Source organism: Mytilus edulis, chromosome 13, assembly GCF_963676685.1.
Source record: "Mytilus edulis chromosome 13, xbMytEdul2.2, whole genome shotgun sequence".
NCBI lineage: Eukaryota > Metazoa > Mollusca > Bivalvia > Mytilida > Mytilidae > Mytilus > Mytilus edulis.
Genome location: NC_092356.1, coordinates 27,339,396 through 27,883,691, shown reverse-complemented (window position 1 = coordinate 27,883,691; position 544,296 = coordinate 27,339,396). Strand labels below are relative to the sequence as shown.

Below are 544,296 nucleotides of genomic sequence, written 5' to 3'. Positions count from 1 at the left end.
TTTTTCAGCAATTTACTTATCTAAAGAAACTTTAAACCACAATAAGAAGAATACATGCTTCATTATTTTGATCAAATTTGAGATTCTTTACCTTGACATGTTGAAAAATTCAATAAATGGTCAACTAATGAATTACGAAATCTAGATTATAGCTTGATAAAAGATATGAAAACATCTTTAGAGTTGTTTTTTATACTCTAAAGACCGCTAAAAAATCAAGAATCAATACATTTTGATGAATAGAAGCGGTACAGTTATAATTTTGTATCAATTTTTATTGATATTTCTGCCTTTTTGTTTGCAAGAGTTATCTCCCTTTTCAATGCAAATCTCCATAGGAATTTTAAATGGTGATTTTTTAAGTCTTCCTCAAGTTGGACTTTATGGGACTTTTTTCTGTGTATATTTGGGGTTTAATGCTAAAGATTAAAACTTAAAAATCTTCTGTTGCAATCACTTTCGGGTTAGGGTCAAATTTATGCTAGATTGACTGGACTAAAGTAGCATGATCTGGATTGAAAGATGGGTCGGGGTGTGTCTTCATCTCTGTATTCTTATTATTTTTCGCTATCTTTTAACTTTTAATTGGCCTATTATTCTCTATTTTGTAAACTCCAGTCATATCCTCGTGAACCATGAATGAAATATAGCAAAGGATTCAACCAAAACACATCTTTTTTAATATTCAGTGAGGTAAGTTTTAGTCAATATTGAAAGTCACAACATGACTAAGTTGAGGACTATATAGAGTCCGGAAAAATTCACAATAAGTTTTGTAAATTTACACTTGGAGTTGAGAAGTGTGCTAGTAACATTGCCTGAAGATCTGAATTGGGAAGATTCCCCCTTTTTTCTTTCATTGCCACACAGTCACTTTTATATGAAGACCGACTTTTGAGTGAAAACTCATCTGATTTTCTTAAAGAGTGTTACTCCTTTCTAAATCACTCCATGATCAAGGTATATACTCATGGTTCTCATATGTAAATCATATTAGGTATGATAATAATATTAGCAAACCCAAAGATGTAACTAAAAACAAAAACGGAGAAAGTAAAAAATACTATAAAAATGTGAATTTCAACAAAGATATTAAGAAACATATGACAATAAAATATCATCTCTCGACCAAAATAGCAAACTTCCATTGGTTAAGAATATAAAAACTGAATATAAACAAGAATTTTATTGACATACCCTAATCTTGATACAAGAAAACTAATATGCAAATATAGAATAAGTGATCATTCCCTCGCTATTGAAACTCAAAGACTTTGTAATAAGTGCAAAGCTCCGGATGATGAATCCCATTTCTTTCTTATATGTAAACTTAATGATGATTTAAGACATGTCTGTTTTAATGATTTAAAAACTCAATACAAAGGTTTTTCTGACAATAAAATGAAATATATACTAAATCCAACCACTAGTCAGCAAGTGAAATCTTTAGGCTCCTTTATTAGTCTATGGAACTGAGGACAGGGGGCACTTGAGGTCATTTGTTGTGTTTAATGTTTTGGTTTCTTTTTATATCTTTTATGTAAATTTTAATGTCGTCATTATATTGTTCTTATTACATGTAATTGTCATGCATTTGGCCCTCTCATGGGTGTAATTTGTGCTTTAATAAAGTTATTATAGTATATGAGTGTCGTTAATTTATTTTGCATTAAGTTTTGTCAAGTGCGTGTAATTGTTTTGTGTTATGAGTTTAAACAAAAAAATAAAGCATTTTTCTACTTCATATTATTTGTATATATATGTTCAATACTGCAATCGGTCATTTATCATTGATGGTTGTGCATACCATTGCTGTATTTTATACATTTTTCCAGATTCCGTTTTTATTGTCCAAATTCCTTGAAAAGGGTTACTCGAATCCCATTCACTGAAAGCGTCTTCAAACGTTGATTTTTATTTTATTTTTACCTGTTGTAAAATTAAATTCTTTCATTTCACAGCAATAAATCAAACTACCAAATAAGCTTGATTTTTGTAAAATCAATATTTAATTAAGTAAGATAGGCTGATTTACACCAGACAAATCTAAATTTGAAGGTCAATAATAGTCGAGACAGGTCCGTCGAGACTGGTTGAGACTGAGTCGAGACTAGTCGAGACAGGTCAGGACTATTTGAGACAGGTCGAGACTAATCAAAACAGGTCGAGACAGGTCGAGCCTTGGTCAAGACCACTTCAGACTACACAAAGATCATCAACTACTGAATCAGACTTATTAAGTAAAGTCGAGACCTAGTCGAGTACACTTAAGTACAGTTAAGTACAGTCGAGACAATGTCGAGACTAGTCGAGTAAAATGTGTGCTCGATTATACTGGTCGAGCACAAAAACTGGCAAATTCAGACTCTGAGCAGTTTGTAGTGAAACCTTGTCATAATGTATTTGTTGGTCTTTAAGTTCTCCTAAGCCTAGACCTTTATAAAACGTACTTCATGTAAGACGACTCTTTTCCCTTAATCTAAACCATGCATCGCTCCTTTGTTTTGTAATCGTTGCATCGTGTTCATTCTCTTCCAGTGATACATCAGTAAGATTTCTTAAGCGAATATAATTAGATTGCTGATCTAGGTGAATAGTTGTTTTACTTCCAAGTGCATAGTTTTATTTTCGTTCCATTCAAACAAGCGACAGTGAAACCAATTTTATTTATGCAGTCCAATAACTCTTCAATTGCTGCTTGTGATTGTATAATTTTGGTCTGAGAAAAACTAATTGCTGGTGCCACCTTACTTGTCTTCAAGTCACCAGTAACCTGCTTCATTAAGTTCAGAACCATTAGCTTCCGTTTAACTATAAGTTCTCGAAGTTCTTTCACCCTTCTACTCAAATTAGTTATCGACACTAACAAGGCGTTCTTTATTATAGTAATATTATCTACTGCATCGAAGTCGTCCATTCTACTTTTACCGTCGGAAGTAGCTTTCTTTACAATTTGCCGTTTCAGAATCTATTGCATTCTGGGTAATATTTTCAAAAATGTACACCGAAACGTCGTGATTGGTTGAAAACGTCCAAAACAATGGAAATTCAACCAATGTCGTGACGTTATTTTCATTTTGGGGTTCGAACAATGAAATTACCCATAGTCCTTTAGATTCTGAAACGGCCAATTTCCTTCTTTGTATCAAATTCCCTGCGTTCTGAATCTAGACGAACCTGACGTTCTTGTAATGTTGGTGCACTTTCATGCCCACCGAGATCCTCATCACCAAGCTTACCTAAGCCACTTGCTAGTTTTTTGCCATCTATTGTTAACTTTACATCTTTCCCTTTTAATTTTTCGGATACGAGTTTAAAGATAAATCCAGTAAACCTGGTTTAGCAGCATCCAAAGTGTACTGTGCAGAGTGCTTACATAAAACGGGATCTGACGGTACGGCGAAATCTTGCATTCTTCTTGCTTTATGGATTGTTCACTGCGGAGTCCTTGGCCTTTGTAGCCGCGGAAAAAAATTATACCCTTTCCTTTGAATAATTTTTGAATTGTTAGCCAAAATAGTATGCTCTCTTCACTATATCTAGTGTTGTGTATTGTGGACTGTGAAAAGAAATTGCCAACATCTAAGAGTAAATGGAAAACTATATTGTTGAACAGGTGTCCATTTACTAATGCAATTAATGTAGATTTAAAATCTTCAAGACGATTCATTGACTTCAGGGATTCAACTACATCGGGTATCAAAGCATAAATATCTTCTTCAGGGGCTGGACAGATTCATCTTTGTATTTCGACTCAGGATTGACAACTGAACTTGTTCTCTTAAAGGTGATTTTTATATAATCACTATTTATGTTTGGTTTAAGACCTTTATTAATTTGTTCTGCAATTTGTGATATCTGTAGTGGGAAATGGTGGGATTTATAAGCTGCCTGTCCTGATTTTTCGTCCAAAAACTTGTTTTCTTATACTAAAGTTTGAAGACCTATTGTGTTGCTTGATAGAATGATGGAGTATAGCATGTATGTCACTAGACGTATAATGGCAGGGAGAATAATAGCACATGTAATCTGAAAAAAGAGTCGACTTAATTAGCTGGGTATAATACTAAAAAAACAAGATATCGCGGGTAGAAAGACGAAGGACTCCGTAGTGAACAATCTATTAAGCCCGAAGAATGTAAGATAAATTTCGCCGTACGTACCATTTTCTACATAAGAAAATGCCAATACCAAGTAAGGAATATGACAGTTGTTATCATTCGTTTGGTGTGTTAGTTTGAACTTTTTGGCTTTGCCATTTGATAAAAAAAATGTTGCTAAGAGTTCGGTATTTATTGTTATTTATCATTTCTATTAAAAATCATTATACGAATATCGAAAGTTACGGACATCATGCTAAAGTTACGGACATCATGCTGAAGTTACGGACATCCCTGTTGGTATAATGAAGAAAGTTACGGACAAGTTGTTTTAAAGTTACGGACATCATAAGTGTTTTTGCAAATCATGCTGTGATAGACTAAGTTTATTTTGTAGCATTTAATCACGTTTTACATTGCGGAGTGTCCCTAAAAGATTGATATAACTTTTTAATTACAGCCGTTTAAGCACAGTGATAATGGTTTGTTGCGGAATGACGGAATGACGGAATTACAGAATTACGAAATTACGGAATTACGGAATTACGGAATTTCGGAAGGACGGACAAGGGTAAAACTATATGGCACCGACAACTTCGTTGCGGGGCCATAAAAATAAGCTGTTAAAGTGGAGAAATCGACCCTATAACATTTTCCGAAATTTGTTTCTACCATATTGAGATGATCGTAGTTGCAGCTGCTACGATCATCACGTTGACACCAGTGAATTAAGATCTCATCAGTTAATCACTTTATCATGGTTTTTTTTAATTCTGAGATTTTAATCATACAATGACTCTTTAAAATTCATGCCATACTTACAGTAAATGGCTGCAACAGGGAAACGTTATACATGTTATATATACCAACAGCTCTTTTCTTGTGGACATTGTAAAATACAAGAGTTAAGCAATTTAAAACCATTGTGATAGAGAAACGTATATATATTAAAGAAAATGCAATAACCAAACGGACTTAGTAGAGAAAAGCCAAACTATGTGTGTCTACAATGAGACGTTATCGCTGAAAAAGAAGGGCGAAAGATACTAGAGGGACATTCAAACTTATAGATAGAAAATAAACTGACAACACCATTGCTAAAAGAAAAGATAAGGATACACAGACAAATAGAAGTACACAAGACACAACATAGAAAACTAAAAACTAAGCACCAAAAACTGGGGGTGATCTCAGGTTTCTGGAAGGGTGAACAGATCCGGCTCATGTTATTAAAAACCCGATAAATAGTCTAATTCGGTAGGTCCCATTCATCATGTTCATGTGAAGGGAAAGGGATTGTAGTTATGACACAAGGAACGTATCCGATACCATCTGATTGTTTCTACGTTATAGCAAATATTTTGATTATTTGTAAATCTGTCCTATATATGTGGAGACGAGTTTGTGATAATGCAGAGTTGACTAGCTTTCAGTAACTAAGAGTAGTACTACTAGTATGAAATTGTACTTTCGTGTTAATGGGATCTGTTGACACAATTTGTTATACATTTGTAATTCAATGTTGACATTATTTTTTGTCTCGTCTCACTATTTTTCATGTGTACCACCTTTGATCAGTATATAAATAACACATCGATGAGAGAAGCCAAGGTTGATAATGCTTTTTCGAGGGGTACAAATCTAATCTATCACCCTCTCAGCTATGTATGTGTTATTTAATTTGTTATACTGAATGTCCTATCATTACTGTCCTTTACAGATAAACTTCATTTAAAGGTATTTTCTAGAGACGTTACGTACATAACAACATTACGGGTACTAGAACAATCAACAGAAGGAAAGCAAGTAGATGAGAGTTATCTTTTTTACACTACTCCTACACATTTCTATATTACTTCCTGTATCGTCTATGTTATATCTCCACAAGTGGAGCAGTATCTGCTTACCCTTCCGGGGAACCTAAGATCAATCCCATATTTTGTTGGGGTTCGTGTTGCTTAGTCTTTAGTTTTCTATGTTGTGTCTTGTGTACTATTATTTGTCTGTTTATCTCTTTCGTGTTTAGCCATGGCGTTGTCAGTTTATTGTCGGTTTATGAGTCTGACTGTCCCTCTGGTATCTTTCGCCACTCTTTGATGTAGGCACCTACGTTTTAATAAAATATTCATGTTGTGTAAAGGATCAAACTTATTCGTTCAGTGTATGAAAATAAGGAGATGTGATATGATTGCCAATGAGACAATTATTCACCAAAGTTTTAAAAAATGCAGTGAATGTAAGCAACTATTAGTAACCATAAGAACTTCAACAATGAGTAAAACCCATACTGTTTGGTCGGCTTTAAAAGGCCCCAACATGATAACACATAAAATAATAAGATAACTTGTATTTGTATGATTGGCTTTTTGATCGAATAAAACCATTTATATAAATATCTTATAGTGTTTTTTATGTTGGAACGTTACACTACTGTCGCAGGTAAGGGTAAAGGTTGACGCATATTTTTAAACGTTTTAAACATGCTGCATTTTTATGTACATGTCCTTAGTCATGATCCTCTTGTTCAGTGGTTGTCTTTTGTTGATGTGGTTCATCGGTGTTTCTCGACTCTCGTTTGTTTTATAGGATAGGCCTTTGGTTGTCCGGCTTTCCTGTTTGAATTTTTTTACACTAGTATTTGGTAACTTGCGGGTCCATATGAGGCAAGGCTCTATGTCGAAGGCCGCTCTATGACCTAGCTAGAAATGTTATATATTTTTTTATACATTATGACTTGGATGAAGTCGTCACATTGACATTCATACCACATGTTCTTATTTGTATTAAGCTGCAACATTTGTAATTCAAACAAAGATTAATTAGACAATATAGCTATATATAGGTAGTGTCTTGAAATATGAAATTTATTTGTATGAGGCATAGAAACGGGGGAAATTTTTTCCCCGTTTCGTGCCGAATACAAATAAGCGGGTTTCGTTAGATCTCCCACGCGACATATCAGAAGACGGGAGCGATGAGAGATCGGTTTTCAATTAGATTGAAGGAAATCATAATAGGATCTAGGTTTAAAATGTATCTATTAGTCTTAGGAGTTGTATACTGTCAGCCAATTATGGGGCTAGCTATAAAACCAGGTTAAATCTCCAATTTTATACATAAGAAAAAGCCTGTTCCAAATTAGGAATATGAAAAAGTAGAATCATTCACAATAAAATAAAATCCGATGAAAATTCAAAACGGACAGTCCCTAATCAAATGGCAAAATCAAATGATAAAACAAATCAAACGAATGGACAACAACTGTCATATTACTGACTTGAAACAGGCATTTTCAAATGTAGACTGTTCTTTTCCATTCGTTTGATATGTTTGAGCTTTTAAGTTTGCCAATTGATAAGGACCTTTTCCGTTTTGGTATATGTCATTGAAATTCGATGTTTTTTTTTATTTAATTTTTTTCAACATGATAGATATGTGCTGCTGAAATATAAATGGAAAATTCCTAATAGTTAATCTAAAATCATCTCTTTTGTAGTTTAATTTTTTTTCAGTCGACTAATATAGTCCACATTCTACACAGCTACTTTAGTACAAGTAATCTTGATGTACAGTTGTAAAGATGCATATCAAATGTACATCTGTAATGCTATTTATAAACTGTACAGCTGTAAAGCTATTTATAAACTGTACAGCTGTAAAGCTATTTATAAACTTATTTGAAAATCCAACGCTTATTAAAAATATGATGAACTTATAAAAAAAATGACAAATGATCTTTGTGTAATGGAGATTCAAAATAATGATCATTTTTAAGTTTTGTAATTCAACATATGTATTGCATTTTGAATTAAACACATAATAGTTTTGAAGAATTAGAACAATAAAAACAACTTTCATATTCGGTATCGAGTGAAGAAAGAAACAAAATTAACTATGAGGTTTTTTTTTTCAATAAAGTAATTATATTTAACTGATGATAGTCTATTTGATTAGAACTAAACTATAATTCAAAGTTATGTTATACTTACGATTAATAACTGCAAAAAATTAAAGAATTGTATTAAAAAAAAACTGCTCATTTAAATAAAACATTATGATAAAGAGTTACACTGACCAAAAAAGTAAAATCGTTGCATGGCACTTAAAGGAAATATAAATGAAGGCAATAGTAAGACAATAACAATCAAAAAACCAAAAGACATTTACATCAACAGTTATGGGTGTGAAATCAGGTGCTACGGAAGGGTAAGCATTTCCTGCACCGTATACGAATATAAATCCGGGTAACGAACTAAAACTAATACCCATCCAAAGCACATTAAACAACGACATATTGAAATCTGTTAAAAAATAGATTTTTTTTCACATAGTGCATGGTGGCCTTTTGTAGCTGACTATACGGAGGGTTGAAGGCTGTTCGGTTGCCTATATATGCTTTCTTACATCCACTACATTTAAACTAAACAAAATTGGCAATCACAGCACATTTAACTTTATTTCAACTCCTATGTTGCGTTTTGTATACTGCAACATTGTTTATTTAGTACGCATATCCTGGAGCCCTCTTTTCGGGCTTCCGAGCAAATGCCCTTGTTCCGCGATAGAAAATTTAATTACGAACTCAAAAAGACATATGAAATAGCTAGAATTTCAACTCGAATTCTTAATTAATCTAAATGAGACTTAAATTTGAATCTTACTCAAACTCCTCTCAAGAAGTGACTCAAATTCAAAATTGTAACTAGAACTCTGTCTTTAAATGTGACTCAAACTCGAACTCCTACTCGAAACTCAATGCTTACTAGAACTTTAATTCTAAGCATAACTCGAATTCGAACACTTACACGGTAGGTATAATGTCCGGCTAGGATCCTAATTTTTCGAGTGATTTGATCGGGCTTTTTGGAGTGATTTGATCGGTCTTTTTCGAGTGTGACCACTTTTTGTCGAGTGAATATGATCAGAAATGTAAACAAACAGACTTCTTTTCTAACAAGACGTGATATAGAAGCTTGAGTTTGATATACAAGGTTATACATGATATGTGAGTATTTGAGATATAAAGATAGTATCATTCTGACATTGCTTTTCGTTTGAATAATTTGAACAGCAACATCACTATTACATCCGTAAACGTATTTGTTTGGCGTCAATACATCTGGGGCTAAAAGAAAAAAAGGTTAATAATATTTATCATCATGTGTGTTTCAGCTTTATATGTGAAGAAGATAAAACTTGAAAAGAATTTAGTTTTCTTTGCTGACAAACGAACTCCACGGAAAATTCAAAACGGAAAGTCAAATGGCAAAATATAAAGCTCAAGCCAAAATGTCTACACAAACACAATAAACGAATGGAAAACAAACGTTCATCTTTTGATAGTATTAATGTCGTCATATTGTACCACCATTGACCCCATCTCGTGTCCGTCAAGGTTAAATTCACTGGCTGATGTTCAATAGAAGTCAAATATAAATATGAAAAATAAAGGAACTGAGAATTTGTATTGCTTGATTACTTCTACTAAAACTAGTGTAAGATTTGGCTGTTATATCAATACACTTTTGGGGATTCTTCTAAACATGTTCTATGTGTCTTCATTTTAAACAATAGGTAATGAATACGGATTACAACTTATACAAAAGAACAATACCTAAAGATTTGTCTTTTTCGACGGCTAGTTTGATATTCCTTATTGACTTAGTTGTCTGTTTGTTATAACGGTTATCATGATCTTTTAGATAACCTTACATCTATGTATGACCATTTGACATATTGTCTTATAGCAAACCTTGCTCAAACACTTATATACAAGTCAATGAATATTGAAAAAATACCTTTGCATGAAACCTGTTCCATTTCTGCTTTCAAAGAATCTAAGTCGTCAAATGAATTCAGAATTTTGACATGTGTGCATGTAGGTTGACTAGCGACAGCATTCAATTCTCTCTGGAAATAGGAAACTGTTATAACATTATTACGTTTTTTATTAACTTTTAACTTATGTATTACATACAAAAGGCAATACCCACGCGAGAACGCTACATCGAGGCTCCAGTTTTGTAAGTCTTTAGAATGTTTGCCTATGAGTTAGACTATGATGCGCTTTTGTCGTCTGCTGCAAATATGAAATTATACTTAGTATGCCAAATACCAAAGCATTTGCATGATAGCCGATGACGATATACGATATCTAGATATAACTGTAAAGCAAAAGTGTATTTAACAGATAACGACATATGACTATAGTTTTACATTGTTATGCCACACCAGACAGAAATATGTAAAAAGAAGATGTGATATAATTGCCAAATGAGACAACTCTCCACAAGAAACCAAATGACACAGAAATAAACAACTATAGGTCACCATACAGCCGTCATCAATGAGCAAAGCCCATACTGCATAATCGGTTTTAAAAGGCCCCGAAAAAGATGTGTTTTTGAACTTACCTCATCGACCTGTGCACTTACTCCAATGGCAAATATTGATATTCCCTTGGCTTTGGCAGCTGCTGCTTGTCTTAAAGTCTCATTTCTATTTTCAGAACGCCCATCAGTTACAAGAATCAAGATCTAATTGATAAAAAATAACATAGTAAACTGAATCGGCAATTCAACTTATGAATAAAGACAACAAAAAATACGTTTTAATTTTTTATTTGTTTTTACTATTTCAAAATCTTTACAGTTCATCGGTGCCAATACAAATTTTCATAGTAAACAAGTAAACAGACAGAGAATGTTCATGGATCTTCATGTAATATCGTATTTATCATGTCTCTGAAATTGACCTATGAAAGACAAACGAGTTGTTGTTTAATAGTATTTTTCAAAAAGTCAGAATTCGTAAATGATTATTTTATTACATAACATTAATTTATAAAATTCTTGAGAAAGAAAAAAATCTTACATTTATTTAGACAAAACCCTGTTTAATTACATGTATATCAATATGAAAAGAATTTTACTCAAATCACATAATTTTAAAAATGTGCAATTATTTTATATTACCTTTGATGATCCTAAACGGGCGCCATTAGTGGTTGTGAATAAATTGTTGATGGCGTACTCAATTGCTTCAGCAGTGTGTGTACCACCCGATTTGTACTGTACTCCATCGATTGCCTTCTTTAATTCATCGGCAGAACTGTGTGTGTTCAAATTAAACCCTCCATCAACTGTTGTGCTGAATCTGATAACGCCGACCTGTGTTTTGTCGCTACTGATCTCAAATGAGTCAACAATAGATTTGACAAACTGCTTTGCTGCATCAAATTCTTGAGGAGCTAAACTGGTGGAACTGTCAAGGGCAAATACCAAATCTAAGGTATTTGTTCTTTTACATCCTACAAAAAGAATTACAAATATATATATATTTAAACGTACAAAAAGAATTACAAATACATATATATTGTATGATTACCTCCATCTATAATTATTTACTCTTGTTTTGTGTGTGCGTATTTAAGTTATTATCCATAGACAGCTAAGCCTTCATACAGTATGTCCAAAATTTGTTTATGTTCATTATTTTAAAACGACAATAAAGTAGAAATGCGTGTCAATTGTATTAACAAAAGTTGTTTTTTCTAGTCAAACGTTCTGTTGAGGTAGGCTATGCACCAAAAACCTATTTGAAACGGTAAACGAAAATAATTTTAGTTCATTTAAAGGTAAATTGGTCATAGCACAGTTACAGTCATAAAAGAGGGCAACTCATCCGTATTAAAAAAAAGTTTAAGCGAAGTGGTTGGTTAACTGTTTTGATATATCCTCCAAATGTAACCCTATCTACGGAAATCATATTAGAAAACTTTATAATGAATGTTGATAGTGCAGCTTTTAAAATAAGAAAGAAAGGAAAAGCAAAGAAAAGTTAAAACTACCTCAGTTCAACTTTTCTTGAGATAGTTGGGACTTTAATGATGTATAAATATCTTAGTTTATCAACGTACAATATTAGGAATGATGATATAAATAATTTTGGTGCTAAAACACTGCCTCCTTGGCTGGTGATATGCAGAGACTACCAGTCTATCAGCACACGTATTGACCAAGTTGTTTCGGTGTAGAAAATGAAAATAACGCTTAATAAATTTGGATAATTTAAAGTGTACTTGCATATATAAAATTTATAGAAATTTACCTGTTTCTAATTTGTTGGATTTTGTGAAAAACACATTTGCAAGATGACCTGGTCTGTAAGTGTTTACCCAAAAGTTGGCTTGATAATGGATACCACGTGGGATTCCATTTTTTCCTGCTTTGAGAAGTGTAAACAGAGCGGCGGCGAGTCCTGAGTATAATGGTTTTGCCAGATCTATCCACTGTACTTTTGACCTATCGATACCTATCCTCTGTGTAATCATCTTCTTAGCATCATCCAGAACTATAGCTGTTGCAATTTGTTGGAACATGTCCTGGTCTATCTACAAGTATTGATAAAACATGTTTTTTTGATTTTTTAAGTGTAACTAATGTACCCAGTTAACCTTTTACAAAACAAAATACCAAAAAAAGAGCGTAGAAAAACTATGAAACAGACAGACGACAACGAGGTCGACAGTAGGGAGATGGCGAATTGATATTAATTATGAATTCAATAACGTAGTGTCGAACAGTTCAACTCAAAAGTTGCATAGTTTCACATGTTTCACTTAAAATTAAAAAAAAAATACGCTTCTTAGAGTTTGCATGTTGTATAAACATTATTTATTGTTAGAAACCGTCTGATAACTTCTAGATGTCTTTTGTGTAGTTTATGTCAATGGATTTCTGTCTTATTGACGTAAACCCATATCTATTACAGCTAAAACTAATGTTGCTAAAAAAGACTTCAAAATCATTGTGCAAAGAGCGATCTTGCAAAAATTGGATGAGCTATCTTTTATATTTCGTTCTAACATGAACATTAAACGCCAAAGGATGTTTAAACAAAATGTGCATCCAAAAGGGGAGTCTTAGTATTTAACTTGAAAAGATCCAAAATAATGTATCGTGTTGCATGCAGAGTAAAGTATATTATTGTTAAATATGTCATATTTAACATATGTCTTTGGATATTCCATAATTTTACTATAGCCAAAACAACATTTTAGATTAATAAAAATAACAGCTGCAATAAAAATTGGACTGCGATTTTGTAATATTCTTCATCCTTAATGATGCTTATAAGTCTAATTTGTTTTTCATGTGCTTCTCTTTTTACACGTAAATCTCAGTCAAATCAGTTATAAATCTACATATATGTTAAACATACAAAAGTATTAAGTTCGCGCGAAAGTTTGTACATTTCAATTTAAGCTTAAGAGGAAATGAGCTACTAACCTGCCAAATTCCTCCATAGTAATTTGGTCTGTATGTATTTGCTTCCAAACCATCCATGCTCTCAACATATGCAAGTCTTCTGAGGTACAATTTATCATTTGGGAAGATACATGCCTCTCTGATCAAATTCACTACTGCTTCTACGACATCCGATCCAGATGCGTTTGGAGTTCTAGTTTTGTCGGTTAATTGTCCATTTACGAAACACACCACGAAAAAAGTCAAACCACCTAATTTTAACATGTTTAAATTTTAAGTAATTCAATGCTTTAAATAAATCTTTAAAAGACCTACAGTTTCGATTACTTTCGGTCAAGAAAGCCAGACGTTTTAAAAGTTAAGTGTGGTGTTAAAGTGAAAAAGCTTGCTAAACTATACAATGGTTTGATATCCCCCGTTAAGGGTTGATTTTCAAAGCAAATAGATAATGTCAATTACCTAAGCCTCCACCTGCAACGGTAACGCTGGTATTTTCAGGACTATCGTTAAAGATATATATATATATATGTTTACTAAAGAGACATTGGGCGATAAGACGTATGTTACATAATTATTTATTTGTACTTCGGAATACCCCATCCGATACATTTCTGTCTTGGTCCTCAATGCTAAGAAGCGGAAAGTAATGGGTAGAATGCATATTTGCAGTGTCAGGAGTTTTCATACAAATTAGAATTGATAACTAAAGTTAAGGGCAAAGGGCGTACAATTGTACTTCAATAAGTTGAACAGTTAATTAAAAGTATCACAGTTTAACATCTTTGCATTGAATAATGATTTGAACAGGACTTTATAATCTCTGAACAAGCAAACAATATCTGTTTGAATCTGAGTGTTTGTAAACATAGTAAAATTGCGCAATTGAAACAATTTGTTAGTGAATAACGACCTTTTTAGTTCATTTGTATCTCTATCCACCGGAAATTTGAATCTTGTCAATTTAAAAAAGAAAGCAACATTAGTTAGATATCGTTGTCCGATGTAGTTGATAATAACTAGGTGATATTTAAGTTCGCAGCTGTAATGTACTGAATAGATGTACAAGTAGCATGATCTGGATTTAAAGATGTACTTAGGTGAGGTTAAGTGAAAATTAAGAAATTAAGAAGTTAAAATTGATTCTACGAGCTGGTAGAGCATCAATTAAGGATAAAAATAAGCTAAAGATATTGATAGGTCATAGAGCTCCTTTGCGAGATATTTGAGATTTAAAATATGGCGAGAAAAGGCTAACTCGGACTTTTACCTTATATTTGTATTGATATTATTGGGTCTCAAAACCAAAGAAAGAAAATGAAGAATCTTCTAAAATTTTGGTAAATGACCTTTCAAAGAGCTATTAAGTCTTATATGAAAAAATAAATGGGTGTTATGGGTCAAATTTTTTTTCATTGTATTGTATGGAAAAATTCCAAGGAGTCCGAACATTTAACACAAATTCCAAAACCTCACCTAAGTATATTCTTAAAGATGGGTCGGTGTGTTTCTTCATCTCTGTTCTTATTTTTCGCTATCTTCTAACTGTCCATTTTTTTTCTATTCTTCATGTTTTGAAACCTCATCATTATCTATTCTTATTTTTATCTATTCCCTATCACATGTTACCTGTAGTATTGGCCTATTAATCTCTATTCTGTAAACCCCAGTCATATTCTCGTGAACCATGATAGAAATATAGCAAAGGATTCAACCAAAACACATCTTTTTAAATATTCAGTGAGGTAATTTTTAGTCAATATTGAAAGTCTCAACATGACTAAGTTGAGGACTAAATAGAGTCCGGAAAAATTCACAATAAGTTTTGTAAATTTATACTTGGAGTTGAGAAGTGTGCTAGTAATATTGCCTGAAGATCTGAATTGGGAAGATTCCCCCTTTTTTCTTTCATTGCCACACAGTCACTTTTATATTAAGACCGACTTTTGAGTGAAAACTCATCTGATTTTCTTAAAGAGTGTTAATTACTCTCTTTCTAAATCACTCCATGATCAAGGTATATACTCATGGTTCTCATATGTAAATTATATTAGGTATGATAATAATATTAGCAAACCCAAAGATGTAACTAAAAACAAAAACGGAGACTGTAAGAATTTCAGTAAAAAATACTATAAAAATGTGAATTTCAACAAAGATATTAAGAAACATAGGACAATAAAATATCATCTCTCGACCAAAATAGCAAACTTCCATTGGTTAAGAATATAAAAACTGAATATAAACAAGAATTTTATTTAATCTTGATACAAGAAAACCAATATGCAAATATAGAATAAGTGATCATTCCCTCGCTATTGAAACTCAAAGACTTTGTAATAAGTGCAAAGCTCTGGATGATGAATCCCATTTCTTTCTTATATGTAAACTAAATGATGATTTAAGACATGTTTGTTTTAATGATTTAAAAACTCAATACAAAGATTTTTCTGACAATAAAATGAAATATATACTAAATCCAACCACTAGTCAGCAAGTGAAATCTTTAGGCTCCTTTATTAGTCTATGGAACTGAGGACAGGGGGCACCTGAGGTCATTTGTTGTGTTTTATGTTTTGGTTTCTTTTTATATCTTTTATGTAAATTTTAATGTCGTCATTATATTGTTCTTATTACATGTAATAGTCATGCATTTGGCCCTCTTATGGGTGTAATTTGTGCTTTAATAAAGTTATTATAGTATATGAGTGTCGTTAATTTATTTTGCATTAAGTTTTGTCAAGTGCGTTTAATTGTTTTGTGTCATGAGTTTAAACAAAAAAATAAAGCATTTTTCTACTTCATATTATTTGTATATATATGTTCAATACTTAGCCTGCAATCGGTCATTTATCATTGATGGTTGTGCATACCATTGCTGTATTTTATACATTTTTCCAGATTCCGTTTTTATTGTCCAAATTCCTTGAAAAGGGTTACTCGAATCCCATTCACTGAAAGCGTCTTCAAACGTTGATTTTTATTTTATTTTTACCTGTTGTAAAATTAAATTCTTTCATTTCACAGCAATAAATCAAACTACCAAATAAGCTTGATTTTTGTAAAATCAATATTTAATTAAGTAAGATAGGCTGATTTACACCAGACAAAACTAAATTTGAAGGTCAAGAATAGTCGAGACAGGTCGAGACTAATCACAACAGGTCGAGACAGGTCGAGCCTTGGTCAAGACTACTTCAGACTACACAAAGATCATCAACTATTGAATCAGACTTATTAAGTAAAGTCGAGACCTAGTCGAGTACACTTAAGTACAGTTAAGTACAGTCGAGACAATGTCGAGACTAGTCGAGTAAAATGTGTGCTCGATTTTACTGGTCGAGCACAAAAACTGGTAAATTCAGACTATGAGCAGTTTGTAGTGAAACCTTGTCATAATGTATTTGTTGGTCTTTAAGTTCTCCTAAGCCTAGACCTTTATAAAACGTACTTCATGTAAGACGACTCTTTTCCCTTAATCTAAACCATGCATCGCTCCTTTGTTTTGTAATCGTTGCATCGTGTTCATTCTCTTCCAGTGATACATCAGTAAGATTTCTTAAGCGAATATAATTAGATTGCTGATCTAGGTGAATAGTTGTTTTGTTTCCAAGTACATAGTTTTTTCCGTTCTGAAACCAATTTTATCTATGCAGTCCAATAACTCTTCAATTGCTGCCTGTGATTGTATAATTTTGGTCTGAGAAAAACTAATTGCTGGTGCCACCTTACTTGTCTTCAAGTCACCAGTAACCTGCTTCATTAAGTTAAGAACCATTAGCTTCCGTTTAACTATAAGTTCTCGAAGTTCTTTCATCCATCTACTCAAATTAGTAATCGACACTAACAAGGCGTTCTTTATAGTAATTTTATCTACTGCATCGAAGTCGTCCATTCTACTTTTACCGTCGGAAGTAGCTTTATTTACAATTTCCTTCTTTGTATCAAATTCCCTGCGTTCTGAATCTAGACGAACTTGACGTTCTTGTAATGTAGGTGCAGTTTCATGCCCACCGAGATCCTCATCACCAAGCTTACCAAAGCCACTTGCTAGTTTTTTGCCATCTATTGTTAACTTTACATCTTTCCCTTTTAATTTTTCGGATACGATTTTAAAGATAAATCCAGTAAACCTGGTTTAGCAGCATCCAAAGTGTACTTTGCAGAGTGCTTACATAAAACGGGATATGACGGTACGGCGAAATCTTGAATTCTTCTGGCTTTATGGATTGTTCACTGCGGAGTCCTTGGCCTTTGTAGCCGCGGAAAAAAGTTATACCCTTTCCTTTGAATAATTTTTGAATTGTTAGCCAAAATAGTATGGGCTCTTCACTATATCTAGTGTTGTGTATTGTGGACTGTGAAAAGAAATTGCCAACATCTAAGAGTAAATGGAAAACTATATTGTTGAACAGGTGTCCATTTACTAATGCAATTAATGTAGATTTAAAATCTTCAAGACGATGCATTGACTTCAGGGATTCAATTACATCGGGTATCAAAGCATAAATATCTTCTTCAGGGGTCTGGACAGATTCATCTTTTTATTTCGACTCAGGATTGACAACTGAACTTGTTCTCTTAAAGGTGATTTTCATATGATCACTATGTATGTTTGGTTTAAGGCCTTTATTAATTTGTTTTGCAATTTGTGATATCTGTAGTGGGAAATGGTGGGATTTGTAAGCTGCCTGTCCTGATTTTTCGTCCAAAACTTGTTTTCTTATACTAAAGTTTGAAGACCTATTGTGTTGCTTGATAGAATGATTGAGTATATCATATATGTCACTAGACGTATAATGGCAGGGAGAATAATAGCACATGTAATCTGAAAAAAGAGTCGACTTTATTAGCTGGGTATAATACTAAAAAGCAAGATATCGCGGGAAGAAAGACGAAGGACTCCGTAGTGAACAATCTATTAAGCCCGAAGAATGTAAGATAAATTTCGGCGTACGTACCATTTTCTACATAAGAAAATGCCAATACCAAGTAAGGAATATGACAGTTGTTATCATTCGTTTGGTGTGTTAATTTGAACTTTTTGCCTTTGCCATTTGATAAAAAAATGTTCCTAAGGTATTTATTGTTATTTATCATTTCTATTAAAAATCATTATACGAATATCGAAAGTTACGGACGTCATGCTAAAGTTACGGACATCATGCTGAAGTTACGGACATCCCTATTGGTATAATGAAAAAAGTTACGGACAAGTTGTTTTTAAGTTACGGACATCATAAGTGTTTTTGCAAATCATGCTGTAATAGTTTATTTTGTAGTATTTAATCACGTTTTACATTGCGGAGTGTCCCTAAAAGATTGATATAACTTTTTAATTACTGAACATTTCTGTTGTATTCGTGGTTTTGTTTTTATAAAGGAGCAAACTTTCTTACCGACGCCAGGCGACTCCATGTTGGGCTGTGGGTAAGTTACCCACAGCCGTTTAAGCACAGTGATAATAGTTTGTTGCGGAATGACGGAATGACGGAATTACAGAATTACGGAATTACGGAATTTCGGAAAGACGGACAAGGGTAAAACTATATGGCATCGACAACTTCGTTGCGGGGCCATAAAAATAAGCTGTTAAAGTGGAGAAATCGACCCTATAACATTTTCCTAAATTAATTTCTACCATATTGAGATGATCGTAGTTGCAGCTGCTACGATCATCACGTTGACACCAGTGAATTAAGATCTCATTAGTTAATCACTTTATCATGGTTTTTCTTAATACTGAGATTTTAATCATACAATGACTCTTTAAAATTCATGCCATACTTACAGTAAATGGCTGCAACAGGGAAACGTTATATATACCAACAGCTCTTTTCTTGTGGACATTGTAAAATAAAAGAGTTAAGCAATTTAAAACCATTGTGATAGAGAAACGTATATATATTAAAGAAAATGCAATAACCAAACGGACTTAGTAGAGAAAAGCCAAACTATGTGTGTCTACAATGAGACGTTATCGCTGAAAAAAGAGGGGCGAAAGATACTAGAGGGACTTTCAAACTCATAGATAGAAAATAAACTGACAACACCATTGCTAAAAGAAAAGATAAGGACACACAGACAAATAATAGTACACAAGACATAACATAGAAAACTAAAAACTAAGCACCAAAAACTGGGGGTGATCTCAGGTTTCTGGATGGGTGAACAGATCCGGCTCATGTTATTAAAAACCCGATAAATAGTCTAATTCGGTAGGTCCCATTCATGAGAAGGGAAAGGGATTGTAGTTATGACACAAGGAACGTATCCGATACCATCTGATTGTTTCTACGTTATAGCAAATATTTTGATTATTTGTAAATCTGTCCTATATATGTGGAGACTAGTTTGTGATAATTTAGAGTTGACTAGCTTTCAGTAACTAAGAGTAGTACTACTAGTATGAAATTGTACTTTCGTGTAAATGGGATCTGTTGACACAATTTGTTATTCATTTGTAATTCAATGTTGACATTATTTTTTGTTTCGTTTCTCTATTTGTCATGTGTACCACCTTTGAACAGTATATAAATAACACATCGCTGAGAGAAGCCAAGGTTGATAATGCTTTTTCGAGGGGTACCAATCTAATCTATGACCCTCTCAGCTATGTACGTATTATTTAATTTATTATACTGAATGTCCTATCATTACTGTCCTTTACAGATAAATTTTATTTCAAGGTATTTTCTAGAGACGTTACGTACATAACAACATTACGGGTACTAGAGCAATCAACAGAAGGGAAGCAAGTAGATAAGAGTTGTCTTTTTTACACTACTCCTACACATTTCTATATTACTTCCTGTATCGTCTATGTTATATCTCCACAAGTGGAGCAGTATCTGCTTACCCTTCCGGGGAACCTTAGATCAATCCCAGATTTTAGTAGGGTTCGTGTTGCTTTGTCTTAAGTTTTCTATGTTGTGTCTTGTGTACTATTATTTGTCTGTTTATCTTTTTCGTGTTTAGCCATGGCGTTGTCAGTTTAGTGTCGGTTTATGAGTCTTACTGTCCCTCTGGTATCTTTCGCCACTCTTTTATATAGGCACCTACGTTTTAATAAAATATTCATGTTGTTTAAAGGATCAAACTTATTCGTTCAGTGTATGAAAATAAGGAGATGTGATATGATTGCCAATGAGACAATTATTCACCAAAGTTTTAAAAAATGCAGTGAATGTAAGCAACTATTAGTAACCGTAAGAACTTCAACAATGAGTAAAACCCATACTGTTTGGTCGGCTTTAAAAGGCCCCACCATGATAACATATGAAATAATAAGATTACTTGTATTTGTTGGATTGGCTTTTTGATCGTATAAAGCCATTTATATAAATATTTTATAGTGTTTTTATGTTAAAACGTTACAAGGTAAGGGTAAAGGTTGTCGCATATTTTTAAACGTTTTAAACATTCTGCATTTTTATGTACATGTCCTTAGTCATGATCCTCTTGTTCAGTGGTTGTCTTTTGTTGGTGTGATTCATCGGTGTTTCTCGACTCTCGTTTGTTTAATAGGATAGGCCGTTGGTTTTCCGGCTTTCCTGTTTGAAATTTTTTACACTAGTATTTGGTAGCTTGCGGGTCCATATGAGACAAGGCTCTATACCGAAGGCCGCTCTATGACCTAGCTAGAATTGTTATATATTTTTTATACATTGCGACTTGGATGAAGTCGTCACACTGGCATTCATACCACATGTTCTTATTTATATTAAGCTGCAACATTTGTAATTCAAACAAATATTAAAAACTAATTAGACAATATAGGTATAGTGTCTTGAAATATGAAATTTATTTGTATGAGGCATAGAAACGGGGGGATATTTCCCCCCGTTTCGTGCCGAATACAAATAAGCGGGTTTCGTTAGATCTTCCATGCGACATATCAGAAAACGGGAGCGATGAGAGATCGTTTTTTAATTAGATTGAAGGAAATCATAATAGGAATCTAGGTTTGAAATGTATCTATTAGCCTTATAGGAGTTGTATACTGTCATAAAAGTGTGAGACTAGCTATAAAACCAGGTTAAATCTCCAATTTTATACGTAAAAAAAATTCAAAACGGAAAGTCATGGGGTTAAAATTGTTTATCAAGTCAATATCTATCTGCCCTGAAAATTTCAGATGGATAGGACAACTGGTTGTTGGATTGCTGCCCCCCAATTGGTAATTTTTAAAGAAATGTTGCGGTTTTTTGGTTATTATCTTGAATACTATTATAGATAGAGATAAACTTAAACAGCAATAATGTTCAACAAAGTAAGATCTAATAATAAGTCAACATGACCACAAAGGTCAGTTGACCTCTTATTTTATGGATTACGGATTTTTTTTCCAATTTTGATAGATTTGATATAAATAAGTATTGAAATCATTTTAAATAGTTGTGTTTTCTTTAAAAATTGTCGTCGTTGTAATTAATTTGACGGATCAATTGTTGAGTATATTGATTGGTATTGTTAATCCAAAAATATAAAATTAATTAGAACTTGTCTCTCATCTCGGGGCAAGATCTTAAGGAAACATAAATAGTTTTATGTTTTTTTAACAGTAATTGTTAATGAGTAATACGATTAACTTTTATGATTTACTTCATTATTTCATTTTTGATCTTATATTGTGTAGACCTATATCTGAATGTGCAATCTCCGTCGTGCAAGTCTTTAAACTAAATGCTTACTCAAAACCTGTAAAAAGCAAACCAACGTGAATGTAATCAATGTATACTTGATGGTAGGAATATCAGGATTAATCTATTTTAATTGAAACACCTCACATTATTTTCGGAGACAACAAGACAAAATGGAAGAATCATCTGTTTCAGACATATTCAATTCTACGAGATCAAGACGTTTTTTTGTTTTTTTTTCAATTTGAAGTTAGTACAAACGCCATAGTTGACACGGTGTATTTGATTATTTAAAGTCAAACTTCGACATGGTACAGGAATCTTCACAGACAAGCCTTATAATACCAAAGACCAAACTTCAATTCATCGTATTATAAAAACGTAAATGAATGACTTGGATAGAATGTAGTCACATTGACACTCATACCACATCTTTTTATATCGATGTGTAGGGTACTACATGTATTGATAAGGCCTTCAAACAGTAACTTAAACTACCGGTTAATCGGTTAATCGGTCGAACTATTATACGAGTAACCGGTTAGGCAAAAGTGTAGGATTTGACAACACTAGTTATTATCGTACGTAGTCACTATATTGAAAAACAGATATATAAAAAATGACAGGATACATAAGTACAGAGCCACGTCACATGCAAGAAAGAAATAAAAAAATGGCACACAAACAAAGCAATTTAGCCAAAAGTAAAAAGGTAAGAATACAGAAATTATCAAAGAACAATAACAAAATGACGGGATGTATAAGTACAGAGTCACGCCAGATGGATACCACCAAAGTAACAGACAAAACAGTAAAAGTAATATTTATAAAGACAGATAAAATAATACTATAACATGTTGTAAATATGATAAACAACGTCAGTACACTACCTATAATGTATACTACAAGACCATCATGTATTATTTGTGAAGTTGATACAGATTATTTATCAACAAGGTCTTATTACCTTCCGATGACCTTTTTTTTCAGAAAGAGGACGAGACGTTTTTGACACACCCCTGGTTCATCAACTTTCTAGTCAGACACTGGTGACGTATTACAAGTTTTAGTAGTTGCTGCATGCTCTTGAATACCGAATAAGTTGGGAAATGTATATCCCTGAAGTGGGTATATTGCTACTAAGGTGGGGGGGGGGGATTAATAATTTTAAAATCAACATTGACTCGATTGTCATAGATTCTGGTACTGAGATGTTCGTTGAGATAACCGTGTGTGTTAAATTTGAGTTATACTTTATTTCATTATATTTTAGTTTTTGTTATTAAGCTTTAAATGTGACTTATATTCCAATGGTTGATTCAAAGACAATATATCTGAATATATTTCGGTGAAAAGAAAAGTGAAATAGTTCGAAGGTAAATGGGGACAAGTCACTGTAGACTTTAAACAACACTTAACTATAATATTTACAACAAAAGGGGAAACTTTTTAAAAAAATCATTCGGGGAGAGTGGTTAACTTGCAATCACAGTATATGTCTATGACACTACAATTTCTGTAGGGGTATGAAAGATAACACTGAAGAGAACAAAACACGAACTAAAGGAAATAATTATTGAAATTATATCACAATAATTTATTTATGAAATATGCACGGTTGACAATAAATCATAAAGACACAAAAGGACAAAACCTTACTGAAATGATATCACCTCAATACAGCTATAAAATATGCACATTTTATAATTAATAGGACACATTATGATATTAACTCATTGAAATGATATCACCTCAATACTGCTATAAAATATGCAAAGTTGATAATGAATAGGACACATTATGATATTAACTCATAGAAATGATATCACTTAAAAACAGCTATAAAATATGCACATTTGATAATGAATAAGAAACATTATGATATTAACTCATTGAAATGATATATATCACCTCAATACAGCTATAATATATGCAAAGTTGATAATGAATATGACACATTATGACATCATAACCTTATTGAAATGATATCAACTCAATTCAGCTATAAAATATTCGCAGTTGATAATGAATAAGATACAGTATGATATAACCATCACAACATTGTCTAATCCCTCGCATACATCCTTCCAAGATGGATTTGTCTCTGTCCACGATTTCATATTCTCTCCTGCACAATCGTTTGTAAATGGCTGCACGCCTGTTAATGAATTTTTTCTTGCTCCAATATACCTCCAGGAAAAGTTCATTTTAGTCTTTGGATCTCTATGATAAAGCAAAGATATGTAAATTGTTAAAGCCAGAATGATTCCACTTAATGATATAGTAACAATCATTATGATTAAGAGAAGACTCATTGGATTGGACGTTGCTTGTATAGCCGTTTGTACCATTGACAAAAATATAGCATATTAAGATAGTAATATAGTTATTGAAAGTCCTATTCGCTCTCCAGATTCTACCGGAAGTAGAAACACCATTGGATTGAGTAATCCAAACAATATTGTAGGAACACACACTAATACTGTGTAATATAAAGGTGGACGTTGTATTGTTAGTGTGATGGTTAATATAGAATATCCATTCCAAACTTACGTTTCACCTTGACCAGTCCGAATTTGGTGTGAAAAAAGATAATTCAATAGGATTAAAAGCTGGATTCAATGTTACTGTTTTCGATGTCATACTCAACACATTAAATCTCAGATTACACGTCTGAGAATCAAACGGAAACTTACATATATTTGTGGTACACTTAGATGACAATACGTCGCCAACAAATATAGCCACCTCACCAGTGTTTTGGAGTGTTGCAAAGTTCGCCCAACGGATCATATGTTGCCACTGAGTTTACAAGTACAATGTACAAACTGTGGGGTCCAAACATCAATCAAAGGTACCACTATGTCTTGTGCATTACCATATGATGACGGATTCCATGATAAATCCTCATCTATCCATCTCGCACTTAATCCAGCTGCTAGATCAAGTGTCTGGTCAACCTTTTGAAATCGAGCTTTGGTGATCAAATATATACTCACAGTAATATTTAGAGGTGAAGAAAATCAGAATTTGGTACAATTGATTTTTTGTTATTTGAAAATACATCACTAGATAACTGTTTTATAGTTGATTTACTCTGACATTGAACGTCATTTAACAATATGAAACATAGAAACAAAAATCTGATAGATAGAATAATATCCATGTCAGCAAATTAGTAAAGCACAAATAAGTAACTAGTACTTAGATTAAAATCTTTGTAATGAGCAGGAACCACCTACATGTAACATGTTCTGATAAATATACTGTCCTTAATTATAACCTGATATCCTTTTAATTTGTTTTAATCCCATCTAATTATTGTTACATTTGCAATGTACCAATATTGTTTAAATTAGAGATCATATTTAAATGATTGACAAACAATAATTAAAGTAATAAGGAAATACATTAAGGAAAGGTTACAACGAATGAAAAGAAAAGTCGGATATACGTCAGCATGTCAATGTTTCAAATACATTAATAAAACAAATATATTTAAATGTGACTTATACTAGTTAACAAGTAATGGACGTCAGAAACAATCTATTATACTATAAAAGATACTACATTTGCGCGGATGTATACAAAATCTTTAGAAGAATGCTTCTGACATTTCCACACGGCCGTCGACAATTGTTCAGCAATGTGGACGGTTGTGCCCAATGAAGATACAATACGTACCAACAATGGTTCAGAGTCTTTTCATAGCCATTACAACGAGCAGATTTGTTCAACTCATCTAGCCATCTACGCTTTCGTTGAGATTATTCCAACAGTTCAGGCGACTACTTACATTAAAATTCGGCGCGACGATAACCAAGCCCTTGTAAAACGCACAGACAAAGAGAAAATGAAGTTTAACGTTCAACAATTTCTGAAATTTCAAAATGGTGAAATTTCCCGTCAATGCTATCTCAAATCGCTAGGTTACAAACACCAGACAAGGACTGGTCTATAGGTAATCCCCGTATAAATATCATCCGCATGTCACCTGCATTTTTTTGGCAGGACTATATACTTCCATGATAGTCGATGTATTTTATAAGAAACTTTTCTTTTACATAAATGTGGTGCTTTTTAATGTTTATTTAAACAAATAAAGACTTGTCTTATATATGTTCATCAACATATGAAATAATAAGATGTGGTATGATCGCCAATTTATGTTCAAAACAATAGCAAATAACATGTTAAAAAACTCAGATAAACTAGAGGTAAATTCGCGCAAACGTAATACCATTTGTCCGCGCAAATGTGAAGCGTTTCAATTTGAAATCCGCGCAAATATAGGTCGCCCCTAGAATGAGTATCAATAAAAATACGATTCAAATATCATAAACTTTCAATTTTGTGGAGAGGGCTTATAAAGGCTTTGCCTGTTGCCCTCTCCACAAAATTTATTTGAATAAAATGTTGTTTAAATTAGATTTTTTTAAATCAATTAAATTTAGCAATGACTTGTCAGACATACATGACGTGCGCGCGTCTATATCTACACTAGAAACTCTCGATTGTCTTTCCAAACGCTATCCATACCATGTTTAATGAAATCACTGTTATATCACAAACAACACAAATTTCACTGCAACTTATCAACATTTCGACGACAACAAAAGGTTCCTCGGTGATCCTCGAGGTCATAATATTTGAAAATCTAAATAGGTATGAAAGCCGTTTTATGTGAAGTTTTATTATTTTGTGAACTATGAAATCTTTTTAAAGTATTACGATATGAATTTATAAGTGACTATGGAGCTAATGACGTCACCGGTATTCGAAGATCTGTCTGCCGTATAACGTCCTTCATTCATGAACAACGGAAGTACAAAAAATAATGTTATGATTAGTACTGCTTTCCGTAAACGGTATCCAGTTTGTTGGTATTTGTTACACTTTTTTTAGTGTTGAAGGAGTCCAACCAACTGCGGATCTTACTGTAGCCAAATGTATGCTCTTGGCTTGCATTTGTGAGGGCAGTTAGATGTATTCTCTTGGCTTGCATTTGTGAGGGCAGTTAAAATTGTGTGACACATCTTATAACCATGTAGAGATTTGTTGGCCCCACCCCCTAAATAGATCTATTGGCATTGAAACTTTAAAATGTTAAGTTTTAGATTCCCCAATGGATATCCCATCAAATTAGAAGTAAAGTTTACTAGGCAAAGTTAAGTCTGCCTTATATCGCGACTTACAGTGGACTTACATGACTTAGAAGTAAAGGATACTAAAACACAGTAAAGTCTGCCTTATATCATTATTTAATAGATATAAGAAGATGTGATATGCGCGCCAATGAGACAACTCCCCATCCAGGTCACAATTTGCATAGGTAAACCATAGGTCAAGTACGATCTTAAACACGGAGCCTTGGCTCACACCAAACAGCAAACTATAAAGGGCCCCAAAATCAGTAGTGTGCAACCAGTCTCACGGGAAAACCAACGGTCTTATCTATAAAAAAAAAAAAAAAAAAAGAAAAACGAAAAAACACTTTTGAACCACATCAACAAATGACAACCACTGATCATTAGGATACTGACTTAGGACAGATGAAAACAAATGTCTGTCTTGTATGGTTACTTACATAATTATGCTATTAACAATGAGGGTGGGAACAAACTTTAACGAGTAGTAGGGTAATACACATATGCAACTCAAGGCCTTTGTCGTTCACATATATGCTACGGAATTCATATTTGGGCAAATACCGGCCACTTTTCCCGCCCTAATGATGACACCGGAAGTAAGGAAGATTAATCACGACGGAAAATATAACGCCCGCAACTTCAGAACGTGTCGGCAATGTTGGTTTGTGCATTAATCACGATGTCTCCAAAATCGGAATATTCAATTTAAAATTAAAAATCAAAAATATTAAAACGATGGACGAAATTAACCTATACGAATCGAGCGAGGATCCTCCTTAGCTTTTTGAACAGTTTGTACGCTTTTGAAACTAACACCGCTAAATCGAATACTTATCCATGTAAGAGTTCCTTTGCAAATTCAACCAAAGATGATTATTGGATCTTCGATCACTGTATTGGATACATAAACTACATAAGTGTCCTTACAAACAACGGTATATTGCTGGGTTCGGCAAGTGCTCAACGAAACCTCTTTCTAAATGGTTAATATCCATTTTATCAGCAATCGAAGCCGGCTCCAAAGTTAATGTGAAACTGGCTATTCTAGACTCGGCGTTTATCAGATGTGGATACTAAAAAAATACATACAATCTAAGACTCTCTCATCTTGCAATAGTATTAAAACATTTGACTTTCCTACACTAAACACAGGAATTCCCCATTCCAAACTAAAAGACAAGTTGAAAGAGTTGGTATTACTTTGTTTCATTAAAGATAATGGCGAACGTAGTTATAAATATCTTCTCTTGGGAAGGGATAAATCCTACTTTGTAAAGAATCACTCTGTTTCAAACAAAAAATTCTCTGAAACTGACATTATCAAGATGCTTGATTTCTTGATTGACAACATATTTGTTAGGTTTGGAGGAAGTGTTTTTCAACAGACTTTCGGAATTCCAATGGGAACCAATTGTGCCCCTCTTCCTACCGACTTGTTTCTTTATTACTATGAGGCTGACTTCATACAGGAACTTTTTGGGAAGAAAGATAAGAAGTTAGCAATATCCTTTAACTGTACGTTCCACTATATAGATGGTGTTCTCTCACTAAATAATACATTTTTTGTGACTATGTTGAACGCACCTATCCCTTCGAACTAGAGATAAAGGATACTACAGATACAGCTAAGTCAGCTTCATATCTTGACTTACATCTAGAAATTGACAATAGAGGTCGTTTGAAAACAAAACTGTACGACAAAAGAGATGATTTCAGCTTCCCAATTGTGAACTTTCCATTTATATGTAGCAACATTCCAGCAGCGACTGTATACGGAGTATATATTTCCCAATTGAGACGATATTCCCGGGCTTGTATTTCCCATCATGATTTCCTTGATAGAGGATTGCTGCTGACAAGTAAGCTATTAAACCAAGAGTTCCAAATGGTGAAGTTGAAATCATCCCTTCGTAAATTTTACGGACGCCATCACGGATGATATAGGATATGTTCCTTCTGTCGTAACAAAAATATCACTTCCCTTTTCCCGAATGTGACCTATCGAATAAGAATATTTACCGGATTTGTAATAAAATAAGCAACACGATGGGTGCAACATGTTGAAAAAGGATTTACTTACCCTTCTGGAGCACCTGAGATCACCCATTAGTTTTTGGTCAGGTTCGTGTTGCTTAGTCTTTAGTTGTCTATGTCGTGTCTTCTGTACTATGATTTGTCTGTCTGTCTTTTTATTTTTAGCCATGGCGTTGTCAGTTATTTTCAATCTATGAGTTTGACAATCCGTCTGGTATCTTTCGTCCCTCTTTTATCTCCCGAAACACTGTGTTTTTTTGTTATTTCTAAGACTTTGTTTAATTTTGACCGAAGTCTGTATAGAGATTCCATATGCGAGTTATTTCCCCTTTTGTATTTGACATCAATGAAATGTATTTGTAACTGACAAACCATAAGTGATAGAGAACTATGATCTTTTGATTTGAGATCCCTGGTCCATAAAAATGAAAATGAGTTCAAGGTCAAAGGTCAAGGTAAGTTCATAAATATGTTTACTAAATAGTTAGTTGCGGCATGTCGTAACACGTAAATTTTTGTTACAGGGATATGTTGATTCAAAATGGGAGGTTTATACCTTTTTATATTTAAATTAACATGAACACATAGTGATTAAGGTATGAGGAAAATCTGCATTCAGAATATATTTTTTTGCCATCTGCTTGACCAGAAAATATTTTTCCATCAAATTGGGGATCAGCGTATTTAAAAAAAAAGCCATACCCCCCCTTTCCCACCTTTGAAGTTAAAAATGGTCGTTCCCATAATGTTTTACGAAAGAAGCAAATCCTCTAAGACGGCGGTTTTTATGAGAATTATATTTTAGGCACCCTTTTTTTTTCTCTCAAGGAACAAACAGAAACTACCAATCTTGCTCGAAACGCTATGTATCATTTATCTTCCTCTGTCCCTAATTTTTAATCGTATCATAGTACATTCAACTTTATTCACTTTCCTTCAAAAAAGGTAATTGATTAATTAGTAATTCAAGAAATTTAAACCAAGCAATTTCCGGTGGCGATGATGTGAACGCCTAACGCCTTGAATGACATGTAGTATATGTGCTGCACTACTACTTTATTTTCCTCTTTTCAATTTTGAATATTTTGATACCTTTATTTGACTAATATCCCTTCTTCTTACACTCAATAATGATAAGTTTACACAAAAGAAGGTGTGTTGTCGTTAATATTAAAAGAAGAGGTGGTATAATTGCCAATGAGACAACTGTCCACAAGAGACCAAATGACACAGAAATTAACTGCTATAGGTCACCGTACGGCCATCAACAATGATCAAAACACATACCGCATTTTCATCTATAAAAGGCTCCGAAATGACAGATGTAAAACAATTCAAACGAAGAACTTTAATTAATGTAAAAAAAGAGGAACAAACAATAATGTGTCCAAAGTACACGGATGCCCCACTCGCACTATCCTTTTCCATGTTCCATGGACTGTGACTGACGTTTTTCTACATCGATCAATGGTTTGGTAAACAAGAATCTATCAACTGGACTTGTTATTTCACTAGAGCAATGTTTTGCATCACAATCTTGTTACTATATATTTTGTATTATGACTGGAATATTTGCCGCTGATCATGAAACTCTTTTGGGGCAATTAATGATTTCTTCAAAACCTCTTTTAAACCCGAAGTATGATGAAAACGCCAATCAACTTTACGCTAAGAAGAAAAAAACAGTACATACAAAAGAAGTATAAAGGGTTTGTAAAACAAAACAATATAGGGAGGACCTACCTTTGAAGGTCTTTGTGTCCATCACAGTTTATGTGTGGTAACCTTTTGTTTATAAATCTATACTATGTTAAACTTTTCATACTTAAAGTAAACTTGTCATACAACTTTAGGTCGACACCATTAAATATTGAATTTTTATTTTCAAAATGAAAGGTCGTTTTATATGTCGAAAATTGTCCAAAATTCTGTGAATGTATCGCGCAGTCTCTATTTCAATGCATCATTCTGTAGTTAAGAAGACATGTCGTCGTGAAGCACAACAGTTTTACACTTACTGTTTCTGTAAAGTTCCTTTGTGCAAAAATGACCAAAAACTAGCATTAGAGTTAAGTCACTGCTAAACTGATGTCTTCATGTTTCAGCTCTGGAGTTCACAGTGAAGACATATTTTTTTTTGGTTTCACACATTTAAGGTATACAGTTACTCAATGAGGAAAATATTGAAAATCATTTGAGCATCTTGACATATACTCGACTGTTAACATATTTGAACTGCTTAGATATTTAAATGGAGTCAATGAGACATTGAAAAGTCGCATTTTTTAACCTTTGATTTTCTATTTCATTTGTTAAATAGACAGATTTGCCATCCATACAAATCTGACACTGTAATCCACAATGCCATCGGAAAAACAAATAATGTTTAAAAAATGATAATAATCTTCCCTCTAAAAAAAGCATAACTAATCATTTTAAGCCATTGATGTCCCCCAAGAATTGAAAAAGACAGGTACAACACATACTAAAGAAATTAATGATATCTATCGATTATATAGTATAAGGGAGCTACCATTTGATTTTTAGGGGGGGGGGGGGGCTAGGATGAAAAATTTTGTCCTGCATTTTTTTTTTAGCTGTAATCTCTATCCTGCCTTTTTATTTTTCACTCTGTTCGGTCCTGCCTTTTTTTTTTTTTTAGTTTATCCTGACTTTTTTTTACCTAAATTGTCGTCCTGACTTTTTTTTTGCAAGTGTCTCATCCTGCTTTTTTTTTACTCAAAACTCCTGTCCTGCCTATTTTTTTCAAATTTCATCCTAGCCCCCCATTAAAATCAAATGGAAGCTCCCTAATGAATTCACCTAAAAATGCCTGCAAGAAACCTGTTTCTTTGTTAGTAATTGTAAAATCAAAATGAAGTAATCATGGTCAAAGATCAGTAATAAGAAGAACCTGGGGAAAAGGCGGAAATCCGGATATGTATGTTTACTTTTCACTTGGGTACGAACCGGAAGTAAAAGATGCGATTAACAAAGAAATTCATGCGCATAATGACATTATCCAAGGATCATTCGATGACGTGTACAGAAATAATATATGTTTTACTCAAGATTTACACGCCAGGTTGTTTAACATTTATTGTTTTATTATGATGTACGTTTCAACCTGAAATAAAGAACAAACCACATTTACTATATTGTAAGATATAAACATAACAGAATGATAAGTCTATAGTATGCCATGTATTGTCCGATGTATATTGCCACTTTTATTCAAACAAACTTACGCATTGACGAGCTCCAATATGTAAATAGCTTGAGCAAATTAATGTAATGTTCAACATTTCTCTGTTCCAGGGGAAATTTAGTATCAGGGAAAGGAACGTAAATTACTATATCGCCTTGCGATACGCTCCCGTCACGAACACTTCAGATTAAACAGTTACATTTGTTTGTTCTTCAACGGGAAGTAGTAAGACTAGTCTGAGCACTGAACGACGAATTTTTGTATCTGTGACATTTTGATAATCGGTTCAACTACCTCCTATGTTTTTGTAACGCACGGTCACATCACGAACATTTCCTTCAAGACTCGGAATCGCCTCGTCAACCTGCCCCAGTTTCCACGCAAAGCATTGCTGTCTTGTACCAAAACCAAGTCACCTTTCTTGAGATTTCTATATGATGTATGCCACTTCTGTCTTATAATCAATGTATGAAAATAATCACGAATCCACTTTCGCCAAAATGAATTATGTTCTGGATAAATGCATGACGGTTTCTTGGATTAAAATCCTGATTGTAATGTCCGTTCGGAACTCGAATACTAGCTCTCCCGAGCAATAAATCATTCGGACAAAGGTATGTCCCTTCATTCGGATCACAGTTCTTGGTACCTATCGGTCTTTCATTTAACTCATTAGCAGTCACAAATAATACAGTTTGCAATTCTGAAAATGTCATCACTGAATCCCCTATGACAACATCAAGACATTTCTTAACAGATTTGATAAGAGCTTCGCTACAACCATTTTCCCATGGTGCATCAGCTGATTTTATTATATTCCATTGCATTCCTATACTAGTTCCAAATGTTTTAATATCGTCCCAATCCCATGTGTGTACAACTTGCTTACGTTCTTTTCCTGCAGCAGCTAACTGCGTTCCGGCATCAGAAATCATCATTCTTGGATATCCACGAATCGAGACAAACCTTCTTAGCGCAATCAAAAAACTGTTCTTATCATATCCTTCAACAAGGTCAACATATACGCCTCTGCTAGTCAGACAGTTGAAAATCACTCCATACGTTTTCCCAAATGTCCTTCTTTTGACTGTATCACAGATGGTATACGGTCCGAATAAATCTACTGCACAGTAGTAAAAAGGTGGCGATGGATTCAATCTATATGACGGAAGCTTCCCCATCTGCTGTGTCAAAGTAGTTTTGTTCCTTTTTCTACATGTCACACATTTCTCCTTAATCTGTTTTATGGTGCGCCTAACTCCAGGTATCCAAAACCCGCTTCTAATCTTCGCTAACGTTGAATCAATTCAACCGTGATCCTCATTATGAACAGATTGTACGATAAGATTTGCTAAAGGGTGTTTTGATGGTATAAGAACAAATTCCGTTTGGTTCCATGATTCCTTAATCCAATCAGCCATCCTCTGTCCGACAACAATGATTCCATCCTGTCTTTTATAAGGGCCTAGTCTCTGAAATAGTGTCATGAAAGTCTCAGTGATTTCTCCTTGTGCCTCTTTGACCCATATATGTTCTGCTTGCTTAATTGATTCGGTGTTTAACGTGTGAAATGTCCCTCTAAATGTTTTCTTTTTAATTATACTTAACACGAGTGCAGTCACACGGAGTAATTTTTCCAATCTTGAGAATCGGGATATATCAATATCGATAAGAGTAGGTGCTATCTTTACATTTCTCTTATCAATACATAGTGTCACACTGACTACGTCTGGAAGTTGTTTCGATTCTATAGTACTATCTTGTCTTGTTGGCCAACAATCGATAGACTCTCTCATGAATTCTAGACCTCTTTGCCATACAGAATTTTCATCCAAGATATCTGGCTGTGTTGGTCTAGTTACTAAGTCGGCTGGATTAAGGTTCCCTTTAATCCAATACCAATCAGTAGGATCAGTAATACTTTGTTTTTCCGCAACTCTCGTTGCAACAAATGTTCCAAATCCGTAGCTTTCCTTCGAATTCTGGATCTGTGCTCGAACAACCAGTGTCAGTTATATGAATTACCTTTACAAATTCCCAGTCCATTTCTGGAATGATTTTTATGCTCATTCGAGCCGCAAGAATGGCTGCACAAAGTTCGAGTCTTGGAATAGATAACTGTTTTGTAGGCGCAATCCTGTTTTTTACCAATGTCGGGCTGCCAAAAGTGAACTCTGGTTTTAAGCGTCACGGTACTTTAATGTTCTCAAGTTCAAACAAACCTTTGAAAAACTCAATCCATGTTGTGGTTAATTGTTCATCTAGTTGTGTATCCCAACCTATGTCTGACTTTGTACACATGCTTCGCATTAGAAGTTTGGCTCATAAAATATACGGAGTTACCAAACCAAGAGGATCGTAGATGCTTGACACCTGACATAAAACCATTCGACGAGTCAAGTTCTGTGGGATATCGTCGATCTGTTGTGCATTTAAGTTAAAACCGGTTCGAACTCCCTTTCGCTTCGGCGAGAAGTTTAGCTTGATTTTTAATGTAAATGTATCCGACATTGGTTGCCATATCATACCAAGTATTTTCTCTTCATCTGTTCTGACAACGTTTAGTCCTTCCGTATCATCATTATAATCTCCTAATACAATCCAATGTTTTATAGCAAATCCTCCTTTACGGAGAATGTTGTCACAGTTTTGAATCACGTTTTGGCCTCCTTCATTGTTTCTTTTGACACCAAAATGTCGTCAACGTAGCTATTTTTGTTGATCATTTTAGCTGTATCTGAATATGTATGTGAATACATGTCAGTAGTCATTTGAAGTGCAATGGTTGCAATAGCACCGCTTGGTTTATCTCCAAATGTAACAGTTTGTAAGACATAATAGTCTGGCAGCTTACTTGAATCCATATCTCTCCACACGAACCTGTGAGTATGTTGGTCTAGTAGAGACAGGTTTACAGAATTGTACATTTTCGATATATCTCCTGCTGTGGCTACTTTCTCCTGACGAAATCTCAAAAGTACTCCTAATAGATCATTTATTACATTAGGTCCATTTTCCCAGTATTCGTTGAGTACGTGTCCCATGTACGAAGCTGACGAATTGAAGACTATTCTGATTGGTGTAGATTTCGATTCTGGTTTTAATACCTCATGGTGATGAATGTAATGTACTGGGCCTTCATATTGTTGAATTTCTTTTTCTGTCAATTTCCTGGCCACATTCCGTTTAACCATGTCTTCAAGTGGATTTTGATACGACTCACTATATTCTTGTCCCATCTTATGCAAGTGTTTATCCGTTGATAAGAGTTTAGCCTTAGCTGAGTTAACATTATTAGGCAATTCACTTAGACTCCTTTTCCATGGATACGATGCTTCCCACTTTTGACTTTCAGAATCATAATTGAGCCCGTTTCGTATCATTATTAACTCCCTCTCGTCCTGAATAGTATAGTTGTTGTTCCCGATTGGGCATTTTCCGCATTTACAGTTCCCACATTTAGGTGTGCAACTAATTCCAAGACTTTCTATTTCATAGAATTTGTCAATGCTTTCTTTAAGGGGTAAATTTTCAATTTGCATGTCATTTATATTATGTATTATTCCTGATGCATGATTGATTCTAACAGCATTGTTATTGACGTTTTCATAGGATTGTAACATAGTATGACTTCCTCGTAAGCAGTATCCGAATTGATTCTTCATCAGTTGCAAGTTCCCAATCTGATCAATCTTGGAAGGTAATAAGGCGCAACAATCAGTGCCAATCAAAAGTTCAATTTTACCTGTCGGTCTAACAATATCGCTTAACTTGATGCCTCTGAACAAATTGACAACATTTTGAACATTTACTTTTGATACATTTGCCGTTATCTCGTCCATACCATATACCTTGACTTGCCAGGTTTCGTCATGCGCGTCGGTTGTTGGTAGAATAAACTCCTTACTTTGAATACTATCAGTGCTGTTTCCAACCTTTGTTACTGACAGTGTTACGTTACGTCCCTTTAGATTCAATTTTCCTGCCAATTCACGAGTAATCAAAGAAATGTTCGAACCTGGATCCATAAGGTGGCCACCTGAATTCCGTTGCATGTAACGTTGCTCACCATTAAAATAACGTCTTCCCGACCACGATCATCATTAACAATGTCCATTGAATTGTGAAATGCCAAAGCAGATACTGGAATGCCATGAAGAGCAGGATGTTGATATTTTCCGCATTTTGTATGATCTTCATTGATTATGTCACAAGGATTTCGTCTGCTGCAATCACGAGATAAATGTCCAGTCTTGAGACAACTAAAGCAACACCCATTTTCCGTAACAGTTGAACTTTGCTGAACATCCAAATTAAAAAACGCATAGCACTGTCCAATATCATGCCTATCAGTTTCGTGATACCAACATTTTCTCTGATTCAAAACCTTATTCTGATTTTGCCGATCGAATTTTCCATCTGTGTCCTGATTTGGCCTACGACGTTGAACAGCTTCAGTAACTTGAGCTAAACTATTAACCATCTGTTTCATGATAACCGGATTTTCCTTTAAAAGTACCTGAATTGATGACTGATCTTCTCTTACCTGTACAACATGAGCAGCACTTTTAATGTTTGTGGCACCTTCCCGTAAATCTGATTCAATGTACTCCATTGCATTTTTTTCTTCGAGTAGGAAATTCATAAAGTCCTTAAATTTGAGCGATCGGTCCCTTTGTTTTCGAATAGCCCATTCCCTTTTTTGAATTGTCGGTAAAAGTACCTCTATTTGCCTCATCATAGTTGCAGTGTCCATTTCCCTTTCCATCTTCATTTTACACAAATCCATCCAGCACAGCTCAATTATATCTACTGTACGTATGGACCCTTTATTGTCACCATCAGATACCTTTTTGGGCGATTTAAGTTCATATAAAACTGATTCAGCAATGCGCTCTTCTCTTCCATATTTCATGTCTAACCTTTTGAACATTGCAGTGAAGTTATCATCAACTCCTTGAACCGTTTTCAAAGCTTCTCCGGACAAACACTGTTTCAATGCAAAGGGATCCGGAGTCATTAATTTTGAGTAATAATTTCTAAAGCTGGGATACTCTCTTACATTTCCACTAAATGTTGGTGCCTCTAAACGTTTGACTTTAACGGTATTTGGATGTTCCTTTGTTGTGTTTACCTTTGATTTATCTTCTTTTTTCCCCTATTTATCATGACTAAATCGGCTCTTGCGTCGCATAATTGACTATAGTTCTTGTCCATATCGGAGTTAGCAGTGTTAATTATGTCACCCTCTGTTTCATCATCAGAATCAAGGATGTTTAAGTAAGCAGAATGTTCCCCTTCTAATTTTTCATATGCATGTTCCATGTCTTTGAGTGTTTCCTGGAGAACCTCCCCATTTTCTGTTTTAGTTTGTTCTTTGAATCTATTGAATACTCGGTGAAACTGACCTTCTGCTGTGCTTCGTTTCTTCTTCCGTAATTTTATATTATTCAATTTGTCTCCATCTTCAGGCTTGTCTTGTGAATCCATACTTTCTCATGCGTTGAAATGTTTCACTCAAGAAATACACGTCAGGTTGTTTAACATTTATTGTTTTATTATGATGTACGTTTCAACCTGAAATAAAGAACAAACCACATTTACTACATTGTAAGATATAAACATAACAGAATGATAAGTCTATAGTATGCCATGTATTGTCCGATGTATATTGTCACTTTTATTCAAACAAACTTACGCATTGACGAGCTCCAATATGTAAATAGCTTGAGCAAATTAATGTCGACATTTTTTTGTTCCAGGGGAAATTTAGTATCGGGGAAAGGAACGTAAATAACTATATCAATACAATATATATAAGACATCTTTGAACATTAGATGGGTAAGTGTTCATTGTTCTCATCGACGATGATTACTTTCTCAATGTGAAAGGAATATTATCTTATGTACGAATGTTATCAAGTTTAAACTTTTCGAATAAAATGTATGGATATCGAAGTCAATGCTGGAAACCTATTCGATTATGTTTTCAAGAAAAAACTTACATTTCACAAGAAGAATATTGGTACGATTATTGGCCGGATTATTTATTAGGCGGAACAATATTAACCACAATGGATGTGGTTATAAGAATATCAAGTGCAATTCCATATATTAAAAGAATCAGCATCGATGATACATATGTAGGAATTGCTGCTCATCTTTTAGGAATTGAATTGATTGATGAAAAAAGGTTTTCAAAACAATCTCGTTCCGCTAGTCAAATGAAATATCTTCTAAGTGCTCATGGATATGACGAAGAGTCTTTAATCGCCACATGGGAAGAATTTACAAAGTTTAAAAAATACAATTTCAATCACTGCCTCTCCTTAATCACACCATTATGAGCTAGTTCAAGAATTTGAATTTTCTATTATCTTGTTTATACCATGTGTAATGATTTTATTATTTTACTTTTTCATGTTCATTCAGTCATCATGAAAGAGATATGTCAATATGCGGAATTGATTGAACATTCCGAATACAAACACACTCAGCGTATCAGTTATTTAGAATTAAGGGATAATGATTAAAAATAAGAAAACTATGCACAAGGAACTGATCATGACATGACGTACATGAAAACATTGGTCACCATACACCAATAAGCAAGGATACTTAATGTTATTCAAAAGAGAAAATTAACGTCATGAACAATTAACATTTGAATAAATGAAAAATAAATATGACAGGCACCCTTCAGTAACAAATACTAAATAAGAATGTATCCAAAAGAGGGACGAAAGATACGAAAGGGACAGTCAAACTCATAAATCTAAAATAAACTGACAACGCCATGGCTAAAAATGAAAAAAAGACAAACAATAGTACACATGACACAACATAGAAAACTAAAGAATAAACAACACGAACCCCACCAAAAACTAGAGGTGATCTCAGGTGCTCCGGAAGGGTAAGCAGATCCTGCTCCAAAATATATATGATGTGTTTCGATGAAGTGTTTCTATGAAGTGTTTCTATGATGTGTTTCGATGTTTATCTTGACAAGTGTCATATATAGATATAACGAACTTGGTTGTTAGGTTTTATGTGTTCTTGTCTTTTGTGGGGAAAAGATTAATTGGCAATCACACCACATCTTTTTATTTTTATATTTGATAAGCAATGATTAAAATGGTACAAGAGAGTTGCTTCTAATCACGACTGTAACCCAAACTATATTATTAGCTATAATATTGAATTCTTGAAACATAATTATGTGTGCTAAAAAAAGACCTGTGTATATATTTCCTTGTTGGAATGAGACTCTAAAACTACTGGGGTATACAAATATTGACTGGCAGTAAACCCTTACCAAAGTAGGCCGTCTTTTTGACTGTTTGATGTTTAAAATCAATCAGAGGAAGAGAAAATGCCACGGTTTCAGCACATTAAGAACTCTAGTAACAACTGTTTGAGTCCGTATGTGTTTCCAGTGTTTGAAAAATCTCTTATGTTTTATCGTAGTTTTGGGGAGTTCATATGTATTTCCGTAATTTTTGGGAGTTTGTGGAGTCTGTAAATGTTTCTTGTGTTTGGAGACCGCATGTGGTGCCTGTTTTTGTGGGATACCCTATGTGTTTCCGATTTTTGGGGAGTCTGTATATGTATCCTTTGTTTGGGTAGTCCTTAAATGTTTCCGGTGTTTTTAGAGTCTGCAATGATGTTTTTCCGGTGTATGAACAGTTCGTATGTGTTTCCGGTGTTTTGAGAGTCCGTATGTGTTTACAGTAATTGAGAAGTTCGCACTCAATGTGTTTCCGGTATTTGTGGGGTCCGAATGTGTTTCCGGTGTTTGGTGATTCCGTATGTGTTTCCGGTATTTGTGGGGTCCGTATGTGTTTCCGGTATTTTTGGAGTCCGTTTGTGTTTCCGGTATTTGTGGGGTCCGTATGTGTTTCCGGTGTTTGGTGAGTCCGTATGTGTTTCTGGTGTTTGGAGAGACTGTTATGATGTGTTTTCGCTGTCTAGAAAGTCACCTTGTGATTCTGGTGTTTAGGGAGTCCGTATGTGTTTTCGGTGTTAAAGAAACCTTATCTGGTGATGGTGTAAATATTAGGAATAAGGCTTTGAACACAAATAGAATTAAAAACTAAACCTTTTGACGTTCCCATCGATAAAAATCAATGTTTACATGTAATTCAAATCCGATTTTTAAACGACCACAAAATTATGTTAAAAGAAATGTTGTTTTGTCTGGGGATGATTAGCTGTCAATTTTTTTTAGACGTTACTTCTAAATGCTAAAGGAATATTAATTTTAGCCAAGCTAATGCATTTCATTTTCTATCTTAACACCTTTATGATGTATTTCAATTGGTAATTATGGTTACAAACTACATTGTAAATTTTAATTGAAATTATGACCATATACTGAGGGTATGAACTTTTTTTTGTATTTTGTATTGCACCAAAGTCCCCCAAAAAGGGGGTGTCAATTCGCAACAGCATAGTGTTTACCTTCGTATTGTAATCGTTCACATCGTATACATTACAATGTAAACAATATCGTTTCTATATTGTTTACAAAGTCTATAATTTCGGTATTTATTCTACATGTTCTGAGCTCGGAATTAAGTACCGTTCTTTGTAAAAATCATGCAGAAGGTGATTCATGATATGTCACAGAAGTAATTTTGTTTGCCCTATATCATAAGAGCTTTGGTAGATGAGTAAAATTCTGTCTTTATTTTCCATGTGTTATACCCGTTGCCATGGTAACCATCAAATCAACATTTTGCCTGAATATGTGAAAAAGACCCTTTTTGGAAATATAAAATAAGGGAATTTAAAGTCCCATAGAAATAATGTTAATCAATAAAAACAATATGTATATTTACAATATTGATAAACAAAACCCCAAACTATACAAAAACATTAAAATTGTGAATTTTCTAAATAGTTTGTTTCCATAGCAACCATTTAAAAATGTGTTAAATTTCGAAAATGAAAAATTTCAAAAACTCTTAAATTTTAAATCTGTTTATCTCCCAAGACCAACAATACCATGACATGTCAATGACAAATTTTGAAAGACCATATTCTACATATTTATAAAATAAAAAGAAAGTCGTTCGTTTTTTTTTTCTTTACAAAAAAATTTAAGTAAAAAATTGACAATTTTTACCAAAATTCATATTAACAATCAGATGAATAATCAAACATTTAATAACTTAAAAAGCTAAAATATTTCATTTATATGTGCAATTCTGACATACATTTATTAATTTAAACAAGAATATATGATACATGAAGATATACTTGTACAAAATGAAAAAGCATAACTCTTGGTATGGTGCACCCCCCTTTTTTCGATTTTCTATTCTTTTTTTTTCAAAATTATAAGATTTGTTGAAATAAAATGTGGTATCTCATTGTATTTACTTGTGAACTAAGTATTTTAAGAATTTAATCATAACACAACTTCTAAAGTTGAGGGCAGCATATGTACCCCCTCCCTTCAATCTTAAATGTAAGATTTTTCAGAAGTTTAAAGAACAAAAATGTAATACACATAACCCGTTGTCGTATCTAAGACTGAGGCTGTCAGTGAAAAAGAAACAGGTCACCGTATATCCTTCAACAATGAGCATAACATGATTATCTATAAAACAAATCTTAATGAACGTTGTAAAAAAAAATAGCTCAGGATACTTTCTCTTTCAAAATGGCTATAAAGAAGTTACATTGTCTGAAACTTGAATTACACATATATTACTGATTATTCATGTCCATGTATTTTCCAATACTAGGTGATTTTTTAACATATATAGGGATTAATACATGACCTTTTTCATATTGATCCGGGTATCACACCGAGACCCCAATATCAGCCCAGACGTAGTCGAGGTGCTGATATGGGTCGAGTTTCAGACCTTTTTCTTTATTAGTCATCAATCAAAAAGGTTTGTATATTCTTTCATGGGAACAAGAATCTTCATTTTGTTAACTCTTAAGTGTTAATTGTGTTCCGTGCTTTTTAGCCCGTTCACGGTTTTATTTTTGGTCTTTAATAATCATTGTTTGTCCTTTGAATGTTTATTGTCATAAAATTGTTTCCGATTTATGTTAGTAATTCCAGTATTGAACATTATTTTATTGTTGCTTATTAAATGGATATATGCTGTTGTCGTACTACACTTGAAATATGTAAAGGTTGTATAACTGGATCCAACAGTAGTTACTGATGGTCAAACTTACATTAATTAAGATGATACAAATACAGGTTAAACAAAAACAAAGGTAGGAGGGACCTACATGAACTTAAAAAGTATTGATACCATTGTTCAAATCTTATTACGAGGTTGAATTAAGAAGCCTTTACTCAACAAATAGTTATTTCTAAGTTAATGCTAGCCGCGAGGGTTTAATTCCAACAAACAACAAAAGTCTTTAAACTAAGGTTTAAACCATTTGTAGTTTGTTTTTATAATACCCTGTTTTCTTAAGAGTTTTTAACCTATATTGAAAAATACTGAATTGCAACAAAAACAAACGTCATAATAAATTGAAACAAACAATTTGATAACCACTGTCCTATTCATGACTTTGCACAACAAGGACATTGAAAGAATAAATGTCAGGTTGCGACTGTCATACAAGTCAGAGGTTTAGCGCTTTAAAACCAGGTTCAATTCATTTTGTGACAAGAGGTTTTGACCGTCCACAAGAACTTGCTGTCATCCGATGTTCAGTACTTAGGTTACACAGTGATTTTGAATTTTCCTCCAAGTTCAGTATTTTCGAGATTTTACTGTTTGTTTAACCTGGCATTATGACTAGCCAAACCTCCCGTTAGTAATTAATAGAACTACTCACAGGAAGAAATTGTTAAGACACGTTGGAAAATGTTTTCCGTAAAAAAATAAATCTTGTATGGTCTTCATGGTATCCCACAACATTCTTTAGAAGGCTTTATAAATGTTTTGATATGAGCGTCACTGATGAGTCTTGCGTAGACGAAACGCGCGTCTGGCGTACTAAATTATAATCCTGGTACCTTTGATAACTATTTACACCACGTTTCGTCCCCGAGGGTATCACCAGCCCAGTAGTCGATACTTCGGTGTTGACAAGAATATCAATAATGTGGTCATTTTTATTTATAGAAATTTCCTGTTTACAAAACATTGAATTTTTCGAAAAAAACATAAGGATTTTTTTATCCAAGGCATAGATAACCTTAGCCGTATTTGACACAACTTTTTAGAATTTTGGATCCTCATGCTCTTCAATTTTGTACTTGTTTGGCTTTATATATAGGTTGATATGAGCGTCACTGATGAGTCTTGTGTAGACGAAACGCGCGTCTGGCGTATTAAATTATAATCCTGGTACCTTTAATAACTATCTTGTATCTAAAATGAAAGGTGATATTTATCGTACAAAATGATAGTTGGTTAAACAAAGGCACGTTGTAAGTTTTCATTTTAAAAAAATGACAACAAAACATAAAACATTTTGAAGGCCTGATTGGTCAAGTTTATCCAATTGGAGGTCCGTTTGCAACATGAACTGGCGAACAGAATTTGCAAGTCTTTGCACAGTTGATTCTAACTGTAGGTACATTACAGAGATTGCTGACAACAAACGTTTTACAATAATCTAGTCCCATTTTATCTTCACAAGGAAGACCTGTAATATAACAAACGTAGAATTGAACAATCGAATATCATATTCCTTGCAATCATAATTTTATAATATACTGAATGTCTGAGGGGGTAAATACAGCACAAATATCATTTTTCAAAAATTAGAAAAAATGAAAAAGTATATAGTATCAAAACGCATTTGACTAGCTGGTCGAACACCGAATATTCTTAAAACTTCTACCATGGAAATTGTCAAAACAACGAATAGCCAGATCAAACAAAACGGTTTAAATTATTCATCTGATAACAAATATAAAATAATTAACTTGCGGAAAAGATGGTACTTCACAAACATGACAAGGATTTCGACAAATACTGTCTTCTCAGTTATATAAGAAATCGAAACGGTATTTGGAAGCTCATATACTATATACTATATATATAAGCAAGCCGAAAAGGGTACTACATCACCAAAAATAATCAAATGTTATATAATTATTCCTGATAAATAATGTCCTTCATCAGTAAGATGTCAAATGGTTCTAATTTTAAACCGTAACCGTGTCTAAAAACAAGTGATAAGAGGGACAGTCTCATTAATACTTGTTTTCATTAATTTCCTCTACATGTACGTAAACTGTCCTCAACTTACTTATTCAGACGGATGAAGATTAATTCATATCTTTCGAATTAAATCTCTCTGATGATCAGAAGACATTGTTCATGAAGTTTATTATTTTTGTTTATAGATTTTGTTACGATGTGGTTTTTACTCATATTTGAAGGCCTTTCTATGACATTTTGATTTTGTTTCTGGAAATTATATAAGAAATCGATACTATATTTGGAAGGCAATATAATATATCTACTTACTTGACTGGGTTGTTGAGTTTGTAACTGTAATGTAAACGATTATATTAATTTGTTCGTGGAGGTTGTAGGTTGCATTTAGTTCAGTTAGCAATATCCTTAATTACTGAAAGGCGTTACTAAATGAATCATTTGTTATAAAATACATGTTAAAGGGGAGCACCTGAGATCACCCCTAGTTTTTGTTGGGGTTCGTGTTGCTTATTCTTTAGTTTTCTATGTTGTGTCATGTGTTATATTGTTTGTCTGTTTGTCCTCTTTCATTTTAGCCAGGCGTTGTCAGTTAATTTTCGATTTGAGTTATCTCCCTGTAGTGTTAGGTACCACCTTAAAAGAGCATTGAAGAAAAAAGATGGTATTTCACACCAAAAAACAAGACATTTAATGTTGAACAAGGCATGATAGATTACTGTGTACTTACTAGACTGGGTCGTCGAGGTAGTAACTGTAAGAGAAACGATTGTATTGCTGGAACAGGCTGACAGCAAGAAGTTTTTCGGTTATTGTATATAATTCATTGTTTAAACAATGGTATACATATGTATCTATAAATAAAATTGAATTTCAAAATGCTCTTAAAGTCCTTTAATTCTCTACATTTTTTCTCCAACCGGTTTCACCTCTTTGTGATAATCATGGCTGAATGTAATTAACGATAACGTAACGTCACGATAATAAGTATGTAACAATACATTAAAGGGACGTAACCTTTACAAAAGTAACATGTATATATATATATTATATACAACTCGTCTAAACATCAACCCAACAATGTTAGATCTGTAAATTTGCTTTCGCAAATTTTTGGTTCTTCCCTCGCCGGGATTCGAACCCATGCTACTGTGATATCGTGACACCAAATCGCCTGCACTGCAGCCGTCCCGCTAGACCACACGACCACCTAGGCTCTCAAAAAAAGAGCTTTCGCTGGCCATGTGTTACCTTTCCACGTCAGTTTTAATCTAGCGGCGTACTATATATCTTTATTCTCACACAATTGAAATGTTACATCGGTACTAAGAAAAAGCTGTGCATTGAATATATAATACACATGCTGTACATACAGCGATGAGAGATTTATCAAATGACATCTGAAATACCAAAGCCGTGTAGACAAACACAATTATTCACAAAGTTGCTGACAATATAAATATATGTTACGGTTACATGACATCAGATTTTTAACCAAACATTACATAGATATAGGAAGATGTGGTGTGAGTGCCAATGAGACAATTCCCCATCCAAATAACAATTTATAAAAGTGTACCATTACAAACCATTATGCATGTTTGATTAAAGTTTTGAAAGATTTGTTTTAAGATACAAACGGATAATATGCAATCACGTGCACAACTCTGGTGTTCAAATGCCCTCATACAAAGCTGACCTTAGATAAATTGGGTTTAATAGTTTAGGTCTGTGTCTGTGACGTAGCTCAACACGTGTTTATGTTTAAAAACATGCCTAGATTTCCAACGTTTGTTTAAAAGCCTTTCTGGTAATTCTAATCCAGAAAAGAAAATCGGCTGCATGCTATCTTGAAATTGACTTTATACTTTGTTGAAATAGTTTTCTTTACTCATACTAATTATGCTAAACTTACGTTGAGAACACGTGGGACCTGTGTAACCATTGTTGCATACACATGAAAATTGTATTCGTCCATTAACACATCTACCATGTACGCATGGATTTGTTGCACAATCTAGATAACAAATTAATAAAAGCAAGTAAAATAAGTGGAATTATCAGTGCATACTTTTGTAAAATTGTGGTCATATTGAAATGAATATTAATAAATTTTCAGAAAAAAATTAACAATATAATATGAGTTATTTCATCTTCTTTGTATATTTAGTTAACATAAAAACGACACAACCATTGACAAAAACTATACTACCTGTATCATAACATTTGAAATAGTTTCATGAATATAACAGATTTTGAGCTGTAAAATACTATTTTATTCTTGCAATGCCTGCATATGGATTACATATTACCACGTTGAAACGATATTCCAGGGATGTGGTTTTCCTTAATAGGGGGTTGATTCTCACAAGAAATCTTTAAAATTTAAAATGGTGAGGTTGATATTACTGTTTTTAAGGAAATTTTACGGACGCGATGACAGACAAATGACACAAGGTACGTTCTAATCTTTGGGAGCATTATCCCGTGCTCTTTTCTACAAATCAAGCTTATCACCAAGTTCGTACTAACATTAGCAACACGATGAGTTCCACACGCTAACGCTCAGGGTATAATAATCGAATATAAATGCCCAACCCATGGTTAAATGAAGACAAATCAACGGCTGCCATGAATTATTACTAAAAATAATCTATGAAACACGTAGGGACACTCGTTCATAACGATGCACGTAAAAACATTGTAAGATAACTCGCTAAGAACAAACGATCGTTCTTTAACGTATGTGTGAACCACAATAACTCTTTGTATGTTGTTGCTGATATCGATTCCATAGTTAGTTTTAATATACGGACATTCTGTGGAAAACTCCAAAACCCATCATGTAAAGTGTTGGTGTCCACTCATGTCAATTTAACACATGTTATAATATATACAAATTCAAGAATTATAATTCCATATTACTTATGTCTGTCATTTAAGACGATTTTGTAGTCAGCACTTCAGTGTTGGCATGATAATCAATTACATATTAAATTTTTTCGAAATTCTAAGGATTTTCTTATCCCAGGCGGAGATTACCTTAGCTGTCTTTGGCACAACTTTTTGGAATTTGGTTCCACAATGCTCTTCAACTACATTGTACTTGTTTGGCTTTATAACTATTGATCTGAGTGTCACTGATGAGTCTTATGTAGACGAAACGCGCGTCTGGTGTATAAAATATCAGCCTGGTACATTTGATAACTATTTACACAGCTCGGTAGATGCCACTGCTGACGGACGTTTCTTTCACGAGGATATCATCAGCCAAGTCGTCAGCACTTCAGTGTTGGCATGAATATCAATTATATGGTCATTTTTATTCATTTCTTTTTTACAAAAGTATGGATGTTTTTGAAAAACTTGAATTTTCTTATCTGGTACATTTGAAAACTAATTAGTCTATGAAATCTCTCTATATTCATGGTAGTGCTCGTACTTCAAGATAACATAAAATGATATATTTGACGTGTGATTTACAGACTTAAAACCGCCTATGATATCCGAATGTCCTTTTTATTTTATTTTGCCGCCTCAATGATGTGTTTCCATCAGTTAAATTTATGAGAATCAAGTCATAACATGCAAATATAGGTTCATGTGCTATCGATATTTAGCCCAATATGTAAAGTAATATGAAACTTACGGTCAACTTCATCTGAAATTCAGTGGAAATTTAGGTATAAGTTATTACATGTATAATGTTAACACTTTGCCTTTATGATTTTCAGTCCACCTTTATTTGAAATATTTACATCACGCAAGACTTGTTTAAAATATATTTATGTCCCAAGTCAGGAGCCTCTGGCCTTTGTTAGTCTTGTATTATTTTAATTTTAGTTTCTTGTGTACAATTTGGAAATTAGTATGGCGTTCATTATCACTGGACTAGTATATATTTGTTTAGGGGCCAGCTGAGGGACGCCTCCGGGTGCGGGAATTTCTCGCTAAATTGAAGACCTGTTGGTGACCCTCTGCTGTTGTTTTTTATTTGGTCGGGTTGTTGTCTCTTTGACACATTCCCCATTTCCATTCTCAATTTTATTTTTTACAGAGTTTGTCTTTAGTGCCGTGTGGAGGCAGTAGAGTGCCTCCCCGTGCTTCAGGTTTATGCTCTTATAATATACTAGATTATGGAGTGTGTGTCCGAGCGAGAACTGCTCTAGTTCATTACTTTAGGAATATCTATCAAAAAGCAGTATTTCAATATTCAGCCCCATTCTACTCTTTAGTCAGCCATCAGTCATACCCTGATATACCCTATCTTCTTCGGGTAATTAATACTGATAGCGTTTGACATTTTTAGCCGAACAAATTTATCCATTTTATATAACTTAAATTATTGTATGCTGGTTCATATTCTGGACGCCAATCTTTGCTCCTTTATTATATAATTCACTAACAAAACAATTATGAAGCTTAGAAATGGAAATTTACTAAATACTAAACTTGTTCAAAGGGTATCTACACGTCTCAATCTTCAAAATCGGTTATCTAAAAATACTACCATCGCTAACGTTTTTAACAATAAAAATCGTGGTTACCCTTCTATCGATAAGTGTCATGCCAAAAAATGACTTACATGTCCCCGTCTTTCCACCAACAATACGGTAAGGTCCACGTTTAATGGTCGCACATTTTCTTTAAATTTTGAAACTGATATAACTTGAAAATCAAACAGTATTATTTATTTACTCACATGAAACAAACCGGGGTGTGGTATTCAGTATGTAGGAGAAACTGGACGATATTTATCTAAACGCACTCAAGAACATCTGTATCGTTTTAAAAGACCCAATAAATTCAAAAGTATCATTTACCAACACCTTAAGAAGCACAACCATCCTTTTAAATATTTAGCAGTTCAACCTTTAGAAGTAGTAAATAAGCAGCCTGGTGAATCGCATTCAAAGTTTGTACGATCACGGAAAATAATTGAATTAAATTGGATTAAAAAATTACAGACAGTTTACCCTCTCGGTCTAAATGATAATATCATGGGAATTGGTAATATATCTAGAACCAATTCCGTTAACATTTTGGATATAGTTTCTAAAACTGTTCGTAAAACACGTTCTCACGGTCGTAGAACAAATCGCAATCAAAGAAAATTTCGGGCCAATCATACCAATATTTCGGACCTAATTTCTATTTCAAAAAACAACGGCAGACATTATCTGTTAACAAAACTCTGTTCGTTACCGGTTAATAAGATAAATAAAATTTTGGAGGATTGCAACACAATTTCATATAGCAGTCCTAAGTATGAAATTGTTCAAATTATTATGGCATATTGTTATTCTAAATTATTTCCCAAAATTGATCGCCCTGAAGATCATAAAAAACATTTTATTAAAATTAAGTATGTCAATAAAGGCTTTGATTTGTAAATATTGCCGGTATATTTAACGACCATTCTGTTAAAATACAAGTTCCTGGATATTTTGACAATACTGAGCTACCTCTTATTTGTTATATTTACAAGAAATCTACCCGGAAATTTGTGTTTAATTATAGTCAATTGTGTAAAGATGTTAATATCAGTGAAAATACACCTACTTCATGTAATTGCAGTAATTCCGAATATATTTATGGACCCATTTCCCATGTCATAACAGGAGATCTTAACATCGTTCAAGACCGAGAGTTAAAATCATTCCTCAGTAAAGGACCTAAATATCGTCCCCCGTCAATTATTAATTGGAATGAGTGTCGTAATATCATCCACGACTCACTCCATACTTACTGTATGAAATGGATAAAACGGGAAAAAGCTGACAAAAAATCTTTGGACTCTTTTTTTAATTCAGTAATGAAGATAGTTGACATACGTATTCAACATTTTAAAGAACATTTTACTATAAACAATAACCACAATAAACCTATTTCTCGTATCAAACATAAACTAAAAGAACTAGCCAAGGAATTTGTTTTTGTCCCGGCCGATAAAGCTGCTAATAATATTATTATTGTTAGACGTAAATTTTACATTGAGGTTCTGAAAAAGGAAATCACCAATTCACCAACATTCCATCTGACTCCATTTTCAGAAAACGAAATCTGTAACAAACATAAACTTTTAGCCACCGCTTTACAAGCAGAGCCAAATACAATGAAAGTCCCAACTATGTATTGGCTTCCGAAGCTACACAAAACCCCTTACAAATATAGATTTATTTCGTCTTCAAGCCATTGTTCAACTACTAAATTGTCTATTCTTCTTACCAGCGCACTTGGTACAATTAAAAACCTTATAATAAATTGTTCAAATAAGGCCTTCGAAAATAGTGGAATAAATTACTTTTGGAGTGTCAAGAACTCGTTGGAAGTACTTGATAAATTGCATGCTTATATTGGTGATTTTGAATCTGTTCAAAGTTTTGATTTTTCTACCCTGTATACCACATTGCCTCACATTCTCATTAAGAAAAAAATCACACACCTAATTAAATGGGCATTCAAAACATCAGAATGTGAATATATATGTTCAAACTCTTTTAGGTCATTTTTTAGTAGCAATAAACAAAAAAACTATGTTAATTGGACATGCTTTGATACTATATATGCCCTTGAATTTTTACTAGATAACATTTTTGTTCGCTTTGGGGATTCCGTATATCGTCAGATTATCGGAATTCCAATGGGGACTAACTGTGCACCACTTATTCCGGACCTGTTTTTGTATTGTTAGGAGTTACAATTTATGACAAAAATAAGCAAAGACCCATCGAAACAACATCTGCTAAACAAATTTAATAATACTTTTTGATATTTGGATGATATTTTGGCTCTCAATAATGACGACTTCAGTATGTATATTAATGAAATTTATCCTGTTGAACTTACTTTAAATAAAGCTAATACTAACAGTGACCACTGCCCTTTTCTCGATGTTTATATATATATCACTAATGGAAAGCTGAATACTAAAATTTATGATAAAAGGGATGATTTTTCATTTCCTATCGTTAATTATCCGTTTTTAGATGGTGACGTTCCCTTGTCACCATCTTACGGTGTTTATATATCTCAACTAGTACGATTCGCTCGTGTATGTAACAATGTTTTAGATTTTAACGAGAGAAATTTATGTATTACTGAAAAATTATTACACCAGGGTTTTCGATATCACAAACTAGTCAAAACATTTACTAAATTTTATCATCGGTATAAAGACATCATTCGTAAATATAGCTCAACATGCAGACTTCTAATACGTTCAGGTATTTCACATCCAATTTTTTATGGAAATATTCTTTATAAAGCACAAAGGTGTCAGTATTCACCTCAGAAACTTACAAAACCTTTGAATAGACTTATTAAGAAAGGATATAATTACGATACTGTTGTCAAGTCATTAAAGATTGCATATTTTGGCGTTAATATTGAGACACTGATAAGGTCTTTGCATCGGAACTAAACACATTTATTCTAAAAACAGTTATTGGCATGACACGGGTTATGTTTTTCTCATATATGTTATGATGGTATGATACTAAACCCCTAACGGGAAGGATTGTGCCTGATGTTCATATGATGAAATCATAATCTTTCAGTCAGTTTAATTGAAGTCTGGAGCTGGCATGTCAGTTAACTGCTAGTAGTCTGTTGTTATTTATGTATTATTGTCATTTTGTTTATTTTCTTTGGTTACATCTTCTGACATCAGACTCAGACTTCTCTTGAACTGAATTTTAATGTGCGTATTGTTATGCGTTTACTTTTCTACATTGGTTAGAGGTATAGGGGGAGGGTTGAGATCTCACAAACATGTTTAACCCCGCCGCATTTTTGCGCCTGTCCCAAGTCAGGAGCCTCTGGCCTTTGTTAGTCTTGTATTATTTTAATTTTAGTTTCTTGTGTACAATTTGGAAATTATTATGGCGTTCATTATCACTGGACTAGTATATATTTGTTTAGGGGCCAGCTGAGGGACGCCTCCGGGTGCGGGAATTTCTCGCTAAATTGAAGACCTGTTGGTGACCCTCTGCTGTTGTTTTTTATTTGGTCGGGTTGTTGTCTCTTTGACACATTCCCCATTTCCATTCTCAATTTTATTACTTGACATATATATATTTGAAAACATATGGATTAAGCAATATCGTCACTTTAAATCAATATCATGCATATAGAAGGCCGTACATTGACCTATAATGGTTTTTTTAATTGTTATTTGGATGGAGAGTTGTCTCATTGGCACTCACACCACATCTTCCTATATCTATATAGACCATATATTTCACATTTGTTTTAAAACAAATATCTTAATTATTTGGATAATTGATAATTCTATCTGTTAACTTATTTTTCATCCGAACATCAGACGGAAACAGATTATTCATATCTTTAAAATGACACCTCTCTGATGATATGAAAAAAATTACCATGAAGTTAAGTTTTTATGTCAATAACATTTGTAACAATGTGGGTTTTACGTATCGTCGGAGGCCGTGCTATGATATAAAAAATGTGTTCATGTAAGTTGTAGGTTGTATATAGTTCAGTACGCAATATCCGCAATAACTTAAAGGCGTCAGTTAGCGAATCTTTGTTTATATAATACCTGTTTAAGAAAGATTAAATGGTGTACAAAATATACGTACTCTGACAAGAAGATCCTGTAAGGCCTGCTGCACAAGTACATGTGAAACCAGAAATAGATGTCTGACATGAACCTCCATTTTGACAAGGTTTGGATGCACAATCTAGAATATTTTAAATATTAAATCGTTTTATTTTAAATTTGTTATTTATTTTTTATATAACTCGTAGGCATACCTTTTCAGTTTCGAAGATGTGTATGAAATATATAACGAAATGATCGTCTTATCCCTATACTAATTGTGGTCATATTGAAATGAATATTGATAAATTTTCAGAAAAAAATTAACAATATTATATGCGTTATTTCATCTTCTTTGTATATTTAGTTAACATAAAAACGACACAACCATCTGGTTTGTATCAGCACATTAAACAATTCAGAAGGTTTATGTACGTCTTCTTCTTCTCTTTTTGTTAGCTGGCTGTCTTATCCCTATACTGATTCATTAGAAGTTTCTCGATTAAGAGGTACAAGAGAAGAAATGTTTTTAAAAATGCAGAAACGTAGAAAAAACTAGATACAAACGGATAATATGCAATCACGTGAATAAAAATACCAATCTGAATTTCAATGCCACAATAGAGGATTAATTTCTTAAAATAGAAATTGCATCATCACATTATTTTACAATATTTTAGTTGTTAAAAAGTGGTATTTAAATTCAACATATTGTACTTACAGTCTGGAGCTGCAAAGATAACACTTGATTAATTTAAAATACATCGTCACTATATATTTTGTAAAAAGAATTTGATACAACAGTCATGTTCGAAAATTAACAGTTATTCAATTGCGTTTGAAGTCACTTAATAAAATTTCGTACGGATATTTGTCATCAGATGGTAAACACGCATATCAAAACTAATAAATTTCTGAAATATTCACGGTAGAATGTGAATGGACATATTTCATTTCAAAGTAAACAAATTAAGTTTGTGTTAGATTTCAACACTGTGCGGGACAAATTTGCCATTCCGGTATCGGCAAATCTGACTTTGTCGGTTTACAAGATATCAAAAAAAAAATTTGCCCAGTGATAGATTATTGAAAAATTAAAAAAATGCCATATGTCCCAACTTGTCACTGTTGTCACTCTTGTCACTGCAGCTGATTAAAAGTACATTTCCCATGGGAAATTTGATAATTCCCATGGGAATATTAGAATTTCCCATGGGAACATTGGAAGTTCCCATGGGAAAAATTACTTTTCCCATGGGAAGTTTAGAGTTCCCATAGGAACTTTAAAGTTCCCATGGGAAAAGATGAATACAAAAAGTTCCCATGGGAATTAATTCTTCCCATGGGAACAAATTTTCTTCCCATGGGAACAAATTTTCTTCCCATGGGAACAATTTTTCTTCCCATGGGAACAAAACTTTTTCCCATGGGAACAATTTTTCTTCCCATGGGAACAATTTTTTTTCACATAGGAACAATTTTTCTTCCCATGGGAACATACTATATTACAATACAAACATTATTTTCCATTTGAATTTTTTTCTTCAGAAAAATTACAATTTGTTGCAAATACTGGATATATGAGAATAAAAGAGAATATACTTCTGCCTTAGCTGGATGGAAAGCTGTAGGGCATAACACATTTTTGGAACCTTGTAAAACATCTCAGAAAAGCAGATTTGTCTCCTGGACAAGTTTGCAATTCCGCTGAGTGCAAAAGTTGTTCACCTCAATTTTTGGAGTTGTCAAAATGAAGTTGATAACTTGGTTGGTATTGGTTCCCTGATATTTGTCCTAAAATTGTTTGGCTCTAGCACCACTGTTAAAAAAGTTATGCCCCTTTTTTCAACAATTTCCTTAGAGGAATAGTTGTTTTCCTCAAGGGAAATCAAATTTCCCTAAAGGAAAAAGATTTTTCCTCAAAGGGAAATTGTTTTTTCCTCAAGGGAAATTGTTTTTTCAAGGGAAAAAGATTTCCTTCAAGACAACAAATTTCCTCTAATGAAATCATTGTTCTTCAAATTTCCTCTAAAGAAATTTCTGAACATCAAATTTCCCTTATTTGTTCTTGTTAAACATTTCTTCGCTATACCATGTATACAAACAGTATGAATATAATTATTACAAGACTGTATAGTTGATGCAAATGATATTCAAAACTTTCAAAAATGTTTGACTCAACATTTTAATGACATTGAAAATTGATAAAGTCTGACTATTTAGATCTAGGTATTGTTCATACTTTTTATAAAATTTAACTATGATTTATAAAAAAAATTTGTAGCAAATGATTCTGTTTTCTTTGTAATTGTTTCAATGCAATACATTAATAAGCAACCAATTTGAATGTCATACCATTTGTGGTGTTCTAAAGAATTTGTTTATATATTTGCAGATTAAATAATAAAATATACACTTTTCGTGTTATTTTAAATTAAAATTTTCTTCTGTTTCAGCTTGTGTACAGTTTTCAATCCACTACATAAGAATTCAGTAAATACATTATTCCATTCACTTTATAACATTTTCCTTCAATTCTAGGAGAAAACATTTTTGCAAATTGTTCTTCAATGATCTTCTTCCGTATATTTGATATGAGGGAGCGATATAAATGAGTGGATAAAACTGGTGTTCCTTTGTTCTGCATTCTCCTTTCTTTCGAATAATATATATAATATGTTGTTGCTTTTATGCAATAGTGTTTTTGTGTATCTATGATAGAACTCCATTTTGTTTATTGGCATTATCATGTGATAATGATGAAATTTCCTGTTTCTTTTTTGCAGGAAAGCACACATTCCAGTTCAAATTAATCCAATTATGCACTTTGTAAATAAATTTCAACTTTAAGTTTCCTCTTCAGTAATGACCTATTGATCGTGAAAACCAAGATGTCTGATCACCTATAAATACACAAAATAAACAAATAAAATGTTATAAATGGAGAGAGAAACAGCAATAAATGTTTTTCATATGTATCTTTCTTTATTAAAATTCATTAAGTAAACTTGAACCTTGCGAAAAATAATTAGCTGTGATGTAAGACTAGAAAGTATAAAACACAAAATAAAGTAGTCGCGAAAAATTAGTTGATTTACATTAGTCCAGTCTGTGTTTGCAGGAAATTTACATCATAGGTTGCCATATTCCTATTGTGCCTGTCCATAGTTCAGAGCCTGTAGTTTTTGTAAGTTTAGTCTGACACTAAAATTTAGTGGTTGTTGTTGTTGTTGTTTCATACCGGTTATATTTATTTTTTGTAATTTATTTTGTAATAAACTAGGCAATTAGTTTTACAGTTTGGACATGTTGGATTGTTTCAATTTTTCATCTTTGGGTATTTTATAGCTGCCTTCTTTGACTATAGGGTATGGATTTTCTCATTATTGAAGGTCGTCACAGGCCTACAATTGCTTTCTTAAAGCCATGATAGTTTTCATATTTAATATACCACATCTTTTAATTTTTATAGTAATTATGATTATCATCTTTCAAGTTCAACAACTTTAAAAAATAAATAAAAGTGGCCTTACCATTTAGGTTTAGTTTGCTTCTGCAAATTTTAAATTGCCTATCATTTCTGCTGTTTATAATTTCTCTGTATCTTCTATAGTTCTTGTCCTATACATAAAAGAGTAAAAGTTATTATTGAATGGCATCTTGCATCAATATTTTTTTTTGCTGTTTAATGTACATGATGTATATTAATGTGTGTTTAATAAGAAGAGTGCACACGCTGAAATGTCTCTCCTTCTTTTACTAATCATTGGTAATATGTTGATAGTCCTAAGTATAAAGCTTTATCACAACTGTCACATAAACTTAACATTAACCAAGATAAATAAATAAAGACTAATGAACCATGAGAATGAGGTCAATGTTAGATGAACCATGCCAGGCAGACATATACAGCTAACAAGGCTTCAATGCAACAATTATAGTTGACCTATTACTTATAGTTTAAGAAAAATAGACCAAATCACAAAAACACTGATCAATGAACCGTGAAAATGAGATCAAGGTCAAATAAAACCTGTGCCACTGACATATAGATCAAAAAATATTTCTATACACCAAATACAGTTGACCTATGGCTTATAGTATTTAATAGATAAAGACCAAAACTCAAAAACTTAATTTTGACCACTGAACCATGAAAATGAGGTCAAGGTCAGATGACACCATCCCACTAGACATGTACACCTAACAATCATTTCATACAACAAATATAGTAGACCTATTGCATAAAGTATGAGAAAAACAGACCAAAACACAAAAACTTAACTATAACCACTGAACCATGAAAATTGTCATAAATAGCATAGACACCTCTTAGTTTTGAGAACAACATGCGTTAATTGTGCAAGTATAATCATTGATAAATCATGCACAAGATTGACTTTTTTTAAAAAGCCTATATATTGAAATTTTCTGAAAATATTGCATGCATTTATTAATATGACCAATTTCAAGAAATGCGCAAAGATGTGAGATGATTTATATAATTGTAATTTCAGGAATTTACAGTAAAGGCTTTCATTCCCACTGCATTTTGCACTTTTCCCACGTCAGGAGCCAGAAGTTATGGCCTTTGTGACCTTTGTATGATTTTTATTTTAGTTTCTTTTTTAATATCAAAGAGTTTAATATGACGTCCATTATCACTCAACTAGTATACATTTTTGTTTAATGGCAAGCTAAAGCATGCCTCACAGGCAGGGATCCAGGAGGGTCTGAGGGTTGGACATGTTGGAACCCCCCTTTCTACATTGTTCTTTATTGGACGATCAATGCATTTGAATTTTAAAATTAACACCATTTGAACGTAAATATATTTCAAAATTAAGATGCTGCAATGTACAATCCCAGTAGAGCTGGGAAGATGGTACAAGTCATTCCAAAAGAAGAAAGGACATGCAATCTGTGTTTAACTGCAATTGGCAATGAATTCCATTATTTATTTTAATGCAATTCTTTATTAGTTAAAAAATATCAGAAATCAGCATATTCCAGAGTACTATGTGAAATATCAGAATTAAGCAAAAATGAAAGGACTAACTGTCATTGACAAATATTAACTTATTATTTAAAAATGTGTCTATATTCATTTCAAAGTTAACTAAAATATTATAATGTTAAAATATTATAATATAAAGTAATTTTCCATATATTTTATTTCTAAGTTGTGATTGTATTTTGTAATTTACCTCTTGTTTCACATGTCAATGTGACGGCGTGTTTTTCAAATAAAGCATATTGTATTGTATTGAATGGGGACATGTAGTTGGACCCCCCCCCCCCCCATTTGTCTTTGGTTAGGAACCCCTCCTCGGGTTGTGGGATTTTCTCGTTGCATTGAAGACCCATTGGTGCCCTTTGGCTGCTATCTGCTCTTTGGTCTTTTGATACATTTCCCATTTACATTTATATTCAGTTCTATTATAAATGTTAGACTTCTTGTTGATTTGGTTTCACATTTCGGCTTCGTCAGAGGAAAGCGTTCCAGAAATAAAATAGCCTTGCAAGACGTCATAATTATTTGGACTAGATTTTCACCACCATCAACATTGTAAAGCTTGTCTCACTGTGGAAGAAATGAGTTTGGCGCGTTTACAAAAATATAATTGTCTGTGCTGACAGGGGAGTGTGTGTGCATACCATTATTTAAATTTTCTAAACCTTCTTTTTCAATATTTTGTGCATTTCTTGGTAATATACTGTCAGACCTAGAGTGCTGCTTAACAAAAACGATCAACTTACAAGTAATGTAGGGGAAGGAAACTAGCTAAAAAGACCAAAAATAAGCCACAACTAATGGGGTCTCATTAGGGGTTCTGTTCACGGATCTCGCTTTATAGTTACTATTTATTTTTTTAGATTCCCGCATCCCGCTTACACTATGTAAGTAAACAATTCTAATATTTTTGTAATTTCCTATGTCCCGCTAAACTTCATTTCCAGTTTTCACGGCACAATAATTTGACTTTTAGTGACACTAAGTACTGTGGTATTTTCAGTGGGTATTTTACCAATAAGGCCATATATTTCGGTGTGTAGAAATACCGCAAAGGAATTCTTAATGGCGCTGACTAAGAAGAAAGTTTTTGCATTAAGGACACCAGAGACATATATACACATGTGTATATATGTCTCTGAGGACACTAAAACGATGTTTTAAGATCACAGAGAATATGGATATATAGGAGGATATGATTAAATACCTCATATCTGTAAAGTTAGGTATCAATAGATATTGTAATTTTGAAGTTAAATGACTTTTTAATCAACGCGTGCCACTCGGCACGTGACCAACGGCTTATTGCAAATTCACTAATCATCATGTTCAATCAACCTAATCCAATACACAATTGTCTTTTTATCGTTACTTATTGATTAATTAATGGTTGTTGTTGAATAAACCTAACGGTTTAGCGTGGTAAAATTTCAAGTTTATGAAAGAAAGAAAAAAATGAATTTTGTGTTTTAAAACTTTGCCTTTGTTATATTTTGTTTTTAAGGAAATTGCTATGCAAGCTTTTTTTTTAAATCAAAGAACCCTATTTTGAGATACAAATTGAGACAAAAATGCTTTTGAGATTTCGTTTCCTTGTTAACAACACAAGAGTTTACATATATTATCATTATACCTTGAATGAGTGACATATGCATGAGAGTATGTGGTGTCCGTGGGGTTCTTCAAAATCCGATTACAGAAGTAATATAGAAAAACTTCAAGAGGTAAAATTATATTACGTTTTAAAAAGAGACTATAAATCATAACTGTCTCCTATGAACAATAACTTTAAAACTGATCTCAATGCTTTTTTTTAACAATTCATCTTTATTTCAACAATTGAAGATGAATACCATTTTATTGTATAATGTAATAAGCATCGTGATGTAAGAAATATAATTCACAATGTGTAGGCGCGAATCTAGAGCTTGAAGCGGAGGTTTGGGGGAGGGGGTACGTGATAAATGTTTAGAATACTAGAGAAGTTTTCTTGTTATATAAAACCATATGTTTTTCGATAAATGGCAAACTTTTTGTTCATCCGGCATATGGTTACTCTAAATAAACTTTTGATTAGTTTAATTATTTGATTACAGATCGTATCTACCCGTTTTGCAATTGCTGTATCACCATAAATGAGGCTAATAAAGATATGTATAATAAAATATAGAGGTAGCAGTCTTGGATTGTCTTAATTAAATCCTTTGATCCTCTAATTATCAAGTTACCTTCTGGCCAATGTAATTATGACTTGTGTATATTTAAAGAAGTTACTATATATATCTTTATTCTCATAAAGCAAATGCATTACATCGGTACAGAGATAACAAATACAACAATAAATATTTACAATATGTACAAAACAAGCGAGAGATGTTACAAAAGTTACAAGCCAGGAGTACAAGCACGGGCCGACAAACACAAGTATTTATATTTTCTATAAAAAAAACAAAGCTTCTTCAGAACTGGTTTTCTTGTACTTGACATAACTTCAGAGAATTTAACTGTATTTTGCCGTTTTGTAAAATATGCAGTTAAAAACTCTTTTCGTTTTTGATTGAAAAATTTGCATTCAAATATAAAATGATATTCGTCACCTATTTGTCGATTGTTACATAGACTGCAAAAGCGGTTTTCTCTGATTACGTTTTGCCATCTTCCTGTTTCAATCGGCAACTTAGTATTAGTCGTTTGAAACCGACAAAAAACAATAGCGTCTTTGAAGTCCAAAATATTAAAATATTCTTCAATTTCAAGTTTTTCTTAAAATTTTTGTAGTTTATACCTTTTGACGAATTTTGAATGAGGGAATTCCAGTTCTGAATATATTGAACTAGCAATCTCTGCTTTATGACAGTTTTTAACCATTCTTTATTAACAAAATTTTGTGACTCCCATATGTTTGAGAAACCACAATCTTGAAATATTTTTTGTATAAACAAGATCCATTTTATCTGGTTATTATGTAGCGACAACGTGTCACCCTATTCAATATATTGTAAAGATAACATTAAAAAATATTTTAAGATTTTCAAGCGGTGTGGTTGGGTGTCACGTTGACAGGGGGGGGGGGCTGGGTTCTCCTTAATTATGATTAAAACATGTTTTTTGTACTGCCTCTAATCAACAGAAACTAAAATCTCATTAAAAATGAAAAATCAGAATATATTTTATAAAATTTGTAGAACAGAAGTTAAGTATCCCATAAAACATAATGAATCATTATGTATACATGCAGAGACCAAAGCAGCAAAGATATAGTCAATAGAATCTATTTGCATTTGCCTATGTTCTATCCTTATAAAACCTTGCTGTGATGAGGCATGGTCCCTGACATCAGAAAAATGAATGAAGTATTGGCAACTGGACGTTAAGCAACCAAATATAAATCCTCACTTTTCCGTGAAGTGTTCACAATTATTTGTCTTTTTAAAATTAAAAGGATTAAAAATTCCCAAACTGAAAAGAGTTGAAAATACTTTATTACTTTAGAAGTAAAAATTATAACAGACAGAATAAATACGGCAGAAACAAACAAATGGGAAAAAAATAGAGAACAATTTAAAATACCATATATACATGTTTAAACAGTATACTAGCAGATTATGAACGGGTCAAGGTTGAGCGAACGTGAATTTCTACCTATTACACTAAAAAGGTGACAATCAATTTTTTTAGGCACGTGTCGAATACACATTCGATAACTTTCTAATTAAAAAAAGGTATAATTGTAAAATTTAAAATTATGAATTTTTAAAAAGTCTATTTTTATATGCCATGTCCTTTGTAACAGTTGTATCATTCCATCAGGTCCTTAGTGCACATTTTTGTTCTTAGTGCACTAAGGAGATCCTTTGCGGTATTACTACGGACCCCATATATTTGAAGCTGTTCAAAATACTGTACATTATAGGTACGTGTATCAGATTGAACAATAATTGTCATATATATAAAAAGAATAGGTAATCTGGTATGAAATATGTCCACTGGAACGACCGTGCAAGTGCTATATATATGTTATAGCCAGTCAAGGTCGTTAAAAACTTCCATTTGTTGTTGTCCACTGAAAATAAGCTCTTGAATACACGAATCCCCGTTTTATTAACGGTACGTCTAAACACCGCTCAGGACCTCCTGAGTGCACTCAGGACATACAAAGTGCACTCAGGACATGAAATGTATGTTTTAGTGGGTGGTGAAGTTATGCATTCGATAGATAATTTAATTCTTCATCTTATAGTTTTTGTTTCGGTAAAATCAATTTAATATTTAAGAAGTTATTTGAGTTTTCATCGGCACGCGCCGTTTTTATGAAATATGTCAGGCATGACCGATGATTATATTGAATACCAATTATCATGTTGATTAGGTCGTTTGATCTTTAATAATTAGAAGTGATTAGTGATGGGTCTAACCTCATACATGTAAGCTTGGCAAACAAACAAAACCAAGATGTCTTTTGAAAAATATAGAACAAAGAAGATATATTGTTTTGGAAAAAAATGTTAAATAAACCTTTCGTTTTGTTTGTAATAATTGAAGCCAGTTGAGAAATATGAGAAATCTACATATAGTTGGGAAATTTTCATTCAATTCATCTCATTTGAAAACGTTCAAAAATATAGATAAAATTTATTGCAAAATGTGGCGTCCTTGGGGATCAAAACCCCGTTTCAACTACGAGGAGTGTTTCCAGAGATTGAGCAAGGTATATTAACTTAAGATACAAATATATCGTAAATATTTTCTTTGTATAGATTTTCGAATTTTATATAATTTTTTTTTTCAATGCTGAAAAGTTTTAGTTATATTCTTAATTCAAAAATCAAGATGAATAATTCTTTCGTATTTTCATATCTCTAGATATTCTACAATAGACTTTAATTGCATTGTTCCATAGTGAAAAATAGAATATATCATTTACTTTTAAGCTAACAGTTAATCACAAAAAGTAGCGTTGATTTTATAAAATTTCGTTCAATATACGGGAAAGTTTTAGTTTTCATTCTTTAATAGTTCAAAAATTAAGATGAATAATTCTTTCGTATTTTCATATCTCTAGATATACAATAGATTTTAATTGCACTGTTCCATAGTAAAAAAAGAATATGTGATACACCTTTTTATATATAATTTATTTCCAAGCTAACAGTTACAATTACGGATAGTAGCGTTGATTCTTTTTTAATTGGTATCATTCGTTTTTCAATATTTTAATATTTATATATATATATGTATGTGTGTGTGTGTTTTCTCTATTTTCTTGTCGTTAAGATTTAATCAAAATTTCATTTTGTAAGATTTATTCCCCTATTGAAACTCGTTCTTGTCCAGTAATAAATTCCTTGAACGAGGTTAAAAAGGGAAATAAATTTACTTTTTATAAAGTTAATTAGTTTTGTATATGGAGCTTCGTGCTCAGATTTTGAAGTACCAAAACCCAAGCCTAACCAAAGGAAAAGACCAAGAACAGAACGTACACAGCCAAGATATTAGACTTTTTAAATTGTAAATATTGTCATTGTAAATATTGTACATACATGTAATTATCTTCTCTTTAACTATGTGTATTGTTTATTGAGAATAAAATTTGATATTTAGTAAACATTGTTTTTGTTTATTAAGTTGATATGGAGAGAGAGAAATAAATAACAAAGAAAACAAAAATAGAACTTGTTACAGATTTTTTTATTTTCTTTATTCATAAACTGCAGAACACAAAAAAAAATTAAGCCGTCAAAATGAAAAATAGACTGAAAAAGAACATCGAATGGGTTATCTTATTTTTTTCTCCATAACCATACAATTCACTATTTTTACAGTGCATAATTTAAATTTAACTACATTAAACAATCTCAAATATTTTAAACGCAACATTGTACAAACAACACAATTCATAAACATCAATAAAGATAATCCAATTAATTTTGTTGATTGGATAATTCACGGCTCAGTAGTTGTGTAATCAGTGACACGTGCCCTCATTATTTAAAAAAAAATTAACATATCTATCTAAGTTCGATTTCAAATTCTACCAAAATTTAATTCTTAAATAAGCAGCATGTAACGAATATATACATCCATCCTGTGTGCAAATGCGATGACTATAAAGGGTCCTGAGTGCACTTTGTATGTCCTGAGTGCACTCAGGAGGTCCTGAGCGGTGTTTAGACGTACCCTTTTATTAATGCCAAATTTATTTGTTAGTATTTCTTATTCTTTTTCTTATGATTTCATCATATTTTTTTGTGAAATTTTCTGTGTGGTTGAACATGAAATTGCCTCCGATGCTACAAAGAAAATTTGTTTAATGTCAAATGTTGCAATATATGCTAAGTATTACACGTGGACAGGATGTTCCCCAAAAAATAAGTTATACACACCCCAAGGGTACACGCTAGTGTCATATGGAAAATTACTGGGTCACCTGTAAGATGGTAATCAGCCATGCAACTAATCAGGTTACTTAACTGACCATGTCACTTCAATTTAAAGTTTATCGGTAGATCAAAATGATAAATTCGTTTTAATTAAACATTTCAGATCTAAAGGATTTATCATTATAATGAAGTGAAATAATTAAACCATATCGTATTATTTTCAAAAGATTATTTATTTACATATTTTTTTTATCTATGCCGGGAAAGAATTGAAAACTGTATTTATAATTTTTAAATTTATTTTATAAAAAATCCGTGTAGGTCTCATGAAATGGAACCCACGCATTCATACTTATGATTTATAAAGGAGTAGGTTCAGTAAGACCCCTTTTCGGCCCCAAAATATAGCAGTTTTACTAAATTGTATAGTACTAGAACCGAACACCTGTTTTGGGATATATATACATATAGTTAATTTACCGTAAACAACTGCGAGAAAATGAATAATACACAAGTTGATAATTGTCTCTTCTCTGCTCATTAATTTGCATGCAATATTTTCTCTGATTTACTTGTGAGATCACCGACACTAATAATAATTACCTAAAAAAATAGGTGCTCCGTACTGGGAAGATCATATCGGAGCCTATCAATTTATTGGTTCCATAATCTTACTAACGTTGTAATAGACGCACAGCTCATTTTAGATCCGAGTCACTTATTATGTGCTTGTGGTTGCAGATGCAAATGCACTGACAATTGTTTTATGGTAGAATACATATCCAGAAAATTATGCTATGCGTTACATGCCAAGAGAAACGAACTCTTAAAGACCCTACCGTCTAGCAAGAGCAAGAGTCAAAGACTGTAGCCAACGTACACCCCACGGGGCGTACATTTATATTTATATTTTTTATATTTTCAAACTAAGTGTGTATAGACATATATATTCATTGTGAAGTGCTCCTTTGAAGGAGGGATTTCCTAATACAGATACAGGTACAGATACAGATTCCCCCAATTAAATGAGTCTACACGTCTCCTTAGAAAAAATGCCTTGCAATGCGTCTGAACTACTAAGTACTTCCATATAATTTCGAAAACAGATAATAATCTATTTCACTGGATGAGATTGGGCTGACGGATTTTTAAATGGAAATGTATTAATTTTTATTTATAGCACAAGTTTTACAAGGCAAGATTATTCACCCTGTTCGCCCTACAAATCAAATGGTTGCCTCCTTACACCTACACGAGCTAAAACATTTACATATATGAACATTTGATATCATTTATTTTGTGTGACAACTCTTCACCAATGACCTGAGTGAAAGGTTGACATGGGCAGATCCAGAAATTTCCATTTTTTTTAATTTTTTGTTGTTTTTTTTGGGGGGGGGGGCAGAGGGGGATGCTTGCTCCAGTCATGCTTCAGTGATTCCCTATATAATCAACAAAATATTTCACACCAAAAAGGGGGAGGGGGCGGTGCTTTCTCCTTAATAAGAAATCTCTGTTTTCAGGCATAGGCTCATATAAATTTGCCTTTTGAAGAACTGAAATAAATATGAAACGGCTAATGAGTTATCAGATGCTTTACATTAAAATACATCATGTACATACATGTGACATACACAATTATATATAAATGTAGAATCAAATCTTGATAAATGTATGTAGTTGAAATTGTTAGCTTTAAACATTAAAAAAATGAACTCCTAAAGTTTAAACACAATTAAGAATGACCATGTACATGATGTACATGTAGTCTGTAATGTATGCCATTGCCATGAAGCTAGATCATTGTAGGTAAACTGTAAACATCTATTCCCTTAAATCTTTGTCCCCAGTCACCCCAAGTTTGATTTAAATTAGGGAGCTTCCATTTGATTTTTATTGGGGGGGGGGGGGGGGGGGGGGGGGCTAGGATGAAATTTGAAAAAAATAGGCAGAACAGGAGTTTTGAGAAGAAAAAAAAGGCAGGATGAGACACTAGGAAAAAAAAGTCAGGACGACAATTTTGGTAAAAAAAGTCAGGATAAACTAAAAAAAGAAATGCAGGAACGAACAGAGTGAAAAATAAAAAGGCAGGACAGAGATTACAGCTAAAAAAAAAAATGCAGGATAAAATTTTTCATCCTAGCCCCCCCCCCCCCCCCCATAAAAATCAAATGGTAGCTCCCTTAGTCAAGTATATATCTACTCTATTAGGTCTCTAGTTTGGATAGTGTATAACTTGCAAATTAAAATCATACTCCTTCCAAATTTCTTTCTTTAAAATATTATGGATGAAATAGCAAGTAAAGAATGAAATTAAATTGGATGAAATGTGTCAATTTTTTTGGTAAAGTAGTATGTCTGAAGTTGTCAAACTTAATGATAGACCCTTCAGGGGCGGATCCAGTCATTTTAAAAAGGGGTTTCCTAACCCAGGACAAAAAGGGGGGGGGGGGGGTAATTACATGTCCCCATTCAAATGCATTGATAGTCCAAAAAAGGGGGGTCTTTGACACATTCCCCATTCCCATTCTCAATTTTATCATGTAGTCGTCGTAGTCCGAAGACACTTAGTTTTCGCATAAAATTACTTTTAGTATAAGTTAACAGAAATCTATGAAACTCAAACACAGGGTTTGTGACCAGAGTTTTTGTCCAGAGTTTAGAAATTACATGAATTAGGGGCCAAAAGGGGCCAATATTAAACTTTGTTTGATTTTATAGAAAATTGAATTATTGGGGTTCTTTGATATATATATATTCCAAATCTAACTGTGTATTTAGATTCCTAGTTTTTTGGTCCTGTTTAAATTGGTCTATCTTAAGGTTCAAAGGGTCCAAAATTAAACTTATTTTGATTTTAATAATATTTAAATTCTTGGTGTTCTTTAATCATGTTAATATGCTGAATCTGAATATTTACTTAGATTTTTAGTATGGGCCCAAATTTCAAGTTGGTCCAAATTGGGGTCCAATTTTTTACTTTGTTTGATTTCAAAAAAATTGAATATATATATATGGGGTTCTTTGATATGCTGAATCTAACCATTCATTTAGATTTTTGATATTTTGGCCCGTTAACAAATTGGTCCACATTGAGATCTAAAGGGTCCAAAATTGAACTTTATTTGATTTCATCAAATAATGAATTATTTGATTTCATCAAATAATGAATTATTTGGGTTCTTTGATCATGTTGATATGCTGCATCTAACCATGTATTAAGATTTTTAATATTAGACCATTTTAGAGGTTAATTGTCAATTTAAAATTTTTAAGTACTTGGACCACATTCATTCAATGTCAGAAACCTATGCTGCATCAACTATTGAATCACAATCCAAATTTACAATTCAGAGTTGTATCCATAAAATTGAGAATGGAAATGGGGAATTTGTCAAAGAGACAACAACCCAACCAAATAAAAAAACAACAGCAGAAGGTCACCAACAGGTCTTCAATGTAGCGAGAAATTCCCGCACCCGGAAGCGTCCTTCAGCTGGCCCCTAAACAAATATATACTAGTTCAGTGATAATGAATGCCATACTAATTTCCAAAGTGTACACAAGAAACTAAAATTAAAATAAAACAAGACTTACAAAGGCCAGAGGCTCCTGACTTGGGACAGGCGCAAAATGCGGCGGGGTTAAACATGTTTGTGAGATCTCAACCTCCCCCCTATACCTCTAACCAATGTAGAAAAGTTTGAATTGAATGTTGTGTCCATACTTGCTCCAACTGTTCAGGGTTTAAAGTGTACGTTTGTATCAAGCTGAGCCATGCATAGCATTCTTATTGGTTATTTATATATTAATTTGAAATTTTGATGAGTTAGACACATACAGATTATACTGTAAACAATATTTTAGAGTTTAACGTAGTCAAGCAAAACATATCATAGAAGAATAGTTGAATCATGTTTTTGTTGTCCAATGAAAAATTAGTACGAACACCAAGAAAAAGTATGGGAATGTTTGTTTTTTAAACTATTGACCAGGGTGAAAGTCTTTGAAAGTCATGACTGACCAAAAGTTTGTGAAATGAAATAGCACAAATATTCCATTCTTATTAAATATTATTGTATATAAAGAAAATACTGATGTTTAATAATAGTTTTTTATGTTTTATAGGACAAGAAATATAGAAAAATAATGAAAAATATAAACAGTTTCAATAGAAATGAGCGACAAAACAAGATAAACAGAATACAACAAGGCCTAAATGGTAAGACCACTTCTATATACTGTAAATTCAGAAATTATTGCTTGCATTTATTATTTTTCAGGGAATGGACAACTTATTGTGATTACAAAAAAAATCTGCATCAATTATATATATGTTTCTGTTATCAAAATATGATTTCTTATTTTTGCGATACTCACCCAGTCACATTAATGGCATTACTAAAAACCTCTGGATGATTTCTGAATTACAGTAATAAACATGATAAAAGTAATTGCCTTTGAATGATGACTCTTATAAAAATAAGAAGATGTGGTATGGTAAATGAGTGACTTATCCACCAGAGTTCAAAGAAGTGGATGCAAGAAATTAAAGGCCAATGATGGGCTGGCCTTCAATAATGAGACAACACTTCCTTTATAGGTCAGCCAATAAAGATCCCAACATGAAAAGATTTAAACAATCCAATTTAGTTCAACATGTTCAAAAACAATAACAATTAATCAAAAAATATCATGTCTGTGAGCACTCAACCTCTTACCTGACCATAATATAGGACAGTGGTTCAAATAACACAGCATATGAACATTCTATAACAACTTTTGCAAGTGGCTAAACTTTAAATATCACTGCAAGGCACTAAACAACGAATATTTAATCTTGGACACAAAGCACTGAAATAAGAGAACTCATATAAAGCATGACAAGTAAGAATATCAAATGAAAGTTTCTCAAATGTTAAAGTCATATGAAACGAGTGAGTGATGAAAAATAAAGTTTGTCCAACTTTTGAACCAATGCATATATACATCATAAACTCAGTCCTCTGTGCACGATTTTATCATTATTTTCACAAGTATATCATATAAATCGTCAATTTTTTTTTCTCTCTGTTTGTTATGATTTAACAAATAATGCTGCTCATTAAATGCCGTGTTTTGAAGCTGAGTTTTACCGATTGCCACCTTATAGTAAACAAATCACAAAAAGCATGGGTATTGAGCACGTGTTTAACATGTATAATCAGCTATTTGTTTATTTCAATGACAGATCCTTGCATATTGTGGTCACCGGATTTTTACGAGGAGGGTTACCCTTGGGTCACTATGTATATGGAAAATATGTATCGGCAAATTGCTTCCTGGAAGCAAGCAATTAAAAATAAGTAAACTTCTTCTAAATGTGGACAAATTAAAGAATTTTCCTCAGAAAAAAGTATATGTACTTAAGTTGCATAATGAAAACTATCCATTTAGTTATAAAAAACATAATTATTATACATATTTTTTTTTAATTTGAGGTTTCTTATGACTTTAATTAAAACATGATAAAATAAGCCTATTTATATTGCTGTTTTTTTCTCCATTTATCATGTTTATAACTTCTTTTTTTTATTTTGTGTATTTATAGGTCAGATATCTTGGTTTTTATGATCATCGTCAGGTCCTGCAAGTCTATACTGAAGAGGAAACTTATTTGTTAATACTTTTCTACATAATGTGCTAATTGGATTAATTAATGTGAAATGAACTCAATTGTGTGTTTTTCTGGAAAAAGAAATAGAAAAAATTCTACAAAATTGCTATAAACAAAATGGAGTACTATCAAAGATGCACAAGGACACAATGGTGTAAAATGTAACAACCTACATATTCACTGATGGATTATGGAGAAATTAAGAAAAAAAATAGTATCTTTGTCATGTTTTTTGTCGAAATAAACACATGCGTTATCCATTCATGTACATAATATTATGTACATGGCTCTCCATCATATCAAATATACAGAGAAGATGTTTGAAGAACAAGTTGCCAAAATTTATTCAACCAATTGAAGGAAGATGTCTTGTGAATGGAATTATTTATGCACTTAACTGTTATGTAGGGGGTAGAATAATTATACACAGCAGCTGAAACAGAAGACAAGTTAATTTGACATGAAAAGTGTTTATTTTATATAATCTTTTGTATCAACATGATCAATAATTCAGTCTAGGAGAAAATATATTTATACTGTTTGTCAATGTTTGTACTGTTATGAAATTTTTATAGAGGAAAAACATTTCCTTAAGCATTGTTAAGGGAAATTTGATGTTCAGAAATTTCCTTAGAGGAAATTTGAAGAACAATGATTTCCTTAGAGGAAATTTCCTCAAAGGAAAATTTGAAGCGGCAAATTTCCTCAAAAGAAAAAGAATTTCCTCAAAGGAAATAATTATGCAGCAAATTCCCTAAGGGAAATCTTTTTCCCTTGAGGAAAACTCTTTTTCCTCTGAGGAAATTGTTGAAAAAAGGGGCATTACTTTTTCAACAGAGTTGCTAGAGCCAAACATATTTAGGACAAATATCAGAGAACCAATACCAATCAAGTTATCAACTTCATTTTGACTTAACTCCAAAAATTAAGGTGATTTATTGCTGTATGTTAATGCTTATGAAATTAGATATATTATTGCTGCAAGTTTATACTTTTGACCTTAGATACATTATTGCTGTATGTTGATTGTCACTTGCTTATGACCTTAGATATATTATTGCTGCATGTTTTTTTTTTAAATGCTTATGACCTTAGATACATTATTGCTGTATGTTGATTGTCACTTGCTTATGACCTTAGATATATTATTGCTGCATGTTTATGCTTATGACCTTAGATATACTATTGCTGTATGTTGATTGTCTTTTGCTTATGACCTTAGACATGTTAGATATACTATTGCTGTATGTTGATTGTCTTTTGCTTATGACCTTAGATATACAATGTATAATATTGCTGCATGTTTATGCTTATGACCTTATATATATTATTGCTGTATGTTTATTGTCACTTGCTTATGACCTTAGATATATTATTCATGTTATTTGTGCAGGTTTATTGACACTTTCTTAAGTTATTTTATTGCTGTTTGTTTAATTTTCTGTTTTTGTTTCACACATTTTACTTGATGGTGTTATCTCAGTGAAAGATGAAATATTAAAACACAAGTGCCTTATTTGTTATACCAATTGTAATGTTTTGTCTTTTAGAAAATGATATTCTCAAATGTACATAACTTAAATTAAGAAGTGTTGAAATTAAGTAAGGATATGGTATGTGATTGCCAATGAGACAACTAAAAACCAGAGATAAAGGTATTTTCAGCCAGTGACTGAACAGCCGTCAACAATGAGCAAGACCTATCAACATTTAAATGTCTGCATGAAAAAAACACAAAAACATTCAAATGGATAAACATAAGACACTGTGTGCAATGGTGTGAAAGCTATATATGCAAAACTATATACTGAAAATTCAGAAATTATTGCTAGCAATTGTAAGTGCGATTTTTCTCAATTTCATCATTTTTTTGTGTGCAAAATTTAGAATAATCCTGTTTAGTTCATAAAAAATTTCAATATGCAAGTGTATATTATTGTGATTATAACCCTGTCACTATTTTCACAATAATAAAAACAGCAATAATTTCTGAATTTATAGTAGTTAAATTTTTGACAAATAGTGATTTACTTTCAATTAAGCATGCCTATACAAAAATCGTAGAACACACAATTATATATTTCTACAATTAAGATTCAAAGAAATACTTGTACCCATAATAACTTAGTCCGTTTTGTGAAATTGCTTCACTCATGCAATTAGAGGATTTTTTTATGTTTTCTTTTTAGTTATATCACTTCCCATGTGAACAATTATTGTTTCCATGGGAAAACATATTGTTCCCAAGGGAAAAGTTATTGTTCCCAAGGGAAAAATTATTGTTCCCATGGGAAAAATTATTGTTCCCATGGGAAAAAATATTGTTCCCATGGGAAAATACTTTTCCCATGGGAAGAAAAAGAGTTCCCTTGGGAAGAAAAGTTCCCTTGGGAAATTTAAAGTTTCCCTTGGGAAATTTAGAACTTCCCATGGGAACAAACAATTTACTTATGTTCCCATGGGAACTTTAAAGTTCCTATGGGAACTCTAAACTTCCCATGGGAAAAGTAATTTTTCCCATGGGAACTTTCAATGTTCCCATGGGAAATTCTAATATTCCCATGGGAATTATCAAATTTCCCATGGGAAATGTACTTTTAATCAGCTGCAGTGACAAGAGTGACAACAGTGACAAGTTGGGACATATGGCATTTTTTTAATTTTTCAATAATCTATCACTGGGTAATTTTTTTTTTTGATATCTTGTAAACCGACAAAGTCAGATTTGCCGATACCGGAATGGCAAATTTGTCCCGCACAGTGTTTTTCGATGTTTTATTAAAGAGGCACACGTTATTACTTGTACAAACTCTGGTGTTCAAATGCCCTCATACAAAGCTGACCTTAGATAAATTGGGTTTATTAGTTTAGGTCTGTGTCTGTGACGTAGCTCAACACGTGTTTATGTTTAAAAACATGCCTAGATTTCCAACGTTTGTTTAAAAGCCTTTCTGGTAATTCTAACCCAGAAAAGAAAATCGGCTGCATGCTATCTTGAAATTGACTTTATACTTTGTTGAAATAGTTTTCTTTACTCATACTAATTATGCTAAACTTACGTTGAGAACACGTGGGACCTGTGTAACCATTGTTGCATACACATGAAAATTGTATTCGTCCATTAACACATCTACCATGTACGCATGGATTTGTTGCACAATCTAGATAACAAATTAATAAAAGCAAGTAAAATAAGTGGAATTATCAGTGCATACTTTTGTAAAATTGTGGTCATATTGAAATGAATATTAATAAATTATCAGAAAAAAATTAACAATATAATAAGAGTTATTTCATTTTCTTTGTATATTTAGTTAACATAAAAACGACACAATCATTGACAAAAACTATACTACCTGTATCATAACATTTGAAATAGTTTCATGAATACAACAGATTTTGAGCTGTAAAATACTATTTTATTCTTGCAATGCCTGCATATGGATTACATATTACCACGTTGAAACGATATTCCAGGGATGTGGTTTTCCTTAATAGGGGGTTGATTCTCACAAGAAATCTTTAAAATTTAAAATGGTGAGGTTGATATTACTGTTTTTAAGGAAATTTTACGGACGCGATGACAGACAAATGACACAAGGTACGTTCTAATCTTTGGGAGCATTATCCCGTGCTCTTTTCTACAAATCAAGCTTATCACCAAGTTCGTACTAACATTAGCAACACGATGAGTTTCACTCGCTAACGCTCAGGGTATAATAATCGAATATAAATGCCCAACCCATGGTTAAATGAAGACAAATCAACGGCTGCCATGAATTATTACTAAAAATAATCTATGAAACACGTAGGGACACTCGTTCATAACGATGCACGTAAAAACATTGTAAGATAACTCGCTAAGAACAAACGATCGTTCTTTAACGTATGTGTGAACCACAATAACTCTTTGTATGTTGTTGCTGATATCGATTCCATAGTAAAGTTTTGGTGTCCACTCATGTCAATTTAACACATGTTATAATATATACAAATTCAAGAATTATAATTCCATATTACTTATGTCAGTCATTTAAGACGATTTTGTAGTCAGCACTTCAGTGTTGGCATGATAATCAATTACATATTAAATTTTTTCGAAATTCTAAGGATTTTCGTATCCCAGGCGGAGATTACCTTAGCTGTCTTTGGCACAACTTTTTGGAATTTGGTTCCACAATGCTCTTCAACTACATTGTACTTGTTTGGCTTTATAACTATTGATCTGAGTGTCACTGATGAGTCTTATGTAGACGAAACGCGCGTCTGGTGTATTAAAATATAAGCCTGGTACATTTGATAACTATTTACACAGCTCGGTAGATGCCACTGCTGACGGACGTTTCTTTCACAAGGATATCATCAGCCAAGTCGTCAGCACTTCAGTGTTGGCATGAATATCAATTATATGGTCATTTTTATTAATTTCTTTTTTACAAAAGTATGGATGTTTTTGAAAAACTTGAATTTTCTTATCTGGTACATTTGATAACTAATTAGTCTATGACATCTCTCTATATTCATGGTAGTGCTCGTACTTCAAGATAACATAAAATGATATATTTGACGTGTGATTTACAGACTTAAAACCGCCTATGATATCCGAATGTCCTTTTTATTTTATTTTGCCGCCTCAATGATGTGTTTCCATCTGTTAAATTTATGAGAATCAAGTCATAACATGCAAATATAGGTTCATGTGCTATCGATATTTAGCCCAATATGTAAAGTAATATGAAACTTACGGTCAACTTCATCTGAAATTCAGTGGAAATTTAGGTATAAGTTATTACATGTATAATGTTAACACTTTGCCTTTATGATTTTCAGTCCACCTTTATTTGAAATATTTACATCACGCAAGACTTGTTTAAAATATATTTATGTCCCAAGTCAGGAGCCTCTGGCCTTTGTTAGTCTTGTATTATTTTAATTTTAGTTTCTTGTGTACAATTTGGAAATTAGTATGGCGTTCATTATCACTGGACTAGTATATATTTGTTTAGGGGCCAGCTGAGGGACGCCTCCGGGTGCGGGAATTTCTCGCTAAATTGAAGACCTGTTGGTGACCCTCTGCTGTTGTTTTTTATTTGGTCGGGTTGTTGTCTCTTTGACACATTCCCCATTTCCATTCTCAATTTTATTTTTTACAGAGTTTGTCTTTAGTGCCGTGTGGAGGCAGTAGAGTGCCTCCCCGTGCTTCAGGTTTATGCTCTTATAATATACTAGATTATGGAGTGTGTGTCCGAGCGAGAACTGCTCTAGTTCATTACTTTAGGAATAATTATCAAAAAGCAGTATTTCAATATTCAGCCCCATTCTACTCTTTAGTCAGCCATCAGTCATACCCTGATATACCCTATCTTTTTCGGGTAATTAATACTGATAGCGTTTGACATTTTTAGCCGAAGAAATTTATCCATTTTATATAACTTAAATTATTGTATGCTGGTTCATATTCTGGACGCCAATCTTTGCTCCTTTATTATATAATTCACTAACAAAACAATTATGAAGCTTAGAAATGGAAAATTACTAAATACTAAACTTCTTCAAAGGGTATCTACACGTCTCAATCTTCAAAATCGGTTATCTAAAAATACTACCATCGCTAACGTTTTTAACAATAAAAATCGTGGTTACCCTTCTATCGATAAGTGTCATGCCAAAAAATGACTTACATGTCCCCGTCTTTCCACCAACAATACGGTAAGGTCCACGTTTAATGGTCGCACATTTTCTTTAAATTTTGAAACTGATATAACTTGAAAATCAAACAGTATTATTTATTTACTCACATGAAACAAACCGGGGTGTGGTATTCAGTACGTAGGAGAAACTGGACGATATTTATCTAAACGCACTCAAGAGCATCTGTATCGTTTTAAAAGACCCAATAAATTCAAAAGTATCATTTACCAACACCTTAAGAAGCACAACCATCCTTTTAAATATTTAGCAGTTCAACCTTTAGAAGTAGTAAATAAGCAGCCTGGTGAATCGCATTCAAAGTTTGTACGATCACGGAAAATAATTGAATTAAATTGGATTAAAAAATTACAGACAGTTTACCCTCTCGGTCTAAATGATAATATCATGGGAATTGGTAATATATCTAGAACCAATTCCGTTAACATTTTGGATATAGTTTCTAAAACTGTTCGTAAAACACGTTCTCACGGTCGTAGAACAAATCGCAATCAAAGAAAATTTCGGGCCAATCATACCAATATTTCGGACCTAATTTCTATTTCAAAAAACAACGGCAGACATTATCTGTTAACAAAACTCTGTTCGTTACCGGTTAATAAGATAAATAAAATTTTGGAGGATTGCAACACAATTTCATATAGCAGTCCTAAGTATGAAATTGTTCAAATTATTATGGCATATTGTTATTCTAAATTATTTCCCAAAATTGATCGCCCTGAAGATCATAAAAAACATTTTATTAAAATTAAGTATGTCAATAAAGGCTTTGATTTTGTAAATATTGCCGGTATATTTAACGACCATTCTGTTAAAGAACAAATTCCTGGATATTTTGACAATACTGAGCTACCTCTTATTTGTTATATTTACAAGAAATCTACCCGGAAATTTGTGTTTAATTATAGTCAATTGTGTAAAGATGTTAATATCAGTGAAAATACACCTACTTCATGTAATTGCAGTAATTCCGAATATATTTATGGACCCATTTCCCATGTCATAACAGGAGATCTTAACATCGTTCAAGACCGAGAGTTAAAATCATTCCTCAGTAAAGGACCTAAATATCGTCCCCCGTCAATTATTAATTGGAATGAGTGTCGTAATATCATCCACGACTCACTCCATACTTACTGTATGAAATGGATAAAACGGGAAAAAGCTGACAAAAAATATTTGGACTCTTTTTTTAATTCAGTAATGAAGATAGTTGACATACGTATTCAACATGTTAAAGAACATTTTACTATAAACAATAACCACAATAAACCTATTTCTCGTATCATTCATAAACTAAAAGAACTAGCCAAGGAATTTGTTTTTGTCCCGGCCGATAAAGCTGCTAATAATATTATTATTGTTTGACGTAAATTTTACATTGAGGTTCTGAAAAAGGAAATCACCAATTCACCAACATTCCATCTGACTCCATTTTCAGAAAACGAAATCTGTAACAAACATAAACTTTTAGCCACCGCTTTACAAGCAGAGCCAAATACAATGAAAGTCCCAACTATGTATTGGCTTCCGAAGCTACACAAAACCCCTTACAAATATAGATTTATTTCGTCTTCAAGCCATTGTTCAACTACTAAATTGTCTATTCTTCTTACCAGCGCACTTGGTACAATTAAAAACCTGATAATAAATTGTTTAAATAAGGCCTTCGAAAATAGTGGAATAAATTACTTTTGGAGTGTCAAGAACTCGTTGGAAGTACTAGATAAATTGCATGCTTATATTGGTGATTTTGAATCTGTTCAAAGTTTTGATTTTTCTACCTTGTATACCACATTGCCTCACATTCTCATTAAGAAAAAATTCACACACCTAATTAAATGGGCATTCAAAAAATCAGAATGTGAATATATATGTTCAAACTCTTTTAGGTCATTTTTTAGTAGCAATAAACAAAAAAACTATGTTAATTGGACATGCTTTGATACTATATATGCCCTTGAATTTTTACTAGATAACATTTTTGTTCGCTTTGGGGATTCCGTATATCGTCAGATTATCGGAATTCCAATGGGGACTAACTGTGCACCACTTATTCCGGACCTGTTTTTGTATTGTTATGAGTTACAATTTATGACAAAAATAAGCAAAGACCCATCGAAACAACATCTGATAAACAAATTTAATAATACTTTTAGATATTTGGATGATATTTTGGCTCTCAATAATGACGACTTCAGTATGTATATTAATGAAATTTATCATGTTGAACTTACTTTAAATAAAGCTAATACTAACAGTGACCTTTTCTCGATTTTGATATATATATCACTAATGGAAAGCTGAATACTAAAATTTATGATAAAAGGGATGATTTTTCATTTCCTATCGTTAATTATCCGTTTTTAGATGGTGACGTTCCCTTGTCACCATCTTACGGTGTTTATATATCTCAACTTGTACGATTCGCTCGTGTATGTAACAATGTTTTAGATTTTAACGAGAGAAATTTATGTATTACTGAAAAATCATTACACCAGGGTTTTCGATATCACAAACTAGTCAAAACATTTACTAAATTTTATCATCGGTATAAAGACATCATTCGTAAATATAGCTCAACATGCAGACTTCTAATACGTTCAGGTATTTCACATCCAATTTTTTATGGAAATATTCTTTATAAAGCACAAAGGTGTCAGTATTCACCTCAGAAACTTACAAAATCTTTAAATAGACTTATTAAGAAAGGATATAATTACGATACTGTTGTCAAGTCATTAAAGATTGCATATTTTGGCGTTAATATTGAGACACTGATAAGGTCTTTGCATCGGAACTAAACACATTTATTCTAAAAACAGTTTTTGGCATGACACGGGTTATGCTCTTCTCATATATGTTATGATGGTATGATACTAAACCCCTAACGGGAAGGATTGTGCCTGATGTTCATATGATGAAATCATAATCTTTCAGTCAGTTTAATTGAAGTCTGGAGCTGGCATGTCAGTTAACTGCTAGTAGTCTGTTGTTATTTATGTATTATTGTCATTTTGTTTATTTTCTTTGGTTACATCTTCTGACATCAGACTCAGACTTCTCTTGAACTGAATTTTAATGTGCGTATTGTTATGCGTTTACTTTTCTACATTGGTTAGAGGTATAGGGGGAGGGTTGAGATCTCACAAACATGTTTAACCCCGCCGCATTTTTGCGCCTGTCCCAAGTCAGGAGCCTCTGGCCTTTGTTAGTCTTGTATTATTTTAATTTTAGTTTCTTGTGTACAATTTGGAAATTAGTATGGCGTTCATTATCACTGTACTAGTATATATTTGTTTAGGGGCCAGCTGAGGGACGCCTCCGGGTGCGGGAATTTCTAGCTAAATTGAAGACCTGTTGGTGACCCTCTGCTGTTGTTTTTTATTTGGTCGGGTTGTTGTCTCTTTGACATAGTTGACATATATATATTTGAAAACATATGGATTAAGCAATATCGTCACTTCAAATCAATATCATGCAAATAGAAGGCCGTACATTGACCTATAAAGGTTTTTTTAATTGTTATTTGGATGGAGAGTTGTCTCATTGGCACTCACACCACATCTTCCTATATCTATATAGACCATATATTTCACATTTGTTTTAAAACAAATATCTTAATTATTTGGATAATTGATAATTCTATCTGTTAACTTATTTTTCATCCGAACATCAGACGGAAACAGATTATTTCATATCTTTAAAATGACACCTCTCTGATGATAAGAAAACAATTACCATGAAGTTAAGTTTTTATGTCAATAACATTTGTAACAATGTGGGTTTTACGTATCGTCGGAGGCCGTGCTATGATATAAAAAATGTGTTCATGTAAGTTGTAGGTTGTATATAGTTCAGTAAGCAATATCCGCAATAACTTAAAGGCGTCAGTTACCGAATCTTTGTTTATATAATACCTGTTTAAGAAAGATTAAATGGTGTACAAAATATACGTACTCTGACAAGAAGATCCTGTAAGGCCTGCTGCACAAGTACATGTGAAACCAGAAATAGATGTCTGACATGAACCTCCATTTTGACAAGGTTTAGACGCACAATCTAGAATATTTTAAATATTAAATCGTTTTATTTTAAATTTGTTATTTATTTTTTATATAACTCGTAGGCATACCTTTTCAGTTTCGAAGATGTGTATGAAATATATAACGAAATGATCGTCTTATCCCTATAGTAATTGTGGTCATATTGAAATGAATATTGATAAATTTTCAGAAAAAAATTAACAATATTATATGCGTTATTTCATCTTCTTTGTATATTTAGTTAACATAAAAACGACACAACCATCTGGTTTGTATCAGCACATTAAACAATTCAGAAGGTTTATGCACGTCTTCTTCTTCTCTTTTTGTTAGCTGTCTGTCTTATCCCTATACTGATTCATTAGAAGTTTCTCGATTAAGAGGTACAAGAGAAGAAATGTTTTTAAAAATGCAGAAATGTAGAAAAAACTAAAGATACAAACGGATAATATGCAATCACGTGAATAAAAATACCAATCTGAATTTCAATGCCACAATAGAGGATTAATTTCTTAAAATAGAAATTGCATCATCACATTATTTTACAATGTTTTAGTTGTTAAAAAGTGGTATTTAAATTCAACATATTGTACTTACAGTCTGGAGCTGCAAAGATAACACTTGATTAATTTAAAATACATCGTCACTAGATATTTTGTAAAAAGAATTTGATACAACAGTCATGTTCGAAAATAAACAGTTATTCAATTGCGTTTGAAGTCACTTAATAAAATTTCGTACGGATATTTGTCATCAGATGGTAAACACGCATATCAAAACTAATAAATTTCTGAAATATTCACGGTAGAATGTGAATGGACATATTTCATTTCAAAATAAACAAATTAAGCTTGTGTTAGATTTCGATGTTTTATTAAAGAGGCACACGTTATTACTTGTACAAACTCTGGTGTTCAAATGCCCTCATACAAAGCTGACCTTAGATAAATTGGGTTTAATAGTTTAGGTCTGTGTCTGTGACGTAGCTCAACACGTGTTTATGTTTAAAAACATGCCTAGATTTCCAACGTTTGTTTAAAAGCCTTTCTGGTAATTCTAATCCAGAAAAGAAAATCGGCTGCATGCTATCTTGAAATTGACTTTATACTTTGTTTAAATAGTTTTCTTTACTCATACTAATTATGCTAAACTTACGTTGAGAACACGTGGGACCTGTGTAACCATTGTTGCATACACATGAAAATTGTATTCGTCCATTAACACATCTACCATGTACGCATGGATTTGTTGCACAATCTAGATAACAAATTAATAAAAGCAAGTAAAATAAGTGGAATTATCAGTGCATACTTTTGTAAAATTGTGGTCATATTGAAATGAATATTAATAAATTTTTCAGAAAAAAATTAACAATATAATATGAGTTATTTCATCTTCTTTGTATATTTAGTTAACATAAAAACGACACAACCATTGACAAAAACTATACTACCTGTATCATAACATTTGAAATAGTTTCATGAATATAACAGATTTTGAGCTGTAAAATACTATTTTATTCTTGCAATGCCTGCATATGGATTACATATTACCACGTTGAAACGATATTCCAGGGATGTGGTTTTCCTTAATAGAGGGTTGATTCTCACAAGAAATCTTTAAAATCTAAAATGGTGAGGTTGATATTACTGTTTTTAAGGAAATTTTACGGACGCGATGACAGACAAATGACACAAGGTACGTTCTAATCCTTGGGAGCATTATCCCGTGCTCTTTTCTACAAATCAAGCTTATCACCAAGTTCGTACTAACATTAGCAACACGATGAGTTCCACACGCTAACACTCAGGGTATAATAATCGAATATAAATGCCCAACCCATGGTTAAATGAAGACAAATCAACGGCTGCCATGAATTATTACTAAAAATAATCTATGAAACACGTAGGGACACTCGTTCATAACGATGCACGTAAAAACATTGTAAGATAACTCGCTAAGAACAAACGATCGTTCTTTAACGTATGTGTGAACCACAATAACTCTTTGTATGTTGTTGCTGATATCGATTCCATAGTTAGTTTTAATATACGGAAATTCTGTGGAAAACTCCAAAACCCATCATGTAAAGTGTTGGTGTCTACTCATGTCAATTTAACACATGTTATAATATATACAAATTCAAGAATTATAATTCCATATTACTTATGTCTGTCATTTAAGACGATTTTGTAGTCAGCACTTCAGTGTTGGCATGATAATCAATTACATATTAAATTTTTTCGAAATTCTAAGGACTTTCTTATCCCAGGCGGAGATTACCTTAGCTGTCTTTGGCACAACTTTTTGGAATTTGGTTCCACAATGCTCTTCAACTACATTGTACTTGTTTGGCTTTATAACTATTGATCTGAGTGTCACTGATGAGTCTTACGTAGACAAAACGCGCGTCTGGTGTATTAAAATATAAGCCTGGTACATTTGATAACTATTTACACAGCTCGGTAAATGCCACTGCTGACGGACGTTTCGTTCACAAGGATATCATTAGCCAAGTCGTCAGCACTTCAGTGTTGGCATGAATATCAATTATATGGTCATTTTTATTAATTTCTTTTTTACAAAAGTATGGATGTTTTTGAAAAACTTGAATTTTCTTATCTGGTACATTTGATAACTAATTAGTCTATGAAATCTCTCTATATTCATGGTAGTGCTCGTACTTCAAGATAACATAAAATGATATATTTGACGTGTGATTTACAGACTTAAAACCGCCTATGATATCCGAATGTCCTTTTTATTTTATTTTGCCGCCTCAATGATGTGTTTCCATCAGTTAAATTTATGAGAATCAAGTCATAACATGCAAATATAGGTTCATGTGCTATCGATATTTAGCCCAATATGTAAAGTAATATGAAACTTACGGTCAACTTCATCTGAAATTCAGTGGAAATTTAGGTATAAGTTATTACATGTATAATGTTAACACTTTGCCTATGATTTTCAGTCCACCTTTATTTGAAATATTTACATCACGCAAGACTTGTTTAAAATATATTTATGTCCCAAGTCAGGAGCCTCTGGCCTTTGTTAGTCTTGTATTATTTTAATTTTAGTTTCTTGTGTACAATTTGGAAATTAGTATGGCGTTCATTATCACTGGACTAGTATATATTTGTTTAGGGGCCAGCTGAGGGACGCCTCCGGGTGCGGGAATTTCTCGCTAAATTGAAGACCTGTTGGTGACCCTCTGCTGTTGTTTTTTATTTGGTCGGGTTGTTGTCTCTTTGACACATTCCCCATTTCCATTCTCAATTTTATTTTTTACAGAGTTTGTCTTTAGTGCCGTGTGGAGGCAGTATAGTGCCTCCCCGTGCTTCAGGTTTGTGCTCTTATAATATACTAGATTATGGAGTGTGTGTCCGAGCGAGAACTGCTCTAGTTCATTACTTTAGGAATATCTATCAAAAAGCAGTATTTCAATATTCAGCCCCATTCTACTCTTTAGTCAGCCATCAGTCATACCCTGATATACCCTATCTTCTTCGGGTAATTAATACTGATAGCGTTTGACATTTTTAGCCGAACAAATTTATCCATTTTATATAACTTAAATTATTGTATGCTGGTTCATATTCTGGACGCCAATCTTTGCTCCTTTATTATATAATTCACTAACAAAACAATTATGAAGCTTAGAAATGGAAAATTACTTAATACTAAACTTGTTCAAAGGGTATCTACACGTCTCAATCTTCAAAATCGGTTATCTAAAAATACTACCATCGCTAACGTTTTTAACAATAAAAATCGTGGTTACCCTTCTATCGATAAGTGTCATGCCAAAAAATGACTTACATGTCCCCGTCTTTCCACCAACAATACGGTAAGGTCCACGTTTAATGGTCGCACATTTTCTTTAAATTTTGAAACTGATATAACTTGAAAATCAAACAGTATTATTTATTTACTCACATGAAACAAACCGGGGTGTGGTATTCAGTACGTAGGAGAAACTGGACGATATTCATCTAAACGCACTCAAGAACATCTGTATCGTTTTAAAAGACCCAATAAATTCAAAAGTATCATTTACCAACACCTTAAGAAGCACAACCATCCTTTTAAATATTTAGCAGTTCAACCTTAAGAAGTAGTAAATAAGCAGCCTGGTGAATCGCATTCAAAGTTTGTACGATCACGGAAAATAATTGAATTAAATTGGATTAAAAAATTACCGACAGTTTACCCTCTCGGTCTAAATGATAATATCATGGGAATTGGTAATATATCTAGAACCAATTCCGTTAACATTTTGGATATAGTTTCTAAAACTGTTCGTAAAACACGTTCTCACGGTCGTAGAACAAATCGCAATCAAAGAAAATTTCGGGCCAATCATACCAATATTTCGGACCTAATTTCTATTTCAAAAAACAACGACAGACATTATCTGTTAACAAAACTCTGTTCGTTACCGGTTAATAAGATAAATAATATTTTGGAGGATTGCAACACAATTTCATATAGCAGTCCTAAGTATGAAATTGTTCAAATTATTATGGCATATTGTTATTCTAAATGATTTCCCAAAATTGATCGCCCTGAAGATCATAAAAAACATTTTATTAAAATTAAGTATGTCAATAAAGGCTTTGATTTTGTAAATATTGCCGGTATATTTAACGACCATTCTGTTAAAGAACAAGTTCCTGGATATTTTGACAATACTGAGCTACCTCTTATTTGTTATATTTACAAGAAATCTACCCGGAAATTTGTGTTTAATTATAGTCAATTGTGTAAAGATGTTAATATCAGTGAAAATACACCTACTTCATGTAATTGCAGTAATTCCGAATATATTTATGGACCCATTTCCCATGTCATAACAGGAGATCTTAACATCGTTCAAGACCGAGAGTTAAAATCATTCCTCAGTAAAGGACCTAAATATCGTCCCCCGTCAATTATTAATTGGAATGAGTGTCGTAATATCATCCACGACTCACTCCATACTTACTGTATGAAATGGATAAAACGGGAAAAAGCTGACAAAAAATCTTTGGACTCTTTTTTTAATTCAGTAATGAAGATAGTTGACATACGTATTCAACATTTTAAAGAACATTTTACTATAAACAATAACCACAATAAACCTATTTCTCGTATCAAACATAAACTAAAAGAACTAGCCAAGGAATTTGTTTTTGTCCCGGCCGATAAAGCTGCTAATAATATTATTATTGTTTGACGTAAATTTTACATTGAGGTTCTGAAAAAGGAAATCACCAATTCACCAACATTCCATCTGACTCCTTTTTCAGAAAACGAAATCTGTAACAAACATAAACTTTTAGCCACCGCTTTACAAGCAGAGCCAAATACAATGAAAGTCCCAACTATGTATTGGCTTCCGAAGCTACACAAAACCCCTTACAAATATAGATTTATTTCGTCTTCAAGCCATTGTTCAACTACTAAATTGTCTATTCTTCTTACCAGCGCACTTGGTACAATTAAAAACCTGATAATAAATTGTTCAAATAAGGCCTTCGAAAATAGTGGAATAAATTACTTTTGGAGTGTCAAGAACTCGTTGGAAGTACTTGATAAATTGCATGCTTATATTGGTGATTTTGAATCTGTTCAAAGTTTTGATTTTTCTACCCTGTATACTACATTGCCTCACATTCTCATTAAGAAAAAAATCACACACCTAATTAAATGGGCATTCAAAACATCAGAATGTGAATATATATGTTCAAACTCTTTTAGGTCATTTTTTAGTAGCAATAAACAAAAAAACTATGTTAATTGGACATGCTTTGATACTATATATGCCCTTGAATTTTTACTAGATAACATTTTTGTTCGCTTTGGGGATTCCGTATATCGTCAGATTATCGGAATTCCAATGGGGACTAACTGTGCACCACTTATTCCGGACATGTTTTTGTATTGTTAGGAGTTACAATTTATGACAAAAATAAGCAAAGACCCATCGAAACAACATCTGCTAAACAAATTTAATAATACTTTTAGATATTTGGATGATATTTTGGCTCTCAATAATGACGACTTCAGTATGTATATTAATGAAATTTATCCTGTTGAACTTACTTTAAATAAAGCTAATACTAACAGTGACCACTGCCCTTTTCTCGATGTTTATATATATATCACTAATGGAAAGCTGAATACTAAAATTTATGATAAAAGGGATGATTTTTCATTTCCTATCGTTAATTATCCGTTTTTAGATGGTGACGTTCCCTTGTCACCATCTTACGGTGTTTATATATCTCAACTAGTACGATTCGCTCGTGTATGTAACAATGTTTTAGATTTTAACGAGAGAAATTTATGTATTACTGAAAAATCATTACACCAGGGTTTTCGATATCACAAACTAGTCAAAACATTTACTAAATTTTATCATCGGTATAAAGACATCATTCGTAAATATAGCTCAACATGCAGACTTCTAATACGTTCAGGTATTTCACATCCATTTTTTTATGGAAATATTCTTTATAAAGCACAAAGGTGTCAGTATTCACCTCAGAAACTTACAAAACCTTTGAATAGACTTATTAAGAAAGGATATAATTACGATACTGTTGTCAAGTCATTAAAGATTGCATATTTTGGCGTTAATATTGAGACACTGATAAGGTCTTTGCATCGGAACTAAACACATTTATTCTAAAAACAGTTATTGGCATGACACGGGTTATGTTTTTCTCATATATGTTATGATGGTATGATACTAAACCCCTGACGGGAAGGATTGTGCCTGATGTTCATATGATGAAATCATAATCTTTCAGTCAGTTTAATTGAAGTCTGGAGCTGGCATGTCAGTTAACTGCTAGTAGTCTGTTGTTATTTATGTATTATTGTCATTTTGTTTATTTTCTTTGGTTACATCTTCTGACATCAGACTCAGACTTCTCTTGAACTGAATTTTAATGTGCGTATTGTTATGCGTTTACTTTTCTACATTGGTTAGAGGTATAGGGGGAGGGTTGAGATCTCACAAACATGTTTAACCCCGCCGCATTTTTGCGCCTGTCCCAAGTCAGGAGCCTCTGGCCTTTGTTAGTCTTGTATTATTTTAATTTTAGTTTCTTGTGTACAATTTGGAAATTATTATGGCGTTCATTATCACTGGACTAGTATATATTTGTTTAGGGGCCAGCTGAGGGACGCCTCCGGGTGCAGGAATTTTGCGGGAATTTCTCGCTAAATTGAAGACCTGTTGGTGACCCTCTGCTGTTGTTTTTTATTTGGTCGGGTTGTTGTCTCTTTGACACATTCCCCATTTCCATTCTCAATTTTATTACTTGACATATATATATTTAAAAACATATGGATTAAGCAATATCGTCACTTTAAATCAATATCATGCATATAGAAGGCCGTACATTGACCTATAATGGTTTTTTTAATTGTTATTTGGATGGAGAGTTGTCTCATTGGCACTCACACCACATCTACCTATATCTATATAGACCATATATTTCACATTTGTTTTAAAACAAATATCTTAATTATTTGGATAATTGATAATTCTATCTGTTAACTTATTTTTCATCCGAACATCAGACGGAAACAGATTATTCATATCTTTAAAATGACACCTCTCTGATGATAAGAAAAAAATTACCATGAAGTTAAGTTTTTATGTCAATAACATTTGTAACAATGTGGGTTTTACGTATCGTCGGAGGCCGTGCTATGATATAAAAAATGTGTTCATGTAAGTTGTAGGTTGTATATAGTTCAGTAAGCAATATCCGCAATAACTTAAAGGCGTCAGTTAGCGAATCTTTGTTTATATAATACCTGTTTAAGAAAGATTAGATGGTGTACAAAATATACGTACTCTGACAAGAAGATCCTGTAAGGCCTGCTGCACAAGTACATGTGAAACCAGAAATAGATGTCTGACATGAACCTCCATTTTGACAAGGTTTGGATGCACAATCTAGAATATTTTAAATATTAAATCGTTTTATTTTAAATTTGTTATTTATTTTTTATATAACTCGTAGGCATACCTTTTCAGTTTCGAAGATGTGTATGAAATATATAACGAAATGATCGTCTTATCCCTATACTAATTGTGGTCATATTGAAATGAATATTGATAAATTTTCAGAAAAAAATTAACAATATTATATGCGTTATTTCATCTTCTTTGTATATTTAGTTAACATAAAAACGAAACAACCATATGGTTTGTATCAGCACATTAAACAATTCAGAAGGTTTATGTACGTCTTTTTCTTCTCTTTTTGTTAGCTGTCTGTCTTATCCCTATACTGATTCATTAGAAGTTTCTCGATTAAGAGGTACAAGAGAAGAAATGTTTTTAAAAATGCAGAAACGTAGAAAAAACTAAAGATACAAACGGATAATATGCAATCACGTGAATAAAAATACCAATCTGAATTTCAATGCCACAATAGAGGATTAATTTCTTAAAATAGAAATTGCATCATCACATTATTTTACAATGTTTTAGTTGTTAAAAAGTGGTATTTAAATTCAACATATTGTACTTACAGTCTGGAGCTGCAAAGATAACACTTGATTAATTTAAAATACATCGTCACTAGATATTTTGTAAAAAGAATTTGATACAACAGTCATGTTCGAAAATAAACAGTTATTCAATTGCGTTTGAAGTCACTTAATAAAATTTCGTACGGATATTTGTCATCAGATGGTAAACACGCATATCAAAACTAATAAATTTCTGAAATATTCACGGTAGAATGTGAATGGACATATTTCATTTCAAAGTAAACAAATTAAGTTTGTGTTAGATTTCGATGTTTTATTAAAGAGGCACACGTTATTACTTGTACAAACTCTGGTGTTCAAATGCCCTCATACAAAGCTGACCTTAGATAAATTGGGTTTAATAGTTTAGGTCTGTGTCTGTGACGTAGCTCAACACGTGTTTATGTATAAAAACATGCCTAGATTTCCAACGTTTGTTTAAAAGCCTTTCTGGTAATTCTAATCCAGAAAAGAAAATCGGCTGCATGCTATCTTGAAATTGACTTTATACTTTGTTGAAATAGTTTTCTTTACTCATACTAGTTATGCTAAACTTACGTTGAGAACACGTGGGACCTGTGTAACCATTGTTGCATACACATGAAAATTGTATTGGTCCATTAACACATTTACCATGTACGCATGGATTTGTTGCACAATCTAGATAACAAATTAATAAAAGCAAGTAAAATAAGTGGAATTATCAGTGCATACTTTTGTAAAATTGTGGTCATATTGAAATGAATATTGATAAATTTTCAGAAAAAAATTAACAATATTATAAGCGTTATTTCATCTTCTTTGTATATTTAGTTAACATAAAAACGACACAACCATTGACAAAAACTATACTACCTGTATCATAACATTTGAAATAGTTTCATGAATATAACAGATTTTGAGCTGTAAAATACTATTTTATTCTAGCAATGCCTGCATATGGATTACATATTACCACGTTGAAACGATATTCCAGGGATGTGGTTTTCCTTAATAGGGGGTTGATTCTCACAAGAAATCTTTAAAATTTAAAATGGTGAGGTTGATATTACTGTTTTTAAGGAAATTTTACGGAGGCGATGACAGACAAATGACACAAGGTACGTTCTAATCCTTGGGAGCATTATCCCGTGCTCTTTTCTACAAATCAAGCTTATCACCAAGTTCGTAATAACATTAGCAACACGATGAGTTCCACACGCTAACGCTCAGGGTATAATAATCGAATATAAATGCCCAACCCATGGTTAAATGAAGACAAATCAACGGCTGCCATGAATTATTACTAAAAATAATCTATGAAACACGTAGGGACACTCGTTCATAACGATGCACGTAAAAACATTGTAAGATAACTCGCTTAGAACAAACGATCGATCTTTAACGTATGTGTGAACCACAATAACTCTTTGTATGTTGTTGCTGATATCGATTCCATAGTTTAGTTTTAATATACGGAAATTCTGTGGAAAACTCCAAAAGCCATCATGTAAAGTGTTGGTGTCCACTCATGTCAATTTAACACATGTTATAATATATACAAATTCAAGAATTATAATTCCATATTACTTATGTCAGTCATTTAAGACGATTTTGTAGTCAGCACTTCAGTGTTGGCATGATAATCAATTACATATTAAATTTTTTCGAAATTCTAAGGATTTTCTTATCCCAGGCGGAGATTACCTTAGCTGTCTTTGGCACAACTTTTTGGAATTTGGTTCCACAATGCTCTTCAACTACATTGTACTTGTTTGGCTTTATAACTATTGATCTGAGTGTCACTGATGAGTCTTATGTAGACGAAACGCGCGTCTGGTGTATAAAATATCAGCCTGGTACATTTGATAACTATTTACACAGCTCGGTAGATGCCACTGCTGACGGACGTTTCTTTCACAAGGATATCATCAGTCAAGTCGTCAGCACTTCAGTGTTGGCATGAATATCAATTATATGGTCATTTTTATTCATTTCTTTTTTACAAAAGTATGGATGTTTTTGAAAAACTTGAATTTTCTTATCTGGTACATTTGATAACTAATTAGTCTATGAAATCTCTCTATATTCATGGTAGTGCTCGTACTTCAAGATAACATAAAATGATATATTTGACGTGTGATTTACAGACTTAAAACCGCCTATGATATCCGAATGTCCTTTCTATTTTATTTTGCCGCCTCAATGATGTGTTTCCATCAGTTAAATTTATGAGAATCAAGTCATAACATGCAAATATAGGTTCATGTGCTATCGATATTTAGCCCAATATGTAAAGTAATATGAAACTTACGGTCAACTTCATCTGAAATTCAGTGGAAATTTAGGTATAAGTTATTACATGTATAATGTTAACACTTTGCCTTTATGATTTTCAGTCCACCTTTATTTGAAATATTTACATCACGCAAGACTTGTTTAAAATATATTTATGTCCCAAGTCAGGAGCCTCTGGCCTTTGTTAGTCTTGTATTATTTTAATTTTAGTTTCTTGTGTACAATTTGGAAATTAGTATGGCGTTCATTATCACTGGACTAGTATATATTTGTTTAGGGGCCAGCTGAGGGACGCCTCCGGGTGCAGGAATTTCTCGCTAAATTGAAGACCTGTTGGTGACCCTCTGCTGTTGTTTTTTATTTGGTCGGGTTGTTGTCTCTTTGACACATTCCCCATTTCCATTCTCAATTTTATTTTTTACAGAGTTTGTCTTTAGTGCCGTGTGGAGGCAGTAGAGTGCCTCCCCGTGCTTCAGGTTTATGCTCTTATAATATACTAGATTATGGAGTGTGTGTCCGAGCGAGAACTGCTCTAGTTCATTACTTTAGGAATATCTATCAAAAAGCAGTATTTCAATATTCAGCCCCATTCTACTCTTTAGTCAGCCATCAGTCATACCCTGATATACCCTATCTTCTTCGGGTAATTAATACTGATAGCGTTTGACATTTTTAGCCGAACAAATTTATCCATTTTATATAACTTAAATTATTGTATGCTGGTTCATATTCTGGACGCCAATCTTTGCTCCTTTATTATATAATTCACTAACAAAACAATTATGAAGCTTAGAAATGGAAATTTACTAAATACTAAACTTGTTCAAAGGGTATCTACACGTCTCAATCTTCAAAATCGGTTATCTAAAAATACTACCATCGCTAACGTTTTTAACAATAAAAATCGTGGTTACCCTTCTATCGATAAGTGTCATGCCAAAAAATGACTTACATGTCCCCGTCTTTCCACCAACAATACGGTAAGGTCCACGTTTAATGGTCGCACATTTTCTTTAAATTTTGAAACTGATATAACTTGAAAATCAAACAGTATTATTTATTTACTCACATGAAACAAACCGGGGTGTGGTATTCAGTATGTAGGAGAAACTGGACGATATTTATCTAAACGCACTCAAGAACATCTGTATCGTTTTAAAAGACCCAATAAATTCAAAAGTATCATTTACCAACACCTTAAGAAGCACAACCATCCTTTTAAATATTTAGCAGTTCAACCTTTAGAAGTAGTAAATAAGCAGCCTGGTGAATCGCATTCAAAGTTTGTACGATCACGGAAAATAATTGAATTAAATTGGATTAAAAAATTACCGACAGTTTACCCTCTCGGTCTAAATGATAATATCATGGGAATTGGTAATATATCTAGAACCAATTCCGTTAACATTTTGGATATAGTTTCTAAAACTGTTCGTAAAACACGTTCTCACGGTCGTAGAACAAATCGCAATCAAAGAAAATTTCGGGCCAATCATACCAATATTTCGGACCTAATTTCTATTTCAAAAAACAACGGCAGACATTATCTGTTAACAAAACTCTGTTCGTTACCGGTTAATAAGATAAATAAAATTTTGGAGGATTGCAACACAATTTCATATAGCAGTCCTAAGTATGAAATTGTTCAAATTATTATGGCATATTGTTATTCTAAATTATTTCCCAAAATTGATCGCCCTGAAGATCATAAAAAACATTTTATTAAAATTAAGTATGTCAATAAAGGCTTTGATTTTGTAAATATTGCCGGTATATTTAACGACCATTCTGTTAAAATACAAGTTCCTGGATATTTTGACAACACTGAGCTACCTCTTATTTGTTATATTTACAAGAAATCTACCCGGAAATTTGTGTTTAATTATAGTCAATTGTGTAAAGATGTTAATATCAGTGAAAATACACCTACTTCATGTAATTGCAGTAATTCCGAATATATTTATGGACCCATTTCCCATGTCATAACAGGAGATCTTAACATCGTTCAAGACCGAGAGTTAAAATCATTCCTCAGTAAAGGACCTAAATATCGTCCCCCGTCAATTATTAATTGGAATGAGTGTCGTAATATCATCCACGACTCACTCCATACTTACTGTATGAAATGGATAAAACGGGAAAAAGCTGACAAAAAATCTTTGGACTCTTTTTTTAATTCAGTAATGAAGATAGTTGACATACGTATTCAACATTTTAAAGAACATTTTACTATAAACAATAACCACAATAAACCTATTTCTCGTATCAAACATAAACTAAAAGAACTAGCCAAGGAATTTGTTTTTGTCCCGGCCGATAAAGCTGCTAATAATATTATTATTGTTAGACGTAAATTTTACATTGAGGTTCTGAAAAAGGAAATCACCAATTCACCAACATTCCATCTGATTCCATTTTCAGAAAACGAAATCTGTAACAAACATAAACTTTTAGCCACCGCTTTACAAGCAGAGCCAAATACAATGAAAGTCCCAACTATGTATTGGCTTCCGAAGCTACACAAAACCCCTTACAAATATAGATTTATTTCGTCTTCAAGCCATTGTTCAACTACTAAATTGTCTATTCTTCTTACCAGCGCACTTGGTACAATTAAAAACCTTATAATAAATTGTTCAAATAAGGCCTTCGAAAATAGTGGAATAAATTACTTTTGGAGTGTCAAGAACTCGTTGGAAGTACTTGATAAATTGCATGCTTATATTGGTGATTTTGAATCTGTTCAAAGTTTTGATTTTTCTACCCTGTATACCACATTGCCTCACATTCTCATTAAGAAAAAAATCACACACCTAATTAAATGGGCATTCAAAACATCAGAATGTGAATATATATGTTCAAACTCTTTTAGGTCATTTTTTAGTAGCAATAAACAAAAAAACTATGTTAATTGGACATGCTTTGATACTATATATGCCCTTGAATTTTTACTAGATAACATTTTTGTTCGCTTTGGGGATTCCGTATATCGTCAGATTATCGGAATTCCAATGGGGACTAACTGTGCACCACTTATTCCGGACCTGTTTTTGTATTGTTAGGAGTTACAATTTATGACAAAAATAAGCAAAGACCCATCGAAACAACATCTGCTAAACAAATTTAATAATACTTTTAGATATTTGGATGATATTTTGGCTCTCAATAATGACGACTTCAGTATGTATATTAATGAAATTTATCCTGTTGAACTTACTTTAAATAAAGCTAATACTAACAGTGACCACTGCCCTTTTCTCGATGTTTATATATATATCACTAATGGAAAGCTGAATACTAAAATTTATGATAAAAGGGATGATTTTTCATTTCCTATCGTTAATTATCCGTTTTTAGATGGTGACGTTCCCTTGTCACCATCTTACGGTGTTTATATATCTCAACTAGTACGATTCGCTCGTGTATGTAACAATGTTTTAGATTTTAACGAGAGAAATTTATGTATTACTGAAAAATTATTACACCAGGGTTTTCGATATCACAAACTAGTCAAAACATTTACTAAATTTTATCATCGGTATAAAGACATCATTCGTAAATATAGCTCAACATGCAGACTTCTAATACGTTCAGGTATTTCACATCCAATTTTTTATGGAAATATTCTTTATAAAGCACAAAGAACTAAACACATTTATTCTAAAAACAGTTATTGGCATAACACGGGTTATGTTTTTCTCATATATGTTATGATGGTATGATACTAAACCCCTAACGGGAAGGATTGTGCCTGATGTTCATATGATGAAATCATAATCTTTCAGTCAGTTTAATTGAAGTCTGGAGCTGGCATGTCAGTTAACTGCTAGTAGTCTGTTGTTATTTATGTATTATTGTCATTTTGTTTATTTTCTTTGGTTACATCTTCTGACATCAGACTCAGACTTCTCTTGAACTGAATTTTAATGTGCGTATTGTTATGCGTTTACTTTTCTACATTGGTTAGAGGTATAGGGGGAGGGTTGAGATCTCACAAACATGTTTAACCCCGCCGCATTTTTGCGCCTGTCCCAAGTCAGGAGCCTCTGGCCTTTGTTAGTCTTGTATTATTTTAATTTTAGTTTCTTGTGTACAATTTGGAAATTATTATGGCGTTCATTATCACTGGACTAGTATATATTTGTTTAGGGGCCAGCTGAGGGACGCCTCCGGGTGCGGGAATTTTGCGGGAATTTCTCGCTAAATTGAAGACCTGTTGGTGACCCTCTGCTGTTGTTTTTTATTTGGTCGGGTTGTTGTCTCTTTGACACATTCCCCATTTCCATTCTCAATTTTATTACTTGACATATATATATTTGAAAACATATGGATTAAGCAATATCGTCACTTTAAATCAATATCATGCATATAGAAGGCCGTACATTGACCTATAATGGTTTTTTTAATTGTTATTTGGATGGAGAGTTGTCTCATTGGCACTCACACCACATCTTCCTATATCTATATAGACCATATATTTCACATTTGTTTTAAAACAAATATCTTAATTATTTGGATAATTGATAATTCTATCTGTTAACTTATTTTTCATCCGAACATCAGACGGAAACAGATTATTCATATCTTTAAAATGACACCTCTCTGATGATAAGAAAAAAATTACCATGAAGTTAAGTTTTTATGTCAATAACATTTGTAACAATGTGGGTTTTACGTATCGTCGGAGGCCGTGCTATGATATAAAAAATGTGTTCATGTAAGTTGTAGGTTGTATATAGTTCAGTACGCAATATCCGCAATAACTTAAAGGCGTCAGTTAGCGAATCTTTGTTTATATAATACCTGTTTAAGAAAGATTAAATGGTGTACAAAATATACGTACTCTGACAAGAAGATCCTGTAAGGCCTGCTGCACAAGTACATGTGAAACCAGAAATAGATGTCTGACATGAACCTCCATTTTGACAAGGTTTGGATGCACAATCTAGAATATTTTAAATATTAAATCGTTTTATTTTAAATTTGTTATTTATTTTTTATATAACTCGTAGGCATACCTTTTCAGTTTCGAAGATGTGTATGAAATATATAACGAAATGATCGTCTTATCCCTATACTAATTGTGGTCATATTGAAATGAATATTGATAAATTTTCAGAAAAAAATTAACAATATTATATGCGTTATTTCATCTTCTTTGTATATTTAGTTAACATAAAAACGACACAACCATCTGGTTTGTATCAGCACATTAAACAATTCAGAAGGTTTATGTACGTCTTCTTCTTCTCTTTTTGTTAGCTGGCTGTCTTATCCCTATACTGATTCATTAGAAGTTTCTCGATTAAGAGGTACAAGAGAAGAAATGTTTTTAAAAATGCAGAAACGTAGAAAAAACTAAAGATACAAACGGATAATATGCAATCACGTGAATAAAAATACCAATCTGAATTTCAATGCCACAATAGAGGATTAATTTCTTAAAATAGAAATTGCATCATCACATTATTTTACAATGTTTTAGTTGTTAAAAAGTGGTATTTAAATTCAACATATTGTACTTACAGTCTGGAGCTGCAAAGATAACACTTGATTAATTTAGTACATCGTCACTATATATTTTGTAAAAAGAATTTGATACAACAGTCATGTTCGAAAATTAACAGTTATTCAATTGCGTTTGAAGTCACTTAATAAAATTTCGTACGGATATTTGTCATCAGATGGTAAACACGCATATCAAAACTAATAAATTTCTGAAATATTCACGGTAGAATGTGAATGGACATATTTCATTTCAAAGTAAACAAATTAAGTTTGTGTTAGATTTCGATGTTTTATTAAAGAGGCACACGTTATTACTTGTACAAACTCTGGTGTTCAAATGCCCTCATACAAAGCTGACCTTAGATAAATTGGGTTTATTAGTTTAGGTCTGTGTCTGTGACGTAGCTCAACACGTGTTTATGTTTAAAAACATGCCTAGATTTCCAACGTTTGTTTAAAAGCCTTTCTAGTAATTCTAATCCAGAAAAGAAAATCGGCTGCATGCTATCTTGAAATTGACTTTATACTTTGTTGAAATAGTTTTCTTTACTCATACTAATTATGCTAAACTTACGTTGAGAACACGTGGGACCTGTGTAACCATTGTTGCATACACATGAAAATTGTATTCGTCCATTAACACATCTACCATGTACGCATGGATTTGTTGCACAATCTAGATAACAAATTAATAAAAGCAAGTAAAATAAGTGGAATTATCAGTGCATACTTTTGTAAAATTGTGGTCATATTGAAATGAATATTAATAAATTTTCAGAAAAAAATTAACAATATAATAAGAGTTATTTCATTTTCTTTGTATATTTAGTTAACATAAAAACGACACAACCATTGACAAAAACTATACTACCTGTATCATAACATTTGAAATAGTTTCATGAATATAACAGATTTTGAGCTGTAAAATACTATTTTATTCTTGCAATGCCTGCATATGGATTACATATTACCACGTTGAAACGATATTCCAGGGATGTGGTTTTCCTTAATAGGGGGTTGATTCTCACAAGAAATCTTTAAAATTTAAAATGGTGAGGTTGATATTACTGTTTTTAAGGAAATTTTACGGACGCGATGACAGACAAATGACACAAGGTACGTTCTAATCTTTGGGAGCATTATCCCGTGCTCTTTTCTAAAAATCAAGCTTATCACCAAGTTCGTACTAACATTAGCAACACGATGAGTTCCACTCGCTAACGCTCAGGGTATAATAATCGAATATCAATGCCCATCCCATGGTTAAATGAAGACAAATCAACGGCTGCCATGAATTATTACTAAAAATAATCTATGAAACACGTAGGGACACTCGTTCATAACGATGCACGTAAAAACATTGTAAGATAACTCGCTAAGAACAAACGATCGTTCTTTAACGTATGTGTGAACCACAATAACTCTTTGTATGTTGTTGCTGATATCGATTCCATAGTTAGTTTTAATATACGGAAATTCTGTGGAAAACTCCAAAACCCATCATGTAAAGTGTTGGTGTCCACTCATGTCAATTTAACACATGTTATAATATATACAAATTCAAGAATTATAATTCCATATTACTTATGTCTGTCATTTAAGACGATTTTGTAGTCAGCACTTCAGTGTTGGCATGATAATCAATTACATATTAATTTTTTTCGAAATTCTAAGGATTTTCTTATCCCAGGCGGAGATTACCTTAGCTGTCTTTGGCACAACTTTTTGGAATTTGGTTCCACAATGCTCTTCAACTACATTGTACTTGTTTGGCTTTATAACTATTGATCTGAGTGTCACTGATGAGTCTTATGTAGACGAAACGCGCGTCTGGTGTATTAAAATATAAGCCTGGTACATTTGATAACTATTTACACAGCTCGGTAGATGCCACTGCTGACGGACGTTTCTTTCACAAGGATATCATCAGCCAAGTCGTCAGCACTTCAGTGTTGGCATGAATATCAATTATATGGTCATTTTTATTAATTTCTTTTTTACAAAAGTATGGATGTTTTTGAAAAACTTGAATTTTCTTATCTTGTACATTTGATAACTAATTAGTCTATGAAATCTCTCTATATTCATGGTAGTGCTCGTACTTCAAGATAACATAAAATGATATATTTGACGTGTGATTTACAGACTTAAAACCGCCTATGATATCCGAATGTCCTTTTTATTTTATTTTGCCGCCTCAATGATGTGTTTCCATCTGTTAAATTTATGAGAATCAAGTCATAACATGCAAATATAGGTTCATGTGCTATCGATATTTAGCCCAATATGTAAAGTAATATGAAACTTACGGTCAACTTCATCTGAAATTCAGTGGAAATTTAGGTATAAGTTATTACATGTATAATGTTAACACTTTGCCTTTATGATTTTCAGTCCACCTTTATTTGAAATATTTACATCACGCAAGACTTGTTTAAAATATATTTATGTCCCAAGTCAGGAGCCTCTGGCCTTTGTTAGTCTTGTATTATTTTAATTTTAGTTTCTTGTGTACAATTTGGAAATTAGTATGGCGTTCATTATCACTGGACTAGTATATATTTGTTTAGGGGCCATCTGAGGGACGCCTCCGGGTGCGGGAATTTTGCGGGAATTTCTCGCTAAATTGAAGACCTGTTGGTGACCCTCTGCTGTTGTTTTTTTATTTGGTCGGGTTGTTGTCTCTTTGACACATTCCCCATTTCCATTCTCAATTTTATTAGTTGACATATATATATTTGAAAACATATGGATTAAGCAATATCGTCACTTTAAATCAATATCATGCATATAGAAGGCCGTACATTCACGGCCGACACTCGGCTAACCGAGAGTTTGGTCGGTTAATCTATATTGAGTATGCGGCTATATCGGCGGTTGGTCTGTTAATCGGGTTGGCTAAAGTCTGTTAATCAGGTGTTATCGAGAAAATCATTGAAAGTTCAGCATGTTTCACTGTATAACTTTTCAAATATATGTTTATCAGAAAAAATATTCATGTCTAACAAAACAATTCAATGTACTGAATCCAGTGGTGTAATTATTATTTTTCTAGCTTCAATGCACGATCTATAAAATTAAAAGGCGGGTTACTCATCAATAAATTTATACACATTTTACACACACAAACTGTACACAAAATGACACGTTGGTTGAATTTACGTGCATGCAATATTTTAAACATCGAAAAAAGACAGGCATTATGTTTGTTAACCATACTGAAATCATTGTGTGAAAAATCTTCACGAAAATCTGTATTTTGGTGACATAAATCAATCTTTAATTAAAACCTGGTCTGTTAATGGGTCGGATGTATAAAACCCGGTCTGTTAATTGGTCTGTTAAGAGTTATGAATGGCAATAAAAGTATAATTTTATTGCTATATGGGGTGTTATCGGATCAAATGGGTAGGATCAAGGCGAGCGGCTAAAATATACGGAAGCAACACATGAGCAATGAAACATGAAATATACGGAAACAACACATGAACTAGTGGCGGATCCATGGGGGTTCCGGGGGTTGGAACCCCCCTTTTTTCTGCCGATCAATGCATTTGAATTGGAGCATATAGTTGGAATCCCCCCCTTTTTACTCTGGGTTGGGAACCCCCCTTTTTAAAATGGCTGGATCCGCAACTGTGAACAATGAACAATTTAAACAATGGAAATAGAAAATTGATAAAAACGGTTTCAAAAAGTGTAATATTAAAGTAATGTTAATTTCATCCAAGAATGGTCGCATACGTAATGGGGATTCTGTTTAATTGTCATGCATGACACCAACTTGTCATCTACATTGGTAACCAGTATATAAATCAGAGATAAACGTCGTGATGTAACTACACATCAGTAAGGAAAATATATTGGGATGCTAAAATATAAAGAATAGAGAAAGAATAATGAGTAAGATAAATAAAAGGTAAAAGGAAAAAACGTCATGGAAGAAACGTGACATAACAATTTAAAGAATACAGAAATAAACAACACCCCCAATCCGAACCCTCATGGTATACACGATAATCTGGATGGAGTAGCAGAATATAGAATAATAGATAAGGACAGTAGAGAGTGATGCATTGCTAAAAAAGAGAGAAAAAATAATAATTGTTTAAGAATACACACATGAAACACCCCTGGGTGTTGAAACAGTAACGGATTGCGATGTACTCATATTGGTAACAAATGCTAGAAGTTTACATGCGGACAACTGCCGTTCTCCTCTACACTTATGAAGAAAGGAACTAAACGGAATAAAATGTATCAAAACTTAAGATGACCAAATGTAGCTGCATTCGCTCCTTTCCATTTACTTCTTGAGAATGACTAACATTGCCTATGTAAAATTTTAAAATCGTTTGTATGCACATTGAACGACAAATTTATGTGACGTATAAAATTTTCTGATGTCAGACACCCAAAATAATGAATGTGTTTGTAGATCGATGCTTTTGTGTTCTGTTAAATTGTTCCTTTTAAAATTGTTATACGATGATGACTGCTGTACACATATTTTGACTATTTTATTTATTCTGTCTGTTTATTTAACGCCATCAATGTAAATATAACGGAATTTTATGAGACTGTCATTAAAGTGAGAAGGTTAGCGCTATAGAACCAGGTTTAATCCACCACCATTTTCTACATTTGAAAATGCCTGTACCAAGTCAGGAATATGACAGTTCTTGTCCATTCGTTTTTGATACGTTTTGTTATTTGATTTTGCCATGTGATTATGGACTTTCCGAATTGATTTTCCTCTAAGTTCAGTATTTTTGTGATTTTACTTATTTTTGTAAACAACATATGATTAAGTAATAGAAATAAAGAACCAATTGGAGGATGCTTACGAATTAGGGTTTTTCGTCCAGTGACAAATATCATGTGCATATGAGAATGACAACACGTTATATGCACTGGACAGATGTACAGTTTATATTTATTTTACCGGTACCCTGTGTTGTATTAGAAAGAACTTTCAGTCGGATTTGAGAACGTGCTACTTTGAACAGACACAAAAATTGTGGCTGATTGAAAACAGTAATAATAAAGTCATGCATATTCCAGCGGCCAATTTATATCACGCTATATTGAAGTGGCACCCTTCAATAAAATGCAAAGAAAGTCAAAATAAAAATGCTCTTACTAGTAAATCACAACCGAAATGAATGACAGACGGACATTGTTTTACAAAACTTAATGAACAATTGCAATCAAGATATTTGAGGTTTGCGTTATAACGCAAATATAGGAAGAAAGATTTAAAAAAAATGTGTGGCGCTAATTCGCTTCCGTAGGATACTGTTGCACCGTATTATCATTTTTTTTTATTACTTACATTTTTAGGAACATCTCATTCTTAACTTTTTCTATGGGAAAATATAAAGGTAGCAAAAATAACTGTGGCTAAATAACTCTTAACTGACACAATTTCAATTGTCCAACCCATTAACAGACTTTATTCCCATAATTTTCACTAAAACGTGGTAATATTCACGTTATATTACAATTATGAAATATTCACCAATGCAAATTTATTTTTTAGACCCAAAGTACTATTTTGTATCCTTTAAATGATATCTAAAATTGTTTGTTTCGACTTTTATTAAAAAAATTCCTATGCGTATAAGCATAAATACTACATACTTGCGCGACGCCTTTTAATTTTACTGAAAACTGCGTAGACTAGGAAATGTTTTTACAAGTGGAAAATGTTCTATGATGGTTATCATTTTGTCAGACACTTTTCTTTTTTTGATTTGGTTCTTATAATATGCCAAAAATCTGTATATTTGATACAGTTTAACATTAAATTGTGCGTTTTACTCTTAACAGACGTATAACCAACCCGATTAACAGACCAATCTCCCATATAGCCGCAATATAGATTAACCGACCAATCTCTCGGTTAGCCGAGTGTCGGCCGTGACATTGACCTATAATGGTTTTTTTAATTGTTATTTGGATGGAGAGTTGTCTCATTGGCACTCACACCACATCTTCCTATATCTATATAGACCATATATTTCACATTTGTTTTAAAACAAATATCTTAATTATTTGGATAATTGATAATTCTATCTGTTAACTTATTTTTCATCCGAACATCAGACGGAAACAGATTATTTCATATCTTTACAATGACACCTCTCTGATGATTAGAAAAAAATTACCATGAAGTTAAGTTTTTATGTCAATAACATTTGTAACAATGTGGGTTTTACGTATCGTCGGAGGCCGTGCTATGATATAAAAAATGTGTTCATGTAAGTTGTAGGTTGTATATAGTTCAGTAAGCAATATCCGCAATAACTTAAAGGCGTCAGTTACCGAATCTTTGTTTATATAATACCTGTTTAAGAAAGATTAAATGGTGTACAAAATATACGTACTCTGACAAGAAGATCCTGTAAGGCCTGCTGCACAAGTGCATGTGAAACCAGAAGTAGATGTCTGACATGAACCTCCATTTTGACAAGGTTTGGGTGCACAATCTAGAATATTTTAAATATTAAATCGTTTTATTTTAAATTTGTTATTTATTTTTTATATAACTCGTAGGCATACCTTTTCAGTTTCGAAGATGTGTATGAAATATATAACGAAATGATCGTCTTATCCCTATACTAATTGTGGTCATATTGAAATGAATATTGATAAATTTTCAGAAAAAAATTAACAATATTATATGCGTTATTTCATCTTCTTTGTATATTTAGTTAACATAAAAACGACACAACCATCTGGTTTGTATCAGCACATTAAACAATTCAGAAGGTTTATGTACGTCTTCTTCTTCTCTTTTTGTTAGCTGTCTGTCTTATCCCTATACTGATTCATTAGAAGTTTCTCGATTAAGAGGTACAAGAGAAGAAATGTTTTTAAAAATGCAGAAACGTAGAAAAAACTAAAGATACAAACGGATAATATGCAATCACGTGAATAAAAATACCAATCTGAATTTCAATGCCACAATAGAGGATTAATTTCTTAAAATAGAAATTGCATCATCACATTATTTTACAATGTTTTAGTTGTTAAAAAGTGGTATTTAAATTCAACATATTGTACTTACAGTCTGGAGCTGCAAAGATAACACTTGATTAATTTAAAATACATCGTCACTAGATATTTTGTAAAAAGAATTTGATACAACAGTCATGTTCGAAAATAAACAGTTATTCAATTGCGTTTGAAGTCACTTAATAAAATTTCGTACGGATATTTGTCATCAGATGGTAAACACGCATATCAAAACTAATAAATTTCTGAAATATTCACGGTAGAATGTGAATGGACATATTTCATTTCAAAGTAAACAAATTAAGTTTGTGTTAGATTTCGATGTTTTATTAAAGAGGCACACGTTATTACTTGTACAAACTCTGGTGTTCAAATGCCCTCATACAAAGCTGACCTTAGATAAATTGGATTTAATAGTTTAGGTTTGTGTCTGTGACGTAGCTCAACACGTGTTTATGTTTAAAAACATGCCTAGATTTCCAACGTTTGTTTAAAAGTCTTTCTGGTAATTCTAATCCAGAAAAGAAAATCGGCTGCATGCTATCTTGAAATTGACTTTATACTTTGTTGAAATAGTTTTCTTTACTCATACTAATTATGCTAAACTTACGTTGAGAACACGTGGGACCTGTGTAACCATTGTTGCATACACATGAAAATTGTATTCGTCCATTAACACATCTACCATGTACGCATGGATTTGTTGCACAATCTAGATAACAAATTAATAAAAGCAAGTAAAATAAGTGGAATTATCAGTGCATACTTTTGTAAAATTGTGGTCATATTGAAATGAATATTAATAAATTTTCAGAAAAAAATTAACAATATAATATGAGTTATTTCATCTTCTTTGTATATTTAGTTAACATAAAAACGACACAACCATTGACAAAAACTATACTACCTGTATCATAACATTTGAAATAGTTTCATGAATATAACAGATTTTGAGCTGTAAAATACTATTTTATTCTTGCAATGCCTGCATATGGATTACATATTACCACGTTGAAACGATATTCCAGGGATGTGGTTTTCCTTAATAGGGGGTTGATTCTCACAAGAAATCTTTAAAATTTAAAATGGTGAGGTTGATATTACTGTTTTTAAGGAAATTTTACGGACGCGATGACAAACAAATGACACAAGGTACGTTCTAATCTTTGGGAGCATTATCCCGTGCTCTTTTCTACAAATCAAGCTTATCACCAAGTTCGTACTAACATTAGCAACACGATGAGTTCCACACGCTAACGCTCAGGGTATAATAATCGAATATAAATGCCCAACCCATGGTTAAATGAAGACAAATCAACGGCTGCCATGAATTATTACTAAAAATAATCTATGAAACACGTAGGGACACTCGTTCATAACGATGCACGTAAAAACATTGCAAGATAACTCGCTTAGAACAAACGATCGATCGTTAACGTATGTGTGAACCACAATAACTCTTTGTATGTTGTTGCTGATATCGATTCCATAGTTTAGTTTTAATATACGGAAATTCTGTGGAAAACTCCAAAAGCCATCATGTAAAGTGTTGGTGTCCACTCATGTCAATTTAACACATGTTATAATATATACAAATTCAAGAATTAGAATTCCATATTACTTATGTCAGTCAATTAAGACGATTAAGTAGTCAGCACTTCAGTGTTGGCATGATAATCAATTACATATTAATTTTTTCGAAATTCTAAGGATTTTCTTATCCCAGGCGGAGATTACCTTGGCTGTCTTTGGAACAACTTTTTGGAATTTGGTTCCACAATGCTCTTCAACTACATTGTACTTGTTTGGCTTTATAACTATTGATCTATGTGTCACTGATGAGTCTTATGTAGACGAAACGCGCGTCTGGTGTATTAAAATATAAGCCTAGTACATTTGATAACTATTTACACAGCTCGGTAGATGCCACTGCTGACGGACGTTTCTTTCACAAGGATATCATCAGCCAAGTCGTCAGCACTTCAGTGTTGGCATGAATATCAATTATATGGTCATTTTTATTAATTTCTTTTTTACAAAAGTATGGATGTTTTTGAAAAACTTGAATTTTCTTATCTGGTACATTTGATAACTAATTAGTCTATGAAATCTCTCTATATTCATGGTAGTGCTCGTACTTCAAGATAACATAAAATGATATATTTGACGTGTGATTTACAGACTTAAAACCGCCTATGATATCCGAATGTCCTTTTTATTTTATTTTGCCGCCTCAATGATGTGTTTCCATCTGTTAAATTTATGAGAATCAAGTCATAACATGCAAATATAGGTTCATGTGCTGTCGATATTTAGCCCAATATGTAAAGTAATATGAAACTTACGGTCAACTTCATCTGAAATTCAGTGGAAATTTAGGTATAAGTTATAGCATGTATAATGTTAACACTTTGCCTTTATGATTTTCAGTCCACCTGTATTTGAAATATTTACATCACGCAAGACTTGTTTAAAATATATTTATGTCCCAAGTCAGGAGCCTCTGGCCTTTGTTAGTCTTGTTTTATTTTAATATTAGTTTCTTGTGTACAATTTGGAAATTAGTATGGCGTTCATTATCACTGGACTAGTATATATTTGTTTAGGGGCCAGCTGAGGGACGCCTCCGGGTGCGGGAATTTCTCGCTAAATTGAAGACCTGTTGGTGACCCTCTGCTGTTGTTTTTTATTTGGTAGGGTTGTTGTCTCTTTGACACATTCCCCATTTCCATTCTCAATTTTATTTTTTACAGAGTTTGTCTTTAGTGCCGTGTGGAGGCAGTAGAGTGCCTCCCCGTGCTTCAGGTTTATGCTCTTATAATATACTAGATTATGGAGTGTGTGTCCGAGCGAGAACTGCTCTAGTTCATTACTTTAGGAATATTTATCAAAAAGCAGTATTTCAATATTCAGCCCCATTCTACTCTTTCGTCAGCCATCAGTCATACCCTGATATACCCTATCTTTTTCGGGTAATTAATACTGATAGCGTTTGACATTTTTAGCCGAACAAATTTATCCATTTTATATAACTTAAATTATTGTATGCTGGTTCATATTCTGGACGCCAATCTTTGCTCCTTTATTATATAATTCACTAACAAAACAATTATGAAGCTTAGAAATGGAAAATTACTAAATACTAAACTTGTTCAAATGGTATCTACACGTCTCAATCTTCAAAATCGGTTATCTAAAAATACTACCATCGCTAACGTTTTTAACAATAAAAATCGTGGTTACCCTTCTATCGATAAGTGTCATGCCAAAAAATGACTTACATGTCCCCGTCTTTCCACCAACAATACGGTAAGGTCCACGTTTAATGGTCGCACATTTTCTTTAAATTTTGAAACTGATATAACTTGAAAATCAAACAGTATTATTTATTTACTCACATGAAACAAACCGGGGTGTGGTATTCAGTACGTAGGAGAAACTGGACGATATTTATCTAAACGCACTCAAGAACATCTGTATCGTTTTAAAAGACCCAATAAATTCAAAAGTATCATTTACCAACACCTTAAGAAGCACAACCATCCTTTTAAATATTTAGCAGTTCAACCTTTAGAAGTAGTAAATAAGCAGCCTGGTGAATCGCATTCAAAGTTTGTACGATCACGGAAAATAATTGAATTAAATTGGATTAAAAAATTACAGACAGTTTACCCTCTCGGTCTAAATGATAATATCATGGGAATTGGTAATATATCTAGAACCAATTCCGTTAACATTTTGGATATAGTTTCTAAAACTGTTCGTAAAACACGTTCTCACGGTCGTAGAACAAATCGCAATCAAAGAAAATTTCGGGCCAATCATACCAATATTTCGGACCTAATTTCTATTTCAAAAAACAACGGCAGACATTATCTGTTAACAAAACTCTGTTCGTTACCGGTTAATAAGATAAATAAAATTTTGGAGGATTGCAACACAATTTCATATAGCAGTCCTAAGTATGAAATTGTTCAAATTATTATGGCATATTGTTATTCTAAATTATTTCCCAAAATTGATCGCCCTGAAGATCATAAAAAACATTTTATTAAAATTAAGTATGTCAATAAAGGCTTTGATTTGGTAAATATTGCCGGTATATTTAACGACCATTCTGTTAAAGAACAAATTCCTTGATATTTTGACAATACTGAGCTACCTCTTATTTGTTATATTTACAAGAAATCTACCCGGAAATTTGTGTTTAATTATAGTCAATTGTGTAAAGATGTTAATATCAGTGAAAAAACAACTACTTCATGTAATTGCAGTAATTCCGAATATATTTATGGACCCATTTCCCATGTCATAACAGGAGATCTTAACATCGTTCAAGACAGAGAGTTAAAATCATTCCTCAGTAAAGGACCTAAATATCGTCCCCCGTCAATTATTAATTGGAATGAGTGTCGTAATATCATCCACGACTCACTCCATACTTACTGTATGAAATGGATAAAACGGGAAAAAGCTGACAAAAAATCTTTGGACTCTTTTTTTAATTCAGTAATGAAGATAGTTGACATACGTATTCAACATTTTAAAGAACATTTTACTATAAACAATAACCACAATAAACCTATTTCTCGTATCAAACATAAACTAAAAGAACTAGCCAAGGAATTTGTTTTTGTCCCGGTCGATAAAGCTGCTAATAATATTATTATTGTTTGACGTCAATTTTATATTGAGGTTCTGAAAAAGGAAATCACCAATTCACCAACATTCCATCTGACTCCATTTTCAGAAAACGAAATCTGTAACAAACATAAACTTTTAGCCACCGCTTTACAAGCAGAGCCAAATACAATGAAAGTCCCAACTATGTATTGGCTTCCGAAGCTACACAAAACCTTACAAATATAGATTTATTTCGTCTTCAAGCCATTGTTCAACTACTAAATTGTCTATTCTTCTTACCAGCGCACTTGGTACAATTAAAAACCTGATAATAAATTGTTCAAATAAGGCCTTCGAAAATAGTGGAATAAATTACTTTTAGAGTGTCAAGAACTCGTTGGAAGTACTTGATAAATTGCATGCTTATATTGGTGATTTTGAATCTGTTCAAAGTTTTGATTTTTCTACCCTGTATACCACATTGCCTCACATTCTCATTAAGAAAAAATTCACACACCTAATTAAATGGGCATTCAAAAAATCAGAATGTGAATATATATGTTCAAACTCTTTTAGGTCATTTTTTAGTAGCAATAAACAAAAAAACTATGTTAATTGGACATGCTTTGATACTATATATGCCCTTGAATTTTTACTAGATAACATTTTTGTTCGCTTTGGGGATTCCGTATATCGTCAGATTATCGGAAATCCAATGGGGACTAACTGTGCACCACTTATTCCGGACCTGTTTTTGTATTGTTATGAGTTACAATTTATGACAAAAATCAGCAAAGACCCATCGAAACAACATCTGATAAACAAATTTAATAATACTTTTAGATATTTGGATGATATTTTGGCTCTCAATAATGACGACTTCAGTATGTATATTAATGAAATTTATCCTGTTGAACTTACTTTAAATAAAGCTAATACTAACAGTGACCACTGCCCTTTTCTCGATTTTGATATATATATCACTAATGGAAAGCTGAATACTAAAATTTATGATAAAAGGGATGATTTTTCATTTCCTATCGTTAATTATCCGTTTTTAGATGGTGACGTTCCCTTGTCACCATCTTACGGTGTTTATATATCTCAACTTGTACGATTCGCTCGTGTATGTAACAATGTTTTAGATTTTAACGAGAGAAATTTATGTACTACTGAAAAATTATTACACCAGGGTTTTCGATATCACAAACTAGTCAAAACATTTACTAAATTTTATCATCGGTATAAAGACATCATTCGTAAATATAGCTCAACATGCAGACTTCTAATACGTTCAGGTATTTCACATCCAATTTTTTATGGAAATATTCTTTATAAAGCACAAAGGTGTCAGTATTCACCTCAGAAACTTACAAAACCTTTGAATAGACTTATTAAGAAAGGATATAATTACGATACTGTTGTCAAGTCATTAAAGATTGCATATTTTTGCGTTAATATTGAGACACTGATAAGGTCTTTGCATCGGAACTAAACACATTTATTCTAAAAACAGTTATTGGCATGACACGGGTTATGTTCTTCTCATATATGTTATGATGGTATGATACTAAACCCCTAATGGGAAGGATTGTGCCTGATGTTCATATGATGAATTTATAATCTTTCAGTCAGTTTAATTGAAGTCTGGAGCTGGCATGTCAGTTAACTGCTAGTAGTCTGTTGTTATTTATGTATTATTGTCATTTTGTTTATTTTCTTTGGTTACATCTTCTGACATCAGACTCAGACTTCTCTTGAACTGAATTTTAATGTGCGTATTGTTATGCGTTTACTTTTCTACATTGGTTAGAGGTATAGGGGGAGGGTTGAGATCTCACAAACATGTTTAACCCCGCCGCATTTTTGCGCCTGTCCCAAGTCAGGAGCCTCTGGCCTTTGTTAGTCTTGTATTATTTTAATTTTAGTTTCTTGTGTACAATTTGGAAATTAGTATGGCGTTCATTATCACTGGACTAGTATATATTTGTTTAGGGGCCAGCTGAGGGACGCCTCCGGGTGCGGGAATATCTCGCTAAATTGAGGACCTGTTGGTGACCCTCTGCTGTTGTTTTTTTTTTTGGTCGGGTTGTTGTCTCTTTGACACATTCCCCATTTCCATTCTCAATTTTATTAGTTGATATATATATATTTGAAAACATATGGATTAAGCAATATCGTCACTTTTAATCAATATCATGCATATAGAAGGCCGTACATTGACCTATAATGGTTTTTTTAATTGTTATTTGGATGGAGAGTTGTCTCATTGGCACTCACACCACATCTTCCTATATCTATATAGACCATATATTTCACATTTGTTTTAAAACAAATATCTTAATTATTTGGATAATTGATAATTCTATCTGTTAACTTATTTTTCATCCGAACATCAGACGGAAACAGATTATTTCATATCTTTAAAATGACACCTCTCTGATGATAAGAAAAAAATTACCATGAAGTTAAGTTTTTATGTCAATAACATTTGTAACAATGTGGGTTTTACGTATCGTCGGAGGCCGTGCTGTGATATAAAAAATGTGTTCATGTAAGTTGTAGGTTGTATATAGTTCAGTAAGCAATATCCGCAATAACTTAAAGGCGTCAGTTACCGAATCTTTGTTTATATAATACCTGTTTAAGAAAGATTAAATGGTGTACAAAATATACGTACTCTGACAAGAAGATCCTGTAAGGCCTGCTGCACAAGTACATGTGAAACCAGAAATAGATGTCTGACATGAACCTCCATTTTGACAAGGTTTGGGCGCACAATCTAGAATATTTGTAAATATTATATCGTTTTATTTTAAATTTGTTATTCATTTTTTACATAACTCGTAAGCATACCTTTTCAGTTTCGAAGATGTGTATGAAATATATAACGAAATGATCGCATTACACATGCAAGATGAAATCAAAATCATTGAATTTTACAAATGGCAGAACAAATAAGTATGTAAAACTTATAAAATTATAAGACAAATAAATGTTTCAACAAACGAAACTGTTTAAACTTTATTAACAAGTTTATACTTACAATCAATGGCTGAAATAGTTAGAGAGAAATAGTAAAACAAACAGATAATTCTGGTTTAACATATTAAATAAACAGATAATTCTGGTTTAACATATTAAATAAAGCTTGTTTTTGTTATTTAAAAAGTTGACATTTTTATCAAATATCCATACGATTATTATATTGAATAAGAAAAGATTCGATGATGATAAGAATATAAACGACTGGGTGCTTCTTCATTTGTAGAATTTGATCTTCCCTCCCATTGATAAACAAATAGCATACTTGTTCGCATTGTCCTAGTAAGGAGAACATATTGTTTCAGATTCCTTATATTTACTTTACGGGTGAACATCATTTTGTTCATGTTATATTTCGCATGATCTGTATTTGTTTTGCTCGTCATCAATATTTGTTTTGCTCGTCATCAATATTTGTTTTGCTCGTCATCAATATTTGTTTTGCTCGTCATCAATATTTCCGTTTTTGCCCATTCGTATAGTTCGTTTGTATCTTTTCATCTTAAAGAAGTGACAGTATTTAGCTATAGTATAGTCAAATATTCTAAAATATAGCAGTTTTACATCCTTACATTAAAACAGATTTTAATATCATTATTCGTTTTCATCTAAAACAATGTGTGTTGGTCTTGTTTTTGTTATTACAAATTAGGGAACAGTAGTTTACCAGGGGTCATAGGTCAATAATCGATCAAGAGAAAGCAAATCCGAATTAAAAAATAAACACGAGGAAACAAATCAAATAATAGACAAAAACAAAGGAACAACAGGAACACTGAAGTGCGACAAAAACAACGTCAACATGTATAGAAACAAACTGCCATATTCCTGACTCTTCACAGGATATTTTAAGAAAACATGCAGGGTTTAACCTGGTTTGAAGGATAGTCAAACATCCTGCTTTGTGACAATGTTAAGAAATATATCGCTTAAATGACAACAATACGTGATAGATAACTCCATCTGATTTTATCAATTTAAAGTACAATATGATGAAAAGCGAATAAAAACTGTTAAAACCTCAATACCATTTGCAAACCTAATGTTTTCTTATCATATTTCTCGTCTTATTCAAATTTCAAATACAGAAAATCCCGAATGTTTCATTAATCTGTTATACTTGTTATTGTTAAACAGACTTACGTGATGTACACCGTGTCCCTGTGTAACCAGCATCACACGTGCAGGTGTATGACGTTAGCGTGTTTGTACATTTACCAAACACACATGGTTTGTTTAAACAGTCTGAAATAATCAACATACATATACCATGAATTATTAAATAGTGTTTAACCAAAAATAGAACAAAGCATAGCATATCAGTTTTTCTCTTTAGATGCAAGTTGATTAGTGTGTTAAACATTCTGGTTTTCAAGCAATATATTTTGTTACAAATTTAATGATAATTGGTTTGCAGTCAAAAGGATGTTAAAAATTCAACCCTCCGTATTTACTGTTTATTGTACTGACACACAAAATTAGAAAACGAATGTTTTATTCATTACAGTGCGTTCGTGAGCATTGAAAACCGTCAACACGATATCATCAAAGATAATTACTGGTGTCTATATACTTAGTGCGCTTTGTTATCTGGTTTGTATCAGCACATTAAACAATATAGAAGGTTTATGTATGTCTTCTGTTTCTCTTTTTGTTAGCTGTCTGTCTTATCCCTATACTGATTCATTAGAAGTTTCTCGATTAAGAGGTACAAGAGGAGAAATGTTTTTAAAAATGCAGAAACGTAGAAAAAACTAAAGATGTCAATTTAACACATGTTATAATATATATAAATTCAAGAATTAGAATTCCATATTACTTATGTCAGTCATTTAAGACGATTTAGTAGTCAGCACTTCAGTGTTGGCATGATAATCAATTACATATTAATTTTTTTCGAAATTCTAAGGATTTTCTTATCCCAGGCGGAGATACCTTAGCTGTCTTTGCACAACTTTTTGGAATTTGGTTCCACAATGCTCTTCAACTACATTGTACTTGTTTGGCTTTATAACTATTGATCTGAGTGTTACTGATGAGTCTTATGTAGACGAAACGCGCGTCTGGTGTATTAAAATATAAGCCTGGTACATTTGATAACTATTTACACAGCTCGGTAGATGCCACTGCTGACGGACGTTTCGTTCACAAGGATATCATCAGCCAAGTCGTCAGCACTTCAGTGTTGGCATGAATATCAATTATATTGTCATTTTTATTCATTTCTTTTTTACAAAAGTATAGATGTTTTTGAAAAACTTGAATTTTCTTATCTGGTACATTTGATAACTAATTAGTCTATGAAATCTCTCTATATTCATGGTAATTAATGCTCGTACTTCAAGATAACATAAAATGATATATTTGACGTGTGATTTACAGACTTAAAACCGCCTATGATATCCGAATGTCCTTTTTATTTTGTTTTGCCGTCTCAATGATGTGTTTCCATCTGTTAAATTTATGAGAATCAAGTCATAACATGCAAATATAGGTTCATGTGCTATCGATATTTGGCCCAATATGTAAAGTAATATGAAACTTACGGTCAACTACATCTGAAATTCAGTGGAAATTTAAGTATCAGTTATAACATGTATAATGTTAACACTTTGCCTTTATGATTTTCAGTCCACCTTTATTTGAAATATTTACATCACGCAAGACTTGTTTAAAATATGTTTAGTTGACATATATATATTTGAAAACATATGGCTTAAGCAATATCGTCACTTTAAATCAATATCATGCATGGAGTTAGTATATAGTTCTATTTGTTCGTGGTTCAACAGATTGACACATATGTACACAGAAGGCCGTACATTGACCTATAATGGTTTTTTAAATTGTTATTTGGATGGAGAGTTGTCTCATTGGCACTCACAGCACATCTTCCTATATCTATATAGAGCATGTATTTCACATTTGTTTTAAAACAAATATCTTAATTATTTGGATAATTGATAATTCTATCTGTTAACTTATTTTTCATCCGAACATCAGACGGAAACAGATTATTTCATATCTTTAAAATGACACCTCTCTGATGATAAGAAAAAAATTACCATGAAGTTAAGTTTTTATGTCAATAACATTTGTAACAATGTGGGTTTTACTTATCGTCGGAGGCCGTGCTATGATATAAAAAAATGTGTTTATGTAAGTTGTAGGTTGCATATAGTTCAGTACGCAATATCCGGAATAACTTAAAGGCGTCAGTTACCGAATAATACCTGTTTAAGAAAGATTAAATGGTGTACAAAATATACGTACTCTGACAAGAAGATCCTGTATAGCCTGCTGCACAAGTGCATGTGAAACCAGAAGTAGATGTTTGACATGAACCTCCATTTTGACAAGGTTTGGGCGCACAATCTAGAATATTTGTAAATATTAAATCGTTTTATTTTAAATTTGTTATTTATTTTTTATATAACTCGTAAGCATACCTTTTCAGTTTCGAAGATGTGTATGAAATATATAACGAAATGATCGCATTATACATGCAAGATGAAATCAAAATCATTGAATTTTACAAATGGCAGAACAAATAAGTATTTAAGACTTATAAAAGTATAAGACAAATAAATGTTTCAACAAACGAAACTGTTTAAACTTTATTAACAAGTTTATACTTACAATCAATGGCTGAAATTGTTAGAGAGAAATAGTAAAACAAACAGATAATTCTGGTTTAACATATTAAATAAAGCTTGTTGTTATTTAAAAAGTTGACATTTTTATCAAATATCCATACGATTATTATATTGAATAAAAAAAGATTCGATGATGATAAGAATATAAACGACTAGGTGCTTCTTCATTTGTAGAATTTGATCTTCCCTCCCATTGATAAACAAATAGCATACTTGTTCGCATTGTCCTAGTAAGGAGAACATATTGTTTCAGATTCCTTATATTTGCTTTACGGGTGAACATCATTTTGTTCATGTTATATTTCGTATGATCTGTATTTGTTTTGCTCGTCATCAATATTTGTTTTGCTCGTCATCAATATTTCCGTTTTTGCCCATTCGTATAGTTCGTTTGTATCTTTTCATCTTAAAGAAATGACAGTATTTAGCTATAGTATAGACAAATATTCTAAAATATAGCAGTTTTACATCCTTACATTTAAACAGATTTTAGTATCATTATTCGTTTTCATCTAAAACAATGTGTGTTGGCCTTGTTTTTGTTATTACAAATTAGGAAACAGTAGTATACCAGGGGTCATAAGTCATTAATCGACCAAGAGAAAGCAAATCCGAATTAAAAACTAAACACGAGGAAACCAATCAAATAATAGACAAAACAAAGGAACAACAGGAACACTGAAGTGCGACAAAAACAACGTCAACATGTATAGAAACAAACTGCCATATTCCTGACTCTGCACAGGTTATTTTAAGAAAACATGCAGGGTTTAACCTGGTTTTAAGGATAGTCAAACATCCTGCTGTGTGACAATGTTAAGATATATATCGCTTAAATGAAAACTACGTGATAGATAACTCCATCTGATTTTATCAATTTAAAGTACAATATGCTGAAAAGCGAATAAAAACTGTTAAAACCTCAATACCATTTGCAAACCTAATGTTTTCTTATCATATTTCTCGTCTTATTCAAATTTCAAATACAGAAAATCCCGAATGTTTCATTAATCTGTTATACTTGTTATTGTTAAACAGACTTACGTGATGTACACCGTGTCCCTGTGTAACCAGCATCACACGTGCAGGTGTATGAAGTTAGCGTGTTTGTACATTTACCAAACACACATGGTTTGTTTAAACAGTCTGAAATAATCAACATATATTTACCATGAATTATTAAATAGTGTTTAACCAAAAATAGAACAAAGCATAGCATATCAGTTTTTCTCTTTAGATGTAAGTTGATTAGTGTGTTAAACATTCTGGTTTTCAAGCAATATATTTTGTTACAAATTTCATGATAATTGGTTTGCAGTCAAAAGGATGTTAAAAATTGAACCCTCCGTATTTACTGTTTATTGTACTGACACACAAAATTAGAAAACGAATGTTTTATCCATTACAGTGCGTTCGTGAGCATTGAAAACCGTCAACACGATATCATCAAAGATAATTACCAGTGTCTATATACTTAGTGCGCTTTGTTATCTGGTTTGTATCAGCACATTAAACAATATAGAAGGTTTATGTATGTCTTCTGTTTCTCTTTTTGTAAGCTGTCTGTCTTATCCCTATACTGATTCATTAGAAGTTTCTCGATTAAGAGGTACTAGAGAAGAAATGTTTTTAAAAATGCAGAAACGTAGAAAAAACTAAAGATGTCAATTTAACACATGTTATAATATATATTAATTCAAGAATTAGAATTCCATATTACTTATGTCAGTCATTTAAGACGATTTAGTAGTCAGCACTTCAGTGTTGGCATGATAATCAATTACATATTAAATTTTTTCGAAATTCTAAGGATTTTCTTATCCCAGGCGGAGATTACCTTAGCTGTCTTTGGAACAACTTTTTGAAATTTGGTTCCACAATGCTCTTCAACTACATTGTACTTGTTTGGCTTTATAACTATTGATCTGAGTGTTACTGATGAGTCTTATGTAGACGAAACACGCGTCTGGTGTATTAAAATATAAGCCTGGTACATTTGATAACTATGTACACAGCTCGGTAGATGCCACTGCTGACGGACGTTTCGTTCACAAGGATATCATCAGCCAAGTCGTCAGCACTTCAGTGTTGGCATGAATATCAATTATATGGTCATTTTAATTCATTTCTTTTTACAAAAGTATGGATGTTTTTGAAAAACTTGAATTTTCTTATCTGGTACATTTGATAACTAATTAGTCTATGAAATCTCTCTATATTCATGGTAATTAATGCTCGTACTTCAAGATAACATAAAATGATATATTTGACGTGTGATTTACAGACTTAAAACCGCCTATGATATCCGAATGTCCTTTTTATTTTGTTTTGCCGTCTCAATGATGTGTTTCCATCTGTTAAATTTATGAGAATCAAGTCATAACATGCAAATATAGGTTCATGTGCTATCGATATTTGGCCCAATATGTAAAGTAATATGAAACTTACGGTCAACTACATCTGAAATTCAGTGGAAATTTAAGTATAAGTTATAACATGTATAATGTTAACACTTTGCCTTTATGATTTTCAGTCCACCTTTATTTGAAATATTTACATCACGCAAGACTTGTTTAAAATATATTTAGTTGACATATATATATTTGAAAACATATGGATTAAGCAATATCGTCACTTTAAATCAATATCATGCATGGAGTTAATATATAGTTCTATTTGCTCGTGGTTCAACAGATTGACACATATGTACACAGAAGGCCGTACATTGACCTATACTGGTTTTTTAAATTGTTATTTGGATGGAGAGTTGTCTTATTGGCACTCACACCACATTTTCCTATATCTATATAGAGCATATATTTCACATTTGTTTTAAAACAAATATCTTAATTATTTGGATAATTGATAATTCTATCTGTTAACTTATTTTCCATCCGAACATCAGACGGAAACAGATTATTTCATATCTTTAAAATGACACCTCTCTGATGATAAGAAAAAAATTACCATGAAGTTAAGTTTTTATGTCAATAACATTTGTAACAATGTGGGTTTTACTTATCGTCGGAGGCCGTGCTATGATATAAAAAATGTGTTCATGTAAGTTGTAGGTTGCATATAGTTCAGTCAGCAATATCCGGAATAACTTAAAGGCGTCAGTTACCGAATCTTTGTTTATATAATACCTGTTTAAGAAAGATTAAATGGGGTACAAATTATACGTACTCTGACAAGAAGATCCTGTATAGCCTGCTGCACAAGTGCATGTGAAACCAGAAGTAGATGTTTGACATGAACCTCCATTTTGACAAGGTTTGGGCGCACAATCTACAATATTTGTAAATATTAAATCGTTTTATTTTAAATTTGTTATTTATTTTTTATATAACTCGTAAGCATACCTTTTCAGTTTCGAAGATGTGTATGAAATATAACGAAATGATCGCATTACACATGCAAGATGAAATCAAAATCATTGAATTTTACAAATGGCAGAACAAATAAGTATTTAATACTTATAAAAGTATAAGACAAATAAATGTTTCAACAAACGAAACTGTTTAAACTTTATTAACAAGTTTATACTTACAATCAATGGCTGAAATTGTTAGAGAGAAATAGTAAAACAAACAGATAATTCTGGTTTAACATATTAAATAAAGCTTGTTTTTGTTATTTAAAAAGTTGACATTTTTATCAAATATCCATACGATTATTATATTGAATAAAAAAAGATTCGATGATGATAAGAATATAAACGACTGGGTGCTTCTTCATTTGTAGGATTTGATCTTCCCTCCCATTGATAAAAAAATAGCATACTTGTTCGCATTGTCCTAGTAAGGAGAACATATTGTTTCAGATTCCTTATATTTGATTTACGGGTGAACATCATTTTGTTCATGTTATATTTCGTATGATCTGTATTTGTTTTGCTCGTCATCAATATTTCCGTTTTGCTCGTCATCAATATTTGTTTTGCTCGTCATCAATATTTGTTTTGCTCGTCATCAATATTTCCGTTTTTGCCCATTCGTATAGTTCGTTTGTATCTTTTAATCTTAAATAAATGACAGTATTAAGCTAAAGTAAAGACAAATATTCTAAAATATAGCAGTTTTACATCCTTACATTAAAACAGATTTTAGTATCATTATTCGTTTTCATCTAAAACAATGTGTGTTGGTCTTGTTTTTGTTATTACAAATTAGGGAACAGTAGTATACCAGGGGTCATAGGTCATTAATCGATATTTGTCATCAGATGGTAAACACGCATATCAAAACTAATAAATTTCTGAAATATGCACGGTAGAATGTGAATGGACATATTTCATTGCAAAGAAAACAAATTAAGTTTGTGTTAGATTTCGATGTTTTATTAAAGAGGCACACGTTATTACTTGTACAAACTCTGGTGTTCAAACGCCCTCATACAAAGCTGACCTTAGATAAATTGGGTTTAATTGTTTAGGTCTGTGTCTGTGACGTAGCTCAACGCGTGTTTATGTATAAAAACATGCCTAGGTTTCCAACGTTTGTTTAAAAGTCTTTCTGGTAATACAAATCCAGAAAAGAAAATCGGCTGCATGTTATCTTAAAATTGACTTTATACTTTGATGAAATAGTTTTCTTTACTCATACTAATTACGCTAAACTTACGTTGAGAACACCAGGGACCTGTGTAACCATTGTTGCATATACATGAAAAATGTATTTGTCCATTAACACATCTACCATGTACGCATGGATTTAATGCACAATCTAGATAACAAATTAATAAAAGCAAGTAAAATAAGTGGAATTATCAGTGCATACTTTTGTAAAATTGTGGTCATATTGAAATGAATATTGATAAATTTTCAGAAAAAAATTAACAATATAAAAGAGGGACGAAAGATACCAAAGGGACAGTCAAACTCATAAATCTAAAACAAACTGACAACGCCATGGCTAAAAATAAAAAAGACAAACAGAAAAACAATAGTACACACGACACAACATAGAAAACTAAAAAATAAACAACACGAATCCCACCAAAAACAAGGGGTGATCTCAGGTGCTCCGGAAGGGTAAGCAGATCCTGCTCCACATGTGGCACCCGTCGTGTTGCTTAAGTGATTACAAATCCGGTAAATAGTCTAATTCGGTAGGTCATATTCATGAAAGGGAAGGGGATTGTAGTTACGACGTAAGGAACATATCCGATATCATTTGTGAAACGGTTATTCCATAACGGTCAACCAACTCGTGATGGCGTCCGTAAAATTTACGAAGGGATGATTTCAACTTCACCATTTGGAACTCTTGGTTTAATAGCTTCCTTGTGAGCAGCAAACCTCTATCAAGAAAATCATGATAGGAAATGCAAGCACGGGAATATCGTATCAATTGGGAGATATATACCCCGTATGCAGGTGCTGCTGGAATGTTGCTACTTAGAAATGGAAAGTTCACAATTGGAAAGCTGAAATCATCTCTTTTGTCGTAAAGTTTTGTTTTCAACTGACCCTCATTGTCAATTTCTAGATGTAAGTCAAGATATGAAGCCGACTTAACTGTATCTGTAGTATCCTTTATCTCTAGTTCGATTGGATAGATGCGTTCCACATAGTCACCAAATTTTGAATTGTTTAGTGAAAGAACATCATCTATATAGCGGAAAGTAGAGTTAAAGGATATTGCTAACTTCTTATCTTTCTTCCTAAGAAGTTCCTGCATGAAGTCAGCCTCATAATAATAAAGAAACAAGTCGGCGAGTAGAGGGGCACAGTTTGTTCCCATTGGAATGCCTACAGTCTGTTGAAAAACACGTCCTCCGAACGTAACAAATATGTTGTCAATCAAGAAATCAAGCATCTTGATAATATCAGTTTCAGAGAATTTTTTGTTTGAATCAGAGTGATTCTTTACAAAGTAGAATTTATCTCTCCCTAAGACAAGATACTTGTATCTACGTTGGCCATTCTTTTTTATGAAGCAAAGTAATATCAACTCTTTCAATTTGTCTTTTAGTTTGGAATGTGGAATACTTGTGTACAGGGTAGAAAAGTCAAATGTTGTAATACTGTTACAAGATGAAAGAGAGCTAGATTGTATGTACTCTAAAAGCTCTTTTGAATTTTTAAGTATCCACATCTGATTCACGCCACCTCTAGAATAGGCAGTTTCACAATAACTTTGAAGCACGTCTTTGATTGCTGATAAAATAGATATTAATAATTTAGAAAGAGGTTTCGTGGAGCACTTGGAAGACCCAGCAATATACCGTTGTTTGTAAGGACACTTATGTAGTTTAGGTATCCAATACAGTGATTGAAGATCCAGTTCTTCATCTTTGGTTGAAATTCCAAAGGAACATAGAACAGACCTATGATTATCCAGGATTTCCTCTTTGGTAAGTGTCGTGAGGGTATATGTTGAGTTACCAAGTGAATTGTCAATACCTAATTCGTTTATCAAGCAGTTGATGTAGTGACTTTTACACACAAAAACGATGTTATTTGGGGCTTTATCTGCAGGGACAACAACATATTTGTCATGGAGGTCGGATAGGTGTTTTGCAACATTTGGGTCTTTAAAGATTGACGTAACATGGTTATTGATGGACCCATTCAGTTTCTTAATTCTGATTTGTATCAACGACCTCACTGCCTTAATCCATTCGGAAAGAGTGTCTACGTCTTCCTTCTCGCGCTTAACCCATTGCCTGGCATAATCCTCGACTGAATCCATCAAAATTTTAAAGTTGTATTTCCAATTGATGGATTTAGGCTCACGATATTTGGGACCTTTCGATAACACATTTCGTAGAGAAGTGTATATATATATGCGTTATTTCATCTTCTTTGTATATTTAGTGAACATAAAAACGACACAACCATTGACAAAAACTATACTACCTGTATCATAACATTTTAAATAGTTTCATAAATATACAAGATTTTGAGCTGTCAAATACTATTTTATTCTTGCAATGCCTGCATATGGATTACATATTACCACGTTGAAACGATATTCCAGGGATGTGGTTTCCTTAATAGGTGGTTGAATCTCACAAGAAAGCTTTAAAATTTAAAATGGTCTGGTTGATATAACTGTTTGTACGGAAATTTTACGGACGCGATGACAGACAAATGACACTAGGTACGTTCTAATCTTTGGGAGCATTATCCCGTGCTCCTTTTTACAAATCAAGCTTATCACCAAGTTCGTACTAACATTAGCAACACGATGAGTTCCACTCGCTAACGCTCAGGGTATAATAATCGAATATCAATGCCCATCCCATGGTTAAATGAAGACAAATCAACGGCTGCCATGAATTATTACTAAAAATAATCTATGAAACACGTAGGGACACTCGTTCATAACGATGCACGTAAAAACATTGTAAGATAACTCGCTAAGAACAAACGATCGTTCTTTATCGTATGTGTGAACCACAATAACTCTTTGTATGTTGTTGCTGATATCGATTCCATAGTTAGTTTTAATATACGGAAATTCTGTGGAAAACTCCAAAAGCCATCATGTAAAGTGTTGGTGTCCACTCATGTCAATTTAACACATGTTATAATATATACAAATTCAAGAATTAGAATTCCATATTACTTATGTCAGTCATTTAAGACGATTTAGTAGTCAGCACTTCAGTGTTGGCATGATAATCAATTACATATTTAATTTTTTCGAAATTCTAAGGATTTTCGTATCCCAGGCGGAGATTACCTTAGCTGTCTTTGGCACAACTTTTCGGAATTTGGTTCCACAATGCTCTTCAACTACATTGTACTTGTTTGGCTTTATAACTATTGATCTGAGTGTCACTGATGAGTCTTATGTAGACGAAACGCGCGTCTGGTGTATTAAAATATAAGCCTGGTACATTTGATAACTATTTACACAGCTCGGTAGGTGCCACTGCTGACGGACGTTTCGTTCACAAGGATAGCATCAGCCAAGTCGTCAGCACTTCAGTGTTGGCATGAATATCAATTATATGGTCATTTTTATTAATTTCTTTTTTACAAAAGTATGGATGTTTTTGAAAAACTTGAATTTTCTTATCTGGTACCTTTGATAACTAATTATTCTATGAAATCTCTCTATATTCATGGTAATGCTCGTCTTTCAAGATAACATAAAATGATATATTTGACGTGTGATTTACAGACTTAAAACCGCCTATGATATCCGAATGTCCTTTTTATTTTATTTTGCCGCCTCAATGATGTGTTTCCATCTGTTAAATTTATGAGAATCAAGTCATAACATGCAAATATAGGTTCATGTGCTATCGATATTTGGCCCAATATGTAAAGTAATATGAAACTTACGGTCAACTACATCTGAAATTCAGTGGAAATTTAAGTATAAGTTATAACATGTATAATGTTAACACTTTGCCTTTATGATTTTCAGTCCGCCTTTATTTGAAATATTTACATCACGCAAGACTTGTTTAAAATATATTTAGTTGACATATATATATTTGAAAACATATGGATTAAGCAATATGGTCACTTTAAATCAATATCAAGCATGGAGTTAATATATAGTTCTATTTGTTCATGGTTCAAGAGATTGACACATATGTACATAGAAGGCCGTACATTGACCTATAATGGTTTTTTAAATTGTTATTTGGATGGAGAGTTGTCTCATTGGCACTCACACCACATCTTCCTATATCTATATAGACCATATATTTCACATTTGTTTTAAAACAAATATCTTAATTATTTGGATAATTGATAATTCTATCTGTTAACTTATTTTTCATCCGAACATCAGACGGAAACAGATTATTTCATATCTTTAAAATGACACCTCTCTGATGATAAGAAAAAAAATACCATGAAGTTAAGTTTTTATGTCAATAACATTTGTAACAATGTGGGTTTTACTTATCATCGGAGGCCGTGCTATGTTATAAAAAAATGTGTTCATGTAAGTTGTAGGTTGCATATAGTACAGTAAGCAATATCCGCAATAACTTAAAGGCGTCAGTTACCGAATCTTTGTTTATATAATACCTGTTTAAGAAAGATTAAATGGTGTACAAAATATACGTACTCTGACAAGAAGATCCTGTATAGCCTGCTGCACAAGTGCATGTGAAACCAGAAATAGATGTCTGACATGAACCGCCATTTTGACAAGGTTTGGGCGCACAATCTAGAATATTTGTAAATATTAAATCGTTTTATTTTAAATTTGTTATTCATTTTTTATATAACTCGTAAGCATACCTTTTCAGTTTCGAAGATGTGTATGAAATATATAACGAAATGATCGCATTATACATGCAAGATGAAATCAAAATCATTGCGTTTTACAAATGGCAGAACAAATAAGTATTTAAGACTTATAAAAGTATAAGATAAATAAATGTTTCAACAAACGAAACTGTTTAAACTTTATTAACAAGTTTATACTTACAATCAATGGCTGAAATAGTTAGAGAGAAATAGTAAAACAAACAGATAATTCTGGTTTAACATATTAAATAAAGCTTGTTTTTGTTATTTAAAAAGTTGACATTTTTATCAAATATCCATACGATTTTTATATTGAATAAAAAAAGATTCAATGATGATCAGAATATAAACGACTGGGTGCTTCTTCATTTGTAGAATTTGATCTTCCCTCCCATTGATAAACAAATAGCATACTTGTTTGCATTGTCCTAGTAAGGAGAACATATTGTTTCAGATTCCTTATATTTGTTTTACGGGTGAACATCATTTTGTTCATGTTATATTTCGTATGATCTGTATTTGTTTTGCTCGTCATCAATATTTCCGTTTTGCTCGTCATCAATATTTGTTTTGCTCGTCATCAGTATTTGTTTTGCTCGTCATCAACATTTCCGTTTTTGCCCATTCGTATAGTTCGTTTGTATCTTTTAATCTTAAAGAAATGACAGTATTTAGCTATAGTATAGACAAATATTCTAAAATATAGCAGTTTTACATCCTTACATTTAAACAGATTTTAGTATCATTATTCGTTTTCATCTAAAGAAATGTGTGTTGACCTTGTTTTTGTTATTACAAATTAGTAAACAGTAGTATACCAGGGGTCATAGGTCATTAATCGATATTTGTCATCAGATGGTAAACACGCATATCAAAACTAATAAATTTCTGAAATTTTCACGGTAGAATGTGAATGGACATATTTCATTGCAAAGTAAACAAATTAAGTTTGTGTTAGATTTCGATGTTTTATTAAAGAGGCACACGTTATTACTTGTACCAACTCTGGTGCTCAAACGCCCTCATACAAAGCTGACCTTAGATAAATTGGGTTTAATTGTTTAGGTCTGTGTCTGTGACGTAGCTCAATGCGTGTTTATGTATAAAAAAATGTCTAGGTTTCCAATATTTGTTTAAAAGCCTTTCTGGTAATACTGATCCAGAATAGAAAATCGGCTGCATGTTATCTTGAAATTGACTTTATACTTTGATGAAATAGTTTTCTTTACTCATACTAATTATGCTAAACTTACGTTGAGAACACCAGGGACCTGTGTAACCATTGTTGCATATACATGAAAAATGTATATGTCCATTAACACATGTACCATGTACGCATGGATTTGTTGCACAATCTAGATAACAAATTAATAAAAGCAAGTAAAATAAGTGGAATTATTAGTGCATACTTTTGTAAAATTGTGGTCATATTGAAATGAATATTGATAAATTTTCAGAAAAAAATTAACAATATAATATGCGTTATTTCATCTAGTTAACATAAAAACGACACAACCATTGACAAAACTATACTTCCTGTATCATAACATTTTAAATAGTTTCATGAATATAACAGATTTTGAGCTGTCAAATACTATTTTATTCTTGCAATGCCTGCATATGGATTACATATTACCACGTTGAAACGATATTCCAGGGATGTGGTTTCCTTAATAGGTGGTTGAATCTCACAAGAAAGCTTTAAAATTTAAAATGGTGTGGTTGATATAACTGTTTTTACGGAAATGTTACGGACGCGATGACAGACAAATGACACTAGGTACGTTCTAATCTTTGGGAGCATTATCCCGTGCTCTTTTCTACAAATCAAGCTTATCACCAAGTTCGCGCTAACATTAGCAACACGATGAGTTCCACACGCTAACGCTCAGGGTATAATAATCGAATATCAATGCCCATCCCATGGTTAAATGAAGACAAATCAACGGCTGCCATGAATTATTACTAAAAATAATCTATGAAACACGTAGGGACACTCGTTCATAACGATGCACGTAAAAACATTGTAAGATAACTCGCTAAGAACAAACGATCGTTCTTTATCGTATGTGTGAACCACAATAACTCTTTGTATGTTGTTGCTGATATCGATTCCATAGTTAGTTTTAATATACGGAAATTCTGTGGAAAACTCCAAAAGCCATCATGTAAAGTGTTGGTGTCCACTCATGTCAATTTAACACATGTTATAATATATACAAATTCAAGAATTAGAATTCCATATTACTTATGTCAGTCATTTAAGACGATTTAGTAGTCAGCACTTCAGTGTTGGCATGATAATCAATTACATATTTAATTTTTTCGAAATTCTAAGGATTTTCGTATCCCAGGCGGAGATTACCTTAGCTGTCTTTGGAACAACTTTTTGGAATTTGGTTCCACAATGCTCTTCAACTACATTGTACTTGTTTGGCTTTATAACTATTGATCTGAGTGTCACTGATGAGTCTTATGTAGACGAAACGCGCGTCTGGTGTATTAAAATATAAGCCTGGTACATTTGATAACTATTTACACAGCTCCGTAGATGCTACTGCTGACGGACGTTTCGTTCACAAGGATATCATCAGCCAAGTCGTCAGCACTTCAGTGTTGGCATGAATATCAATTATATGGTCATTTTTATTCATTTCTTTTTTACAAAAGTATGGATGTTTTTGAAAAACTTGAATTTTCTTATCTGGTACATTTGATAACTAATTAGTCTATGAAATCTCTCTATATTCATGGTAATGCTCGTCTTTCAAGATAACATAAAATGATATATTTGACGTGTGATTTACAGACTTAAAACCGCCTATGATATCCGAATGTCCTTTTTATTTTATTTTGCCGCCTCAATGATGTGTTTCCATCTGTTAAATTTATGAGAATCAAGTCATAACATGCAAATATAGGTTCATGTGCTATCGATATTTGGCCCAATATGTAAAAAAATATGAAACTTACGGTCAACTACATCTGAAATTCAGTGGAAATTTAAGTATAAGTTATAACATGTATAATGTTAACACTTTGCCTTTATGATTTTCAGTCCACCTTTATTTGAAATATTTACATAACGCAAGACTTGTTTAAAATATATTTAGTTGACATATATATATTTGAAAACATATGGATTAAGCAATATGGTCACTTTAAATCAATATCAAGCATTGAGTTAATATATAGTTCTATTTGTTCGTGGTTCAACAGATTGACACATATGTATATAGAAGGCCGTACATTGACCTATAATGGCTTTTTAAATTGTTATTTGGATGGAGAGTTGTCTCATTGGCACTCACACCACATCTTCCTATATCTATATAGACCATATATTTCACATTTGTTTTAAAACAAATATCTTAATTATTTGGATAATTGATAATTCTATCTGTTAACTTATTTTTCATCCGAACATCAGACGGAAACAGATTATTTCATATCTTTAAAATGACACCTCTCTGATGATAAGAAAAAAATTACCATGAAGTTAAGTTTTTATCTCAATAGCATTTGTAACAATGTGGGTTTTACTTATCATCGGAGGCCGTGCTATGTTATAAAAAAATGTTTTCATGTAAGTTGTAGGTTGCATATAGTACAGTAAGCAATATCCGCAATAACTTAAAGGCGTCAGTTACCGAATCTTTGTTTATATAATACCTGTTTAAGAAAGATTAAATGGTGTACAAAATATACGTACTCTGACAAGAAGATCCTGTATAGCCTGCTGCACAAGTGCATGTGAAACCAGAAATAGATGTCTGACATGAACCTCCATTTTGACAAGGTTTGGGCGCACAATCTAGAATATTTGTAAATATTAAATCGTTTTATTTTAAATTTGTTATTCATTTTTTATATAACTCGTAAGCATACCTTTTCAGTTTCGAAGATGTGTATGAAATATATAACGAAATGATCGCATTATACATGCAAGATGAAATCAAAATCATTGAATTTTACAAATGGCAGAACAAATAAGTATTTAAGACTTATAAAAGTATAAGACAAATTAATGTTTCAACAAACGAAACTGTTTAAACTTTATTAACAAGTTTATACTTACAATCAATGGCTGAAATTGTAAGAGAGAAATAGTAAAACAAACAGATAATTCTGGTTTAACATATTAAATAAAGCTTGTTTTTGTTATTTAAAAAGTTGACATTTTTATCAAATATCCATACGATTATTATATTGAATAAAAAAAGATTCGATGATGATAAGAATATAAACGACTGGGTGCTTCTTCATTTGTAGAATTTGATCTTCCCTCCCATTGATAAACAAATAGCATACTTGTTCGCATTGTCCTAGTAAGGAGAACATATTGTTTCAGATTCCTTATATTTGCTTTACGGGTGAACATCATTTTGTTCATGTTATATTTCGTATGATCTGTATTTGTTTTGCTCGTCATCAATATTTGTTTTGCTCGTCATCAATATTTGTTTTGCTCGTCATCAATATTTCCGTTTTTGCCCTCCGTATAGTTCGTTTGTATCTTTTCATCTTAAAGAAATGACAGTATTTAGCTTTAGTATAGACAAATATTCTAAAATATAGCAGTTTTACATCCTTACATTTAAACAGATTTGAGTATCATTATTCGTTTTCATCTAAAACAATGTGTGTTGGCCTTGTTTTTGTTATTACAAATTAGGAAACAGTAGTATACCAGGGGTCATAAGTCATTAATCGATCAAGAGAAAGCAAATCCGAATTAAAAACTAAACACGAGGAAACCAATCAAATAATAGACAAAAACAAAGGAACAACAGGAACACTGAAGTGCGACAAAAAATACGTCAACATGTATAGAAACAAACTGTCATATTCCTGACTCTGCACAGGATATTTTAAGAAAACATGCAGGGTTTAACCTGGTTTTAAGGATAGTCAAACATCCTGCTTTGTGACAATGTTAAGAAATATATCGCTTAAATGACAACAATACGTGATAGATAACTCCATCTGATTTTATCAATTTAAAGTACAATATGCTGAAAAGCGAATAAAAACTGTTAAAACCTCAATACCATTTGCAAACCTAATGTTTTCTTATCATATTTCTCGTCTTATTCAAATTTCAAATACAGAAAATCCCGAATGTTTCATTAATCTGTTATACTTGTTATTGTTAATCAGACTTACGTGATGTACACCGTGTCCCTGTGTAACCAGCATAACACGTGCAGATGTATGACGTTAGCGTGTTTGTACATTTACCAAACCCACATGGTTTGTTTAAACAGTCTGAAATAATCAACATACATATACCATGAATTATTAAATAGTGTTTAACCAAAAATAAAACAAAGCATAGCATATCAGTTTTTCTCTTTAGATGTAAGTCGATTACACTACAAACCATTAAAGTCTGAAATGGCCTATATCTGTACTCGACTGTACTGATTTTTACTCGACCAGTCTGAATTGGTCTGACTTTTACTTGACATTACTCGACCCCAGTCTGAACCATACTTGACTGTACTGAATCGTACTTGACCCTTATCTTTGCCGTTGAAAATAGTCTGAACTATTACTCGACCAGTCTGAAACAGTCTTAACCCATTCTCGACATGTACTCGACCTATTTTTCCAGTCTAAACCATACTTAACCAAAGGTCTGAACAATACTCGACCAGTCTGAACCATACTAGACCAAAAAACCTCTACTTTTTTAACTGTTAAAATAAATTTCTTTTTAACCGATATTAAAACAACAGCCAACAAAATTTATAAAAAAATTTAACCTCATAAAAGAAATATATCTCTGATTATATTTAGGATAAAAAAAAATATATTATATACAACTTATATCAAAAAGGGATAAAATTAAATAAATTAATTAAAATTTTTCTGATTACATGTAGTGGTGAAATATAAAGTATAACCTCTGGTTGAGGGCAAACTCATAAATAAGATCACACCTGGCCAGAGGTATTCAATTCTAAATAACATTGATTCAAAATTGCATCATCCTATTTAAATTAAATAACAAGGCCTTTCGAATATACATGTATGTACTAAATAAAGTAATACACGAATTTAAAATAATAGGGCTTTCTTTTTACCTGTAAAACACACATGTACTGAGGTAATTAGAACATATTAAAGTGCTTTATGTATGCCATGTTAATTTGACAAAAAAAATACTTAAATTTATTGATTTTTTTTTACTGTTACTTTGGAATACATTTCATTTTTTAAAAAAGGTTATCAAGGATTGGTATGGAAATTCTATTATCATGATTATATTAAATTCTTGGTTTAATAAAACAAAACAATTAAGCTCTCATTTTTTTTTAAATTTATTAAGTTGTTTATATACTATTTTATATATATCTTAATAAAACACATTCACTGCATTATTAACTAAATTCAACTGACACCATAAATCTATACTAGGCTTAAGTTAATGGTGAAAATACTTCCGACATATTTATAAAATTTTGAATAATATTGAAAATATTAGTCACAACTCATTTCTTTTAGATTATTTCATCAGCTTGTTTTATTTGTATTTTAAAAGTTGATATACATTATAATGTAAGTGTTGATTTATATTGAGTTGAAGTTATATAATGGTTGATTATTGTGAAATGTTAATTTCAATACTGTTTTGAATACATTTTTAATTTCAAGTTGTTGTTCAAATTTCATTTTTATTAAAAGAATTCCTAAATTGATAAAATTCAATTGATACTGATACAAAGAAAAGGGTCTAGGTTGGTTAAAACTTGGTCAAGTATGGTTCAGACTAGGTCGAGTACGGTTCAGACTAGGTCAAGTACGGTTCAGACTCGGTCGAGTACGGTTCAGACTAGGTCGAGTACGGTTCAGACTCATATAAAATGGTTAGGAACTGGTCAAGTACACATTCAGACTGTTAAGTATGGTTCAGACTACAGTCGAGTATTATCAAGTAAATCTCAGACGAATTCAGACTGGTCGAGTAAAAATCAGTACAGTTGAGTACAGATATAGGCCATTTCAGACTTTTAATGGTTTGTAGTGTTAGTGTGTTAAACATTCTGGTTTTCAAGCAATATATTTTGTTACAAATTTAATGATAATTGGTTTGCAGTCAAAAGGATGTTAAAAATTGAAACCTCCGTATTTACTGTTTATTGTACTGACACACAAAATTAGAAAACGAATATTTTATCCATTACAGTGCGTTCGTGAGCATTGAAAACCGTCAACACGATATCATCAAAGATAATTACTAGTGTCTATATACTTAGTACGCTTTGTTATCTGGTTTGTATCAGCACATTAAACAATTCAGAGGGTTTTTGTATGTCTTCTTTTTCTCTTTTTGTTAGCTGTCTGTCTTATCCCTATACTGATTCATTAGAAGTTACTCGATTAAGAGGTACAAGAGAAGAAATGTTTTTAAAAATGCAGAAACGTAGAAAAAACTAAAGATGTCAATTTAACACATGTTATAATATAAATTCAACAATTAGAATTCCATATTACTTATGTCAGTCATTTAAGACGATTTAGTAGTCAGCACTTCAGTGTTGGCTGATAATCAATTACATATTAATTTTTTTTCGAAATTCTAAGGATTTTCTTATCCCAGGCGGAGATTACCTTAGCTGTCTTTGGCACAACTTTTTGGAATTTGGTTCCACAATACTCTTCAACTACATTGTACTTGTTTGGATTTATAACTATTGATGTGAGTGTCACTGATGAGTCTTATGTAGACAAAACGCGCGTCTGGTGTATTAAAATATAAGCCTGGTACATTTGATATCTATTTACACAGCTCGGTGAATGCCACTGCTGACGGACGTTTCGTTCACAAGGATATCATTAGCCAAGTCGTCAGCACTTCAGTGTTGGCATGAATATCAATTATATGGTCATTTTTATTCATTTCTTTTTTACATAAGTATGGATGTTTTTGAAAAACTTGAATTTTCTTATCTGGTACATTTGATAACTAATTAGTCTATGAAATCTCTCTATATTCATGGTAATGCTCGTCCTTCAAGATAACATAAAATGATATATTTGACGTGTGATTTACAGACTTAAAACCGCCTATGATATCCGAATGTCCTTTTTATTTTATTGTGCCGTCTCAATGATGTGTTTCCATCTGTTAAATTTATGAGAACCAAGTCATAACATGCAAATATAGGTTCATGTGCTATCGATATTTGGCCCAATATGTAAAGTAATATGAAACTTACGGTCAACTACATCTGAAATGCAGTGGAAATTTAAGTATAAGTTATAACATGTATAATGTTAACACTTTGCCTTTATGATTTTCAGTCCACCTATATTTGAAATATTAACATCACGCAAGACTTGTTTAAAATATATTTAGTTGACATATATATATTTGAAAACATATGGATTAAGCAATATCGTCACTTTAAATCAATATCATGCATGGAGTTAATATATAGTTCTATTTGTTCGTGGTTCAACAGATTGACACATATGTACATAGAAGGCCGTACATTGACCTATAATGGTTTTTAAAATTGTTATTTGGATGGAGAGTTGTCTCATTGGCACTCACACCACATCTTCCTATATCTATATAGAGCATATATTTCACATTTATTTAAAAACAAATATCTTAATTATTTGGATAATTGATAATTCTATCTGTTAACTTATTTTCCATCCGAACATCAGACGGAAACAGATTATTTCATATCTTTAAAATGACACCTCTCTGATGATAAGAAAAAAATTACCATGACGTTAAGTTTTTATGTCAATAACATTTGTAACAATGTGGGTTTTACTTATCGTCGGAGGCCGTGCTATGATATAAAAAATGTGTTCATGTAAGTTGTAGGTTGCACATAGTTCAGTAAGCAATATCCGTAATAACTTAAAGGCGTCAGTTACCGAATTTTTGTTTATATAATACCTGTTTAAGAAAGATTAAATGGTGTACAAAATATACGTACTCTGACAAGAAGATCCTGTATAGCCTGCTGCACAAGTGCATGTGAAACCAGAAGTAGATGTCTGACATGAACCTCCATTTTGACAAGGTTTGGGCGCACAATCTACAATATTTGTAAATATTAAATCGTTTTATTTTAAATTTGTTATTTATTTTTTATATAACTCGTAAGCATACCTTTTCAGTTTCGAAGATGTGTATGAAATATATAACGAAATAATCGCATTATACATGCAAGATGAAATCAAAAGCATTGAATTTTACAAATGGGAGAACAAATAAGTATTTAAAACTTATAAAAGTATAAGACAAATAAATGTTTCAACAAACGAAACTGTTTAAACTTTATTAACAAGTTTATACTTACAATCAATGGCTGAAATTGTTAGAGAGAAATAGTAAAACAAACAGATAATTCTGGTTTAACATATTAAATAAAGCTTGTTTTTGTTATTTAAAAAGTTGACATTTTCATCAAATATCCATACGATTATTATATTGAATCAAAAAAGATTCGATGATGATAAGAATATAAACGACTGGGTGCTTCTTCATTTGTAGAATTTGATCTTCCCTCCCATTGATAAACAAATAGCATACTTGTTCGCATTGTCCTAGTAAGGAGAACATATTGTTTCAGATTCCTTATATTTGATTTACGGGTGATCATCATTTTGTTCATGTTATATTTCGTATGATCTGTATTTGTTTTGCTCGTCATCAATATTTCCGTTTTGCTCGTCATCAATATTTGTTTTGCTCGTCATCAGTATTTGTTTTGCTCGTCATCAGTATTTGTTTTGCTCGTCATCAATATTTCCGTTTTTGCCCATTCGTATAGTTCGTTTGTATCTTTTCATCTTAAAGAAGTGACAGTAGTTAGCTATAGTATAGACAAATATTCTAAAATATAGCAGTTTTACATCCTTACATTAAAACAGATTTGAGTATCATTATTCGTTTTCATCTACAACAATGTGTGTTGGCCTTGTTTTTGTTATTACAAATTAGGAAACAGTAGTATACCAGGGGTTATAAGTCATTGATCGATATTTGTCATCAGATGGTAAACACGCATATCAAAACTAAGAAATTTCTGAAATATTCACGGTAGAATGTGAATGGACATATTTCATTGCAAAGTAAACAAATTAAGTTTGTGTTAGATTTCGATGTTTTATTAAAGAGGCACACGTTATTACTTGTACAAACTCTGGTGTTCAAACGCCCTCATACAAAGCTGACCTTAGATAAATTGGGTTTAATTGTGTCTGTGACGTAGCTCAACGCGTGTTTATGTCTAAAAACATGCCTAGGTTTCCAACGTTTGTTTAAAAGTCTTTCTGGTAATACTAATCCAGAAAAGAAAATCGGCTGCATGTTATCTTGAAATTGACTTTATACTTTGATGAAATAGTTTTCTTTACTCATACTAATTATGCTAAACTTACGTTGAGAACACGTGGGACCTGTGTAACCATTGTTGCATATACATGAAAAATGTATTAATCTATTAACACATCTACCATATACGCATGGATTTGTTGCACATTCTACAAATTAATAAAAGCAAGTAAAATAAGTGGAATTATCAGTGCATACTTTTGTAAAATTGTGGTCATATTGAAATGAATATTGATAAATTTTCAGAAAAAAATTAACAATAAAATTTGCGTTATTTCATCTTCTTTGTATATTTAGTTAACATAAAAACGACACAACCATTGACAAAAACTAGACTACCTGTATCATAACATTTTAAAAAGTTTCATGAGTATAACAGATTTTGAGCTGTAAAATACTATTTTATTCTTGCAATGCCTGCATATGGATTATATATTACCACGTTGAAACGATATTCCAGGGATGTGGTTTTCCTTAATAGGTGGTTGATTCTCACAAGAAAGCTTCAAAATTTAAAATGGTGAGGTTGATATTACTGTTTTTACGGAAATGTTACGGACGCGATGACAGACAAATGACACTAGGTACATTCTAATCTTTGGGAGCATTATCCCGTGCTTCTATCACCAAGTTCGTACTAACATTAGTAACACGATGAGTTCCACACACTAACGCTCAGGGTGTAATAATCGAATATAAATAGCCAACCCATGGTTAAATGAAGACAAATAAAAATAATCTATGAAACTCGTAGGGACACTCGTTCATACGATGCACGTAAAAACATTGTAGAAAACTTATATTTACTGTCCAGTACTAAAAGAAAAGATTTAAATTCATGTAAATCATATATCGCAATAATCAAAGTAGTTTGACCTATAGTTGCTAATTTCTGTGTCATCGGTCTCTTTTGGAGATTTGTCTCATTGGCAATCATTCCACGTCTTCTTTTTTTAGTATTTATACATCATGCCTAAATAATTAAACTATTAATTAAAAAGAACATGTATATATTAATGCTATGTTGATTGTAAGTGTGGTTTGTAAAGAGTGTATTAAATTATAACGAATTAAAATACATCAAAGATATTGGGATTATGGTTCTGTAAGCAAATTTTCTAAATTTCAATTTTAATGTACATGTTAAGTGTTGAAATGCTCATTTACTAACGTTAAGGGTATTTCTAAAGGTAATCAAATGGCAAAATCAAATGATAAAACAAATCAAACGAATGGAGAACAACTGTCATATTACTGACTTGGAACAGGCATTTTCAAATGTAGACTGTTCTTTGTCATTTGTTTGATATGTTTTAGCTTTTAATTTTGCCAATTGATAAGGACCTTCTCCGTTTTGATATGTCATAGAAATTCCATGTTTTTTTTTTATTTCATTTTTTTCATCATAGATATGTGCTGCTGAAATATAAATGGAAAATTCCTAAAAGTAAATCTAAAATCATCTTTTTTGTAGTCAAATTTTGTTTTCAGTCGACTAATATAGTCTAAATTCCACAAAGCTACTTTAGTTCAAGAAATCTTGATGTACAGTTTTAAAGATGCATATCAAATGTGCATCTGTAAAGCTATTTATAAACTGTACAGCTGTAAAGATATTTATAAACTGTACAGCTGTAAAGCTGTATATAAACTGTACAGCTCTAAAGCTGTATATCAACTCTATAGCTGTAACGCTGTATATAAACTGTACATCTGTAAAACTGTATATAAACTGCACATCTGTAAAACTGTATATAAACTGTACATCTCTAAAGCTGTATATGAACTGCTCATTTGTAAAAGTGTATCTTAACTGTAGATATATATTGTATCACACAAGATGCAGTGGTAAAATCTATATGTTATGCTTATACAGATTTAAAGATGTGCAGTTAATGTACAATTTTACAGAGTTGCAGTTTATTTACAGCTGTATAGATGTACAGCTTATATACAGTTTTACAGATTACAGTTTTTATAAAGCTTTACAGATGTACAGTGTACATACAGCTTTACAGATGTACATGTGTACAGTTTATATACAGCTTTACATATGTACACTTGATATCTAAAAGATTCAATAAAAAAGCTCCACTAGGTTCAGGTACGCAATGACTTGCATCATATGAGTGTTTGGTTAAAATATCCTATGTTACCATGGTTCCCATGTATCGTATAAATACAGTACTGATGGAATTGATTTCAATTTGTGTATAATTAATTTTTTATATGTATTTTTAATAAATTATAGTTTATGAAATTGACAAAAGAAATGATAACAAATACCATACTCACTGTCAATAACTGTAGTAAAAAGAAAAAGAAATTATCCATCAAAAGCGCTGGAAAATTAAAAACCAATTCAACAAAAACATAGTACAAAATATATATTTAAGGTATGGTCAATTAAATAAAGCGCATTCAAAATTTTACTTTACCATGCACCGTTGCGTGAACAGTATATAATCGAATGCTTTGGAAATAAAATAAATCAACCATTCTGCAATCATGCAAGTTTTTTGTCACCTTTACCTTCGCCAGTGAATCTCCATTATATTCTCAGGTGCCACGTGCGAAAACGACTACATGAATCCTACGAACTTGACTCAAAGCGGGGGTAATTGAACTTTTAGATTATGTTGGATGATATATAGACTTTTTCTTGTGGTTCCTGATATTAGATCTCTATTTAGAAAATTATTATAAAATACAATTCGTATGTTGTTGCCCACAAGAGAAGCGTACAATACCAAAGGTCAAGATGAAAACACAAAGAAAAAACCGACAGGTGACAAAGTCAAAAAAGCCCTTCATAGAAAAAAAAGACATATTAATAAGATCCCCATTAAAAGAGGTTATCTCATATGTTTTGTAATGGTAAGCAGATCATGTTTCACATGTGGCACCTATCGTAATGCCAATGCATATCCATCTTCATTGTCATCTGTGTCTTTTAGACGACTTGTGATGGTGTCTGTGAATTTGTTCAAAGGAATGGCTTTAATTTCACAAAATGAACTTCATACCTGCCAACTGTAACTATTTGTTGTGGATTTCTCCCATGAAAGCTCCCAAATGAAAATTTTCAAACAGCAGTTTTGTCCACAATTATAAACAAAAGAGATATTTTTACAATGGCAATATGCCTTTAAAAGTATGGAGAAGCCAAATAACAACATAAAAATGGATTTAAAGGTCCCCTTTAAAGGTATTATAGAACTCCAAGAGTCATCTTGCACGTAAAAACCCCATTGGCATTTTAAAAAGTTGGCAGGAATGGAACTTTACAGGTGAATATTGATATGTTCCATAAGTCGAAGTCACCACCTGTTCTATGTTCCTCGATTTTTGTCGGGCCTTCGACTTTAGTCGAAAAAGCGAGATATAGCGATCCTACATTCCGTCGTCGTCGTCGTCATTGTCGTCGGTGTCGTCAACAAATATTCACTGTGAGGTAAAAGTTTTTGAAATTTTAATAACTTTCATAAACTATACTGGATTTATACCAAACTGGGACAGAAGCTTGTTTATGATCATAAGATATTATCCATAAGTCAATTTTGTAAAAATAAATCCATTTTATTCGTATTTTACTTTTAAATGGATTTAGATTTTCTGCCAGGAAACAACACATTCACTCTGTGGTTAAAGTTTTTAAAATTTTAATAACTTTCTTAATATACTTTTTTTATTTGTACCAAACTTGGACAAAAGCTTGTTTGTGATCAAAAGCTAGTATCTAGAAGGAAATTTTGTTAAAAGTTTGTACCTGTGTATCTGTATTTTACTTATAAATAGACTTCCAGTTATCATTACACACAGTCATGACAGTCGGCAGTTAAAGTTTTCAAAACATTTAATAGATTCACAAACTACCCTGGATTTTTATCAAACTTCGACAGAAGCTTCTTACAATCAAGAGTTAGTATCAAGAGGAATATTTTTATTGATTTATTTCCTCATTTTTGTTGAGCCTGCGATTTAAAGCAAAAGTAGTCGAGACACTTAGTGGAAGATATTAGCAAGCAAAATCGAGGGAATTGTGCAAATGATGATACAAGCATGAAAATTACCACAAAGCATCATTAGTATATACTTTGTAAGAAATAACTGCTGGCCATTAAAAAAAATATTTTTTTCAAGATGGCCACGTTCATTTTCTAAAATGGCTGTTTTCTTTAGTTTGAAAATACTGATTTTTCCGGAAAACTTTTCTTTGAACTTCTTTTAGTAAAAACCAATTACCAGGTCTGATGGCTACCTTCCTTACATCACATATTTATTAAAAATGAATATTTAACATATCCAGTATTTGCGCATGCCCGAAAATGTAACAAAATTCTTTCAAAAACATTTGAACTATTTACTATATATTTAGTGTTTTTAGATTTCTAATGATATTATGAATTGGTTTAATAACATTTTTCAAGGATATGATACACATGTGTTTCACACTTTTGCGCATGTGCAAACTATTTATAGACATCAAAAGCGATTTGTATGCACAACCAGGCACTTCTCAGGTATTCGATGGTTAAGGCGAAAATGTGGTTAATCCCGGAGAAACATCAATTGTAACTGCAGAATAGCCACTTTTGGAAATGTCTAAGCAAATTCAGTGGGAATGGCCTGATTTGTAAGAAAAATATAAGTGTATCGTCATGTTTGTTGGATTGCATATTGAAATGACTTGTTATAAAACTCTGGGTGATATATTGCGTGATAGGGGATAGACATCTTGTCTTACTGGAGCCAATATTGCAACACCAAGAACGGCAGATTCTTTTTATTTTTGTTCAAATGTACCTAGGACTAGACAGGCGCATCAGACAACTGCATGTATTTTGCTTAAAAATTGTTAATTTCAGATTATGAAAGCAAAACTCAGAATATATAATTATGTCATGACTCTGTGACGTTCAATGATTTAAAAGACTGGTGTAAGGAAATAGAGTCATCTCGACCACAGTTTAATTACTGGCGATCAATTATAAATTAAGAACTTCTTCTGATTTTGGTATTATGCTCATTTCATGAGTGAGACTTCGTACTTTTCAAACAGTCCATATAAAGAATGATAGCGTCTTGTTTTATGTCTTGATCGTGTAAATTATGCTCGATCGTTACCGACTCATCTCCAAGATATGACATCTCTTCCCGAACATCACACACAGGTGGCAATGGAATTTGAAAATGATAATTTCTCTGTACGTAAGACTAGCAAATTTCTTTCTTGTAACACAATTGATCAGGCACAAAAACAGAATAATGCAATTGTGAAGGGCGATGTTGGTGCCATAGGATTAACCGAAGATCCCTTTTAGACAAATGGATGGTAGCTGGACCAGGATTCAGTATACTAGAAGAATCATTTGAAAGATCTAGTGGTTTGGGTCATTCTAAATCAGACGAACGACATAATGAAGACTCTACGAAAACACAAAAAGATTTCTTTAAACAGCTTTAAAGGCTTTGCAAAGTGACGAACGAGTTTGGAAATTAATTTCTAGAAGAGTCGTCAGATTTGTAAAAAAATACTCCTTTTAGGAAATTGTTGATTCGGAAACAGGTAAGATATGTAAAATAAAGATATTGGTCCAAACAATAAAACCAAATAAAAAAGAACAACTTCCTAGTTTGGCCGCAAAATAAAACTGGAAACGTCTTTGTCAAAAACAAAGCTAGAGAACCTTAAAAGTGATTGCGATATCTTTTCTCGACTTTTCATTTCTGGTCACAGTAGACAGTTTTACTTGAATATTTCTTTATCCATAGAAACCAAACTGCTCCTCCGTCTTTATCTCAGGATGTCACTTGAAATAGTGGTATTAAATCGCTGCAAATGGGTTTACTTGAAACATTCTCCGATTTGCTGATCCAAATTCGGACGAATTTATCGTTGGTGGGGCAGCAATCGTTAATTCCAAGTCACAAAGTTGGGCAAAAATATTTGATGATTATGCTAATGATGTCATACTGCCTTATATAAAATCTTTCATCGATAAGTATTCAAAAGTAGACATTGTATTTGATGTTTACTAAATGAATGTGACAAGACAAAGGCAAGGTTCTTGTGCCAGATGGAAAGGTGTTGGTTCTGGTAGAACACCAAGGGTATGGAGTAGTTTTCTCTGTGAAGATGGCAACAAAACGAAATTGGTAAAGTTTCTTGCTGACAAAATTGCTTCTTAAGAGACTAATAAAAAATGTGTATGTTACTCATGGTGAAAATATTCTTTGCAATTTCAATAAAGATACATCCTATCTATCCCATTGTAATCATGAAGAAGCAGATACACGAATGTTTGTCCATGTTCGGCATGATTATGAAAAGTGTTGTAAAATGTAATTTCAGGTAGTACTGACACAGATGTAATAGTATCAAGAATTGCAGCAATTGCAAAATTAGGTAGAACAAATTGTGGATAGGTTATGGAAGGAATAACGACTTTTGATGGCTTCCTGCACGTGACATATCAAATGCGTTTGGTCCTTGTTTAGCTCCTCTTCCTTTCGTCCATGCATTTAGTGGATGTGGCACTTTGTCGAATTGTCATGAGAAAGGCAAAAGGTCAGCTTGGCTAACAATGGAAGGTTTTCCAGATGTAAAGGATGTTTTTTTAGGCCTTAGTATGAAGCGAGGCACGATGTGAATTGTTTACCTGGAAGCAGCGGCACTGTGATGCAATTCCACCTACAAGAGGTTCTTTTCCAGAGCACAACAAAAAAAAAGTATATCAAGGAGGAGTTGTTTGGGCTCAGCCTGATTCATGTATTCGACAAGTACGTGTTCCAAGTCATGAACACTGGGGTTGGATGAAAGAAAGAATCAATAACAGTTGGAAACCAAAATGGACTTCTTTGACTGCCGTTGCATCCTCGTGTCAGAAAATTTTGAAATGCGGAGGCGAAAATTCAGCTGTGTTGGTAATTGTAGATGCTACCGTCCTGGCCTTCCTTGTACGGGTTGTTGTATAGACAACTATCAGATAATTCTAAAATAAGCAACCTGTCTTTCTAACCAAACTAGGCCTTTCAACTTAACAAAGGGTGTTAACTCTTGTTAAGTTGATGGAAATTATAAAAATATTTTCTACGTATTTGCCGCCAATTTGGAACCGGAAGTCACTATTTTTCTTCATTTATGTGTTGTTTTGTCGTACTTAGGAACTGTTTTTAACGCTTTATCATAACTTACATTGGATTATACCTATAACACATCTTTCAAGGATTTACGTCCCTTGTGAAGTTGCTTGAAAGTATAAAAATTGAAATTTTTGACTTTTTTGCCGGCATTTTGAAACCGGAAGTCACCTTCAGGTTCATTAATGTATTGTCTAGTCGTAATTTAGGAATTGTCATTTACTTTTTATCAAATCTAACATTGGATTTTACACATAACACACCTTTTAAAGGATTAACGAATTATTGTCAATTTGTAATGACGCCATTTCAGAAATGTGCGGTGGCCATCTTGAAAAAATGATTTTTTTTTCTGGCCAGCAGCGGATTTTTTTTAAGTATCATTTAGTCAACCTTTATACCAAATTTCATGCTTGTATCACGATTTGCACAATTATGTCCATAATATCTCCCACTAACTGGGTTCCGCGGAACTCTTACGAATTTTTGTATATTCAAGTGCGATTCGTTAACGAATTTGTACCTCCTATGTGCAGCAAGGCAGATACCATTATATTAATTGGTTTACATTCACAAACACCTGATGTCCTCCATAATCTTTGGTATTAAATGAAATCGGATTAAATTTCACTGATCTTATGCTGTATGTTGCGCTATTTTATTTTCCAACAGCAGTCTATATAGCTATTCATCCTTGATCACGATAAGCAGTGCTGAATTTTAAAGTTTGAAAATCGGCCAAAATACTAATTAGTTATGTACTTCACCTTTCTATGAAATCGATTATATCTTATGATTTGAAAAGAGACATTAACCAATCCTCCATTGCGTTATCAATAATCATGTCTATATATGGTGTAGAAAAAAAGTTGAGTACATCGTCACTTTTTCTGTGTAGTTTATTCACGTAGAAATTCAAGCAATTTGATTTGACGAAAAGTTTTTAATTTGTGCTAAGACAAAACATATGACTATAGCTCAATATAAAAAATGACAACTAAGTAATTAATCAAGATATTGTAAAGTTTATCAACTGCTTGTTTTATATATACTTAAATACATTATATGAAATGAGTTCGTGTTGACGAAACGAGTGTATGAAGTTTTATATATTCAGCTATGAATATACTTTATTTTACTACTTTCAAATCCTACATACCATATATCATTATTATGAAACCATATCTATAAACTAATGTACCTGAAAGACACTGTGGGCCTGTGTAACCAAAACCACAATTACATGTATAACCTCTGACGGTATTTATACAATCACTAGTAGGTCCGTAACAGGGATCTGGAACACAATCTGAGAAAAGCATTGACATACATGTAATAACAAAAACATGATACACCCAGTGGCTATAGTACTATAAATGCTAACTAATCTGTCCCTTCTCTTATACATCCCTGGCATTCAAATGTTTTGATTTGTGCGTTTCTGGTAAAAATATATCTACACAAGCGCGCAAGCATACAATACTTATAAAGTCTTCTAATTAATCATCGCTTGGTCGCTTGGTCGATACAATTGCTGATGGGGTATTGTTCGCTCAATAGTCAATACAAGAACATATTTTCAACATCTAAAATCCTCTGGTTTTTTAATTCCCCGTTGATAAATGGTTAGTTTCTATTCAAGCACATTCAGGCAAAACTCACCCATTGTCTTCTCTTTGGTCTGGTTTTTTTCTCTTTGACACATTCCCCATTTCCATTCTCAATTTTATTATGATATTCTTTCATATAAAAAAGGAAGATGTGGTATGATTGCCAATGAGAAAACTCTCCACAAGAGACAAAAATGACACAGAAATTAACAACTATAGGCCACCGTACGGCCTTCAACGATGAGCAAAGCCTATACATGTCATTTTTTTTGGTAAAACAACTCCGTACATTTCTATGTATCTATACATTCATTGCATTCAAATGTTAAGGTTAAGGAAAATGAACTAAGTGTGGTTTTTGTAAATTAAACTACTTGTAAATTAAGCTAATGTTAAAGAACAAAACAATTGAATATCAATAATCCAATTCCCTAATAAATTCCTGTATTGTGATGGATAAACATTGTATTCGAGTGTGGAGGGTAAAATGGGATTTTAAGTTCAATATCATCATTCATTTAAATATCGGTCAATGGAACATAGACGAATACACTAAACAAAACCAAATTTATTTGACAAAAAGATTGGAGCATGAAAAACAATTTTTTTCGCATTTCTTTGAATAAGTTTTTTTTCATATCATTTGATTAAAGTACCTTTTGAATATGTATAATTTACCTTTGACATATCAATTCATATCATATCTAAACTGTGTGTTTCTTAATCTCCTGAGATTTTTTTGTTTGTCTATACTTACGGTTTATTTCTGTAACGAAATAAAGTACATTTGTTAATACACAACTGCCCAAAAACGATACAAAAAAATAAATAAACAATACACATTGAATACATTGAATAAACATTCAATTGTAATTAAAAATCATTGTTAAATTACATTACCAATTAATAATTTATAATCGAGTGTTTCTTGATTTTTTCTTTTTAAAAGGTGAATTTGACATTTAACTCATCAAAGATACCAGGATTGATATATCATAGTAGCGCTAGACGCGTATTTCGTCTACAAAAGACTAATCATTGACGCTCGAATCAAAAACAGGTTATAAAGGCCAAATAAAATTCCATTATATCATATTTGTACATAAATTTCGTCGGAAAGATAGTCAAAGAATGCAACAGACCACATACGCACCTTGCACATGGTCGCTGCAAGTGGTAAAAATGTGCAAAGAGTATGCCACTTTCTGTACATCGGACTTAATGTCCCCATTCTGCAAATTGATATTTCCCACACAGAATCAAAGGGACGTCTATTATCTGAATGAATTTGCGTTAGGTATGTTTAATTTATCAACATAAGTAGAAACACAATAATAACAAATCAAATTCAATAAACCAAATTGTTTCGAATAATAATTAGAATTGGTAGTTATAGTTAAATTGAAAATGGAAATGGGGAATGTGTCAAAGAGGCAACAACCCGACCATAGAAAAAACAACAGCAGAAGGTCACCAACAGGTCTGCAATGTAGCGAGACATTCCCGCACCCGGAGGCGTCCTTCAGCTGGCCCCTAAACAAATATATACTAGTTCAGTGATAATGAACGCCATACTAATTTCCGAATTGTACACAAGAAACTAAAATTAAAAATATACAAGACTAACAAAGGCCAGAGGCTCCTGACTTGGGACAGGCGCAAAAAATGCGGCGGAATTAAACATGTTTATGAGATCTCAACCCTCCCCCTATACTTCTAGCCAATGTAGAAAAGTAAATGCATAACAATACGCACATTTAAAATTCAATTCAAGAGAAGTCCGAGTCTGATGTCAGAAGATGCAACCAAAGAAAATAAACAAAATGACAATAATACATAAATAACAACAGACTACTAGCAGTTAACTGACATGCCAGCTCCAGACTTCAATTAAACTGATTGAAAGATTATGATTTCATCATATGAATATCAGGCACAATCCTTCCCGTTAGGGGTTTAGTATCATACCATCATAACATATATTAGAAGAACATAACCCGTGTCATGCCAACAACTGGTTTTTTAATAAATGTGTTTAGTTCCGATGCAAAGACCCTATAAGTGAATCAATATTAACGCCAAAATATGCAATCTTTAATGACCTGACAACAGTATCGTAACGATATCCCTTCTTAATAAGTCTATTTAAAGGTTTTGTTAGTTTCTAAGGTGAATACTGACATTTTTGTGCTTTATAAAGAATATTTCCATAAAAAAATGGATGTGAAATACCTGAACGTATAAGAAGTCTGTATGTTGAGCTGTATTTACGAATGGTGTCCTTATACCGATGATAAAATTTAGTAAATGTTTTGACTAGTTTGTGATATCGAAAACCCTGGTATAATAATTTTCTCAGTAATACATAAATTTCTCTCGTTAAAATCTAAAACATTGTTAAATACACGAGCGAATCGTACAAGTTGAGATATATAAACACCGTAAGATGGTGACAATGGAACGTCACCACCCAAAAATGGATGATTAACGATAGGAAATGAAAAATCATCTCTTTTATCATACATTTTAGTATTAAGCTTTCCGTTAGTGATATAGATATCAAGATCGAAGAAAGGGCAGTGGTCATTGTTAGTATTAGCTTTATTTAAAATAAGTTCAACAGGATAAATTACTTTAGTATACATACTGAAGTTTAGTTTGAAAATCCACTCGTTTTTTATCAACGTTTTTTTTTTTATTATACTGTTTCACTATTGTTTTAGTGCATACTCGACATACTGTTTCATCTAAATTTTACGTAAGTAAATAAAGAAATCAAGCAAGGTTAAATACTAAACATTATAGCAATTACTGACATCATTATAATCAGTATTTACCTGTTTCACATCTTAAACCCATGTACCCTTCATTACATTTACATGTAAAACCAACCAGACCGTTGTGACAAATTCCCCGTCCATAACACGGATCCAGATCGCAAGCTAAATTAAAAAAGCAAAAGTATCCATTAGATTAAACGTTGATTAGTAGTATACAGAAAATATTGACAATGCGATATAGTATGTAGCGTGTGTGTCTATAATCTACATACCCCGTCGGGGTAGTAAAACACACGGGACATTCCATATTGGTTTTCAAATAAAATAAGGTTCTTCAGTGGGAAATTTTGCGAAATTAAGATCACCACTGAAAAATGTCATCTTTAATATTAGTAGAAATTCTACCTTGAAACAATACAATCATGGACCCCTACCATGTCATGTAAAACAATATCCTACCTTTTGTAAATACACTAAGTTTGAGGTTGAAACAATCATTACATACGTGAAAAAGGGAAAAAAAGTTAACTGAAAATTTCAGTTATGTTGACGGTTATTTATATCTTGGCATTCTGATCATTTTGTATTTTATTTTCACTATCTATCTATAATAGGTTTCAAAATGAAAGGCAAACACGCAATCATAGTTAGAATTATCATTAAAGGGAAATAAATCGAATTAGTAGTTGCCTTAAGATTTCTACTACATGGCTAGTTTTTAAATCATGGCTCTTTGATAATTCTTATCTTTCTTGACCGATTTTCAAGATTATATCAAATTTTATTCTTAGATAAAAGCAACACTCTTAGTTTAAAAACAATGATCGAGAAAAAAAACCGGCACAAAAATGCGGCGAGGTTAAACATGTTTTTTTTTATTATATCTCAACCCTTCCCCTATACCGCTAGCCTATGTAGAAAAAAACAACACATAACAATACGCTCTGCAAAACTCAGTTAAAAAGTAGTCCGAGTCCAATGTCAGAATAGGTGACAAAAGAAACTAAAAAAAATGACAATGGTACATAAATTAACAAATGACTACTTACAGTTACTGACATGACCTAAATTAAACTGATCGAAAGAGTATGTCTTCAACGTATGAATATCAAACACAATCACTCCCGATAGGGGTTAAGTATCATACCATCATAAAATATATGTGAAGTACATAACCCGTATCATGCCAACAACTGGTTTTAAAATAAATGTGTTTATTTCCGATGTATAAGTAAATCAATGTTAAAGCCAAAAAGTGCTTTCTTTAATGACGTGACAACAGTATCGTCACTATATTCCTTCTTAATAAGTCTGTTTAAATGTTTTGATTACTTTTGAGGCGAATGCCAACATTTTTGTGCTTTGTAAATAATATTTACATAAAATATTTGATGTGGAATACCTGACACGTAAGACAAGGTGACAAACCATACGCAACTAAGTAGAATGCCAAAAAAGAAATATTCCCAATACAAAACACAACAATAATTAACGTGTTCTGGAAAAGATAAAAAAAGCCAATTAGTAATACTAGACTAATAATTTGGTACGTAGGCATAAACCTGTTCGTGACGCTCTAATTGATAAGCATTCCTTGTTATTCTCTATTCTTATGTCACCAGAAATAGAGGAAAATCTTAATACTTACTTAAATGGAAAGTTCGTTTCTTTTTAAGACCAGCTACAATACATAGAATATACAATTCAATGTCAACTGTCTTTTTTAGAAATTGCAACAAGTGTAGGGTATACGACAAAACTGATATAGCAAACTTACAAAAAAACAAAAAACAAAATATACAGTCTGTGTAAGTGTCAAGGTACAGTCTTTAAGCGTAGAGATAAACGTCTTATCGTCCGGAGTAATAACATGTAATACAAAAATGTCATCTACACATTTAATAATGTTAAAATATTCAATTGTGACCCATTTTAATTAACAAATCAAATATATACGTACACTCATTTTTTTCTCCGACCGTTTTTGGTATTTTCACACTGAACAAGGAGGATGTGTATTTATTTACATCAAATCGTGTAAAACGTTATAAGTTTATAACATTCCTAAATGTGTGTTCATCTCGCTAAAAATCTCCAGTTCGATCAAACCTTTCCTTTATATCCCATATTGTCAAAACATGCTCATTACATCTCTCACAAAAATTTCAAAGTATTTCCTTCTATCTAGTGACTCTGATTTTTGACCTTGTAGAACACTTATTTAACCCAAGCAAGATGCTATACTTACTCATGTTTCTACAGCAATTTCCTTCACAATACCCATCTGATTTTCGAATCCACACACGTGTCATGTTCTATAATAAATATTTTACATACATGTAGTTAGTTGGGTTCTGTATTGAATAACAATATAATCGTGTCGTGCTTCCTTACTATAGTTTCGATTAGAATGCACTCGTCATGGATACCAGGATTAAAGTATGTAAGCAAGACGCGTGTTTTGTCTAACGTAACCTCATAAAGACAACAGCAGTATACCTTTGTTCAAAAGTCATAATCTAATCGATGTCGCTTGAATAAAAAAAGTTTTAAAAGTCCAAACAAAGAACGAACTTAGTTGAATAATATTGAGAACCGAAATTACCAAAGTTTGTTTATGATTATGACCATATCAATGACAATTCATGTCAACCCAGTGTGTTCGAAATAAACTCATTATAGTTACCAAGGGGATGCACGCATGTTTCAGTGACTTGGAACACATTTTAAATTGCTGTAAAACAATTGTGATAGTTTGTACTCGTCGGTAAAAAAAGGGGTTTTAAATTCACTGAAACAAAGTTGACCTGATATAAATGTTGCTTATATTTTAGGTCCTTTTTTTCATATACTTCGATTTTGTAATTTCCTGGTTAAGGTAAATCATGAAAAGCGCTTAGGAAGCATGCAATTCATAATGTGATGTTGTTTAAGAAGCCCGAAAATTAAGATTCGATCAAAGTATTATATCATCGATCAGTGCAGTTAATCAATTCTAGAAAGTTATTTATAAAATCGGTTTTATAGATGTATTTATTAACTATCGATACATGTTGCACATGAGTTTGGTGTTATATTGGAAACATGTGTTTATGTTTACAATAATATTTAATTTATTCCAGCATAACAAAAACTCACCTTAACAAAGTCAAGAGTTTAAAGATCTTTGAATAATAGCACGGACTGGTCATTCGCGGTAAAAGTTAACATTGAAAATACATGTAAGGTTATTGACAGTTCATAATCTGAAACTAACATTTTTATAAAATTATCACAAATCCTTTTCAACATAGCACTTACCAGTCCAAAATTAAAATATGAATAAAACTTTCCATAATTTAACTCAATTTATTAAAACATTTTGCTATCATTGAAAGCTTAAGCATACAACAATAGACTTGTCACATTTATTGACTGTAGATTCTAGCTGTTGCATAAGCCATGATTTCAGTGAAGTAAAGAAGTTTAAGATCATCATAGAACACAACCACCATGCATGTTTTTTATTGCTGCTTCTTATCTGCATTATTTTCACTATGGTGAAGGTCTTGTGTGACAGAATGACAAAGATGCATCCATTTTTCTTATGTTTTGTTATGTATGTCTAAGCTAAAGTATATTATATATTTAAGTTGTTACTTTTATATCATACAGGAGATAACTATCATATTTTGACAGAATTAAGCTCTAAATATATTCCGTATAGATTATATAAAACAAATCCAAAGTGGGCATCAGCTTGAACATTTTCATAAATAAATGTTGAACGATTTGTTTCAGTCATGATTTTGTTAAAGAGTTAATTTCTGCTATACTGAGTATAGTATTCATAACTTTATGGACCATTACATTTGTATGTCTTAATATATTACAGATTGAATATTGGAAGAAAGACATATCAACCAGTAGTAGTAAAGAGTGCTATGATATGCAGATAGAAGAAATAGTTACAGATGGTAGTCTGCAGTTGACGGGCTAATATTTTATTTGATAATTTGTTTTCAAAATCATGATTATCCAGAAAAGGCAATTATTTAATCATATTCATAATTCATAATACAAAATTTAAAAAGTATGACATTAACTGTAATAAGAACATTTTAAAGAAACAAGATGTATTTTTTTTTATATTGCATCACCGACAGGTCTTAAATGCACCGAGAAATTCCCGCATCCGGAGGCGTCCTTCAGCTGGCCCCTAAACAAATATATACTAGTTCAGTGATAATGAAGGATGCATAAGAAGAACAGTTGTTTTAATAAAGAAAATAGACTATAGATAGTAAGTTGTATCATGGTTATCTCCCTTATATATTGGTTATTGAATTACTTCCCTTTTGTCACTTTGCAAATATGACAGAAGTTAACAGACACACTTAAAAATACCAATTATACCCACAATCAATAAAATTTGGCATAACTCTATCTATATTTAGGCACAAACAAATTCATTTTCTCTTAAATCATCGTCAGACTTTCAGTTTATAAAAATAGGTAAAGTGGCTACTTGACCATTCAAAGCTCAGTCTTAGTGCAGTGAAGTTCCCCCCTCCCCCTGTGGCCATGTTTTGTATAAGCTTATAATATTATAAACGCATTACGTTTTTTCTGCAGATGTTAAAAAGAACATTATGAAAATATGGTTTTGTGAAATGAAAGATTCTATTACATTATTTTTCATTGTAGATATGTTTGTAAGACATGTATGCTGCAGCGGTCTTAGTGTGTTGGCAAAGTGATTTGAGGACAGTTGAATTATTTGATAATAAAACTTTGCTGCACTCGTCTAGGCGAGCTGTTTCTCAAATTTATATGTTTGAGTTTTTGTTCATAAATACTTTATTTGCGTCTGAGGGCACACATAAGAAAATAATTACATTTTGTAATAACGTTGATTTTGTTATAAAAATGATAACAAAAGGCAAAAGTAGTAAACTGCTGTTCAACAGTCATAACTCGATTTAGCAAACAAAAATCCAGGTCAAACACTGAAACCGAGGGAAATACACCCACTTTGTTAGAAGAAGAACGGATCAACAAATCATACGCCAACATTAATAGAAACGGTATGTAGATAACAACTATCATATTTCTGACTTCGTTCAATACCTTTAAGATAAATTGGTGGATTGCACCTGTTGTATGACAAGCCAAACATTCCGCTTATATGGCAATATAAAAACAAATGAAGGAAAATGTGCAATAGGAAAGGAACATAGCCACGTTCGTGATTGTTGATTGACAGACAGTATCTACTGAATTTAACATGCTAGTATACTAAAACATAGATATGTTGTATCATATATTTAGTAGTAAATACAATAGTTTTGAATATTTGATAAATAGCCTACTGTTTAATCCGTATCACGTAACTGTGATGCGAATCGTTCATCAGACCCCTTTATCGCACTCATTTATCTATTCTGTATCGCACCCTATTCATATTGTTGGTGTATGAAAGAAATGATCCCGACTAAATTTACATGAAGTCAATGGAAGTCAATGTCTTTTAAATAAAATCCAGAAGATTAAATAGTAAAATATGTATCTTAATGGGTCCAAAATTAGGGCTTGGCGTCATTTATCCAATGACGCCATTGTTTGGTATGTGATGTCACAGACGTCAAGCTTTTATATTTTCTGACAAACGAAATGCAATCATAAAAAAATACTGGCAGGAAGAAGGTTAAATTAAAATCTTAATATTTCAAAAGTGCACATTTTACTCACCAGTCTCTTGTTTATAACAGTATAATTGTTATCAAATTGTTTATTGTTACTTTTTTTTGCTAACGGACTTATTCAGACTGTGTTTTATAAAGTACAACATTACTATTAAGGTGGTAGACCTAGGTTAAGGGAAATAACTCTTAAAATCATCAGTATGTTTGTGTCAACCATTTTCATAAATATATTCTAAGCTTCTAGGTTACATAGATTATTTTCAATCTGTTTCATGTAAATGCTTGAAAAACATTGATGAAACTTGACTTTTACAAACGCTTAACTGATTTAAAGCGTTATCTCCCTGAACCAAGGTCTACCACCTTAAAAGAGGATGAAAAGAAAATTATTTCTATAGACAACAGGATGTAAATTGCAAGGTTATCAATGTGCTTCGGATGACTAATTGAGCAGTTCCTATATATGATGATTAAGTTTTCAACACATGGCAAAATAAAATCTGAAGGTAACCCAGGAGACTGGATCAGAAAGCAGTTCCTATTTACTTTCCTGTTTTTAAATAAATGATAAAGCGTATAAAACATGGCAAAAATCCGTATCACATGCTGTATTACCCTCAACCAATATCATCCCTTGGATCTTACGGCCCTCAGGCTGATATTTGGTGTCTCGGGATGATACGGCATGTGATACGGATTTCGCCATGTATTATTCTCTATATAATCAGATGCAGTTATGAATAATTTTGTTTCTCTATTAATCCTGACAAACCTTATATTTTGACGTTGCAGGTATGTACTAACTGGCATTTTAGTGTGGAAAACATTATTTTACTATCAGTTGTAATATGCGTTGAAAAAGTTTTTAGTAACTACGAGAACCCTTATATATGTTCTTTGCGTTTATTTGAGGTAAAACATATACACAACACGTTACAATTTACATACACATTCGTTAAGAATACTTAGCCAACTTGCTGCTATATTCTGTAATTTTACTGTATTTTTCAACGCAACAAATTTATATACAGAGCGGATTAAAACTGCTGATGGAATTTCCAGAGTTAATCATTATAAAATTACAATGCACCTGTTATTTTTTGTTTCTAGAGTAAAAAAGTTAAATTGATCTGCTAGCTAGTCAATTATAAATACCAGGCACCTATTTCACTTATATCACTTGCTTGTTTGATAGCAATCTTTTCATACGTCACTGAAAATACTAGTATATAAAATTATCTTACCTCCTATACATTTCTAGGAATATGATTGGTTAAAAGCGTCCGCGTGGAGACCGTGTATATTTCATATTAGGTTAGTAGGGAAGCGGGGCTTATTTCACACACAGTTAGTAGTGGTGTTACGTCCCTTTATATTCCATATTAGGTAAGTAAGGAGGCGGGGCTTATTTCATATACGGTTAGTGGTGGTGTTATGTCCCTTTATGAAAACAAAACGGTACTGAGAAAAAATCTTAAAGGTTTTAACAGACAAAGAAGTTGATGATTAAGATGGAAATAAATTCATAAAAGACATTTAAACCTAACAAGTTATTATTGTTGGCAGTCCGGAATGCGGTTCGATAAAATTGCTCCCCTTGTTTATTTCGCTCTCCTGTCAAATCATGTAATTTAGCTATCTTCATTGGTAGACGCTACAACGATGGGTGTCGTCAAGAAAGGAACAATTAAAGGAATCAGTTAGGAATTAGACGATCACCATTGGTATAGGTGAGTTGTTTAATAGTTGTGTCTTTTGGATAAATGCATGTTTTGGATAATTCAGAATCAGGAATAGCTGGCATTGAAAGAAACGTGTTGCTACGTGAACCCGGAAACCGATGGAAGTTTTTTTTAAATCTAAAGACGATCGTACTGAGTGTGCCACCTACACATTCAAACATGTACACAAGCACAGTATCCCCTATTTATGTGATGTGTTTTCCTAATTATGTGATATAGGGCCAAAAAATGTAGCATTTTCTTGTGTCTTGTTGTTAAGCATTTCCAGGGGAGATAATGTTATTTTTTACGGTGTGTTTGATAGGTTTGTTACATTGTAACATTATATAATATGCACTCATAAAGTGGATTAGAATAGCCTCCCACACTCAATTAATTGAATTTCAATTATTCTATTTACCGTAGTGCTATAATATAAGACTTCGGAGGTTCATATTACTTATATTCAACGTTTTTATATCGGATTTGTTTTACTATTGATGTTGAACATTTCATATAGTAAAAAACCAATCCGATGTAAATGATATGAACCTCAGAAGTCTTATATATTGTCCTATAATATAAGACCGGAGGTTCATATCATTTACATTCCACATTTTTTATTGGATTTTTGTTCACTATCAATGTTGAACGTCCAACATTGGTAGATAAAAAAAAAATCCGATAAAAATTAACGGTTCAACATTGATAGTAAAAAAAATCCGATAAAAGTAATGTAAATGATATGAACCTCTGAAGTCTTACATTATAAGATTTCCGTTTATTAGTTCTTTATAATTTATTCTAACTAAATGTTTTTTAGAGCTCTGAGTTCCGATCCGTTTGTACGTGGAACATGTGGTTGCAACCCCCTCTTTAATTGCCTGTTCGATTTTTTGTTTGCAGTGTCGAAAAGGGTGATAGACAGCAGTTTTATCAAGACGTTATGTTGAAGTTCTGCTATACATCTGACAGTCAGGAATTATTCTAAAGTACATATGTCGACCAGAGGCATAGAACCGAGAGGAAAGGATTTAATGTACCAGATACTTATCTGAGATTCCAATTTGAACCAAACAAAGCAATGTATAAAGGTATGTAGGAGAAATAATCTATATGAATAAAATTATGTCACAATAGGAACTTGTTTTTTTTTATACAGAACTAGAACACACACGTGATATCGCGGGTCCGTGACTGAATTAAAGCATATATTACTATGCGTAAGCCTTATTTTAGTATTGGTACATGTATCTGATAAAGTCATGCCGATTATAAGATACACAGTTTTCTCTGCTTTCAAATCTTTCTGTTTGAACCCGTCGACCTGGAACTTATCAATTATTCGTAATCTATAACTTTGTGATTATGACCCGTGTATATAGCAAAATCAAATACACCGTTTGGTGGTGCGCCTGTCAGATGCGGAACGTACAGATAAGGTAACAGGAAACAGGTGAATATACTATTGGTATCGGTATCGGTATCGGATTCGACCCGGAACTTGTTAATTATTGGCAATATTAATTATGTGGAAACAAAGGGGTCTGGAGTGGTGTAATTTTTAATCTACACCATTGTCCTATATTAGCTATATATAAAGTTGAATTCTTTGATTTGTCGTTTTTACCCGATGACGGCTGATAAATTGGACCTCGTTATTTTAGTATTATAGATTTGTCAAACGTATCCATAACAGAAGAGATGTGAATGCATCCTTCATATTCTTGTAATACTGATGGTAATAATTCATATAATTTCTGAGATGATATAGCAGTGCCATTGGTTTCCCCTTTCTCTTTGTTCAAAGAACTTTATCATCTGAACTCTCCTTTTTTTTTTTAAATTGGAGCCCTGTTCAAGAACAGTTAAAACAGCATATGCTTAATTTTAGCTATCTTTTTTTAATCATTTTTTTTTTTTAAATAAAACAGGTTGTACATTCTACATAAAATATGCCAGTCAACCTTAAATATTAACACCCAAAAAAGGTCTTTAGTATATTCAATGTTCAACTTCCAAAATATGTCAAAGGTTTAGGGAGCTACCATTTGATTTTTAGGGGGGGCTAGGATGAAATTTGAAAACTAGAGGCTCTAAAGAGCCTGTGTCGCTCACCTTGGTCTATGTGAATATTAAAGGAAGCAGATGGATTCATGACAAAATTGTGTTTTGGTGATGGCGATGTGTTTGTACATCTTACTTTACTGAACATTCTTGCTGCTTAAAATTATCTCTATCTATAATGAACTTGGCCCATTAGTTTCAGTGGAAAATGTTAGTAAAAATTTACAAATTTTATGAAAATTGTTAAAAATTGACTATAAAGAACAATAACTCCTAAGGGGGTCAATTAACCATTTCGGTCATGTTGACTTATTTGTAAATCTTACTTTGCTGAACATTATTGTTGTTTACAGTTTATCTCTATCAATAATAATATTCAAGATAATGACCAAAAACAGCAAAATTTCCTTAAAACTAACAATTCAGGGTCAGCAACCCAACAACGGGTTGTCCGATTCATCTAAAAATTTCAGAGTAGATAAATGTCGACCTGATAAACAATTTTGCCCCATGTCAGATTTGCTCTAAATGCTTTGGATTTTGAGTTATAAGCCAAAAACTGCATTTTACCCCATGTTCTATTTCTAGCCATGGCGGCCATCTTGGTTAGATGGCCGGGTCACCGGACACATTTTTCAAACTACTAACCCAAAAGATGATTGTGGCCAAGTTTGGATTAATTTGGCCAAGTAGTTTCAGAGGAGAAGATTTTTGTAAAAGATTACTAAGATTTACGAAAAATGGTTAAAAATTGACTATTAAGGGCAATAACTCCTAAAGGGGTCAACTGACCATTTCAGTCATGTTGACTTATTTGTAAATCTTACTTTGGCAACATTATTGCTGTTTATAGTTTATCTCTATCTATAATAATATCCAAGATAACCAAAAAGAGCAAAATTTTCTTAAAATTACTAATTCAGGGGCAGCAACCCAACAATGGGTTGTTCGATTCATCTGAAAATTTCAGGGCAGATAAATGTTGACCTGATAAACAATTTTACCCCATGTCAGATTTGGTCTAAATGCTTTGGGTTTTGAGTTATAAGCCAAAAACTGCATTTTACCGCATGTTCTATTTTTAGCAATGGCGGCCATCTTGGTTTGATGGCCGGGTCACGGGACACATTTTTAAAACTACTAACCCAAAAAATGATTGCGGCCAAGTTTGGATTAATTTGGCCCAGTAGTTTCAGAGGAGAAGATTTTTGTAAAATATCATTAAGATTTACGAAAAATGGTTAAAAATTGACTATAAAGGGCAATAACTCCTAAAGGGGTCAACTGACCATTTCAGTCATGTTGACTTATTTGTAAATCTTACTTTGCTGAACATTATTGCTGTTTACTGTTTATCTCTATCTATAATAATATTCAAGATAATAACCAAAAACAGCAAAATTTCCTTAAAATTACTAAGTCAGGGGCATCAACCCAACAACGGGTTGTCCGATTCATCTGACAATTTCAGGGCGGATAGATCTTGACCTGATAAACAATTTTACCCCTGTCAGATTTGCTCTAAATGCTTTGGTTTTAGAGATATAAGCCAAAATCAACATTTTACCCCTATGTTCTATTTTTAGCCATGGCGGCCGTCTTGGTTGGTTGGCCGGGTCACCAGACACATTTTTTAAACTAGATACCCCAATGATGATTGTGGCCAAGTATGGTTTGATTTGGCCCAGTAGTTTCAGAGGAGAAGATTTTTGTAAAAGTTAACGACGACGACGGACGACGACGGACGACGACGGACGCCGGACGCCAAGTGATGAGAAAAGCTCACTTGGCCTTTTAGGCCAGGTGAGCTAAAAATTGGCAGGACAGGAGTTTTGAGTATAAAAAAGGCAGGATGAGCAACTTGGTAAAAAAAAAGGCAGGATGTCAATTTGTGTAAAAAAAGTCAGGATAAACTAGTAAAAAAAAAAGGCAGGACCGAATAGAGTAAAAATTAAAAAGGCAGGACAGAGATTACAACTAAAAAAAGAGCAGGACACAATTTTTCATTCTAGCCATACGTCTTAGCCAAAATTCGTTCGAAAAAAATTTGTTGTCTGACAAGCAAAATTTATGACCAAAAAAAATATATACTAGTCAACAAAAGAAACGATACAAGACTTTTTTTCAAATTTAAGATAAAGTTTTCCGTTTATAGGACCAATATAGAAGGTAGTAATACTTAATCATTATGGAAATATAAATCCGTTTAAAAAAAATATTTTTTTGCTTTCGTGATGTTTTTTGACGATTTTTTTGTTTTTTACAAAATTTACATAAAACGACAATTTGAAAAACAGAAGTTTCAACTAATGATGCCAACCTCTCATTTAAAGGTAAAGACAATGTTTGCCATCAATTTGTTTTTAAAAATCATACAGTTTCTTCGTTTATTTGTTTACCAAAGTTCGGCCCCACGAGAAATCGTTAAAATGTATACATTATCAACTGATTTACCATAGACAGTATGTGTAAAGTGATATTCAAAAAGCGGTCACAGTCTTAAAACTAATCCGAAATGTTCCAAATTTACTGTGTGTTGTTTTCATATCCAAAGCATTGATTTGAGACAAAAATAAAAAAAAAAAATTTTGCATTTTTTGAGATTTCAAAAAAACACTTTTTTTCCCAAAAATTAAAAAAAACAATATTTCAACCCATTAGTTACAACATGAAACACAACTTGATTAGCATATTGAATATTTTTAAACAAAGTTGAAATTTTATTTAGTACTTAGAAAATTACGTGTCGATATTTTATTCAACTTTCCTCAAAACTTATTTGCACCCTATAGTCGTTAACAGGGAATTTAGATACTTTCCGACAAGTTTTGATTTTCATTATCACATGTGCATTCATTGCAAATGAAAGCTTTTTAAAATAGTGTATTTCATTTTGTTTTATATTTAATTCTTTTTGATAAATTTTATTTCAAAGTCGTGTATCGTTTCTTTTGTTGACTAGTATATTATGAATTCTGATCTTCTTATAGTGTTAAGTTTTGAAAGAAAAACATATTTGGTTGATGGAGGCGGACAATAAATGTTCGCGCTCAGATAATAAAACCATACCCCTTCGAAGTTAAATTGTTAACTTACTTCCTTGTTAAGGAATTGTTTCCTGTCTTGCTTTGATAGAGTATTGTTGCATGTTTCACACTCGAGTAATATATACGCATGTGTAGTGCATGAAATATGAAGACACTCGTGTAGTACTAGAACTTGACTTGTAATAGTGAGCATGTATCAGAAAAACTGAAAATAGAGTGAGCCCCAGTATACGGTAAAAATTAATATAAGGGAACTTTGATATTCCTGAATCTGTTTCTGAGTTGTCATGACCTAACATGCAACTAACAGTGGGACGGTTATTCAAGTAAAGTACTATAATACAATCGAGTCCTTATGTGATAAAGTGTAAAACTGTTAAATAAGTAACGACTCTTAATGTCTTGAAAATTTCGACTGTAGGTTAACTATTAAGAAAAGAAAAGTATATAAATATTTAATTTAAATCGTATGAATAATGTTGGCGAACAAAAAATGTATCACATTATGTCGACGGACAATTGTAAGATGCTATAAGATAGAATAAAAATGTATCGAAAATATAACACAAAAGAAATCAATGAAATAACTCAGTGTAATCCCAATTTAATATGCAAACACATCAAAAGAAAAACCAAATCACACCATGTCACCATATGACACAAAACAAAAACCAACTGCAATCAACAAATAAGACACAAATAGTCACAAGAAATAAAAAAATAATTCCATTGGCGGGCAACTATACCGACTTATCAAAACTGTATGATCGAACACAAACATACTAGCCAAATTATGACACCAAAGAAATAAGAAGCAAACTAAATTACAAGAAATTACAAGATCAATAAATGATGTATGAAAAATAATTCCGAAAGTACAATTTGTTAACACAAACAAAAGGAATACAACGATATAAATCTATGAGGGCCCTCATGGGGTTTTTGATTATGTGATTACTTGGCCGTTTTTTGAATGATTATTTGATTATTAAGCCAAATATTTCATGATTATTTGATTACCTAGGACTGTATTTTTAGTTTATGATTATTTGATTACTAAAGATAAGCAAATATTTAATGATTATGTGATTATATTGGCAAAAAAATGGTGATTATGTGATTACTAGGACCCCCCCCCCCCCCTCCCCCCCATGAGGGGCCTCATCTATGCTACCCAAAAAACTCAACTTCACATTAGTCAACCAATCCGGGTTACTGTATAACTAAGGTGTAACAAAATGTGTAACAAAACTTTTTAAAATAATACAGAATTTATGACTGTCGGTGTAATTGTTATTATTTAAGAAAACAACATGTCAAACATGCAAATATTTTTTATTTTTAGTTTTAATCACTTTAAAGTCATGTGATAATACATATATAGGACAGGGTGTGTTCGATGCGTAAATTAATTAACAAAACCTCGCCATATAACATCCATCTTTGAAATTGCGTACAAATGTGAAATTTAGGTGTGCCACTTTGGGAATGGTCTTAATCGATTGACAATTCATTTCTCAATTTTGGTAATTTTTCCCAGATTTTTTCTATGTCGGGCAAAGAAAATTGGCAGTTTATAAGGCGACCCACTAAATGACATAACAACTTGACTTATGGTCGTTTTAAACACGATTGTTTGCAAGTTGCATTGTTTACAATTGTACAATATGAACATTAATCAACGCGAATGCAAATATTCATAATGACTTTACGGAAATTAACTTTTGTGACATCTTGACAACCGTATAAAATTTGAAAGTTCTTTCCACTATTCTACCTCGAGGTCGAATTCTTTTGTTCTATTTAAACCGCATATCGGACTGTTGGCATTTGTTTTTTGTAGGAACATGCAATGGAAGTAGATTCTTAATGCTAACAGAATTATAATATACAAATACAAATAATTTTATTTTGCAATGAGCGCCCCAAAGGAGCAGAAATATAAAAATCCAATACAAGCACAAATTATACAAATCATAAAATTCAATATGGATTGGTTCAATATTGATTAAGTTATTAATATTGATATAAAGTTGCATAGGGAAGGGAACATGCTAACAGGTGCATATTAAAGACTTGCTCATTTTGATAGGTCACTAGTCTAAATTTCACACGTTAAGATAGTCGGTAAGGGGTCATCCATAATTATCAACCATTTTCCAAAGTGTACAAAACGTACACTTGGGGGGAGGGGGTTAAAAAATCAACATTTTTACAGTACGCTTTTTTTTTCATCAAATGAAATAAAACAGTCAGATATGTTTCAGTTTCTTTTCTAAGCAAATTTCTATATTAAACTAAACTTTAATAGACAGGATCTTCTTTTTATTAAGAATTATTGATTCTTGTCTTGAAATCTCAAAATGGTTGATGTACACTTTCTGAGGGAGGGTGGGGGGTCTGAAAAAGTGTACGTTTTGTACACTTTGGAAAATGGTTGACAATTATGGATGACCCCTAAGATAAATTCGTTTCATAGTGTGATTGTGACATAATACGGTATATATGGGGTCAGTAAATTCCATATAGGGATTCGAGCTTCGCTCTCCCCCCATATGGAATTTACTGACCCCATTTATACCATATTAGGTCACTAGCACACTATGTTACTAATAACATACTGAGAAAAACAAAGGACGGAGCTAAAATTAACAAAATCGAAAAAAAATTACGGAAATGTTGTTAACCGTGCCCGGAAATTTAGAAATGATCCATGAATACTTGTCGCTCCTTTAAATAAACTTATTCTAAAAGGTTACCTATTCAACACTGTAATAAGATCATTGAATATTGTTTTTATTGGTATAAATATTGATTTTGTTATCAGTAAATTAAAAGCTAACTAAATATTACTAGTATGCTATATACATATACACATTCATTTATCTACAATCTGTCGATACCTTTAACTTGGCATTGCACAAGGTCATGTTTTTCTCTGGCTGTTTATGACGTCTTTACACTAAATCCATTGGATGTTGGATGTGTACGGATTGATAGTTTAGTCTAAGATGCATGATTGTTTTATTAGTTGTTAGTGGCTTTGAACTAGCTGTCAGATAACTGCGAGTACTCTCAGATCTGTTCATTGTGTCTTTTTGTGTCAGGATGTATAAGTACCCGGCCACGTCCACTTGTATTTTTGTCCATCTGATGAGTTAAGCCTTTTTCAACTGATTTTTGTAGTTCGTTCTTATGTTGTTCTGTTATATCACTGTCCAAGGTTAGAAGGGGGGTTGGGATCCCGCTAACATATTTAACTCCGCCACATTATTTATGTATGCGCCTGTCCAAAGTTAGGAGCCTGTAATTCAGTGGTTGTCGTTTGTTTATGTGTTACATATTTGTTTTTCGTTCATTTTTTTTTTAAATAAATAAGACCGTTAGTTTTCTCGTTTGAATTTTTTTACATTGTCTTATCGGGGCCTTTTATAGCTGACTATGCGGTACGAAGGCCGTACGGTGACTTATACTTGTTAATGTCTGTGTCATTTTTGGTCTCTTGTGGACAGATGTCTCATTGGCAATCATACCACATCTTCTTTTTTATAAATCAAATTGTTGGTTTTCCCGTTTGAATGGTTCTACACTTAGTAATTTGTGGGGCCGTTGAGCCTTGAAAACCGTTCCTTGAGTCTTCTAATCACAATATAAGACACATACTTTGTTTTTATTTCAATTACTGTGTGTCTAACTAAGAAGGAGATTTACAATATTTTGCCCCAGTTGATAAATTGTATTCCATTGGCAGTTTTATAACCTATAACCTATAATTAGGGTGGCTATCCAACATATATATATACATATATCAGTGATTGAGGGAATGCGAAGTCATCTCTAACTGTTGAAAGTCAAATTTTCAATATTTTTTCTAATAATTTTGATCCTCAGTAAGACATTCCATCTAGATAACAACTGTCAACTTATAATTTGGAAACAATGCTTTCAATGCTGTTTTTTTGGTAAAGTTTAAATTTCCACTAAACAAACGTTGATCAACAAAATTGATTTTAACTTACTTTTGTTGTTATATTTTGAAGCATTTACCTGACAGTAATCGAAAAGTAATGTAATTTACTTTTGATAAAATGATCGATTGCAATCGATTACATACAAAAATCGGAGTAATCGATTATTAATCGATTGCACAAAATACCGTCCTGTAATCGATTATTAATCAATTACATTTGCCAGTAATCGTGGCCACCCCTGACCTTGACCTATAATGGTTTACTTTCATAAATTGTGACTTGGATGGAGAGTTGGCAATCATACCACATCTTCCTATATCTATATATATACTTTATCACTTACTCTTTTATTAATGTTTGTAGCATTTACACTGATGAGCTGTTTTCCGTCTACTATTTTTGTCTCTCCAGAAAACTGCAAGTCGTCTGTTAAATTAAGGCAACCATATTCCATGTCAGCATAAGTCCAGGAGTCAAGACATATTATTGACACCGTTGGTACGAATGAACAAGTAAAATGTCCTGTTCTGATTAACCCGAATATTAATACAAAGTATGGTAGCACTTGGCACATCTTGGTTGCGCTCCTGATGAAATATAATTAATTAATATAATTATAATCCATCGGTCCTGACCGTCTGTTAAAAAAATATGCTTATTGGGGGGGGGGTTTCAGGACAATTTAACTCTTAATGATTATCTCGAAGTCATTTTGATATTTAGTATTGTCTTATTAAATGTGTATCATTATCATTCTGTAGAATTGTTTTCGCGCAGGGTAATCACATTCATTTAACATTCCAGGACCATATTTCAACACTTGAAGTAAAAATTAGCAGAGCTATTATTTAAATTGAAAAATAAACCTCGGCTTACAGCATAATCATACAGTCCTATTTACAAATATATCATGCTTACAAGGGGTATTTGCCAAAAATACCGGTTGAGAGGTACAAATTTCCAGAGCCGTTAGGCGAGGGAAATTTGATTACCTCGAAACCGGTATTTTTGGCAAATACCCCTTGTAAGCATGATATAATTGTTTAATTCCACCGAATGTTCCACCTCAGAAAGTTTATTATAATCAGGTATCATATGAAATTTCGACTTGAATGTATAATTTTTGTATACACTGTAGCTGTGCTCTTTGCGCAGTCAAATTGCATTGACTGTATAATAATTTCTTATCATTTCTTTTTTATGTACAGTCACTGACTGTATATATATATATCCCTTTTTATGATAATAAGCTGGTTCTCGGCTGACTACTTCACTTTGTTCATCAGCGTCAGTGAAGCGTAATACAAGTGGATTCCAGTTTTATGTGACCGGTTGACAATTCGTTTCCGTTGAGTTTTATTTATGACGTCATTCCCAGAATATTACGTCATTCGCTCCAAATTCAATAATGATACTTTTTATCCTCAATATTTCATCTGGAACCATATATTTAGAAGGACCATGAATTTATCATATCAGAGTAGAAATAATTAATTGAGTTATTTTTAGACATGGTATTCCCCATCTGACATGGTATTTGCTAGGGTATTTCCCATCTGCAATGGTATTTGCTAGCAAATACCCCGGCACATGGAATTCCCTAATGGCAAATACCCCGGCAGAGAAAAGAAAATCTCAATATATAGAAATTGGTGAAAAATACCATGTTTCTCATCCAATCAAAATACAGCATTATTACATAAGGTGGAATTATAACCTTTAATAACCGACCATACAAGTTTACAGTATGGGCTTTTCCCATTGTTGAAGGCCGTACGGCGACAAATTGTTGCTCAAATCCACTTCATTAGAACTACGTTGGTTTTCTCACTGGCAGTTATATCACATCTCCTTGATTTATCCACTTCACGAATAAGTTTGAACTTGACACAATATAAATAGTTGTTTAAAACGTAGGTGCCTATATGGCATAGACGTTATAGGTAGTAATATAAAATGTGTAGGAAGAGTGTCAAAAAGTCAACCCTTTCCTTTGACAAAATCGCGTTGAATAAAACGACGTACTGAGAAAAATCTAATTATAATAACTTTGTTGTTAGGAGCCTGTATTAATTATTTTTTTTAAATAAATAAATTTGTTATTCAGAGTACGAGTACAGATTAGAAGTAAAAATTTATCGTGATACTTGGGCAGCAACCATTTGATTTTCTGGGGGGGGGGGGGGGGGGGGGGGGGCTATGGTTTTTTTTGGAAAAAAAAGTTTGTTTCCAGGTTTTGGTGAAAAAAATAATTTGTTTTGGACCCTGAGTAAAAAAATTGTTTGTTTCACCCTCAGCTGCCACTATATGTTATGCTAAAATTGAAAGAAAAAAATTGTCTTCGGTTTGTCGCTAAAAAAATAGATTGTTCTTCGCCAAAGGCGAAAAAAAAATTTGCACAGAAAAAAAACCCATAGCCCCCCCCCCCCCCCCCCCCTCAGAAAATGAAATGGTTGCTGCCTTAACATGCTAAATAACACTCAAAGATGGTACATATTACAAACAATGAGACGAGATAAAACACAATAAGTAATCATTGAATTATATGGTATGTAGAATTGTGAATCAATCTAATTAAAATATTGATCTCTGATTACGTTATACTACATATCTACATATGAGTGAATCAATCTAATTAAAATATTGATCTCTGATTACGTTATACTACATACTCATATGTGGTATAACGTAATCAGAGATCAATATTTTAATTAGATTGAAATGTGAATGTACTTTTCCAATGCTATATAGAACGATATATTATATACTATGCGTTTGAGGTATTCAGATAGTTACGACCACATTTTTTCTTTAGATAATTTAGATAATTTTATAAAAGTAAGTTATTTAACAAAGTTTACTAGATATGAGCAACGGATCGAGAACTGTTAGTCACATGTTTTATACAATGGTATTCTGGTTTGGTTCCTTTTGCTTGATAAACTTTACTTTTCTATGTTTCAAGGCTTTTTTGTATCTTATTATAACTAGTGTCAGTTGTTCATTTACGTATGTTTTTCGGATACCTTCTCGGCATCTTTGTCTCCCTTTAATGCTTATGATGGTATTCTATAATTCTGTTACGTAATTTAAGACTCGGTTTACGTTCATAGATATAGGATGTAGTATGTGTGCCAATAAGACAACTCTCCATCCAAGTCACATTTTTTAAAAATAAAAACATACTTAAACAAGAAGTAATAGTAACAGGATGCTGTTACGAAGTCTCCCAAACAAAGCTCCCATAATTAGCAATTCCCATGGTCCCATATTTTATAAGATTTGTTTTATTATCCCATACAAGAATATATAAGGTTTAGAGGTGGGGATCTCTACTGTTTACGAGTTTTCTAACAGAAGAGTGTGGGGTGACCCCATACACTCCCCCTATATTTGGTTTGATTTGTTTTATTGTCCCATACAAGAGTATATATGGTTTCGGGGTGGGGATCTTGACCGTTTACAAGTTTTCAAACAAGAGGGGTGGGGGTGAACCGAAGGGACTTTCCTTTTATTTCATTTGATTTGTTTTATTGTCCCATGCAAGAATATATATGGTTTAGGGGTGGGGATCTCGATCGTTTACAAGTTCAAAAACAAGAGGGAGTGGGGGTGACCACAAGGAGTTCCCTTTTATTTCATTTGATTTGTTTAATTGTCCCATACAAGAATATATATGGTCTATGGGTGGGGATCTGGACAGTTTACAAGTTTTAGAATAAGAGGGGTGGGGGTGAACCCCAGATACCTTCCTTTTATTTCATTTGATTTGTTTTATTGTCCCTTGCAAGAATATATATGGTTTAGGGGTGGGGATCTCGACCGTTTACAAGTTCTCAAACAAGAGGGAGTGGGGTTGACCCCCTAGGGACTTCCAATTTATTTCATTTGATTTGTTTTATTGTCTCGTACAAGAATATATATGGTTTAGGGGTGGGGATCTCGATCGTTTACAAATTTTCAAACAAGAGGGGGTTGGGGTGACCCCCAGGAACTTCCCTTTTATTTCATTTAATTGGTAATATTGTCCCATATAAAAATATATATGGTTTAGGGACGGGGATCTGGACGGTTTACAAGATAATAGCACATTCTCAAATTGAAGGAGGTGGGGTTACCCCCAGGGACTCACCCTATATTTCATTTGATTTGTTTTATTGTCCTGTGATCATTTCTGAAGATTACATGTGTTTATCACTTACAGCTTTTAAGTTATAGTCATTTGAAATTTTTTTTAAATAAAATCCCATAGGGTTCTATAGTAAGCCCCTCCCCTCTTTATGCCCCTCAAAATACCCCTTAACTGACCCCAATGCACAAACGAAAGATTGATGGCTCCCCTAGACATGTTAGTCTAACATATAATAAAATCTTAAGTAAATCTGACAAGCCGTTTAGGAGAACCGCTGCGGACAAGTTTATTTTTAAAGTGGCGGGAAAAGAAAAAAAAAAGAAAAAGAAGAATAATAAAAATAATAAGAACTGAGCAAAAACAATAAGTCTCCAAACTTTGTTTGGGAGACTTAATAAAAAGATCCTACCTCGTATATTTACTTCTATAAATATGCATATGCATACTTTTATTATTGTTATCTGAATGTTATGCCTTATCTTCATGACAGTGTAAGGTAAAAGATGTCACGTTCATATACATAAGCACTTAAGATTTATAAGGAATCTTAAATTTAAGAAATGATCGATCGCAGTATCGTACAAGCATTGACATAGACATTAACTAAGCGCGGTTGAAAACAACAGTCATTTAAAATAAAAATTTTGAGTGTCAAAGAGACAACAACCCGACCATAGAACAGACAACAGCAGAAGGTCACCAACAGGTCTTCAATGCAGCGAGACATTCCCGCACCCGGAGGCATCCTTCAGCTGGCCCCTAAACAAATATATATATACTAGTTCAGTGATAATGAAGGCCATACTAAACTCCAAATTGTACACAAGAAACTTAAATTAAAAATAATACTAGATTAACAAAGGCCAGAGGCTCCTTCCTGACTTAGAGCTATTTCTACGTTGATCATATGATGAATAGCCGTGAATAATGGTATGTACCATTCTTTATCATTGACACTACAATGTACAATCATTTATAAAACATAGTGATAGTTATTTCCCTGATTATGCACACCCTGGACAGGATCTTGTAGCAATTCTGGTGCTTTCTGTAACAAAACATCGACCCAGCTGAGGACGATTATCTGGCTTTGGATTCACTGTCAAATATATGTCAGCACTTTATCCAGAAAAAGTAAATATAACTAAGGAGTTATATTATAACAATAATATTTGGAATTCGTATTGTTGTTTTATGTAGTATGTTGGTCTGCATAGTTAGTTGTTCTTTAAAGACCCAAACTCTCAACAGACGAATGACTCTGTGAGGGTTGGTCTTGGAATCTTTCCATGATGGGGGAAACTAGCTGGGAACAATGCCTTTGATGGTGTATGGCATTGCTGCCGCTGTAAAGACAGGCCGGGCGTTGTTGTCGATGTAGAGGCAGGCCGGGATCGACTGACACCTATAAGTTTCAAAATTCAAACTTTCTAATAAAATAAATAAAAACAAAAATAATACAAAACAGTTACAAACAACAATAAAGTAAAACAAATATTTTCAATTATTTCCCTTACAGAAAACAATAAATATTTTGAATAAACTTCATTTATGATTACTATTTATTATCTTTATTTTAGTTAAACTTATTTAAAATATTTTACTTTAAATCTTAATACTTTTAAAATCATGACTTACCTATAAGTTTCAAAATTCAAACTTTGAAGTCTCAAAGCAGAATGTCTACTTATATAGCAATCACTTAATGACTTTGGTACTAGTTTGTGCCCTATAGTTTATCAAAGTTAAATTATTGACGTAAGTTGACCATGTCAACCATTGTCCGAAGTTTATGACTTGTTTGTTCATCTTTTACTTTCAAACAAAGATTTAAGTAATATTTGTTCTATCAGAAAGTTATTTGACCAAAGAAAGTTAGTTTGACCAACGTGAAGTTTACTTGAACTAAAAACTGGACGTCAGCAATGTCCAATATTTATGTCAAATATCTATCACAATACATCACTCTCCTTAGAAATTTTGGACTCCAAAATAAAATAAATAATAAAAAAGATTTTAAAGAAATTGTGTATTTTTATGTTTACTATATTAATTTGAAAATGGATTTATAACTTTTAATTATTAGTGTATACTAAGTAAATAATCAATATCCATATTTAAACCTCAAAACAATATAGAAGACAAGCAATTGAGTGATGAAAAACCAATGAATGCATAAACATACAGCATTTACTTTTTGATTTTAAGCGGGGGAAAAAACTTGAACTTAATTTTAATATTTTTTCTTTTTTTTTCTTTCTTTCTTTTTTTTCTCCATTATTTAGATTCCTTAATCATACTATTCAATTGGTGTTTTTATCTTTTATTTGTTTTATAATTTAATTGATGTTATGATGACAAAATACTATTAAGTATTAATTATAAATCGTTGTTCTTTAAAGTTTGTTACCCACATGCTTACAAATGAACGTTAATTTTTACAGTTGATGAAATGTAATTAGAAATATATGCAAAGTGTTTTAAACAAAATGTTGCAAAAATATATGAATTATGAAAAACTTGAATAAATCTTAAATAGAATTTGATTTTGCTCAATTCAGTCTCTAAGTTACTGTCTTATCATTTTGATGGCGTTCCTACTCTTGAGGTAACCCATTTTGTCAATTGATTGTGGCGTCCCTGCTCCTGAGGTGACCCATGCGCATATTTTGTATGGCGTTCCTTCTTGTGAGGTAACCCATTATATCTATTAATTGTGGCGTCCCTGCTATTCAGGTAGCCTGAGCAATATGCTTGCCTACATATGTATATATTAAACTATTATAACTCTGATTTTTCCAAAATGTACAGTAAACGGCAACAAGAATTTGACTAACTTGTTCCTAATAGGTAATTCACAAACAAGGATATTTACGTTATGTAACCCTTAAAGAAGTGAACCTAATCTTAAAGACGACTGATTGCAAATATTAATATTGACATGCGTTTGAAATACAAACATTCAGTTCTAATTAACATCATTCTGAAAAAGTTATTCAATGGATGATTTAAATGAATTAAATTTTACAACATTTTATGAAAAACATTAATTTTATAACTTATTTAAACAGTCTTTAGAAAAGTTTTTCTTAAAATTTTGAGACATGAAACGCAATAAGATTTGTGAAATGAAAATGAACATTTTGTTTCATAGCTGAAAATTTTAAATTAAAAATTTAGATTTTAGAAATAAGCTTTTGATGTACTCACAGTTTCATGAAAATATATGTTTACAATGAAAATACACAACAATATAAATTTAGTAGTAATGTCACTGATGTTGATAAAAGTTCTTCTCTTATAATAATATGTAACAACAGTTCTTCGATATTCAGCTGATGTCGTTGTTCAATGGTGTATTCTGATTATTCACAAATAAATCATTTACTGGAAATATATAGAATTAAATAGTCCGAACGGTACGAAAATAATGTTCAACTGTAAATATTCCGGTTCGAATTGTCGAAACACTGTCTTAGTTTCTGGCATGCTGTTAAGTCTTGATGTTGATTTTTCACGTCAGCTTTAAACGGGCCTCCACCAAATATTGTAACAAAATTATGTAGGATGATCGTATTGTGGATATTATGTAGTTATATGTTGGTCTGCATAGTTAGTTGTTCTTTAAAGACCCAAACTCTCAACAGACGAATGACTCTGTGAGGGTTGGTCTTGGAATCTTTCCATGATGGGGGAAACTAGCTGGGAACAATGCCTTTGATGGTGTATGGCATTGCTGCCGCTGTAAAGACAGGCCGGGCGTTGTTGTCGATGTAGAGGCAGGCCGGGATCGACTGACACCTATAAGTTTCAAAATTCAAACTTTCTAATAAAATAAATAAAAACAAAAATAATACAAAACAGTTACAAACAACAATAAAGTAAAACAAATATTTTCAATTATTTCCCTTACAGAAAACAATAAATATTTTGAATAAACTTCATTTATGATTACTATTTATTATCTTTATTTTAGTTAAACTTATTTAAAATATTTTACTTTAAATCTTAATACTTTTAAAATCATGACTTACCTATAAGTTTCAAAATTCAAACTTTGAAGTCTCAAAGCAGAATGTCTACTTATATAGCAATCACTTAATGACTTTGGTACTAGTTTGTGCCCTATAGTTTATCAAAGTTAAATTATTGACGTAAGTTGACCATGTCAACCATTGTCCGAAGTTTATGACTTGTTTGTTCATCTTTTACTTTCAAACAAAGATTTAAGTAATATTTGTTCTATCAGAAAGTTATTTGACCAAAGAAAGTTAGTTTGACCAACGTGAAGTTTACTTGAACTAAAAACTGGACGTCAGCAATGTCCAATATTTATGTCAAATATCTGTCACAATAGTTATGCGATTCATTCTCAAACGATTCAATGCAATAAAGTTCTTTAATACCGACTGGTTAACCATTCGACATTTGCATTATTTTTTATTCATAATATTGAGACAAGAGGCTGACAAACGATGACCCGACCGGTTTATTTATTTAGCAATGTCATGTGTCAAGCGTTTGTAGGTCATTGCACGAAATTGGTATAAAGAGCATTTTTTCAATAAATCAAGGACCATAACTCGGTTTGATGGTCGCAAGTAAGCAAGTAAGTGCCATATAAGTCATTACTCAATCAATCAAGGTTAATAATTTCTAAACGACTAATGTGAAACCAGTTATATCTTTACATATTCAAAAATTTGGTTTGAACAGCCATGTTGAAAACAATATGTAAATGCTTGTCAGGTATTTGTTATCAATTAATTTGAAATTATTTTCTAGTTTGCTTGTCTCGGGTGTTGATGGAAAACAAATCACATGAAGCTTAAAAGTCACGATAGCTTCTGCTAATGAAACATGATCTATATCCCTTTTCGATGTTAAAATAATTGATGGGTGTTTTTTTTTTTTTTTTTTTTTTTTTTTTTTTTTTTTTTTATAAATAATATCTTTATTGCACTTTTCTTTGCTGTTGTTACAAATTACTCGACCTACGGCAGTTGGCCAAGTATCTCTGTGAATTAGTCACTGGATAACCAGGGAATTTATGCAGTGAATTCATATTTATAGATAGTTTGTTAGTTTTACAGTTCATGGTTATTGCGTAAACCCCTGAGGGTTTACGCAGTATATATTGGACGAGTGATGTAGTCTTTCGGAACAGCGGATGTTAGTCGGAACACTTCTGGTCTTTCTATGACCACCTTTCAAATACATGCGCAATCGCTATGACCACATTTCAAATGCATGCGCAATAGCTTACAAATCTGTTGAATATGCATTAGCATCTTAAGTTGCTATAGAGATATTTTACGTATGATCTGAAATTTATTATGATATAATATTTTCTTGCACACGATTACAAGCTGCTAATATTAACCTACATGCGTAGTATTTTAATTAGTCAAACGATGTAACCAGCTGTGTTTAGATATGAGATAAGATTTCATGTAAACAATGCGCTTTATATTCTGAACGAGAATAATTAAAAATAAAATCTTTAGAAAGAGTTTTAGTAGCATTTTATTTTAGATTTTACGTTTAGTGAAGATGTACATGTTGTAAAAAGCAAGCTATTTATTTTTTTATACTGAAATTAAAGGGAAGTCTTTCTTGCATATGATTAAATTACAGTTATTTTTTTTGGTTAAATATTGCAACTTTAATTAAAAAAAAAATGGTTATTAAAAATAAAATTAAATAGATATTGAATATGAAAAAATAAAATATTTTGAACGAGAACAATTAAAAAAAATATCTTTAAAAAAAGTATTAGCACTTTTTGAAATTTTACGTCTAGGATAGACCAAGGACATGGAAATATAATCATAAATACGTGCCTCAAATAGGTGTAAAAACGAGGATTTAAAAAAAAATCGTTTATTGAAAATAACGTTAAAATTAATTATAAAAGTTATGTCCGTATTTATTTTCATTAATATTGCAAATTTAAAGTTATTTTCTTTGTTTAAATATTGCAACATTAATATTTACTTTTTTTTAATAACCTCTGAATCCTTTTCGTCATTAAAATGCGACTGATAAGTATAGATATTCAATATGAAGGGGGAAAAAATAACCGTGACTGAAATCTAAATCTAAAATTTATTTAAAAAAAATACACATTTGACCATGCAGATGTAAGAAATGATACTTCAAGCAATGAAACAACGAATTAAATGTGCCACTTTAATTACGACTGATAACCTAAAAATGAATCATGCATGCATTTTTAGCAGACTTAACCAGGTCGGCGATAAGATATCGAATATAAAAAAAGAAGATATCGGGTTTGGTGTCAATGAGACAACTATCTGCAAGAAACCAAAATAACACAGAAATACAAACTATGGGTCACCGTACGGTCTTCAACGACAGGCAAAGCACGTACCGCATAGTCGGCTATAAAAGGCCCCGAAATGACAATGTAAAACAATCAGTCAAAAAAGAAAATTAACAAAGTCCGTATCATCGTATGCGTAACTTAGTTGCTCACCAGAGGAACTTTACGCAAGCGTTTAAACACGCGTTCCATAAGTTTGAAGTACGTCGAAATGCAAAGGTATACGCTTGGTGAACGCTTTTACTTCAGGAAAATTTTAATGGAACATAAAAAAAATCATTCAGCTCAAGCGTTTGTCAAACGTATATACATGTACCTGTAAACTGCACGCACATAACATACACGCTATACGAGCGTTGAAAACGCTACAGATAAGTTTTAGACACGTTAAGGGCACATTGCATTCAATAATACTCGTCGCCTTAAAGCTTTCATTTAGGAAAAGAAGTCCGATACGGGTGAAACTTCATCAAACCTACAGAAGATATTACACCCTCTCTAACCATGCAACATGGGACTAGACATAGAAGTACAGGAACTACTCACATTAGTTTGAGCTGTACAAGATCTACAAAAATATCCCGCCTGCCTCAAAGGTGCATATAGGATCGACCATGGTCCAGCACTAATGATACAAATACCAACCAGAGTTACAATGACGTGGTAGTAAGTCTTTAAAGGCCACCGAGCGGCCTCCAAAAATAAAAAAAAAACTACTATTTAGTCGGCTATTAAATGCCCCGACCATTAAGATTTAAAAACAAAAATCAAACAAAACTAAACAGCCTTATTGATAACAAAATAATTTACGAAAACAACTTGACCGACATGAATTATGAACAACAACCACTGTACTACATGTTTCTGGCTTTAGAATGGACATTGGCACATAAACAATGTGGTGGCCATAAACCCAACCCTCCCATATGAACCAATCCTTAAGGACAACACATCGCAAGAAAAAACTGTAAAATATCAGTTGCAATTCGCGTCCCTAAAATTATGGGTACGGTGCACAATAATCACTTACATAAAAACAATAGACACAAATCACTGAAATAATCGCACTTACCGAAAGCTATTTCAAAGCTAGTGAACATGTAGACGAACCAGTGGACATAGACGGACTGGTAAACATGTAAACAGACGGGCGAATGTGACAGACTTATTGACAAACATTCACATATAGACAGACCTACAGTTGGGAATGTAGGAAGACCAGGAGAAACGCTAAGGTACGCTTTACGCACACCCAATACACGCTTTAAGCTCGTTGTGCACACGATACAGATATGATTGACAGGTTGAATGCATCAAAATTACTAGCGTTTTGGTAGCGTGCATGTTTTTTTTTTACCTCGGATCTATACGTTGATGTGTGAAGCCGGTATTACATTATTTAAACCACTAAACAGGCAATGTCAGTTTCTAATTCTTATGCACAACAAAAGTAATATAAGACAATACATCTTTATTAAACAATTATCTAATATATATATAATGCCAAACAAGCATTTGGGTTTACGATTGCATTTCTTTTTTTTTAAGAAAGCAACTTGTTACAAACATTTTACAAACTATATTGTGTCATGATTACGGAAAGTGTACAGTTTTGTCCGGTTTTGTTTCTAAAGATTTAAACTTTATGATCATTGACCTTTAACCTTATTGATGAAAACCGTTGAAGCTGTGCGGATTAATTTATACGTTTTATTGATACTCACGAACAACTTAAACTTAAGTTAAAAATTATATGTGGTAAGTTTCGACATTGTAAATGGAAATTCATTTGATTAAGTGATAAAGTGTGTAATAAATGCGTTTTGAGACAAAATTCTGTACATTTTCACGAAGCATGCTGTTTTGGTTTATTACCACGTGTTCAGATATATATTGTCAACTTTTGCTACACAAATTTTATACATGAAAATATATTAAATCTAGCTATTCATGATCATATGTATGTTTTTACATCATTTAAAAATTTGCTGTTTTTAGCATTAATATATTTGTTAATTTCGTATGTGTTTAAAAATTCATTTCTAAAAACTGCATAAGCGTCTATGCCTTTTTGTTTATAATTTGATATATGAGTACTTTTATGAACTGAATATATTAAGACAGTTAGGAAGAGATTTATATCATTATACATAGGATCATGTATTTTATAGCCCAGTACTAAAGTTTTAAAATTAAAAATATGTGACCCAATTTTGATTTTGCTTACAAGTACATATATTTTCTTCCAAAATTCATGAAAGAATTGACATTTGAGAAAAAAGTGTTCGTAATCTTCAGTCAAGTTACACAAGTCACACATACTTGTTTCTTGTATGTGCCATTGTAGTAATAATTGTTTACATGGGAGGATGTAATGGAGTAATTTCCATCTTAACATTTTATATTTGTTATTTATTAAATAGGTAAAAGTAAATTGAAGCACATTATTTATTGGAGTGATTGATTCTAGATTGAAGATGTTTTTCCATTTGGAAAATCCTAGTGGTCTCTCATCATTTTTGTTATTTAAATGGTTATATATATCTTTGGATGACATATTTTCAATTAATTTTGACTTTTTGTTAACAGTCAAGGACAAGTTTAATTTTGTTTTTATAGAAGTTTTCAAAGATTTGTCAGATTTTAATGTACTGACCCATTCTTTTGGAATACAATTTTTCAATTTTAAAAGTTCGGAGATCCAATTAGTTTTTGAGGTTAGTTTCTCCAATATAACTTTTTGTGATATGTGACCTTTTTGATCAATTATATCGTTAATGAAAATAATACCATCTTTTATCCAATTTATGGGTGTTTTTTTCTCATCTTTATATTTTACAAATACCAGTTTGTTTGTAGTTTTATGACACATATGACAGTGTCGAATGCTAGGTTGAAGTATGGATCGCCATGACTGCTTTATGTTAATGATCAGCATTATATGCAGTGCTCACAACATTATATGCAGTGCTCACACCATTATATGCAGTGCTCACACCATTATATGCAGTGCTCACACCATTATATGCAGTGCTCACAACATTATATTAAGTGCTCACAACATTATATTAAGTGTTCACAACATTATACGCAGTGGTCCAAACATTATATGCAGTGGTCACAACATTATAAGAAGTGGTCAAAACATTATATGAAGTGCTCACAACATTATATGAAGTGGTCACAACATTATACGTTTTGTGTTGTACGATGAGATTGATGTATGATGAGATCATTCGGTAAACTTCGTTTTTTTAGCGGAAATTACCGATTCCATAATTGGTAAATTACGGTAATGCCCAGCAAACAAATTTAAACAGTTATTAAAGTCATGTTATCATAAGGCAGTATACAATATTAAAAACTGATTGAAATAAGTATACTAAGGAAAAGATTAAACTAAGAGGTGAATGATTGAAGTAGTTCTGTTCGTCGTAAGAAATACGAATGGCAAAATGTAAGTTAAATAATAAAATGTTATTTAATGAAATATCGAAGGAAAATTTGTATGATATATTCCTCGAGTTCATTTCCTACTGAAGAACTTTAGCAAGGTGCCACTTTATAGTCCGTACTCAGTTTTAAAAAGCTTAATTACCTTTTAAATAAAACAGTCGGCTTTCTATAACACATAAGTGCCATATTACGCTAGCTTATATATATATGTCATGATAGAGTCATTTTTGGCATCGATTTTCAGAATTTGGCATTTTTACATGAATAAGTATCTTACAGATATAGAAAATGCAGTTTAAAGCATTTCATTGTAGGTGTTTAACATAACTTTACATCAATTATTCCATTTTTTTTACAAACTTTTTAGCACGCCAAGTAGTTTGTCTTCTAAGTATGATCAGCAGTCTTATATAGAAATATAAACTTTCATAAGAAAAAAATACCCTTTCAAGACCCAGTTTAACATCTTCATTTAAAGTTATCATCTCTTATGAAAACTGAGTTTGTGGGGATGAATAAAACGTTTACTACGTTTGTTCGTCAGTTTGCACGGTTAATATATATAAAAAAGTGGTATGCTTGCCAATGAAACAACTTTCCACAAGAGACAAAATGACATCACAGAAATTAATAACTAAACGGCCACAGAACGGCCTTCAACAATGAGCAATGCCCATACCGCATAGTCAGCTATAGAAGGTCCCGAAATGATAAACGTAAAACATTCCTAATTTATGTACAAACAAACGATCGAAAAACTAACATGTATATAAAATTGAGAATGGAAATGGGGAATGTGCCAAAGAGACAACAACCCGACCATAGAAAAAAACAACAGCAGAAGGTCACTAACAGGTCTTCAATGTAGCGAGAAATTCCCGCACCCGGAGGCGTCCTTCAACTGGCCCCTAAACAAATATATACTAGTTCAGTGATAATGAACGTATAACACATTAACAAACGACAACCACTAAAATAAAAGCTCCTCCTGACTTGGGACAGCCACATATATACAGAATGTGCGGCGGGTTTTAACATGTTAGCGGGATACCAACCCTTCCTCTAACCTGGGACAGTGGCGTAACAGAACAACATAAGAACGAACTATGAAAATCAGTTGTAAAAGGATTAACTCATCAGATGGGTACAAATATAAATACATCTAACAAGAAAATAGAGTGGACGTGGGCGGGTACTTGTATATCCCAACAACAAAAAGACACTATAAGTACTGATCTGAAAGTACTCGCAGTTACTGACAGCTAGTTCAAAGCCACTAACAACTAATAAAAAAAACATGCATCTAAGTTTTGCATTTAGGTAAAGATTGAAACAAACTGAGTAAAAAAGAATGATTTCCTATTATTGGATAGTAACGATTGTCCATGAAAAAAGAGTCATTTTTAATTCTCTTCAACTTTGTACTTGTTTTGGATTTATAAATGTTTTGATATGAGCGTCACTGATGAGTCTTATGTAGACGAAACGAGCATCTGGCGTATTAAATTATAATCCTGGTACCTTTGATAACTACTTGACCTAAATTAATTCTGGTTAAGGTACATTAAGATACAAAATATAATCAACTTCAAGTCATAGAAGAATAATATCTTTTAGATCGCACTTCTTTGATAACAATGGACCTCGAAAAAAGATTCAAATTTGTGTTTAGGTCCAGATGATAGCAACAACACCTAAAAGAGGAATGCTATTTGTTGCTGAGCACTTCTTTGATTTTATTTTAAGTCCACACAATTTATTTTGTAACAGAAGCACCAAAAAAAACGATACTCGTTATTATGTCAATATATAATTGTAATATAATTATATTAATGGAAAACTTCTAGTATTGTTTTACTGTAAATTCTTCTCGTTGTTGTTATTGGAGTTCTAATTCTTCTCACATACAAGCTTGTCTATAGTCTGGGGATTTCTGTTAATCTGGAAAGTTACTTTTGACGACGAATCTTGATTGTTTCTGTGGGGCTTCTTTCTCATGGATATGGATCACTCACGGAAAAAAAATGGAAAATTGTCGAAACTAATTTGACTTTTATGTATAGCATAGACCGAATTATATTCTTAAAAGAATTTAAATTCACAAACTTGTTATTTTGCACCAAACATTGCTGTGACATGCCTTTTTAAAATATGATTGAAAATCGTAAATGTTTAAGTAAAATTCTATTTGCAATTGCTGACCAACATTGATAAAAAAAAAAATGCAGTACACTTCTGACAGATATTTGGTTCTCCTTGAAAAATACTGGGTCATAACATATCTTAATTACAATCCCGAGTAACCTGAATATATTTATTCAGAAATGCATAATATATGTGTATAAATCTACATGTTTTAATACGACTGCAAGAAAAAATGGGAAAAAAAATGGTCGTATATTGCTATCACGTCGTCGTCGTCAGCGTCGCCAAAGACAGATGTTTTCCGGATAATAACTTTTGTTTAAGTAAATAGAAATCAATCAAATTTTAACACAAGGTGTATAACCACTAAAGAAAGGTTGGGATTGATTTGGGGGGGGGGGGGGGGTGGTATGGTCTTAACTGTTTAGGAATTAGAAGCCAAAACGGGGGTTGAAATAAACATTTTTGTAGTTTCCAGTCATAAAGTGTATGAATCTCTCTGAAATTATACCACAAGTTTCCAAACTACAAAAGGGATGGTTATGATTTGCTCGGAGGGGTAGGTGGGGGAGGTGTTATGGCTCAAACCGTTTAGGAATTAGAGGCAAAAAAAAGAGGGGAAAACAAGGGTTTCTTGGTTAATGGTCAATTAAGACAATTTGAAACCAGTGTAAGGAAAGTAATCCAGACATGTTTGATTACCTCCCTTACACTGCTTTAAAATTATGTGTAAAGATTTTTTTTCCCATATCAGATTTCAGAAATTAAAAAGAAAAAAAGTGGGGGATACATTTTTCTTTTCTTGAGGTTGAAGTCAGTATGCAACAGCATAGTATATTGCACAAAACAAAAAAGGAGGGTATTTTTTTAATTTTTGGAGGGGGTGGGGCAATTCGCAACAGCGTAGTGCAAAAGCAATAAATTAAGTATAAATTCAAATTATATAACCAATTTTTAGTTCTTTGACTACAGTTATTCTGTGTCAGAAACCTATTATGTGTCAAATATTTAATTACATTCCAAATTCAGACCTGAATCAAGAGTGAATAGTGTGTCCATTTTTGTCCGAACGGTTCAGGGTTGGACCTTTGCGGTCGTATCCAACTGCGTTCGGCGAAGCAATTTAATAAACACTTAAATATAATTTCATCTACATATTAAGTTGTGAATATGGTGAAACTGATCCTCAAAATAAGTTTAAACTGCCCTGGTGTGGAATAAATTTGTGTTAAATTGATCATACTTTTTAATTTACTTATTTCAATCAGTTTTAAATATTGTATACTGCCTTAATGATAACATATATAATAATAACTCAACGGTTGAAATTTGTTTGCTGGGCATTAATTTACTGTAATTTACCAATTATGGATTCGGTAATTTCCGCTAAAAAACGAAGTTTTCCGAATGATCTCATCATACATCAATCTCATCATACAACAAAAACCGTATAATGTTGTGACCACTTCATATAATGTTGTGACCACTGCTTATATTGTTGTGAGCACTTCATATAATGTTTTGACCACTTCATATAATGTTGTGACCACTTAATATAATGTTGTGAGCACTTAATATAATGGTGTGAGCACTGCATATAATGCTGTGAGCACTGCATATAATGCTGTGAGCACTGCATATAATTTTGTGAGCACTGCTTATAATGTTGTGAGCACTTAATATAATGTTGTGAGCACTTAATATAATGTTGTGAGCACTGCATATAATGTTGTGAGCACTGCATATAGTGATGTGAGCACTGCATATAATGTTTCGACCACTTTATATAATGTTGTGACCACTAAATATAATGTTGTGACCACTTAATATAGTGTTGTGAGCACTGCATATAATGCTGTGAGCACTGTATATAATGTTGTGAGCACTGCTTATAATGTTGTGAGCACTTAATATAATGTTGTGAGCACTTAATATAATGTTGTGAGCACTGTATATAATGTTGTGAGCACTGCATATAGTGATGTGAGCACTGCATATAATGATGTGAGAATTGCATATAATGTTGTGAGCACTTAATATAATGTTGTGAGCACTTAATATAATGTTGTGAGCACTTTACATAATGTTGTGAGCACTGCATATAATGGTGTGAGCACTGCATATGATGGTGTGAGCACTGCATATAATGTTGTGAGCACTGAATATAATGCTGATCATTAACATAAGGCAGTCATGGCGTTCCATATTGAAGTATATCAATTTGTGAATAAAACAACGAACTGGATAGTTATTAAAGATAAAATTGTATGACCTTGTGAAAAAAGGTGTGCGTCAAAATAATGACAACTTGTACAAAAACTCTGTACAAAATACAATTTGTACGAAATTAAAACATGTACACATCATAAACATTATTTCATGTAAACTTGATTGGTAAGGTAAAAACAAAAATACTTTGAAAATCACAACACTATGACACTACTTTCCTTAGTGATTGTGTGAATCAGATATGGATATTAATTAATTCAAAATTCTGTAACTTTACAAATAATTAAAATCCATTGATACGTCCTAATAATGATATTAAGCATTTGACATCGCTATTCTTTTTACAGATTTTCGTCACTCTATACATCATTTAATTTTTCGTATATGAATATCCTGTTATACGAGAGGACTTATATTCATGTAGTTGTTTAGAGAATTCAAAGGTTTATATTGATCATTGCAATCCATCTAACCAATTACACAAAATATTAGCAACAACATGCGAGTAATTAAAGAATGTTCACTGGGGTAAAGCTGATGACCGTAACTGCATACACGGTCATCCCAAGATGTCGGATGAAAAATTAGGTCAGTTTCTGTATTGTCTGTTAAAGTGTTTCTATATCATTTTCTTTACAAATCATACATTGAAACGATGTAAATTTATAAAAGAATCACTCGGAAATCACTAATTACTTCTGAGAAATGTGCATGAAACGGGAAATTCGATTTGAAAAAATCGCCAAGATGACCGTAAATCACAATCGAGATGACCGTAACAGAATCAGCGATTCATAACATGGCTGACCGTAACTGCTTTTAAGATGACCGTAATTTGTAAATGATGACCGTAACTTTTAAAGGATGACCCTCAATTCTAAGATATATCCGTATTTATATAACTATCGTTTTGTATCAAATGATTAATCGTGTTGGTATACACATATTAATATGAAAGTTTTATCCTATAGGTAGAAGAAAATAAGACGTGCTTCAAATGCAAAGATTACCATATGTATCTTTTTTACAGTAGAGGGTTCAATTTTTAAAATTAATTTGCCAAATGACATGCAAATGAACAGGAAGGGAACACATGCTACAAAAGCGCGATAAAATGACACCTTACAAGCATAATGAAAAAAATGCGGTGCACAGCCTTCAACTGCTCGACAAAAGATTGGTTTTTGTTTCTGGGATTCCTTTTAATGACATATAATAAATACACATTTTTAAAAATGCCAAAAAATTGCATGTACACCCATTGATATTATATCGTCTTTCATTTTGTCGTGCAAATAAAATAACAGAAATATTTTGAAAATATCATTCGAATAAACTAGTGAAGGTGAGCTCCAGCAAAGTAGATCCTTGAAATAGTATTGTACGAAAAGCGTATCACAAGGCGGAACGTTGTCAATTTGTATATATACAGAAATGTTATTCATACAGTCAGGATTTTACTTCTTCAAAATTATCTCCCCATTACGCCAGTTCATGCTCACAATCGTTGAAATGGAAGCCATTGTAGGGATGACGCTCTGCCAATTATGCTCTTGAAAACTTATAAATTTATCAACATAGCACCATTACGATCGATCGTTATATGTCAGTTATATTTTAAAAGACAAATGTATCTACTAGCTAATGATCATTAGTTAATGATCTTGTCTGCATTGATTCAACTTAAAAATGTTGTCTGTTTGGATGTCAGATGGAATTTTTGAAAATTCTTAAGCATTTAAAAAAATTCGAATTAAATATTTCGTGGAAGGGCAGACTTAACATTGTCAGTGGTTGAAGATTATAAACCCTAGTTATCACACACAAGAAAATCATATTTTTTCGAAGATATCCATTTCCATCATCCAAATTAAAAGACTGTCGTCATGTACTTTTAGAAAAAATAGCTATTCGAACACACCTACTCTGTTTTTGTGATTCATTAGATAGGTATCTCAATTGACCCATATATTTCATCTTTTCGTACTGTCATTTTTTTACGTTATAAAGTCAACCTGAAGCTTTGATATATAATAATGATAGAATCTGAAGCGAGATGCTATATAAAATATTCTTGCTTTGAATTTTTTCTTGATTCACATAATGGAAGGGCAGACACGAACATTTCTGAACTAAAAGATTGATATGTTCTCCGTCCGTGATAAAAAAAAAAATTCGGAGGTTACGCATTTTCTACATCTTATAGATACTATATATAAAAAAGAAGATGTGGTATTATTGCCAATGAGACAGCTATCCAGAAAAGACCAAAATGACACAAACATTAACAACTATAGGTAACCGTAAGGCCTTCAACAATGAGCAAAGCTCATACCGCATAGTCAGCTATAAAAGGCCCCGATAAGAACCATGTCGTCGACTTGATATCTTATTGTTTTGCATTACAGTATGTAATAGATACATTGAAAACTTATGCAAATGGTGTTTTTAAAATAAGAAAATTGTCGTTTTATTTGTTTCTATTAACTTTTTAAAATTTTGTTACTATATTAAACATTACAGTTAACTTGTATCGCTTTCTCGATAAACACAGAGCTTCGATTCTTTTGTTCTATTTCAAAAGTGTTTCCGCCTGCATATATCAAGACTAATTAAGATTTTAATCTGCTTCCTCTGGAACCATACACATGGGCTCGATTACCAAATATTCGTATGTATTATTAATGTTTTTAATGCTCCATTTATTGGCATTATGTTTTTCTGGTCTGTGCGTACGTTCGTCCGTTCGTCTGTTTGTTTGTCCGTTTGTCCAGCTTCAAGTTAAATAAAATTGAAACTTAGTACACATTTTCCCTTTGGTATGATCTTTTTAATTCTAATGCCAAATTACAGTTTTATCCCATTTTCATAGTCCACTAAACACAGAAAATGATAATGTAGATGAGGCATCCGTGTACTAGGGACACATTCAGGTTTCTTCAAATTTTCGTCGTATCGCTGTCAATTTGTGTTAAAATTTTAACGTCGATATCAATAAATATTTCATTGTTTACGAGAAATATGCAATTTACTATCATTGTTATAAATCCTAAATATGGCCAATTATATTAAAGTTTAAAAAAAGAAATTTATGAAACATATTTATATCCGCTAACCGAGCCCCTATTGAGATGGACAACCCCAACAAAAAAGCTTTGAATACAATACGGATATTTCTTAGAATTGATGGTCATCCTATAAAAGTTATGGTCGTCCTATATAAATTACAGTCAGTCTTTACAAATTACGGTCATCCTTAACAAGTTACGGTCATCTTTTTACCAATCACGGTCATCCTTGTTTTATGTTACGGTCATCTTGAAAATATTTTGATTATGATTTACGGTCATCTTAACGATTTTTTCAAATCGAATTTCCCGTTTCATGCACATTTCTCGGAAGTAATTAGTGATCTTCGAGTGATTCTTTTATAAATTTACATCGTTTCAATGTATGATTTGTAAAGAAAATGATATAGAAACACTTTAACAGACAATACAGAAACTGACCTAATTTTTCATCCGACATTTTGGGATGACCGTGAATGCAGTTACGGTCATCAGCTTTACCCCAGTGAATGTTTGAGTTTGTAAATGATATCGTAAATATTGAAAAGCATATTGCTTGTCTTACAAATGTAGAGAGGACGAGTTAAGAATCTGGTTTTTGTCTTGCAAAAGATCGGCACTCACGTTCTCATTTGCTGGACATTCATTTTATAAATGCTGAGAAAGTATTTTAAAAATACAATATATTTGTTATATATAATTTTATTTTAAATCTAATGAGGTAGATAAAGCCTTTGTTTGACAGATCCCTGGTATCCTATGTGTTATTTCCCTCCTACATGTAACCATCGTGTTGGTGTAGGGGTTGGTTTTATATGAATCCAAGATGTAGTTTTTGTTGAAGAATTTTGTCCTGTAAGGTAAAGAATTTTTTTTGTAATAATGAAGTGACACAAGCATTAAATACTGCATTGGCTGACTTATGGTATTTTCAGTGCATATGAAAACTTACATATGATATCTGTTAATTGATTTTAGTTTCTTAGTGGCTATCACATGCATAAAGCTATTCTACTCTTTAATAACTTTCTAGCATTTTTCTAAGATTTTTTCGAAGCATCTACAAATGTTCACAGGGTTAAAATGTAATTGATTTCTTTTGGCAATGTAATTGATTTCTGTAGGAAGGATAATGAAGGCCCGATTTCTATCAAGGTGTTTTCTTTTATTTACATCTGTACTTTGTTTTGAATGCTCGTGTCGTCAGGCATGTTATATTTCATTTTGAAATGAAGGTAAACTTCAAAGTAACGCGAGAACGCTGAAACCCAATCCGGATAACGTATTATAATGAACAATAAATGTTACGTGGTAAATAGCTGGCAAGCATTCAATTACACCTCCTGTCACAGATATAGATTAATAGCGAAAACAATATTTTGGTTAATATCAACATATTGTCAATAAAAATATACATGATATATATATAAATATTATTGCTGACCAGTAATGATGACTTGACGGTTGTTCTCAATTTACCTTTCATTAAAGTGTCGTAAATAAATTAAACTTTATCATTTAAAACGCATATTTAATTATCAGAGTAGAAGGTCTACAAGCTTTGTATATTGACTTTTTTTTATTTAGACAAAAAACAATTTTCGACCGTTGGTTTGACGAATCTAAAGACTCTCTGACCTTTCATGAATGCTAAAAACCTTTTAAAAGATAGACATTTGTGCACACGAAAAAACTTTTTGTCTACATACTGCGCCTGGCTGTTGATTGACTATGCTAATTTTTTTTATGTTACGCGAATATGTATAAGTAGTTAGATGTTTTTGGGGTTTTTTTAATGCCAAATATTCTGAAGTAATGTAATACTCGATTTTAGTATGTTATAAGGGATTACTGTTATTTTTGTTGAGTTTTATTGGTTTTGTTGTACTAGTACTCGTTTTAAATTTGGGGATATAAACATTAGATGTGGCACGTAATAACTTTATTTTAACCGTTACAAAGAGTATGCATTTGTTTTTGGGGGATATATTTGTAATAATGTAGGTAAATGGATAATGTTATCTTACTTGAACATAGACCACACGTTGCTTTACAATAGTTCTTCAACGTTGTGTCATTACAAACAGCTGTGATTTTACAATTAACTAGCTTACTATCAGAACATGGCGCTACAACAGAAAGAAAGATTAATCAACGTTGCAAATATCTTTATATCAAACTATGATGATATTCCGAGTACAAAATGAATGAACTGATTAAAATGTGACAAAATTTGACCGATTAAATTTTTACCGAATAATATTCATTTTAAATTTACCATTATTTTAATCTACATGAAAAGTCAACCTTGTGGAGAGTTGTTTCATTGGCAATCATACCACATCTTCTTTTTATACTTACATTATAGTATGGTAAATGCTTTTAACTGGTATAATTTTCATACATGTGTATTACTACAGTTTTATTATTTTTATTGTTCACCAAAATTTATATCAATATCACAGTATAGTACTTTTGATAAATAAAAATGAAGTAATTTTTTTTCGTAGTCTTTATCTGTCATATATGGTTTTTTTTTATCACAAATATTCATATATATGTAATATATGTTTTGACTTACTACACACTTTACATGTCAATGGACAGTATGTATTCAAAGCACCCACGCTACATATGGAAGGAGAACACTTGACACGTGGGTCATCCCTGCAGCTAGATAACTGTGTCTGGTTTGGTGTTACAGTAGTTGTAGGTGCTGCAGTTGTAGTTTTAACTGAAAGTGACCATAATAACATTATGCTCTCTTGGTTCATGACAATATCTCTTATTGTATCTATTTAGTTTAAAATTTTCGCGATCTTACTTTTGGTAGTGTTGTTCAAGTGAAAACCTATGAAAGACAATCGACTTATTACATAATTATTACAATAGACGAGCGTTCTCGTTAGTTGCGCTAGAATCAGAACAGTTGAAAGTTCAAATAAAATACGTAGTTGAAGATAAATGAACAATACCTAGAGTATATATTGTTAATGCTAAGAGTGTATAAAATCAAAAGTCTTTCGGATAATTCAACTGACTAATATTAACAGTAAATTTAGAGAAAATAAACACATCAGACGAAACGTCCGCCAGCAGTAGCATTATATCTGTGTTTAACAGTTCTCATCAAAGTAACCTGGCTGATAATTAAGTTCACAAGATTTTAAACTAAAATATATTGAAATAAAAAGGAGCATGATACTTAGTAAACATCCAAATCTATAGCAGACATCATTAAACATTTATAAAAGATACCAATATACAATTACTCTCTTGCATATACCTGTTTGACATCTTGAACCTGTATATGCTGCATGACATGTACACTTAAAACCAGTCAGACTGTTATGACATATTCCACGTCCAGAACACGGATTTTGTGTACAATCTGTACTCAGAGTATAAACAGTAATATTTTAAAACAATATTGATGAGGTAGTAACACTTAGGTTACCAATTTTTCAGCAGATGCTCAATTCGACAAGATGTCTCTTCAGCAATGCTGGATGCAAAATTATTTGAAAATCCATAAAAAAAATATGATGAACTTATAAAATGAACTTTGCGTAATGGAGATTCAAAATAATGGTCATTTAAAAGTTTTGTAATTCAACATATTTATTGCATTTTGAATTAAACACATAATAGTTTTGAAGAATTAGAACTATGAGTTAATTTTTTCAATAAAGTAATTATATTGAACTGATGACAGTCTATTTGATTAAAACTGAACAATATTTCAACGTTATTTCATACTTACGATCAATAACTGCAAAAAAATGAAAAAAAAATGCTCATTAAAATAAAACATTATAATAAAAAGTAGTATAAACCAAAAAAGTAGAATAGAGTTGCATGTCACTCAAAGGAACTAAAAATAAAGGCAACAGTAGCGTTTATAAATTCGGTTAACAAAATAAAAACCGAGGGAAACACATCAACTATTAGATGCAAATAACCAATTAACTGCAACAAAAACAAACTCAACCATGCATAGAAACGGATTTGATTACAACTGCCAAATTACTGATTTGGTACAGAACATTTAAAGAAAAATGGAGGGTTGAACCTGGTTTTATAAGACATTCAAAGATAACAAAACTGTGCATATAAAACATGAAAAAAAATAAGTAAACTGAGGACAATATTAAAAAAACTCATGAAAATAACCAAATTAAGGAACATATGATCACATATAAGTAGGTACAGTATATGCAATATACCCCTCTTTTTTGCCATCTTTACCTTCTATGTCTGTTTGTTTTGTTCACACGCTGTTGTAAATGTCACGGAAATTGACACGACTGTCATATTAGTGAGAGGTTTATCTTGCTATAAACCAACATTTTCTACATAAGAAAGTGCCTGTTCTAAGTCATGAATATGACAGTTGTTATCCATTCGTTTAGTAAATAAACTCATCATAGATACCAGGATACAATTTTGTATTTACGCCAGACGCGCGTTTCGTCTATTAGAAACTCATCAAAGATGCTCGAATCCAAAAAAAAAGATAATATGTTTGAGATTTTGATTTTGCCATTTGGTTACGGACTTTCCATTTTTATTTTCCTAGGACTTCAGTATTTTTATGATTTTACTTTATACTGCTACATCGAAGTGATATTTACCTGCCTGACATCTTGAACCTGTGTATCCTGTATAACATGCACACGTAAAACTTGTTGGTGTGTTATTACAAACGCCGTGTCCACTACAAGAACTTGAACTACAATCTGAATATAGATATATATGCATTTTTTTTCTCGTTGATTTGAATTGCATTGGTTTTAAAAGTCAGTGTTGTGTACGTTTTGAATTACCAAAAATGTTGTTCATTCCTTTGTAAAAACAGTCTATAATTACTAAAATAATATTTTAATTTAATTTTGACATAACTTTGTTTATCAATTTTAAACTTTATTTAACGAATTTATACACGCATTTGTTATTTAAGTTTATATGTAGTCCTTTTGAGTACGGGAGAAATTCCTCATGAAATATACCAACCATTCAACATATAATAAAAGACACTAAAAAGACAAATATTTCTTGTATACGACTATTCCTGGTTTTCATAATATTTAGTTAATTTTCTCATTGGTTCGGGTAGTAATAGTTTTTAAGTACTGACGCCAATCATGGGGTGTCCAAGTAATCACATAATCACAAATATTTTGCCAATATAGCCACATAATAATTAACTATTCTTTTAAACGAGATAAGCAAATAACAAAAAAATACAGTCCTTAATTATCAAATAATCATGAAATATTTGCATTTCCTAATGAGTATACATTTTTTCATGGAAAATATTAAGAAAAAAAGTTACATAACGGATGAATTTCTTCAAATTAAAAACTACCATCTTAAAAAGAATTGTATTAGTCATACCATCCACAATGAATTTTCTGATACATCGAAACTACAATAAAGCTACATACTATCACACTAAGTTTACTCACGATTTACAACTATAACGAGAAGAAAGTCGTGGTCAAGCAAACGTTAAATAATAAAACACATAAAAGTATACTACTTATTAATTTTACAGTAAATACAGAATAGACTGAAAACTTAGCGCGATGTTTCAACAACATGTCTTTGCTTGTAAATATTATTGGGGTCTTTTTAAAAGTGTTTATCTGCAGTGGTTTCTTTTTCAACAAACGAAAACACATTTTTGATTCTTTTATATTTTTTGCAAAAAAGTGTAAGTCTAAAATGTACATAATCATATTTTTAAGTAAACCTCTTCATTATCATAGAACACGTAATTCTACTTGGTTATCAACAGTTGTTTATAAATCAATTTAAAAATGAGAATGGAAATTGGGAATGAGTCATAGAGACAACAACCCGACCAAAGATCCAAAACCGTCCTTAGGCCACCAATGGTTCTTCAACACAGCTAGATACTATCGCAACCCAAGGGCGCGCTTCAGCCTGCGTGCTTCGGCTGTTGTCTGCTCTTTGGTCGGGTTGTTGTCGCTTTAACACATTCCCCATTTCCTTTCTCAATTTTATTCATATTTTAAATGTTCAAAAGTTCATGTCATAGTTTACAATGGCGTTCAATGTCAAGTCTGAAGAAGTTTTAAGCGATTATTATTACACAATATATTTTCAACAAAGATAACAATTAAAATTCTTACTCTGTATAAATATACATATGTACACACAAAAATAATATTTTTAAACGAAATAATGTTAATCCGGATAAAAGGCAGACATTCAATTATTCAAATCCGAACATTTTTAAGTTAAAAATATAAATGCTTAGATAGATATAAGATTTTCGCTGAGTCTTGTTGCCATCAAATCAGAATCATTGATACAAAATGATAACATTAGAATTGTGCTTACGCTTCTGACATCCTGGTCCTATATACCCTCTGTTGCATGTACATGTGAAACCAGTCAGACTGTTTTTGCAGACGCCATGACCATGACAAGGATCTGGATGACAGTCTTAATTCAAATCAAAATTATTTCAAATACGTACTTTAATTGTTTTTTTGTTTTAATATGCAAATTAGTGACGATACTGATGCGCATACACTATGTAGATTTGTTAAAAAAAATTATTTAACTTCAACAACGGCGATATACATTTTGTGGAGTACATCCGACAAACTCATGTTCATTTACGTTGTATTGTATGTTTTTAATTTATTTATGAGATTAAAACATCGTTAAATCACACCGCGAATGTATATTTCAAAGTTTTGTCTTTATAGATATAGCTGGGGTTTTCTGATTTTTTTCTGTCCAACAATGAAGAACATCTTCAAAGATATAAGGCTTATGATTTATAACGTCATACTCTTCTTTATGAAAAAGATATCATAAACACTCGATTCCAAACAATTTGGATGCGAAATTCAATTACAAATATAAATATTATTATTGAAAACAAAAACTAGTTAAAGGAATATAATCTGCTTACCCTTATGGGGCACCTCAGATCACCCCCAGTTTGTGGTGGGGTTCGTGTTGCTTAGTCTTTAGTTTTCTATGTTGTGTCTTGTGTATTATTGGTTTTCTGTTTGTCTTTGTCTATTTTAGCCATTGTGTTGTCAGTATATTTTTGATCTATGAGTTTGAATGCCCATCTGGTATCTTTCGCCCCTCTTTTAAAGGACGTCCTCGCCATTCTTATATTGTCAATCTTATAATGATACATCGATTGTTTTTTCATTCACTAAGATTAAGATTGAAATGTTTAAGAACTATCTCATACTTACGATTAATTGCTGCATAGAGAAATAAAATACAAAATATATGTTAAAAGCGCTAATATATATGCTACCGCTGTCATACCAATGAAAGGCTTATCTAACTATAAAATCCAACATTTTCACAATACAGAAATGGCTGTAGCAATTAATCAAGAATATGGCAGTTGTTTTCCATTCCATTGATGTTTTCGAGCTTTTGATTTTGCCATTTGATAACTTAAAGGAATATTTCGTTTTTGAATTAATTTGGGGTTCGGTATTTTTGTTATTTGACCTTTTATATATAAGTTCTTATTTGTTAAATGCGTTTCTACGTAGGAGAATATATGCTAAAAGAGCCTTTTATAGCAGTTTCGACAGACGATAACACAATAAGAGCTAAATAATGCATGTAGTATAAAGTGAACATAATGTTCACACATGAAATGCAAAAATAAATACACTTATACGCATTAAGCAAACGTTGTCAATATTGTGGACTATTATGCGACTTTCAAACGGGTGAGAGGTTTGGAGAGTCATATAACCGGGTTTAATCAATTATTTACTACATATTTTGATTTTTCTTCGGGTTTAGTATTTTTTTATTTTACTTTTTTATAGCAGTTTCAACAAATGTGAACACAAAAAGAGCAACTTAATGCAAGTCTTATAAAGTATATTTAATGTTCCCACATAACATGCCAAAATAAATACGCTTGAAAGCATAACTAGAACTTTAAATCATTGAAACAGTTATCAAAGGTACCTACCAAGATTATAATTTAGTACGCCAAACGCGCGTTATATCAGTAAATTGCATCCTTTCCGAGCGTAAAAAAGCATGCAGAATATTTACCTGTCTGACATCTTGAACCTGTGTACCCTGTATAACATGCACACGTGAAACCAGTTACACCATTTTTACAAACGCCATTTCTACCGCAAGGATGCCGACTACAGTCTAAATGAAATAAAATATATTGTATCTTTTGAAAATAGGAGTAAAAATCAAAATCTAAATTCAAGTCAAAATTATTATTGTTATTTACAATTAATGTTATTTGAAAATATAAAAAAAAAAGAATTATCTCGTTGAAATATTTATATTCTATCAAACACTGTTGGTCAATTTTCCAAAACATTTTCGAAACCTAAATATACACAACTATAGTCTTGTGTAGAAAAAATGCACATTTATAAAATTCACTTTTAAAACGACGGGTGCACGTGTAGAACAAGATCTACTTATCCATTTGGAGCACGTGACATTATCTCCAATTTTTGGTTGGATTCGTGTTGCTCTATTTGTTTTGAGTTTTCTATGTTGTGTTTTGCATACTGTTGTTTGTTTTTGTTTGCCATGGAGTTGACAAGTTTTATTCAACTTATATTTGTGAATGTCCCTATGGTATCTTTCGCCTCTCTTTTAAACACGTTAATAGGCTGGTGGATATTGGTATTCACTTTTTGTGTTTGTGAAACTTATTCTTCCATCCATACCTATTTCTATGTTTGACTTAAACGGACACACTCTTCAACTTTGTATTTGTTTGGCTTTTAAACTATTTTGATCTGAGCGTCACTGATGAGTCTTATGTAGACGAAACGCGCGTCTGGCATATAAAATTATAATCCTGGTACTTTCATGATAAGTTTAATGTTGATGAAATGTTTATGGCACTAAAATAAAACCGCATTAGTTCCTTTGCCCTGTTTTGCCTTCTTGTTATTTTTTTAAAGTATTTTGAATAAAAGCAACAGTAGTATACCGCTGTTTAAACTCATAAATCCATGGACAAAAAACAAAATCGGGGTAACAAACTAAAACTGACGGAAACGCATAAATATAAGAGGAGAATAACGACACAACACTACAATGTAACTAACACACACAGAAACGGACCAAGCATCAGACAAAATCCCACGAAAATAACAAATATAACATCAAAACCAAATACATGAATTTGGGATAGACAACTACCATGACACGTTTTATCGCAATGTCTCTTCATTATCAATGAGTTCATTATATTGATGTCTGGATGTAACATGTCATAACTAACGACTTCATTTAAAAAAAAGACATGATTATCCTTTTGGGGACACTGTATCAGAGAACAAAATAGGTTTTCTGAAATCTTTACTTCCATCTATAAAGCATTGCATATTTTTATTGTTTTGATCATGGTGTAGTCTAGTATACCTTGACTAAGGATTTTAATAACACCCTAGTATTGATCTTTTTAAATAGACATGCATAAATGAGTTACAGGGAAAATAGTTTTCAAAAAACACTTTATCATTAATCTAAGTTCCTTCCGAATATATGTATTTTGAAAAGGCTGAACAAATAGTTTAAATCCAACTTACGATTAACAACTGCAATAAAGATAAACAAATTTACAACATGAGACAAATTATATTAATAACTAAGAAATGTCTATAAAAATAGGAAAATAAACAACAATAGTACACAAGAATTATTGATAGATGTTTGTTCAATGTCCAGTGACAAATATTGGATGCTATTCATGTCAAAATAGGAGAATGATACAAGTTAATTGTAAGCCTTATGATAAAAAATAGCTATAAATGTACCACTTTTACTGCACAAATTGTCTGTTTAGTGCTACACGAGGCAAAAATATATGAATTCAAAAATAAATAAATACGTGTATGAGCTGAAACAATGTACAGTGCTTGTTAAAGTCATATGAAACCTCGAATTAAAAAAAATGATGCATATGATTTTTATATCTAAATGGATAGTTTTCATTATAAAACTTATATACATATACTTTTTGCTGAAGAAAATTCTTTAATTAATCCACATTTAGAAGAAGTTTACTTTATTTTAATTGCTTGCTTCCAGGAGGCAATTCGCCGACACATTTTCCGTATATGCAAGTGACCCTATCGTGACCCTCCTCGTAAAAATCCGGTGATCGCAATACACGTTGATCTGTCATTAAATTAAACTACTATCTGATTGTATACGTTATACACGTGCTCAATATCCATGCTTATTTGTTGATTATTTACTATAAGGTGACAATCGGTAAACTTCGGATTCAAAACACGGCATTTAATGAGCTGCCATATTTTTTAAATCATAGCAGACTGAAAGAAAAAAACATTGACGATTATACGATATATTTACGTAAAAAATGATAAAATCGTGCACAGAAGACTAAGTTTATGATATATACATGCATCGGTTCCAGAATTGGATATACATTATTTTCAACAGTCGTTCGTTTCATATGACTTTACAAATCTGACTTCTTTAATCAAACAACAAAACTGATACTTATTATTACAAAATTTCATTTTTTTAAGACTTGTTTGGAGTATTTAAAAAAAACTAAGCTAATCAACTCTTCCGGTTCTTATACATCATTGGCTCCCAAATTGAAAAAAAAATTGAGCTCTTGTCCGGAGGAAGGTTGATTCAGAAAAGCGCTTCGGAAAAATGAAGCTTATAACGTGTTGTCTTCAATTGTTGTAAATTGATGTACACCTGAAACCTATCGGACTGAAGTTACAGACGCCGTGTCTGCTACAAGTATTTTTACTGCAGTCTGGATTTAAATTAATTGAATTTCATTTTTTTGTTATTAGAACTATCAAAGTTGTTTTTTTTTTCCTTTAATTTCTGGAACATATTTGACTCAATAGAGTAGAAGGAAAGTAAAACCATGCAAAATAACACGAATTATTGATCATGATAGCAACAAAATGCACAACAGTTGGCATGTGCATATTAAAAGCATGAAAAATAAAGGAGATATCATTGGTCAAAGTTTCTATAATAAACCAAAACTGTTTATATCTTGCTTAACTGACTGATTGACTTTTTAAAACTGTTTCAAATCTTCTACCTAAAACTAGCTTAAAAAATAGAATTCAATCTACTTTTTTCACTATTTAGTCACTTTGCATTGCTTTATAGTCATGATTAACTTCTATCGAATCAAAATGATGAATCGAAAGCTAGTTATGTACTACTTACCAGATTGACATAATGAACCAGTGTAGCCTGAAAAACATTTGCACGTGAATCCAGTATGGCTGTTTCTGCACATTCCATGTGTACACGGATTAAGTAAACAATCTAAATTTTGAAATTAAAAGCACGTTATTATTGATTGGACAGTTTACAAAACTTTTGTTTTTTTGAAATAATAAGTCTTTTCTACCTCAGGAATAGATTACCTTAGCTGTATTTGGCAACACGTTTAGGAATTTTGGTCCTCAATGCTCTTCACCTTCGTCCTTCATTTGACTTATTTTTTAAACTTTTTTGGATTCGATCGTCAATGATGAGTCTTAATAATGATGATGTAGACAAAACGCGCGTCTGGCGTAAATATAAAATTTCAATCTTGGTATATATGATGAGTTTAATTATAATATGAAAAAATATTTAATTGACTAAATACAAAATGTAGGTGTATAATGATTAGCTAAGTATACAGCATTAGCTAACACAAATAATGTTAGGAAGACAGATAAGTTCCACCTAAGTTTATTTTCTTCATTTCATTAAAAGTAAAAAAAACAATTTTTTTTTCTATCAATTTTACTTTTAACAGAATTGGCAGATTAAAAGGACTTTTCCAATATAAATATGCTTGAAGAGTGATCTCTCTTCAGGTATTCTTAGTTACAATTAAAATAATTATGGTTTTATCCAATTAAATTACATCTTTATTGAGGCACATTATGCAGTTGTGATTTATGTTTATTTATGCATTCGTCCGTTTTAATAGATAATTCAACACTCTGTGAATGTCTCACGTCTCGTTCCTTTCGGAGTTCATGCGATGTCGTCATATTTTTGTGTTGTTTTGGTGGATCTGTCTAATCGACTTGCGAGATTTCAACTTCAGAAAAACAAATACAGTAGTCTAATCATTCAAACATAAAACAACTTTCTAAGGTTTCATATAAACTTAATTACTGACCTTTTTTTATATATTTTTTACGGAAAATCAAAACAGAGTGTGTAGGAAGTTTTTATTGTTTTTGTATCATCAATCATCGATTTATCTTCACAACGTTATAATGATAATTAAAATTGTAGTAGACATATTACCGAGTTTTTACCAACAAATAAAGCCACACGACGGGTTCCACATGTGGAGAATGAACTGCTTACCTTTCCGGAGCACATGATATCACCCCCAGTTTTTGGTGGCATTCGTGTTGCCTATTCTATATTTTACTATGCTGTGTTTTTTGTACTATTCTTTGTCTGTTTGTCTGTTTTCTTTTTTTAAGCCATGATGTTGTAAGTTTATTTTCGATTTATGTGTTTGAATGTCCCTCTTGTTTTTTCTTTTCCAGTGTTTGGTGGGGTTCGTGTTGCTTAATCTTAATTTTTCTATGTTGTGTCATGTGTACTATTATTTGTATGTTTGTCTTTTTCATTTTAAGCCATAGCGTTGTCGGTTTGTTTTCGATTTATGAGTTAGACTGTTCTTTTGGTATATTTTACCCCCTCTTCGCGCCTCTTTTAGATAATAAATATTATTATTAATCTCGTACTTACGATCAATGACTGAAATGATAATTAAAATGCATAGATATTGAAGGAATTTCAAACGAAGCAGAATACTAGAAAAAAAAACAATTATTAAAAAAAATGAACGCAAATACGCTATATGTGCTGTGTCTATATGCTTGTTTGTGCTTCTTTGTTACATTTTTGTTCGTTTTTACAATGATTAAAAGATTGTGACACAATATTGGCTGATGTTCCCTTCTCTATAACACGTTTCTTATTATGTTCACAAATCGTTGTCAATATAATGGAAGTTGATGCGACTGTCATTCAAGTGAGAGATTTAGCTTCCTATTAAACCAGGTTTAATCCACAAAAAATGCCTGTAACAATTTAGGAATATGACAGTTTTATCCATCCGGTTTTTTTTGTGTTTGAGCTTTTAATTTTGCAAATTGATTAGGGACGTTCCCTTTCTGAATTTTGCACGTAGTTTAGTATTTTGGTGATATCTCTTATTCTTCTAACGTTTTTTAAAACTTGTCATAGTGTCAAAACATATCAAATACAGACAAACAGTTGAAAATCATTGAACGAAATACAAATCGTAAAATTATCAGAACATTTCATGATTCCCGAATATAAAGTGTAGACAAAATGTTGGTTACCTGTGTTACATGTTGATCCTGTGTACCCTGCATCACAACTACACCTGAAACCCATCGGACTGTTGTTACAGACGCCGTGTCTGCTGCAAGTATTTGCCCTGCAGTCTGGATTTAAATTAAATCTAAATTCATTTTTTTTTGTTATGAGAACTATTAATATTTTTTTCTAGAAATTAGTTTAAAACAAAACGTAATTTACCTCTGTTTAGTAATATTTTTGCCTTCAAACTTTTAACTAAAATATTTTAAAATGTACTTTTATATTTTAATGCTTGTAAAGCAGAAATGAAAAAAAATTCTAACGATGTCTTAAAAAGTTGAATGATATTTTCAAACATATAAATTGTGTATGCTTAGTTTCTAACCATTTATTTGTATTTTTAATTCTATATCGATCTACAATTCAAAATTATTTCTATGTATGAGTATTGATGTATTTCTCTTCCAACATAACAGCCCAAATCGAATTCATTTATGTTCACGGAAAACATGCATTTCCTATACAGATAACCACGGATTTGTTTCATTTTAAATATGCTGTCTCAATTTATTTTCTTCTATATTATGCGTTCTGTCGATCATTGGATTAAGCATGAAATTTATCGAATACGTTACGCAGAAACGTAGCATTTTGGGAAAGCAGACGTTAAGGTCAATATCGTTTTAAGTGAAAAACAACATTGAACTCATCAACAAGAATGTGTCCATAGTATATGGATGCCCATCCGCAATATCATTTTCTATGTTCAATGGACTGTGAAAATGAAGTTAAATCTCTAATTTGGCATTAAAATAAGACAGATCATGTCATAGTTAACATGTGTACTATGTTTCAAGTTGACTGAACTTCAACTTCATCAAAACTACCTCGACCAAAACATTTAACCTGAAGCGAGACAGACGGACTGACGAACGGACAAAGAAACGAACGAACGAAAGGACGGAAGGACAGACCAGAAAACATATTGCCCATAAATGGGGCATAACTATATTTTGTATGTTCCTTGGTCATAGTCATGTCAATTTATCGACGTTGACCATATAAACCTTAGATGGTAACCATTATTTAAAAGTAAAACACCCATTGACAGGGAAAGTATCATTCGTCTCAACTCGGCCCATTCCTTACCCTCATCTACCATTCGTCTCAACTCGGCCGATTCCGTACCCTTATCTAAAAATAGAAGGAGTGTAGCGGATTCTACCGAAAATTGCCGAATGGGAAAGTATTACAAACAAAATTTGAATTCAATTTGCAAATATGAAAAGTTGTATTATAATATGGTATTGAAATATATATATATCAAACTTACGATTAACAACTACAATAAAGATAAACATTAATTAGAATAACATAAACAGTACTAACTGCACCCGATGCGCAAATCGACAATGAATGTCTCTTCAAGGATGGTCGATGCAAAAATATTTGAAAATCAAAACCTTATTAAAATATTGAAGTTAAACAAAAATATATATAATTCTACTAATGTCAACAAAACAGTACTTCTAATTATAAAATTGTTGATTGTTTCTAATTACTTAAAATGGTAAGGGGTAATATTGTATGTATATATATATATAATTTAGAAGATGTGGTGTGAGTGTCAATGAGACAACTCTCCATCCAAGTCACAATTTGTAAAAGTAAACCATCACATGTATTTTTTTCAAAAGCAAAACAGCTATTAGATAACACTACAAGAAATACAATGATACAAGCATATGTACACCAAAATCATGAAAATGAAGTGAAGGTTCTACATAATTATAAATCAATACATTTCATTAAACAAAACAATTTATATCATGGTTGCCAAATTTCACTTTCGTTTATTATATGAACCGAGATCGAAACAACATAGTTTTTTGTATAGTGAAACCTGTTTAAACCGAACCTCTTCGGGACTTAATATTTTGTTCGGTTTTGGCCGATGTACGGTTTTATCAGGTTCACAACGCACATAATTTGATATGACGGTGCTTACGAACACATTTGTTTTATATAGGTTTTCGTTTTATTCAGGATTTGGTTGAGTCAGATTTCACTGTATTTGTTTGAATATTTATTCATTCTAATACTTTTGCTTGTCATGACAATCCATTCTCAAACCAAAAATAAAAAAATAAACATTGTTGAAGGCCGTAAAGTGATCTACAGTTGTTTACTTCGACGTCATTTGGTCTCTGTTGGAGAGTTGTCTCATTGACAATCATATCACGTGTTCTAATTTGCATACAGGTTCCTGCACGACATACCTGATTGACATTTAGAACCAGTGTATCCTGCATTACATTTACACGTGAAACCAGTATGGCTGCTTCTGCATGTCCCTTGTCCATTACACGGATTCGGTGAACAATCTATATTTTAACATTAAAAGCATGTTTTAAATTAGAAATATAATAGTTGAATTAAATCGGATTATAACTATCACAAAATTAAAACAGCAAAAGCAATAAAAAAAAATTTTTTTTTGAATGAACGGAAGAATTGTTTAAAGTCAAATTGCAAACACCTTATATCATCCTTGCAATAACAAACTCATCTGTCTCAAATATTGAAAATCTAAAAGAGACTATTTCTTTATAAATCATATCAATTCTAAGAGACTTTTTTTCTGAATATTATAAAAATTGGTCCCTTTTTCAGATTCTTGAATATACCATTGAAAGAAATATGATATTCAAATATTCTTTTTTGACCAGTAATAACTGGAAGAAAATTAAATCAATTATCATTTTGGAAGCGTTTGAAAAAATAGAAATAAAGCAAAATATTAGGTCCCGTACTTCAGGGAAAAACATACCATTTCACACAAGGCTGATGTGAAAATATATAAAGCAAAAGAAACAATTACCAAAGACTTCTGAAACGTTGTAGTTAATTATATATTACTTACAATCTATAGCTGAAAAATAAAATATTTATAATTACGAGAAGTCGTTGAACCATTAGATCAAAGGGACCAGTTTAGCTCATCTTGCACAAAATTGGTCGAATTGGAGAACGAGTAATGGTTTCAATTTATTTATTATCTAAAATATAACTTGTAAACAGGACGATCTTTTTTATACCTCAGATTAAATAATATTTATTCGGTAAAAACCGTCTTAACTGCCAATGCATCTTCGCATTTTTCACTCAAACTCTAAATAGTTTTATTGATGACATACTAAACATATATTCTGTTAGCAAAGGTTCCATATGTAACAATTACACATTTAGATAATCGCATAAACTGAAGAAAAACACACAGAAATCAACAACGCCCAACAAAAGAGGGACAGTATAATTTTACATCACAGCTTAAAACCACATCTTAAAGGAAAAGTTTTTTTCGGTACATTCTGAATTGATATGTTATTTATACCAACCTCGTTTATCTTAATTTTCAACACTGAACAATTATTGTAAAATTTACTGGATAATCCATTCTACGTTCAGTAACACAAAAAAAATGTTCGCTTATTTGAGAAAATAGATATTAAGCAAGGAAAGACTTGATGTTTCACCTGCGTATTGACAATAAATACCTGTATCACACTGTGTTCCGGTGTAGCCTCTGTGACATTTACAAGAGAACCCGGATGTACTACTCTTACAGCTTCCATGTTTACAAGGACTGCGTTTACAATCTGTAAAACAAGATTGGAAGTAACTTAAAATATTCTAATTACCAACATGACGGAGGCTACTAGTTGAGTTGAGCTTAAACTGGCTTCTCCTCTGCATCTGGATTAATCATAGATTTGTTTTACCAAAATGACGTGGATACTTGCAGAGTTGAAGCTGCCTACTTCTTTAATGTACTTAGGTAAATATGAAACATAAAAGTGCAGCTTTTATCACGTTCTATTGTGATTGAAATATTTAGCTTCTCAATGATCTTAATTAGTGTTTGTCAAACATTTTCCGATAAAGTATGTGGTTAAAGTTTTATTTTATTTTTTTAATTTTCTATTTTTGTCAAAAAGTAAAAGTAAATATCTTGTAAAAAAAATTATAAAAATTAAACGAAACAAATGAATTTTAGTCAAAGTACTTGGTACCATCTTTATAATCGAAAGCTGTATTTGCGTTCTCTATCTTTTGTTTCATGTGTGTTTTGTTCACCATTGTCTTTTTGAGCCTTTGGTATGTACTATTCCCGGTTTTTGGAGTTTTCAATGATTGAATGTATTGCGCACTTAACATGTTTATGAATTTTTTAAAATGCAAAATTTGTTTGAATAAAAACCTCGTTTATCATTATTATATGTCAGCTGTGTGACTGCGTGTATGCTTTTCAAAGCTAATAGACTATACTAGCATGTTTGATACTTATTACTTAATACGATTTAACTCACCTTTTCTTCAATAGTATATTACACTTGAAATGTTTCTCATAAAAAGTTCAACAAATTCTCATGTACATTAAAATCAGAATAATCAAGATATCATTAACTGAGGAAATAGAATGCTAGTTTACTTATAGAAAAAAACAAAGCTGTAAATATTGTGTAACAAACTAAAAAGCTACCGATTGTCAATAATTTGTATAACACAGTTGAGGCTTATGGTTTCAAAATGCTAAAATAAGAAATAAATAAAAGAATGTTTAAATTTAACTTACAGTTAATCTCTGAAAGATAAAACAAAAATACATTGACAAATTTAAAATATGTTGTCTCAACAGCTAAAAAAACACTGGTTCTGAATGTAGTGTAAACATTATATATTAACATAAACCGTATTCCTTGTAACAAAAACGTCACAAATTAATAGTTACAATATCATGAATATGCTGACTGGTGTTAACGTTCGTATTAACGGAAGCAGTGTTTAGGATGTATTGTTAATAGAACTTTACACATTAATGGAAACAACTTTCTCGGAATGAAGGGTAACTAAACGTTCGTTTTAACGAGAACATTTATATTAAGGTAGTTTAAACAGTACATTTTACCGGTAGCTGTGTTAGCGTAACATGTAAAGTTTGCGCCAAGTTCGAATGGAAGCCGAATTCTGACCAGAGTTCCATATAAACGGTTAACATCTCAAGTACTACTCCAATTCAAAGGTTCCTCGTGTTTAAATGGCGGCAGTCTATATCCAATCATAACAGGTGTTACATAAGACATTGCCAATCTTATCTTACTTTAACGTTCCATTCGAACTTGGCAAGAATGATACCTTAATAAGTAAGTGTTATGTCGTCATATTAAAATGACCAGTCCAATAATAATTGTAAACCAAATTATTAATATACAATATAAACTTTTTGTATCATTCCAAGCTTATAAACAAGGGAGAGACAAGGATTATCGACCACCTTTACAGTTTCAAGGCGTGCTGATTCCAAAAAAAAATATATTTTTTTCTGACTTCACCTGATATTGTTAATATATATGTCGTGTACAAGTTGCGATTTTGTACAGGTTATAACATGTACAAAAATATTGTACATGTTATAACTTGTATAATGCAAAAATACAAGTTATAACATGTACAAAAGTACCTCATACATGTTATAACCTGTACAAAATATTGCTTAAAAATGGTTTTAACTTGTACAAAATTTAAAATAAAGTAAAATATACATTTAAATTCACCAATGCATAAAGAACAACAATAAATAGACCAGAACGTGTCTTTTTCTGTAGAGGACAATGATCACAAAGTTTCAGAAATATATGTTTCATGACTTATGTTGGCAAAATGTGTTTTCATGTAATTGTATGTTTTATGCAGTCCATCATGGATTAAATAAGTGTGAAACTATTTACTAAAAGCTTGCATTCCTCAATGACAATTACATTAGATACTAGCAACTAAATTCTTCCAAAAAATTTAAGAACGATTCCTAATAATTTTGGGAAATACTCCTCCCTCTCGATTTTATAGCGTGCAAAGACTAAAACAATGTCTTATATGCTTACTCTGTAAAAGTAAGAGAGAGCTGAAATAGTTTTCATTGGACCACGCTTCATTATCAATATCTTTGGATCTACTCTTCAACATTTTTGGCCTACAACATGACTTATGTAAATTTATAACTCAATCTTTGTTTATAAACTATAAGATCATTGCATGAGGCGAATGTCATTTTGATATGTTTTAAATATATATCCTCTACATTTAAAGCATGTATTTGTGGCCTTTGGATGTTGTCTGCTCCACGGGCAGGTTGTTTTTTTAGACACATACCCCATTACAATTCTCAATTTTATTTGTAAACACATCTATCCTGACTATCCTCTTATGTCTTTTAGTGTCAACTAGAATAAAAGTATTTTACTATGGCCTTCAAAGTGGACACTCACAATTATAATTCATCAAATAAAGATATGTCCATAGATAGTCATAAGAGATCATAAGACATGTCCTAAGATATATCTTATGAGAGGTCTTAGGATTGCTTCGTAATACCGACCCCTGGACATTAACTGGGACAACATCCCTAATGCGCCTCGAAATGAGGAACTCAAAAGTCATGTGTAAAGAAAAAATCTCTGTGTAGTGATATTGGATATGTTTCTAATTTTTACAAATGACTGAACTTAACCATTTGTGGTGATTAGGAAAGTAGAGGAACATAGAATATTGTGTAAAAACTATGGAGCTATAAAATATGTTCAAAGTATTAAATTTTCAAAGAACTTATTGTGTTAAAAAGTGGATATTTTACCACAAGGAGCCACATCACAAAAGGATGTTCGGGGTATGCTAATTTACGGAAAAAGTAATCTCACTTTGTACCCCGAAAATTTAACCACATTTGTGAAAATGTCACAGCTAACTAACGAGCTATCCAAGTTTACGATATGGACTGAGCTACAGGAAAAAAACGTTACCATTAACGCCTATGTAAAAACAATTAAAGATATTGACCCAACTGTAGCAAAAAGGGACAAACACACTAACATGAAGGAATAATAAAAAAGTTATGAAAATGTTATTGAGGTCAATATCATCTGTTGCGATAATAGAAAAATATCCTTATTTTTTGATTTTGTACAAGTTAAAACCATTTTTAAGCAATATTTTGTACAGGTTATAACATGTATGGGGTACTTTTGTACATGTTATAACTTGTATTTTTGCATTATACAAGTTATAACATGTACAATATTTTTGTACATGTTATAACCTGTACAAAATCGCAACTTGTACACGACATATATAGTAACCCGAATTTTATATACAACAGCTTCAATTTGATACAACTATGTTTATGAAAATGGTTAATACAAAAAAAATTGTTTCCATCATTAGATTGTGAAGAGAAGTATTGTGATATGAAATATACAGTGCACTAAATATCAGTTTGTTATTATATTTAGTAAATGAAGACAACAGAAAGTGTTCCATCAGCAGAATATTTTACATTACCATTCTATTCATTATGATTTAAGAATTGAATGCTTCTTTTTGTAACTTTATTTCGGTGTAAAAGGGTTGACCGAAGTACATTTTGTATGAAGCGCGGAAGCATTCAATACTTATAATTACATTTTTAGCTAGAATCATGAAAACACGATTTTATCAAGTTTTTATTTTTTTCACATGTACACTTTATTGCGGGACCACGTGTCATCATGAATGATAAATTTTATTGTGTTATGTAATTGCTTAAGGATTAACGCGAAATAAGCAGTTAGCCAATCAGAATAACGTATTATACTGAAACATACATCTTATGTTATTATATAATGGTACAATAACATAATCTTGATATAAATACGATTTACCATATTGGCATAGGTGTCCTTCATAACCTTTGTGACATGTACATCCAAACCATAAAAAGAAGTTGTGACAAACCCCATGTTTACACGGATTGTACTTGCAAACTGTGAAAAAAATAAAAAAATAAATAAAACCAGATATCCTCATTTAGTATCAATATAAAGCTGATATCTCAATATATATTAAACTGTATTTATAAATTATCGTTGGTTATCTCAACAGATTTTCTCATTTGAGTCGGTACGGCAAAAGTAAGAAAAGCAATCGAGTTGAGATAATCAAGGACCTATAACTAACATATACGTCCTTGAGATAATCAATGATAATCTGTGTATCGTTATTTTAATATGACGACGTTGAAAATCACATTGACAACGGCACGTGCACCCCAGCTTCACGTGATAATTTTTTTTCATATCACTCTACTGTGCTGAGAAAGGAAATTATCAGTCCGTAAGATGACAGGAAAATTTCGCAAAATAGCGATAAGAGTGAGTATGCTCTTTTTGTCAATGTACTAGTATATGTTTCCTCCAAACAGAAGCTTAGCTGAAAACTTTGTTATAAACAGTGCCCTCATATCTGTTCCCGTTTGAATATAGTCATGTTCTATAACCTTTATTTCATTCGAAACAAAAACTGTTATATTTGTTCCAGTGGAAATAATACTACAAGTTATGTTTTCCATTTTAAAATTATGTTATGAAGGAACTGCTGTTTCGTGAAATTTTAACACACAACATTTAGAAAAGGAAAGGACACTGATGAAGTATATTGCTGTGCCTTAATATGTGTCAATACAATTTCATTTTATCTTGTTCTTATATTTTATTTTAAGTATCTTTGGAAAAATTTCAGGACTGCTGTATTTTTTTTTTATTTTTTATTTTTTTTTTTTATTTTTTTTTTTTTTTTTGTTAGTGCTGCATCGTCGTTAGCCAATCTGACATGTATTGAATTATCATGGCCACATGTTCGTGGTTCAGTGTTATCACATGATTATTTCGATGAATTTGCGTCTTTATGTTCTAAATTTTTATCCCGTTTACTTAGAAGTCTTTTTTCTGTGTCTCTAACCATAAAATAAATAGACTGTGAGCATACAAAAATTAGTACAAGAATAAGTATTTCAAAATAACAGCTTGACATTAATTATGAAATTATTTAATAAAAAATACTTACACCTGCAAAAACGTGCTGTAAATTGTAATAATAATAACACTAATATGTCATTGAATTTCATACAAAAGTCATTTACAATACAATGGATTTTACAATCGTGTACTATAACAGAAGATTTTAATCAGTTTTAGATATTAGGGAGCAACCATTTAATTTCAAGGAGGTATATATTTTTTCTTTGAGTCAGAATACTTTTATCTCTGCTTGAACAGAATACTTTTTTCCATCTATTAGGGAATCACGTAAATTGTCCCAGTTAATGGATGAATTTAATGTGTCAATCAATGGCCACAGCCACACTGTTTTGAATTTCATTCTAAGTGCAAATTTTTCTTTTTACAATCTTGCTATGCCAAGGGAATCGTTTTCAAAATACTCCTCCAAATGGTCTAGGCTTAACCGGTATTTCATGCTTGAACCGAATGACTGGTCGCGGGACTGATAGAACCATACGAATACAAATTACAGTTCTTTATTCCTATCTAGGCAAGTTCTAAATTTACAATAAAATTGAGAATGGAAATGGGGAATGTGTCAAAGAGACAACAACCCGACCAAATAAAAAACAACAGCAGAGGGTCACCAACAGGTCTTCAATGTAGCGAGAAATTCCCGCACCCGGCGGCGTCCTTCAGCTGGTCCCTAAACAAATATATACTAGTCCAGTGATAATGAACGCCATACTAATTTCCAAATTGTACACAAGAAACAAAAATTAAAATAATACAAGACTAACAAAGGCCAGAGGCCAAATCTTTTCAAACTAGTTGAAGCTATCTGTGGCCTTGTTTAAACAATATTCCTTGCATAAAACTTTTCATAAACACATGTTTATACCATCATGAACACATCGAACAAAGCATTTTCAAATACCTTAATCTGTCTTAAAAAAATTACCTCTAAAAGTATCAAAATTTAGGAATGTCCACTTTCTAAACTTTTTCATCCCTTAGTTCATTGCTAATGACCTCTAAGGCATTGCTCTACTTGACCTTAACAAAAAGTTCTCTGAGTAACTGTTTTTCTTTGATTGGTCATAATGGTGATAAGGTGTTTTGTTTTTTGTTTTCCCTCTCTGCAATTTACTCGATATAAATATATATATATATGGTGTAATTGCCAATGAGAAAATTTGCCACCAGTGAATAAAGAAAGAGATCTTCACTGAGTTAAAGCAACACAAACGTCACCGGATTAGCCAATGTGAAACTCAAACAAGAGATTTGTTGATAAAATAATTTAGATGTACTCGATCATGCTTGAGTATGGTTGACACTTTGAACTGTACTCGATCAAGCTAGAGTATGGTCGATACTGTGTACTATACTCGATCAAGCTAGAGTATGGTCGATACTTTGTACTATACTCGATCAAGCTAAAGTATGGTCGATACTTTGTACTATATTCGATCAAGCTAGAGTATGGTCGATACTTTGAACTATATTCGATCAAGCTAACGTATGGTCGATACTGTGTACTATACTCGATCAAGCTAAAGTATGGTCGATACTGTGTACTATACTCGATCAAGCTATAGTATGGTCGATACTTTGAACTATACTCGATCAAGCTATATTATGGTCGATACTTTGAACTATACTCGATCAAGCTAGAGTATGGTCGATACTGTGTACTATACTCGATCAAGCTAAAGCATGGTCGATACTTTGTACTATATTCGATCAAGCTAGAGTATGGTCGATGCTTTGAACTATATTCGATCAAGCTAAAATATGATCGATACTGTGTACTATACTCGATCAAGCTAAAGTATGGTCGATACTGTGTACTATACTCGATCAAGCTAGAGTATGGTCGATACTGTGTACTATACTCGATCAAGCTAGAGTATAGTCGATACTGTGTACTATACTCGATCAAGCTAAAGTATGGTCGATACTTTGAACTATATTCGATCAAGCTAGAGTATGGTCGATACTTTGAACTAAATTCGGTCAAGCAAGAGTATGGTCGATACTTTGAACTATACTCGATCAAGCTAGCTAGAATCTGATCAATACTAATTGTACTCGACAAAAGCTATTGTCTCGATCGTTCCTGAATTGAATTTGAGAACGTTTGATTGTACTCTTGTTGAAAATACATTCGATCTGTTTAGTACGGTTCTCACACTGTTAGATATGGTATGTGCAGGATAATGTTAACTCAAATAAAGACGAAATATAGAAACCGAAAAAAAATCAAAATCATAAACCCGAAATGACCATAGAAAACTTGACATGCTTAATACATTTCACCCACAATTGTTCATACCAATGTAAATATGGTTAAATAATAAATATCAACTTGTTTGCAAAAGTATCATAATAAATTAATTAAGATTTACTTACATGACCTCTCTACCTGGTCTGTAAAAAAATTGACACATTGTATAATTCCATCAAAATTATTTGATATAACACATAATAATATGAAGCGTGAGATATTGACTACGTACTGTTGTAAAGTGCGTTACAATTTGAAATACAGTCTATTTTGTTTATGCCTCCATGATTATATAGTCAGTAGTACTTTAATATATGCTAACCAGATAATTTAGGAATCTGATACCGTCATTGTGTCTGCTTTGTTTAATTCTTTATGTCGGTTTTCTCTGCAGTAGTCTTTATTTTGTGCCCATTTTTCTCTTTTTTTTCTATTTAAGGTGGTACCTAACACTACAGGGAGATAACTCTGTAAAATCATCTAATTGTTTTAATGACATTGTGTTGTTAAGGGAATATTAAGCTTCTCAATGATCAAAATTAGTGTTTGTCAAACTGCTATATAACCAGTGTAATTTTTCTGATAAAACGCTTGGTTCAAATTTTTTAAATTTTTTATATTTTTGTAAAATGGTCAAAGTAAATACTTTGTCAAAATTTTATTAAAATTAAACGAGCCAAATTAATTTTAGTGAAAGTGTTGGGTACCACCTTAATCATTCAATGTTTCTCTATTCTTTATTTCTTTTTCTTTTGTGGTCCACAGTGGTCCACATTTCTGTAAACCCCTACCAGACCCTCTTTTACAGGTTAGTTGTACTTAAATATAATTCGTGGACTTATCTAACTACTATGTGCTATTGTAATATTGCATGTATGTTGTATTTTCTCTTGTTGCAGTGTAACCTATTAGAGTGTTCATTAAAACTTGTGGCTCCAACATGGTCAAATCATATCTGTGACCTCAGGAGCTTACGCAGTCTACCTTGCGACCCGCCGTCTCATTTTGAAAGAACGTGTGAACTATACAAATGTTCAAAACTTTGTTATTCAAATGTTTTATTTGCTCAGAAGATACTTGGTGTATCTTCAAAGGTGGCTTTGTAACCTCAGACTAAAATCCTGTGCTAAAGTCTTTGTAAGTATAAATAAATGCAAAATATCACCCTATTTGGACTGCAATTTTAAGTCTAAGATAAAAAGGGTTCAAGGTTATGAAGGGAAATAACATTTTTCTTTATCCTTAATTTATTTTGTCAATTTTTAGTTTTTTACTTATAGATATAAGCAGCCCACATTTCTTTACTCTTCATTTTATTAGTCTATCATTCTGCGGTTTTGATACAATGTTCTCTGAACCAGTCCCTAATAATAAAAGTATCATGACCATTCTTTATTATCTACATAATAAGAAACTATACAAAGGGAAGTAAAAAAATATCTTTTATATCATTAAATTATCTCCCCTTTTAACAATGTGTCTCTCTCACATATCGTATGCACGCACTGACTGTTAAGTATTTTATTATGCTGTGTAACTTTTTTGTCTTTAAAAAAATGGAAATCAGTATGAATTTTCCATTCCGCAAGGGTCCATTATTGCTTAAAAGCATTTTGATTTCTATTTCTTTATATACATACCTGAACTAGTTTCAGCTTCAATAAAACCATGAAGTGCACAAATAATTAATAGTACGTAAGGAAGCATGTCTGTTCTTAATCTGAAAAAAAATATGTATGTGCTGTTTACAATCTCTGAATTCATATATGAATGCTCTGGTTGCCGGTAAATTTTCTTGAATCATAGCTAGTAATTCTTATTGCTTACGTACTAAGCTAACATTTCATTTTTAGGGAAGAGGGGAGAGGGAGGTGAGGTATGATTGCCAATTACACAATTATCCATCAATGTTATGTTTGAAATCCGACACAATCCTATCTAGAAAAATTTTAAATACATATATGGAGCTGTCATAATATAAAAAATGAATGAAATTTAGGTTAAATTTATCCTACCTCTTCGTATATACCGGGATTGTCTTGAAAGGAGGTTCTACCACATAGTTATCTCAGATCGTTGACCAAGGCACTCGTTATCTTGTTTATCACACTTGCTCTTAATGAACCAAAAGGACAGGTCAGAAATAATGACCACATATACACCGTGGAACCAATTCTTGACCATTAGAATTACGTAATGGAACTGCTTTCCTTTTATACGTTCATTTAGTACAGATCTGTACACAGTAGTATGAGGGTTTGTGGAAGAACATGTTTTGATTTTTGTCTTGTTTTCTATATTTTTTCCTCATTACCCACAAGGACAGACAGTCATGTAAAAACTAATGACCACATATATACATCGCGGAACAAATTCTTGTCAGTAGAATGACGTAATTAGAACTTCTTTCCTTTCCTACGTTCGGTAAGTTTTAAGAAGTATAAGGAGGACTAGTTTTAAATTTTAACTTGTCTGCTATATTTGTCCTCGTGAACCTCAAGAAGAACAGGTCAGAAACAATTAACCACATATACATAGTGGGAAAAATTCCCGACATTTAGAATTACGTAATGCAACTGCTTTCCTTCTATTATACGTTCATTTAGTGCAGCTCTGTATACAGTAGCAATGAAAGGTCTGTTGATTCGAAGAACTTGTTTTGAGCTTTGTCTTGTCTTCTATATTTTTTCCTCGTGAACCACAAGAGATTAAACTTTTAAAATGGACAGGAACAACCCTTTCCTCCCTTTAATTTTTCTTCTATATGTTATCTTGGTGAAAGTTCTAAAACCATCTTTTTATTTTTGGATTCACGTCTGTCAGTTTTTTCAGCTGGAGGTCAGGGGTTTCCTCGGAGTACTCCGGCTTACAAGGTTCATAGCGAGATTCTTAAATCATATTTTCAAATGCATGTAGCATACTGAATACACAGTGTTTTTATATTAAAAAAATCTGGCTTGATTTGTACCTGTGTCCGTCTTCAATGATGCAGATTCAGAATGTTAGAAGGGAGACCCATCTACTTCTACTAGGCGGATCCGGCCATTACAAAATGAGGGTTTCAACCAAGGACAAAGGGGGATGCTTCCAATAATATGTCCGCATTCAAAATCATCGACTGTCAATAAAAGAGGTTTCAAACCCCGGGACCCGCCCCCCCCCCCTTGTTAATGATCCGCCCCTGGGTCTTAAGGCCGGCCGTTAAATGCCAAAGTTTGAGTTAGACTTGTAAAAATTCTTTGTATTTATTATATTATAAAGCTCCATAAGCATTGGGCATCCTCCTTCCGTCTCCACCACCCATAAATTAGTCAATCTGACAAACAAGTCGCGTCTGCAGGCGCGAATCCAGCCATTTAAAAAAAAGGGGAGGGGTTCCCAACCCAGAGTAAAGGGGGGGTTCCAACTATATGCTCCCATTCAAATGCATTGATCGGCCAAAAAAAAGAGGGGTTCCAACCCCCGGACCCCCCCCCCCCCCCCCCCCCCCCCCCCCCTTTCTCATCTCTCTGTATATCGTGAAGAACTTTACATTTTATGTATTTTGTATTTTGTTTATTTGTGTATGAATTTGGTAACAAACTGGTTGTTTGGATTTTTACTGATAAAATATCTTATCTGTATCTATATGTCATAATTTGTGTTTAATAAGTATCCGTAATGAAATGCAATGAAAAAGTATGTTTGAGTGACGTCCCTTTAAAATTCACTGATAATACAATTTAATTTGTTTTAAAGCACAATGTGTTAAATCTTATATTACATATAATAACACTCATAGAATAAAATATTTTACTTAATTACAAAATTGTTTATTGATATAATTGAATATTTAGGAGAAAAGTTGTCATTTGAATTTCAGTTACAAACCTTAGATTCATTATCTTGTCAGTGACCTCTTATATAGAATTTTATATAACACTAATAAAAAGGGCCTTTACCATGTGTGGTACTCAGAATCTAACGATTTTGGGCGGAATCACTATCAGGAGATTTCGGAGGCATAATTTCTTTACTTGGTGGCAGTTGGTACTCATTAGGTCCGGCGCCCCATCACATGAAACATAATATCAGAAAAAAGTAAAATCACAAAAATACTGAACTTAGAGGAAGATCAATTGGGAAAGTCCATAATCACATGGCAAAATCAAATAACAAAACGCATCAAAAACGAATGGACAAAAACTGTCATATTCCTGACTTGGTACAGGCATTTTCAAATGTAGAAAATGGTGGATTAAACCTGGTTCTATAGCGCTAACCCTCTCACTTTAATGACAGTCTCATCAATTTCCGATATTTTTACATTGATGCGTTAACCCACTATAAACAATACCTTATTTTAGTATATTTTCGGTCATTCCGGGACAGATAGCCGGCGCAAATTATGATTTCTAGTGACTGGGTATAACATAAGCAATCGTTCGGACAATGAACACAAAGAGATGACTAAAATCATGAGTGGGCAGGTGGAAATAAAGTTAGAAACCTTCTTCAATTCATAATTTCCTTTAAGATATTTAATTGTTATGCAAACCCTGACAAATAAACTAATACAGTGATTCGTCTTTCGAAAGAAGGTGTAGTTATTTTTTACTCAAAGGGTTCATAATCATCCCTAAACTGAATATCTATTCACTCAGTGAAAAGTTTGGCAAAATGATCGAAGATTTTGAAACCTGGTCCGATAAAATGTATTTAAATAAACTTGTATACACACGCCGCTACAATATACAGGAGAATATTTGTATCAAATGATTAAAATAAAGTACTCGAGTGAAATTTCAAACGAAATGACATTTAATGAATGATACTATCACCAACGGTCAGCAAATACATATTATATTAAACATAATGCCAAGTAAGAAGATTTTTGTAAACTCGAGTTATCTATCTTTATCTGTAAAATTGAAAATGGAAATGGGGAATTATTATGTGTCAAAGAGACAACAACCCGACCATAGAGCAGAATGCTTTTCCTCCAGAACGATGTTACAAGATGATTTCAATAAAAAATTAATATATAATTTTTAAAATAATTGGCCTGGTTATGCGTCTTTTATAAGTCTTTCCCTATATGATTCTTGGTCGTAATCAAAGACTGCCATTCCAAACCTGAGGGAAAAGGAGCACTTCTTACATTTTCAGTCTTAGTGCCGGATTACCAACTTCATGCATGTATAGGTGCAAAAAAGTTTTTAAAAAATGCTTTTAAAAACTTAAGACTGTAAGTGTTTAAAGCATGCACGATTAATCAGCTTTTGATTTCTAAGTAAATAAATTTGCAAACTATATTTATTAATATTTGATAATCTGATTAACTTATTCAGTTATGCACAATGTGAACGGTATAAACTAATATAAAATATAAAAATATAATTAAATTTTAATTGAATTTAATGTTCCTAGAGAATCGAAGCTATTGTGGACTTTTCTCACTTTACTTGAACTATTCATCATAAATTAAAAAGAGAATGAAGAAGAAAATAATATAACTATCACATAATTGTCGACTTCAAAAACATATTACAAGTGCAAATGCAAATGTAAAGTAAATAAAATCTATATCATTTATTGACATACAACCCTTCATTATTTTACTACGTTTTCCATTTGATCTCCTTCGTTTTAAGTTATTTTACTTTTTTTCATATATCTTGAAATTCCCGTTGTTTTAATCTGGGACCGATATATGCATCAGTCTTACAATGTAGATGTTTTAGGGGGGGGTGTCCAGATTTTACACCAAGGTGATGGAACCTTTTTGTTCGTAGAAGTGCAATCATGATTCGCTTAAAATGAAAATCAGTTTCCTTTAGGTTTCATCTTCTTCACGGCCGACACTCGGCTAACCGAGAGATTAGTCGGTTAATCTATATTGAGTATGCGGCTATATCGGCGGTTGGTCTGTTAATCGGGTTGGCTAAAGTCTGTTAATTAGGTGTTATCGAGAAAATCATTGAAAGTTCAGCATGTTTCATTGTATAACTTTCTAAATATATTTTCATCATAAAAAGTATTCATGTCTATCAAAACAATTCAATGTACTGAATTCAGTGGTGTAATTATTATTTTTCTAGCTTCGATGTACGATCTATAAAATGAAAAGGCGGGTTACTCATCAATAAATTTATACACATTTTACACATATAAAATGTACACAAAATGACACATTGGTTAAATTTACTTGCATTCCATATTTTGAACATCGAAAAAAGAAAGGCATTATGTTTGTTAACCATATTGATATCATTGTGTGGAAAATCTACACGAAAATCTGTATTTTGGTGACATAAATCAATCTGTATTTAAAACCTGGTCTGTTAATGGGCAGATGTATAAAACCCGGTCTGTTAATTGGTCTGTTAAGAGTTATGAATGGCAATAAAAGTATAATTTTATTGCTATATGGGTTGTTATCGGATCAAATTAGTAGCCTAGGCTCAAGAGCGGCTAAAATATACGAAAACAACACATGAGCAATGAAACATAACAACACATGAAATTGAAAATTGATAAAAATGGTTTCAAAAAGTGTAATATTAAAGTAATATTAATTTCATCCAATAATGATCGCATATATCATGTTGATTCTGTTTAATTGTCATGAATGACCCAAATTTGTCATCTACATTGATAACCAGTATATAAATCAGAGATAAACGTCGTAATGTAACTAAACATCAGTAAGTAAAATATATTGGGATGACAAAATGTGAAAAATAAAGAAAGAAAAATGAGTAAGATAAATAAAATGTAGGAAAAAATGACATATAACAATTTAAAGAATACAGAAATAAACAATACCCCCAATCCGGACCTTCATGGTATACACGAGAATCTGGATGGAAACGCAGAATATAGAATAATATATAAGGACAGTAGAGAGTGATACATTGCTAAAAACGAGAGAAAAATAATACTTGTTTAAGAATACACATATGAAACACCGATGGCTGTTGAAACAGTCACGGATTGCGATGTACTTATATTGGTGACAAATTCTAGAAGTTTACATGTTGACAACTATGGTGGCAGGTTAATGCCATTTTGCGTTTTAGCGCATTAGCGTTTTTCGCCTTATATATTCTATATGGCGAAAACGCGAAATTGCGAAGTCGAAAACGCGAAACCGATTTCTCGTTTTCGACTTCGCGTTTTTTGCCTTTTCGACTTCGCGATTTCGCGTTTTCGCCCTATAGAATATGAAAGGCGAAAACGCGAAATGGACTTCACCGGCCACCATAGACAACTGTTGCTCTCCTCTGCACTTGTGTAGAAAGGAACTAAACGGAATAAAATGAATTGAAACTTAGAATAACCAAATGTAGCTGCATTCGCTCCTTTCCGTTTACTTCTTTAAAGTGATTTGTAAACAACATATGATTAAGTAATAGAAGAAAAGAACCAATTGGATGATGCTGACGAATTAGGGTTTAACGTCCAGTGACAAATATCATGTTCATATGTGAACGAGAACACGTTATATGTACCCTGTGTTGTATTAGAAAGACACTTTCGGTCGGAATTGAGAACGTGCTACTTCGAACAGACACAAAAATTAAGGCTGATTGAAAACGTTAATAAAAAATTCATGCATATTCCAGAGGGCTCACTACGTTTGCGCGCATTTGGGGATTAAAATATTTTACGTTTGCGCGCAGCTTTTGATTACATTTGCGCGCATTTATTTTACAGGTAATCTCAGGTAAAAATATAAATAAAAATTATATTAAGTTATAAATAACTATATTTTTTTTTGTATATTCATATTAATCAATTATTAATTTTAAAAATACATGTAGTTTGTTTATCAGTCAGATTATATACTGTTCATATTGAATTCTAAAAGCAAGTAAAAACTCCGTTATAGCTTAAGGTCAAGTTACAATATATGAATGGGCTATGTCACGGATTTTCTTAAAATTTTGCATACACCTTTGACTTATTGAATTGTGTCTGAAAATCGAAAACAAAATCTGCGGTTTTATCTCTTTTTCCCCTGCCTTATGAGACTTATACTAATGCGCGCAAACGTAATGAACCGATTCCAGAGGCCAATCCATATCACGCTATATTGAAGTGACACACCCTTCAATAAAATGCAAAGAAAGTCTAAATACAAATGCTCTTTCTAGGATACTGTGGCACCGTATTGTCATTTTTGTTTACTCAGGAACATCTCATTCTTAAATATTTCAAGGGGAAAATATAAAGGTAGCAAAAATATTGTCGTGGCTAAATAACTCTTAACTGACACAATTTCAATTGTCCAACCCATTAACAGACTTTATTCACATAATTTTCACTAAAACGTGGTATTATTCACGTTATTTTACAAATTATGAAATATTCACTAATGTCAATTTATTTTTTAGAACCACAGTACCATTTTTTGTCCTTTAAATGATATCTAAATTTGTTTGTTTCGCCTTTTATTAAAAAAAATTGCTATGCATATAAGCATAAATACTACATACTTGCGCGACGCCTTTTAGTTTTACTGAAAACTGCGCAGACAAAGAAATGTTTTTACAAATGCAAAATGTTCTATGATAGATATCATTTTGTCTGACACTTTTCTTTTTTTGATTTGGTTCTTATAACATGCCAAAAATCTGTATATTTAATCGAGTTTAATATTAAATTAAGCGTTTTACTCTTAACAGACGTATAACCAACCCGATTAACAGACCAATCGCCCATATAGCCGCATACTCAATATAGATTAACCGACCAATCTCTCGGTTAGCCGAGTGTCAGCCGTGTTCTTTTCGATTTTAAATCTATAGATGGAGCTTACTAGTCTTGAAGTTCTATGTGTAATTGATGAATAAATGTGTCACTGAAATTTCCTGGAATTTTGAGGATCAAAACTTATCCTTCGTGAACCTTCTTATTTAACGAAGTCAGAATTATTTAATCTTCACCTTTCAAAGGATTAAAAATAAATGACATCACTTTAAATTTTACCATAAGATGAAACAAAGAAGAAAAACGTATGTTCTATTTCAATAATTGCGTAAGAGCATTTATTGATTCCTTAAAATCAAAGCCATGTTAGGGGAAATACCAAAGGAAGCGGTGCATTTACTCATTAGAGTAAGAAGAAAACATAATTAGTGAAGGAAGTCCGTTTTCCTGAAAAACATTTAGTTTGAATTTATAAAAAGGTTTTTGGCAAATGAAGCGTTTCTGTTCATGCACTTAAGCAACACTTTACAATTTATAAAATATTTATTTGAAAAAAGCTTTTACGAAGCTAAATGAATAAATCTCATTTAAGGAAAAATTCTCTTATTATCGCTTCGTTTTCAGTTGTTTCAAATTTTACAGCATTTAATTTGAAGGTCCCGCCGGAAAACTCTTACTGAAAATAAACATCTACATTTTGTTGCATTTAAACATGTATTTACATAAAGATTTCTTTCGGTTTAATCAAGTACACTATTCACAAGAATGGCATTCTTTCAAAAAATTATAATCGAAGTGTAACAGGTTCTATTTTGAATAAACATTCTATCTTGATTTTAAATTTTATAATTGTGAATTAAGTTGTATTCAGACGAATATCGATCGTTTTAGCATTAAAAAAAGCATTTAATAAATTAAAAAAATATATATTTGAGAGATAAGAACACAATTTCTACATGTGTAGTTGTATTGTAAAAAATCAGAAAAAAGTATTTCAACTAGTAATAGACATTTGCGGAAACTCGGTCTATACCTAGGATTACACTTTAGACTTACAATTACAGGTGACAAAAACAAGGGGTCATCTCAAAATACAAAAACAAACCAAAAATACAGATACAAAATACAAAAAGTTGTCTTCTATATATAACATTAAAAAAAAGATGTAAGCAACACCTGGGACTATTATACTAGTATTATGTCCCAGGCAACACGTTAAAATTTCATGTGTCTGAAGTGCCGCTTTTCTGGATTTCCCATCAGGACCGCTATAAACAGAAGATTTGAAGACAAGGATTTATAAGGACAGAAGGTGTAAATAGATGTATGATACATATTAAAAGCAGAAGCAATCGTGTTTCCCTGCAAAACAGGGTACTTTTAATGCAATGGTTAGTATACGAAAACCAGCATAAAAAAGTCACTGAGAGGATACTCTACAAACTGTTTCATTTGAAATAGTAATGTTGGTGTCGTTTTTGTTATGCACGATTACAACTTTGAATCCGCAACTGTTGCCTTGTCGAAATATATTGTGATTTTGTTTTCTTCTCGCCTGCTACCCTATTGCATTTTTTATTCCTAACAATCAATTGAAAAGATTTGCGTATTATCTTTGTGTTGAAATAATTATAAACAACGTCGCTTTGAGAGATCACGGGTTGTTCCGGGGGTTTAATAGGGCCATATGGTCGCACCCCACCCTTTATCTTGGGTTAGAATCCCCGTTTGAAGATGGCTAGGACCGACCCATGCGTCGTCAGTGCACTCTATTAGACAATTCCATGAATTTAGTACTAGTCTTTGAACAGGGGTTGAATCTCATGTTTCGAGCATACCAGTCCCAACCATGTTCATGGTATATAATTTTTGACCCTGCGGGAAAAAAAACGTCCATACTTTATGATTCTAAAGATCTCTATCATAATAATTGCATGAAAGAAAAACAACTTGGAACTGGTTTGTAATTTTCAGTGGCGGATCCAGAAAGTTATATAAGTGGGGGCAAAATGGCTGCCTAAGAGGAGCCCGCCCCGGGTCCCCTGCATCCTCTTAAATCGGCTAGGGATCTTTTGTGTGTTAATGTTGAAAACATAGTTCGCCAGTTTTAACTATTTTAGTACACCTATATTCTTACATTTCAACTGAGTCTGACAAACAGTCTAAAATATATTTTCGACATAGAGAAATTCGTTGATAACCTGGGCTTTTTTCACGAGGAGTTTTGATTTTTTATTCTATTGAAACCAAAAACGTAGACAAAAGCGTTTGACATTTTCCGGAAAAAACAAAAAGTTTCAAAGTAATACGGAACGGCAAGTGAAATTTCATGAAGAATAAATAGCTCAAAAACATCCGTCTACTGTTCTCTTTAAAACGAAATAAAAGAGAGAAAGTATGGTTTAGCATAAACACGCTTACATGCTCTATGGTTGTTTGCACCTTTCCTAAAGTCTTGCTGACTTTTATCAGCAATTATCACAATCTACATGTAGCTACTGCAACGACAAATATTTTGTGTGTCCCATGTTAAATATTTTTAAAATAATAATAGTTCATTATATCATACTTCGTACAATTACAGCATATTTAACCTAGATAACACCGTATACAGTAATTAACGTTAACGCATTGATGACAATATATTAAAAAAATCGTTGTTCAACTGAAGAAAAACGTTACTTTCGTTTCATTGTTTTGGATGGACTGTTTAGTTTTACACTTTGAGAAAGCCAAAAATATATATGCTACCTGTAAGTGTAATTGTAATCCTAATCGAAGGTGTATGACAGTTTTCGCAAATGTCTAATAGTACTAAGTATTGTATTAATTGCAAATGCTGTTGCAAGATTTATAAATTGCTCATTTGCATGAATGTAACCATTTTTTCTATTTCCTTAAAATTAGCTCGAAGGTGGAAAAGAAAGTAATCAAGATGTTTTGCTTCATTAGCTCCACTATAAGGATTTGTGAACTCCTTTCTATTGCAAATGACCCTTGAGGTACAAGGTAGGTTACCTGTTACATTGCGATAACTCTATCCTTGTCCATTGTATACACTTTTTCAAGTCAGAGTCTAAATGAACCACGAACCCTATATCCTTGTATAACCTACCTATTGTTTTGTAGAAGTTGTGAGCATTTTTAAACAAAGAGGTAAACAAAACATCATGTGAATCACAATTACAGCATGACATTTTGTTGGGCTAAAAACTTAAAACTAAAAACCTAAATTACGACGACCTCAAGTAAATATCTTCAATTAATTTCAAACGGCGGAACCCGAAAGTAAAATTGAGAGCTGAAATGGGGAATTTATCAAAGAAACAACAACCTTACCGAAGAGCAGAAAACAGCCGAAGGCCACCAATGGGTCTTCAACACAGCGAGAAAAACCCGAACCTGAAGGTAATCTTCATCTGGCCCCTAAACAAAAATGTGTACTAGTTCAGTGAAAGTGGAAGTTATACTCCAAAACATATAAGCATTCTTCCTCGCCAATAGTATTATATGAACCAGATTGCTACAGATCTTCTTTACGTAATGTGTCTCCTTTTGAGTCAGTGTTGGTTTATCTAAACTTCTCTAACTGCTTAACTCTTACCACTTTTAATTCTTTAACCAGAAAAAAGAACAATTCTAAAACACATTTAATGGACTCAAACAGATAGAATTACAAGAAATTGTGAAAGGTGCCATTTGAGAACTGTCATTATAACCAGCATAATTCATCCCTAATTTAATCAAAATCTCGTATTATCTCGAACAACTTGTAATCTTTTCTCGCATATCAAACTGGTAATGTATTTCTCCCTCGTAAATGCGTTAAATTAGTCTTGAATTGCTTCACATGGTATTGTTTCCATTTTCATCACACAGATAATTATGTTGGAGACAAAAATAACAGATTTATATTTCGTTATGAGCTGTAAATATCGATATTATTTCAATATAAGGTGTGTGAAATGATATCATTAAAAGAAACATGCTTTGTCAATTATTTTTATTAATAAAGGGTGTCTTACCAAGGTTTTAGGTACACCAAATATGGACCCCAAAAAAAAAACAGTTATGCGCTGGAAATTCTAATAGTAGCTAATTTACGATTTTCAAGTTTGATTGCATCATGGACAGTCTGTGCCTGGTTTCCGCTTTCAAGCTTACTCGTCGGGTTTTGTTATTTTGTTTTGCTATGGTATTGTCCGTTTGTTTTCAACTTTCAAGTTTTAATATCTCTTTGAAGTCTTTTGCCTCTATTTTACTTCTCATAACCATGGAATGAGGTTAAAATCTATTTCCTTCCGTTATTCATCAGAAAAAAGCATTATTCATTCAGTTTTTGAGGTGTATGTTTTTTATAGCAATTGTAGCAATTTGTTAACCTCAACCAAAAACTTTTTCCAATAACATACAGGTACAATTTTATTCCATTTGTATTTTCTATAATAGTATCGAAAACAAAGAGTTAAAGTCATCATTTAAGGGCAATAAGTTAACTCCATAAATGCAAAAAGATATATACGTATTACAATATACATGTATGTTAAAAAAAAAGACTTTTACGTTTCCTGCAGCACAAACGAAAAGTATTGCCAACTTCTACTAAATGCACGTTTGGGCTAGAGATAATATATAAAATGTCTACAGTATATAAAATGTCTGCATACGCTGGATCTGAAACTACAATTAAAATAGTTCAATCAGAGAAAGGTGTACAGTTGACTACAGTTTCTAAACTGAAATACGATAAGCATATTATACCGACACAGGTCAACAAAGCAAACTACACTAACTATTGATAATGATATAAGAAGATGTGATATGTCTGAATATTAGTGCCAACGAGACAACTCTACATCAAAGTCACGGCCAAAGTACGGTCTCCAACACGGGGCGTTGGAATTATCAGAAGAACATTTAAATATTCAAATAATAAAACCTTCTGTCATACGTAGATTGATTGAAAACACTAAAAATTCGTACATTGAAATTTAGAAGGCTATGAGGCGACATGATAGAGACATACGGGATAACAACGGAAGTATATGATCCAAAGAGTAACATAAAGTTTATTTACGTGTAACACAAGCTCTACAACAAGAAACAACTCAATGAAATTGGTTTAAAACCAAAGCAGGCTAGACATAAGGAAACACTACTTTAATACTAACCGAGAAGTAAAAGTGTGATATCGCCTACCAGACATCGAAGTGACGGTAAATAATATAAAGATTGCTGAACATCGGTTGGAAAGCATTGGAAAGAACATCCAATGATATATGACTTTAAAACTGAATACACAATGATATAAACGCTGGAAGTAGCACAGGTGTAGTTAGGGGAGATTTAACAGCGAAATTTAAGATAAGAATGCCGATCGGCGACGACGACGACAGATGACAGCTTATAAGACGACAGTTGCCAAATGTTAACAAAAGCTCATATTGGCCCTTTTGGCTAGGTGAGCATAAAATGAAACATATTTCAAAACATGTAAATTTCATATGCAAATGTTTTGTTAAAACTGCTTCGCCCCGCTTTGTTTGGCTAATATCTCACACAGATTTTCGTTCGTATACACGTGACCTTCTGTCAATGGTAACGAAGATGTCAGTTTGACTAACAACACGGAATTATTTGCATAAACACATATTGAAAGGCTGTCATGACCTACTTTTTTGAATTCGGGCAGTTATAGTTAATACATATAGGTAAATGTTCTGTTTTAACATACTTTTGTTATTACGCAGTATGTCAAATGTTATCATGAAAGATACAGCTGAAAATTGATGAAAACTTTACAAAAAAAAACCGATGCTTGATTTTGAAATTTTTCTCTTGTCAATTAAGGCAAATTATAGTTTTATTCCCAACAACTTTCAGATCAAGACTTTCAATGTCTAATGATTAATCAGAAACAATTCCCTTTTGTCTTTTCATTCAATGTGTAATTTCAGATATTTTATAAAATAATTGGCAGCAGGGAAACATTTATTTGACAGTTTTCTAAATTAATGTCATTTTTACCTCAAATAATTCTATAGAAGAAAGAATGAGATTTCTTAAAGATGCTCTAACTTCCCCTAATTTCTGAATTGAAACTAATGATTTGATTTATGACATAATGCTGTCTTGTAATTTCTTGGTATCCAGAATTTTGACATTAATCAATTTGGTTATTTCTTTATACATTTTCAAAACTTCTTCCGCTTGCATGTTTAGTTTGGGGAAAAACCACATGCAAATTTAATTAATGCATTTATCTAAAATCAAAAAGTTCTAATGTATATATGTATATGCAAGAACAACCGAAGATGGATGTAACTTGTATATTTATGAAACAGTTACCGAACAATACAAAACCAAAAAGACAACTGTAGGTATTCGGACAGCTTTCTATACATTCTCTATTTCTAGAAAAGTTGTGCATCATTTCTTCAAAAAAAAATTTGTTTAAAATATAGGCCAGAAGAAAATGTTCCACTTTCTCGTTGTGAATACTTTACATGTCTATAATACATCAACTTTCCAGCATTGCCTGTATATGTGGTATCTATTATATACTGTTTTGGGGTTATATGCGCGTCCCTTATGACCACGAACATGTTCCACTTGTCGTAGCCACAATCTCTTCATCTTTCCCTCGAGTGTGCCATAACCGATAACGACTTTTACCGCATATTAATTTGATGGAGCAAGACGACGTCTTATAACTCAAAAACTAAAGCATTTAGAGCAAATCTGACGGGGTAAAATTGTTTATCAGGTCAAGATCTATCTGCCCTGAAATTTTTAGATGAATCGGACAACCCGTTGTTGGGTTGCTGCCCCTAAAATGGTAATTTTAAGGAAATTTTACTTTTTTTGGTTATTATCTTGAATATTATTATAGATAAAGATAAACTGTAAACAGCAATAATGTTCAGCAAAGTAAGATTTCCAAATAAGTCAACATGACCGAAATGGTCAATTGACCCCTTTAGGAGTTATTGCCCTTTATAGTCAATTTTTAAGCATTTTTCGTAAATCTTAGTTATCTTTTACGAAAATCATCTCCTCTGAAACTACTGGGCTAAATTAATCCAAACTTGACCACAATCATTTTTTGGGGTGTCTAGTTTTAAAAATGTGTGGTTTGACCCGGCCAACCAACCAAGATGGTCGCCATGGGTAAACATTTATAATGGCTTATAACTCAAAAACCAAAGCATTAAGAGCAAATTTGACATGTAGTGAAATTGTTTATTAGGTCAAGATCTATCTGCCCTGAAATTTTCAGATGAACCAGACAACCCGTTGTAGGGTTGTTGCCCCTGAATTGGTAATTTTAAGGAAATTTTGCTGTTTTTGGTTATTACCTTGAATATTATTATAGATAGAGATAAACTGTAAACTGCAATAATGTTCAACATAGTAAGATTTACAAATAAGTCAACATGACCGAAATGGTCAATTGACCCCTTTAGGAGTTATTGCCCTTTATAGTCAATTTTTAAAAATTTTCGTAAATCTTAGTAATCTTTTACAAAAATCTTCTCCTCTGAAACTACTGGGCCAAATAAATCCAAACTTAGCCACAATCATCTTTGGGGTATCTTGTTTAAAAAATGTGTGGCTTGACCCCGCCAACCAACCATGATGGCCGCCATGGCTAAAAATAGAACATAGGGGTAAAATGCAGTTTTTGGCTTATAACTCAAAAACTAAAGCATTTAAAGCAAATCTGACATGTGGTTCAAATGTTTATGAGGTCAAGATCTATCTGCCCTGAAATTTTTCAGATGAATCGGGCATTCCGTTGTTGGGTTGCTGCCCCTGAATCGGTATCTTTAGGAAAATTTTGCTGTTTTTGGTTATTACTTAAAAAGTTTGAATATTATTATAGATAGAGATAAACTGTAAACTGCAATAATGTTCAGCATAGTAAAATTTACAAATAAGTCAAAATGACCGAAATGGTCAGTTGACCCCTTTAGGAGTTATTGCCCTTTATAGTCAATTTTTAACAATTTTCATAAAATTTTTAATTTTTTACTAACATTTTCCACTGAAACTACTGGGCCAAGTTCAATATAGATAGAAATAATTGTTAGCAGCAAGAATGTTCAGTAAAGTAAGATGTACAAACACATCACCATCACCAAAACACAATTTTGTCATGAATCCATCTGTGTCCTTTGTTTAATATTCACATAGACCAAGGTGAGCGACACAGGCTCTTTAGAGCCTCTAGTTTGTGTTTGTTGCTAAAATTAGGCGTCCATTTGGCCATATGTGTGATGTTTGAATACTGAAGCTATACCCGGTATGGCACGGGAACGTTAAATCTGCTGCCATGCTCACTGTTTGTTTATGCTTCCTTGAAATAACTAAATGAGGTTTTCATAAGTGGCCCGTTGCAAGTTTAAACTTCTCCCTCTATCTTAAATCCTCTATAACAGGAGCATTTTATAATTCGCGCTCTCCATTCTAATCGACATACATTTCGTACTAACTATGCATTTGTTTTCATCTTGAATATGCATAAACATTTTGCCACTGGAGTTTAAGAAATCAAACTTCCATCTATCATTCAGTCAAAATAAAATATAAAATCAGAACAAGTAGCCATAGACAAAACTCCTAATGGTAACTTGAAAATCAAAACGCTAAACGAATACTCTGCATTATATTCAGAATGATGTATAGTTCCTTATACTGCATGTACAGATACACGGTACCAGTGTAGAGTTCTGAAACATTTGTAAGTCTCTGTAATAAATTTCACAATTGTGTCACTTAAAAAAATAAATAATTTGTTGTTTTAAATCTTTTATTACATATATATTTTGAACACAAAATAATTTGGATAATCGTGGAAAAGGCAAGGAATGTTGTTAATGTATTTTACAAGTTGCAAAATAATAGTACATGATTCATGAAAATACAGATAGTTTAAAAATACCACTGAAAGTTCACGATTTTTCCAAGAATCACAATTGAGGCATTAAAATGAACTTTCAATGGTGGATTCTTACTGCTTGTAAATAGGAAACTTTTTATGGATCCCAAAATCAACAAATAGAAAACATTTAAAGGGCTGCATGTTTAAGACTAGCCATACACAAAAGTTAATTTATCCCAAAAATTGTGTTACTATGAAAATAACAAGAAATCCTCCAGTATTTCTATAACAAACAAGTAGAAAAAATATAGCACAACAATGTTAATATAGGAGACAAAACAAATAAAATCAAGTCTTTTCATATACATGAACAAACAAAAAATAAATGCCTCTTGTATTTCGATCATTTGTAAAAAAAATAATAAAAGGATGAAGAGTAACATGGAACTTATTTCAAACTTCATTTTCCAGGAATCAATCAGTCAGTTCTGCATTTCTTGTCTTCTGATAAATGAAGAAAAAAACTTGTCTAATGTGGTAATTGAAAAAAAAATTGATGTTTAAATAAATTCAAAAAGCAACGTACTTTACAATCCGAATTAAACAAAATAATAGTTAATGTATAATGCTCAAACATTGCTTCAACATTCGGGAAAAAGTCAACTTCATCCAAACATTTTACTGTTAAAATGTATTAGGTCTAGCCATAAAAATTTAACAGGCAAAATTGTACATTATATATATTTAACATACATAAAAAATCAAACTGCACTCATAGCACTTTTAGCAATAGCACTGGTTATAACAAATATAATATAAATAACATGCCACTCTAGTCGCTCGTTAAATATTAAATATTTAAATTATCAATCAAAACAAATCCTCACATGGCTAAAGTATTGTACAATACCAGTCATACATTTTTATGTTCATTTGTACATGCAGTTTATCCTGACTGCAAAATTTGTAACCCCTAATAAAATAAAGCAATTATTACAATACAAAAATATCATGCATTTCATTTCAACTGATTTGTTTGATTTCGGGTAAATTTTCTTCAATATTTTTTTTCCACCAAATTATGTACCAAATAAAGGCTAAAATCACTGTTTAAGTTGACTTTGACACAATGTGTGTAGGCCTATTCGTTTATGGTTATAACTAATCATTCAAAGGACATTTTCAATTGAAATTTTACAATAAAATTGAGAATGGAAATCGGGAATGTGTCAAACAGACAACAACCCGACCATAGTTCAGACAACAGCCGAAATCCCCAATGGGTCTTCAAACACGTTTTGGTGTTCTGAGTGTGTTGTATCAGTTAGATATTTCTTGAATCAAATGTAATCCCTTTAATAAAAATGCTTTCTGATTTTTATAACAACAACAAAGAGTCCCCCCTCCCCCATACATTTTTACAAAATTCTGTTTTTAAAAGATGTGATCATTCATACTGTAGTTGTCAGAGTATTTCAAAATCCATTAAAAAATATATATCTTTATTACATAATTGTTTGTAAACACATATCTGTGTTGATTTAGATATTTTTTTATATGCATTTAAATCATGATTTATAACATACAAGTTTTAACATTATTTGATATTCAACAACATCAAATCTGTACCACAAACAAATCAAATCAAATCGCCTCTCTGGCAGTGTAAAACTTCCTAAGAGTATTAAACAAATTGTAGCATGTTAAACAAATGATTCTAATATCATATAATTAGCAGTGGCGGATCCAGTTGTGGGGTGGGGGGGTTCCGGGGGTTGGAACCCCCTTTTTTTTAGTCGATCTATGCATTTGAATGGGAGCATATAGTTGGAACCCCCCCCCCCCTTTTACTCTGGGTTGGGAACCCCCCCTTTTTAAAATGGCTGGATCCGCCACTGATTAGTACACATCTTGTGTTAAAATCAAGCAAACCAAGCTTATAACAAAAACAACAATCTATTTTTTTTGCAATTATTTTGCCATTAAAAACTTTCATTGAACAAAACAAAATCTTTGATCAATGTAAACGTTCTAACATATCAACCCACCTGGTTGACGGAATAAGTAAAGTACAATAAAGTCTTGTAAGAGGGGTTCAAATGGAAGTCAGTACAATCCGAACATGAGGCTTTGAACTCTTTTGTTATGGTACCAAATGGTTTATTGACAATTTTCATTTACCAATCACTTCAATAATTATATATTACAACTTTTCTTAAGGCTACGTCATACTCATCTGCGCTAGCCTATGGTCAAGATCAATCCCCTCACTTAGGGAGGAGTGGAATGGATCGTAACCCTTGGCTAGTAAAGATACAAAGCCTCTAATATTTGCAGTGGATGGTTTTGGTTAGATCAGACACACTTAAAGGTATGTTGTTGACGACAAAAGAAAAATATATACATGCATGTTGTTATCAAATAAAAACACCCATTAATAGGATGACCATCAGATATGATATGCAATGGTCATTCTGTTCGATTTCTTGTTTTTATTATTTAAGTACATCTTTTTACATGATATTCAAATAGTTCACTTAGATGACAAGGCAGATGATGTCAATCAAGGCAAACTTGTGTATCAGCTATTGTTCTTGAGAATTTTTATTTTTCCAGTTTGCCAAATTGAAATCCAAACTGGTACACGTGTTATACGAGGTGCATACACGATCCGAGGTTGTAAATCTTTATCAAAGGCAAGACTCCAACTCTTATCTACATGTATTCCTTTGAAACCATTAGAACATGCATGTCACATTCGCATTATGGCACTTGCTTTTTCGGACGGTGCACTCGATTAATGTTAAATGTTTTTCCTACTTTCATTTTAATCGTTTCACACCATACTTTGATCCGACTTCTCGTCATCTTCTACGTCATTGTAATCGGGAGGGTCGTAGTCGTCTACACACTGAAGCGGCTCGGAATTGGGAATGTTTTCTTTCGTTGTCACTATCAAGTAACTTTCAGTACGTCTCCGTCTTGGTATAGTTTTTCTAAGACATGTGAACATGGTCACCAGTAAACCGTTTACTAATATAATAAAAGCACCGGAAGCGGAAACCGCTAGTCCCCATGGATAAAAGAATGTGTTCTGAAGTTTGTTTTGTTGGACACGCATAGTAGCAGAAAGATCGCCATAGAAATATCCAACAGCAGACAGCAAGAGCACACCTGCAACAAAAAGGTGCATGAATTAATAAGCAATTGGTATGGAAGCTACTTTGAATGATAAAAAGCAATGTGAATAAATGTTTTAGTCTCACTTTGATTGGCAAAGGTCAATGAAAAAGAGCGCTAACACTATAATTATAAAGAACTTCCTTAATCGCTGTGTACGAGCTTTTAAAGTACATAATGGTGTGTACATGTATGAAATACTGCACAGCCAATTGATAACATGGGAAAAATAAAATGGGAAAAAACAAAACAAAATTATGTCACAGCATTTGGAGTGATTGTAAACATAAAATTTGACCTTGTCATAAGTCACCGAGACCCCCTGAGAACTGTTGCAAACACAATAAGTAAATTGTCACAACTTTTGCATACTGAAGACGTATAATGTGATCTTGACGTTTCTAGCCTATGATTCAATACAGATAAATTCTGCTACCTTGTCACTTCTCCAGCGTAAAATGGAAATGAAAGTGGTCTAACACATAAAAAGCGATTGTTTTGTAGTTTGTTTGACGTCCAGTTGCAAATGCGTCAAGCATATTCAGGAGATGAGAACAAAATACCTATAAGTGCGATAATTGGTAAGTTCTGTAAAGTGAGTCAAATGGGATGAAAATGTTGAATTTTGTCTTAATTGAATGTGAGTAAATATAAAATTGTCCCTTGCAACACGGCATCTACGGACAAGACATAAAGACCAGGATCTTAAAAGAGATGTTAAAAGTATTCCGCTTTAACGTTCAAGAAAAAGAGACAGTATCTCTGAACGAAGCATAGGATTTAACTAGAATGGTTCCCAGTCCTTTACATGTACCTGTTTGGTTCTGATACCCGTATGTTATAAGGGATAGAACCAGCCTATGGATTTACTTTCCAATTCCGAACGAACATAGTTGCGTAGTTATTATACATCCCGCAACTTTTATATAGAACTTCTAATTATTATTTTTCTAATTTACTGTTTCCACATCTTTTCTTTGATGTATCATGGTTAAAAAATAAATCCTGTTGTGAATTTTGACTAGTTTTAAGAAAAAATACTTGATGTTAACGGTTTGGTGAGAATAAAAAAACTGAGGTGCTTCATACATTAATTTATATTTGACAAGTGAAATGGAAGATATCATCTCTCTTTAAATTGATTTTTCATTAATGCTGAAAAGAATTAGCTTTTATGAACAAAATAACCTTTTTTTTCTACTTGTAAATCAAAATCTACAATGTTTTAGAAAACGGTTTTAAATTGAATTTTGCATGTGAAAATTGCTATGCTGATCGATCTACCACCATACGGTGTAGAAAATGGATCGTTTTTCTAGGAAATTCCTCTGTGTTTTCATGTAATCTTCCACTCCAAAAGCTGCTAATGTTCCACAGTGACACTCTCGACGATTTATTAAACATGTTTAATGATGAAATGGGAATTTATCTATTTCTGTTGACATAAAAGACATTGTGCTAAAATCTAAATTTTCACTTGATTTGATTTTGATATCCAACTTCCATTAACGGTTACTATGTTATGTTTACTCGAGAGAGAAGCTCTTCAAGACCAACAGATCCACTGGCTGTCAAACGTATCAAAGAACACGATTTAAACTTTAAAAAAACCAATTCCCTAAAGAACGAGATTACTACGAGATTAAATGCAGCAGAGTCATTCAAAAACGATTTTATCCAGGAAAACAGTGTCTCGATTGTTTAAACAGAAGAAAAGATTAAAATAAGGCAAAATCAATCAAAAGCAATAAACCGCACGAAATTTTGTTTGCCAAGCACTTAAAATAAAGATGTGTTACGGAATGACAATGATTGGATTCCGACTTATTGTTAAGTATGGAGGAATCAAGAATACACGGACAGCTTAATGATGTCCTTTGAGAGAGTTAAACAAATACAGCTTTTATTATTATTGTCTCTGTATTGTCTCAGATGGCACTAAAAGGATAAATTACATTTACGTGACATTTACAAAAGTTCAATAAACACGATTGTATTATCAATCTTATAATCTAGTTATTGTGAGAAATATTCGCCTAACAGATGAATTTTGAAATTTTTGGTTGGTTTTATTTTTTCTAAAACATTAATATTGCCAGCTTCAGAGCACATGGACACTCTTTTTTTCGTAATTTGTCATTTTCACAATAACTATGTACACCAGGAGTGGTGTTCCCGAAGCAATCTTAGGATTAGAACGTGTCCTAAGACCATCTTATGACACGTCCTGTCCTAGGCCCTGTTCTCGAAACTCTTAACTATAAAGATATATCGTATTTCTCGTCCTGATTATAACTTTAGGACACCTAATTATGTGTCTCGAGATCGTCTTATCTTCATCCTAACTTATTACTTGTCTCACAAAAATTTGTAAACAAATGCTGTGCTTACCGAATAAAATGCCAGTCTGACATGTTTAATTCCGCCACCGTAAAATTTAATTTCGGTTTCGCTCATAATTTGCTACGTCTCCACCAATTCCGACTTCTATTTGACCATTTCCCCCTCCCATTCATAACCTACCAGATATTAATGAAGTGACTACCATTCCTATCTCCATTCATAACTTACCAGATATCAATGAAGTAACTACCATTCCTATCTCCATTCATTACTTACCAGATATCAAAGAAGTGACTACCATTCATAACTTACCAGATATCAATGAAGTGACTACTGTTCATAACTTATCAGATATCAATGAAATGACTACTATTCCTATCTCCATTCATAACTTACCAGATATCAATGAAGTGACTACCGTTCATAACTTATCAGATATCAATGAAATGACTACTATTCCTATCTCCATTCATTACTTACCAGATATCAAAGAAGTGACTACCATTCATAACTTACCAGATATCAAAGACGTGACTACCATTCATAACTTACCAGATATCAATGAAGTGACTATCATTCCTATCTCCATTCATTAATTGCCAGATATCAATGCAGTGACTACCATTCCTATCTCCATTCATAACTTACCAGATATCAATGAAGTGACTACCATTCATTACTAACCAGATATCAATGAAGTGACTACCATTCATAACTTATCAGATATCAATGAAGTGACTACTATTTCTATCTCCATTCATAACTTACCAGATATCAAAGAAGTGACTACCATTCATAACTTACCAGATACCAATGAAGTGACTACCATTCCTATCTCCATTCATTACTTGCCAGATATCAATGCAGTGACTACCATTCCTATCTCAATTCATTACTTACCAGATATCAATGCAGTGATTACCATTCATTACCTACCAGATATCAATGAAGTGACTACCATTCCTATCTCCATTCATTACTTACCAGATATCAAAGAAGTGACTACCATTCATAACTTACCAGATATCAATGAAGTGAATACCATTCATAACTTACCAGATATTAAAGAACTGACTACCATTCATAACTTACCAGATATCAATGCAGTGACTACCATTCCTATTTCCATTCATTACTTACCAGATATCAATGAAGTGACTACCATTCCTATCTCCATTCATTACTTACCAGATATTAATGAAGTGACTTCCATTCCTATCTCCATTCATAACTTACCAGATATTAATGAAGGGACTACCATTCCTATCTCCATTCATAACTTACCAGATATTAATGAAGTGACTACCATTCCTATCTCCATTCATTACTTACCAGATATTAATGAAGTGACTACCATTCCTATCTCCATTCATAACTTACCAGATATCAAGGAAGTGACTACCATTCCTATCTCCATTCATTACTTACCAGATATCAATGCAGTGACTACCATTTCTATCTCCATTCATTACTTACCAGATATCAATGCAGTGACTTCCATTCCTATCTCCATTCATAACTAGTTGTTAATGTCTGTGTCATTTTGGTCTTTTGTGGATAGTTGTCTCATTGGCAATCATACCACATCTTCTTTTTTATATTACCAGATATCAATGAAGTAACTACCATTCATAACTTACCAGATATCAATGAAGTGACTACCATCCCTATCTCCAGCTGTCGTTTTCCACATTTACAGAAATTGTATATGATTGCGAGAATAAAACAAAGTGCGGCAAATATCAAGGCAAGTGTTGTTGTAACTTCATGTCCGAGCTGTAGCGAGTACATCACCTCTGAAAAAATAAGAAATTACTGTGTATTCATCGCATTTGAGAACAAGATTGTGTCCATAGTACACGGAATCCCCATTCGCACTTTCATTTTCTATGTTCATTGGGTCTCGAAATTAATATCAAACTCTAATGTGGCATTAAAATTAGAATGATCATATCATAGGTAACTTGTGTACTAAGTTTCAAGTTGATTGGACTTCAACTTCATCAAAAACTACTTCGACCACGTTAATCTGAAGCGGGACAGACGGACGGACAAACGGACGAACGATTAGACCGAAAAACACAATGCCCCTAGTTGAGGCATAACAATGTGACAGAAATATTTATTTGACCATGGTAGTAAAATTAAAGTTCAGTCAATATACTAGTAATACTTCCATGGTTTGACGAACGGACGGATAAGTTGAATCCAATAAGAGTGGCAGCATAAAAGTATTTTAGACATAGGGGTCTGGACTAAATATATGAAGTAAGCTGAAGGCAAGTATTCAATTCCGTAAAATATATGAGGTGCCTAATGTGCTTCGTTTCAGCTTTGCCCTAAGTACTTTATACGTCGATAAACTGCGCGAAAAATATTTCCGACTCCGACAAAAATCTACCCCCCCCTTTTTTTTTAAGATAAATGGTTGCTCCCTTACAAAACAAGAAGCGGAATTTGAATCAGATCGGATATATACCAGATTCCAATTTGGAAAGACGTCACAGGTCACTTGGGGCGTATATAATTATTTCTTTTTGCTTTGTTACGTTATTTTGTCAGGCAAAAACACCAATTGGAAAATTTGTAGTGGTAAATGACAATCACGTGACTCATTTGATTCACTAAAACCGACATTTTCAAAAGAAGTTTCAGTACAAGCAGAACTCTATTTTTGAATTTTCTACCAGAAAAATCAATGCTAATGTCATGTTAGATGAGAATGAAAGAAGAAACAGGAAACAGGGTTTTAGAAATTGAAGACTATTATTTTTCACCGGAAATTGCTTAGTTTCAGCCAGTCACGATCGGATATTATATTCCTAGTTATGAAAACGGTATGATGAATACCTCAAAGGCGAAATTTTATCTTTTAATCGGAAGAACACGAAACTATGGCAATAACAGCGACAAACATTTAATTAGAAATACAATAGCTGATAAAGTATCGTATAATTTCACAAATTGCTGTTTTAAAGGCAATGTTTTGCTGAAATAGTTGACACCACAATCGAATCGATTCGAAAGATTCATGGACATAAATTTTAGTCTTTGTAGGGGATAAAATCTTTAAGAGAACCGATTTCGTCATCAGAGAACTGAAGTATTGGACCCTGGAGATATATACTGACTATATACATGTATTTGTCAGCAGGTCTAAAAATCAAAGATCTAGTAATACTTTATATGGAAATTTTAAGTAATATATCAATAAAATCTAATAACGCAGCACTTAAAACAAAAACTAGAGGCTCTCAAGAGCCTGTATCGCTCACCTGATTCTACTTGGGTTTTTGAAATCATATAAAAAATATATAAAATTTGGCTAAAAGTGACAACACAACCTCATTTATAAGGAAAGGAACATGTTTAATTTCATTCAAAAGTCCCCCACTGGCGGCCATCTTGGATGACAGATCAGCTACAAAGTAACAACACTTGGTCAGCACCTCATAAGGAACATTCATGCCATGTTTGGTTTTATTAATTCCATTCAGTGGTTCTCTAAAAGAAGTCATTTGTATGCATTTCCCATAGGGTCCTATGTTAAACTAAGTCCCCTGCTGGCGGCCATCTTGGATGATGGATCGGCTACAAAGTAACAACACTTGGTCAGCACCTCATAAGGAACATTCATGCAATGTTTGGTTTTATTCCATTCAGTGGTTCTCTAAAAGAAGTCATTTGTATGCATTTCCCATAGGGTCCTATGTTAAACTAAGTCCCCCGCTGGCAGCAATCTTGGATAATGGATCGGCTACAAAGTAACAACACTTGGTCAGCACCACATTAGGAACATTCATGCCATGTTTGATTTCATTCCATTCAGTGGTTCTCTAAAAGAAGTCATTTGTATGCATTTCCCATAGGGTCCTATGTTAAACTAAGTCCCACGCTGGCGGCCATCTTGGATGATGGATCGGCTACAAAGTAACAACACTTGGTCAGCACCACATAAGGAACATTCATGCCATGTTTGGTTTCATTCCATTCAGTGGTTCACTAGAAGAAGTCATTTGTATGCATTTCCAATAGGGTCCTATGTTAAACTAAGTCCCCTGCTGGCGGCCATCTTGGATAATAAATCAGCTACAAAGTAGCTACACTTGGTCAGCACTCCATAAGGAACATTCATGCTATGTTTGGTTTAATTCCATTTAGTGGTTCTCTAGAAGAAGTCATTTGTATGCATTTCCCATAGGGTCCTATGTTAAACTAAGTCCCCCGCTGGCGGCCATCTCGGATGATGGATCGGCTACAAAGTAACAACACTTGGTCAGCATCCCATAAGGAACATTCATGCTATGTTTGGTTTTATTCCATTCAGTGGTTCTCTAAAAGAAGTCATTTGTATGCATTTCCCATAGGGTCCTATGTTAAACTAAGTCCCCGGCTGGTGGCCATCTTGGATGATGGATCAGCAACAAAGTAACAACACTTGGTCAGCACCTCATAAGGAACATTCATGCCATGTTTTGTTTCATTCCATTCAGTGGTTCTCTAAAAGAAGTCATTTGTATGCATTTCCCATAGGGTCCTATGTTAAACTAAGTCCCCCGCTGACGGCCATCTTGGATGATGGATCGCCTACAAAGTAACAACACTTGGTCAGCACCCTATAAGGAACATTCATGCTATGATTGGTTTTATTCCATTCAGTGGTTCTCTTAAAGAAGTCATTTGTATGCATTTCCCATATGGTCCTATGTTAAACTAAGTCCCCTGCTGGGGGCCATCTTTGATGATGGATCGGCTACAAAGTAACAACACTTGGTCAGCACCACATAAGGAACATTCATGCCATGTTTGGTTTCATTCCATTCAGTGGTTCACTAGAAGAAGTCATTTGTATGCATTTCCAATAGGGTCCTATGTTAAACTAAGTCCCCGCTGGCGGCCATCTTGGATAATGGATCGGCTACAAAGTAACAACAATTGGTCAGCACTCCATAAGGAACATTCATGCAATGTTTGGTTTCATTCCATTTAGTGGTTCTCTGGAAGAAGTCATTTGTATGCATTTCCAATAGGGTCCTATGTTAAACTAAGTCCCCCGCTGGCGGCCATCTTGGATGATGGATCGGCTACAAAGTAACAACACTTGGTCAGCACCCCATAAGGATAATTCATGCTATGTTTGGTTTTATTCCATTCAGTGGTTCTCTAAAAGAAGTCATTTGTATGCATTTCCCATAGGGTCCTATGTTAAACTAAGTCCCCGGCTGGCGGCCATCTTGGATGATGGATCGGCAACAAAGTAACAACACTTGGTCAGCACCTCATAAGGAACATTCATGCCATGTTTGGTTTCATTCCATTCAGTGGTTATTTAAAAGAAGTCATTTGTATGCATTTCCCATAGCGTCCTATGTTAAACTTAGTCCCCCGCTGGCGGCAATCTTGGATGATGGATCGGCTACAAAGTAACAACACTTGGTCAGCACCTCATAAGGTACATTCATGCCATGTTTGGTTCCATTCCATTCAGTGGTTCTCTAGAAGAAGTTCAAAATGTAAATTGTTAACGACGACGACGACGACGGACGACGCCGGACGACGACGACGGACGACGGACGCCAAGTGGTGAGAAAAGCTCACTTGGCCCTTCGGGCCAGGTGAGCTAAAAATGTATTTTATATGTTAAAAATTTGTTTTTATAGCAAACTGAATTCTAAATTTGTTTTTTTCACTTTTGGTTCACAACACATTAATTTTAAAATGCATTTTGCAAGAAAATAATCAATAATGGAACGAAAGAAGTTTTTGATTTATTATAATTTTTATAATTATTAGCAGTGGTACATGTAGTAGTACTAGTAGTAGTTACAGTGGGTGTTCGTGGCTGTAGTTACACCACCAAGCGGAAGAAGTTAGACCACCAAGCGGAAGTAGTTAGACCACCAAGCGAATACCGAACGCCGAGAAAATTCAAAACGGATGATCCCTAATCAAAAGACAAAATCAAAAGCTCCAACACATCAAACGAAAGACTGTCATTTTTTGGTACAGGCATTTTATTTTGTAGCAAATTGTGGAATAAATCTGGTTTTATAGCTAGCAACAGAAGTACCTAGGACTGTATTATGTCTGGACACCTATTTGCATTGTTTTATTAATGAAATATCTTCTTACTATCATATTATTTCAATTCTTAAAGGCTGATTTTCAACAGGCACAACATTACAAATTTCTAGAAAGGTATCAGAAGATAGGTCTTCAAAACGCTATGACGCAAAATATGAACCCCTCCCCGTTTTGTGATTGATTAAGCTCGTTCCGTCAAAAACAGGGGAATTTTCAAATGGCTACGTGATAACAGATTTCGAAATGTTGTGAGAAAACACATTTCCAAAAAGATAGAAGACACCAGGTTTTTTGAAAAGGCTGTAATTCAATAGATTTTCCAAAGCTTTTTATATAACGAGATTTCTAAAAGACAAAGGTGAGCGTTAGAAAAAAAGTCTTCGATCACAAAGCATCATTCAAAATGTCTATAGCATTAACATTCCATGATTTCCATATAACCGACATCAAATATTGTACAAGAAAAGAGATTTTCTAAAAGGAGAATGCTTCCTTTTTTCCCTTCTACGTTGCATGATTAATAAGGGTATAATGCTATTTTCCCGCGATTAATCTTTGTTCTTTATTGAATAATAGAAACTTTTTGATTGAAATCTTGCGTGTGATTCGATAACAATTAGCATATACACCGGAATTAAAATGTTTATTTTTCAATTGCATCTTTTTCAAATCAGCTTTCCGCATCGCCTCGTTTTGGTAATGGAAATCGTAATCAATATTAACATCTATTTTTTCGTGATGGTCGAATGACAAAAGGAAGCAACCTTTCTGATATGGGTTGATGATAATAATTGGTTGCCAAGATACACCATGCATAATTTAGGCTGTAAAACTATCTTTTTACGATCTAAATTGATCCTGGTGTTATTTGAGGAAATGTGGTTTGTTTATCCAGGTGAAATTTCCAGTTTCGACATTGGAAAGATAAAGTTTTGGTATTAATACATGTAGTTGCGACTTTGTTTACGAATACTAGTTTCGTTTGACCCCAGAAGAATGCATACTTTAAAACTTAACCATCTTTTCCGGTCTTAACTGATAAAATTATTTTTTTGTAAATGTGGTTTGTTTTTCCATTTGAAATTTCTAGTTTTGGCAGTTTTATGATAATAAAAAAAAGTATATAAAGCAAGAATAAGTACTGCTAGCTGCGACTTTGTTTTTGTTTGCCTTTATATCAGAACAGTGCTGGATGACATACAAAGCTTGGTATGTGACTCCCCCCCCCCCCCCCAAAAAAAAATATTATAAAAAAATGTATGAATGTTTCCAATCATACGATTTTATCTTCATGCGTCCTATTTTGATTAGTTAATTTTCTATTCTTCAAATTCAAGAATTCTGACATGTAAATTTCAATTTCTTTAAAGATGTCTATAACAGCAAGAACCAGGATATATGTCCTTAAAAAATCTGTGACACCCACTATGGTAAATGATATTAAAATTCATATATTCACATGGAAGTTAAAGTAAACAATCTATGCGATGAAATCTAAATTCCACGAGGGAAAAGTAAATAAATATTTAAATTGTGATGCCACAATGATAATCCAATAGCTTTTATGTCGTTGTTCATTGATGAGTGAGTTTGGATTTATAGAAATTGTTGTTGATTTAACATGACCTCATCTCGGCCTGAAGGTCTTAGTTATATATTTGTACTTTAAAGAAGCACTTATTGTTCAGCATTGTCATAAGGGTGGATCAAGACTTGGGGGTCATTCATTTCTGTAGTTTCTTTTTTGATTCGAGCGTCACTGATGAGTCTTTTGTAGACGAAACGCGCGTCTGGCGTAAATATAAAATTGTAATCCTGGTATCTATGATGAGTTTATTTCTAAAAAATTTACGCAAACTTTCTCTTTTTTTTGGGCCCATTATTGTCTATTCTTTGTATTTCAGCACCGCATTTCTCTCTATTCTTTATTTTTTTTTTTTTTTTGTCTATTCTTTATTTTTTTTTATTTTTTGTCTATTCTTTATTTATTTTTTGTCTATTCTTTATTTTATTTTTTTGTCTATTCTTTATTTTATTTTTTTGTCTATTCTTTATTTTATTTTTTTCTATTTTGTCTATTCTTTATTTTTTTTGTCTTTTTTGTCTATTCTTTATTTTTTTGTCTTTTCCTCTATTCTTTATTTTTTTGTCTAATTTGTCTATTCTTTATAGTTAGTGTTCATTTATATCGATTCTGTTATAATAATCCTACACAAACCCTCCTAGGACCCTGCGAAATTCAGCGAAATTCATACACATACTTATTGTTTGGATTTTAAACAGTTCAAAATATTCACCTTATTCTTTACTTTTCAAGGCCTTATATGGTTATGCATGTTTTTCCAACTTGTATTGAATACGTGCTCAAATAACATCTTCAATATGTTCATGAAGATGCTTGATATAGTATATATATATTTGCAATTTGCTATAGATTATGGCAAAGAGTGAGAATTTAAAAAAAAAATATAACCAAATCCAAAATCCCTGCGCAAGAAAAAAATCCCAGTAAAAATTTTGAAAAAAATTGTCACTTAAAATGTAAAAACAAGAAGGGTCGTGTTTTTGTAAAAAAAAAACAAAGTGTAAAAAAGTACGTATTTAGAATAAATTAAAATTATTTAAAAAATAAATGTTGAATATTTTTTTTAATTTCCAACTTTTCGATAAAAAATTAGCTGAACAGGTACTATGACGTATAGTTTCAAGTATTATCCGATTATATAATCCTCAGTCCAGAATGGTCATTCAATATTTCTAGTCCAAAGTTTGCTTTGGGCTCTTTGTACCCGAGTTTAAAGTTATCAAATAAAGAATTTTGACGTGGTCCAATTTGTGTTGCTGTGGGTTCTTTTTAACCCAGTTTCAGTATTAATCTGATATATCTGAAGATGGTGAGTCAACATTAAAATTTTTTGTTTATTTTTCATAAATTGAACCCATCTAATCATACTATAGTCATTTAATGACTATTTCAATCCTACCGAAATTTAAAAAATGGCAAAAGGATCATAACTTAACTTATTTAATTGGTGATTTAATAAATATTCTTATCAAACATGAGCCTCATATTCAGGTAAACACGAAAGTGTCATCAATTTAAATGTCTTCTAAACATCAAAGTTAACCAGAAAATTTAGCATAGTGACAAACTGATTGGCTCTGGCTCGACACCCTGTTTAATACAGGTCTAACGCATCGATGGTCTTGTTTTAATGCGAGAGGTCTCTCAGAATTTGTTTATGAGTAACAGTAATAATAATAGTTTATTCACAAGCAATAGTACAGCTGAATGAACTACCTGCATGAATAGTCACTACTTTACTTTATAATGTCTCTAAGTAAGGTTATATGTTCTTGAAGACTGTTTGCTTGTGAACTAAGCATGTTGACTCAGTGTGTTTGTCCAGTACAAAGAAGTGATCATCGTCGTTGTCGTCGTCATCGTCTTTATCGCAATCATCGTCGTTGTCGTCGTCGTCGTTATCGACATCATCGTCGCCGTCATCGATATTGTTATCTAGTTGACGAAGACTGGTATCGTATTTATATCTTTACAGCAGATTTCATTGAGTATGTAGCCAAAGGTAGTATCTTTGGTTAGCTTGCTTGTTAGCTGAACCGAAAAGTCATTATTAGGTCAGGTATACTACCCTTCTTTCGAAGTAGCCTAGTCCAAGAGACAGATAGATTGGTTATCTGCCAGACTAGTCTACTCTTAAAGGAGGGTAGTTTACCTGACCTAACAATGACTTCACGGTTCAGCTAACAAGCAAGCTAACCAAAGATATTACCTTTGGATACACACTCAATGAAATCGGCTGTAAATCATTAAAATGTAATCAACACACGAGCATCATTTATACGTTTCTCATAATTCCTCTCCTGTGCCTTTAAAAAGGTAATATTTGATAATTACCCGCTTCTTTTGTGATTTTATTAATAACAACATTTAATTTATCCATATTATTGAATCAGAAAAGATTCTGGACACACAATAACTCTACTGTGATGCTCGAGGAACCAATATTTTCAAATCAAACATCTAAAACGAACGTATTATGGGCTAATATATTGGATATTACTAGCTTCAGAATATTAACATCTTTTTGAAGTTATTCAATTAGGCTTGTTGTTTTTGTCTATGGTCATCGTATTATAATTTTATCAATATTCGAGTTATTACTGGTATATTTGGACATGGTCATTTCGGCTGAAAACAAGTTCCTCCTTTTATAAGTGGACTATCAATATTTCTTGTAAAAAGATGAAATACACCCCCACTCCCCCCACCCTCGTATGTATTTCAGTAGCGGTGTCGATCTTATAACTTTTATACTAAAACTTAAAGATATATTTTTATATACTTCATGCATTAAAAAAAATCTATTTGTAAAGTGAAATGTGAATAATTATATACTTGCTACTTAATCTTAGAATTTTAATTTCGGATTTATTCAACAAAACACTTATTTGTAATCTGTGATGTAAACATTAAGACCATATATAGCTACTTTTCTCAATAAATGAAAGTACGCCTTTTCATATTTCGCCTTCTTGAATAAACATAATATGAAATATTTAGACGTTCGTTTAACCATGAAATTTCTATAGAAAAATGTATTATTAAAGGAAAAATATCACCTTGGAAATGTATCGACAAAACAAATATTAATATATTCAATCAAACTATTGAGGTCAGAACATTATCATGTTTGTGTATTGGCTTAAGCCCTGGGGTGAAATGTGACAATTTATACATTAATACAAATATGCGGTGAAAAATGAGAAATATTATTTTTGTCACCAAACAATGCAGATTATTTACCATGCACAGCTGGTGAATTTTTCATGCCTCATTTTCTACATTATGTGTAGAATGTTAACAAATACGATTTAAAAAAAGGTGACAAAATACATTAAGAACGTCTGCATTTTTTGTACAAGTAGGGCGTCTAAGCTAAGAATAACCAACACAATGAGCTTTTAACAGGTTGAAAAAGTAAAGTTAGTCGGAAGTAAAAAATGTAGGTCATATATATGCACATTTTAAAAATGAATGGATTTTTTTGTGGCGAGTTTGAAAAAAAATAGTACTAAAGGAAGAAAATTTTCAAGGATTTTTTTTAACAATATAACTCGGGATGTGTATTCATTTATTTGTTGTGATCTCAAATTTCGTGTAAATTAAATATAATATTTCCCCTTTTTAACATGTTGATCTGTCTGTAGTCAAACTTCAGAAAAATACCAATACACAAAAAAAAGATAAAGCTGTCATATGATGCGATTTTCGAACTGATAATTTCAGTAATGAATAATAGCGACAAATTCCTTCAATACACAACAAAACTGTCATTATGTCTAATGACTAAGCTACATGAAATTTGACCACAATGGCCATGTATTGACCATTTAAGATCAATGCTATATTGTTTCCTGTCTTTTAAAAAGGGTGGACAGATGGCTTATACGTGTTAAAGCTCTCAGTACAGTTCATTTAACATTTAAAAAAGAAAAACAGTTTCAAAAGACAGGAAGTTTAAATTAAAATTTTTAAATTAAATTAATGATGGTCAACTTCAAAGATATAAAGTTGCTGATTCAAATATACCAATGATATTCGAACCTAGAATTTTATACCAATTTGGCAAAGGAATTGAAAAATTGGAGAAACTATACACGTATCTGTACTTATCATGAAATATAATGCATTAGATAATATAATTGTTCAGTGAGCATGTACGTTTATGTAGCTGGACCTCATTTATATCGACGAACTAAACAATCATGAATCAAGACAATTCCATATTCAGCACAAGCTAGTCTGTAAATAGATTTGATGTGAAATCTGATTTGTGTCTTTTTTTTTTTGGGGGGGGGGGGGGTAAGATGGCGCCGGCAAGTCCGAAAAAAGACCACGATAAATTACTGGTTAATGATAACAAGGAGCAAGAGTTATGCGACACTGAATAGACAGTGATGATTATAAACATATTCAAGTCAGGACCTGAATTACAAAAATCTATTGGGTAGGATCTGCCCCAAGGGACGACTAAAATTAAAGGGGGACATCTATGAACGTTTCGAAGGGGAAAGAGGGAAAAAGTATGTCGTAAATTGGTATAGGCAGTCAGCGCTGCATCAGACCATTTGTAGAACCCAAAGTTTAGATTTATTGCAAGGGTACCTTGAAGTGTGGGGAGCGTGACACGTACTCTCAATGCATAAAAAGTTTAGGACTTTTTGTATGCGGACTCGTTTAACCATTGCATTTTCTGCCTAAACCATTTCTTTTAAAACTGAACTCCGTCTTTATTTTTTTCTCTTCATTTAAGTTATTGATGCAATCAAACTTCCATTTTCCTTGCGTTCTGAAACAATCTATTTTCTTTACGGAATTTAGAAACATAACTCGCCCTCCCCTTCCCCTCCCGACAAAAGATTAATGGTCGGTGCATTTAAACATGCATGTGGAATATCAAATTGTCTAAGCCACTATTCATCGAATCTGTTGTTAAAACAATGATTTAGTGGTGTTTTAAATCATACGGAAAATGCGCGCACGTGTAGAATTTTTGATGATTAATGTGAGACTAATTTCTAAATTCAAAACTCTACAATCAATTTGAAGTTGACCTCCCATGAAACAAATTCTTCACTGTATGTTTTCCCACGAACTAATTTACTTGTTGGAGCTACAAAACCCAACCTATCCATGACCATACTCAATTGACCAGGAACTGGTTATGAAATATACATGATGGTGCAGAGTATATTATATAAACAACGTCAAAACTTTGTCAAAATAAACAAGTTACACAATGTATCTCATTGTCTGTTTCACAAAAAATTGTCAACAATTCCCCCATTTTGAAATTAATATAAACAATATTTATTTGAATGCTATAAATTTTCATTTTAATATAAAGAAGAAATTTGTAACACCGTATAGTACATATGTACATACAATAAAAAGATGAAAATCATCAGTGTGAATTTCGAAGGTTTCGGTTTGTGATTCGATATTTTTTGTCGTGCTAGGGTAAAATGTTCAAGGGTGCATGTCTTGACATATACACTCTTAAGTCATGATATAATGTACTTATGAGCCACGGGAGTCGCTTTCAGACACACAAAAATACGACTAAGATTGATCATAAGTCATGAACAATTCAGTATAGTTACGATAAATCTTGGTCGATTTTTTTTTGTTTGAAACAGACTCCACTGAATAAACATTTCAGGACGTTACTTCAATTATGATATTTTTTTTTATAATAACCTCGGACATACGTTCTCGTTTTACATGTTAATACTATACTATATGTGTAGTATTTAACTTTAATATAAGAATTTACTACATAAAAACTGATATATGGTATAAAAAATCTTGCATGCATCATTTAAATACAGTTGTGAATGTGTAAATGTATATAAAAACTTCTAAATGAATTTTTATTTGCCTCCCTTTCCATTTAAAGAAAATTTTTAAAATCTCTCGAGAAAATACCCCCCTTTTTTTCTGAAAAAAAAGAAAGTATCATACAATTGTAATACATACCTCTATGTGAAAAGCCTTTTGCGATATTATCTTTATATTCGTCATAATGGCTCCTTGTTATACAGTCCAACTCATAGCATATAGTCGTGGACCAGAGTCCAAACGCCGTGAGTCTATTGTTAGAATTGTTTTTGTGTATGGCCCAGGCATTTGTAGAGAATCCAACAGTCTGTAGCACAGTAGCAGTAAGACACACAAAGGGCTCCACATAAAAGAATATCCTTGAAATTCTTCCTAAAATTCGTGTAATCTTCCCCATAGTTTTATTCTTAGGTTTTTCACATTCAGCCATTTTCGTATTACATGTATTAAATATGAAAGTAAAATAGAGATAAAAAGTTAATCTCTTGAAGATTTAAATTTCATATTTTACATCTTTAAACGTCCACATTGTTTAATAATTCACACACAAATATTGAGATCCACGTTTATCTGCCAATGTTTACCAAATATTTAAACGGACTCGTTTATCGCCAAATTTGTCATCTGTATGATGAAGTCACGTGACCTGTCAATACACACGCACTTTTCTCTCAGCTGTCGTGATGGCCTTAGAGTGAAATACTGTCAAAAGAGAAAAAAGCAATTTAATGATGTTGAAACATTTATTATAGGCGACACAATAATGGATTTATAAAATATAGATAACTTAGTTACTGAGCTACAATAACTAAATTCTGATGCTAAATTAAAACGTTTTTACCTCAGGTAGGTAGATTGACGGTGATAAAACAAAGGAGATAAAAAAGGTGTAAAAGTACTTATACTAAAGTGTATATATAATAATATAGATAGTGTTTTAAATTGTTATACATATGTATTTGTGGGTAAGCGCATTCACCATGCATGGGAATACATATTTTAAAATGAAAAACTTATATTATCAATAGGTTGGTGTTCTCTTGAAAAACAAATATCCGAGGACAGACGAGTTAGTCAGATTGTAATCTCATTTAAATCTGTAAACAAATTGTATAACGTACCCGTACCAAATCATTGTCGCATTTTGTAATAAAAAATAAATTTCAACCTTTTGATTACATATATATACGTACTATGAAATTCACCCAAGTATTATTTGTACCAAATGAATATTGAATATATGAATAATATTTAGCAGTAAACAAAGTTGCATTTCAACCTCACTCCACCGAACCCGAAAGCGATCATATCAACCATATAGATATAGGAAGATGTGGTATGACTGCCAATTAGACAACTATCCATCCAAATACCAATTTATAAAAGTAAACCATTTATAACTTTTGCATGTATGACCGGACAATTTGGACAGTGCAATGAAATTAGTTTTTAAACAATATTTCTGTAATTCAATGTATATTTAGGTTTTGTATTTATTTAATATTCTAGACTTTGTCGTAAATTTAGGCATAAGTGTTTTACACGGATTATATGTCATAATCTTGGACAAAGGTCTTAAATGCATTTACTCTATTTATTTCATTATTCATTCTATTTGACAGTCGGGACTATAATTTACAAATACGTGTCGGACACTAATTACTCTTTTAATCTATTGTTATTTCTAATTTGTCATCTGTTAATCTTCTTAATCCTTTAATTGACTGTGCTTATATATATTTTTATTGTTTGTATGTTACTTTACATTGAGTTTGGAGTTTGTTGTTCGGTCTTGCCGGACTGCTAAAATAAAAGTTTAAGGAGCGAATCTTCCTTCTTGATTTACATTTAGTCGAATAGCCATTTAACCCGGCTATATCTGGTGTTAGGACGTACGGGCAACGCATCTTTCGGATACCTTGTTCTACCTGTGAAGCTGATCCCCCAGCAAACAGAAAAATGGATACGCAGAGAACCAGAAATTTTGGCCGAAACTGGAGATACCAGATGTCTGATAATGGAGCTACCTTTCAGACCAGAAATTCAACACAACATATGGACAACTGCCTATGTAAGTTTTGTGGAAAGACTGTGAACAATCAATTTCATTTTAGACAATGTATAGCAAAAACGTCATTTTGTTATAAGTGCAGAAATTTTGGACATTACGCCAGAATGTGTAACTTTCATAGACGACCGGACGTGAAAGTTGTCAAAGTTAAATCGAAATCGAAATTACGTCGCGACACAGAAAGGATGAGGATATTCAAAGAAAACAAAGCTATGTCAATTTTTCCTTGTGCGGAACTTACTACTATTGAACTGATGGATTTCTTTCCCGCCTTTAATTATGATAGAGAATTCATTGATAGCGTTACACTCAGGCACGACCGAGTGCATTCAGAGAGAGTGAAGTTTGAAATCAAAAGTGTTCATTACGAAAAGAAATTCAAAGAGCTGAAACAAGAGCATAACAGTGTAATTCGCAATTTAAAAAAATTCAAAAACAAGGTGCAGATGATAAAAAAGAAATAGAAAAATTACAGGAACGCAATACGGATCTTAAAGCAGTTCATTCTCGGATATACGATCAAAGATGTAAAGCCATCGACCAGCAATTCCAATTACAGCGCGACAAAGAACGTATGTTGAATCGAATCACAACACTAGAAGACGAACTGGACAATATTCGTAAAAATACAAAAGAAGATAATCATCCAAACCAAAACTATCGTTACAGAGGACGCTACAATCACAGAAGAAACTTTAGGAACAATTTCAATTGAATATAATATTAAGACCCGGGACGTGTCTTCAGAGGCCGCGGGAATATATGACCGGACAATTTGGACAGTGCAATGAAATTAGTTTTTAAACAATATTTCTGTAATTCAATGTATATTTAGGTTTTGTATTTATTTAATATTCTAGACTTTGTCGTAAATTTAGGCATAAGTGTTTTACACGGATTATATGTCATAATCTTGGACAAAGGTCTTAAATGCATTTACTCTATTTATTTCATTATTCATTCTATTTGACAGTCGGGACTATAATTTACAAATACGTGTCGGACACTAATTACTCTTTTAATCTATTGTTATTTCTAATTTGTCATCTGTTAATCTTCTTAATCCTTTAATTGACTGTGCTTATATATATTTTTATTGTTTGTATGTTACTTTACATTTAGTTTGGAGTTTGTTGTTCGGTCTTGCCGGACTGCTAAAATAAAAGTTTAAGGAGCGAATCTTCCTTCTTGATTTACATTTAGTCGAATAGCAATTTTACCCGGCTATATCTGTAACATAGCAAAACGGGAAAATTCAATCTAATATCTTTTACTACAGTTGATATATATTTGGCAATGCCACCTCGATAACTTTCTTTGAATAAAAAATAAACATATTGGATTTGTTAACGTATAGATAGATACTTGAAAAAAAATATTTTCGAGCGAGACGCGATGATGTTAAATGATATGTTTTACATAGTCACCTTTTTCATCAATTTCTCTTTTGTTAAGGACAGACTAAACCCATTTAACCCCTGTCCTCGAATGACATATGGATTTCGTAATAGTTACAAAATTCAGAATAGAATTTCAGTTTAATAACATGCCTTTGACTCGAGACAAAATTTATGACTTTTTTGTCCGCTCGAACGTTACAAATGAGATGTAATTTCGGTTAAAAGTTACCTGTGTACCCGGGGTACGAGATTTAGAAATTCCTTGTATAAAAGTAAACTGTTTGGAATGAACATTAAGAATATTACACATAGAATGACTCCATTGTTAAATTTGGTGGGTGTAAACATAAAGCGGTTGCACATGAAAAGATGTGGTTTTAATTATAAAATTGCCTGAAGCGTTCCCCTTTTTATTATGATCTTTCATGTGATGATGTTTACCAACTAGTTTAAAATTCAATTCAGTTACAGGGTAATAATTACAATTTTATAGAAAAACCTCACTTCCTCCGGTCCATTACTCATGCATTATGTTCGATTATGCAAAATAAGTCGTTTGTACCCGATACCAATTTGTATTTCAATAAGTTAATAAAGTAAAATTGAGTTTATATATTAGATAAACACTTGTCACTTTCGTGAATTTGAAAACAACAACAACAACAAGCTCTGTCTCTCACATCTGAAATTGTCTTATTAATCGAATGTTTATCTTGTAACTGAATGTTTTAACGTCTTGGTGTTTATATTTATCACACAGCAAAGGACTGCATTATTTTCTTTCTTTTTCTAACATGCATAAAAATATTCTGCTATTCTTTGTTTTATTTTAAGTTAAGAAGAGAAAATTATGGTTTGGGGAGTCCCCCCCCCCCCCCCACCTTTAACATGCACAGATGAATTTAAGCTAAATTTCAACCTCGGTAGAAATATCAATGAATTATTAGATACTAATTGCTAGTTCTTTTGTGAGTATATCAGCGAGGTACAGAACATACTTAGGTACAGAAGTTTGTAAAAGAGGGGCGAAAGATAGTAGAGGGACATTCAAACTCATAGATCGAAAACAAACAGACAACGCCATTGCTAAAAAGAAAAAGACAAACAGACAAATAATAGTACACGGTACACAGCATAGAAAACTTAAGACTAAGCAACGCGAACTCCACCAAAAAACCGCAGATCTCACATTGACAGTCACAGCAATATTCTATGAAGAATTCTAAAAAGACCTCGTAGTGCGTGAGGATGTCTGAAAACAGAACTTGGGCGATATTCAGGGGATCAAACTGTGTAGTAATATTGTAGATCTCTACCTTTTTGGGGGTGGGGAGGAGACCTGTGGAGTCGTTGGTCGACTGTAACTGTATCTGTGGCGTATATGTTTCTACAGATAACGATTATTTGTCATGTCTCGCCTCGTGTTTAAGATTAGTAGTAGGAGAGATTAACTAGTCTTGATTTTGAGAAAGAAATACACTTTTAAAGGATAGACAGAGTGAAAGGACGATCCAAAGGTTATTTTTTCTTCATCACTACTTTATAATGAGAGAAATTTCTGTTGAAATACATATCCTGTTGCTTAACATGCTTAAGCTTTGCATTCAAAGGATCTGACAGCACTCCGTTTTACTTTCTGTTCTTGTAATTATTACATCAGCCAATGAAATTTCAGCTTTCAAATTATTAAGAGTTCAACTTGTTTATTAAATCGACAAAACCAGAGGATCACGAAAGTTTTTATAAACAGAAAGTAGACCAGAGTTTTGTCAGATCTGTGACAGCAAAACTGAAACACTTGATCTGTATTTTAATTAGATTGGTGTTAACCTATGTTAACAATGTAACTGGAACCCAGACTCTCTGGCGTAAATATAATCTACGATTAATTAACTCTGTATTCAATCATTTTAACGTGTTTTAACTCTGCATTAATTGTATTGAATCACTGCTTGAAATCGTTAACACTGTCGTATAGTCTCTTGGTTTTTCGTACATAATCCATCAATAGATTAAGCATTGATAAGAAATTATTGCATCTGTTTCCACTTCAATACTTGGATTACACGGAACAATAGTCCTTTTAATAACTGCAACAAATCTATTAATATAACTTGTATCAATGAAACACTATAGAAACCACTTAGGAATCAGGCGGACGCCATAGAAAAGATATTAAACAATTCCATAACATAGTTTAAGACTCTCAAATTGAAACAAATTGTATTCTGATAAAAAGAAAGATTTCATCTTAAAGAATCGATGGACAGGCTTTCACAAAATGAAATCATCAACTTATTCACGGTTTCAGTAGCCCCGATAAAGGGAACATTTATTACGTTATAACTCTGGTAATGATTTAATGCAGTGATTCTGACAGATTTAATCTGTTGTCGTGAAATAGCGTTATTTGTTCATCAAATTATCGGCTTCGGTTCAAAATTCAATCATTGTGTAAAACCCATAGTTATTGTCAACGTTACAAGATATTACCACAAACTGATTGAAAACAGCGGTGGTTTGCGTGTCTCTAATTACATGAAAAATTGCATAATGGAACGGCGAAATTGGCACCAAGTTCCGTTGCGTGTGACGAACAAAAATTAGTTTCCAAATAAACGAAGGAAAATTTGAAAAGTGTCAAATTTAAAACGTAATTTCCTTCTGATATTGAAATAATGAGACGATCATTAAAGTTGTGATTATTTCTCTGCGGAGACATGGCATAAGATCGTGGCAAGATATACGACAGCAGGTCACGTGTGATTATTTCTCTGCAGAGACACGGCCAAAGATCACGTGGTAAGATATACGACAGCAGGTCACGTGTCAATTCTGATTAAAACTAATAAAAGGTTCATTTTGCGATTTTTATTTCATCTATTTCTATCAACGGACGTTTACACTTTACTTGACATCGAACATTTTACCCGACATTCAATCGCACATCCGCGGGGAGTTCATTTAAAATGATGCATTTACCATAGACAATTTAAGGTTCAAGGAAAGTGTGTTAACCCCCCTTTTGTCCTGTATTGAATCTTCAATACATTCCTCAGCTTTGAAGATTGTTTTGTAAGAACCCTGTTCTTTTCACTGGGTGTAAATTTGATATATACAAATGTCACCATCGTTTGTATTCAACAAAAACCCATAATGCAGCTACTAATTACCGGCATCTAAATGGAGCTAGATCGAGCGAAATTTAATAAAACTAAAATAATCGTGGAGAAAATTACTTAAGACATTTTCCTGACAAAAACAGCATTAAAGAAAATCAAATTTAGATATTTCGGAAGTAATCTTCTAGACTAATGTTCAGAAGCTTAAAGCGTTTTAGAGACCAAGAACACTTTTATTTTCCATTACCGGACCTGTCATGAAAACGGAAGTTTGAAAATTGATTTTGGACTTATTTTTGTTTACCCCCTAGGTATCTACAGAATTTAAACTCCATACTAATTACTTAATAGCACTGCGTCTCTCAGATGGAATAGATTATCATTTCCATTTCAGTATTTGTAATCAATCGATGCAGTGTAATTAAAGAATACAATTTTACTTCTGTTATTAATGCATACAATAGTATAATACCTCGGGTTAATAAGGCCAAGCAAAACGAAAATTGGTACATTTTTGTATAGCATCGAGGCAAACGTTAAATACAGGACAAGGTAAAGTATGCAACCACACAACTCTTTTCTGTAAGTGTTATTGAATGGAACAATAAAAATCATGATCAGTCTTACATTATCAGAGAAAACCAAAGATGTGTGAAGATTGGTTAAAGTTTGTAAATAACTAAAACGGAATGTTATAAATTCTTAAGAGAATAGCCAAATTATTGACGGACATTTTTGCTCAACGTATTCGTGCACAAAAATGAATAAATATCTAAATATCATCTACCTAAAAATGAAAAAAAAATTTATCATATACAAATATAGGTTCCTAACTTCTACGTCATTTGGTCGAAAGTGAAAAGGTAGTCTCATTTTAATTGCAATCATACCACCTCTTCTTGTTTTTTTGTTTGTTTTTTTTGTTTTGTTTTGTTTTGTTTTTTTTTAAGAATACACTTATAAGTTTTTACGGCACAGAGACGGCTTAAAATATTTAGATCAACTGGGGTTTTTTTTTATCAACGTCCAGTGGCAAATAGTTCATACATGTTAAAGACGAAATGTATATTTAGAAATTCTGATCGGACCATTTTCAAAAAATGTTTCTTATTTTATTTCAAATAAGGGTTAGAGTTCGGGCAAATTTACGAAAAGGAGAGAAAAGAACTGCAAAATTATTTAGATAAGATAGATGAAAAAGACTGAAAGAGAAAACGGGTCACAAAAGATATTGTGGAAAAGGGGGTGCATGGTAGAATTGAGTAATCTGGCGAAGGAAAAAATGAGGAGTAGACCGAAAAATTAGAAAAAGCTATTCTGCGCCCCCTTCCCCCCTCATCAGTACTAGTAACTTTGTTCCATAGTATATATAGCTATTAATAATTTTTCTACGCGCTGAGCCGACAAAATGCCGAAGTAAAATGCTAATTTGTTTCCGTGTGACATTTGTAACAACACAAATTAAGAAATCGAATCAAATTGACATTTTATCATATATTTGTTCATGTAACATGTTGTAGTTTTACTGAACTTTTTCTTACATTATAATGGATTGGTTGCAAGGTTGTTGTCTTTTTGTTAGGATTTACTTTCATTTATTTTAAACTCAAATAGGACAGATACAATCGGTCACAAATGTACACTCATTTTACATTGGCATATTCTAAAAATACGAAACTATAACTCCTCCCAATACCATGCAGGCGTGATATGACTAAAAGTATCTTGCCTTTATAGAACATTTAGAAAAATATCAGATAAATTGCTACCAAATTAATTCAATGGAAAACACTGTAAAACCAAATGGATTTTTCAAATTGAATATCATTTCATGCAAAAATGTTTTTTAATGTAAAACTCAATTGAATATTTGCACGTCCTCATAATTTCGTTTTGAATCATTGAACCATGTGGCATCTGCGATAATCTCGTTTTGAAATCTAACAACAGTATATTATCCCATTAACTTCTATATTAATTTTCAATAAATATAATGTAACATTTGTAAGTTATAATGGGAAAATTTCAACGAATAATTGATCGAAATGTTTTCTATTTAAAGTTATGCATTTATATCAGTGTGTTGTCTTTGGCTTTAGGAACGAGCACCAATCGATTTTAATGTTAACTTTTTGGGGGGAAGGGAAGGGGCTAGTTATGACGTTAAGCGTTTTAGAAGTGATCAGATGGTATTATATTTTATAGATTACGAGTTTCAACAAATACAAAAAGCTTATAAATATTGCAATTTTAGTTATATATATATATGCTGAAAAACTTGAACAGCCTTAAAATCAATTTTGTATATTTGTAGGTTAAAGTTACCATCTGACATATTTAATATTTGCTTAAATGATATATATATTAAAATAATTTATTTTTTAGATTATTTTTTCTTAAGTCCTAAATTTCAATTTCCTATTTTTTATTTTTTATTTTTTTTTTATTTTTATTTAAATAGATAGTTTAGTGGTTAAAAATCAAACTTAGTCAGTCATACAACAAGTCCGAATACAGGCCACAAGTATCCAAGATACCGTCGTCGTTCGTGTCATCGGCCTTGTCAATATTTGTTTCAGTCTCCATGTGGTTTTACATATGAAATTTGGACCAAGGTTTCTAAATAATCACAAGATAGCATCTGGTGCAAAATTGTGAAAATATATTTTACCAATTTCTGTTTCTTACTTTCGGTCGGTTGTGATATCAAAGATTTATTGGTCAAAATTTTTGAAGGATTTTTATAGTGCCAACTGTGAAAGAAAACATTGAAAGAAGCTTGCTGTTCTGTATGAACCTATTAGGCTCCATGTGGAAGACCGTACGTACCTTGACCTATAATGGTTTACTTTTATAAATTATGACTGGGATGGAGAGTTGTCTCATTGGCACTCATACCACATTTTCCTATATCTATTGATCAAAAACTTTGACGGATTTGGCTGGAATAGAATCTAGTTCAATTTTTATAGAAACTTGGATAGACACTGACGGAAATTATCAAATCACATGGGACATTTTTTTCATGTTTCTGATCAAAACAAATGTTTAAACCGGGTCATAGAAAACTTAATTTGAAGGTGACAAACGGGCTTTATTATAACTGAGCTCATATGTGTTTTATTTTCTGTCATCATTTAGGTGCAGTATATTGCTGGGGTTTACTTTGTCAAACATTTCTGAACTTTTTCATATGTACTCATGAGATAGCAACGTACGATTTTTTTTCAATTATCTTTTTATTAAATGGTAATTTGATGGACTATTTCTTTTGACAGTCAACATTACACCTTAACAATGACAGCAGTAGTAGCAATCGATGGCTAGATACGTGCTAGACTAAGTAAACACAAACCTTTACAGCCGATTTCAATGAGTATGTAGCTAAATGTAATATCTTTGGTTAGCTTGCTTGCTAGCTGAACTGTGAAGTCATTGTTAGGATAGGTAAATTACCCTCCTTTTAGAGAAGATTAGTCTGACAGATAACCAATCTGTCTGTAGGACTAGGCTACTTCGAAAGGAGGGTAGTATACCTTACCCAACAATTACTTCACGGTTCAGCTAGCAAGTAACCTAACCAAATATATTACCTTTAGCTACATGATACTCATTGAAATCGGCTGTAAAACAAATGTACCGAAAGAAATTCTTGAAAAACATTCTTAGCAGACACAAAATGTCAACCGGATATTACACTTATATAAATAAAACTCACATGTTTCAGATATTAAGCTATAGGTATACAACTTACAAGATCTTTATTGACTGTGCATGCAGAAGACATAAATACGGCTTACCTGTGCATTTAGTTATTACATATTGCATTTAGTGTATTCCTGCATGTTTGGGCTTAATATAGTGAAAGTGATTTCACACTCAAAGCTTATAACCTTTACAATTGTGAAATAATAAAAATAATCATATGAACATACCTTTTTGACAATGTAATAAGTTGTGTCGACAATATGGCTTATGTCAAAATTAAATGAATATGTAAAAGTGTATATAAAAACGTACTATACTTTAAGCGGATTTAATTATATATTAGATTTATTAATAATAGAAATATTTAATTATTTGTTTGTGTATTACGTGTCGACATGACTAAATATTACAATGCAATATTGCAATCACACCTGTTAAATCTTATGATTGTACTGCTGTTGTTATATGTTTGAAGAATGTATTTTTTTGTCTTAAAGATGCTCGTAAGACATGCTATTTCACGTTCCTTAAATCTTTTGTTTTAATAAAAAGAAATACTATACAATATATACAGAAAAATTGAAGAGGTTTAATTCTTATCCATTTGCCCTTTATATGATGTTATTTAAAATAGTTTAATGATTTGCTTTTTTGTAGGCTAGCATGAAGCAAAATAATATAAACTTTAGAAATAAGACTCTCCAGTGTCCTGGTTCTCTTCCAAAAAAAAATTTATTGAAATAAGAGTCATTATCGTATTTCTTTGTCATTTTCATGTTGCACACATTAGCAATTAAAACATTTCGCATAGAAAACAGAAGCGGATCTGAAATTTTCATCAAGCTGTAGTACTCTGTATATACTGGTACAAGGAAACTATTTGTGTTAGTGACAGTAGGGGTTGTTTTCAAATCAATACCAGTCTATTTTTATTTTCTTATATTCTAGTTCCATCCGACATAAAGTAACGTCAGTTTAAACAAAGAAATATTTTATCATTCTGATGTTTTTAAATATTCTGAATTTTTCAGCCAGTAGTTAGCACCTCTGTGTTGACATTAATCATCATTGGCATAATTACAATCCAAATCATAAATTTACTATTTAGATAACTTTGAAATGCCAAGAATGTTCTACCCATGTAAGGAAAGATAGCCTTAGTTGTAGGGCTTTCAGATTCAAAAGCCTGGTATTTTTTATGAGTCATTTTAGATGAGGGCTGGTATCTATGACTTTTTTTTAAATCTCTGGGATAAGTTGCAACACTAATCTAACCTTTCTAAAGATGAAGTAGGAATAAGAAATATATTAAAGTAGCTTAAGCTCCGTGTTGAAGGCCGTACCTTGACCTATAATGGTTTACTTTTATAAATTGTTACTAGGATGGAGAGTTGTCTCATTGGCACTCATACCACATCTTCCTATATCTATGAATTTCCAGAATTATCTCTGTTTTCCTCATCAAGTCCTTGTACTTCTGTGAAGAGAATAACAGATGATCGGATCCCTTAAATGTGGTAAGTTCAAATTTCTGTTCTTTTTCTTCGCAGAACTGATAACTTGTCCTTTGTCAGTGAAATTATAATGATACGCTGAAGAACACAAAAAGAAACGAGCCACAATTTTTTTTTATTTCTAAATATGGCCTTAGTCTACCATATATATATGTTCTATGATTGACATATATTTTGAACTTTCAAAAAGAAAACCTAGAACTGCGTCGCTGTAAAACGAACTTTTCCAGGCTCCTTCCTCTTTAACATTGTTCATATGATTATGTGTTTATTTTTCTTTCTTTCTTAGTTAAAACAAATTTATTTGTAGTGGTTTGGGAAACAAGTTATTGCAACTTGTATTAATCCCTTTTCACTTTGCGGATACTTGCTGCCTTGTAGCGGCATTAAACTGCTCTTTTGTATATTAAAAATAGATCTTGCCAAGAAAATAGTTTTGCGTTTCTTATACTGCTCATTTTATACCTGATTTCCAGATATTTATAATTAGTATAGATGTCACCATTACTGACAGAGAACAATTATATATTACATCTGCAAGATGTTGATTAAGATGTCACTTTGATGTTTATTTATACAAGTTGTCTCCATGGTGACAGTAATAATATCAACATCTTCATTTTCTGTAATAAGTACTTCATATGAACATGACATTTTTGTTGTTTACAGCATTCTTGTCACTAATTTTTTGGCAATCAGTGTCCACTTCATATATACGCATTATATAAGTTAGAACTTAGTGACTTTCTATTTTGACTCCCATGCACTCGAGTGTCACGCTTTCTACACGACGAAGAACCGTTAAACAACTATGTTACTCAGTTACTCGTTTTTTACCTAAAAAAATCTTACGAGCAAAACAACTCGTTTCTAATAATTAAAACTTCAGGTTAACTTTAGTTGTAAGATTTTTTGTGAAAAGAGCCCATAGCGTTCTTGCCGTTGCTGAAAACCAGCTCTAAGTACTTTTAAAACTATACACTGGTATTAAACCGTTTTGGCTGTACTTCAGTGAAGATCTCTAACAGCAACTTTTAAAATATTTTCCTAATGACGGTTTCACAAAATTGTAATGCAAAATAGTAAAAATATAATTATTTCATCCTTATATTTTTGTCATTTCCCTTGGGGTTTTTCTTTCGGTTTTTAGTTGCTTCTGATGTCTTAAGTCATCTAAGTCAGTCGAACTAGAATATTTTTTAGAGCAGTTCATTTTTCAACGTAAATGTATATATCATGTATATAGTTTTAAATATATAATGTCCGATATGCTTAAAAAGAACTTTATACTTGATATTAATCCATAACTAATTATTTCGCAAACTGATATTTCACAGGTTCACCTACAGAATCATAATTACTAATACATGAATATTATCTTTGTTAGTACATGTACATGTAATAGACATAATGTGTACATGTAATAGACATGCGTATACGCTCTATGTGTAAACAATGTCGTTGCTTTGATGCTAAATAGTAAGTTCTATGATTGACTATATGATGCATTAACCTTCCCTCTATCCGTCTAATTAGCATGTCAAACAGATGTAGATTACAAATGCCTTTATGTCAGTCTTAATTTTAGAGAGAATATATCTTGCTTACCGGGTGCTGATTTTTGAAACAAATAGACTTTAAAACCAAAATCATATTACGGCTACGCCTAGTACTTGTACAGGATCGAAAATACATACATATTTCGGTTTTGTTTTGGTGCTTCAACGAATGTTTTTTTTTTCTAAGTCCTAACGTTTGTCTATCTTTATAAAAATCATAACGACTTTAACGCGGACCGCGACGAAGACCCTTAAATGCAATGTAACAGTTATTTTGGCTTCGTGCATCACTGGAAAAAAAATATTGTCGAAAAGGGTATCTGACGCACACAAAAATTGTACCGTTAATGTTACTACGTTATACACCGATTCCCCACTGAAGAAGCAGGATAAAAGGAGATCTAGACTTGCTACATGTCCTTTCCTAATATTGTTTATTTTTTTAATTTTGTCCCTTTAACAATTTTAAATAAAAGAAAGAGAATTGTAGCAAGTCTTAATGAGACCCTGTTGTAGTATGGTATTAGTTTTCTGTTTTGCTTTTTCCAATTATATTGTCATTATATTGTTGTAAAACTCGTCATGAATATGCATGAAATATTTGCCACTGGACGTTAAGCAACCAACAATCAATATTGTAAAATTATGCCCTTTATGGGTTCTTGATTAGATTAATAAAATTCTTAACTTATCTTATCTATTTTTATAATTTGAACAATTGCTGGAAATGAATTTTTATACATAGCAAACAAGCAAAAAAAATGGTGCAGTTTCTATATAACTATGTATCACTTTTAATTAAATCTTGCCATTCTTCCATTTTTTTCCCTTCTTTTCGTTTAATTATAAAAGTAAAAAATAATAAAATTAAAAAAACAAAAAAAAACTTTTATATTATTAAATTTGTTTCGTATTTGCGATATATCAATAAACATAACTCCTTACTTACATTAATTTGTAACAGCAGATCAATACATTGAAGATTGTCCATGGAAAAAAGTTATAAATTATACCAAAGTATAGTTTTCTTAGAAGATGAATACTAACGGAATATACTCACTGCGTACTGGTAATCTAACTAGTTCAAATTCAAGGAACACGATTAATATTTCGTTAATAAATTTGGTTAATACATTTCATTTGACAAATTGTATAATATTTTCTTTCTGATTGACAAAATATAACGTAGGTTTAGAGTTCTTAACTAAATATATTTATAAATTTTGTAACGTACTCACCTATTTGTATGCAATAAGTACAGCAAAGACAGGAAACTGATTAACATGTAGATTTCACTGAAAATGATTATGAAGTAGATTTCACTGTTATCACTTCAATACACAAACGAATCTGATGAAGACGTCACAAGATTGATGTAATTAGGTAACATATGGCTTGTACTGTACATATCGAATGTATTGAGCCATATCATATCGAACAAATGTGTTGAATAAAATACTCAATAATCCATAATGATAAATTATATATTAGATTATGCTGTGTTTGTAAATATGATATGTTTGGCACAAGTCAAGCGTGAACAGCACTCGAGACAAGATAATTAGTGGTTGATAATTGAGATGTATATAACGGTAAATATTTATAATACTCTGTTTGTGCAAGGTACAAATGTTATGTCGTGTTTTTCTTCTGTTGATGTTCTTTAAGACTAATTGTATGCGGAATGCTTTTGACATTCCCACGTGCATATAATGGGATTTTTTTTTTACGGCAGACAAAGACATAAAAAAATAAAGACCACAATTAAGATTCTCTGTAGCAATCACTAGAAAGTACGTGTTTACTTCAATATTTATCTATTCATTTAATTAGTTATATTTATTCATTCATTCATTCTGTTTTGTTTGTTTTATTAATTGAAAGTTCAGTCTTAAACAAGTGAAAACTCCCAAACTAAAATACCCCTTTCCTTGATGCAGTCCAAATTTCAGCGGAGCCATATTTCCTGGTAATGAACTCAATATAGGTACCAGATTTGCATATCATTAATTTTAGTCTTTGTTTTATTGTACACGTGAAAGAAAAAAAAATTAGGTCATTTTTTTTTAAATTTCGATAGACACATGTTATGGTTTTACTACCCTTTGAAAAAAAATCAAGGATCGAAAAATACATTTAAGAAAATGAATGGTCCGTCACCTACTGTACTGAAACTTTTAATTTATTGAAATTCTATACCAGAAGTAGTTAGAAAATATCAATATTCTCCCAAATATTGTGTAACTGATTATTACTCTAAAATGATTTCAATACAAAATTTATATAAAGTCCTCCCCCACCACCAACCCATTCAAAAATATTTTTCGAAAGTTTTTTTCACGATTGATTGTCCGCAACCAATTGAATGGAACTTGCATTTTCGTGTACACATAAGGAGACAACCGTTCGGTATTTTTGAGGTGCAGGGGAGAGGGGGCAGGAGGAAGCGGACGTTTTGATGGTTGACTATAAAGCATCTGTTAGTATGCATGCTTTTCTGTTCTGCCTGCGCTGACATTAAATTTTAATTGTGTGCATTCATGATAAATAGTTCATTTTTAAAAGCCTTCTGTTATCCCGCCTCTTCCCCGAAACACAAATGCTTATCCCCATAATGAAGGTAAATACAGAAGCACTTGCCTTTTCAAGACGATGAATTTATTTAACTGCATGCTCATTTTCACATTGATATACCTTACCCATTCTCATATAAGAGAAACATGGATTGTCGCACCCATATTGTATGCACAAAGTGGGAACCTATTGTTGAACACTGATTCACAAAAGACTTGCACGATAACATGACTATCAGAGTTCATAATGTAAATAAACTCATCATAGATACCAGGATTTAAATTTTATATTTACGCCAGACGCGCGTTTCGTCTACAAAAGACTCATCAGTGACGCTCGAATCCAAAAAAGTTAAAAAGGCCAAATATAGTACGAAGTTGAAGAGCAATGAGGACCAAAATTCCTAAAAGTTTTGCCAAATATAGCTAAGGTAATCTATTCTTGAGGTAGAAAAGCCTTAGTATTTCAAACTTAAAAGTTTATAAACATTTAATTTATAAATATGACCATATCAATGATAACTTATGTCAGCACAGAAGCGCCGACTACTTTGGGTTTTTTTTCATATTTTTCAGAGGAGAAATATTATGGAATATAATTTCAACTAGAAGAACAGTATTTAATTTGACGGAAAAAAGAGCAAATTTTGATTGCCATATACTTCCATTTATAATTCGTAGAAAGGGAAGTAACTCAAATTGTTCCGAGCTGCCTCATCTATACCATTAAGAGTTACTTTCCCTTGTTGTATCTAGCATTTAAAGTACATTTGGTTACATATGAGCAAAAAACTTTCCAAAATAACACGATAAGAACACAAGAGGGGAACAAGTTTTTAATGTCAACAAATATGTATACAGCTGATAAAGAGTGACGTAGAAAAGAGGCGAAAGATACCAATGGTATATTCAAACTTCGACTACATACCTGCTAATTTTTTAAAATGCTCATGGGGGATTTACGTACAAGATTGATCTTATAAAACCTTCAAGGGGGCCTTTAAGTACATTTTAATGTTGTTTTTTTTGCTTCTTCATACTATTACAAGCCTATAGCCATTGTTAAATTAATTGTTTTGTTTAAAATTGTGGACTAAATTGTTCTTTCAAAATTTCCATTTTGGTGTCTCCATAGGGGAAATCCCCGCAAATAGTGAAAGTTGGAAGGTATGCGACTAGTTAAAACAATCCGACAAAGCAATGACAAAAAATGATCATAAGTCAAACATCAGTCCACAAAACACAAAACTAAATACTGAGCCACTCGAGCATAATCAAAACCCAAGTGTGATCTCTTGTACTGCAAAGGAAAAGTAAACCCTGCACCACATGTGGAACTCGTTTTATTGCAAATAAGCCTACTCTAAACGCATATCAGTGGGCGGGTCTTATGGAATGTCACATATGTCTTATGTGGAACTCTGATATTACTCTGTCCGCTAAAGTAACGTCGTTATTTTACGATCTGCCGTCATACATTGTTTAGTTTTGTATTGCCATTTGTTATCGCAATTACAAATAGAATAACTGGGTTGAGTTAGAAATACATTCGATGCAAAAATAAATGAACATTTAAATAGTTTTTACATGGTATTATATTTATTGATATAGAATAAATGATATTTGCGTCCTTTCAAACAAAACTGTAATTTTTGGAGGACGTTACACTTTTCGTTTATTTTATCGGAACAGACTGTCCTAAGTCAGGAATCTGATGTACAGTAGTTGTCGTTTGTTTACGTATTGCATACGTGTTTCTCGTTTTTTGTTTTTATATAGATTAGACCGTTGGTTTTCCCTTTTGAATGGGTTTACATTACTAATTTTTTGGGCCCTTTATAGCTTGTAGTTCGGTGTGAGCCAAGACTCCGTGTTGATGTCCGTACCTTGACCTATAAGGGTTTACTTTTATAAATTGTTATTTGGATGGAGAGTTGTTTCATTGGCACTCATGCTACATCTTCCTTTATCTTTATACCTACTATACATTTCTAGAAATTGATTGGTTAAAAGCGCCCTCATGGAGACCGTGTATATTTCATATTAGGGAGTAGGGAGGCGGGGCTTATCTCATACACGGTTAGTAGTGGTGTTACGTCCCTTTATAAAAACAAAACGGTACTGAGAAAAAAATCGTAAAAGTTTCAACAGACGAAGAAATTGATGATTTAGATTGAAATAAATTCATAAATAAAATTGAGAATGGAAATGGGGAATGTGCCAAAGAGACAACAACCCGACCATAGAAAAAAACATCAGCAGAAGGTCACCAATAGGTCTTCAATAAAACATATTTAAACCTAACAAGTTGTTGGTATCTGTTTTTGTAGGATCAATGGAAGTAGTTTCTTAATGTTATAGTATTAAAGACTTGCTCATTTTCTAAATTTTACACGTTAAGTTAAGATAGTCGGTAAGATACATTCGTTACATAGTGTGCTAGTGACCTAATACGGTATATATGGGATCAGTAAATTCCATATGGGGATTCGAGCTTCGCTCTTACCCCATATGGAATTTACTGACCCCATATATACCGTATTAGGTTACCCCATATGGAATTTACTGATCCCATATATACCGTATTAAGTCACTAGCACACTATGTAACTAATAATATCTATCTATTTTATAAAACTGGCGCGCCATCTATAAACAACGGATATCTGTAGCAGAAGACTAATTGTGATGGAAAAGATTCAGAGATTGAACTGTCTAATGTTCCTATCGTTCTGTAGGTAAATACATTAATCCTGTACGATTAAAACGTCAAATGTTATCTTTCTCTTGAATACGTGCGTAAATAAATTGGAGCTTTTCAGAGAACATACTTTGAGAACTTCGATTAAATGCTACCCAAATTTTAGCTTGATCGGGCTTTCTTATGCACAGCGCGAACAAGGCAAACTATAGATGCTGATATTTATTACGGAAATAGTCGACAGCGTTGTGAGATACTTTTTCTCTAATTTTCATGCTATTTTCACATTTCATAACCGGTGTGAGAAAAATATTTCTAATCTCTAGTAAAAAATTTGATCTCAGCAAATGATTGGTTGAAATTTAATTGTGACGTTGAATTTTCTTGTTTTCTTCTGAATTTTCTTATTGTGACGTCATGAAAAAAGGCGACCATTCCTAATGACGTCACATCAAAAGTACACAACTTTCCTCAAATCTTTGAAAAGGAAGGATACAAATCATTAGAGAAACATATTCTACCACTGTAACTCGTGTATAACGATATTTCTCGACTCTCAACGGTTAAATTTTAATTATTTAAAAACCTCGGCAAGCCTCACGTTTAAATATTAAAATTTAACTGTCTCGAGTGGAGAAAAATCGTAATACACTCGTTGCAGTTGTGGAATCTATATTGTAACGTTTCCTCATTTGTGTAATTACGTGAAAATGTAGGCTTTTGAGTAGCTCAAAATGTAAACAATCATCGCAATACACAGGCACTTGTCTCAGAATCCCCCCTATACACCTTAATATTAAGGTATATAGGAAAAGTTTCCTGAGTCAAGTGCCTGTGTTTAATGTGGTACCCAACACCTTCACTTAAATTAATTCGGCTTGTTTTATTTTCATAAACTCTTGACAAAGTATTTACTTTGACCCTTTGACAAAAAATATAATTACAAAAGGTTTGAACCAACCATTTTCTCATAAAAAATACACTGGTTATATAGCAGTTTGACATATACTTATTTTAATCATTGAGAAGCTTAATATCCATTGACAACACAACGTAATTAAAACGTTTAGCTGATTTTATAGAGTTATCTCCCTGTAGTTGTATGTACCACCTTGAAGACTAAAGAAAACTATCATTAGACTAAGATTTAACACAGCTGTATTTATTTATTTGTTCATAGTTTTTTTCATGAGATGCTTTCCTTTTTGATTATATAAACAACTGTATTATCCTGGGTTTGGACCCCCCTTTATCATTTTATAAAATGGCTAGATCCTCCCCTGTAACGGCAAGAAAACAATAAAAGTAAGAGATAATGGGGCTTAATATTTTGAAGAAAAGACATCAGGGAAAATAAATAAAGAATAGATAATGGTTTCCATTCTCAATTTTATTTCATAATTAAAGAATAAAGAAATGAAGGAATCACCCATGAAGACCATCAAGTACTTTAATTTGATGTTTGTCAGGTACAGTGTTTGTCACGTCAACAAACACGGTCACATCTGTGAACGAGCTATTTTTATTGTTTTAATGAAATTCGTCATTATTTTTTACTTGTTTTACATATATATATTATAAGAAGTTTTGCATTAACAAGAATTTATGTTTTACATGTGTACGGTGATGAACGACCACATTGCAATCGTAACTACTCGGCCATTCTCGCTATGCAATACAATAGGCCGATTATTTCCGATTGGACACATTGTACTGACCGTCTTTGGTTTCTGTGTTATAAAAACCATTGCTAACGCAAACAGATATGGTAAGTATGAAAACAATATTTGAATGCCTTTTTTTTTAATTTTCAAATTTATTAAGATAACTTATTATTCGGCAAAAAGCGCAAAAAAATGAATATGGACAAAATGGAAATGTCCCCTAGTAGTTTAAATTAAAGAAAAGGTGTAGATAATGTGACAATACATGATAAAAAAAAAACCAAAAAAACACATAGCTCCTTATTTTTATAATAGAAATTAATAGGTTGCTAAAATATAAAGAATAGAGAATAATGGTGTAATTGAATGAGTATTAAGGAAAATGTTTCAATATTAAAAACATAAAACTATTTTAAATGCGCATGAGTTTCAATTGGTTAATATTGCCGATAGAAAATACTTGCTATCAGCCTAATTGCATGCAGGTATTTAATTTACAATAGATATTTTGGTTTTGAACTCAATAAAATGGTGTTTCTTTTTTTACCCAGCACAGACTATTGGTGGCAAAATAAAAATTATGCTCGAATGGGTGACAATTGATTATGATTTTCCTTCGACAATGAAAAGATCGTTAATAGAACAGAATCTGCTCATTCCTGAATATCTGGCGCTTGTTAATATGGATGTGATAAGAGGACGAATCTTTACAACTACAAGTAGAACATCTAAGCCCGGAATTCCAGTAGCTCTGAACACAGTTATCAAAAGGAACGGAAAATCCTTTTTAAAACCATTTCCTAGCCCAAGACTGAATAGAGCTGGAGATTGCAATATCATTCAAAGTGCCCAAAGCATTAAGATAGATCCAAATACGAATTATATATGGGTACTGGACGAAGGCAAAGTAAATAACATAGCATTTTGTTGTAGAAAACTTGTAGTATATTGCATAAAACGAGACACGAAGTGTTCCAGCATATATTTCCAGACTCGGTTTTATCTGAATCATCAATGCTGTTTGATCTGACTTTGGATAGAAATCAAGGTATAACTAGGTATGTCTATGTTGCCGATTCTATAGCTAATAAGCTTATTGTTGTCGATGCGGTTACAAACGCATCTTGGTCTTTTTACATCCGTCAATGGTAGGCGAAGCTAATGCAGGTAATATAACTGTAAATGGAGAAACGATCTTCAGTAGGGGAGGAATAAATGGTATTTCAACCACGTCGGATTTCAAATTTGTTTATTATTTCTGTATTGCTAGTTTCAAAACAAGGCAAATACCTACAAATGTTCTACGAAACCCTTCCGCTGATAGTATTGCATTTGATGAAAATGTGTGAAAGATCGGTATTCGTCAACACCATGCGGTAAGTCTGACTTCCGGAACAAGAAACTTCTTTCTTTCTTCCCGCTCTAGAATTCAATCATATATTAAAATGGGATCGCAAACAAGACATTCTTATAGACGTGAGTGAAGAAGAAGTTAACCTGTGGTCAATACAGAGACTGTCACCAACCACTGCCTTGAATTTTGCAGATGGAATGCACGTAGATAACGGATATCTATATTTTGTTACAAATAAATAACAAATAAAAAAAGTCCGTTTAGGCAATTTGGATTTTTATGGCGATGATGGGTCAAATTTTAACATAGGAAAAATATTTGTTGGAGAAGAAAGCTATTTGCTGGGTCCTAAATCATACATGAAATAAAATTACATCGATTAATAAAGTTATTGTTTCACTTATTACATACAATATTAGGCCAATGTAAAAAAAAAATTTTTTTTTTTGTATGAGGCTGATAAACTACCCAATTTGAAACAGGAGTGTACGAGTTGTCCTAGTGCGCTTTAGACTCGACATTCACTAAAAATGCATGCTGAAATTGACATGGTTGTTTTTGTTACACAATCATACACATTCAAGTTTTGAAATCGATAGTTGTCATCATAGAAAATACTGCTGTTCATGAGTGTATGTTGTCAGAAAATTGGTGTGATTCTTATTGCTCTAAAGACATGTTTGAAAACAAACAGAACGTATAAAAAGTAATCGTTAATTCGCAATTACTACGTCATTGGAATGCGACTGCAGTACGCATTCTGAGGTCACGCAAGTTCATACAATACTCAGTCCGGCAGTGGGCGGAGCTTTCAATCGATATCTGTATATTATACAGATACAGCATAGCGATATCTGTAGGGCTGTATCAGTATAGTAGAACACCCAATTGCAGGATAGAACATAATACATTTTTACATTGTGTAACTAAATACGGGTAAAGTTTAAAGAGAACCCCACAAAGTAATGTCTATACATGTAATAGATTAAAAACTGGAAAGTATTTCAAACCCCTAGTTTAAACCCAAAGATAGTATGTACAGTGGATATGAATACAGGGTGTTGTGGGAATACGTCAATGAGACAGCTACACGAGACAAATGAGCAGTTTCAGGAATTACTTGTATTAACTAAGTGCAACACGATTTACATGTAATTCATAAATTTTAATAGTTGCGTGTAATTCCTAATCTCATCTTTTTACGGTAACATAAATATGATTGGCAAAAAATACCGCAGCTTTTTAATTCAACAAATTGATTCGATCAGAAACACTTTTTTTATAGGCAGAGTATGCTTTGAATATTTTTGATCGCTGTATAAAATTTTGTTTATCTCAAGTGACTATTTTTTAATCTTTGTTTTCTATTTCATATATATGATATTAATTTTCGAAATATTCTCCCAATGAAATACACATATATTCAGAAACTTAAGCGAAAAAAGTCTCAAACAGTTAATCCGATAATATTAAAAAATTTCACTAAATATTTCAAAATTTGGTGACTATGTCGAACGCATCTATCCCATTGAACTAGAGATAAAGGATACAACCAGATACAGTTAAGCCGGCCTCATATCTTGACTTACATCTAGAAATTGACAATAGGGTCGATTGAAAACAAAACTTTACGACAAAAGAGATGATTTCAGCTTCCCAATTGTGAACTTTTCATTTCTAATTAGCAACATTCAAGTTGCACCTGCATACGGTGTATATATCTTCCAATTGATACGACATTCCCGTGCTTGCATTTCCTATCATGATTTTCTTGATAGAGGGTTGTTGCTCACAAGGAAGCTTTTAAATCAAGAGTTCCAAATGGTGAAGTTGAAATCATCTCTTCGTAAATTTTACGGACGCCATCACGAGTTGGTTGACCGTTATGGAATAACCGTTTCACAAATGATATCGGATATGTTCCTTACGTCGTAACTACAATCCCCTTCCCTTTCATAAATATGACCTACCGAATTAGACTATTTACCGGATTTGTTATCTCATAAGCAATACGACGGGTGCCACATGTAGAGCAGGATCGCTTACCCTTCCGGAGAACCTGAGATCACCCCTAGTTTTTGGTGGGGTTTGTGTTGTCTTTTCTTTAGTTTTCTATGTTGTGCCATGTGTACTATTGTTTGTCTGTTTGTCCTTTTCATTTTCAGCTACAGCGTTGTCAGTTTATTTCGATTTATGAGTTTAACTGTCCCTCTGGTATCTTCCGTCCCTCTTTTACAACTAAACAACAAGATACTATTTTTGTAAGTATGATACATTTTATTTTCAAAATTGTTTGCCAGGCAAAATGTTGTCTTTTCCAACAAATAACTTTTGTACAAAGCATTTGGCATAACATTGAATAAAAAAACAGACTTTGTGTAACTTCTTTTTGATATCCGTTATGCACATTCGTCACAACTCGACCGTTTCCGTACCTCATTTAATTGGATAGATGAGTAGCGGAGTCACCCGAGAATAGCCGATTGCCGTTATGCAGAAACAAAATTGAACACAATTATTCATTGTATATAATGTCTGTAATGACTGATGTTTTACTCTTTTTACTGCCTTTTTTGTGTGCAGATGATCACATACGTTTCATTTTGTTGAAAAACAATACAAACTCCCATTTTCTTGTAATGTCTCAGCTTTAGGAATTATTAATAGCCAATTTCTCCAATAAAACGTTTTCGGATTACATGTGTAGGTAATTATTCACTGATGCTATTATATGTGTATATGTAAATTCTATAGGCTGTTTCTGAATAAAAGACATTTATAACGACATATGAATGTGTTTAAAACACTGCTCAAATTCATTCTTTGTTAACATGCAACTCCTATGGCCATAACAGTAGTTTAGTTTAGTTTCATCAAATTTAGTTTGTTTAAACATGTAAAAGTTGATAAAGCTGTGAGGAATGCAAGAGAATGGGAGTATTTTTTCCAAAACAAAATCTAACGGAAGGTGACCTTCTCAAAAAATATTTAAAAAAAAATAGGCAGAAAATAGAGTTAAACCTTCAGTCATTACAGACGTTATCACCAACCATCGCGTTGAATTTTGTATCCAACGAACATGAAAAAAGAAATTAGATAAAGTCCATATAGAAGCAATTGAATTTTCATTCAATGATGGGCCAAATGTTCTGTACAAAAGATATTTGTTGGAGAAGACAGCCTTTTTCTAGGAAAACAAGAAGGAAAATAGAGTATATCATATATACAAATATATAGTAAAAGGGACGAGATACAAGTTAAGCAAACTTATAAAAGTCCTATATATGATATATAATACGAATTAGATCAAGCATTTCAGTTTTATTTAAATGATAAATATACACCTCTAAATCGAACAATTTCGAACAAAACCCTTTTCCCTGTTCGATAACACGTGACAAACCATCGGTTGATAGTTTGCTTGAAACGTATAACCCATAGTTGATTTATTTTGATAATTTCCGCTGGGATAATTATTTCCAACTTACCATCTTCATTAATTGATGTATATTACGTGAACCGTGTGTACAAATATACATAGATATTCCCAGTGTTAAAGCTTATGGTTTTTCCTATCGCTTGCGTTAGTTTTAACTAGTTTTACCTCTCCTATAACTATGACTCGGTTTGCAAATTCTTTTGCTGTATAATGACTCCTAGGTGCACAAAACAATTCTTTATTTCGCTCATAGCTTTGGTAAATGTATCATTTTTCATCCCCAACTTTCTACAATTCTATTCATTTGTAAAAAAAAACACTACTGCTCGGACTGATGTTGTTAACATTTATCAAATATAAAAATCCCTTTTCTCAACACTACTTTTCAGACTTTCAAGATTTTTGTTTAATTTTCGGAAAAAGTAGTGAGGGGCAACATAGTATCTTTGTGAGGTGGAACAATTTTTCGACAATTATATCATAATCGATATACAAATAAGCATTAAAACATTAAAAGCAACGCAAGACAAAATAACTATTATTTGAAAACAAAGGCTGCGTATTCGTATATTATAACCAAAAAAAAAACACAACCAACAAGGTCCTTATCAATGCAACAATGTACTTTTACTTTTGACATCTATGAAGTACTTTTTGTAGTTGAATGTACGGTTTATAATCAATATTGATTAGAATATGTTTAAGACATTTTATACTTGTTTTTCACCGAGAAAATTTTATATACAACAGGGTTTATTCTCGACCACTTTCAAGATTTTTTGTTTAATTTTCGGGAAAAGTACTGAGGGTCAACATAGTACCTTTGTGAGGTGGGACAATTTTTCGACAATTATATCATTATCGATAAACAAATAAGCATTAAAACATTAGAAGCAACGAAAGAAAAAAATAGTTATTATTTGAAAACAACGGCTGCGTATTCGTATCTTATAACCCCCCCCCCCCCAAAAAAAAACCCACTAGTTTCTTATCAATGTAACAATGTACTTTTATTTTTGACATCTATGAAGTACTTTTTGTAGTTGAATGTACGGTTTATAATCAATATTGATTAGAATATGTTAAAGACATTTTATACTTGTTTTTCATACCGAGAAAAGTTTATGTACAACAGAGTTTATTTTCGGTTTTAAAAGATTTGTGAAAAGAATCACGTTCATCAACAAGTGTTAAACAATATATAAGCTTGACATTTGTTTATCAATTAAAAGTATTGTTATAAGGAAGATAATCGCGATCTGTATTTGATGTACATAAATACAATATGCATTCATTGTGAACAGTCAGAAGATGTAAAATTTATTTGTATGAGCTTTAGAAACAGAACGAGAAGCGCGAGGCTCGTCGAGCTTTTCTCCTGTTTCGTAACGAGTACAAATATAATTTTTATGTTCACGCTGATTCTTTTTTGCATCTATTATATAAGTTAAAAACAGATCTGGCATGCTTTCTAATGAAACAAGTGTCCACCAGAGACCAAATGATGCAAACGTAAGCAACTATAACAGGTCATCTTTCGACCACCAACAATGAGCAAAACCCATTTAGCATAATAGGCTAGAAAAGACCCGACATGACCAAATGTAATTAAATTAATAAGTAAAACGATAAAATAGTTCCAAATTTTATATAGTTTTTTTGTTGGTATTTTAGTTTCAAATTTTATTGGTATTTATGTTTGGGGTTTTTTTTTGGAACACTTCTGTTCTATTCATAACCAATAGTTTTCATTTTCCAATATGAGTTTATGTACATTTTTAATTAAAACATTTCATAGGTAATTAGTCCTATTCAAATATTTTCGGATTGCTATTTATCTATGCATCTAAATATCAATAAAACGTTGCTGCATTGTTTCTGTTTAAAACTATAAAAAAAAAAAAAAAAAAAAAAAAAAAGAAGGCAGGACCGAATGCAGTGAACATAATCTAAAACTTATATGATTTCACTGAGGTCGAGTAAAAAAAAGTTTTATTACTTATGAAATTGGTCACAGGGGGTTAATTGAAATTTCCTAAAAATTTCTAAAAACTAAGGATTTTCTTATTACAGGCATAGATTACCTTAGCCGTATTTTGCACAACTTATTGGAATTTTGGATCCTCAATGCTCTTCAAATTTGTACTTGTTTGGCTTTATAAATATTTTGATATGAGCGTCACTGAATAGTCTTATGTAGACGAAACGCACGTCTGGCGTACTTAATTATAATCCTGGTACTTTTGATAACTATTTGACATTATTAATTGACTGTAGAAGATTTACAGCTTGACATATCGTATAAACACCGGTCTTTGGCAGACGATGCATGTTGCCCTTCATGAGGGTCTGGAAAGAATATATCAAATAGAGGAGAAAAAAAATAACAGAATAATGGGGTCCTAAAATATTAAGACTAGAGCATAATGGGCAAAATAGAAGAAAATGGTATAAAGCTATAAAAAAAAATACAGACGTGAAGGAGCCCCTTACAGACCTTCCTACATTTTTTTTCTTCGTTAGTTTGCTGTCTCATTGAACTATTACGAACATCTCTTTGTATTCATATCAAGTGTTCGTTGGAGTTCAACTTACGCGGCGTCTTCCGATCTACATTTCATTTGCGCCGGGTTTTCTTTCACTTGCGCCGAGTTTGTGTTTCACTTGCGCCGACTGTGTGGTATGAATTGTCAATTATAACACGTATATAACTGTTGTCCCTCATCGTGTCACAACGAAGTTCCCGAACAATGAACCAAAATGAACTTAAACATAAGCTAACACGTTTTTATCCAGATTTTAGCAATATGCTGTCTATCACATGTGCATACAAATAGGAGCAAGTATAGAATCGGCTCTAGTGATTATTAAAACAAAAATAGGCGCTAAAGAAAGAATCAAATCGTCGCAAATGAAAGATTGAAAGTGTTTTTTAAATGGGCACAAATGTCATACCCTATCATTCGATCTGCGGATTTAAACCAGGTGTTTTGAAGTTTCCCGTTTTTTCTCTATTGCATATATTCATTACTTTGTATGATGCCTTTTAAACTCTACCCGCATTTAGTTAAAATTGTATACATATATATTACCAATGTTATTTCAACTGATCGGGCGGAGCTCATGTTTTATTTTGCATAAGGACAGTCTATTTGAAGATGTGTGTGATAAGGATGATTGCTGTTATAATTATTATTGAATTATAATCACTAATCAGTGTCACAAAAAACACATATACAAAAGAACTGAGTGTTTGATATTGGACGAATATCTGGACACTTCATTGATGAGCTTATCCCAAAACTCCTATCTATAGATGGACTGGTCTTAAATGAGCGAACTTCTTAAACTCCGCCCAGTCAAGTGAAATAAATCTAGTAATATATGTGTGTAATAAGTAAAACAATAACTTTGTTAATCGATTTCATTTTATTTCTTGTATGATTTCGGACGTGTACCTAGCAAGTAGCTTTCTTCTCCAACAAATATTTTTCCTATGGTAAAATTAGGCCCATCATCGCCTGTAAAATCCAAATTGCCTAAACGGACTTTGTGGAGTTTGTTTGTAACAAAATATAGATATCCGTTATCTACGTGCATTCCATCTGCGAAATTCAAGGCAGTAGATGATGACAGTCTCTGTAATGACCGCAGGTTAACTACTTCTTCACTCCCGTCTATGATAATGTCTTGTTTGCGATCCCATTTTATCATATCATTGATTTCTAGAGCAGGAAAATAGAAGCTTCTTGTTCCGGAAGTCAAACTAACAGCATGGTGTTGACGAATACCGATCATTCTAACATTTTCATTAAATGCGATACTGTCAGCGGAAGGGTTTCTAAGAATACTTGTAGGTATTTGCCAAGTTTTGTAACTAGCAACACAGAAATAGTAAACAAATTTGAAATCTGATGTGGTTGAAATACCATTTATACCTCCCCTACTGAAGATCGTTTCTCCATTTACAGTTATATTACCCGCACTAGCTTCGTTTACCATTGACGGATGAGAAAACAACCAAGATGCGTTTGTAACCGCATCAACAACAATAAGCTTATTTGCAAAAGAATCGACAACATAGACATACCTAGTTATACCTTGATCTCTATCCAAAGTCAGACCAAACAGCATTGATGATTCAGATAAAACCGAGTCTGGAAATATATGCCGAAACACTTCTTTTCTCGTTCTTATGCAATAAATTACAAGTTTTCTACGACAAAATCTTATATTATTCACTTTTCCTTCGTCGAGTACCCATATATAATTCGTATTTGGATCTATCTTAACGCTTTGGGCACTTTGAATGCTATTGCAATCTCCAGCTCTATTCAGTTTCAAGCTAGGAAATGGTTTTAAAAAAGATTTTGCGTTTCTTTTGACAACTGTGTTCAGAGTTGCTGGAATTCCAGGCTTAGATGTCCTACCTATGGTTGTAAAGATGCGTCCTCTTATCCCATCCATATTATAAATTACGAGGTTTTCAGGAATGAGCAACATCTGGTCTATTAACGATCTTTTCATTGTCGAAGGAAAATCATACTCAAGTGTCACCCATTCATGCATAATTTTTGTTTTGCCATCAATTATCTGTGCTGAAAATAAAATAAACAGCAATTTATTAAAGCGCAATGACAAAATACTAGTAGTCATTGTAAAATCATTAACTGCATGCAATTAGGCTGATTGCAAGCATTTTCTTTCTGCAATGATAACCAATTTTAATTCATGCACATGTAAAATGGTGTTATTGTTTTAATCAGAAGATATTTTCTATATTTTTTTATTTATTTTCATCATTATTCTATATTCTTTATATTTTTGCACCTTATCAATTTCTATCATAGAAATAAGGAGCTGGGATTAATAATACTTTGCACCCAAGTTCAGAAGAAGTGGATGTAATCTTATCTTTATATTTTTCCAATTTGGCTCTTTTCCCTATTCATTTTTTCCCTTTTTGCCAAACAGTAATAAGATATTTTAAATAATTTGACAACTAAAAAATAATCCTTTAAATATTGTTTTCATACTTACTATATCTGTTTGCGTGTGCAATAGCTATCAAAACACAGAAACCAACGACGAACAGCACAAAGTGTATGGTCATCATCGTAAACATGTAAAACATCACTTCTTGTTAATTCAAAACTTACTTCTTTTATATGTAAAACAAATAGAAATAATTATGAATTTCATTAAAACTATAAAAAAAAATAGCTCGATTGTTCACAGATGTGACCGTGTTGATGGCCGTGGCGAACACTGAACAGGTCAAACATCAAATTAAAGTACATGAGGGTCTTTATGGGGAATTCCTTCATTTCTTTATACTTTCATTTTCCATCTATTCTCTATACTTTATTTATTATCCCTATTGTTATTTCCTTTTCTTCAAAATTTAAAGTCCCATTACCTTTAATCTTTATTTTTCTTGCCAATATTGCTCTATTCTTTATGATTATGTTTTACCGAATAATCTACACTTTTGTACTTTATTCTCTTTTCTATAAACCCTTTCTATACCCTCCGAAGTGACAGCTGTAGGAAAAGGCTTTTTTTTTCGTTTTTTTTCTTCTTCTTAATATTTCTAATTTTAGCCTAGACTTTTAACAAGTCTTGAATGACACAAAACTATTTGTACAGAAATGATCAACAGCAGTCCACAAAACACAAAACCCTAAACCAAAGACTGAGAAACACGAACCCCATCAAAAACCTGGTTTGATCTCATGTGCTGCAGAAGGGTAAGCAAGTTCTGCTCCACATGTGGCACTCGTCGTGTTGCAAATTAGCCTACTCTACACGAATGACATTTGGCGGGTCTGTTCCATGCGAAGAGTTTGATAATCTCATATGGACCAACCAAAACCACGTAATAAAATTAACGGTACCCATTTTCTTGCACCAGATGCGCATTTCGACAATACATGTCTCTTCAGTGATGCTCGTGGCCAAAATATTTGAAATCCAAAGCTTATATAACAGATGAAGAGCTATAATCCAAAAGGTCCAAAAAGTATAGCCAAATCCGTGAAAGGAATCAGAGCTTTGCATGAGGGAGATACATTCCTTAATTTATAATAATTTCTATCATTTTATAACAGTAAATTTTAATAACACAAAAAATCCGTATTTTCATGCCAGTACCGAAGTACTGGCTACTGGGGTGGTGATACCCTCGGGGACTAATAGTCCGACAGCAGAGGCATCGACCCAGTGGTAGTAATAAAATTAATGGTACCAATTTTCTTGCACCAGATGAGCATTTCGACCATACATGTCTTTTCAGTGATGCTCGTGGCCAAAATATTTGAAATCCAAAGCTTATATAAAAGATGAAGAGCTATAATCCAAAAGGTCCAAAAAGTATAGCCAAATCCGTGAAAGGAATCAGAGCTTTGCATGAGGGAGATACATTCCTTAATTTATAATAATTTCTATCATCTTATAACAGTAAATTTTAATAACACAAAAAATCCGTATGTTCATGCCAGTACCGAAGTACTGGCTACTGGGGTGGTGATACCCTCGGGGACTAATAGTCCACCAGCAGAGGCATCGACCAAGTGGTAGTAATAAAATTAACGGTACCAATTTTCTTGCACCAGATGCGCATTTCGACAATACATGTCTCTTCAGTGATGCTCGTGGCCAAAATATTTGAAATCCAAAGCTTATATAAAAGATGAAGAGCTATAATCCAAAAGGTCCAAAAAGTATAGCCAAATCCGTGAAAGGAATCAGAGCTTTGCATGAGGGAGATAAATTCCTTGATTTATAATAATTTCTATCATTTTATAACAGTAAATTTTAATAACACAAAAAAATCCGTATTTTCATGCCAGTACCGAAGTACTGGCTACTGGGGTGGTGATACCCTCGGGGACTAATAGTCCACCAGCAGAGGCATCGAACCAGTGGTAGTAATAAAATTAACGGTACCAATTTTCTTGCACCAGATGCACATTTCGACAATACATGTCTCTTCAGTGATGCTCGTGGCCAAACCATTTGAAATCCAAAGCTTATATAAAAGATGAAGAGCTATAATCCAAAAGGTCCAAAAAGTATAGCCAAATCCGTGAAAGGAATCAGAGCTTTGCATGCGGGAGATACATTCCTTAATTTATAATAACTTCTATCATTTTATAACAGTAAATTTTAATAACACAAACAATCCGTATTTTCATGCCAGTACCGAAGTACCGAAGTACTGGCTACTGGGGTGGTGATACCCTCGGGGACTAATAGTCCACCAGCATAGGCATCGACCCAGTGGTAGTAATAAAATTAACGGTACCAACTTTCTTGTACCAGATGCGCATTTCGACAATACATGTCTCTTCAGTGATGCTCGTGGTCAAAATATTTGAAATCCAAAGCTTATATAAAAGATGAAGAGCTATAATCCAAAAGGTCCAAAAAGTATAGCCAAATCCGTGAAAGGAATCAGAGCTTTGCATGAGGGAGATACATTCCTTAATTTATAATAATTTCTATCATCTTATAACAGTAAATTTTAATAACACAAAAAATCAGTATTTTCATGCCAGTACCGAAGTACTGTTTACTGGGGTGGTGATACCCTCGGGGACAAATAGTCCACCAGCAGGGGCATCGACCCAGTGGTAGTAATAAAATTAATGGTACCAATTTTCTTGCACCAGATGAGCATTTCGACCATACATGTCTCTTCGGTGATGCTCTTGGCCAAAATATTTGAAATCCAAAGCTTATATAAAAGATGAAGAGCTATAATCCAAAAGGTCCAAAAAGTATAGCCAAATCCGTGAAAGGAATCAGAGCTTTGCATGAGGGAGATACATTCCTTAATTTATAATAATTTCTATCATCTTATAACAGTAAATTTTAAAAACACAAAAAATCCGTATTTTCATGCCAGTACCGAAGTACTGGCTACTGGGGTGGTGATACCCTCGGGGACTAATAGTCCACCAGCAGAGGCATCGAACCAGTGGTAGTAATAAAATTAACGGTACCAATTTTCTTGCACCAGATGCACATTTCGACAATACATGTCTCTTCAGTGATGCTCGTGGCCAAACCATTTGAAATCCAAAGCTTATATAAAAGATGAAGAGCTATAATCCAAAAGGTCAAAAAAGTATAGCCAAATCCGTGAAAGGAATCAGAGCTTTGCATGAGGGAGATACATTCCTTAATTTATAATAATTTCTATCATTTTATAACAGTAAATTTTAATAAAACAAACAATCCGTATTTTCATGCCAGTACCGAAGTACCGAAGTACTGGCTACTGGGGTGGTGATACCCTCGGGGACTAATAGTCCACCAGCAGAGGCATCGACCCAGTGGTAGTAATAAAATTAACGGTACCAACTTTCTTGTACCAGATGCGCATTTCGAAAATACATGTCTCTTCAGTGATGCTCGTGGTCAAAATATTTGAAATCCAAAGCTTATATAAAAGATGAAGAGCTATAATCCAAAAGGTCCAAAAAGTATAGCCAAATCCGTGAAAGGAATCAGAGCTTTGCATGAGGGAGATACATTCCTTAATTTATAATAATTTCTATCATTTTATAACAGTAAATTTTAATAACACAAAAAATCCGTATTTTCATGCCAGTACCGAAGTACTGGCTACTGGGGTGGTGATACCCTCGGGGACTAATAGTCCGACAGCAGGGGCATCGACCCAGTGGTAGTAATAAAATTAACGGTACCAATTTTCTTGCACCAGATGAGCATTTCGACAATACATGTCTCTTCAGTGATGCTCGTGGCCAAGATATTTGAAATCCAAAGCTTATATAAAAGATGAAGAGCTATAATCAAAAAGTTCCAAAAAGTATAGCCAAAATCCGTGAAAGGAATCAGAGCTTTGCATGAGGGAGATACATTCCTTAATTTATAATAATTTCTATCATTTTATAACAGTAAATTTAAATAACACAAAAAAATCCGTATTTTCATGCCAGTACCGAAGTACTGGCTACTGGGGTGGTGATACCCTCGGGGACGTATAGTCCACCAGCAGAGGCATCGTACCAGTGGTAGTAATAAAATAAACGGTACCAATTTTTTTGCACCAGATGCGCATTTCGACAATACACGTCTCTTCAGTGATGCTCGTGGCCAAAATATTTGAAATCCAAAGCTTATATAAAAGATGAAGAGCTATAATCCAAAAGGTCCAAAAAGAATAGTCAAATCTGTGAAAGGAATCAGAGCTTTGCATGAGGGAGATACATTGTAAGTTGATTCCGAATACCATTTGATGCTTAAATCTGTGATTCTCTGGATGTGTACTCACGACAAAAGAAAACCAACTAGTATGGTTAGAATTAGATATACATTGTAAAAAATCCAAGATGTAAACTAAGTTGCTAATGATGAAAAAAAAGAACTAATAAAAAAAACTGATATATGATTCTACTTAGGTTGAGGTAAAAAATATTTTATTTCATATGAAATTGGTCACAGGGGCTCGTGTTCCAGTTGGCAGTATGTGCAAGTTGACTGACATGCATTCTAGATTGTACATCAACAGTTTGTATGATTTAAGCTCTTTTCAACTGATTTATATAGTTTGTTCTTCTGCTATTCTTTACATGTAACATCACTGTCCCAGGTAAGGGGAGGGGGGAGCGCTCAAAAACATGTTTAACCCCGCCACATTTTTTATATGTCTGTCCCAAAGTCAGGAGCCTGTACTTAAGTGGTTGTCGTTAGTTTATGTCTGTCATATTTGTTTTCGTAAATTTGTTTGTTATACATTAGGCCGTTAGTTTTCTCAATTGAATTATTCATATTTTTCATGTCGGGCCGTTTTTAGCCGACCTTACGGAATGGATTCTTCTCATTGTTGAAGGTCGTACGGTTGCCTATAAATGCTTACATCCACTTCACTTGAAATTTGGTCGATAGTGTCTCATTGATAATCATACCACATCTCTTTATTTTATATCTTAAATAAGTAGCATCAACCTGTCCCTTGTCCAGCAAAGAAGGGCAAATACACGTGGATTCATATATTTTCGTGGGTATCAATTTTCGTGAATTAAGGTAAAGTTTCATTTTAGTGGATATTTGATTTCGTTGATCTGACAAAATCTGCATACAAGCTTTCCGTTGATTTGACAAAGTCTGCATACAAGCCTATAGATTTTTTTTAATTCATTCAACATTGAAATTCGTGGTTCGCCTGTATCCACGAATTCTACAAAAATTGGTGTCTTACGAATTATAATGAATCCACAGTAGTCTTTTCTTCAGAGTGAGCAGACGAGGCAGTCCAGTTAAGACGTAGGGGAAGTTGTACATAAATGAGACTGCATTTAAACGACATAAACAACCAACAGACATGAATTTTTCAAAAGCAGGGCACAAGGGCTTGTTTAGTGGTTCAGACGAAGTTTTACTGTCAATGGCGATTGCTATCCTATATAAAACCCACTAAACAAGCCCATGTGAGCAGGGTAAGAGCTTTGAGTTTGCTTTCAGTAACTACGAGCATTGAATTTCTTTAATAAGGTATAATTAGTTTGTGTTTTTGTTACCTGTTATACAGTTAGATAAGGGACGAGCGGGTTTTTATAGTTACAACAGTATGTATCGTATGTGATATCTTAAATGTTTTCGTTATTAGATGAATTGTGTTTTAATGGCAGATTTTGTATTGTTTGATGAATTGACAACTTTTAAGCCTGATATATGTGTTAATTTTCTATTGAGATGATTACAGCTTTACATACTGTATAGACACTGATCTTTTGCAGACGATTGCATGTTGTCCTACATGAGGGTCTGGCAGAGGTTTACAGAATAGAGAATAATGGGCAAAAAGTGCAGAAAAAAGGGGGAAAAAAGAATAGACAAAAAAAAAGAATATAGAATAACGGGGTGCTAAAATATTAAGAATAGAGGATAACGGACAAAATAAATAAGAATAGAGAAAAATGGTATATAAAATTAAAAAATATAGAAGTGAAAGAGCCCTATCAATACCTTCCTACCTGCGTCTTTTTGTAATTTTTTTACGTTGGATTGCTGTCTCATTGACGGATTTCCCACATCTCCTTGTATTCATATCCAGTGTACGTTAGAGTTCAACATATGGTCTTTGGGTTTAAACTGTGGGTTTTGAACACTTTCCCGTTTTTAATCTATTGCATTTATTGCATATATTAGGGATAATCTCATAATATCTGTAGCTGGTTCTGAATGACCTACCCTTGATGACCTCTGAATTGTGGTGATATAAAGTTCCTCGCTGCTGTGCGCTGGTCATGAGGAGAACTACTACAAAATGAGAAACTATATTTCTGGTTTTATTATTTCCTGTTAATAAATTCTATATCTATTTTTTTATATAAAATCGACCTCATTACACTAAATGTTTCATACTGTAATATTTTCCTACATTGCTCATATTGTACTTTTACTTTAATTCTTTGTGTATTGTGTATTTTCACTAAAAGCTTGTATGTTTTATAATAATCATTGTATTATGATGTTTATGTATCTTGTCTGACAAGGGCCCATGATTTGTACATAAAATAATGTCTAATGTCTACATTATGTTGTATGGATCCCTTTAAACCATACCAGCGTTTAGTTATAAAATTGATTATGTTATATCGTAAGAAGTAAAACAATAACTTTGTTAATGTAAGTTACATTTCTTATATGATTTGGGATGTGTACCTAGCAAGTAGCTTTCTTCTCCAACAAATATTTTTCCTATGGTAAAATTAGGCCCATCATCGCCAGTAAAATCCAAATTGCCTAAACGAACTTTGTGGAGTTTATTTGTAACAAAATATAGATATCCGTTATCTACGTGCATTCCATCTGCGAAATTCAAGGCAGTAGATGATGACAGTCTCTGTAATGACCGCAGGTTAACTACTTCCTCACTCCCGTCTAAGAGAATGTCTTGTTTGCGATCCCATTTTATTATATCATTGATTTCTAGAGCAGGAAAATAGAAGCTGCTTGTTCCGGAAGTCAAACTAACAGCATGGTGTTGACGAATACCGATCATTCTAACATTTTCATCAAATGCAATACTGTCAGCGGAAGGGTTTCTAAGAATACTTGTAGGTATTTGCCATGTTTTGAAACTAGCAACACAGAAATAATAAACAAATTTGAAATCTGATGTGGTTGAAATACCATTTATTCCTCCCCTACTGAAGATCGTTTCTCCATTTACAGTTATATTACCTGCACTAGCTTCGCCTTCCATTGACGGATGTGAAAACAACCAAGATGCGTTTGTAACCGCATCAACAACAATAAGGTTATTAGCAATAGAATCGGCAACATAGACATACCTAGTTAAACCTTGTTCTCTATCCAAAGTTAAATCAAACAACATTGATGATTCAGATAAAACCGAGTCTGGAAATATATGCCGGAACACTTCTTGTCTCGTTTTTATGCAATAGACTACAAGTTTTCTACGACAGAATCTTATGTTATTCACTTTGCCTTCGTCCAGTACCCATATATAATTCGTATTTGGATCTATCTTAATACTTTGAGCACTTTGAATGCTATTACAATCTCCAGCTCTATTCAGTCGTAGGCTAGGAAATGGTTTTAAAAGGGATTTTCCGTTTCTTTTGATAACTGTGTTCAGAGTTGCTGGAATTCCAGGATTAGACGTCCTACCTATAGTTGTAAAGATGCTTCCTCTTATCACATCCATATTAACAAGCGCGAGGTTTTCGGGAATAAGTAACTTCTGGTCTATTAACGATCTTTTCATTGGCAAAGGAAAATTATACTCAAGTGTCACCCATTCATGCATTATTTTTGTTTTGCCATCAATGTTCTGTGCTGAAATTAGTATATAAACAGCAATTCATTAAAGAGCAAAAACAAAATAGTCATTGCAAATTCATTAACATGTAATAGTCCATATGCCAATTACCGATTATTTCTGTTATTTCACACTTTTTTTTAACAAATTACTTCCCTTTGTCAATCGTAGACTGGTTCCATACCGGACAAAATTGGCTTTTGCCAATGCAAAGCATAATGACTTGAAAGGGATGTACCGGCGGTCTAACTTATTTTTCATGAAAAACAATTTCTGATGTCAATAGTTTTTAGTTTAACAACAAATTGATGTAATTGAAAGATTTGAAAAAACCTTATAGATTACTCACATTATGCTCATGTAGATTTTCTCTTTCTCCTAGCTCTCCATTGTAAATAAAAATTAGTGTACCTCATAAGGGAGACAATTAAAAAGGGATCTCTAACTACATGGTCAATTACGGGAATTGGCAAATAGCCTATTGGGCTCATTGCAAGCATTTTCCTTATGCAATGATAACCAATTTTAATTCATGCACATGTAAAATGATGTTATTGTTTAATCAGAAGATATTTTCTATATTCTTTATTTATTTTCACCATTATTATATATTCTTTATATTTAAGCACCTTATCAATTTCCATCATATAAATAAGGAGCTGGGATTAATATTTAATTACTATTCACCTAAGTTGAAAAGACGTGGGTCTTACCTTTATGTTTTTCCAATTTGGCGCTTTTCCTTATTCATCGTTTTCCCTTTTTTGCACTTATGCCAAACAGTAATAAGATATTTTAAATAATTTGACAATTAAAAAAAATCCTTTAAATATTGTTTTCATACTTACTATATCTGTTTGCGTGAGCAATAGTTATCAAAACACAGAAACCAAAGACGAACAGCACAAAGTGTACGGTCATCATCGTAAACATGTAAAACATCACTTCTTGTTAATTCAAAACTAACTTCTTTTATATGTAAAACAAATACAAATAATGATGAATTTCATTAAAACTATAAAAAAAAAATAGCTCGATCGTTCACAGATGTGACCGTGTTAATGGACGTGGCGAACACTGAACAGGTCAAACATCAATTTAAAGTACATGAGGGTCTTCATGGGGATTCCTTCATTTCTTTATGCTTCCATTTTCAAACTATTCTCTTTTCTTTATTTATTATCCCTATTGTTATTTCTTTTTCTTCAAAATTTAAATTCCCATTACGTTTAATCTTTATTTGTCTTGCCAATATTCCTCTATTCTTTATAATTATGTTTGACCGAATAATCTACACTTTTTGTACTTTATTCTCCTTTCTATAAACCCTTTCTATACCCTCCGAAATGACAGCTGTAGGAAAAGGCATTTTTTTCTTGTTTTTTTTCCTTATTAATTCTTCTTATTTTAGCCTGGACTTTTAACAAGTTTTTGAAGACAACATGTGTTTATTTCTATTTAAAAATAATTTGATTTTAATATCACTGATTTTTTTATTCGAAAATGATATAACAATCGTTAAAACATTTTTTTTCTAGTTTGATGAAAGGAACTGAAAATAACTTCCGCATGCAAATGTAAATAATTGCATAGTACTTTTATCATTTGAATATGCTTTTGATCTGCATATTAATAAACCAAAGCCCTTATCTATAATGCTTACGGTACATTGGATAGAGGTTAAGGTTCATCTTTAGTTTTTATCAGTGGATCGATGACATATTACCAGCCATTAAATGAAATATAATTGATACATCATTTTTTAGAAAACGTGTGTTTGAGCTTTTTGATTTTGCCATTTGATTAGGGACATTACGTTTGAAATTTTCCTTGGAGTTCAGTATTTTTGTGATTTTACTTTTTACTAAACCTACTGGTCATAAAACTTCATATTATTCGAAATATTAAAGTTATTTGTTTTACTGTAGGCTTAGATGACCTAACTAATAGGCGTGTCTGGCATATTTAACTTAAAGTCTTATATGTTGATAATTTTAATAATTGAAAATACAAGATACGTGTGTTTCCTTGTGATGTTTTTTTTTTAATTTTTGAACTAATTTCAATACTTCCTTTATATTATGCTCTATGCTCATTTGAAAAAGGGTAGGCATTATATTGGTCGGTATTCTATACTAAGCTTATGTGAGGTGTTAAAAAACAACAATACGTTGTGTCTTTTTTATATTGATTTCTCGTTTGCTTCGTACCAATCTTTTGATTTATTTCATTTCCAACCAAATTTTTTTAAAAGATTGTTTTATGTTGTGTCATTACCACATTAACTGGGCGTCAAATGTTCGTACCTTGTTAAATGATCTTGGTTATAATTTTTTATGGTATAACCAATAAAATGTATATTTTTCTTATGATGTTTTGAAACTACGCCTCTGTGATCAGTTTATACAAAGCTGGCGTTCTAGTATGTTGGATTGTGAAAAATTGGATATTTTGAAAATGTTCAAATTGACTTTTGTTTGGAAAAATATTTACTTATTGATGTCAATGCTAGACACTTAACACAACTTAGAAGTGGTTCACTTAAAATCAACATTAAAACTGGTAAATATAAAAATGTGCCTCGTAATGAAAGACTATGTCAATGTTGCAATATGAAAGCTATTGAAAATGAATATCATTTTGTAATGATTTGTCCAACCTATAGACATTTACGTTTAAGATTTTTGCCTAAATATTATTGTTCTTTGCCTAATAGGTCAAAATGTTTATCACTTATTCAAACATGTTCAAGAACTTTGGTATTAAAACTTTGTTTTTTGTTAAATGAAAACTGGAAACTACGGTCACAACTGATAAAGTAGAGTATATTTGGTACTAATTGTTTAATATGTTGGTTTTATTGTTATTATTTTGCTTTCTGTTTTCATTTATATTATGTCGCTTACTATATTATATATGTTGTTGATGCTATAGCATTATATTATATGCTGATTTGCAATAAACTTATTACAATTACAATTACAATTACCACGGTGTCCCAGGTTGGAGGATGGTCGAACGTTCATAAAAATATTTTTTTGAGTCCACAACATTCTTTTTGCACCTTTCCCACGCCTGGAACCTGGTGATGCTGTTGGTATCCCAGATTTACTGAGAATTGACAAGGATATTTATCAGACACACATTTAAGTAAAGAAAAAAAATCTTTAGCAATATTTGCTCAATATAATTGGTGGACAGATGAAACTTCTCTGAAGGACAATGTCAGCCTCTAAAAACAAAAGTAAGCATGAATTTCCTAACTCCAAGCAACATTCATATGTTGCCATGTCCCTTGAAATCGCCAGATTTGTACCTCCTAGAACATCTTTCAGACTAATTTGATTCACAATCAAACACATCAAAACCCAACCTCATTCATTTGAACAAGTCAGTCAAATGTTGTTAGATAATTGACAAAGAATACCACAGCTTCGAATACACAATTTGACTCGATCCGAGTAACTTTTTTGGGGAGCATAGAATGTATATTTTGTTTAGCTTGGTAAATTTGTTTATCATGTGTAGGTTGGTAGAATGTTCGCTGCGCGTCGATTTATTTTCTCATGTTACCCAATTCTAAGAGATTTTGACTTTGTCGATTCTGTTTCGTTGTTTCCTTCTTGTATTACATGTGTTTCGATTGGTTTCAGTTTGTAACCCGGATTGGTTTTCTCTCAATCGATTTTTTTTATATTTGAACAGTGGTATACTGCTGTTGCCTTTATGACTGAAGACACTGGCGAATTCAAATTATTTTCAGATTAACATCCATTTGGGTTTAATGCTGTGTCCGTCTTTATCAGCGCTAGTCCTCTTTTGATTTTTGTGAATTGTGTGTTTATGAACTTTTCATAGTGGTCAAGTCCTAAATAGAGAAGAAAATCTATGAAAAGTAACACAATCAAATGTTTATAAAGAAAAAGGCACTTAGGTCATCAAAATCAAAATGAATAAATACATGACTGTACATTATATAGTATATCTGAAAGAATCAATTGAAAATGTGTTGTTTCTTAGGGACGACATCAAAAGATCAATGTAAGATAAAAAAAAAAAAACTTAATTCAAATAGTTTGGGGTAGGGGGGTTTGAACTGCTGCAAGATGTGGTTATCAGACATTGATTTTTACATATATCTTTATGTGTCAATCAATTTTTTTCCAAATCAAGTTAAGAGGGGGTGGGGGTGTCAGTGAAAAAACTATGTGAATTAAGTTTTTTATCCTTCATTGAACTTTTGATGTCGTCCCTTATATGGAAAAGTATCCCATTGAAAAACACCTTTGTTTACAAACTTAAGTGAACACAATCAATAAAGAGTTGATATTATTAAAACAAAATTTCAAGATACTTTTTTTGTAAATATGATAAACTTAATTTTACATATTTTTTGCCTATAAAATGCTGTCTTCTCCAACAAATAGTTTCTGTATAGAAAATTTGGTCAATCATTGTATAGAAAATTAATTGTTCTTAAACGGTTTTACGTACCTTATTTTTGATATTCGTTATCTATGCACATTCCAGATACAAAATAGAACACAATGTTTGGATTAAACGTCTGTAATGATCGAAGGTTTTATTCCGTTTTCGGTTGTTTTTTTGGCAGAAGGTCTGCGTTTGATTTTGTTAAAAACAAATTGATATTCCCGTTTTTTTTAATCCTCTTAGCTACTACTAATATAAATCATTAATATGCAATAGAAATTTTTTCAAGCACCCCAGAGCCAATTACTTTTATCAAAAGTTCTCAGATTACTTACGACATACGTGTGTATTTAAAACATTGCTCAACTTCATTCTTTGTTTATATGAACCTCATATGACTTTAACAGTAGTTTTGTTTAAACATATGTTGTATATGCTTAAATATACAAAAGGGATGAGACACAGGTTCATCAAACTTATAAAGTCTTATATATGCAAAATTTAAATTTAAAATCTCTATTTCATTTGAATATATTAAACTTCAAAGTAAACCAATTTCGCACAATAAGTGACAAAAGATATAGTGCTATTTTTCTTCAAATGTATAACCCATGGTTGTTTCACTCCGATACTATCCGCTGGAATATTTCTTACAAGTTGCCGTTTTCCTTTTTCATGTTACAATGTAATTAAGTGAACGTATGTGCAAATATTCACGTTTTCATCGCAGTCTACGTCTATTTATCTTGCGTGTAAAAGTTTCTCATTTGTGTAAGAAAATACTTTTGTCTTATTCATATATCTAGGCACCGTACGTGTTTGTCCCATCTGCACAAATGTAATCTCTAAGTGTTGCATATAGATAAAAGCTACCTCCTTTGTTTAGCAAGTTTAATTTTTAACAGCAGTTTGACTATGTGCCTGTTGTGACTGTATTTTAGGACTTTTGTTGTGTGATCTTTATCATTTGGTTCTCTTGATAGCTTAAGTTCACTTATACAGCATCTGTTGTGACTGTATTTTAGGTCTTTTGATAACTCACTGGTCGTGAATATAATGCATTGCGTGATCTTTAATAAATTGAGTACTTACAAAGACGGACTTTCTATTCAAGTAGATACTTTTTATCACATTTATATTCCCAGTATTAAAGTTTATGGTTTTTCCTATCCATGACTTCGGACAATATGCATTGGTATCAAAACCTTTCTCATAACTGTGACTCGCTTTACGAAATGTTCTGCTTATCATAAGTCTCTAAAAGCATGAAAACATTTTTAATTTGTCTCATACTTTGCTATGCATGCATTACCATTGCTTCCCCTGTTTTCGTCAATTCTATTCTTTTCTGCTAAACACTGCAGAGAGGACCCATGTTGTAAACACATATCGATTATAGTAATACAGATCAATACAATAAAAACATTCTGACTTTCAAGATCTTTTGGATCAGTTCGGAAAGTTCAAGCACTCACTCTTTCTTTAATTTAATTTTTTCGTCCTTGAACGACGTTAAACGTTTGTCAGTTTTTCTAGACTTCTATTTGTTAAAGTTAACTTGGAGTTCGGTATTTTTTTTATACTGTTTTACGTCATTGGCCGTCCTGGCGGTCAATACTGTTTTCGGTTTTTGAGGGGGAGATCCTTTTATCCACTACATGTTATAACACACGACCAATACCTTTTCATCGTTAGAAACATTTAAAACAGATGATGCTTTTTTCTCTCAAAATGAAGTAAATATGTGTCAGTAACGAAAACATATTATGTTGACCATGTTTCCCGGTATCTATTTTTGGTTTTACACTTTTATGTAAGAATAAGAAGACCATAACTGCATTTTTCCTGAAAGAGAGAAGTAAATCCACTAAAACAATCAACAGTTATCAACAGTTGCAGGCTCGACATAGGGATAGTGATCCGGCGGCGGCGGCGGCGGCGGCGTTAGCTCACTTCTTAAAAGCTTTATATTTTAGAAGGTGGAAGACCTGGATGCTTCATACTTTGTATATAGATGCTTCATGTTACGAAGTTTCTGTCAGTCACAGGTCCAATGTCCTTGACCTCATTTTCATGGTTCAGTGACCACTTGAAAAAAAGTTCAAATTTTTTGTAATGTTGATTTCTCTCTTATTATAAGTAATAGGATAACTATATTTAATATGTGCGTACCTTGCAAGGTTCTCATGTCTGTCAGACAGTTTTCACTTGACCTTGACCTCATTTCATGGATCAGAGAACAAGGTTAAGTTTTGGTGGTCAAGTCCATATCTCAGATACTATAAGCAATAGGGTTAGTATCTTCGCTGTATGGAAGGACTGTAAGGTGTACATGTCCAACTGGCAAGTGTCATCTGACCTTGACCTCATTTTCATGGTTCAGTGGTTATAGTTATTTTTTTGTGTTTTGGTCTGTTTTTCTCATACTATATGCAATAGGTCTACTATATTTGTTGTTTGGAATGATTGTAAGGTGTGCATGTCTAGCGGGCAGATGCCATGTGACCTTGACCTCATTTTCATGGTTCAGTGGTCAAAGTTAAGTTTTTTAGTTTTGGTCTTTTTATCTAATACTATATGCCATAGGTGAACTATATTTGGTGTATGGAAATATTTTATGATCTTTATGTCAGTCGCACAGGTTTTATTTGACCGTGACCTCATTTTTTACGGTTCATTGCACAGTGTTAAGTTTTTGTGTTTTGGTCTATTTTTCTTAAACTATAAGTAATGGGTCAACTATATATGTTGTATAGAAGCATTGCTAGCTGTACATGTCTGTCTGGCATGGTTCATCTGACCTTGACCTCATTTTCAAGGTTCATTGGTCTTTGTTTAGTTATCTTGGTTAATGTTAAGTTTATGTGACAGTTGTAATAAAGCTTAGCTTTATACTTAGGACTATCAACATAATATCAATGATTACTATAGAAGGCGAGACATTTCAGCGTGTGCACTCTTGTTGTTTAATAGATACTCAATCAATACCTCTGTTTGTTTATCCTGAAATTCTTTGAAGGGCCAAAATGATTTACAAACATCGAATAAATTTGCCAGTGGTTGTAGTTGTATAACGAACATTAGAAAAACTCAATTATGTCAGTATTCAGTTTAGTGATATTATTTACTCTTTTTTTAGGTTAAACTACAAAAGGTCAACATATCTCTGTGAGATGGGACATTTTCCCGACAACTTTATCATAATAAAGCTCGAAATACAAATAAGCATTAAAATATTAAAAGTAATGAGAGATAACCTATACTTTTCATTGAAAATACACATCATAGATACCAGAATTAAATTTTGTATTGTCGTATACGCCAGTCGCGTGCTTGGTCTACAAAAGACTCATCAGTGACGCTCGAATCATAAAAACGTTAATTCAAACAAAGCAAAATAAAGTACGAAGTTACTAACGCCAGTCGCGTGCTTAGTCTACAAAAGTCTCATCAGTGACGCTCGAATCCAAAAACGTTAATTAAAAAAGGCCAAATAAAGTACGAAGTTGAAGAGCAATGATGACCAACATTCTTAAAAATTTTGTTGAGGTAATCTATTCCTAAAGTTGATAAGCCTTAGTATTTCGAAAATTCATAGTTTTGTAAACAACGGCTGTCTATTCGTATTTTTACCCAAAAAAACACCAAGGTCCTTATTAACTTCATGATGTACTTTTATTTTTGATATGTATAAAGTACTACTGGTAGTTTAATGTACGGTTTATAATCAATATTGATTAGATTAGGTTAAACACATTTTATACTTGTCTTTCACGCCGGGAATGTTTATGTACAGCAGGGTTTATTCACCGTTCTCAAACATTTGTGAAAAAATATTTCACGTTCATCTGGTAGTGTCAAACAGTATACAAGCTTGATATGTTTTAGCAATTAACAGTATTTTCATTTTTAATTTGTTGCTTTTATGTAAGAATAAGATGACCTAAAATAAAGATGTAAACTAACTACAAAAATTAAAAGTAAAATGGCTTTGTGATTAATAGACACTCACCCAATACCTCTGTTTGTTTACCCTAAGATTATTTGAAGGGTCAAACAGATTAACAAACTACGAAATAAAATTCCCCAGTGGGTTTAGTTGTTTATAACAAATATGAGATAAAAACAATCAGGTCAGTATTCAGTATTGTGATATTTATTAGTTTAAAGTTCTACATACATTTGTGAGGAGGGACAATTTCCCTACAACTATATCATAATCAAGTTCGAAATACAAATAAGCATTAAAACATTGGAAACAATGAAAGATAAACTAAAATAAAAAATTTAAATACTAAGGTTTTTCTACCTCAGGCATAGATCACCTTAGCTGTATTTGGCAAAACTTTTAGGAATTTTGGTTCTCAATACTCTTCAACTTCGTACTTGTTTTGGCCTTACTACCTTTTTTGGATTCGAGCGTCACTGATGAGTCTTTTGTAGACAAAACGCGCGTCTGGCGTATATACTAAATTTAGTCCTGATATCTATGATGAGTTTATTTACAACCACTGGGTCGATGCCACTGCTGGTGGAGATTTATTTCCCCAGTTGTTTTAGTTGTATATAACAAATATGATATAAAAACAATCAGTTCAGTATTCAGTATTGTGATATTTATTGGTTTATTTTTAAGTTTAAAGTTCAACATACATTTGTGAGGAGGGACAATTTCCCTACAACTATATCATAATCAAGTTCGAAATACAAATAAGCATTAAAACATTGGAAACAATGAAAGATAAACCAAAATAAAAAATTTAAATACTAAGGTTTTTCTACCTCAGGCATAGATCACCTTAGATGAGTTTATTTACAACCACTGGGTCGATGCCACTGCTGGTGAATATTTATGTCCCCGGGGGTATCACAAGCCCAGTAGTCAGCACTTTTTCTGCTGACATGATTTGTCATTGATATGGTTATATTTATAAATTTACTGTTTACAAATTTTTCAATTTTTTTAAAACTAAGGCTTTTCTACCTCAGGCATAGATCACCTTAACTGTATTTGGCAAAACTTTTAGGAATTTTGGTTCTCAATGCTCTTCAACTTCGTACTTTTTTTGGCCTTACTACCTTTTTTGGATTCGAGCGTCACTGATGAGTCTTTTGTAGACGAAACGCGCGTCTGGCGTATACACTAAATGTAGTCCTGATATCTATGATGAGTTTATTATTATATACTTAGACTAATTAACATATGATTTTACCGTATGATAACAGCATGAAATTAACGTAAATTTCATATTTTTCGTATTGGTGCTAAGCGGGCTGATATGAAAAGTTTATCACATGCCTTTCCGTAGCGTTATCGCATGGCTTTTTTCATATCGCATGTATTCTCAGCCCTCTGTCAATATCAGCCCTCGAGCCATGCGGTTCTTGGGCTGATATTGAACCTATGGCTAATAATACATGCGATATGACAAATGTCATGCAATAATCTGATACTATTCATTGAAAACAACGGCTGCCTACTAGTATTCGAATCTGTTTACATTAAAAAACCACCAAGGTCGTTATTAACTTCACAATGTACATCTATAAAGTTCTTTTTGTAGTTGAATGTATGGTTTATAATCAATATTGATTAGATCAGGTTAAAGACATTTTTTACTTGTCTTTCACACCGAGAAAGTTTAAGTACAGCATGAATTATTCACAGTTCTCAAATATTTGTGAAAAAATTTATTCAAGTTTATCCACTAGTGTCAAACAGTATATATAAGCTTGGTATTTTTGTAGCAATTAAATGTATTGTTACAAGGAATACAATCGCGATCTGTATTTGATGTACATATACAATATATGTTCATTGTCAGAAAATGTAACATTTATTTGTATGAGCTTTAGAAGCAAGACGACAAGCGAGGCTCGCCGAGCTTTTCTCCTGTTTCGCAGCGAGTACAAGTTTGATATATATTTTCACTCTGAGTATTTTTTGCATCTGTTATATATGTAAACAAAAGATCTGGCATGATTTCCAATGAGAATCAGTGTGTAACAGAGACCAAATGATATAAACCAAAGCAATTATGATAGGTCACTTTATGATGACCAACAATGAGCAAAACCCATATACTCTACAAAAGACCCGACATGACCAAATGTATTTAAATAAAATAAGTCAAACGAGAAAATAATCCAAACTATATTGGTTTGTTTTTAGAATACTTCTGGTCCATGTATAACCAATAGCGTTATCATTTACCAATATGAGTTAATGAACAATTTCTTATTAATTTAATCATTTCTTATGAAATTAGTCCCATAAAAATGTTTTCGGATGGCTATTTATCTATGTACCGAAAATTAAACATGCTGTCAAAAAACGTTGCTGCATTTTATTCTGAGTATCCGACTATCTTGTATGGATGTACTACAGAAATGTCTTAATTACATACTGTTACAATTGTAAATATCTATTCACTTATTTACTAACTTACTTACTTTTCCAAATTAAAAAAAAAAAACATTGCACATTACTTCTTTATTCGAATAATGATAGATAAAAATACAATACTAAAATGTCAAATTATTTCGCACACGACAATTTTCCCCGTTTGATTGCAAGTGACAAAGAACTGGTTGCTATTTTTCTTGAAACGTATAACCCACGGTTGTTTTATTCCAATACTTTCAGCTGGAATAATTCTTATCAGCTTACCATCTTTTGTTATTTGATGAATGTTTCCTGATGTGTGTGCACAAATATAAAAATTTTCGTCATAGTCTACGGATATACCTCTCGCGTTTGAAAGTTTCTCATTTGTGTAAGAAAATACTTTTGTATTATTTACAGTTCTTGATACCGTGTTTAACCCATTCGCACAAATAAAATCACTCCTGTCTTTAGCATATAGATAAAAACTGTCCCCGTTTGTTAAAGCCTCATCGGTTTTGATGCCAGTGGTGGCATTAATCCATGTTAATGTAGTGCTACTTGCAAGAATAAATTCCCCGTTAACATGACAGAATCCATGAACTGGATATGTGTTAGCAACCGTATGACACAGTGTCATATTATGTGTGTTGATGATAAAAAATGTTCTTGAACTGCATGAAACTGCAACTCGTGTGCCATTTATTATATCTATATCGCATGGTTGGCTTAATAGCTTAAGTTCGGCGAGAATGTCTCCATTGTGACTAAATTTCAATACTTTATATGACTGACCGTTTGTAAAGATAAATTCATCTTTCATAAAAAGACCACTTAGATATACACACTGTGCATTTAAGTCAATACATTTTATTACATTGATATTTCCAGTGTGAAAGTTTATTGTTTTTCCCAGCGATAGTATCGGACTAGTGTTGGTTTCAAATAGTTTAACTTCTCCTATATTTGCGACTCGTTTTGCAAAATTTTCTGCTATATCATTAGCTTCTAAATGCATAGAAATATTCTTAATTTCGCTCATACCTTTGTTAAATGCATCACCGAATTTTTTCTTATTTTCGTTAATTCTATTCATTTCCAGTAAACATTGCAGTTCGGACCCATGTTGTAAACAAGTATCATATATAGCAATCCAGTTATCAACCGTACTTTTCAGACTTTCAAGATCTGTTGACTCCTCGGAAAGTTTCAGGACTGTTTCTTTCTTCGATTTGATTATTTCGTCTTTGATTTGTTCTTCAATTTTGTTCAGATGCTCAATAATGTTATCTTTAATGGTACTGACCTTTGTAAGAATAGCTTGAACCTCTTTTTCAAAATCGGTCAAATGATTTTTCCTGTCAAGTATTAAATCGGACAATTTTTTATTCGTATCTTTAAGTTCTGTAGACAATTCCATCGATTTCTGTGATTTTTTTATGCCTGAAACTGCCTTCTCGATTGTGATTACGTCATCACATTTCCTGTGCGCTAAAGTGGCACATAATGTACATATAGGTTTAGAATGGTCAACACAATAAGCCTTTATTATTTCCCCTGAATGTTCTTCGCAAAATATCAACGAAGACACGATCACTGTTTCTTTATTAGTTCCAACGTCCTCCAGGGATATTATCGGGTGTTTTGCAGAAATCTTAAATGATTTGTGGTATGTTTCGCAAGAACTGCAAAACGCCTCGTCGCAAACTGTGCACAAAGACCTCGCTTTTTCAGATTTATTATTCACCTTACATGAATCACACATTTTTTCGCTTTTTCTTATTTCCTGTCTATCCATCATTGAAGCAACGAAATGGTTACCTGGTAGTTTTTCAGCCCATGTCTCTGGATTACCTGGTGACTCTCCCATCAAAACATCCTGTCGACAAATCGGACACTTAAAAGTTGTTTCAGTTTTTCCCTTGTTCGCGGTAGACAGAGTGTAAGTGTTTATGCATGTCTTACAGAACGTATGGAGACAAGGTAAATATTTGGGTCCTTTAAAGGTCTCTAAACAAATGGTACACGTCAACAAATCATCGAAATTGTCTGTTTTGTCCTGTGCAATCGCCATTTTAAAAATGTAGACTTTAAACTTCCTTGTCAACTGAAAGGTCGATATCTTTGTTGTCTGAGTTATATTTAGATACACTATATAAATAAGTGTACCGTAGATAAATTAAACCGGTGTGTTATATGAACCAGGGTCTTTTATAGCTTTCTATACGGTATGGTATAAAGTCGTATGGTGACCTATGGTTGCTTAACTTTTCGGAGAACCTGACTTGACGTTGCGTGTAGCGTATATACTAAATCTAGTCCTGGTATTGATGATGAGTTTATTTAAATTCTAAAATATTTAGTCTCACACACTACCGTCTTCTATTCTATTCACGGTTATCGCCCGTTAACTGTTCCCTTACGTTGTGATTTGCTTTACTTTGAAACACACAAAAAGTAAGATAATATATATTAATTCAGGACACAAAATTTCTAAACGAACTAATGATACATCAAAGCAGATTTACAACACTTTTAGTCAATTCGAAACAAAAATGCTTCGAGAATGTGTATAATGAACATACAAATATACCAAATTTATACTGTGGATTAACAGAAAACTCGTACAGTGACTACCTTTAACACATCCGTACTAGCTTACATTGAACTATTCATGAAGAAGATGACATGCAAATAACTATAAACGAGACATATAGCAAACTAACAAACAAGACAAGATCAAATAAATGCAACAATAGTATACCGCTGTTCGAAAGTAATTAATCGATTTAGACAAGAACAAACCGGGTAACAAACTTAAACCGAGGGAAACACATCAACTATAAGGGGAATACAACAAAACAACAGAAATACTGAAGTGGACAAAAAACAAACGACAATGCCACAACACAGAAACGAACTATAAGATGACAACTGCCATTTTCCTGACTTGGTACAGGACAATTGGAGACAAAATGGTGGGTTGAACCTGGTTTTGAGGCTAGCCAAACCTCGCACTTTAATCATAAACGGTCTTTATGAATATTATGCAAATTAAAATGGTCGTGTACTTTACTACATTGCTGTACATTTTTGTTCTTGATATTACAAATGGAACATAAATCTTGCAAGTACAAACAAAATTGCGTTATCTAAAAACATCTCCTTTTCTTGACCTAACGAATGAAGGTATTACTTTTAAAACAAAGATCTGTTCAAGTTAGTTGTTACAAAATTTAAAGATCCATTATCTATGTGCATTACATTTTCAAAATTCAAAGAAATGGACGGTGACAGTCTCTGAAGTGATTGAAGTTTATCTTCTCTTTCGCTTTCATTTGTAAAAGTGTCTTGTTGTCGATTCCACTTCATTATAAAGGTGATATATAGAGCAGGGGAAAAAACTTGACCAAAGGTTGACGAATGTCTATCATTCCTACATTTTCATCAATAGTTATATTATTAGCGGAAGAGTTTCGAAATATACTGGTTGATATTTGCCATGTTTTGAAACTAGCATTGAAAATTTGAAGACCGCGAGGTGGCCAAAATAGCATTTGTTTGTAACCACATAAAAAACAATGACTTTGCTGGTCTCTATCCAATCGTAGATAAAAAAAAAAAAGAAAAAAAAGCAGGTGATACTAAAAGGACATAGATTAATCGCTCTTCTTATTATAGTAATAAAGAGCCAACCTATTAACTCAAAATGGCCACATTTAGGGGAATAAACAAGAACAATTTCAGATATTTTTAAAGTAGTCCTTATTGCTTTGGTGGAAAGTCATAATCATTTTTTGAAATAGTCTGTCTTCAAAGCTTTTCAACTTCTTAACTAATTTGACCGAAATTGAATCTCCTCGAGCGCTACAGACAATTCTTTTGGAACTTAAACGCGCGTCTTGTATTTTAAACTGAAAGCCATATATCTTTGATGAGTTGTTATAGTGAAACAACAAGATATATTTTATTTCTAATGAATTTGAAATATTTAACAAGATTGAAGAAGAACGGAATTAAATACTATTTTGTGTCTCTTGATTTATAGTAAATCCTTTTTTATGTTTCCAACAGATTTTTACAGTTAGTTCCTTATGTTTTGCGTTCATAACTCTCCCTGGTTGAGGGATGGTTGCACGCTCAAAAACATGTTTGAACCCACCACGATCTTTATGTGCATGTCCCTCGCCAAGATTCTGCAACTGCTGTTGGTGTGCCAGGTTAACGGATAATTACCAAGGATATTTAACTGATGAAACTTAAAGAAACGAATTTGTTTAGCCACACTTACTCAATATTAAAGTTCGACAGAGGTAATGTTTCTGTCAGGACAATATCTAGTCCAAATAATTATGACGTCTGGCAAGGCTATTTTAAAAAAATTTCTGGGACGCCTTCCTACGTAGAAAGGCGTTCCAGAAAAAATTAAAATAGCCTAACCAGACGTCATAATTATTTGGACTAGACAATATCCGACTCCATAAACCAAAAGTAACCCTAGATTAAGCACGTTTGTGATGACATAAATTATCATTGATATGGTTAAAAATATTAATTAACTGTTTAAGAAAATTTGAACTTTTTGAAATGCTAAGGTGTTTGAAGACTATTTCATGTATAGATTACCTTAATTGTATTTAGCAAAGCTTTAATGAATATTTGGTCCTCAATGCTCTTCAGCTTTTTTAACTTTTTTTTTCGAGCGTCACTGATTAGTCTTTTGAAGACAAAACGCGCACTGCACAAATAAAAAAATATATCCTGGTATCTACGATGAGTTTATTTCCCTATAAATATAAAAAAAGAAGATGTGGTATGATTGCCAATTAGACAACTGTCCACAAGAGACCAAAATGAAATAGAAACTAACAACTATAGGTCACCGTACGACCTTCAACAATGAGAAAATCCCATACCGCATAGTCAGCTATAAAAGGCCCCGAAATGACAATGTAAAACAATTCAAACGAGAAAACTCACGGCCTTATTTAGTCGCTAGATTTCAATACTATAGAACATCTTAAGGACAACCTTGATCTACGCGACAACCAACACCAAGTCAATGGAATAACTCAGTTAAACACTGTAAAATAATTGGTAAATAATACTAGTACCACATATTCGAATACACAAATTGATTCGATCCATGCCAAGAAGACCAGTACAATGTAAGCTGCGCATGGTGGTTACATCAAATATATGAATTTATGTGCGGTATGCGGAAGGTATTTGAAAGATTGCGCATTAATTTTATAAAGAAGATTTTGTATAAGTTGTATACTATTGCCGTTAACCGGTTTGGCGGTCAGTATAAAAGTAAATTGCACGGGTTTTTAGTTATCGAGGACTGGGTAGTGACCACATACACGCACGTCATATATATATGTTAGCGGCAATAAGTGAAATTAGGCATTAAGCTTAAATCCTAGGCAATAAGCTAACGCCTAGGCATTAAGTCTAATGCCTAAATGATGTTAGGCATTAGTCTTAAATCCTAGGATTTAAGCTTAAATCCTGAAAAATGTGTCCAGGCATTAAGCTTAATGCCTGAAGTATAAATGCGCGTAAATAAAAGACATTTATTCAATTCAATAAAAATTATACATTTGTTACATAATAAAATTACGAGAACTGAAGTTTAAAATGTCATCTACTGGAAATAAAATCACAGATAAAATATGTTTTTATATTAAAACTTGTCAAATATTACTTATAAAACATGAAAACTTGATATAAATGTGTGTTAAAATCATTTGTTATCACAAGTTGTTGAACTGTGGCACCGACTATTGCACTTTCTCCCGTTTTTCTTGCATTTGCATCGGTTACTTAAACATTTAGTTTTACAAGAACATTTGAAAAATCCTTGACCTCCGGATAATGACTGATGGGTTGCTGCCTCACGTACACTTAAAGTTGTTTCACAATTAATTTCCTATTCCAGAATTAAATTTTGTTTACATATTCCCATCTCATTTGTTCCAAATGTTCCTAGAAGTTGTCCAAATCTTGTAGCCACAACAGCATTTCCCTTATCATTGACCTGAAAAAATAAACAGATAAAATTCTTTTGCAGGCAGTTTGATTATTTTCATTAAAATATTGATAAAGAATTATTTCTGAGAGTAGAATTAATTAGGTATTTGCATTTTGCGAATTATGAAATGAATTCGTGTTGCATTTGGTGATTTTCAACTGTCTTTGTGGCATTAATCCGCATCTGATTTTCGTCAGATCCAGATTCTGGATTTTTCATAAAGTGGGGGAGGGGCCTGGTCCCATAACCCCCTTCCTACATTAATATAAACATATTTACTTCTACTGGTTTTCTTTCTGTTTAGTATTTAATAAACATGACATATTAAATGATGCAGTCAAACTTTTGATTAAATATCTTACCTCAATGACTCGGCCGAGTAAATTTCTACTGTCACCCTTCCCTCTATCAAACATAGGTATTGGTACGGCAACTGTTTGCCCAACTTCTGCCGTCCCTAGTTCCCTTTTGCTCCTGGCTATCATAGTGTTTGCCTGCTTCAGTTGACTGTCAATGGCTCCAGAACGATGTCGAACTCTGTTGGTATCAATTTTACAATTTGGACATACCACCTTTGAACCGTATCCCTCTTCACTTACAGTAGTACCACATATAACAAGAATGTGTTTGTCACATTTAATACACATATGAGCTCCAGATGTATCCTTTTCACATACATAGCACTTTAAGACATTCTGAAAAATAGTTTTCATAAATAATAAGGTAAAAAAAATCATTTGGTGTGGTCATACATCAGTTTTAAAATTTAATTACAGTTTTGTGGTAATAAAGTGTTTTTGTTCAAAATGATCAAACACTCAATTTAAAAATACGAAGATGTGGCATGCTTGTCAATAGGACAACTGACCGACAGAGACAGAATAGTATATAAGATAAGACCTATAGGTAACCATACGGCCTTCAACAAAAACTCATAGTAAGCAGACTCTTTTTTTCTTAAGCTCCGAATATCATTCCTGTGGTTTATCTGTTATATATTACATGGAAGTACTTTAGTTCAAGCTCCCGCCAGGATTAAAGAGTTGTTTTTTTTAAATATTTCTGAGACTATTTTCAACTTACCTTTTGCGTTTCATCAGTGATTGGAGTAGAAGGTTCCACATTTGGTTCTGCAATAGATTCTGGTATATCAGAGGCATCGACAATGTTTTCTGTTTTATTTTCAGTTACAGGTTGATCATTTACAGACTCTGTCTGGAGCTTAAGTAAGTCCTCTTCCTTTTCTAAGGTCATCAATATTTCTTTCGGAATTTTGGTTTCTGATGTTAATCCAATTGTTGCACATTTACCAAATAAGGCTTCATAGGGGGACCGTCCAATGCCTTTGTTTAGAGCTGAATTCTTTTGAATCTGGACGAACTTGATACCAATTGACCACTTTGTTGATTCATTGTCCCTCAGCCATGCAGTTAGCATGTCATTGATATCTCCATTTGATCATTTGATCGCTCAATGCTATCCTGTGATTGAGGATGTCTCGGTTTCCCATGAACGATAACAAGTTCTGGCCACATTAATTTTAACTCGGATATGACCAAAGCTGTGAATTCCCGACCATTGTCACTTTGCAGTAAATGGGGCGCACCAAAAATTGTAAAAATATCAATTCGATTAAAAGCCACCTCTGATGCACATTTTGAGGTAAAGGCTTTAATGTTACAAAATTTTGTAAGGTAGTCTTGAAATACCATAATAAATTTATAGTTTCCATCTGGGTTTGATTGAAAATCCATCAAATCAACTTGTCCTCTACTGTTAAAGTCTTTAGATAAAATGGGTTTCACGACCACTCCTTTCCCTATATGTTTTTTTTTCATATTGCAATTTTCACAAAGTGACAGAAATAATTCAATTGCATCACGTGAAATGTTAGCATATCCATTATTTAGTTGTTTTATCATGCTATCTCTGCCGCCATGACCTGTTTCTTTATATGCCTTTTCCAAAATACCATAGAGTTTCTCTAGGAAGACATAAATTTTGAAATTTCCCTAGTCATTCTCGCTGACTTTAGTTATCAACCTCTCAAAACCACCAATGTTAAAAATGTCATACCTTCTTAAATTGTAATAATCTTTTGACAATTTCTTTTCTGATGATTCCAAAAGTTAATCTTTGCCAAAAGATCATGGTACTTTACTCTAGGGTATATGCTCCTTGTTTTCCCCGATTCGAATTTAGACCTCAAAGATTCAAGGAATGTTTCCTCAATAGACATGGTGTCACTTAATGCGAATAATCAAGATAAAGAAGTGAAAAAGACAAGATGGCCTGAGGGCATTTATGAAATATTTTAACAAAGAAAATTACTTATCCAATAAAATGGTATGAGCAAAAAATCATATCTTAATTTTGTCTACTTTTGACCAGTTCAAACCAGCTAGACCAGTGAAGTGTAAATATTTTCAAATAATTATTATAAGGATTATATAGAATCTCCCCTTTTTTATGGGATACAATCACTTTTTTAAATCTTTTTTATTTCTTATACTTCCACAAAAAAAGTATGCGTTAATTCTGTTTTAAATAAGAAAAGTACTAAAATTTGAAGATTTGTCAGATAAACGTATATTAATATTAGGAATATAATTAAGAAAATACTTTATTTCAAGAAAAATCACTTAACATGCTAAAAACACCTAAATTCTAAAATTTCACTTATTGCCTAAAATCATGTTCGGCAATAGGATGAATAATCATCACCAAATTTCAGGTAATAAGCTTAATGCCTGGAAATTTCAGGCAATAACTTAATGCCTAGGCGTTAGCTTATTGCCTAGGATTTAAGCTTAATGCCTAATTTCACTTATTGCCGCTAACATATATATATAGGTAGAAGTTTATTTTTTATTTTTTTTGTATACAAAATATTTGTATTCAAGTTTTATATATAACAGTATTTAAATGTGTTGTATTTATTTTGTAGATTATTTTGTTGCAGAACATATTGTCCAAGATTCTGACATCTTGTGTTTTTGATGGACTTTATTATTTTAGTTTGACTGACTAAACATGAAGATCAGATAAATTTTGTATAAGAAATAAAATTTAAGAGGTGGTCACTGCGCCATTCAGTATCCAAACTTGTGTTTGTTTTATTGATTTTAGAAAGTAAAGGCTAATGTTGAAGTGTAAACAATTTGATGTGCTCAGTTATTCACACATATGTTCAAAATAGATGGAGCATTTTAGCACATAAATACTTTATGTTTGGTTAAACAACGTGCATTAAAACATAAAGACTTTTACCGTTACCTGGTTTTAACATTTATCGTATGCCTTTTTTCAAATCTTTGTTTTGAATCATGCATGTATTACATAAATGTGTGAAGTTTTAACTCAAAATACCTTCAATTGTCGATTTGAAGTACACATAAAAGAATACATATTTTGCCTTTCTTCCTTTTTGGCAGAGTATGATTTATCTTTGTTACATGGTTGGATCAGTTTTTGTATTAATATGTCAATGTTGATGAGAGTTCATTGTTAGTCGATTTTTTTCCTTGACGACTCTGCACATATTTGCAAATTCCAACTATTTTTTCAGAGTTACACCTGTGTTTGTTCGATGTTATTTCCATCCTCATCATATCTTATTTCCTTTTTTGTGAATTGTATGTTTATGAACTTTTAAAACGGTATATTCCTAGATACAGATGGACACCTGTGTATGATCTTTAATGAGACCATCATATTAATATGTTTTAATATATCGTGCTTAGCTTTTATTCTGCATGTGCTATCTATGTATTAATATATATATATGTGCTGTCTGCCTATATATGTTTGTGTTGTATGTGTATCTGATGTTATTACATGTATGTTTTGTTTATCAATATCAGTCGGTTTAAAGAGCTCGTAAGAGCTCATGTTCTTTGTTATTAATATGTAAATATGCAACCCAACTTTGAATAAAGAATACTTTACTTACTTTACTTTACTTTACTATGAAACTTTGGTTAATTGTTTATATATATTTTCATACTTTCCTTTTTGATTTTTACAATTTCTGATTTAACGTTTAAAACTATTTGGACTTTGGAAGATTTTACAGTACTTCTCAGTGATAATAACTTAAAAATGCTTTTTGCAGATATCATGAAACTGTGCGGAGTTATGGATAAGATTAATACACAGAAGCAAAATACTATTTATTACAAACTTTATTTCACATATTGTGTTCCTAGCAAATAGCTATCTTCCCCAACAAAGATCTTCTGTATTGAAAAATTTGGTCCATCGTTGCCTGAAAAATCCATGGTTCCGAGACGGATTTTATATAACTTATTTGTGATGAAGAATAAATATCCGTTATCTATATGCATCCCAGAAACCCAATTGAAGGCAGTGGTTGAAAAAAGCCTCTGTAATGACCGAATGTTTACTCCTTTTTCGCTCCCGTAATAATTGATGTCTTGTACACGGTCCCATTTCAATATATCATCGATTTCTTGTGCAGGGAAAAAGAAGCTTCTTGTTCCGGAAGTCAAACTTACAGCATGGTCTTGACGAATACCGACCATTCTGACGTTTGCAGCAAATGTGATATTGTCGGATGAACAATCTCTTAGTATACTTGTAGGTATTTGCCATGTTTTGAAACTAGCAACGGAGAAATAATAAACAAATTTGAAGTCCGATGAAATAGAAATGCCGTTTATTCCTCCTCTGCTAAAGATAGTTTCACCGTTTACAGTAATATTTCCCGCGGTTTCTTCGGCCTCCATTGAAGGATGTGAAAACCACCTAGATTTGTTTGTTACGGTATCTAAAACAATAAGTTTAAATGCCAGAGAATCAACAATATAGGCATATTTAGTTAAATCATGATCTCTATCCAAAGTTAGATCAAAGAGCTTTGATGATTCAGAAATAACCGAGTCGGGAAATATATGCCGAAATACCTCTCGCCTCGTTCTGATATCAAAAATCATTAGTTTTCTACGACAAAATCGGACCTTATTTACAACTCCTTCGTCTATAATCCATATAAGATTCGTATTAGGGTCAATTTTAACGCTTATTGCAGATTGAATGCTGTTACAATCGCCAGCTCTATTCATGCGTAGGTTAGGAAATGGTTTAAGAAGGGAATTTCCGTTTCTTTTTATTACAGTATTAAGAGATGCAGGAATTCCAGGCTTAGATGTCCTATCTATAGGTGTAAATATTTGTCCGTTTAATACATCAAGATTTGATATTGCAATATTTTCTGGAATAAGCAGTTTCGAGTCTTTTAACATAGTTTTCATGCGTGGTGGAAAATCATAATCTAGAGTAACCCATTCATGAATAATCTCTCGCTTGTCGTCAACAGTCTGTGCTGAAACGAAATGAAATACAGCATTACTAGTATATCATATACACCACTTAAAAAAACATTTGACACGTTTAAAAGCAAGTTTCAAAATTAATGTGAATGTTAAAACCGATCATCTGCTTCCTAAAATAAGCTTCATTTATTCTTAATCCAATTAAGACCCTAACATATTCATGTGGCTTTTCCAAGTCAGAATTTCTTTATCTTGTTTACTATAAATAAACTCATCATAGATACCAGTATTAAATTTTTGTATTTAAGCCAGACGATCGTTTCGTCTACAAAAGACTCATCAGCTCTAATCCAAAAACGTTTTAAAAAAAAGCCAAATAAAGTACGAAGTTGAAGAGCATTGAAGACCAAAATTCCAAAAGGTTTTGCCAAATACAGATACGGTAATCTATTCCTGAAGTAGAAAAGCCTTAGTATTTCAAAAATTTTAAAGTTTTGTAAACAGTTAATTTATAAATATGACCATATCAATAATAGTTGGAAGTGCTGACAACTGGGCTGGTGATACCCTTTGGGAATTAAAACTCCACCAGTGCATGTGCCTCTATCTACTATGCGCATATATTCTTACTTTTTATAAATTTGTTGCATTTTTTATATTGTGTTATTCCATCAATACATTTGTCTAAATACATTTATACAAGTTATGGATAGTAATGCCGGTCATTATACATCTCCAGCGGGTGACAAGATAAAGTGGGGGTCCGAAAAAAATGAAACCTGGAAAAGGGGTGTGAGGTTTCATTATGTTAGAAGAAAGGGTCATTGTTTTTTGTTTTTAAAACAGAAAAAAAAAGATAAATAAAAAGGGGAGGCAATCAAAATTCACCCCTAGCTCGTATTGGTTTATAAAATAAGACCATAATACAATCATAAAATTTTCAAAACATAAACAAAGTATTGACATTGGTACATGTAGTGCTGAATCCGAAGATGGATTGGTTTCATTTACAACCAGAAGCGTTCTAAACACAAAAGATATTTTGTATTTGATTAGCAATGTAAACCAAATGATAAACTCAATGACATCATAGATACCAGGATTGAGATTTAGTATTTGCTCAACGCGTGTATCGGCTATAAGAGACTCATCAGTGACGCTAAAATAAAAAAATAAACAGTTTAAAAGGCAAAATGAATTACGAAGTTGAAGATTATTGAGGACCAAAAATTCCTAAACGTTTTGCTAAATACAACTAAGGTAATCTAATCCAAAGGTAGAAAGCCTTAGTATTTAAACAAATCAACAATTTATTTATAATAACGACTATATCAATAATAATTCATGTCAAAACAGAAGTACTGACTATATTGGGCTGGTTAGTTTAGTTTAAACATATTTATTTATAGTGGAATGGGAAACAAGTTTGGCAACTTGTAATTATCCCTCTCCACTTTGCGGGAGCGAGCGTTGCCTTGTAGCGGCATTGGCCTGCTCTTTTTCAAAATCTACAAGGGGGTCTTGTGATACCCTCGGGAAAAAAACTCCACCAGCAGACATTGACCCAGTTTTGTAAATAAAAAACAGAATCTGTGAAATCCTTAAAAATAAAGGTTGTGTTTATTTATTTAAACAACAACAGCGACATCATTGTACATGATCTTGAATGTATCACATATGATAATAATAATCTATTATCTGTCCTATAGTCACATTCTAGATTTAGGACATAATGTTAGTATATTCAAATACTATTTGAAATACTTTTATCTTTACGCATATGGCTAAGTTCTAAAGCCAAACTTAAATAGTCATTTTTAATGGGAAACAAAGAATCGTCCGATTACAACATGAACAGGGTAAGTTATATTCTTCATTTCTTATCTAATTTGTTTGTAACAAAAATAAAAGTTATTGAACGTTGAGAAATATTTTGAAGGGTTAGATTCCACGTTCTACCAGTCTGTAACAAAGAAAATCTATGTTTTACGAAGGCCAAGCTTAAAATACAATACAGTTATCTCCTAATTACAGAATGTCATAAAAAAAAAGATATGAATAACATGACAAAAGATGGAGAGAGTGGATTTTTTCCATTTCCTTTTTATCCACTCAATCAACCTGGTCGAAACACCATTAAAGTCAATTATGTATAGGCAGATGCAGCTTATTTCCGAAGAGGGGTTGTACTGCTATGTATTACACTATTTTTCGATACATATTCTGATGCAAATATTTCGGTTTCAGTTTGGAACAGATAACTGTTATGCAACAAACAATTCTGTTGTTTAAAGAGCTCGTAAATAAAGAAACAATCTATGTAAAATTATGATCATTTGAACGATATTATACGGAAGCGTATTAGCGCCACACATTTTTTTTATTTTTCTTTGTTAGATAAATGGTTAAAAGCCGTTGATGAAGGACATTTATTAGGGGCAGTATTTTTAGATCTGTGTAAAGCTTTTGATCTTCTAAATCACAAACTGCTCCTTCAAAAATTACAAAAATATAAATGTTCTTATAATTCAATTCATTGGTTTACTTCGTATTTAGCTGATAGACATCAAGTCGTATCAATTTCAAATACCTTTTCAGATGTATCTACATTAAAAGCAGGTGTACCTCAAGGGTCCGTTTTAGGTCCTATATTATTCTTAATATTTATTAATGATTTGCCTTTGTGTAATCCTAATCATAATCTTGATCTTTTTGCTGATGATAACACTATTTCTGTAATTGGAAAAGACAAAAGGTATATAAGTCAGACACTCAATGATGTATTAGAAAATATTTGTCAATGGGTTGATGAAAACAAAATGTTAGTTAATGTGTCAAAAACTAAGACAATGTGTATAGGTTCAAAACAAAAACTGTCTGTGATGTGAAATGACACATTAAATGTCATACATGTCAACCTCTGACATTGGGAAATCATGTCATGACATGACATGACATGTCAAAAAGCGTGTGAAAACGCGTGACGTAGATGCGGACTTGTTAATATGAATGTTATGTTCATAATTTCATACAAATTTGTGAATATAAAAAACAATATATATTCTACTGTGAACTTTTATTGTATTAAACAGTGGTCTGTTATGTTGCTTTTAAAGCACCACCACTAGGCATATATTCAAAACAACTGCCAGTTTCAAGTTTAGTTTCATTTATTTCATAACAGCACACAATACAAATGTAACATAGTCAAGTTCTAATCAGAATTCAGTGTTAATTTCTTTATAATTGAAAAGGCTCTCCCACAGTAGGAATTGATATTTGACTGAATTAGCTTCATCAAGATTTGAAAGAATGTCATAATGTTGGGGTTTTTTTTTGGCAATGTAAAATGTCATCTCTATCATTGCTCCTGGCATTGCTATTGCCTGGTTTAATAAAACTGGGTAGTTCATCAGAAGAAAGCTGGTACTATTAGAGCTGATTCAACAGTTCTGTTATATTTTTATCCCCATGGCCTGTAGAAATCTGTTGCCGTGTTGGCTAGATTTGAAACTGAAATTGAAAAAGAAAAATGTTTTATAAATTTGATTTCCATTAGATAAACATGTTAAATGCTTATTCAAATAGCTACATTGTATTTCTCCTCTCACAAGTATTTTTTTTTTTATCATTGCAACATAGAATGCACAAATTATGCGTTACTTGTCACTCGATCATTTAAACTCGAGCTCAAAAATATAATTTATAAATCTTGAATCTTGCCGTACATATGATATCGTTTTGGCTTAACAATCGGCACTTTAGACGACGATACAGGACCTGAAAGTTACCTCTTTCTGTGCACATTTCCCCTATTAAGTGAATTTGAAAGAAAGTCACAAAATCGTTAAAACTAATCACAAACTACTTACCTTTTACTGTTTGTCCATAAAGAAAAATAAACAATACGGCAGCCAAACAATTACTTCGAATTTTTCCGTATTTATCGCCGAATAAGGAAAAAACCCGAGAATAGCGATATCACTAACGACCAAAAAATGAAAAGAACGAAAAAGCGTGTAATTGCGTGTAAAGTGGTGAAAAGCATGTACACGCCATGTGACAAAATCCTCGCGTGTAAACCGTTGAAAAAGCGTGTATTACACGCGAATATCATGTCACTTGACATGTATGTTAAATGTATCCATTAATGGCCAAAAGATTAATGAAAGTCACTGTGAAAAAGTCCTGGGTATTTTTGATGACAAAACTCTTTCTTGGTATGATCAAATTAATCATATAATCAAAAAAGTTAATTCTTCATTAGCTTTATCAAAAAGAATCAAGAAATACTTGAATCACAATGCACGAATTCTATTTTACAATGCGTATATTCTTCCACATTTGGATTACTGTTGTTCTGTATGGCGAAGCTGTAACAAGTTTTTAGTTGACAGTTTCCTAAAATTGCAAAAAAGGGCAGCTAGAACTATTTTAAACGAACACGATATTCGTAAACCATCTATTGAACTATTTAAGGAATCTGAAATTATTCCTGTTACTAAGAGAATATTTTACCACAAATCATTATTAATGTTTAAATCAAAACACCAACTAGCACCAAAATGTTTATCCAATCCTATTGTGCCTACAAGTAGTAAACAATCGTACAATACTCGACTTTCATCATCGGATAATTTTATTGTCCCTAAATCAAATACAGAATTATACAAATCAAGTTTTTCTTTTAGTGGTCCAAAAGTGTGGAATTCACTGTCCAGTGAAATTAAAAAAATCAAAAAGTATATCTGCATTCAAAAACTCTTACAAGTCATTTTATTTTTAAAAGTGTTGAATTTATATTACCATAATTGTTTTTGTTGTTGTTGTTATATTACTTTATATACGTCTATTGTTTACATGTGTGTAATAGTAGATTAATTATTTTTTATTCATATTGTTAACATTCAATTTGTATGTAGAGAGCCTTATTGAAAATTGGTTTAATCCAAATGAGTTACTCTCTTTAAATAAATAAATAAATAAATAAATAAATAAATAAATAAATAAATAAATAAATAAATAAATAAATAAATAGATAAATAAATAAATAAATAAATAAATAAATAAATAAATAAATAAATAAATAAATAAATAAATAAATAAATAAATAAATTTATTACATTGGTTGCAATGAATTACATTGATTTCCCAGTTAGATAAAAACCGATAATTTCACATGTGAAATAAAAGTGGTTATTTCACTCTCTGACGTCATACAACAATAGGCGTTGTCAAGACGTCGATAACGTCGGATCAAAACAAATTGTCAATGCGTAGGAAAAAGATATAGTTCCTTACATTTTCTACATTAATTTCATAAAAAAAGCCATTTACCAATGTAATAAAAAGAATAACTAATCGCCGTATTTGAATATAAAAAATAAGACAACTTGTGACCGAACGCCGCTATGGATTAAACTCGTGCTGAGCACTCGTTTAATCCATGCGTCGTTCGGTCACGCGTTGTCTTATTTTTGATATTCAAATACGGCGATTAGTTATACTATAATTAATCACTCTACTGTGCTGAAAAAAGAAATTATCAGTCAGTAAGATCAAACCGTTTGTGAAAATGATTTTGAACAATTGTTTTAGTTTTAACTTCACTACTATGACCTTTTTAAAGCAGTTTTGTTTTTTAAATTAGATAAAAGGCATCTTTGAAAAATAGTATGCCGTTCCTGCAATGATAATAAAACAGTAATACATTTAGCATCCCTCCTCCTTTTTTATTTTCTATTTTAAACAATAAAATATATCTAAGTAAGACTGAATTCATCGTAAATGACTTTTAAGTAAAACAATTCAAATTGATTGCATATTAAACGTTAGTCATCAATAATCCTTAAGAAGTAAGGATTAAAACAATAGCATATGTGACAGTTGTTGTTGGCAAGATGTTTTCTCCGTGGTTTTTTTCTTCTTTTTTTTCTTTCTTTCTTTTCGCTGGCTGTTTTTGTGTGTAGTGAGGCAAAAACATTTTCTTTGTTATTTCCAAGATTTGTTTTGTCATCGATTTTTTGTTATCCATTTTGATTATTTACTAGAATTTAATGGACTCAATGACTTGAAAGGATTCGATATTGATATCTCTGGTGAAAAGTTTTGATTGGCATGAGTAACTTCCCATTGCGTCGAAGTTCTTCCGAATGATACACTTTTCTTGTCAGTGATGTTGCTTTTGCGAGAACTTTGCTTTAGTTTCGATAATATGAATAGATATTTGTTATTTTGAGGGTATGTTCAGAATCGCTGCACCCATGCTACCGCGTTTCTAAAGATATACATAGATTTCCTCTGCAAAACTCAATAATTGTAGAATGCACAATCAGGTGGACCCAGGATTTAAAAAAGTGATCCTACTTTTGAATGTAAATTCAACAAAATGACTTAATAAATATAGAAAAAAAAGTAATGTCTATAGATATAGGACGATGTTGTATGAGTGCCAATGAGACAACTATCCGTCCAAGTTACAATTTATAAAAGTATGCATTAACCAGATTTGCTCCCGTTTATAAGCGACAAACAAATCCATTAGACATGTATATATTGAAAATTCCATTCAAATTCACTGGTTTATAACCAAAATTGATGAAATTCGATGTCTACCCGACGTTATAAGTTTGCCTAGTCTACTTTTTTTTCTATTGGAAATCGCAAAAACATTTTATAAAATAAATAAAAAAACAGGTGCCCAATGGCATTAGTGTTAAATATTCATACAGAAATACAGGGACTTTATTTGGGGCTTTGGTGTGGACGACATATTCTGTACGGACATATGGCCAATAAAATGAATGAACGGAATGTTACAACAGTTGTATGATCGCCCACATGTGTAAGCAGTAAGCGGGTGTTTAAAGTTATATAGATAGCTTTTTTCTAACAAAATTTTTGTAAAATTTGTATGCCGTTTGTTATAGTTTGTTAAACTAGTTTGTTAAACGTAACAAAAGAATAAACAAATGCATCGTTTAATAATGGCATAATGACCATGTTTGAACTGTCAAAAATACATGCGCATCAAACTTAATACGCCGGAAAATAGCTTTTGTAGAACGATGGTTTTAGACACACAGGACATTCTATTGTCAGTTCATCGTCTTCATCAGATGAATGTATGAAGATAGTGATGATAAAACCTTTTTATCGCTGTATTACAAAATTTTACTTTGATCTTACTGACTGATAATTTCTGTTTTCAGTACAGTAGAGTGATATGAAAAATTACCACTAGAAACTAAGAGCGTAAGTGCTATTGTCAATGAAATTAACAATAGTTATCATAGGTACCAGGATAACCACCGTCGTCATCGGTGAAATAGCGATAAACAGATTATCATTATTAATCTCAACTCGATTGATTTTCTCACATTCGCCGTACCCTCAAGCGAGAAAATTGATCTCGTTGAGATGATCAACGATAATCTAGTATTATTGAAAATGCAAAAATAGGTTCCAATTCCTAAATTTGAGTAATTTTCGACATTGTTTTGAGTATAACAATCACGATTATGCCTCTTTTTCGATCGTCAGAATCAAATCTTTTTAATGGGGAAAAAAGTGTTGATAGTTGATTCAAAATTAAAGTTAGAACGAAATTCAGTGTTTTAACTAACAAAACGACAAACTGTAGACGCATTTTCAGCTAATGTATAGTTTGTCAAAGTTTATGCATTTTGATTCAGATTAGGTAACAAATAATAAAATAAACACTTACGATTTCCAATTGTTTGAACAATAACACTTGTTATACAGACACAAAACACGTGCATTCCGATACATGCATTCATCGTGAATGATTTTAAGTAAAACAATTCAAATAGATTACACTAAAAAGAGCTTTTCATCAACAGTTTATGATTCAATCATCTTAAAAAAGAAGAAAGAAAAACAATAGCATATGTGACAGTTATCTCAGATGGTGCCATTAAAACGCATATAGGGATTGGCGATATCTGGCCACAGCTTTTATTCATAATTCATAATATAGATTCATATAATATAATATATGTAGATAGATAGATGTATATGTAGATAGATAAATGATTAGTTACCCGAAGATAATATGGCGACCTTGTAGGTAGATAGATAGATTAGATTAGATTAGATTAGGTTAGATAGATAGATAGATAGGTAGATAGATAGATAGATAGATAGATAGATAGGTAGGTAGGTAGGTAGGTAGGTAGGTAGGTAGGTAGGTAGGTAGGTAGGTAGGTAGGTAGGTAGGTAGGTAGGTAGGTAGGTAGGTAGGTAGGTAGGTAGGTAGGTAGGTAGGTAGGTAGGTAGGTAGGTAGGTAGGTAGGTAGGTAGGTAGGTAGGTAGGTAGGTAGGTAGGTAGGTAGGTAGGTAGGTAGGTAGGTAGGTAGGTAGGTAGGTAGGTAGGTAGGTAGGTAGGTAGGTAGGTAGGTAGGTAGGTAGGTAGGTAGGTAGGTAGGTAGGTAGGTAGGTAGGTAGGTAGGTAGGTAGGTAGGTAGGTAGGTAGGTAGGTAGGTAGGTAGGTAGGTAGGTAGGTAGGTAGGTAGGTAGGTAGGTAGGTAGGTAGGTAGATAGATAGATAGATAGATAGATAGATAAAATTACGTCACAGAATATTACGTCACTCATATTGGTAAAGCTAAAAAAGGAAACACTGTCTGACAGAGGCCCCAGCGATAACTGAATTCAAGTCTATTAACTTAAATTCCATTGTTGTTGACAAGGAAGTTTTCCTTTTTTTCTTCTTCTATTTCGTTTCACTGACTGGTTTCGATGTTTCCAGACAGAAACTGCTTCTTTGTGATTTATCTTGAATTTTATTGTCATCGAAATCAATGTTTTTAATTTCCATTTTTAGCTCACCGGGTCCGAAGGGCCCCATGTGAGCGTATGCCATCACTTGGCGTCCGTCGTCGTCGTCGTCTGTCGTCGTAAACTATTTCAAAAATCTTCTCTGAAACTACTGGGCCAAATTCATTTAAACTTTACCTAAATGTTCCTTAGGGTATCTAGTTTATAAATTGTATCCGAAGTGTTGATCCATTGACAAACATGGCCGCCATGGCTAAAAATAGAACATAGGGGTCAAATAAAGTTTTTGGCTTATATCTCAAATACTTAAGCAAAAAGAGCAAATCTGACATGGGTAAAATTGTTCAATTGGTCAAGATCTATCAGCCCTGAAATTTACAGACGAATCGAACAACCCATTGTTGGGTTGCTGCCACTAAATTGATAGTTTTCAGGAAATTTTGCAGTTTTTTGTTATTATCTTGAATATTATTATAGATAGATATAAACTGTAAACTTTAACAGCAATAATGTTTAGTAAAATAAGATGTAGAAAAAAGTTCATAGGACCAAAATTACCAATTGACCCTTTAAGGAGTTACCTTTTTAAGACCATTTTACACAATTTGATAATCAAGTTTGCAAACATTTAAAAATCTTCTCCTCTGAAACTACTGGGTCAAATACCTTCAAACTTTAACTCAATGTTCCTTAGACCGAATTAGACTATTTACCGGATTTGTTATCACATAAGCAACACGACGAGTGCCACATGTGGAGCAGGATCTGCTTACCCTTCCGGAGCACCTGAGATCACCCCTAGTTTTTTGGTAGGGTTCGTGTTGTTTATTCTTTAGTTTTCTATGTTGTGTCGTGTGTGCTCTTGTTTGTTTGTCCTTTTCATTTTTAGCCATGGCGTTGTCAGTTTGTTTTAGATTTATGAGTTTGACTGTCCCTTTGGTATCTTTCGTCCCTCTTTTTTAACTCAATGTGCCTTAGGGTATTTAGTTTATAAACTGTATCCGAATTTTTGGTCCATCAATAAACATGGCCGCCATGACTAAAAATAGAACATAGGGGTCAAATGCAGTGTTTGGCTTATATCTTAAAAACTAAAGCTTTAAGAGCAAATCTGACATGGGGTTTAATAGTTCAATTGGTGAGAATCTATGAGCCCAAAAATTTTCAGACGAATCGAACAACCCATTGTTGGGTTGATGCCACTGAATTAGAAGTTTTAACGAAATTTTGCAGTTTTTTTGCTATTATTTTGAATATCATTATAGATAGATATAAACTGTAAACTTTAACAGCAATAATGTTTAGTAAAATAAGATGTACAAAAAAGTTCATAGGACCAACTTACCAATTGACCCCTGAATGAGTTATTACCCTTTTAAGACCATTTTACACAATTTGTTAATCAAGTTTGCTAACATTTAAAAATCTTCTCCTCTGAAACTACTGGGCAAAATACCTTCAAACTTTAACTCAATGTTCCTTAGGGTATTTAGTTTATAAACTGTATCCGAATTTTTGGTCCATTAATAAACATGGCCGCCATGGCTAAAAATAGAACATAGGGGTCAAATGCAGTGTTTGGCTTATATCTTAAAATCTAAAGCTTTAAGATCAAATCTGACATGGGGTTTAATTGTTCAATTGGTGAGAATCTATGAGCCCAAAAATTTTCAGACGAATCGAACAACCCATTGTTGGGTTATTGCCACTGAATTGGTAGTTTTAACGAAATTTGGCAGTTTTTTTGTTATTATTTTGAATATCATTATAGATAGATATAAACTGTAAACAGCAATAATGTTCAACAAAGTAAGATCTACAAACTACAAAAAAGTTAATATGACTAAAATTGTCAATTGACCCCTTAAGGAGTTATTGCCTTGAAAGACAATTTAACACAATTTGTTCATCAAGTTTGCTTACATTTAAAATCATCTCCTCTGAAATGCAGGTGAGCGATTCAGGCTCTTGAGAGCCTCTTGTTTCATATGTGCACGAGTAACTACTGGACGTATTGACTTAAAAGGGTTCGATATATTATTTTATCGCTATTTTGTGCATTTTTCCTTTGATCTTTTTTTTTGTGATAATTTTTCATATCATGCTACTCGCTTGAGATGGACAATTATCGCTAGAAACTAAGGACGCACGTGGCGTTGTTTATGGAATAGACATGAAATTGACAACGTTGTCATAGGTAAAATAGCGAGAAACATATTATCATTGGTCATCTCAACTCGATTGCTTTTCTCGCTTTCGCCGTACCGGCTCTAGCGAGAAAATCAATCTCGTTGAGATGATCAACAATAATCTATAAATAGCTGGTGAAGGGTTCTGAATGGTGTAAATAACTTCCAATTGCGCTGAAGTTCTTCCGAATGATACAATTGTCTTTTCAGTGATGTTGCTTTTGCCGAGAAATTTGCTTTAGTATAATTGATGATATGAATAGATATTTATTATTTTGAGGGTATGTTCGGAAAAGCTGCACCCATGCTACCACTTTGTCAAGATATACATAGATTTCGTATGAAAATTTCAATAATTTTAGGATTTCACAATCAAGTTTTCCCAGGATTTAAAAAAAATGGTTGTACTTTAAAATGTCATGCAAAAAAACGAATAAATAAATATAGAAAAAAATGCATTGTTCATGCATTAACCAGATTTGCTCCCGTTTATGTCTATTAAACATGTGTATACTGAAAATTCCATCCAAATACAGTCACTGGTATTGATGATACAAGATGTCTACACATACAGAGGCGGATTTAGAGGGTTTTTCAGGGGGGGGGGGCTCACCCCCACATTTGTGGGAAACATGCAATTGGTTATAATTATATATGGAATCACTGAAGAATGACTGGACCCCCCCCCCCTTCTTGGGCATTTGTGAAATATGTACACAATGGCGTTAATGTTCAAGATACACACCGAAATACAGGGACTATATATGTTTTGGGGAATTTGTGTGGACAGCATTTTACGTACAGACAGATGGACAATACAATGAATGAACGAAATGATACAACAGTTTCATGATCGCCAAAAGGTGTCAGCAGTAAGCTAGTGTTTATATAGTCATTGACAAGCTTTCATAGCTTTGAAAATTGCTTATACAAATCAGAGACAAATATATACACATATATATTTCTCTGTACAAATATAATAAAATGTACACTATAGATTGATTAATTATCGCCTAACGTCCGAAAAAAAAATCATTTTATAAACCAGAATTCAAAATTTAAGATACTGTGTAACCTAAATTCGAAACCTTATTTTCAAATTTATTTAAATTGTTGTATTTTCATTACGTATTTTGTTAATTAAAAACATTACATATGATATATAGATTTTTAAGTATGTCATAATACGCAGTATTATTGTACACAACATGCAATTTTATCGTCTTTTTCGCATAGGAAATAAATCAAAAACACAAAATAAACATGCAGTTCTCCCATCGTATTTACATGTTTTAACATGCTATAGAGGAACTAGAATGTTTTGTCTAGAATTTACTTGCGATCAGGTATGTGTTAATCGATAAGCTGTAAAATAATTCGGCGCATTACATTTTCGCGTATTTTCATTAAAAGTCAGGAGCCTTTAATTCAGTGGTTGTCGTTTGTTTATGTGTTGCATATTTGTTTTTTGTTAAATTTTTACATAAATAAGGCCGTTAGTTTTCTCGTTTGAATTGTATTACATTGTCATTTCGGGGTCTTTTATAGCTGACTATGCGGTATGGGCTTTGCTCATTGTTGAAGGCCGTACGGTGACCTATAGTTGTTAATTTCTGTGTTATGTCGGTCTCTTGTGGAGAGTTGTCTCATTAGCAATCATACCACATCTTCTTTTTATACTTACATTTATGCATAGCTTTTTATAAGGTAATAATCATTGACTTTAAATTTTTAAAATTTGAAACCTAACGTGTTTGGTTTTTGTTTAACAAAGCTTAGGTTGCAACTCCCAGATGTAATTTAGTATCTCTAAAGATAAAAAAAAAAAAGGCATGACTATATATTTTAATCATACAAATAAAACGGCACAACGGTACAAAAGAAAACTCAAAATCTGCCATCAATAATGAGTTCACTTAATTCCAAGCGACCCCCCCCCCCCCCCCTCCTTTCCTAAAAACTCAACCCTATTGTAATTGAAGACATCGTTTTGTTTTAATCTTCATGTTCCTATGTATTCTATAAGTCCATTCCACTCAAATACGCAGTGATATAATATCATGTCACAAACAACACTATTTTCATTTGTGACTAATGTTGTTTACTTCTGTTTTTCAAGATCTTGTGTTTTTCTTCGTAAGTAATATTATAAGCGTGGTTTCTATCACATAATTTAGTTATTTATCAAGACAAGGTATGTTCATTTCACAGCTAGTTTAATTTTCTGGTCCCCTTTTTTCCTAATAAATACCATGGGTTGTCAGTTAAATCAAAATCCAAAATTATATTCAGTATCCCCCTCACTATTAATTACTATCAAAACTATCTATTTCTACGAGGGATCTGTAAAATGTGTCTTTTAAGGTGGTACCTAACACTACAGGGAGATAACTCTGTAAAATCAGCAGAACGTTTTAATGACGTAGTGTTCTTCAGGGAATATTAAGCTTATCAATGATCAAAATAAGTGTTTGTCAAACTGTTATATAACCAGTGTAATTTTTCTGATAAAACGGTTGGTTCAAATTTTTTGAAATTTTTATATTTATGTCAAAGGGTCAAAGTAAATACTTTGTTAAAATTTTAAGAAAATTAAACGAGCCAAATTAATTTTAGTTAAAGTGTTAGGTACCACCTTAACTTAATAGTGAGACTCTTAACATATGAATTAAACGATGATAGTATTAGCAAAGTATCCCCATTGACAAATAATCAACTTGCTTTTTGTATCAATTTGTTAAAGATACGTTGAAGCGTGTGGGTGCATAAAAAAGAATAAGCACACGACGCACAAATGTTTCCCTATCAGTTTAAAGGAAATGTAGATTCATAATAACATCAATTACCACTCTGATTCAATCCAATTAAAATTCATATTTATGCATTATCTCGCGTACTCGTACATATGAGATCATATGAGGATAATGAAACTCAGAGATCAGACTATTTTTATTTTTATAGTTTGAATTGACGCAGATAACTGTTCAAATTAGTATAGCCAGTTGTACAACGGTTTTGATTTGATATATACTTTTCTTCTGTAATTGTTTCTTCAATGTCACTTTGTTCTCCATGGGAGTCTTTAAAAGTTTACCATTCGTCATAAATACAAATGTAGTTGTTTCCATCCTTTAGTTCAGTTCGTCCTGTTGTGGATAGTTGTCTTTTTTGCAAGCCAATGATACCACATTTCGTTATTGGGATATATATCTATATATACAAAAGTTTACAACGAAATCTTCAAAATAAACAAAAATTAAAAAAATATCAATGTATCTATTTTTCTAATAGTCATTCGACAGTCCCGTTTGAATTGCGCACTTGTTGTTATTCTATCGACTGCTTGCAAATTCCACGTATAAAGATGATTGCATAAAAGAATGCTATTATATTTGCCCACAACAAAAAACATCATAAAACAGTACTTATTTTGTATATGTACATCTTGAAATACAAACATAATTATTGATTTCACGGATGATAGAATAGACGTAATATTTCTCGTTATTATTTCACAGTCTAGACACCTGTAAGATATTTATCTATTATAAAGATATCATTTCCTAAAAATAACTGGGACATTTCGGGGAAAAAATCAACCAGCCACATATCGGGGAAGATCCCCCCCCCTCCCCCACCCATTTTTATTTCTTTATTTTATAAAACGCTACTTCAAATAATCCATTGTGTCTATCTAGTGTGAATTGAAAAATTTTAATCTTACAGACATCAGTGGCGGATCCAGAATTTTTCATAAGAGGGGACGCGCTGACTGATATAAAAGAGGGGGCAGTTTGCTCCAGTGGTTCCCAATATAATAAACCAAATTCCCCCTTGGAATCGCCTATGGACATGCAAATAAGATAGTCTAACTTTGCTCCACTAAATAAAATGGCCAACGTAGATATAAAATGTTTAGAAGAATTTAATAGTAAAGTTTCCAACAAAAAATACCATTATAAGAAAATCACCAAAATAGACATCATTATGCTTGACTTTTTTTGTTGACAAATCATGATATTTTTAACAGAAAGACGGCCATTACTGTTATAAAATAAATGGATAACAAGTACCACTATGATTGGTTCATTAATTTTAACAGTTAACTTACACCTAGAAATGAACAATGAGAATCTATGAGTACAAATGTTTACGACAAGAAATTTTCCAACAGGAACTTTCAATTTTTATGTAGCAGCACTAAAAAATGTCCTAGTTTGTACGACATCGTATGGGTTTTGTCTCTTATCGCAGGATTTTTCATAATAAATGGTATAGCTGCTTATAAAAAAGCTACTAAAACAGGGTTTCTGGTTTTTACAAAATATGATTTTTATGTAAATGTTCTATCAAGGATTTGTCACAATAGTACTTCTTAATTTTACCATACAAATCATTGATTCTATCAACTTTAATAGAGATAAGTGTTTCTCGTTTTTTATGGCCTGATTAGACCGTTGGTTTTCCTGTTTGAAAGGTTTTAAACTAGACTGTAGTTTTTGATACTCTTAAAAGCTTGCTATTCGATGCGAGCCATGGCTCCGTGTTGAAGGTCGTACTTTGTCCTTTAATGGTTTACTTCTACAAATTGTGACTTGAATGGAGAGTTGTCTCATTGGCACTCATACCACATCTTCTTATATCTATTTATCAATTGCAGGGCAATAGAAGCTCCCAGATTTTTTTCTCTCAAAATAATCAATATAACTTAAGTTAATATTTAATAAGAACACCTCATGAGAAGTTAATATTTAAAAAAAACAACACCTCATAGTCATGAGAAATATCAATTAAAACCGATGATAAACTGAATATGCTTGGTCTATACATATGCCATTTTGCGCTTCTTTTTTTTTTTTTTTTTTTTACATATGATTAAAATTGAGAAAGGAAATGGGGAATGTGTCAAAGCGACAACAACCCGACCATAAAGTAGACAACAGCTGAATGCCGCTGTCAACGTATATTTGTTCCACCTAACAGAAGTTCCAATGGAAACTGTTATAAACATTGTCATAATATCTGTTCATGTTGGAACAAATATTCTATACCATTTATTCCGTCAAGAACATTTACTGTAATATTTATTCCAGTGGAAATAATATTCCAGAATATTGTTTCCATTTGGAACTTATATTATGAAGGAACTTATATTATGAAGGAACTTCTATTCCGAAACACCACCAATCGGTCTTCAATGTAGCGAGAAACTCCCACACCCAGAGTCGTCCTTCAGCTGGACCCTTAAAAATATGTATATACATACTAGTACAGTGATAATGCACGTCATACTTAACTCCGAATTATACACAAGAAACTAAAATTGAAAATCATACAAGACTAACTAAGGCCAAAGGCTTGGGATAGGCGCAAAATTGCGGCGGGGTTAAACATATTTATGAGATCTCAACCCTCCCCCTATACCTCTAGCCAATGTAGAAAAGTAAACGGCATAACAATACGCACATTAAAATTCAGTTTGTATGTTTTTAGTGCAATGTTGAGTGATGTATTTTTGGCATGTTTACCTATTAAGTCTGTTTGTTTTGTTTTGTTACGCATCGTTGTCAATATAATGAAATTTGATGCGACTGTCGTACAAGTCTGAGAGGTTTAGCTAATTATAAAACCAGGTTAAAAAGTAAATCCACCACTTTCTACATTAAAAAAATATTTGTACCAAGTCAGCAGTATGACAGTTGTTATCCATTCGTTTGATGTGTTTGAGCTTTTGATTTTGCCAATTGATTAGGGACTTTCCGTTTTGAATTTTCCTCAGAATTCAGTATTTTTGATTTTACTTTTTATAAAAGCCATTCTGATTTAGTGTCCGTTATCATTTGTAATTTTATGATCAACATATGGTATTTGTTCATACAGAACAAGAAAAGCAAGATCAACTAGTTTCACTCCTTTTCCAATTATGATCCCACCTGGTTTGTATTTTTTTTTTATTTCTTGTATAATTATTAGGATTTTTCTAATTGAATCCTTTGTTATTTCAATTTACGATTTTTTGCAACAGACGTTTATATATCCTAGTGTATTGTATTTTCGACCTACTAGTATAGTATGATGTTTCCTGGATTTTCCCTTTTACAGACATGTGACAGAGTTGTCAAGTCACAAGTGGAGATTTGGAAATTTTCAGCTGGAGTTTGTGCCTCATAACTGGAGATTTTTTATCAACATTTTTATCGACGTAAGCAATGGTTTTTTGGTGTTTTAACTGCATATTTTCCTTTTTTGTTAATGATTCTTTTAACTCCATAGCAATTTTTACTCGATAGAAGTAGAAGATAAGGAGTTTTTAAATATTTATTTATTATATATAAAGTTCAAGATAAAGTGATCAGCCATCATATATAGTTGGTAAAAAGTATCTCTGCTTAAGCTACATTCTCAATTTTGGTAATTAACAGAACAGTGGTGTTGAATTGATAGAGTTGTGAGCTTTCTGGTGGGTTTGCTGTCTCCATATGTTTGGTCAAGTAATTAGGGTCACCATAGTCAGCTTTGCAACAAGTGTAGTAGGCATACATATCATATTTGAGATCATTAAGACATTTGTCTTGAAGTTAAGTAATATAACTGTTCAATGTTTTTAACAGCACCACAAAAAGTTGTTGTTTATACAACTTTAATTAATCCATTGTCAGTATTTCACTTTTTTAATCATCCAGGCATGTGTCTTAAACTTGCTAGTTGATCACCAGGAAATTGTCAATACTCTTTTATTGCTGTATATACAGTCTAATCCTTAACACAATAACACCTTCATGGATAACTTGAGGCTCTTTACCTTTTGACATCAAAACAGTTAAAGGAAACTTCTGTTTTTCTCAGACTTTTCCGATATCAATTTTGAGTTTCTCTGACTTTTTCTCTGTCAGTATCAATTTTGTAAACAAAAATTTCTACCGAAAATTTTTCGAGGTTGATATTTTCAAAAAGCGGAAGATTTCAAATTTTAACGGGAGGGACGGAAGAGGGTCTTTAAAGCGGGAAGAATCACATGTATGCTTTTATATTATATATTACATAATCATGTTTTGAAAATTCCTGTTGAAGTCAGAAAATGCTTATAAGGTGTTACTGTAACATAATAAGCCATGATCTTGACACATTTAAATAATATTAACTGTAAGCAATTTTAAAAACTACACAACTACACGTAAAGTTAAACACTTCACATACTTTTTAGTACATGTACACATTAATCATAAATCATAAATTAGTGAGTAAACTTGTCTGTCCAGTAGTTGAAATACTCTTCCCCAGTTTTGGATCAGTACAACGAGCACCACATCTCTCAGGTTAAGCAGTCTTGGTGGAAAGTAGCTAGATTTGTCTTAAACGATTATAAAGACAGATCACAGGGTGCAGTTTCAAACATGATAAACTTTTTGTAATAGGAAAGATTACATACAACAATAGATAAAAAAGAGCAAGATTATCAAATTTATTGTTATAAAAAATCAATTGAGGGTTAGTAGAAGTTCTAAAGGACAATTTAACAAAATCTGATCATTGCTGATAGACGTACGGTCCTAGTGGGCATTAATGTTATATATATTGCAGAGGTGGATTTATGGGGGGTCCCAGGGGTCCCAGGCCCCCCTTTTGAGAAAAGAATTTGGTTGATTATAGAGGGACTCAAAGGCAGTCAGTGGGCCCCCTCTTATGAAAAAATCTAGATCCGCCACTGTTTTGTTTTAGTGAAGCAAAAAGATTTGCAAATTAACCCAATCATTTAGTCGCCATTCTTGGTACTGATTTCTCTCCTGCTCTGAATGTGAAATTTATTTCACTTAAAATTAACCTCTTACACCATTTGTGCACTGACTGTTTTTGACATATACACGTTTGTTTTAAAAATTATAAACCTTTCAAATATCTCTGATAGAAATTGTATATATGTGACCAGCCACGACATATCCAGGCTTATGGAGGTAGAATGTCATTGTGAGAAAAACACCTTTAACTATATGTGACTAGCCATTTCCAGGCTTAGGAGGGTACATTGTCTAAAATTTGCTTTTTGTATATTTTCTAGAATATTCCGAAACAAAACTCTCTGTCATGTTATTATGACATATTTGTTGTAAAAGTAATGAAACAAGTCATTTTGAATACCGGTATGAAAATGAGACTGTTCTATGACGACTGTTATTTATTGAAGGCACTAATTTATAAAACACAAAATTATTGTATTTATTGGCTCTTAGTGATGTTCAATAGCGTATTTGAATAAAATTTCAAAGACTTAAATAAACTACAATGCAAACAATTCTTAGCTCTATTTTAGAACATCTATAATACTAAAATTACGAGGTCCAATTTGTCAGCCGTCATCACGTAAAAACGACGAATCAAAGAATTCAACTTTATATATAACTAATATAGTACAAAGGTGTAGATTAAAAATTACACCACTCCAGGCTCTTTTGTTTTTCACGTAATTAATATTGCCAATAATAAAGAAGTTCCGGGTCGAGTCCGATACAGATACCAATAGTATATTCGCCTGTTACCGATTACCTTATCTGTACGTTCCGCATCTGACAGGCGCATCACCAAACGGTGTATTCAGGATTAATATGCTATATAGTATTACACGGGTCATAATCACAGGGTTGACACTACTTAATTGTCAAATTGTTACCTACATTTGTATTGTAGTATTTTAATCAGTTAGACTTTCTAAGATAACAATACGAATACTAAAAATCTGGACTAAAATAAGGCGCATAGGTACAGTTTTCAATTTGTTAGCGGGCATGACGTAAAACAGCGAATCAAAGAATTCAATATTTATAACTAATATAGGACAATGCTGTTGATTAAAAAATACTCCATTCCAGGACCTTTTGTTTTCCAAATAATTATTATTATCAATAATTGATAAGTTCCAATTCGACGGGTTCAAACAGAAAGATTTGAAAGCAGAGAAAACTGTGTATCTTATAATCAGCATGACTTTATCAGATGACAATACTAATACTAAAATAATTAAGGCTTGCACATAGTTATATACTTTAATTCAGTCACGGACCGGCGATATACGGGTGTGTCCTAGTGTAATTTAAACTTGTTGAAATGAAATTAGTTTAAAATTTGTCAAAGTAAGCTTTAAGAATTCCTTTTTTTTTATTTAGATTTATTATGCATGTCTCTATACAAAAAAAATGTACATAGTATGCGACGCGTAACAGTTTATAAGTAGGTGTTCTCCTATATGCATTTGATATGGTGCATTTATTATGGATATATTTCAGACTTCATTTATGAAAGGAAATCTATAGAGCAGAAATTTGATTTTTTTGTTGTATCAATTTAAAATGTAGATTCAAATATTTTTCACTTCAAACGATAAAGTAAAACTTCTTCAAAACTTATATATGATGTATATAGTTCGGTGTCCGCAAAAAAGAAGCCAAGGAAAGTGTTTATCTCTTCTTCACAAATACGTATTTCATTGAATCTCGATATTTATCATGTTTATAATTTTTCTAACAATGACGTTCTACCTCCATAAGCCTGCAAATGTCATGGCGAGTCATATTCTGAAGCAAGGCTATAAGATAAGATATTTTTATTTTCCAAATTAAAGGGCCCATTAAGAGCATAACATTAATTACAACATGACATAAACATTACAGAGTGATTAAAGAAACATAAAATAATAATTCAAATGCATGAGGAAAGAATCAGTGGTCAAGGGGAGATAATTTTGATATCTTTAAGAGTATCTAAGTTAACTAATTTTCTGATTTTCTAAGTTGCAGGCCTTTTTCAAGGTATGCACATAAAATAGATAAAAATCTGCTAGATACTGCTGTCTATCAAAAAGGTTAGTTTTTCAAAAATTGAAGGCATCATAAAGTGATGTCAAGTCCCTCCAAATGTACATCTTGACAGAAAATTCAGTGTTGTGTCTGAGGATATTAACAGTCTGTTGTATTTATGTTATGTTTCCGTTATTGAATAAAAGGACAAGTGACAGTGAGCATAGGCGGATCCTGGCCCCTTCTTTTGTGGGAAAAATTTGGTTGATTATAAAGGGAATGACCGTAACAACCCCCCTTCCAGCTGTAGGTTAGTCAGTTCCCCCCTTCCCCCCTTTAAAAAAGTTCTAAATCTGCTACTGGTGACCTTAACCATGTTAACTGCATGATACTAAACAAGTGCTGATAGTATAGTCTTGATATTTAATTTTTATAGGTACATGTATAATGGAATTATCTTGTTGGATATACATGTAGGCAATTTTTTATTAATTAAAATTACATGTACAACAAGGTATTCAAGGCTTCTATTGAAAAAGAAATAACTCTATCAAGTATTTTATTTTTAATTAACTATAAATTGTAGATAGCTATAGGATGATAGGTAATTAAAAAAAAGTTTGTTTAAAAAAGGCCTCTGACTGTTTGTGAATGACTTGAATTGGTGTAATTTCCAGTTAATTTCTGATTTATAATGCTTATGTTATTATTATATGTCACAGTAGGACATGTAGGAGTTCTGCTTCTGCCAGATAAATGGCCACAATCAACGAACTATTTATACTGCCATGGTTTGGTGCTCATATTAGACCATCCCTCCCCCAAAAATTTTGAAATTTAATTCAGCTTTGTCATCGAGGCTTATTTTGACCACAGGTCAACTGGCTATTTATCAGGCTCTTCCAGAATTTTTTTTTAACCCAGATGGAGAATTAATAAAAACTATACTTGATGTATTTTGATTTGCACTCTTTTTCCCAATTATCATGAATATTTATAAATACATGTATACATATATGTTGACAAATGTCGTTTTTGTATTTTAGGAAGTCATTTATTAGCTCACCTGGCCTAAAAGGCCATGTGAGCTTTTCTCATCACTTGGCGTCCGTCGTCGTCGTCGTCGACGTCGTCGTCGTCGTCGTCGTCGTCTGTCGTCGTTAACAATTTTTCAAACATCTTCTCCTCTGAAACTACTGAATGGATTTGAATGAAACTTAACATGATTGTTCCTTAGTATATCCTGCACAAAATGTGCGCTTCGATTTTTGATCCGTCAAAAAACATGGCCACCGTTACTTAAAATAGAACATAGGGGTCAAATGCAGTTTTTGGCTTATATCTCAAAAACGAAAGCATTTAGAGCAAATCTGACATGGAGTAAAAATGTTCATTAGGTCAAGATCTATCAGCCCTGAAATTTTCAGATGAATCAAACAAACCATTGTTGGGTTGCTGCCACTTAATTGGTAATTTTAAGGAAATTTTGCAGTTTTTGGTCATTATCTTGAATATTATTATAGATAAAGATAAACTGTAAACAGCAAAAAAGATCAGCAAAGTAAGATCTACAAATAAGTTAATATGACCAAAATTGTCAATTGACCCCTTAAGGGGTTATTGTCCTTTAATGACAATTTTTCACAATTTGTTCATCATATTTGCTAACTTTAAAAAATCTTCTCCTCTGAAACCACTGAATGGATTTGGTTAAAACTTAGCATGATTGTTCCTTAGATTATCCTGCACAAAGTGTGTGCTTTGATTTTTGATCCGTCAAAAAAACATGGCCGCCGTTACTTAAAATAGAACATAGGGGTCAAATGCAGTTTTTGGCTTATATCTCAAAAACGAAAGCATTTAGAGCAAATCTGACATGGAGTAAAAATGTTCATTAGGTCAAGATCTATCGGCCCTGAAATTTTCAGATGAATCAAACAAACCATTGTTGGGTTGCTGCCACTTAATTGGTAATTTTAAGGAAATTTTGCAGTTTTTGGTCATTATCTTGAATATTATTATAGATAAAGATAAACTGTAAACAGCAAAAAAGATCAGCAAAGTAAGATCTACAAATAAGTTAATATGACCAAAATTGTCAATTGACCCCTCAAGGGGTTATTGTCCTTTAATGACAATTTTTCACAATTTGTTCATCATATTTGCTAACTTTAAAAAATCTTCTCCTCTGAAACTACTGAATGGATTTGGTTAAAACTTAGCATGGTTGTTCCTTAGATTATCTTGCACAAAGTGTGTGCTTTGATTTTTGATCCGTCAAAAAACATGGCTGCCGTTACTTAAAATAGAACATAGGGGTCAAATGCAGTTTTTGGCTTATATCTCAAAAACGAAAGCATTAAGAGAAAATCTGATTGGAGTAAAAATGTTCATTAGGTCAATATCTATCAGCCCTGAAATTTTCAGATGAATCAAACATCCAATTGTTGGGTTGCTGCCACTTAATTGGTAATTTTAAGGAAATTTTGCAGTTTTTGGTCATTATCTTGAATATTATTATAGATAAAGATAAACTGTAAACAGCAAATATGATCAGCAAAGTAAGATCTACAAATAAGTCAATTTGACCAAAATTGTCAATTGACCTCTTTAGGAGTTATTGCCCTTTAAAGACTTTTTTCACAATTTGTTCATCATGTTGACTTACTTTAAAAAATCTTCTCTTATGAAACTGCTGTATCAATTTCAGCCAAACTTAGGCTAAATGAGTTTCAGAGTTTCAGAGTATCTAGTATAAATTTTATATTTCATTTCCTTGTATGTCAAGAAACATAGCTCCATTGCTAAAATAGAACATAGGAGAAAATGATTTTTTTTTGCTTTTGAAGAAAATAGGACGATTCAAAGAACATTTAAATAAATTGGAAAGCCAAAATAATCATTGATGAGAGATTAAACCAAAAAAATTCAGGTGAGCGATTCAGGCTCTTGAGAGCCTCTTGTTTTAAATAGGATTAACATTTACAGTTGTGTATAAAACTGCTGGATAAAGATTTGACAAATTACTACACAGATTATAAGACTTGTATATTACTAGTCATGTCAGACAATAAAGATTGATAAATTATGATACTAATTAATATATACTCAACAACATAAATAACACTACACTTATTTTCATTTAAACATCAATATATGAGCTGCGTCGGATAGAAATCGACCTTAAGCAAACGAAAATCAATACCTCTGTTAACCTACTTTGGGTTAAAATAATTTCTACGGAAAGTCTGTAATTGTTCCAAAAGTAGGTTTTCATAAGAAGACAACCCTTTTAAACGGACCAAAAATGCAGCTTTTATATCTTAGTTATTCCAAAATCGATCAAAGTCTTAGATATGTATATGTGTACATGCACTTGCATAAGGTCGATTTCTATCCGACACAGCTCATATATCAGTGTATTTTGTTATACATTGTAAGTATTTGCTATTTAGTATAGATAAGAGACATGAGACTTGGGTTATTAATTATTATACCCCGGTCAGAAGTCAATGAAATTATGGTTGTTGAAAACTGAAATAAAATCTTTTGTCTCCATTTAATAGAATTCCAACATAATGATGATTCTAAATCAAAATATTAATTAGGTGGAATTTCTTTAGAAACTATATATATCAGTTCAAAAGTACACAAAAAATTAAATAATAAATAATATTGTTTTAAAGAAAGTGGTGTACAGGTTATTTTTATTGTTGAGTATACATGAACATTAAATATTATAGTATTTAGGTCATTTTGTCCATTTGCCTTGGGGATGTTGTTTTTTTTTCTTCCACAGAATTAAATGTCATCATTGATACACACCAATTTGATGTATTCGACATCATTATGAAATTAAACATATGATGTACTTGTCTTTTTACAAAAAATGTGTATTAGTTATGTCACAGTAAGATCCAGGTAAGATCTTTTTTTAGCATTTTCTTTAACTCAGGGGATTTATCATTCATGTAAATTGGTATAAAAATATATCAGCAAAGAACTTATAAAAGATGTTATGAAAATTAATTTGTTTGTAAAGTGATCTTATCTAAAGTGTAATGTGTTGGTTAGTACAAATACTTGTGTTTTATATAGTTGAACATAAGAGATCTTTGGAGCACATGTTACTATTTGTACTTTATATATGTGTCGACTTCAAAAAGATCCCCTACTAATTTATTTACCTGATGCTTACTAAAGGTATAATAAAATTGAGAATGGAAATGGGGAATGTGTCAAAGAGACAACAACCCGACCAAATAAAAAACAACAGCAGAGGGTCACCAACAGGTCTTCAATGTAGCGAGAAATTCCCGCACCCGGAGGCATCCTTCAGCTGGCCCCTAAACAAATATATAGATAATGAACGCCATACTAATTTCCAAATTGTACACAAGAAACTAAAAATAAAATAATACAAGACTAACAAAGGCCAGAGGCTCCTGACTTGGGACAGGCGCAAAAATACGGCGGGGTTAAACATGTTTGTGAGATCTCAACCCTCCCCCTATACCTCTAACCAATGTAGAAAAGTAAACGCATAACAATACGCACATTAAAATTCAGTTCAATGTATTCTTCACATTTTTCATAAGGAATAGTGTCAATATTATTGAAAAAGATATTAGAGTAATAATTTAAATACTGAAAGTAAGAAAGAAGAGGGGGGGGTAGGACCTTCATTTGGACTCCTTAATAGGGTGTTTTTTAAGCTCGGGAATTTTCATATTCATTGTTATTCATTGTTATGGTCTCAGCAGTTAAAAAAATGTATAAACATAAATGTGCATGTTGAGATTTCACAAACATGTTTAAGCCCGCCACATTTTTGCGCCTGTCCCAAGTCAGGAGCCTCTGGCCTTTGTTAGTCTTGTATTATTTTAACTTTTAGTTTCTTGTGTACAATTTGGAGTTTAGTATGGTGTTCATTATCACTGAACCAGTATATATTTGTTTAGGGGCCAGCTGAAGGACGCCTCTGGGTGCGAGAATTTCTTGTTGCATTGAAGACCTGTTGGTGACCTTCTGCTGTTGTCTGCTCTATGGTCGGGTTGTTGTCTCTTTGGCACATTCCCCATTTCCATTCTCAATTTTAATTTTATGTTTAAAATAGAAAGGTTTTGTGTTCTCTTATGTTAACATGATTATGCACAATTAAGTATTACAATTAAGAGGACAATTGAAAAAAAAGAGTTTAAATGAAGAAATCACATACTAATAAATGTAAGCTGGTTGCAAATAAATATTTCAGCTGGTTTGTTATTTTTTATTTTAATTTTAATCCATAAAGAATGTAAAAGATATTATTGGAAAAAAATAATTAAGGAAACCAGTGAAGAACTCCCCTCCAAATCTCTTTAAGTTGATATTATGACTCTCTATACTGCTATTCCACCAAAACAGAGGGAAAAAAGACACCAGTTTCCCTAGGTATGCATGTACTTCATAAATCAGTGTTCTCACTAAGGTGAGTCCATGAGTCCTGGACTCTTGAAAATCTGTTTGAACTCACCATTTTCAAAACTGGTGAGTCCAACGATGCATAAAGATTGTAAAGTTGTGTATAAACTAAACACACATATTATAATTGTAGGGTAAGAGTTTAAAAGTAATCTGAATTTAATGTCATTTCAGTCATGAAGATTAAAATAATAAACCATATTGCAATAAAATATCTTCTGTTTACTGTAGGACTCACCATGGTCAAAAGTGAGGAGTCCCTGGACTCACCTTCAAAATCCTTACTGTGAACCATGATAAATCAACTTTCAATAATTCTTGAGTCTTCACTGAATACTACAAAACATTTTCATCATTTTATTTTTTCTTTTCCTCTTTTTAGGATGATGAGGAAATAGAAGGTGGCAAATATTATGCAAAGTCAACAAATGGAATAGACAATCCAGGGCTTAATGTTTCTCTGTCTTCCTTGCAAAAAGATCCTGAACAAAAACATTCTAATGACACATTAACCTTAGAGAAAAATGTTGGCTTGCAAAACTTCCATCCATCAGTGAAATGGAGGGACTCAGAAAAGTTAGAAACAAGAAGTTATCCAGAGATAAATCGTCAACTGGTGAATAAAAAATTGACAATGATGAAAAAGAATTCCACTGCCATGGAAGCCGAGGACGTACAGCAAAATGAGAAAATTCCCCTGAAAAGGAGGCTATCTCTTGGGGATATCCCCATGACAGAAACTAATGTATGTACATATACCTTCCAACTTGTAAAGCGATTCATAATTTTAATATTGTGGATTCATTTATTTTCGTGGGTATCAATTTTCGTGGATTGAGGAAAACTAGCATTTTCATGGATATTTGAATTTGTGGTTTTGGCTATCTCTGCACACAAAGCCCATAAAAAAATTGTAATTTGTAGAACATTTAAATTCATGGTTCATCTATCTGTACCCACGAAACCCATGAAAATATGTATCTAACGAATAGTAATGAATCCATAGTATGAAAAATAAGAACATATGGTATTAATTCAGAAGAGACAAATATATACCGTGGATTCAAATGAAATGGATGTTATCAATTGTAGACAACTGTATGGCCTTCAACAATGAGCAAAAACCATAACTGTAATTCCTATTCTTTGTTCAATCAAACATCATTGGTTTGTGGGGTGCTAATTTATAATTTGTTGGGTACTAAATTTGTGGATAAAGGGACTTTAAAATAAAAGCCCTCTCGCAAATTTGAATTGGATTGGACAGCTGGCATAGTGGAATTAGTTTACAGTAGTGTAAATTTCTAAATTTATTGTGTGCCTTTGTTATTGCAATTTGTGTAGATAAAAACAAAATACAAGATTAATTTAATGATTATCGCTATTTCAGGTAGAGCTCCTTACCAATATATGATTCAGTTATCAGAATGTGAGTTCTTATCTATTGCGATACTCACCTAGTCACATCCACCTTATCGCTATTTGTCCGCCATTACTGACATCGCAAAACTTCCCGTAAAATTTTGTCGTCCTAATAGAAAATATCTGACGCCACAATGGAAAGTTATTGTTGTATGACATCATAAGTACAAGTGGGACAGATTTCCAAATAACGATAAGGTGTATTATTCACATTTAGAAAAAAGACTAGCAGTAATTTCTGAATCTACATTATTCAATTTTACACTTATTAATTTTTTGGAATCTTAATTTTTTGCTATTGCAGGGCAAGCATCTTCTAAGCCCTGATGAATGTTTCTATATTGGGAGAGCTGATTCTACTGCCAGAATGTCTAATTCAGAAGCCAATTCTGTATGTCGTCATAGGATACGAATCACTGAAGTGGTGCCATCACACAGCAGTATTATAGATGGTAATGTTATTATGAACTTTGAACTTTGACATATTATTTATGTACACTACAGCCCTAATGGATTTTGCTTTTTCTACCTGCCCACTGTGGGAGTAATAACATGGCTTATTTCTCACCTGCACTCCATATAAAGTGAAAATGCATTTATATGTTATGTTAAAAAAGTTGCAATAAAGAAATAAGGGAATATAGTTTGATCATGTTGATTGCCAATGATGATCAATGATAAAGTGCCAAAGAGACAACAACCCGACCATAGAAAAAAACAACAGCAGAAGGTCACCAACAGGTCTTCAATGTAGCGAGAAATTCCCGCACCCGGAGACCATTAGTCTGCCGAAGTTCAAATGACGTAAATGTAAGCGATGATAGACCAGACACTGTGTGGCTGTTAAGCCCATATTGTATAGTGGGCTGTTCACAAGTATATGTATGTTTAACAGTGTCTCACTTCATTCATTTGTAAACAAATATTTTATTCTGTATGATATTGTTCTATTTTTACGTGCCATGATGCACAGTATAGAATTTTCAATGACTTTTCACAAAATCTCATCCTAACTGATATGAAATTATTTGGTGTAAGGATGTACTTAGGTGAAATTTTAAAATCTAGAATATAAAATTGATACTATAAGTCAGAAGAGCATAAGTTAAGAAACAAAATAAACTAAAAAAAATTGATAGGTATGGAGCTCTTTTTCAAGATATTTTTTTTTTAATGTCAGGAAATGGCTTAATCAAACTTTTACCTTATATTTGCGTTGGTATTAATTGGATCTCAAATCAAAAGAAAAGAAATCTAGAATCTGCTTAAATTTTGGTAAATGACCTATTACATGTATGAGCTATTAAAGTCTTAGGTCAGTTAACTTTAATGAGGAACTTCTTTAATGCTTGAAAATTTGAACATAGAAATGTAGAACCCTATTTTGTAACTGTTTTATTGTCTTTCTACCAAAAGTGTTCTATACATACATAATGTACTTTTTACCAAATATACATTTTGTTAAAAAATATTAATTTTTGCGAATTTTCCAGGTGAAAATGAAGGTATCATTTTAGAATTTTGTATGTGTGTATAAGTTGTAGAATTTTATAAGTACATCTGAGCCAGTGACAAGAATTTTATATATATATATATAGGTTAACAAATAAAGAAGGTAGACCTATATAAAGGGAAATAACTCTTAAATTCAACAGTATGAATATAATCTACGTTATTTAGATTATTCCAATCTGTTTTAGGTAAATGCTTAAAAAGCATTGAATAAACTTGACTTTTACAAGCACAGTACTGATTTAAAGAGTTATCTCCCTGAATCAAGATCTACCCACCTTAATTAGCAATCTAGCCTGAATCCTATAGAATGTTAACTTTTTACCTAAAATATCAAAATCGATATAGAACAAGCATGCATTTTTAATAAGTTTTAGGAATTTATTATATGTATACTAATTTTAAAAGTAGCAGCCTTGCCTTAGTTTTATAGAATTTATTTTCCTTACTCAATAACAAAATCCATAATGAACAAGCATGTATATATATTAAGTTTGCATGCTTTTAGCTAAATGAAAAATTATGTGTGTGTTTTGGGGTCTTTTTGTGTGTGACCTGAATGTGTGTCTAGACAATGCTAGAGATTGAAAAAAATATCTTTGAATTTGATAAAACATGAACAGAATCTTCTTAATATTCAAAAGAGAGTAATTTTTGGAATTTATTTAGGTTTGATTTTTATCAATTCTTTTAACTGATTTTAGATTTTTCCTTCTTCATTTTTTTTTCAAAAGTTACTAAACTTAGAAAAGGCTTTGAAAAAAATAATAGTTTTGAAAATGAGTTGAGGTGTTTTCTGATGAACTTATATGCTTTTCAGTTAATTAGAGTTCAAACCAATTTCAGTAAGCTACACAATTTTATTATATATGCAATTGTAACTACATGAAAGGACGTTTTTAGACAACAAGGAATGCAAATATATATACCAACCATTAAAAAAATCTACTTCTCATAGGCCTAATATTAAAATTTGTAGGTTTTGAACTAGTCATCACTTATAATCTGATAACAAACCATCACACTTCAGCTTCCCAAACGTACTTATGAGTCCTTAATACTGCAAATTTAGAAATTGTCATTTGCATTTATTATTGCGAGTTTGTCAATTTAAACTTGAATTTAAGCTTAGCGAAAGGTCATGCGACATAATCAGTCAAACAAACTTTATTAGATTAACTCTATAAGGAATGATCGTTTTCATTGGTCTTTTCAAACCTTCGACCTCACACCTGCGAAAATAGAACACACATACTATAACGTTAAATGGACTGATTAATATTCACGTAGCTGGTCAAGGTCGTTTAAAGCTTCCATCATCGTATTTGCTTTTGTTAACATGCTTTGTTAAAAAAAGATGATGCAGGTGGCAAACCATGGAACAGGGGAATTAAATGTAGTTTATAAACTCCAACGAAATACTTCATGAGGTTTTGCTATTCTCGGTTGAAAAACGAAAGTAAATTGTATATTGTAAATATGTACATGTAAAGAGAAACAATCAGTTTTTAAAAAAAAGTGTTTATTCATAAAATGTTTTGATAAAAAAGTGAGTTTCTTCTTGTACATGCATTTAGTCATCCTTAATTTCTTGATATTTTGTTTATCAGTTTATCATACATGTTTTGGTATGTATTTCATTTTAAATACAAATACATACTACATATATACTTTAGCGAATAGTTCAACAATGTTATGCAGCTCTATTCTTACAGTATAAAATTAGAAAATAAATGTTCATCCATTTAAAATCGAAAACAGTACATTTATATTTAAAAAAGAAGATGTGGTATGATTGCTCTTCTGATCCCTTCTGTCCGGTGGGCGTAGGTTTTTTTACGGATGTGTTCTTAAAAAGTGACAAATCTTAACTGCGGGATAATACCTTATAATACATATATAAAAGAAGAATGTGATATGATTGCCAATGAGACAACTCCCCACAAGAGACCAAAATAACACAGAAATTAACAACTATAGATCACCGTACAGCTTTCAATAATGAGCAAAGCCCATACCGCAAAGTCAGCCATAAAAGGCCCCGAAATGACAATGTAAAGCAATTCAAACGAGAATACAACATTTCTCACAAGTATTAATTTATTATTTTGTTCAACACATGCAAAAGAACTGAATAATCTTCGCCGATGTAACATTTCAATTTATTACAACAACATGCCTTCACTGAATTCGTTCAGGTGCACAAATGGTACGATTAAAGTTATTTTGTTTCTATTTTGAGGGACAATTTCCTCCGTTTATGGTACGCTTAGCTATACTGTGTGTATGTTTTATAGCATGGAAATAATAAAAGAGGAATGTCAGTGCAACCCATCATTAATTATTGGAATGGATCAGTATTATGAGATACTTATTATAAGTGACTACAACTTTGTTAGGATTATAACCTATCGTCAAGTATGAAAGAAATTAAAAGTGGTTCATATATTCATCCGTATAAAAGCGGCAAATGCATTTTATTTTATCCTTATATTTCTCATTATGTGGTACACGATAATTGAGTTGCTGCATGCATAAAGAACTTAGAATATTACTTAATACAAAATATCAGTATAATATTTCGACATCACTATTTGAAGTTAACAAAAGATCTATTTCATTCTTTTGACCAAAGGTTTGTAAACTAAACAATTTACGTTCGTAGTAACATAGTACATTCCATTGTCGGTCACCTGTGTCAATTCACGTGCACACTGACTACATTGTTGTTGTATTTTAATCTTTCGGCCAATGAAATGAGACGTTAGAAGTTGTTTGTTTATGATACGCCTGAATGTTATCAATGAACTATCAAATGCTAAACTTCACTGCATTTCACTGTATTGAGAAAAATCCTCTTTAATTTGTATAAGCTATTTCAGTATGCAAGTTTAAATTATTGTGTTTACAACTTTGTCGCATAATATTAAAAACCTCACAATAATATCTGAATCTACATATACTTTTCTAAGATTTCCATATTATAATTTGCCGTGTGTTTTTAGGTCGTGAGACAGATTGGAGATTATCATTACACCAATTCAGTTCCAAGAAGCAAAACAAAGAAGAAAGATCCAAGTTTTCAAAACGTATTCGGTAAGTTAAACAAAGACTTTTCAGAAATTCAAGCTCTGTAATCAACTAATCATGCCATAAATTATGATAAACAAGGGCATTATGTATGTCTTATAACACAACATAATAATGTACAAATAACAAAATTACTTATACTTTCTTCTTCAAATTTCTGCATGTTAGTGTCCATACGTCCCAAATTTGGTTTCCTTTCTCTGACTTTAGTTTGCCTTAACCAAATGTTATGAAACTTATATAATTGTATAAATAAACCAATTGTACAATAATTATACAATTATAAAAGGTATGTTCCCTATTGGAATTTTGAAAACAAGGATGAAACTTATACACAATGCTTATTAAGACAAATTAAGATCAAGTTTGAATTTTGGTAGCATCACTTTAACAGTTCTAGAGTTATACCCTTTACAAATGGAAAAATTGCTGAATTTTATCGTTTCCTTTCTGTAACTTTAGATTGTCTTTACCAAATGTTATGAAACTTATACACAATGCTTATAACTACAAAACTCGGGTCATGTACAAATTTGGGTAGCACCACTTTTTTTGTTCTTGAATTATGTCCCTTTATAACTTTGTATGTTATGCAAGAGGTGGCATCATCTGTGTCCCATGGACATATTGACCATTTTTTTTCTTTTGAATTGTCTTACCTGGTAAATTTTGTGATGAAGGGAGGGACTTTCATAGCTGACTGTAATGTTGGTTTTGTTCATTGTTGAGGGCCTTTCATCTGACATCAAAGTCTTTTGGAATCTGACAAATTGTTAACTCATCACATTTAGTTCTGTTAGGTTTTAATTTATTTATATTAGTCCACAGATGCAGAATAAAAAGACAGAGTTGTCTTTCTTAGTTCAAATATTTTTCAGCTGATGCAGCCATGCTTGATCTTTGTAATCAATCCAGATTTTAAGATGGTGCAACATTCTGAGTTGAACACATATCAATAAACTAATGCAGAATGTTTAAAAGTCATTTTAATCATCAACTGCCAATTTATAGCAGGCATAGGCGGATCCAGGGGGGGGGCCCCCCTTTCGTGGGAAAAATTTGGTTGATTATATAGGGAATCATTGAAGCATGACTGGAGTGGGCCCCCCCTTAGGAAAAGTTCTGGATCCGCCACTGGCAGGTTATTTGCCTTTAAATATACAAAAGAGAAGTCAAACAATTACTTAAATTTAGATTTTCACTTGCATGTATAAAATATAATTATTTGTAAATTAATATTAAAAAGTATTATATCTAAAGTAAGTATAGTTGTTAAAATTAAGTATTTTATCAGTATCGTCTGCTTGTTTAAGTAATTGAATACAATTTGGTACAAGCTGTGTGTAAAAATGATAACTTGTCTAAAGATTCTTAACTTAAATATATATTTTTATATATAAGCAATAATCAAGTCTAAATTGAAAACAACATTCAAACCTATGATTGTGTTGGATAACAACAGCAATTTTTTTATGTGTCATTGTGCATGTAACAAATTTCGTTGTAGAGGGGTCCAAATACAGCACAAACAACATTTTCCAATAGACCAAAAGGTACCAGTCTTGTATTACAATTCCAGTTTCCGGTGCATCTCAAAACATGGAGGGAAACAAAATAGTTCATTTTTTTCTGAATTTTTTCTTGACTCCATTTTCTGTTTGATTATAGCTTTATGCTGATTTGATTTATATATTATGCAACTAAAAGAGTGAACAAATATATTTTAACATATATAATAATGTAATAGTGAAACATGTATATCAAGGTGGTTTTTTTCCAACACCATACCTGACAATATGATTGGAAATTAGGCACTCGTATCTAATATACTATAAGCAATAGGTCAACTATATTTTGTGTATGGAATGATTGTAAGGTGTACCTGTCTGTTTGGCAGGATTTATATAACTTTGACCTCCTTTTCATGTATGTGTCAGTGTTAAGTTTATGGTTTGGTCTGTTTTCCAGGAACTATAAATAGTAAGACCTCTATTTTTAGGTTTATGAAATGATTGTAAGGTGCACATGTCTCAGCTGGTATCACCTGTTCTTGACCTCATTTTCATGGATTATTGATAATGCTAAGTTAATGTGATACTTGTAGACCTCATTTTCATGGATTATTGATAATACTAAGTTAATGTGATACTTGTAGACCTCATTTTCATGGATCTTTGATAATGCTAAGTTAATGTGATACTTGTAGACCTCATTTTCATGGATTATTGATAATGCTAAGTTAATGTGATACTTGTAGACCTCATTTTCATGGATCTTTGATAATGCTAAGTTAATGTGATACTTGTAGACCTCATTTTCATGGATCTTTGATAATGCTAAGTTAATGTGATACTTGTAGACCTCATTTTCATGGATCTTTGATAATGCTAAGTTAATGTGATACTTGTAGACCTCATTTTCATGGATCTTTGATAATGCTAAGTTAATGTGATACTTGTAGACCTCATTTTCATGGATCTTTGATAATGCTAAGTTAATGTGATACTTGTAGACCTCATTTTCATGGATCTTTGATAATGCTAAGTTAAGGTGATACTTGTAGACCTCATTTTCATGGATCTTTGATAATGCTAAGTTAAGGTGATACTTGTAGACCTCATTTTCATGGATCTTTGATAATGCTAAGTTAAGGTGATACTTGTAGACCTCATTTTCATGGATCTTTGATAATGCTAAGTTAATGTGATACTTGTAGACCTCATTTTCATGGATCTTTGATAATGCTAAGTTAATGTGATACTTGTAGACCTCATTTTCATGGATCTTTGATAATGCTAAGTTAATGTGATACTTGTAGACCTCATTTTCATGGATCTTTGATAATGCTAAGTTAATGTGATACTTGTAGACCTCATTTTCATGGATCTTTGATAATGCTAAGTTAAGGTGATACTTGTAGACCTCATTTTCATGGATCTTTGATAATGCTAAGTTAATGTGATACTTGTAGACCTCATTTTCATGGATCTTTGATAATGCTAAGTTAATGTGATACTTGTAGACCTCATTTTCATGGATTATTGATATTAATGCTAAGTTATTGTGATACTTGTAGACCTCATTTTCATGGATCTTTGATAATGCTAAGTTAATGTGATACTTGTAGACCTCATTTTCATGGATCTTTTATAATGCTAAGTTAATGTGATACTTGTAGACCTCATTTTCATGGATCTTTGATAATGCTAAGTTAATGTGATACTTGTAGACCTCATTTTCATGGATCTTTGATAATACTAAGTTAATGTGATACTTGTAGACCTCATTTTCATGGATCTTTGATAATACTAAGTTAATGTGATACTTGTAGACCTCATTTTCATGGATCTTTTATAATGCTAAGTTAATGTGATACTTGTAGACCTCATTTTCATGGATCTTTGATAATGCTAAGTTAATGTGATACTTGTAGACCTCATTTTCATGGATCTTTTATAATGCTAAGTTTATCTGATACTTGTAGTTAAACCTTTATATATTAGAATTTAGACATAAACTTTACCATTAGAATTTAGACATAAACTTTACCATTAGAATTTAGACATAAACTTTATCATAGGTAAAGGAAGAAAGACATTTCAATGTAAGCTTTATAGTTTCTATTAAAAAGAAATTGTGTCCAAACACACCTTTACATTTGGGCCAAATTCACTTATACCAAGTTCTGTTGGTTGTCTTAAAATGTCTTTTGCTGAATCACAGCACCAAATTTGGTTTGATTTGTTGCCCTGATTTGTATTTCCTAACAGATTAACTTGATCAGTAAACTATTGTCATCTTAATTTAGCCTCTTAGAATTGGGGTCATGCATATATGGTTGATGATTTAGTTAGAACCCTATGACTTCCTCAGATATCGACCCTGAATAATTAAATCATAGATGTTTGGATCAGAGGAAACTTTATTCAATGAAATATTTTCTCTCATTTTCAATTTAATCTGTAAAAGATCAAACTGTGTTTTCCCTAAAATAAATAAAATTTAAATATTGATTATGATGATCTTCTAGGAATTTTAGTCATGTAAAAAAAAATTGTTTATTAAATAGCTACTGAAAGTAATATATAGAGACAAGTGTACAAGGAAGATATACTCATGTAGATATAAAAAGGGAAGATTCTAATAGATACTGAAATTTTTATCAATAAAAAAAAGGAAATATGAAGTTAGATGGTGGGAGACAAACAGACAAGGAAGTAAAAAAGTCAGACATCTTTAAATTTTGAAATGGCGTTCGCAAGTTCAATACACAAAAGTCAGATTCCAGTTGGATGCCAGTTATGTGAAAGTGCAAATAAGATTAATTGGAAATGTATCCAATGCAACTTGTTGTTGTGTGATAATTGTAAAGACAGGGTCCATATTAAGATTGCGAAGGATCATAAAATACTAGCAATCAAAGATATCGGGAAACAGGACCAGTCTGGCGAAAAAGAAACAATCATTTTCAGTGAAGTCAAATGTGACAAACATTTGGAGCAGTCTTGTTGTCTTTTCTGTAAAACTTGTAATCAGATTATTTGTTTTAAGTGTGTAGCTAAAGTTCATAATGGACATGAGTTAATTGAAGAAGACGACTACAAAAAAGGGAATGTCGTTTTGATGCCAAAACAGATGAGTAAGACTCAGTTTGAAATATCCAAAGAATATACAACAGATCTTACTGATATTCACCTTATAGGAGTATGTTCTGATGGATCTATGTGGATAGCAGATAGTAACAGATCAAAGTTACAACACGTCAAACTTAGGGAGAATAGAACTGAAGTTATCACAAGTTTAAACAATCAGATTTTTGGAATGGCAAAAACCCTGGATGATTCAAATAACTTTCTTGTTACAACAAATTTGACTAAAATCCAATTAGTCAACACTTTAAAAGATCAGATTACAGATTCCAAGTACGATGTAAAACCATTGTATCCAATCTGTATTCATGAGACCAGGGATCATCGTGTCATCATAGGAGCCTAGTCATCTCCAGGAGAGAACTATTCTGCCACACAAAGATGTGTAGTTGTTGTAATGGATTGGGAAGGAAAAAAACTCCAGGAATATGGCAATACATGTACCGGTAGTAAGAAACGATTATTTGATTTGCCTAGACTTCTATCCAGAACCAAACATGACAAACATTTGGTCAAACATTTGTTTACCTACCCAGGACGTATAACCAGTACCAGAAATGGCAATATCTGTTTGGTGGACTGGTTTGATGAGGATCGCAGAGGTCGAGTGGTAGTGTTATCACCTGAAGGAGATATACTAGGGATTTATACTGGTCATCCTGATGTCCACTCTAATAACAATCCATTCATACCTGTAGGAATACTAACAACACCATCGACAGATAATATCGTTGTTACTGATTTTAACAATCTTTTATCGCTTATACTGACTGACCAAGGACAATTTATAACCTTCTACAACCTTCGTGACATGGGAATCTTATATCCATACTCCCTAGCTCTGTCTACATTAGGAACACTCTATATAGGATGTCTTAATGAAGCAGGAAGTACTTCAAAGTCCAAACTTTATGAGTTAAATTTTTCTGAATTCTAGTGATTTGTCTTCTTCTGTCGTCATCAGGAACTATCAATATTGGAAGTTTTGATGATAGCGCGAATTTGAATAGTCTAGAGTCTATGGATTCAAAAGTGAGATTCAGAACTAGTTAACAATGGAATATTAATTTTGAAACAATATAATATTTTTGGGAAAAAATGGAATTCAGAACTACTTTTACACTGGATTATTTAAAAACAAAAATTGAATTCAGAACAAGTTTAACAATGGAATATATTGAAACAAAAGTTATATTCAGAATTAGTTAACAATGGAATATATTGAAACAAAAATAATATTCAGAATAAATTTATCATAGAACAATGATTGTTTTTAAACAATGGAATATTTTGAAACCAAATTAGCTTCCGAATTTAAGTTTAACAATTTTGAAACAAAAGTGGAATTCAGAACTGAAGTTTAACAATGGAATATTTTGAAACAAAAATTGAATTCAGAACTAGCTCAACAATGGAATATTTTGAAACAAATATTAGATTCAGAACTGTTCTAACAATGACATATTTTGAAACAAAAATGGAATTCAGAACTAGTTTAACAATGGAATAATTTGAAACAAAAATTTGATTCAGAACTAGTTAACAATGGAATATACTGAAACAAAAATATTTTTGGAATTAGTAAACAGTGGAATATTTTGAAACAAAAATTATATTTGGAACAAGTTTAACAATGGCATAGTTTGAAACAAAAATTGAATTCAGAACTGGTTTAACAATTGGAATATATTGAAACAGATATTGAATTCAGAACAAGTTTAACATTGGAATATTTTGAAACAGATATTGAATTAAGAACAAGTTTAACAATGGAATATTTTGAAACAAAAGTGGAACTCAGAACTAGTTCAACCATGGAATATTTTGACACAGAAGTTTAATTCAGAACTATTTTAACAATGAAATATTCTGACACAAAAAATAAATTCAGAATTAGTTTAACAATGGTATATTTTGAAACAAAAATTGAGTTCAGAACTAGTTTTACAATGGAATATTTTGAAACAAAAATTTAATTCAAAACTAGTTTAACAATGGAATATTTTGAAATTTTTTTTTAATTCAGAACTGGTTAATCTATAAAATATTTTTAACAAAAATTAGATTTAGAATAAGTTAAATTATGGAATATTTTAAAATAAAAATGGAATTCAGAACTAGTTTAACAATTGAATATTATGAAACGAAAAATTAGATTCAGAACTAGTCAATTAAAGAAATATTTTGAAACAAAAATTAGATTCAGAATTAGTTTAACAATGGAATACTTTGAAACAAAAATTAGATTCAGAATTAGTTTAACAATGGTATATTTTGAAACAAAAATAAGATTCAGAATTAGTCTAACAATAAAATATTTTGAAACAAAAATTAGGTTCAGACTCATAAAGTTAACAGATTCAGAATAAATTTAACAATAGAATATTTGAAACAAATTTAAAAGAAAATTTTGTATTGGAAAAGCAGTACACTTTTGTTTTAAACATATATTAAATTTACCAAGACAATAGCTATAGACAATCACTTAAGGTGGTTTGGGAGTCTAAAATAAAAATGATAGAATTTGTTCATACTTCCCCAAAACGTAGTATCTATGTTGAAAAATATAATAAAAATGATAGGTCACCGCGCATTTTTTCAAGCTACAGGACATGACAAAATGACACATTTTGTATGGATTATACAGGAAAAAACACCATTTTGGGATTAAAAACTAAACAAAATGATAGAATTGTTAAATACTTAAGCAAAAGATAGCTTTCAAACAATGCTTTGAGAATATCAAAAGAAAAGATAGGGTCACCGTATGTTTTTTCCGGCTAAAATTCAAAATAGGAAAATTCCATGTAGAATCCTTCAGAAAATGCACTGTTTTAGAGTTACCTCCCCTTAAAAGGCCAATTTTTTTTTTTTATATAAACAACAAAAAATAATCAATATTTATAAGTTGTATTCTTATAAATTGGTTCTTTTCAAATGCTGTAACTTTCTTAATAATGCTTGAAAATTTATAAAAGTGGTAGTTCTGGATAGCTAGCAGATTACTCTTTCAAATTAATACAATGTTAGTATTATGCAATAATTATGTAACCAATTATAATGTTAACTGTGTCTAAAATATTTTTCACCAAATTTCCACTTTCAAATGAAATTAGCTTCTGCATAGGTAATACCGTATCCCTAGAGGGTTGACTTTATTATATGTTGTTCCTATGGCCATTATCTACAAAAGGGTGTCTCAGATTTCAGATAGAATGTATAGAACAAATTTTACACCTAATCAAACATTATCCTCTTTTATGTGGTTAGGATGTTTAAACTAATTAGAGATTTATGAGAGAATGGAATACCATAAAGACAATCTGAGACACTCTTTTGAAGCCCATGATGTGTTGATTAAGATTTCGTTAAAATTTTCTGTATAGTTTAAGAAATGATAGAGCTAAATTAATTCTTGAAAGTGAACTGACCCAGATTTTGACACTAATTACATAATAATTGATTACATAATGATTGCATAATAAAAATATTGCAACCATTTAAAAGATTAAACTTTTATCTATCTATATATACCTCTTTTATTATTTTCTATGCATTCATAAGAAAGTTACAGCATTTTAAAGGTTAGTGATTGGAAGTAAAAAAATCTTTGTATTGTGCTACCTTAAACACCCACAAAGCATCAGCTAGGTTCAAAAACTAAGCCATATTAAAAAAAAAGATTGGGACAGGCTAAAGCATCTTTGTTTAAAGTAGCCTTATTATATAGCGAATGCTGAAGGACATTTTCCTTGTGAAAGATTCAAAAATGTATTTTCAAAAGATTTAATGTGGTTTCAAAAGTGAGCTCTTTCTTTTAGTTTTATGTTTACATGTTGTCATGAATCCATTTGTGTCCTTTGTTTAATATGCACATAGAGCAAGGTGAGCGACACAGGCTCTTTAGAGCCTCTAGTTAGTCCCGTTTTCAAATTAGTCTACATTAAAGTCCAAAGGGTCCAAAATTAAACTAAGTTTGATATTAACAAAAATTGAATTCTTGGGCTTTTTTGATATGCTGAATCTAAACATGTACAATTAGATTTTTGATTATGGGCCCAGTTTTCAAGTGGGTTCAAATCAGGATCCAAAATTATTATATTAAGTATTGTGCAATAGCAAGAAATTTTCAATTGCACAGTATTCAGCAATAGCAAGAAATCTTCAATTGCACAGTATTGTGCAATAGCAAGAAATTTTCAATTGCACAGTATTGCGCAATAGCAAGAAGTCTTCAATTGCACAGTATTTTTGAGAGGATTAATATTCAACAGCATAGTGAATTGCTCAAAGGCAAAAAAAATATTTTAAGTTCATTAGACCACATTCATTCTGTGTCCGAAACCTATGCTGTGTCAACTATTTAATCACAATCCAAATTTAGAGCTGAATCCAGCTTAAATGTTGTGTCCATACTTGCCCCAACCGTTCAGGGTTCAACCTCTGCGGTCATATAAAGCTGCGCCCTGCGGAGCATCTGGTTCTCTTAATAAAAGGATAACTATAACTGGTATGTGCGTACCTTGCAAGGTCCTCATACCCCTCACACAGTTTTCACTTGACCTTGACCTCATTTAATGGATCAATGAACAAGGTAAATTTTTGGTGGTCAAGTCCATACCTCAGATACTATAAGCAATATGGCTAGTATATTCGGTGTATGGAAGGACTGTAATTAATAAGGTGTACATGTCCAACTAGCAGGTGTCATCTGACCTTGACCTCATTTTCGTGGTTCAGTGGTTTTAGTAAAGTTTTTGTGTTTTGGTCTGTTTTTCTTACACTGTATGCAATAGGTCTACCATATTTTGTGAATGAAATGATTGTAAGGTGTACATGTCTGGCTGGCAGGTGTCATCTGACCTTGACCTCATTTTCATGGTTTAGTGGTTAAAGTTTAGATTTTGAGGTTTGGTCTTGTTTTCCTATACTATATGCAATGGGTCAACCATATTTGGTGTATGGAATTATTTTATGATGTACATGTCAGTTTCACAGGTTTTATTTGATTTTGACGTAATTTTCATGGTTCATTGCTCAGTGTTAAGTTTTTGTGTTTTGGTCTGTTTCTCTTAAACTATAAGCAATAAGTCAACTATATTTGTTGTATGGAAAAATAACTTGCTGTACATGTCTACCTGGCATGGTTCATCTGACCTTGACCTCATTTTCATAGTTCATTGATCAATGTTTAGTTTTCTTGGTAAAGTCTGTAAATGATAAGCCATAGGTCAACAATATATATAGTGTATTGAATGATAATGTAAGGTGAACAGGTATTTTTTGTTTGGATTTATATGACCTAGACCTCATATTCTTGGATCATGTTAAGTTTATGTGATAGTTGTTGTGACACTTTATATATAGGACTATCAACATAATATCAATGATAAGTAAAGAAGGGGAGACATTTCAGCGTGTGCACTCTTGTTTTATTTCATTCCTACCTCCCCCTAAAAAAACAACTTTGAGGTAAATTATTCATATTTTCCCTCTCTTCCAACTGAACTGATTGAGATATTTCTGGATGGTTATACTATTAATTCCAGCTGTATTTTAAATTTCATAACTAAAAAAAATCAATTGAAATATTTACAATGTAATAATGAAGATTTGTATGATTGCTAATGAGACAACTCTCCACACGAGACCAAATGACACAGAAATTAACAACTACCAGTATAGGTCACAGTAAGGCCTTCAACAATAAGCAAAGTGCATACTGCATAGTCAGTTATAAAAGACCTCAAAATGACAATGTACAGCAATTCAAAACGAGAAAACTAAAGGCCTGATTTATGTAAAAAAATGGTTTGTTTTTGCCTCTAGGGTGAGTTTTTATGCCCTGCAACTGAAAGTTGGTCAACATATTGTTTTACACCTGTCCGTCTGTCTGTCTCATTATGGGTACATAGTTATTCCGCATAACTCCTACTACAGTTCGATTCCTAGGAAGTTTTCACCTTTCTGACTGTAGGTACATATATTGAAGGTGTGCATGTGGTCAGGTTTTTGATTTTTATTAATGTTTGCTCTTTTGCCAGATAGTTGAGATAGTTGAACTTTGTCCAACTTAGTGACTTCAATTCTGATTATCTATCTTTTAATGCCCCTACAACTGGAAATGCCCCAGTAACTGAAAGTTGGGGGGCATACTGTTTAAACCCCGGTCTGTCCCATTATGGGTATATAGTTATTCTGCATAAGTCCTACAGTTTGATTCCTAGGAAGTTTTCACCTTGTTGTCTGTATGTACATACATGTATATTGAAGGTGTGCATCTGGTCAGGGTTTTGATTTTTATTAATTTTTGCTCTTTTGAGAGATAGTTGAACATTGTCATTTTTGGAGTATATACATGCATATTGCGTTTTTTCTGGATAACTTCTACAGTTTGAATGTAAGGGAGTTTTCACTTTGCTAGCTGTTTTTCCATATATTGAATGTGTGCATGTGATCAGTGTTTTGATTTTTATTAATTTTTGCTTTTTTGGGAGATAGTTGAATTTTGTCATTTTTTTATGACCACAAAAAATGTTTATGCCCTGCAGCTGAAAGTTTAGGGCATATTGTTTTACCCCTGTCTGTCTGTCCTTCTGTATGTCCGTCCGTCCATCAGTCTGTCAGTCCTGTTCTTGTCATCACAACTCCTCTGAAACCACACAACAGAATTTCATGAAACCATTTTAGATAATAAGGACATACTATGTAGATGTGCATATTGACAGGAAATTATGATTAAAAAATTTTTTCTAAGAGTTACACCCCTTTGAACTTATTCGCCTCAATATATTCTACTGCGACAGTTTGTCATCACAACTTCTCTGAAACCTCACAACAGAATTTCATTAAACCTTTTTAGATAATAAGGACTTACTATGTAGATGTGCATATCGACAGGAAATTATGATTGAGTTTTTTTCTAGGAGTTACGCCCCTTTTAGTTATTTGCCTCTATATACTAATGCAAAAGTTTGTCAACAAAACTCCTCTGAAACCACACAACAGAATTTCATTAAACTTTTTAGATAATGAGGACATACCATGTAGATGTGTATATCAATAGGAAATTATGATTCAATTTTGTTTCTTCAGAGTTTTTTTATTTGTCGAGTGAAGATAAGGAGCGTGGGGTAAGCGTGCACGCTCACTAAGGTTCCTTAGTTAAAAAAGTGCACATCGAGAATGATGTTTTTGACCCATCTGTCAGTCTGTCTGTAAGTCCATTCATCTGTCATTCCGTCATGCGTCAGTCCTGTTCTTGTCATCACAACTCCTCTGAAACCACACAACAGAATTTCATGGAACTTTGTAGATGATATGGACACACGATGTAGATGTGCATATCAACAGTAGATAATATGGACATACTATGTTGATGTGCATATCAACAGGAAATTATTACTTATTTTTTCTCCTAGGAGTTATGCCCCTTTGAACTTATTGGCCTCTATATACTACAGTCCGTCAGTCCTGTATTGTGTTCGCAAATCCTCTGAAACCACACAACAGAATTTGATGGAACTTTGTAGATTATATGGACATAATATAAAAAAAAAATACTGCACCTAGCTTCCTTCCTTCCTTCCTTCCTTCCTTCCTTCCTTCCTTCCATCCATATCAAAATTATGACAACTTGAGCTGTAAAAGGTGATTCAAAAAGAAATATAACTGTGGGAGATTTTAGTGTCATATTAAATGAAAACAATGTTCTTCATTTCTTTTCTTGTGCTGTCTGTTGTAATTGTGTTACCTTCATGACAAATAACAGTAAATTCTTGCCAATTGACGTTAATTTTAATTTTATGTGCATGACAATAAAATGTACACTTTCTTTACAATGATATTTTTTTTTATTGATTTTAACAAATCATGTTTAACTTACTAAAATAACAGTGACAGATGATTATTTGAGACCTCTCAAAAATCATGATGAAGATATTTTGACAAATCAGGATAAAAATTTAACCAATTTGACACTAACGGAAGCTGTAAATGACCATTATACACCTGACGGTAAAGGCATTCTTACCCTCTTTATTAGATTTGTAATTTTAGATTGACTTTTGGTATCAAAATAGAAATTGTGTTTGATCACAAACTTACCATTTTGACCAAAATCACTTATCCAAAGTTTTAATTCATGGCTGTCTAAAATTGCTTTACAAGAGTTCGTTTAAAGAAACAAATACTTGAAATGAGAATCCAATAAAATAATGACAATAAAAAAGTGCACATCAAGAATGATGTTTTAGACCCATCTGTACGTTCATTCATCTGTCAGTCTGTCATGTGTCAGTCCTGTTCTTGTCATGCGTCAATGTCTAGCTATCTTAATATTTGCTGGATCACAGCACTAATTTTGCTTTGATTTTTTTTCTTTTTAGGTCATACTATAAAGCTCAGGATGAACTAATAGGAGCATTTGAGGACATACAACTAGGTGTTGATGAAGATATGGACGATTCTGAAGAAGCTAGACAACTAATGAAAACAGCTGGCTTGTATGCTAAAATAACATTCTTTGCAAATCTGGTGGGTATACCGATGATTCATTATTATTCATTAGATACTAATTATAATCCACCTTTAAATAAGTCAGGGTTATACTGTTTTACCTCTGTCTGTCCATCCATCCATCTCATGAATATTTTTCGTCACATCTTTCTCAGGAACAACATCATAAGTTTTTGTAAAATTTGGTTTCAGGGTTCATTTAGTCAGCTATACCTGTGATGCATTTTCAATTTTAGATTCATCACTCAACAACTTCCTGTTTACCAAAATATTTAGAAGAGGGTATCATCAGTGATTAGTAGCTTGCAGTTTCATTTGTTTTTGTGGATTTCATTGGTTGAGGCAAACTTAATGATTTCAAATGTTCAATAATGTATTGATGACCTCTAGGCTTGTCGTGAGTCTACGAAAATACTATTTATCTTTAATCCATGGAAAGGTGTTCCAACTATATGCTCCCATCCAAATGCATTGATCGTCCAAAAAAAGGAGGGGTTCCAGGGGGGGTTCCCAGGTGTTGGAACCCCCCCCCCTTGGATCCACCACAAGAGAAAAAGTTTTGACAATAGTTGTTACTTACAGTATAAATAATAGAAGTGTTTCAAAATATCACATATTCCCAAATAGATGAAAAAAATATGGAGATGTTTTTTTTATTGACAAATTGAGAAAATGATAATCCATCAGAATTCAAATGAAGTGGATATTACCACTAACGGGTAACTGTACAGCCTTAAACCATGAGAAAAAACTCATACCATATTGTAAGCAATAAAAGGTCCTGATCTGAAAAAGAAACAAAGGAAAAACTAGCAGCCTTAGGATAAGTTATAACAATACAATTTACCAAAAAACCAATATGACAAATATGAATTAATAACTACCACCAAATTACAGACTTGCAATTGCAACAGTAAAGGCTACAACTTTTATGACCGAAATAATTCCTGACCATCATACTTTAGAATCACCTATTTTGTGGCTGTGGTCAACAGATAAATGACTTCCTTAGTAAAACACTTTCAAGTCCTTAATTGATAAAGAAAAAAAAAACTTCAAACTGCTCAATCTCAGCAAATTGCCCTGTCAAAAACATATGTTAAAGCATTAAAATGTGAAAGCCTTATATAAACTTTATTTTGTAGGTATTATTGGCAGCTAAAGCAGTGGCTGCCTTTTTGTCAGGGTCAATATCTATCATATCCAGTTTAGTTGACAGTGTTGTAGACTTGTCATCAGGTATAATTATCTGGGTCACAGGAAGAGCCATACGACAAAGGCTTCCATATGTATATCCTCAAGGTTGGTTTAACATTTATATCTTTAGTTTATAGTCCTGTATATCAATTTCTACTGTTGCAAACCAGTTTTGTATGATTTGTTTTATTCTCTGGGACCAGTGACATATTCAGGGATGAGAGGGCATACATCCCCTCCCCCTCTTGATCTGGAAAACAATATTTTTTTAATATAAGAAAATTTTGCCAAATACATGTACCGGTATGCATCACAGCTTTTTCTTCATTTGTGATAATTATGTCACCCTCTCTTTGTACCTTGGATCTTGAGACACTTTGGACCAAATTTGCTTTGACTGTACATGTCCTAAATGGCTAGTTTGCCATCACTCTGTCAGATCATCCTCTGTATGTAGTTCATCTGATACGTTTGAAATAATACTCAACAATAATAAGATAAAAAGACATGTTAACTTGTTATTATTTAATTATCAGATTCTTATAAACTGTAAATTTAGTTTATTTTTTGTAAACCAATTTTTATTGATTGAGAAAACCTCATATTTTCGTGGATATTTAATTTTGTGGTTTTTGTCAAAGTCTGCAAACAAGTTTATAGAAAAATTAAATTTTTTCTTCACCTTTATGTATGAAATTCATGAAAAATAATGAATCCATAGTCAATGATAGTTGTTAACATCAGTATTTTACTGACACTTCAGTTAGTTTTAAAATACTTTTTAGGTCGTACCAAATTGGAACCGATAGCCATTGTGATATTATCAGTTGTGATGAGTTTAGCATCCGTCCAGTTGATCAGGGAATCAATAGAGAAAATCATTAATTTGACAACAGGTGACAGCAAACCACCAACAGTTGATATCGCTACCATAGTAATCACTGCCTCAGCCATAGGTATGACACCTGCCTAAAATAGTCTATGGCGTTAAATTATTCTTAAGTCTGTTTATTCATAAATCCAATCATTTGTTTGAACCTTTTTTGTTGTTCATTCTGCATTTTAATTTTTAGATAATGAATAGATTATAGCTTTACAAACTTTGCAAAAACTTATGTTCCAGAATCTTATGCACTCTGGGTAATATTTTCAAAAGTATACACCAAAACATTGTGATTTTTTCATATTGGTGTATAAACAATGACATTTCCCATAGTACTTAAAATTTAGATTCTAAAGAAAAAAAAGTCATACTGTGAAAGTACTTTTATTCGTGGGTAGCAATTTTCGTGCTTATCGTGGATGACTTTATCCACGAATTTAAGTGTCCAACAAAATAAAACAACCATTGTCCAAATCAAGACATGGAAAGATCCCAATGCAATCGGTTGTTTTGACTACTGATATGAGCTACAGAATATATTGAATAACGACAAATCTGAGAATACTTTAATAGCAGTCACAGAAGTACAACCGCAATGCACGATTATACCAATTTAATCTTAAATAACCTAAACTGTACAACTTTTGATCTTTTAATTCTCATAGACTGAAATAATTTTGATTGATGAAAGTCAGATTTCCGGTATTGATATGCTAGTCTGATAAAGTGTCAATTTTATATCCCCATAGTTCTCATACATATGGGAAATAATAATTTCATGCTTGGCTAGATTTTGATAAGAATTATTTGACAATTCAAGATACGTTTATAGCATTTGTTTAAGTTACTGTTTTCTATAGGTGAGATGTTTATGGTCTAATTAACACCTTTGATGGTCCTTAATCTGTTGATTACTTTATCATGGGTTAATTAGAGTTATCACTACGATTTTTACACGGGTCAATGTTTACTTTGCAATTTCCTTCCATCCAGACTATTTGTAACCTTCGTTTCTAAAGTAAAGACTTTAATTATTTTATTTTTTTTGGAAAACTTAAATCCACGAATTTAAAAACCCACGAACATGTACATATCGCTCAAACCACGACATTGATACCCAAGAATTAAAGTACTTTTACAGTAACCAAAATCATGTCTTATTAGTCTTTCCCTGATTGTGACATCACCAAATACCAAAAAAAAACTCCAAATACAGTAGACAGCAACCAACCACAATCACAAAACAATTTGACATTCATTTACAGAATGTGGTTAAGGTTAAACATATTTGTGACCTCTCAACCCTCCCAATCACTTGAAAAGTGATGTTACGACACAACATACTGAAACAAGCTGTCAAAATATATTTAAAAGGGATTAAATCGTGAGATAGGCATGAAGCACAGAAAACTAACAAAGAACCAATCTAAGAGTAATACTTCAAAAACCAACAATATACAACTAGCTTCAGAAAAATACATGTGTAAAGAGGAATAACTCTTACATGATATGTTTAGATTATGAAAAATAGAATAGACCAATTTCAAGGTTCCTTTTCATGAAATCAAGCAGTGTTATTGACATCACTGAAAACTCAACTCTTTCTTCTTTCAAGAAATTCAATAAGCAATTTGACTTTGGAAATGAACAGAAAAAATTCACAAATGTGAAAATTCTCTACATTTTTGTATAGGAAAGAAAAATTCCTGGAATATCTTACTGATCTTCAGTATGACAAATTATTGTTGAAAAGCCTTTAAAAAATATTGTTTCTTTAATCTGTTTCAAAATATAGATGTTAAAAATCATATTTATATTTTCCAGTAATTAAGTTTGTATTGTGGTTAGTATGTAGACGTATAAAAACACCAACAGTTCAAGCACTGGCTCTTGATCATCGGAATGATGTTTTGTCAAATGCAGTGGCCCTGGTGTGTGGATATGTAGGTAAGATCATCTTTGCATTGTTCTAAGAATGTTTTGGCCCTGGTGTGTGGATATGTAGGTAAGATCATCTTTGCAGTATTCTAAGAATGTATTGGCCCTGGTAAAATGCATTTGTAAATTGGTTGAATATAGCAAGGATAATTAAAAAGGTTTCATAACAAGTGAGAAATGGATATTGCTTTATATCAACTCCAGTTATTTTATTTTAACATAATGATAAATGAGCCTTCAGTTAGTTTATTATTACTTATTTGAATAAAATAGCGAGAGTTGATTTCAAGCCATATCCAATTTTAACAAGTTAAACCTTTTTCTATTATGGTCAACCTTTTCATTGTGTTGAATTAAAAGTCCCATGAATTGTTGATTTAGTCTTTTGCGCATACCATTATGATGTCATATGTCCTTTTCCGATGTCAAACTTTATCATCAGACATTTTAAAACTTTTTGTACTCTCCAAAATGTAATAAAATTTGACAAAATGAAGATTTTCAGATGAAAAGTGTAAATTTTATTTATGTATATTATTGAAGAAATCACATTTGCCCATTTCCACAGACAAATATTCACTGTCTTAACCTTTTAAAGTTATCAGTGACCTTTTGAATAGCAAAATGAAATGTTGTAGAATCGTCTCATGATACTAAATAAGCCAATCAAATTAACGCATATTTTCATTTCACTTTTTCGTATCACACTTTGTACAGTGTGATATAAGAAACATCTCTTCATGCAAGAAATTGTTTACTGGCCACACACCTAAGAGAAAGCTTATTACTAAAATGAAAAAAAAAATTCTTCAAAAATCAAAATATTGTATTGCACAACCATACCAAATTTTTTAACCGAGCACCAGGTTTCCTGATCTAATGCATCTTGGGTACTATTTTAAAGATGTTTCTCCATGTGATTGGTAAAAGTTCCAGAAGCAATGTAAATTGAATCAAATACAAGAGGTTTTTTTTCTATTTTAGATATGAACAATGCAATAACTTTAAAGTCATTAGACATTGAAACAGTTGATTGCTACAATTAAATAGAAATTTGGGCATAATTAGACAGCATTAAAAAAAAAAACTAAATTCCAGAAAATCGTATAAAAATTAGAAGATGTAGTATGATTGCCAATGAGATAGTTATCCACTATATACCAAATGATTTAGATATAAGCAAGTGTAGATCACAAAACTACCTTGAACAATGAGCAAAACCTATACAGTAGTGAGTACAGGAAGCTTTAAAAAGCCCTGATATGAAAATATATAAAACAATTCAAATAAGAAAACAAACTGCCTGACAACAAACAATAGATAAACAGAATAGAATATACAATAGCAAACGACAACCACTGTATAAAACCTCATGACTTTAAACAGACACATACAGAATGTTGAAGGGTTAAACCATGTTTATGAGCATTCAATCCTACTGGGACATTAGTATTTATATAAGGGGGTTTCAATGGGGGGTTCTGATCCCGGATCCCGCTTACTGTTTTGTCAGATACCTGTATCCCGCTTACACTATGTACGTCAGCAATTCTCATTTTTTAGCTCACCTGGCCTAAAAGGCCATGTGAGCTTTTCTCATCACTTGGCGTCCGTCGTCGTCGTCGTCGTCGACGTCGTCGTCGTCGTCTGTCGTCGTTAACAATTTTTCAAACATCTTCTCCTCTGAAACTACTGAATGGATTTGAATGAAACTTAACATGATTGTTCCTTAGTATATCCTGCACAAAATGTGCGCTTCGATTTTTGATCCGTCAAAAAACATGGCCGCCGTTACTTAAAATAGAACATAGGGGTCAAATGCAGTTTTTGGCTTATATCTCAAAAACGAAAGCATTTAGAGCAAATCTGACATGGGGTAAAAATGTTCATTAGGTCAAGATCTATCAGCCCTGAAATTTTCAGATGAATCAAACAAACCATTGTTGGGTTGCTGCCACTTAATTGGTAATTTTAAGGAAATTTTGCAGTTTTTGGTCATTATCTTGAATATTATTATAGATAAAGATAAACTGTAAACAGCAAAAAAGATCAGCAAAGTAAGATCTACAAATAAGTTAATATGACCAAAATTGTCAATTGACCCCTTAAGGGGTTATTGTCCTTTAATGACAATTTTTCACAATTTGTTCATCATATTTGCTAACTTTAAAAAATCTTCTCCTCTGAAACTACTGAATGGATTTGGTTAAAACTTAGCATGGTTGTTCCTTAGATTATCCTGCACAAAGTGTGTGCTTTGATTTTTGATCCGTCAAAAAACATGGCCGCCGTTACTTAAAATAGAACATAGGGGTCAAATGCAGTTTTTGGCTTATATCTCAAAATCGAAAGCATTAAGAGCAAATCTGACATGGAGTAAAAATGTTCATTAGGTCAATATCTATCAGCCCTGAAATTTTCAGATGAATCAAACATCCAATTGTTGGGTTGCTGCCACTTAATTGGTAATTTTAAGGAAATTTTGCAGTTTTTGGTCATTATCTTGAATATTATTATAGATAAAGATAAACTGTAAACAGCAAATATGATCAGCAAAGTAAGATCTACAAATAAGTCAATTTGACCAAAATTGTCAATTGACCTCTTTAGGAGTTATTGCCCTTTAAAGACTTTTTTCACAATTTGTTCATCATGTTGACTTACTTTAAAAAATCTTCTCTTATGAAACTGCTGTATCAATTTCAGCCAAACTTAGGCTAAATGAGTTTCAGAGTATCTAGTATAAATTTTATATTTCATTTCCTTGTATGTCAAGAAACATAGCTCCTATGGCTAAAATAGAACATAGGAGAAAATGATTTTTTTTTTGCTTTTGAAGAAAATAGGACGATTCAAAGAACATTTAAATAAATTGAAAAGCCAAAATAATCATTGATGAGAGATTAAACCAAAAAAATTCAGGTGAGCGATTCAGGCTCTTGAGAGCCTCTTGTTTGTCATTTCCTGGGTCCCGCAAGACCTCATTTCCCGTTTTCACTCCACAATAATTTGACTTTCACGTGTCACCCTTACAAAAAATCAGCAATCCCGCGTCACGCTTAGACCCCAATGAGACCCACATATAACAGCACAAACTTAAAATAAATTAAATTAATAAAAATGGTTCCAAAATTCTAGGCAAGTAGTGATTTTTTTTTTAATATATGACAGAGTAGAATGTGAAACAATACCTATTTCAGTAGAGCAAATGTTATTAAAGAATAATTTTCCTTTTCATATTTTGTAGGCTCCCAGGAATTATTAGATAAGACTGGTGAAAAGGGACTAATTTATGTAGACCCTATTGGAGCAATAGTTATATCTATTTATATAATTATAAACTGGTGGATCACTGGATATGGTAAGATTATTTTCTGGATATTTTTATGCGCCACCTAGGGGCATTATGTTTTTTAGCTCACCTGGCCCGAAGGGCCAAGTGAGCTTTTCTCATCACTTGGCGTCCGTCGTCCGTCGTCGTTAACTTTTACAAAAATCTTCTCCTCTGAAACTACTGGGCCAAATCAAACCAAACTTGGCCACAATCATCATTGGGGTATCTAGTTTAAAAAATGTGTGGCGTGACCCGGTCAACCAACCAAGATGGCCGCCACGGCTAAAAATAGAACATAGGGGTAAAATGCAGTTTTTGGCTTATAACTCAAAAACCAAAGCATTTAGAGCAAATCTGACATGGGGTAAAAATGTTTATCAGGTCAAGATCTATCTGCCCTGAAATTTTCAGATGAATCGGTCAATCGGTTGTTGGGTTGCTGCCCCTGAATTGGTAATTTTGAGGAAATTTTGCTGTTTTTGGTTATTATCTTGAATATTATTATAGATAGAGATAAACTGTAAACAGCAAAAATGTTCATCAAAGTAAGATCTACAAATAAGTCAACATGACCAAAATGGTCAGTTGACCCGTTTAGGAGTTATTGCCCTTTATAGTCAATTTTTAACCATTTTTCGTTAATTAAAGTAATCTTTTACAAAAATCTTCTCCTCTGAAACTACTGGGCCAAATTAATCCAAACTTGGCCACAATCATCTTTGGGGTATCTAGTTTAAAAAATGTGTGGCGTGACCTGGTCAACCAACCAAGATGGCCGCCACGGCTAAAAATAGAACAAAGGGGTAAAATGCAGTTTTTGGCTTATAACTCAAAAACCAAAGCATTTTGAGGAAATCTGACGGGATAAAAATGTTTATCAGGTCAAGATCTATCTGCCCTGAAATTTTCAGATGAATCAGTCAATCGGTTGTTGGGTTGCTGCCCCTGAATTGGTAATTTTGAGGAAATTTTGCTGTTTTTGGTTATTATCTTGAATATTATTATAGATAGAGATAAACTGTAAACAGCAATAATGTTCATCAAAGTAAGATCTACAAATAAGTCACATGACCAAAATGGTCAGTTGACCCGTTTAGGAGTTATTGCCCTTTATAGTCAATTTTAACCATTTTTCATAAATTAAATTAATCTTTTACAAAAATCTTCTCCTCTGAAACTACTGGGCCAAATTAATCCAAACTTGGCCACAATCATCTTTGGGGTATCTAGTTTAAAAAATGTGTGGCGTGACCTGGTCAACCAACCAAGATGGCCGCCACCGCTAAAAATAGAACATAGGGGTAAAATGCAGTTTTTGGCTTATAACTCAAAAACCAAAGCATTTTGAGGAAATCTGACATGGGATAAAAATGTTTATCAGGTCAAGATCTATCTGCCCTGAAATTTTCAGATGAATCGGTCAATCGGTTGTTGGGTTGCTGCCCCTGAATTGGTAATTTTGAGGAAATTTTGCTGTTTTTGGTTATTATCTTGAATATTATTATAGATAGAGATAAATTGTAAACAGCAATAATGTTCAGCAAAGTAAGATCTACAAATAAGTCAACATGACCAAAATGGTCAGTTGACCCCTTTAGGAGTTATTGCCCTTTATAGTCAATCTTTAACCATTTTTCATAAATCTAAGTAATCTTTTACAAAATCTCCACTGAAACTACTAGGCCACAATCATCTTTGGGGTATCTAGTTTGAAAAATGTGTCCGATGACCTGGCCATTCAACCAAGATGGCCGCCACGGCTAAAAATAGAACATAGGGGTAAAATGCAGTTTTTGGCTTATAACTATGAATTCAAAGCATCTAGAGCAAATCTGACAAGAAGTTAAATTGTTAATCAAGTCAATACCTATCTGCCCTGAATTTTTCAGATGAATTGGACAACTGGTTGTTGGGTTGCTGCCCTCCAATTGGTAATTTTTAAAGAAATTTTGCCGTTTTTGGTTATCTTGAATACTATTATAGATAGCGATAAACTGTAAACAGCAATAATGTTCAGCAAAGTAAGATCTACAAATAAGTCAACATGACCTAAATGGTCAATTGACCCCTTAAGGAGTTATTGCCCTTTATAGTCAATTTTTAACAATTTTCATTAATTTGGTAAATATATGTAAATTTTTACCAAATATAGTTCTCTGTTACTAATGGGCAAAGTTCATTATAGATATAATTGTAAGAAGCAAAATCGTTCAGTAAAGTAAGAACTTCAAACACATCACCATCACCAAAATACAATTTTGTCATGAAACCATTTGTGTCCTTTGTTTAATATGCACATAGACCAAGGTGAGCGACACAGGCTCTTTAGAGCCTCTAGTTTGGCTGTGCTCCCGTTCGTTCGTCCGTCAATCCGTTGCAGGTTAAAGTTTTTGGTCAAGATAGTTTTTGATGAAGTTGAAGTCCAATCAACTTGACACTTAGTACACATGTTTCCTATGATATGATCTTTCTAATTTTAATGCCAAATTAAAGATTTTACCCCACTGAACATCGAAAATGATAGTGGGAGAGGGGCATCCATATACTATGGCCACAATCTTTTTTTTTTCAATCTTATTGTCAGCAGACTTCACCATCTTAATCAATTACAACTAAGAAACCAGTATATGACACAAACAAACTTACTTCTACAACTAGTTCATAAAAATCACACATTGGCTTATTCAACCATGGTTCCACTGTAGTTAAATTGAGGTGTTTTGTAATGGTATTATGGTGTTTTAAAACTGTATTATGATGTTTTGTAATTGTATTATGGTGTTTTGAAACTGTATTATGGTGTTTTATAATTGTATTATGGTGTTTTATAATTGTATTATGGTGTTTTGAAACTGTATTATGGTGTTTTATAATTGTATTATGGTGTTTTGAAACTGTATTATGGTGTTTTACAATTGTATTATGGTGTTTTGTAATTGTATTATGGTGTTTTGTAATTGTATTATGGTGTTTTGAAACTGTATTATGATGTTTTGTAATTGTATTATGGTGCTTTGCAGGTCAAATCAAGATGCTGACTGGACACACTGCCAAACCTGACTTCCTGAAAAAATTAACATGGATTTGTGTGAATCATCATCCAAAAGTTCAATACGTAGATACTGTCAGGGCATTCCACTTTGGAAACAACTTCCTGGTCGAAGTGGACATTGTCCTTCCAGAGGACATGACTCTCAAAGAAGCCCATGACATTGGGGAACCCCTTCAACAAAAGCTTGAAAGACTGAAAGAAGTGGAAAGAGCATTCGTTCATTTGGATTATGAATTTGAACATAACCCATTGACTGAACACAAGATGGCCTGAAGGATCGAAATCTCATATATTTTTTTTATATGTAAATATGAACAGTATTTTAACATTGACTGTGTCTTAGACATCTTATACATGTACTTACTAAGTGTCAGTAGTTTAGTAGAAAGGTATAGTTTTAATTACATTTACAGAAATGAAATTTAAGCCAAAAGTAAAAAATCAAAGTCTTTTTAGAGTTTTATTTATATTTGATGTAATAATATACAAAAATAATTACTTCTGAAGACCTTATTTTTGTTGTTGTTGTCATTATTATCCAATCAAAATAGACATTAAACCATTAACATTTTTTTTTTAAACAAAAAAAGTGTCCCAATGTAAAGAAATTCGGTACATGTATTGTAATCTTGAGCCTGGTTCCATTCTGACTGACTTGAAAAATAAACTTAATGTAATTATATATGGTGTAGATATATTTATGTAGATGTGATTTATTTCTAGTCTTTTAGAACAAATCCTAACATTATGTGACTTGTAGCATATATATACTAACAAACTGTTTTTAAAAGATGTCCTCAAATATCATCAAAATTAACTCCTATTATAATATTCATTTTATCTACTGTACTCTCACAGTCACTCACAGGACATTGGTATACTGTACTCTCACAGTCACTTACAGGACATTTATCTACTGTACTCTCACAGTCACTCACAGGACATTTATCTACTGTACTCTCACAGTCACTCACAGGACATTTATCTACTGTACTCTCACAGTCACTCACAGGACATTTATCTACTGTACTCTCACAGTCACTCACAGGACATTTATCTACTGTACTCTCACAGTCACTCACAGGACATTTATCTACTGTACTCTCACAGTCACTCACAGGACATTTATATACTGTAAATTCAGAAATTTTTGCGTGCATTTATTATTTGTCATTTTAGACGATTTTAATTTTTACGATTTTGAGAAAAAATTTGTTTAATTCAAATAAAATATTTCAAAATGCGAGTTTTAATTATTGCGTTTACAACTCTGTTGCATTTTCGCAATGATAAAAAACCTGGCTATAATTTCTGGATTTACAGTACTTATATAAAACAATATTTACATATATATATGTGATTGGTTTCTAGTCTTTTTTAAACTTTTAGAACTAAACATGTAATGTATTGCGGTGTATTGATAAACTCCGCAGTATTTATTAATGTATATATTAAGTTTTTCTTGAATTGTATATGGTTGGTATGGCTTTATTTTTAATGAGTTATATCCTGAAAATACAAGTGAAGACAATTTTTATTCCTTCCTTGGGAGCACCACTGGTAAGCTGCTTTACAGAATACTGAGCTATGATCAGAAGTACCAATTCCCCTGCATAAATTTGTGTTCTTGCAAGTTACAACTGAATCTGATTTGATGAAGCAACAAACATTAAAAAACCAATGTTGTATAATTTTTTTAAAGTATACAAATTTATGTAGACATATTTGGTCTTTATAGAAAGTAACTCCCATTCTTATCTCCAGCTTTGTTTAAGGTGGTACCCACTAAAAATAAAATTTTGACAATGTATTTACTTTGAACCTTTAACAAAAATATAAAAATTTTGAAAATTTTGAACCAACCGTTTTGTCAGAAAAATTACACTGGTTATATAGCAGTTTGACAAACACCAATTTTGATCATTGAGAAGCTTAATATTCCCTTTACAACACAAGGTAATTAAAACGTTAAGCTGACTTTACAGAGTTATCTCCCTGTAGTGTTAAGTACCACCTTGAAATTCAGTTCTGATATCAAGTATGAACATGCATCTTAAGTTTTGATGGAATTAAAACATTCCTTTGTTCACAATGTGAAATATGAGTACAGTAAAACCTGACTAAACCGAACCCTTTCGGGACTTGAGATTTTGTTCGGTTTTGGCAGGTATTCGGTTTCATCAGGTTCACAATGCATAAAATGCGATATGATTGGTCTTCAGATCAAGTTTGGATTAGACAGGTTTCCGGTTTATTCAGGGTTCAGTTTAATCAGGTTTCACTGTATCTTGTAAGAATGACATTTATTACTCATTTTTGTCCCTATTATTATCAAGCTTCAGTATCAAGCAAGAAATATTAAAAAGCAGAGTAATAGAATTTTATTTACTTTTTATTATAGCTCAGTATTGTAGAGAATCAGTACCTCTCCCTTGGAAGGGGAGGTAACCAGCACAAATAATGTAATCTAAAATTCAGTTCAGGATATGGAAAATGATTTATTATTATTTAAAAGATATAATCATGAAGCATTTAAAATCTTTCACTGAAAATGTAGTGTAATAAAATAGAAGGGTAAAATATACTTTACATTCCAGAATTTTTTTGTTATAAGTTTTTTTATTTGTAAATATGACTGAATAATGAAAAAAGTCTTCCTTTGAAATGACTTTTAATCTCGTCTTGCTACCAATTTCACAAATAAATCTTCCAATAAATAATAGTGATGTGAAGGGAATATTCCAGTGTACATATAAGTTACAATTTACAATTAAATATTAACTTTATTTTTTTTGTGAGAAAGCTTACAAAATAGTGAGATTTCATACTTCGTCAATAAAAAAAATCATATTAAAACAAATAATAAGTAAATACTGATTTGTCAGGAAAATCCGAAAATAGATTTTGTGGCCAAGTTGTCTAAGTAGGTCATCTACACCCATCACTAGCCTGTCAACACCAAGGTTGTGAGTACAAATCCTGCCTTGTGGCAAGTTGCTTTCTATTACAATATTTATTAAATGAGATTGACGCTTTTCCTGTTGAGGGTTGTGCTTCTCTTCTTCCCCTTTGTCTTCCTCCACCAAAAAATACAATCTGCCATGAAATAGCTAAGAGAACCAAAAGTGGCATTGAAACACCACCATTTAATTAAAAAAAAAATGTAGCTTCTAACAATCTCTGAATAACTCTTATTTATCTCCCCAAAAAGGGCATTATTTTGAATTAGATTCTGATGTGCATTTGTGTGATCACTTAACAGAGTGGGAGATTTTTGTTGTGTTTATTGCTAGCTTTTCTGTAAATTTTAAATGAAATCAACTTAAATTATAATCTTAGAATTAAGTGTTAAATAATATACTAATTGTGTAATTTCTACAGAAGGAGATGTTTAAGTATTTAATAAAAAAAAAATGGTATAACCCTTCCCAGGATATCATTGCCAAAGCTTAAACTTATTTTTAGAAAATTGATGATTTTGTATGAGTTATTTCCCTTTCTTGGTGGTAAAATTTTTTGTATGTTTGTAAGATTCATGTAATATATGCAGTCAATATAGATTATTTTTACATGATATTTAAGAATAGAAATCTATAAAATTTATTGTCTTAAAATGTGTGTTATTTCAAGTTGTACAGGGTTTTTTATAAAATATGTAGGAACAAATATGACTCATAAGGTCCAAGAACACAATTATTTCGTAGTGCATTTCTTTTAGAACATATATGAAAATAAAAAAAATCCCACCTGCGCTTTCTCAATGAAATTTTTACAGTGTTGAACTACTTTTGGGACAAATTACATCAAAATTATAGAAAACTTCATCGGCTCTAACTCAAAATATGGACAATTTCATGTTTAGGGCGTCTTGAAATCTTTTGACAGCTCCCGAAGTACTAATTTTTAACCTTTTCAGCTGGACCAAATCACTACTTTCCTTAAAAATTTGGGATCCAAATTTGTTTACAGTGTAATTTCACCCCCCTTCTTGCAATTTGAGGCATTAAACATGGAGAAATAAATTTGGAAGGTTCATTCTCATTTATCCAACTTTTTAAAATTATAAGTAATATAGGTAAAAAAAAAGTTGGATAGATGAGATCAAAGATTATCAAGAACAAAGGGTTTTTCAATTAGAGTTTGGGTTGAATGACAGGTGAAAGATAAGACTGAAAAATATACCTGGATTAAATTTTCTGTAGTATTATTTAGCATAGCATATTAAAATGTGCAACTGACATTTAGTTAATGTAAAGTTAATCATTTGAAAGTATTTTAAAGTTTTTTCACCCTTAATTAAAATGTGAATTGAATAGAAAAAATATCAGTTGCACTTTTATTCATGAAGAGATGTGTCAATGAGATGGAGCTTTTTTTTGGTGTAATAGATCCTCTTCGTTCATTTTCTTCTGTTCTTCTGACCAAATGATCCAAATAAGACAAAATATAAGTGAATACGTTTCACTACACAAAGACTGGAACAAAACAAAATCACATAATATATAATCCTAATAATTTTTCTTATATATATAAACAAACGCAACAAAGCACAAGGGTTAAAAACCATAGCACAGAAAGATCCATAGCACACACTAAAGGCATGCTCAGTACTAGATCTTCATCCTAGTTTAAGTAGGTAGGATACTGCATCAGTGTAGTGATATACGTTGATCTGTCCTTGCTGTAGTCTATCCTTAAGTTTTGTCAGTCTGTTGTCTATGTAGGTTTAGGGGCGTTTCAAGGATATTTAAAAGAAGGGCCGGAGAAAGAACAAAAATTGGACCTTATTTTTGCCAAAAACATAAAATAAATATGTAATGCACTAATGTAACAGTTCCTGACTTGGAGCATGTATATTTCATAGTTAAAGTGTCAGGGTTTGACCTTTTTTTATGCCAAACTTCCTCCATTAAAATATTGTCTATTGTTTGTTAAAATGGTTGGATGGATCTTAACAGCAGAATACCAATAACGAGAAATTCCAATTCATACGGTATAACCATTACTAAACATTTCAATATTGCTAGGCCAGGATTGTCAGAACGAAAGGCGTAATTACGGTTCCCCGGGTAGAGGGTACATGGTGAAGCTTAGAAGCTCCTGGGTTCCATCAAATTATGAAGAAGCTAGACTTATAAATATCTCTCTTTTTAAATTAAAGCAATCATGTCAATGTCTAGTTCCGATAGGTGGTATATGGTACATGAATTAACATGGTGCTTGAATTTGATGGCAAAATGTAGGTCCGATGATGTTACTTGGTTGCTAACTAATGAATATTGAAACAATATGATACTACTAAAGGCTATCCAGATTGTGAAGTAAAAATGCTATACCAAATACACATGTTACTAGTATAATTGTAAATTAACGCAGAACCTCAAATGAACAAATATTACTGATATGTGGGTTTCTTCTGTATAAACATGATAAATGATGAAACATTTATTTATTATTTTAAATATACTAAATTTTAGTTAAAAATAGTTTACATTTTATGTATGCCTATTTTATAAACATTTATATTTTTTAAATAGTATAAAAACATACAGGAACAAATTTACTATCAAATTTTAGAAAGACACCTTACTATTATTAAACAAACAACCCAATAATTAACAAAAATAAAAAGTTGGCTAAATGAGAATACCTTATTTTAAAAAGTTGGATAAATGAGAAGACACCATTTGGAAGGGGTATACAAATTTATGACAGGTAACCCACTGTCAACATTAGGGACTATATTCGTGAACAACGAAAATCAAGGGACGACTATTGTGGTCTCAGACCATTACCATGTTAATGGGCCTTATCAAAGTTTCCTGGTTAATAGTTTATATTGTATTGCATTGATAATACATGTAATCACTTATTTCTGTGTCAGTTTAATAGGTTGCTTTCATTGCACACAAACTATGTACATGTATTAAAAAAAAATGTCATACTGTGGATTGAGTGTTTATATAATGTTCATCTGATTACCATGATTGCCTTTTGTTACCAAGTATTAAGGGATTCAAATTGGGGCAAGATAAAAAAATGTCTGTCTGGCTCAAATATTTTTTTGAAGCCCTGGCCTGAAGACAAGTTTTATTTTATTGAACATTTGAATTAGGAGTTAATCTTTATATGTAAAATTTACAAAAATTTGTACCACACGAATAATAATGAATCCACAGTATCAACATACCCACTTTTGGTATGTATAGTGCGCATTTGTGTATAGTGCACACCGCACCCCCTTTGTGGTCCAAGAAACAAGAGAAAAGTTTATTTGTGATTTTTAGATTTCAACATTAGTTTTTAATTAATCAAAGTAACAGTATATATTTTTCATTATATTTTATGATAATTATTATTTTGTTTTCTGTTCAAATGAAAAAAGGAGATTAGTTAATACTCAACCAGTTTGCAATTGTAAAATATAAGTCGTATATAGAACAAAAATTTTGTGATAAAAAAATAGTACAAAAATTATTTTATTTGTAAACTGAACAAATTAAATTGTGATTCATTGTATAAATACATGCATTAATGACCTGATCTGAGAACTAAAAAACAAAACAAATGATTGTATAGTGGAATCAGTGTACACAGTGAAACCTTTCTTAAATGAATTGATGTTCTTTAGGGAGTTTTAATTTACACTGTTTCCTGAGGGGGTTACTATCTATATTTTTAGTGGTATGAGTGTGCCGCAAAACAGGGTCCCTTTTTCATGCCCTGCTGGTTAGAACAGGGTCCCCTTTTCATGTCCTGCTGGTTAGAACAAGGTCGCTTTTTTCATGCCCTGCTGGTGAAAACAGGGTCTTGTTTTAAAAAAAGTATTTGTCTAGAACAGGATCACTTATTTAACTGTTTATAGGAGCAAAAAGAGTTGATCAGTAATCTGTTGTTTTGCTTTATTCTTAATCCTTGGTCAATTGTAGTAAAAAAAAGTGTCTAGAACAGGGTATACATTTTCTGAGCGGGTCTAGAACAGGGTATGTTTTTCAACATTTCTGTTTAGAACAGGGTATGTTTTTCAATGTTTACTGGTTAGAACAGGGTATGATTTGACAAGTGCTGTCGGCACAGTTATACCCGAAAGGATAGTCAGTAGCCCCCCCCCCCCTCCACCGGGCACTGTTTCCACTAAATGCCTATCTCAAATGGTATGTACCTACCTCAGACGACACATAAATGATCACATCTTAATGTCTTGTGATGATTTGTGTGTCCCACTTAGTTCATCTGGAACTTCAAGAAAAACAACTTTACAGGATTCAACCATACTTCCATATATTATTCTGCAGTACAGAAAATTGATTTTAGTATGATTTTACATTGTTTAACACTTGCCAAAATAATTGTAGATGTTGTGCCTTTTCATTTTAAAAAAGTCTTGTGCAAAGTGCAGTCTTCAAGTTAAGCTTTTAGAAGATAGAGTTATGGTTCTTTGAATGGTATATATTTTGATATTGATAAACTATTTGCAAGTTTGCAACTCACAATTTTTATTTTTTTTTTAAATTTCTTCAGTTTATTAAATAGTCAACGTACATGGTGAAACAAAATAAGATTTCATTAAATTTATATATTATTTCTATTTTGTTTATGTATTTTTTTTCAATTCAGATTTATATGCTTGTCATTTTCTTTTATATTTCCTTCCGATACATGTGCTTTTGAAATTACCTCATTTGTTGAATCTAGATCTATTTTTCTCCTATATAAAATGTTTTTACTATAAATATGTCCAAACTTTTAAATGCTTGTTAATAGGTAAAGATACAATTAAGAGTGTCCAAATTTTGAAGAATACCTAATTCTTTGGCATCCACAAATAGTTTTTGTTATGAATTTTGATGCTTTCTGTTAATTCAATAAAATACATTCAATTATGATGAATTTATCCTTAATGGACTGAAAATTATGTTTATTAACATACAAAAATTGTATTAACCTCAACCTTTGGTCTCAGTTAATATGATAGTCTTTGATTGGTTGAAAATATGTAAGATCCTATTCCTCTTGGTAAAGAAAGCCCATACCAGTAGATAAATGTGTATAAATCATGAAATGAAATACTACAAAATAATCAATAAAGCCAATCATTTTTTATTTTTATGCTTCATCTTGATTTTTCCTTGACAGTTGGCCACAATCAATTTCAAGCTTAGAATATTACAGCAAGCTATATCTAGATGAATCAATAAACCACCCTTGGCCCCTATAAATCTGCCTTCTGTTGAATATGATATTCCAAGTTCCAACACATGATCAACAGTTTAATAAAAATAAATTGAAATAAAAGCTTATTTTTTGTTGAATAACATTAAGATAAAAAGATGTCTTACGAAGAAAACAATCAATTAGTTTTAATGACATGAATTCAAGGTTTGTTTACCAAAGAAAAATAGTAATAGCCTTGACCTTTTGGTCTCGGTAAATTTGATTTTCTTTGATTTAATTGTAAAAATAGATATGCTCAAATGAAAAACCGAAAAACAGTTGAGTTGAAAAAGAAAATCTTGACATAAGCCTTACATAATTTGTTTACTCTAACCAAAGGCTTATTATTAATCATTAAATACATGATTTGTTATCTTGGTAGATAAAACTTAAAACAAAGAAAGAAAAAGATCATGGTCAAAATTTCACATCATCAATTAAAAACTGTTTTCAGTGTGAAGAAAACTAATTGAGTTGACAAAAAGCTGTTGAAAATTATACAAGAAAACTAGCAGTATATGAAATTGAAATAAAGAAAATTGAATAAGGCTTACAGAATTTGATAATGTGTTATATATATGATAATTCCATCTTGCTTTATATTTTTTTTCCAATATGTTATTGAAATTATTATTTTACTTTAAAAAAAAAATGCCTTTATAGTTTATTTTATATTGAAAAGTCATTGTTTTACTCTATATATGTAAAGAGGAAGATATGTTATGTTATGAGAAATTATCATTTAATCAATAAAAAAACATCACAAATATTTAGAATTTTCCTTTCTCAAGCTAACATTTTGGGAAATATTTACTGTATATAATAAAGATAAGAAGATGTGGTTTGATTTACCAATGATACATTTTTACTCTCAAAAAAATACTGGCTAGTTCCTTTGAAATATTGACAACTCTAAAAACATTGATATTTAAGCTGAATTCTAATATTCAGTTATCATTGCAAATATTTTTCACATGTATGACAATCATTTTAGGGTATACAGGAAAAGACTTTTTTTACAAGAAAATGATGTTTATCTTTGAGTTCTATTTAAAAATATTGGCTAGACACTAGACAGAGGCGGATTTAGGGGGCCCCCCTTTTTGGGAAAAAATTTGGTTGCTTATATAGGGAATCACTGAAGCGTGACTAGAGCGGGCCCCTCTTAGGTCAGTCAGTGGGCCCCCACTTATTGCCAATTTAATAGAAATTCTGCTAATCCTTATTTCCCAGAAAGAATGAAATGAATGAATTAAAAGGTTCATTGTGTCAATAAAAAAGTAATTTGAAACAAAAAAGACATGTAATCAGTCATGGTTTTACATGGTGATTGTACATATCTTAAGAAAAACCTAATTAAAATGTCTGTGTTATTGCTTTGGGCATGTAGAAATCTAAGTTGAACATCATCCTGTAGTCAAAGTATTGTGACCTTTATCAAAACCCTTAACAAAACCATTGAGTCAGTTCAATAAGCATTCCCATTGCTCTTCTTCCTTATATGGCATAAAGCACATTGAAGAGAAGTAACAAAAGTCTAGTCCATAGAGATTATGGGTGTGTTTGGATATCTGCCTGAGGCGGCTTATGGGTAACCATAGGCCGCCTCAGGCGTATATCCAAATACACCCATAATATTACAACTGATTGAGTAGACTAGTCTGACGGATAATCAGTCTATCTGTCTGTATGAAAAGACTACTTCGAAAGGAGGGTAGTATACAACAAGGTCCAAAGAAGTGCATTTGTCAACTATAAGTAATTGTGCAGTCTTCAACAATAAGCAAAATAAATGCTATAAAGTCGGCTATAAAAAAACTAGCATATGATAAATATGTAAAACAATTCAAACAAAATAACAAACTGCCTGATTTATGACAAAGAATATACGAAAACAAGAATGTGTTCATAGTACACAGATGCCCAACCTGCACTAACATTTTCTTTGTTCAGTGGACTATGAAATCGGAGTTAAAACTCAGATCATATCATAGGGAACATGTGTACTAAGTTTAAAGTTGATTGAACTTACAACTTCAGTAAAAACTAGAACCTGAAGCGGTACATCCCAACAAATGGAAGGACAGACAAACAAATAAACAGACTCACAGGCCGAAAAACATAATGCCCTAGATGGGGCATCAAATCATTTACAAAATATTTGATAAACTGAACTCATTGCCTTCCCTAGATGGAAGGTAGGAATACCCTTTATTGTCAGACATGAAACAGTCATTTTCTGCTACTGTTAGCGTCAAATCTGGTTAACAATTTACCAAGATTCTGCGAAAATTGTGATTGGTCAGAGGTCTAAAACAATTATCTTAAGAATTATTTTTGGAAAAAGTTAACGTGCTTCTTCAAAATCAATTGATTTATCTTCTAAAAGAAAGTGAACATTTTATAGTCATGCACCAAAAATTACCGTTTACTTCATTTGGCAAGAATATTTACCATTATACGTCATAATGGTACCCCCATTACCACTCTCTTAATGGTAATGATCTGTCTGTTCCTTCTAATGGATCTTAGTCAAATTTATAAATGAATTCAATATAATAGAGAGATTATTTTTCAGGATTTTGGAATAAAGTCTAATGCCATTTGCAGTAATTTAATCAAATGTACTGATTTGGACCAAACTTACGGCAGTTGTACTTATAGAACTGACAAGTTTAGGAATAGGCCTGTAAATATTTCTTTTGATCTTCCTAGACTTATTGTATTGGACCAAACTTATTGCAGTGGTATTTATAAAGCTGACAAGTTTAGGAATAGGCCTGTAAATATTTTTTTTTATCTTCCTAGACTTACCGGTATTGTATTGGACCAAACTTATTGCAGTAGTATTTATAAAGCTGACAAGTTTAGGAATAGGCATTTACTTATTTCTTTTGATCTCCTAGACTTAAAGATTCAATTGAACTGTTTGCATTGATATTGTGTCTGGTATTTTGGGAATTAAAATCAGTGTGTCCTAATTGATTGTTGGTGTAAAACGCCACTTTTGGGCTATTTCGTGGCCGCAATTTTTTATTGGCGGAGGAAGCCAGAGTGCTTTGAGATAACCATGTCCTTTAATAGGAAAACTGACAATCCTAGTCAATTAAGATTTGAGTAGAGTGCACCCGCACCAGTAGGGTTCGAAGTCACAACTGCAGAGTCGACTGGCTAGTGATCATAGTTTTAGAACTACATGTACTTATACCACTTGGCCACAGAGACCTGTTTACTAGTCTAATTGATAGTTAAAAGTGAAATAAAAATGTTTCTATTGTTTTTTATATTGAAATTTCTTTTTTTTTTCTTGGCATTGCATGCGATTGTGTCTTCTTTGCCGTCTCTGTTGTTGCTGTATAAAATCATTTATGAAGTACATCCATCAATACTAGAAAGTAAAATCACAAAAATACTGAACTTCAAGGAAAATTTAAAACTGAAAGTCCCTAATTAAATGGCAAAATTAAAAGCTCACACATAATTCGAATGAATAACAACTGTCATATTCCTGACTTGGTACAGGCAAGAGAACAAAAGATGGTATGATTGCATATCATCAGATTAAGTACTTTGAGCTTGCTTTCAGTAATTGTGAGCATACTTTGATCTTGCTTTCGGTAATTGTGAGCATACTTTGATATTGTATAAGACTGCTTATAATTTGGTTTTACTTGTTTTGTTATGTGAGACAGCTATCCAACAAGAATGTGTCCATAGTACACAGCCCCACTCGCACTCTCATTTTCTATGTTTAGTTTGCCGTGAAATTGGGGTCAAAACTCTAAATCGGCATTAGAATTAGAAGGATCATATCATACAGAACATGTGTTCTAACGTTCAAGTTGTTTAGACTTCAACTTTTTCAAAAACTACCTTTACCAAAAACTTTAACCTGAAGCAGGACAGATGTCCAGAATGTTAAACATAATGCCCATAAATGTAGCATAAAAAGACCAAAGGACAAAAATGTGCAGCCTTCAATAATAAGCCAAACCAATTCTGATTGTAAGCTATAACAAGGTTTTGTATTAAAATACCGGTATATCAAATAACTCTATAAAGAAAATCCAATGAAGTATTCATGCAACAATGAAAATAAACAAATATTCCAGACAGCAAACAACAACAACTACTTGATCAACTTCAGAAAGGCACATTTAAAAAAGGATGTTGTTTGTTATCTTAATTCATTTCCTGTATTGATTTTGAGTGCATTATCTTTTTATCTTTCTTTTATTAGACCACTAATAGACATTAATACTAGAGCCCCCTTTTTCATAATCTATTTTTTTTTATCTGTATAAGAATTCAGCCTTGGGGTGTTATTTCATGGTTTTGCCAGTCATGGAACATTTAAAATCTATCCTTCATTTATACCCACACAATCAATGAGAACAAGTATCCAACAAAAAATAGTGAACCTTCAGTACCAATTAATATAGATATAAGAAGATGTGGTATGAGAACCAATGAGAAATCTTTCCATCCAAAAAAAAAATCACAAAAACACTGAACTCCAAGGAAAACTCAGTATGGTTAGTCCCTAAACAAATGGCAAAATCAAAAGCTCAAATACACCAACAAATGGATAATAACTGTCATATTCCTGACTTGGTATAGTCACAATTTGTAAAAGTAGACCATTATAGGTCGAAGTACGGTCATGCCATGATTATCTGTACGATGAAGCATGATATTATCGCTTGTACTAATTCAATTATTCCTCCCATCAACATGATAAAGGGAAATTGTAGGTTCTGATTCCATAAATGCTGATTTATACCAAATACTGGCAGACATAAGACCACAGGAAAGGCAAACACTTAAAAGATGCCCTGCTACACTATTTGTCCATAATGTAAATTCATTGTGTTCTATCAGTTATCTTTCTTTGTACTTTGTTTACATAACATTAGGTGGTAATGTAAAGTCATAAATATCCACTGGGGTAAAGCTGATGACCGTAACTGCATTCACGGTCATCCCAAGATGTCGGATGAAAAATTAGGTCAGTTTCTGTATTGTCTGTTAAAGTGTTTCTATATCATTTTCTTTACAAATCATACATTGAAACGATGTAAATTTATAAAAGAATCACTCGGAAATCACTAATTACTTCTGAGAAATGTGCATGAAACTTGAAAAAATCGCCAAGATGACCGTAAATCACAATCGAGATGACCGTAACAGAATCAGCGATTCATAACAAGGCTGACCGTAACTGCTTTAAAGATGAACGTAATTTGTAAATGATGACCGTAACTTTTAAAGGATGACCCTCAATTCTAAGAAATATCCGTATTTATATAACTATCTTTTTGTATCAAATAATTAATCGTGTTGGTATACACATATTAATATGAGAGTTTTATCCTATAGGTAGAAGAAAATAAGACATGCTTCAAATGCAAAGATTACCATATGTATCTTTTTTACAGTAGAGTGTTTAATTTTTAAAATGAATTTGCCAAAAGACATGCAATGAACAGGAAGGGAAAACATGCTACAAAAGCGCGATAAAATGACACCTTACAAGCATAATGAAAAAATGCGGTGCACAGTTCAACTGCTCGACATAAGATTTTTTTTTGTTTCTGGGATTCCTTTTAATGACATATAATAAATACACATTTTTAAAAATGCAAAAAAAAAATGCATGTACACCCATTGATATTATATCGTCTTTCATTTTGTCGTGCAAATAAAATAACAGAAATATTTAGAAAATATCATTCGAATAAACTAGTGAAGGTGAGCTCCAGCAAAGTAGATCCTTAAAATAGTATTGTACGAAAAGCGTATCACAAGGCGGAACGTTGTCAATTTGTATATACAATGTATACAGAAATGTTATTCATACAGTCAGGATTCTACTTCTTCAAAATTATCTCCCCATTACGCCAGTTCATGCTCACAATCGTAGAAATGGAAGCCATTGTAGGGATGACGCTCTGCCAATTTTGCTCTTGAAAACTGATAAATTTATCCACATAGCACCATTACGATCGATCGTTATATGTCAGTTATATTTTAAAAGACAAATGTATCTACTAGCTAATGAGCATTAGTTAATGATCTTGTCTGCATTGATTCAACTTAAAAATATTGTCTGTTCGGATGTCAGATGGAATTTTTGAAAATTCTTAAGCATTTAAAAAAAATCTAATTAAATATTTCGTGGAAGGGCAGACTAAACAATTTTAGTGGTTGAAGATTATAAACCCTAGTTATTACACACAAGAAAATCATATTTTTTCGAAGATATCCATTTTCATCATCCAAATTAAAAGACTGTCGTCAAGTACTTTTAGAAAAAAAATAGCTATTCGAACACACCTACTCTGTTTTTGTGATTCATTAGATAGGTATCTCACTTGACCCATATATTTCATCTTTTCGTACTGTCATTTTTTACGTTATTAAGTCAACCTGTAGCTTTGATATATAATAATGATAGAATCTGAAGCGAGATGCTATATAAAATACTCTTGCTTTGTACGTTTTAAAGACAAAATATACACCCAAACATGCCCTAACATAAAAAGGTGCACTCGATTTTTTTCTTTTCGATACAATCGTTACCTGTTTTGGGGAATTTTTTCTTGATTCACATAATGGAAGGGCAGACACGAAAATTTCTGAACTATAAGATTGATATGTTCTCCGTCCGTGATAAAAAAAAATCGGAGGTTATGCATTTTCTACATCCAACTTATAGATACTATATATAAAAAAGAAGATGTGGTATTATTGCCAATGAGACAACTATCCAGAAAAGACCAAAATGACACAAACATTAACAATTATAGGTAACCGTAAGGCCTTCAACAATGAGCAAAGCCCATACCGCATAGTCAGCTATAAAAGGCCCCGATAAGAACCATGTCGTCGACTTGATATCTTATTGTTTTGCATTACTATGGATTCTAATATGACGTGCTTCTTTCGCTTTGTAAACAACACTGTGATAAAATTCTCGATATATCTATACTTAGCGCAGACTCCGAGATGTACATAATAATGGCTGTTACAATATACTTCCCACGTAAATCCACATGTATTGAAACCTATTTGCAAACCCTTTGCCGATTTTATTGTTTTAAAAATTGCAATTAAAAAAGACAAAATCACTTTTATTCTTATTCGGATGCATAATAAAAAGAAGTAATGCAAAACAGCTCGGAGAAACCAACAAAATAAAAATAAAATAAAATTCCGCGAAAGTTTATTCATGTATTTGGCGCTATCAAAGTCATTTCAAAACATGACGTCATACAAATGAAAACGCTAGAGTTGAAAGTTTTCTGTTACGTGAACCATTTAAATTTCGTTTACTATTGTATTAAAATTCATTCTCAAGGTAGGTTTTGTTTAATTTTCTATTCTAATGCATTATTCGCATATTTACTGATTTCAGCAAGTCAACATGGCGGCTCCTTAGTTACGAAATGTCAACTTTGGATTTTACGGTAGCTTACGAGAAAAACATGTAAATCAAAATGGCAATTGTTTGTTTTGAGAATGAAACAGATTTTTTTTGGCGGTTGTTCACGAAATAATCCATGCAAGCTACGGATTTATTAGAATGTTCGAGCTTTATCTAACAGGGAGTAAAAAAGAACAGCCGCACACACAGCATACCCACCCTCGCTTCAGTTTTTTAATGATCGTATTTGTCCTATTAGAATCGAAATAATTCATGGAAGCCATAGATTATTGGAAATTTACACATGGCCTGGGCCGTTATATTCGTTAATTTTATCCCTCGCTAACGCTCAGGATAAAATTCGAATATCACGGCCCAGGCCATGTGTAAATTTCCAATAATCTATGGCTTCCATGAATTATTTCTTAAATAGATACATTGAAAACTTATGCAAAAATAAAAAAAATGTCGTTTTATTTGTTTCTATTAACTTTTTAGAAATTTGTTACTATATCAAACATTACAGTTAACATTTATCGCTTTCTCGATACACACAGAGCTTCGATTCTTTTGTTCTATTTCAAAAGTGTTTCCGCCTGCATATACCAAGACAAATTAAGATTTTAATATGCTTCCTCTAGAACCATACACATGGGCTCGATTACCAAATATTCGTAGGTATTAATAATGTTTTTAATGCTCCATTTATTGGCATTATGTTTTTCTGGTCTGTGCGTACGTTCGTCCGTTCGTCTGTTTGTTTGTCCAGCTTCAAGTTAAATAAAATTGAAACTTAGTACACATTTTCCCTATAGTAAACTATGATCTTTTTAATTCTAATGCCAAATTACAGTTTTATCCCATTTTCATAGTCCACTAAACATAGAAAATGATAGTGTAGATGAGGCATCCGTGTACTAGGGACACATTCATGTTTCTTCAAATTTTCGTCGTATCGCTGTCAATTTGTGTTAAAATTTTAACTTCGATATCAATAAATATTTCATTGTTTACGAGAAATATGCAATTTACTATCATTGTTATAAATCCTAAATATGGCCAATTATATTATAGTTTAAAAAAAGAAATTTATGAAACATATTTATATCCGCTAACCGTGCCCCTATTGAGATCGACAAACTCAACAAAAAAGCTTTGAATACAATACGGATATTTCTTAGAATTGATGGTTATCCTATAAAAGTTACGGTCGTCCTATATAAATTACAGTCAGTCTTTACAAATTACGGTCATCCTTTACAAGTTACGGTCATCTTTTTACCAATCACGGTCATCCTTGTTTTATGTTACGGTCATCTTGAAAATATTTTGATTATGATTTACGGTCATCTTAACGATTTTTTCAAATCGAATTTCCCGTTTCATGCACATTTCTCGGAAGTAATTAGTGATTTTCGAGTGATTCTTTTATAAATTTACATCGTTTCAATGTATGATTTGTAAAGAAAATGATATAGAAACACTTAAACAGACAATACAGAAACTGACCTAATTTTTCATCCGACATCTTGGGATGACCGTGAATGCAGTTACGGTCATCAGCTTTACCCCAGTGAATATCAGAATATGCTAAGAGCAAGTTGAAACTTAGAGCTTAGAGAAAATAAAGGCTTAATCTTAATTTACAGTTCTATTGAACTTTTCAGATAAATAAATCCATTTTTTTCATTTCCTCCTTGGAAAAAATTTTGTTTTGAAATCTCCTATGGAACAAAATGGAATTTAACCACGATTCTTTGTACCACTCCAATTTTGCATTTTTACAAGAATATGTGTCCATAGAATATCATGTCTTGATCATAGATATAAGAAGAGTATGAGTGCCACTTCAGTAATGGTCAAAACCACAACTTGGCCTATAATTTAAAATGATCACATCCTAATGAACACATGTACACAGATTTGAGGTGATGTGAATATAACTTCATGGTACACTAGCTTATCCAAAATCTTTCACCTCATACAGAATGAATGAACACAGAACAGAAAACATGTATGACTTCCATTATTACTGAACTACATGTAGTACACATTTGTTTATAGGCCAGCTGAAGCACACCTCCGGATCTGGGAGTTACTCACTATGTTGAAGACCAATTGGTGGCCTTAGGCTGTTTTCTGCCCTTTTGTTGGGTTGTTTGTCGCTTTGACACATTCCTCATTTCCATTCTCAATTTTATAATGTTCCAAATTATCGAGGATCTTAGTGAAAATAAAGGCTGTAATATAAAGCTTTATACACAACATGTACAAAGCTGTGTTGATCTTCTTTAGACCAGCTCAATTGAAGTTATATAGAACTATTGTTCAAGAAGTTAATCTTGAAAAACAAATCAACAAGAAGGGTATATTTAATTTTCATTTTATTTTGTTTAAAGCGGAAGTTCTTCAAGACGACTGAATGACGTGGGACATACAATAATGTACAAGTAATATTGAGCCAAGATAATGTACAAAATAATTTACAAAAATAAAACTCTGTATAGACTAAACAGTATCACAGTTCCATCTACGACAGTCACACACATTTACACAAACACACACGCACATTTATACATCAAAACTTGAAAATGGCAGCTCAATTGCACACTCAAGCACTTTTTTTTATAATCTTGCTGTCAGAATTTCTACCAGATTATCTGAAGTGAATAATTTACTTTTTATCAACATTAGATTGGAGAAAAAAAACTAAGTGCTATTATGAATAAAGAATTATTCTTTAAAATAACACTTTCTATTGGTTCATATCATATAAAAGAGCCAGAATTCCTCTATTTAGTGTAAATGAATTTCTTTAAAGTTTTGTAACAAAAATAATGTATACGAACACCTCTCATTGTAAAAAATGTATTTTTTTTCATTTAATAAAAAGATATTATCAGGAAGCTTTCTTTCCATGATTTAAATCCGTAAAGAATAAAAATGCCTTTTTTGACAGAAATTTTAAAATTGTAAAAAAAAAAATCTGGTACAAAATCCCACAAGCGTCAAAAAAATAAATTTCAAACTGATATACACAGAATAACCAAGCTGTCCACAGCAAGTGTTTGTCACAAATATATAAACACAAAAAAAAACTTCAACAACAACTGTAAATTGGTCGTCTATGTTTAATTCTCCCGTATTTCTTGTCTACCAAGAGTAGTAAAGGGAGCTAACTATATATACAAATAACACGCAATTTTACACTATGTACAGGAGGGATTTATACATTGTTTCTTTTTAACAAAAAAATCTAACAACAACTGTACACAACAAAGTTTTTTTTTGTTTTACGTATTTACAACTGTTTTTATGTACAAAAGGGGAGATAACAAAAAAAAAAAACACTCTCATCCCAATAAATAATTTTTTCGCATTCATCATTTTTTTCATTCACATCTTTGGCCTGTTTACTATGATAGGTTGAGGTTACGATATGTTTTAACTATTTAATAACACTAAGCTTGGTTACAAGAACATCTAGTACGGTAGCATAAACATTATGCCGCATAAAAATGGGTGCCGCTATTTTTCTAGGCATGCTTAAACTATCTAATTATAAAGTTAACCTCCAATTTGAATGATAATGAGATGAATAAGAACAAAAATTTCTTTTCCGTTAAGTATATTTTACAAAATTAGTCAAATGCAAGAAGAAATTATTTTTGGGTTCTTGAAGAATCTGTTTTTATTTTTTGAAAATTTTGTGTTTTATATTTTTACATTTCTGGTTCTGTATAATTAATGAAAGCAATAATGACATAAATGCTATAATGAAAATGGTCTATCTAAAAATCTGCTGCCTTTTAATGCAAAAAAATGAGAAAAAAAAATTAAAACAATGCAATTCCTTACTAATCTTGACAAAAAAGATTTACTTATTAGAAAAAACATTATCCATATATTAAACTAACGTTAGAAAAAAAACTTTTATATAAAGCAAAAATTTAATTTAAATTCTAAATTTAAAAAGTTCACAAAACTTCTAAAGTGAAAATTCATAATATAAATTTTATAAATATATCTTCAAAAGTGCAGTTTAAAAAGAAAAACAAAGATTAGGAAAAACATACAAGCAAATAATTACAGTTTGTTCTGAACGACTCAAAAATACTGTTAAAATATTACGAGTGACCCAGCACTTCTTAGACAATCACTTCCCTAAATTTCCAACGAAAGTTTTAACGAATCGTAAGCTGCCTTCCAAACATTGCTCAAACTAATTATAATGGTATGAGAACATGAACTAACGATGAAAAAAATTGCCCTATGACGAATTCACCAATTCTAAATGTACTGAGATCAATACTGACGCCATTAACTACGTCCTGTCACATGTCTTGTCACATGATACATTGTCCATCACCAAGGTGATTATGCCAGCCATATTGGCTCAAGTCCTATCCATGGATTTCTATTTTGAAAAGCATTCACAATATGCTTCAAAGTCATAATAATTCCACATCATTCAGTCTCAAAAAAACGAACAGCTTTCCAGGCAGAATATATAAAAAAAACAAATCTATAATCCTGAGAAAAACAAATAAAAATAAATATCTATGTCCCTCATGAATGTGGGACGTGATACCACAAAGCTGAGAAAAAAAATGCCAACTCAAAAACTCAAAATGGCAACATTCTTGGTTAATTTTTTTAAAATCCAGTGTATGAAGTAAAATTCCATTAATCACAATATATATATACCACATTAAATTGAAATTCTCTATGAAATTTTAATTCCACCGAAAATAATGGAACACAATATTGAATTGATTATTCTCTCTCTGAAAAAACATTAATCCCAGTGAGAAGTCTTTTTCATACAATTAAAACATTATTAAATAAATCCACAAGCAGTCGACAATAGCAATGTACAATTCACTACTGCTTCAAGTACTAGCACTTTGTATTATCCACGTTAGAGAGAGAATAAATGTACAAGTATATCCCAATATAAGTAAATACATAATCCATATTGAGAACTGGTCAAATTCTCGTTATCTATACCATTCTATTACATATACATATTTAGTATGTAAGTTGTGTATCTTTTTTAAAGAATATTTCATAAGTTTGTTATTATCATATTAGCATAATATATCCGTGTTAATATATTCCTTCTACAAAATCATCCACATAAATCCCAATCATATATATCTATATAAACTGATTTTATACAAAAATCACATTTAATAATAATCCATTCTCCATTATTAACATTAAACGTGTGTAGCACTTTTAAGTTAAATCCAGTGTCCTTTTAAGAAATATATCCTTAGTCCAATCCGGTGTTTAAAAATGTCATGTCCGGGAGTAAGTCAAATCCATGATAGTGAAGACACATATCCCATCTCATAAAATCTAAGCCACTGTTGTAATGATGACTAAAAGATGGCTCAGGTTGCGAACTTGATGTAAAAGCTCAAATCCCAATCTCCCAAGTGTCTCATGTGAAAACTCGCATGGGGGAAATATGTGTACCACATAGGCTGGCTGTAAAAGAAAACATTTGTATATATAAAATAATATTTTGTTTGATAGAATGACATTTAATGAAACTGGGGTATGCTTTTGAAATTTGAAATTTTTTGGCCATGAAATTGTTAGCTCTCTTTCACTTTAATGGTCTCTGGTATGTCCTTGCTATTTTTTATCCTCGATTTTAATTCTTCTAAACATTTACAACTATTTAACCATCATTTTGATTGCTGTTCAGATACCTTAACAATTTACACTAGTTTGTTAAGTTGTCCAATTTATAAACTAAGAACAGATATCATACGGTCTGAAGAGGATTGACCTTGGTTCAGGGAGATAACTCTTTAAATCAATAATGTATTTGTAGGAGTCTAGTTCCATCATTGTATTTGAAGCATATACCTGAAACAGATTAGCTATCAGCTTTGATTCTAGAAACTTGAAATATTGCAGACATAAATGTACTGATGATTTTAACAGTTATTTCCCTTAACCTAGGTTTACCTCCTTAAAACAAAATGTTTTTTTTATGGGTTTTTTTTATTTGCAAAAGTCAATATAACATACCTGTTGAGAGCCTGGGTCAGCCACATTGACAATTCCTGCAGCTTGTTTCTGTTGTAAGTACTGTATGAAGCCTGTTGACATGGCTCTGGTCTGGTAGATGATATCATCGTGGTCACTTCCACAAGGTAAAGCCAACAACATACAATAATCTTTGTCGTACTGTAAAGGAAATGAATAACTGCGATGATTTCACTCGCCAAGGCAGAAATAACTTCAGATTTCAATCATTAAAACTAATGTATTACAAAACATTACTGGACAATTGTAAAAAGTGACATGAAAATAAGTTTTTAAATCACTTTGTTATCTAGCTTTTTAAGATATGCTCTACCAGTTGGAATTTATTTCAAAACAACAACAGGGTATTGTTAAAATGGTTTGAATCCTCAAAATTACAAATCTATCATTTATCTTTAAAATTCAACTCTGAAACTTATGAACGACTCATAATTTTTGGTGGGGGTACTTACTACCTAGATTTAATAAGTATAGCTTAACAACCATATTTAACAAAGTACAAATTTTCTATCAGCTTTAATTGGTTCATAACAGTGAGATCATGTATCCATGAAAATAAATTTCATAACAAGATCATGTATCAATGAAAATAAACAAGTCCCCTAAACATCGAGACAGTTTTCTACTTCATTTCAGAATCATACCTGCATTCTTTTAATAACCCCTTCTAGCTGTGCTGATTCAAGTCTCATTCTCTGGGCAATCCTTAATGGCTGACATGTTCCTTCTACGACCTGTTGTGGGAGAGCCGTCTGGACAAGGGAATTGAATCCAGAAATCACGTGCATCTGTACAGCACAGCTGTCATTCTTCAGCGCCAATGTTCCCTGCCACATTACTGGATACCGCTGCAATAGAAATTCATTTTACATATTTTAATTCCAGATTTTGTTAAGATAGACAATTCTCAAAATAGGGTCAAATACAATTCATCAAAAATTGAGATTTTAAAAAATGACAGGAGAAATGATTAAATCAACTTGTGATCACTTGCTATTTTGACAGCTGATTTTGTTTTAACTAAAGTTTCTTTTAACTTTATCGTCACCCAACTTTTTAATAACTGAATTATTACAACATGTTTAATTAATAAATGTATAAGGGCTCAAAAATTAGTACTGATTTGTGATGTAAATGAGTGATGTAACTATCTGAGGGAGAATATTATGACAACCCTGTAGGGTTTCATGAATTAATGAAGTCACTGATTTTGGTAATTCAGAAAAGTTCTAGTGGTAACTTCTACAGAATTTCAGGTATCGATAGATCCTACCGACAAAAAAAATCCATCTTAATGTCATTCAATTCTGTTATAAAATCAAAGACAGAAGGTCTTAAAATACCAACCTGTAACAGGCTGAGTAAGCTTCCCTCTCCACCAGGAGGAGGATCAGGCATTTGTTGTCTGTTTGGTGGCTGGGCTGGAATTGCTGGACTCTTGGCAACAGCTTGATGGGCCTGCCTAGGTGGTGGTGACCTCATACCATGGCTACTACCTCCCTGTGATGGAGGCCTTTGGTCTGCCAAGTGTGGATGGTCTATCGGCAATGTACCCACCTGTCCAAGATACGGATGAGGCAGTCCAAGTGGGTATCCTTGTGGATACATATGTGGATCCAGTAGATGTGGCATACGAAGAGCTGCAGCAGCGTGTATTCTCTGTTGAAATTCTGGGTCCCTGTACAGGTGTGCAGGTATTCCTTGAATCAGTTCTCCTGTGGGTGCAGCGAATGCACCATGACCTCTGGGTCCTGCCCGTTGGAGTTCTTGAAGATGGTGAAGATTTCTGGGGTCCATGACACTTGGTCCACTTTCAGAATGATTAGGTAAGTGACTAGACCTTGGCTTGCCGGGCACTGAAGCTGTTTGACGGTCTCGGTCTGACTGTTGAGACGTACTGGCCGACGTTGATGGGACGCCATCCCGTGACTTCAAGGCCGCCTGGCGTAATAAATCCTCCCGTCTTTCTATTTCTTGCCTCTGAATCTCTTGCAGTTTGGCGTGATCTTGTTGTTGCTGCATCCTCATCATTTCTTGTTGTTTGTGCTGTTCAATGAGACGGATAGCCTCTTGATGAGTCTTACTGCTGGAGTCTAAATTCTGTTGGTGAGCTGGTTTGGGTTGTTGACTGCCACTATATCCTGAAAAATAAGAATTAACTGTAATGATTCAACTAACTTTTGTAAAGTTTTGAACAACTGCTAACTTATATGTTACTTTACATTGACGTATTATCTTGAGTGAAAAGGTCACTGATTTTTGTCAACACCATAGAGAACCTGTGTATTCGTAATATTTTGATAACTAGTATTTGTTTGTTGAGTTGCTGTCTCATTGAGGTAAATGCACCATATATTCTTCATATTCTATTGCATTTTGACAAACAAATAGACAAATTTTAATTTTGACTTGGGTTTAATATACATTATTTCTACTTCACACAACTTTTAGTCATTATGATTCCTATTGATATATCAAGCAAACTAGATCAAAGGTTATTCTTTCCTTTGCTTAGCATACAAATTAAATCCCAGCGGATAAAATCTATATCCTTCACAACCTTGAAAGCGTGGTAATGGAATAAATTCACTTGGCTCATCAATAATACAATTTTAATTAACAGCAAATTGGACTTGAGCACAAATAAATGCATCATATAAAAGGCTATTTCTAACTACAGAAGAGAGATAAGGCAAATTTGAATCAAATTTATTATCAGAAAAATCAATTGAATTATTAATCACAAATAAAATGTAAATAAATTTGAATCCAGTTAATTCCATACAAATAAAATGCTAATAAATTAGGAATCTGATTTATTAAACACAAATACTTTTTTTATAAATTTACTTTTTTTATAAATTTGATTCAGTTTATTAAACACAAATAAAATGCTAATAAATATGACTTAAGATTTAACTTCTAGTTGCCTGACAATATAAAAAAAAGACGTGGTTTGATTTCCAATGAGACAACTCTTCACAAGAGACCAAATGACAGAAGTTAACAGCTTTAGGTCACTGTATGGCTTTCAACAATGAGCAAAGCCGATACTGCATAGTCAGCTATAAAAAGCTTGCCACCATAGCATAAACATGTGAAAACCTACCCCAGTGTTTGGGAGATGGCGATGGTTCACCAGATGATGGTCCAGACCTTTGGGCCTCAGCTATACTTTCATTGGTCCATTGATTCTGATTAAACTTCTCATTCAACTGCTGCAAAAAAAAGTCATTTTTTTAATATAAATTTTATCAAGTCTTTTCTTATTAAAAAGAAAAGTTCAATATTTTTTTATTTGTACTAGTTATTCAAACAAAGAAAGTTAAAAAAAAAAAAAATATTCTTGGAACAGTTTTTTTTTTGGTTTTTTTGGTCTAAATGTTTCTGATTAACTTTTCACCAAGATCTACCAACATTCTAACACTCAGAATTAATTTTATTTCTGGACTTTTTTAGTACGGTTTTTTTCGTAGTTTGTGTATATGGATAAACTTTGCAACACAGATTTAGACTTTGATATACAACATGGTACTTCAAAGAAACATTGACAATTTTACAGTTTAAAAGTTCGACTGAATTTTATGCAAAAATTAATAATTAAATGATACTAATTCATTTGGATTTTAATCTTCTAATGATAAACCTGGCTGCCTTGAAGACCATTGGTGCCCTTCGGATGTTATCTGCTCTTTGATTGGGTTGTTGCATCTTTGACATATTCCCAATTTCCATTCTCAATTTTAACAGTTTTTAATACAATTCTTACCTTTTTCATTCCTGGACTAATTGGTCTAGCCTGAGATGTGGATGGCTGTGAGAAAACAGGATGTGGACTAGGTGCCGTCTGAGCCAAAGCAGGAGACTTGATCTGAGGATTAGATGACTGAGATGCTATACTGGTTGCGAACATACTGGATGGCTGGTGAGCAATGCCAGGAGACACCATTTCTTTGGGTGGATGGTTCTTGTGTCCTTTCTTTTCCTCCATCTTGGCTGCAGCCATCTGTTGTTGTTGTTGTGTTGCAGCCATTTGTTGCTGTTGCTGCTGTTGTTGTTGTTGATGATACATTTGTAGAATGTGTGGTGGAATTGCGCCAGGAGGAATCATACCTTTTCCCATCAAAGTCCTAATTTGGTCGTGCAACATTTGTTGATTTTCATGAGCACTATGTGGCCTCTGTGGCTCATTTGACTGTGGCTTTTGGCTGTGAGCACTTGGTGGTCTCTGTAAGGGCTCGTTCGGTTGTGGCAGTTCTGCTTTATGTGACTGTTTCCCTTTGGGTGTCTTTTCTGGTTTGTGCTGTATGTGGTTTGTCATGACATGAGGCTGACCCATCAGATGCATCATTGGCTGATTATGCATGGCGGCCATGGTACGCATATGTTGTTCTTTCTCCAAAAGCGCCTGGCTTAGATGCATGTGAGCTGGTGGAATTGAGTGTCCACTGCTGGTCGTTGACACCACTGGTGCCCTGCTTGCTGCTACTGCCTGCATCATCTGTTGATGCTGCAATAGTTTTGGATCCATTGTTTTTCCAGACGATGTGGTAATAGGATGTACCACACATGTTGGTGCAGACGATGTAACCTGAGGTTGTTTTTCAGAACTACTTGCTGGAATTGGTCTACTATGTTCTTCTGGTCTTGAGAAAGCTGGATTTGGTAGAAATCCATGTGGAAAACCCTGCTTATTGTCTGGCATCCTAGGCATAGGAACTTGGTGAGCAGAAACCGGTGCTTGCGATGGAATAGCTGATGGATGAAGACCCATCTGCTGGAGATAAGCCTCGGTGTTTGGAGGCTTGACTGTAACCGTTCTACCTGCCAAGACGGTAGTATTGCCACTGGTGGTGACCATTGGTTTCTGTGATGACATAACAACAGATGGTCCAGGGCTATGCTGAGCTATTGTGGTTGTGGTCGTTTGAGTGACCACAGCTGCAGTAGACAGGGAATGGGCAGCAGAGGTCATAACATCTGATCTAGCCATCATGTTAAGTGGGTTAAGTGGGTTAAGTGCCATATCCAAAGGTTTATTCTTTGTAGTTGTGATCTGAGATGTAGGTCTGGCCTGACTAAACGATGTGATTGCTGGTTCACCAATTTGTACTGCAAAAAAAGAAGATATTTTGAATTTATAAATCAACATATAATATTCCATGCAAAGAGGGATTCATTCTTTGAATGTACATGTATTTCTTGACAATATTCACCTAAATGTGTGTTGTGTTAATAATCATGAGCTTTATAAACTTTGTTTCTTAAAATTTATTCACTTATTTTATAGACTTCAGGATAATTTTGATCTCACATTATGTGTAGACAACTGTATCTTGTTATAAATGATTGTATGTTTCCTTCATGATGCCCTGTGATTGTTTCTTGTTATTGGAGTCATCAATGTAAAACCCCACATATCTTTTATTCAGATTGGAAACTGTGTGCAAAAACTGTAAATATTGACATCTTTTAAACATTTTTTCTAATTTCCCTGTGTAAACTTGATCTGGAAGGAATATTAATATCACAGATAAGTTTAAACTTGAAAAACATACCGCATGAAAAGGTATTATCCAATAAATTGCAAAATTTACAATTTTTTAATTAACCAGTTTTCATGGTAAATAAAGATCTCGAACTTACCTGGACTAGAATGACTGCTTGAGGTACAGGCAACACTGACTGGAATACCGGCAGAGGTCAATGGAGGAGTCGGAACTGGTGGATGACCTTGTGACATCGACATGACATTTAACCCAAAAGGTGATGACGCCATTGGTGGTTGTACCAGACTAGGTGAAGACTTGGCAAGTCCAAGGTCATGTCCTGACAGTGATGTCATAGGTGGTGGTGGCATCATATCTAGTTCTCCTATGTGACGGTTCTGAGTATGCCTCTTCTTTGTTGGCTGCAGGGCAATAGGTAAACTGTCTGTGACCTTTGGCATCATGTTGGACATGCTCATCATGATCTGCTCTTTAGTTGGTTCAATTTGACCATTTCCTCTGTCCCAGTCGAAGATGCCTTTGGACACATCATCGATAATTCTATCTACGTTGCTCATCTTATCCATACATAAGTTGGCCATTGTTGGTGCAGCGTTAGATGCTACGGAAGCAATTGTCGACATGATGGAAGATGTTGTAGCACAAGAAACTTTGGTCAAACTTTCCAGATCTTTCTTTTCCTTGATGCTTGGAATAGTACTGTCTATAATGGTTGCTGAGTTGATCATACTACTAATGCTGTTGGTAGTATTGGTTGACATCCCAGTGGTGTGCGTCAAAGCAATTCTCAACTTCAAGGGATGGTTACCATTCTTGTCTGATTCACTATCTTTCTTACACTGCCATCTACCTTCAAGAGGTGAAACAATATGATTAGGCCCATTGGGTGAAATTTTAACTTCAGGAGTTGCTGGTTGTGGAGGTAAAATGGCCTCTTGGGTATTTCTTCGACCTTTCTTGGGCCTTGTGGCCTTGAGTGGTGTTGTAACGATTTTCAATTCTGGCTCATTATCATCAAAATCAAAAACATTGGTGGCTTCTTTGAAGGCAGGTTTGGCAATCTCTTCAATCAATTTCTTTGTAGCAGTAAGACCTTGATTTTCTGGTTGATTTTCAACAGCTTCAATTATTTGTTGTTTCCCATCAAGGGTTTCATTAAACATTTCACCCTCCGGTCTCACATTTTTATTGCAGCCAAATGGAAGTCTTTCTATTTTTACAAAAGGTGCTGTCAATTCTGCTTTTGGTGAACTAAGTGGTGACAAAGCTTGCCTTGGTGACATGCCCGTCCTTGGAGATCTTGGAGACGACCTTGATCTGGGAGAAGTTGTTCGACCATGAACACCGGAATTCATCTCCTTATAGTTCTGTTGTTTTCGCCCTCTGCGAGTACGTTTATCTGCATTGCTGCCACCTTCGTCACCAGATACTCGTAGATTGTCTGCATCTTCATGTTTCTCAACATCAAAATTGTACGGCTGAGGTAACTTCTCTTCATTCTCCTTTTCACTTGCATCACCACCTTGTAGGCTGTTAGTCAGATGGAGACTATGATCAACAGCATTATAAACTGGGGGATAGAAGGTTCCCGGAACTTCAATCTGGTGATTGGCCTTGGCATTTGCCTTCTGCTTGCGAGTCTTTCTATATGGTTCTGGTTTTTGAACTTCTGGAATTTGTTTGGAGATGATTTGTTTTGCATCTGCCATCATCTGGCCATAAAATTGAGCTTGTAAATCTTGCTGAACAGGCATTGGTTGTTCTGGTTGAAAATTGAACATCTGGTTGTTGTCTTTTACTACCTGTCCAACTGATCTTGCTGGTAGTTGTTCCTTTTGTGCATTTAGCAATTCAATCTGCTCTTTGGCTTTTTGATTTCTTCTAGATTTTGGTTTTTCTTTATGTTCTAATGGCTTCTCCTGCACTGGTGGCATTGCAGGCAAAATTGTTTCCTTTCTGGGTTCGACTGGTACAGATGTTGGTCCTGGTACAGATATTGGCTTTTCTTTAATTGGTGCTGCTAATGCCTTCTCCTGAATTGGTGCTGCTATTGGCTTCTCTTGAATTGGTGCTGTTACTGGCTTCTCCTTTATTGGCCCCTTTAATGGCTTCTCCTTAATTGGTGCTGTTACTTGCTTCTCCTTAATTGGTGCAACTACTGGCTTCTGAATTGGTGTTACAACTGGCTTCTGAATTGGTGCTTCTACTGGTTTCTCCTTAATTGGTGCTGTTATTGGAAGGTTGATGTCATTCTGAAGCTCAACTTGATCAGGTGTAGATGTATCAATCACCAAGTCATTCTCAGATCCAATACTACTATCAAGAGGGTTTGTATCCAATGTTATTTGTTCTGGCTCTACCACAACATTTTCTGGTGGCACTTCTGGCTGTGGTTCAGAAACAAGAGCATTCTGTTGAGGTAGTGTTTCTGGAAAACTGCCAGACTTATCATCAAACTGCAAAATGGACAAAATTGCTAGGTCAGTCTCATTCTGTGCTTGCTCAGCCATAACCGGTTCTTCTGTTACCGTCTCCACTGCAGCAGTTGTCTCATCAATAACAAGCCCTCCATCTTGGTAGTTATCATCGTCAGGGGTCACAACAGATGGTGTCTCTGTTATCTTCTGCAAACTTGAGACAGCTTCTTCCACGATTTCTTCTCTTGATTTCTCTGGCACTTCTGTTTTTTCTGGAATCTTTTCCTCCACTTTGCCTTTTTGCTCTTCTTTAGATTTGTCTGTATGAACATTAGACTTGGGTGTCAAATTGTCTGTGAAAATATCGATTTTCTTGCTGTATGCATCTTCTTTTCCAGCTATCAATTCCCGCCATTTTTCCTCAGCTGATGAAATTTCCTTGGACTTAACCTCCATGTCCTTTTTATTGATATCAGTAAAGGAATCAAAATCCACATGACCAACTACCATGTCTCTCCTATATTTATCTTTTGGACTGATAATTTCAGATTTTGTTGGACTTGTCAAGCTTTTACAACTCTCATCATCAGATTTCACCATTCCCTTTGGACTAGCAAAACCCATGATATTCTTGGCCTCCTCCTTACATGCCTCTTTGACATGCTTAGAACTGAACATGTTTGTAATACTTGATTCGTCAATCTTGCTCCCTGGGTTTGGACCAAAAAGACCATCTTTTAAAGATTCTTCCAGCTTTTCCATGATGTTTTTAGCTTCATCTGATTTAACTTTATCCTTCTTATCTTTGGGTCCAGATTTTTTACCATCTTCAACATCTTCATGAGACTCAGACTCCTCAGATTTTTCCTCAGAAGAAAGTCTATTTTCTTTCTTTCCATCTGGCTTATCCTTCTTTGTAGCGGCAGCTTTCTTTGTCATTTCTTCTTTCATCTTGAAGAAGTCAGCAAATAGTGGTTTGTTGTCATCTTCGTCTTGGAAATCGAATACATCAGAATTGTGCATAGCCCCAGCTGCCAATTTGCCAACAAGTTCCTCCAGCTTCGGACCATTTTCTTTCGTGATCATTTCTGTGGTGCCATCTTTCTTCTTTCTATCTTTCTTTTTAGGAGTTTTTCCTTCACTCTTTACTGCCTCTTTCTTTGGCGTTTTTGGCTCATCATCCTTGTTCTTCTTTGGCTTTTTCTCCTTCTCTTTAGACTCCTTTTTCTTAGGTATATCGTCTAACTTTGACTCCTCCAGTATTGGGAAGTCTTCAAAGAACCCAAAGCCTATCTTATAGCCAATGTCTTTGTCAACTTTGTTGTTATGCTTGTTATGTTGTTTTAGAAGCCCATCGTCCATATCCAGTTTGCAAGGAGGTTTCTTGGCAACCATGTCTTCAATTTCAATTTTGTTAATTTTCTTCTTTGAAATGTTATCAATGGACTCTATTTTGTCATGTTTGTTATTAACTTTCTTTGTTGTATCCACATCTTTTTTCTCTGACACTTCAGGTGTGACCTTGGGAACTGAATCCATCGATATACTGTCATGTTTCTTCTTTTTCGTTTTAATGGGTTTAGTTTTGACTGATTGTTCAGTTTTCTTATCATCAGCATCTTTTCTACTTTCACTTTCAGATTTGGTCACATGATCTATTGAATGAGATTTACTTTCCTTGTCTGTTTCAGTTTCACTTGAGAATGTATGGTCCATCTTGTCCAGTTTTGATGTTTTATTCTTGGTGCTAGTTTTCTCATGATCTTGCTTAGATGTCTTATTCAATTTTGCTGAGTCGTGCTTCATTGGTTTTTCCAGTTTGTTCATGTTATTAACTAGCTTCTCAGCCTGGCTAATTTCTTCTTCATCAAGATAAGGCAGGTCCTTGGGTGATTTTCCTTCCTTCTTGTGCTTACTATTTTTATCTTTTAAGTCACCTTGAGTAGTAATGATGTTATCCATTTTCTCAAACAGACTTTTGGCATCTTCTACAGCATTCTTCTCATCAGATTTCATTATTTCATTCTTTTTCGATTTCTTTTTCGTCTTTTCTTTCTTCTTTAAATCATCATCTTTCTTCTTTATCTCATCTTTCTTCTCACCAAGATCTTCCATACGAATAGTTTGAGCAGTAACCCCAGCACCAACAGTGACAGCAGGTTTTTTACTTTCCATAGTATGATTCTTCTTGGTCACACAGTTCTTTTTAGGTGATAAATCAGGGAAACTAGAATCAGAATCAGATGTGAGATCAGACAAAATTGTGTGTTTCTTTGCAGTAGGTTTGGTTTCTGTCTTTGCCATACTAATTTTGTTCGGTGAAAACAGATGGTTATCCGAATCGTCAGTAGTTGTATCAAACCTTCTAGCATTAGGTGTTACAGCATCTTTGATGGCTTCTTTCTTTTTATGATTTTTCAATTTGATGCGATCAAATATGTCCATATCCCCACTATCTATATCTAGCATGTCTGACTCGTGTGTATCTGTTTGTGTAGTCACAGCTGGTGCTTTGACATCAGACTTCTTCTTCGGTGTAGATTTAGGTTTTGGCTTGCTAGATATTGATTTTTTCTTCTTCTGGTTTTCTTTGCCATGTTCCAAATCGCTATCAGTGTCATGGTGAATCTGAGGTTTTTTACTTTTTGTTTTGGTCTTTTTGATCTTTTTCTTCGCTGGTGATATAGGTGGAAAGTCTATATCCGTTTCTGAAGAATCTGACGAGTAGATATCATTGACAGAATGCTTGTTACTTTTCCCTGGCAACCCTTTACTTTTCTCTTTGTTATTCAAAGAGTTTTTCTGGAATGATTTATAGAACTGGCTATCATCGTCATCGGATGATGTTGAGTCGTCAATAATACATCGTTTACGCTTTGGTCCATTGTCACTTTTGTCATTTACAACTTCTTTGCTCGGTTTAGCCACTTTTTCTTCCTCAAATGCATCTGTTTCTTCAGCACTGTCATGTGAGAAATCAGAATCGTCAGAGTCACCAAACTTATTATGTTTCTTATTATTGCGACGTTTTGTTAGACTATTAAAATCTCTTTTTCTAGTAACCTGCATTTCTCGTTCTTTGGTTTTTTCACTAGATTTCCGTTTCACTCGATCGTACATTGAAACATATGGTTCCTCCACCCAAGCAGACCAATCAAATTCAACTTCCTTTTTGGGTGTACTTTTATGCTTATCTTCTTTTGGTGATTTCTTCTCTTCTTTCTTCTCTTCCTTTTTGTTTTCCTTGTCCTTCTTGGAACTTTTCTTGTCACTAGATTTACCATCAGACTTCTTGTCTGAGCTAGACTTTTTACCACTACTTTTACTCGACGATTTTTCTCCACTTTTCTTTCTTTCCTTTTTTGACTCAGACTTATCAGAACTTTTTGAAAGAGAGTCTGTATTTCCCGAATTATTCTCACTTTTACCGTCATTCTTGTTCTCAGTTTTTTCCGATTTATTTTCCGACTTATTGTCATGGTTATTTCCATTATTCTCTTTCTTGTCGGACGAGTTAGATCCCTCATTAGTGGTTTTACTAGCATTAGAATTGTCAGTTGAACTTTTACTAGTGTTAGAATTGTCTGTTGAAGTTTTACTAGTGTTAGAACTGTCTGTTGGACTTTTACTAGCATTAGAATTGTCAGTTGAAGTTTTACTAGTCTCAGTTGAGGTTTTACTAGCATTTGAACTGTCTGTGGAGGTTTTATTAGCGCTAGAACTTTTGTTGTCCCCATTTCCCTCTTTCTTAGCATCTGACTTCGATCGGTCTTCGTCTTTCTTATTGTTATCCTTATGACTTTTATCCTTTGTTGTTTTGTCTATAGCAGATGCTGCTGTTGTAGATTTCAATTTATCCTCCTTTGACTTTTTACCACGACTCCCGTCAGCGTGTTTCGTCTTTTCTTTGGTCTTAGTTGAGGAATCTGTTGATTTTGGTTTCTCATTTTCACTTTTCTCTTTTTTAAGAGTGCTACCATTACCAGATTTTTCTTTCTGTTTTCCATTCTCAGATTTTTCTTTTGTCTTAACATCCTCATTTGACTTTAATTTCTCAGCACTTTTTGCTAATTCACTCTCAGCCCCTTTCAATTCATTCTTAACATTACTGTCCGGTTCTGATGGCTTTTCTGCAGTTGTTTGTTTGCTGTCTTCAGACTTGTCTTTGGATTTAACATTTTCTGATGAGGTTTTGTCCTTTGGCTTTGTATGTTTTGTTTTTTCTGCTGACTTTTCCTTTTTAGAATTATCATGACTAGATTTATTTTTATGCTGTTCAGAAGTCTCACTTTTAGCTTTATGTTTTGCTGATTCACCACTTTTATCCTTTGACTTATCAATCTTAGCCTTATGTTTATTGTCTTTTGGTTTTTCACTAGTGGTTGGTACAGCTTTATCCTTTGACACATCAGTCGATTTTTCTTTCTCCTTTAAATTTTCACTTGATTTTTCAGTCTTCTCTTTAGTAGCATCTTGAGATTTTTCTAAACTTTTAATCTCACTTTCTTTCAGTTCTTTTTTATCGATATTTTCTGTGGTTGGTACAGTTTCTTTCACTTGATCTTTTGTCTGCTCAACTTTCTCCGTTGACCCACTTTTAGATGCTTTTCCAGATGACTTTCCATCTTTTTGTTTTGATGAATCTTTAGTTTTATGACTAGATTTCGTTTTATCCTTGGTCTTAGAATCACTAGATTTACTCTCTTTCTTATGAGCTGAATCTGTCTTACTCTCTGCAGACTTCTTAGACGAAGATCCGTCACTTTTCTTTTCCTTTTTCGTCGTATTATGCTCAGTCTTTTTTTCAGTGTCTTTTTTACTTTGTGATTTATCAGTATCTTTTCCTTCAGTCTTATTCAAAGGTTCCTTTTTGAGAAGATCAGAGGGCAACTTTACTGATTTATCGTCAATCTTACTTTCATTTTCAACGTTCTTAGCCGAACTTTTAGTTTTATCACCATCATGATCCTTATCTTTTTTATCATTAAAATCTTTATCTTTGTTCATAGAATCACACTCAGACTTTTCTTTCTTTTTACTTTCTTTGTTTTTCTTATCACTGTCTTTTTTAAGTTTATCCGATTTAGAACTTTCACTGTGAGTTGGTGAATTCGTTTCAGACTTGTCTTTCTCAGGTGATGATATTTTCGCCCTTTTAGATTCTGGGCTTTCTGATCCACTTTTGACTTCAGACTTTGAACTTTCCTTTTCAGTATCAGATGGCGAAACAGTCTTACTCTCAGCATTTTTAATTTTATCCTTTTTTGAAGGTGTTTCCGATTTACGTTTACGTTCAATTGAAACAGATGATGGAATATCCGCTGATGAATCCTCAACATTATCACTTTTAGATGTTTTACTTCCCAAAATATGATCAGGTGCTATATCGTTTTTAAGTCCAGATTCATTTTTCACTTCTATTTTAGATGAATTCATATCAAGAGATTTAGATGGTGATTTTCTCGTATCAAGTTTCTTATTAAAATCCAAATTATCATCAGAAATTTTATTAGCCTTATTATATAACGCATTCTTAGAATTTAAACGAGGATCTGATTTAACATTAGAATCAACTGGAGAAAGATTGTCCGATTTCTCAGCAGTTTCAATTGCTGATTCTACGATTGTTCTTGTTGACAATGTGGCTAAAGATGTTTTATTTATTCCATTGTCTATAGAGTTAAATCTCGGAGAATAGTTAATTGTTACGGGATTTTGTACATCCATACGATCAGACATATTATATATTCTATTGTCACTATTATATGAACACATATCAGCAGATTTATTTTCCTGAGAATTTTGATCATGTGAAAAAGGTCCTTTTAAAGATCCTGGCGATAATGAATTCACTGGTTTATCATCAATTTTAACACTTAACGGAACAGTTGGTTGAGTATTGACTGACAATGTTGGGAATGACGACCCACCATTCCCTAAACGTCCAGCTAACGATCCCGGCAGTGTAGACAAAGGCATTTCCTTTGTCTCTGCTTTAGTCCGTAATGTCACACCTTTAGGAGAATCATCCGCATTTGACACAACCGATTTCATGTTCGGAGAATATTTCTCATTAATTTGTTCTAGTCTCTTTGAGTCGAGATCAAATATACTACTACGATTTAGCATTGTTTTTACAATTTCTGATGATGGTTTATCTCCCTTTTCACTATTCTCTTCCTGACCTACTCCATTTGAATCTTGACGTTTCTTAATCTTAAATTTAGAGTAAATGTTTGTTGGTGGATTTGACGATGACATATTTATTCCAATTGACGTAGATGACACATTTTCAGTTCCTAATTTAGATGGTTGTGTTGTAGGAAGCTGATTGAGTTTTTCATCCAGTTTACGAATGCGCTCTTCAAGACAAAAATCGTCATTATGATCACTAGCATCAGATAACCCTTCGTCCAAATCTACTTCAGTATGCGGTTTAACTGTTTCCATATCCTGATTTTCCAATGTATCAATAGTTGGTTCATTTGAATTATTTGAAATTTCTTCCGGTATGTAAGTAGGTTCTTGATTACTAAGAGTATGCGACTCCTCAGAATTAGTATCATTCGGTGATAGCTGTGGTGATTCATTCTTACTACCACTGCTCGGAGGTGAAAAACACGGAGAATCCTCTTTCGAAACATCTCCCGAATTTTCTGAGTGGGGTGAATTTAGTTTCACAGGAGGAGTATACTCTGCAAATTTAGGTAGCGGAAGACAGAAATCTTCTTCACATTTTTCTTTTGGCACACGGGGATCTGGAATATCCGTTACTAAAATGTCCTCTCCTAAAGGAATAATCACAGGACTAGTAGAATGATCATCTTTACTCCGTCGCTTACTAGAGTCGAGTTTCTTAAACGTTAATGACTGTTCCGATTCACTTAGTCTATGATCAATACTTTCAAGAGACAGATGACCTGTAATAGGTGTCCGTGGTGACGAATGTCCACTAGAAAGACGACGTATACTCCCTAATGAACCCACTGAATCAGTTCGTGTAACATTTTTAGCACTTTCCTCATTGTCACTACTCATACGTTCATCCTCTATTTCTCGTTTTTGACGGTACATCCGGCTTTTTTCATCGGACGCCTCTGTCTTTTTACGCTTTTTCACAAATGCTGTTGGTACATCTTTCGGTGAAAGTAATCCCTGCGGAATTAAATCCTCCTTATCATCGTCATAACTATATATATCGTTCTTTTTATCTTTCACAGATTTTTCTTCATTTTTACGTATTGTTTCCATTTGTTTACGATAACTCTGGGAAACATCATATGATTTCTCTTTCTTAGGTCCCATAATCACACTTCCAAGTTCACTCTGAAGCCTTTGTCCACTTGCACTTTTCCCTGACCAAGGATCCAGCCTTGGCCTTTTTAATGGGGATTTATCCAAACGATCAGTGTCACTATTATTAGTATCTTCACACATTTTAATTTTCTCCAACAGAAGTTGTCGTTCATGTTTTAACTTTGATAGATCCCCGCCTGTTAACGATCCTCGATCAGAATCACTACTATTAGAACTACATTGTCCTTCACTTTTATTCCCGATTTCTGACTGAAGTTTCTTCATTTTGTGAAACAAGTCTCGCTTAGATTCTGATAGTTTATCATGACTGCCATGACTTAATTGTCTGTCTAATTTCCGAACACTAAGATCCTCTTTAGATAATGAGTCTCGTGTAAAAGAGTCATCGTATGATCGCTTGCGAGCATATCTTTCCTCCGACCGTGATAAAGATTCTTTCCTATGAGCACTATATTTATTAGATGTTCGTAATTCTTGAATGTCAGCGTCTGTTATATCAAAATCATCTTTTCCTGATCGTTTGTTTTCACTGTCCATTTCAGACGGACTCTGTTCGTGCGATGAAAAGTCCTGAGTATCTTCCCCTCCGAGAGGGGTCGGTGGTGTGTTTCTTTCAGGGTCTTTCACCCGATTACGTGTGGGAGAATTACTCCACTCACGACCATGAAATGATCCCTCAGGACTAGCTTCACGAGATCCTATCACATATCGTTCCTTATAATATATTTCGTCTCTATTTTTATAGTCATAAGTTTCGTCACTCCCTGGACTTCCTCCTCCAGGATATTCAGCATACCTTGTTTTATATTCACGGTACGATTCACTATACATATCGTCACTATATTGGTCGGGACTACAACTACGCTGACGCTCTCGCTGAGTTCTATATGCGTGTAAATCGGTTTCGAAGTCACCTTCAAATGGAGTACCACCTCCACCACCGCTTTGGCTGTATTCTTCATTATATCTAAGAATACAAAAGTAAAATATGATTAGTCTGCATAGCAATACATTAAAATTATACTAAATCTTACTTAGAATAAATAATTGATTAATTGAGTGTTGCTTGTTTAATGTCTAGTCGTAATAATTTGTTGTTGACTTCTAGGTTTTTGCTCATTAACAATTCAATTTAGATGTGGAACTTCTTCAGACAAAGCACCAGTTAGATATCAAAGTGTGTTCCCTTGTCAATCATTGAAGCAAGTATGGGGATACAATCCTCATCAGGGATGTTTTGTTCGTCAGAAACAAAATTGCTTTGCAGAAGTTAATTTACATGTAGAGTAATGATTTTCTAATTTAAAAATCCAGGGAAATGACCTAAAATGCAGAAGACAATACTGTCTAGCTTAAGCATGGAAAAAGAAAAAAAGTCTTCTTCCCCCCTTTTTTAAATTTTTATTTCAATAATGTTATTGCATCTATTTTCTAATGTAGTGATGTAGTTGAAACCCTAAATATCAAGAATGGCAAGAAAAGGATCAGGCCTTAGACAATTCTGGTAAATACTGGCAAGAAAAGGATCAGGCCTTAGACAATTCTGGTAAATACTGGCAAGTATTGGTTTTCGGAGTGGGCATGAAAATGAGAAAATGTTAAATTAAATATGGAATTTCTTGTATTAATTGAAATTCTACCTGGATTTATTAGTGTAGAAAAAAATTCTTATAATCAATTTTTATATAAAAGTTTGGCATCATACAAAAAATTAACAGGTTTTATAACCATGACAACCTCACTGTTTTCAGTTACGCTTCTTCAATAACAAATATTAAAAAAATTGTTTGGGTTTCAAAATTAATACTTTTAATAATTCTTAATGTGAATGAGTTAATTTGGAGAGCAAACCAGATTAAATGCATCAATATCAAATTATTAGATTATAATTCGATGCAAATGATTTTCTATAAAAAGCAAATTTTAATCCACTGGATGAAAAATGATATCTATCCAAATGTGAAATATCTCCAACTTAACACCAGTGATAACATAGTTTTATTGTACAGACAAAAGAGTATTGCTCTTTGAACAGATGTCCCCGCCTACAAACCAATCAAATACTTATCCAGTTTGGTGTTAACAAAACATCAAAGTTGTGAAATACAAACACGATCATTTTTCGGATGGTTCCCCTTCATTTATCTATACGAGTGATTCTGGAGGCGTAAAGAGCAATGGCCTATACTACTATGTAAAAGCAATCAATAAAATTTACAGTCAATCTCCAAAGAGCTCATTTAATGGTTTTGTTCATTGTTGAAGGTTTCTCATTGACATATACTCCACATCTCCTATATTCATATCATATATTTGGTCAGATATGTTTTTCCTTAAAAAATTCTAAATTAGGCTGTGTTTTATTTTTTTGGTTTTGATTTGTTTTACATTTGTTATTTCTGGGCCTTTTATAGCCGTTATGCGGTATAGGCTTTGCTCATTGTTGAAGGCTGTTAGTGACCTAAAGTTGTTAATTTCTATGTCATTTGGTCTCTTGTGGAGAGTTGTTTCATTGGCAATCATACCGTATCATCTTTTTTTTTTCATATCTGAACAAATTGATTTAAATGGTGTATTACCTTTGCCATTTGTAATCCTCATGGTATTCTTTACCGCCATATCCCGCAGTGTGGCCAGCAATGTATCGACCGCCACGCCCACCTCTGACAAAACCTCTTCCTCTAGGAAATGGAAATTTACCTCTGCCCCTGAAATACAAAATTGTATTTATTATAAGTTCTATTTTTTTGGTGGATTTACTGGGTTTGTTTGAACCATAATTTAAATGTTTAACAGTATAAAAATTTTCTATAGATTTGTATATAGAAAATAAATATCAACCAACATGCTATTTTCCTTCAACCCACTAAAAATTTGTTATAACAATTAACTATGAATCAACCGCAGATTAAAAGCCATATTGAAATTGTCATTAGAGTTAGGCCTCTTTCCCCAGTACATGTATTGCCAGTTTTCTTGATGTTTTTTTTTTGGGGGGGGGGGGGGGTTATTCTATTTTTTTTATTTTTATTTTAACATAATGGTAAATATAAAATAAATTCAACTCATCATGAAAATGATTGCGTAACAATTTGAAAGTTTAAAAATAGTCTTATAAAAAAACCAGACAATCTGATTAATGTCAAGGCTTTATGTTCCCAAAGGTTGTTTACCTGGCAGGTGAGAAAACTTGACAAACAATAACATTCTACTATATCAATCAGAATTTGCTCAAAGGTCCCTTTACATAAACATGGATATATTTTAAACATATATTCAAAAATAGTTCAGACTTTTTATCGCTTCATTGTTTGTGATATAAAAAAAAATCTTTTCTCTTTCATAATAACATAAATAGTTGTCATTTTGGGGTTGATGATTTTTTTACAGCTTTTTTATTCATACATACAATGACATAAATCAATCTTGAAAAGGTTACTTAGTAATTAAGACAATGAGAAATTATATAACATAGATATCTTCATGGCTAAAATTCAGATTTCCCTGTTTGTTTCATGAACCACAAATTATTCTAATATCTATTTTAAACATACAGCCAAACTGGTCCAACAGTAAGAGTCATTCCACTTGGCAAACAAGAAAAGTTAACTCCATTGTACTTTATACAAACTCAAGCAATTCTACTGTAGCATTGTACATTTTTTATTTAATGGATTTAAACACCAATTGAAAGATTTCAGAGGCCCCTAGTATTTCCTTCTAAATTGAAATAAGTCCCTCTAACATGACTTTAGTTGTTAATTTCTGCGTCATTTTGTCTCTTGTGGAGAGTTGTCTCATTGCCAATCATACTACACCTTCTTTTTTTTATTTATTCCATTTGACAACAGATAAATGACCTACCTCTCTGGTCGCTGGGTATCACTTGTTTGTCTCTGGTAAGTTACACTTGACCTCTGTCCAGGCTTCAACTGACCAGATTTTTCCATTTTGTCATAGAAATCCGTCTGGCAGTCTCTGCTACCAAAATCAATCTGGAAAAACAAAAGAGCAAAAAATTGTAATCATCCATAACATTTTTTCTACAAGGAAAACATGGTAAATGAAGATTTTCGTAATTTTTTTAGAAACCTATATTCAATTGACAGTAAATAATATATATGTACAATTCATTACTATGGATTTGTCATTTTTCGTTTGATACCGATTTTCGTGGATTTCGTGTATACAGGTAAACCACGAATTTGAATAATCAAAATTTTCCATATAGTTCTATGCAGTGATTCAACAAAACCATGAAAGGAATATCCAATGCAAGATTTCCTCAATCCAAAAAATAAGAATCCACAAATATGAATGAATTCAAAGTAACATTATGTGCTCTAACAGTAGATATATGTACAATTTATCAATTTAACAAATTAGTAGAATAAATATCTCTATAAGCCTAGTTCCTGGCATCACTAAATACTTTACTCAATACAAGTCATTAACATGAAAATATACCTCTCAAACCAGGAAGATATTATCTTATTGTAATTAAAATTTGACGGGGAAAAAAATTTCCTCATTTTGATCTACATTCTGCACGATAAAATCCCACGATTTTCTTCCAAGCTCCAACGAAAACACAAAATCAATATATCTGTTTATAACGCCATAAGACATGCCATTCTTAAAACAAACTTACGTAACATACATTCATTAATCCTTTCTCAGCGAGATAGAAAAACACGACATAAAAATTAGATAGCTTGGCGTAGAAATGGTCTCGCTACTTATTGCTAGAAAATGGACGTTCATCAATAATTTGATCTTTGATCTCAAATGTCAGGCTTATGACAGGTGTTTATTGCAAAATACAATTATCAAGTTACTTGGTAACCATGGCAATCTAAAAGCATTTTTTTCTTAACCACTTTTCACATTTAAGATTCCAGGAAGATGTTATAACTGACAAGACACAAAGGACCAAGGAAAAAAGATGAGGTTATCAAAGATCGGTGTTAGGCAATTCTCCCCAGTACTAAAATGATTTCTAACAAAAATAGAATTCTCTTGGGTATCAAAAATTATATCTACTATAAGATGTATTTTTAAAATAACAAGCTGTAATTCTTATAAAAAAAAAATTGTATTTCGTATCATTGCACTTATTTAACTAAGACCTGATAATTATAAAGAAAAGGTTAATTTTCTTATGTTTTCTATATTATTTGCTTTTAGAACAATTTTCTACATAATGGTAACTAGTACTAAAACAATTGCTAAATCAAACTATTTGTTCCAAAAAAACTAAATAATTGTACTACACATTAAAATTGGGGTGGTGCCATTTTCCCCCTCAAAGAAAACTCACTTGCCGAAAAAATATACATTGACTGAAGAAATGAAAGTCAATGTTACAAAACTTACCGACTCAGAAAAATGGCTTTGACAAAAAAAAACTACCTGCTTTTTTGAAGAGCAGTAAAGATTAAGGGTTGATATGATGTAAGGTTGCTGTGAAAACTTTCTACTTCTCTTTTCTCTATTTACAGAAGTGTACCCCAATGTACTACAACAAGTTCACTTTTTGAAATGTGCAAACATGCTAATATCTGCGTCAATTTAGCTCTGCTGGATATTTGTCTCAACAGCAATCATACCACACATCCCTATGTCATATCTATACAAGTTTTACTAATTACCTGAATTTTCTGGCCGTTTAAGATTCTATTCCTCATTTCACTGAGAGCAAACTGTGCACTTTCTAGACTACTGAAGAAAATAAGAGCTTTGCCTCGTTCTCTGTCAATGACCATGTTAGACACTGGGCCATAGCGATTGAATTGTCTGAAGAGGAATTTCTCCTGAACAGTGTCGGCTAAGTTGTCCACCCAGACACAGTTTGTTGGCATACTCTTTCCAAAACCAAGCTGAAAAATATAAAAAATCAAACTTTAAAATTTCTTTTTGGTCAATCCTGTCTGATGTCTAAAAGGAGAAAATTGCGTAACAAAAATGATGACTAAACAAAATTGAAAAAACCTCAAATATAATAAAATGTCCATAAAATCAATATCATAAATCAGAGAATATGAAATAATCAATATCATATGATTAAATATTGGATGACAAAAATCCACTTCATGTGCATCAATAACCAAAGACATTTAACCTAGTCAGAACAGATTTTTTCACGAAATGTAACACAAGAAGGACACATAAATGCCCATTTTTTATTTACAAGTATTATATGTCTAGTAGGTGTTATCAAAGAACAAATAAATACGTCAGAAAATCATGAATAATTAGCTCGAACAGAATATGAAACTGTGGTATAGATTTCAATCCAGCTAGTAGCTTCGTTAAAAAATATCAATAATCCACAATAATACTTATACGGATGTACTATCTCTAAAAGGAGAACAAATTATTTGATTTTCCAATCCATAGACAAATATTTTTCGATAATCAGATAAACCTCCGCAACAGGCTTCAGCAAGTAATAAATTTAGAACGATCGTTAGACTCCTGAACTAATTACCTCTTTAATACACTAAATAACTTTAATTTCATAAAAATTATAGTCACTTAAATTCCGAAATGTCATACATAATTCAAATAACAATTTTAATCATTGTAAAATATACCACTCCTAATATTCTCCATTTTCAACAAATATCTTTGAAAAAGAACAACAAATGTAAAATTTCTTTAAAATGCAAATGTTTTATCAACAAAGCTATCTATTGCTTTATTGTCATTAGTATGAAAAATCTTCCTTGTTTTATCTAGATCTACACACAAAACTATGCAGAATTACATTTCAATATATGCATTCTCCAAATGCAGCATTTGTAAAACTCATTTAGAAATATATCATCAATACCTCAAATTGCTAAAATCAAGCATCAATATCAAAATCCTGCATCCTGTTTTTTAATTTTTTAATAACACAAAATATAACGACCCAAAAAATTACTTTCCCATGTGGTTTTTCTACCGATCGACAACTCCAAATTCTCTTTATCATCGATTATTAACTAGAATAAATATTTGAATCGTTTCCAAACCACTTGTTTACAGGAAGTACTCTCTCTGTGACCTAAGGGGCCAACATAATAGTGGATACACATATAACTATAAACTTCCTGACAATATTAATTTTTCGTTCAGCATACAAGGACGCATTTAAAAATTACTTTTAATAAGCTTTCCTGATTTAAGCCAATAAATTAATGTTAGCTCAGGAAATACACTGCACTAATCTTACAAGCCAGTCAGTATAACGAATTTTTGTATAGATTTTTTTCTATAGGCATTATTGAAAATTCTTGTCAGGCCAGCAAAAAATTCATGTAATATTCATATTATGCATTAAAGACAGGATTTTTATAACACTAACAAATCCATAGGTTTTATCTAATTCTCCAAGTATGTACATAAATCAATTCAATTACGTCTTCTCCAATATATCTCATAAGCAAAGATGAATCCCTTTATTTTATATATTGATTCGAGCGCATTCACACGTCAAGAAGGTGTGTTCCTTGCTTTTGTGTGTGCGACAAATTTGTACTTTAAAATTCATGTCAAATTAAGTTTAAAAACCTCAGTTATGTCAGTAACACAAAAAATATGAACTCTTAACAACCAGTCAAGTGAAAGTAAAATATCCTGTACCAATTTGATTTACAAATCAGGGAATCACTTGTAGATGGAAGGTTGGGTGTTTAAAATTACTCTCATCAATATAATGTTCAAAATTTCTGCATTAATCAAATTTAAGGTCCAACTTTGGCAATAAAAGTTTATAGACCTCAGACTTTCATCAATGAAATGTTCAAGAATTTTGCCTTTTACAAATTTAAGGTCCTACTTTGGTGTTAAAAGTTGATACACCTCAGACCACTATTAATTGAGACCCCAGTACGTACCTTTAATTTCATTCCTCCCATGGTTTCACCATCCAGAGCCCTGAGAGCTTTCACTACGCTCCTTATATCTGTAAACTGGATGAACGAGTAGGCTGATATTGCACCTTGTCTTTTTACATCAATGTCCTAAAAACAAAATAAAAACACAAAATATTATCATGGGGGCTAAAAGAAGTCACATAAAAATCTGCAGGAGAAAAGGGTCCATCTTTTTTTTTAAATTCTGCTTCGTTTATGTCACAAGGATAGACCTAAGTTTGGGGATCAGTAACAAGAGAGAAAATATGTATTTATATTTTACTATCATTTATGGACTAAAGGTCTTTCACAAATCTTAATACTAAATGTAGGTTGACCGTAAAAGATATTCATTTAATCTGGCAATTTTTAAGGTATCAAATTTTTTTATTATGTTCTTCATTAAAAGAATTCATTTCTATTTTTTGTACTCTTTTTTTTCAACTTAACATTTAATTATTTTGAATTTGTTTTCCTTTCTGACAATTTTTATTGTTTATCATAAATACTACCTTAAATAAATATCCTGTTACGTGGTTACAACTTCATAACTAATTTATTATTGTTACTCATGACTACTTTATTTTACTAAGAAGGTTCATTAATTCAAAATAACATCCTGAACTATTTTTAGTCTTAAATTTAAGCTTAAAAGCCAAAAAACAGATCCTATTTATCATAGTTTAGCAATTTTATCAGAAAACTAATAAAATATTTATGAAAATGTCACAAGTTTATTCCTATTTGTCCCACAGCATATAGAAATAAGTCAATTCAGTCATTCCAATATCATTTAAATTCATATTAAACTCATAACTTATATTAAATGAACCATAAATGTATATCATGTATATATACAAAATTCATAAACCATAAAAATCGTCTTTAAATATGAAAATTTTATGTATTCGTCTATCTGTACTTTAGCTATGAGATTCAAGGTCTTTTCAAGTTTATAGAAATTCTCCAAGTAAAATTTCATTATCTTAATTTCATTTCACTGTGATTTGACTTATTCATTTCAATTTTGACATGTAAGCGGAAACTTTCTAAACAATGTACAAATTAGCACTGAACTGGAAATCAGTGTTCATCCAGTCATAATTGTGTTTTTAGGTCTTCCATAATACATTGAATACAAAAGAACACGCTTTTTGTGTTTGACTTCATTTCTTATGTTTAACTTGAATTGCTGAGACATGGCTTTGTCAGCAATTTTTTTTTAAATGGCTACCTTTTAAAAGTTTTGGCGGCAATCAAAATCTCATCCCTTCTGGCCATAAATGGGTAATCAATTCATTAAACAATATTTTATTAATGCATTAATTTAAAATCCATTAGATCAAAACTGGAAAGACCGTGATTTATAATCAAATCAAAATTTTGATACATAAATCAAAAATCTTTATAAAGTTATCGCTAAAATTTTTTAAGATCCATCAGAACATAACATTCTATGGTCCAATTTTAAGGATCAATATTCAACTCAGTCTTTATTCAGGCAAAATACACTTTAACTTTCAACATTTCATTTTAAATGAAAATCTAGCACACTTTAGAATTGCCTTAGAAGCCATACATTGATCATATACAATACAAGTTGTATAAAGGCGTAAAACTCAAACCCCAGACAGCGACCGATTTTGAACGTCTTTTGAATATCGCTAGACTTTGGTCTAATAATGAATTAACGTATCTGAATCAAACTGCATTCACATTAATTCAAATTATTCCTTTGTTTGAACAAGTAACCTGGACTTTTATTCAAGGACACTATTTTAGCATTTAGTCATTTCTAGTTGATTTGAGTCCATTTTTTCATGATTTTATAAACGGGTTGTTCATTTGATATAAACATGATAAAGAAAATCCGAAGTTTTCTACACTTGATACAATTTATAATCCTTTTTCTTCTTTTCCTAGTGATAACAGTTATTTGATAAATTGCTGTCGATAAAAGTTGGTGTACAGTGTTGGTGTACACAAAAATTCAACCTACCAAAATGTCTCCATATTTAGAAAACATGTCCTTCAATTCTTCCATGGTGATTTCTTTCTCCAAATTACCAACAAATAATGTCCTAGTAGCTTTAGGGTGGTGTTCATCCAGCTCAGCTTCTGGGGGACGGAATTCTGCGTCATCAACATCTAAAATTATATAATATAGAAATATGGAGGTGTGGTATGATTGTCAATGATAAAACTATCCGATAACTTTACAGACTTTAACAAGGAGTAAAACCCACAAACATTCACAAAGTCAAGTATTCACCAAAAAAGTTATTCAAAATTTGAAAGATCTTCTAATTCATTTTTTAGAAGAATTGTCCAGAAAGTTTTCAAATGAAATCAAGCCATTTACTCAATCTTCCAAATTGATAACATACCTATGCCCTCATGCTCCGATACTCTGATATTTGCACCAAAGAATCTTTTGTCCTGAGAGGCAACATTTGCTTTACGAGCATCTTCCGACTTTTTGAAGCTGACGATAGCGTACCGACCATCCCCATTTCCTGAGATCTGCACAGCATTCACTTTTCCGTACTTTTTATACTCATGGAAAAGTCCATCTCGTAAGCTGGTGTCTGTAAAATGAAAATAAATGATATAAGATGGAATACAGTGTCCAGATTCAAATTTAAACTTAAATTATGAAAGGTCCTGTATAAAAGCATCAGTGAAGCAAATGGGTGATATTTTACTTGGTGTAAACATATTAAATTAAATTCAACTTAAATCATATTGACTTTGTAATTAGAAATAGGGTTTCCTGCAAGAAAAATAAGGTCCCAAACCCTAGACCCAAAATATTTTGAACCCAGTCTGAAGACAGTATTATTGAAGCAAAAACAGTAGAGAAGGGTTAAATGAAATTTCCCATTTTAAAATCAACATTAACTGAAATGGAGTTACTGAAACAAATACAAAAGTCTTTCTCAAGGCTAATATCTGGATTTTTTCTTTATTATTAAAGTACTGAATTTTTTGCTGTACAAGAAACAAGGCAACATTGGAGATTTTTTATTTCTTATGTGTTAAATGTAACCATTTCTTGCATACGATTTGTTTCATGTTTGTAAAATTTATATAAAGAAATATCCCAGTTTGATATAATGGTGACTTAATTTTTTATATTTATATTATGCTTCAACCTGCATTTCATTTTCAGTCTATTGTAAATTTTGACATTAATCTGTATTACTCATGTGCAAAATACATATATAAAATACACATGTCTTCCTTAACAAATAAGTAGCTTATTTACATATACATTAATTCCCTTCCAACTTTAAACATACATAATCTGAATAATCCATTAAGATGTTTTCCCTGTAGTGAACCTCACTAATTAATATTCTTACTACATGCCAATTTCCTTGCCAAAAAATGAGAAAAAAATAGATCCCCCACCAGAACCTTAACATTCTGTGCCAATTATTTCCCTGTTGAACAAAAACACTTCTAGCCCTGAGCTTGTCTCTGTATTTAACAGATGTACTAGGTCTTGGCAAAGATTCAGGTTTTTAAATATGTTCTACTAAGGAAAAATGTATCTTATTTTAAGTACCTGTTCAAGATAGTCTAACAACAAACAAGGCTTTAATATAAGAGGATTTATATTTCTCCGTATTATCATAAACAACATTTGAAAGCAAAATTTCTTTATGTAAATTTATTTTTAGAACTGGAACATGTAGAAACTATTTGTAAAGATCAGATACATCATAAAATCCATTAAAAGAATTTAACTTCTAACTCACACAACACCTCAAACCCAATTTTTCTAATTTCTTTCCACATAAATCTATTTAAAATCCCCCAATAAAACTGTAATTTCATACCAGAGTATTATGTGATGTTTGCATTTCTGCGGAAAAAGTGACTTAATTTTTGCCTGTAATATAATGCATTTCATCATGTATTGAAACCTGATTAATTGCCTCATTAATCTTACATTACACCATATGTATTGCCTATTTGCATTCTAATTTCTGAATTGACATTAAAAGATCTTCAAAGTTTACTGTGCCATAAAGGTCATACATTTATTGGTAAAATGTGTTGCCCTTGATAGACAACAGTTACATAGGATAAGACAAATATCATGTCCCACTTGACCTGCTTGTCCAAAATTCTACCGGACAAGTAAATATATTTTAACTTCTTGTCCAATACACTTTATTTCTGTAATAGCACAAATAGCAAAATAAATCCTTTAAAAGTCTTCTCCTAGAAAAGACAAGTCCCTGACCTTGGACCCACAAAATCTGAACCCCCACAAACAAATGCATGTCATTCAAGATGTGTTACTGCAGTATAAATAGAGAGCAACTAGTATAAATAAGAAGTAACTGTAGAATGAATAGGGGAGTATTTGCAGTATAAAGAGGGTGTAACTGTAGTATAAATATAGAGTAACTGTAGTATAAATAGAGTAACTACTTACCACTAGATCTGCCAGGAAGGTTGGTTATTCTAATACCATGTGGGCGACCTCCACCCTCTGTAGTTTCTGTGTTGTCACTACCTATCGATTCTTGTGACCTTGACCTCCCTGACTTGACCTGTGACCCTGTGGACGGTAATTTGGATCTGCCTGCACGAGAACCACTCCTGCTACAAAACATGACTGGATTGTAACACCATATTTATTTTATACACAAATTTCACTGCAGTGAGTTATTTAATCAATATATTTTAAAGATATCAAAGATAACTTTTGAAAGAAATGAAAATCCCTTACCCGATTCAGTAGCTCCTATCAAATATTCACCTTTAATTACCAAGGACAATGATACCAAAATACACATTATTGACTTTTCCATAGGTGTCTTCCTTCTAATATACATGTTCTTTACTATTTTGTTACAAAACCATAAGATATCTGTGTATGACCTATTAATTGTCCACATTTAACAAAGAAAAACAGGCATTTTGACATAATTTTAAAGTCAATGAAAATTAATAATAGGTCACAAATACTTATTTTTGATGCACAAGACTACATTTAATATACATACAAACAAAAGCATTTGCTGTACTTACCTTCCAGATTTTGACCTTGACCTGCTGCTGTCTGAGGACGAATCACTATAGCTACTACTTGAACTTGAATCTGATGACCCCGACCTTGAACGACTAGTAGAATTTGATTGCTTTCGCTTCATTTTTGGACTTTTTCTGCTTGTCTGTGATGTTGATCTTGCAGGTGATTGTGGAGGTCTTGGCTTTTCAAAGGCATCTCGATCGCTCGATGAATTTGACCTGTGACCTTCTCCAAATCGTCTACCAGCTGTCCATTGGTGATGTCCTCCCCTAAAACAAGACAAAATACAATTTTCATAGCTGTGTATTTCCTTTTAACAACATCGTAAACATTTGACTCACAAGTATCAGGACACTACAACAGTAACATGTACATCTAGACTACAGTACTTAAATATTGTAAGTTCAGAATTAAAATGTTTTAATGAATGAAAAAAAATGCAACTTGGCATACAATCCATTTAAGTTTTCAAGTTTATTCTTCTTTTTTTTTAAATTACGATTCAATTTTTGAGTATATTTAGTGTTTCCCAATTTTCAGGTATTTATGTATACATTTTTTTTATGTATATCTGCCTTACATTGTTTCATGCATATTTCACAAAAATCTATTATTTCCATTGCAAATTCCATGAATTCTTTCATTCCAATTATAACACAAGGTTACTTTAAATAACAACTCATAAATTATTTACGACAGCATTAAAATATCTTTTACTGGTATCGAAGAAAAAAACTACACCAAAAGGATACCTACTCGAGGATTGTTACGGCCACTGACATGTCACATTACATTCAATATGTGTAAATAACTCCAAAATATCGGTTGACAGTTCACATAAAGTTAAACAGCTTGCATTGCGATTATCCACATATTTGACCATTTATGCATGAAATATTCTTCATTTTTCTATAATCCTTGAAACCATGATACAAATGTATATAACCACATTTTAATGAGAAAATCCAACTTATTATGAGTAAAAAAAATACCTTGTGAAAGAACTTTAAAAGTTCACAGTCCAACGGTTTCTAACGCCTGATTTAAGCCTATCTCTGAATTAATTTTACCAAGTGTGAAAGCAAAAACCTGTTTACTCAAATTCTGTATTGACAGTTAGAATTTAAATTAGCTTAAATTCAATGCATCTATTTTAATTCAATCATTCGACACAATTCTAACAAAAGACTGGCCTGGCACATACATTAAACCTTATACAAACGAAATAAAATTGTTAAAAGGCTACAATTCAGGATTGAAGAGAAAAAAGCCAATGTTAGATTTCCAAGCTCATTGAAAGCATGATATGAAAGAATCCTGCTAAAAATATCTATTCCCACAAAAGATGTGTTTGTTCACAGAGTTAATGTAAATAATTCTCACAGACGCTGAATAAAATGATAACACACATTTTTGAATGCTATTAAATCAATGGCACATCCCTCCTCTCAATAGCAGTAAGTTGAAATAGGAGGTGATATGAATTGTTTGGAGAATACAAAAAAAAAATATGCATGAGAAAAAAGTTTGTGGAAATGTAGATTTCAGCTTCAAGCAAGCATTTAATTTATATAACAGAATTATAATATGAAATCCACCATCAGTGATTCTGCAAGCATTGATCTATATATACAATCCTTGAAAATAATTAGGAAGAAAAATTCCCCTCATCAAATTGGCTTTCCTCATGACAACGTTAGTGATTTGGCAAATTTCCTTCTTCAAAGAACTTGGCTTCCTATCCTCCGACACAGAAGGTTATCAAATGCTATTGAGGCCTAATTACACACCGTAAGTGTCAGAAAAACCAGAAATATTACAATTTTTTTGCTTCCACATGTCAGATTATATTTTTGAGTCAGCATTCCGTAATCTTCGACATACCACCTCAGCGTTACAAGTTATTGGAAATCCATACCCGATGCAGCGTATTCTGTCGCTTCCATTATATCTTCACTGATTACGTTACTGATGACTTGTCATTTCAGAAGGATTGGAATAATCTGCTTCTTCCACGGACGGTCTTCAATAATGTATAATTCATCAAAACCAAAACCATACCTTTAATAGGACCAATTTAATGTTTCTCTCCAACATAACATTTGGCATTTGTCAATCATTGAAGACATGTGGGTTGGAATTCTGCAGAATTTATTTCTTTTATTGTCAAAAGAATTATATTTCACTGTGGAAATTAATCTTTCCGTTGTTATGACAATGAGTTTTTTGCAACAGATAACTTCTCAGAAAAGCCTTTAAATGGTTATTTTATTGAATCCATTGTAATGAACCGCCCAACCTTTTAGTCTTTAAATGCATTTATATAGGGGAAGTTAAGCTAAATTTAGGAAAATGTTTTTTTGTGTGACGAAATATATGTCTGGCTATACTGTACATCAGAGATGAATAGGTACAAATCAAAAAGAGTATCTCCCAATAATGGCATGTTCCATTAGAAAATAATTTGTCTGAAAGTGCAGGCGACAAATTACAATTGAGTTTTTCTGGCAATGGGTAAAACTTGTTTGACATGAAATGTACATGACGTCCATTACATATACATTAAAGGATAGGTTTTGTATCGGATGATTATTCAAAGATTCAGAATATAGAATAACACCTCACAATTAAATCTCAGAACTAGTGAAAACTAGTTTGATCTATTTTTATTAAAATTAACACGAAGTTGATTTTTTCTGGTTAACTCTTTGTGAAAAGCTAGACAGAATTTTCTAATTTAAACTTTGAAATTTATTGACATAGCCTCTCCAGATCCGTACAAAGCTGTATATAGTTTATACATCTACATAGCTTAAAGCCAGAGGCACGATTATTATCATACATTTTCATGAATTGCAAATTTGTGTCCACTCATCATTTTGTCATAAAATGTAGGTCTTAAAGCCTTTAGTAACTCACAAGGATTTAATCTTGTCATACTTAAATGCAAAATGTTAAAACACCATATCTAATGATTCTTGACGACCTTTTGCTGTATATTAAGTCTCCGTCAAAATATTCAAAAGTGAGCATACAGAACTAAGCTTACAGGAAATCAATGATCATGTCATGATCAGAATTGAGAACTCAGAGACCGCTTGTCAAATTTGTATGCAAAATTCTTATTTCGCCATCTTATCTATCTATTGAACGGCAGCCATACTTGCAACTGACTCAGTAATGAGGCCTTGTCAGATCAATGTCATCTACCACTAAGCAATTATTCGGATGGAAACGGAAAGTGCCGCAAGCCATTTAATATCCTTCCACTAGTGCTTTTTGGTACATTTGTTCTGAACAAAAACTTAACAACTCACATAAGACATAAACCTATTTCACCCATAAATCAATCATAAAGGGTTTGCCCATTTGTAATAAAAGTGGTTAAAATTGTTTGTCCTGCAACTAATAATTAATGAAAATCGATTCAAATTTTCTTATTACCTGTCAAATTGTTTAAATCCTCCTCCACGTGGTGGAAATCGATCACGAGGTCTGCCTCGTTGGTATTCCTCTGTGTACCCTGTATTATACTGTCCCAACTGGCTGGAATAATAGTCCCTCCCTTCATACACCTCACCATCTTCAGGCCTAAAAAAAGAAATAAAATAGGGTTATTCATGGTTCTACCTATATTTGCTACATTTAAGTCTACAGAATAAACAAATACAGACACATCATCAAAATATGATATTTTTTTTAAATAGATCATTAATGTTTTAATGGGTTTTCGGGGTTGCTTGCAAATGTAAGCCTTAATCTTTTTTCTTAATTAAAATACTGTTAATTCAAAGTTTTATGGTTTCATCCATAATGAGGATTCATTATATTATTTTTGGTTTGGTACCATTTTCTGTGTATATATTGTGTATTTCATGGTCTCTGAAGAAGTGGACAAAAGAATTTTAAGTATATAACAAAATTCAAATTTCATGAAGGATTGTATGTAGGATTTGTCTCTCAAGTGCTGAAACACTGAGGCCAGGTTTTAAAAGTTATTTTTACATGTGTATCCGCAGCACTGACAAAATTTTATCAGTATACAAATATCTGCTGCATTGACAAACTTGTGAATTTCTATATAGAAAAAGAAGAAGTACATGTACCTATGATATATCTATATTTAACAATCTCTCTATATATATATATATGGAGAGACAAAATACATGGCTAAATTTTTAACATATTGTCATCAGCAAATTTTAAATGTCATCACAATTTGAATACAGCCAGAGGACAAAAGGTCATACATTTATAAATTGCTTGTACTTTCTATCATAAAAGAACAGTTAAATGCTGAAGGTCAAAAATAACTATGGGAAAATACAGCCAGAAAATTTAGGTCATATAATGAATATTTAAGAAATGTTTAACCATACAAGTAAACAATATGCTAAATATATGAATTCATTAAACTGAGCTTGTCCCATAACCATAATACTAAAATTAAAATATTCTGATTAAATTTTAAACATCTCTTTGAAGATTTTTATGAAGAAAAAATGGTACAAACTTATTCTTCATTTCCAAAAAATCATAATATAACAAGTCCCGTTCTATTAGTTTTAGTATATTAGGACAAAAATTTGACTTAAAAATAAATGCAGAGCCATTTTGAGATCCTCCACACATAAAAAGCCAACACAAATAGGTTATGGGCTACAAGGAGATGGCCATACAAAAAGATATAAAGTAGATAACGGCTTTTCCAAATTTGAATTCCTTTGTATTCAACGCAGACACTCAGGGCTGAATTCATTATACAGTCGAGAAAAAAAAATTATACATGAATTCATTTCTTTTTCTTTTAGAAAACCATTCTAGTTATTTGCTTGGCTCAATTTACGTCATATTGAAATCTGTCTTTTTTTTCTTTTAAGAAAAACTGATCTCTCTTTAAAAAATTTACATAAGTGTATTTCTATTATAAAGGACAGGAAATGTTGTCTTACAAGTCATTACTCTTGTGTGCAATCTTCCAGATGAATAAATAACTCATTAATCAGAATATTTTTATCAAATTATCTGACAAGAAATTTTTTATTAACATAATTACATATTCACACAAGTGAAGTTTCAAAATACACAGGTCCAAAGTCTAAACTTGTTCTTAATCTGAATGTGTTGACAAAACTTCCTTGTCTAAACAGTATTCTGAGACGGCCCCCATATCTTCAGGATCACCTATCTCAAATTTCTTGTCAAGGTAAAAAGTCCATACCATCCTACATTCATTTAACTGAACAATATCTCTGCTGTCTGAACATTGATAATGACTGAGTGTTTTTATCTAAAAATCTCCATGGTTACTACATTTATATTTGTATAATGTGGCCTCAAGGGTTTTGTACTTGAAACACAAAAGCCAGTCTACCATACAAAAGCTAGTATTTAAAATGAAATGTGAAAATTTTAACAAAAGATATTATAGGTATTTTGTTTGTGAAAAACATGGTATTGGTGATAATTCTTTTGTGAACATATTGATTTTCTTATAGAAAAGCTTAAACTGTAAACAACAATGCCATAAAAAGATTGACACAAAGCGTGCAAGATCAAACTCAGAATAAAATTTGACAGATGGTTTCTGAAAAACAACACAAAGAGCATGAGACATGCTTCAAAGACAAAGCAATTTTTTTTTGGATGAACTAACTTAAAACAAAAACCTTTTGTTACATTGTTCAAAACATCTTCATCCCAGACAAATAAATCCGTCCTGAATCGACAAAGAATTGAAATATACACAAAATACAGGAAATGAGCATTCGATCAAGGAAGTTATGATTTTCACTATTTCTCATAAATAATTGGGTATTTGACATTACTACTTCCTTCATTGTATGAATGGATATTTTAAGAGAATCTATTTCATTTCATCATGTTTATTTGAATACTCCAGTATGGGAGAATCCTGAATTTCAATAAATGTTATATATTTAGTGCATATATAAAGCCAAAGACTGGGAGAACAAGAATGAAATTCTATTTTTGAAGGCTGTATTATTTTTTTATCTTTAAAAGTTTATTTTTAGTTTTTTTGTGTTGTTGAGTTTTTCACTCATTTCACTGTTTCTGTGTCTGAGTGAACATAATGTATAGCTTTTCATAAGTCAGTCTGTCCAACATTTTGGTGTCTGGTTTTTTTCTCAAACATATATTATACTTTATCTATTGACATATAATCTAACTCATATGATATAGAGTAAATGTTATACAATTCATTTTTTTCTTAATTCTATGACCGAGTCCATATAAACTGATGATTAAATAGCTAATAGCTACTATTTAATTACTGATGTCAAATACTAGAGCTTTAGAAAAGCAGCTTATTATAATACACATGTATTCACACTCACACAAGAAACATCTGCCCATGTGTGAAATATTGGATATGTGTTGGTAACAATTCTGGACATATGGCTTGTTTATAGCAGATACTTAGTGTTACATGAATAAAGAATCAGCTACTATATTGGTTTTACAAACTGAGAAAGATTGCTTTAATGGTCTGTCACTTGTGTTTTAAATCTTCCATAAACAGATTAGGGATTGGTGATCACTACACAATGAGTAAATTTATCCAAATAATGAATTATCAATCTAAAAGTAGTCCCGCAGTTTTAAAACTTTTCAACTGAATTTGTAGTATCTCTATATATTAAATACTGTATATGTATATGGACCATAATTTGGTATTCGGCCTTTGGTTTCTTTTTGTATCCTTTTCTAAAATTTTAACTTTTATTTTGTGGGTTGTGTTGGTGTTAGAATAGTATGAATGGAACAATTGAGTTTTTCTAGAACAAATTAATACATTTTGATTCACCTTTTACGTGACAGGAAACCAAACAGGAAACCAATCTTTATTTTCTTTATTTTGCACAATATAATTCAAAAGGCATAAATAAACACCATTACTAGTGTTACTTGCTTCATGTTAATATTTAAAATCTATTTTCAATGTTATATTAAAGTTTTTTTTAAACGTGACAGGAAACCATAAGAAACCGAAAGCATTTTTTTAGTTTTATTTTATTGCAAAATCTGCTTAAAATAATCTGAACAGTATACTTTTTCTTAAAATCCATGTTAAATGTAATAGTATTATAAAACTCCTAAATATGTGCTTGTTTTGAAAACAATTAGTACAATTTATTCAGAATTTTCCATATTTTCTTCATTGATACAGGATACCATAATCGTTGTATCTTGATGTTTTGGCCAAAAAAATATATTTATATTTGGTTTTGAAATTCCAGTTATATAAAATTTATTCCAAATCATTGGCAATGTAAAATTCTTTAAATCCAGTAAAGAAAAAAACTTTTAACTTGGAATTAAAATCTTTAAAATAGGCACCATGTGATATTTGTGACCTGTACACCATCTACATGGTTACCACATTTTAACCTACTTTAGTGGGCTAAAATCAATAAAGTACTTCCTTTCAAGTCATGCCTGGTAAAAGTTTACTTTTCCTTTGACAAGTTTATTGCGTTTCTGAAAAGTGTTTGCAGAATATGAATAAACAAAAATAATTAAAAATTGTGACAAAGTTACCAACTTTGTACATTCCTAGTGTAACGGTATATTAACATGCATTTTTCATTTAATTATCTTTATTCACCTAAAATATCCAGTAATATTTACTGCTGAAGCAAAATCAATCCAATGAACATCGGCACCATGATAAGAGACGTAATTTCGATTGAATTTTCCAAGGACCCTTTACATCGTTATTGGGAAACGTAGTGTGTTTAAACGTCGGTCAAATTTGAAATCGATTTTGTCAAGTCATTGGGCATTTATTTTCACACAAGATCGTATGTAACATTATGCACATAGGAATAATAATAGACCCCCGGCGCAATCTCTTTGAAAATTGTATTTTCATTTTTTAAACAAGTCGAAACAAGTCTACAGATTATGTTTGCTAACATCCCGTTGGAAACAAAAACAATGTTTAGAACTAGTATATCGTATGTCCGGCTGTAAGGGCGTGATCACATGTTAGTCACATGTTTCACGTATGACCGGAAATGATTAGAACTTAAGGACAAAAACAATTTTAATGAATAACTGGACTTCTGTTTCGTGTGAAATGTAACGCATAACGATAACGTCATTTTCTTACTTAATTATTACGAAGATCAAAACAAGAATGTAAATCATCTCTGATTTACCTGTTTGAAAATCTCGCGAGAGTTCATATTTGCATATTGTTTTAAAGAATTCTATTACAACAAAGCAGATTACATCATCTAAAATTTGCGTTACGAAATCGGACACAAAAATCACGCCACTGTTCTTACATCTGCTACATAAATACTTATAGTTCTCGGCATTTTCTTCTCACTATTCTTATTGGTCGATGTTCTTTGTTATTTGAAAGCAAAAGTTACGAATTTGCCGGTGACGATTATCTATAAATCAGTCAGCGTTATGCTCTTCGGAAGCAAAAAGTAACGCGAGAAACGACACAAAAATACGGTTGTAGAATCTTTGAAATTCGTAATTTCAATTTTTTTTCTAGGGAAGAGTAGCATACACTTGTATGTTAATAAAAATAATGGCATCTTTAGATGTAGTTACAACTTTTCTTACAGTAATTCAAATTTTATCACTTTTCTATAGTTATAGGAAACGGAGCCTAATAGCAAATTATGGTCCATATAAGAAATTGGGAGGAAAATGTCATTTCTAGTTTAGTAGATGTTTCTTTCTGCAGCAAATTCTGCTTTAGATTTAGAAATACACAAACTTCGCCCTTTGCTGTCTAGCATTTTGTAAGTTTATATAACATCTGTGTATTGTCTTTTGTTTATTTATGATATTTATAGGAGCGATCTGATTGTTTTAGATTTTATGCAAATAAATATTGTATATCATAAACTAATATCAATAACTTTTATGAGTTTTCTTGTGTACTTTTCAGTTCAAAGTCAAAAGTATACATGTATATACAAATCTTTATTTCAAAGTTATTATGAGATTCTATTACCACAAATCAAATGAAATTTTGAGATGTCCCCTCAACAAATTTTTATGGCAAGACCCTACATGAAGAATGAAGATTATAATACATTTGAAAAGCTTCTATAAATATTTTTCAATACCTGCCAAACCTGTTTTCACAAAGCATTTAATTAAACTAATATTTAATCTTTTAAAAGTACAGATTATATTAAATGAATATGTCCAATTAAACAAGTAAGGTAAATGTTTAATGGTTTGAAGTTTTATATTTTTTTAATTTCCCTTTAAGTACCTCTTTTATTATGTATATTGATTTTGGAAGCCTTCCAAGAACTGACTAATGTGAAATGAAATTTAACATGTCTGGGTCACCTGTTTATTTCTGACAAGATGAAATTTACAGTGTTATCAAACCAGAAAGGTTTTTTGCAATGAAATAAGAATATCTTATCTCTAATGAACTGATATCTCCCCCAAATAAAGTTCATTGCATGGATATGAATGATGTAACATGAGGGTAAAATATCTAAAGAATGTTCCTCTTCATTAAACAATATTCAATCTATTACACCAAACATAAAAGTTAAAATTACTGACAGGTCTGGTTTATGATTTTCTTCAGGCATTTCAAGTCCTGTTGAGCCAGATGCTAAAAGAAATTTTTATGTGTGTCTTGAAAATTCATAAATCTATAAAGGAGTAGGTCCGGTAAGGGCCGATTTTGGCCTCAAATTTCATCTAACAAAAAAAATGTTGGACTCTTTTTAAACACTTATGTGTCTATTTCAATTGATTCAATTCGATTATGTGAAAGATTTGATTGATTAAGTCATTAAGAACGCTCCGATTCAAGCTTAACTATGAAAAATCTATCAAAAATGCTAAAAAACGTCTCTTTTCAGATGGTTTTTGTCAAAAATGAAAGTGGTCGCATCCGTGTTCATCCTCAACCTTTATATATGTTATGTATTATCATCAAATACAACTAAGGTTTCAATATTTTGAATGAACACGAATGCGGTCACTTTCATTTCAGACGAAAACCGTCTAAAATTTAACTAAAATGCAAAAATTGAGAAGATAGCATGACTTAATGATGCTAGTACCCGATATATGTGCATTGTATTTTCAATAACAGCCCATATTTATGTAGCAGAAGCATTCTTCATTCCAGTAAATAGCTAAAAGATTACATTTTCACCATTTTGTTAAACTGCTATATTTTGGGGCCAAAAATAGCTCTTACTGAACCTACTCCTTTACTAAAAAGAAAAAGATAAATCAGACAAATAGGGGTTACTGTAACTTTTTGTTAAAGAAGTATTTCTCTGAAATTTTATTCTACACCTGATGATTTACAAAGTCAGTGCTTATAAAGTATGATTTTTTTTTTTCAAATATTCTAACTGCTAAACATTACATTTTTCCTAAATGTTGAGTGTTGCGGTTTATAAAACAGATATTACAAAATGTGGACCACTCTTTATTTTCTGTGAGTTGCTTTGTTGCGTTTCCTTTATATTGTCTGTTTTCTTATTATCACGTACACCATTGCCATTTTAGGATCATGATTACAATTGCCAGTTGGCATATTTTAATTTTTTTTAATTGCCATCACCTTAAAATACCATAGAAAGAATGTTCAACAGCTAAAATTTAATGAACAAATCATAATTAACAGGTTTTACTAACTGTTAAAACAATCTGCACAAACATTCTTTTCCTGATATCAAAAGAATATTTTGAGAGGAAAACTACATAAAAAGCTCACATTCTCAAGAGAGAAAAAAATAGCTAGCTAATTTTATTACAGCGAAAGTCAAACCCAGGCAAATCTAATAAACAACACTTTGGAGGTCACATCTGCAATATTCATCAGATCAAATCAAGATTCTCTCTTAGCAGACATTAAAAGCAACTTATTGATTTGGTCACCATGGAAACTAAAAGCTTAGGAACAGAACGACAACAATAAGCAAACTGTAAATTGAGGTTGTCTATTTCATCAGATGATCGATTAGGAAGTTTTCTATAAATGAGAGAATGGTTTGACGAGAATCAATACTGAAGCCTGATGCTAAATCGCAATGGTATTCTATTGAAAATCGATGACAAAATCTCACAATTTCCTCTGGGCAGTATCAATCTTTCTGTATGCTCAATTTGTTCTACTATTTGAAATTCTACAATGAGTCATTAATCTTGAAATTGATTTAGTATTTCTCTTTATGGCTTCTCCTGATCAGCTGACAAGAGGTTTTCCTGCTTACGGTTCGGTTCGGTTCTACTTAAAACAAAGTTCATTGGCTTTGACACAAATTAGATTTTTTTATCAACAAGCCTCCCAGCTAACTTGGTAAACAAGAGATATTTCAGAAATAATAAATCCCCAAGGACAACACAGATTTCTTTATTATCATAAGCTTCTCATCATTGCAAGAAAATATCTTTCTAAGTGTTTATATTGAACATGAGGAAGATTTGGTAAAAATTGCTTTATCTTATAATATGCTTATGTGAAGTGATTGTAAGTAATATCACATGGTTATTAAATGTGATTCTGGGTGATTTCTTGAGAAAATGGTAAAATTGATGACCCTGATATATTATACTTTTCTATTGAATATGCAGAAAGTGCTTAGAAGTCTTAGTTATCACACTCACTGTGAAGACATCACCAGCCACCCCCCACAAAATGTTTTTTTGACAGCAAGTGGCACTTGTGGCAGTAACTTGAAATTCACATCTGATACTAAAATCAACTTCACAAAAACAAAACTGAAGTCAAACAAACCCACATCATGTAAATGGTTATGCAACAGCTGAATTCCTATATATATCTATAAGAAAATTTTGGTTTCATGTTTGGAAATTCAACAAATAATCAATCCTGTTAACTCAATGACACCAAATGTAAGAAATCTACAATTGATCTAAAATCAATTTCAACATGTGCAATGAACATGTTTTTCCAATTTTTTATTAAAAATTCAGTTGTCTCAAGTCAGTTAAACCATTGTTACTTGTTTCACCATGATATCTTGAAGAATATATCTTAGAAGCACAGGAATGAAATAAAGCTTCTTGTCAACTTCTGGTAGATTTACATTAATAAAATGTTATATAAAATCTGTACCAGTTCCAAGACAAGGACAGAAAAGAGGTTAGTCATTCCTATATAGAAGAGATTAAGCTTTGAATAAACAAGAATTTTATTATAACTTGTGAAAATTTGGCAAATTTTCAAGTGCAAGTAAACCAAAGTATACACAAGTGATAAAACTTATATATTCATAAAATGTGTGGACTCATGTGAATGTTTAGTGTGCACATTTTGAAGATACAAAAACAAACAGCTAAACCTCACAAATGTATTTGGCAAATGTAGAAGAAACTAAACAAGAATAAGAATATTTTATTGTTCCTCATATGTTGTTGAGGGCCCTAAAATGAAGGGCAGCACACATACATTAATTACACTGATTTCGTAACACATTTTCCAATTGAAATGATCATGTTAAGTGCCCCCTAAAAGCAAAAGAAAGACTCAGTTTACATTAGTGGATAAATATATTTCTGATAACCACAATAAGACCTGATATTACCACTGATAGACCGATTAAAATTTAGTTTTGTCGGTGGAGACTGTGTTTCATTCTTTAATATAAACATTTCCACATTATGAGACATGATAGTACATGTACAAAATTATGAGAAATGATAGTACAAAATGTAGCTAGAAGCCATTTTTGTGTCCAATACTAGAAGTATGAGTCAGTGAGCAGGAAACGTATAAATCAAACCTATTTACATGTACATGTACTGAGTAAACTAATTTTGTGGACTTCAAACCTGTTATTAATAATGTAAGTGACCATTTATGCAATTGCTTGCCCTACATTGTACCAATAACATTTAGTTGATTGCATGCATGTCCTTGAAAATTAACATTATTTTCTGACACATATGATGGAACGAATCGATAAACTTTTCCCTCAACAACAGAAACATAAAATTTGTCACGAAAACCTCCTCTCTTCGGATATTTATGAAATTTTTAATGCTAAAGGAAATGTACTGCACTTAGAAACACATGGTATGACAGGATTTAGGACTGTCAATTTCCAAATTCGACAAGAGTCCTACTTTTGACTTTCAAAGTCAGATATATTAAAAATAGTCACCAATGACCTAATTGTGTAGACAAACCAGCATCTGACCTCTGTATGACACCTATTTTATTTAACACACTGGAGCATTGTAAAATAAAATCCCCCATAACTACAACAAAGCTGGCCATTTTTATTGTTGTGTGAAATGGAATGCAATTCATTGCTGACTTCATTGAAATGTTCGTGTCATTTAACAGTATGGCTTCACAGTTTAATAATTTATCATCTTAAACATTCAATTTCAAGAGCACTGTGAAAAAAAACTGTTTATACACAATTATTTTTTTTCAGTATAAATAAAACAGAAATGTGCATCAGTAAAATAGTAGCCAAAATGAAATTAAATTTCTAAAACTTGCTGAAAACAAAATTGCGACTACAGTAAAACAAAATGTACATCAGCAAAATTGATAACAACTTTTTTAAAACATGGTGAAAACAAGAATGTGACAGTAAAACAAAAATTAAATCAGCAAATTTAAGCCAAATTGAAAACAACTTTCTAAAACATGGTGAAAACAAGGATGTGACTTCAAAACGAAGAATTCTTGGCAAAATGTTGTGAGAAGATTGAAAACATTGACAAAGAATTCTCTACAAGCAATCTAACCAACAGCTTCCACATGTCAGTTCAATGGTAGCTATGTTAAACCTATTATCACATCCATCAGCAACCACATATTTTTCTCCACTAATGACTGAATGTTTTGATGAAAAAGATCTTCTTTGAACTACGAACAGATGTCAGAGATTTAGATGAATCACGTATCTCTCATAAGATGTTGAGCTGGAAGAAAACCTTTCTGTGAGTCTAACGCGGAATTGATTATTCTCTCTATAGTTTCTGCCTTTCTTCAGACTTTTCTCAGAGCTATTGTAAATGAAGTAAAAGACAATGTATAATGCTTTTAATAGTGTATTGAGCTAGGAGACAACCTTTCTGTGAGATTCTGACACAGAATTGATTATTTTCTAGTTTCTGCCATTCTTGTCTCACCGTTATTGTAAGCCAGTAAAACGTATACCGGTAATGCTTTTAATAGTGTATTGAGCTAGGGGACAACCTTTCTGTGAGATTCTAACGCAGAATTGAATATTCTCTTGTTTCTGCCAGTCTTGTCTCACCATTATTGTAAGCCAGTACAATGTATAATGTTTTGAATAGATGGTTGAGCTAGAAGACAACCTTTCTGTGTGATTCTTAAACAGATTTGATTATTCTCTCTGGTTTCTGCCATTCTTGTATCAGCATTGTTGTAAAAGGAGTCAACAACAATGTATAATTCTTTTAACAGTATGTTGAGCTGGAGGACAACTTTAACGAGAAATTGATTGTCCTCTCTCGTTTCTGTCATTCTTCAGACTTTTCTCAGTTATTGTAAATGGAGAGAAAGACAAATTGTATAATGCTTTTAACAGTATGTTAAGCCAGAGGCCAACCATAATGAAGAATTGATTTTTCTTGTCTCAGCCTTATTGTAAACCACTAATGTCTTAAGCAACTTGGAAAGAAAATGTCACCACCTTCTGTTTATCTTCCAAGCTAAGAATTATCAATAACTATACTTTCATATGTAAATCTTGTATTCTCATCTTCCAATTTAGGATTATCTATTCTCCTTAAAAGGGTAACGCACAAAAACACATTATGCAATAAAAGGATTCAGTTTGCTTTGATACCTATACAAAATTCAATACACAACCAACAGAATATTCATCAGATTGAATTTCTGCTTTGATTGGTTTATTGAAATTAGATTTTTTTTTAATCTCATTTGAAAATTCATTAACTACTTCAAAAGTGTAGGAAGGCAGATTAATTTCAGTTCATACATATTTTATTGATGAAAGTCTAGCGGATATCCTTCAAGCAAATGATTTTATGATGAATATTCTATTCACATCACAAAAGGAGGAGATTGTCCTGTATCTATACACGCAATATGATGTATATGATATTGAAAATTCAATTTTACAGGAATAACATCTTTTTTTATTTACTTTGATATACTGATACTGTAGATTTATACTTCTTCGTTGGATACTTATTTTTATGGGTTTTGTGGGTACATGTGAACCACAAATTCAAATGTACAAATCTTCAAAAGGCTTTGTATGATGAGATTGACAAAACCATGAAATCAAATATTCACGAATTCCATGAAAAAGTGATAACCAGCGACAATAAAGAAATCCAAAGTCATTTTGTTTGCGGTAAAATATTTTTAAAATTCTCATTGAAACTCCTGGAAATTGTATAAAAAAATGCATTGAAATACAAATATTTTTTTTCAGATAGTTGTTCCATATGTCTGACACTAGGAAACATATTTGCAAAGTTTTCATGTAGAGTAAGCTGACATTCACATATTCAATTTGGCAATCTGTCACAATCAGATGTTCAACAAGCTGAGACATTGAAGTTTGAAATCAGCATAATTTTATAATGTAAATTACATGTTGTAGGAAATATAATTTTGGTTTTAAACATTATTTCATTTAATATTGCAATACACATAAACATGAAAATGTTTTAAAAAGTTATTCTGAATAAATCAAGATATTATGTTAAGCCAACCCAAATGAAAGTACACATAAACCTATATATCATGTATATAGAAATGTTAATTTCAGTAGCTTTTATTGATTGTGGTCACTTCTTCCACCCACATTTGGACATCTACATTGTACAATAAAGACCTTGGAGAGTATGGACGATTGAAAAGCTATACTGGACATTTATACCTGAAGGCTCAACAAAAAGGTCATCTAATGTACAAGGATCACCAATAAATGGCTATATAGCGAGCAGGTGTGACTCAAACAGTAAAATTAACTATTTATGTATTCTATATGCATGACAGCCAATCCATCACAGTGAAAGTCAGATGAGTTCTTGTTTACTTGTTATATATACATGAAGGTATATGATTTTGTTAAAGCCAAATGACAGTAATGACAAAATCTTAGATTTTTGTTAAAAATGTCTAGATTGTCTATTTTTTTTTACCTACCTACGTCTATACAGTACATACATACTAGACAATATATATGTTGTTGGGTTTTTTTTCTCAAAAATTAATAAATTATTTATAAACTTCAGTTTTATGGAGCTAGCCCAGTAATGACAAATTTTATAGAGGAAAAAAAACACAATCCTGAAGCAACACATATATACTTGAAGGGCTAAAGAATGCATAATCTATCTTACAAGACCTCAGATAAAAAAAAATCCCATTAGCATTTAGAGTAAATGATATTTCCCATACTTTCAAGTACAATGTACAAGAAAAAATTCACATCCTTAACCTTAATATTTTTTCAAGTGTTTTACTTATAATTATCAGATCACTTGAAATTGCAATATGCAATTCAATTTCCTCAATCCTGTAAAGATAAGTTTTTTCCTAAGTCAGAATTTCCAGATGTCTTTTTGGGATTTGAATATCTGGGAATTGAATATCTTCCAATTTCTTGGATTTGATAAAAAAAAAAAAAAAAAAAAAAGTTTAAGACATACGGACAAGGGTAAAACTTAATGCACGTCACAATAGCTGAAGCATCTATTTTGAGACTTACCCCTTCCTCGGAAAGGTACTGGGCCTAATAGCACTAAAACTGGGACGAGGCTCGTCCAATGTCCTCTTAACAACACTTCCTGTAGCAGATCCTTCACTATACGCTGTCGTTAAAACTTTTCCACATAAAGAATTATCCGCATTGTTAGCCTTTGACGCAGACTTTATGTCCGCAAAAGCAACAGTGGCACAAACAAAATCTTCACTTTCCTTTTTTCCATGAATTTTCACACTTTGAATTTTACTGAATCTGCAAAGAAAAGAAAAACATGATTACAAAATTGAATAGTAATTATCAAAATTTGTTTATTTCTTAATGGCATTTCAAATGCAAAATTCTTTGTTAACAAAAATAAATAACACAGGCTGGCACAAACAAGAAGTACAACAAAAATATACATGGGTGTATTTTTTTTTTATTTCACAACAAACAAAAAATGAAAATTTTTTTTTTTACAGATCGTGTAACATCACCACTAGTACTAATTCTATTCAATTTTGGCTTTGTTACAGTATTGTCCTGTATTCAATTTGAAAGGAATTGATATAGGGCTAAAGCCTAAACATATGGACCTTCCTATCACTCTTTTCTTGTCTCAAGATTTTTTTAACCTTTTTTTTTTAAGGTTACGGGAAGTTATCAACATCAAGCAAAGGATAAATCTTGTACCAGATGCCAGGAGTCTTCTACAAACTATGCTCTATCATTGTGATTTTTAGATGAAGAACAGCAATAAAAGCCGTCACTCAGCTGTCAACTATTTTTTAGGTTTTATCAAATACACGTAGGAATTTTGTGTTATTAGAAATAATATGTATATTCCATCTTCATGTTTTTTTTCCACATCACTTTTCAAGGAGATTAAAGCCAAGTTGTAAATATATAATTTGACCAAGTTTGAATTTTAAGAGAAAATTTTTTCTTAATTGTCACAATGTTTGAGAAAATCCTCAGCCTTTTTTACCCTTTGAAGTTCAAAAACATTTTCTTATTTTCTTCAAATCTACAACTTAAAACACATTCCAATTTACAAGATTTTGTGTACCTCATTCAGGAAGATTTCAAATAAATAAAATGAAGGCTCATCAATCCTTTCCCTGTTATGACAATAATAAAATTCTTGTTCACAAATAGGATAAAAACATTTGTACACCCTAATGATAAATTTGGTTACAGGATGGAACAGTCTGGTCTAAAATACAATCTAAAGTACAGATATGACATCACAGAGTATCCTGTTTGTAAACCACAGATAGAAAACCTTTGGTAAACTGATAAATGAGTTTTATTTCTCTGCCACAAATATTTGATGTAGTAACAGCAACCGGCTGAATTTGGCAATATGGTTCATTCACCAGTATAAAACACAATCAAAAACCAAACCTTTTACATTATAAATCATACTTTATTCAAGTACTATTGATCTAACTGTATTTCATTAAAGAAACAACTATTTGACTTTAAGGTGTGACAGGGATTTCATTCGTATGTTTATATGGTTATTTTCATTCTTTTTTTCATTATTTCATCGGAAAATTTTTAATTTAAAAGTTTTCATCATGTTCTTTTTTTTTAAAACTACAGCTGAACTTATAAACTTATTTTTTTCATAATGAGACACTTGTCCACCAGAGTTCAAGATTAAGATATATGTTTGGTTAAAAAATTATTTCTGACTCAGAAACTTTCAAGTTTTACAGTTACTGGCAATTCATGAATTGGAAGCATTGAATACCAGTAGATATATGCAGGAACATATATATATATATATATATATATATATAGATGATTAGATATACTGTTCCCAGATATATGGTAAAAAGAAACATCAACCCAACAACATATCAAATACCCAAAATACTTGATTCAGAGCCCACATACAATTTACAAATATTGTTTAAATATTTTAACAATTCTTGAAAAGTTGTGAATTTATTTTTTTTAACTGTTAAGTTTCTTTAATTAACAACAACCCTCAACTCCCTTCCACCAACTAAACCAAACATTAAGATCAACTGACAAACACCCTCCCCCTTTTTTCAGTGAATATTTTCTCTGTACAAATACATCTTTATGAAGCTTGTCTGTGTTATTATTATCCTGTAACATCTACAAAATGTATGCAGAGACAGATAAAAACAAGGATGATTTATTATTGCTTCAGGAAATACTTGTTGGCAGTATTCCAAACATCACTCACCTCTTATACAAAAATAAATGGGGTCGCTAGGGTCACTGTTATTTCTGCTATTGTTTTCTTCCCAGAAATACCTTTGTGCAAATGTACAAGGAAAAACAGTTGGCATGTTATCTGTGGTTAAAAAATGTGTCTGGTTTTTCTCAACCAGAAATTGAAGTTTTCTTGCTGACTTATCCGAATTCAAATCAGAGATATTAGTTGTGTATGATTGAGACGGCAATCCTACAAACCATTACACAAATATACAATACACTAACAATATGCAAGCTTAAATTTAATTTTCCCACAAAACAGATTTACATCTATCTATTAAATCAAGTTTTTTTTTATTAAGGAGTTAATAAAGTCATGAATATAATATACATAGATCTATATTGTGTATTAATTTATTTGATCATTCAAATGTCAATCCATCATTACACAATGTAAATAATTAATGACATTTCTCTTAATTTTCTCAACATTGTTTAAAATTTTATGATGATGTAATAATTTTGGGACAATATAAATATTTTATGACACTGTAATAATTTTTAGAATAATGTAAATATTTTACAATGAACAATGTCGTTTTCAGGATCTGATGTAATTCGTCATATTTTTATATTTTTATAACCCTATTTGAAGTTGGGTTTTCTTCACCAAATTCATTATGCGCATATTTTTGTCTAATCTTTTGGAGGTCAGCGAGTCCTTGGGGAAATCTTTTACTTCTTTTTGATCCCGTTTCAAAGTACACAAAACAACACCAAAGAAACTATACGAAGTTCTATTCACCGAACATAATAAGGATTTTTACATGCATACAATATGTTATTAAGTCGGCCATAGAAATTAAACAAGACACGCTGTATAATGTTATTCAAACACAATAGACCGCTGTCATTAGTTTGAGAATGTTATTGGCGTTTTGCCAAAGCAATTAAATCATGTCCCAGATCATGTTTATCACCAAGAACGTAAATAGCTTTAGGGCTGAACAATTCTCCGGTTTCTAAATCAATTTTATCCACGTCTGCAAATCAGTTGGAAGGTCGCCAAATAGCGGACGAGTCTATTCAAAAGGGGAGGTTGTGGGCGATAACGGTATTTGTCACAGTACATTCTGCAAAATCATCTGCTAAAGTTACCTAAATAGATAGACTCGTCCAAAATGACTCATCCTCAGGTGATGTTTTGCAAGAAATTAGCTCTGCGTGCCTAGATATCCGGGCCTCGATCAAATGACTGAATTGACGGAGAATACATTTGTCCAACAGTTCAATTATATGGAAAATTCACTCAAAAATAAGATTCGAAATTAAAATACTCAAAAGAAATGGAAATAAGTACTATACTGGATTATTATCCATGATTAATTTGAGAAATTTAGTTTTAATCTTCGTAGAAAACTTTAGTTACATATGGCGACCTAGATTTATAGAATAAAACATGGCCGCCATGATGATTGTCCATTGAATAAAACGGTGATGACGTTGGATTGGTAGAATTATTGAACAGGAATACACAACTTTTATTTTATTTTAGAGTGAAATAAATTATATATGATTACTTTTCCTTTCTATATTGTGTACGAGATAAATGTTTTGTAACCAGCTGTGGATTTTGAAGCCCGCCAACAGCATGTGGATTTTGGACGACCTTCGACGTCAATGGACACGTTATTGGATAAAAAAACAAACCTGTATTGCCCATGTCTATAGAATTTAGTAGTTTTATAATTTAAATCTACTTGGTAGCTTTGGGACAGAAATAGTGTGATAGATCTGAATTAATTGATTTTAAAACTATATGGGGGTTAATTTTTGTTGACGTCAATTACAAGAGATAATTCTTAATTGACGGCATATCCACTAATAAAATACTTGTTTTTACAGAAATTTTTAATTTCGAATTTAAACAAATTTATAATTAAATGTAACACAAGGTAGGTATATTTAACGATTTCAGGGTCAAAACAGGTTTGTAGAAATGGCATGTCGGGATTTAAGAAAGAGAGGACAACAAAGCCATCATCAACTTTTGCATGTATTGCATGAAATCTATAAAGGTTTGGTAATTTAAACCTGTGCAGAAAGCATAACAAACACTGACATCTTTTGAACAGATTCAAATCTTTAATTTAAATTTTCTCCTTTAAAATAGTATTCATTGATATTTGACATAACTTTTCTTCTTGAAATTTGCAAATTGCCTGATGCATACTTTAAAACCCCAGTGCCAAAAGGCTAAATATTAGTTTGGGTCTTTTCATATATAGGTGCATCATGATTGAATCCAAAGGTTTCTGTATTAACTTAGGATACAATTACTGCATGTTAGCATGATTACAGGATAAGATTATTGAAACTTGCTAAAAAAAATCTTTCAATAAAGTCTTGCCAATTTCACTTCAGGTACAAAATTACCAAAGAAAATACTTGTGTTATTTTTATAAGAGGGAGGAGGCCGGGGCTGCTAAAAGTTTAAAACTACAAGTGTTTCGACTAGAGGTATCAAAACTTTTAATAGTACAATGTATATGTATCACAGAACATGTAGAGGAAGCATAACATTATTGTGGAGATCAGAAATTGAAATTGAAAGTAAATGATACTTGTATACATGTATGAGTAACATTTTTCTATGTGCCAACTTCTACAAGTAATAAGCAATTCTTAGAAAATCTATTATACTGTGCCAAATAATACATTTTGCCAACAACCTTTAAAACAATTTAACATACATGTACTTAATACCATGTCATAACAAATATCCCCTTGAGCAAAATGTACATGTAACTTCCAATTAATTTCTGTGAAAACCAACAAAACAGCCAAAAGCTAAAGTGACCTGCTGAACTATGATGTAACTTTATTTTTCTCTTAAGGTCAAATATCCTGAAATTTATACACAGTATGAATGTACTGGATTGAACAAATGGCATAGTACTTAAAATTAAAGTCCTTTTAAGGGACTTCCTTGTAAATATGTTAGAATGAGAGAGAAAGTGGAAATACATCTTTATTCAATCAATTGCAAGCAGTTTACAACTCTTTTATATCATACAGGAACTTGGTTTCCTGTAGATAAACAAAATATGTAACAAACATGATATCGATCACAAATTTTGTACAACACATGACAGAAATTATAAGACAACTTCAGCAGTTACTTACATGTACATGTATAATGCACACTGCATCAACAAATCAATTAATTAGAAAATTTGCAACAAAGCAAGTTTTCTATTAGGGTTCACTATAGATTTCAAAGTAATTCAGGATGAAGAACAGCAATAAAAGATCATCACATTCCTTTCTGACAATGCAAATGACATAATATTTGTTTTTGATAATTTTTACATTTTTTTTATTTACAGACATTACAGATCTAAATTATCTACATGTTATGTGAAAAATTTGTTAAATTATGTAAAATTAAAATTTAGACAAAATTAAAACTTTGCATTGATCAATTACATTGAGTATCGGTCCCTTTTTGTTAGGTCTGATTTTTTTTTCATGATCTACCATTAAGTCACAATGTTTTCCAAACAGTATTAACCACAATATTTATCATTAACTTGGGGCTTGCATATATACATTGTATCTGAAAATTGACTTTTTGCTTGGTAGAATATCGCCAATTAAAGCTACCAAATGGACATTTTGAAAGACAATCTGAATCTAACATAGCTTGGTATATATATTTGTACAAGTATCAAAAGGCAAAGATAAATAAAACAACATAAAAATAAATTTATGATTCTCAATGTTCTGAATCTGAAAACCAATGAAAAATCCTACTTTTTCGATAATTTAAAAATATTAAAGCAAATTCTAGATATATTTTGGTTTAATTTCTCATCATGGTCTCTGTCCCATTCACATTGACCCTACATCTCCATTTTTTCATATTTTATATCAATGTTTAAACTAAGATTTTAAAATTCTTTGTTCCCACACCAAGACTTGAACCAAAACTTTTTTTGAATCAATCCAATTACATTGGGTTTATATGTAAAGGTACAAAACTGTTCAATTAATTATAGTCACAACAGGATTTTATAAGGAGATTCAATTCAATGGGCTCCTTTGTCAATTGCCTTTTATGTTTTGTCAAGCGAGACCAATGTCTTTTTAGGTTACCAAAAACTTCAATAAACCAACATTTCAATTGCAGCGCAGTATAGTTTTGAACAAAAGCTTCCTGTTCTGAATTGCCCATGATTAAGATAAACAAAATCGTTCAAATTTAAAATAACACCATTTAAAGTTTAAATCTAATGTCAGGTTTAGACTGAAATTTATAAAAGCGTGGCCACGCTTGCAACACAGTTTCCCATGCCATGTTTTCTTATGTTTATACACAACATATACTCGGCAGCAATTTTCTTGGTTATTACAGTCCGTGTCAAACTGTTTTAGGGTTTGTCTGACCGGAAAAAGAAATTTGACATTTTCAACTTTATTTTCATTGAAAAATCTGACTGACTGAATGTTTCTTTGTCTGACATTTTGAGTCAGACAGAGTTGTCTGACATTTTGAGTCCGACAAGAGTTTTGGATACACTGTTATCACTTTGGTTTCAATGTTAAAAAAAACATAAATTGTAATTTATAAGAAATGTTAACATGCCTACTTGGTTAAATTTTTAACTAAACTTTATATTTATTTTGAAAGTCTGTATGTATGATGAAATATGATCATGAAAATTAACTAAGATAACTCAAACTTTATAGTTACAAATTAAATCTTCCTTCAATATTGACATATTAAAAGATGCGACAAATAAAGGGCGAAAAAAACTCTATCCGCGGCTAAATGCCAGACAGGTGGCAACTACCAAGTACAAAATTAATATATTCAAGTACAATTTTGTACATTTGTAGCATAAATGGGAAAATGCTGCCCACAGTCTAGACTTCTGGGAAATTATCAGGGGAACATGAAAATATGTATCTTTCTGTAGCTGTCAACAGGGAAGTGGTGTTTAAATTTAAAGAGAGAAAATATTTACTTCACTTGTATGATTTATGTGAGCACATAATGAAACCACCTAAATTTGTTGAGAAATTTTATGGCTTAAAAACAAGACCGATGACTTGATGTCCCCTATATATCAGACAAGCAAAGGGACAACCTTGTATGGCACATACTGTAGTTAAATATCACAAGCAAAAAGATGATTAAATAAAATGTACATTTATAGCAACCATGAGTTCCACAATATTTTGTCATTCTGACATCACTCCCGGTATAAACATGTTTGAAATGTAAAAACAACCTAGAAATGGGTTATTAAAAAGATTGTTATACAAGTTATCATGATGAGAACATGACTAATATTCCATTTTCATATTCGTATTGCTGTTTCCTAATGTTGTATTGAACTTTTAATAATAAAACTACAAGCTGTTACCGAATTTATAAAACAGTTTGATGACACAGATGTTTTTCGCACTCAATGATATAGAAAAATGTATTCGATTAGTATTTCTGTGTAACTGTTTATAAAAATTCATTTCATATGGAAATAGGTTTTTTTTCTTATCAGGGGAAATGTCAAATAAAACTTATTCTGTGATAAAAAAAAAAAATACTGTTGATTATATACAAATGTACATGTATTGTATCACAATCAATATGCAGATCAGAGGGCTTCGGGTTGTATTTAAAAGAAATCAAATGGGAAAGTTAACAACAGTAACAGCTTGAAAAAGGATCATTGTTGACACGGAATACTCATTTATAGTGACATCATGAACAAAAGGAGAATGAGAGGGTATACATTATACATTTAACTGTATACGTTGTTCATCACGGTGACAGCAATCCAACAACATGAATAAAAAAAATGTAATCCAACAACATGAATAAAACAAAATGTAACTAACATTCGAACTATAACTACAATAGACAAAATACTGTCATGTCAGACTCATAAAATCAAGACCCCTTCAAATCCCCTAGAACACACAAAGGGGTATGTAACAAATAACAGGAGAACACTACATGTACATGTATTATTAAGAAATTGATACATGTATATGTCATTCACAGGGTTCAAATCAGGCGTTTCATACTGAACATTGTACACCATTAAAAAGATGAGAAGACACTGAATTTATTCTCTAGTTTTACATGTACAGTAGTTTTGCATTGTCTTTTTCTTTTCTTTTCAAACTGGTCACATGTGCACCTTTCAGTATATTGATTTTTCATGTTGGGTCTTTAACATACATTGCACCTTTCAGTATATTGAATTTTCATGTTGGGTCTTTAACATACAATGTACAAAATTTATGAAATTCATACAAATTTTATAAATTCATACAAAATTTATAAATTCATACAAAATTTATAAATTCATACAAAATTTATATAAATTCATACAAAATTTATAAAATTCATGAATATTATCCTTCTAAATTTAACCAGAGATCTTTCAATAACTGGTCAGCCAAACTATGCAATGTACTATGTACTATGTAGCCTTACACTTTGAAATTGGTATCTATAGGTCAGACATTAAATTGACAGTATTTCAAGACACCATCTGAGGCTGGTTTAATTGGTGTATTAATAGCACACTGAACTTCCAAATAGGAGAAAATCTGACAGCTTGTCAGAATCCTTCAAAATTTAGTATTAAAAAATGAGGATGTGGGTTGTTCTCCAGTATTCCAACCAAATAAACCAGAAAAGTATTTTCTGTTCTATAAACAACAGACAAAATTTATGTTCTACCAAAAGACATTCAGTGACTGTGTACATTTACATACTTACATTTTTGTACATGTACAATAAGGGTAAGGGGTGCTAATAAAACCAGATAAAAAAAAGCAAATTTAAACAGAACTTTGAGTTTACAAAACACCAAAGAAAACTAAAAACTTCACAACACAAACACCCCCAGAAAACTAGGGTGATCAATCATTTTTTTGTCAATCTTAGATGATCTGCAAAAGTACAATTTACTGGTAAAAAAGTGAGGTCAATGTTTTCAAGACAATGATGGACCTTTCAAATGAATCGAAAAAGTAAACATGACTAAAACAATAAACATTTTATCTACAATGTAGCAATAAAAATGTTTTTAGATATTACAATTTGCATAATAAACATAATTTATGTTTACACGGACTAGTTATGAAATCCAGCATAGGTACATGTACATGTAACAATTTATTGAAAAGTTCATGCTGTGTTTTACATTCTTCAATACCAAAACATAAAATAACTCAAGATAAAAAAAATAAACCTTTTTTAAGTTTGCATCTTCTGTAATGTAGGCCCTACATGTATTTCTGAAGTTTTGCACATGTAATTCAAAGCATTTTTGAAAAATAGAAAGAATATCAGATGAAATCACAGTGATAGTCAAACTCAGTCATTAAAGTTGAAAACAAAGTTCAGACAAAGCCATGGCAAAAACATTTCAGTTACGCAGTCATTGCACCTTATAAGCAATAGCCAGTTAAAGGACACCAATTTAATTTGAAATTGAATACTCATGGGAATTTTACATTTATTCAAGTATAATTGGATATTGTATAAAATAACAATATCATTAATTTATACAGATGCATTACCAAGAAGGTGTTTATAATTTACAAGGTGACTGTTTTAAAATTTTGTATATTGCAGCAACATAATTTTTGCAAAAAGACTTCATGAAGGGTAAATTATGTTAATTCCTTCAAACAAGATGCAAATGGTCAGCTGCAATCCTGGCTAATCTGTAATCATGCATGACAATGCATATTAATTTCTGAAATGCACATTATACATTGTACATGTACAAAATGTAGCTGCACTACAACTTACAATGTCCAAATGTGATAAATTTCAACAAATGAATCTCATTTCAATTTCATTGGATTTATCAGTACTATGATTGATTGATTGATTGTTGGTTGCTTTACGCCGCATTAGCACAAAAAGGCTATATCGCGGCGACATCAGTACTATGAATTTCATGTACAGTGACTTTGTGGTATGCATGCCTAAAAGCTATTTTTCTTTAAATGATAATATGAAGGATCTAGTCATGTTAAACTTCCCCCTATCCAGGAACCTTGTGTCAGTGGTTTTGATTTTGACAAGAATAATGAATGAAAAGAGATACAGGCAAGTTATGGTATGGAAACACTCATCCAGGACATGTACTTTCTATGTCTCCCTTGATTCATTTTCAAATTTCCCATTCAAAATTTATAAAAGTTTGCCCGTCCATGGGACTGGATAAAGCATTATTCCATTTATGTATATTATACATTTTATGTATATTATACATTTTATGTATATTATACATTTTATGTATATTATACATTTTATGTATATTATACATTTTATGTATATTATACATTTTATGTATATTATACATGTACAAAATGTAATTTAGATAATTTTTGGCGACTGTAAATACCAAACAACAGAATACCAACTTTTTTGCATCTAGCTTAAATAGATGTAAAAAGAAATCCATTGCAGATCTGTTTTATAATAAAAAGTTTAGAGAAGTGGTTACTTGTTTGTCAATGAAAAGAAGAAAATACAGGTCACCTTAAAGCCTTCAACCATGAGCAAAACCAATATTGCATAGCAAGCTATAAAATGCCCTGACAAATGTCAAACTCCTTGTCTGTAACAATAAAGAATGGATAAATAATCCCCCAACTTCCTCATATTAAAAAGTTTAATACTAAAATCTTCTGTAAACGCCCTAATATTCTTAATCAGTAAATCAGTATTAAAATGTGTTTCTGATATTAATATGCTAGTTAGATAATATACATTTATCCATTTCAAAGAAACCTGAGATTTTTAGCCTAGATATTTCATAGAAACCTTATCTGAGTACCATTACTCATGACTAACAAATTAATGCATTATTTCATTATAAATAATGATGCCATCTGCCTCGTCTGGACTTCAATTAAACAACATTCATTACACAACACACACTCTAAAAATAAAATTCTAAGCTAAATAAACTAATAAAATCCAATTGCAAGAAGCAAATCATGGTATATTCTAATATATATATAATATATTCCACAATATCAAAAGAAAGGTGAAATAAAAATTACACGCATTCATTGAAGGAAGACGTGGCTCGGACGAACACTGATTGGTAAAAAATAATCCACAACAAAAACGGAATTTATTTCTAATATACTCCATATATCACGATATACTATGAATATACGACATATAACACAAAATTTCTAATAAATTCTCGTGTTTGATAATAATCCGTGGATTCGTTGGTCTCATCGCGCCCACAATGTTGACCTCATTTCGTCAACGTGCTCGAACCCAAGGCAAAACTCACCTTTTAAAATATTCCGATATCTCCTCTTCCGTAACATTTTCGGGTAAATTCCCAACTAAGAGATATCTGGTTTCTCGAACCATTTCTTGAATTTGCTACATCACGTTAAATAAAATGCAAAAGCATCACAAAATCACATTGCATTATACTGTTCATAGTCAATATTCCTTCTCTGTAAAGCTGTGTAGTAAAAAATTCATGGCCTCGTTGACGTCACGATAACACGTGACCTTCGACCGAAAGAATAGTCACATGATTTATAATTAACACAGCTTGGGGCTTTCTCAAAACAATGGCACATAATGTATAAATTTAATCGGATCAATATTTTGTGGCATGTTTTAACACGTACGTGTAAGTGGTTATCAACAAAATGTAATTAATATAAATCTAACGGCGATCAAGTAAAGCTAATGGATCAAAAGTGCTTTTAATATTTGAAAATCAGCCATATTGGAAACAAGCCAGTCATTTGCTTTGTGTATTGAACTGTTGAGAAAACTGTGTACATGAAGTGTGTATAGATAGAATACAGATAACTACAGACGAAAACATATTTATAAGCGGATAAGGAAAAGAAATTTGGTAGTGTGTCAAAACACAATACATGCATATAATAAATATGAATATTATTGATCATTTTGATGTACATGTACAAAAAATAAAGGTTTGAGATTTGAATTTTTGCAAAAAGTTAAAAATATCTATTCCGATATAGATAATATGGATAATTTGGATAAATTGGTTTTATGTCTTTCTTGTCCGTCAATTATGCAGTATGCTGCTTCATTTGTTAAAAAGTCATGGTCACTGAGGAGGGTGGACTCAACAACTGCATGATAGATACATATATGTATATAATGTTTGGTTCTTTTGTTGGTTTTTTCTGTATGATGTATTGTAAAATTATGATGTTGATTTATGTATGCCTTCAACCCATATGGGTACAAATGTGCATTATATTCAATAAATTAAATATATTAGTCAAAACAAGGATTAGTATAACCAGAGACATTATACATTTATGTGTATATATGTCTCTGGTATAACTATTGTGAGACTACAAACATGACAAATCCTTAGTCAAAACCAGGTAGCCAGAATATTGGTATACATACATGAACTTTTCATACAGATTATACATATTTGTCCCTAACAAAAGGACATTGACGAACAATGTAATAAGTGGACGTGACAAGGCGCACTATTTCAAGTTTCATGTTTTATATTAAGGTTGAGAAATTTAGATACAAATATCATTTATAAGTGTCTGAAATGTTACGTGTTTCATTAAAGAAGCAATTAAAACCACAGTCAAAAAATAATCGGGTATTAAATTGATAACTCTAGTTAACTTTCCATGAAAAAGCATGATATAAACTGTAGATTATATATATATATATATATATAACGGGTACGATTTTGTATAAATATTTTTTGTATAAATATTTAAAATAACTACATGGAAAGAGTTGGGTACTACATCGATGTAACAGATGACCAACTCTTCCGCAAAGGATTAAAGTGGCTAACCGGACATTATATCGTCCGTGCAAGACTTGTCAAGCGAAATTTATCTGAAATATGTCCTTGCAAACAACTCTCAATCTCAACACATTTCTGATAGGGTTTTTTTTTCTCTCTTTAAACCAGACCACTGCAGCGGTTGATCCGGTTACATTGTGCAGTCAGGGTTATTCATTATCGCAGGTCGAATGTCTTCGATTGTTATTTGTCTGAAAAATATTGCTATTCTTAATAGTATCTGATTTATTCAAAATGGCAGGACTTTATTTAAACCTTTGCTATTGTCCCAAACAAAGAATTACTTCATCACAGGGTTACATAATTCTTTCTTGTGAACAGCCTAGCTAACTTAGAATCACTGCAAAAAACTTCAAATAAACTATACAATTCTGTCTTTATCTAAATTTACTTATTGACTGAAATATCAAATTTCGTAGGTGAAGATCTGGGACCGATAGATAAATCTATAAATTCATCATGTTTACTTGTTTAATCTATATACAGTGTATATTTGAGAGGGACGTGGCGACATTATATCATTAAATTATTTTAATCTCGCCTGTTCTAAATCACAATGATTAAATTTGAATGTTCGTTTCCAACCAACACTGTTGTACAGGTATAATATAATAACCCATAAATTATAACAACAAACACGACAAGTAGGGACCATCTCAAAGTTTATATTATCTAAATGAAGGTCAGATTTAACCGCGAAATTATACATTTTTTTTGTAGACAGTCATCTTCGGAAGTTGGATTTCCAAGTAATTGTGAATCTTCGAATTATTTGTGATAGGACATTGGATATATGTATGGGATAAAATGCGATATTTAGATCGTCTCATGAAAGTAAATATACAGATTGTCTATGTTTGTATACCTTGCCGACTCTAAATAAAGCTTATTTTATAGATATAAATATACAATTCCTTGGTCTGACATTTGTATTAACCTATAGCTATGATATACTCTTTTGAATCTTATTAGCGCTTTGCACTTTTTTTTATGAAAGTAAACATCATAAGAAAATTCATCTCCGTTAGTTTTCTCACTTGATTTTTAATTCATTTCGGGGAATTTCATAGCCGACTATGCGATATGGGGTTTTCTCATTGTGTTGAAGATCTCAGTTACGGTTGTTAATTATATCTTGCACCCCTTCATTTGTACTTCAGTGGATAGTTGTCACATCTCTTATTTTTATATATAAACAAGAATGTGTACCTAGTACACGGATGCCTCATCCGCACTATTACTTTCCATGTTCAGTGGACCGTGAAAATAAGGTAAAATCTCTAAATTGGCATTAAAATTAGAAAAATCATATCATAGGGAACATGTGTACTAAGTGTCAAGTTGATTGGGCTTCATTCAACTTCATCAAAAACTTTAACCTGAGGCAGGACAGACGGAGAAACGAACGGACGGACAGACCAGAAAACATAACGCCCATAAATGGGGCATAAAAAAATCTGTAATTGGGCGCTTTCAAGTTTTTTTTTATATCAGAACACACATTTGATTTGGCCAGTTAATCTCGTAAAAGAGGAGCTAAAAGTCAAGAACGTAAAGCAAAAGTAGGACATATGGAATATGCATCACAACTGAAGTGGTTGAGGGTCAAGTGACACAAAGACATATATACTTCTCGACAGTAAGATCTGGATTAAAGGATCTTTCGTGTATATGACTTTTACACAAGCACAATATTACCTATATAGGGATGGTTGTACACAGAACACCGACAAAGTCTTGATATCTGCTACGATATCTGTTTGTCTATGGTTTGTAAAAATAAACCCATTAGACCCTAGGTTATCTGTTGTAAAGCAGAATTTTTGTACATATAACTAGCATCCTGACATCATCTAAAAGACGTTATTAATTTGGTTGAAATATTAGCAACCAAAAGACCAGCATTAATAAGAAAATGATATATAGCAAATATATGTATATACGTAACTTCAAGGCATATATCCCGAGTCAGGGGTCTCTCCTGCATTCAGGTTGTCTTTGTTTGGCGTCCGTCATATTTGTTAAGTTTTTTTTTTATTGAAATTATGCCGTTGATTTCTCAAACAGAATTGTTTTACATTGCGTCATGACGAGGGCTTTTAAACCCGACTGTTTACGGTGTTGTTTCACATTTTGTCATGACGAGGGCTTTTATAGCCAACTGTTTACGGTGTTGTTTCACATTTTGTCATGACGAGGGCTTTTATAGCCAACTGTTTACGGTATTGTTTCACATTTTGTCATGACAAGGGCTTTTAAACCCGACTGTTTACGGTATTGTTTCACATTTTGTCATGACGAGGGCTTTTATAGCCGACTGTTTACGGTATTGTTTCACATTTTGTCATGACGAGGGCTTTTATAGCCAACTGTTTACGGTATTGTTTCACATTTTGTCATGACGAGGGCTTTTAAACCCGACTGTTTACGGTATTGTTTCACATTTTGTCATGACGAGGGCTTTTATAGCCGACTGTTTACGGTATTGTTTCACATTTTGTCATGACGAGGACCTTTAAACCCGACTGTTTACGGTATTGTTTCACATTTTGTCATGACGAGGGCTTTTAAACCCGACTGTTTACGGTATTGTTTCACATTTTGACATGACGAGGGCTTTTATAGCCAACTGTTTACGGTATTGTTTCACATTTTGCTTTTAAACCCGACTGTTTACGGTATTGTTTCACATTTTGTCATGACGAGAGCTTTTATAGCCAACTGTTTACGGTATTGTTTCACATTTTGTCATGACGAGGGCTTTTATAGCCAACTGTTTACGGTATTGTTTCACATTTTGTCATGACGAGGGCTTTTAAACCCGACTGTTTACGGTATTGTTTCACATTTTGACATGACGAGGGCTTTTAAACCCGACTGTTTACGGTATTGTTTCACATTTTGACATGACGAGGGCTTTTATAGCCAACTGTTTACGGTATTGTTTCACATTTTGCTATGACGAGGGCTTTTAAACCCGACTGTTTACGGTATTGTTTCACATTTTGACATGACGAGGGCTTTTAAACCCGACTGTTTACGGTATTGTTTCACATTTTGTCATGACGAGGGCTTTTAAACCCGACTGTTTACGGTATTGTTTCACATTTTGTCATGACGAGAGCTTTTATAGCCAACTGTTTACGGTTTTGTTTCACATTTTGTCATGACGAGGGCTTTTATAGCCAACTGTTTACGGTATTGTTTCACATTTTGTCATGACGAGGGCTTTTAAACCCGACTGTTTACGGTATTGTTTCACATTTTGACATGACGAGGGCTTTTAAACCCGACTGTTTACGGTATTGTTTCACATTTTGTCATGACGAGGGCTTTTATAGCCAACTGTTTACGGTGTTGTTTCACATTTTGTCATGACGAGGGCTTTTATAGTTTTTTTTTTATTGAAATTATGCCGTTGATTTCTCAAACAGAATTGTTTTACATTGCGTCATGACGAGGGCTTTTAAACCCGACTGTTTACGGTGTTGTTTCACATTTTGTCATGACGAGGGCTTTTATAGCCAACTGTTTACGGTGTTGTTTCACATTTTGTCATGACGAGGGCTTTTATAGCCAACTGTTTACGGTATTGTTTCACATTTTGTCATGACGAGGGCTTTTAAACCCGACTGTTTACGGTATTGTTTCACATTTTGTCATGACGAGGGCTTTTATAGCCGACTGTTTACGGTATTGTTTCACATTTTGTCATGACGAGGACCTTTAAACCCGACTGTTTACGGTATTGTTTCACATTTTGTCATGACGAGGGCTTTTAAACCCGACTGTTTACGGTATTGTTTCACATTTTGACATGACGAGGGCTTTTATAGCCAACTGTTTACGGTATTGTTTCACATTTTGCTATGACGAGGGCTTTTAAACCCGACTGTTTACGGTATTGTTTCACATTTTGACATGACGAGGGCTTTTAAACCCGACTGTTTACGGTATTGTTTCACATTTTGTCATGACGAGGGCTTTTAAACCCGACTGTTTACGGTATTGTTTCACATTTTGTCATGACGAGGGCTTTTATAGCCAACTGTTTACGGTATTGTTTCACATTTTGTCATGACGAGGGCTTTTAAACCCGACTGTTTACGGTATTGTTTCACATTTTGACATGACGAGGGCTTTTAAACCCGACTGTTTACGGTATTGTTTCACATTTTGTCATGACGAGGGCTTTTATAGCCAACTGTTTACGGTATTGTTTCACATTTTGTCATGACGAGGGCTTTTAAACCCGACTGTTTACGGTATTGTTTCACATTTTGTCATGACGAGGGCTTTTATAGCCATCTGTTTACGGTATTGTTTCACATTTTGTCATGACGAGGGCTTTTATAGCCAACTGCTTACGGTATTGTTTCACATTTTGCTATGACGAGGGCTTTCACAGCCGACTGTTTACGGTATTGTTTCACATTTTGTCATGACGAGGGCTTTTATAGACAACTGTTTACGGTATTGTTTCACATTTTGCTATGACGAGGGCTTTCACAGCCGACTGTTTACGGTATGGTATAGACTTTGCTCATTGTTCAAGTCGGTACAGGGACATATATATCAATCCAATCATATCACATCTATTTTATGTTTTTGGGATATTTTCGAATGCCTGTAGAGTAAAACTTTGGTTGGCTTGCTTGTCTTGTTTGTATAAAGTCTATAAACGTTAACTCAAGCTTACTAGTTAAGATTGACATCTGTAAACAATATAAATAGGCATAGTTGGAACTGTTTATATTATATATAAATCTGATTGGACGCTATCCCAATTACAATTGTACAACAACAACAAAATAAAGCATACAAGCTAACCAAAATCTTGCTCCACATGCATTAGGAAATTAGCTATAAATGTGTACACATTTTGAGTAAACTTTCTTTAGGAACAATCATTAAGACTAAGTACCAACCACAATGCCAAGTGAAATAGAGTTAACTTAAGTTTTTTTATGTCTTTGTCATGCTAGGTTTTAAACTTATCAAATTTATATAAGGGCATGTTATCCAGTGGCGGATCCAGAACTTTTCCTTAAAAAAGGGGGGGGGGGCGCTCCAGTCATGCTTTAGTGATTCCCTATATAACCAACCAAATTTTTCTGAATGAGTTTCTTTAATGTCATCACACCTAACCGATTTCGAAAAGTTCATGGTCGGATATGATGGAAAATATCAACTTTCGAATCAAGGTTGTTCCCTGTCCGAATTTTTCCGAAGTCCCAAGTTTAGCATTATTGCCGAGATTAGTTTAACCATCAGTCCTTGCTTGAAAATATATCAACAAAAATAGGAGCTAGCTACTATGTCAATAAGAACATCATAGGTCTATACAATCAACTATTGGTGGTTTCAGATGGGACATAGTAGGCGTACGCCTCTGTTTGATCGACAAAAATATTAATGTTGACAAACAAATCGAAAAAAAGGCCTCGCTAGTATGTTTGGCGCTATTGTTTACCATTACTGACAAATTACGTATCTTTTCCATGAACCGTATTTACCTTCTACTAATCTTGGAATATCAACTTTTATGTTCTTCCCATTTTATGGTATGTTACTAAACCCATAACGTTAGGGATAGTTCTTTATTTTCATATGACGAAGACATCAATCTGTTTAATTGAAGTATGGAGCTGACATACTAGTATCTATGTTTCATTGTCATTTTGTTACCTATTCTGACATCGGACTCGGCCTTCTTTCAAACTGAGTTTTACTGTGCCTATTGATGCGTGTTCTGCATTGGCTAGAGGTATTGGAGGATGGTTGAGATCTCACAAAACATGTTCAATCTCCGTCTCCGCCGCGTTTTTGCGCTTGTCCCAAGTCAGGAACCTCTGGCTTTTGTTAGTCTTGTATGGTTTTTTTTAAATTTTAGTTCGTTTACATGTTTGGAGTTTAGTGTGACGTCCATTTTCACTGACCTAATACAGATTTTTGTTTCTGGGCCAACTGAAGCCCGCCTCCGGGTGCATGGTTTTTCTCGCCGTGTCGAAGACCCATAATGATTGCTGGCCTTTAGCTGAGTTCTGCTTTATGGTCGGGTTGTTTTCTCTTTGACGCCTTCTCCATTTCCATTTCCATTCTCAATTTAATTTTTATACATTTTAACCTACTCTCCATGGTATAAATGTATGTAGATATACAATTTGTTAAATTTAACATATTACATGCATGTGATAAAATTGATTTGTCATTGAGTTAAATTGTCCATCACGTGTACTTATATCAACTCAACTGAATTCATGACGACACAAAAGTTTTAAAAAGAACAACTGAGCCTAAGAGAGAGTGAATATATGTTTTAAACCTAAATAGCCTGATTCTTTTGTATTAAGATAACTTGAATAGGTAGTAGTCCTGAATAGAAATTGACTTTTTGGAATAAAAAATAATGACCCTACTTTATATTTCTATAGTGACACGATTTGAATTTAGATGACTAAACGTAACCATGCAGTGATATTGTTGGCTTTATTCAAAACTACCTCTACCCTTTTTTATTGGGAAAATATGCGTCATTTGTATCAAATTGGGAAATTTATGATAAACCATGAATTTGACTGGAACTTCAATTTGCAGATCCCCTTTCAAGAGGTAAACCCTCATTTGAAATAAGAGCCCTTATTGCCAGTGATGATACATAAATAGACCCTCAAATCTGTACATGTAGTCATTTTTAGGCATGCAAAATGTTTAAATGAGTGTTTTTCAGTTTGTACTCATACACAATTACTACTTGACTGCACTGTTTGGGAAAAAAACTTGTCTTTTTGGGAATAAGTTTAAGCCATTGTTTTTTCAAATTGGAATTCTTCTCCAGGGGAAAAAGCCATTGTTTTTTCAAATTGGGATTCTTCTCCAGGGGAAAAAGCCTTTATTCTCCAGTAATTTAAGGCAAACAATATCACTGGTAACAATCCATAAACAATATTGATATTATGAAATGAAAATGGATTGTTCTATTTGTTGAGATATTTCAAATTTATTTAAAGTACTTTAAATATTGAATTAACAGTTACTTTATATGGCATTGAACAATGAACAGATATATGCATGCTTTCGATTTTCGTTATAACGATCGAGCATATTTTACGTGTGTTTTTTTGCGTATTGTTGCTTGCTTCTTTGACGTTTTCTTTATGGCCATGATATGATCATGATATTGGCTGGTGTTCTTGAACTCGTTGTTTTTATTGTCCTTTTGGAATTTTATGGGACGATTGGCGAGATAGCCACAAATATAAATCAATTGGTGTTTTAACACAAAAATTAGATTAAGGATAACAGTTGTTCAAATAGTGAATTTTCCTTTTCTGTAATGCAAGATACTTCTATCATGCATTTTGGTATGTTTATACACAGTTGGTTCGCATTACAAGATTGTGTGTCCACGTTAGTCCATTTTTTAATGACAGCGATTTCCCGGGCGAATGAATTATTTCACATTTGTGATTTCGGGGCATTTTATAGCTGACTATGCTGTGTGGGCTTTGCTTATTGTTGAAGGCCATACGGTGACATATATAATAGTTAATTCCTGTGTCATTTGTTTTGTGAAGAGTTGTCTCATTGGCAATCTTAAAAATAAGATATATAAACTTGTATTTCAGTATTACCAACAATCGATAAATACATGGTTTAGTCAGCTGGAAATTAAGGCCCATTCATGAAATTTTAACATTTATGAAGCTAATTCTGATGTCACTTTGATGAATTTAAATTGATTACCAACAAAAATGAAAGACACAATCGGGGCTGTCTATTCGACCTACACTGATGTACGTCCCCACCTATATTGACCCTTCGGGGGCGGATCCAGCCATTTTCAAATGGGGGGTCCTAACCCAGGACAAAGGGGGTTCCAAATACATGTCCCCATTCAAATGCATTGATCGTCCAAAAAAAGGGGGGTTCCAACCCCCGTACCACCCCACCCCCTGGATCCGCCACTGCCCTTATTGTTTTTTTTTAAATATATGATAAAATGACAGATGTAGCATTTATACGAAACAAGATATTGCTTATCATTCCAGAGCACATCATATCAACCTCACTTTAGGTTTCAAAACGCCCTCGACTTTACAAGTAAGGGTTCAGTGTTTGCATGTCCTTCTTTGTTTGGTCGTACACCTCATGCATTGGCGGATCCAAAGGGGCGGGGGTCAATGGGGACATATAGTTGGACCCCCCTTTTTTTGTCCTGGGTTGGGAACCCCCCTTTTGGCTGGATCCGCCACTGTCATGTATCTTTGCGATTGAGTTCCTTTATATGTATTGTCTTCTTGGGTCCGACTTCTGATTCACCGTTTCACCGTTGACACTGCTGCCTGGAACCTTCTACCGTTTCTTTGTACATTTACATTACAATTAACATATTTCACAATAAGTTACCAATGTCTGGCTCACTTGCAAGTAAAATTAACAGATTTGACGAACATTCGATAATTATAACGATAAAAATAACTTGATATTTCAATATTTGATACTCCATAGTTGTGTAATAAAATCAGTAACATATTTTTTTCAGATACCAACACATTTTTCGTCTGTGAGAATTAAATATTTTGTTTTATCCCTGTGCAAAAAAAATAAGAATGGTCATAGGTGCTTGCCATCTTAAAATAAATTATGCTACTAAATTTATGAAATAGGAATGCACGTATTTAAAACTTCTTAAATTACAGACTCCTGGCTTTGGACAGACAGATACAGAATGTGGATGGGTTGAAGATGCTTCTCCTACCATGGGACAGTAGATTAGCAGCACAATCTATGTAACTTTACAAAATATTTACAGCAGATTCCATTGAGTGTGTAGCCAAAGGTAATATCTTCGGATAGCTTGCTTGTTAGCTGAAACATGAAGTCATTGTTAGGCCAGGTAAACTACCCTACTTTAAGAATAGACTAGTCCAACAGAAAACCCATCGATCTGTCTGTTGGACTATGATACTTCGAAAGGAGGGTAGTATACCTGACCTTATAATGACTTCACGGTTCAGCTAACAAGCAAGCTAACCAAAGATATTACCTTTCGCTACACACTCAATGGAATCTGCTGTAACAAAAATTAACAATACATTGGATGGTATGGAGTACAGTATCCTTCTTTGTTCTCTTAGTACTGCGTTTAGTTGTTCGACGCTTTCAATCAAACTATTTTGTTCAAATTGGTTTTTTTTTGTTCATTTGTAAATTTTAGAAAATTCTAGAAACACCTCAGTTTCAACCTATGAAAGCCAAATAAAACAGAAATATTGAAAATAAGGAGGAGAATAAATGAAGTTCGTCAAATTAGTTGCGGATTCTAGGCATCTATATGATTTGCTTTCGTGAAATACACGTAGACTAGATTTAGTTTGCCGACCTTCTTCTAGTAAAACTTACAACCATTTATCAAATCACAGATAGCTAGACATAACAAATCGTCAAGGGTATATAAGACGAATGGACAATAAATATTCCGTGAAAATTACACTGAAAACTAAAGCACAAATCAACACTTTCATACTAAGAATTGAGGGAGAACTCTGAAGGCTCGCGAAGAGTAACTCATGTCTATATATACAACCTTATACTCCCGTTGAGAAAAACGATTCAGTATGCCATACGATAGAATAACGCGGAATAGGATTTTCGTATAATGTCACCCCCCCCCCCTTTTTAGCTTAAAAGAGCATATGACACAAACCAGATATCAGAACTTATATGAAGTCAAACAGGAACTGAACACGCCATGGCAAAAAGAGAAAAGACGACAATTCCACTAAATACTACACGAAACTAAAGAATGAGCTACTAGAACCAAACCAAAAACAAGGGCGACATCAGGTGCTTTTGAAGGGTAGGTATATCCTGCTCTACTAGTGTCACCTGTCATGTTGCTCATGGTAAGTAACAATTCGGTTACAATTCAATAAATTTGAACATATTCGAGATCATCTTTGATACAGATATACCATAATAGTCGGCCAACTAACGGTAGCATTCGTTAAACATTTACCCTTGGAACTCTCATGAGTTCAATAATGTGTTCAACCGTGCTCTAAATATAAAAAAGAAGATGTGGTGTGATTGCCAATGAGACTAATCTCTACAAGAGACAAAAATAACACAGAAAATAACAACTTTAGGTCACCACACGGCCTTCAACAATGACCAAAGACCATACCGCATATTCAGCTATAAAAGGCCCCGAAATGACAATTAAAAACGATGGAACTAACGGCCTGATTTATGTAAAAATTGAACCAAAAAAAACAATGCCTTGGTCCGTGGTCCAACAGTCCAACATTAAAAACTCTGTAGAACTCATTTGGAAATGGATTAACGCAGATTGACTTAACACATATAAAAAAAAACCACATAAAAGAAAAGAATAAAAAGACAAAAGATGTAAAGTATTCGTAGTTATTGCAAGCCTATAACAACTTAACATCAGTACCAGTCAGAAAAAGTCAACCGAATTCCCCCAAACAGTCTGCAAACTATAAGTTACATACTATCGATAGGCAAATATTTTGAATGATTGTGGATTTGATGCATGCATATCAGTAGTCGCTAACCTGTCTCTAATTTCTCACGCGAAAATCTACCTTGATTAGTTTCTTTTTATAATTGTATTTTGCACATTTTTTTTTTATTCTTGTCTTTCATTTTTGCTAATGTGCTTTGTTTATATACCTTTTTGTGCTTCTTCATTTTTCTGATAGTGATTAAAATTAAAACACGATGTTGACTGCTGTATCCCTATTTTTGACATTTTTACATATTATGTCTCTTTGTTTTGTTCACATATCATTGTTAATATAATGGAATTTGATGCGACTGTCATACAATTGAGAGGTTAGGCTAGCTATAAAACCAAAACCAGGTTTAATCCACAATTTTCTATGTAGAAAATGCCTGTACCAAGTCAAGAATATGACAGTTGTTATCCATTCGTTTGATGTTTTTGATATTTTGATTTTTCCATTTGAGTCGGCCCTTTCCGTTTTGAATTTTCCTCGGAGTTCAGTATTTTTATGATTTTCCTTTTAATCGATTTATAGAATTTGGACATCAGTTAACTACCGTTGCATCTACTGTAAAGATGATACATGCATCGAGAATATTTTTAATTTGGCCTTCAAAACGTGGTTTACGTTTATTTCTTCGATGAGAATGTAAAATTCATGAATTTGCATCAAATGCGATTTTAACGTCATATTTTCAACGTTATATACAATGGAGTGCCAACAGTTAGCACTAACTGTTACTTCTTCAGAGCATCTTATATTTCCCCTATTTGTAATGGAATTTTTGCTGCCCAGTCGTTAATTTCCTGGTCAGTGTTGTGTGAAATGTGGTTGTTGTTTTGATTTGATAATTGTGGACGATGTGTTGTGTTTTGTTTTCGACTAATGATTTCGAACGATATCACCCATCGATCGGGTAAAACACGGCCTAATGTCGCCCAAGTAATTCAAAACTCTCGGAGTACCGTTACACACTTTATACTCGCTTGATGTTTTCTATTCTACACTGATAGTCTTCAACGACGATATACCCACATTTATGAATATTAGAAATAATAACTTTCGATGGATACAAAGAATTCAGAAACATAGATTGCAATCTGAACCAAAACATTTTCAGCCAAATGGCTTGAGTATGTAGGTTCAATAAACAATTTTGGTTACCTTGCTTGCTAGCTGAACCTTAAAATCATTATTAGGTTACGTATACTACCCTCCTTCAAGAGTATACTAGCCCGACAGATAACCATTCTATCTGTCTGTAGGATTAGACTACTACAAACGTAGGGTAGTATACCTAACATTATAATGATTTCACTGTTCAGCTGACAAGCAAGGTAACCAAATATTTTGATTGAACATACAGACAAGTAATTTGGCTTTAAACCTCAAACGCCATATTTTGAAGACGTCAATTTTAGCATTTGAGAAATAAAGGTATCGAAAACAGTAGCTTATCGATTCTATGTTTAAAACCACAGCCTACCAAGTAAGCAGATTTAAATAGAAGAAGCAATTTGATGATCTCATTTATTGGAAATCTTTTATGAAATATTAATAGAATCTGATGTAGGAGTGTTAAACTTGAAGATGATTTAGATATCTTTGAAAACGAACGAATCGATTGAAAAATTAAAATGTAAGGAAAATCAAAACCTAGCTGGCACAATATTCATTCATATTTAATATACATATGTATGATGACAAACAAAACAAAATACATTATATATATCCACCACGCCGCAGTTTGACTGAAATATTACTCCTAGAAAAGTGAATCTTTAAAACATTACAAAATTTATATAATTTTGTTGTAAAATTGGCAGATCTCAATATCAAGTCTTTATGCCATGCTCTTATATGTATGGACACATTATCATGATGACAGCTCATGACGAATCTTTACTTTAATATTAAAATAAGTACCTAGGAAAACAAACAATGGATGTATATTCAGGAAAAAAACACGTTGATTTTTTAAAAATAAAATAAAATTGCATTGAACAAGATAGACAACCTGAGTCATAGATGTACTGCGGATTCCCAAGGTAACAGCCTATAGGATTAATTAATTTAGCTTCATCCAAACAGATTTTTATGACTCAAAGCTAATAAGGGTCTGCTCTTTTCGAAAACAATAAAAGAGAGGCGAAAGATACCAAAGGGACATTGAAATTCAAGAGACGAAAATAAACAACATATATTAGACACAAAGCCATGGCTAAACAGAAAAGGACCAAGAGAAAACAACAGTATAAAAAAACACAACATAGAAAAATAGACTGAACAACACGAATTCCAATATAAACCGGGACGATCTCATTTGCTCCGGAAAGAAAGCGTATCCTGCTCCACACGTGACATACGTCGTGTTGCATATGTCAGAAAAGAAAATCCGCCCCGGTATAATTTGTTAGATCACATTCAGGGAGGACGCGGTTGTCGTAACGACAATTGGAACATATCTGTCGTCATCTGCATAATTATAAAACATTACATAACATATTAAACTGTTTTTGTTCCGATCGAAAATAACTCAAAAGTCCTCTTGCATTGTTAGGGCCCACACTACCACCGAAATGGTAGGACAAATGATAGCATATCGAGTACGTGATCGAATACACTTTTGTAAAACAGCGTGGGAGGAAAAAAACAGACAATGTCGGTCTACCGTGACCAGTCACTACTCAAAATGCCAAATTGGTATTGAAAATAAATGATTTATAGATAATGGTCGATTATAAACAAGAACAACATTAAGACAGAGAGCTAGAACTAAATATCGTTATTCTTTACAGATATAGGAGAAGTCCCTAGAGGGTTATGGTAAATAATTTATTAAATAATGTTATGAAACAGACTTCTGAAAATAGAAATAGGAAGTACAGTGGTGAGTGAGACTATTTGGAGATTATTTAAATGAATTATGAGTGTGTGTGCACGTGTGTGTATACACTTCCAATTGACCAAGAACACACAAAACGTTGCTGGATTTACCATTCAAGAATATCACTATCAAGTTGAATAAGATTCTTGTCAGAGGCGGTTTCAGCCATTTTTAAAAGGAGGGGTTCCCAACCCAGGATAAAAGGAGGTGTTTCCAGCTATATGTCCCCATTCAAATACATTGATCGGTCAAAAAAGGGGGGGTTGGAACCCCTGGATCCGCCAATGCTTGTAATTACAAATTACAAACAACCAGAAAAAACACTAGAAAATTATAATGTACTTTAGGCTTGTTTTTATATAACGTATACTTATAATCCCAATCCTACGTTCTTAAATACATTTGGAACCAACTGATGATTTATGTTGATCAATGAAAAAATTAAGTGCATGTTTAGTTTTTTTGTAAAACATGTACAATTCCTTGTTGTAACTTAAAGAATGGCTGTACAAAGTCATATTACAATATTCGGAGACATCAGATATACTAACAATCCTTCGAGAATATTTTCGTTAAAAATTGTAAGGATATATTTGAAAAGTTTTTTTTTTTTTTAAACTTTGCTTGAATTTATTCCTAATCTTACTGTCAAATTACAGCTAAAAATTAAGTTAAAAGATTTCGTTTATCAATTGTTTTTAAACGCCTTTAAACTACTAAAATGACAAAAATATGCGAAGCCAACAGGCGAGTGCAGCTTAAACTTATTAAGAGTGATGAATAATTTCATGATTTAATGTGTTTTTTCTCGGAAATCCAAATAAATAGATATTTGTGATCCAATTAGAGTTGTTGTTTTCTTAGTAATAAAATAACATCAAATTGAATAACAAAAAGTATGACATCCAAATGGATATACGTATGATCTATTCTCATATCGACCAAAACTCTGTTATATGCAATTTATCTAAATGGAATTAACAATACCCGCAAAGAGTCCTTCAAACCGTGAAAGCTGATTAGATAGCCAAAGCAATCCATCTCAACAACATAGTAAGCACAATAGAACAAAATACCTCATGTATTTAACAAATCAATAGACGAATGTCAAATCTACTGCTAAAACAAACAGATCAAAAAGCCACGGAACGCAATATTCAGTTTCTGATAGGCGAATCAATAGAAACAATGATTATTATCAGTAATGATGGAGTTTAGAAACCAGATTTACATCACTTTTCATGTACATATTTAGACACCAGTAATTGCAAAACCAAATTTGAATATAGGATTTTGTTATCAAAAAGTAAAATCACAAAAATACTGAACTCCGAGGAAAATTCAAAAAGGAAATCCCTAATCAAATGGCAAAACAAAAGCTCAAATACATCAAACGAATGGACAACAACTGTCATATTCCTGTCTTCGTACAGGCATTTTCTTATGTAGAAAATAGTGGACTGAACCTTGCTTTATAGCTAGCTAAACTTCTCACTTGTATGACAATTGCATCAAATTATTTTACAGGAATTCCATTTAAAAAAAGTATGAACGAAAACATGCTCCAAGTAGAATTCAAAAAGTGAGAAATTCATAAAACGTGACAAAATCAAATGTAAGAAGAAGAGAACGCCATTCCAGCGTCACAAGAGCAGTTTGCTGGCAACAAACACAACGCAAAAATTGGTTTGTAATAATGTCGAAAACGTAAGGATAAAAACTGTTTTGACATCCTGAACGTCGTAACAATCACCAGTAATCAAATTTGAGTCTGGTATTTTGGATATCTATAAAAGAGAATACTAGTAATTTCAATATAAAGCTTATCCTCTTTCGAAAATTGTAAACTAAGAAGGTTGAAGTAATCAAACACAAATATGAATTTTGTTGCCGTTAAAATAATGAACCAAATCAGGAACAAACATAATTTCTTAATTACGTCACACAAAGTGTCACCATCCAGGCAATGGGAACACCAAACCCAGCGATGTGTCTAATTATAATAATGCAAACCATTTTTTGGCGTTAAAATAATGAACCCAATCAGGAACAAACATAATTTCTTAATTACGTCACACAAAGTGTCACCATCCAGGCAATGGGAATACCAAACCCAGCGATGTGTCTAATTATAATAATGCAAACCCTTTTTTGGTTCATAATAATTAGCTGGTTTTGACTTGAACTCGTAAAATAGTCAAATACGTCACATGCATTATCGCACATATAAATTTAAACATATAGTAAAACACTTCTTTTAAGTTGAAATGAAAAGGCGATTTCCTTAACACTCAAAGCTCAGGGGAATCAAATTGATATAAAAAAAAATCACACTCAACATCGATGGACATCAGTGAAATGGAACACATGTGGACTCGTTATTTCATGTCTACCTGTGCGAATTTCAAACGCGCAATTCTACATCAGTACTTAAAACCCTCCATCCTTTATGGATGCATTTTACATAGATAAATTAAATCGTATAATATAAACAAAATTTAAAATGAGGATGTTAAATTTGATGTATGCTTTTTTGTGCTTCTTCGTTACATTTGTTGTTAACCGGATTTTTGTGACAAAAATGTCGGTTATTGATTTGGGGATGTACGGCGGGCGGCCGGGCGGCCGGGCGGGAGGGCGGGAGGGCTGGCGGCAATCAAATGTTGTCCGTGCATTAACTCATGAACCGTTCAACCAAAGCTTTTAAAATTTTAATATGTTATTACTGACAACTATACGAAGGTCAAGTTCAATAATGGCGATTTTGACTTTTACCGTTCAGGAGTTATGGTTCTTGAAAGATTGAAAAATGGAGTTTCCAGTCGCGTTTGTGCATTTACGCATGAACTGTTCTACCAAAGCTTCCCAAATTTTAATATGTTGTTACTGATGACAGAATGGAGGTCAAGTTCAATAATGACGATTTTGACTTTTACCGTTCAGGAGTTGTGGTTCTTGAAAGATTGAAAAATGGAGTTTCCAGTCGTGTTTGTGCATTTACGCATGAACTGTTCTACCAAAGCTTCCGAAATTTTAATATGCTGTTACTGATGACAAAATGGAGGTCAAGTTCAATAATGACGGTTTTGACTTTTACCGTTCAGGAGTTATGGTTCTTGAAAGATTGAAAAATGGTGTTTCCCGTCGTGTCCGTGCATTTTCTCATGAACCATTCAACCAAAGCTTTTGAAATTTTAATATGATGTTACTGATGACAAAATAGAGGTCAAGTTCAATAATGACGATTTTGTCTTTTACCGTTCAGGAGTTATGGTTCTTGAAAGATCGTAAAATGGCGTTTCCATTCAGGTTGTTGCATTTACTCATGAACCTTTCAATCTAAGCTTTTTGAAATTTTAATATGTTGATACTGATGACAAAATGGAGGTCAAATTTGATATTGACGATTTTCACTTTCACCATTCATCAGTAATGGTTCTTGTGATATTGCCAGGACACAAATAAATGTTAATAAATCCGGTTTGCTGTCGTTGTGACAGCCTCTTGTTTTTATTGTGATTTAGATAGCACAATGTTGACTGCTGTACCCCTATTGTTTTTACCTTTTTACCTATTGTGTCTGTTTGTTTTGTTCACGCATCGGTGACAATATGATGGAATTTGATGCGACTTTCATACAAGTGAGAGGTTTAGCTAGCTATAAAAACAGGTTCAATCCACCATTTTCTACATTTGAAAATGCCTGTACCAAGTCAGGAATATGACAGTTCTTGTCCATTCGTTTTTGATGCGTTTTGTTATTTGATTTTGCCATGTGATTATAGACTTTCCGAATTGATTTTCCTCTGAGTTCAGTATTTTTGTGATTTTACTTTGTACTCGTTTTTGGAAATTAGTGAAATGAAACTCGACGTGGACGCATTGTACTCAGATCCGTGTCAATAGCAACAGTAATTATGAACATCATGAAAGGAATCTATTGATTTTAGCCGTTAGATAATTATAATGACGAACAAACAATACTTGAACTATTTCAATAACTTACCTATTTTCTGCTTATAGTCAATACGCTTTTGTTTTCTGTAACAAAAGCAGTTTTAGATAATTTTATATGAATTTAGGCGACCTGGTTTCTTTTGATACTATACAAAGGTCTCGTTTGATACTATAATTTTGTTTACGTTGCGGCAATACATGTCGATGATGATAAAAATGAACAACAAATTGAAGGATAAATGAGAAAGTTATTTTATTAACTATTGCTAACGAAGTGAAATATAAACAAATAAATACTAACCAAAGCAAAGAAAACCAAATCTGATAACAGTTGTTGCAGGTTCATGTACCCGTTTTCACGGATTAAGGAAAATTATACGTTTCGTGGATACTTCATTTAAATAAATTGAATGAAAACGAAAACCATGCATTTTATTTTTGTTGAACTTTAAGTTTGATGTTAACCTTTACTACGTGAACACGTTGCATACCAAATGTATATAACTATATCGAAAATTGGACGAGTTATAAGATGAAGATGATGGATGGCTGCTTTTACTTGACCATCACAGTCCAAATTTTCACATGTTAGGTAAAGAAAAAACATTTCTACGTGTCACCTTACTCCGAGTCGACCAGTTTATGCCCCTACTCCTAAATGCCATATGATAAGCAAACTTGTACCCATATTCAAGTCTTTAATTCACAAACTAATCCATTACTGAGGTGATCACTCTTACATGAGACCGTCGAAGCTTCAGTGGTTATTTAAACAATTCACAGCAACTTTAATTTAAAGACCATTTTTTATTTGACTACATTCAACTACACGAGCAAACAAAAACGCGCAAATCTATGTGAGACATATATGCATTTTGTGGAATTATCCGTTCCAGAGTCCAAATACTCGTTTAAAATTTCAATCCTGATATCTATGATGAGTTTATTTACAACCACTGGGTCGATGCCACTGCTGGTGGAGTTTTAATTCATCGAGGGTATCACCAGCCCAGTAGTCAGCACTTCTGTGTTGATTTGAGTTATCATTGATATGTTCATAATTATAAATTAACTGTGAACAAAACTTTCAATTTTTGAAATACTAAGGCTTTTCTACCTCAGGAATAGATTACCTCAGCTGTATTTGGCAAAACATTTAGGCATTTTTAATCCTCAATGCTTTTCAACTTTGTACTTTATTTGTAATTTGTAACATTAACGAACTGTCATGCGTTTAATACGGAAAATAAGCATCTAACTATGCGGTATGGGCTTTGCTCATTGTTGAAGGCCGTACGGTGACCTATAGTTGTTAATTTCTGTGTCATTTTTGTCTTTTGCGGAGAGTTGTCTCATTGTCAATCATGCCACATCTTTTTTATATTGCATTCAAACCGTCCATATTACCTTTTTTTAACAGAAGTAGTTCAGAAATTGATACCAGAGACAGTACTAAACTATTGATTATTTTAAGACTTGAAAAAACGTACTAGAATGAATGTTTGTATAAAATTCAAAGCAAATACACATTGAAATTCTTGCTTTGACGATGCAAATGTATTTTATTTAAATCACCATACTGCATCGATTTAATTTATGCAAATTGCTCATGACTCAATAAGCTCCAAGACTTCCTTATATATATTAATGAGCAAAGTCAAAAGCAAATACCCAGAAGAATAAACGTAACCAAAGCATACAAGAGGGTCTGGATGGGGTGGTCTTTTATTCTGTAAACATTTAATTTTCACCCCTTTTTCTCTAATCTTTAAAATATAACCCCTTTTTTCTCTAATCTTCAAAAAATTAACCCCTTTTTCTCTTATCTTCATTTTTTTTGCCCGTTATTCTCTAATCTTCATTTTTTAAGGGCATTATTCTTTAATCATTTAACCCCATCCAAACCCTCATACAATAGTACTATATCAAAATGATATCATTTCAACATGTATGAATTATGACAATGCGGGCGTGTATGGAATAATTTGTGGTTTGTTTTGAAAGAAGATTACCAATATGTGATTATTCGGTGACGAATCTAGAAACTAAGTTAATTTGAATCAATGTATAACTAAACTATAAAGTAGATGAATGCAAACTTGGTTTTAATAACGATAAACTATGTTAAATGAAGAATTAAAGGATTATTTCCTTTGAAACAAATCCAAAAGATTATAGGAAACACAGTTAATGATATTATTCTCATTTCAACCCTGAAAGTCGTCAATACTTTTTTAATTTGAAATATTTAAATTATTTTTTATATGATTTGCTTTACTTTAGGAATAGAACACAACATGTACATAATAATGTACAATCCAGGCTAAGGTCAATTTGATATTCTTGGTAGGGATGGTCAAGGATTTTTCCAGATTGATAATTGTTTTTCAGTTTATTACACAATTGTTTCCCGCATCCCTGCATTGTATGTTAGAGAACATTCATTTTTATCTTGTCTCGTACAAAAATGTACTTAGTTTCAATTACTCCCAATTCAAGTTATTCACTTTAAAATCCTCCTGCTTTCTCAGAATTTTAAATGGTTGTCCCCTTATCAACATTTTTATTAATCTTATCTTTTAAGCTTAAAATAACACATTTTACAAGCATTTTAAACGAATCCTGACCTTTTTCGAGTAATTTTGGTAAATCACCTGGTTGAAAAAGGTATAAAGAAAATTCAACTTTTTTACGTTCAACGTGTTAATTCCTTTCACTTCATACTTCCGATGGGGGTCAAATCTGATTGAGGAAACAGTATGCAGTGCACAATTAGAATATGTTTAAGTGAAATATGTACTCAACTATTAAAAGTGCCTGTGACAGGATAATATATATAAACGAGTTACGTAAAACAAAACTAGTCATACGAACCAAAAATATACTTATTGATTGCGTGAGATCTTTCGATAACCGCATAACTCGAATTTGAATCTCTCGGTTGAAAATACCACTTAAGGGAAAGCATCCTGAATAATTTAGTTGTTTTGACAACATTTGTAACGACGAGAATTCCCCCCAAGGACAGATAAGATCTTCTATCATGGAGGGTATTTAATATTCAGGTCACGATACAATCTGTTTATGTATATTTTATCCGTATACCAACACGTAATTCAAGTTTATCTCTTGCCAACAGATCGATATCTGTCTTTTATTCAATTTTCTATTTGTAAGTTTGCTTACACCTGTCTATGACCAAGAACAGTGTTCAGATTCTAAAACAGCGAAAATCGATTCAGTTCTAATGACACGCCATGATCTTGTGATCCGAAATGGAAGAATTATTGATCCTGCAAATAATGTCGATTTCAAGGGAGACATAGTCATTAACGACGGTATTATCCAAACAGTAGGGATTGATTTAAAAGTTGAAGCAATAACGGAATTCAATGCAACAGGTTGCTTAGTAACGCCCGGTCTAATCGATTGTCATTTACAAAGCATGCTTGGGAGTAATCTGGATGAAAAAGTCTAACTAGAGGAGTGAATACTGTTGTGGGACACATATATTACGATCAAATTTCAAAGCAAAGGGATCTAACGGACTCAACAAGCGAATATAGTTCAGCATTCAAATACAAAACTATTTGAAAACTGTAATTTATCCCTCTAAAGAACCTCAATTAAAATACATTGGTAGATTTTACAACAGTGGCTTATTTGTAGTTCAGCATTCAAATACAAAACTATTTGAAAACTGTAATTTATCCCTCTAAAGAACCTCAATTAAAATACATTGGCAGATTTTACAACAGTGGCTTATTTGTGTAAACATGGCGTTTATATAAATAACAGAAGATTACTTTAAATGCCCATTGATTTTTTGTTTATATGAGGATTGTTTGATAACTCACAGGTTATATCTTTCGGGTCATAAAACATGTTTTTACCTATCGGAACTATTTTTACATTACTTTATAGTTGTTCCCAGTTGATATTATCATCCCTGGTATATGTATTTCTCCGATGTGTGTATACATCTTGTTTTACATAACATAGCCCATGAATTCTGTTTCTTACTTTTGCTTTTTGATCGTTACAAGTTCATTGTTAATTGTTTATTCGTATTATATTTCTGTGTTTGTATCTAGTTGCCACAAGCCTTACTCATTGATATATGATAATGAGATGTGCTTTTTTTTTTTATTTAAGATAAATTTAAGTGCTTCTATGTATTTGCTTTATTTTCTCAAGTCTGTCTTCCCACACTGTTCTATATTTGCTTTACTAGGTGTATCTATGATAAATAAACAGTCTTCCCACTGATGAAGTGAACTTTGTTCAATTAAAATCTGTTCCGTCTTTAAGGACCCTTTGTTCGATGTTAATATGAAACCTTTTCACTTGCAATTGATATCCGTTATCTAATATCCATTATCTAGCACTTATACATCTACCTCGTGGTTTTCAATAACATAAGCCCCTTACTTGTATGTTAATTAACTCTTAGTTCAAAGATAGTTCAGTAGGACGTGAGCTTTTAATACTATATTAAAATGGTCGATTGTATTTTTGCTTTTGATGTTTTTCATGTAGTTTTACTTTGTGTGTCCTAATATTCATTTGCAGTATAGACATATTGTTAACGTTATTTCTTTTGGTAGCCATCTTGTTTTAGAATGAATGACCGCCACGTCAAACTGATTTTGTTAATAATACTTCTTTTTGTAAAATTTAAAGCACAGAAAATAATGGTTCGTTTATTTGAAGCTGTCTTACATATTCGCTAACAGTATTCATAAGATATACATTTGTATCTATTTATGTCATAGTTGTTCGTTTGACATTGCTTTTGGTTGTTATTTCCAAAACCTATAAAATCTCTTCACAGTTTGATTCGGGTTAAGAGGAATCTTTATACCTTATGTGTTTTGTAGGTTGGATTGTTTTGTATTGGTTTTCATATTGTCACATAAGTTTGCCCTTTTGGTCTTGATTTCCTCATTGTAATTCAGCAAACACAAATTCATTATTTGCTATACCATAAAGGATGGTTAATTCTACAAAACAATCGTTTAAACTGACCATCTCCTGCAGTAACTAAACACATGAATTATCTTCCAATTTACATATTTTCTAAGACAACACGAGTGAGTTCCCATCAAATAGACAATATCAAACTAGAGTTACCTGACTTTAAATATTGCAAGACAATCAGAGTTGCTTCCCATACAATAAGTTACTAGAGTTACCTCGCATTGAACTGGTTGGTTGTCTTTTTCCATGTTTTCAGCAGAAACTATGTTCGGTGGATACAGAAATTAATAGCAAACAAGAGTCATAATAACGTGTTTTGTTTTCTACGTATTGTCCTACAGGATCTGTTAGAGACGAATCTGTGTCCGATTTTATCCCTTAGTGGTACTGCACCATTAACTAAGAATTCATCTGGTTCTTATCGTTCTGTTGAATTAAATAGAAACCAAACCCTCTCCATTGTATAAATTCTCATGTTTAAGTTAACTTACTGGCATGCGACTGTCATACAAGTGAGATGTTTAGCTAGTTTTACAACCACCAGGTTTACTCCACCAATTTTCTAAATTAGAAAATGTTTGTACCAAGTCAGGAATATGACATTTGTTATCCATTCGTTTAATGTGTTTGAGCTTTTGATTTTGCCAATTGTTTAGGACTGACTTAAAAAATTCAGTTCCGAATTTTCAATATTGGTTGAGAATCTAGCACGTCACAGGAATTAATTTGTTTTAAACAACTTAATCAAAAGTGATATCTCGACAATATGGTATAAGAGCACCGAAGGTTATAAACTCGAGAACGAAATATCAGTATAACTAGAAGCATGCTCGTTAAATGGGTGGCTTCTGGAATGTTCAGAGAGACGAAAATCTGGTTACAAAAGTTGATAGATACATGTTTCCTGGTAAGATAACGTTAGTTTACCAGCCATTTGTGACTAGCTTTTTCGAACATTTTTCTTCGATCAAATAAGAGTAACAAATAAGGTCTAATTAGGAAGGCTTTAGAACAAAAATGGTTCAATATCAACATATAACTGTATTGTTTAGAGAATTATACGTTGACAAGGCATCCACATGAATCCACATACAAATTCAGATGGCATGAATGCTGGCTTCAAAATGTCTTGTTCATCTGCATATTTTGTATGCTCGTTACTTGAAGTACGACGGTCGAATCAAGATGTTTATTGACAACATTTTGTACTAGTTCGAGCAAGTATTCAATCTTACATTCCTAAGCCGTCCTTGCAAGATGTTTTTATTTCTTTTTTTCTTTTATAAAGTACTGCAAACAAATCAAACGATCTGCGTACAAAAACAAGTCTGCGAGTAGTAGTGCCCAATAAATACCCATTTGAAAACAGACTTCTGCGGAAATGTCTATCGGCCAAACTAAACAGACATGCTGTCGATAAAAAAAAGTCCACCATTGTAATAATGTCCTCGTCAGTGTAATTGTTGTGCTTCATCTAAAGTTAAACTTTTCTTAATAAGAAATGTGTACCTACAATTCTCATTTTCATAAAAAAAAAATTGATGAGTAATCCTAAAGTTAAAGTCATAAGAAACGAGTGACCGGTGAAAAATAATGTTCTTCCAATTTTTGAACTAATGCATACAAACATCCTAAACTTCGTCTTCTGTGCTCGAATTTATCATTTTTTTCGTGTAAATTTCGTATAATTGTCAATTTTTTTTCTCAATCGGTCAGTGTTGTTGTGAAAATATGGCAGGTAATTAAAGTTCGTGTTTTGAAGCCGAAGTTTAACGATTGTCACCTGTTTGTCAACAATTGACGAAAAATAAACAAAAAAGCATGGAAATTGAGCACGTGTTTAACATGTAAATTCAGATAATAGTTTATTTTAAGGACATCCATGCGTATTGTGGTCACCGGATTTTTACGAGATGGGTCACACTGAGGTCACCTTGCATACGGAAAATATGTCGGGGGAATAGCTTGCTGGAAGGAAGCTATTCAAATAAAGTAAACTTCTTCTAAATATGAATAAATTAAAGAATTTTCTTCAGAAAAAAGTATATGTACATAAGTTTTATAATGAAAACTATCCATTGAGTTATAAAAATCATATGCCTTAATTTTTTTTTATTTGAGGTTTCTTATGACTTTAAGAATGGAAATGGGGAATGTGTCTAATAGACAACAACTTTTCAAAAGAGCACAAAATAGCCGAAATGCACCAATTGGTCTTCAACATGCTGACCCCGCAACAGAATGTGTACAAGTTCATGCTAAACTCCGAAATGAAGTCGATCATTCAATTGAACATGCGGAAAATAGCGTAAAAGAGGGACGAAAGATACCAGAAGGACAGTCAAACTCAAAAATCGAAAATAAACTGACAACGCCTGGCTACAAATGTAAAGTGTAGAACATCAAGCTTTGATATTACAGAAAAAGAGTTACAATTCACCGTTTCAGAATCTAATGCATCCTGGGTAATATTTTCAATAGTGTTCACCAGAACGTCGTGATTGGTTAAAAATGTCATAAACAATGGAAATTCAACCAATGACGTGACGTTTTTTCATTTTGGGGTACGAACAATGAAATTACCCATGATTCTTTAGATTCTGAAACTAATTGTGAATTAATATTTTGGAGTAAACCTTACGAATTTTACAATTGATTGACACCGCTGGTTGAATATTTTTCACCACAATATTTCTGAATGCAATTTGTTAAAACATAAAAAATAAGGTAAAAACTATATATAGACAGATTTTCAGTCGTACATCTTGGTGACTCTAAAGATATAAAAATTAAATGTAACAAATTTTTTTTCTTCCCCAGGCGTAGGTGGCCTCAGTCAGTTTTAGCAAACGTTATATGAATGTTTTGATTCAAGTACAAATTATGATTCTAAAATTATAATAAAGAAAACGCGCATCTGGTGTTCTAAACTATAAACTTGGTATTTTAGATGATTTTACGTCACGAAAATAGGAAAAGATCATAGCGAATACCGGGATTTTTGATAAACAGCGTAAAAAAATTATATCAAGAAAAAATAGGTTTCACACATTGCACTACAGTTAGTGAGTACTGCAACTCTACTTTCATCAATATTTCATCATATCATTTATACCGTATAAATAAACATCTATGTTTTATTTTTGATTTTCTACAACAAACACCTTATATTGAAAAGAACAATGAATAGAAATCAAAATTCGTGAAAAAATCTGCATAACTTGAACTGTAGTAAATTTCCAATATATGACAATAGAATCGGTTCATATGATTTATCAATGTCAATCATATTAGTTTCTTTTTAATATTATTTGTATTTATAGATTTTTCATTGTACTTGCATATCTATTTAACAATTTTGAATATCACACTGTGAAACAATAAATCAGTATAACAGACATGCTATCCCGTTTGACCAAAGTTGATTAAGCTAAGTGTTTGCACATAAAGAAAGACATTGAATATTTAATAATTATGAAAAGAAAATCATGTACATAGGTCAACACTAGTGTCATATTGGTCATGTTAAATCGGAAACAAACTTTCCCGAATATGTAATACTCTGTAACGATCTATAAATAGGTCGAGATAAATTTACCTGATCGTTAAGTTTAAAATGTGTATACATGTACGACATAGATAGCGTTTAACTATACAGATATCGTACAATTTCTATCAGTATGGCACAAGCAGATCTAATAATCAAGAATGGAAGAATTATTGATCCTGCAAATAACATCGACTTTACCGGAAGCGTGGCAGTTTCGAACGGCACAATACAAGCAGTAGGAACAGATTTGAATATTCAAACTGCAAGGGTGTTTGACGCAACGGGCTGCTTAATAACACCTGGTCTAATCGACTGTCACGTGCATTGCTACGAACATGCGACACCTCTCGGGATTAATCCGGACGAAAGTTGTCTATCCAGGGGAGTAACCACTGTTGTAGACGCTGGAAGTTCTGGTATGTATTTTTGAAATAAAAATTGGTTTTGATTATTATTCATGAAAGCACTACCATTTTGGTCTTAAAACTTATTAAGATATTTCATGGTGGAGTAATTAAATAGAATATACATATAGATTGTTAATGAAACGTGAATTTATCTTTTACTTTATATTTCATTTTCATAGATATAAAAAGTTTTTCTAAAAGTGCTAAATACTCTGCTGAAAGTATTATAAATATTTCTTGAAATCTATAAATTGATTACTGACATAAGTACTTTAACCTCCATTTTAGATAAAGGTACTTTTAAAAAACAAATGGAATGAAATCCATATATGCTTAATCCATATTATTATTGTCAAAGACAGACGTAATATACCCACAAGAATTCAAAACCATATGTTGAAAATTAACTGGCCTAGATGACAAACAACTGTATACAAAACAAAAGATTGAAAAGACAGACGACTGTCTGTGTACAAACCAAAAGATTGAAAACTTAAGAGTGAGCTTCACGAACCCTAAATAAAAATGGAGGTGATCAAAAGTGCCACGGAAGGTTGAGCAGTGGCTGCTTAATATATGTCCACCGTCATGTTGCACATGTAAGTACAAACCAGGTGATAAGCCAAACTTAAAAAAACCAAAACAAATATAAATTAAATAGAAACCAGGATGTTGGTATAAACCGTATTACTTTATTGGTTTAGATATAATTTCAGTGTTATTTACTTTCTAGGAGAATCGACCTTTCCTGGCTTGAAAAAATTTATTGCAGAAAAAAGTCACACAAGAGTGCTATGTTTTCTTCACATAGTTCAACATGGTTTAGCCTCTTCTGGATGTTCCTCTGGAGGTATGTTTCATAACTAAGTGAATTCATTTCTTTAAAAAATTTAATGATACTTTCTGTTTAAGGGAGCTGGCTTCTCAGTTTCAAAGTAATTAACTTTTCAAAACACTAGCATATATTCATAGGGGATTAATAAAGGAATCAAAAGAGCCAAAAAAATATAAAGGTCATCGTGCTTGTTTTCGAGATATTAGCCATTGAAATTTTGGCAGGAAAATGTTCTCTCTTGACTTTTCATAGCTTTATCATTGACAGGTTTAAGTCCTCAAAAACTATTAAAAAGTAATTAAAATTTCATAAGACTTTAACAAGAGCTTATCATTATGCTGGTAAAAAAATTATAAAAAGAAAAATGGGGGTCACCGGGAAAGATTTGTTAAGGCATTCAAATAGATAAAACCAAAGGATTCCGAAAATCTTACCAAAATTCTTAAACATGACAAGCGAGCTTCCTTAATATAACAGTATATAATAAAAACCAACAAAGATAGCAGAACAATAGGATAATAACTTTCCCGTATTTTTGACCATTTATTTAAGACTCATAAGAGGTACTTAATGTTTGTGTCATAATGGACAGTTATTTTTTTACTTCTTACAGCGCCTGGCGGTGAAATTGATTCATTAAACCAAGTTAATGTAGAAGGATGTGTAAAGTGTATAGAAGCTAACAGGGATATGATAGTTGGTGTCAAAGTTCGACTCTCTGAAACAATTGCGAATGACGGGAAAAATGAAGAAGAAGCCTATAGGTAACTTTTAAACGCAAACCTTAAGCACACTTTGAATACATACCAGGAAGCTATAGCAAAATCGCCGAGATCCGACAATTATACGGAGGGAAATATTTGTTGCCAATATAATGAAAATATGTGCTACTGTCACACAAGTGAGAGGTTTAGCTAGCTATAAAACAATGTTCTACATAAGGAAATGCCTGAATGCATTTGTTTTCCATTTGTTTGACCACTTTTTGTTTTGAAATTCCTTTGAGTTTGGTATTTCTGGTAACTTTAGCAATTAGAGGTTTAGCTAGTTTTAAAACCAAGTTCAATCCACCATTTTCTGTATAAAGAAATGCCTGAATATGACAGTTGTATTTCTATTCATTGGATGTGTTTAAGCCTTTCATGTCATTTGATTAAGCACTTTCCATTTCGAACTTTCCTTGGAGTTGGGTTTTTGGTATTATACTTTTCAAATCTCTAAGGCTAAAGTCGTAAAGTGACATTCGATATTTATAAATAGTAAAAAAATATTGTAGTTTTATAATATAATAGGTAAAGCACGTGTCACCTCTTTATCCCTGCATGATAACTTAATTCACATGTATTCAGTGCTCGATGATCTGATGCTGTGTTAATGACATTTTGAAAGGTATCAATGACCGCAATATATTACCAATTCATGTGATATTTAGATGTTTGCAATTTATTTAGAAATTTACAATTTTTTTTGCACACACATTGTTACATAAATGCATGTTTTGCGGTTTGTTTTGGTTTTGAGATATATATTACTTTTATCGAACAAACATTAAAACTCCAATCCATACGATATTTAAATGTTTGCAATGTATTTAGTGATTGACGGCTTTAAAAAAAATCTTTGTTGCAAAGAGTTTTTATCTATCATGAAGTTAGTTTTATCTACAGAATATTCAGAAACATTTGATCTCCGCTTGCATAAGTGCTGGTAGTAGCAATCATAATTTCTTTTCTGATAGTGTTCTCTTACGTCATAAGATTGCTGATAAATGGTACGAAACCCTTTTCTCCGTAATACATAAAGGCAACAGTAGTATACTACTGTTCAAAAGTTAAAAGATCGATTCAGCGAAAGCAGATATGGTCTGCAAACTAAAACCGAGGAAAACACATCAACTATGAGAAGAAAACACTGAATTGCAACAAAAACATACCCCAATTTACATAGAAACGAACTTTTTGATAACAACTGCCATACTGCTGACTTGGGAAGGACATTTTAAGAAAAATGGTGAGTTGGACCTGATTTTATCGCAAGTTAAACCTCTCGTTTCATGTCAATGCTAAAAATAACGCTAACATAAACACTACATGCCAGAAATATCGCTAGACTGACAACATTACGTGCCAGGAATAAAACTTAGAATAAATATTTCAGGAGATCGCTTGAGGCATCAAAACGAGCTGGAGTACCGCTTATGGTTCATCATACATTATCGACTGTGCCTACACAGTCAGATGGTAGGTACCAGTCTAAAAACCAGTAAAATGCAAGGGTTTATATATCGTTAATAGCAGGCATCAAATATACATAAAAAAAGAAGTTCTGATATGATTGCCAAAGAGACAACTCTCCACAAGAGACAAAAAAGACACAGAAATTAACAACTAAAGGTCACCGTACGGCCTTTAACAATACACAAAGCCTAGACTGCATAGTCGGTTATAAAAGACCCCAAAATGAAAATGTAAAACAATTCAAACGAGAAAACTAACGGCATAATTCATGTTCAACAAATGAACGATAAACAAATATGTAACATATAAACAAACGAAAACCACTGAACTATAGGCTCTTGAGTTGGGACAGGCACATACATAGAGAATGTGGCGGGGTTATACATGTTAGTGGGACCCCGCTTCTCCCCTAATCTGGGACAGTGGTGTAACAGTACAACATAAGAAAAACTATAAAAATCAGTTGAAAAAGGCTTAACTCATCAGATGGATGAAATACAAATACTACAAATACAAGGGGACGTGGAAGGGTACTTGTACATCCAAACACAAAAAAGACACAGATCTGAGAGTATTCGCAGTTCAGTTACTCACAGCTAGTTCAAACCAACTTACAACTACTAAAACAGATCATGCATCTAAGACTAAATTATCAATCAGTACACATCCAACATCCAATGGAGTTAGTATAAAAGCGTCATAAACAGTAACAGAAAAACATGACCTTGTGCAATGTGTTCAGTTATTTACACAAAACTAACAAATGAAGTTAGATAAACTGAAAATCGTAGTTGTCATAGAATATGAAAATAAGGGTATGTTGTATGATTGCCAATGAGAAAACTTACCACCAAAGTTCAACTGGAGTGGAGGTAAGGATCTATAGGCAACAGTAAATGTATGTAATTTGTACAGATTTTAGAAAAAGGAGACACTTTATCTATCTTATCATTTATAAATTTAATTATATTATAATATTTCAGGAAAGTCGTCGACGTTGTGTTGCCCAAAAGACATGCGCACAGGTGATATTTATACTCACACATTCCACGCTTATAAAAGCACTATTTTGGACGAAAAGACGGATACCATTTTCCCGGATGTATTGGATGCTAGTAAAAGAGGTGTTTTGTTTGATGTTGGCCATGGACAAGGATCTTTTAGTTGGAAAGTCGTCGAAATTTGTGCAAAAGCAAACTTTTGGCCTGATATTATTGGGACTGATATGCATACCGGAAACAACGATGGCCCGGTATACGATCTACCATTAGTTATGTCGAAGTTCTTGCATACTGGCATGCCATTGGTCGACATAATCAAGGCAACTACCTATACCCCAGCACGTGCAATTAAATGGTCAAATTCGATTGGTTCTCTGACAGTTGGAAAGACAGCTGATATCACGGTGTTGAAAATAGACGAAGTTGACATCGATCTTGAAGATTCTCAGTCTCAATTAAGAAAAATATCAAAACTGATTAAACCTGTAGCTGTTTGGAAAGCAGGAAGACGCTTTGAAATTACAAATCCCAAACACTTTCCAAATCTTTATGCTCGAGCTAACAATGCACCGGAGTGGCATAAGATAGTCATAAGAGATGAAATACCGCCCAATGAACTTATACCATCTTGTGATCTAGTAGAAATTCCTCCTGTGTGAATTTCAATTGCAAAAATATAAATGTACATTTCAAGGTGCTAGCATTAAAGGTCTTCTTTTAAATTTGTTTGAATTAATTTTTCAGTATACTTTTTAAATCACAGTCCGGTCCTATATGTACATATGAAAATTTCTGTACCAAGTTAGGAATATGACAGTTGTTATCAACTCGTTTGATGTGTCTAAGCTTTTGATTGTGCCATTTGATAAGGCACTTTTCGTTTTGAATTTACCCGAAGTGTGGTATTTTTGTTACTTTACTTTTATATGATCAATATTTTCTGCCAGTTATTATATCTCATGTGCCCTCAGTCAAACGTCAAACTAGAAAAACAAAAAGATATCACAGAAGAGTTCATTTCTACTCAGAAACCCAAATAACAGTGATATTTTACCGGAATTCTCTGAAATCAAAATTATTTATTAAGATTTCGATACTTGGTTTTCAAAAAGGTAACTAATGTAAGAGGAAGATTTGATAAGGCCTTTATGTGACCTTTTTTCTTGGTGGATTTCAAATTAGCATATTTTAGGATTTTTTTGTCATTTTCACATTGAATAATGGTTAACACAATGACTTTATAGGTTCAGTGTTTCTGTTGTTCCTCTTACAATTAATTGATATGTTCCCTTGGTTATAGTTTGAAACCCAGACATTAATTGGCTTAATCGATGTATTACTTTTGAACAGCGGTATACTACTGTTGTCTTTATTCGTGTGTAGCTCAAGTATAATATACTTATGTACACTTTCAACTAAGGGAAATAAATCTATCAAATGACTTTTGCTTTAAATTACTTACTTAAATTTGAAATATTTATGTATTCTTTGAAAACATTAAAAAAAGATGAAATAAACTGTGAATCGTTATTATCAAAATCTGTGTTGTATGTGTTACGTTTCTGTGTTGTGTCGTAGTTCTCTTATATTTGATACGTTTCTCTCAATTTTAGTTTGTAACCCGGATATGTTTTTTCTCTTTCGATTGATGAATTTTGAACAGCGGTACACTACTGTTGCCTTTATTTAGAATTAATGCGATACCCCATGTTTTGTTTGTTACCTTGGTTTTTCTTTTGTTAATTGATTTACGTGATTTGAACATCGGTAAATTAGTGTTGTCTTTATTTATAAACATTTCACCTGCTTAAGATGACGATTTCTTCACAACACTACATAAAATTGAAAACGGAAATGGGGAATATGTCAAAGAAAGGCTACAGTAGTATACCGCTGTTTAAAACTCATAAATCCATGGACAAAAAACAAAATCGGGGTAACAAACTAAAACCGAGGGAAACACATCAAATATAAGAGGAGAACAACGACACAACATTAAAATGTGACACATGTACGCACAAACGGACTAAGCAGTAGACAAAAACCAATGAGAATAACAAACATAACATCAAAAACCCGTGACACATCTTATAGTAATGTGAATTCACACGCAAAAATAAGAGAAAACAAACGACACAACGGAAACACAACGTTAAAATGTAACACACACAGAGACATCAATCCGACCATAGAACAGACAACAGCAATCTACATTAAAGTTTGTTACCCTTCCGACACACGCGGTCTCACACGTTTTTTTTTTTAATTAATGCTATTCCCCCATGTTTCGTTTGTTACGTTGATTTTTCTTTTGTTAATCGATTTACGTGATTTAAAAATCGGTAAACTGGTGTCGCCTTTATTTACAAACTTTACACCTGCGTAAGATGACGACGACTTCACAACAAAACAATCTTAAAGTGTTACGAAACCTATTTATGCCGTTAAATGTTATTCATTCCCAAGGCTTAGCTATTGCTAAAAATTTGATTTATAAAAAAGTGTTTTCAACAACATCGAATTCTAGAATAATTAAAAAAGGGGAGTCCATTCAATCTTGGCAAAATCAAACGCTCGACTTTATCATCCCCCCCCCCCCCAATAAACGAATGAAAACAATTGTTACATTCCGGACGTGCTGAAGACATTTTCTGATACTAGTAGATGTCCCTAATATTTTGTACAAAATAAAATTGAGAATGGAAATGGGGTATGTGCCAAAGACACAACAACCCGACCATAGAGCAGACAACAGCAGAAGGTCACCAACAGGTGTTCAATGCAACGAGAAATTCTCACATCCGGAGGCATCCTTCAGCTGGCCCCTAAACAAATATATACTGGCTCAGTGATAATGAACACCATACTAAACTCCAAATTGTACACAAGAAACTAAAAGTTAAAATATTACAAGACTAGCAAAGGCCAGAGGCTCCTGACTTGGGACAGGCGCGAAAATGCGGCGGGGTTAAACATGTTTGTGAGATCTCAACCCTCCCCTATACCGCTAGCCAATGCAAAAAAGTAAACGCATAACAATACGCACATAAAAATTCAGTTCAAGAGAAGTCCGAGTCTGATGTCAGAAGATGTAACCAAAGAAAATAAACAAAATGACAATAATACATAAATAACATCAGACTACTAGCAGTTAACTGACATGCCAGCTCCGGACTTCAATTAAACTGATTGAAAAATTATGTCTTCATCATATGAATATCAGACACAATCCTCCCTGTGAGGGGTTTAGTATCATACCATCATAACATATATGAGAAGAACATAACCCGTGTCATGCCAACAACTGGTTTATTAATAATAAATGTGTTTAGTTCCGATGCAAAGACCCTATAAGTGAATCAATATTAACGCCAAAATATGCAATCTTTAATGACCTGACAACAGTATCGTACCTTAAACCCTTCTTAATAAGTCTATGTAAAGTTTTTGTTGCTTCTGAGGTAAATACTGACATTTTTGTGCTTTATAAAGAATATTTCCATAAAATATAGGATGTGAAATACCTGAACTTATAAGAAGTCTGCATGTTGAGCTATATTTACGAATGATGTCTTTATACCGATGATAAAATTTAGTAAATGCTTTGACTAGCTTGTGATATCGAAAACCCTGGTGTAATATTTTTTCAGTAATACATAAATTTCTCTCGTTAAAATCTAAAACATTGTTATATACACGAGCGAATCGTACAAGTTGAGATATATAAACACCGTAAGATGGTGACAAGGGAACGTCACCATCTAAAATGAATAATTGACGATAGGAAATGAGAAATCATCTGTTTTATCATAAATTTAAGTATTAAGCTTTCTGTTAATGATACATATATCAAGATCGAGGAAAGGGCAGCGGTCATTGTTAGTATTAGCTTTATTTAAAGTCAGTTCAACAGGATACATTTCTTTAGTATACATAATGAAGTCGACATTATTGAGAGCTAAAAAGTAAGATCACAAAAATACTGAACCCAGAAAAAATCAATTCGGAAAGTCCATAATCACATGGCAAAATCAAATAAAAAAACGTATCAAAAACGAATGGACAATATCAAAATATCATCCAAATATCTAAAAGTATTATTAAATTTGTGTATCAGATGTTGTTTCGATGGGTCTTTGCTGATTTTTGTCATCAATTGTAACTCATAGCAATACAAAAACAGGTCCGCAATAAGTGGTGCACAGTTAGTCCCCATTGGAATTCCGATAACCTGACGATATACGGAATCTCCAAAGCGAACAAAAAAATTATCTAGTAAAAATTCAAGGGCAGATATAGTATCAAAGCATGTCCAATTGACATAGTTTTTTTTGTTTATTGCTACTAAAAAAATGACATAAAAGACCGATATAAGCATGCAATTTATCAAGTACTTTCAACGAGTTTTTGACACTCCAAAAGTAATTAATTCCACTATTTTCGAAGGCCTTTTTTGAACAATTTATTATCAGGTTTTTGATTGTACCAAGTGTACTGGTAAGGAGAAAAGATAATTTAGTATTGGAACAATGGCTTGAAGACGAAATAAATCTATATTTGTAAGGTGTTTTGTGTTGTATCGGAAGCCAATACAGAGTTGGGACTTTCATTTTTTATGGTTCTGCTTGTAAAGCGGTAGCTAAAAGTTTATGTTTGTTACAGATGTCGTTTTTTGAAAATGGAGTCAGTTGGAATGTTGGTGAATTATTGATTTCTTTTTGTATACCTCAATGTAAAATTTACGCCAAACCATTATAATATTATTAGCAGCTTTATCGGCCGGGACAAAAACAAATTCCTTGGCTAGTTCTTTTAGTTTATGTTTGATACGAGAAATAGGTTTATAGTGGTTATTGTTAAGAGTAAAATGTTCTTTAAAATGTTGTATACGTATATCAACAATGTTTATTACTGAATTAAAAAAAGAGTCCAAAGATTTTTTGTCAGCTTTTTCCCGTTTTATCCATTTCAAACAGTAAGTACGGAGTGAGTCGTGGATGACATCACGACACTCATTCCAATTAATATTTGACGGGGGACGATATTAAGGTCCTTTACTGAGGAATAATTTCAACTCTTGGTCTTGAACGATGTTAATATCTCCTGTTATAACATGGGAAATGGGTCCATAAATATATTCGGAATTACTGCAATTACATGAAGTAGGTGTATTTTCAATGATATTAACATCTTTACACAATTGGCTATAATTAAACACAAATTTCCGGGTAGATTTCTTGTAAATATAACAAATAAGAGGGAGCTCAGTATTATCAAAATATCCAGGAATTTGTTCTTTAACAGAATGGTCGTTAAAAATACCAGCAATATTAACAAAATCAAAACCTTTATTGACATACTTTGTTTTAATAAAATGTTTTTTATGATCTTCAGGACGATCAATTTTAGGAAACAGTTTAGAATAACAATATGCCATTATCATTTGAACGATTTCATACTTAGGACTGCTATATGAAATTGTGTTGCAATCCTCTAAAATTATATTTAACTTATTAATCGGTAATGAACAGAGCTTTGTTAACAGATAATGTCTGCCATTGCTTTTTGAAATAGAAATTAGGTCCGAAATATTGGTATAATTAGTCCGAAATTTTCTTTGATTGCGATTTTTTCTACGAACATGAGAGCGTTTTTTCGAACAGTTTTAGAAACAATATCCAAAATGTTTACAGAATCGGTTCTTGATATATTGCCAATTCCCATGATATTATCATTAAGACCGAGAGGGTAGACTGTCTGTAATTTTTTAATCCAATTTAATTCAATTATTTTCCGTGATCGTACAAACTTTGATTGAGATTTACAAGGCTGCTTATTTACTACTTCCAAAGGTTGAACTGCTCAATATTTAATAGGATGATTGTGCTTCTTAATGTGTTGATAAATGATACTTTTGAAGTTATTGGGTCTTTTAAAACGATACAGAGGTTCTTGAGTGCGTTTAGATAAATACCGTCCAATTTCACATACGTACTGTATACCGCATCCCGGTTTGTTTCATGTGAGTAAATAAATAAGACTGTTTGTTCTTCAAGTTATATCAGTTTCAAATTTTAAATGTGTTCTGTGATACATACTTGCATTATTATTAGGATGTCAAAAAATCTGAAATTTAATACTCGGATACTCGGTCATAATACTCGAGTACTCGCAAGTACTCGGATGAATCTTAAACGTCTATTGAAAAGTTTAAGTTAGATTTTAGGTGGGATGCAGTGCTTTTGTTATTACCTTTCATAAACACATTGACGAAATACAAACGTACTACAAACATAGCTTGCTCCTCTGTTTTTTGTGTCAATGAAACAATAAATAAACGACTGCCGTTTTTACAAATAACCTATCATAATAGCAATTATTGTTTGTTTACGTGTTTATGAACCAAATTTCAATAAAATGAAAATATTTTATAAGCAAAAATCAAATATATTTGCATTTTAAGTCCGACAAAGTAGACAATATATTTAGCATCTGTTCCTGAGGAGTTGGTATTTTTTATAACACGACTTGTCTATTTAAAATTTGTCAACAACAATTATGATATTGGACTTCAAATTACTTGTGCTTTTTCGTGTTGCTCAGTATTACTTTTTCTGTGTGTGTTTTTTTTTTGCACTATCGTTTGTCTGATTTTCTTTTTTTTTCTTTAGCCATGACGTTGTGAGTTTATTTTCTACTTTTGTGGTTGAATGTCGCTCTCATACTTTCGCATATCTCTAAATTGTAAATTAAACAATTATAGTGAAGCTTTAAAAAAAAAGAGTAATTAAATTGATTTAAATATACTTCTCATACCAATCAGAAGTCTTGATTAACAAACAAAGGTAAGTTTTTACGGCTTGTGATGAGTTAATTATTGATCCATGAAAATGTTGATCCGTGTACAAACACCGTTAAAAATGTCTCAATCAGTTGTGTAGGGTTCCCCGCAGGTTACTTTGATTTTGTGTTCGTTTAAAAATATGATCTGGTCAACAATTTCAGACGAAAGACTGTTAAACTCTCTTTTTTTTTGTTACAAGGAGTGCACATGAAAATATTCCCTCGAAAGGAAAGGACGTTGCTGGTACTACTATAACAGATAGTATCCTCAGGATAAACATAGTTATGTTATTTATTTATTTTATTGAGTATTACGAATGAGAAATTTCAACAGAACTAAAATTGAGTGGAAATGTGAAGAGAACTATCTCAAGATGTATAAAAAGCAAACGAGTATCCGAGTACTAAAACTGTACTCGAGTACTCGGTCTTCCGAGCGAGTACCCGAGTACCCGAGTACTCGTTGCCATCCCTAATTATTATATAATTAATGTTTGCATTCTATCTAATTCAATACAAGTAAATACTTCAAGGGATATCAGGTGCTATGATTGAATCTGAAATAAGTCCTTCCCTTATTTCATTAACTTGATGATGATTAAAAGGGCCGATTCAGAAAAAACCCACAAATTTACAACGGTAAATAGAGGCAACAGTAGTATACCGCTGTTCAAAACTCGTAAATCTATGGACAAAAAACAAAATCGGGGTAACAAACTAAAACTGAGGGAAACGCATTAAATATAAGAGAAGAACAACGACACAACATTAAAATGTAACACACACAGCAACGGACTAAGCATTAGACAAAATCCGATGAGAATACCGATATAACATCAAAACCAAAAACATGAATTTGGGATACAAAAGTAACATGACACGTCTTATAGTAATGTGAATTCACACTCAAATATAGGAGAAAACAAACGACACAACGGAAACACAACGTAAAAATGTTACACACACACAGAAACGAACTATGATATAACAATGGCCATTTTCCTGACTTGGTACAGGACATTTGTAAAGAAAAAAATGGTGGGTTGAACCTGGTTTTGTGGCATGCCAAACCTCGCAATATGATGGCATTGTTAAATATAGCATTAAAATGACAACATAATAATACAGGAGTTCAATAAAAATAAATAGGAGAACGTATTAGGCAAAGAAACACATGAATAATAGATAACAAAAGGCATCAGGTTTAAAATTCAATACGTCAAAACCGCGCCTCGTCCACACAAGACTTACCAGTGACGCCCAGATATAAAAGTTCGAAAGTAATAAAAAAAAAAGGTACAGCTCTGAGGATCAAAAGTTGAAAAAGGTTGTGTCAAATACGACTAGGGTTTTCTGCTTGTGATAAGAGCATCCTTATTATTTAGAACAATTTATGCTATTGCAAACAGTAAATTTTATCAAATGAATATAAAAGATTTACATGATAAAACTGACGTCTTAACTAATTACAGACAACAAAACGAGAATACATAATACATTAAAGACCAACACAGAAAATAGATACACCCGACTTGTTCCAGGCCTCAACGCAAAAAGTCATAACAATGACGTCACATACGAAGTAGTAAAAAGGCACAAAAATTACGTCACGCAGACATTTGAATTTCTGGAACATCACAAAAATGACGTCACATTTGAAAAACTATATCTCAAAAATAAGATACAAATAGGATTGATTTAAGATCATAATAGAACTAAATACTGATATTACATTTCAACACAATGCACTTTGCAATACTAATTAATAGCAATTAACTATATTATATATACATGTATGTCCGGTTTGTTTTGAATCTAACTTCAATCATAAAATTACGTACAGATTACGTTGAACAAAATCAAAACTAATAAATGAAAGCGATGATTAATTTTCTTTACCATAACACATGAATATAATACAAAAGACGTTAACCAATTTGACAAAATCCGATGAAAATTACAAATATAACAAATATAACATCAAACTAAATACATGAATTTGGGATAGATAAGTACCGTAACACGTCTTATAGTAATGCGAATTCACACTCAGCAAAACAGTCACAATCGGGAATACGTCACGTTCGGTAATTGAAAGATTAGACGACGTAAGGACAAACCAATCTACCATGTGGTAAAAATGTCCTTTAGTTTGATCAAAGACACATCGTATGGATCAACTAATTCGTGATGGTGTCCATAAAATTTACGGAGTGTCAATTTTAATCTGTCCTCCTCATAACTTTGTTGAAGCAGTTTCTGTGTAAGGAGCACACTTCTGTATATGAAGTCCGTATAGTGTGAACATGAACGAGAATAACGTATCAATTGTGATATGTAAACACCATACGAAGGGGCAGAGGGTATGTTACTGCTGAGAAATGGGAAATTGATAATTGGGAAGTTGAAATCGTCCCGTTTATAATAGATTTTCGTGTGAAGTCGTCCATCTGCGTCAATATTGAGAAAAATTAAAGTTAAGAAAATTGATTCTGGTGACAAAATTGGGGTCAAGTTTGATTTTGCGCATTTTTTATTATGCTATTTTCAAATTATTATCCCTGATTAATTTTCGGAATACCCGTGTTAGTGTTATTTTTCAAACCATAACTGCCCACTTTGTCTGGATGGATCAAAGCTATTCGATCAAGCATTCAGAAGCGCATGTTAAAAATACGATGTACTATGAGCACAAGGGTTTCTAACCCATACAATAACTCAGAGGTTGTGGATGCTTTATCCCAATAACAAAACTTCTAAAAACTCCATATGACGGACGATGCATAATTGGATCATCAAGATGTTCTAATACACATCTTTCTAAAGTGCTGACTACAATTCTCTTACAGTAAAAGATAAACTCTAAAATAAATTGAGGAGATACGTTCAACACGACTGAGTGGTGTCAATCAGATGTGGATTTTCAAAAACTCTAAAGATGTACTGCGTAATAAAAGATATCAATCTCTATTAAGACCATTGATTTGTTTACGCTTTACACTGGTATTCGCCTTGTTCAATTGAAAGAAACGATTCACCATCTTATTAGACATAGCTTTTTCTATATAAATAGAAAATATAGGAATCGTAGATATAAGGATCTTGTTCTAGGTTAAAATAGTTCTTAGTTTATGAAGAACCACTCTGATTATATCAGAAAATACACTAAAGAAGATATTATATGAATGCTGGACTTTTTATATGACCAAATATAGTATGAGTTTGGAGAATTTATATTTTAACAGATAGTCGGTATTCCAATTAGTACTAATTGTGCACCCTTTCTTGTCGATTTGTTGTTGTATTCGTATGAAGCAGAGTACATTGATAAATCTGATGCGTCTTATGGTATTTACATATCTCAATTGATACGTTATGCCCATGCATATTCTAACTATAAGGACTTCATTAACAGGTTGCACTTTTGTCAATATAGACAGTGCATTTTCCCAAAGGATCTTCCTTTGCGGCTAAAACTGAGTCACTTTACTATGAAATTTCATAAAAAGTTTAATCAATCGGTTTATTAATTTTGAATAGTATGCTACTTGATAGCTTCTTGTTGTTGTAAAATGTTTGTCACAACATGCAACAAAGACGACTTCTTTGTGAATTGTACGTCAATGTTTCTCAATGAGACAAATTCTATCAATGAGAAAAAAAATATTTTCAAAAATTGTGAACTTGGAATAGATAATCGACATTTATTTCGAAATTGTTTATTTTATTGATAAACAGATGTTTTTACTGATTCAATGTTTTTCACATCACTGAGCTCTTTCGTCACAAAAGAATATATCCATAGTTTGTCTGATTGAATTATATAATTTGAAAAATATATTTTTCAGTATATTGTTCTGTTTAGAAGGCGACCGTACTATCTTGTTCCTCAAAATAAACGACTTTTATTCTGTTCGAGCATCACGGATGAGTCGTTTGTTGACGAACTCGCGTCTGGCGTACACAAATATTAGACTAACCTCTTAAGAGTTCTATATTGATAGTACTTTAAAAAGTGTTTTTAATCGTTTTTCGTATAATTACTTTCGCCATTTAGGTATTGTCATTGAATATGCTGTTTTCAACCTTTGCAGAATTTAAAAATAATAATATCAGCCTTAAAAAAAAGTGTTAAGTGAATTCTTTTTTTCTATTTTCTACTTTTAATTTTCTATTTTCATCTAGTGTAATTGATTAACATCTAAACACAATTTTTATAGTTATAACACAATGATGAATCAGACACCAAAAACTGTTAGATAGATAATTCTTTATGTACACAATACCATTTCTTTTTTCTTCTCGTCATATATTTATTAAAACTAAATATAAAATATCACAGGACAAATATACAATTTAAAACAACTTCTGAATTACTGTTCATCTTCATCTATGCGATTTTAAACACATGCAACTATCAAAATATCGTTTCCTAAATGCCGTGCCTCGGTAATTTTATCAATACTTTGCCCTTTCTATATATCTAAAATTGATTGTGTTTTAATTGATCACAGGTATAGTTATGTACATATATGTACAGAAAAAAATCATATTTACCAGGATTGAATTTTTTTTATTTGCGCCAGACGGGTGTTTCGTCTACAACAGACTCACCAATGACGCTCGAATAAAAAAAGTTAATTAGTTTGACGTTTATTGCACTTGTATTAGGGCATTAGTAATCTCAAGAAAGTATTCCTATTGTTACAAACGTGCAAATTTTTACCCATGCAGCGTTCAGGAGTTTTGAACGTTTGTTAATACCTTTTTATACACAGTACAAATAAGTCAACATAAAGTACCTGGCACTCAACTTGGATGTTTGTCATGTAATGGCAGAATCCCTTATTTTCTTATTCGTGCCCTCAAACGCAAATAAAGTATTTATGAACAAAAACTCAAACACATATCTATGGGAAACAGCTCCAAAAGACGAGTGCAGCAAAATTTTATTATCAAATAATTCAACTGTCCTTAAATTACTTTGCCTGCACACTAAGACCGCTGCATCATACATGTCTTACAAACATATCTACAATGAAAAATAATGAAATAGAATCTTTTATATCATAAAATCATATTTTTATAATGTTCTTTTTATCATCTACAGAAAAAACGTGCGAATGACCAGTCCGTACTATCATACAGAGAACTTTAAACTTTTAACTTTGTTAATGTGACTTATTGTTATGCTAAAATAATTTAAATATTATTGTAAACATAAACACATGTTCCCAATATAACAACAAACCCATGTGCTATCGATAGTTAATAAATACTTTAGTTCAACCCAGAACGTTTATTCGCATGTGCCTGTACTCTGAACATTGAATATTGAATATCAGTAGTTTCCACAGAACATTGATGATATTTTCCCCAGAGCTCTGATGAATTATTCACAACTTTTGTCGACTAGGCTTATTATATTTTTATATACCTATTGTGTAAAACTGTTTTTATCTGATTTGTCGAGTTTGTAAATTGGGTTTCTATTTAATTTGCTTTTATCTTTATCCAGTTTACATGATTTTTTTTGATCAGTGCGATAAATATTTACTACAGATTACATGGTCTCTAAATTAAGACCAGAAAACTTGTAGGAATTGAAATTTCTGGAATGAAAGTAATGTAAATATGAAATTTAGAAGACGCTATCTAAAGTTGATTTCTCGTATGGAATCGCAAATTTCAAAACTGATTCATAATATTATTATTGTTTATTGAATCGCACACGATTCATTAACGCTAAATGAATATTAAGCACCATGTGACTTAAAAATCCCACGAAACGATAACTATGCATTATCACTTACTTGTGATATTGTGATATAATTGGTTAAGTTCAGTTTATACAATATCACATTGAGTGTCACATAGCTGGTTTTGTTACACTGATTCCGAAAAAAAATATGATTTCTTTTGTCAATTACATACGTAAAATTCATCAGTTCTGGTTTACACAGGGTCGTTTCTGGTGGACATTTTGTCATAACTTGTGATATTGTGATATAATTGGTTAAGTCCAAGTTATACAATATCACATTGAGTGTCACATAACAAGTTTTGTAACACTGATTCCAAAAAAATATGATTCCTTTTGTCAATTACATACGTGAAATTCATCAGTTCTGGTTTACACAGGGTCGTTTCAGGTCGACTTATTGTCATACCATGTGATATTGTGATATAATTGGTCAAGTTCAAGTTATACAATATCACACTGAGTGTCACATAAAAGGTTTTGTTACACTGATTTCCAAAGATATATGGTTTCTTTTGTCAATTACCTGAAATTCATCAGGGTCGTTTCTGGTGAACTTTTTGTCACGATCAACTGTCTACCGTTCCATTACTTTGATATATCATGAATCAGCATGAAACTTATACCAATAATTCGTATATTTAAGCTATAACTTCTTAAACAGTTTATTGTTTTTATCTCATTACATGCAAAATTCAGCAAGTAGAACTCTAAATTGATCTTTGATCATGACCTTAATTTCAAGCTAAAGGCCATATATCGCAAGGTTACTAGAATGAATGGTTCAAGAGTTTAACTACCAAAAACTGCCTACTTTAAATATTGAGCAAGGGAAACGATATCATCAACAACACATGTTTCATATATAAATACATTTTGTGCATTTTAAACATAAATTGACGAAAATCTTTGTTCGTCAACAGGTATTGCTTCATGACCTGAATGTACTGTTAAAAAAATGAGTCAAGTGAGTTCTATTTTTTATTTTCTATTTTCATCAAGTGTAATTAATTAACACCATAATTTAATGGTTATAAAAACAGTGATATATCAGACACCAAAAACTTTTAGATAAATATATATTTTATTTACACAATACCGTTTCTTTTTTTCTTCTCGTCATATATTTATTAAAACTAAATACAAAATATCACAGAACAGATATACAATTTCAAACAACATCTGAATTACTGTTCATCTTTTTTATTTGCTATTTTAAATAAACGCAACTATCAAAATAAAGGTGTTTTTTTTGCCGTGCCTCGGTCATTTTATCAATGCTTTGCCTTTTGATTGTGTTTTTATTGATCACTGGTATAGTTATAAAGAATTGGTCTTTTTTAAACGTTTATATAAAGTAATAATTTATCGTATATGTAAAAAGCTGATGTTATAGTTTTGATGTAGACGTCTATTGCACTTGTATCAGAGCGTTGATTATCTCACGTTTATATAGCTATTGTGACAAACGTGAGAAACTTATACCAAACAGCGTTTTGAATTATTCAGGTGCTATGGCCTTTCCCATTTTAAAATTTACTTTTGTTAATACCTTTTCATACACGGTGCAAATAAATCAACATACATAATAAAATTAACGGTATCAATTTTCTCGCACCAGATGCGCATTAAGCTGTCATACAACATTACAGACATTCAAGTTGTATGACAGCTTATGTATGTTGACTAATTTGCACTGTGTATCAATAATGATTCATACTATTATTATTGTTGATTTCATCGCACACGGTTCATTAACGCTTTGTGAATATTTAGCACCATGTGACTAAACAATCCCACGGAAATCCCATGAAACGAAAACAATGCCTTATCATGTACTAGACAATTCATAGAGACCAAACTTGTGAAATTGGATATAATCGGTAAAGTCCAGTTTATACAATATCACTCGCATGTCATATAAAAGGCTTTTTTACACTGTTTCCAAAGAAAATAATTTTCTGATACTTTTGTCAATTACCTACGTGCAATTAATCAGTTATGGTTTACACAGGATTGTTAATGGTGGACTTTTTGTCAAGATCAACTGTCTACCGACCCATTACAATGACTTTGATTTATCATGAACCAGTTTTAAACTTTTACCAACCATTCATATATCTAAACTTTCAATGTCATCAGATTCGAATCATATTGTTCAAATCTTTTGCTATAACTTTTTATCTCTACGGTTTCAGTCGAAAAGCGCTAACATGTAAAGTGAAAAAAAAAGTAGACTCTAGATCGATCTCTGACCATTACCTTAATTTCAAGTTAAAGGCCATATTTCGCAAGGTTACTAGAATGAATGATTCAAGAGTTTTACTACCAAAAACTGCCTACTTGAAATATTTAGGAAGGAAAACTATATTATCAGCAACACATGTTTCATATATATACATTTTTCGACTTTTAAACATAAATTGATGAAAATCTCTGTACGTCATCTGTTAATGGCTTCATGACCTGAATGAACTGCTCATGTTTCTATGAACTCATATAAAAATACACAAGGTATCTTTTACTTACGGATTATGAGTAATATCGATAATATTAATATCAAATACGAAAAATGAAACTTACTGTTCATTAAGTAATTTCATTATTTGAAACCAAAAAGTCCTCAAACCTAGACATTCCATTGTAGCCGCTTAATGAAGGATTGCTGTGTCAACATTCTTCAACCTCATCATTGAAATTGTGTCTACTTGTTGTAATTCGAGCACTGGAGACTAGTAAGTAGATGAATGATGCGAATGGTGTACCAAATTTAAAATTTGTTTTCGAAAATAATGTTTAGATACACATCTTTTAAGAAACCAATCATATAAAACAACATGAAATGACGCAAAATTGTTGTGGAAGTCTTAGTTAATTGACAATTGATATAATCAAAACAAATATCTTCACATTTCAATTTGAATTTCGTATCCATCATTTTAATATCGGAAATAACGTCCTGTACATCAAAACCTTCATATTGAATATTTCACGTTCACCTTAAAACCTGCTGACATATTGTTATCTATAAAACTCGAAATATAAGGCACAATAATTCAATCTGACCTATATGTGACCATTGTAAATATTAAAGTATAGATAACGTTTTGAAATACGAAGCCAACACAGTAAAATTTGATCAATATGACACAAGCTGATATTTTGATTAGAAATGGAAGAATTATTGATCCGGCCAATGGCATCGATTTTACCGGAAGCGTAGCAGTTTCGAATGGTGTAATTAAAGCTGTGGGAGAAAATCTTAATATTCAAGCTGTAAAGGAATTTGATGCAACGGATTGTTTAATAACCCCTGGATTAATCGACTGTCACGTGCATTGCTACGAACATGCGACTCCTCTCGGGGTTAACCCGGATGAAACATGTCTATCCAGAGGAGTGACTACGGTTGTAGATGCAGGAAGTTCTGGTACGTGTGTTTATCATTTTCAAATAAAATTTGCTCATATTAGAGTAAGACTGGAACAGACACATATGATGGATGATAAAATATAACAAAACTAAATACATTTTAAGCGTATTGCCACTATTCTTGATTTATCGTCAGCAGGGAACAGTCAACCTCAAACAATTTGAAGTTAGGAATATAAATGATTCAAATATCGATTAAACAAATTATGAAAAAAAAAAAACAGTGCATAATTCTTTAAACGATATAAAAATTTGGACTCTGCTTTTTTGAAAGCCAATCTTTGATGGAAGCAGTTCTCATAGTAAAACATTTCAAACGGTTACTGACATAGACACGTAAATTTTTAAAGATACTTGAAAACAATTCTTTGAATAAAGCTTAGGCACAATTTTATCAACACAATAATGTATTTTTATTATTAAATTGTATATATTAAAAACCAAATGTAGATTATACCTTATCCTAACCTTGTTTATTTTCTAGGAGAATCGACCTTTCCTGGTTTAAGAAAATTTATTGCAGAAAAAAGTCACACAAGAGTATTATGTTTTCTTCACATAGTTAAGCATGGGTTAGCTTCTTCTGGATGTGCTGCAGGAGGTTAGTTTGTAAATGCATAGATGATATGCATTGTTAAATTTAAAAAAGAGTACATTATTCAAGTATCAAGGGTATTGAAAAGTTTTCTAGATTTAAAAACAAAATGTTATTCTGGCCATGTAGAAATAATACAAGTAACCATTTGACTTCTTTCAGTTTCAGGTGGAGAAATCGACTCGTTGAATCAAGTGGATGTTGACGCATGCGTAAAGTGTATTGAAAATAACAGAGATATGATTGTTGGTGTAAAAGTTAGACTGTCTGAAACGATATCTAACGGAGGAAAAAATGAGGAAGAGGCATTCAGGTACTTCTATAATGCAGATTTAAAACAGGAATCGTGAATTTCATATCTTAAACCCTACAAAATTAAGATAAAAAGATTTCATTATTTGAATGATTAAAACTGTACTTAAGCCTAAAAATCTCTGAACAAAAGTTAACTGTATCGTAAATAATTTATAGAAATCAACAATCAACAAAATTGAGTTCACGAAAACTTAACAGAACGCCAATGCACTCGACGAAAACCGAAAAATTAGAAACGAGCAGAGCGTTGTCTCATATAGTAAACATGATTAATAATCCCTAACGAAATATCGAATGGGGCAATATGCGCAATTGTTTCTCCGTCGGCGGTAATGGTAACGTTTTCTTCTGTAGCTCAGCCCATATCGTAAATTCGTATATATAGATGGCTATTTTCGAAGCTGAGACATTTTCACATATGTAGTTAAATGTTTTGGGTACGAAGTGTGATTTCGTTTTCCGTAAATTAGCAAATGAATGCGGCTCTTCATGGTAAAAAGTCCCTTTTTTCATACAATAATTTCGTAGAAAATTCAATACTTTGAATACATATAATATAGTTTTTAAACATTTATTCTAAGGTCCTATACTTTCCAGATCAACACAAAAAGTTAAGCTCAGTCACGTGTTTGAAATTTAAACATGTCCAATATCACTACACAGAGATTTTTTGTTTACAAACCACTTTGTGTTCCTCAATCAGAGGCGCATTAGTGATATCTCAAATACAATATACACGATTAACGTTAAACTGCGGCACACGCATTGCTTTGCAATGGCATTTTATTTTGTATGGAAAATGATATATTCATCATGACATATATTTCAGGAGATCACTTGAGGCATCACAACGAGTTGGCCTTCCACTGATGGTTCATCATACTATATCAACAATACCTACACAGTCAGATGGTATGTACAAGTTTAAAAAACAGTACAACTCGAGGATTGATATGTGTAGTTAATATCATTTATTATCAGATGGTATATTTCAGTTATTCTATTAGTTCAAATACAAGTTTCATGAAACAGTTCATTTATATTCAAGCAAATACCTCACCTATTGTAAATTCCGTTTCAATTTTAGAATGTTAATATGTAAATCATTAAATTGAGAAGACAATCTGTAAATTCATCATTACTTTTGGCTAGTTTAGCTCATCAAATGTGTCCTAGGAGTCAGATTTTTTTGCCTCTATAATCACAAAAATTCTGTTTTTGTCAAAAAGTGTATCTATTTCATTAAAATAGTATTCTTTACTTTTATTTTTAAAATATAAAACAGTCGAGTACACTTCAATAATATTACCACACATAATATATATTTTAGACTAATAAAATAAAATTCAGTATGAGCAAATAAAAAACTTTAATTCTTTTATTAAGTTGCATTTATTATGGAATGGTCAATCGTTATATAAATACGTATTATTTATTCAATTCAGAGAGATCTTTAATTTTGTGCTGTCCACGTGATTTGCGTCCTGGTGACATCTACACGCACACATTTATTGGACACAAAAGTACTATAATAGATGCGTCTACGAGGTCTGTATACCCAGATGTAATCGACGCAAAACAAAGAGGAGTTCTCTTTGATGTAGGTCATGGTCAGAAAGCATTTAGTTGGCCTGTTGCTGAAATTTGCGCGAAATCTGGATTTTGGCCAGATATAATTGGGAGTGATTTACACACTGGAAATCATGATGGCCCAGTATATGATCTTCCAACAGTTATGTCAAAGTTTCTACACATTGGCATGCCTATAACAGAAATAGTGAAAGCAACAACCTTAACACCAGCACGTGCAATAAAATTGCAGAATTCCATTGGTAGTCTAACTACAGGAAAATCGGCAGACATAACAGTTTTGAAAATTATAGATGTTGACCATGACCTGGAAGATGGTAGATCTCAAAACAGACGAATTAAGAAAGTCATTGTACCAATTGCTGTATGGAAAGGTGGAGAACAATTTCAGATAACGAAGCCACGTGTTTTTCCTAACCCCGAAGTTCTAGCTCGAAATGCTCCCACAATGAACAATGACATAATTCGCGATGTAATATCGTTTTAGAGCTGACATTTTAATATCAAACAATTTATTACTATATTGAATGAAATTAAGTAGAACATCGTGTATATTTAAAAGGAGTAGGTCCGGTAAGGACCGATTTTGGCCTCAAATTTCAGGTTCATCTGACGAAAGATTTTGACCACTTTTGAAACACTTAAGTGTCTATTTTATTTGAATTAATTAGTTTATGTGAAAGATTTTAACAGATTTAGTCATTAAAAACGAACCGATTCAATCTCAAATATGAAAAATCTACCTAAAATGCCGAAAAATGTCACTTTCCAGATGGTGTTTGGTAAAAATAAATGTGGCCGCATCCGTGTTCATCCTCAACCTTTATATATGTTATGTATTATCATAAAATACAACTTACATTTCAATATTAAGGATGAACACGAATGCGGTCACTTTCGTTTTACACTAAAACAGTCTAACATTTAACTAAAATGCTAGAATTATGAGGATTTCAGTAATTTAGCATGACTTAATGGTGCTAGTACCGGATATATGTGCATTGTATTGTCAAAAACAGCCCATATTTATGTAGCAGAAGAATTTTACTGTCCAATAAATAACTAAAGGTTTACATTTTAACAATTTTGTAAAACTGCTATATTTTGGGGCCAAAAAGGGGTCTTACTGAACCTACTCCTTTACTGCTATAAGTATGTTTTTCTTTATTCTATTAAAGGTTTTCAGTTATATAAAGTTTTATATTGCGTTGTACGTTTCACAAACAACAACATCGTTTTTGTGTGTAAAACTCATTACATTAACTACTTGATAAACGAATTAGGTATTGACAATTCACTTGGAAACCCAACATATACCCTCACGACACTTACCAAAGAGGAAATCCTGGATAATCATAGGTTTGTTCTATGTTCCTTTGGAATTTTAACCAAAGATGATGAACTGGATCTTCCATCACTGTATTGGATACCTAAACTGAATAAGTGTCCTTACAAACAACGGTATATTGCTGGGTCTTCTGATTGCTCGACGAAACCTCTTTCTAAATTATTAACATCTATTTTATCAGCAATCAAAGACGGGCTTCAAAGTTATTGTGAAACTGCCTATTCTAGAGGTGGTGTGAATCAGATGTGGATACTTAAAAGTTCAAAAGATCTTTTAGAGAACATACAATCTAACTCTCTTTCATCTTGTAATAGTATTAAAACATTTGACTTTTGTACACTTTATACAAGTATTCCACATTCCAAACTAAAAGACAAATTGAAAGAGTTGATATTGCTTTGTTTCATAAAAAAGAATGGCCAACAAAGATACAAGTATCTTGTCTTAGGAAGGGATAAATCCTACTTTGTAAAGGATCACTCTGATTCAAACGAAAAATTCTCTGAAACTGACATTATATAAGATGCTTGATTTCTTGATTGACAACATATTTGTCACGTTCGGGGGACGTGTTTTCAACAGACTATCGGCATTCCAGTGGGAACGAATTGTGCCCCTCTTCTTGTCGACTTGTTTCTTTATTATTATGAGGCTTACTTCATACAGGAACTTCTTAGGAAAAAAGATAAGAAGTTAGCAATATCCTTTAACTCTACGTTTCGCTATATAGATGATGTTCTTTCACTAAATAATTCAAAATTTGGTGACTATGTCGAACGCATCTATCCCATTGAACTAGAGATAAAGGATACAACAGATACAGTTAAGTCGGCCTCATTTCTTGACTTACATCTATAAATTGACAATGAGGGTCGATTGAAAACCAAACGTTACGACAAAATAGATGATTTCAGCTTTCCAATTGTGAACTTTTCAAAGTAGCAACATTCCAGCAGCTCCTGCATACGGAGTATATATCTTCCAATTGATACGATATTCCCGTTCTTGCATTTTTTATCATGATTGTTTTGATAGAGTGTTGTTGCTCACAAGGAAGCCATTAAATCAAGAATTCCAAATGGTGAAGTTGAAATCATCTCTTCGTAAATTTTACGGGCGACATCACGAGTTGGTTGACCGTTATGGAATAACCGTTTCACAAATGATATCGGATATGTTCCTTACGTCGTAACTACAATGTCCGTCCCTTTCATAAATGAGACCTACCGAATTAGACTATTTACCGCATTTGTTATCTTATAAGCAACACGACGGGTGCCACATGTGGTGCAGGATCTTCCTCCTCCTTCCGGAGCACCTGAGATCACCCCTAGTTTTTGGTGGGGTTCGTGTTGTTTATTCTTTAGTTTTTCTATGTTGTGTCATGTGTACTATTGTTTATCTGTTTGTCCTTTTCATTTTTAGCCATGGCGTTGTCAGTTTATTTTCGATTTATGAGTTTGACTGTCCCTCTGGTATTTTTCGTCCCTCTTTGATAAAATACAGTCAAATTTATAAGGTATAGTAAATAAAAGATAGTGAAATACACAGTTGATTCAAAATAAATAAGTGATCAATAACGCTTCTTATTTTTATGTGGATACACATCTATTCGATAACTCATGATTTGAAGCACGACTGGAATTATTTTTTTGTATTTCTGCATTTAAACTCAATTTAGTTTGTTCTTTGCATTCCCAGGATCGTTTATATCTTTACTTTTATGACGTTAATGTATGAAATATTTTGTGAAGTACTGTAACCGACATTATAGGTTTTAATGAGCTAACGTCTTATTAGAGTGCTGAGTCCTTTGAGTTTGTTTTAAGTTATTGTAGGCTTTAACTAATACTTTATGATATTGTTTTCAATTGACTTAGATTTTTCCTATATTAAAACTTTTTGTACTGTCAAGCAGCATTTCAGCAGCCCTTCATATGAAGCCCACATTTTAAACAATATTCCATAGCTTGCATTTTCGAGCATGCTTTCCTTGATGCAGAGTTACTGCTTAGAAGGAATCTGTTAAACAAAAGGTTATGAGTGGTACAGTTGTAAATTATCACTTTTTACGTTTCACAGACGCCGTAATTTTGGATTGACCTTTATACATATATATCTGTTTCACAGATGACCAAGGAAATACTAAACTTGTTGCAATTATCACATCATCGCCTCAATTGGGATATCACCGAATGCGCCTGCGTTGAATGACAGAATTGTTACTTCCAATAAGCATTACGAAGGATGCCAGCATTTAGTAAATGTAACTAACTCAGACCTTAGATGGATTTGGCTTTTATTTTTAACTCTTTAAGAATTGTATAGCTCTTCATCTGTTTCGGTTCTTATACATACCCTTTTAATGGCGTTCCTGGTGGAGGTTCTGAATGGTAAGGCTGGTATCATCACTTGGGGTGATGTTTTTTTTTTAAGATGCTCGAAATCTTGATATTAGGTTGTATTGTCCCTTAGTATCTTCTTTCTCCCCTCTCGTCTAATTTTAAATTTATCTAAAATATGTCTCAAATACTGACAAAATGCGGTTTTAAATAGTATAACTAGGTTTGTTTTATCCATGTTCAACCCACGAATTTTTCTTAAACTGTCTTGTACCCTAGTCAGAAAAGTTGTTATCACCATCCTTTCTGTTGTTCCGTTGTCTTCCTCTTATAGTTGACTATTTCAACCGGGTTTTAGTTAGTTACCCGGATCCGATTTTGCGAAATCGAATTATAATTATTGAACAGCGGTATAGAACAGATGCCTGTATTTATCACCATTCTAATTGAAATGTTTTACATTTTGAACCAATCAATAAAAACCAATTGACAAAAAAAAACAACAACCGAAAGCAATATTATTTTCATATTAACAGCACATCACAATTTCTGAAATACTGTAAACAAAGGAAGCACCAAACAAACATCAAATGTCGCCATATAGTCAACTTTATCGTACGTCTGGGAAAGCAATTATTGTCCAGTTCTGATCAAAAGCTTTGAATTATTTACGAAAATGAAGTCAAATGCTTTATCGAATATAATGTGTGTTTCAATTTTTAATTTGGTTAATGGTTTAATGTCTTATTAATGAACGAAACAGCCTCCATGTGGAATAAATTAGGAAACAAACATCACAGACACGCAATATTTGACTATTTATTGGAAATATTGTTTTCATTGAAATCATTATGTTTTAGTGTAAATGTAGACTTCAACCATGTTATTCACTTTGTATGCAAGAGTTCCATTCGGGTTAAATATCGTAGCTGGACCAACTCTATGTTACATTTCAACTGTAATGAACATTATAGTATTTCTGACTTTGTTTGATAAGAAAATAAGAACACCGTCTACGATTTTAATGCAGAGTTTGGCTGTTGCAGATGGTATAACCGCATTATGTACATACGGTATGGAACCGATTTTTAATTTGTTTTACGAAAACATCGGTGAACGTGGTTCCCCTAGTGTAGTAACTACCTATTCTTATACTCACGAATATGAAATTGAAATTTCAATTGAAGAAACACAGAATCTTGTAGACCTGAAATATCCGTATTGCTTTGTGCACTACTGTTTGAGCCACTTAGCTGATAATTTTCACCTCGTATCTGTTCTATTGACAACTTCACTTGGAATACAGAAAATACTAGCTTTAGCATTACCAATATGGACCAGAATAAACATAACAAATCGTAAGTCTGTCATTGTTTGTTGTTCCTGCTTTTTATTTTCGATGGCTTTGAATATCCCAAGAATGTTTATAGTAAGTATAAGATCCGACACTGAAGATACATGTTTTGTGACAAAACCATCAAAAACAATTGAACGGTATGTTCTAACAATTTATCCAATCTTGTTCGCCATTTTGCTAACACTAGCTATCTCAGTGATGATTTCATCTGCTTGTTACATTGTATTTATTTTGTGCAGTCGAAAGAATGTCAGAGGTCATGCTAAAATATCGAACTGTGAAAAGAAGTCTTGTGTGTTAATTCTGTCTGTTATGTGCATATTTGTATTGTCAGAACTACCTAGACTTGTTATTTATGGTACCGTTTTTAAAACATTTATTTATGATACAAGCAATGATAACATAGCATCATATAAGGTTGGTAAAGAAATAGAATATGAAATGCTTGGATGTTATCAAAGAATCGAAGAGGAATTCATTTCCGAATGGAACATTAAAAGGGAGATAACTTCGTGTTTCCGGGTAACTAACAGCTCAAACATACAGAGAGAAATTGAAGAGTATGTAGGATACTCTGACGAATGGTCAGGTTATATGTGGAATATTAATAAACAAATGGAGGACAAGATCAAGAATAGTTATGAAGAATTAATCAGTGAGGCAGGACAGATAATAGAAGCACCAAGGAAAGACAGCTCCAGTGGAAGATTTCGGAGATTTCTAACTACCCTTTATTGCAATGAAATAGATGACTTTGATATCTATATGATTTACATAGATTTTGAAGGCAGACACGTGTATTGTGGCGATAGTATTTTCCCACTGTTATTCAATATTCTACCCTTTTTAATTCTTGGATCTACGCCTTACTCTGAACCTATGAACTATATACTGAACATCGTCTGGGGAAATTTCAATATAAGCCTTGAATATTTGAAACTTTTGATGGAGGTTTTAAAAATATTCATGGTAATTGGCTGTGCTTCTAATTTTATTATATATGTGATTATGAGTGAAAAACTTAGAGGGATCTTATTGAAGAAGATATTTTTTTGGAAAAATCACACGGAAATAGATAGAAACAAAACGAGCATGTTATTTACAGTTAGTAATTGAAATTATACTTCTTTTTCATTGTTATTTTATTAACAAACGCAAGTTCCATATTTTAACCATTTCACTAGCTTTCATTTAATATTGTACTATTGTGACTGAAAAAAAATAGATAAAAAAGACTGAAAGTCCACCTGTAGACTTTAGAATACATTAAGACAGTTCAAAATATACGTATCAAGTTTTTTGCAGGTGGAAGAAAATATCAGAATGCAAAAACTACAGTTGCGACCAATCCGTTGACTGTTAACATTGTTTAGAATGTGATGTGGTCATTTTTATACAGTGTGGAGACTGTAAAGAAACAAATTCAAGAAACACCGGACTAATTAACAGTATGAGGGGAAATTTATACTTTTCAGAATGTTAAGACACAATTCATACCAAATTTAGACAACATTGATATTTTTAGCATTTAGCGTTTAATGCCCTAAAAAAAATCATCTCTTCCATTTTTGAAAGTCTAACCGGATTTAAAGCATTAGAGTTCATTAAAGTTACCTGTATTCAGCTAATAATATTACTTTAGATAACCGGTTGAAAGCAATGTTCCTACCTAGATATGTTTCAAACAATTCGGTCGTGTTAAAGCATAGGAAATTATAAGAAAGCAAGCAAATATTTGCATCGTTTGTTGAGATATCTCGTTGACGATTTGTTTAAGTTTATCGTCAAAGTGTTGGTATCTCTTATTTACCAAAGCTCTGCATAACAAATTCAAAACTTTTATAATGACTGCACAGGACTAGATATACTTTTTTGGATTCGAGCGTCACTGATGAGTCTTTTGTAGACGAAACGCGCGTCTGGCGTATATACTAAATGTAGTAACTGGTATCTATGATGAGTTTATTTAGATGTAATATCTGAACACTACTGAATTTGTACAGACTGAAATCTTATATTAAAAAAACCGAATTTCGTTCCCGTATGGAAAAAGCGTTTTCACTAAATTTTGTAGTGACATATCATTTAAATACGAGGGAAATGCGCATCAGAGTCTCCATTAAAGCCTACAAAATTGATATCTATAACAGTGTCGATAAATTGTTCTCATTGTTAATAGATTTAGGTTTATAAATACAAATCAACCAACCTTAGAAAATACAAAATATATGGTTGACAACATAAGGTTTTTGAATAGGAGACTATTCCCGAGTTTATATATACAATAGTGTAATAGAAGTACCTAGATTGAACCAAGTCCATCAAATTAAACAAATTTGTTTTCATTAATTTCTTGTTTTTGAGTTTTACATTTGTTATTTTTGGGTCTGTTATAGCTGATTATGCGGTATGGGTTTTGCTCATTGTTGAAGGCCTTACGGTGATCTATGTTTGTTAATTTCTGTGTCACTTTGTGGAGAGTTGTCTCATTGGCAATTATACCACATCTTCTTTTTTATATGTAACAGAGAAAATTATCTTTGGCTCAGAATATAAAACAAGATAAATAAAACGTTTATTTTGGCCGAAAATTATAGTACAAGTTCATTTAACAAATAAATTTATACACATACACGACATAGAGTATACACAATTGCGGGTCCTACAAGAATAACCCGCACAAGTTAAGACTGTCAAAAAAAAATGAATAAAAAAATTAGCAATAACTCACTAGTAAAATAATTAAACATTCGGGATGGGTAGGAGAGTAACTAATCAAAACTATATCTAATAATGATAACAAAGTTACTTAAACGTACTCCCTCAACATATTTTATAGATAGTACAGAATTTTGAAATGTTGAAGAAAACGAACCTCGCATATAACTATGAGTTTTCAGAATTAAAAACCTTACCATCCAATTTCATTAAGTTACCAACACTGCCCATCCTTCATATTAATACTAGACGATGTTAAATTAGCACAGAAACCCATGCTGTTTTTTGTATTGATGTTAATCTAACACCCCTACCATATATTAATAACAATTTCAAACATTGTAGTTAAACATAACGTAGGTTCATACAACATCAACCGTACACTTTAGCAATATGCAATTCTTGCCTTCATACGGATTGCAAACAGTAGATAAGATACAAATAAAGAAATAGTTAACAGAAACATTCAAAGCTACATAATTTGAAACTTACGTGTAAAATATATGTAAAAAAAGTATTACGCAATCTCTAAGAACTATTTACTGCAACAGATTCGATTTTCGCAACCTTTTTTAATTTAGAGAAAACTAACATTAAACTCAACATGCAGACATCTTATACGTTCAGGTATTTTAAATCCAATTTTTTATGGAAATATTCTTTATAAAGCACAAAATGTCAGTATTCATCTCAGAAGCTATCAAAACCTTTAAATATTAAGAAAGGATATAGTTACGATACTGTTGTCATGTCATGAAAGATTGCATATTTTTGTGTTAATATTGATTCACTTATAGGGTCTTTGCATCGAAACTAACCACTTTTATTTAAAAACCAGTTGTTGGCATGACACGTTGATGGTATGATACTAAACCTGTAACGGGAAGGACTGTGCCTGATATTCATATGATGAAGACATAATCTTTTGATCAGTTTGATTGAAGTCTGGAGCTGGCATGTCAGTTAACTGCTAGTAGTCTGTTGTTATTTATGTATTATTGTCATTTTGTTTATTTTCTTTTGTTACATCTTCTGACATCAGACTCAGACTTCTCTTGAACTCAATTTTAATGTGCGTTATGTTATGCGTTTACTTTTCTACATTGGCCAGGGGTATATGGGGAGGGTTGAGATCTCATCAACATGTTTAACCCCGCCGCATTTTTGCGCCTGTCCAAAGCCAGGAGCCCCTGGCCTTTGTTAGTCTTGTATTATTTTTAATTTAGTGTCTTGTGTACAATTTGGAGTTTAGTATGACGTTCATTATCACTGTATTAGTATACATATTTGTTAAGGGGCTAGTTGAAGGACGACTCCGGGTGCGGGAATTTGCGCTGCATTGAAGACCTGTTGGTGACCTTCTGTTATTGTCTGTTCTATGATCGGGTTGTTGTCTCTTTGACACATTCCCCATTTCCATTCTCAATTTTATCACCAGGGACCAGCACATCATAGCTTTAAGTGGGCTTCCGTGAGTTAAACCCATATCAGCGGACAAAAACAATATAACAGATAAAAAGTAGATACATTGTAATGCCAAAACACATAAATAAAACATTATAAATAGTGGGCCACTTTTAATCTAAAGAAGGTCCATAAGAGATCGAAATCGGTCAGGCTCTGAATCGCCATCATGTGATTTGGAATTTCTCACATTTTATTTGTCATAATCTCTCATAAGAGAAAAGGTAGTATATGGGTATGTATCCATAACTAAACACAAAAGATTTAAAAAAGAGTCTTTATACTTTATATTATATGCAAAGAAACAAAAATGTACTCATCCATATAATTAAAGTTTGCACATTGTAAATACAGCTGTTTTTCCAACCACGCCTCTATTTGGGAGATATATGATAGTCCTAGATAATTTGATTTGTTGACATATACTGGTTCCCAGATATGATCTCTATGCTTCATCTCATAGATATATAACTTGGGAGACATACAATTACGGTGAAAAATGAATTCCGAAGCATACAAAAAATAAAGGTTGGGGTAGAACAAAATTTTAATATAAATTTAAACTCTAACAAGTTCGGGGTATATACATGTTGAAAATATGCCGCACAGCACTATCTGTTTTACCTGTGAATAAAATAAAAGTGAATATCAACCTTCTATTCTAGGATATAATTTTTTCCGAAACTTCATAGTAAAAGTGTGACCGTTTTAGCCGCAAAGGGAGTTTTTATCGGAAATGGCACTGTCTATATCTACAGAAATACAACCTATACATCGGCTTAACTATTGTTGCCTATATTCAGTTCTCATAACACTAAGGACAGGTGAAAATAAATTCAGCGGATTATGCAAATAAATAAAGTTGAATGTGGAATTTTCAAGTTTGAACGATTTGTTTGAAGGGAGATGAGAAGGCCGAGTTTTAACACAGTTGTATATAAAACTGGAGGTGGGAAGTGTCATAATAAACATAGTTATGTAAAGCTGGTGATAATAAATGTCCAGCTGACATAGAGGTTTTGAAACAACCTATATAGTTGCTTGCAGCTGCTTAAATGTTGTTCAAATCCCAATTTTATCAAATAAACGAATTGCTTACCCGCATAATAAAATCTTAATCAAAACACTTACGACATACCGTTTGCAACGCAAAAATTTAAGTTGCGACAGGAAGTACGATATACTAATGGGAAATACCTTTATGTAAATTTTTGTACGAAATTGTAACATTTGTTATGGATATCCACGTATCTTGTAGACTGTGGGCTACTATTGGTATAATTCAGGAACATGTGTGTATTTGTTTATATTTTTGTAGAAAATAATCTCACTTAACTATCTCTGTTTGGTTTATGAACATTACTTTTCACAATACAATTCAAGTTTGAATCATTTACATTTAGGTCAATATGTGTCATGATAATTAATGTTTTAGCATACACCTGTCGACTGTTGTGACAAACAACAAGATATAACAGTTTTCTCAAACAAAAGATAGGTGAATTAGGTCGATTTCTGAATGAAACTAGAAAGGAAATATTTGATCTTTTTTTTTATCATCTGTTTGCAACCCAGGTCATGAAAATAGCATTTTTGGAAAATAAACAAAATAGATTGTGATATTTCCTTCTTCAATTTGAACATTTATATAATATGTTATTTTCACCTTTGAAAAACATTTGTTAAACATATGTTCAATGACAAACAACAACATTTATTTTTTACATAAACATGATCATTTTTTTTCATAAAACATGTGTTCACTAAACGTTTGTTATACCATGTTCTTAATACAAATATCTAATATATAGTTTTTGAATACTAAATGATTCAATTATTGATTTGGCAAGCCAATGGGCAAAACATAAAAAAGGAGACGAACATATATAAAAAAGAAGATGTGGTATGATTGCCAATGAGACAACTATCCACAAAAAACCAAAATGACACAAACATTAACAAATATAGGTCACCGTATGGCCTTCAACAACAATGAGCAAAGCCCATACCGCACAGTCAGCTATAAAAGGCCCCGATAAGACAATGTAAAACAATTCAAACGAGAAAACTAACGGCCTTGTTTATGTAAAAAGAAAAAAAAAATGAACGAACGAAAAATAAATATGTAACACATAAACAAACGACAACCACTGAATTACAGGCTCATGACTTGGGACAGTCACATGCATAAATAATGTAGCGGGGTTAAACAGGTTAGCAGGATCCAAACCCTCCCCCTAACCTGGGTTATAAGTCTAATACAGTATGTCACATTAAAGATGGGGTACGGAATTGTTGCTACGAATATAGGAAGATATCCGCTTTCATCAGTGAAATGGATATCCCATAACGGCCAAACAACTCGTGATGGCGTCCTTAAAACGTACGAAGTGATGATTTCAAGTTAAGTTAATGTAACTGCATTATATCGGACTTTTTGCGTCGTATATATTTGTTTTTATACTAACTTTACAGTATGGAACTTCGTGATCTTTGTGAGTTTTTAAATTATTGACATATCTCCACAAAACGGTCAATCATAAATACATGTGGATTTTTGTTTGTGCATAAGCTAAAATTCCACAGAGAGATCACATAGTAATCTGTGAATAGCATTAATAAACATCTCTTACCCTTTGAGCATTGTTTGTTTTAAATCCCATTAATTAGCAAACATTTCATTGAAAAGAGAAAGTCGAGTTCAACTTTTTCCCCGGCGTGTTTGAGTCGAATGCTATGGCTTAAAAAGGTATAAAGCGAAGGTATTTGATACATCATCTCGGTTCTATAATTTATGCATTAAAACATTTGGCTACATTTTTGTATAATAACTTTAAAACGCACCGTACAAAAAATAAAATATATGGGTCAAGGGGTATACCTTTCCAATGATCCATTAAATATAGGCATACTAGATATTCTATACCATATTTTTGTGACCTTGTTCTTCATATTTTCTAATTTGCTATGTCTGAATGTGTTTTTGTGTTACTTTGTCACCCTTCCGGAGCACCTGAGATCACCCCTAGTTTTTGGTGGGGTTCGTGTTGTTTATTCTTTAGTTTTCTATGTTATGTCATGTGTACTATTGTTTTTCTGTTGGTCTTTTTCATTTTTAGCCATGGCGTTGTCAGTTTGTTTTAGATTTATGAGTTTGACTGTCCCTTTGGTATCTTTCTTCCCTTTTTTGTTACACATTTAAAATTGAGAAAGGAAATGAGGATTGTGTCAAAGCGACAGCAACCCGACCATAGAGCAGACAACAGCAAAAGTCTTCCAATGGGTCTTCAATGTAGGGAGAAACTCCCGCACCCGTAGGCGTCCTTCAGCTGGCCCTTTAAAAAATATGCATACTAATACAGTGATAATGAACGTCATACTAAACTCCAAATTATACACAAGAAACTAAAATTAAAAATCATACAAGACTAACAAAGGCCAGAGGCTCCTGACTTGGGACAGGCGCAAAATTGAGGCGGGTTAAACATCTTGATGAGATCCCAACCCTCCCCTATACCTCTAGCCAATGAAGAAAAGTTAACGCATAACAATACGCACATTAAAATTCAGTTCAAGAGAAGTCCGAGTCCGATGTCAGAAGATGTAACAAAATAAAATAAATAAATAAAATGACAATAATACATAAATAACAACAGACTACTGGCAGTTAACTGACATGCCAGCTCCAGACCCCAATTAAACTGATTGAAAGATTATGTCTTCATCATATGAATATTAGGCACAATCCCTCCCGTTAGAGGTTTAGTATCATAGTTGCATAAAATTGTTTGCTTGTAAAAGTGATTAAAGTAATAACACAATGTTGACTGCTGTACCCCTATTTGTGACCTTTTTATTTATAATGTCTGTTTTTTTTTTTTACACATCGGTGTCAATATAATGGATTTGTATGCGACTGGCATGCACGTTAGAGGTTTATCAAGCTATAAAACAAGGTTCAAACCACCATACATTAATGATATAAGGAATATGACAGTTTTTGTCAATTTTTTTATGTGTTTGAGCTTATGATGCCATTTGATTACGGACAATCGTTTTTGATTTTTCTAGGAGTTATTTTTTGTAATTTTAAACTCTGTTGATAATTTAAGTGTTGTTTAAGAATTCGAAAACTTCCCTTGACAACTGAACTGAAAATAGTTTTTAAGGGATAAAAGGCATAAGCTTTGCAATGATGCTATTTGGTTTAGGTGGTAACTTTCACTAAAATTAATTTGGCTCGTTTAATTTTCATAAAATTTCACAAAATATTTTACTTTGAACCTTTAATAAAAATTCAAAAATTTCAAAAATTTTGAACCAACCATTTTGTCAGAAAAATTACACTGGTTATATAGCAGTTTGACAAACACAAATTTTGGTTATTGAGAAGCTTAATATTCCTTTACAACCCAACGTAATTAAAACGTTTCGCTGACTTTACCACCTTAAATTAATCGTTTTTCAAGACCTAAAATAACATACAATGGCTTCCCTTTTCACAAATAAAACCTAATACTGTGTAATGGGGAGATAGTTTGCACGAATAGTACCCATATCAACATGGCATAAAACATAAAAATAAAAGTGAAATACACTATTGACCAAACACTAGATTCATACAGTTTTTGGGCGTTACCTAAAAAGAATATTTTCTTTGATGAATTTTCCTTGATTAATTTATAAAAGATCTTGAGATTTGGGATAATCGTCAGTGAGCCAATTACATAATATCTTTAAATTAAAAACATGGTTGCAATAACTGAACGGTTTCTATTCAGTTTAGTTATGTCGCAACTTATAAGCAAAAGGTTTTCCCGGTTACAAATTTAAGATACTTAGTCTAGTCAAGTTGTTTGGTCTGTTTTTACCACTACCCTGTCGTGCATCAATTGTACTCGCTTTGAAATTGAATTTGAGAAGTTTCAGATTTCTACACAAGAAATTGCCTGTTTGAAGTCAAGAATATGACAGTTGTTATGATTTCGTTTGAGGTGTTTAAGATTTTGATTTTGCCATTTGATTACGGACTTTTCGTTTTGAATTTTCCTCAGAGTTTGTTTATGTTTTGTTATTTTATATTTTGCTACCGTGATTGGTTTCGTCCAAATGGATTTTGAAGATTTGACCAACGCTAAACTACTGTCGTCTTTATTGTGTTATTTAAGGAGGTAGACCTAGGTTAAGGGAAATAACTCTTAAAATCATTAGTACGTTTGTTTCAACCATTTTCAAAAATATATACTAAGCTTCTAGATTACATAGATTATTTTCAATCTGTTTCAGGTAAATGCTTAAAATACATTGATAAACTTGACTTTTACAAACGCTTAACTGATTTAAAGAGTTATCTCCCTTAACCAAGGTCTACCCCCTTAAACTTATATTTTTGTATTTTTAGAATCACGTGGTTTTATTATTTTTGATCATAGAAGAACGATGAAACTAACACTACATAATAAGTTTGACCGTCACATCATGAACTGGAAGGATGGTACGATGTTTTGTTGTCTCAAGAGGGACGAAATATACCAAAGGGACAGTCAAACTCATAAATCTAAAACAAACTGAAAACGACATGGCTAAAAAAGAAAAAGACAAACAAACAAGAGCACACATGACACAACATAGAAAACTAAAGAATAAACAACACGAACCCCACCAAAAAACTAGGGGTGATCTCCGGTGCTCCGGAAGGGTAAGCAGATCCTGTTATTAGGAACACGATTTTCTTTTGGTCTAAGGTCTTTAGATACCAGTCCAGTTGACATATCTGTAATTTCCTATTTCAATAGGGACATCAATATTGGTCTTAGATCACAAGATACAAGTTAAGTTACTTTGTCTTGTAAATTCGGATTGTGTCCTATTCCCTATTGTAAAGTTTTTACTGAGTTTGAATAATTATGGCGGACAACGCACACTTATCAGTAGTAGATAGTTATCAAAAGTACCCGGATTGTATAGTTTTTAATTCTAAAAACGCATAATTATATGCGAAGTTCGTTTTCTTCGACATTTCGTAATTCTCCTCTATCTATAGTATATGTTCAGTGAGTACTTCTTAGTAACTTTGTAATCATTATTAGATATATTTTCGATTAGTTAAGTTGGAAAATAGTTAGATAGAATTTTAGTTTGAATAGAGTTAGAGAATATAGTTAGAGAATGGCAGAAAGTTTACGATCTCGTAAAGGCATAAATTACAAGTCGCTGAATGATTATGGACTGCCAGCATTAAATTTGACAGATCCTGTTAAGATTTCCACACCTAGGAAAAAGTTGGAACTCACCACAGCAAGAATTTTAGATAAGGTAGTGGCCGAGGACTTGGATTCTGACGAAGAAGGAAGTCGCTCAGACGAAGAACTAGAACAGTTACGTAAGAAGTTGAAGAACACAGAAGATAGTATAAGAAAGAAGAAAGAGGAGGAGAAAGCAATCTTAAAAAAGAAAATAGAAGAAGGGGAAAAGGTGTTGAAGTCAATGAAAGTAATGAAGAAGAGGGTGTTAATCTTATGTGACTCTATTGGGAAATATCTGGATGGGATGAAAGACACGGTTGTACAGAGTTTTAGTGGAGCTAATTTAGGTTACATTAAATATGTTATTGATAAGGAGTATATATATCTTCATGAGTTTGATAGCTTTTCACATGTTATTTTACATTTTGGTACCAATGATATAGAGAAACATTCTATAGAGATTATTTTATGTAAATTTAGAAATTTGATATATAGTGTAAGAAATAGAAATAGAGACATAAATATCTTGATATCTTCCATTTTACCGCGACCAGTTGATTTTGTTCAGTTAGGATATAAGGTTGTTCAGATTAATAAAGCCTTAATTGGTATTTGTAAAGAGGAGAAAATAAGTTTCATTAAGTCTTATAGAAGATTTTTATTTAAGGGCTCTCCTAAAAGAGATTTATTTGCAATTAAAGATGGAGGTTTGCATTTAAATGAAGCTGGAGTTGCCCAGCTTAAGATGTGTTTTATTCATGTCATTTCACATTTGTAAATTGTATATGTTTAATTATGCAGTTGTAAATTATAGTATGTTAATTCTGATTTGTTCATATTTTGTAGATAACCATTCTAGTATGTGGCTTACAATGAAGTTCTTTATTCGTTGAGTCAGAAGATTTTCAAAGAAGTAACATATTCTTTGGATCTTCAGTAGGAGATTTACAAGAAAGTATCGTTTTGATTTCTTGAGTCTCGTCAGGCTTACACAAGTGTATATCAGTTTGTGGGTCTGAGTTATTCTTATTCTAAGAGTGTTTTGTTTTGTTTTAAGAATATAGTTTTCTTTTTTTTATTATTTAGTTTTCTTTTTCTTTTTTTTTCTTTTTGTCTTTTGCGGGCTTGTTTGGCGGTTTATTTTTGTAGGGCCCGCAATTGTGTTTACTCTATGGCATGTATGTGTATAAATTATTTGTTAAATGAACTTGTACAATAATTTTCGGCCAAAATAAAAGTTTTATTTATCTTGTTTTATATTCTGAGCCAAAGATAATTGTATAGTTTTTAATTCTAAAAACGCATAATTATATGCGAAGTTCGTTTTCTTCGACATTTCGTAATTCTCCTCTATCTATAGTATATGTTCAGTGAGTACTTCTTAGTAACTTTGTAATCATTATTAGATATATTTTCGATTAGTTACCCTCCCACCCAGCCCTAATGTTTAATTATTGTACTTGTGAGTTTAATATTGACAGATTTAATTTGTGCGGTTTATTTTTGTAGGGCCCGCAATTGTGTTTACTCTATGGCATGTATGTGTATAAATTATTTGTTAAATGAACTTGTACAATAATTTTCGGCCAAAATAAAAGTTTTATTTATCTTGTTTTATATTCTGAGCCAAAGATAATTATAATTCAGTACACCAGACGCGCGTTTCATCTACATAAGACTCATCAGTGACGCTCATATCAAAATATTTATAAAGCCAAACAAGTACAAAATTAAAGAGCATTGAGAATCCAAAATTCCAAAAAGTTGTGCCAAATACGGCTAAGGTAATCTATGCCTGGGATAGGAAAATCCTTAGCTTTTCGAAAAATTCAGATGACGCTGCTGTAGTTCCATTTGAAGTTCATGTGATTCCCTCTTGTTTTGATTGTTACAGTAATTGTTTGTTTTGACAATTGAAAAAAATTGTAAAAAAATACTTTTAATTCGTTCACTTGCACTTTTCAAATGCATCCACACCATATGCCTCTCTTTATTAAATTACCTTTGCACAATTATGGTAGAACCTCATACATGTAGGCAAAATTCGTACTTATTACAATATCATAAAAATTAATATTAAAGAATACACCTGTCGACTGGTGTGAAAAACAATGAATTATAATTGTTTTAGGTTCGTTTTGTCGATATCAAATGTGACCGAACTCTGACTAGTTAGCGGTTTAAACTAACGTTTTGTATCTTGAAAACCTTTAATCTTTAATGCAAAACAAAGGAATATGATATACACTTTTTAAATGAAATAAATATATTCAGTTCATAATACATTTGAAGAAAATTGCTTTACAAATATGATTTTAGATTGTAAAGACCACAAATAGTTATTATTTAGATAAATTGCAGTTTCTTACGGAATAACTGGTTTTCTAAACATTTACAAGGTGTTCGCAAAAGAGCCGTCATAACGTGGTCTGAACTCGAATATTCGATACACGGCTTTTGAGTACCAAAGGGTTCAATTTTCGATAATGAACAAAACGAAAACAGGAGAAGAACATAAGAATTCTTTATCTGGGTTGGTGAAGGCTGTGAGTTCTTTGATAAAAATGAGAATCTGTAATCCAATGAATATTCATGCTTAACCTTCTTTTGTTGTTGCTTAGACATTATGCAAAGTTTTTTCCTTTCATGAAAATTACAGTTTTGTCGACATTTCAGAGATAAATCCCCAGGAGTTATTGCCAGCAAGGGTTTATCTTGACTCGTGCTCAAAACACCAACATACCTTTAATTGCACATTAGGAGGCACTGGTCCCTAGAAGTTGTGTAATACAGAAAGCCATACTTTTGATCTGAATGACCGGTCGAATATGCCATCTTGTTTTAATTTTTTTTTTTTTCAAAAGAAGTTTATACAAATTTCTATTTGATTTCTAAATATTATCAAAATATTGTACCTATACAACCGTCCACAGGAGACCAAAATGACACAGAAATAAACAGCTATAGGTCACCACACGGCCTTCAACAATGAGCACAGCCCATATCGCATGGTCAGCTATAAATGGCCTCGAAATGAAATGTTTAGTCTGTTTTTTTTGTGGTATCCATTCCCTTTTCGCGAATAAGACCTATTGAATTAGACTATTTACCGGCTTTGTAATATCATGAGTAACACGACGGGTGGTAGATCAGCCCCCAGTTTTTGGTTGGGTTCGTGTTGCTGTTGTACCCGCATTGTGGCTTTGTTTTGTTCACGCATTATTGTCAATAAACTGGAATTTGATGCGTTATTCGTACAAGTGCGAGGTTTAGCGCTGTAATACCAGGTTCAATCCACCATTTTCTACGTTTAAAAATGCATGTACCGAGTCAGGAATATGACAGTTGTTGTCCACTCGGTTGATGTGTTTTGTCATTTGATTTTGCCATTTGATTAAGGACTGTCCGTTTAAATTTTTTTTTCTCGGAGTTCAGTATTTTTGTGACTTTACTTTTGACGTGACTTTGTCGGTGTGTTATTGTTCTATGATAATTTCTGCTTATAAGCTTTGTCTATTTGGCGGGAATAAATAAAATTAATCACTTAGGTAATGCATACTATGAGATTTAACTTTGGATGCATGCGATGTCTCTTCTTTAGGTTTCATGAAATTCTTTCGTGTTTTGATTTTAATCAAGATTTTTATTTTACTAACAAAGCAACAAACTTTGGGCATCAACTGGCTACGGTTACTCAAATTCAGATAAGCGCGAGGAAAATTTTAAACGGCAATTCTCTACACAAAATGACAAAAAGCTCCAACAAATCAAACGAATTGTGATATCCCATAAGTGAATAGAAAAGTATTCATTTGCTTTACAATACGATCCAATAAATCATGACTTAAAAAAATGTTGCGTGTGAACTTCGTACATGGCAGTGCAAATCATACTTAATTAAATATCATAATTGTTAATGCTAAAACATACACTTATCGACTGGTATGACACATATTGGGTTAAAACACCTGTTTTTCCCCTTCAAATTAAAGACTAGTTAGCAAGTTTTCATAACTATTAGTACCTTCAAGACCTTTACGATATTACTTTTCTTTGAAGAGCAGGTTCATATTTGTTTTTAAGTGCAGCAGCAAATATAACAAGTTATTGATACAATAGGAAAACATTGGTTCATGAACATTTTCAGCGATGTTATGCAACTGACCTCGTTATCACTGTTGCCTTAAGTATTTGCTATTATTTTTCGAGACACGTGATCGTTAAACGTTCGACTCGTCAAAGGCTTGAAACATGAATTACACCCCAAACTTCAAAATACAAAAGAAAGCACTCGTTGAATAGAAATGTCGTATTAAGTCGGTTTCTAGTAGAGTAATGGATGATAACGCTTTATATTGAATATATATTTATATGCTTTGTTTATTTGACGTGACTTTGTCGGTGTGTTATTGTTCTATGATAATTTCTGCTTATAAGCTTTGTCTATTTGGCGGGAATGAAATAAAATTATTCACTTAGGTAATGCATACTAGGAGATTTTACTCTGGATGCATGCGATGTCTCTTCTTTAGGTTTCATGCAATTCTTTCGTGTTTTGATTTCAACCGACATTTTTATTTAAATAACAAAGCAACAATATTTGGGCATCAACTGGCTACGGTTACTCAAATTCAGATAAGCGCAAGCATTCGCTCGTGTTTTTGAGAAAAAAGAAGAAGAAGAAGAAAAAAAAACAAACTCCAAGGCAAATTTTAAACGGAAATTCTCTACACAAAAAGCTCCAACAAATCAAACGAATTGTGATATCCCATAAGTGTATAGAAAAGTATTCATTTGCTTCACAATACGATCCAATAAATCATGACTTAAAAAAATGTTGCGTGTGAACTTCGTACATGACAGTGCAAATCATACTTAATTAAATATCATAATTGTTAATGCTAAAACATACACTTATCGACTGGTATGACACATATTGGGTTAAAACACCTGTTTTTTCCCCTTCAAATTAAAGACTGGTTAGCAAGTTTTCATAACTATTAGTACCTTCAAGACCTTTACGATATTACTTTTCTTTGAAGAGCAGGTTCATATTTGTTTTTAAGTGCAGCAAATATAACAATTTATTGATACAATAGGAAAACATTGGTTCATGAACATGTTCAGCGATGTTATGCAACTGACCTCGTTATCACTGTTGCCTGATGTATTTGCTATTGTTTTTCGAAACACTTGTTAGTTAAACATTCGACATGTCAAAGGCTTAACACATGAATTACACCCCAAACTTCAAAATACCAAAGAAAGCACTCGTTGAATAGAAAGGTTTCTAGTAGAGTAATGGATGATAACGCTTTATATTGAATATATATTTATATGCTTTGTCTATTTGGTGGGAATGAAATAAAATTAATCACTAATCACTTAGGTAATGCATACTAGGAGATTTTACTTTGGATGCATGCGATGTCTCTTCTTTAAGTTTCATGCAATTCTTTCGTGTTTTGATTTTAATCAAGATTTTTATTTTACTAACAAAGCAACAAAATTTGGACATCAACTGGCTACGGTTACTCAAATTCAGATGAGCGCAAGCATTCGCTCGTGTATTCGAGAAAAAAGAAGAATAACAAAAAACGATCTCCGAGGAAAATTTTAAACGGAAATTCTCGACGCAAAATGACAGAAAGCTCCAACAAATCAAACAAATTGTGATATCCCATAAGTTCATAGAAAAGTATTCATTTGATTCACAATACGATCCAATAAATCCTAACTTAAAAAAATGTTGCGTGTGAACTTCGTACATGACGGTGCAAATCATACTTAATAAAATATCCGAATTGTTAATGCTGATACATACACTTGTTTACTGGTATGACACATATTGGGTAAAAAAAACTGGGTTTTTTTTTCAAATTAAAGACTAGTTAGCGAGTTTTCATAACCATAAGTACCTTCAAGACCCCTACGATATTACTTTTCTTTGAAGAGCAAGGGATACTATTTTTTAAGTGCAGCAAATATAACCAGTTATTGATACAATAGGTGAACATTGGTTCATGAACATGTTCAGCGATGTAATGCAGCTGACCTCGTTATCACAGCTGCCTTAAGTATTTTCTATTGTTTTTTTGAAACATATGTTCGTTAAACGTTCGACATGAATTTCACCCCACACTTCTAAATACCAAAGAAAGCACTCCTTGAGTATGAAGGTCGTATGAAGCCGGTGAGTTTCTAGATACAACTAGAATCATAAAACCTATGCTTATTTATGCCTCATATTTTTAAAGACCCAAATGATGCCAAAGATTTGTCGTGCCATGACATTTATGTTTTCCCATTCCCTAGATAAAGCCTTCAAATACCGTTTAAGTTTGATTTTAACCATTATAAAACTGATTTTAAACTTGATGAGATACTAGTATTTAATTTTAACTAATAAACATAACAAAATTAATATAAATTCAAGAGACACGCAAGGCTTATTCATAACAAAATCCTATACAATCGTATATATATATATATATATAGATCTGTTTAATCTATTTAATGTACGTTTAAATATCAACGAACCAAAATAGAGCAGTATATCCTCTTCTAGAAACCGACGAACACACTAATGATAAAAAAGTATCTCATTTCACGCGGCCCGCGCCAAATGTCTCCACGTAACTGTGTCTAAATTAATTACATTAATTTCGGGAGAGTCACACAATTGAGTAACTACCTATTCTAATGTGATGTGTATACCATTAATTCCTAAGCCTCTCTGAAATCTTAAGAAACAAGAATGGTACTTTTAGCAGACTAAGTCGCTTCACTTTTATTTTGACTGTCTTTCTGATATGATGCGTATTTACATGGCGGATGGTGAATTTAAAACATCGTATTTTTTATATGAAGCTGGAGATGCTTATGTTATTGATACAATTGTTCTCGCCCCTTTGAAGTTAAGGCAATTTACACAGGTTTTGTTTGCCTTCTTAATCGATTACTTGGATTCGGATCTTTGTATTGAATTAGATATGCATACCATCTCCTAAATGCGAATGTTCATATTATTGTGCATTACTGAGAAGACATGTATTGTCGAAACTCGCATCTGGTGCAGTCAAGCTTGAGCAAAGCCAATGCCTATAAATGTCAATGTGTTAATTAGAATTCTTGCTAATTAAAGTTTAATATATGGTAAACTTGTTAACATTTGTCCAACCTCAACACCTATTTGAACTTAAGAACATGTTTTTCGACGCCCATTTTCTCACAGTTTTATTTTGTAGTAATAAAACGTGGGTGGCTGACTACTATACACATTGTAGATTGTTTCATTAAACATTCAGTATATTGAGTCTTTTGAAGCACAGTGCCAGTCTACAGAAACTCGTTAATCACAAAAAGAATATAGAAGGTATGTTGTTTACAGTTCATGGTGGTTATTCGATAAAGAACTTTTTAAAGAAATTTCAAAAATGTTGATTTGATATTTATCAGCAATTACACTATCAATGATATTCTTAAGATTGCTTGTAGCATGTTACCATTCGATTCAAACCGAAATAATGAATTTAATTGACCCTTATTTTCTTATTGAGATTCGTTCCTCAATTCTTTCTTTTATGTTCATATGATATTGGTTATATCTATTGACTTAAATATATTTTTTTTTGAAAAACTAAATCAAAACAGAAAACAATTTGGATTAACAAAACTATTCCAAACAAATTCATATGATGTATGTATAACGGCTACTTTTATCGTGTCTAACATCGGCTCGACTTTTTAATAGTTCATAGTTTTCTTTTTTTCTATTACAGAATATTTTGATTTTGAAGTAGTCAAAAACAACCACAATACCATTCGTTCTTTCTTCAAAATGCAACAAATAGACGAAGCAGCCAACGATACTCTGGAAGGTAACGTGCTTCACATGTTTCCTAAATGCAATTTTAAGATCTTAAAAAATATAAGAAGTAATTCTGTCTTCATTTTTACTGATAGAGATAAGTAAACGATGTATTCGTCAAACATAAGGAGACGAAGACGATAACACTTTGTCGTACAGACAACATTTATATACCGCCGATAGTATATTGAAGAATTTAACATCAATATGAGTAGATTGACACTGATACAGTCGTACGCACAGTTATATGAAACGATTGTATAATTTCCGTAATTGCTAAAAGGTGTTCTGAGCTAAAGAGACTATTTCCTCTGAATGTATTCAATTCATAGGTATAAATAAAAAACATATTCACACCAGAATTTCTTGGAAAACTTATTCTATCTTTATTTACTCGAACATCTGACAAATGAATACGACAATAGCAAGTTTTTCGTGTGGATACCGCAAAGTACAACCAAAACTATTCAGCTCTTTTTCAGCCATAAGATTTCAGTGGCATTTTTAAGCGCGGCGCGCAGACCTTTTCTTTAATTTGTATTCAAAGCCATAAAAAATACATTTAAGAAACAACATCAAAATACATGCCAAGGCAAAAGTCACCAAAAATATAGTCAAACTCATAAGTCGAAAACAGAAGTATGTATAACAATAAAGCTGAAGTGCTTGTATCCATTGACTGATTGATCAATTATTATTATAGAAATTTAAATGGCCCTGGTGAGGTTTAAATTATTTGTTGTAGTTGTCTGCTTAGTTTAAAAAATGTAAATCTTAATGGATTCTAATTTCTGGAACTAATGTAAATTTGATCAAATTCTAATTTATCATTGTAGTGAAATATTTTGATACAAGTATTCGATTACGCTACGGTTAAACAAGAGAAATTAATATGTAATTGTTAATATAAATAACAAAGTATGTATTTTTTTCTTCAATATCTTGTTTTCATTTCAGTTACATTTTACACAGACGATATCAGAACCTTTAATTCAACACAGAATGAAGATTTCTTTGACATTATAGCTTTTGAAAACAACCCGATATTTGTTGGTATCTTTTGTGGGTGTGTGTTTTTGATGGGTTTCAGCATATTCCTATGGTTTTTCTTTCGAACGAATCCATCAGAAAGATTTGACCTTAGTTTCTCATTATCTGTAAGTACAACCATTTAGTTAAAAGGGATTGACGTTGTTTAGAGGGATGAAGAAAGGTAGTTTGGTACGCGTTTATAACACATATCTAATAAACAGCTGCGCCATGAGCGCATGATACGCCCGACGTCTTGCGTGGAAGTTTTATGAAATAATCATAAATAGTTTCCAGAAAGTTTTAAGCAATAACCATATATTAATTTTTAGACACGGTGGGACATGTGAAACCCCCAACCCTGTTTTTTTTTTACAAAAATCTAAATATCACTAAAATAAAATTTTGAATCAAAACCAAAAAGTATACAGATCTTTAGATTAATATAACAAGGAAGTGTGTAAAGTATTTAGCAAAAATCATAAATTATTTTTGAGATACGGCGTGACATGTAAAAAAAACTCCCCTGTTTAACAAATTACTCTATAACTCAAAATAAAAATTTTGAATCATCACCAAAAAGTATACAGATCTTTAGATTAATATAACAAAGAAGTGTGTAAAGTTTTAAGCAATAATCATAAATTGTTTTTGAGAAACGGCACAACATGTAAAAAAACCCTCCCCCTTTTTTTTACAAAATACTCAATAACTCAAAAATGTAATTTTGAATCATCACCAAAAAGTATACAGATCTTGAAATTAATATAAAAAGACATGTGTAAAGTGTTAAGCAATAATCATAAATTGTTTTTGAGATATGGCGCGACATGTAAAAAACCCTCCCCCTTTTTTTACAAAATACTCAATAACTCAAAAATGAAATCTTGAATCATCATAAAAAAAGTATACAGATCTTAAGATTAATATAACAAAGACATGTGTAAAGTTTTAAGCAATAATCATAAATTGTTTTTGAGATATGGCGCGACATGCAAAAAAACCTCCCCCTTTTTTACAAAATACTCAAAAACTCAAAAATGAACTTTTGAATCATCACCAAAAAGTATACAGATATTGAGATTAATATAACTAAGAAGTCTTTAAAGTTTTAAGCCATAATCAAGAATTATATTTGAGATACGGTGCGTCATGTGAAAAACACACACCCCTGTTTTAGTTACAAAGTGCCGTAACTCAAAAAGTTTCAATCTTATTTTCACCAAAAAGTATACAGATCATTTGACTATCATAAGAAACAACTATATTAAGATTCATGGAATTGGGATAAGTCGTTCTCAAGTTACGGGACGACATATTTACGCCGGACAGACAGACGGACAGACGGACAGACAGACGGACAGACAGACGGACAGACAGACAGACGGACGGACACCGGACATTTGTATACCATAATACGTCCCGTCAAAATTTTTGACGGGCGTATAATAAAGGTTGATCCATAAAGGCACTAATGACTACAACTTACTGACAACAACAAATTAACACCCACAAATTTACGTACCGACAAACACAAATGTTGGATCTTAAAAATGGTCACATGTTGTAAGTATCAATTTCACAGAGTACTCTAGACTGCATTAGGTTGAAGAGAAAACAAATAAAGAAAAATAAAGAAATAAAAAAAACTTGCTCAGGTTTAAAAAAAAAAAAAGACTGAAAAATTAAAACGTATTTGTGCCTTTAAATGGAGTTGATTTATCTGGACTGCGATAATTACACTTACCGCTGAAAATTTGAACTGTTAACAAAAAAAGCACAAGGTATAATTCAACTGTTTTATTTTACAGGTTTCACACAATAATTCAACTGCGAAACAAACTAACTATAAGGAAGGACAACATGGTAGAGAAAGTGCTTTTAAACTTTTAAATGAAACAATCATAGAAGTGTCTGAAAGAGAATAAAACAATGAAGTTATTAGATTTCGATCGTCTATAATGAAAGCAAACAAATCCACAGCGTTTCATAATACGTGTTCGAATGTTCATTATTCAAATACATGTTGACGCATGTGGGTGGTTGCGCAGGCGGGAAAAAAGACGGGTTTTTGCTGTCTGCTAATTATTATTAAATGCCCTCATGCGCCAATATGTGTGGATACAGACATGTACACGAATTATCTTATTATCAAAACTGTAAATAAATCACAATAACCATGTATGCAGCTTAGTGTTACAATTGTTTTGTATTTAAGGGTGTGTTTGGATATACGCCTGAGGCGCCTTATGGTTACCCATAGGTACATATGGTTTGATTTTTTGTGTATAAACCTCAGGCTTATATCCAAACACACCCTGTATGTCGTCACTAAATTGATATGAAATAAAGTACAAGAACTTCAATTCGTTAACAATTTTATTTAAAATCCTGAAAGCCTACAATCCTAACTGAAATGATTTCACAATATCAAAGCACTTTATTACCAACTACGAGTGACACAGTTGACAAAAATATACCTGTGTTGTGTAACCTCTTCCCCTAAAAAACCCAAAACCCCAAAAAAAAACAAACAAACAAACACCATCAAACCTCATGCACAAATATTAACAAATGAAATCTCTTAACCATTGAGAATAAAAAAAAATCAGAATAAATCTGACTAGGTTGTAAAGGGGTGGAACTTGACGTAGGCAGAACATTAAAGCAAAAAATCGAGTGCATCATTTCAATCTTATGACTATAAAAGAGTCGTTGGAAGGGGTGTTGAATGGTTAGATCGTGAGGCTCACAAGGCATCATATTTCATGTCTGCATTCCGAACAGGCAAAGTTTCGTATCACAAAAATCAACATAGTCAAACGACGCTCTTTATTTAACCAGTTATCTATTCGAATCTGTTTTCAACTGATAAATGTACAATTTAGGTTGTACAGGTTGTACATGCGTTATCACATCTACTTATATTAATATGATTTACGTTTAACTAATTCCATTAAAATGAATGATGGCTAACGTATATAAACATGCATCTGACTTATTTGTCTCCCCTAGATATATATGCCAGAGCGACCGATTTCAAACCTGTTATTTCTGATAAATTCATTCCTATCATTGATTGACTTCCTTGATACATTTGATGAAAACAAATAAGCCATTGGTGAATTGACGATAATACATCCAACAAATATTTGGACGCCATCATGGTTTGGTTAACCATAATTTAATATCTATGCCGAAAATGACCCCAATTATATATCAAATGTCGTGACCACAATTACTTCGTATATTTCTAGATGGTAAAATAACGGATATCAATGGAATGTTCTAAATTGTAATTGTACGCAAAACGAATGGTGTCGGTTGTGTAGCAAGCACTATATATTCATTTTGAATCACACATGGTTTTTGGATGGGTTTGTGTTGTTGAATCTTAAGTTTTCTAAGTCAGGAATATGACAGTTGTTGTTCATTCGTTTGATGTGTTTGACGTTTTGATTTTTATTCGTCCATTCTCCAAACCTTAGAATATTAGGAAATTCTTTGAGATAACTTATATTCGTACTAGAGACGTTTCCAACTGTGTATTGCCGTTGTGGAATTCTTCAAGTTTCATCCTCCCAGATCATTTTGAGTTCTGAAAACAAATAATTACTATAATCAATACTGCGTGTATGCCACTCAATTCATCCCGTTTGAATGGTTGTACACTAGTATTGGGCAATTTATAGCTTACTGTTCGGTGTGGGCCAAGGCTCCGTGTCGAAGACCGTACTTTGACCTATAATGGTTTTCGTTTCAAATTGCGAATTTGATGGAGAGTTGTCTTATTGGAATTCATATTACATCTCTTTATATCTAGTATTTGTACAGGGTAAACTCATATTGACGTGATTATGTCTTACATGAATTGTAAAATATCATCTTTTGAATCCTTAATGCCTCATTTCGCTTTTCATTGGTTTTATGAGTTTATGACATCTCTTTTTCACTGAAGTTGGTGACGCTTTTGATTTAACTTATTCACCATAATACATTGAGGATCTGGACTCAAAAGGCACATTACATCAGATGTAATATTTGATAAGTTGGCTCAAACAATTGACAGGAAGACAATTCTCATAAGGGTTTCAACTGATTTTTATAGTTCGTTCTTATGTTGTACTGTTATACAACTGTTCCAGGTTAGAGGAGGGTTGGGATCCCGCTAACATGTTTAACCCTGCCACATTATGTATGTATGTGCCTGTCCCGAGTCAGGAACCTGAAATTCAGTGGTTGTCGTTTGTTTATGTGTTACATTTTTTTTTCGTTCATTTTTATAGCATAAATAAGGCCATTAGTTTTCTAGTTTGAATTCTTTTACATTGTCGTTTCAAGGCCTTTTAAAGCTGACCATGCGGTTGGGGATTTGCTCATTGTTGAAGGCCATACGGTGACCTATAGTTGGTAATTTCTGTGTCAAGGTGGTCTCTTGTGGAGAGTTGTCTCATTGGCAATCATACCACATCTTCTTTTTTTATTTTCGAAACTAAACATTTTAACAGTGGTCATAACTGAGGTTTTAATGTACAGTTGCTTTCTGTTATATTTGTTCTTTGCTTATGATTTTGTCATATAAATGACTTTCTCGGGGAAGTCTCTAACACTTTGTCATGTTGTGACCGTTGATAGCTTAATATACAATATACGTTTTACTTTTTGTTGAATGCCGTTTGGTGACCTATATTAACCTACATTTACGTCATAGGGTCTCTAGTGGATGGTTATCTCATTGATAATCATACCTTATCTGTGATATTACACATTTCTGTATAAAATATCAATAAAAATACTAAAAATGAAAAAGAAAATAACAAAAATTCCGAACTACGATGACAATTCTAAACGGAATGTCCCTGAGGAAGTGGCAAAATCAAAAGCTCAAACACCTCATTCGAGTAGAAGACAACTGTCATGTTTCTGACTTTAGTTAGTTGTTAGTTGGCAAACGAAATTGAAAGTTGCGAAAAATATATTGTTAGCGAGAAAGGTGTCAAAAAGAACATGGACCTAGGGAAACTCTGCCCATGGTTCATCAACTTTCTGCTGAAACCAGACCAGAAATCAGATTTACAGCTTACACAGCAGCTTTTGTGTGTAATGCAAAGACTATTTTACTGTCTCGCCCTGATGCAGATATCCGTATGATACAGGTGAGGAATGCACTCTTTTATAATGTTCAGTAGTAAGTTTGGTAAGTTTTAGTAAGTTGTATCAAATTACCGATCTTATGAAGCTGTAAAAGTTGTAAGGTAATACAATGAACAGCTAGGTCATTTTCTGGTTTTTATTTTATCCATGCATACTTTTTCATGATATCTTTGTACAATCAAATTACGGACAACAGAAACTTATCATATATCAGACAAAAGCACAATGACAAACGACAATGTGTTATTGAATGACTTATATTCGACGGTAATAGTTTTTTGTATCATTCTTTTTCATAACTTTCCGAAATTGTTTCATTTAAAAGATCAAAAGCACTTTCTCTACCATGTTGTCCATCTTTATGGTTCGGTTGTATCGATGTTGAATTTTTGTTTGAATCCTGTAGAATAAATAAAATTTGTTAACATAACTTCTTTGGAAATAAAATTTTCTTTTTTATATATTTAAAAACAGGACCTGTTTACTCTTCTGGCGCACCTAAGATCAACCCCAGGCCTCACGGTCATAAAACTTTCGAGCATGATTTTTGTACTCAGACTCGAAAATCAACCAATCTTATTGCTGGATTTCATGTTTCGAGTATTATTTTTGTGCTCCGAGCACTGAGCAAAGTTTTATGCCTTCAAGGCCAGGTTTTGGTTTGATTCGTAATGCTTTGTTTACAAATTTCTATGTTTTGTTTTGTGTACTGTTGTTTGTCTGTTTGTCGTATATCTTTTGTGGCCATGTCGTTGTTAGCCTGGGGTCCTGGCTAATCTTGTCAGTATAGCCAGGCGTGTATCAATGTACTGCCTGTCAATGATTGGTTACTACTAATTTTGTCCTCAATGTTTGTTTTACATCTGTATCCAATCAATTCTTGTTTAACATCAATTAGTAAAAATAAGACTGTAATTATTTTTCTTTATGAATTGATGTATAATGTTATCATATCTAATTAGTAGTATGATGATAATTAGTAAGCAGAAAAGGTTTAATTCTTATCAGCAATCGCCTGGTGAGAAAGTTAAAAGTTAAAGATTTCACATGTCCAAGGTGTCAATTGATTCAAATTGTGCTGGTTTATATCAAACATCAAGATTTATGCAAATATTTATTCAGCCTCACTTTAGATTCAGAGTCCACTGGCACTGAATTGATCACATGGTATTTGTTCCCCACCTGGCCCTTACGACGCGCAGCTAGATTGGGCCGGATCCCAGGCTATGTCGTTGTTAGTTTATTTTCTCCTGTCCCTTTGGTACATTTCGCATCTCTTTAAGAAACACAATTCTTAATTGTCATAGATATAGGAAGATGTGGTGTGAGTGCCAATGAGACAACTCTCCATCCAAATAACAATTTAAAAAAAAGTAAACCATTATAGGTCAATGTACGGCCTTCAACACAGAGCCTTGGCTAACACCGAACAACCGGCTATAAAGGGCCCCAAAATTACTAGTGTAAAACCATTCAAACGGGAAAACCAACGGTCTAATCTATATAAAATAAAAAAAACGAGAAACGAGAAACAAGTATAAATTACATAAATAAACGACAACTACTGTACATCAGATTGCTGACTTAGGACAGTGCAAACATTTGCAGCGGGATTAAACGTTTTAATGGATCCAAACCTTCTCCCTTTTTCTGAAACAATAGCATAACATCACAATATAGAAAAACAAACGGTAAAATATCAATTGGCAGGTTTAAATCAATAAAAAAACGTACATTAATAAAATATAAACGAATAAGTCCTTTTATTCCACGTTACGGGTCATACAGTGAGAAATTAACACAAAACGTCAGGTTCGTTCATGTCATGATACCGCTGATTAGATGTAAAGCAATCAAATATGAAACCACCAGTAATTTTTGAAGGTGTTACTACACAATTTTTCATTTTCGATTCCTTTTTTATGATTTTTATGAAGTCGCCCTATCTGTATCGAATAATTTGGTGAAAATTCTTTTTTGCATATCTTTTCATTATACTGAAAATTCCTGTGTCCTAGATCTGTGCGTGTGAGACATTAACGCCATGGTTTATTAAATAAATCAATATTTTTTTTTTATAAAAGATCGAAAAAGCCCTTTCAAATTCAGTCCATTCCAATTAGGCAAAGATCAATATTATTGTAGAGAACAACGGTGTTCCGAGCATGTTGTAAAAAAATTTTGAAGTTAAGTAAAACAAACTGCTTTGTTAAAATTAGACAGTTACAATAATTATTTTATTGAACTAAAATAGTAGTATTTTTTTATTTTCCTTCTTTTCAATGGGAGATTGTTTTACATTCATTCTCAATAATCAAAGATATTAGAATCATTTGTTTATTTACCCCCTCCCACGTCACCCCTAAGCACACTCAACAAATGATTAATGTCGTAAAAACAATCCTTCTTGTTGATAAAGCAGTCATACTTACTGACATTGTAAAACTAAAAGTCTGATTGATTTGTTCGAAAGAAACACCACAGGAATACACAGAAAACAGTCAGGAACATACACCCATTGAAAGCACTAATAGTTCTAGGGTTGTTTTCATTACAAGCAATAACGTCTAAAACTTCTTCAGTTTGTGTTGAATTTAAAGTTATGTCAACTCGATCAAATATAGCTGAAATAAAAAACAAAATGAAAAGGGTTATACCGACATATACATGATATATGTTGTTACTTGCTAGCTATAAGTATCTCATGATCGTGTTGTCAAAACCGATAATCCGTTTGTATTAAGAAAGTTTAAAAATCAAATTTATACATCCTATTGTCATATTTGATTAAATATAAGTTTAGTATAATTAGTTTAACAAAAGATACTTAGTTTTCTAATTTGAGATACGACTATACGTAATGGTTTGTTTTTCATTTTAGAAGCTTTTCTGTTACTTGTATCCACTTCGTTTGAACTTTGACGGATTGTTGTCCCATTTGCAATCATACCACATGTACCTGATATGTAAAGAATATTACCTTTGATGGTTGCATTTATTGCTTCGTCTATTTGTTGCATTGTGCTTTAAAAAGAAGTAAAAACATATCGTAAGGATATATATTGCTGAGATGAAGCCCAGTTTGTGGGGTTCGTGTTGGTAAATCTTTAATTTTCTATGTTGTGTCTTGTGTATCTTTATTTGTCTGTTTGTCTTTTTCTTTTTAGCCATGGTGTAGTCAGTTTATTTTCGATCTACATGAATGAGTTTGAATGTCCCTTTGGTATCTGTCGCCCCTCTTTTGAGCAATATCAATATTGCACAGAAGTAAACAAAAGTTATAAAAAATCTATAATATGCTGGAAAAATTAGTCATATGGATATCATAATATATATAATACCTCGTTTGATTATATCATTTAAAGTTCAAACAATATATAACAAGCAGACGTTATCATAAAATACAAAGTGTATTTGTACATGGCTTCGAAACAGAAGTCGATCTAGGTACAAATGAAAAAAAAATGTTTGAAACAGTTCATGGTTGTTTGTTAGTCTTGTTTCTTTTCTTTTTTTTTTAGATTTGAGCTCATTTATAGTTTTGGAGTTTAGTATGACGTCCATGATGTCATTGAAATAGTCCACAATTTATTTCGGGGACAACTGAAGACCACCTCCGTAGCGTAATTTTCTTAACGCTGGTGACCTTCGGCTGTTATCTGCTCTTTGCTCGGTTTGTTGTTTCTCTGACATATTACCCATTACCTTTCTCAATTTTATGGTTGTTCACTTTATACTGCAAAATGTTTTTAAGTAAAACGATAATGAATATGGAACTTAGCGTAAATGTGCACTATTTTTACGATACTAGTGAACGTATGAAGTAAACGTTTAATTGCACCAATAGCATAGTACAAGTATCAAGAATAATCTTGGTAACTTACTGTCTATACAAGACAATATAAACTTCTATTTTCCTGTGGGTACAACAGTTTTAACGCAATAATAGTCAATGGAAGCTTATTCAAACTTAGAAAACAGGATAATCTAAAATGAAGCTTTGTTTATTTACTGTCGCTTTGATAGGATGATTTAAAACAAGTTTAACCAGTCAGATATAAAACAATTACAATATATTTGTTCTATCTTATCAAATAAGCTTATCTCACCGTTAAGGTTGACCAATCGACTTCTGCAAAGATGTTTAAAGTTTGCTGTTTCCTGAATTCTCGATCGGAGAAGATTTCTTCTTGAATTTGCACTGTTTTAAAAAGCTTCAAAATACTGGTTTTATACGTCATTTGATATGGGCTTCCGCCTACCATAAAAGGTCACACATGATATTACAGATGTAACCAATCGTCCGCTCTTACCAATGTGTTACTGTACCATGAAGTGATAATGTAAAAAAGGAAGTAACATAACACGTCACATCACAATAACACCAATGCAAATATAGTTTTTAAATGTTTTAACCGCGAGCTGAACCCTAAGCTTTGTATTTTCTCCTACTAAGCAATACAGTAGCTGTCACTGTCATATTTACAAGTATAGTTAACAAATATTGTGATATATGAAAATAATTAGTCCAGAAAACACACTATTAAAGTAATTTCTGGATCTGGATCTGGATCTGAATCTAATTGATCATTATGTGTATTAATGCATCAGAGGTGTTGCTTTTTGATTAATCAATGCTGATACATTTTTGTAACGTAACGTTAAGATAAAGAAAAAATTTAAAATATCTATTTTTCTTTTTTCCTTTGGTAAAGGGTATTTGAAAAGGCATTTTTAAAAATCTATTTTGTCTACAATACATGAAAAACGATAATACAAATGAAAGTAGAACATATCGAACTAACCACAAACACCCAACATATTTTCCAACTTGCACTCTACCCACACGTTTGTTATCTAGACAAATCATAAGAGTAAAGAAACACACAAAAAAAACCTTTACACTTCAGCAGTATAACCTGAATAAAAAATTGTCAAGGCACATAATTTAATAAGAAAAGTAAAAAATACTATATAAAATATATGATAGAAACATGCAGAATCCCATATTATCAATATGCTGGATTTTTCTGAATCAACATCATGCATATATTTTTTCACCATATGGGGAATTATCCAACAAGGTTCGTTTTCAAATGGTTCACTTGTGCATCCCTTCTCGTCATCTTGTTTTTCTTCTCATACAAATCGCAATGTACTGTGAAATCATATTTTCTTGAGTACCAATTTTCGTGGATTAATAAAAACTTACGTGTTCGCTGATATTTAATTTTGTGTTTTTGCCGAAGTCATCATACAAGCCTATAGGAAATTTATCATTAGTTGAACATTTATTTTCGTGGTTCACCTTTACTTATGAAATCCACGAACATTGGTATCAAACGAATAATAATGAATGCACAGCATACAAAATCCTCTCAAAGATCAAGAACACGGGTATTTTGCCAATTGTTTAATTTCACTTTCAATATATTGTTGATGTTTTGTCAATCAATAACCAACATTTCAGAAGTGTCCTTGCTTCTCATATATTTCAATGAACTTGACATTGAAGATTCTACCGAAAGAGCTGAGTTTTACTGTGCACATTGCCGTATGATTGTTTATTCTCTGTTTGGTCAGAGGTATAAGGGAGGGTTGAGATCTCACAAAGTATGTTTAACCCTTCCACATTTTTTTCACCTTTTCCAAGTCAGGAGCCTCTGGCCTTGGTAAGCCTTGCATTGAATTTGTTTGGGTTCTTTTGTATTTTTCTGAGTGAAGTGTGACGTTAATTTTCAATGAACTAGTACATATTTCTGCTACGGGGCAACCTGACATTCTTTTTCGCTCGTTCCTTTGGTTGATCAAGTTTGATTTCACGCCTTTTTATAATTTTCCCTTTTTTGAATTTTCCTTGGAATTCGGAATTGTCATTTTATCTATTTTCTTTCAAAAGATTTTGATACTGATCTAGAATTTGTCTGCATACTGATATCGTAAAGACTCAGCTGCGAGTCATGAAATGAAGCTTTTTGTCAAGTGAGTTAGAAAAGGATTTATATTTTGTCGGGCAGCTTTTAGTTTAAAAGATCAATATGCAGACAACAAGATAATCGAATTATCGGGATGGATTTGTGTATTAACATGATGGAAACAAGTGTTTTATTTGTTTCATCAGCAAGCAGGGAGATGTCTGGTTAAATGCAGGTCAAACTGAGGCTCGTGTTATTCATTCTTTTGTTTTCTATGTTGTGTCAAGTGTACTATTGTTTGTCTGTTTGTCTTTTTCATTTTTAGCCATGGTGTTGTCAGTTTATTTTTGATTTATGAGTTTGATTGTCCCTCTGGTATCTTTCGTCCCTCTTTTTTTAACGTCGGCAATATAGCCGGATCAACGTATATGACTTCAAAAAGACATGATATGTAATTTTATTAGAAGTGATATGAGTGATAAAGACAGTTGAATGATCGATAAGCAATCATATAAAGAGGCAGATGAAGATGAAAAATCCAAAATCAAGTACAAGAGACACTGACAACAACATGGCAGCAAACAAAACAAGAACATAAATAGTAGAATTATACAGTACTTCAAAACTCGGACAAATACGATCTTAAGTTATCCCAAAAGGTGAGCAGATACGACTTCGCATGCACAATTCGTCGTGTTCTTCTTTGGAATTTTAAATCCTGTGATATTCTCATGTAGACATATCACAATCGATGAAAACCGAATAAGTTTTTTTTAAATTTTAGTATTGATCATTTTTTTTTTATCGTCAAGCTTTTATAATAATTTGAAAATGTTTTTCAGATTTTATAATGTAACACATTTACACTTAAACGTGTGTGTGTATCTTACATACTCTAAATTAACAATCTATTCCGTATTGACTGTAAGTATTAAAGGCAAATTCCCGTTTTTATAGGGTAATATTTTCATTAGTGTATGACACACACAAATTTCTTTAATCTGTTCACCTTCGTATTGTCAACTGCCTAATTAAATATTACATATTATAAAATCAGCTGCACGAAACAAAAGTATTAAAGACACATATCAACCATAATCAGGCAATTGGTATGCAAGTCAAGTGCGAATGACTGATGGTGTTGAATAATATTAAAAGATATAAAAGGTATAAAAGACCCCTACATCTATTATTTTGTTTTCTGAAATGAGTTCATGTTGTTAGGCTTAATTATAAGCTATTCAGCAAAATGGTGAGTACAACTATATTTAACACTGATTTCCTGTCTTAAAAACTGAAAGAAAGTGACTTAATTGGTAAGAAAACGAAGACATATCATGTCAAAATAATTCAAATGTTCCGATCATGATATATACTTTATGTGCTGGTTGAAAATACGGAACATCGTCAATTGTTGTTTATTGACATAGCTTGGTTATTTAGTTTCGGAGTTTTCTTGTAGCCAGAAGATCTTTCATAGTTAGGGTTTCAACTAATTTAGTAGTTTATGGGTTTACAAAAACTTTGTAGTAATTTGTCTGTTGTCATATCTTATTAATTTAGTTTATTTTTGGATAACAGAAGATCTGTGATATTCAGCGTTAAACCAATTTACAATTCATTTTAAAGTATATTGATTACCAAATACTTTTTACCAACATGTCTGTTGTTCAAGACCGTGTGTTTTGATCAGAAAAGGTTTTTTTTCGTCTGGTAGTGTTAGATTTCAATTTAATGGCGTTACTGGTTATTGTTTATTCCAACTTATGAGGATGTCTAAATAGACTGTTTGAGGCAAAATGATTGCATTAATTTAAAAATCAACGTTTTGGTGGGGTTCGTGTTGCTTATTCTTTAGTTTTCTATGGTGTGTCATTTGTTCTATTGTTTGTCTGTTTGTCTTCTTTCATTTTTAGACAGGCGTTGTCAGTTTGTTTTTGATTTATGACTTTGACTGTCCCTCTGGTATCTTTCTTCCCCCTTTTTCAATTGAATAAGAAATATATTTGTTGTTATCTGATAGATCGACGTACCATCTGTTGTTCAAATAAGAGTAAAATCTACAGTCATCATATAGTAAATTTAATTTCGATGCCGTCTAATTGAACCCTTTTTTTACATTCAGTCTCTAATTCGGATGACTTTTTTTGTAATAACAATGGTATAATAATTATCTTGGTAAGTTAAACAATGGTGCATTCATATTACAGAATTTAGAATTTTTTTTTAAGTGAATTTTTAATTTGTGTTGCTACAGTATTACAAATGATTTTTTTTATGATTCTGAGAGAAAAGATCAAACAACCTTTCAAATGACACACATCAAGGTTAAGGAATGAATGAATGAATGAATGAATGAATGAATGAATGAATGAATGAATGAATGAATGAACAACATTCTGTTTGTAAAATTTAACGCGGCACACAACATAGCTGACAAACTAGTATATGAATTTAAAAACAGAAGTAAATCAAATATTGTTAAACTCTCCGATCGGGCTTGGTTCTTATTCATGAAGTCAAAGTGAACGTCGATTAAGAATACAAAAATCTTACCTCGATATTTGACAGTTAGGTCAGCTCTGACTCCAATTTGAAGAAGAGACGTCAATTTGTGACCATAAGATCCTCAAATATTTTTCAAATATATTACTACATCGATTTTTTGGTCATGTCTTTGTATTGTATATTTTTAATTTCCAAATCAGTATCGAATATCATAATATTGAATAAGAATATAGATAATGTTATCATATTCAATACAATGTTGTTGGTATTCCAAAAAGTCTTAAAAAATATATGAAAGATCTAACTGTGTGAATAATAGAGCAAAAACCCTTATAATTTGCGCATTTCTATTGCTACATTTCTATTTCAATGGTCATTAGGCGGAAGTTATAAAGGCAATTGCAAGAAGTGTTTTATAATTTTTTTTTATAAATAATAACGATCAGAAGAAAAAAGTCAAAGAAGCGATTTATGCTCGATTTCTATTTTTTAATCGATGTATAAGTGTTTCGTTTGCGGTTCTTGCTTTCCGGGATATATGATATGTATGTTGATAGCAAAACATGGAAATAGGGTATATCAATGAATAAACTCCAGGAAAAAAAATATATAAAAAATCATAGATGCAATGGTTTAAACATTTAAACATAGTAGCTTGTCGAAAAGGGACTAACAAAACAGTTTTTTTTAATTCGATATAATTGATATGCATAATTTAGAATCCACTTCCTACTTGACCAAGAATGTTGCACCAATGCATTGAAAATCGAATGCAAAACTATATGAAGCTACTCCAAACGGATGGAATAAGTATGATTAATATCAAGTATTTGGGAGACTCTATTCGTGATGATGTTTCTAAACTTATTTTACAGCAATGACAGCAGACATGGAAGTATCCAAAACATTGTACCACTACTTATGTGAAAGCATAGGCACTGAGGAGGTGGTCAAGTTAAGACGACAGTACTACGCTTCATTAGATTGCTTTATGGAAAGAAACGATGTTACATTTATAAGTAGTGGAAGTAAGGCAGAAGGTTTAGAAATGGGTAGCGATTTTGATGCAATGCTTCTACTTCCGTTTGTAATTGTAAATGAAGAGCCAAATGACAACCTGACGATTCCAAACAGGTTTTTTATGGACACAGAAGACTGTAATCCAGGCTTTACACAAATTAAAGGACAAAGTCATCAATACTCTGCCCTTTTCAAACTATTGTGCGTGATGCACGAAGGAAAGTATCGTTTAGAGAGTGGTGATGTAAGATTTTGGTTTTTGTCAGTTGCAAGACAATTTACAAAAGCTGATTTACATGGTCCTTGTGTTTCAGACAATCGTACTTTAGACGTTCTTCCTACTTTTAGATGCCCGGATTGGATACAACAAGCCCAGCCGTGGATACGAAGGGCTCGCTTCTGGCCTCCGCCGAGTTTGGTTTCACATGTATCCAGTTATGGAATTCTATTGGTACCAGTCGGTTGTAAAGAGTCACAAAACGAACATTTAGAATGGAGAATTTCATTTTCTGTGGCAGAGAAGCATCTAATATATTCGTTTTCACACACGCAACTTTTATGCTATGCTCTTATGAAACTTGTATTAAAAGAAATGATTAACACAAAAATAGGTATAAACGAGCTGTTATGTTCATATTTTTTGAAAAACATTATGTTTTGGGTTTCTGAGGAATGTGTCCCTTCAGTTTGGCAGCCAGAAAATTTGTGGCCCTGTTTTATTAAATGTATAAAACGCCTGATATATTGTATCCAGTACGAATTTCTCCCTCATTATTTCATAATTGAAAACAACATGTTTGCACATAGATTCAACAAAGATCAACAGCTGGAGCTGATAAATTGTCTTAATGATTTGTGTTTGAAGGGATTAATATGTTTCAGAAATTGCAAGACGTTGTCAAATTTGATCGGGAAAACCTTTGTTTCAAATTTTTCGAATATTGAAATACTTTTATGCAAAATGAATACATTGAATACACTAAATTCGAGTGCTATTCTTCGGTTTGCAGGGATGGTAAGTCTTTTGCAAAATCTCGAAAGTCTACATTCGAATAAAACAAAAGACAGAGGACGTCTTATACTTCAGCGATTCGTTAATTTTATGTCTAACAGCTTTGAAATATCCACAGTTTTTACTAGATTTTGTCAACATGTTGGGAAAACTATGGATATAACAGATTACAAAACAAACAAAAGGATTTACACATTACGGAAAAAATATTTACCATATTTTATCCTTGGAACAAATGCAGATTCTGTTTGTGGTTGGCTGTATTTAGCTACATACTTTTACTATTTCTGTCAGTATGAAGCAGCACTTTGCCTTATATCCCATGCGTCAGTAAATTGTTCATCCAATAAACTATTTCAAGGTAAGAACCGATTAAACAGCATAAATATGCATGAGGTTGAGAAGGCAGATATAGAACACAGCTTGTACAAAAACAGATATCTGTACAGACGGCATGCTATTGATGAGATATCATTTTATTTGGGAACTAAAGTTTTCCCTTCAGAACTTGGGATACAGGCTACATTTCAGGCCTACATTACTCCACCTGTTTATATATATTTTCTACGTTTCTTGTGTCTTTATCATTTAAAACAAGATTCAGAGTGTATAACATCAGTACAAGATATGATAAAAGCCAGTAAGGATGAACATTTTAACCCTGATAATTATTCCCTTGCTGAAAATTTTAACTGTATAGCAACAGCCTGGAAAATGATTGGCGAAACCCAACAAGCTAGATCTTATTCTCGCAAGTCTGAAAAATTAAGGGAGAAATACAAATCCTTTTATTTTGATCCGAATCTTATACCAAATTTATACCGATTATGGACATTTCTAATTAAAAAACGATGATCAGTTTAACACATCTATGAGTAGATTATAAATTATTTCATTCGTGTTATTTTTGTCCTCGCCGAAACAATGATTGTTCGCTCATAATATGACATTAAAAGATATTTAGCTTGCATATAATTTGATATTGATTTCGCTTACTGGAACAGGTTTTATAACAGAAATTATATGTGTGAGTTGGCAACACTAAAATGTATTATTCAAAGCTTAAGATACCGGCATATTATTTTTATATATTCCATTATATATATCTATATCTTAACTACTTTGTTATACAGATATTTTAAATCTACCAAGTTATGTTATATCTTAATAAAAGGTAACAGTTACACTGAATGGTCTCTGATCAGGAAGAACGTTTGTAGGTTCAGAGTACATTATCAGATTTCAAGATCATTATATTAGATATTATCCATGGACATTTGTTCTCTGATACATTTAAACAAGTTTTGTTTGGAGAATTTGACAAATGCTTGCTGAGAAATTCGCCGTTTCAGAATCTAATGCATCCTGGGTAATATTTTCAAAAGCGTACACCAAAGCGTTTTGATTGGTTTAAAACGTCCTAAACAATCGAAATTCAACCAATGACGTAACGTTATTTTCACTTTGGGGTACGAACAATGAAATTACCCATGATGCTTTAGATTCTGAAACAGCCAATTGAGCCCGATTAAACGTCAGTGAACCAGTTGCCGACAACAAAACAAACCAGTTAAATATTACAAAATTTTATGTAATTTATTTATATTTCTTATGTAAGAAGTGTTAATTAAAAATGGATGTGTTGATTTCAATGTACGTTTTCTCAATTGATTTATATTTTTTTATCAAAGAAGTGTTGATTAAAGATGCATGTGTTATGTCGATATGCGTTTTTCCATGAATTTACTTTTTACGTAAGAAATGTTAATAAAGATGCAGATGTTGATTTCAATGTGCAGGTTTTGGAATAGAGAAATAAATTAGAATGGACACTGCAATCGTGCACATATTTCTTGAATACAAAATTAAGAATTAGTTGTAAAATACAAATATTCGATATACGTATATATTTTGCATAGTGGAAATTTCAATAAAAATAATCACATTACTTTCGTATTTAGATACTCAATACCAAGAGACAGCAATGTATGAAATCAATGTGAGCAATGAAAAGCAACCGTCTTTTACCCTTATTTGATTTATTTGATGATATTAGTTTGAGAGATTTTTATCGTCGGGTATTGAATTTTTAATTTGATCTAAATTTAATTAGTTTGTTGTTTAATTGTAAAATGACAAGGTTATATTATATTTGTTGTATGTTGATGATGCACTCAAATAGACTGTTCTTTTCCCATGTAGAGCACCTAGCCGTGTTGGTCACAACTTTTTCGAACTTTTGGTCCTCGGTGATCTTCAACTTTGTGCATGTTTTAGCTTTCGAACTTTTTTCATCTGAGCGTCACTGATTAGTCTCGTGTGGCCGAGTCGCATGTCTGACGTATTAAATTTTAAACCTGGTACCTTTTGTTAGTTATTTTTCGTGTGTTTCTCTGTCCTTTATGTTCTCCCATTTATTTGTATTGTGGTCCTGTCATGTAATGTTGTCATTTCAATGTTATACTTAACATTGCCATATAACCAGGTTCAACCCACCATTTTTTTTCTTAAAATGTCCTGTACCAAGTCAGGAAAATGGCCATTGTTATATTATAGGTCCTTTCTGTGTGTGTTACATCTTAATGTTGTGTTTCTGTTGTGTCGTAGTTCTTGTCTTATATTTGATGCGTTTCCCTTAGTTTTAGTTTGTAACCCAGGTTTTTTTTTTCGCAATCCATTTATGACTTTCAAACAGCGGTACACTACTGTTGCCAACCAAAAAGAATATTGCTACCTGGCACATTTTTGAAATTCGCCTCGAACGCTTGGGAGTAATGGTTCAATCCATGACCTTTTATAGATTCCTGTTCGGTATGAGCAAAGGCTCCGTGTTTAAGGATGTACTTTTTATCTAAAATGGTCTACTTTTACAAATTGTCCCTTTCATAGGGAGTGGTGTCTGTGGCACTCAAATCACATCTCAAAGCATTGACGGAAATTAGATGATACGGTAACATTGTTTCGATCTATATCTGAAAATTATACCTTCAAAAATTTGTGCACGTTAGCAGTGTCTATTTGAAGGCCATTTCTTTATTCGAAAACCTGCACATCCATCAGCACATAGAATTTTAAGCAAGACTTCTTACATAAAATATAAATACTATAAAACACTACAGTTTTAGGTAAGATGTTCTTCCATATTATTTATAAACAGTTCAATACTACCAAAAAATGTTTGTTTGATATACGAAAACTGTGAAAAATATTCAAAACAAAATATTTCAGAATATGTCACACAGTAAATACATATACATAAACATTTTATATAAAATAATATATAACTATTCTTCAAAGTGGTTATTCGCTCAAATGTGTGATCATTACAGTTTTAACACTTGTATAAAACACTGCAATTTTCGAATCTATTTTTCTACCTTGACACCGTTTTTTTCAATTAACTGAAAAATCCTTTATGAGAACAAGCAATATTGAAAAACATTGCATCAAACATTCCATAACAGTTCTTTTTTCTTTTTATTTTGCTCAAAAACATATATAATTAAACTCATCATAGATACCAGGATTAAAAATTTGTATTTACACCAGACGCGCGTTTCGTCTACAAAAGACTCATCAGTGACGTTCGAGTCAAAAAATGTTTAAAAGACTTATTCTAATATGACGTGCTTCTTTAGCTTTATGAACAACACTGTGATAAAATTCTCGATAAAATATACTTAGCGCAGACTCAGAGATATACATAGTAATGGCTGTTACAATATACTTCCCACGTAAATTTACATGTATTGGAACCTATTTGCAGGCCCTTTGCCGATTTTATTGTTTTAAAAAGTGCAATTAAAAAAAGACAAAATAACTTTTATTCTTATTCGTATGCATAATAAAAGGAAGTAATGCACAAGAGCTCGGGGAAATCAACAAAATAAAAATAAAATAAAATTCCGCGAAAGTCTATTAATCTTTTTGGCGCGTTTAAGTCATTTCAAAACATGACGTCATACAAATGAAACCGCTAAAGTTGAATGTTTTCTGTTACGTGAACCATCGGAATTCGTATGCTATTGTATTAAAACTAATTTTTGAGGTAGGTTTTGTTTTATTTAAGAAATAATTCATGGAAGCCATAGATTGTTGGAAATTTACACATGGCCTGGGCCGTGATATTCGAATTTTATCCTGAGCGTTAGCGAGGGATAAAATTAACGAATATCACGGCCCAGGCCATGTGTAAATTTCCAACAATCTATGGCTTCCATGAATTATTTCGATTCTAATAGGACAAATACGGTCATTAAAAAACTGAAGCGAGGGAGGGTATGCTGTGTGTGTGGCTGTTCTTTTTTACTCCCTGTTAGATAAAGCTCAAATATCTTTATAAATATGTAGCTTGCGAAGTTTATTTCTTGAATAACTGCTAGAAAAAATCGTTTTAATTCTTTAAATTCTCAAACCCAACATTTGCCATTTTTAATTTACATGTTTTTCTCGTAAGCTTCCGTCAAATCCAAAGTCGAAATTTTGTAACTAAGGAGCCGCCATGTTGACTTGCTGAAATGAGTAAATATGCGAAAAATGCAATAGATTAGAAATTCTAATATGACGTGCTTCTTTAGCTTTATGAACAACACTGTGATAAAATTCTCGATAAAATATACTTAGCGCAGACTCAGAGATATACATAGTAATGGCTGTTACAATATACTTCCCACGTAAATTTACATGTATTGGAACCTATTTGCAGGCCCTTTGCCGATTTTATTGTTTTAAAAAGTGCAATTAAAAAAAGACAAAATAACTTTTATTCTTATTCGTATGCATAATAAAAGGAAGTAATGCACAAGAGCTCGGGGAAATCAACAAAATAAAAATAAAATAAAATTCCGCGAAAGTCTATTAATCTTTTTGGCGCGTTTAAGTCATTTCAAAACATGACGTCATACAAATGAAACCGCTAAAGTTGAATGTTTTCTGTTACGTGAACCATCGGAATTCGTATGCTATTGTATTAAAACTAATTTTTGAGGTAGGTTTTGTTTTATTTTCTAATCTATTGCATTTTTCGCATATTTACTCATTTCAGCAAGTCAACATGGCGGCTCCTTAGTTACAAAATTTCGACTTTGGATTTGACGGAAGCTTACGAGAAAAACATGTAAATTAAAAATGGCAAATGTTGGGTTTGAGAATTTAAAGAATTAAAACGATTTTTTCTAGCAGTTATTCAAGAAATAAACTTCGCAAGCTACATATTTATAAAGATATTTGAGCTTTATCTAACAGGGAGTAAAAAAGAACAGCCACACACACAGCATACCCTCCCTCGCTTCAGTTTTTTAATGACCGTATTTGTCCTATTAGAATCGAAATAATTCATGGAAGCCATAGATTGTTGGAAATTTACACATGGCCTGGGCCGTGATATTCGTTAATTTTATCCCTCGCTAACGCTCAGGATAAAATTCGAATATCACGGCCCAGGCCATGTGTAAATTTCCAACAATCTATGGCTTCCATGAATTATTTCTTAAATAAAGTACGAAGTTGAAGAGCACTGAGGACCAAAATTCCTGAAAGTTTTGCCAAATACAGCTTTGGATAAAAAAATTCTTGTATCGGAAGATTTCCAGTTGATGAAAAGGAAAAGAAGTTTGGATGTTTGAAAATAGGATGAATTTATTTCCTTATTTAGGAAGATTATTGTGATAACGCACAACAGACCTGAAGCTATGTTCTATGAAATTAAAGAATTTGTAGACTGCATTTCTAATATTTTCAAATGGTATGCACATTTATTTCCTAAGAAACCGAACGAGTTTCCATGGGAACAGCATATTTTTCTAAATGAACTTACTTTATTTAAATCACCTTTAAACAGAAATAACTGTCCTTTTTCGAATTTAACAGTTTCAATTTCATACGGGAAACTCTTTTCAAAAATATTATCACTCAAGGGAAGATTTTTCATTTTCTATGGTCACTCTTTCTTTTTTTGACGATGCTATCCTTTAGCCACATCTCATGTTGCCTTTTTATTCATTTTTAGTTTGTTTATACATTGTGCTATTCCACCACTGTCCAAAGTAAAGGGAAGTGTTGAACACTCACAAACACATTTAATTCCACCACATTCTGTATGAGCCTGTCTGATATCAGAAGCCTTTTACTAAGTTAAAAATCTAAAGAAAAATAGTATTTTATAACATTAAAAGAATAATTTTCATAGTTGAAAGGAGTGAAAAGATACGTAGGAAATCGTTTTACGACCCCTTCAAGTTGTCTTAAACCCTCGTTGTCCCCGAATATTAACTTTTATCAATGCTTAAGTAATTTACATATTTATCTTTATCTAATATAGATTTGTATCAATAAAACGACATTAAAAATGTAATTTTAAATCTAACATTTCTTAAAACAAAAACAAAAACCAATCACTTTAGAAACAAATTATATATAAATATACTACTATAGTAAATAAATAAATGATTTGGAAAATACATTGAAGGTATAAAAAGTCATGAGAATTCCGAATGCAATTAGGTTATATCCGGGCACTCTGGTTCTAAACCTTGGTTCCATCTGGGTTTTCTGGTTCTGAACCTTGGTTCTTTGGTTCGAAACCATGGTAACTAGTTCAACATCCGGGTTGTTTGGTTAAGGCAACCCAACTTCTTGGTTCCATCTTGGTTCTATTCTAGAACATTCTAATGTTCCCGTTAAACATAACAGAAGATAACCGCAAGTCTCCGAATAAAAAGGTAAAGTAGGTCAAAGACGCTAAAATTAGTTTATAACATTAAACATTTTAGCATCGACGGTAAAGGAAGCTATAAGGTATTTATCTTCTCATTTTAATTATTTTGATAAGGAAACTAGATAAAAATAAAGCATCGTATAGATTTTTAAAACAAACCGAAGTATACAGTATATCGAACATCCTTTTATTTAATTCAGTCATTTTGTTTTCTTTTTTTTCCCCCTTTACTCATCCCTTATTTACATAAATATGTCTAGTCAGTGGCGGATCCAGAACTTTTCCTAAGGGGGGCCCGCTTCAGTCATGCTTCAATGATTCCCTATATAATCAACCAAATTTTTCCCACGAAGGACCCCCCCCCCCCCCCCTGGATCCGCTCTGGATCCGCTCTTGGTTCCATCTTAGTTCTATTCTAGATCATTCTAATGTTCACGTTGAACATAACAGAAGATAACCGCAAGTCTCCGAATAAAAAGGTAAAGTAGGTCAAAGACGCTAAAATTATTTTATAACATTAAACATTTTAGCATCGACGGTAAAGGATGCTATAAGGTATTTATCTTCTCATTTTAATTATTTTGATAAGAAAACTAGATAAAAATAAAGCATCGTATATATTTTTAAAACAAACCGAAGTATACAGTACATCGAACATCTTTTTATTTAATTCAGTCATGCTGTTTTCTTTTTTTTCCTTTACTCATCCCTTATTTACGTAAATATGTCTAGACAGTGGCGGATCCAGAACTTTTCCTAAGGGGGCCCGCTTCATTCATGCTTCAATGATTCCCTATATAATCAACCAAATTTCCCCCACAAAGGGTTTGGGGGGGGGGGGGGGGGGCGCCCCCTGGATCCACCTATGCTAGAAGTTTTAAAACCACCCAATTAGGACATGTTGTTTATATGGCTAACGATATGTGCATCTAGCCACTTGACCAGTTGACGACTTGCATATATATTTGATTGCACATTTATTATCAAGTTCGACTGAATTTTATTTAATGGATTTTTAATAATGTCAGATTTGAAAGAAATACATGTGAAGTATATGTTAGAAATCTTTTTGTTCAAAACAGAATGTTAAAAGACATATAAAGGAAAGTTATGATCAATAAGTTGGTAAGCTTTAATTAGTTGAAAAAAAGTTATAAATATAATAAAATGTATAATTATGTACAATAAATTTGTCAAATTTGATACTCATTCAGTCGTTGTGAAGGGCATGTATATAATCCTTCGGCCAAAAATAAAGAAATCAAGATTAAGATTGAATATTATTTTTATAATAAAATTAATTGTACATGTGTTAATGACAGTGCTAGTGGGATGTGTATCACGAGCACAATAGTAAGAACTTCTGTGTTGGCGCCATGATTTAGGAACATAAAGAGTTACACTAGTCCGTCTGTCCCGAATGTCCCATAAAAACGGGTTCTGCTCTTCTTACTTTAGTTTGCCTCAATCAAATACTTTAAAACCTAACACAATATATAAAAGGAGCGGATGCATGAGTGCCAATGAGAACTCTCCACAAGAGACTAAATGACACAGAAATTAACAATTATACAATGTAGCCTAGGTCACCAACACGGTCTTCAACAATGGGCAAGGTTCATACCGCATAGTCAGCTTTTAAAGGCACCGACATGACAATGTAAAACAATTCAAACGAGAAAACAAACGGTATAAGTTATGTACAAAAAATAAACGAAAAACAAGATAGGCACGTGCATATAAAATAAGGCGGGGTTAAAAATGTTAGCGGAATCTCAACCCTCCCCCGTATGTGGCATGAGTGCCAATAAGAACTCTCCACAAAAGACCAGATCACACAAACACTAACAACTATGGGTCATATGCAGCTTTCAACAATGAGCAAAGTCAATACCGCATATAATCAGCAATAAAAGGCACTGAAATGACATTGTAAAACAATATTCAAACGAGAAAATAAACGAACAAATTTATGTACAAAAAATGAACGAAAAACAAGTATGTAACACATAAAAAACGACATTCATTGAATTACAGGCTCCTGACTTACCACAAGCACATACATACCGAATAAGACGGGTTGAACATGTAAGCGGGATCCCCACATCAACACAAAATCAAATTTGAAATTTTTAAGTGTCACTTTTACCATTCAAGAGTTATCATGTCCCTTTAAAAAATATAAAAAGTGCTGACTCTTTCGTTTCCTTTGTTTTAAATAAGCCTGACTCAATCAAATGTTATGAACCTTATACGCGATTCACATTACCCCATAACACAGATCTGTGAAGCTCAATATTGGGTCACGATGGCGTCACTGTTCATGTTTTTTTAGATGTAAAAAGTTGTGGTACGAGTACCAATGATACAAATGTCAACCCGGAGCCTTGAGATAGGAAAACTGCTAAATCTATTGTTTCCGTTCTTTAACTTTAATTTGCCTCAGCCAAATGTTTTGAAACTTATTCACAATGCTTATGGTCACAAAACGGTCAAAATTACGCGAATCCTGCATCTATATGTGGAAGTTTACTCATTTTTTTCACAAGCAGGGGCATCTGTGATTAATAGACATATTCTACATTTATTTCAGTAATCAGCTTATTTTCTTCCATTGAATTCTTTTATAAATAAACTGAACTTGCACATTTTTTTTCAAGATCTCGGTGCAGTTTGGTAACAGACAGTGATATCAAGTTAAATGTGACCAACTTAACAAAGTGTTTCACTAGATTGAGCTCTCTGTCTAAGTGTACTTTAATGGTTCTTAGCATTGAGTTCAGTTTATTGATATGCGTATACCTTCTGTGTGAATTTTTATGATGTAAAAGCAGACTATCCATACCTACATGTCCATGAAATTAAATCTAAGGTAAAATGATTGAAACATTTTGCATTATCTATCACAGCTGGCAGAACATGATGCTACTGAAGCAGTAAATTTTCTTACTTGATATTCACGGAAATTAAAGGATTTAGTTTCATTTGAACCAAACATTCTAAAAAATTGAGAATGGAAATGTGGAATGTGTAAAAGAGACAGTAACAATGTCAAAAGAGCAGAAAGCAGTCAAAGGCCATTTATGAGTCCTCATAGCTGACTATGCGGTATGGGCTTTGCTCATTGTTGAAGGCCGTACGGTGACCTATAGTTGTTAAAGTCTGTGTCATTTTGGTCTTTTGTGGATAGTTGGCTCATTGGCAACCATACCACATCTTCTTTTTTATATCTTCAACAAAGCGAGAAAATCCCTCTTCCAAAGGCGGGCTCTTAACATAATGTGTACCAGTTCAAACTTCAAATTATAAAATCAACTTACAATTAAAAATATACAAGACTAACAAAAACCAGAGACTCCTGACTTGACGTCAAGGTAATCATACCAAGAGACACATCCAATATGCAAAGGTCAAGAGTCAAAAAGTCATAGTCTGGTCAAGAGATTCTTGTGAAAAAAAAAGGATTTTGATAAAAGGGTCATTGTGGTACACTAAACTAACAATATATCTTATGTATCTAATATATCTTAGAAGATGTGGTACGAATGCCAATCATACAGTTAATTTTCAATTTAATTTAAACAAAATATACAAGTTTTACATTGAGGGCAAAGGTCAAGCTCACATGAAGTTTCTCGTGCCAATAGACTCATATAGAAAACCTAGGGCAGAGACAGAAACAAAAGACATATAATAACTAAACTCAATTGCATGGAACTTGTATTGCAGGTCACTACAATTGCCTTCAACAAAGAATATAAACTCTCGCAACAAAGCAAGATTAACCCCGTCTTTCACTAAAGTTTGAGCAGGATTCTTTGCAACGATTATCTTAACACATATGATTGAGAATCGAGTCGTGCAGTTATGTCAAGAAATTAAAACGGTAAGATTAAACATTAAAACAGTAAAAACTAAGGGTTTACCATTAATTTTTAACACAACCATATGATAGTACTATGGTAAACTTATGGATACACATGATACAGTCATGAAATTGAATATTTGAAATAGTACGACCAGAACAATACAAGACAGAGCTGTAAACAAAAGAAAGTAATGATGCATATCGAATTTTTAATTCCAATGCACAAATTAGGAACCGTAGTTTTCATTCAATTTATTTATCTAAAATGTACGCTTGGGTTAAACAATGGAAATAAACGCTGTATATTTATATAAACGATCAATCTTGTATAAATATAAATAAAAATATATGGAAAGCCCCGAAAAAAGAAATATATAGTAAAAACCTAACTGAGACCGCTGAAATGACGGTGAGCCCCCGGTCTTTCAATTTTTATAAACTTCAACTAAATCATAGAATCTGTATATATAAAGGTTGTATTAGAAGGATTTCCCAGAATAATCCATCTTCGATATCTATAGAGGGCTTAGATTGTCATTTTTCAGCTAAGAATTGTCAAAATGTAATGACAAAGGGGACTGGATATTCAAAATAAATAGCGGTCTCAGGTAGATTTTTGCTTTATATTTTGAATATCCAACTGGCACTTTGGGTCCTCCGTAAACATAGAAGACAGGAAGTGTACCTTTCGACACTGTTTTACAACTTAAACTTGTACGGAAAATATCCAGAGTTTAATTGATTAAATGTCTGCTACCAATAATTATGCACTCTTTATCGTCGGACTGTTTTTGTTTTTCAATTATTGTTTAGTACATAAATAATAATGCTTTTCCCGTTTTAATTGTTTAACATTCTGTCATTTTTGGGGCCTTTTATTTCATATCTCAAATTTATTAGTTGTGATCACTGTTGAAGTTCATACTGTAATCTATAGTTGCTTACATCTACCTGATTTTGGCCTCTGATACATATTCATCTCATTTTTATTTTTCTAAATATGTGCACATGATGCCATAACAGTCAACACCCGTCGTCACACTTGGTTTATTTTTGTAATTCCTATTATTCAAAACAATATTTGTTTAGCTTTATGTTTATTTGTCACTAAAAATAAGATGCAACACTTGTGTTGGCGAAATATATAAATACGCGACAGACAACCCCATCACTGATATAAAAAGAAGAAATGACAAAATAGTTCAAGAAATTTAAATCTACCAAGATCGGTCTCTTGTTGTGTGTGTGTGGAAAACATCTAGTCTAGTATTAAGGTGGTACCTAATACTACAGGGAGATAACTCTGTAAAATCAGCTTAACGTTTTAATTATGTTGTGTTGTTAAGGGAATATTAAGCTTCTCAATGATCAAAATTAGTGTTTGTCAAATTGCTATATAAGCAGTGTAATATTTCTGACAAAATGGTTGGTTAAAATTTTTTGAAATTTTTATATTTTTTTATAAGGGTCAAAGTAAATACTTTGTAAAAATTTTATGAAAATTAAACGAGCCAAATTAATTTTAGTGAAAGTGTTGGGTACCACCTTAAAAAGGAACGATATCATCCTATCAAGTACATACATCACCTTAAAGGTTCAAAGTTTATAATTCAATAAATTACAAAATTAAGGCAATAATACCTTCTTTTTCTATTTTTTCTTCTAAGATTTCACAAATGTTTTATTGCAAAACAATCAAAAAACGCAATACCTACTCATTTAATTTTACCTTCAAAAAGACATTCCAGCCCTCTTCCCAAAGAAAAAAAAAAACAATAAAAAAGACACTATATATAAATTGTTTATGTGGATGGGGTTAATGAAGATCAAATTTATGCTGCTATGTTATAAGAAATAATTATTTACCTTCGGTAAAAAAATATTGTTACCATGGGAGATTTCTGTCGGCATACCGGTCATGAGCTGTTTTTTATATATATATATATATATATTACTATGCCTCAGAGGTAAAAAGAACAATAACTATTTTATTTTCAACGAAAATAAATGCAATATATTTGACATTGTCATTCAATACAAAATCTATGTGCAAAATCAATTGCCATTGTGTCCTTAACATATCATCTGTATTTATAAATATTACTATGCCTCAAAGGTAAAAAACATAAACTACTTTATTTTAGATCGAAAAAAATGCAATAAATACGACTTTTTCTTTCCAAAAAAAAAAAGCAATGTACAAAATCAATAACAAGATAACGACAATTACTATTGAGTTCCTTAAAATGTCATATGTATTTATACGAGGCTTAACGCAGTTGTAATGCCAGCTTCAGTGAACTATTTCTCCGGTTTCACAGCTGATATTTAAAGACACTCAACAGTTATTAAAATTTAGAATGGAAATGGGGAATGTGCCAAAAAGACAACAACCCGACCATAGACAAAACCAACAGCAGAAGGTCACCAACAGGTCTTCAATGTAGCGAGAAATTCCCGCACCCGGAGGCGTCCTTCAACTGGCCCCTAAACAAATACATACTAGTTCAGTGATAATGAACGCCATACTAATTTCCAAATTGTACACAAGAAACTAAAATTAAAATAATACAAGACTAACAAAGGCCAGAGGCTTCTGACTTGGGACAGGCGCAAAAAATGCGGCGGGGTGAAACATGTTTGTGAGATCTCAACCCTCCCCCTATACCTCTAGCCAATGTAGAAAAGTAAACGCATAACAATACGCACATTAAAATTAAGTTCAAGAGAAGTCCGAGTCTGATGTCAGAAGATGTAACCAAAGAAAATAAACAAAATGACAATAATACATAAATAACAACAGTCTACTAGCAGTTAACTGACATGCCAGCTCCAGACTTCAATTAAACTGACTGAAAGATTATGATTTCATCATATGAACATCAGGCACAATCCTTCCCGTTAGGGGTTTAGTATCATACAATCATAACATATATAAGAAGAACATAACCCGTGTCATGCCAACAACTGGTTTTTGAATAAATGTGTTTAGTTCCGATGCAAAGACCCTAAAGGTGAATCAATATTAACGCCAAAATATGCAATCTTTAATGACCTGACAACAGTATCGTAACTATATCCCTTCTTAATAAGTCTATTCACAGGTTTTGTTAGTTTTTGAGGTGAATACTGACACCTTTGTGCTTTATAAAGAATATTTCCATAAAAAATTGGATGTGAAATACCTGAACGTATAAGAAGTCTGCATGTTGAGCTATATTTACGAATGATGTCCTTATACCGATGATGAAATTTAGTAAATGTTTTGACTGATTTGTGATATCGAAAACCCTGGTGTAATAATTTTTCAGTAATACATAAATTTCTCTCGTTAAAATCTAAAACATTGTTACATACACGAGCGAATCGTTCAAGTTGAAATATATAAACACCGTAAGATGGTGACAAGGGAACGTCACCATCTAAAAATGGATAATTAACGATAGGAAATGAAAAATCATCTCTTTTATCATAAATTTTAGTATTCAGCTTTCCGTTAGTGATATAGATATCAAGATCGAAGAAAGGGCAGTGGTCATTGTTAGTATTAGCTTTATTTAAAGTAAGTTCAACAGGATAAATTTCTTTAATATACATACCGAAGTCGTCATTATTGAGAGCCAAAATATCATCAAAATATCTAAAAGTATTATTAAATTTGTTTATCAGATGTTGTTTCGATGGGTCTTTGCTTATTTATGTCATAAATTGTAACTCATAGCAATACAAAAACAGGTCCGCAATAAGTGGTGCACAGTTAGTCCCCATTGGATTTCCGATAATATACGGAATCCCCAAAGCGAACAAAAATGTTATCTAGTAAAATTCAAGGGCATATATAGTATCAAAGCATGTCCAATTGACATAGTTTTTTGGTTTATTGCTACTAAAAATGACCTAAAAGAGTTTGAACATATATATTCACATTCTGACTTTTTAAATGCCCATTTAATTAGGTGTGTGAATTTTTTCTTAATGAGAATGTGAGGCAATGTGGTATACAGGGTAGAAAAATCAAAACTTTGAACAGATTTAAAATCACCAATATAAACATGCAATTTATCAAGTACTTCCAACGAGTTCTTGACACTCCAAAAGTAATTAATTCCACTATTTTCGAAGGCCTTATTTGAACAATTTATTATCAGGTTTTTAATTGTACCAAGTGTGCTGGTAAGAAGAATAGACAATTTAGTAGTGGAACAATGGCTTGAAGACGAAATAAATATATATTTGTAAGGTGTTTTGTGTAGCTTCGGAAGCCAGTACATAGTTGGGACTTTCATTGTTTTTGGCTCTGCTTGTAAAGCGGTAGCTAAAAGTTTATGTTTGTTACAGATGTCGTTTTCTGAAAATAGAGTCAGTTGGAATGTTGGTGAATTGGTGATTTCTTTTTTCAGAACCTCAATGTAAAATTTACGTCAAACAATAATGATATTATTAGCAGCTTTATCGGCCGGGACAAAAACAAA

At 32.4% G+C, this 544,296-nt stretch overlaps 15 protein-coding genes, 7 long non-coding RNA genes and 1 other non-coding gene across 32 annotated transcripts; 7 read left to right on the top strand and 16 right to left on the bottom strand.

The window, feature by feature from the left end:
• Window positions 1-8,827: 8,827 nt before the first annotated feature.
• Window positions 8,828-13,799, bottom strand: LOC139500219 (uncharacterized). Its single transcript, XM_071288960.1, has 6 exons — window positions 13,391-13,799; window positions 12,210-12,492; window positions 11,075-11,409; window positions 10,514-10,636; window positions 9,899-10,010; window positions 8,828-9,225 (listed from the first exon to the last, which is right to left on the bottom strand). The coding sequence occupies exons 1-6, from the start codon at window positions 13,631-13,633 to the stop codon at window positions 8,828-8,830; spliced, it is 1,494 nt and encodes a 497-aa protein (XP_071145061.1). The 5' UTR covers window positions 13,634-13,799.
• An 18,478-nt stretch (window positions 13,800-32,277) lies between these two features.
• LOC139501501 (uncharacterized) lies at window positions 32,278-38,177 on the bottom strand. The gene is made up of 2 exons (XM_071290604.1): window positions 38,099-38,177; window positions 32,278-37,977 (listed from the first exon to the last, which is right to left on the bottom strand). Exon 2 carries the CDS (start codon window positions 36,453-36,455, stop codon window positions 35,055-35,057), a length of 1,401 nt encoding a protein of 466 aa, XP_071146705.1. The 5' UTR covers window positions 36,456-37,977; window positions 38,099-38,177; the 3' UTR covers window positions 32,278-35,054.
• A 5,632-nt stretch (window positions 38,178-43,809) lies between these two features.
• LOC139501794 (uncharacterized) lies at window positions 43,810-44,937 on the bottom strand. The gene is made up of 2 exons (XR_011658655.1): window positions 44,865-44,937; window positions 43,810-44,034 (listed from the first exon to the last, which is right to left on the bottom strand). It is a non-coding gene; the product is annotated as an uncharacterized lncRNA (long non-coding RNA).
• A 227-nt stretch (window positions 44,938-45,164) lies between these two features.
• Window positions 45,165-53,260, bottom strand: LOC139502250 (uncharacterized). Of its 2 annotated transcripts, none has more exons than XR_011658757.1 (3): window positions 53,159-53,260; window positions 46,468-46,569; window positions 45,165-45,306 (listed from the first exon to the last, which is right to left on the bottom strand). It is a non-coding gene; the product is annotated as an uncharacterized lncRNA (long non-coding RNA). The 2 variants fall into 2 exon arrangements; XR_011658756.1 differs by lacking the exon at window positions 53,159-53,260 and adding an exon at window positions 48,202-48,213.
• Window positions 53,261-55,651: 2,391 nt separating this feature from the next.
• LOC139502194 (uncharacterized) lies at window positions 55,652-58,844 on the bottom strand. Its single transcript, XR_011658746.1, has 3 exons — window positions 58,777-58,844; window positions 56,652-56,739; window positions 55,652-56,021 (listed from the first exon to the last, which is right to left on the bottom strand). It is a non-coding gene; the product is annotated as an uncharacterized lncRNA (long non-coding RNA).
• A 6,689-nt stretch (window positions 58,845-65,533) lies between these two features.
• On the top strand, window positions 65,534-71,699 carry LOC139501109 (uncharacterized). The gene is made up of 3 exons (XR_011658463.1): window positions 65,534-65,672; window positions 68,641-68,734; window positions 70,103-71,699. It is a non-coding gene; the product is annotated as an uncharacterized lncRNA (long non-coding RNA).
• A 74,062-nt stretch (window positions 71,700-145,761) lies between these two features.
• Window positions 145,762-166,788, bottom strand: LOC139500218 (neurogenic locus notch homolog protein 3-like). The gene is made up of 5 exons (XM_071288958.1): window positions 166,747-166,788; window positions 162,549-162,792; window positions 147,964-148,030; window positions 147,364-147,396; window positions 145,762-145,877 (listed from the first exon to the last, which is right to left on the bottom strand). The coding sequence occupies exons 1-5, from the start codon at window positions 166,779-166,781 to the stop codon at window positions 145,762-145,764; spliced, it is 495 nt and encodes a 164-aa protein (XP_071145059.1). The 5' UTR covers window positions 166,782-166,788.
• Window positions 166,789-184,267: 17,479 nt separating this feature from the next.
• On the bottom strand, window positions 184,268-187,357 carry LOC139501455 (uncharacterized). Its single transcript, XR_011658573.1, has 5 exons — window positions 187,345-187,357; window positions 186,868-186,972; window positions 186,163-186,315; window positions 185,609-185,710; window positions 184,268-184,434 (listed from the first exon to the last, which is right to left on the bottom strand). It is a non-coding gene; the product is annotated as an uncharacterized lncRNA (long non-coding RNA).
• Window positions 187,358-188,211: 854 nt separating this feature from the next.
• Window positions 188,212-190,843, bottom strand: LOC139501454 (uncharacterized). Its single transcript, XR_011658572.1, has 3 exons — window positions 190,832-190,843; window positions 189,951-190,055; window positions 188,212-188,320 (listed from the first exon to the last, which is right to left on the bottom strand). It is a non-coding gene; the product is annotated as an uncharacterized lncRNA (long non-coding RNA).
• A 13,862-nt stretch (window positions 190,844-204,705) lies between these two features.
• LOC139501453 (uncharacterized) lies at window positions 204,706-210,222 on the bottom strand. Its single transcript, XR_011658571.1, has 5 exons — window positions 210,137-210,222; window positions 209,762-209,841; window positions 208,247-208,264; window positions 205,896-205,910; window positions 204,706-204,817 (listed from the first exon to the last, which is right to left on the bottom strand). It is a non-coding gene; the product is annotated as an uncharacterized lncRNA (long non-coding RNA).
• A 1,825-nt stretch (window positions 210,223-212,047) lies between these two features.
• Window positions 212,048-212,174, top strand: LOC139502373 (U11 spliceosomal RNA). Its single transcript, XR_011658812.1, has one exon. It is a non-coding gene; the product is annotated as a U11 spliceosomal RNA (small nuclear RNA).
• Window positions 212,175-225,609: 13,435 nt separating this feature from the next.
• LOC139501543 (uncharacterized) lies at window positions 225,610-259,807 on the bottom strand. 2 transcript variants are annotated; one of them, XM_071290656.1, is made up of 4 exons: window positions 259,345-259,807; window positions 244,871-245,434; window positions 232,863-233,018; window positions 225,610-228,873 (listed from the first exon to the last, which is right to left on the bottom strand). In XM_071290656.1, the coding sequence occupies exons 2-4, from the start codon at window positions 245,160-245,162 to the stop codon at window positions 228,536-228,538; spliced, it is 786 nt and encodes a 261-aa protein (XP_071146757.1). In that variant the 5' UTR covers window positions 245,163-245,434; window positions 259,345-259,807; the 3' UTR covers window positions 225,610-228,535. The 2 variants fall into 2 exon arrangements, with proteins under 2 accessions (XP_071146757.1, XP_071146758.1); XM_071290657.1 differs by lacking the exon at window positions 259,345-259,807 and adding an exon at window positions 255,261-255,282.
• A 13,451-nt stretch (window positions 259,808-273,258) lies between these two features.
• Window positions 273,259-275,001, bottom strand: LOC139500859 (major royal jelly protein 3-like). The gene is made up of 2 exons (XM_071289749.1): window positions 274,877-275,001; window positions 273,259-274,434 (listed from the first exon to the last, which is right to left on the bottom strand). Exons 1-2 carry the CDS (start codon window positions 274,968-274,970, stop codon window positions 273,266-273,268), a joined length of 1,263 nt encoding a protein of 420 aa, XP_071145850.1. The 5' UTR covers window positions 274,971-275,001; the 3' UTR covers window positions 273,259-273,265.
• Window positions 275,002-281,488: 6,487 nt separating this feature from the next.
• On the bottom strand, window positions 281,489-283,633 carry LOC139500832 (dopaminechrome tautomerase-like). Its single transcript, XM_071289708.1, has 2 exons — window positions 283,505-283,633; window positions 281,489-282,673 (listed from the first exon to the last, which is right to left on the bottom strand). The coding sequence occupies exons 1-2, from the start codon at window positions 283,596-283,598 to the stop codon at window positions 281,493-281,495; spliced, it is 1,275 nt and encodes a 424-aa protein (XP_071145809.1). The 5' UTR covers window positions 283,599-283,633; the 3' UTR covers window positions 281,489-281,492.
• Window positions 283,634-293,565: 9,932 nt separating this feature from the next.
• On the bottom strand, window positions 293,566-295,572 carry LOC139500689 (transcription intermediary factor 1-alpha-like). Its single transcript, XM_071289490.1, has one exon. The coding sequence runs from the start codon at window positions 295,544-295,546 to the stop codon at window positions 293,621-293,623; it is 1,926 nt and encodes a 641-aa protein (XP_071145591.1). The 5' UTR covers window positions 295,547-295,572; the 3' UTR covers window positions 293,566-293,620.
• Window positions 295,573-299,037: 3,465 nt separating this feature from the next.
• Window positions 299,038-300,946, bottom strand: LOC139500217 (SCAN domain-containing protein 3-like). Its single transcript, XM_071288957.1, has 3 exons — window positions 300,593-300,946; window positions 299,872-300,204; window positions 299,038-299,515 (listed from the first exon to the last, which is right to left on the bottom strand). The coding sequence occupies exons 1-3, from the start codon at window positions 300,944-300,946 to the stop codon at window positions 299,408-299,410; spliced, it is 795 nt and encodes a 264-aa protein (XP_071145058.1). The 3' UTR covers window positions 299,038-299,407.
• Window positions 300,947-303,675: 2,729 nt separating this feature from the next.
• On the bottom strand, window positions 303,676-304,852 carry LOC139502193 (major royal jelly protein 1-like). Its single transcript, XM_071291620.1, has one exon. It carries the CDS (start codon window positions 304,780-304,782, stop codon window positions 303,694-303,696), a length of 1,089 nt encoding a protein of 362 aa, XP_071147721.1. The 5' UTR covers window positions 304,783-304,852; the 3' UTR covers window positions 303,676-303,693.
• A 1,678-nt stretch (window positions 304,853-306,530) lies between these two features.
• Window positions 306,531-362,478, top strand: LOC139502192 (uncharacterized). Of its 5 annotated transcripts, none has more exons than XM_071291616.1 (11): window positions 306,531-306,662; window positions 331,425-331,787; window positions 332,769-332,916; window positions 336,982-337,072; window positions 350,103-350,250; window positions 351,378-351,534; window positions 352,215-352,385; window positions 354,137-354,259; window positions 357,498-357,611; window positions 360,605-361,511; window positions 361,757-362,478. In XM_071291616.1, the coding sequence occupies exons 1-10, from the start codon at window positions 306,624-306,626 to the stop codon at window positions 360,907-360,909; spliced, it is 1,659 nt and encodes a 552-aa protein (XP_071147717.1). In that variant the 5' UTR covers window positions 306,531-306,623; the 3' UTR covers window positions 360,910-361,511; window positions 361,757-362,478. The 5 variants fall into 5 exon arrangements, with proteins under 5 accessions (XP_071147717.1, XP_071147716.1, XP_071147719.1 ...); XM_071291615.1 differs by lacking the exon at window positions 306,531-306,662 and adding an exon at window positions 317,836-317,927; XM_071291618.1 differs by lacking the exon at window positions 306,531-306,662 and adding an exon at window positions 317,961-317,985.
• Window positions 362,479-378,643: 16,165 nt separating this feature from the next.
• Window positions 378,644-439,268, bottom strand: LOC139502191 (protein split ends-like). Of its 4 annotated transcripts, none has more exons than XM_071291611.1 (18): window positions 438,790-439,268; window positions 427,268-427,516; window positions 413,982-414,128; window positions 410,537-410,806; window positions 409,938-410,104; window positions 407,875-408,075; window positions 407,487-407,635; window positions 405,470-405,595; window positions 403,238-403,465; window positions 401,451-401,581; window positions 400,166-400,294; window positions 387,989-398,553; window positions 386,112-387,454; window positions 385,452-385,560; window positions 383,690-384,483; window positions 382,987-383,190; window positions 382,325-382,483; window positions 378,644-381,772 (listed from the first exon to the last, which is right to left on the bottom strand). In XM_071291611.1, the coding sequence occupies exons 1-18, from the start codon at window positions 438,870-438,872 to the stop codon at window positions 381,641-381,643; spliced, it is 15,186 nt and encodes a 5,061-aa protein (XP_071147712.1). In that variant the 5' UTR covers window positions 438,873-439,268; the 3' UTR covers window positions 378,644-381,640. The 4 variants fall into 4 exon arrangements, with proteins under 4 accessions (XP_071147712.1, XP_071147711.1, XP_071147715.1 ...); XM_071291610.1 differs by having other exon boundaries at window positions 409,938-410,107; window positions 438,790-439,051; XM_071291614.1 differs by lacking the exons at window positions 413,982-414,128; window positions 427,268-427,516; window positions 438,790-439,268 and adding an exon at window positions 411,294-411,636.
• A 27,019-nt stretch (window positions 439,269-466,287) lies between these two features.
• Window positions 466,288-471,445, top strand: LOC139502190 (deacetylase Oant_2987-like). Its single transcript, XM_071291609.1, has 5 exons — window positions 466,288-466,659; window positions 467,384-467,500; window positions 468,099-468,249; window positions 469,643-469,725; window positions 470,706-471,445. The coding sequence occupies exons 1-5, from the start codon at window positions 466,374-466,376 to the stop codon at window positions 471,380-471,382; spliced, it is 1,314 nt and encodes a 437-aa protein (XP_071147710.1). The 5' UTR covers window positions 466,288-466,373; the 3' UTR covers window positions 471,383-471,445.
• A 15,018-nt stretch (window positions 471,446-486,463) lies between these two features.
• Window positions 486,464-489,814, top strand: LOC139500893 (deacetylase Oant_2987-like). Its single transcript, XM_071289784.1, has 5 exons — window positions 486,464-486,757; window positions 487,244-487,360; window positions 487,517-487,667; window positions 488,499-488,581; window positions 489,115-489,814. Exons 1-5 carry the CDS (start codon window positions 486,472-486,474, stop codon window positions 489,744-489,746), a joined length of 1,269 nt encoding a protein of 422 aa, XP_071145885.1. The 5' UTR covers window positions 486,464-486,471; the 3' UTR covers window positions 489,747-489,814.
• A 14,728-nt stretch (window positions 489,815-504,542) lies between these two features.
• On the top strand, window positions 504,543-506,340 carry LOC139501568 (uncharacterized). The gene is made up of 2 exons (XM_071290685.1): window positions 504,543-505,080; window positions 505,580-506,340. The coding sequence occupies exons 1-2, from the start codon at window positions 504,657-504,659 to the stop codon at window positions 505,624-505,626; spliced, it is 471 nt and encodes a 156-aa protein (XP_071146786.1). The 5' UTR covers window positions 504,543-504,656; the 3' UTR covers window positions 505,627-506,340.
• Window positions 506,341-512,518: 6,178 nt separating this feature from the next.
• LOC139502369 (uncharacterized) lies at window positions 512,519-515,962 on the top strand. Its single transcript, XM_071291830.1, has 3 exons — window positions 512,519-512,613; window positions 513,561-513,760; window positions 515,444-515,962. Exons 1-3 carry the CDS (start codon window positions 512,574-512,576, stop codon window positions 515,558-515,560), a joined length of 357 nt encoding a protein of 118 aa, XP_071147931.1. The 5' UTR covers window positions 512,519-512,573; the 3' UTR covers window positions 515,561-515,962.
• Window positions 515,963-544,296: the final 28,334 nt, after the last annotated feature.

What these genes read in the sequence shown, in the direction of transcription:
- LOC139500218 (XM_071288958.1), bottom strand. Translation starts at nt 166,781, where the DNA reads ATGCATATGCATATTTATAGAAGTAAATATACGAG. An exon ending in CTACAAACATTAATAAAAGA is followed by an intron (nt 148,031 to 162,548) that starts GTAAGTGATAAA and finishes TATTTATTATAG; the next exon opens with AACATGACACGTGTGTGGAT. An exon ending in GAAACGAACTTTCCATTTAA is followed by an intron (nt 145,878 to 147,363) that starts GTAAGTATTAAG and finishes TTTTTAATTTAG; the next exon opens with CTTGCGATCTGGATCCGTGT.
- LOC139500219 (XM_071288960.1), bottom strand. Translation starts at nt 13,633, where the DNA reads ATGTTAAAATTAGGTGGTTTGACTTTTTTCGTGGTGTGTTTCGTAAAT. An exon ending in ATCCAACAAATTAGAAACAG is followed by an intron (nt 11,410 to 12,209) that starts GTAAATTTCTAT and finishes TTCTTTTTGTAG; the next exon opens with GATGTAAAAGAACAAATACC. An exon ending in CCCGTTTAGGATCATCAAAG is followed by an intron (nt 10,637 to 11,074) that starts GTAATATAAAAT and finishes TTTATCAATTAG; the next exon opens with ATCTTGATTCTTGTAACTGA.
- LOC139502193 (XM_071291620.1), bottom strand. Translation starts at nt 304,782, where the DNA reads ATGAAAACTATGTTAAAAGACTCGAAACTGCTTATTCCAGAAAATATT.
- LOC139500893 (XM_071289784.1), top strand. Translation starts at nt 486,472, where the DNA reads ATGACACAAGCTGATATTTTGATTAGAAATGGAAGAATTATTGATCCG. An exon ending in TGTAGATGCAGGAAGTTCTG is followed by an intron (nt 486,758 to 487,243) that starts GTACGTGTGTTT and finishes TTTATTTTCTAG; the next exon opens with GAGAATCGACCTTTCCTGGT. An exon ending in AATGAGGAAGAGGCATTCAG is followed by an intron (nt 487,668 to 488,498) that starts GTACTTCTATAA and finishes CATATATTTCAG; the next exon opens with GAGATCACTTGAGGCATCAC.
- LOC139502369 (XM_071291830.1), top strand. Translation starts at nt 512,574, where the DNA reads ATGCAACAAATAGACGAAGCAGCCAACGATACTCTGGAAG. An exon ending in AGCCAACGATACTCTGGAAG is followed by an intron (nt 512,614 to 513,560) that starts GTAACGTGCTTC and finishes TTTTCATTTCAG; the next exon opens with TTACATTTTACACAGACGAT. An exon ending in ACCTTAGTTTCTCATTATCT is followed by an intron (nt 513,761 to 515,443) that starts GTAAGTACAACC and finishes TTTATTTTACAG; the next exon opens with GTTTCACACAATAATTCAAC.
- LOC139502190 (XM_071291609.1), top strand. Translation starts at nt 466,374, where the DNA reads ATGGCACAAGCAGATCTAATAATCAAGAATGGAAGAATTATTGATCCT. An exon ending in AATGAAGAAGAAGCCTATAG is followed by an intron (nt 468,250 to 469,642) that starts GTAACTTTTAAA and finishes TAAATATTTCAG; the next exon opens with GAGATCGCTTGAGGCATCAA. An exon ending in TGTGCCTACACAGTCAGATG is followed by an intron (nt 469,726 to 470,705) that starts GTAGGTACCAGT and finishes ATAATATTTCAG; the next exon opens with GAAAGTCGTCGACGTTGTGT.
- LOC139500832 (XM_071289708.1), bottom strand. Translation starts at nt 283,598, where the DNA reads ATGTTTTACATGTTTACGATGATGACCGTACACTTTGTGCTGTTCGTC. An exon ending in TGCTCACGCAAACAGATATA is followed by an intron (nt 282,674 to 283,504) that starts GTAAGTATGAAA and finishes TACTAATTTCAG; the next exon opens with CACAGAACATTGATGGCAAA.
- LOC139500859 (XM_071289749.1), bottom strand. Translation starts at nt 274,970, where the DNA reads ATGTTTTACATGTTTACGATGATGACCATACACTTTGTGCTGTTCGTC. An exon ending in TGCACACGCAAACAGATATA is followed by an intron (nt 274,435 to 274,876) that starts GTAAGTATGAAA and finishes TTTTATTTTCAG; the next exon opens with CACAGATAATTGATGGCAAA.
- LOC139502192 (XM_071291615.1), top strand. Translation starts at nt 317,886, where the DNA reads ATGTTGTTTACTTCTGTTTTTCAAGATCTTGTGTTTTTCTTC. An exon ending in AAGTTTTCAAAACGTATTCG is followed by an intron (nt 337,073 to 350,102) that starts GTAAGTTAAACA and finishes TTTTCTTTTTAG; the next exon opens with GTCATACTATAAAGCTCAGG. An exon ending in CCTGGTGTGTGGATATGTAG is followed by an intron (nt 354,260 to 357,497) that starts GTAAGATCATCT and finishes CATATTTTGTAG; the next exon opens with GCTCCCAGGAATTATTAGAT.
- LOC139500689 (XM_071289490.1), bottom strand. Translation starts at nt 295,546, where the DNA reads ATGGCGATTGCACAGGACAAAACAGACAATTTCGATGATTTGTTGACG.
- LOC139501568 (XM_071290685.1), top strand. Translation starts at nt 504,657, where the DNA reads ATGGCAGAAAGTTTACGATCTCGTAAAGGCATAAATTACAAGTCGCTG. An exon ending in TTTTAGTGGAGCTAATTTAG is followed by an intron (nt 505,081 to 505,579) that starts GTTACATTAAAT and finishes CATATTTTGTAG; the next exon opens with ATAACCATTCTAGTATGTGG.
- LOC139501501 (XM_071290604.1), bottom strand. Translation starts at nt 36,455, where the DNA reads ATGCAACGGAATTCAGGTGGCCACCTTATGGATCCAGGTTCGAACATT.
- LOC139500217 (XM_071288957.1), bottom strand. Translation starts at nt 300,946, where the DNA reads ATGCTAACTGCATGGCTGAGGGACAATGAATCAACAAAGTGGTCAATT. An exon ending in TCACTGATGAAACGCAAAAG is followed by an intron (nt 300,205 to 300,592) that starts GTAAGTTGAAAA and finishes ACTATTTTTCAG; the next exon opens with AATGTCTTAAAGTGCTATGT. An exon ending in TACTCGGCCGAGTCATTGAG is followed by an intron (nt 299,516 to 299,871) that starts GTAAGATATTTA and finishes TTATTTTTTCAG; the next exon opens with GTCAATGATAAGGGAAATGC.
- LOC139501543 (XM_071290656.1), bottom strand. Translation starts at nt 245,162, where the DNA reads ATGGCTGAATGTGAAAAACCTAAGAATAAAACTATGGGGAAGATTACA. An exon ending in AAAAGGCTTTTCACATAGAG is followed by an intron (nt 233,019 to 244,870) that starts GTATGTATTACA and finishes TTATTTTTTCAG; the next exon opens with AGGTGATGTACTCGCTACAG. An exon ending in AGTCACTTCATTGATATCTG is followed by an intron (nt 228,874 to 232,862) that starts GTAAGTTATGAA and finishes TTTTTGTTGCAG; the next exon opens with GTGTGCTCTTGCTGTCTGCT.
- LOC139502191 (XM_071291610.1), bottom strand. Translation starts at nt 438,872, where the DNA reads ATGGTTCGAGAAACCAGATATCTCTTAGTTGGGAATTTACCCGAAAAT. An exon ending in TCAAGGTCAAAATCTGGAAG is followed by an intron (nt 410,108 to 410,536) that starts GTAAGTACAGCA and finishes CATGTTTTGTAG; the next exon opens with CAGGAGTGGTTCTCGTGCAG. An exon ending in GGGTTATTAAAAGAATGCAG is followed by an intron (nt 382,484 to 382,986) that starts GTATGATTCTGA and finishes TTTCCTTTACAG; the next exon opens with TACGACAAAGATTATTGTAT.